Consider the following 576,716-nt stretch of genomic DNA (forward strand, 5'->3'; position numbering starts at 1 on the left):
TGTAGCTTTATGGTCTTAAGTGAAGGAGGGTGGACAATGAGGCCTTGGGGAGTTGATGTAAATTCACATCTGCAGATGCATAGCAGCCACAACCATGGGTGCGCAGTGGAACGGGGGCGTGAAATGTAACTCAATTTGCTTCTCAATGAGATATTGTCATCTTTATTATTATTATTATTACTCCCACCAAGTTGACACTTAATCTACCAAACTGATTTTTTAAGAAAGGCTTTCTAAGTTAAAATGGAATCCTGTCTTTTTTTACCAGAAATAAGTGCATACTCTACAGGATGTGTACTTGGGATTCCAAGGGTGGGGGAGGGGCGCGTTTCTAGGCAAAATCTACTCTGCCATCTCATAAAATAAGTGAGTTTGGTTGCACAAATACATTCATGCCAAATCATTTCTAAAGAAAATGTGTTTCCAGCTCCATAGATCATTTTTGAGTTTTTATTCCAGTATTAAATGTCATTGTAAATCACAGGAAGAGTAGAGGTGAAGAAACTTGAGCAATTGTTCCACAATGCAGAAAATGTTCTTTCTTTTCTAATAACAGTTTAATTGAAATTATTTGCCCAGGTAAATGTAGAAAAATGTTTCAAGATACAAGATAAAGGAAACATACATTTTTCTCAATCAGACTTTTGGACAAGATCTTTGGCAAGTCTTCTAGGGGGAAAAAAATCTATTAACCTTCCATATTTCAGAGACTGCTTGTCCAGGTCTGGCTTCTGTCTCTGACTGACTCACCAGAGTCAGGGAAAGTAGCTGAGTGGGTCAAGTGCTCCAGGCCCTTTTCAGTTTTTGTTTCAGCTCTATTTGCATTTAAGCTTTACCTCTTTTTAAAGGTATTTCCATCTGAGGGAACTACTTTATGTGGTGTAACCTAAAAATCTCAGCAGCCATTAAGCAATATTCTCCTTCTCTCATGGGTAATGCCAGCTTGGCAATTTCGTACGTGACATCAGAGAGAAAGAAGCAAAATGAGAAATGTACGTGCAATTAAGGGCCCGGAGTCCAAATGGCTGGTTTTGATTAACATATACCCTTTTCCTAATGCTAATTCATTTGTTCATTTATTGGATTTCAAAATTGCACCCTATGCCCTCCAGCCTCAGCAAACAAAGACATAATTTAAAATACCAAGACACAAATGTGCTATTTATTACTGTGTAAAAGAGCCATTATTACAGTGACTCCCTTTTTTTTCCTTCAGGAAGCCAGCTCTTTTCAAGTTAGCTACCATGTTGTCAATTATTACCATCATTAATAATGATAATGGTAATCACTGAGGACCAGCAATGTGGTGAGGGATAAAACGAGCACAGAGCAAGGCAGAGTCCCACCCAAGCCCAACAATGGGAATTTTGTGTCAGCGCAGACCACTCAGCGTGAGGATGGTGAGAAGGGAACAGGAAAACCTTTACCCATGATCCCCCTTCACCTCATCTCTCTCAAAGCGTCCCCTCCGGCCCTGCCTTGTGCACACAGAGGTGTGAATTCACAGGTACAGTCCCATGCGTGGCCTGGCATGAGAGCACCCCAACCCTTGCAGAACTCCAAGCTGGCACCAATTGCCAGATTTCCCCTCATGGAGAGGCCCCGGGTGTCAGAGCCATAGGCTGTGCTATTTATGGAATCTGCTATCAAGCCCCCGGCCAAGATGCCAGTCTGGCACTGCTCAGTCTGCACACTGGAAGTGCCCGGGAGTGTCACAGACACCATGTCTGGCGATGAATAGCTAAGCTGCGAACCCCACTGACTGGGCACCTACTGGAAACCAGCCTGCGGAACACTTGCCGTGGGGAAGAGAGAGCCTACGTGCTCGCAGGTCTGTCTGTGTGTCTGTCTATTCGCGTGGAGGTACCTCCTGAGCTTCCTCGATGCATGTGGAAGTATAGAAAAGGAGCAAATAATAACTGAAAATGCCCGGGCAACTGTCTCACTGGGATAAATGTGTTCTGATAATATTCTGAGTGTAAATCTAAGTGAATTATTAAGAGCAAGAGTAGAAATTGTATAATAGCACTTTTCTGAGGAGTAAGCTCCTTGGAATAATTTATTCTCACTGTGTTCGTGGATGACTAGAATGAATTATGTAATTTAAAAAAAAACATTTGATAGAATTTTACTTCATACAAACTTAAAGGTACACTTCACTCCCCACCAACCCCCACAGACACTGATGCTTTTTCTTCTGAGATTCTGCATTCTCATCTTCAACGCAAGAAATCTGATGCTGAAAGAACAGCAATAGCCCTGCCCTCTCCTCGGCCCGCTGTCTACAGAATAGAGGATCAGAGAAGAAACTGTAGTGCTGGGAGGGGCTCACTGCGGGGGTGCTGAAAGCCCACTAGTGACGTTTCTGTTCTGCTTCATAATCCCATTCTCCATTGATCCCGGTTCTGGGGGACTTACGGACTAAAGAATCACAGAGGATCAAAAGAGGACCTGTACCATCACACACACACACACACACACACACACACACACACACACACACACACACGAGCACACACTCCCTAAAACAAAAACACAGGCAGAGCTCACTTAACAAGAAGGAAAATGAGTGCCCAGCCTCTGAGGCCTTGTTTCTATCCAATTACTCAGTTCTCAAAACTTGCTCTTCACAAGAATGCTACACGGCCACATAAACCTTGTACACAGATACAGAGCTCAGGCCTACCAAAGCCACAGATCAACTGGTGCCTGTGGAAAAACACACATTATTCTGAGATCCAAATACAGCCTTGGCTCTCATATAATTATCTCAGCAGGAGTTATCTGCGGGTATCAAACAGTGAAATTTAGTCTAGGCTAATTAAGTTTGTTTTTCTTTTCTCACTGAGAGTAGCACTTCTAAAATATGCTTATTGTGTTTTAAAGAAAGAATTTTTCTTTCCCATAAATACACATTACATGTGCTACCAACGCCTATGGAATGGCCTTGGATGTCAAAATCTATCACTTTTTTTTTCCCTTCCCCGGAGTAGCCTACTGATATCAGATTATTACTGTCATAGAGGTTTTTCCTTCCATTTTGAGAATGAGGAGAAGGTGGAACGAACATTGAGCTTTTTATTGAAATGACCTGAGATTTGTTCCTTTCGACTCCCAATTATAGAGCAAAGATTTGCGGCTGAACCCTCTGTAAACCTATCAGTTAAAAGCCTGTGTAGTTTTACTGCATGTCACCTCCAACCTCTGATTAGCAAATTGCAGGCCAAGCTAAAACACTTAAACCGTGTGGCTGCTTGTCTCGTTGGGGAAGACTAGATCATTACAGTTTGGTAATTTAGATGAATCCTTGCCGTCCATACTTCTTCCCTCCGCAGGGCTCCGCTGCACAGGGAAGGCACTCAGGGCCAAATTACACACTACATTTTCCTTATAAGAAAATGCCAGGGAAAATCTGCATTGACAGAATTTATGAGGGGGTTATTGCATTCAGTCTCCGAAATTACCTTGTCCACTCACTCATGTATGGGCTGTCTCCTCTGAAATGTAAGCTCTGGGAGATCACGGGCCTCGTTTGTCTTGGGCGCTGCTGTCTCTCCCGATCACTGCTCGGAGCTCAGCAAATATTTGTTGAATGGTGAGATTCATTCTTTCATTTATTTCTCAAATATTCCCGATGAGGGAAGTAAGTCCCCTGCCTTTGAAAGGTGACTGGTCTTTTAGAGAAGACGGGAGCTCTGTACCACGGGGTGCTGGAGGCTAGGGGCAGGGTGCAGCAAACGTGAGATACTCCCTTCAAAAGAGAAACCAGGTATCACCACTGATGTTCCTTGACTTATGACAGCGGGGGTGACAGCCCCATAAACCCAGCATGAGTTGAAATGACCATAAGTTGAAAGTGTATTTCATGCACATCACTGTGACATCTCAGAGTTCCGCCTCACCTCCCTTAAAAGCGCTAGACACATCAGCCTGCACTTGGGCAAACTCTTCCCACACAAAGCCCATTGTTGAATGAAGTGTTGATGATCTCATTCATTTGCTGACTATGGTACTGAGAGTCAAAAGCAGTCTGTAGAGTATTGATTATGTACCTTGTCTGACTTGCCTAGGGGCTGTGGCTTCCTGCCCAGCACCACAAGATGCAATGTTGCTGGCCCAAGGAGAGATCAAAATTCAAAGTAGTTTCCACTGAATGCGCGGTGCTTTGGCACCATTGTAAAGTTGAAAACTCCAAAGTTAGGAACCATCTGTACATGCTTTGGTACAAACACAGACACATTCACTCTATTAGCCCCCACTGATTAGTTATTCTTTCAACAAATGTTAATCAGAGCACTTGGGCAAAGATGCCATCCTTATAATTTGGGAGCATGCCAGGGCACGATGCTGGCAGTGTCAGGGCAAAGGCAGCTTAGCGTCTCAGACAGGCTGGGGCCATGTCAGGGCTGGAGAGTAGCTCAGGAGGTCTCCATAGTTAATTTAGTTATTGCCTGGGACAGACAACGCATATGGGAATATTAGAAGCCAGGAGGGCACAGTCCACTACATTCTCAGGGTTCTGGCATCATATGCAAAAGCCATTATGTCTACAGCTATTTAGGTATGCCGAGGAAAACAGAATGCTGATGAGACCATTCATCCCTTTTCCTTTCACTTCTAAATTTACTGCTTCTACTTTTTAGGACAGAATCAAGGCTTGGACTGGTGCCCTGACCTCAGAGTGTCTTCAAATGTTCTCTCTCCAGCCGCCCTGGCCTAAGGACCTCTGAGACCAGGACACAAGACTGCAGGTCCTTTAGATAATGAGCCATCTGGTGCCAGGACAAGTCATCTCTTTATTTATTATGTGCAAATTTATTTTAGCACACAAATTAAATTACATCTGTGACTTTATTTGGACTCTGAATGAAGAATCAATGCAGACTGAAACAGTTGCTTTGTTGTTCGGTAGGAATAACAATAATAGTAAATATTTATGGAGCAGTGATTATGTAGTGCCAGAGTTGCATTCTAGGACTTTCTATCAACCAACCAATTTGATATTCATAGCCATTCTATTTTTCACAATAATTTATTACATTTACTATTCCAACATCAGTCCCACCACCATTACACCTTCCCACCATCATATATCGAATGTTTACACCCCGATCTCCACCCCCTGCCCCCAAAGCAGGACCCCAAAAATTTATTTGTATTGCTTGTTATGAATAATCTGCAAAAATAATCCAAAAATATTTTGCTTAGTGGAAAGTGTGTGAAGACTGGGTGAGTTTCACCCTAGAGCCATTAAACCTTTCATAACCATTTTATGTTACGGCTTCTCTATAACCCATTACACATGAGGAAAAAAACCCAGAAGTTGAGTGATAGGTTAAGTCAGAAACCAGAACCTGGCTTGAGACTCAGAAAATACCTAATGGCTAGTAACTGTTACCACCGAGTGAATGCCAGTGCATGCCAGTGGCTTTACATCCCCTTCAATTTATTATCACTGTCCCTCATTACTCACAGCCAGGCTGCAAGGAAGACTTTCCTTTCTCCATTTTGCAAACCAACCACCACAGATGAGTGTGAACTGGTCTAGCTCAAAGACCTTTGCTCCACCCACTGTCTGGAACTTCCTCTGTAACTTCCCTTTCTTTGATCCTTGGAATGATGTATCTGACTCCTTTCTTGCTCTTTCTAGAGCTTTCCCGGTTCAGAAACTGCATGTTCTAACTGCAGGCTCCTGGGATACTTCTGTGCTGCTTTTTGAGAGTTGTTAGCATTCACGTTCACAGATGCCACTGCAGCTTTTCCAGTGATGTGCTGCTCCCGTGCCCTCACTGGATTATCCCACCAACCCCCAGTTCTCCAGAAGGAGGGCGTTACTGCTCCCTCATTTCCTAGCTGATGAATAACCTGCCCAAGGGGCTGGCACCTGGTCCCTCTCTACTTTCCTTTTTGTGTCTTGCCTCCTAGCTTGGGTAAACAGCCTGAGGCAAAGTTTGAGGTGGGTGAACCAGACTCACTCTTCTCGGGGAGACCATCTGGGTTTCTACAACAGCTTCCCTACCTGCAACAGAAACAGCCAAAAGCGAGTAGAGGGTTACAGCTAAAAGCAGAGGACTGGGTCTGTGTAAGGACAATGACTCCATCCAGAAATTATACAAACTGACAGAAACACGCACACAGAGGGGAAATGCATCCTCACAGGGGCACTGGGAGAGAAGACGGTCCCAGAGCCTCATCTCTGAAGAGCTGGAGCCTAGAAACAACATGCGGAGGCAATCACCAGGAGAAAGATCTTACGATTCTTTTCACAATTTTTACAATTGTTCAGGGCTGGGGTTGGGGGAATCATAAAAAATTATTTATCACATTTTCCCCCAGCCCTAAGAGATCAATTTCAGACTGAGATAGTCAGTGGCATGCCTGGTTCAATCGATTAAAAATTGGACCTCCATAAAGAGACACTTCTCCAGAAATTTCAAAACTCTAGGAATCCAGAGAAGATCCTTGAAGTCTCCAAGGAGGGAAGAACACACCATGAACCGGCTGGGAGACAGGAGAGCGCAGCGCTTCTAAGTGACGATACCCCGAACTGGAAAGAAATAAAGTCTTCGCAGGCCCACAGGAGAAGGGCGACACCCTGCAAGAATTTTTTCCTGATCTAGAATTTTAAACTCATACAAATCATCAAGCATGAGGTTAGAATAAAGAGGGGGCCTTATATGCCCTTTCAAAAATATATACTGCAGGGGCCAGAGAGGTAGTACAGTGGGCAGGGCGTTGGCCTTGCACGTGTCCAACCTGGGTTTGATCCCCAGAACCCCACATGGTCCCCTGAGCCCCAACAGGAGTGCACCCTGACAGTACGGGCAGGATTGAGCTCTGAGTTCTGCTGGATATAGCTCAGAAACAATAACCGCAAAACAAAACCCAGAAAATATTTACTGTTAATGCGTCTTTTCTCAGGCAGCTACTAGAATGTGCTTTACCTAAATAAGGATATAAATAAGGTACAGGATGAGAACAAGAAGCTAACAGCGCCAACATATTTGCTAAGGAGTGGGGCTTCCCGTGAGGAGCTGCCAATTCTGCTATGGATTAAGATCAGACAGAGCCAGCCCTGATCCGGACAAGGAACGGGTGCCAGACGCAAGTCTCTAAAGCAAAAGTGGAATTGACAGACAAATACAAGTCTAGTCACAAAGAAATGCAAATTACATTTTAATCAAAAATTCAGGGAGAAGAGCCTGGAGACAGCTCAGGGTCAGAGCCATATGCATCAGTCCCCAATTTGAGCCGTGGCACCTCATGCCCCCACCCGCACCACCAGCAAGATTCAGGTGGGTCCCGGCACCAAGGAGCCTTAGCATTGAACTGTCCAACCCTGTTGGCCAAGTGACTTTAGAAATAGCCCCAGGAGCTCCTGAGCATTGAATGGGAGGATCCCCACCCCATCCCCCCACTCCAAATAATGTAGCACTGTAGCACTGCAGCACTGTCATCCCGTTGTTCATCGATTTGCTCAAGTGGGCACCTATAACATCTCCATTGTGAGACTTGCTGTTACTGTTTTTGGCATATCGAATACGCCACGGGTAGCTTGCCAGGCTCTGCCGTGCGGGCAGGATACTCTCGGTAGCTTGCCGCGCTCTCCGAGAGGGACGAAGGAATCAAACCCGGGTTGGCTGTGGGCAAGGCAAACGCCCTACCTGCTGTGCTATTGTTCCAGTCCACTCCAAATAATAAGGAAAAAAAGAACAACATGAAAAAAATCTTAGGAATAAATTAGGTAAAGAAAAAAAATCTATAAAAGTTAATAAATAAAAAGGATGTGTAACCACAATGGACTCCATAATCCAACTTTGAAAGAATATTGTAACATGATCATAACAATGTAAATATTGAGTTTTAGGGAAATCAAATTCTACCTTATTGATGTTGAAGCATGAGTGAAAGGAAGGGAGGGGTAAAGAGCTCCTTTTCTTTGTAAAATGAACAAATAATAGCTAAATTTAGAAAAGAGACATCAGAAATGAGTAAGCTTTATGGCATGTAAATTAGATCACAGAGAAAAGAAAATGGTTAGTAGCACAATATTGGGTTTTATCTGCATAGGAAGGTAAATTTGGGGGAGGGGAAGCAGATAGAAACTGAAAATAGTCACATCAGGTTGGAGCAATAGTGCCGTGGGGAGGGTGCTTGCCTTGCCTGTGGCTGACCCACGTTCAATCCTTGGCACCCTGTATGGTTATGACCCTTGACCACCCCTGAGTAAGTCCTGAGCACCAACTGTGTGGCTCAAAAAAGAAACAAAAACAAAAACAAAGGAAGAAAGAAAATAGTAACTTCTGGGCTATAGGAATGAGAGTGAGGAGGGAGATAGCATTCTTAGAACCTAGGTCAGGAACAGTGCGGAGTCTGGTCCTTCCCATTCTCCTTAGCAAGATGGCACCAGTGCTAGCAGACCAGAATCGCAGACCCAATACCTCACTGCATATGTAGAGCCAGAGGTAGCAAAAGGACTTCATTCTTTCCAAAGGATGCAGCAAAAGTTGTGGGGTCTAACCTGGTTTTTGTACACTCTGCATTATTCTTTCTGTTTTCTGGAATTCAGACACGAATGGTTGTAGACTCTTGTGACCAAGGACAGAGAAGCAGGAAGCTAGAATAAGCAGTTGTTTTCTGAGAACTTCAGGAACTACTGAGCAAGCCCTGGGTCAGGTGGCACTAAGAGGCTTTAACTTGGAGAGCTCAGTTTGCTCTGTCTGAGACTTGTCATCTGGGGTTAGTGAGAACTGCAACTGGTATGGCATTCTAACTGAACATATACCTTCAGCATCTTGTGACTTATTAAATCACATATGTGTAAGTTGCATAAAAAATTACATTAAAAAAATCAGAAGGTCAGCAAAGAAGTGAAGTGCCAAAGAGTTACTTTGACAAACTTCATCAGAAGCCTGAATGCCCATGTGGTGAATGATGCTGCCTCCTCTCCAAAACTCATTATGAAGATCAAGGTTAGATGGAAAATACAGTGTCTCATTAAAATGACACAAATCAGAAAGAGATTCTGATTTGAAGACATAGATAACAAATTAACCAAAAAAAAATGAATAGAAAGAAGCCAGAGTGATAGTACAGCAGTTAAGGCATTTGCCTTGCATGAGACCAAGATGGGTTCGGTCCCAGGTAGTTCCTATGGTCTTACGAGCCTGCCAGGAGTGATCCCTGAGTGCAAAGGCAGGAGTAAGTCCTGAACACCACCGAATGTGGTGCAGAAAACAAAAATAGAAAAAACATAAATTAAAATAAAAGACCTTCAATAAGTTGTGGAGTATCTTAAGAAGTCAAATGTCTATAGACTAGGAATCCTTGGGAAAGGAGAAGATACAATCTTGAAAAAAAAATCTAAAGAAATACTAGCTAAAAATTTTTCCATATTTAAGGAGTCCTATAAATCCACAGACCTAGGAAGCTAAACAAATTTCAAACATAAAGCTTACAAAATTTTTCAAAGCTAGGAAGAAGGAGCAAATCTTACAGAGAAAAACTTTGTCATCTGGCCTATTATCTAAACAATGGTAGTGAAGAGACATTGGACAACTTTAAAGTCAAGGGGTAAGAGGCTAAAATAAAATACAAAATAAAGGGGGAAAGCCAATACTTTCTACCTAAATTCTATGCTAGGGGAAAATTAACAATCAAGACCATAAAAAAAAAATTTTCTGTTTACATACAAACATTGTAGTAATCCAGCAGCAGCAGACAAGGATGATAAAAAATGTTAAAGGCCACTGCTTGTTAAATGCTCAGGCAGAAGGGAAAGGATAACAGATGGAAATATGTTCTACATAAAGGACAAAGGATGCCAGAAGCGGTAACTAAATGGATAGATACATGTAAAGATTTCTTGTCTCTAAGCTTAAAAAACGAAGCAAGAATGTACTCTCTCACAACTTCCATTCAACCTGTCCTAGAGTTCTAGTCTGTCTGGAGTTCTAGCATTTCTGTTAATAGAGCAGAAAAAAATGTACATCCAGATTTAAAATTAAAAGGTGGGGGCTAGAGCAATAGCACATCGGGTAGGGCTTTTGCCTTGCACGTGGCCAACCCAGGTTCGATTCCCAGCATCCCATATGGTCCCCTTACCACCGTCAGGAGTAATTCCTGAGTGCATAAGCCAGGAGTAACCCCTGCACATCGCCAGGTGCGACCCAAAAAGCAAATAAATAAATAAGTAAACAAATAAAAAAAATTTTAAAGTTCCACTTGCAGAAAACATGATTGTCCATTCATATAGGAAATCTGATGGAAACCTGCAAAAAAGCCAATGAAAAAAACCCTGTTTTCTAGTAAGATTGGAGAGTGCAAAATAAATATGCAAAATGTCTATTGCATTTCTATATACCAGTGACAATTTAGAATAAAAAAGTAACATCACTTATAATAACACCAAAGGTATGACATATTTAGGAATAACTATGACAAAACCATGCCAGATATAGACACTAAAAACTACAAAGACATTGCTGAATTAAATAACTAAGTAAGTTTAAAAAGAGATTTAGTATCCTTGGGATGTCAGCTCTGCCCCGTTTAATCTATAGATTTAATGAACTCACAATCAATCCTGGCAGCATTTTTCAATAGAAATTAGCAGCCTGGCCCCAAAATTTATATGGAAATGCAAAGGATCTCAAACAGTCAAACAACTGTGAAAATGAAGAACACAGCTGGGCAATTTACCAATTTCAAGGTTTATAAAACTCTAATAATGAACACTGTGTTGTTCTGCTGCAAATATAGACATAAGACCTCACAGAACAAAGATGGAGACCCCAGAAATAGATCTACCTATGTTCAAACAACTACTTTTGACACTTATTTTTATTTGGGGGAAGGGAAATGCTCCCAAGTGATGCTCAGTGGAGGCCCAGGGGTCTAGTGATTCTTGGCCAAGTGATGTGATGTTGCTCAAGCCCTAGGGTACCAGGATTCCCCTGGCCACTCCTCCAGTGCTGAGCATCGCCAGGGCTGTACCTGGTTATGCTAGGAAGCCCACACTATTATACTATATCCCGGCCTCTATGTTAATTTTTTTAGATTTTTTTGGGCACACCTGGCAGTGCTCAGGGCTTACTCCTGGCTCTGCACACAGGGATCACTCCAGCAGGCTCAGAGAGACCATATGGGGTGCCAAGGATAAAACCCATGTCTGCCACATGCAAAGCAAGTGTGATACTCACTATGTTACCACTCCCCAACCTACACTGATTTTTATAGGGACCTTATCCTGGGATGTGGGGGACTTCCAAGGCCTCCCTCAGTAGAGCTTAGGGGGTACCAAAGCCACTCCCAGAAGTGCTGGAATTGTGATGTGATGCAAGGACCAAACTCAGGGACTTAGCCAGTTTGTGCCCTACCACTGAGCCATATCCCCAACCCTTGACAACTTTTTCATAAAGATACAAAAACAAGTCAAGAGAGGAATAACAGTCTTTCCCATCAAAGGTGCTGGAATAAATGAAAATGCATCATAAAGCAGACGTTGTCTTCAACCCTAGCAACAGACACAAAAAATGAACTCAAAATATGTTCAAGACCTAAATGGAAAACCTGACAAAATACCTCAGAGGGAAACATCTGAGAAAATCTTTGGGATGTGGCCCCACATCCAGAATGCTGGAGTTCCCCTTCTCTACTCTTCCCCTTCTCTCACCCTCAGTAAGCAGGATGGCATCTGGCTTTCTCCTCACATCCTCCTGGGAGGGACGGATGGTCAACTTACACCACTTATATTAACTCAGTCTCTGATCCAGAAACCGCATGCTTGATCACAGAATGAAAGGTACATCCTGAACACTTTCAAATCATGCTGAACAGCCGTTCTCTGGTAAAACCATCATTCCACAATCTTCATCCTACGTACCTTCTTCAGATGATCAATATTTCTAGTCTAGATTTCTTGGTTAGCAGGCCGGTGTTCTCCGCTATACCTGCCTATGTTCACTTAGCAATCTTCATGACACCTCAAATTGGGCATGTCCCAAACCACACCAAGTAGCCTCACCCACCCATTGGCTTACTTTTTTTTCCTATGGAGACAACCTTTCCACGTTGTCACCTTTGCCGGAAACTTGGTGATTACCAAGTTTGCATGACAGATCACGAGGGGAAAGATTCACATCCTAGTTCACTATTCAAAGCCAGAATGATTGAGAAACTGAGGGGTTTTGTGCAAAGGGAAAAAATTAATGTTCAGGGAAGGAATTCCTTTTGGGAGAGAAGATGTTGGGATGTGGACATATTGATTTCAAGGTGCTGGCAGGGCACCTAGGTGGAGAGTTCCAGCAGTCAGTTGGAAATGCCACACTACATGACAGATAGCTGATCTCAGTTACAGAAATGAAAGCTCAAGAGCTTTTCTGAAAAGTTTAAGCTGTGGTTTGACAGGACTCATACTGTTTCTAAGAGAGAAAACACTCAGAAGCATTCAGCTGTGGAGGACAGACCATAGGGAGAGAGAGAAAGAGAAGAACAGGGAGGAGGAGGGGTGGTGTCAGGAGTATGCTTCCCTGGCCAGTTAAAGAACAGACAGTGCCAGCCAACATTTCGGGGGTAGATGCTTTGCTAGAAAGTTCTAGAAATATATACACGCTAGACTATCTGATGCCATTTTCATTCTCTGCTGGATAAAACCTCTTCCATCTATTTTCCTGCTCCCCTTTTTGTTCTAGTCTTGGAGGAGGGAGAAGGCAGCGGGGATGGGGAGAGTCTGTGTGAAGAGGTTATTCACTCCACCACAGTAAGAAAGCTGACAGGAAGGCCCGGGAAGAGGCTTAGGGCTCTGACTGCCCTTTCTGATTTGTACATTCGTGCTGTAGAGTTGACAGCTTGCCTGAGAGAGGCTGAAGGGCTGTGTGTGCTGCATGTCTGGAATTTATTCTTTTTGGAGCCGTAAGATGTGATGCTGCATAATGGCCATGAAGAAGTCATTTTGATCCTGTGACGATTTTGGCAAAAGTTCCAGAAAGACATATGGACATAATTTTCTGGACATTTGTAGCAGAGTCTTGCCTTGGGGATGACCTTTACAGCCTTGCTCTCACTTCCATGCCTGAGGCGCTCACCTTAGCTTTTATTCTGCTTTTGCTTAGGAGATAAAAAGCTAAATTGTACTCAATTGAAAGAACTAAAAATATTCATGTAAGAGCTAGTCATCATCATGACACATATCAATTTCTCACCTCCGCAGCAGCTCATGGAGCAGGGTGCTGGCTATTAACCCAGCTCTGATTAGGGACAGCGTGGTCTGGGCGGATCTTGATGCACGCTACGAAAATAGAACATCACATCATGATGGGATCCAGCGTCTTCATCTGTAAATCTTCCAAGAAGTGACAAAAACAAACCCATCTTCCTAGAAATGACAGTTAGCTTCAACGTTATTCTGCAACAAGCTATTTAGTGCCCACGACCCTACCCTTCAGGTATGTGTGAGGAATGACTCATTTCTCCTTGGAGCCATTTTCCATCTACACACATTTTTTATATTAAAATAGTTGAACCAGCACAATAAATCCAATGGTTTCCCCTGCACTTCTAAGTATGTTTGGGAAATAATCGCTCATCCAAGTTCAGCTTCACTTAAGGCCTTGATTCTGAACCTGAAGAGTCTAATTCTGTGATTTAAAAAAATCAGAAAATACCAAAGTGAGACCATGGTTCGTGGCAAACAACTGTATCCTGCTCCCAACATTTGAAAGCCAGTTCGAAGAGAAGGCAAGTTCGGAGATCTTCAAATCACCAGTCTTTATACATTTTACTAGTTTTAGGCTGGAGCAATAGCACAGCGGGTAGGGCATTTGCCTTGCACACAGCCAACCCGGGTTCGATTCCCAGCATCCCATATGGTCCCTGATCACCGCCAGGGGTGATTCCTGGGTGCAGAGCCAGGAGTGACCCCTGTGCATTGCCAGGTGTGATCCAAAAAGAAAAAAATATATACATTTACTAGTTTCTCTTTGAGAGGATTCTTTGAATTGTATGACTAGGAAAAGTGGTGAAAGGGGCTAAAACTGTGGAGACAGGAAATCCCTGAGGAAGGAGGACTTTGCTAGACCTAAGAGATTTTCCTCTGAGGAATCTCTCAGAAACTCCTTCCTAAGAAATTGTTTTGGCTGATGGCCAGCCTTAAAGGGCCATTGTTGTTTTGTTTATTTTAATCTCAGTAGTTAGAACATTCTGTAGGTCTAAGTAAATGAGTATTATTAGTAATCTTGGTTGAAAACAACGAGGATTCACACATTTTAATTCAGTATTCTCAGTCATTAGGGTTATAAGTAAAGTTGGTCTTAGAGATACAGAGAATGATAAGACTTACTGCTCAGTAAGTCACACAGTCTGGCCTCCTACCCTTAAGACTGGTGTATAGGAAGATGCAGGGAACAGGGATGCTAGCAGACCACTAGGGGTGAGCTCTGAAACAGGAACAAATTCCCCTGCACATGGAGAGTGGATGAAGGGAAATATGCTTGACACCATGCTGGCTTTCACCATACGGCTGGAAACAGTATTTCTGATAGGTTCTCAGCTTTACCCAACAGGACAATGCTATTGACCTTGAGACAGATACTCCCTACTCCCTGTAGGAAATAAACTCTATGTATGCTCATGTGCACATGCATATATGCAGAGTAGCCCTGGACAGCCTGCATTAAGGGACTTGTGTTTAGAAGGATTCTATATTTGGCTTGTGCTATTACCATATAGGAATTTTGGGGTTTTTTTTTGCCACATCAGGAGGTGCTCAGGGATCACTTTTAGTTCTGTGCTCAGGGATCACTACTGGTGATGCTCAGAGAACCATACATAGCGCCAGGATTCAAACCAGAGTTGGCTGCATGCAAGGCAGTACCTTAGCTCCTTTACTATCTCTTTATAGTCCATTCTAGAAATTCTTAATTTTTTAACATAGGGTTCTGCATTTATTTTGATGGAGGTCACTCTCTCAGAGATACCTGGTGCTAAGGGCCAAGGGCAGGTCTTTCTGATGTTGGTCTAACAGTTTTCTGTTTGGTCAATTAGTGGTCACAAGGATTTGTTCCTTAGTGTTCGAGTGGCCATGCAGTACTCAAGGCCTTGCAACATGCTGGGCATGGGCTCTACCATTTGAATGATCACCTTGGCCTCAGACGTTTACATTTTGATTATGCATGGGGTTAAATAGCCAGGCCTGGCCTGGAGTCCTAGCTCAGCCTGGCAATCCCTAATGTATTCAAATGGATGGGATAGGAAGGAAAGAGGAAACATTCCCCAGTAGAATTGGTGGTCAGGCAAACTGGTATGATTCTGAGTTAAAATATGAATATATGGTTTTTATATTCAAAAACTGTAAGTCTAGTAGGACATATTTTAGCAGAAAAGAGTCTCTTTTCAAAAACTCATTTTTTGCAATCTCCACATATCCAAAAGTATATTTATCTTGAGTGCAAATGTGATCATCCAACTGCTGTAGAAAAGTGGAGGTTTCTCAAGAAATTAAAAATAGAACAACCATATGATCTAGCAATCCTACTTCTGTGAATATATCCAAAGAAAATTAAATCACCATCTCTCACCATCTGTACTTCCACATCCATTGCATCATTATTCACAAGAGCCAAGGCATGGAAAAGATCTAAGTGTTATGACAGATGAACAGATAAAGGAAAGTCAGGTGTATGCATTTTATCTCTATACACACAAATATATGCATCTATATATTGGAATATTATTCAGCCTTTAAAAATAACATTCTATCATTTTTGACAGTATGGATAAAATCTGAAGGTCATTCAGCTATGAGAAAGAAATCAGACAGGAAGATAAATATGGCATGGTATCGCTTACATATGAGTCTGAAGAATGACAAATTCGTAGAAACAGAAAGTTAGAAAAGTGTTTGTCAGGGTTAGAGAATAGGGGAAATAGTGTGAGGCTGGTAAAAGAAGATGAGCTTCCTATTCTAAGAATATGATAGTACAGTGTGGTAAGGTGTTTGCCTAAGATGCATCAAACCTAGTCAATCCCTGGCTAGATATATGGTCCTGCAGGCACTGCCAGAAGTGCTCCCTGAGCTCAGAGATAGGAGTAGGTCTAGCACAGCTGGGCGTGCCTCACCCAAAGAAAAAGTATACTCCAAAGAGATCATATAAAGCATGGTGACTATATCTAATAAACCTTATTGTATAATTAGAATTTTCAGATAATGAAATTTCATTTTTTTCTCTTTACACACTATAGGAAAATATGTGAGGGATTTTGTACATATATCAAATAATTATCCTGTATGTTTTAAATGGATTATAATTTAATTTTTTCAGTTATACCTCAACAATGCAGAAACTTTTTCAAGAAAAGAAAATATAGGTTATCCACCTTTTCTTTCAACATAATAATGACCAATATTTATGAAATAATAAACTGGTCTATGATTATGGATGCAGAGAGTCTCTTGAGCAACAATAATGGCCTCAGAGACGTACTATTACTGACTGTTAAGAATTTTCTTTCTATGAAGAGCCATAAAGAACTGGATAAAGTTAGCCCAGGAATTGTGCCTATTGGCCTAGCAAGAAGACTCTGACAAGATGGAAAACAAAGAGAAAGGAGCTGAGTGAAGAAGAAATAGGAGAGAGAAACCCACAAACCACCTCCAATGCCATTTGAATTCCTCCACCGGACATGACAGAGACTCACAAGAAAATCTTGAAAGAGATTAACAAATTGCAGAAAAGTTTTTTTCAAGACATTCATGCATGGCTGAGTTGTCAGGGCATCTCAGAGGGCCTGCTGTGGGGAAAGGCTTAAGGGGTGATTGGGAAATTGGAGACACTGGTGGAGAGAAGGTGTAATGGTGGTGGGATTGGTGTTGGAATACTGAATGTCCAACAAACTATCATGAACAACTTTGTAAAAAAAAAATGGAAGAAATGGAAAAAAGTAGGGAAGTTAGTAATGATCACTGTTTCAAAGCAGTCAAAGTAGCCAGGAATACAGTGGTGTATGGAATCATAAAATTAAAGGGAAAGTCATATCAAGAGTAATAAATTTTATGAAATGTTAATTGGGTTTACTCTCAGAACTCTTCCCTTCGTTATTATGTTTAATATCAAACACTAAAAAATTAATCAGGAATTCCATCTGGCCAACAATTTTAATTTATGAAATTCCTTTTGCTCCGGAAGATTAAAAGCAATCCTTGGAGTGATTTGAGCATTCTAAGAGAGCCCCAAACAGCCCTGAGCAGACTCCAGAGTGTCATTCGCTTTTATATTGTAACGTCTTTGAGTTGCTTGCCATCTATAAATAAACTTGCATTTTAAGAAATGCCTCTACAAAAGAAGCACCATGCTGGAATTCAATACACAAGGCTATTTTTAAAAGTGTTTTCGAGTTTTAAAAATTAATTATAGGTCCTAGATAACACATCAGTTAATAATCTGGCTTACTACACATTTTGTCCCGCTGAACAACTTAAAAAAAAACTCTTCATCTGTGCCTTAAGTGCAAGTCGATGTTAATTGAAGATTTTGTTGATTATAGTTGCCCTGTTTTATAGTGGGAAAAGAAAATCAGTACTATTCTGAAATATCTGTTTCAGAATATGTTGTTTACCTTTAAAAGATACATATTTGGTGCTCCTGGTCTGAGATACCTTTGGTTTCCCCAGTTGTAGTATAAATTATCTGACACCAAACCTAAATCTTTAAAACAAAACCTTTCCTCTTAAAACTACCTGAAAGACAAAAGCAAGAAAAAATTTGGAGTCAACTCAAGTTTCATCCCCAGCATAATACATGGTCCCCTGAACATCACCAGGAGTAACACTAAGCACCTCTAGGTGTGAAGGAAGGAGGAGAGAAAGGAAAGAAGAGAGAAAGGGAGGAAGTGAGGAAGGGAGGAAGGAAAAATCTAAAAGTATGGCATAAGTTTGTGACTGTACAGTGTGATGAAAGGCTACCCTTTCTTCTCTAGAAAAACTGTCCTTGGGTAGTTTTCTCTTAATAATTTCTTTGGAGGGGAGCAGATATAAGTTATAGCAACCATAGACAGAATAGGACCATAAATACATGACTCTTTCATACAGAAAGAAACTGATTTTCCACAATTTGGCCTATTTTGCCACATTTTATTTTAGAGTGAAAATGACCACTTCTATACTTGCTGTTTCATCCAATTGTAAGTAAATAGTATTGTGTGTGCAAGAAGAAAGAGTAAACACAATGTTGCATTCAATGGTGCCATAGAAAGCCAACAAAAACACCATCAATTTTATTTCTCACCTCCATTTTTAACGGACACTGTGAGAAGTACAGTTCATGTGATTCACTGCACAGCAGACCCAATGCAACGACATAGCTTCAGTTTGAAATAACTGACACCTTAGATCCCTGTTGAGTATAAGGATATAAGGAGAGTCTAGTTAAAGTTTCTAGGAAAAGACGATAAACAATATAGACCAACAGTAAAATAGTCTCCATCTCCCTGGAGAATTTAGCTACTCTAGTAAGCAGAATAGCTAGAAGGGATGTGTTACATAGCAGCTAATGTCCTCTTGCCAGACTTCCCAAGAAAAAGACACTGGGCACCTAAAGTTATTGTTAAGTCTAGATAACTAAGCAAGATGAATATTTTTTTCCAAACTCAAGATTCTTCATTTTGACATCTGCTAAGAATACTCAATTCTGAGAGATTGTGAAATGTCATACTGACCGTCAGAAATTGTAAAAACATTTCAGAAGATAAAATGAGTCTCCATGTGGTAAGTAGAAGGTAATGTGTTTCTGTTATAAATCTATATGGATTATGTTTAATCATGGGTCCTGAATCAATGCAAGATGTTTTTCTTAAATATTGTACCAATGAACTCTGACATTCATAATAAAGAGGAGCTTTAAAGGCTGAAACCATTAGGATTAGACTGGATGGGACTTTGTCATTCACTGGAGTGAGAATTTATCTATTCTTACTTTCTTATTGCCTTTTGAAAAACAGAGCATCCAGTTCCATTCTTAATATCATTTCTTCTCATTTTTACCATATGTGAGAGGAATGGAAATTCCTTTTAGTGGCAAACTGGTTGAATTTTGGAATCAACATCAATTTGAAATCACTATTGGGTCAAGCAATTTTTATTGGTGAATCAGATTCTAGAGTCAGGCTCCAAGGAGACATGAATAATGTCTGTGCTGGTCTTTCCCTCCCTCATTTGTATTCAACAATCACTGGGAATTTTTTCCCTATCTCTCTTTTTTTTGCATTTATCTCAGTGTTTGTATCATTTGAACACTAACATGTTTGAATTGAGTTGTTTGACTTTAATTCAATTGGGCACCTCTCCATGACACACTCAATTTTCTCCCGATAGCCATATACATTCAAATCTCACTATGCCTGAAGGCTGTGCCACCAACAAGTTTTCCGTCTTTTTTTGCTTTGTTGCAACCAAGCCATGATTGGTTCTGGGGAGTTAGATGCAGAGATTCAAGTTCTGATACTCTGAGGTAATGACACCGATTACCTGACAGGATGTGTAAGATAAGCCTTTTTGTTTTCTTATGTATTACCTAGGTGAACTCTGACAGATCTTCCTATCAGTTACCAGTAAGAGTTCATTCACCAAGAAAAATGCCCCCAAAAGTGTGTATGTCTTGATGGCATTGCTTTTTAACATCACCCTCCTTGATATTTTTTTTTACTTCCAATCAGAAGAACCATCTGGTGGACAAAGGCACTCATTGTTTTGAACGCTAAAAGCTCTTGATGTTTTTGTGATCTGAACTAAGGCACTGCTTACAAGTGTGTGTGTACATACTTTTAGCTTTGAATGTCAAATACTCAATTCCAAAACATGAAAGAGACAGCTTCTTAGTGCAGAGTAGACTGAACTTAGCGCAGATAGAAGCACCTGTTCAGCACAGTTTATAGGGTCATGGAATTTCACGGGTTCTGTCACATGACTATCACTCAAGACTATCTTCTTTCAAGTAAACGGGGAAACCAAGAGCTGTGTAGAAGGGGAGCTTCTCCATTACACTGAATTCCTATGTGCTCCCAGGATTAGTCAGATTTCTAGACAAGAAAAAGCCTAGGGAAACAGCAAACCATCCCTTAAGAAGGAAGACCGTGGAGAGATGCTATTCAGGGGGTTGATTGAGCAGCATCGGGGCGACCTCATCCTCCCCTCCCCACCACCCCATCAGAATCAAGACTTAATGGCTGAATAAAAGAAAGTGCAATCTGTTCCCTGGTGTGTGTATTCCTGGTCTTTCTTCTTCCCCAACAACACTTAACTGGATCTTAAAATGTGTGTTTTGAAAGAAGAAACTCGATGTTTTTGAAATGTGCTTTCAAAAACAGGACTTCTTCTAGAGCCAGTTTTCTTCCCTTATGAAAATAATGTCATCAAAGTTGTCATATGTCCATTATGTTAAGTGGCTTATTTATTTTCTTTTCTAAAGAGAATTTCTACTGACTTACCTACCTGCGTTCCCTCCCTCCTTCCTTCCCAATAAGGCATGACATTCCAGGCAGCATGGTGGGGTTTGAGGTAGAGAATACACAGAACAACCGTGCACCAGAGGGATGGAATACATAATTGGGATGAGAAAAACTAGGTAAAACACCCACACCAGTTATGTCAGACTTAAAGGTCAATTTGGTTTTTTGTTTGCTAAATGTCTTTAGAACATTGCTTTTATTTCCACAGAACTAAAACAATTAGTTGAAATGTAGGGAATAAAGAGTAGCTTTGTTAAAGCAATTTTAAGTCTAAAAATTGTGGGACTGGAGCGATAGTATAATGGGGAGGGCATTTGCCTTGCATATGGCTGACCCAGATTTGATCTCTGGCATCCCATATGGTGCCCCAGGCACCGCCAGGAGTAATTCCTGAATGTAGATCCAGGAGTAACCCCTGAGCATCATCGGATGTGACCTAAAAAAGCAACCAAAAAAAACAACCACACACCTAAAGGTTGTGGGGAGGCAGAGAGATAGGACAGGGGTTAAGGCAATTTTCTTGCATGCTATTGACTGTGGTTTGACCCCCAGCATTGCATATGATCCCTCAAGCATTGCCAGGAGTGACTCCTGAGCACAGAATCAAGAGTAAGCCCTGAGCAATATCAGGTATGGCATCAAAACAAAACACAAAAGATTCAAAGTTGTGTATAAATTCATTTTGAAATACAATGTTGTGACATTATTAAAATTTGGTTTGGAAATGATTTTCTAATTTTGCTAGAAATGTTCAGGTTTCCATTAAGATTGTTTACCTCAGACTGGGGACGTGGCTCAGGTGGTACAGCACCTACCAGCATGTGCAGGGTCTGGGCTCATCTCTGGCACCTTATGTGGTCACCTCAGCAGCAACTGTGGCTTTTACAAAAAACTTAAATAAGCCTAGAGAGATGGTACAGGAGTTCAGGCCCTTTCCCTCCAATGCAGGTGACCCTGACATTACATATAGTTCCCTGAACATTGAGCATCACTCCTGAGCACTGAGTCAGGAATAGACCCTGACCACCAGTGGGTGTGGCCAAGGTCAACTCCACTCCCCAAAAGATAGTGGAATAAAACCATTCATTTCATTTTTAAAAAAAATGGAGACATAGCACCATTTGTAACTCTTCCTAAGAGCCGCATCTTGTGCCCATGTTATGAAATAGACATAAGTGTGAGAACCATGTTTTTATACCATTGCCTCATCTCAAACCAGTGAAAAGATAAAGAATGATTACTGATACATTGGGGGGGATGAGGAGGGGTGGGAAATGATTTATGCTCATACATCAAAGTGTTTGCAGAAGCACCTGGGTATTCTGAGTCAAAGATGGCAGGAAGCCAGTCTCTCCCAGAGCTGACGTTCAAGGAGTCAAAAACCAAGCGTGTGATCTCAGACATGCTTCTTAACTATTGCTGTTTATAAGTTACAACTAGAAGTTCTGTTTAAAAACCTGCTCTAAATGTATGTGCACTGTGTCAATTCTGTGGATAAAATATGAGCTGAGAAACTCTTCCTAAGAAAATGTTTTTGGTTTTTTGCTAGAAATCCAGTTCTGCTACCTTCTGGGCCCCCTGAAAATGAAAATTTCTGTGTCATGCAGATGACAGCCACCTTTTGGAGGAACCAAAATAGCTCTCTCCACTCGAGAACTGTCTGTCAGCAAGGGTTCTGACAGATATCAGATTTGGCAAGCAGGAGGAAGGCAAGAAATGGCCCCAAGGGCAGGAGAAGTGGTGGGTATCCCTGAATCATTAAGGAGGAAGGTGGGAGAGGCTAGTGGAACATGCCATAGTTACTGGGCCAAGCATGAGGAAGCAAAGGTTGTTTATGGAAATAATATCATCTTGTGGGGAGAAAAGAGCCGCCAACTCTTAGGGGATTCTGAACAGCTACGTCAGCTACATGCAACTGGAAGGTTCCATCTGTGAAAAGCATACTTTTTCAAAAGTATACTTAGATGCATAGGATTTTTTCTCCCTCTAGTGGTGGGGTGGGAGCCCTTGAAGCAATACCTTACATGCTGTTTTGACATGGCATTTTGCTTATAAAGTTAGGCTTTCATTAGATTATGTCATACTCTCTTAGAAGCGGTTCTTCAGAACGCCCACATAATACTGTTAGGGGTTGACTTGCCTCCGACACAGCTAATTATCAGTGACCAGGTAGCAAAGGGTTTCCTCTCTGTTGGTTAGAGGATGCCTACACTCTATGCTCACTTCTGAGATGAAGAATTCCCCCTCCTTTGTAGCCCTATCAAAGGTGGAACCATGCTGTGATCAGAAGCAATTCTCCTGACCCCAGATCTGGGCCAGAAAGATCTGAGGAGCTAAATGAGAGGGGGAAAGCAAGCTTACCTCGAGTAACGTTGCATAATATCACTTTTGCTTCAAAGATTCATTTTGTCATCAGAAACCTTTTTATTTTACACTTAGGGAAAGTAAAGAGATACTAATTAGGAATTTAAAGAGTGGTCTCAGTCTGATAAAAGGGAAAAAATTAGGGACAATTTTTGGGAATATATCTTCATCTCGACCTTGTGATCTGCTATATCTCTCATTTTTGTTTCAGGCCCTTGAAAATACTTCGATTCTAGTAGTTTGGGTCAGTGACATGGATGGAAAAAAATTAGAAAAGACAAAAGTAAATGACTGTTTTAAGGAGTGATAAAAATGGCTCCATGGAAGGATCAAACTATCATAACTGTACAAAACTCTGAATGAAAACATAACATAGGTTATGGCTTCCTAATCCATAGGTTACTGATTAATAACTAAAAATTTCCAGGGAAGTATTCAGATTATACAGTTTTCTCTCTGTTCCATATGCAGGCAGCTAACATGCCTACCTGCTTTCTCCTCTTAAGTCTCCAAGGCAACCAAACTTATTTTCCTGTAAATCTGTTTCTTTCCTAGTTTCCTTAATTCAGTGAATAACTCCATCAACTCTCCACTTCTACAAGTCAGAAATTCAGGAGCTACTTGGCACCCACCCACACAGTCTTCCTTTCATATTCAATTCATCACCTCCTACATGTACCTCACTTAGGTCATTTCTCTTTGCCTCCTTCACTTATTCTCATCAATTCCCCTAAACAATTACTTCCTCCAAAGGGCAACAACCTCATCCTTTTTCCACTCTCTGCAATGTTTTGAGGAGAATTTTCATGCTGGTCATTCTATGATGAATAAACAAATTCTTAATTTTCAAAGAGCTTGTGAAGATAAACATCATAAGCACTAAAATAGGATCATCTACTAAAGAATGGCTGAATGGCCATTCTAGATTGTGCTCAAATACAATGTCCAAAAATAGAACTTTCCTAAGAAATGTCTCAAAAAGCAATTACCATTCATCTATAAAAAATAAGTTCTGAGCATTCCAGACCCCTAAAATAGCTTATCAAATCATAACAAATTACACAAAAACCCTAAAATAACAGGAATATTTGGTAGGAGTGGTAATGACAGTAATCAATACAAAAAGCGGGTGCAGAAAAGGGGCTTGGTGGTGCTGCTCGCAGCAGTTAAGGATGCTGCTGATAGAAAATAAACACTACTGATATTTTTACTTTACACCAAAACAGGCATTTATCTAGGCATCATTTAGAGATTTAAAACGGGAAGAGAAATTTGCTGGTATGATGTGCTCGTTCTCATCAATGGTATCTGCTACCAATGACTTCCTTGCAAAGGAGTGTTTCAGAAATTAAGACGGGTAGGGTGGGGAGGAGAGTTTAAAAAGCAGTTGACGGTATAGTCTAGGCCCCTTTGTCTCCTAGCACCTCTGCTAAAACAAAGCATTTTTGCCCACACGAAAATTGCTTGTATTTTGTTCCGTTCTCTGTATGCCTTCGCTTCCAAGAAAAGAGAGCCATATATATTTTTTTTTCTAATTGCTATGGCTCCCCAATGTCTACAAACTGTTTCTGGAATATGCCAAGGACCCAAAGAAGTTTCTGGGGCATTCATGCACAAATTCATAAGTGAAATAGGAGAGGCAGAAAATAACTCAGTTGCACTAAAGTCTCCTTGTTAACTTTAGCTGGAAGGGTCTAAAGTCCGGGGTAGCACTGAATCTCAGGCACGGAAAGTTCTAAACCTACTTGCGCTCTTAGACACTAACCTCCCCAACTCCCCGCTAGGAGGAGTCACGCCTTCCAACCCGGAAACCCTCTAACTAACCCCTTTTTGGCAAACCTTCCCCTTCTCTTCCCTCCCCTCCTCTGCAGAATTCTGGCAGCCGGCGGCTCGCACTGCTCACCGGGAGTAGTAGTCTTCTGTTCCGCGTCTGTCGGGGGTTCCTGCATCTCCCGAACTACGTTTCCCAGAAATCCTCGCGGCGAACGGAGCCTGGGTCACCTGACCAGGACTCTGCAGAAACAATGGCGGCGCCCATGCTGCGCCGGTGCTGTCCTGGGAAACGATGGGCTTTCGCCTACGTGGACGGCGGCTCGCGCCTGGGAAGAGGGGCTCCGCCAGGGTCCGCGTCCAGCAAGAGTAGGGGGCAGAGCTCAGTAGCCCAACAGTCCCTCAGCACGTCCCAGAGCCCGAGGCAAGGCTTTTTTCATACCATTTTCTGTCCGCTTCTGGGTGAGGTGGAACCGCTGAATTGGGGAGACGATGGCCACTATAGCCCAAGCCTTTAGTCCCGGTGATTTGATGGGCGGGGAGGTGTTGGGTTTTAACGTGAAATTCTAAAGTCTAAGTGAAAGCCAAGGTAGCCTCTGTCAGCCTCGCCCCTGCACATAAAGCACGGTTTCAAGCAGACGTGTTCGGGAACCCGACACTGTAGAATTGCAAGTGCCTTTTTTTTTTTTTTTTTTAATTGAAGGCTGGCCAGACAGAAGAGTGGATTCGGCCATTCGTCCACCTTACTAATAGCACTATTGGTGTCATGATATTAGGGCAGAGCAATTAAAGTGATATTTAGCGCCACTGTGGGCCAGCCGTTTTCCAAAGCTTTACTAGTAAAAGTCAGAAAACACTGCCTGTCTGTGAAGACGTTTCATGTCGAACATGTGTCTACTGTAGGAGTAGAAAATACTAGAAAGAGCTCTGCTTTATTTGGAGTTTTGCTTATTTTGCTAGATAGCCTTTGAACAGCTGTTTTTTCTTCATAAGATTTAAGTATTTGTTTTTAAATAGAGAAATGTAAGGCATGTGTCTAATCTGTTTATCCTTTGAGATAGGTTGCCATTATTTATTATTATTATTATTATTATTAATTATTATTATTATTATTATTATTATTATTATTATTATGCTTTTTCAGTTGGGGGAATGGGGGGAATTGTTCAGAAGTATTCTGGTTTCTATTTTCATAAATTAGATCGTCTCACTGTGAATGGAAATTGTATTTTTTTTCTTCATTTGATGAAACTGCCAAAATGCTTTGAGTGTTTTTGGAACTGTAGAATTTGCAATGAGTTCTTCATTTAAGTCTCAGTTACAGACTGTGCTTCCAATGTTAAAAGTCTTCATTATATTATAGATAATCTCATACAATTTAATGTATTGAAATGATTGAAAGGTAACCCAGTATGTGTCCAGGTAATACAAAAATTGCTTCAAAGAAAAACAGGCTGAAAACAGAAAAATGTGGACAGTGTATGTGTAAATAGACCATCGCCAGAACTGCACAGGCTTCCGAGGGGGCTCACTCCTAGAGATACCAGCCCTGATGGTTCAGTCCTCCCAGCCTTCCCAGCCTCTAAAGCTGTGCCTGGTCGTGCTGCGGTTTGAATATGCAGTGCTGGGGCTTGGGCTGAGCATGTGCTCCAGCCCTTTATGGTATCTCCCCAGAATTAGCACACTTTTAAAAAATTGGAGAGACATATGTATGAAATATACATCCAGAACATCAGATTAAGCATGGCAAAATAAAAGAGATTACTGGAGCATTGGGGTTTAAGTTTCATCTATCTGTAAATTTTCCTAATTGTTTCTGTTGGAGTGATAGCACAGCAGGTAGGGCATTTGCCTTGCATGTGGCTGATCCGGGTTTGATTCCTCCGTCCCTCTCGGAGAGCCTGGCAAGCTACCAAGAGTATCATGCCCGCACGGCAGAGCCTGGCAAGCTACCCATGGTGTATTTAGTATGCCAAAAACCGTAACGAGTCTCACAATGGAGACGTTACTGGTGCCCACTCGAGCAAATCGATGAGCAATGGGATGACAGTGACAGTGACTACAGCATTTAACAGCTTCTTACATTTGGTAACAGTCAAGCATGAACAAACAAGAGAGAATCTGAAATTAGATCTCAAATTGAAAGTCATTTAAGGGACTTTGAAAGAAAAATAAAAGCCACATCGGATGGCTTAATGTTTTCCTTTGCCCACATTTCCCCATCTGTGTCTCTCTTCATTGTGCTTGCAATTCATTGTTATAAAATGAATTCAAAACATGACTGGAAATTTCCTTTTTTAATAATGAGATGTGTAGCTAGTTATTTACCATTATTTTTCAAGCCAAATCTCGATGCTTATGTTAATTCTAAATAATGTTTGCAAGATCAGTTTCCTTCATTTGCAGAGTGATTGGTTGTTAAGGAACAGTTAATTTAGAAAATGCTGCTTTTCACTGAAGCCAGCCAAGCAGCCACCACCTGATACCCATATCTAAATTGTCTTAAAATGCCAGTGAATTTTATTGTACCAGTTTTGGGGTATTCATTATGGACTGCTTATAAGTTAGTCACCAGTACAAATCAACATTTTTTTTGGCATTGGGGTATAAATTTCTAATGAGGTAAAAACACAGGAAATGGACATTTTTAGTTTGTGCTCAGAAAGTTATGCATGGTGACAGAGTGACAAAGCTACTCACTTCTTAACCGTTATGTCTTTCTCTTTAGTAAACCCAAGTGGATAGCGGTGGTAGGTTTGGAAATTCATGCACAGATATCCTCCAACTCTAAACTCTTCTCTGGATCTCAAGTTCACTTTGCAGCACCTCCAAATTCTTCTGTCTCCTTTTTTGATGCATCTCTGCCTGGAACTTTGCCGGTAAGGTTTTTTATTTAATCTTATTAGCATAAGAAAACATTTCTGGAGTGGGGGGCAGAGTGACAGTACAGCAGCAGGGTGCTTGCCTTGCACACAGCTGACCCGTGTTTGATCTCTAGCACCCCTTCTAGTTTCCCAGGTTTGCCAGGAGAAAATCCCTAAGCACAGAGCAAGGAATAAGTAAGCCCCGAGCACCACTGTGTGTGGTCCCAAAACAACAACAACAAAAATTTCTGTTTTATTGAGAATAGAGAATATTTTAATATCTTAGCACAACTTTTAGGCATTACTTGCTTGGGAATTTTTGGATCAAGTGGGGTAAACTGTTTTCTAAGCACACATCTCCGGAACTCTGGATTTAAGTTTCAAATCATCTGTTTGTGCAGACACTGATAAGAACTAGAACATAAAGATGAGCAACATAGTTTCTTGCCTTGGAGAAATCTAAAGACTCGATAGAGAGATAGAGTATTGTGTAACTCTTGTGACGATAGTATGCAGAGGATGGTTTTAGGAGCCAGAAGAGCATCATCTAATTCAGTAAGAGAATGAGAAATTGGGGTAGAGGTAAGGTGGGTAAAGGAAGGAGATGTTGAAAACAATGCTTTCTGAGCTCTTCAGTAGGAGTTTGAACCTGCCAGGAGTTCGGCAGATAAATAAAACAAGGGAAGGATTTTGGTCAAAGGAAGCAGTGTATGTCACATACTATTGTAAGGTCAATTAGGATCGTGGTTTCAAAAACATATGCTCAGGCTGGAGCGATAGCACAGTGGGTTGGGTGTTTACCTTGCATGCTGCCGACCCGGATTCGATTCCCAGCATCCCGTATGGTCCCCTGAGTACCACCAGGAGTGATTCCTGAGTGCAAAAACACATGTTCAGTTATAGGGGGAAAAGTCAACCGAAGTATGCGTTGACTTAACTATTTATTTAAAGAACAGCTAAGTATGATGTATCCATCAGCAAGATATGTTTAGCATATATTTTCATAGAGTCAACTGAATTTGATGAAGAGGATGAAAGGAACAATGTGACTATTTGGGTTTGTCCATAGCACATAGTCTGTTCCAGACATGTCGTATCAGCTGGGGGTCGGGCTTCCTGCCATCCCAGGAAGGATGTGTCTGTGCTTGTGGGGAGGGAGATTGACTTGGGTGACCAGATGCTAATATTTTATTACACAGTGGAGGCTGCATGAACTGAGCAAGGGTTGCAGTGGGTTGTCTTAGTCACCGCCGAGAGTAGAAGGTTATGGGGTGGTGTTTCCACTGTGCTTGCCACATTGGGGGCGTTGGTTTTATTGGGGTAGCGACTCTTTCTTAGAACTTTGTCCTTGTGATGGAGGACTCCCATCCCTGCAAGTGACATTTAGGGTCATCTTTGATTTGTGGTTGGGTCTTTCCCTCCGTTCTCTGGCTTAGTGCTTTCTATGTATGGAATGTTTCTTTTTTTATTTGAGAAGAGGCCATTTTCCAGTTATAAATGTATAAGTTCTTTTGGAGATAGAGATGCAGATATAGTAGAAATAAAATCATATCTATGCATACCATGAAATACAAAGCAATTCATCACAACACATTTCCCCCCCCCATTGAACTCAAACTATTATTTTTTATCCTACAGTGTAGTTTATTTTTCAAGAGACTAAAGGTAACTTCTGAGTTTTCCCTAGACATTTCCTGTGGGGAATGAGATATCTGGTAAGCTACTATTATAAATCATACTTAAAAATAATTCTGTCCGTATCTCAGTATGTTTTTCTATAAACAGAATCCATAGTATGGCTCAAATATTAGGAACAATTAAAAAATAACTAAAATTTTAATATGCTTTGAAAGCCAGCTTTCTTCTTTGGTGTCATAAAAGAACATACTTGCTCAGTGATCAGTATACCAATAAAGCAATGAAGGAGTTTAGGACAGAGTTCTTCAGCCCTTTAACACCTGCAGACTGGCACCTGCCCTACATACAGTCCACAGACCTGCACTTAAAACCAAGGGGGTAGATCAGTGGTTACCAGCCTCTCTACACCTGTGGACTGGCACTTGTCCATGCCCATGCTGAAGTTCCCTGGGCTAGGACATCTGAGCTCTCCAAGCTTGGCTTTTACTAGTTAGCTCAATAGGTTTCAACTCCCAGTCTGCAGAGTCATGCCAGTTCACAGAAATCAGATTGGAAACTACTGGTCTATCCCAGTGGTCACTGACTGCTAATCCATGCACAGACATTTGCTGTTCCTTAGATGTACAAGGAATAAAACTAGAAATTTAGTTTTTCTTGAGCTGGCATTTATCTCCTCTTCACAGCCTATGACACTCACTGTCTGAGTAGTTCAACAGAGCTCATTGGCTCCTTTGTCAGAAATAAGAAGTAGGCCTTGAGCCTCAGCGGTCAGCAGGCTGGATTTACATGGCTCTCTCTGTCAGCACTACACTATCCCACTTTAAACACAGACAAAGATCCCCAGACATACCTTTGAGGAAGTTTTTCATTTTAATAGAGGTACAAATTTAACCGGAGACACCAAGGCACAGGATAAAAACAATACTTAAAAAAATTTCAGTTTTTGGGATAGAGAAGGAGTTAGTATGAAAATAATAGAAATGTTCACTCTGGACAAGAATTGAGTGTTGAGAGTGGTAAAGGGATGTACATGATAACCTTTGAGTACCTGTATTGCAAACCATAGTGTCCCAAGGGAGAAAGTGAGGAGAGAGGGAGAGACAGAAAGTGGGGGGGGGGGAGAGAAAGAGAGAGACAAGAGAGAGAATAGATGTGGGGAAGGCATGGAGGGGAGGCAGACAGGAGGGAAACTGGGGACATTGGTGGTGGGAAATGTATACTGGTTAAGGGACAGGTGTTGGAACATTGTATGACTGAAACCCAATCATGAACAACCTTGTAGTTATGCATCTCACTGTGATTAAATTAAAAAAATTAATCTTAAAGTTTTTATAATTGCTCTTGGAACATAAGAAAATATAACTCTGTTCTTGAGATACAAATATATATTTGGGTTTCCAAGAGGCTAATTGAAGCCTGATAGCTAAATTTTTATAAAATTTATACAAATGTTTATAAAAATTGCTGTTTATCTTTATTGCGGTACTATGAATTACAACACTTGTTAATGATGATTTTATTTATATATCTTTCCAACTCCACACTTATCACCAGGGTATCCACTTCCCTCCAAGTAGCCAGAGTCCCCTCCTATTCAGCTCACCCTCCCCACTTGCCCTCCCCCCTCCCCCTGCTCCACCCCTACATATAAGCTCACTTCTCTGGGTCCATTATCCAGTTCTGTTGCTTTCAGCCATTTTTGCTCCATTACTGTGTATGTTTAAATCCCATATGTAAGAGATAATTTTGTACCTATCGTTTTCTTTCTGACTGACTTCCCTCATCATGATACCCTCTAGTTCCATCCATGTCATGACAAATTGCATGGATTTTGTCCTTTTTCAGAGCTGCATAGTAGCCTGTTGTGTATATATCACATGACTACTTGATCCATAGTTGGGATTTGGGTTGTTTCCCTACCTTGGCTATTGTACTAAGCACTGCAGTGAACATACATAGGCCTGTTTCCTTTCTGATTTGTGTGTGTGTGTGGACTGGGCGGTGCCAAAAGGGGTATCACTGGGTTATGTGGGAATGCTATTACTTTTTTTGAGAAATCTCCATATTGCTTTTCCATAGAGGTTGAATCCGGTGACATCCCACCAACAGTGAATGAGGGTTCTTTTCTTACCATATCCCTCACATTACTGGCTATTTCTAGACTTTCAGATTATGTCATTATTGCTGATGTGAGATGATGTCTTGTTTTGATTTACATTTCATCAACCGTAAGTGATGATGAGCACTTTTTCATATGCCCATTAACCATCTACCTTTCTTCTTTGAAGGAGTATCTGTTCATCTCCTCTCCTCGTTACTGGGTGGGATTGTTGGATTGTTTTTGTTGTTGAGTTTTATGAGTGCTTTATAGATTGTGGACGTTAGACCACAATAATATCTGATGTATTATGTGCAAATATTTTCCCCATTCAGTAAGATATCTTTTTCATTTTAGTTTGAGTTTCTGTTTTTTGTTACTGTGCAGCTTTTTAATATCCTGTAGTCCTGTTTGTCTATTTCTGTTTTTGTTGTCTTTGCCTCTGTGGTCAACTTGTTGAAGACTCTTCTGGGGTCCATTTCCTGATACATTCTTTCTCTGTTTTCCTTTGTGTATTTTATTGGTTCTAGCCTGATATCAGGGTCTTTAATTGACTTTGAGTTTACTTTTGTGAAGAGTGTGAGGTATAGTTCTAATTCCTTTTTTTTCCCCCTCATGTGGTTATCTGGTTTTCCCAGCAACATGTGTTGAAGAGATTTTCTTTGCTCCACTTCTGCTTCGTTGTTGTAGATTAACAATTCACACATCTGGAAATTTAACTGAGGATTCCCAATTCTGTTCCGTTGGTCTGCAGGTCTATCGTATTCCAGTACCATGAAGTTTTGATTATGATAACTTTGTGGTACAATTCAAAGTTGAGAAACTCAATACCTCCCATCATCTTCTTTTTTAATTCTTCTTAGAATTGTGTTTGCTACTTGGGAAATTTTATGGTTCCATACAAATTTTAATAGTTAACATTATATTTTCAAAACAAGCTCTTGATAATTCAGGTTACAGTAGCAAAATAATAATAATAATAATAGTAATAATAATAATAATAATAATAATAATAAACAATCCAGAAGAATTTAAAGAAAATTTCAAGAAAATCTTTTAGAAAGTATAATACACATGGGACATAGAGTAGCAAATGAGAAGAAAATGATCAAATCAACCCAGGATGTCTTAACAACTGATCAATAGGAATTCCATGAAAGAAAAAAAGAGAGAATAGATGAGAGAAGATTCTCAAATACTTGAGGCAGATTGACTTCTGAGAACTGGAGGATATGTGTCTCCAAATCAGAAGGTCCTGCCAGCAACCCAGCACAAGGAATAAAAATAGTCGCACTGGCAGGCATGTCATTGTGAAGTGCCAGGAATGCCAGGACTGAAGATAAGATACAAGAATTTAAAGAGAAGGAAAATGAAAAATCCCCATGCAAATGACTCAGCACTTAAAGTTAGGTCTATAACTTTAAGCATGAAACAGTGGAAATCATGGGGGAAAGACATCCTAAACTAGAATTCTCTTCGCATTCCCAGGAAGCAAGTGTAACAGTAGAAGAGTGAGAGTCTTAGATGGGCAGGGTCCCCAAAATTCTGCCCTCTATTGTCTCAGGAACTGACTGGAATCATGGGAAAGTTCCAGGTGACGAACAGCAGTAGATCTTGGTGGAGGATAGTGACAAAAGAGAGATGTTCCAGGGAATAAGATTGGGGCAGAGGCAGGACAGGCTAGAAGATAACTAGTATCTCTTTTTTTGCACAAGAGATTCCACATATAAACTGGAGTTCTGAAGAATAGTAAGCAAGAGGCAATAAGGAATGAAGCAAAGATGAAATCGAAGACTTACCCACTTTTGTCTCCAGAAGCAAATCAGAAGGGATGTGTTACAATATTTGTAACAGCTAGGAGAGAAACCTCTTTCTGTCCCAACTGTATGGGACCTTCAGCTATAATATATATAATAATAATAAAACTATTATATATAATTAGATAATAAAGTTATTATATATAATATATAATCATCATCATCATCGTCCCGTTGATCATCGAATTTCTCGAATGGTCTCAGTAACTTCTCCATTTGTCCTAGCCCTGAGATTTTAGAAGCCTCTCCTTACTCGTCCTTCCCAACGATGCCACATTGGAGTCTCTTTCAGGGTCAGGGGAATGAGACCCAGCTTGTTACTGGTTTTGGCATATGAATACACCATGGGGAGTTTGCAATGCTCTCCCATGTGGACAGGAAACTCTCAGTAGCCTGCTGATTCTCCCAGAGGGTTAAAGGCAAGCTCCTGGAAGTTCCCGGATAATATATAAAATATAAAACTGATGTAATAAAACTTACAGTGTAACTGGAATATTGGGAAACTTAAGAACTAAATTCTTATCTATCACTATCTGAAGTCATGCCCAGCTGATAAAGTGATAACAAAGTACAAGAATATGCCTTTAGGACATTACGGAGACAAATTAGGGGAATTCCCTTGCTTGCTTTAGTCCCAAATGCCGATTGTTGATTGTATTGTTTTCTGGGATTTTTTTGTTTATTTTATTTTCATTTTTTAAATAAGGTAATGAAAGATTTAGAGCTCCCAAGATAAAACAAAAGGGGTTTTCAGTTGTTTCTTTTATGTAAAGATTAACTTGGGCTGGAGAGATAGTACCGGAGGCAGGACACTTGCCTTGCATGCTTCTAGGGCAACTGCAACCCCTGTTTCAAATTTCCAATACCAGTATATGACATATGATGCCTTGAGCACCCCCAGGGGTCATTCCTGACCACAGTGTTAGGAATAGCCCCCAGCGCCGCTGAGTGTGGCCCAAGTACCTCTCCTCACACCTCTCCCAAAACGGTTGTGTCAAGTAATAAATACTAGCTCTACTTAACCTCTACTGTTTTCTCATCTTTCTGCTGGTGAAATTCTTTTTTTTTTCCCCCTAATGATAGAAAATTTTCACAGTGATTCACCCCATCTCCCTCACACAAAGTTACCTCCTACCCTTACTTACCCTGTTCTTAGAAGAAATAGGCTCACCCTCATTTTAGATTTCATCTGCACTCCAGCTCTGGCTTTATTTGATGGGAATTGCCACTTCCCGTAGGGGGAGGAAGTGTAAAGACAGATGAAGTGAAGCTCTACCTACCTTCTCTGTTTTTACCTGATCTTACGGACTTTAATATTATTGAGCTTATCAGGAGGTTTCACTTGCGGGCAGACATATATTATTCTTGAATAAGATAGAGTGGCAGGTCGAGGTGAATTCTTGTGAGATGAAGAACGATATAACAGTATTGCAAAACATCTCACCCTGTTACTTACATAAGTTAACTCTGGGGAATGGAATGGACCAAATTGTGCCTCTCCACACTCCAAAGTCAAGAACACTGTGGCATTGGGACAGTTTGTCAAGTCTTCTTCCCAGATCACAAAGGATTGTCACATGGCAGATAGCCAGGTGTCTCAGCTGGTCAGTAGGTGATGGGTTTTTCCAGCAGTTCCCTGGCCCAGCGTATTATTTTAAAATAAGAAGATAAATAACTAGCCAACAACCGGAAGATGCAGAAGGTAGTTTTGGCCAGAAAACCAGCCTGGGGATAGTAGGGGAGAACATTGCAGGGACTGTCACCTTTTTTTTTTTTTTATTAAACATTAGTTTGAAATTCCTGCCTGTAATATTTTGTTACCCTATTAAAAGTGAGGTGTCAAGAGGCAAAATATAAGGGAGACGGAACTACGGAGGGACTCAGATTCCTAAGAAAGCAGGAGGTGTCCCCACAGCCGGGGGTCAGGGACGCTGCTCACGGCCTCCCAGGCCTCATTTCCATCTGCTTTTTCTCTCGAGCCTGCCCGAGTCCCTGTCCCTGCCGGGCCGTTAGTCCCTCGCAGCCTGGGTCTGTGGCTGAGGCGCTCTCTCAGCTTTACGGCCTCCAACCAGTTCTGTGTCTCCCTAGCTCGTGAGTGATAGTCTCGCATTCTAACTTGACAGTTATTTCCCCTCAGCACTTTGAAGACACGATTCCATTGTCCCCAGGCCTCTCTTACTGCTGATGAGAAGTCGGCCTGCCGCCTGCGTGAGGGATGACGGCGCTGTCGGGCGGCGGCGGCAGGATCTGGCCCGGCGCCGGGTGGCTTTTATGGATTCTGCCCAGTGCCCAGGCTGCCCCTTCCACTGGAGGACCCTCCCCAGACTGTGGGGGGGCTCACCGGGGCCCGGGCCCCTGCCTGCTGTGCTTTCGTGGCAGGACAGTGTCCAGGTTCATTTCCCACCCAGTGTGGGTGGTGCCACTTGAAGCCGCTGACTGAGGCTCTTGGCCACAGGGGCTCTCATTCCTCAAGACTCCCCCGGCCCCCGCCCCCCGCTTTTTAAAATTTTTGGCTTTTGAGTCCCAGCAGGCACTGCTCAGGGCTTATCCCGCGCTCTGGGGTCAGTCCTGGAGATGCTTGGGGACCATGTGAGATTCCAGTCCCAGGTCGGCTGCATGCAAGGCAAATGCTTCACCTGCTTTACTTCTCTCTGGCCTAATTCTTCCAGACTTTCTTTTCGTCCATTACCTGGAATGAGCGGTCGCCTCCATCTAACCCACTCCGTTGGTGGTAGAGTTGGTTGGTTGGTTGGTTGGTTGGTTGGTTGGTTGGTTGGTTGGTTGGTTGGTTTGGGGGCCGTACGCAGCAGTGCTCAGCTTACTTCTGGCCCTGGGTTTGGGGGCCGAATGTGGTGGCAGGAATGGCACCAGAGTAGGCTGTGTGTTTGGCAGGTGTCATTGGTCACGTCCTTGATGAGACCGGGAGTTGGTGGCTGCCAGCTTCCCCCCACCCAGTGGGTCCACGGCCTCGACGTGCTCTCTGGGCACCCTCCTGTGGCTAGGTGATAGTGATGGGCACCACGGGCACTGCTCGGCAGGGAGCCTTCTGTTGTGTGCTTGTGTGTCTGAACCCTGCAACAACTGCTGTAGGTGAGTTCCAGTTAGATTATTATCCTGGTGAGGAAACAGGTTTGAATCTGGTTCCTGGTCAGACCCAGTAGCCTGCTCCCCACATTCACATTCTTAGCGTCACCCTATGCTGGCTTGCCTTTTGCTCTTTTCACCCAAGTGACACACGGCTTTAAATCCTCTCTGCTGTGGAGGACCTGATTCCCTTCTTGCTTTTCAGCTGAGTACTGTGTGTGTGTGTGTGTGTGTGTGTGTGTGTGTGTGTGTGTGTGTGTGTGTGTGTGTGTGTGTAAGCCTGTTGGTGTCAGGCACAGGCATGTCTGATACAGAGATTATTCTGAACTCCTCTCCCTCCACACCTCATCCCTGCGCAGTATCCTGGCTCTGTCTCCTTGGGTGCTCTCTGCATTGGAGATTGCACCCCTCCTCCTGTGTTCTGCTTAGCGACCCTTTCCTGGGTGTTTCTTAGGATCACAGGCATTTTATCTCCTTACTGTACCTTTAGTTTTCAAATGACACGGCATCCCATCATAAATCGAGACTGAAAAGGTCATTCCGCCCATTTTCCTGCTTATAGGCAATATTACAGCTAGGCTAAGGGCAGTGTTCTTTGTTTTTATTAGCAGGGAGGCAGCCTTACTCATTACTTTGACCTAGTAAAACCCCCTACTCTGATCCAGAATCTAATTATTTGTCTGCAGAATTATAGACTGGAGCCCAGGTTTTATGCTTAGAGTTCATTATTTACTATCTATCAATGACATTCCAATCCTTCAACTGGTAATACTGGTAATATTGTGGATATGGATGTGAAGTAGAAAGAGCTATAGAAAAAAAAGTATTTATATGTTAAAATGGCATGGAATTTGCAAGTCTGTTTCATAATTTGCAATTGTTTCTAATGATGATTTCAAGTTTGACATTTATGCATGTATAAAACACACACACACACACACACGCGCACACACACACACAGAGTCTTTCCCCCTTTCCTCTTTCTCTCTTTTGTTTGTTTGGTTTTGGTTTTAGGGTCATACCTGCACACCTGGCTCTGCGCTGGGATCGCTCCTGGTGGGACTCTGGGGACCATATGAAGTACCAGGGATAGTGACACTGGGTGACTTATGCAAGGCAAGCGCCCCACCTGCTCTATTTCATTAGCATCTCTTTGTCTTTTATTTTATGGTGTTTGTTTGTTTGGGACCCATACCTGGCAGTGCTCAGGACTGACTCCCGGCTCTGCACTCGAGAATCATGCTAGCAGTATTCAGGAGACCATATGGGGTGCCGGGGATTGAACCCACGTTGTCCACATGCAAGGCAAGCGCCCTCCCCACTGTACTCTCACTCTGGTCCTTTTTTGTCTTTTAGAATGCTAGTCCTGACACTGTGTATGGTTTCCAAAGCACTGTGAGGAATGACCCCTGAGCACTGCTGGGTGTGACTCCAAACAACAAAAGGAAAAGGAAAAAAAATTTTTTAACTCAAAGCTTCTAAAGGAAATGGAAATTCAAGAAAACAGCACTGGGAAAACATTTAAATGCATTACGATTTATAATCAGATCTATATTTGCCTCTCTGTCCAGTCACATTTAAATGATGTTTAGTTACTTAACTAAGAAGACAAAATGTGACCGTTTTCTATTAAAATCCTTTTCCATTTCGATGATTTGCTTTAACGTAATTTGTATAACTCCTAATTGCATTGTGTTCTCGGGCTCGTTGTTCCCTGCAGACACACGGAGAACATGGGTCATGGTTTGCTACCTGGCCCTTGCCCCCCATGCAGGTGGTGCGTGTCTAGGAGCTTGTCTGCATAAATTTGGACACGTTCTCGTCCAGCTCCGCCCACTCCACTGCTGCTCCTGGTGGCCTGAGCTGGCTGTCCCCATCTTGTTGGCTCACTCAGGCTCCTGATGGACTTTTCCATTCCCTGGGCAGCGTGACCTCCCTCCCTTGCATTTGGCTCCTTTCCTGCCCTGCCCAGAATCTTTTTCCAACTTTCACCGGATTCTGAGAAGCCTCCTGATTACTTGCACTTCACCTCTCTGCCAATCCTTCCTGCAGGAAATTAAATATTAATAATATTGCGTCTCTTATCTATCAGTGTGTGTATGTGTGTGTGTGTTTTATACCATTGACTGGCCATACTTTTATATCTATATTGCTTATAGAGATTTCTGTGTGGACTATAAAATTCAAAGAAGTGTTCTGTGGCTCTGGCTCTTTTGTGGCCCCTGACAGACCTTGTATGGGACGTGTGGAACCATCCTGAGCAGCACCCCGCGAGGGCCAGCGTAATGGTGTGTACTGACGCGTACACCCGAGGGGAATCCGTGTGAAAGAATTTTCCCATGTCTCAAGCCTTGTTGATAGTTCTTAGTCCCTTTTTGGAAATTGTTCTTAAATACGGATTTATACTTTCCCTGCGCTGAAACGGGGGTGCTGAACATAAGCGAACCTTTCCTCGAGTACTCGGGATCCCCAGCAACATTCATTATTGCTCCGTGTCTTAACGCAGCCGTGTCTTCCAGGGCCTTGGAGGGGTGAAGCTCTCCCATTGCTGCCGCTGACGGCTGGAGATAGCCCTTCTCTCTGGTTTGACTTGACAGTGTCTTCTCTGCTATTACTGTCAGTTACCCTTCACCTCCTTTCTAAAGCTGCTGTCAGGAGACTTGACTCCACAAACCCCTCCTTGCACATTTTCCATTTGTCCTTATTTCCTATCTGCCCTAGCCAGATGATCACACTCATTTTTGTAAACAGGAACGAGGCTCTAAGCAGATACCTGACATGCGAAACAAAGGGTATGGGGACATGTGAGGGCGAGTGAACATCCTCGAGTGACGCGGCCCTGGAAATCATTCCACTCTCTCCTTGAGTTGTGACTTACAACCACAGGGTATCGAATGTCCCTCTTGGGCGAGATGCTTATTTCTCACTTCCTGCTTCATGTTCAGCTTCCAGTCTGTGTTCTACTGGAGTTAATATTGCCAGAATACTGATGGACGAAAGTGGTGTTAATTTGCAGTTTGGTGCATGAGGGTGTGTGTGTGTGTGTGTGTGTGTAGATGTGGATGACTTGAACAGATTTCTGGGGAATATTTCTGGATGTGTGCCCCATGCTTTTACTCACACAGAAGCCTTGGCTTTTCTGCACTGACACTGGTGATGAGTGCTGTTTATTAAAGTCCAGTTCACTCGGTGAGAGATCTAACCCTGGGGAGAGGGAAGAGAGAGGCCGTCCTGGATCAGAAGGAGAAAGGAGCAAAAGGAGATCCACTCCCATCAGTCCCCAGATCAGCGCCCCGAGCACAAGGATCCCCTTGACATAGCGGGAGGAGAGCAGCCCCGCCCGTGCTCAGCTGTGCCTCCTGCACGGAGGACTCTCCCAAGGGCCTTTCTGTATGCCTCCTCCTGGGAACTTCCTCTACCCTTTTCTTCCAGTTCACTAATTCTCTCTTCCTCTGCTCTCTGGCATACTTGGGGACTTCTCTGCATCTCAACTAGGAGCATCTTTCTGTTATAAAAATGCCCCTTTCCTCTTTAAAATTTCTCCTGTCTCCTTGAAAATATCATGTTCCTCTTGCCTTGATTCGATGCTTCCATTCTTATTCCTAGTTTTGCGTCTACTTGCGCCATAGTCTGTGCTTTTTATTTCTCTTACTCTTGCTCAGCCTCTGGTGTGTCTGCTGCTTCTGCCTGCTGGAGATGGGTGTCTGCGTGTTTTGTGACCTGGGATTGTGAAGTCAGCCCTAACAGGGCTCCGTCGGGGAGAATGGAGTGGTGGCGAATCTTAACAAAGAGCTTTTTCCCCCACTGTCCTTTGCCAGGTGCCCCTGGGCCAAACCAGGGCCATTTTTTTTCATGTTCAGCCTGACTGATCCTGGGCCCCGGTTCGTAAATCTGAACCCAGCTCTTGTCTCAGACCAGACTTGGTAACAATCAATTCTCAGGGCACACTTTGTATTTTGTCTGCACCTAAAATCTGGGTTGTGACTTTTCCTACAGCTGGAACCTTCCAGCAGGAGGGAATAGAGAGTCTGACCTCGTCGCTGTCGCCACCGGGACTGTGAGCCTGGATGACTCAGCTCCTGGCACAGGGACAGGAGAGCCTGCTGTCCCGAACTCCAGGGCCCCCTGCCTCCCGGGAAGCTGCCCTCTCTGCTGCAGTTCCCGGAAGTGCCTTGGAGTACCTCAGTCTCTGCACCGGCCAGTCCTCCTTCCTGCCCTAGGGTCACTGACCCAGGCCTGGCAGGCGAGTTCTGGACTCCCTCTTGGCTGTGTTAACATTTGTGCCCTCCCTGTTGCCTCCCCGCCTGCCCCCCCCCCTCCGCCCCCGACGCCAGCATGTCTCAAGGGACCATTCCCCATGCCCTTGCGTGGGAAAGATAACACTGATCTCCCGCCACGGGCTCTCGGAAGAGCAGTGGGATGGCCTTGAGAGGAGCTGCCGGCTGGCTCAGTGGGGTTGGGGGAACATAGGAGCAAGCTGGGGGTTGATTTTCCCTCCCAGCCCCGCTCTGGAACCTGTGGGGCCTGTGCACCTTCTCTGTGCCCGCCCTCGGCTGTCTCAGCCCCAGGCTCCTTTACCCGGAAGGAAATACCTACCTAGCGTCACACCTCCAGCCCAGCAAGAAACCTGCAGCACCATATCTGGAACAGTGGGTCTCGCCCCCTTCTCTGCATACTTTTCTCGTATATTTCCCCCAAAAAATACCCTTGGAAGAGGGACAGGGCACAGTAGCACCAGACCCATGTGGGAACCGCGGCTGTTCTTAGCACCCTTGGCTGTTCCAGATGAATTCGGTAGCCACCACACCCAACTGTGTGTGATCCCAACCCGTGAGGAGGGCTCTGGAGGGGCCACACACGAGCTCCTTCCCAAGGGGGCACAGAGCACAGAAGCTATAAGGGTCTCTTGTTGATAAAATATGCATAGTGCTTTTTTATTAAAAAAAAAAAAGCCACCGAATAGTGTTCCATGACACTGTTTTTGTCTCTGACATTCAGGCAACTTGTGCAGGCTTTGTTCAGGTGATTTATACTAGAAGCCTGTAATAAAAATGCAGCCTGGAATCATGCAGCTGGGTCCCATTCATTTTTCTTCCGCAGACAGTTCCAGAACTTAAAAAAAAAGAAAGAAAGAAAGAAAGAAAACTCCATCGCAGGAGGCATGCCCCAGCCTAGGAACCTGCCCACGGGGCTCCTTTTGCTGTCGAGTACCCTTGGTAGGAATGGAAGGAATCTTTGTGGGCTGTTCAATCCATTTTGTGTATATGAGGAAAGAGAGTTTCCTGGGAGAGAGAGCGTGCGTTTAGGGGATTACTAATGATAATGCCATTTCTGGAGTCAGCGCCCAGGGAGAAAGGAGCCCAGAAATCCAAGTGAGGGAGGTGACTGGTGGCAGCATTTTTAATACTGACGGCCTGAGGGACAGACTCAGCTTGTGACAGCCCACTGGGCTGCAGGGGGCAGCCAGGCCGGTCCTGGTAGCCACACCTCCCGGAGGGATGTGGTGACTCAGGAGGAGGCTCTCCAGTGGGCTGTGATGTTTCCTCCTCTCCGCCTGTTCCTCCCTCTTCATCATCACAACGTTACCTCCCGCTCCTGGTGTGTGATTGACTCCTGATGCCAGGAGACCGGAGAGAGAGTGTCCAGGGCCTAAAGTGCTTGCTTACATGCAGCTGACCCCGAAGCCACCACTGGATGTGGCCCCAAAACCACATGCACAAAAAGAATATAGTAATAATCATAAAATTCCCATGAGACAGAGAGAAGGGAGGGAGAGCGATAGAGAGGATAAAGAGAGAGAATAGAAAGAGAGGATAGAGACAGGGAAGATCGAAAGAGAGAAGTAAGAGAGAGATAGAGGATAGAGAGATAGGAGAGAGGAAAGGGAAGAGAGAAGAGAGTGAGGAGAGAGCGAGCGAGAGGGATGGAAGAGAGGAGAGAGAGAGTGAGAGAACATCTGCCCCCAGGACAGAGGAGCTATCTCTCTGTGCTCTAGGCCTTGGGCATCTGTGCAGGGCTGATTTTCTGAGCCACAAATTAGCAGGTTTCTGTGTACCTTCTATTCGATATTCTAAAATAAATAAGTAATAAAGAGAAAAACATAAAAATGCAACTTGGTGTGTAACCCGATTGCACCCAGCACTCTCTGCCGTGGCTGAACTCGGACCCCATAAACTGCGGGCCTTCTGCTTCCCCGGGCCCTGCTGTGTCACCCTCTGCCCTGGCCCTCCTTGGGGACCAGCTCTCCGGACCCGCTTCTTTGTCAGAGGCTTTTGATGAACACCGGCTTGAGGGACAAAGGGACAAAGCTGAGCACCCCACATGTGCTCAGCCCATTTCCCCAAAGCCCACAGCCTGGCAGCCCCACCTGGTGGGATTGTGTCTGCAGGAGCGCCCCCTTCTGACCTTGGAGAGAGGGTTCCATGGGGAAGGAAGGAGATGGAGGTACTCCATCTGGCAGGGGGGTTCTGCATAATTCTTTTTTTTTTTTTTTGCCCCAGCAACACTCACTTGTCATCCGAAGCCTTGGATTGGCCTTTCTTATTTGTCTCCTCTAAGCTGTATTTCTGCTTCCCATTCAGCAGTGGGGAAGGGAGTTGGCTCTTCTCTGCAGTGCAACATCTTGGGAGAATTTTTTTCCCTCAGCTCTTTCTAAAAATCTTGGCAAAGGACAGAAGTCATTTTGCCATTGGCATCCCAGCACGCTGATCACTGGCTGGGTGGCGCTGGCACAGTTTGTAGAATCAGGCTGGGCTCCCCTGAAAATGTTCTGTTCCTCAGGGCAGAAATTTCTTGCTAGTGGCCCTTCGTGTTCCACAGCCGTCCACCCCTGACTGCACCCTGACCCTAAGAGGGGAGCCCAGGCCAGGTGGGTGGTGGGAGTAGGGTTGGTGCTCCGTGGAGCTGGCGAGGTTCTGTCCAGCTGTGCACGTGTGGTGGCTCCTCTTCCCCCGGCATAAAGGCAGGTGCCACTCGGGGACAGGTGACAGCTTAGGGGATGCGTAGCCTCGACACCAGCCTTGCCAGTGTTAAAGGAGCTTCTTTAGGAGACAGACGGGCCGGAGCAGTAGCAGAGCACTTGCCTTGCACACAGCCGACCTGGGTTTGATCCCCGCTACCCCTGTGGCTGCCCAAGGTCACCAGGAATGATCCCTGAGTGCAGAGTCAGGAATAAGCCCTGAATCCTGCCAAGTGTGCACCTCCAATCTGTCCCCTGCCCCAAAAAAGGACAGACTGATTAGCACTTGGCATTGGGTACGACATTCACTCATGGTGCTTATGATTGCTCTTTTTTTTTTTTTTTTTTTTTTTTTTTTTTGCTTTTTTGGGTCACACCCGGCAATACTCGGGGGTTATACTCCTGGCTCTTCACTCAGGAATCACTCCTGGCGGTGCTCAGGGGACCATGTGGGATGCTGGGATTCGAACCCAGGTTGGCCGTGTGCAAGGCAAACGCCCTACCTGCTGTGCTACGCTTCAGCCCCTTAACATTGATCTTTACTAGATAAAGAAAAGATGGTTATTTCTTGCTTAATAAGAGATTTTAAACATTTAAAATAATGATTTGTTGTTTCATTTAATGTTCTATGTCTGATCATAATTTTTTTATTATTGAATTAAGATAAAGGCACAGGCTGTAATCCATTAAGGGCCCTTTTATAGGATCTGCAGCATTTTAACCTCGAGGTGTAGACAGGCAGTAATATGTGACTATCAGGAGTGTCTTGACTTTTCAGGGGTGTGTGCCGGCCCCTGAAGTGACCCCCAATGGGCTGGGTCAGGGGTCCCCAACCCCAGTTCATAGGAGAAGAACCTGAGGGCCCTATTGAGTTTTCCGAGGATGCAGAGAGGAAAAGAGCTTAGTGGAATATAGAAGTGAGTCCCTGGCTCCCATTCTTAGCACAAAGAACCAACCTGTGTTCCCAGCTATATTATTTGCTAATTGTTCGCCACCAACAAAGCATAACAGGGAATTTCCCTTTTCATCGCTACTTATAAACATTTTAGATGCCTGTACTCACTCATAATCTTTGTTTACTTCTCACAGCCAGCTCTCTTACTTACCTTTTTCATTCTCCTCCCGCTTTACATCTGTGCAGAGGTGCTAATGTAGATGAAAGCACTCTGGAACTCTCAGTGGCACGTCGATGTTCCTTGCTATTATCACAACGCGCATGTTGTTAACTTGGCATTCTGAAAACAGATTCCGCCAGGAGGGCTGGGCAGGGCTGGGGTGGGAGCCACCTGGGTAAGCAGCATCTGGGATGACAAGATGGCGCATGCCACAACAGCGTGAGTGACAGGTGATGGGAAGTTCCACTGTCACTATCTTTCCAAGAAGCACAGACTGAGAAAGCGTGTGTGTGTGTGTGTGTGTGTGTGTGTGTGTGTGTACATATAAAGCAGCAGAGTGGAAGAAGGAACAGAAAAGAAAATGCATGGATGACTTTGGGAGATGCCAAAGGATTTTCAATGAGAAACTATATATCACGGGGGAAAATGATTTCCCTACCAGGTAAAGCATCTCCATCTCATAGGCTGGATCACACATCCATCTGTATGCAAGATCTGTTTTCTACCACTGAGGTAGCACAGAAGCCCTTATTAACACACTCTTGTGTGTTCTACACTGATTTCATGGACTTCATGACCTGCAGACAGGCTTGACTATGTCCTGTCACTTGGCTGTGGTGGAGGAAAGCCCTATAGGGAGGGTCTAGAATGTTTTTTTTCTGCAACCCGGGGGCAGCAACAAGAAAGGACGTGTCTGGCACACATGCTCAGTTCAGAGGTCAGCATTGGTTTCAGCCGCTCCTGCCTCCTCTGCCTCTCACCTTAAGGTAACGTCTCACAGTCCTCTCAGAGAACCATCCCCAGTCACCCTGTCACCACTTAGTGACAGGGACCTGTGCCGAGACACGTCTTACCGGATGACTGCGTTGAGTGGACGCCGTAGGTGGCAATCGGAGAAACCCAGCCTGTCCCGCTCTGTGGGAGGACTGTGGAAACCACAGCTGACCACATGTCCAGTTGGAACAACAGCAGCCAGGCAAGGCCCCACTCCTCCATGACTCTGCTGTTTAAAAAAAAAAAAGGAAAACAAGTTACAGCTACCGAAGCCTTGAAAGAAGGGTGCAATGAGTGTCCACCCGGCACCTGGAAGAACTGTTGAGAAGCAAGTGCAAGCGTAGTGGACCTTCGTCTCGAAAGTATTTCTCTCCCCCCTGAGAACAGAAACTTGCTCTTCAGTGGTCGCTGGGTAATGATCATGCTCCAGAGAGCTTGTGTTCGCCGAGAAAGTGACTCTCACTGTTGGTCTGCGTTTCTCCCAGCCCTGAATCCCGTCAGAGACCCCCCACATTGCTTTCTCTTTCCTTTTCTTTTCTCCCCCACCACACCCCATTTTTTTTTGATGCCTTTTGTGACATTGACATTTTTACAATAGCCCAAGCCAGTTATTTTATCTGATTATCTACCCTTGAAACCACATAATTAAGGAAATAGAGTCTTTTGTCCTCTGAGCATTTGCCTTGTTTTCCTTTTATACTCCATGATTTCATGATTTGCCTCTAAGGAAATGATGCATTCCCTACCGGAGGCAGAAAATCAGAGATGGTTTTCTCTTCCCCCAGATCTGTGTCCTAATACATTCTTCCTGAGTCCCAGGTCATGCCTAGCTGATGAACATAGCAGGTGCGTCTTTGGTACAATGGCAGGTGTCTCTAGGGATTTTGCTTTTCATATTCACAGGCCTTGTTCCCGGACCCCCTCTCCACATCAGTCGGTAGTGAGTGACTAGCTGGCATTTCTTAGCATTCACTGGATTCAAGAGAATTGTTTTGTTTCTCAACAATATTCAAATCTTTCATCTTAATCCCAGTCTTTTGTATAAAGATCTAAGTAGATCTCATTCTGAAATCATTAGCGCTTTCTGTTCATGATATTAATGTTTCTCATCACAATCACCGATTACGCTTAAGGGTCCAGGAGTGGGGTAATAGCCAGGCCACTGAATCTCTGCAGCTGGAGAGGGCTGGGAGCAAATGTTAGAATGGTTTAGCACAGACTTGGCTGTTTCAGGATGAGGATAGTGTCAATGAGTAGGTTTCTGTGTCTTAGGGTTTTTAATGTCCTTCCTTAAAAATTGAAAAAAATGGAAGGTCATCAAAATTAATGTACAAAATCATCCTCCATTGAAAGACCCAGCCTCCTCACAAACTATTACCTAAAAATTATTTTGTAGAGATTTTGGGGTTTACTCCTGGCTCTGTGCTCTGGAGTAAGCCCCAAAGCTTACTCGTAGTGAGCTTGGATGACCATGTGGTGTCAGGAATCGAAACTCAGTCAGCCAGGTGCAGAGCAAGTGCCCTGCCTGCAGTCCTGTCGCTCCCGCCCTGAATGGATGTTTTTTTGCCCTTGATCCTGACCACTTCTGAGGAGACAAATTGGCGCAGAAGTGCTGAAGACAGAGCTGCAGTGGGACCAAAGAGAGCTGAGACCGAGAGCCACGCCCTCCCCCGCCCTCCTCTTTGGAATGAGCTTTGATATTTGTGAAAAACAAATCTAAAGAAAAGAGAAGTTCTAGAGCACTTGCTCTTTTCTAGGCCATATTTAGCATAAAAAATGTTTTTATATGGTGTATCTATCTTTCACAGAGTGATAGAACTTTGGATATACAAAAGTCTATATTAAAAATTCTTACAGGGGGCTGGAGTGATAGCACAGTGGGTAGGGTGTTTGCCTTGCATGCGGCCAAGCTGAGTTCGATTCCCAGCATCCCATGTGGTCCCCTGAGCACCGCCAGGGGCGATTCCTGAGTGCAAAGCCAGGAGTAACTCTTGTGCACTGCCAGGTGTGACCCAAAAAGCAAAAAAAAAAATCTTACATCAGGATCCTCTGCGAGCTGTAGTAAGGATTCACCACCGGGATCTCACCATTCTACAATGAAGTGATCATCAATGTAAAGAGAGGGGTTTGGCAGGGCGATACCATTTCACCGAAACTCTTCAGTGCCACTTTTGAGAACGTCATGCGATGACTAGAATGGAAATAAATGGGAGTGAAGATAGATGGTCGGCAACTACACCACCTCCACTTCGCTGATGACATCATTCTAATAACACTAAACATCAGCCATGTGGCATGAATGCTCGCCAAGTTTGACCGTGAGTGTGGAAAGGTCGGACTGCAGCTGAATCTCACGAAGACAATGTTCATGAGAAACGGACTAGTCCCTGACATTCCTTTTGCTCTCAATGGAACAAACATCTCTGAATGCAGCAGTTATGTATACCTAGGTCGAGAACTCAACATGACAAACGACCTGGCACCTGAGCTGTGCAGGAGGAAGAGAGCGGCATGGAACGCCTTCAAGAGCTTCGAAAAAGTGGTCAAGAGGATGAAGAATCTCCATCTCTGGGCACATCTTTTTGATTCCACCATTCTTCCTGCACTAACATATGCCTCAGAGACCTGGGCCCCATGAAAACAGGATGAGAACGCTACTCAGGTCACCCAAACAGGAATCAAAAGAGCTATGCTTGGAGTATCACGCTTCACTCAAGTGAGAGAAGGAATCTGGAGTTCCAACCTCCATTGATGATCGAAGATCAGGGACACTGTCTCGTTTGCCAGGGGGTCAAAAATCAGATGGACCAGACATGTAATGAGATTTATAGACAACCAATGGACTAGAGCTGTTACCAACTAGATTCCACGGGAACATCAGAAGATTACCTCGCCGCCCACCTATGAGATGGTCAGACTTCTTCGTTAAGACAAACCATTTGGTGCTCTTCATGTTACTGGCGCCCGCTCAAGCAAATCAATGAATAATGGGATGACAAGTGATTACAAATGATTAAAAATTCTATAGAAAATATTTTTTCTTTTTAAAATGTAGAAGCCAGGAGCCAGAGTGATGGTACAGTGGGTAGGGTGCTTGCCTTGCACATGGCTTATGCGGCTTTGATCCCCAGCATTTGATATGGCCCCCCCCAGCCCATCAGGAATGATCCCTGAGTGTGGAGCCAAAAGTAAGCCCTAAGCATTGCTCACACACACACACACACACACACACACACACACACACACACACACACAGACACGTGCCAGACAGTACAGGAGGCAACCTTGACTCTGGTTAGATCCAGCACCACAGATAGTCTGTGAGCACCACCAGGGGTCAGTCCTGAGCACAGAACCCAGGGTAGCCCCTGAACATCCCTGGGCATGGTCTGTCTGCCTTTCCACTCCCCCCCCCCCAAAAAAAAAAAACAAAAACCTTTTAACAACCACTTTTAGAAAGCTTCAATATTGCTTTCTAAAAGCTCAAGTTTCTGTGTTGGTTCACGTGATGAAGGGATGTGGGGTGAGGGTATCAGGAACCCGTTTTCTCTGCCGTAATGAAAATCTGCGTGGTACCGTTGCCTTGAATAGGAATCAGGAGTTCTTGCTTTGAGACAAGTTTATGGCTAGTAGCAAGATAAAGGCCCATTTTACTGCCTTAGTTTTACTGAATCTTAATTAATTTCTCTGGATACATGAAAGCATTTGACATGCTCTGCCTTAATCGTTAGATCTGTCATATGTAGCATTAAGCTTCACAGAAAATTGCCATTTGGGCTTTTTTTAGAAAACACCACTTTCTAGTCCTTGTGGTATTATTCCAGGGGAATTTCTGGCTAGATTCTCCGTGCATCCATGTGTCTAGTTATTCTGCCTCATGTTTTTAAAAGGAGATACTGATATCCATTGCACTAATTTTGGGGATCAGAGCATCAGGGTCTTATCAGTTGGGGGTCTTGTAGCAAGAAGAGAGAGAGGGTGTGAATCGCAGGTTATTTTGAAAGTGCAGTGTAAGCACATCATCAAATATTCCCTGATATATAACTTCCCGATGCAGGCGTTAGCGACCAGATTTATTTGTAATTAGTAGAGTTTCACATAATTGCGCTGAAATCCTGCGGGATATTTTATGGAAGGAAGTGGGCTAAGCAGTCCTCATTGTCGTCGGTCTCCTAATTTGCTTAGTAAATCCTTTCCTAATAGTCCACGTTAGACTTCGAGTTCATTCCAGCCCAAATGGAATTATTGCAGACGTGCCTGAGAAATGAGCAGCGTTTCATAACTCTTGGCAGGGAAAAACGGCGCGCGCAGGATTTTCGTCTCTATCTTGCAGAGGCGCGAACCTCTCAGCAGAGAGACACACGGAAGCGGACAGAACAGTGCACGCCTGGGGCAGGCTTGGCCCGCATTTCCCCGGGCCTCGAGGCTGCTCGGCAGAAGCCCCTCCCACAGGCCACAGACCCACACGCGCCCATCAGCTGCCTTGGGGCCCCTGAAGGCCACAGTGGGGGGTGGGGCTGGGGTGGGGAGGGAGGGCCAGGGTTCCTTGCAGTCGCTGGGCCCTGTCCATGACCTAGCCTGCTGCTCATGAAGCTCGTCGTGGGTCTCGTCTCCACCCACCGCTGCTGCTCACAAACCTCCCTCGCGTCCTGCGTGGCTGGAAGGATTCGCCTCGTTAGATCCATCATGCTGTTGGTGTTTGTGTCTCAGGGTTTGGAATCCCAGCAACAGACCTGCAGGCCCCCTCACTGCCAGCCCACCCACCAGCCGGAGGGAGGGTGCTGAGAGTCTGAGGAGGGATGGGGCCCCGTGCTCGCCATCTTGCAGCCCCGCCTCTGCAGACGAAGCAGAGGTGCAGACTGCCGAGACAGAAGCACCAAAGCGGTACCTGACGGGGTTTTTTTGGAGACAGACAGGGTGGCAGCGGAAAGGCTGGGCTCGAGGAGTCCGGCTCGCTGGCTTTGCCCCTGGTTATCCGGGACTAGGGTGGGTAGGGTGTTTGCCTTGCACGCAGCCAACCTGGGTTGATTCCTTCGTCCCTCTCGGAGAGCCCGGCAAGCTACTGAGAGTATCCCGCCCACACAGCAGAGCCTGGCAAGCTACCCGTGGTGTATTCGATATGCCAAAAACAGTAACAAGAAGTCTCACAATGGAGACATTACTGGTGCCCGCTCGAGCAAATCGATGGACAGCGGGACTGCAGTGCTGTCCGGGCCACGTGGTCACATCACTTAGCGTCGCTGCTGCCCTGTGTCTCTGCAGTAGGGACAGTCGGTGTGTCTGGCCCAGCCATGAGAGAAGTTCAGAGCGACTGGGCTGACAGGCGGGGCACCCCTGCCGCCCCCCTCCCCCAGGCACGGCACAGCCGCCCACCTCCCTGCAGCCGTGTCCTGAGGCCAGAGAGAAAGGGCTGCTTCAGGCCTTCCCAGGAGCGAGAGAACTGTTTCAGGCTCACCCCGGGTTCCTTTGGAGTCAGTTGATGTTAACGGCAGAAAAACTTCTGGAATGAGATTTCATCAGGAGAAGTGAGTGTTCCAAGCTCGCTCTTTGATCAGCTCAGACATGATCGCTTGTCACTTCAGGGCACTTCCAAAAGCAAGTGTGAGCCCAGGAGGTTGCAGGTGGTACCGTTGCCACCGTCTGAGACGCCTCATGCTCATTTGGGCTCCACTGGCGTCCCTGAGCCGCACCCACGTCACTCCTGTGTGTGAGGCCAGGGGCCCAAGGCTGCCCGGTTAATTCCCGTCTTGAAACAGGATCAGATAGTGTTCTGTGCAAACAGGCCAGTCTGCCGGGACAGGAGCATGAAGGGGAACCTGGGAACAGTCCATGTTCTTACTTAGGAGGGCTTCCTAGAGGTGGTGCCCTCTCAGGGGGTTTCAAATAGAGGAAGAAGTAGGGGAGCCAGAAAGTGTGTATGGTTTGTTCTAGAGAACCAGACTGTAGTGTGTGTGGGTGCCAGATAGGAGATAAAACAAAGGAGCCGGATCATGTGGGCACTGTGCCTTTATCCCGTGGACACTGGGCTGTGGAGGGATTTTATTTTATTTATTTAAGAAGTTTTATTGGATCACCGTGAGTGTTACAAACTTGCATGATTACATTTCAGTCAAACAGTGCTCGAGCACCCATCCCTCTACCAGTGCACATTTTCCACCACCATTATTCCCAGTATCCCTCCCGCTACCCCTACCCCATCCCACCCCCTGCCTCTGTGGCAGGTACAATCCTTTTTACTCTCTCTCTAATTTGCGGCAACATGATTTGCAATACAGATACTATGAGGTCATCGTGTTTGGTCCTTGGTCTACTTTCCGCACACATCTCCCATCCTGGGCGACGCCTCCAATCACCATTTACTTAGTGGCTCCTTCTTGTGGAGGGATTTTAGACAACAGGCACTGTGAGATCAGCTCAGAGCAGGCACGAATCTGAAAAGATTGGAGGGTGCTGCTGGGTCCTGGGGACTCGGTGCCAGCAATGGAGTCCTGCATGCCTCAGTAGCCCCAATATCTGGGACTTTCTAACATGTAAGGCACAGTGGGGTGGGGATTCAGCCCGCGTGGATTTTTCCAAGTCATGTCGTGTCGCCTCTTCACATGAGCTGACTGGGCCCTCCTCCACTCAGACCCCTCTGTATCGCCAACGCTCCTTTTTTTGGCCTCCCTTCCCCGGGGCCGCTGTGCAGGAGCAGCCTGCGGGGGGTGATGGAGACCACACGCCTGACCCTGAAGTTCCTCCAGCCTCCTAAGCAGAGAGACAGATGCCAGACATTCCCCACCCCCCCAGCCTTTCGTGTCTGCCCAGCCCCTGCATAATCTTCCCTCTTAGGGGGGTGGGAGGGGGGTGGCTAAAGAGAGAGCCTGCCTTGCAGTGCGGGCGCTCACACCAGCATCGTTTGCGCCTTGACCCCTGTGCTCTCGCTCTCTCCAATCCCTACACTTTCTTTTTACCGAAATCTGCTGGTTCTAGACCAAGGTTGGCCTGCGAGCCCAGTTCCCCCGCACACAGAGGCAGCGGTGCTGCCCATTGGTGGTGTTAGTGGGGGGTGGGGTGAGGTGGTAGGGGTGTGTGGGGAGGGGGCATTCGTTCAGACGGATGTGACGGGGGCGTGGTGTCTCCACAGGTGCTCAACAGGAGGTGTGTGGAGGCGGCAGTGATGACCGGCCTGGCGCTCAACTGCCACATCAACAGGAAGTCCCTGTTCGACCGGAAGCACTACTTCTACGCCGACCTCCCCGTGAGTGGGCTGTGGGGACCCCCTGAGCAGGGACACTTGTCAAGGGTTGGGGCTGTATCTCTGTGTTTGCAGGCAGAGCTCTGTCCCTCTCGGTGGGCTCCTCTGTACCCACCCGCCCCCGCCCGCCCATGTCTCCTGGTTCGGCTGCAGATGCCCAGACCCCTGCCTGGTGCTCCTGGCCTCTCACTCCAACCGAACAGCCAGTCAGAGCACAGCTCGGCCACGGTGCCCAGTGCAGATCGCCTCTTAGCACAGAGACAACACAGGCCACACAACCCTTGACCTAGGGCAGGTGCCCAAGAATTGGCCTGTCTCCGGGGGGTGGTCCTGTCATCGTGCTGGGAGCAAGCACGTGGGCCCCTGCAGCCGAGATGCGGGCTGGCGGAAGCCTGGGCTCGTGGCAGAAGCGGGCCCAGCACAAAACCCGTGTCCGCGGCCTCAGGCTGAGGCTGAGAGATTGGTTCCCGCTGAGTGGAGGACGGGGTGAACTAGAGCTGGTCCCTCAGAGGGTTGAACGGAACCCAACTGCCAGGCTGAGTGGGTTTCCCAGAACAGTTTCTGCTGGGAAGTGGATGGAGCCCGGCCCCTCATGACATTTTCTGGGAAAGTGCAGCCTGAGGCCAAAGCCTGACTCAGGCCAGGGGGCCCTGGAGTACCGAGCAGCCTCACAGCCCTCGTACACGTTGCGAGCCCACCTCGGCCGCCAGTGACCCGGCTCTTCCTGTCTGAGCTGAGTGGGGGTGACCCTGGGCTTCCTGGAGTTCGGCTCAGGGAGTTTCCCCCACCCTCCAGGAGGGGCTGTGGGCTGAGGGCGCGCGCAGGGCTTAGCTAGCCCCAACGCCTTAATGGGCAGTGCCGGCCAGTGGGCTCCGGGAAACAGGCTTTTCCCTGGGGTCCCTGGCAATGAGGTGATTGTTACTCCTCCCCCAGTTGGTGCTTGGGTTTGTGCTGAGTTTTGCATTGTTGCTGAGAAGGGGTGCAGGAGAGTAAGGGAGGCCGGACGGGGAAGGGACCCATGCAGGCCAGGGTAACTGGCTGCAGAGCTCCCGCTCACCTGGCGTCTTTGCACTGTGTGTGTGTGTGTGTGTGTGTGTGTGTGTGTGTGTTGGACCACACCCAACAGTGCTCAGGGCTCACTCCTGGCTCTGTTGGCAAGGATCACTCCTGATGGGGCTCGGGGGACCTTATGGGGCCACCCTGGGCTTCAGCTGGGGTCTGCTGCATGCACAGCAAGTGCCTTCTCCTTTAAGCTCTCCAGTGCCTGGTGCTGGAGCGATAGCACAGTGGGCAGGGAATTTGCCTTGCACGTGGCCAACCCAGGTTTGATTCCCAGCATCCCATATAGTCACTCCCTGAGTACTGCCAGGAGTAATTCCTGAGTGCACAATCCAGGAGTAACTGCTGTGCATCACTGGGTGTGACATAAAAAGTAAAAACACAAAAACAAACAAAAACTCTCCAGTGCCCGTGAGCATGTAGGTTTGCGGCACCGCAGAGAGCAAGACCCGCCTCAGTACATGAAAGGCCCAGCTTTTCCGCACGTCAGCCCGCGACTGAATCCCGTGTGTGTCTGTCTGCAGGCCGGCTACCAGATCACCCAGCAGCGCCTCCCCATCGCTGTGAACGGGAGCCTGGCCTACAGCATGTACACAGGCCCACAGCCGAGCCAGGTGGTCACCAAGACTGTGCGGGTGCGGCAGATCCAGCTGGAGCAAGACAGCGGCAAGAGCCTGCACGACGAGCAGCGGGCTCAGACGCTCATCGACCTGAACCGGGCCGGTAAGCACGAGGCTCCCGTCACTTGCTCTTCTAGAATGTTCCCAGACTCACTGAGGACACAGGCCTGAGGGGCCCCAATGGGGATTGAAGCATGAGCCACGGGACTGGCAGAGCCCGGGCGGCACTCAGCTTAGTCCTCAGCTTGCTAGTGCCCGCGTCCGAGGCGAGAGAACCGTGAGACCCCGTGGTGTAAGCAGCGTTAGGAGGAAAAGTCCAGAGTTCACGGTCAACGGTGATGTGGGGATAGGCAGAGGCGGGGCAGGAGAGAGAAACAGCTCAGAGGCTAAAACCCTACACAAGAGTCAGTGGGTGACACAAGCGTCGCGTACTGCGGGTGGGTGAGAGAAGGACACACCGGGGAGACTCACTCTGCCTCTCTCTGGAAGGGGTCGGCCTTCTGGAAGTGGTCCTGGAGCCCGACATGACCTGCGGGGAAGAGGCTGCCACAGCCGTGCGGGAGCTGCAGCTCATCCTGCAGACGCTGGGCAGCAGCCAGGCCAGCATGGCAGGTAGACTGTCCCCTCCCCCCGCCCCCCTCCAGCATGGCAGGTAGACTGTCCCCTCCCCCCGCCCCCCTCCAGCATGGCAGGTAGAGCTGTCCCCCCCACCCCCCTCCAGCATGGCAGGTAGACTGTCCCCCCCTGCCCCCCTCCAGCATGGCAGGTAGACTGTCCCCTCCCCCCGCCCCCCTCCAGCATGGCAGGTAGAGCTGTCCCCCCCCACTCCCCTCCAGCATGGCAGGTAGACTGTCCCCCCCTGCCCCCCTCCAGCATGGCAGGTAGACTGTCCCCTCCCCCCGCCCCCCTCTAGCATGGCAGGTAGATTGCCCCTCCCCCTGCCTCCCTTCCACTGCCCCCACTCGTTCTCGCTCCTCTTTGCTGTCAGCTGCATGAGGCTTAATTCACACCCTTTCTTCTGCCTTTTGAACCCTTGGGTCCCGGGCCTGGAGAGATGGTACAGTGGGTGGGGCTCTTGCCTCACATGCATATGGTCCCCCAAGCACAACCAGGAGCAATCTCAAGTGCAGAACCAGGAGTAACCTTTGAGCATTGTTGGGTATGGTCAACCCAATTTTTTTTAAATAAATTTTTTTCAAAAGGGGTGGGGTGTGGGAAGATAGTGCAGTGGGTAAGGAACACGGCTGACCCTGGCATCCCAGATGGTCCCCTGAGCACTGCTAGGGGTAATCCTTGAGTGCAGAGCCAGGAGTAACCCCTGAGGATCACCTGGGGTGGCCCAAAATTTTTTAAAAACATAAATAAGTGAACCTCTGGGTCTTCTTGTCCCACCCTGAACCCCCTGAAAATTTTTTCTGGATTTCTTTTCGAAGTCCGCAGCCTACACCCAGAGCTCACACCCCAGCAGTGCAGGGAGGGTGCTGGAGTGCGGCAGACGCTGTCCCTGGGCCTCCTGCCTCGGGCTGCCGGGAGGATTCGCCAGAGAATGGGCTTCGCTGGTTTCCTCTTTCTCAGAGCGAAGCTGGTGCACGTGTGTGCGTGTGCGTGTGCGTGTGCATGTGTGTGTGTGTGTGTGTGTGTGTGTGTGTGTGTGTGCGCGCGCGTGTGTGTGTGTGCGCGCGCGCGCGCGCGCGTGAGCTGCTGCTAGGCCTGGGAATTCTATGTAAGTGGCACCAGTTGCTTCTCTCCCCTTGGGGCACTGGTTGATGCTCAGCGCTGGCACCTGTCGCTCATTACATGGCCTCTCAGCCGAGGTCATGAACTCCCAGACTTTGAGATCAAACTGGAGGTAAAACCAGATCTCACACAGGCAGAAGAAACATGTCCTACCTTTGGGGCCAGCACACTCTGAGGGTTTGCCCTCGGGCTAAAGTTCACCTGTTGTGAACAGACTCTGTTCAGGCCTGTTCCCCGGGCCCCTCTCTGGCACCTCCCTGTCCCCGGAGTTTTCTCCTCTGGTTTTTCCTCTTTTTTTGCACCCAGAGGCATTTCAAGAGTCCTGACCATGCCTCCAAACCCACCCACCCCCGCTCCCAGACTCCTGTTGGCATGAGGAAAGGAATAAATCCTGCCTCCACGGCCGCACCCTGCAGGAGCTGGCACTCGGGTCCTTTTGAGAAATGCAGCCACCAGCACGGACGCCGGCGTGTCATGCTTCTGGATGTATGGCAAGAGCCGTGTGATAAGCCCCTGGCTCAGGTGATCCTGGAGGCTGAGCAAGTCTGTGATTGCACACTGCAGGGGAGCAGAGAGTGGGCTCCCATCCGTGTCCAGAGGCCCCAGAAACAAGGCGCCAACAGCGTCAGGCCCAGGGACTGGAGCGATAGTGCAGTCAAGGCGTTTGCCTTGAATGCAGCCGACCCAGGTCAATCCCCGGCATCCCATATGGTCCCCTGAGCATCGCCAGGAGTAATTCCTGAGTGCAGAGCCAGGAGTAACCCCTGAACATCGTCAGGTGTGGTCCCCGCAAAAAAAACCCAACAAAACAAAACAAACAAAATAGCAGTTTCAGATCTGTCTGTGCCGGAGGCCAAGCACACAAGACTGACGTCCCAGCCGGAAGCCAGACATGCAGTAAGAGCAGATTCTTATGCCCTCAGTGGCCTTTTATTTTTTTTGTGGTTTTGTGGGCTGCCCACAAAGTTCAGTAGACACACACACACACACACACACACACACACACATACACACACACACACATACACATACAGAGGAGAATATGTGACTGGTTGGTGGGGCACCTTGTGGCCAGTTTTTATGTGACACTGTCAAATCAGCCACCACATGTGGTCCAGGTTGGGTGCCCATCAACACCCCTGACAGCACCCACGGGTCCTTCGCCCTGCGCTCCCTTCTCACCATTCACCAACCCTTTCGTATTGTGCAGTTCCTTTGCACATCACCAAGAGATACCTGGACTTGTGATGCCACATTTGCCACAGAGGGAACCCTCTGAGTGACACATGATCCCCTCAGAGTGTGGGCACCTGACTTGCTTCCCTCGCCGGGTCACAGCCACACCACCTCGTGCTGGCATCAGGGTCAGCTGCCTGCCCGGGTGCTTTCCAGAGACGAGGCTCTGCTTAGAGAGAGGACTTAAGTCCATCTTGGATGTCTGGCTGCTCTCTGACCCACAGGACATCGGGGCGATGTGTACAGGTCGGATGGTGACCCTTTCATGCATTTATGCACCGTGTTGAGTCTCTTTATTATTCTTACCGCCCCCTGCACCCGCGCCCCCAGCCCAGACCTATAGAGTCATCGGAAACAGGCCACCTGTTAGCAGAGAAGCGGCTCCATCTGGGTCCTTGCCAGGAGCTGTACCATAGGCAAGAGCTCATCAGTCAGTGACAGCTGAGAGGGTTCATTAAATTGCATTTGTTGTGACACTTTTTGTTGCTGTCAAATACAGATGCGACAGCTCTGCCTGGGCGCAGCCACAGACTGGCAGGGATACTTCCAAAGTGCTCTGGGGGAGTGCAGGGCTCCCGGCGTCTCCAGGGGTCTGGCTCTCTGTGCACTTGCACCTGCCAGGGGACGGGGCATCCATGTGTTGCTCAGGAAGTCGAAGGTGGCCCCCCCTGTCTCAGCCCACTGGGCCATCAGGCCAGTGACAGGGCCCGGGGCTGAGATGCTGCTTGGGCCCCGCAGTGCTGGGGACACGCAGGCCACCCAGCCATGAGGTCCGTGCGGGGAGTCACCGTGGCTCAGGGACCTCCAGGCTGTGCCAGGGATGCTCTGGGTGCCGGGTGGTGCTGGGAATAGCACCTGGCTCGGGCACATGCCGGACATATGCCCTATACACGGGCTGTTTCCTGGGCCCCGCATGTCTCTGCCGCCTCCTCAGGTCAGAGCCTGGCAACTTCGGGCCCCTGCCGGGAGGGCCTGTGGATGCCCAGGGAGCTTTCGGGCAAAACGCCAGCTGCTCTAGCGGCACCTCGGGAAGTTTGCTCTCTGGGTGTTGGTGCTGCTGAGCTATCTGGGCCGTGTCCCTCGGCCTGAGCATTGGGGCTGTGTGTGTGCTTGGGTCGAGTCGCCGCATGCAGGCACTCTGACTCCCGAGGGATGGGCATGATGACGTGTATGACATTAAGAAGCAGGCGCGGTTCCCTTATGATGACCTGGAGGTGTCGGAAACCTGAGTCTCCTCTGCAGCCCAGTCGGGATTGAAGTGGTTCCATCTTCTTTTACATGCACAAGGAGGTCTTTGATGAGCTGCGGGAAACAGAAAAGAACCCTCTGGCAGTGAACGTCGAGGGGGGAAGAGTGTGCGGCAGGGATGCCAGTGCGTCTGCACTTCCCAGACTACAGTGCTCGCCTGCCTTCAGCCTGAGAACGTGGACCTTGGCTTGAGACAGGAGTGACAGACAGCGCAGGCCACCCCAGACGATGAGGGTGCAGGGATGCAGCGTGCACTACACTGCTCGTGCCACAGAAACTTGGGTCTATGGCGGCCACTGATTATCCTCTTTTTTCTCAGAGAGAGAGAGAGAGAGAGAGAGAGAGAGAGAGAGGGAGGGAGGGAGAGAGGGAGAGAGAATGATAGAGAGAGGGAGACAGAGAGGAAGGGAGACAGAGAGGGAGAGAGAGGGGGAGAAAGAGAGAGGGAGGGAGACAGAGAGGGAGAGAAAGAGGGAGGGAGAGAGAGCGAGGGAGAGAGCAAGAGCCGAGCTGGTGCTGCAGTTTGTGTGAATTAAGCCCTATCCAAGCCTGAGCCCCAGTGGTGGTCTATGCCAGCACCACCATGTTAAGCACCCAAGAGCCCGGCTCCCTGGTGGCAGCATAGGGCAGCGGCGTGGAGGGCCACTAAGCTGGTGGAGATGGCCCTCTCCAGCTCCAGGTGCATATTGGGCGTCGGCCAAGCCAGGGTTTCCGTGGCTGGCTAGACCAGCGCCTGTGGACGTGTTTCCTTGTCGTCGTGTGTGGCGGCAGACAGGACAGTCAGCATTTGCACAGCATCAGCATCGAGCGAGGGAGGAGTAGGAGGTTTCCTGGACTGCTCTCGGGTTCACGAGAGGCTGTGCGGTGGACGGTTCAGCAAAGGGATATTCAGCCCCTTTATATAAGGGGTGGGACCGTGGCTGTGGGTTTGGATGTCTTGGGGCACCTGGGACCGAGCCGTCAGGATTCTGAGGGGCAACTGTCAGGCAGAACTGGGCCGCTGTGGACGGTGAGGGCCTGACCTGGGGTGAAACCCTGCCCGGCCGCTAGCGCAGGGCCTCGAGTCACCTCGAAGCCAGTGCCCAGAGCCCCAGGTGTCTGTGAGGTTAGTTACCACTTAGCAGCTCCTAGAACATCACTTTGGATTCTCCCAGTGTCCTCATTGGCTCTGTGCCCACCGTGCTGGATGCTCACTGCTCTTCTCCCCTTTGACTTTACTTAGGCTCCCGGCCATGCGCTGTGTCTCCTGCCACCCGCCTGGGTGCTGCCATCCGTGTCTGGGTGCACTGGTTGGGCCCGGGAGAGAGAATGTTGCCAGTCTGAGGCAGGGACAAGGTTACCCACCCTGCCATGCCCCCTCCCTGCCCCCCAAGAGTTCTTATTCCTGCCCCTTGGCATCTCCACTATCCGGCTGCCCCTCATGTGGACGAGATTTAAATGACCGGTTACCCACCCTGCCATGCCCCCTCCCTGCCCCCCAAGAGTTCTTATTCCTGCCCCTTGGCATCTCCACTATCCGGCTGCCCCTCATGTGGACGAGATTTAAATGACCGGTTGGACTAACTCGATTACCTGGAAACTGGATTACACTACTAAAGCCCTTTTGCAGGGAAGCTCCCTGTCAGTAGCGCTGACGGCCACCTTCCTGTGGACAGGCTCCGCTTTATGGCCAGGCCAGCGGCCTCTAATCACTATGTCATTCTGTTGGGGAATTCCAGCGATTCGTTTATACACAATCGAGTTAGCAGTCAGAGGTGATGGCCGACGATGGCGGTTCGGGAGGCAGGCTAGCTGGCGGGCTGGGTCCGGAGAGTTCCTTCGAGACTGTCCATCGACGGGAGGTGGGGGGCCTCTTTCTGACTTAAGCTGATGTAGGGACCCTGGTGCAATCCAGAAGCATCGTTCCTGGCCCAGGGTGGGCCGTGTTTCAGAGGTGTGTGATCAGAACCTCCGTGGACCCGGAGCAGGGCCCGCACGTAGCCAGGACTTGATCTGTTCTGGCCCTTCACGGCTTTGCTCGTTTTGGTAACCCAAGTCCCTTGCACCCCACGCCAGTGCACGTGACTGATGTGGGCTCTGGCTGGGTCGTCACAGTAACGCCTCCTGACCGTGGAGTCCGACTTCTTGGCATCTCACCTTCTGCTTCCTCTCCTCAGCCCTCAGTGATGGTGTGTGGGAGGGAGAGGAGGGAGCCGGGGGAGGGAGGCCCGCAGACAGAGTCGGGGGCAGGGCGGGGGGAGCTGTGGCAGCTGGGATGGAAGAAGTGGGAGAAGAATGGCTTTATGGGGGGCCGGCGTGGGGTGGACCCAGAGCTCTGCTTTGGGGGTCTGAAATGCCGGACAGCCAGCTGACGGGCTTGTCCTTGGTGCTCGCGTGGGAGGTGAGGGGATTTCGTGTGCAGAGAGGCCGGCTCTCGCTAGTGCCTGCGCTCCGTAAGCGGGAGGCAGGTGCTTTTATTAACAACAAGCAACAGTTTTGCTCCGGAGATTTGCCATCACAGTGCATGAATAAGCTTTATGAAATAGACTCCATAAAATTGGGTGACTTTTTTTTTTCCTTTTGTGGGGTTGGTGGGGGGTTCGGTGTCAGACTTGTTATGTAAGTTCTGGAGAATATTCAGTGCTCAGAATGAGATTGCTTCACAGCCCTTCCCACTAAATCCTCCAGCCCCTGCTGTTTACGGAAACGGTTTTCTATCCCGATGTTGTATTTCTGATGTGTGAGTGCAAAACTACGACGCACGCGGCCTCACTGTTCTTCAGCTGGGCTGCTGTAAATGTATTCTCCAGGGGCGAAGTGGAGCTGGATAACATTTGCAGCATGTGACTGAATGGAGCCCCCTGACCGCCCTCCCCGTTCCCCCCCACACACACCCTTTGCAGAATGCTCAGAAATGGGCCTGACTGCTAAGGCATTTTTGCATTCAAAGCAATTTAGCTAATTTGTCTAAAAGGCATTTTGTCTTCTTTGGATAGACGTTTTGTTAATGTTCGCTGCTCTTTTGGACTCCAGGCTAGTGGACCCGGTTTCCAGCATGCAGGATACTGAATGGCTCCTATTATGTGTGTGCGCGTATATGTGCACATGCATATGAGTGTGTGCATGCATTTGTATGTGTGCGCGTGTGCATGTATGTGTGTGCGTGTGTGCACATGCATATGAGTGTGTATGTACATGCATATGAGTGTGTATGTACGTTTGTGTGTGCGCATGTGCATGTCTGTGTGTCTGTGTGCTTGCATGCGTGTGTGCACATGTGCATGTGTGTGTGTCTGTGTGCTTGCATGCGTGTGTGTGCATGTGTGTGTGTGCTTGCATGCATGTGTGTGCATGTGTGTGTATCTGTGTGTGCGTGCATGTGTGTGTGTGCATGTGTGTGTCTGTGTGCTTGCATGCATGTGTGTGTGTCTGCGTGTGTGCGAGTGTGTGTGTGTGTCTGTGTGTGTGGTGTCTTCCCTGGGGACGTGGAAAGCAGCCTTTGACTTCTTACCCATGTAGATTCTAAATGATGAAAGATGGTCTTGTTTTGCGGGGCTTTTAGGGTTTGGGGTCACGCCCAGCAGTGATCAGAGCTTACTCTTGGCTCTCTACTTAGGGATCACTCCTGGTGACGCTTGCCGGGCCCTATGGGGTGCCAGGGGTCAAACCAGGTGCTACGTGCAAAGCAAGTGCCCTGCAATTGCTATGGCTCAGACCATACTTAGTTGTTTTTGTGTGTTTTAATTTTGGATTTAGTCATAGTGGCTCACTCTTAGTTCTGTGCTCAGGGATCACTCCTGGTGGTACACTACTGCAGTGTCTTTAACTGTCCCTCAGTAGCAGAGGTGATTACTGTGGCTGGAGGAGGAGGTGATCACGGTGGCTGGAGGGAGGAGGTAATTACAGATGCCACAGGCCCAGCTTATACCCTTGAGTGGTAAATTCTCCAAGACTCTTATAAGTCTTCTGGACTTGAGGCCGAAATCCATGTTCCCTTGAGAATGGCCGTAGGGTTGCCACGTGGGTGGTCATCCCCAAGGCCATGGCCCGGCCAAGGCTGCAGAGTAGAACCACAGAGGAAGTCTCCATATGAAAAGTGGGACTCTGTGTGTTTTAGTTTGCCACAAAAGAAGTTGTATCTCGATAGCCACTCTGTGGTGCAGATCCTCCTCTCCTCTGCAAGCTAATCAGTGCCCGCAATATGCACACACACTCACAACTGAAATACCCAGCCAGGTGCCACTCTGAAGTACAGGGCCGTGACTGTCGAGCCAGTGATTGCTCGGGAACTCTCTTGCCCTAAGAGACCGTGATGCCTCCGAGCCCGTCTCAAGGACTGGCTTTTCCTTCTCCCCCCACAGAGGGCCAGCTGAGAGTGGACGCCAACGTATCTGTGCATCGTTCTGGGGAGCCTCTGGGGGTGCGGACGGAAGTGAAGAATCTCAACAGCGCCAGGTTCTTGGCCAAAGCCATCGGTGAGTGAGCGTGAGTCGGCTGCTCCGCCTGACATCCCTCTTCCTGACGGTTTCCAGCCGCGTGTCTTGAGGCAGCCCCAGCCTGTGAGGCTAAGCCACAACCAGGTCTGTGCACGGCTGGGCCTGTGCACAAGGCTGGGGGAAGCTTTGGGGAGATGCGGGGTCTAACGGATGCAGGTGCTGCCCCATCCTATGGTCTCTCCTCTCACGGGCCCCGCCTGGGCTCTGGTGTCAGGCAGTGGGGGTATTCGAGAGAACAACGCAAGTCCCCAGACCTCTGGGATCCTCAGCTCAGGGGCCCCCACACAGCATCTCTCCTCAGGTGCTTTGCGTGAAGCAGCTTGAGCTGAGAGCCGAGTCCAGCGGGCGGGAAGTTCTCCACTTCTTCGTAAGAGAGTCTGCAGAGTCCTGCAGCTCTGTTTCTCCGATTCCCGCCCCGGCTCTCCAGGTACTGTGCAGAGAGCCTGAACTTCCTGCAGACGCATTTGTTCATTCTAGATTGGCCATAATTGATCTCGCCGGACAGCATGTTTTCTGCTTCTTACTGTTTTTGCTAATAGGTTGCATGTGCCTCTGTAATCAAGTATTGGTCTTACTGGAGCACATGCTGTGGGTATTTTAGTGTTGGCAAGTGCATAATAATTAGACAGGAAGAGTTGAGCCAGGTAAACATCTGGGGCAGTCCCACAGAAATGGACAGCTGTGGGCGATGGAGAGATAGTACAGTGGGTAGGGCGTTTGCCTTGCACACTGTTGACCTGGGTTCCATCACTGGCAGCCAGTATGGTCCCCTAGGGCTGCCAGGAGTGATTCCTGAATGCAGAGGCAGGAATAAGCCCTGAGCACATTCATATGTGGCCCCCTAAAGCCCTCTGCCTACTCCCCCCTCCATGAATACCTGTGAGTCTTGAAGGGAGGGGAAGACATCACAGAGAATAAACGTTCTCTTTCAAACCTAAGGCAGCCAGTGGGGAAGTGGTGGTGGGAACAGTGGGGTGTGGAGCCCACCTCAGGGGCACACAGTGCTGCTGCTGCACAGGTGGGTAGTCGGCTCCCGGTGTGCAGCAAACACGCGCTCTTCTTCAGGCGCAGCCACGCTCTTCTGTGTGGGCATAACAAGCCAGCCCCAGAGACTCTTTTTGAGATCAGACAAGACCGGGCACACTCAGAGTGGTATGGCCATAGATGGAGACTTTTTGAGTTGACAGTTCTTCAGGAAAAAAGACATTAAAATGTTCTGTCACTCAGAAGAGTGCAAGGGAGGGATGGACAGGTAATATTGAGGTCAGGTACTCACTGTGCATGCGGGTAACCCCCGTTCTGTCCCTGGTACCAAATGGTCCCCTGAACACTGCCAGGAGTAACCTCTGAGCACCTCTAGGTATTGCCCCAAAACATAAACACAACAAAGAGGGGTGAGGAAAGGTTCCCCAGATCAGAACAGAATGGAGTGGTTGGACTCTCGTTCCCTAACTGGAGGTGGGATCCGCGTGTCGGAAGGTTTGGGCCAGGGAGAACCCTTGGCTCGCTAGGTTTGGGAAGGGGAAGCTTGGAACAGATAGAAGAAAGTCACGTTTCACTGGGTGAGTGTTCTGAGACCTGTGATTCTAAGAGGCGATGAGGGTAATAGCCCAAATGAAGAAGCCGAGAGATTGCAGGTGGGATCCTGCCCGGTGGCCCATGAAGGAGACCCCTCTGCAGTCCTGACTGTCCCTGACCTTCTAGCCTGTGAAGGACCCATGAGGAAGGTAGAATCCCAGGACCCTGTTCTGCCGTGACCCGACTCAGACTGGCCACGCCCACGTCTCCCCCCATCTCTCCCCTGCATTGGGCCCTCCTGCATTTGGTCCACAGCAGCCAGAGCCTTGGATCAAAAGCCAAGAGGACCGAAAACTGATTGTTCAGGGGCCGGCGGGGACCCTTCTTGTTTGCTCAGATAAGGGTTTGTGTCTGGGCACACGCTGGTGGGCTGGGGAGTTTGAGGGACGCTAGTGCTGTTTTCAGGGGAAGCTTAGCAGTGGTAGTGCCCTTCGGATGGTTACCTCTGACCCGCCTTTCGGCCGTTGCATGGGGAGGAGGCAGGGCTCTTAGGGCCACAGACCCCTTGGGGTGTAGAATGGAAATTCTAGACTGTCACTTGAAAAATGTACAAATGCCCATATGCATATTTTACTGATAATATCGGAGACCTGTTGCCCCAGTCAGAGATCCCAGTGAGAGCTCTGGGAAGGCAGCGAGCCCAGGAGTCGGCTGGCTTAGTGCTCTCGCCAGCATACAGTCTCCTCCGGGTCACCTAATCTCCCGCCCCTGAGCATTCCCCAAAAAGGAGAAAAGAGGGACCAGTACAGTGGGCAGGGCACTCACCCTGCACGCGCCAACCCAGGTTCAACTCCCGCACTGCAGATGATCCCCCAAGCCTGCCAGAGCGATGTCTGAGCTGAGAACCAGGAGTAAGCCCTGTGCTCCGCCAGGTGTGGGCCCCACCCCCTCCCACACACACCAAAAATAAGTCCAAAAGGAGGGCTCAGAATTTTCCAAACAGCCCTTTTCCAACTCCGTATTCTGGGATGGCAGCTCGAGGGAAGGGGAGCACGTGAGGGAAGAAGTGTCAGAAATCCCTCCCCTCTTGATTATTTTTTTTTGACTTCAAGATCGAAGAAGAGTTCTAATTATTACTTGCCTGGATGAAAGGAATCAAAATATGACACCAAATTACTGTGTTTTATTTTAGACTATGAAATCCAAAGGCAAATCAGTGAACTTGAGAATGGAGGTGAAGTTGTGAATGAGACTCGCTCCTTTGATTACAGGCTGGGGTGAGTATGGACGAAGGGGCCCTGGCATCTGGTGCCCTTTCATGCGACTGCCAGGGAGGGCCTTAGCCTCTGCTCTCGTTACCTTCTTGGTGAATTGGGGAGCTCGCCCCCCGCCCCCCACCCTGGATAATATATCCTGTGCACGCAGAGAAGCCTGACCCGACCCAGACCAGACCAGGGTCTACCCCTGAGCTCCAGACCCTGCCTGGCTCCCAGCAGTCCCACCTGGCCACCCAAATGTTTGCTTGTATTCTGTAGCCTTATAGCACTGTTGTCCCGTTGTTCATCAATTTGCTGGAGCGGGCACCAGTAACGTCTCCATTGTGAGACTTGTTCTTATTGTTTCTGGCATATCGAATACCCCACGGGCAGCTTGCCAGGCTCTGCTGTGCGGGCGGTATACTCTCGGTAGCTTGCCGGGCTCTCCAAGAGGGACAGAGGAATTGAACCCAGGTTGGCCTCGGGCAAGGTAAACACCCTGCCCGCTGTGCTATTCTTTAGACTTGAGCTCTGCCAACTCAGCCCAGGGGCAGAAGCAGCCGCCTGTGGAGGGGCTTTGGTTGTTGGTGCCGTGATCATTTCCCCACTCAGTTCCTGGCTTTGGATTTTGAGGATTTTATATCTGTCAGCAGAAAAGTGCTCAAAAGCCTCATCTCAGCAGGTCAAACTGGAGCTGTCAAAACAATTTTTTTAAACAACATCATACTAAATATTTTTCTTTCTTTATTACTATTTTCCAGGGGCTGCAGAGAGAGTACTGGGGCTAAAGTGCTTGCCTTCCATGTGGCCTATCTGGTTCAAATCCCTGGCCCCACTTAGGGTGCCTTGAGCACTGCCGGGGTCACCCCTGAGCACAGAGCCAGGAACAGACCCTGAGTACCACTGAGTGTGACCCAACATTTTAAAAAATCATTTTGTAAAATTAATTTTTTTTTACAAACATTGAGCGGGCACCAGTAACATCTCCATTGTGAGACTTGTTACTGGTTTTGGCATATTGAATACGTTACTGGTGCCTGTTCGAGCAAATCGATGAACAACGGGAAGGCAGTGCTACAGTGCTACAAACATTGCTTTAGTATTTGTATTTTCTTATAGGATCACACCCAGCATGCTCAGGGGTTACTCCTGGCTCTGTGCTCAGCCATCACCTCTGGCTTCAGGGACCGTATTGGATGCTAGGGATCAAACTCAGATCAGCCACATGCAAGGCAAACAGCCTCCCCACAGTGCTATCTCTCCGGCCCTAATATTTCTTAAACGTGTCCTTAGAAGAGCTTGGATTTGCCCGCGCCCCTTCCTGGCAGCCGTCACCCACTGTCTGCCGGTGCCAGGCCCTGGCCGGTGCCACATGCACCACTGGTGACGTTCCTGTCCATTCTTCCAGGTGCACCGTGTCGATGCGAGACAAGGAAGGCAAACAGGACTACAGGTGGGTACCTGCTGCCCTCGGGGGTCCGCACTCAACCCTCCTGCATGTCAGCATGGTGGTGCTGGTGGCTTTCGGGACTTGCATGTCATGTGATGTAAACCTCGAGCCCCGTCTTTGACCATGGAGAAAAGCCCTTTTCCTGATTTGCTGGTGTCCAGGTGCCTCGGTGACTGACTTCGCTCTCCCTCTGCGCATGCGTGGCTGTGCCTGGGATACTGGGGAGGGCGGCCGGGGTGCGAGCCTGGCTGGTCCGATCCTTCCGTTCAGTAGTCGACACAGTAGCAGCAGGGAAGGGAATGGGGAAAATATGTCATTGGGGGCGTGTCCCCCAAGACCTCAGCAGGTGGAGGTTACCTGACAGACAAGAAGAGACGTGGAGGGCTGAGGAGTCAGTGCAGGGGGCAGTGCATGCCCGGCTTGTGGCCCCCAGGTCCCTCCCATCGCACCTGGCTTGCTGGGTAAACCCCAGCAGCACCTCCTCCAGCCCCAGTGCTGAGCTGCTGGCCTGGGCAGCTGGGCATCACAGGGAGGGGCCCGGCCTCCTGCCACCACCGGGAGTCCCTCCCCCGGGTTCCCATCCCCCACGCACACGAGGGCCGGGGCACGGCACTCAGTGTCTGGGTCTCAGGCTTCTCTCTTCGGCACCACTGAGTAGAGAGATAAGATGTTTGCTCGCGGGGAAGAACAGGCTTCCTCTGCGTCACACCTCCTCTTCCCCACGATGGTAGCCGGGTACAGAGACGCAGGACTCTTCAGCTCCTTCCCTTGGGGAGGCGCCGGGTGGGGTCGAAGCAGCATGTAAACCCCCGTGTGCCTCTTCCCGCAAACTCGGCTCCTGCGTCTCAGAGTCAGATGGTTTTCACGGCTGGTCCTTTGCACGGCGACCTTCCAGGCCCCCTGGGCTCTGTGCTGCTCAGCGCTGCTCACTGCCGCTGAGGCGGTTTCCTTGCCGAGCCTGGAGTGCGGCTTTGAGCTCAGTCGGGGCCGCCGTGGGGTTTAGGAAGCCGAGGTGACGGGGTCCCGGCACCTTTAAGCTCTCCCCAGTGACCCCCATGGGTTCTGCGTCTCCCTGTGCCTCATCCAGAGGGCGACAGAAGGCGAAGCTCGGACTACCCAGATCCAAGCAGGGGCAGCTGCTGCTCTTTCTGCAGTGTTTCTCAGAGCTGTCTTATTTTATTCCTGAATCACCGTGAGATACAGAGCTACAAAGCTGGAGCTCACGGTCAGGTCTCAGTCACACAATGTTCCGCCAGTGCACATTTCCCACCCCCATTGTCCCCAGTTTCCCTCCTGCCACACTGTCCCCCGGGCCCCCCTCCCTCTAGCCTGTCTCTATGGCAGCCTCTGTCCTTCTCTCTCTTGGAGCAATTTTAGACGCACAGCAGAATAGAGTTCCTATAAGCTCCTCCCCGGACTCCCGTCTCCCAGCCTGTGTCTTGTCTTGTGAGGTGCGTCCAGGCGCCCTGTGGGTGCCTCCGGAGCCCCAGCTCACCCTCTGTGCCGTGCATCATGTGGGCGTCAGTGGACGCGGCCTCCCCGTGAGCCCCGCAGAGCAGCCTCCCTCCCGAGGGCCCTCACTCCACCCTCCCCTCCGAGTGCCACTTAGCACATAGGCAAACTCCATCATCTCTTCGACCCCTCCAGGAGTTTTTCTCCTATGACTTTTCATCTATTCCAGGGTTGCTTCCCCAAAAATAGCAATTTAAAAAAAAATGGAAAAGTCATCTTTCGCCCTAATGAGTAAGTTGTTCTCATTTTGTTCCCGGTCTCTCTGTCTGACGGAAGCTTCGTGCACGTTTCCGCCGCCCCGTTTCCCTCTCCTGTACACACACACCTGGCGCGGGCCTGCAGCCTGCTCCTGGCCAGCCTCGTCCCTGAGCAGCAGGGAATGTGGAACTTATGGGACATTAAAAACAAACCGTTTGCAGGGAGGCGCTAGAAGGATAGCACAGCGGGTGGGGCGCTTGCCTTGCACGCGGCTGACCTGGGTTCAATCCCTCGCACCCCACACGGTCCCTCAACCCACCAGAAGTGAGTCCTGAGCGCTGAGCCTGGAGTGGGCTTTGAGCTCCGCCGGGTGGGACCCTAAAAGCCACAGCCAGACAAGTCGCCTGGGCTGGCCCGGCCGCCTTCCTGCTCACGCGAGCTCCCCTTCCTCCATATACCGCTCCCGGTTTTCAGGCCCCTCTGCGCTCTCTGCCCAGGTTCATGCCCGAGCCCAACCTGCCGCCCCTGGTGCTCTATGACTCCGCGTCCCTGCCTGCCGGCGCCGACCCCCAGCAAGTCGTCAACATCGACCAGATCCGCCAGCAGCTGCCCGAGCTGCCCAGGGTGACCCGAGAGAAGCTGGTGCAGCGGTACGGGATGCTGCCACGGCACAGCGCCGCCCTTCTGGTAGGTGTCCACGGGGGCGGGGGTGGAGGGGGGGTCAGTGCCCTTGGTGGTGGCCTGGGGGCTCCGAGCGGGCAGACACAAGGGAACAGGGGCCTTGGCAGGCCTCCCTTTCTGGCAGCCACGCCTCATCCAGCCAGAAGGTGAAACGGCAGCGCAGGGGGATGCTTCGGCCGGTACAGAGATGGTCAGCTGCTCCCTGCAGTCAAGACTCGGTGGGCGGGGGGGGGGGCGGGGCGGAGAGGTGGGGGGGAGCTCGGATGCATCCCCATGTGTCAGCTAGACACGAGGATGTCAGTGTAGGGGGTCTGAGGTGTCCCATGGGGCTAAGCTGTGATGGACTCGGGCAGGAAACTGGCCGGCGGGTGATTTGAGCAGCGGTGGAGGCAAGTCGGATTCCATGCCCGTCGCCAGGAGTCTGAGCAGAGGCGCATGTCCTTGCAGGCAGGGGGGGCTGGGTGGGTCTGCCCGATGCCGTGGAGTGCTGTGCGAGACTGTGCACAGACAGCCTGGTGGGTCCCTCTGTCTCGGCCACACTGAAGGGATGTGGCTTCGGAGGTCAGAGGTCACGGCATCCCATGCAGCCGCCTCCACATGGCCAGAGGAGGTGGGCTGTTTGCGGCTGTGTCTTTCGGGGTCCAGGTGTGGCCCGCACTTTGGGACAGCAGAATCTGTGGGAACTCAGGGCTCTGGCGGTTAACTGGTCAGCGGTCAGTATGCCGGGATGTTAGAAAGGCAGACAGGCCTTCCCCAGGAGTTCCTGTGTGCTACAGGGGCCCCGGCGGTCCCCAGACAAGGCGGGCAGGTGAGTGTTTGATGCACGGCTGACACTGCTCTCCACTGTCCATCAGTTAGCGCCTGTGAGAGGTGAAAGCCCGCGTGAAAGGCTCCTTTCCTGCCAGTAATCCGGGGCCTTGTGTCCCGCCGTAGCTGAGCCCTGCCTCCCCCGGGCCCCAGCGGCCGCAGCATTTTGTTCCTGATTATTGCCTGTGCTGGTCGGTGCCTTGAAGCCAGGGCGCTTCCTTCAGCCTTGCTCGCCCTGTTACTCCGCCGAGTCCTCAGCGGGGCCTCGCGCCGGGCTCCGTGTCGCCCACGGAGCACCTGGGAACCTGGGGCCTCACGGGCCAGGGGGCTTTCCTGCGTAGGATTCACAAAACTGAGTTTCACTCTGACGAAGCTGCCCCGCCACTCTGCTCCCTTTAGTTTCCCGCCCTCTTGGAATGAGCCCTGGGCGCAGTGCTCGGTGCTGGGTCCCGGCCCACATCTGCCACATTGCACATTGGACAGACAGACACTCAGGCTGGCTGCCTAGAGACGGCGGCCAGGGCCGGGAGAGAGAGCAGGTGCTGACTGCTGGCCCCCACAGTACCACAGCTGGACAGAAACTGGCCCGTGGAGCAGCAGTGATGCGGCCCGCTTGCATGACCGGCCCTGTGCTCCCGGCTGTGGTGTCAGGGAGGGGCCCGGGACGGGTAGGGGTGCAGCTGTTTTATGTGTCAGCCTTCGTGGGCGGGAAACAGAAAAGCACTCGAGCCTCTCGGGAGGCTGAACTGTGTTCCGAGAGCAGAGCATCAGGCCAACGTGCAAGCAGGAGAGGTTGGGGGCGTGGTGCACCCTTCCCCGGAGCACTGTGTGCCCTCTTCCTGAGCATCCTGGCTTCCACACCTGCCCCTCATAGTGCTGCACTCTGGGGGTTGCCGGGAGGCACCACTGGGCGAATCCAGGCTCCCAGGCCCTCGGAAAGGGAAGCCATTTCCTTGATGCAGTTCAGCACTTTTATTAGCGTCTCCTGTGCATTTGGTACTGATACAGGGACAAGTACCAAAAACAAATTATGTTCTCTTTGTGTTACAAGAGTTTGTTTGCACCCCCCACCACACTTACATGCACACACACATGCATGACACTATACCCAGCCTCCCTAGCGGACTGCACCGATTCGGGTGTAGTATAAGATGAGAGCTCAGAGGGTGGTGGAGGCAGTGATAATCGAATCTCAGCAGAGAGGGGAAATTTCAGAAAGGAAAATATTTGGGCCAGAGAGATGGTATGGCCAGGGGTAGGGCATGTGCCTTGCACGCAGCCGACCTGGGTTTGATTTTCCAACACCCCATACGGTTCCCCAGACTCTGCCAGGAGTGATTCCTGAGCACAGAGCCAGGAGTAAGTCCTGAGCACAGCCAGATGTACACCCATCCCTACTTTAAAAAAAAAAAAAAGGAAGGAAATTATTTTGAAGGCATTTTATCAGAGGACTTATTTTGTGGGAGCCCTTTAGAATATGCTTAGTTTCATAGCTTCCAGATAATGTACTAGGTGATTAGGTTTTTTTTTTTTTCTTCAAGGACTAGTGCTTGAGATTTCCAATATGCGTGAGGCGAGGAATGGAGAGAGAACAGTTCAGACAAATTGTTTTCCTGAAATTAGGCGTCCGGAGCTCTTGATGACTTTGTAATCATTGGAAGCCGAGTTGCTCATAACACACTCTAAAATGATATGCTCGTGTTTTTCCCTGCCTTCATCAGAAACACAACAGATTGCTGAGAAGGGCAGATGCACAGATCTAATGAACCATCTTTCAATTTAAAGAGTGCCCAGGAGTGTTCATTAAATCAATAGCTGCAGTGGAGGTGCGCTTCCGGGCCCCCGCTCCGGGCCCTGGGCCTGTGGACGGCTTATTAAATTAAGCATTAAGCCCAGGCCCGCCCCCCCACATCCGCACCTTGCCCACAGATAATAAAAACTTTGGGATTTGTCTCGAGCCTTTCATTTATCTTGTCGTTTTACTGTGCACTAAGCACTGCATTATGCTCTGCTCATTTGTCCCTGATATTTATGGAACTCGGGTCGGCTGCCTCGGCGCCCACTGTCGGCCACGTAGTGGGCACTGAGAAAGTTGGCCCAGTGTCTGGCTGGCTGGAGGATTGGGGCCTGGGAAGGAGGAGGTGGGGGGCTGGGGGAGAGACCATGAAAACAAGCCTATTTCCAGCCTCAACCCCCTACCCTCTCCCCACCCCCTGCCTCCCCACCAGCTGATGGGGGGGGTGAGGGGGTACCCTGGCACTCGGCGCCAGAGAACCCACATTGCTGGCCCAGCAACCCACAGCCGGTGGCTGCATGCACGGCCCCTGGTCTCTAACTCTGGCCTCCACGCCCCTTAGGGCCAGATGAAATGGAAGTAAGTCAAGTCTATGTTCAGATTCTCTCACCAGCTCTCCCGAACAGCCTTTCTCCCGATCAGGGTCTCACCCACCCACAGCTTCCACTTCCTTAACGATCCCACTGCCTGGATTGCGCTCTCTCTCTCTCTCTCTCTCTCTCTCTCTCCCTCCCTCCCTCTCCCTCTCTCCCTCCCTCCCTCCCTCCCTCCCTCTCTCTTCCTCCCTCCCTCCCTCCCTCCCTCTCTCTCCCGCCCTCCCTCCCTTCCTCTCTCTCCCTTCCTCCCTCCCTCCCTCTCTCTCCCTCCCTCTCTCTCTTCCTCCCTCTCTCTCTCTCCCTCCCTCTCTCCCTCTCTCTCCCTCCCTCCCTTTCTCTCCCTCCCTCCCTCTCTCTCCCTCCCTCTCTCTCTTCCTCCCTCTCTCTCTCTCCCTCCCTCTCTCCCTCTCTCTCCCTCCCTCCCTTCCTCCCTCCCTCCCTCTCTCTCTCTCTCTTTGTTTTTTGTTTTGTTTTGGAGCCACGCCCACAGTGCTCAGGGATCACTCCTGGCAGTGCTCGGGGGACCATTTGGGTTGCTGGGGGATCAAACCTGGCTCGGCTGCATGCAAGGCAGTGGCCCTACCTGCTGTGCTATCCTCCCCAGCCCCTTCTTATTTTCCTGCCCTGAGCAGGGCAGGTCTGGGATTCTGAGTGCCGAGAGGACCCAGTCACAGAGCACCCCCCTTGGTGTCTGGCTGTGTCCAGAGCCATGATTAGAGAGACTGACGCCCCGTGCCTCTGTGCTTTCCCCAGCAGATAACTCCAGGGCGTGCTCAGGGGAGGCTGTGTTGGGGGGAGGGGGCCCCGTCTCTCCTCGTCTCCGCCTTCCCTGATGGAGTGGAAGTCAGTGACTTGCTTTCTCCTTCTACACTTCTCAGGCCACTTTATATTTGCCCTCTCGCCCCATGGCCGTGGCCAGTGCTGAGGTTCTCCCCATTTTGCAGGTGAGGAAGCAAAACCTCTGAGGTTGGTCTGAGGTGTTCAGTGACCTCAGGGCCTGGGGGCGGGGGGTGGGGGTCGGTGCAGACTGACTCCAGGGTCCCTGCTCGTTGCCGGCCAGCATCATTTATAGGGATGGAATTTTCCGTGCCTTGCTGCTATTAATGTTTCCTGCCATCCCACTGGTGCCTCGTGACGCAGCAGCCGTGGAACCTGGTTCGTTGAAAACTTTCCACCACCCCTCTCGGTTCCCAGGCTGCCAGGCCGCCCTATAAATAAACATCGTCCAGCCTGCTCGGTTGGGTGGAAATCAGGCAACTCGAAGGCAGAGCAGAAACCAGGACTGTCTCTTCCGAGCAGCGCGTGTCAGTCAGAGACCAAAGCTGTCAGCTCTCCTCCGCAGCTGTCTCTCCTGCTCCCCCGTACACGCTCTGCCACGCAGCCCCGGCTCCCGAGTGACTCAGCACCAGGGGGCTCCACTCGGGAGGGGGGTGGCGAGTGCAGGGACCAGGGGTTCTGTTGGGTGACTCTGGTCTCCCTGGGCCGGGCTCCAAGGCAGCTGGCCCTGTGGAGTCCTGGGGGAGAAAGAGCTAAGGGTGAAGACCCTGTGAACAAGGAGACCCCCAGATTCCAGACCTGCTTCTGATGGTTCAAGTTAGGAGTGCTGAGGCAGATGGCATGTGTGTGTGGGGGGGGGTTTGCTACTCCCTTCCCATGGGTGGGGGGGCGGCTAAGCCCCTGACTCCAGAGACAGTAGACACGGCAGCATCCGCTCTGAAGCCAAAATAGACCCCCGCGAGAGGACCCTCTGCTAGGGAGGGCCGCACGGTGGCGCCCAGCTGGAACCGCAGCCAGGCCCCAGGGAAGGATGAGCGTGTGACTGTGACCCCCGCTGAGCACCTGGCCGGCCATGGTGGGTGACCCTTGGATATGGGGATATGCAGGAAGGCCTCATGCTCCCTGACGGATTAGCCCCCGCCGGGTTCCAGCATGTTGGACAGGGCTCAGTGCCTCCGGGGGACGTGGGAAGGCCTCGGCCGTGGCGGGCGGGCAGCTCCCTGCGTTGCTTCCCGGGGTTCCATGCTTGCCCTCCGCATGAATTGCCAATACAATAATTTCCCCGTGATGAATATCCGCGTAGGCCACCGGTAGAGCTACTTTACAGCTAATAGTTTGAAAGGGCAGCTGAAACGGAATTGACTGTTTTCTCGACTACCCGGACGCGCCGAGGAGCCAAGTACTCGACTTCTAACTACCGCTGAAGGAAAATCCATTCGCTCAACACCGGCGCGCGCCATATTTCAGCCCCGTGCAATTTTCAAAATTGATTTTATTCCTTATTTTATCAAATTGCACCCGGAGCTTGCCGGCTGAAAGGGGTTCCCCGGGCAGTACATGGTGGTGTGGGGGAACCGCCACTATTTTGTTCTTGGTAAAGATGAAGAACAAGATGCATCTTCTGCCCCTGCCCCTGCCCCTGCCACGCCAGCAGCATGTGTGTGTCAAAGGAAGGGGCAGGTGCTCTGAGGGAAGCATCTCTGGACATGGGGCCTGCCTGGGGCCGTGTTGCCAAGTGAGGAGGAGCAGGAGATGCTGAGTGCCCAGCGCAGGACCCAGGGCTTGTCCCTAATCTGCCCCCAAGCCAGACTTCCTGTTAGTGGACTGATTTCCTTTGGGGGGCAATTAAAATCCACTTCCTTGGGTTCCAAGCCGCTTTGGGAGGTGAGGCGCAAACCCTGCATTTTGGTGGCTGTGGAGAAGCTCCCGCCCAAGAGTGCTAAGTAAGGCAGGTTCCCTGGGCACCCGCCCAGTGGGCGGCAGAGGACGGGGTGCAGGGAAACGCCATCCGTCCTCTCAGCCATTTCCCACAGCACACGGGGGCTGGCCCCTTCCCTACGCAGCGCGTCGCCTGTCTGCTGTCAATGTCTATTACCTGAATTATTTGAATTTTGATTATCCCAGGGAAGCTCTTATTCCCAAATTGGTTTCTCCCCATGTCTCTTCTTGACTTAACACAGCTCAAAGATTATAAACTCCTTCTCACTTTCGTCTGAGCCGGCTGAAAGGGAGACTGTTCCCCGACTTGAACCGGTACCCTGAAGTGAACCGCAGGCATGACGCCCCACCGGCTCGGCTGGGAGCATGTCACAGAAGAGCTGTGGGAACCAGGGTTTTGCCCACATGCTAGGACCTCCTCCGTCCTGCTCGGAATATGACCCTGAACAGGTGGATGTGGGGGCCCCAAATAAGACCACAGGCCTCAGCGGGGGGTGTTTCTGGTTCCAGGCTAGAAGTCTCGTCTCCCTGCTCGAGGCCGTGAGGGCGCAAGATTCCACCTCCCTTCGGGCATCCTCGAGTAGAGAGTGAGCCGGCCTCTGATTCCCTTCTGATTTCCCCACTGAGGTCTCTCAGAGACTCCCCTGGGGTGCAGGCAGTGGCTGAGTCGCCTCTTCTGCCCTGCCTGTTGCCCCACCTGTTGCCTGAGATTCTGTGAAGAGCAGAGGGGATCGCCCCTCCTCAGAGCTGCCCGCAGGCGCCAGCCCTTGGCTCCTCTGCTCCTCCTCTCCCTCCCTGCCGCCCTGCTCCTTACCCCGTGTCCTTTGTTCTCCCTGCACCAGCCTTAGGTCCGGTCCCGCAGAGCTCTTGGGTCTGTGTCAGCCATCTCGCCTTCCGCATTGGACTTCACAGAAGTGACAGGAACCAGGAAGGTCACCAGAGCCACCGTCTATTTGCATGCTGGTGCCCCTTACCTTGTCCCTAGAAATGCTTGGGTGGGGCCACCCCCAACCCGAGGCTTCTGCAGAGACTCTTGGTGCCAGGGGCAGCCTCGCTTGTAAAGCAGCAGCATCTGCATCTGCAGGGCCTTGGTCAGTCCCTGCAAGACCCCTCCCCCCCAGCCTCAGGATCAGAATTCATGACACCAAATCCCACACTCCAGGAGCGCTCTGGGCCTCGTCCGCAGGGTCAGCAGACAGGATGTGGTCATGCGAAGGTCTCTGAGGGGTTGGGACAGTGCAGAAGAAGAGGGTCAGTCACCCTCCCATCCCGGGGACCCCTGCAGGAACCCTGTGTGGCCAGCCAGGGCAGCGGGAGTCAGGCCTGTGGCAGGCAGAGCTGAGGTATTTGCTGGCTAAGGCACCATGTGAACTTGCCATTTTCTCCTAATTTCTAAGCTAATTGCCGAGGGCCTCTTGCCACATTTTTAATATGTTAAGAACTTTGAACAGCTGGCAGCTAGCAAATAAAATAATGGGAAATGTTGAGGGCATGCATTTTTTTTTCAATTTTTAAAAATTTTATTGGAAAACACCATGATTTACCATACTGGCCCCGATAGGGATTCTCGCATGCAAGATTCCAGCCCACACCCCGCCGGGGAGTGCCCGCTTCCCTTCACCGTTGTCTTTGTCTGAGTGGGATGTGCATTTGGGGGATGAGTTGCCTCACACCATGCCTGGCCCCCAGCGGGTGTGAACTTTCCATGTTCAGGAAGGTGGGGACAGACGGGATGTCTCCAGAGGCAGCACGACACAGGAGTGCAAAAGGGGAGGGCACTGATTCCAGGTTGAGCCCTGCTCTGACTCAGTCTATCTTGATGATAAGCGAGATTGTGCCTCAGTGTCCTCAGCTGGTGCTAGAACCAGTCCCTGGGGTCATTCTTGGAATTAGGTGGATTCTTGTAGATGCAGTACTGCGGTCATTGCCAGGGGCCTCTCTTTGTTTCTGTCAAAAGGTGCCATCTCCCATCCAAAAACAGGGTGAGGAGATGAACAAAGTGTTTGTCAGGACGGGGGAAATGCAGATTAAAACACCAGTGAGAATGATGCGTGTCAGAAAGTCGTGAAATGGCCAGTGTTGGTGGGATGTGCCAAGAAAGGAACCCTCATCCACTGGGAATATTGCCTGGATCCGCCTCTAGGGAAAGCATTAGAGATCTATCCAAAAAATACATCCATTACCAAGTACAATAGCCAAGATAAGGAAATGACTCAAGTATCCAACTACAGATGAATGGGTATAGAATACCACAATAGAATACTCCGTAGCTCTAAGAAAGGACAAATCATGTCATTTTCCTTGACATGGATGGAACTGCAGGATATCATAGTGAAATTAGACAGAAGAAAAGGGACAGATGTGGAATGATATTTTTCATATCTGGGTAGGGGCTGAAAGAGAGGGGCCTTAGGGGCGGGAAATGGGTACCAGGTGATGAGAGGGTGTTGGAATTATGTACACATGAAACCGTCATTACAGTACTCTAAATCAGAGTCCTCCAGTCAATAAAGATGGAAACATTTTTTAAAGCTTGACCATGGAAGCCAAAAATACGTGGGGGAAAAAAAATTTCTGTGCCACCTCCCCCAACCCTGGGGCTGGCAGCTGACCCCCCTCTCGCAGGTGCACTGAATCCTTTGAAGAGCCTTTTCCCGGGTCCAGGTTACTAATCTCGGGTCTCAGAGCTGCCGGCCACTCCCTCCCACATTCCCAGCTGTTCCTGGACTTGGGGCCCTTTTTCTGCCGTGCCTGCCGCTACCCACCCTCCTCCTTACCGCCGCCTTGTCACTAGTCCCCCAAGGCATGTGACTCAGAGCTGGCATGGAGGAGCCTCGCTCGTCCTGCTCCAGCCGGAGAGCCTCCCAGCGAGTGGTCAGCTCCCAAGGCAGCTGCCTCCGGGGCCCTGGGCCAGGGCAAGTTGGGGATCCTCCCCAGAGGAGGCCACGGAGGCAAGTGGACCCCTGCACCTGTGCTTTGCTTTACTCTGGTTTCAGTGGTGGCTTCCTAAGCGCCTGAGAGCAGCATTGGCCCGGGCTTAAATCAAACAGATATTTGGGGGAGTTAGGATAGAACGTGGCAAAGATGCTGCCGAGTGGAGCTGTGGACTGGGGCTGTGGGGAGATGGGAGCAGTGGTGAGTATCTTTCAATCACACGGAAGAATTTCAGCAGCGCCGAGCACAGCGCTGGGGAAGGGTGCTCGGGGAGCCCCCATGGCCTCGCTACACTCCCCTTCATAGGGTTTTCCTGTCGAGTTACTGGCCACCTCACCACGTGCAGCAGACACGCCAGAGTCTCGGCCCACGCTGCTCGGCATTTTCCCATCCCAAAGGAGAAGGAAAGTGACCTGCACGGGACCAAGGAGAGGCTCTTGAGAGATTGGAGACTTCACCCAGTGCAGACACAGGGACAGAGACGAATGAGGTGAAGAAGTAGGAGAACTTTATTATGGGGTGCGCCCCTGGCAGACAGACACCCGCCCTGAAGATGTGGGGCAGAGCCTCGTCCTGGGAGAGACTAAGCGGGAAAAGGGAACAGAGACCAGTGGGACCCGTGCTGTGGTTGGGGACCTGTAGGGGTCATGTGAGGAAGCATAGAACACAGCCTGGTGGCTTCCTGGCGCCAGATGGGCCCCACGTCCTGTCTTCTGCACTAGGGGGCACGGTGATCTTTGATCCTGGGAATGTCACCATTTCCTCAGCCAGCCGCCATTCGGTCCTGAGCAAACCTTACAGTCTGTTTTTCTCTTCTGAGCTAAAGAGCTGGCGTTAGGGGGCCGAGGGTTGGGTCCGAATTCGCCAGTCACACCTCGGCCGCATCCAGCCCCGCTCTCCACTGCGTACCCCATCCCACTGGCAGATGCCCACGGCCGCCTCCAACCCGGCTCTGAAACGGTGCATCGCTGAGAGAGGCTTCATCACGGGCCTGACACGCAAAGACAAACAGAAAGCTGACTGGCCGCCTCATCCATCCAATAAAAAAACCACCCAAGGGGAGAGCAAAGTGCTATTCATCTCGTCCCGGCAACTCCGCCAAGCCCGAGAGTTCAAGCACAATATTTCTGGGAGGATTTAGTGAACCTCTCCTTGGCGAGGCAGACGCTCCTGACAGCTCTCTCCTGCAGCAGCGGCGCCTGTCTGGGGAGGAACAAAGGGGATTCTGCTCCTCCGATCAGGCGGGGAGCGGGCTCTCGGCCTCCCCAGGAGGGGTGCGTGCCTTCAGGGAAGTTAGAACACTTTTCCGTAAGTTGAGCAGAACTCCCTCCCCGCCCTGCCGGGATTGAAATTCGCCTTTTTCTAGACTCAAGCTTTGGGTGGCCTTTGCCCCGGTTTAGCATGAGCAGAATAATAGCAGTGGCTTGAAAAAGAGATTCGGGACGTGATTATGGGATTATCCAGTAGGCTTGTCACTGGAGAATTTATCTGTTACAAAGGGCATGCAGGGTTGTTTTTTTTTATACATATATTATGAGGGAATTTCTCCTTTAGCAACCGTGTTGTGTCTGTGTATGCTCAGCATCTCTCCTTGTCCCTCGTCGCAGAGCCCTTTTGTTGGTATGTGTCGCTGCTTCCCGGTGTCTTATTCTTCCAGAAGGTTCTTTCTGGTTAATGAGTGATGTCTGGAAGGAGGCACAGGGGAGAGCCTTACCTGCAGTAGAAACTCTAAATCAGAAAAGAATTTCTAGGACAGCGTGGTCTGGTGTGAATTTCAGCGGGTAGAGGCAATCTGTGTGCTATCTCTTACTTGGAAGTTTCAGCCCCTCGGTGAATAGAACATGTTTTCTCTCTTACTGAAAAGCAAGAGATGAGCTTAGCTAAGCTGCTTGGTTCTGCCAGAGAGGCCTCAGCTGGGGTAAGGAGTGCGCCTCAGGTGTGTGAGGCGACAGTGCTGATGTGTGGAGGGGAATGTGGCGTGATCGGAGGGAGTCCCGTGGGATGCGGGGCTTCGAGGAGAAAGGAGCCTCATCCTCGCTTGGCGGGAATATTGTCTGGTTCTGCCTCTGTGGAAAACAATTGCAAAATTTTAAGAACTGGATTTCCAAGGTCGCAAGAGATAGCCCAGCTGTTGGTCAGGCAGTTGCCTTAGAGGTGGCTGACCCCAGTTCAGTCCCCGGAGCACCGGCACGAGTGACCCGTGAGCACTGCCAGGTGTGGTCCCCAGAATAAACAGCAGTGAAGAATTGAGCTTCGTTATGACCCAACAGTTCCACTTCTTGTTATCTACCCCAAAATCCTAGAAAACACAACTTTGAAAAGACGTTTGTACTCCCATATTCATTGTAGCACTATTCACAAATAGCCAATTTCTGGAAACAACCTAAGAACCCACGTGGGACCCACATCCCCCCCCAACAGGAACAGAGACGTGGGTAAGGAAACTGCTGCCTCTGTGCACAATGGAACGCTACTGTGCTGTAAGAGAAGATGAAATTATGTCATTTTGCTGTAGTATGGATGGAACTGCCCTGCTGAGAGGGACAGCATGAGCTCTTGCCGATGTGGGATCTCAGGATGCACAGTCGGGGAGCACCCATTAGCCAGTAGTGACAGCCCTTGAGAAGCCACCTCCAGAACGGGGCCTGCCGAGGGGGCAAGGTGGGCGGTGGGAGGGGACCTGGAGACCCTGGTGGAGGACGCTGACAGCACGTGTAGTGTCGGACACCGGGTGTCTGAGGTTCTGTTATAAACCATATTGTAAGTCATTGTGCTTACCTGAAAATTAGGGGGCATAGGGGGGAGGGGAGGAAAAATTGAGGGGGAAATGAAAGAAGGAGCATTTGTTTGTGACTCAGAAAGTACAGGTAGGGTTGGGAGGTGCTGAGTAGCTCGAGTGTGTTCGGTGGGGCGGGGTGGAGGGTGGGAGTGGGGATGTTGTGCCGCTTCTCCAGGTGCTCAGGGCAGAGCGGGCTGTGCCCAGCAAGGCCCCGGGCCCTGCTCCCTCCCTGGCCACCAGGCCTCAGAGGGGCCCGTGTCCCCCTGCACTTCCTCAGACAGCCATCTCTCTCACCTGCGGGGAGGTTTCCCAGGGGAGACCAAGCTCCGTGCTTCCCCACACTCCTCCCGGTGATGTGCTTCTCTTGTGCCCTCGGCGGGTGAAGCTGGGCTGGGAGGTCGGACAGTGCAGGGTGCAGGGCACAGGGAGCGGGACGCGGGGCTGACACTGCGAGGGCGAGTTCCAGGACACAGTCACCACTGTTCTCCGTGGAGTACCTCAGGGGGACACACTGCTGACCGAGGAGCAGGGGGACCTGTGAGCCAGTGTCTCTGAGGGCATGCCCTCAAAATGTTGATCTGGAAAATGACAAGGAAGAATGATTTTTCTCGCCCCTACAGAATGAAGCTGGCCTCCTGGAATTCTTCCAGAATGTGATCAGAGAAACTCAGGCCGACCCCAAGACAGTGACCAGCTGGGTCCTCAACACGTTCCTGGGGTTTTTGAAGCAGCAGAACCTCGCTGTCAGGGACAGGTGAGCCGGCCTGGCCTCTCTTCTCCTCAGTGATGTGCCGTGTCCGGGAGCAGCTGAAACAGGGCAGCTTGTTTTGCCCCCTCCACCCAGGTGCCCCCCTCAGGATCCCTGACCACACCAGCTTCCCCTGTCCTGGCATTAAAGCTGTCAACAGCCATCCCCATGTCCTCAGCTGTCAGCTCTGCTCTTGGAGCTCTGGAGTTCGGGATCAGTCAGGAATGCTTGCAGGCTGTGGGGGCACAGGCCACTAGTAAGCATTCCCCCCACTTGGACGAGAGGGAGGCAGGGTGTCACAGGTGTCCCCAGTGGCATCAGAGCTAAGGCTGCCAGGACATCACCTGTAGTTTCCCTCAGAAAGTGGAGGAGCCTGGCCCAGGAGAAATTGGGGGCTTGGGCCATAACAGGAGGAAGGATCCTGAGAGGCTCTAGATTTTCTTGAGGCAAACAGAGAAGAACAGGCCAGGGAGTCCAGCCTTGCCTTCTTTCACAAAAATGGGGGATGAACCCAGTTATCCAAATGGAAAGCATTGAGTCAAAAATGCCTTCAGACATCTGGTCTACCTTCAGGCGCTCAAGACACTCATGTTAAGCCTAGAGTTGGGCAAACTCGTCTGGCAAAACCTGTTCTAGAATAATGTGTTGACTCTCTGGTGTCGTTATTGCCGATTGGACCAAAAGGAGAAACAGAACGTGCCTCAACTCAGGATCGCAAGCCCCATTTCTATTAAACGTTTAGCATTTTCATGTCTTCTTGATGTGAAGAAAGGTCAGGGGAACACACCGAAGTTCAGGACTGTTTGTAGGAGGAAAGCAGAAGATTGCTGGTGTAGAAGCTAAAGAAAAGGAAGTTTCAGGAAGGAAAATGAGCTTCAGGTTGGCGCATGGGTAGGGTGGAGGAGAATCCATGAGGGAGGGCCCCATGGGCCAAGGTCAGGGCCACAGTCAGGCCAGGCTGGGGGTGCCCCATCTTAGAGCGGGAGCATTTGGGAGTCTCATCATCCTGTCAGTGTCCTCCGGCCAGGGGAGGAGTGAAGACAGGCGAGGACTGACAGACGATTCCAGAGATGTTGACGGTCATGGAAGTTGACATCGGGGCCAAGTGGTGGGTTCCCTTCATTACCTAAGAGCTTGCAAAGAAATTAACAGTGAACGACAGCCCCAAGACTTAAGCAGAAGTTGTTTTCAGGCGGCGCCAAGCATTTCCGGAGCTCGCTTTGCAGCAGACACAGGAATGAGCTATTTTAAGTTTTTACTGTTTATTAAAATGAGTCCCTAGTGACCTTGGACAGACGGCACCTCATTTGCCGAGTGGTCGTGAGTGTTGAGGAGCTGCAGAACCACAGACCTGGGTTTGGTCTTGACTTTTCCAGTACTCTGGTGCCAGTCCCACGCACCTGCCCCTGATTGTTCATCCGTGATGTTCAATGTGCCTTCTGGATGCTTCTGCATCTGGAAAGCTGTGTAGCCCACAGAAGAGAACGGCCCCCTACAGAAGTGCACCAGAGAATGGGCAAAGGGGGCAGAGGTGGCACAGGAGTCACGGGGGAAAAGCTGTCATGTTAAGGACATTGATGTTTGCACCAAAACGCCAGAAAACTGGCTTACAGTGAACTCTTGTTAGGGTAATTTGGTGCTGAGTTTTCTGTCTCAAGTATTTAATTACTGGGGTGTGTGGAGTTTCCCCCTTTTCTCATGATGTTCATAAATTTTGCAGCCACCCCTAATGCGCTCTCTCTCTCTTTCTCTCTCTCTCTCTCTCTTTGACTAATTAAACTGAGCAGTTGTCTGTTGCTACAGCTTCTGCCAAACAGCTGTTATTTGTTGGGTGGTAAAATAAAGAAAAACAACACGAGTTGCAAAAAAAAAAAAATAGTTAAAGCCTAAAATACAAAATAAATAAATAAGCCAGTGCCCAGTGGGCCCACTCCTTCCTCTCCTGGCGTGGGTTTGCTCGCTGCACCCTAGAGACCGCAGTGGACACCTGTGTGACACAGACATTTGTTTTCTTCCCCTCCGCCAGTCCCGTGAGCCCCTCCGCCCTGGCCGAGCTCCTCAACCTGCTGGACAGGAAGGCAGTTTCCTCATCTGCGGCCAAACAGGTACGTCTGCCCGCCAGGGAACTACTGGGCATGGCACCCGTCTGCCATCACTAAGTGAGTTTCGCCATTGAACTGTTCCCTGCTCGGAAGTGCTGTTTTTATTCTGAAAGGCAGCAGTTCACTAGACAAATGAAATAATGTGCAGTGCAGGTAATTGGCTTCTCATCTTTGCTCCCCTGGCAAAGATGTGGGGGACTGTGGGGGAGAATTGTTTAGGGGGGCTTCCACCCCAACCTTTATGTATGGAAGAGGCTAGGGGCTCAGAGCCCAGCCCAGGAAGCTTTCAGATGGCATCAAGCCCCTTCTCAGTGCGCCCCACATCCCCTGCTACTCCCTGTCCCACCCACCTCCAGTACCTGGGGCTCCCTGAAAGTCCATCTCCCAGAGAGGAAGGCAGAGTCAGAGCTCGAGCTGAGTGTCACGTTTCCTTCCCATGCACACCCAGGATGTCGAAATGCCATGAACTGAGCCCGATAGAGAGCACAGGGGTTAAGCCATTCACCTTGCCGGCAGCAGACCCCAATTCAGTCCCTGGCACCACCTCTGGTCCCCCTGAACCCCAAAAGGAGTGACCCCCTGAGCACAGTTGGTATGACCTGAATGCCAAAACCAAAAAAGAACTACCCCACCCCCCACCCCCAAGGCAAACTAACATCGTCATCACAGGTGGCCTCGGCCTCCACTCAGCCTCTACGGGACCACCTTAGGGGGCTGGGAGACTCCTCAGAAACCCTTGCAGATGAATTCCCAGAAGGCTCTAGAACCCGGGGCGGCTGCTGGAGCTCAACTTCAGAGATCGCAGCTGTCAATGCTTCTCCCAGAAACGTAATGTTATTTTAATGGGGCCTTTTGCATCTAATATTTATACACACCGACAGTCGTGGCAGGTTACAAAGTGAGGCTGTGGCAGAGCGGCTGCTTTTGGCTAATTACGAGCCCCCGTGGCGCACCTACCCGGCTCTGTGCTGCGAAACCCCAGACAAGAGCTAATAAAGGCTCTGTTTACCCGACACAAGCGTGCCTGTCAACTCCAGGGCCCAAGCCGCGCTGGGGAAAGGATTCTGGTTGCTGGATGTCAGAGGAATACAAATGTTTATGACAATGCTCGGCACTAGCAGAAAGATTAGATGGCCTGAGGGCAGGGGGAAAGGAAACTGGATATGTATACATAACAGCAGATGAATTGTAGCATTTGAAATGAAAGAGGAAAATAAATCTGCCCCTCTTCCCACACATCCTGCCTCACCGGAAAGAGCCTTGCCCGGTGACTCTGATCATTTCAGTGGGAGGGAATGAGAGATACTACAGGAGCCTGACCAGCGAGACACACATATCTCTGGATTCTAGCAGCTTCCAGCAGGTTTCAGGTGCCTGCGTGGAGCCCGGCTTCCCGGGAGGCCGCAGAGGAAATCAGAGTCAGATGGAGAAGGTGATGGATGAGTGCAGGTTCCCTCAGGAGTTGCTCTTCCCCGTTGGGGCTGGGGGACAGGTCCTTTTTCTACTTTGTTTCCTGGTTTTTGTTGTTGTGTGTTTTGCTTTGTTTTGTTTTTTCAAAGAACATTCTTGCTGATTTTCTAGGGATGAAAGCAAATATTGTTTGTTTATTATAAAGAATTGAAGTCATGCGGAAAAAGAAATTTTCAAATTCCACCACCTTGAAAACAACACTACTGATGGGGAATGTTCCAGATACCCCCAGGGTACTGGCTGCAAGAAGGGCAGGTGGATGGGAGGGGCAAATGGTAGTAGGAGGTAAAGAAGATTTCTGGAAATGAGCAGTGATTGTTGTTCTTTCTTTGAGTTCATTTTCTAAGTCCACATCTCATTGGTTTTTGAATACATTGACAAGGTTGTACAGCCATTTCAACAGTCTCATTCTCAAACATTTTCATCACCCCAGAAAACAAACTCCACAGCCCCTCACTTCCTCCATGGCCCAGGCTCGCAGTGGGCTCCTTCCTCTGTGAACTTTCGTCTCTTGTGCCCATTTCCCAGACTTAGTCGCACACAGCCTGTGGCCTTCCTGCTTAGCTGTTTCCAATCCCACATAGAATGAGTGTGTCCCAATCAGAACCAGAAGGGGGTTCGCCTGTGATCAGATGCCAGGGGACGGACGAGGAGGAAGGTTGACAGGTGTCTGACTCTGAAGGGTGACAGGTCACCTCTGACTCTTGCAGGACTGCTTTAGGTAGGAAGTGACAGTGGAGAAGCCGGTGGACTCGGGCTTATGGAGCCGCAGGCTGTGTTTCTGCCCCGTGTGTCCGGGGTAGCGTGGGAGGCTGGTGATCGGAGGGGCCCCGTCTTGCATGGCCCATGCTGATGCGTGCAGTTCTGAGGGTTTGGGTTGGCGTGGTGAAGCCTTGTGGGTGAAGCCACCCTCTGGCGTGGCCCCTGGCAGGAAGCTTCTGGAAGGATAGAGCCACAGCTGGAGCCCAGCTGGACCTGGTGTTCCTGCTGACCCTCTTTCCCGTCCCTCTCCCTGCCCGGCTGTAGGTATTCGCCGAGCTGTGGCGGACCCCGGGGAAGATGCCAGCGCAGATCGTGGCCGAGAAGCAGCTTGACCTGATGCAGGACCAGGAGGCGCTGGAGCAGCTGTGCCGGGCCACGCTGGACAACAACCCTCAAATGGTGACAGCCACACGGGCCCCCGCTGCTCCCTGCTGCCGCCCAGCAGCCCCTAGAGTGGCTGGCGGGTGCCCCGACAGTTCCCTAGGTGGCTCCGCTGTTACAAATCATGTCCACATCTGTGTTGCACCATGGGTGGCTCCCATTTACGTGAAGGTGAATCACACAGAACCGCAGTCACACTGGGTCTGGGGTCTGTGCCCAGATGCCCTGCAGGGCCCTAGGAGCGCAGAGAGGGCGAGTGGGAGATGGGTTCCCCCATGTAGGCTGGCAAGACTGGTTTCCAGTGCCTGCTGCCCTCCCCCTCCCCTGTCATTTGGGGGAGGCTGAGAGTAACCTGGACCTCACTTTTCAGCATGTGGATGATGTCCCTGCCCCCAGAAACTCGGAGCCTGCACCCCCGTACACACAACCACCCCTCCACACACACACCTGCTATTCCCCGTGTGCTTTCTGATCCCAGCTGGTTATCTGACGTGAGCTGTGATCCCAGGCTCCGCCAAGGCACACCCAAGGTGCGGTCCCCTGGGGTCGGGTCTCCCTGTTTCCTGAAATGCCATTTCTGCCTTTCAAGGTGATGGACGTGAAGAAAGGAAACCCCAAAACGATAAACAAACTCATTGGGTTGGTCCGAAAAGCGACTCAAAACCGAGCAGACCCACGGGTGATCAAGGAGACACTGGAGAGGCAGCTGGCACCACCCTGAGACCCCGCCGGGGTCGTGGGTACGTACGTCGGCCACGCCAGGGCGGGAGCCTCAGCCCCAGCGTGTCACCCAACGTCCCTAGGACCAGAGCAGCAGCCGTCTGCAGTGGCTTCCACAAGACAGGAAGGACACCGACAGATGCTGTGGTACAGACTCTGGTTGTGGGGCTCCTTCCACAGCCAGGCCATGGGAGAGCACAGCCTGTGACCCACCCCACCCCCACACTGCTCTGTGTTAAGGATAAAGGGTGGGGGCACTTCTTGTTTTAAAAATAAAAAAGACAATGCATTTTTAAATAAATTTAATGAATAAAATATATACTGAAATATTACATTAAAAAATTAATTTACACATCCAAGATTGTGCAGCTGACAAGGCCCCCAACAAGACAGGAAGGAAAAGCTGTAACAGGACGTTTGCTATTGCTCTCTGGGAGTTATTCAGCGCGTGGGTGCCCGGGCCACGGCCCTTGAGGCAGTAATACCGCTGCGTGCACTGGCCTTCGAGTCCCCTGTCACGATGCTTTAAGGCCAGTTCTGCAAAGCACGTCTTTGTCATACCAGGATCTAAGCAAGAGAATCCCCCGGTGCATCCGTCTGGGGGTGTGCTCTCAGCAGTGGGGGGACTGGAAGCATGCGCACACACACTGCTCGGACCCCAGGGAGGGGGGACAGACTGGCCGCCTCTCCCACTGCAGGGACAGCGAGGACACCAGTGGCAGGCCTGACCTCAGACAAGCAGAGAGAGGTGGAGGTCACAAAGCAGGGGTGGGGGCAAACCCAGAGGTTCACAGGCTCTTTTCCTTGCTCTGTGACCAGGAGCACCCCCTCCTCCACGGGCTTCAGGGACTATATGCGGTGCAAGGATTCGAACCCAGGTTGTGGCTTACGAAGATAGCGTCTTCCTCCCTGCACTGTATGGTCCCTAGAGCAGTTCTCAAAGTGAGTGACTCGGGTGCTAAGAGCTGTTCCCATCACCCAGAAACCTCACAGCCCCACATTCGGTTACACCAGCACAAACTACCTACCGGACCGAACTCTTCTCCAAACCTCCTTCCTCATTCCTCGCTCTGGCTCTGCCAGCTACGAAGCTCCCAACAGGCAGAGGCAGCCTGAGGTTCCAACTTAGCGGACTTGCTGCTTTTCAAGAAACACTGAGGTTCTGTTCTGTTGCACAAAATCCATTATCACCAACGTTCTGGCTCTCTGGTCATCCAACTTGACAGGGTGCGGGAGATCGGGGGATCTTTCCAGACCATTTAAAATCAGTCGGGGAGGGCTGGGGGCCATATCAAAACTGCTTACCAGAACTTTTATGTCACGCATAAACTATTTCAGAGAAGAAAAAATACGCTTGTCGGAACACATGATCTCTATAGTGCTGTGACCGGGCTCTGCCAAATGCCCGTCATAAAACTGCCCACTTAGGAAATCCTGAAACCCAGGCTGTTGTCCTCTCTGCTAACTGGGGAAAGCAAGATGCAGCTCAGATATCTTGCTGGAACCTGACCCGATACTCCAAAGCTATATTCACGTGACACCCAGAGAGAGTCACAGGCAGGGCTTTGCTCCGGGAAATGCAGTTTTAAGTATATTTCTGCACGTGTGTGAATTTTAGTTGAGGGGAAATCTCATTAACATGTATGAATTGGCACTTTAGGTGAAGGCACTGCCATCTGCCACTAGATTCCACGCACCTGGAGTCTGGGAATATGCTGGAAATTTCACATCCCCCGGCTGGCCTGGACCAGCTCTGCCCAGGATGGCCCAGAGAAACTGCTGGCTGGCTGGTTCTGGGAGGACAGGATGTCAGCCCAGTCACCAGAAAGCAGCCTGGTACCCAGCAAGTATTTAGACAAAGGTCATTACATTTGTGAAACAATCAAGAACAACCTGTGTGGGGTCTCTTTGTACTGAGGCTGGTGCTTCCAACAATGAGGTTTTTGAATCTGGTATCTGGGTCTTGAAGATCCAGGTAAACTTCCTATCATTCAAGGTGGCCCAAGAAAAAATAATCTAGTTCATTATCTGCAACAAATTCAGTGCATTCTGCTGAAATCTACCCTTCCCCTCTTAAAAGATATATATATATATATATATATATATATATATATATATATATATATATATATATATAGGTAGCTGGAAGGGTGTGAAACTTGAAAAGGTACACTGCCTTGAGAGCCTGTCGCTTTACCCTAATTCACATCTTTTATTTCTACTGAACATAGCGGCATCATTTCAAGGTTTCTACACAGCGATGATCTGAAGGAGTCACCGAGTCCCTCCCCAGGCCCAGTGAGTTGCGGCTTCCAAAAGCAGAGTGGAAACAGCTGCGTTTGTGGGTCACTGGTCAACGAGCTGACCCTGACTGGCTGGAGCGTCTCTTTCTGTGCCATCCTCCCCTTGCTGTCCTTCATCACACGGCTTAGCAACAACCACGTGGGCTTGCCCACGCCAAAATCCCTCTCACAAAACCTCTCCAGGGGCAAAAGAGCCTGGTTTGGGGTGTTCGGGGTGGGCCTGTTTCTAGACTTGATCCAGAAAAGCCAGCTGATTCGGGCACAGACGGGGCAGCCTATGCAACATGCAATGGAAAATCTGGCCCCCAAGCTTTCTTCTAGCCCCATCAATAAAGCAGACTGAAGCTTCCTGGAAATGCTTCTTGGACGCCAACCCGGGCTGGGGGGACACTGGCAGTCTTGTTGTTTGCGGGTAGTGAGTTCTGCATCATGAAGTCAGGCACAAATTTCTCAGTGCTCACATGGGCTGGGCTGGGCTGATCCCAGCAAAAAAACACGGAACCCCCCACCCCCCACCCTTGCTCTGCAGCATTAGGGATATAAGCAAGAGGCCAAGGAATCAAAGCACTGCCTGGCATCCCTCTAACCACATGCCCCGGTTCCTCTCCTTTTCCCCTCCAGAATTTCACCCAAATCTTTCCCTTAAAGCCCTGTTTTCCCAGTTAATGAGCTGTTGGTATTGCCCATCTTCCAAAACAAGTAATGGTCTAATAATACTCCAGAGAGGGTTTGCGGAGGCCAAATGATCCTGAAAACAATTCTTAAGTCTTTTGAGAGCACTTTCTAAAGCATTAGGTTTATTATGGTCATTCAAAAAAAAAATGAATAAAAGAAGTCTCAGCTCCATTCCCTCCAAATGTATCCTTGATGATGTGATTTAAGCAGGGAGCAAAACCTGTTGGACAGTGCTGGGTCCCACTGCTATTTGCGGGAATGAGCTTAGTATAGTTTAGGGACTGGCCAGCAGCCATGGAGATGGGCCTGAGGGCCTCTGAATGCCAGGGCTATGTGGCAGCCGCTCCTTGGCTGTGCTGACGCACAGAGCTGATAGAGGGCAGCCAGCACAGGGGGCCAGGACCAGGATCACCAACTGTGGTGACTACTTCCTGAGCCTGGCGCCTGTTGGCACCTGTGGTTAGCCGGTGGTTCAAGTGGACCATCCTTGTGAGTCAGTCCTGCAAGTCAGAACCATCTAGAGTCCACCTCCTGGGGGCTGGAGCAATAGTACAGTGGGTAGGACATTTGCCTTGCATGCAGCCAACCCAAGTTCAATCCCCGGCATCCTACATGGTCCCCCAAGCACCGCCAGGAATAATCCCTGAGCATCGCTGAGTGTGATCCAAAAAGGAAAAAAAATCCACCTCCCAGGTAAACCAGATACTCTAAGAACTGACCGCCCCCAGTGAACAGGCCACCCCAAACCCTGCCTTCCCTCCCCACCTGGGGCTAAGCATCTGCCCCATGAGAGCCACTGACTCAGCCCCAGGTGCTTCCAGTAACATAACTGTCCTCCCAAAGCAATGCCAGCATGTGCAAGGAATTCTTTAAAATGCTCAAATGAGGGTGATTTCCTAATTCCTCCCCAATACTGGGGCAAGGAAGGATCCGGTGATGAGGAAAATGTCAGCTCCAGGGCTACTGCACTATGCCCACATCAGAATCAGAGCTGGCAAATTGACCAATGACCCCCATCCCTTGGAATTTAATTTGAGGCTCCACTCATCCTGGAAATCTTCTTGGAAAATTTTACGTTTCCTTGGCAATTTCCAAAATCTCAGTTTTGGAGGGGATGGTGAGGGAGCAATACCCAGCAATGCTCAGGGCTTACTCCTGGCAGTGCTCATAAGCAGTGCCAGAAATCGAACCCAGGTCAAGGCAAGCTTGCTTCCTGAGGCACTATCTCGCTGACCTCCCAAACCTCCATTTCAAATATCCCGGTGTCTTCAGACTTGGGACTTCAAACCTCACATCCTGCGCTATACAACTGGCCTGTTTAGTTTAGAGGGATGAGGTGCTGCTCCAGAAGCCGGGATGGGCGGGGGGGAGGGTGCCAGCCACAGGGCTGTGGTGGCCACTTACAGGTGGCAAAGCAGCACCAAGGCCCATGGAGGGGGTCCACCACGTGGAAGAGGGTCCTTGCTGGTGGACCTCATTTCTAAGCATGCCAAGTATCTCTCAATATTTTCCAAAAAACTTTTTTTTTTTTGCTTTTTGGGTCACACCTGGTGATGCATAGGGCTCACTCCTGGCTCTGCACTCAGGAATTACTCCTGGCAGTGCTCAGGGGACCATATGGGATGCTGGGAATTTACGCCCTACCCGCTGTGCTATCACTCCAGCCCCAAAACTCATCATTTTTTAAGAGAAGAATGCTCTCCACGGTCTCAACTATTCACTGACATGAAGAGTGGACAGTACCCCCTGGCCCTTCCCTGCGGGAGGTCTAATATGCAGTATTTTCCTGGCTTCCAGAGCAATCCCCAGCCCCCGACCCAATCCTCCCAGCTAGGCGCCGGCCCCCTCCTAACTTGAGCCTGCTCTGGCCCGCCCCATCCCAGGGCCACACTGACGGCTGGGGGGGCTGGTAGTCACTCAGGGGTGCACGGGCCCATTTCCCAACTCCACGCTGGAAACCCTGTGCCCACCACAGGAATAGCACTGTGTGTGGGGGGAGGGGTGAAAATAGGTGGGTGTCTGAGACTAAGGCAGGCTCTTCTCCCGGGAGTGAGACCGCCCTGGAACCCTGTGCCCCTCCACTGACAGGGATAGAAGAGGCGGAGTCCAGTTCTCTCCGGAGCATGGTCCCCACTGGGCACGTAGGCATGGTGGCTGCGGGAAGGAGGAAGGTGCAAATCAAACCCCAACGCGAAGGCCAGTTTCCCGAAGGCACAGCAACCTCTTCCACACCTGGCCATGTGCAGAACTGGAGCGGGAAGATAAAACACTTGTGCAAAACAAAGCGAGAGGAGAATAAATTACAGCGTCAGCCCCGCTGCTCCCGTCCCTGCTGCTCGCGCCTGGAGAGACGTGAGGGTGTGCAGACACGAGTGGTCGTGTCGTGAAGCTTCACGCCTTCCGCCCGCTGCCCGCTGCCCCCACCCCTCCAGCTGGGCGGCCCATTTCTCAAGACAACACACCTGAAGTCAGGAATGAAAAAGGCAACCGGCATCTCTGGCTCCCTGCTTAGCCACGCCGACACGTTGAGGCTGGCTCCCAAGAGGAGCCAGTAACCCCTCTGCGTGTCTCTGCTACAAGACCCCGGGTGCCCAGATGGCCTCTGTCCTGCAGCCCTTCCCCTGCCCAGTGAAAGGAGCTGAGGCTGCAGGGACAGGGTGGGGGCTGGGGGGTGGAGGAGGGGTGGGGCAGTGGGAGGAGGGAGGGCTGCACAGAGACTGTGGAGCCCAGCCTCTGCCCCTGCCTCCCTGCCCCCCATGCGTGGTTCTGAAGTCACAAATATCAGGCGCGGATGTTTGGTTCTTAGCCAACGTTGTTCTGGGCGCTGCTGGGTTGAGGACACGCTGGCTCTGGTATGGTCACTGCGCGTGGAGGCGGTGGGGCAGCAGCAGAGGCACTAATACATCATGTCGGTGTCTAACGGACCCCACTACTCAGAAGGCACAGTGCTGCGTGAGTGGAGCCCTACCAGGCACCTGCTCTTGCAGGGCCCCCTGAGACCCGTTTGCATTGGCATCCCTGTCCCCCACGTGGCCGGACAGTCCCTGTGTCTCGACAAAGTGCAACATACTAGAAAACGCAAACAAGAAACTTACAATCCCACCCCATTGTTCCAGTGTTTTTACAGGCGGGACTGAGTTTACTGCCCATCCTAAGTCCAAATGCAGAAGCGCGGCTGGCCTCTTGTGGACGGACAGGGGGCCACATTCTCTTTGTCTGATCAAAGGTTTTCCTGAAACCCAGAGTGGCCATCTGCATGGGCCTAACCACCCGGGTACGATCTTAGGAAAATAAGGCGATTCTCAGGGGGGGGGGGGTCAGGGTCAGGAACTCCAAGAACGTGTCCCCACGTTTCAAGTTCCTGCTGGGTCTGATTTTCCCAGGCAGACAGCGGAGACCGATGGATCAGCCTGTGCCGTCACAAGGACTGGGGGCAGAAAAGTCCAGTTCAAGGGACACGCAGCAGGCGCCTGGCCAGGGGCGGGGAGGGGGGGGGCTCCCCTCTCTGCTCCCCCTGGGTGAGGACGCCAAACAGAAGGCACTGGAGCTGGGGTGCGGTCTTCATGGGCTGGTGTGAGATGGGTCCTCTGACAGGGGGCACTTCCGGAAACAGCTGAACCCCCAGATTCACTGAAGCGGCAAGAGAGGGGACTCCAGGGGATGGGAGCCAAACCACCAAACAACTTGAAGAAAAACTGACTGAAGAAATTCTGCCCAAGGAGCCCCCACTTCGGAGACATCCCCTGTCTGTGAGGCTAAGATGATGGGCCCAGCCCCAGGGCAGGAGGGAGATGGGGAGCCCCCTCAAATCCCCCCAGATCAAGTATTGTCAGGAAGTCTCAAAGTGGAAAGTTTCGTAAGCAGCTTTGCGTTGAACATTCAGTCAAGACACAAACGCCCGTCTGGCGTTGGCCCCGCGAAGGCCAAGCTAGCAGCAGGCGTCCTCACAGCCGCCGGGGAGCGTGTGGCACAGCAGGGAGTGCTCCTGCGCCAGCGCCGCCAGCTCCTTCAGGAACTCGGGGAAGAGCGCAGCCGCCAGCATGGGGTTCCGCACGGGCAGGGGCAGGCTGGGCGGCACCCCGGCCACCTTGGCTCGGTTGCTCAGGAAGGGCTGAAGCACTTTTGGGGGTCCATCCAAAAGGTTCTTGGCACTTCCTGCCCTGGACGCCTCCTGAATGGAATCTGAAAGCAGAAAGCAGCATGTCGGGTAATGCTCCACAGCCCGCACCCACCTCCTCCCGAGACACAACTGCACTGCTTTGATTTGGGGCAGTGAGGTTGGCACAGTGACTAGTTGGTGAAGGGGGGTTGGTTCCTGTGACGAACTAAAGTCTGAGGCACAACCTGGGACACTCGGATCTAACTCAGATCTCCAGGGAGGAGATGTGCCATGACAGCTGTACCCTGGAGCCTGCAGAAACTGCGGTATAAACATGGCTTAATGGAGACCCCTCTGATTCCCAGGCTGTGGCGGGGGCGGAATGAAAGAGGCAGTCCGGGCAAGCAGTGAAGTGCAGCTTAGTGGCCCCCAGGTCCCCCCAGGACACACAGAGGCTGCGCCTGTGCCCCTGCCCTGCAGGGCTGAGACCGGGTCAGCTTCAGCTCTCACTGCCTGGGGGCTGGTCTCCCAGATCTCTGTGCTCCAGCCTCGGGGGCTTTCTGGGGACTCTCCTCACAGTTTCTTCTTCTGGCCATGAAAATCAGAGTGGAGGTGCCTTGTAGAGACACCTCAATGTGTTTCAATACAGGGACATGGGTTTCAATATGGGAATTTTTCTAAAACATGAAAATAATCTCAATGTGTCACTCCCATGCCAGTGTGGGCAGCCAGTGGCAGGAAGGGGCTTGGAAATCTCCAAAGAACGCTCTACCCCAGTTTATCTAAAGATGGGAGCGGCCTGACCTTGAACATCTTCACGGTGCTTACATTTTTATCCAACCCAGGCGACCAGTAAGAAGGTTGTACATTCTTGACTATTTAAATCTATTTATGGGATTGGTAAAGGCCCGGACTGTATTTATGGGGATTATGTGTGCCTTCTTCTGTCCCCTACTCAGCAGCCTCATTACTCCCTATGACTCATTATCCTCAAGCTCTTTATTATTTTGGCTGCTTCTTAGAATTCAATCCCATTTTTCAACACTCTTCCCAGAGTGTTGCTTAACTATGGTACTAAAAATTCTTGACATTTATAATACTTTCCACATCTCACTACTATAGTCTTTAGTGTTAACACACACACACACACACACACACACACACACACACACACACACATCCCTCCACTTTGCCGCTTTAAATATCCTTCTAGATTTAAGCTCATCACAGTTTGTGCCACGAAGAACCAGAGAAGTTGCTAGAATCTCTCTACTGCTTGCTACCATTCAGCAGAAACTCAAACAGGTCCTGACAACAGTGAGGACCCTTTTGACATCACTGGGGTCCAATGCTAACCAGAGAGACACCCCTATTCCACCCACACCCCAGCTCTCCTGCACCTCCCCTAGGGGGCTGATGGAGACGCAGATCATGGTCCCTGTCATACACCCCTAAAGGCCCTGGAACTAAACCTCCAAGCAGACTCTGCTCTTCCTTGGCTGTGAGGACATTAGGATCTTCACCTCATCTGTGAAAGCACAGAGTGAGGATTTGTGTCACACGCAGTAAGTGTCAGGTCACACAGCCCCATCATTCAGATGCCAAGAACTGGTTTCCCGGAAATAATCCCTTATCCTGCCTTCCTCCCTTTATTCAGCAACAGCAGCCTCTGCTACACCCTTTAACCTCATGAGTTGCTTGCTTTTCATCCTCTGCTGGATGTGGAGATTTCTGAGACCTGAGACCCCCTCGGAGCATCACTCAGACCACCCCCGCCCCGGCTTCCTTTAGTCACAGAAGCAGCTGATGGACATTTGCTGAATGGAGGAGATGGAGGAACTGGCCAGCTTTGGGCTGCCTTTGCCGTGTCCCCCAGGAGCTGGGGGAGTCCTTGCTCCCATCCTCTTCCTCCACCCCTGAGGCAAAATGTTATCAGAAAATAGATATTTTGGGGGCTTAGCTACCAGACAGTCCTTTTCAGGAAGTGTGGGGGGGGGGCAAGTGACGGAATCTGGGGCTTCTGGGGGGGCCCTGGCTTACCTTTGGTGAGTGACTCAGGGGTCAGGTCGGACATGTCCACACGGAACAGCAGGTACTGCTGGGCTTGGATGAGCAGGCCCGGGAAATCTCTCTCCACTGAAGCAAACTGCTCGATCTTATTTTTCACCGATGCCAGCACCTGTCAAAACACCACGGTGCCAATGTTCACACTTCACAACGAACTTCCAGAGACCGTGGTTAGCAGTTCCTTTTCCGAGTGCACCTGCCCCATGGGAGGGCACTTCCAGGACAGAGGGCAGGTGCTCTTTCTTTTCCCTTTTGGTCCTGGAGCCATGGCGACTGGCTATGGGAGCAGTTACTCTTGGTGGTGCGGCACTAGGGACTGAGCTGGGGTCAGCCACCTACAAGGTGAGCGCCACCCCCTGCTCTACTATTTCTTGGGCCCGTATGCACTTTCTTCACTGCTCTTGGCAAGGCACCCTGGGAAAACCAAACTAGATGGAAGCTTTGCCCCCAGCCCATCCTCTATCCATGGAGGGAACTGGAACAGGAAGCGACATGGGTTTCAACACGGGGATTTTTCTAAAGCATGAAAATAATCTCCAGGGGAAGGAAGGTGGAGTGCTTCACCCTTGCAGCCCTGGAGTGCGTACCTGGTAAAGCGAGCGGACGCTGGGCTGGAAGACCATGCTGGTGTTGAGCAGGAAGGAACGCAGGAGGGGCTGTGGGTAGCTGGCCAGCTGGGTGATGATGCCAATGAGCAGCAGGTTGACGTGCAGAGAATTCTCCAGCATGTTCTCCAGCTTGGACAGGACCACGCTGATGAATGGGCCTGTGGGCAGAGCACCAGGCTTCAGGGCAGCGTGCCTGTGTCCCAGCACTACTGAGGCACCCTGGGAGTCCAGTTCCCAGACCACCGGGTGCAAGTCAACCCCGTGTGGCCATCATATAAGCTACCACCCCACCAAAAGGAACCAGAGGAGGAGATCTGGAGCAAATCCTTTGGTGTCACAAACTGTTCTGATGCATTGAAAATAATCATGTGCCTGGGATGTGAGAAACCAAACTACACACAAACTCAAGTTTCAGACTGGAAGTAAACTTTCCCCTGCTGTTCCTGGAGTTCGGTTAGCCCCTGAATGCCCCTCGTCGGCTTCCCCCATGCCGCGTGCCATGCCAATGTTTAAAGTCCCAAGAGACATGCATTCACCACGTCAACCACTTCACCACCTACAAGTCAGGATGGTTCATCTGGAACTAGCATGAGAGCAAGACAGGGTCGTTCGGGCCAAGCAAAGGAGAAGCAGATGAGAAGGATATCAGTGGGACTGGAGTGGGGCCTCTACACCCCCGGGCCACCTGGTCACTTGTAGATGAGAGGAGGGACTTGGTACGGGGTACGCAAGTCTGATGTGACACAGGTTACTTTAGAAAAGAAAATTCATAGGCCTACACAGGCCAGTTCATTAGCAACATTGAGCCTTAAAAACCCAGCTTCGATTAATCTGGGTTGTCAGGACATTAATATGCTTTATGTCCAAATCCACTGAAGACAGGGAAAAATCAAGAAAATTAACCTGGTGTTAATGAAATAAGTTAGATGCTTTCTGTTCTTACCATGGATATGGTTCATTAAGCAAATCAGTGAGAATACTATGGGGTGGCTCCTACATGCCACTGGGACCTGGAGGAGCCACGGGCTCTGAAAAGGGAGAGTTTCACAGAAATGCCTGTTTTGATGCCAGATTAGGGCACCCAGAGGGAAGCAGCAGCTGCCAGTGAGAAATCCAATGGAACCTTTTAGTAAGGCAGACCCGCATTCCTATGGCGGGGAATAGAGGAGGTGTCCACAGCTGGCCCCTCTGGGTCAATCCTCAACATGCCCCTCTGAGGGAGCCTGACTAGAGAGGAGGAGAGAGGAGAGAGGGAGGGAGAGAGAGAGTGTATGTGTTTGCTCACCAATGGGGAGAGAGAGAGAGAGAGAGAGAGAGAGAGAGAGAGAGAGAGAGAAGAGAGAGGAGGGGGAGAGAAGAGAGAGAGAGAGTATGTATTTGCTCACCACTGGGGAGAGAGAGGAGAGAGGAGGGGGAAAGGAGGGGAGAGGAGGGAGGGAGGGAGCGGGAGGAAGGGAGGGAGGGAGAGGGAGAGAGAGAGAGAGAGAGAGAAAGAGAGAGAGAGTTTGCTCACCACTGGAGACCAGAAGAGTCTGCCAAGTACACTGAGAAACTTGGGGTGGGGACTGCACTGTGAAAACAACCCTGAAGGGGCTGCATCAGTACCCCAGAATGCTCCCAATCACCCCTTAGCACTGTCCAAGACTTCCAGGCTCATCTGGAAGGATCTAAGAAGAGGGCGGCTGCCTGTGCCCTCCAGTCCAGACCATAAGACCATCTCTCCTCACGCCTTCCCTCTGCCACTGCGGTCCCTGGCCCAGCCTATGTCTCTTTTCTGAAGGGACAGACACTGAGGAGCTTAGTCACAAGTGGGTGGAAGAAGCTGCTGGTAGAATATTTACATGTAAACAGGAGCCAATAAACAGGAGCCAACAACTTCCCCTCCCAGGCCACAGCCTGTCCTCAGCCCCCACAGGCAGCTAAGATCAGACACCCGCCTGCAGTGAGCGACCCTCCCCAGCCCTGACGGCAGGCTGGGGCTTTCCTCATGGTCACACCTGAGTGACAGAAGGTCAGGACTGACAAGGATAACCTCCCAGGCATGTGTATCTCCAGGCAAAAGAGAGATTCAGTCCCTTGAAATTCCTGATAATTCTGAGGTGGTCTCTAGCATTTGGGGGGCAAACTGCTTAGCAGAAAGCAGTTGCTAAGGAAACTGGAAGCACTGAATGGAGAAAGCCAGCCACAGAGCAGGGAGCCACAGAGCAGGGAGCCACAGAGCAGAGAGCCACAGAGCTGAGAGACACAGAGCAGAGAGCCACAGAGCTGAGAGACACAGAGCAGGGAGCCATAGAGCAGGGAGCCACAGAGCAGGGAGACACAGAGCAGAGAGCCACAGAGCAGGGAGCCACAGAGCAGAGAGCCACAGAGCAGAGAACCACAGAGCAGAGAGCCACAGAGCAGGGAGCCACAGAGCTGAGAGCCACAGAGCAGGGAGCCACAGAGCAGGGAGCCACAGAGCAGAGAGCCACAGAGCAGGGAGCCACAGAGCAGGGAGCCACGGAGCTGAGAGCCACAGAGCAGGGAGCCATAGAGCTGAGAGCCACAGAGGAGGGAGCCACAGAGCAGAGAGCCACAGAGCAGGGAGCCACAGAGCAGGGAGCACAGAGAAGAGAGCCACAGAGCAGGGAGCCACAGAGCAGAGAGCCACAGAGCAGGGAGCCACGGAGCTGAGAGCCACAGAGCAGAGAGCCACAGAGCAGAGAGCCACAGAGCAGGGAGCCACAGAGCAGGGAGCCACAGAGCAGGGAGTCACAGAGCAAGGAGCACAGAGCAGAGAGCCACAGAGCAGAGAGCCACAGAGCAGGGAGCCACAGAGCTGAGAGCCACAGAGCAGAGAGCCACAGAGCAGAGAGCCACAGAGCAAGGAGCACAGAGCAGAGAGCCACAGAGCAGAGAGCCACAGAGCAGAGAGCCACAGAGCAGAGAGCCACAGAGAAGAGAGCCACAGGAGTGCCTGGGCAGAGACTGTTTCTCTCCCGAGCCCCCTGATCCTCCTGGCTGAATAAGCATCCCCATAATGCAAGGCTTAATTTTCAGGATGGCTAAGACTAGCCCCTCTATCCTCCCTGTCACTCTCAGGCCACCATCCACCCCTTCTCCCCAGTGCCCACATTCCAGGAACGGGGCTGCCCCCAGCACTGCCCACTCTGCCAGGGTCCCCATCCTGACCCCGACCAGCACTACCTGAGGTCAGTTCCTCAGCCCCTCATCTGAAATGCAGCAACAACAGTCCTATCTCAATCGAGTCAGGTCTTAAACTAAAAATCTGAAGGGCTGGAGAGACAGCTCACTGGAGCACACGCTGCAGGTGCTGGAGACCCAGCTTTGATCCCATAGCACCACACAGAGCCCCAAGCACTGCCAGGTGTGGGCAAAAGACAAACAAGTAAATCATGTCCCTTGTTTGATCCAACAGTACAGGAATGTGCAGAACCGGCCTTTCCCTGCAGGCTGCCCCCCTTAACAGGTTCCGGGTTACCAGATGTCGGGAAGGTTGTGTAAATAATAAAACAGGAGCTGGATTACTATGATAAAGCACTGACTAACCACATACAACTGTCAGGGCGTGTTCCAGGCACTTCTCTTCACTCTTTTTCCCCTTTTCTGTGGGCAGTGCTGAAAGACATACACTCTTCCCCTGAGCCAAGTCCCCAGGCCCCCAGCTCTTTCCATGACTGACTCCCTCTTGCCTTGCATGTTCTTTATTTATCCATGTTAGAGATGCGGCAGATTGCTTGGTGCACACAGCTAGTAAACAAGAGTCGCTGCTTTATCCAGACCACCAGGTCCCAGAGTCTCTACTCTTGACCAACACAGCCTCCTGCTTCCTGGGGCCTTGGAAGGGAGGGTGTCCAGGTATATCTGTTTTGTGTTGTTTCCATCACAGTTTCATTTTTAAACTATTACAGTTTAGGCTGGATGTATACAAAAGCATTAACATCTTTGGTTTTGATACAGTTTCCACATGTCACCATCAGTGCTCAAGACCCTCCTCCTATGCCCAAGGAGAGTAGAGATAAGGACCAGGAGAATTCTTCCACAGCTTGGAAGCCGGCCTCACATGCAGGGGAAAAGGCAGATGAGGTAGAGAAGGGACCACCAAGCAAAGGATGCTTGGAGTGCTCTCTCAGGACGGGAGATGCGTGCTCGGGATGGGAGAAAGTAGACTTTAGACCACACGATGGCCACTTAATACCTGTATTTCATTCAAATCATAACACCCAAATGGAGAGAGGGAGTAAAAGGGAATGTGCCTGCCACAGAAGCAGCGGGCGAGGGGAGGGGAGGAGAGTGTGGGTGAAAGGGGGGCTGGCAATAGGGATACTAGGAACATTGGTGGGGCAAAATGGGCACTGGTGGAGGAATGGCTACTTGACCACTATATGATGAAAACGTAACCATGAAAGTGTGTAAGTCTGTAATTATATCTCATGGTGTTTCATTAAAATTTTTTTTTTAAAAAAAGACTTCCCCCTCCCCTGTCCTATTGTGCCTTCCTGTTCCCCCTTTACCTTCCTCAGCCCCAACCAATTCCTCAGGACCATGAACCTCTCATTGTGCAGCCCCGTCCTCAGCCCAATTATCCGGTAACTTCCAGTTTATAATGCGAGACCAGGGGTGTGCCATTATCAGGTACTGATTATTCCCTTATTATGTTTCTCTCCACAGCACAGATGAGATCCCTGGCATTTCCTCTTCTGACTTGTTTTGTTTAGAAATGTGGACTGCTTCATCAATCAGCGCTTTGTCCCTGAGGTTGGGGGGTGGGGTATGGGGCACGCAAACCTTCCCTGCATGGCTGCAATTTTGGCAAGGGTGCTGTTGAAGCGAGTGCCGTGAGACCTTTTTAAAATGGTGTCAATGTTACTCAAGATCAGGGTGTGATGCTCTTGTGGTGAGATATGGTATCCACAGATCATATTTGGGTGTTGCATTCGTGTAACTGTCCTACAGGTGGGTACTGGGTTGTTTCCAGTCTTTCTCTGTTCTCAACAGAAAAGGACCATGAACCTCTCGTTGTGCAGTTTGGCACCTAAGTGTGCAAGTGGCTGCAAGATGGAATTAGTGCAGCGGGCACTGCCGTTCTTGGCGCTGACTCAGTGCGGGGCTGGTACCAGTCCTGCCCACTGCTGCAGGCTGCCCTTTCACCCACCACTCACCAGCACGACCACTTCAAGGGCATCTCCAGTCCTCGGACACCAGCTCCCCATTATTGGCTTGGCCCAAAGGCCCCCCACAAGCTGGCATCGCCATGGCCTGGCTTCCTTTACCCCCTCACTGCCTCCCAGGGCCTGCCCCATCAGGCCCACATGCTCACCGCCTGGGCCAACCTCCTGGATGGTCACCTCATGCTCTACCAACCTGGTCACTTCTGCTCACTGCTGTGTTCCTCCTCCAAGAGCCCGTCCCACTCCCTCGGGCTTTCCCTAGATGTTCCCGCATGACTAGGAACACCTTCCTCACAGAGCTCAGTCCACTGAGAGGGCTGCAGGCTCCTTTTAGTTTGGAGGACACATCCAGAGGTGCTCAAGGTTTACTCCTGGTTCTTCACTCAGGATTCACTCCTGGTGGGGCTTGGGGAAATATATTGGGTGACAGAGATCGAATCTGGGTTGGCTGTGTGCAAGGCAAACACCCTACCCACTGTACCCTGACTCCAAGCTCCAACATATTCCTTCATTTCACTGGGCACACTCAGAACCAAGTATGGTGCATGTCTGGTGCTGAGGGATATGTGAGAAATGGTGGCGTGCATGAGCACAGTCAGTTAGAGCCACGGCACATTCTGATTTGGTTAGGAAGCAAGTCCACACCTGCAGCCACCAGAAGTCTGGAGAGATGGAAGTCAGCCTGCTGCTACGTGGCACTCGGAGCCTGGGGAACTGCCGGGTTCACCTCCACAGAGAGAAAATAGATGTGGCCCAAGTTCCAAAGGAGGCAAGCTGGTCAAAATGACCTACGCGCACCCAGACTCATTATTTTATGTTGGCTCCCAGGTGTAGTAGTGGCAAGACATGATACATTCTTTAAAGGAATCGTATTAGCTTTTGTCCTGATATATATTTAGTTTCCTCAGCTCCCGTATTTCCCAGGGATATAACGTATTTCCCAGGGATGTAACCCCTGTTAAAGAAAGTTGGCATTCTATTTTTTGTCCTTTTTTATTTTGAGACCCTCCCTAGCAGTGCTCAGATGCTACCCCTGGCTCTTTACTGGGGTTGCTCTGGGGCCCACAGGATCCATTCCAGTCCTCTCACACGTGCCCAACCTGCTGAGCCATCTCTCTGGACCCAACAAAGCCGATCTTCTATTTCTTCATGGGATTTGGGAGCCATGCCACCAAAAGAAAAATACTTACATTTAATTTTGACTAATGGCAGTGGTCAGGGGCTCCTCCTGGCTCTGTGCTCAGGGAACCACATGTGGTGTCAGAGGCTGAACAAGGTAAGCCCCGTATTGTCTGTTCAGTCCTTGTGTTGACATTTTAAAGGGCAATGTTGGAGGCAGGAGCTGGCTCCAGTGGAAGCGTATGTGCCAGGTCCTCAGTGGAACCCCTGCTACTGTGTGGCCCCTGAGCCCTACCGAGAGTGGTCCCTATGAAAAGGGAATCAAGGAAGAACAATGCCCATCAGCCCTGGGCAACCTGATGCTGTGGAGAGCTCTGCCAATCTGGGTACCTGCTGGGTGAGCATGAATGGGAGAACTCATACAAAACTGCGATTGCAGGGTTACTTCCACACCCTAGTCCCTTGACTCTGCACCCCATCAAAATGGTGGAGCCCCTACTACATCCTTCCCTGCCCTGCTCTTAGTGATTAGAAGAGATTATCCAGTTCCTTGACTTATGATTGACTGACTGATTGGATTTTAATTAAAACCCGTTCACACTGAAATGTATCTCCACTAGAACCTCCACCCTTTTCATTGTGGAATTAAAAGCTTTCTTCCTCTTTAATAACTGTTCACTAAATAGATTAATAAACATAGCAGGAAGGAGGAAGAGCTCCTGGAAATCATGCTAAGCCAATCTGTCTGGACAAAAGCTGACAGTGACTTCTGGGTGGCTGAAGAAGGCGGGATTCTGGCCTCCCCCCATCGAGCTTCCCCAGCTGGCCAGGGAGAGGCACTAGGTGCCCTGTGAGAAGGCGCAGGGGGAATGTGAGCACTGGGACTGCCAGCAGCACCAAGGCCCTGTGGCAGGAACTGCAGAGACAGGGTGCCTGGGCATGACTCCAGGCTCTGTGGCTCCTCAGTGAGGCCAGCTCTGTGTTCCGGAGCACCTCTGAGGGCCCCACTCTTCCCTGAGTTTCAGGAACCTTCTGTGCCTCTCCCACCCATCCCGTCACCTGCAGATGTGCTGGCCTGTGAGTCCTGATGGTTTCTGCACTGATTCCTCTGCTATCACACCAGCCTAGTCGACGGATCCTTTCCCCTAATCTACTGCCCTACCCCCTACCCTACACTACCTTGCTCCCACCCCATTCGATCCTCTCCTGCGCTAGTCTAGGCTGCCACCCTATCCAATCCCACCGCTCCCCTCCCCTCCCACCAATCTTGAACTGGGTGTCTTCCCAGAAAACCCAGTTCATTGTTTAGGTGAGTTGGGAAGGGGCAGAGAGCAAGTCAACACCTGTACCACAGTGGAGCATATGGACGGGGAGTAGGGGTTGGGGGTGGGGGGAGTCTGATGCTGTAAGTTTTTAAAAATTTTATTTAAAATTTAATTTTTTAACATTTAAATTTTAATATTGGACCATACCCTATAGTGCTCAAGGCTTAGTCCTGGCTCTGTGTGCAGGGATCATTCCTGACGATGCTTGGGGTAAGCATATGTGGTACCCAGGATTGAACTGGGGTTGGCCACATGCAAGGCAAGTGCCTTACCTGCCTTACTATTGCTATGGTTACTGTTATTCTTCAAATAAATATAAATGCTAAGAAAAAAAAAGCTAGACTGAAGACGACAAGGCTATGAAACTGAACTTCTTATGTGGTTCAACAGGCCTATCACTGAGGGATAAGAAGGAAAGGGACTCAACGTTCTATGATTTAACCCCAAGTTTGCTGGAACCGAGGCACAGAAAATTACTGCCAGAGTGACAGAATCCAGTGAAATGAAACTGAATCCAGGCCCCCCTGCTCTCTGCAGAACGGATCTGCCCCCAGTGGCAAAGCTGGCAGAGCTCCTGGCAGTCACCTACCAGGCCTTCCTCTTGCAAAGTGGACACACACTCTGAAAAGCAGAAACGGCAAAGCAAGGCAAACTCGTCACCTGTGAAGGGGGTGTTCTGAGTCCTCGGGGGCTGGCGCGAGGCACAGGCGGTGTCGTCTCTCACCCCGAATGGGGTATCCAGGCGCTCCAGGACAGGGGGCTCTGCTATCAAGGAGTCGAAGTCGTCGTCCTCCTCCTCCTCCAGCACCTTCCTCCCCTCCTCCTCCTCCTCCTTGGCTCTGCTCTCTCCCTGCTCCTCCTCCTGCTCTGCTGTGAGCAACGAAGGATCGACAGGGGAGAAACTCGCCTCCAGCAAGCCCTCAGGGACAGAATCCAGCTCTCTGATGATCTGGTCATACTGGGCGATGAGATCCTCCCCATCGGGGGCTGTTGCAGGGTCCTGGGCAGTATCTTCCCCCTCTGGGTCCATGGCCACGGGGTGCTGGGCAGTATCTTCCCCCTCTGGGTTCATGGCCACAGGGTGCTGGGCAGTATCGTCCCCCTCTGGGCTCACAGTTGTGAGGTGCTGGGCAGTATCTTCCCCCTCTGGGTTCACGGCTGAGGGGTGTGTCTGGGGCTCAGCCTCGGAGACGGGGGCTGCTAACTCCGTGTCCCCGCCAGGGGCTCCATCAGGTCCCGGCTCCTGTCGCAGCTCCTGGTCCTGCTTCGGGGACGGGTCAGAATGGTCACTGCGGTCTTCCTCCCCTGGATCTGCTTCCGGCTGGGGGCCGGGCAAGGGGCCGTTGTCCGTGGGGGGGCTCGGGGGCGCAGCCCCATCCTGGGCGTCCTTCTGGGCACACAGCCTGTACACCATCACGTCGTCCTGGAAGTCTGACTCCTCGATGTAGGTCCCCTTGAAGAGCAGGAGGGCGCTCTTCTTCATCTCCTGGATGTGCTTGGGGGGCTCCACGGGGGCCGGGGGGCCCGGGGGCTCGGGCTGGTCGGCTGTGGCCCCGGAAGACATGCCGGTGTCGTAGCTGTCGTCCCACTCCAGCTCCGTGTGGCCCTTGTCCTTGGGGGGGGCCGGGCGGGCGCTGGGGTTCCCGGGGGACTCCTGGGGGGGCTGGGCTGAGCTGACGTCAGGCCTCGGGCTGTCGCCGTCATAGCGGGCGGACCACACGCGGCAGGCTCGCTCGCAGTGCATGATGCTGGTGTGCGCCTCCCACAGGTACTGCAGGTAGCTGATGTCCAGGGCGCGGCCGTACTCCACGATGCAGGCGGCTGGGCCACAGGCCTGGGGGAGCAGCTCCTCCGAAGACCCTGCGGGAGAGAAGCGTCAGACAGGCCCCAAGCGGGGCGGGGTTGGGGGCTCCTGAAAGTCACCTCACCTGCTCCTCAGCTTGTCACCACAAAGCTGGTATCTGTGGCGGGGCGCAGGGAGGGTGGGAGACAGGGGGGACAGGCTTCAAAGGGGAGTGAACCTGTACCCCTAAACATGTTGTAAACTATTGCTTCTTCAGAAAAGATTAAGAAAGTTAAAAAGTGTAAGGATGAAAAAGGAGAGAGAGAGAGAAAGAGAGGGAGAGAGGAAGAGGGAGTGAGAGGGAAAGAGAAAGGGAGAAGAGGGAGAAGGAGAGAAGGAGAGAAGGAGAGAGAGAGAGAGAGAGAGAGAGAGAGAGAGAGAGAGAGAGAAGTGATGGGAGGGAGCCTGGGGACACCGGTGCTGGCAAATGTCCACTGGCGGAGGGACGGGTGTTTGAACACTGGATGACTGAAACCTAATCATGAGCAGCTCTGTAAGGGTCTCTCTCATGGTGATTCAATTAAAAAAAGATGTTTTAAGTGTAAGGATGTGCTTAATGGGTGGTTTCTGGATATTTAAATGGCCACACCTGAGGGCAGGGGAGAACACAAATGGGGAGACCATGTGCACGGCAGGGGGACCCCAGCGCACCCTGGCCCCCTCCAGCACTGCCAGGGCCGTCCTGGTGACCCACACACTACTAATAAACTAAGCCACCCCCAAAAAACATTTTTTTAACAAATCACAAAAAACACTGTGTTTTAAGGAGGACAGATTATGGGCCCAGGACCGCAGTACAGTGTGTTAGGTGCCTCTCTTGCACAAGGCTGACCCAGTCTGGTCCCCTGATCCCCCACACCTCTGGGTGTGGCCTCTAAACAAAATAAAACAAAACATCACTGTATCACTGTCATCCCGTTGTTCATCGATTTACTCGAGTGGGCAAATATACCAGAAACTACTTTCAGGGAGGTGTGGTGGGGGGCTGCATCAGGTAGAAACTCTGATGCCCAAGTCAACGAGCTGCTGTCAGACCATGTACCCGGGTGCCAGGGTTTTCTCTAAAAGCCCTGGATTTTGGTAAAGGCCTGCTAGCTAATCTTGGTTTCCTGGGGACAGCAGGCGAAGCCCATGGACCAAACAGTCGCTGAGTAAAGTCACAGTCTCTACCCAAGATGCTCGGTGCTTTACCACAAGCCACTGTGCGCTTTGAGGTCACAGCTCTGTACCTGAAGTGGCCGTAAAAAGGTCTGTGGTCAAGTCTGAACTTTCCTTTGGAAAGAAAGAAACTCAAAGAAAAGCAATTTCTGAAGCACCGGCAAAGTGGCAGCTGCTTTGTCCATGCCAGACACGAGTCCTTGCAGCTGCCTCAATTCTAAGCAAGACGCCTCTTTCTCCAGTTGCAGAGGGAGAAACTGAGGCTCAGAGGCAAAGGATCACCCGCAGCCAGGGCCGCAGTACATATGTGGGCCACCTCTCACCAGCTGAAATAATGGTACTGATGTCACACTTTTGCAAGTTTCTTGTCTCCCCATGATCTAAATCTCTCCCCTCCTGGGCTAGAATTGAGCCTTTAAGAAGACCTGTTTCCAGGTCAGCAGGATAAATGGATTCATTTTTCACAGCTTTACCCCTTGAAGGCTAGCTTTTTAAAATTGTCCACTCTAAATAAAAGAACACAATCACTGGTGATCATTTTGTAGTAGTTACAATGTGCCAGAACGTCTTCTAAAAGCACATGTGTGTATGCATTCTAATCATTTTATTTAGGGAACATGTGGAGGGAGGGGAGGAAGAGACAGAGAGGGAGAGAGAGAGAGAGGGAAGGTGGGAGGGAGAGAAAGAGGGGAGGGAGGGAGGGAGGGAGGGAGGGAGGGAGGGAGAGAGGGAGAGAGGGAAAAGAGGGAGGGAAAGAGGGAGAGGGAGGGAGAGAAGAGAGGGAGGGAAGGAGGGAGGTAGAGAAAGAGGGAGAGTGAGAGGGAGGGAGAGAGGGAGGGAGAGAAATAAGGAGAGGGAGAGGGAGGGAGATGGAAAGAGGGAGGGAAGGAGGGAGGGAAGGAGAGAGGGAGAGAGAGGGAGAGGGAGAGGGGGAAAGGGGAGAGAGAAGGAGAGAGATAGGGAAGGAGAGAGGGAGAGAAGGGGGAAGGAGGGAGAGAGAGAGAGCGAGAGAGAAAGAGAAATGTGTTCAAGAAAAAAAAGGGGTGGGCCAGAGCAATTGTAAGTTGGCAGGGTATTTTTGCCTCGCATGTAATCAACCCAGGTTCAATCACCAGCCTCCATATGGTTCCCCGAACCCTGCTAGGAGTGATCCCTGAGCACAGAGCCAGGATCCCTGAGCACTACTGTGACCGCACCCCCACAAAGAAAAAAGAAAGAGAGAAAGGGGCTTCTCCAGAGTGGGAGAGAGCCCTCTACCCCATAAAGCAGAAGGGAGGAATTCCAGGGCTGAGATGGGGATGAGCCAGCACTGGGGGCTCCTTCTAAGAGCTCTCATGGCCCAACCCACTTGTCCTTGTCACAACCCTTTCAGGTGGGTTCAACTTCACCGATTGAGGGAAACACTTAGAAAGGGGTGAGAAAGGGGACCCTGACGGCGGACACTAACACTGGAAGTGTTGCTGGTGTTGCAACTGTATGCCTGAAATTCAATCATAAACTACTGGTGCCTTAATTAGAATACATATCTATTTTAAAATCTGCCCTGCGAAGGCTAAGGGTGAAGCCTCCAAATCCCCCCTCGCACCATGCAGGGGTGGCTCCAACCCTGGGCATGGGGGCACCGGGAAGCACCACGAGGGCACTGAGCCACGTGCCTGCCCCTTACCCTGCATGTCTGAGAAGAGAAGCTGGTGTGTGTTGGCCCCTCTGGATTCGAGGATGCACTCGGAAGTCCAGTTAAAACCAAGGCCCGAGGTCACCGGTGAGGTGGCTGGGCGGTGCTCCAGTGAGCAGCCTCCTGGGGAACCTGAGGTCCCCACCCCCAGTAGAGGAAGGGGACTCACCGCATCCCCACACATTTCCCCAAAGAGGCGGGGCGCAAGGAGACTTCTGTTATAAGACCACCAGGCACGAGCTCCTACCTGCGCTCTCCTGCGTGCACTTGGACCAGAGGATGTAATCCCGCTCCTGGTTGCCAAGCGTCAGGGTGATCCCGCTGGAGCAGCAGACTGGGGTGAGAGCCAGCAGCTTGGCGGCAGACACGGAGTAGCAGTCTCTCTCCTTCACGGCCCACCTCTGGCTCAGCATCATGTGATTGCAAGGGATCAGGTATCTGCAAGACAAGCCGCAGCCTGAGGCCTGGCTCTCCCCCACCTCCAGCCCTGCCGCCCCCCATGCCCCATCCGACTCCCCAAGCGGTGCCTTTGCAAAACTCTGGCCAAGGATGTCTCTCCCGAGCGGTTCCACCCGTGTGGAACCTTCACAAGGTCACCTCCTCCCATGCCCGCTCTATGCCTCTGCACTACTGTCACCCGCACCGGGGGTGGGCTGCCACTGCCCCGCCACCTGACCAAGTCCCCTTCCTGTTCCCTTCCGGCCCCCCAGAAGATGGAACCGCACCGGCCGCCACTCTGCACTATCCCCCAGAGTCACCATGGCTATCCCCGGAGTTCTGGGCAGGGCGGCGTGTGCTACAGGGGAGTTAGGCTCACCCCCCAGGCAGTGCTCATAAGCAAACCCCCCCATGTCCCCTTTGGGGCTCCAGGGTGGATGCTTCGAGTTCTTAATGGCTCCCTTCCTGGTAGGGAGTATAGGACTTCACTGCTGTCAACAACCCCAGAGCAAGGGACAAGTCCAAGTCCAGCTGTGACCCACCACCCGGTGTCACCCCCGCTGCTGCTGTTTCTCATCTGGCTCCTGGAAGGGACAGGCAGAGATCAGCCCGGTTGTGGAGTTCAGCAGGACCCTACTTTGAGGGCACTTCTTAAAAGCCTGTAAACCTGAGGGGTCTCCCCTGGTGTCTGCCGCTCCATGAGAGGGGGGACCCCGTGTACGAATGACAGACCCAAGTGCAGGCAGGGAGAGATGCAGCTCTTGGGGCACCTGGTACCCAGGCATGAGTGGTGTGTGAGGTGCCAATGCCACACTGGCCACCTGCACCCGCGGGAGCACGTGGTTCCCCCAGGTTCATCTGGGTAGCGAGGAAGGGGGCCCTCACCTTCCTGCCCACCACCCCTGAAGCCTGAATCGCTTCTAAGGTCCAGGACCCCCCAGGTGGGGGTTCCCTTTCATGAGACAGGGTGCCCAAAAGGCAGAGTGAGAGAAAAATGGGGTGCAGGCCACAGGGTGGGGACTCAGGGCTGGCCCAGGCTCAGCCCTTATGTGTGCCTGCGGCCCCCGCCCCGGGGAGGAGGGGCGAGAAGGGAAGCTGGACAATGAAGAAACTGGATCTGGGTAGTGGTGATTAGGATTGGTGCTGCGGGCATGAGAAGGGCGTGTTCTTTAGCACCCCTGCACTCAGGAGGACCCACCACCCTGCACCTCTGAACTCAGAAGGACCCAGCACCCTGCACCCCTGCACTCAGGAGGACCCAACATCCTGCACCCCTGCACTCAGAAGACCCCAGTACCTGATCCCCTGTGTTCAGGAGAATTCAGCATCCTGCACCCCTGCACTCATAAGGACACAGAACCATGTTCCCCTGCGTTCAAGAAGACCCAGAACCTGCACTGCACCCTTGCACTCTGGAGGACCCAGCATCCTGCACCCCTGCACTCAGAAGACCCCAGTACCTGATCCCCTATGTTCAGGAGAATTCAGCATCCTGCACCCCTGCACTCATAAGGACACAGAACCATGTACCCTGCGTTCAAGAAGACCCAGAACCTACATCCCTGCACTCTGGAGGACCCAGCCCTTTGTACCCCTACACTAAGGAGGGGGACCCACCAAGAATACAGGTGAGACTCCACAGGGGAGGAGGCCATGCAGACACTGCTGGGCACTGGCTTACAGTAGACACGGGTCAGACCCCACATTTGAGGTCCCGGAGGTGACAACTGACACCCAGCAAGGGACCGAGGTCTTGGACAAGGGGTGGCATTTGTTGCCATGGTCACAACCACAGATTCTCTGACCGCCATCCCAGGCGCAGTGCTGAGGGATGCTTGGGGCTCATAAGATGCATTGTAGCTCTATTTCTCTCATTAATTATTAAATAAATAAATGGCTCCAAATGCTTTTATATACCACAGGAACTCAATGATGACTTACAGATCCAACCGAGCATATTTCATGACTTAATTCCATATACATAGATTTTCACTCTTTGTTTGAAATATTTTTAAAAAAAGGAACACTGGATCAAACCTAATAAAAGTATTTATCAAATATCACCAGTGGGGTAGCTTAAAATTACATTAGAATAAAGAGTTATTGGAAATTTGCAACTCTGCAAATTCATGTTTTCAGTCAAAACTAAGAATTTTCTTCTGAGTAAATCAAAGAGAGAGAGAGATCCCCTACCGGTGGATGAAGGTCTATGAAATTGCAAATGGGGGATTCTGTTGAAATGAATAACCCTCCTTATTCAAAACAGCTCTTTTGCTGTGCCTTTGAAATAAAGGATTATCCCAGAGGGAAGAGTAGGAGGAACAGACATTGACCCTCTGTCTTTCCATTAATTATAGGGAGAGACGAGGACAGGAAGAGTGGCCAATGCGCTCCAAATGTCAAAGATAAAAATGAAGTAGCTGTTGATAGCAAAAGCAGCACATAAGAATTCTGTACAGGTATCCACCATCAGGCTATCTTTCTCATTTACCCAACTTACTTTGTTTAAGGAATTTGTTTGAATTCAGGAAACAGTAAAAGGAATCAGAGACTCACAAATATCTGATTCTAAAGGCCCAGATTACGTGAACTAAGCCCATAATATAGAAGGAAATAAAAAAAGTACTGCCCTCCCCTCATTCATTAATGCTGAAGCCCTCCGCAGCCCTGAGTCTGTTTGCTCTTTTCCTAGGTACCATTCATTAAAATAAATCATCATCATCCTGAAACAATTCCCTGACAACCAATCAATAACAAAGTAGATGCACTGCCTACTGCCACACTGACAATACAAACTAGCAAAACAGTGCAGGGAAGAAAAATGAAATAAAGCAAAGTGCTTCTCACATGCCGATAACAGCCTCCACAGTGCACCAAGAGGCAAAAATCCAGAAAGCAACGTGAGAGAATTTCAGAAAGATTGTTTTTCAAAGACATTCTGACCCTGTTTCTCCTGTTAATTCTCCCCCTTTCCTGGAGACACTTGCCTCTAAGGTGAGTGGGAAATGTCCCTGAAGTGTCTGCAGACACGGTCACTCTTGAAGCAAAACTCCCTCTGTCTCATCACGAGAGGCAATGCAGCCCTTACACCAGACATCAGGGCGGCAGCTGGACCAGATCCTTCAGAAATGGCCTTCCGGGCCCCAAGTGATAGTACAGAGCGGGTAGGGCACTTGTTTTCACATGCCCAACCCGGATTCAATCCCCAGCATACCATATGGTCCCCAAGACCACCAGGAGTGAGCCCTGAGTACAGAGCTAGTAGAAAGGCCTGACCATTGCCAGCTGTGGCCCAAAAACCACAAAGCAAAGCAAATAAATGGTCCTTGGGGGAGTAAGTGCAGGGGTGCTGGGTGCTGGGTCCTCCTATCTACAGGGCCCTTGGCCTTAGCATAAGCAATTCTGGCTTCAGATGTGGTGGGCATGGAGGTGAGGATGCCCTTCCTCACTACCAGGGCAAATTTTCGATACCACCTGAGCCGGAAAAGCTGGGGCATGGCTGTGACTGTCCCCTTTCATGGCCTGCCCCGGGCTGCTGGGTGCACCACATCCACGGCAGACAACAATTTCTCACTATCATTGCCTCTCTCCTTGGGGTACCTTCTTTAAACTACTCCTCTGACATTTTTCTAAATTAAAGAAACAGACTGGTTACGATGGGATAATGGCTTTGAAATGTCAATACTTCAGACTGGTTTGGTTCCACAGGCCAGGAAAGCTTGGCATACTCTGGACCAGGTTTGATGCCCAGCACCACGTGGTCCCCGAGCCCTTCTGGGGAAGTCCTGCTGACCTCGGCCACTACTGAGTGTGGACTTCTTTGCCCCCCCATAATCTTAGGGAGGGCCTGAGCAGCATCACATCCTTAGGGCCTTGAGCTGAAGCACCAATCCCATTAGCTAAGTGGAACTTCCCCTCACCAAAAACAAAACAAAAAAAGCAATAAACGAGGAAAATATTTTGGCTTTGTCCAATAAAAACTGATACAATTATTTATCACACACCAACTTCATTAAAAGGATTCACATAATCTTCACTGCTCCATTGCCTCTCGGATCTACAAGTTTATCATGTACATTCAAATGTCTCCGGGGTAACAACACAAAGGAAATAAATTAATTTGATGTCCCTTAGAATAAAACTTAAGTGACCAGAAGAACAAGGATTTCTCATTGTCTTCTGCTTTGGGGACAGACTCTAAATCAGAAAAGAGGGCTTCATTAGTTTAAAATACACTTTCTGGAAAACTCCCCGCCCTTAAATTTGTGTAATCTTGCAGTGTTTCTAAACATTTCCACCAATATAGTGACAGCAAATTCTCTGCCAAGTGGTGTGAGGTGGCAAATTTCAGAACCTGAACCAGTCCAGTGGAAGCCTGAGCTGGTCATCAATCACATCTTCCCTGATTCCCGCAATGACGGAAACTGAACTCAAGAGGGCAAATGCTCTACTACGGAGTACATCCCCCAGCCCACTGGACAAGTTACAGCTTGCCCTTTGCCCTCCACTCTTCATTGCTTTGTTTTCCTATTTTTGACAGGAGCCACATGCAGAGGTGCTGGGGGGAATTTGGGGACAGTTCCCGATGATGCTCGAGTCCATGCTTAGGGGCCATGAAGGCTGTACTCAAAGGTGCTGGGGAAACAGTGTGGTGCCAGGGATCAAACTCAGGGGCTCACACATGCATGAATTGTGCTCTACCACTTTCCCTCATATCCTGGGCCTAGTTTTCCTACGTTTTCCCTTTTATCTCTTTCTGTTGCAGACTAATTAACTTTTATCTTCTTAGCTCATTAATTTTCTTTCAATCTGTCTTAAATGCTATTTATCTCAACACTCAGTTTTTTTAACTTTTTTTTTTCACTTTTAAGAGCAGTACTTGATTCTTCTTCAAATCTGCCAGTCTTTTTTTTTTTTTTAAGTTTCTGGGTCACACCCAGCAATGCTCAGGGATTATTCCTGGTGGTGCTCAGGGAACCATTTGGGGTGCCAGGACTTGAACCTGTATCAGGCATGTGTTAGACAAATGGCCTACCTACTGTACAATCTCTCTAGCACCTCTGCTAGTCTTTTATATATGTGTGTGTATATATATATATATATATATATATACACATACATATATTGTGCTACAAAAGTAATCTTTTTATAGACTTTTTAATTGTATCACTATGAGATAGACCCTTACAAGCTGTTTATGATTAGACTTCAGTCATACAGTGTTCCAACACCCATCCCTCCACCAGTGTACCTTCTGCCAGTGTTTTTTAGTTGGTTATGAGAACACCTACTTTGACCAACAGAAATTATAAGTACTGACAATGATGAGAAATAGGAACTGTGGTCCACTACTGGTAGGCATGTAAAATGCATGGTAAACAACTTGAAAAAGAAAAGAATTATTACAGGATCCAGTCACTGCACTTTTGGATATACACCCAAAGAACTGAGCGCAGGATCTTGAAGACGTGATCATGAACCTTCATGGGGCCCAAGCAGCAGGCTCTGCTGTGACCCAAAAGTGGGCTCATCCCCAAACGGATAAACCAAAGGGCAATGGTGGATTATTCAGCCTTAAAACAGGGAGGGAATTGGGGGTGCAAGCCACCGTGTGGCTGAACCCTGAGGACACCACAAAGCAAAGGAAATCAGGAGCCAAAAGGCAAGGCCTAGGGGTGAGTTACCCAGGGAAGGAGTCTACTTCTGGGAAAAGTCCAGGGGCACGCCTCCTAAGTAGTTCCTGTTGGGCCTGCTGCACCCAAGCCCCTGTTTTGTCCCCATCATCCCAAAAGTCAAACTCACATCCTGTCAAAACCCCAAAGCAGGCCACAGAAATAGTACATAGGTTAAGGTATGTGCTTTGTACGTGACTGGCCTGGGTTCAGTCCCAGGTGATGCCATGAATGACACCCAAACACAGAGCCTGGGGAGACCACCAGCATCTTTGGGTAAGGCCCCATCCCCTAATCCCTCCCAAACATTAAAACAAAACAAAACCCCACATACCAGAGACAGCCCTGGGCTCCTGATCTTCTGCAGTTCCTGGCTTCCTCCAATCTTACTCCCAAGGACAGATCAGAGCACCAAGGCCACAGCAGGGAGCCAGGGATGCAGCCAGAAGCTGCCCTCCCTCACCTGTTCCCTTTTCCTTCTGCACTAGAAGGGATGAGGAGAGCAGGGCAGCAGAGATGAGGAAACAGAAGCTGTCCCCAAGAAGACGTATGCTGAGCCCAGGTGGGATTTGGTGCTCCTGATCCCCTTCACAAACAGCCAGATTAACAGCATGCCATCAGCCCCTGGCTCCCAACTGCAAATAATTCCTGTGTCCTTCACCCCGTGCCCAGTGCTTCTGCGGGACACACCTCTGATCCCCTACATCTGAGTTCCTTTCAAGCACCAATTCCTTGCTGCACTATTCCGAGAAAGGGTTTACTCTAAGCCCATCCTGAGTTTCACTGACGCATTCTCTGCCCTCCTGTAGAAAACCACGACCAAAGAAAGAGCCTGTGCAATCCAATGACAGGGACAGTTTGTATCTGGAAGGGTTGTTTTCCATGACAGGCCCCTCAGCAGAAAAATCATTCCAGCAGCCTGGAAGAGCTCTCAGAGTACTTCTAAAATGTTCTAACCATCCCATCCATTGTTTCCAGGAACAGCCTTATCATGGAGTGCTTTTGGCTCCCCAAGCTAATTTTGTTTAATTTATTTTTTTAAAATTTATTTATTAACTCACCATGAGAGCAGTTACAAAACTTATGGGTTTAAGACTCGGTCATACAATAATGAAATACCTGTCCCTTCACCAATGCACATTTCCCACCACCAACAACCCCAATATACCCCCCATCCCACACCCTCCCTCTATCTGTGTGGTAGATAATGTCCACATTACTCTCTCTCTACTTTGGTTACATTCAATATTTCTACACTGGGCCTACCATTGTTATTTGAGATTTTTCTCTAACATTAGACACTATGTTTTCTATCGGTGATTATGAATAGCATAGGATGCTGTGCTACCGCGGCCACGCAATTTTGGAATTCTGGAATTTTAATAATTAAATCTGGAGGGATTTCTGCCAAAAGCCGCTGGGTTCCAGTATTTGTTTCTGAGTCTCTGGGATCATGACCATGCAGCAACTCGATCAGGAGTCAGAGAGGCAATTCGTGGGCAGCAACTCCGGGTCTCATTAGGGCAAGGGAGAAAAGGGCCGGCCCCAACACCATCCTGTGAGACTCCGTGCGCCTTCTCACTGCGGGCCCACAATGGACCTCACAATGGACCTGTCTGTCCATTGGCCCCCAAGCCACCAGGGGAAAAAGGCAGTGGATCCCCTTTTCCCACCTGGAAAGGCCCGGGGCCGAGAACTTAATTCAGAGCTTAATTTGGCAGAAATGCGCCCAAGCTAATTTTAATAGTAAAATTAAGTTAAACTTGGGACTGTATCACTGTATCACTGTCACTGTATCACTGTCATCCCGTTGCTCATCGATTTGCTGAAGTGGGCACCATTAACGTCTCCATTTTGAGACTTGTTACTGTTTTTAGCATATCAAATACACCATGGGTAGCTTGCCAGGCTCTGCCATGCGAGTGAGATACTCTTGGTAGCTTGCCGGGCTCTCCAAGAGGGGCGGGGGAATTGAACCTGGGCCAGCCATGTGTAAGGCGAACGCCCTACTGTCATGCTATCCAGTAAACTTGGGACATCATGCAGAAATTAAACAAGCGTTCTTGATGATTTTCTTCCTTGAAAGCATAGCCCCTGACTTGGCTGACATTACCAGAGAGATATACAATAGCAAGAGCAGAGAATGAGTTCTTAAAGGGAACAAAAGGTGACAACTCACCTTAGAACCAGCTGTAACATCACATCTTCACAGTGTAAACCGATGAGCGTTCTAAATAATGCCAGGGACACCACGCAGAGCTGGGGGAGGCAATAAACACACATGCGAGTTCAGACACTGGAAGGGGAGCTCGACTCCCTACAGATGGTAAATAAGTCAGAATTACAAAATAAAACAGCCTTTCTTCTTTAAAGCAGTTTTGATAAGAACATGCTGCTGCCAAAGAGAACATGGATTCGGGCTATGAGTTCCCCTGTAGAATTTGATTCAAAAGCCCAGGCCTGGAACTATGCCATTAAACAGAATTAGTATCCTCTATGTGCCTATTGCCAACATTTAGAGCCAAATAAATAGGCCCCCAACAACATACATATACACACATGCACACAAATATGTGCATACATGCACACGTAGTCTTCTATTTTCCTTTTATTTTGAAATATCTCCTTGGTTATCACCTAGAAAGGCAACAGAAGTATCCCCCTATGTCCTAGCCAACTCTCCTCACTAAAGTTCTCCTTCTCAAGCTTGGGTAAAATTGGACACTGGGGTAAATAATCTAGGTTCCATTTCCTCTAATGTGAGTTTATCAAGTTTTCTAGAAAGTTTATTTTATAATGCCTGAATCCTTTCTATCTCTGATTTACAAAAAGGAAAGAGAAACAGTCAAATAGAGAAGACTCCCAGAAGTATACTATAAAACTATCATGGCCTTTTGGGAGGTAAACTTTCAACATTCTTTTTGTTTTTGGGTTTGGGCCTCACCTGGCTGTGTTTGGGGCTTATTCCTGACTGAGCTCAGGATTTAGTCCTGACTCTATGCAGAAGGATCACTCCTGGCAGATTTGGGGAACCATATGGGGTGCTAGGGATCAAACCTGAGTCAGCAAAACAACTGGTCTACTTGCTGTACTATCTCTCTGGCTACATAAGTCGCATTCTTTGCATAAGACAATGAATGCCAGTCTTCCTTCAGGAAAAATGGGCTTTAAATCTGTCTATATAATCCATGATGAGTTGTCAGAAACTGCCACCATGGGCCTGCCCCCAGAATGCTTACACCCACACAGGTCATCTGCTTGGAGTTACCCAGAAGTGACAGTCTTCGTCCCATCCATCTGACCTTGCACATGTTAGTCTGTAGCCTGGAAAGCTTTGTTTTTTCTCTCTTTCTTTTTTTCCTGAGAGGGGTCCAAACCTGGCTTTGCTAAGGACTTACTCCTGGCTCTGTGCTCAGAGATCATTCCTGGAAGGGCTCTGAACACCATATGGAATACTGGGGATCAAATCCAGGTCAGCCACATGAAGGGCAAGTACCTTACCCAGGGGACTAAAGCTTCAGCCCCCAGAAAGCCTTTTCTTTCCTCCTGTGCAGCCCAGCCCTGACTGATGCACAGCTGAGACATCACTTATGCTGGGTTCTCTTCCTCCCAATGTTGCCACTCAGCGCACTCCCTTCCTCCTTTCTTTCCTTCCTTCCTCTTCCTTCCTCCTTCCTCGTCTCAGGCTCAGTTCCATTCCTTCCTGAGTCTGAGCAAAGCCCCTATCGCACATTCATGGCAACCAGTCTGCCTTTTTGTTATCAAGTAACCGAAGTTCTTTATTCTGTGTATGAGTAACTTATCAAGTGTAATTGGCAAAATTTCCCTCCTATTTCACTTAATGGTTCCCTCTCCTAAGCACAAAGGTTTTCAGCTGTTTCTTTTGCCTCTTGAAATTTTCTATTATTGGGTTTTCTATTTCCTGAATCAGTGTCAGAAGTGTACGTCTTTGTAGAATTTATCCATTTCACCTAAGCTTTCCAACAGTTTGGCATCTAATTTTTCATAGTATTCTCTCATAAGCCTTTTTTTACTTCTATAAGGTCAACAGTAATATTTTGTAAAATAAAAAATATTTTAATAAAAATAGCACGGCATATAATATTTCATAATATTTGCTCATTTTTTAAATTTCTGTAAGGTCAATAGTAATATTTTCTTTTTAGAAAAAGTGACATTTTTAACTAAAAATTTTTTTATTCCTATAAGGCCAATTTTTTTAATTTTTAAAAAAATATTACACTCCCTTGTAATATTTTTATTTCTGTATTATTTTCATTTCTGTAAGGCCAACAGTAATTAAAAATATTTACTTTCATTTCATATTTTAATAATTTCAGCCCTCTCTTTTTCTTCATTAAACTAGCTCAGAGGTTTCTAAACTTATTTGAACTACCACCACTTTTCAGAAAAAAAATAAGACAGTATCCCTCTTAGAATTCCCTCTTCTTTAACTGGAGAAACAGAAAGTTCCCCCATTTGTATCCAAGGCTACTGCTGTCCCTTCCCCAACGGTTCTGAGACCCCTGAGGATGGTCATCACCCCTCCTGGGAAATAGTGACAGTGCTAAAGGGTTCTGAATTTTGTTAATCTTTTCCAAGAGCAAGATTTTGTTTTTGTTCATTTTCTCTGTTATTTTTCTATTCTCTATTTTGTTTATGTCTACTCCTGTCCCTATCATTTCCCCTTTTTTCCCCCCTTCTTGTTTTGAGTTTGATTTCCTTTTTCCAGGGTCCTAAAGGGGAGAATTTAGGTTATGGTTTTCAGATTCTTTTGCTTTTTTTAAATTTTTTTGTAGGCTTTCACAGTAATCTATTTCCCTTTATTAAGTGCTATTGCTGCATTTCATAAATGTTGGCATATTGTATCTTCATCCCATTTCTCTTAAACTATTATTTCATTTCCTCTGTGATCCACTGATTACTGTGCTATTCATTTATGTATCATGAATTTTCTTTCTGTCAATGCTACTTAGGTTAGGAGGCTAAAGCTAGTTCAGTGGGTAGAGTGCTTTCCTTGCACGTGGCTGACCCAGATTCTGTCTCTGGCATCCCATAGGGTTCCCAGCTCCCTGTCAGGAGTAATTCTTGAGTACAGAGCCAGGAGTTAGCTCTGAGCACTGTTAGACCCAAAAAACAAACAAACAAAATCCTATAAAACTACCTGTATGATTTCGATGCTTTCTCTTTCTTTCTCTCTTTAGCTCTTTCTCTCTTTCTTTCTTTCTTTTTTTCTTTCTTTGTTTTTTTTTGGGGGGAAGCCTCCAAGCAGTGCTCAGGGTGCATGGGAGGCCCCTCAGAAAATATCTGGCCTAGCTCTGTGGACCTGATGGGTGGGTGGCAGGGCTGCTGGATGCAGAAGTGGCTTATGTAGCTCTTCCATAAGGAAAGTTACTGCACCTCTTCCAGTTTACAGCACTCTCAGTTTACAGTACTCCCAGCTTACAGCACTCCCACCCTGCTTATAGCACTCCCAGCTCCTCTCAGTTTCTGATGGATCACTGACTATGCTTTCTTCCATTAACCACTCACTAACTACTCAAATCCTCCTTACTGCTCTGTAGATGCACCAAGAATTCCTAGCAGAACTGCAACCCCAGACCTTTCTTCCTTCAGAGCCCACAGATGTAAAATAAATTTTCCTGTTCCTTATAAATCTAAGTGCCATTTGGCTTCTCCCCGATCAGATCAAGTCGAGTCCCACAACAAGCCTGGTGATGCTGTGCTGAGGACCTACACAGTGCTGGGGACCGAACCCTAACCCAGAGCCTATCCCTTGGGAGACACACACTCAAGCCCTAAGATGGCAGGATCTCCACATCCCTCAGTATTTGAAGCTAATTGCCTTAGGGAATGTTCCCTGAACACTGGAGGAGAGTGCTGAGGCTGGTGGTCTATAAATGTCAGCTAGGTCTACTTTGCCTATGGTATGATTCAGGTCTATTTCCTTGTGATGCTCTGCCTAGTCACTCTATTATCATTGAAATACCCAACAACTCTGTTGCATTTTCTATTTTCCCCTTCATGTCCATCAGCACTTGCTTCTGGTTGCAGAAGCATCTAATTTATAATTGTTGTATCTTCCTGAGGGATTGACCTGCCATCACTTTAAATATCCTCTTTCTCTACAGTTATATTCTTCCTTAAAATAAACTTTGTTGGGCAAGAGAGAGGACAGCAGGTAAGACACATGCCTTGCACATAGCTGACCTTGGCACTCCACATGGTCCCCCAAAGCCCGCCAGTAGTGATCCCTGAGTGTAGAGCCTGGAGTAAGCCCTGACCACTGCTGGTGTCACCTCAAAACCAATATATAAAGCCACCTTGATTATTGCTATAGCTGCTCCAGCTTTATGTTTTGGTTGCTCTTAGCATAAGGCCTTTCGCCCGTACTTTAACTTTCATCCTATTCGTATCTTCAAATCTAAAGTTTCTTCCATAGACACTAGTGTTGTACCTTATTTTCTCTCTAGTCTAACAATCTCTGCATATTGAATTTTTAAAATCTATTTTAACATATAGCCTATATGATTTTAGCTATATTCACCCTAAGCATTCAATATTATTACCATGATTGCTGGATTTATTCTGATTCTTGACTCCTTGTTTCCAATTTTTCATACTTTATTGATCCCCTTTTTACTCTCTTCTGAATTTGTATAACATTTTAATTATTCTAATGATTTTTTCATCATATTTCATAAATTATTTCATTATTGATGCCTGGAGCCTTAATATTTATACATCTTAACTTTATATTTATAAGTGAAATAGAGAAATACTCTGACATAGCTCTCCTTCTTCCCCCTTAATGCCATTCTTGTTATATATACTACAACTCCATATGTGACAAAGTCAATGACAATACATTGTTAAATTGCTATTACTTTTGTTTCCAATTAATACTGCATCTAAATAAAGATAGTCTTTGAGAAGTAGATTGCAACAGAGGACACTAATCCTATAAAAGGGTTGTTCAAGTTAATCAGAGCTCTAAACCAAGAAGAACTACCTAAATTCAGAACCACGGAGACTTCCGTTTCAAAATATTTGTGGACTGAAAGATGAACTCTGAGCCCAGATGTGATACACAGTCTGGGTCCCTGGATCTTCCTGCACGTAAGCCCATATGCATCCCTAATGCTGCTGCCTCATATTCTGCTCATTCCAAAGAAGGAAATGCCAACCCAGAGCAACCAAAAAAAAAAAAAGGGGGGGGCCAGTGAAAGGCAGTAAGAGCTTCTTGCTGACAAAGAGGCTCCTGACAGCAAAATGCAACTAGCTCATCTCATCCAAAGGTAACGGCTGCAGGAAAAACAAGAGGAAAAAAAATAAAAGGAAGAGAAAAGGAGAACTTTCATCTTTTATTCCCCACACAAGCTCTCAGGTGGATATGCCTCTCCTTGACCCCATCCCACTTACCCGGAAGGGGGTGTTAATTCTGCTGGTGAGTGTGTCCAGGATGTGGACATTTTCATGCTGGTGCAGCAGGATAAAGCGCAGGAAGATCTGCAGGAGTGCTGGCTCGGAGATGCTTCGCAGGAAAAGGTCCAGGTACGCTGTGGTGGTCATGACCTCCTCCACGGTCACCTGGGGCCAACAAGAGAGTGAGCACAGGTGAGTGCAAGCACAGGTGAGTGCCCCTCGGGGCTTTGACTGGGGCCTCCCGGGTGACCCCATCAAGGCAAGAATACACCTGCCCCCACACCTCTTCAGAGCATGGACTGAAGCCCTTAAACTTCCACATTTCCTCAGGTCATTTCTGCCCCTTAATCCAGCAAGGGGGAAGCAGAGGCAAAAGAAGCAGTTCAAGGATCCAGCACCTCTAATCACTGAAAGTCATAAAGATTTTAGTGTCTCATCAGAAAGGGGGAGAAAAGATAATAGAAAGTATTTACATGGTCAGTAAAGGACTAATTAGAGAACTCACTATACATTGTTTCTCTGTTAAGTCATTGCACTAGTATTTATTGGGAACTGCTGTGCGCAATGAGCTAGAAGCACAGAAACTATTTTCTGTTCAATACATGATCTAACAAAATAACATGATCTAACAAAATAACAACATAATAACCAGCAAATGAGAGGGACAGACTGCTGCAGATGTTTAGATGGGTTTCTGGGAAGTTGTGGGTCAAATTTCTAGAACTAAAGAATATAAATGTACTTTTAAAGTGATATAACAGTTTACTGCTTATTTAAACAACTGTGACATTTTTATAATATAAATTAATATTATCCAATGGTATAATTTTTTTCCCATGCAGAAAATGGCCCTTCTTTCAGAGAACTATAAGCTCTTCAATGGTTAGATCATGTTTTATTTGATACTTAGAGCATCAAAATTTTAATGTTAAGCACTTTAATTGGGAATAAGAAGAGTGCAAATAATAAGTCTGTGTCTTCATAAAAGTGGAATAAAACATCTCTAGGTGCACGGGATTTGCAGTCGGGAGAACAGAAATACTCTAACTGAATTCACATAAACTTCTAAGGAAGCAATTCCAAGGTCCAGATTCCAACCCTCGACCCTAGCATGAGACGTTTCTCCTGCACTGAGCCCAACAAGTTTGACTCGGAACGAAACAGATGGCGACACTGAGAGACTGCGTCTCCCTCTCCCCAGCTTTCCATCTTCTTTCCTTCTCCTTTTAGAAGTGTTAACTGTCACTTTATCATACTGTACCGAGTCCTATATTTTCTGAGACTTTCCTCTTCTGATAATTTCTGGTTTCAAAATCCGCTTCTCAGTTTAGAACCAAGCTCTGCAAATCTGCTCTGTGGAGGTGGGCCCTGCTGGCTGCGTCTGTGCATGAAGGGTTTAAATCACGGCCATGTGCCTTGGTGCTTAGTCCTGTTCTAGAGAGGGGCCAGGTGGATACGATATTGCCAGATCACTTTGGTCTGTTTTCTTGATGCGGAGGGAGATGTGCTTCTCCGGGACTCTCGAACCCACTCTTGGAATTTCCTGACAGGGAATCCAGACCAAGAGATCTGAATGTAGTGGTAAAAGGCAACATCCAGCCCCTCCAGCTCCAAACCCTCAACCTTGAACATCCCACCATGTCCTCTTTAAAGAGCTCAGGAGCCCAAACGCAGCCGTGCAACAGGTAAGCATCGACCTGCTGGCACCTGGGCTGCCCCGAACAGCTCCTGCCTGCTGCTTCCCTGCAACTGAACCAGCTCCCCACTCGAGCACTGGCGTTCTCTGCTGTCCAGGCCAGGCTCTGCACTGAGCAACACTCACTGTCTTTTCTCTGCGACTCCAGTACACTGGACAGTCGGTTCCACAAGCCACCAGTGAATATTTTCTGAAAAAAAAAAATGGCAGTTCCCAAGGATCTCGTGATTTACAATGGCCTGATCAGAGCTTTAAAGCTCTTTTTTGTTCTTTTAAATTTGGGGGCCATACCCAATGGTGCTCAGGAGTAACCCCTGGCTCTGTGTTCAGGGGACCATGTGTGGTGTTGGGAATTCAAACTGGGGTCTGCCTCATGCAAGACAAATGCTTTACCCCCGATACAATCTTTCTGGCTCCAGTTTGAAATAAAACTTTTGGAAGAGTTTTAAGCTTTCTTTGTCTCTCTTTTGAAGACCCCAGAGAGCGAAGGCAGTTTTTCTAAATAACTGAAACACAACTGATGTCTAATGACTGGAGCTCAGGGAAAATGGCCAGAAAAGCATGTATACACTCCCTGAGCACAGTCCCATGTTGCTGCTGCACAGGCCGGTTTCATGAGCACAAACACCAGCCAGGAGTGGATCGAGTCAAGGTCCCTTCCCCGAAGTCCTGACTCCCAGCCAATGGAAGTAGAGCAACCCTCTCCCAAGGAAGCTGGCATGTCCTTTCTTTTCATTTTTTTCTTAATTTTAGAATTTTTGTTAGTACACAGAAATGCAACTGACTTCTAGTTAATTTTGTTTATTCTACCAGTCGGTTGAATATATTTATTGGTTCTGCTGCTGGCAGCTTGGTCAAGTGGGAAATGGAGGGAGGCTGACTCCAGGAAAGAGTGCTTCCCCATCTCTGCTCAACCTACTCAACCAGCGCTTGGAGGGAATGCTTGTCTTGGATCAGGACTGGCAGAGTCTGTCTTGACCTCAGGATAGGCATCTGGGGTCCTCTGCCTTCCCCTCACAGTCAAGGATTTCCAGAGGAGGTGAAACGAAAAAGCAAGATCGTGTTTTATTGAAACTTCACTTAGAAAGATATGAGGGGAGAGAGAGAGAGAGAAAGCACACTCTCCAGAGAGGACATGGGCATCTCTCCAGGATGGAAAGAGCAAAAAGTCATAGAGACCAGCAAGCCAGGTACATGTGAAGAGCAAGCCACCTGCATGGCTTTCTGCAGCCAGTGTCCCCCGTCCACCTACAGGGCGGGATGTCCACCTACATCCTGCTGCATTCTGGGAGCTGCGCTTGCGACATCCGCTTCCCCAGCCCACCACACCGCTGTAAGTTACTCTAGAACTTCGCACACTCAAAAGCTCGGCTGTTAGACTCTAAGGCTCCGTCTCCGGGGGCTGGCATGAAAGGAGACATCAAACACCTAATATTTACTACGCTCAGGAGGGATAAAGAAGAAGATTTTTTTTTTAAGAAATCAAAGCTGTCATTTATAAGCTGAGAGGATTTGAGAAAGTACTCGGAGGGGCAGTGTTTACATAACGTGCTATAAATGTTAAAACCCTGATTCTATTACGCTTTGAGTTGCGAACTCTGTCAGTCAGGGTCACACTCACTCTAAGCTAACACCCAAACCAGGGCGGCTGCTTCCCTTCTCTTCCCCCTCTCTTGCCTCCACCATATTTTCACAACCCTTGGAATCCTTTTATCCTAGAAAATCTTTTCCTGCCCCATTATCTTACTTTCAGAGCATTCCTCTAATCCCCCCCAAACACGCAGCCTCCTTAATGAGGATGAGGCTGGGGCCTAAGCATGATCACTTGAAAGCTGAGAATGAACCAGCGGGAGAAGGCGGCTGTGCTGGGCAGAACGTCCCACTGATGCTTCTTCTACTAAGACCCACGGGGCAGGAGAGGTGCTCCTTGTCACTGCCCAGGTAAGGAGGCCCATCAGTTGCTGATGGAAGTTGGAGATGACTCTCATCTTTATTTACCAGTTCTGGAAAGAACCTCAGATACCTGCATCTCTTAGAAAAATCGTGATTGTGTTCTCCCTTCCTGCCTTATAAAACACAATAATTAAGGTAAAGGCATTTCTTACTAAAGGTAGACGAAAATAAGCACAGCAATCAAGGGAAAACTCAGTTCCTACAAGGAAATGACTGTGTGAGGTGGCCAGGCAGATACAGCATGAGCCGTTAACAGCCCATCAGCCCAGGCACTCGGTGGTCAGTTGGCCTACTGAGGTCTACATTGCAGCCCAGACTCAGATCCCTGGTTAACCTGCCATCCAGTTTGGGTCAGCTGAGCCCTTGGAATAGGTCAGCTAGGGGCCAGAGAGACAACTCGTGGTTTTGTTAAAAGGAATTCCTTGCCTGTGGCAAACGCAGTTTCCATCTCTGGCATCCCACATACCCTGAGCATGGCTGAGTGCAGCCCTAGAGGGTGACCTGGTTATCCCCTGCTATCACAGGACCGACTGGCCACATATCATGGTTGGGTCACTGAAACACCACTTAAGAGACCCCTCAAAAATGTGAGGGGTGGAGAATCCCAGGACACAGCTCACAGGGCCAGAGTACAGAACTTGCATGCACGATGCCCCAAACTCACTCCCTAATGCCACCAGTTATCACTGCAGTGGCACTCAGTACCTCTGGGCCCAAGCAGTTCCATATAGTTGGACTCAAGCAGTGACCCACAAGATCAGACCAGGTATCTCTGGGAGTGGCCCCCATCCCCAAACCAACGGGGTGTAGAGACCACGTGTTCTCCTGCACTTCCCTAAAGTCAAAGCTCCCCCAAGTACAGACTAGCACCAAACCCAGCGTCATGGCCAAAGGCGTGGAAGCACTTTATTAGATGTGTGGTGTGGGAACAGAGCCCAGCGCATGGACAGCCTGACCTTTTCGTCATCAGTGCTGTTCTGGCAATTCCATTTGCATCTAAATTAACACCAGGAGTTTTATGTGTCCTGAAAAATAAATCCTCCGTGACCTAATTGGTTTTCTCGTGGTCTAGTCACACTGGAACGAATACCTGTCACCCAGGCTTGGTGCAGGCCATGGGATGGGTGGTCCACTGCTTTCCTTGATGCTCCCTTCACTAGGCAAAGGAGATTAGCTAAGCACTGCACTGTGAGCTCTTTAGAAAGGGCTCTAAAGGGGAAATGCCTAGATGACCCTTGATTGTAAAGTATAGGGAGGAAAGACAATGAGGGGAGGGTGGGGGGAGAAGAAACAGGTGGAAGCAACAGGGGCAGGGGGCAATGTACACTGGTGGTGTTAAGGAATGACAGAGCTACATATCCAAACCACAGAGTCAACAACACTGAAAGCATGAGACCAAAACTAAAATAAACAAACTTGAAAGGTGCCTGTTGAGAGGGCAGGTGGGAGAGAGGGAGCTGGGAACACTGGTGGAGGGAAGATTAACCTGGTGGCAGGATTGTGATAGAATGCTGTATGTCAAAGTCTTTATAACTCTTTAAATCATGATGCTTTCACAAAATAAAATGAAGGGGGAAAAATTAGAGAGAGGAAGGAAGGAAGGAAGGAAGGAAGGAAGGAAGGAAGGAAGGAAGGAAGGAAGGAAGGAAGGAAGGAAGGAAGGAAGGAAGGAAGGAAGGAAGGGAGGGAGGGAGGGAGGGAGGGAGGGAGGGAAAGAGGGAGGGAAAGAGGAAGGGAGGAAGGGAGGACCAAGCGAGCCCTGCCCACCAAGCCTCTGGGACCCACCCACTAAGGCCCCCCAACCAGAGATCAACAGATGGGGGTGAGAGGCAACAGAAAAGAGTTGGATCTTCCCTGCAGGTTTCTGTGCGGGGAACAAAAGCAGGCCAAGGGCCCTCTAACTGCTGCCAGAGCCAGACTAATGGACAGGCTGGCGGCCAAGGGCAGCCCTGGGGTGTTGGGCTGAGCTCGGCTCTCTGAGGACATGAGACTCAGAAGACTCAAGCACAGAAGGGCAGACAGTCACCCTGATTCCCCATGAGCGGGCTCTGCCGTCAAATATTCCAGACAAAAACAAGTCCGACTCTCAGATCTGCAGCGCTGACTCGGGCTCCCTCCCCCCACACCTCCTTCTACTCCTCAGTTCGGGTCCACATCACGCACTTCACTGACCACGGGCTGCCAGAGGCAGGGGAAGGTGAATGGCGGTGACAGCCCAAATCAGGAAGCTCAGTGGGCGCTTGCGTGAAACTACACGGAAGCAGGAAGTGGAAAGGCTGGCGAGCCACCTGGGAACTTGAGGAGCGCATCTTAAAGAGATGAAGCATAAACGTCTGTGTCCCCACCAGCACTCCTTTGAAGGATCTGTCAAATGTTAAATAGAAAAGTGAAAAGTGATAAACTTCCTCTGGCCAGTCACAAACCTCTCCCAGGGGGGTCAGCTCCTAACTGTTTCTAAAACTGCCTTTCTTCTCCGTGTGGGCTTCACTGGATACAGCAAAACTTCTCCACGAGGAGCCCAATGTTGAGGCCCAGGACTGTGCACCTCTCTACAGGGCGCAGAGAGACCCTCGACTCTCTCTGGAGGCGCTGTCCTTTGGATCATATGAGCTGGAGGTCAGAATCAAGCCGCAGCTCTGCAGGCCTGAAGCAAAGATCTAGAGGCTTCTGACGAACACCTGCCCGCACTTTCCCGTGTACTACTTGCTCCAGTTCCTTCCTCTTACAGCTGCTGTGACAGGAAGAACCAGAAAACATTGACAGTATCTATCAGATTGGGGGCAGCCACTGTCCTGAAGGGCATATATGTCACCTCTGCTTTTGGCTTTTGGGCCACACTTGGTGGTGCTCCAGGATTACTTCGGGTTCTGCTCTCAGGGCTTGTGCCTGGTGGGCTCAGGGGACCATGTGTGGTGCTGGGGATCAAAGCCAGGTTGGCCATGTGCAAGGCCAACACCCTATCTGCCGTACCATTGCTCAGTACCCCCTCTGCTCTTTGATCCACACAGTGGGTCACTAAGATGAAGTGACCTACTGGGTAAGCCAGCAGGTGCTGGGGGCAGCATTATAGGAAAGAGGTGGGGCACAGTCCCCCAGTCCACCTCAGAACTCAGGCTCACACCACCTCCTCAGGAGTACAGCAGGACCCTCCAATCAGAAAGCCTTCCTCCTGCTTAAGGGGGACCCCTCGCCCCACCCTATGCTGCTTCCCTGCTCCTCTTCCCCAGGCCAACAAATGATGGAGAACTCTGTGACCCCAAACTCCACCTCAACCTTCTTGCCTATTCTGGAATTTTCATCCAGTCCCTCCATTTCCTCCTTCTAGGCTCAATCCATTCCCTTCCTTATTTTTGTTCTCTTTGGGGCACCTCATCCTGCAGTTGCTCAAACAGGTCTTACTCCTGGCTCTGTGCTTGGGAATCATAATTTCTGGTCTGTCTGTCTCTCTCTCTCTGTCTCTCTCACTTCTTACCCCTAACTACACTTGAGGTCACCCCTGAAGAGGCTCAGGGGAACCATATGGGGTGCAGGGTCGATCCCAAGTCTGCCATACGCAAGGCAAGCACCCTACCCACTATACTATCTCTCTGGCCTCTCAACACATTTTCCTTTCTCTATGATGGCAAATGAACCGTAGAGAGGGCTGCCTCTGATCAGAGGCGAAAATTCCCAGAGGCCCTGGGCTGTGCCTGCCGCTCAGTGGAAAATCAATAAATGTGTCAAGAGGGGAGCCGGCAGATCTCTTATCAACAAAGAAACCCAAAAACTCTCACAGCCCAAATAGGGGGGCCTTCATTAGCAAGGGGACTGGATTAACTGGACAATTCATGAACAGCAGAGCAAAACTTCCTTTTCAAGTACATACCGTTTTATGGAAAACACTGAGCCTAACTCAAGCCATGCTCTTGAATCGTGGTAAAGTGATCCATGGGGGGAAAAGAAAAGAGCTTCTCCAGACTTTCCCTTAATTTCTCTTCCTGATTAACAAGATGGCACAGCTGAATTCTGATGAGGAGAACGTGAAACCCAGCAGCAGACAGGAATGGGTCGGCATCTCAGGAGTTTGTGTCCAGTAAATGTCGCTGAGACCAGTTAGCCAGGAAGGGGTATTGGAGTCCCGCCCTCACCACCCCATTCATTCCTCCTGCCAGCTGGGCAGAATCTCGTGGGGCTGGATTCATCCACAGACTCATCCGCCAGGATTCCAGGACTATAACAAAGGCAGGCACGGATGATCAAAGGCAGCTTTGGCTCTTGGCTTATTTTCCATGAGACACACAGAGACTCCAGACAAAAGAAGACAGAGAAAACACACAGGTGTCTGCCCACACGAATTCTGTAATTCTAGTCTTTCTGATCGCTCCTCTGTTATCCCGAACCTGCTCATTACCCAGCCCTGGAAAATGACAGGGCAAGGCCCACTGAGGCGGCGATGTCAGAGTTCTCCTCTTTCACCTGGCACACAAGTTACAGATGAGAATGGGGGGAAAGGAGGCCCTTAAAAACAGTCAGTGAGCATGGAAAGATGCCACGGCGAAGTGAGGTGAGCAGGCTGCTTTCTTCCACTCTGTTCTCCTTCCTTCTTGGTTTCCTCCCCACAGTTTGTTGAAGTACGTGCAGCGCATTTGTTGCTGATGAATTGCTGACATTCTCTTAGGAGCATGCTGGGCAGGAATCAAGATCCACAACAACTTTCACTCCAGACTGTCTGAGATGTGTGCCAGCGGCTGCCTTAGATAAGGTGGGGTTCTGGATGAGCTATTTTTTTCTTTACTTCTAAAATTTCTCAGCTGAGGGAGGGTGGGACCTTGCCTATCTTTTCATAATTCTGATGCTTAAGAACCGAATCCTTTGTTACAGCATTATCTCCCTAAAGCACTTGTTGAAATGAAAAAGAGAGGAAAAAAATCTAATTTCCCATTTCAAATTGAAAGTAAAAGTGAGCTTAATTTATAACCTCGTTTTCCTCTTTCTCGAGGGGAGAGGAGTGCCTGATGCATAGAGTTCAGGATGAGGAGGCTGGACAGCACCTTAGACTAGGGTGAGAGTGTGTATGTGTATACAATGAGTTTTGTGTACTCAGACTATGTGTGTGTGGGGCAGGGCGGCTGTGTATGCAAAGGGAGGAGTGTGTGTATACAATGAATTGTGTATGTGCATACAATAAGGAGGGGTGTGTGTGTGTGTGCGTGCAAGGAGGAGTTTTATCTAAGCAGGTTGTGGGAGACTGTCCTGTTCATAAAACCCCCAACGTCAGGATAGTCCTCTGGCAAACTGTTTAGGACTTTTCTGGCAAGCAAACATGCACTGGAAAGAACAGGCAAAAGCAAGCAAACATACATCCACAGGCAAGCAAATGTGTGCCCACGAAAGAAAAGTATAAAACGGTTTGGGGTCTTTTAGATGTAGAGGGCAACATAGGCAAAAATAGAATCGGAAATTATCACAGCTTTAAACTTTAAAGAGTGCAAACTGACTGGCTACATGAAATACCTCACCGTCAGCTCTTAATGCACTCGATGAATTTTGCTGTGCTCACTAACTGCTCTTAATGTCTCTGTCAACTTAAACAATGGCTCACCTGTTGAGAGCCAGGGCAGGAGAGCGATACTGTACTGAACAAATGGCCAGCCTGTGCGCTCGCTGATGGCTGCCCGGCAACTCCAAACCTTGTGTGTTTGTTTGCCTCATTCTCCATGACTGATTCCTACTGGACAGAGTTGGAAGCTGCCAATCCAATTGGCTTTAGTGTGGTAAACTGCCATATATCCCAGGTAAGATTGGGGTCAAATGCTTACTGCCATCACTCCTACGCTACCTGAGATCCCCTTGAAACCCAGCCCGTCCAACAGTACTTCTGTGCCTTAGTAAAAGGTTCCCATTCTGAGTGGAAGGACCCAGAGAGCCCCAATTTGGGAAGCTAGCGGTCTGGGCAGATCAGAAGGTGATCTGCCAACTAGATGAAGGCGTCCTTTCTTCCTGTGGATGGGCAGGGCACACGTAGGACCACAGTCCATCAGGCAGCCGGGATACCCTCTCCTCTGCAGATCACCTGTACAGCCTCTACCTGCCCAGTGGGTGACATGTGCCTGGCGCTTACAGTCATGGAGGTATCCAGATTCTCATCACTGTCACTGTCACTGTCATCACGTTGCTCATCGATTTGTTTGAGTAGGCACCAGTAACGTCTCCATTGTGAGACTTGTTGTCACTATTTTTGGCATATCGAATATGCCACAGGTAGCTTGCCATGCTCTGCCATGTGGGCGAGATACTCTCCGTAGCTTGCTGGGCTCTCTGAGAGGGATGGAGGAATCGAACCCGGGTCGGCCACGTGCAAGGCAAATGCCCTACACACTGTGCTATATCATTCTAGCTTCTCATCAGTGGATCAAAATCTTGTTAACAAGGAATAAGCTTTGGGGTTTTCAGAAGGGACAAATTGTCTAAGATACATTCTTTTGTTCTTCCTGAGTAATAAACTGTTTTTGTTCTGCTTGGGGCCACATCTGAGAATGCTCCAGTGTCTCTCCAGGAAGTGCTTGGGAGGCGTGCGGTGCTGGGTCTGAGCTGTCTCTCCAACCCAACACACCAGCTCTCTAACGGGAAAATTACATTCCCCCTCTCCCTTGGCATCTAGAGGTGGCCAGTGGGGTGAAACAGAGTTTGTATCTGGAATAGGAAAAGACCATTACAGGGAGTTTTCTGTTACCCACAGGTACTACTTATGCAAACGGCCATGCTGATTTCTCGTAAAATAAGATGATCTGCCTTGTAAGTAAACTGCTACAGAGATCCCATGCCTAGCATGTGCCTGGCATATAACAGGTGCTCAAAATCTATTTGTTGAGTGAGTGAATAAATGAATGTTTAATAACACAGAAGCTCAAGATAAATTGGAAAGAAAACATCAAGAAGACTCTTGTAACCCATTCTCCAGAGAATCCTCCAAAGCAGGGGAAAACGGTCTTCAAACTTTTCTTTAACCCTGACCTATCATAAGAATGACATTTTACAGTGATTTTTAATATTCAGCATCACTAAGTATAATATACTCTGGTATTTTGCATACTAATGGAAATATGACAAATTGACTTTCTGACTCACTCATATGGCAAAACCTGGTATTTGAAGATGGCTGGAGCAGGGATTGAGAGCATGTAGCTCAGTGATCGAGTGCCACCTGGCACACTGAAGTCAAGAGGCAAGTTCGATGCTCAGCATTGCCCCAACTACTGGGTGCTATCCTAGGGCCCCAATGTACAGAGTGTGACCCCAATGTACTGCAAACCAAGTGTGCACCCCCCCCCCAGCACTGCCATGGTCTATGCTTACCTACCAATTCTCTGTAATAAACAAGAATGAAGATTAATTTTTAAATGAAAAACTTATGATACTGAAATTTGGATGGAGAAAGGAGATGGTGTTAGAAATAAGCACATCTGTAGCTGTTTTGGCACTGTGTTCAGTGGGCTCACTGATGCCTTGGGGATCTCAAGACCATCACACCAACCCTAGGGTGGCACTGGGAAAATTCCTGGCACAGAGGAGGCACAGGAGGCTGCTGGCCGACCATTCTGTGTACCACTCCCCCAGTTCCTGCCCCGCCAGCTCTGTTTAGACCTTCACTTCCTTCCTGCACAGTGCAAGTTCTGTGCCAGCTGCTCTTTCTCTTCGCCGCCAGGGGAACCGCAAGAGTGCTTCCTTGCCAAGCGGGAATTCTCTCAAGTGCACAGATCTAAGAACTCTAAGGCAGAAAGGGGGGTCGTGCCAGGTAGCAGAAAGTGATATGAGGGGGAACAGGAGACCCTGGCACTTTCACCCTTGCCCTCTGGTACCCCAGGGCAGGTGCTGTCTTAGTGTCTCACCTGCTATGGCAAGAAGCAACAGTGACCTGCCCTGTCACATGGCACACAAGTTCACGTGCTAAGGGCCAAGGTCAGTGGTGTGATATGTCAAAAGTTGGAGATGGTGGTGGAACCTTGTCCACACATGCAGGGCTGACCAAGAAAGGCAGGCTCTGTGGGGGGGGGGGGGGGGTCATTAGAAACACATCATAGAACCTTAGACCAGTGGCTTTCAACCTTGTCTGGCTGCATACCCGCAGATCCAGGTTTGAAAACCACCTGCTTAGTAGAGTCACTAATGTTTGTGTAAAACTGCCGCCTGGACCTGCAGCCAAGAATTGCGGCTGAAGAAGGGGGAGGGCTCCCTTTCCCCACCCTCCACTCACTCCTCTCCCAGAGCGCAGACTCTGAATGTTCCCTCTGCAGCCCCAAGCCACGTGCTCAGCCGTAAAATGATGACACTGAGCTAAATGATCCATCCTCTCAGCCTCCCAGATCTGAGCCTTGGACAGCATGGAAGTAATGGAAGTAAGAACTCTATTCACTTCTCTGCTTTGACAATTGCGCCTTCCAGCCTAAGTGATGGAAACCATCGAGGCACAGTGATAAGAGGGCAGGTCACTATCATTGCTATAGTTCTTGAAGCAGCTGCTTGCGAATTGTGTGCTTTTCATGTGTACAGTATACTAGAAGCTGCGGAGGCACAAAAAGAGGAGGCAAGACATGTTCTCTCTCCTGCCATGGCCAGCCTGGGACAGGGCGCTGAGCGTCGGGGTGACATGCAGCCCACCCCTTCTTTGTTCAATATGACTTTCCAGCTGCCACCACTCTAACAGTCTGAAAGATCAGACTTTTTTAATACAGCAGAGTCCAGAGAGACCTGAGGTTTGCTCCCGCAATGACCTGGCCTGGCCGTGCCCTGTCCTGTGCACAGGGAGGGGCAAACTGGCTATCTTGATAAGGCAAAGCATCTGCCTGATGCTCTCCAAGGCCAGACTGCCAGCAGGAAGGACACAGTCCTCCCTGGGGCACTGGGGCAACCTCAGCCTTGTATTATAAACCCTGTCCTCCCCCAGCAGCTAAGTTGATGGCAGAGGAGTGGTTCGGGCTCTCCAACCCCCTCGCTCATTATGTGAGTTTCTCAACCCATCAGACCACAGGGCGCCTCCTAGGCCCATTAACCCACACGGGCTTTTCTGGAACTGCCTAACCCTCCCTCAGCGATGTGAGTTTGGTTCACTCTGATTTCTCAACCACCACTGTGCTGGCCCAGTGCTTCCAGGAAAGGCCCCTGCACTCCTAACACGGCTGACTCATAGCAGATGGCAAGTGGCACCTGTCACCTGTGAGTGACAGCACATGGGCAATGGGGACAGAGAGCTGTCTACCCATTCAGACCTGGTGGCTGTGAGGCTCGGCCTCCGCTCTCTTCAGTGTCCCAGTATCCAGCCCAAACTGTGCCACTGAAGCCCCTGGAATCTGAGGCACTGGACAGAATGCCTCCCCGAGCAAAGCCATCCCCAGAAATCCTACTGACCCGCCACGCACCCCACTGCGCTGTCTCGTCTGAAGGACACGGGTGGGACACACACAGGATGGGGCGGTCAGGGAGATGAGGCTCACCAGGAGAAGGCACAAAGGGACCCATGAGCCATGGAATCCACTGCAGCATGATGACAATGCGGGGCCGGGGTCCGAGTGTGCCGAGCCCACAGGGCCGCGCTGGTGCCCTGAGCCCTCCCCATTCTCACCCCACAGATGAAGCCCAGGCCATGCAGGCACTTTCCAGCTCAGGCACCATTTCCAAAGGAGGGGAGAAAATAGCAAATTACTGTCTGTCATTCAGCATTGCTACTCTAAACTGAAGGCCAGCGACAGCCCCCGTGGACACCATCAGAGGTTTGTGCCTTGTACTATGTTAGCACTTCTTCCACATTATCCCACTCAATTCACCTTGGCCCCGGGTGGTCAGTATATGGGTTCTTAGAAGAGAAAAAAATTGAGGCTTGAAAAGCATGCTCCAAGGCCAGAAAGGGAGTACAGGGTGCAGGTGCTTGCCTTGCACAAGGTTGACGGGGTTCACTCCCAGGCACCATCTATGGTTTCCTGAGCACCAACAAGGTCACGCCTAAGAACAGAGCAGGAAGAGAACCTGAGCCTCAAAGGATGTGACCAAATACCCATACCCGCCCCCCACAAAGTGTACCCAAAGTACCCAATTGCATGCTCTGCATTGTATTTGGGGAAAAGTCAAGAGTTTAAGCAATGCCTGGACACTTGTATCCCCTGCCCTCTAAAATCCAAACAGAAAAACTTTACAAGTTTAAATCTTTAAAAGTTATACAGACTATGTGATAATGACTGTGAAAGACATTGTCTTCCCTTCTAAGAGTTCAAGTACCGGCATTGGAGGATGTAAATCCAACTCTGCCCTTTTAGCTTCTTGTCCCTCCCTCCAGGAAATTCAGCGACATTTCTCAGAACACACCGATCCCAGAAACTCCAAAGAACCCGCTGAACCTCTTACCCCTGGAAGCAACCAGAAAACATGAGATTCATCGCTGAGTCAACCAGGGGAGGGAAAGGCTTTTTTTTTTTTTTTTATTGAATCACCGTGAGATAGTTACAAGCTTTCGTGTTTGGGTTACAATCACATAATGATCAAACGCCCATTCCTCCACCAGTGCATTCCCCAACACCGATATCTCTGGTATACCCCCACCTTCCCACCCTCCCCCTGCCTCCATGGCAGACAATAGAGGGAACAACTCTTAATAACCAATGAGAAAAAATCTGAGACATCATGGGAGACACCCAATTCCCTGTCACCTCTGGGATAACTGCCCACAAAATGGAAGCAACCTGACAAGACAACTGAGGAGGGCGAGGAACTTCACAAATACCATAAACTTCCACTCCCCCAAGCACCCACTCCTGCCCCATTGTGGCCGGCCATCCGTAAAGTCGCAGCCCTCACACCTGGACATATGCCAGTACTGAGTCACTGGGGCTCAGTGACTCCAGTGCTCTAGTCCCAATGTGGCACAATTTCTAGTCCCAAGGAGAACTGTCCCATATATTCAAACCTGGCTTGGAATCCAGCAATTCCCTTTTTTAAAAAAAGAGGTAATATTGGTATATAAGAACACTCATTGCTTTACCTACCATATGCTTTGGGGGTGCACTGTTATGATGTCATCCACACCCCTCCACCACTGTCCACTGGACCCATTCAGCTGCCCAGCCCCCTTCCCCTTGGTCATTTCTGTGGTCAAATTCTAAGGATTCAACCTTGTCTGTTCCCTTCGTTTTTTATGTATCACATGGGAGTGAGATCATCAAGTTGTCTTTCTCTTGATTTGCTTAGCATGACGCCCTCCAGTACCACCCACATTGCAGGGGAAGGCAAGTTTTCATCCTTCACTGTGTAAAAAAATGTCACCTCTTCTCTCCTTACTTCCCTACTGTTGGGTACAAGGATTGTTTCCAGAGCTTGGCTATGCATATGGCACTGCAATAAACGTAGGTGTGCATGTATCTTTTTGAACTCGTGTTTTTGGATTCTTAAGACAGACATCTAGGGCTGGAATTGCTGGTTAATGTGGCAACTCTATTCTGAATTTCTTTTAGAAATTTCCATGCTGCTGTCCAGAGAGACTGAACCCATTTATATTCCTACCAACAGTGTATAAGTGCTCCTTTTTCTCCACATCCTACCAGTACTTGTCTCTTGACCTTTTTGATATAATTATTCTCACTCCCATGAGACCGGATCTCACTGCCACTGTGATTTGCATTCCCCGGATAATCAGTGAGCTGAACATAATTTTTTTTCATGTACCTACTGCTATTTATATGTCTTCTTTGGGAAAAGGTCTGTTCATCTCTTCTCTCCTTGTCTTGATGGGGTTGTTTAGTTTTTTGTGGTGGTGGAGTTTATACTTCAATGGATATTAGCTCTTTGTTATATGTGTTATGGACAAATGGTTTCTCCCGTTCAGCAGAGTGTCTTTTTGTTTTAGTCTTAGTTTCTCTCACAGAGCAGCAGCTTTCAGTTTGACACAGATCCATCTGCTTATTGTTGCTTTTGTTTTTCTTGTCAACGATATCAAATCACTGAAGACACCAATGAAGCCAATATCATGGCATGCTTCACGTATGTTTTCTTTGGCATATTTTATGAATTTGGGTCCAACATCTAAGATTCATTTTCAGTTAAACTATATGCATGATGGGAAATAGTGGTTCAACTTCTTTTATGAAGTGTGGCTATCCCCCTGTCACAACCCCACTACAGATCCTTACAGCAATGCTTCTCAATCCCGGCTCCATATTAGACTCACCTGGGGAGCTTTCCAACATCCTCAAGCCCCTCCCCAATCTGGAAACAGAAAACTGAGAACCTCTGGGCGTGGAGCCAGGCTTCCCTGCACCTAGGCCAAAAATGGTACACAGGTGCTACTCTGCTCATCAGACATTTCAGCTGATGGAGTTACGAAAGCAAACAAACACACTTGATTTTTACTGAATTCTTTGGAAATATGAAGCTGACCGATCTCATGCCTTGCAAATAAAACTCGGAAGGTGAAAGGGTATTTTAGATTATAGCAAAGTTGGCACTAAGATCTACAGCTTTGTGTCACCCACTCTGCCATCAAGTCACCCTGGTTTGACAAACACCATGGTCTGCTACCTGCCACACATACACAAAACATAGTCTGGACATGGCTTGTGAAAAGATTTTACATTTCGAATGAAAACAAAGGAGTCATTTAGAAGCTTCAAAAATGTCATTTATCCTAATGGATAATAAAATACTGAACAGTATTAAGTTAATTGCCCAAATGAGTACTAGAGGATTTCCGAAGAATTCTAGGAGCATCGGACTAATTTCCAACTCTGATGGGAAAGCCCATTCTACAACAGCACATTTTTAATTAACAAGTAAAAGCATCTACGTGTCAACTGGAAACAAGGTCTTCATAACTACCCACTTCTTCACCCTCAAAAGAAGAAAGTTCAACAACATGCTTTTTTGTTGGCACGTGGAGGAATGAAATGATGGTATCATTGGTGCTGCTAACCTCTCCCTCATGACATGTACCAAGGGGTCCTTTGGAGAATCAGTCAATGAGTTAAATGATATTGCTTCCTACTATCACAGAGGGTCACCCGATACTTGAACCTGGGAGTCTCCTCTTTGACCCACTAGGTGGCGCAAGCTCTCCTTTTCCCGCAGAACTGCTGGAGAGACTTGCACCAAATACTTCACAGGGGTGCAACCAAGCAGCCCTATGGGTTGCCCAGGAATCTTGAAAGGAAGGGTTTACTCTCTAAGGACTCTGCTGCAATTAGCAAAAGCCCCTAAATTCTGCAATAAAAGCTAGAGAGTTAATTTATGTCGGAAGGCATGTGGGGCAATTGAAAGAGATAATGTACTAAACACCCAGAGACCCAGGCTTTGGGCCAGGCTCACACAGTAATTACCTGTTATCCTCAACCTGTATCCCTCAACCTCTCTGGCCCTCAGTGTCGTTAAAAAATGAGAAGCTGGGAGTACACATCAGGAACCATATTAGTCAACTCTGATGAGTGTATATATAACATATTACATTTTAAAAACTAAGTTGTAATTAATTCATTTACTGAAAAACACTTTATAGAGTTGGGATTAGTCAAATCCTGCTGGTTCCTAGAAATCCCCTAGTAATCACTTGGGCAATTAACTTTTTCAATAGTGTTCAGGATTCTACTACCAGTGGATAAATGAAGGTTTTGGAAGCTACCAGATTGTTCCTTTGTTTTCCTTCTATAGATATTTTGAAATCTTTTCACCACTCTGCAAAATAAATGGCATCTATTTATTGGGTGCCAAGCACTGGACAAGCCCTCTGCCAGGGAATAAGGACAGAGAGATAATGAGGGTGCTCCTTGCCTTTGTACCATGCACAACTCCTCTGCAAACTGAAATCTAATGGATTTCCAAGTTCTAAATTCTTCAATTCTGGTATATTATCTTCAAAGAAATATACCAGACAGCTGATCCAGTTACATCTGTTGTAAATATAAACATCACATGCTTATCGAGGCAGTCTGCTGGTGTGATAAACTGGAAAATGAGGGATCGCCAATTATTTTTGATGCAACATGGCACAGCAATCCACACTGACCAGAAAAAAGAAAATGGTCCACTTGGTCATTCTATGAATGGGAAAGCATATTTGAAATCTGACAATGACTAAGCATTGAGATCATTTCAATAGTTCATTTTCCTTGTGCTTCCTTTTCGTAACTATATCTTATTTTTCTTTTTCCAGAAAGATGTATCTCAAATTTGATCATTTTCCTCTTGGATTTCCATGAATTCTACCTCTGGCCAATTGTCACCTTGCCTCCCCCTAACGCCTCACTTTTCTCCTACACTGTGTCACTCCAGAGACCTAGGTGTCAGCCAACATCAGTTCAACCTGACTTGACCCCAATAATAATTTAATCTCTTCTTAGCTTTCTCCTTTCACTCCCTCATATTTTCTACACACTTAATATACACATCCTCCACATATTTTCACACATGCACCTTGACTCAGAGAGTACCAGAATATTTATCATATGCAAGATAATATGCTATATATGCTGCTGCAAAGTTTCTTCAATAACAGATGACGGGCTTGAGTGATGGTTCAATGGGCGAGCATCTGCTTTGCACGAGGAGCTCTCAGTTCAATCCCCACCTCCCCAAGCACCACTTGGAGCAACCCCTGTGCCAGTAGTAGACCCTAAGCACCACTGGCTGAGGTCACCCCTTACCCCCCACCACCACTGAAAAAAAAAAAGGTAAATGATATAAATATAAATGGTCTCTATTCTTATGGCATTCACTTTCTGGTAGGAGGACCTAAGAAACCTACAGTGATTATACAAGGTAACCTCTAAGTATAAAGTGTCATATAAGTGATATCAACTGAGCCTCAAGAGAGGAAGAGGGACAGCTAATGCCTGGCTTGCAGAAGGAGGGGCATGAGGTGGTGTGGTCGTCACAATGGAGGATGAGCAAAGCACAGCTGGTGGAGGAAAGTGTCTTGTGTAGAGACAAGGTCAGAACATAGGCATTCAATCAGAAGGCTGAGAAAATAGACCCACTGGGGAAGTGAGGTAATCATGGTTTCCTGTCAGAATGATAAGCATCCCTGGCTTGTGGGTGCTCGACAGAGCCAGGGCCAGATCCATTCACACAGACCCTTACCATCATGTCCCAGGGATGTGGCTGCAAGAGAAGCAGCAGCTTCTGTCCAACAGGGTAGGGCAGAGCGCCCCATCCCACTTTCCTGTGGAAGCTGTAGCTACACAGCACACTCGTTTTTCCCTCTGCCCACCTTACCGTCACAACCAAAGAGACTGGGTCAGCAGGAAAATGGCCATAAGCCGCTGAGATTACATGACATCAGGGAGAGTCCCGTTTCCAAGCTGATGGCATTTCCATTTGAAAGGAGCTTTACAGAATTGACATCACTGTCCACCTATCTTAACAGCCTCACACGAAGAGCAGAGTGGATTTCCTAGCTATAAATAACGACACTCGTCCATCACCCTGAACGCTGGGAGACGCCGCTCCCTGTCAACAACCACCCATGCCAGAGAGCAGACGCAAGATACTCAGCACAGACCCCCAACCCCAGCACCCAACAACCTGCCCTGCTTGCCTGCCTGGCCCACTATGATGGAGCCCAGAAAGGGGGCAAAGCCTCTGGTTCATGTTCTCTGCTTTGACACCAAAAACAGCCCCAGAGAAAGGCAGTGCCTGTCTTTCCACCTTGCTTGTGTGGAAAAGGCTTCCCAGCACACTGGGGTCTTTTCTTTTCTTTTCTTTTCAAACAACTGACAGGGTGGGAATCAGAACAGATGGAAAAGAGCAGAGTGCTCTATCTACTGAGTAGGTAAAAGGATGTACATGATAATCTTTCAGTATCTGTATTCAAACCATAAACCCAGAAGGAAAGAGAGAGGAAGAACAAGAGAGAGAAAGTATGTGTGTGTGTGTGTGTGTGTGTGTGTGTGTGAGAGAGAGAGAGAGAGAGAGAGAGAGAGAGAGAGAGAATAGAGAGAGATAGAGGAAGAGCAAGAGAGAATGGGTGTGTGAATGACTCACAAAGGCATACTGGGGTGGGGGTAGAGTTGGCAAGAGGGAAACTGGAGATATTGGTAATGGGAAATGTACACTGGTGAAGAGACAAGTGTTGGAACATTTTATGACTTAAATGAAGTCATCAGGAATAACTTCATAACTATGTATCTCACAGTGATTCAATTAAGAAAAAAAAAACATGAACCACAACTGCCCCCCCAAAGAAAAAAAAAAACAACTAGATTGGTGACTGGGTTAAGAAGCACCCAGAAAACCGGAAGTTCAAAATCCTCTTCTTGTGAGAGAGCACAAATGGCCAAGGCGCCCAGAGGACAAAGATGCATCTGCTCATCCACGTGGACTCTGGGGTGGCTTTGTGAGGGTTGGACTGCAGGTTTCTGGGCCTCACACCTGCCTGTGAAGGTAGGTCTCTGACTCTCAGGAGCCTGCACATGCAAAGTCACCAGGTGTCTTTGTTATTTCTGTCTGAGACACTCTGACACTGAGCTGTAGAACAGGAAAGCAATTTTCTGAACAACTGGCTTCATGTAACATTCTGAGAAAAAGAAGATCCAAAGGTATGATATTTATAAATGTAAAACTCTGTTAAGAAACAATATGCAGGCCTATCTAAAGAGAAAATAGTGACTGAAAAGTCTAATAGTTGGGGCCGGGGTGAATGTACAGCAGACTGGACCAGGGTTGGCCGCATGTAATGTTCAATCCCCAGTAACTCATATGGTCCCCTAGTCCCTCCAGGAGTGCTCCCTTACGGAGTCAGGAGTAAGCGCTGAGCACTACCAGAATAGTCACCAAATAAAAACAAAGTAAATGGTCACTACTCAATAAACTGCAGAGTCAGAAGAAGGAGGGCTCATTCATGAGAGAGATTCAGTCAGTGGAGTTCACAGTAATCCAGATGTTGTGATAAGCACCAGAAACAACCCCTGAAATTCAGTGTCTCATTTACTCCTCACAGAACCCAAATAAGTGCTGCTCCATGCAGATAACACACAGAGCCACAGGCAAGCTGCTGGAGAAGCAACGAAGAGCCAACCACAAGTCAAGGTCTCTGCAACCTCAGAGCCCACTTTCTGGAATGGAGCTGACTGCCTTCTCCCAGCTGCACTAAACAAAGATCAGGCATTGACTGAATATATTAGATGGCACACATGAACTTTCAATTTTCAATAAATAATCAAGTTACTTCCAAGTCGAGGCCTCTTAGAACTGTCACTAAAATCTAGATCTTTTTATTAGCTGGTAGTACGTGTCTGGACTGAGCTGCCATGAATTCAGGCTGTCTAGAGCTGACCTGTGGTATGGCCCTCTCCATTCAAGTGTAGTAGTGCCCCAGCTTATCCATAGTATATGATGCGACCCATGACAGGACCTTGGAGTGATCTCACTCCACTGCATTATGCACTGATGAAGTGATCCTCACATCTGGCCTCTGTGCTTTCATGGTACTCTTCGGTTTTAAGTCCAGCGACTACCAAGTTCAGAATGATAGCATGAGCCAGGCCACTGCCACTCCAGTTCCCCAGGCACACCTCAATCTCCAGTACCAAACAAAGACTGCCACACACTATAAGCTCAAGCAGACACCATGTGCTTTCCTGTTCCACTGAGCTCAGGCATGAGTGGGCATGGCCAGCCGGACTCCGGCATGTATGAAGCACAGCCAGGAGTTCTATAGGAAAGTATGCAGTGAAGGAAAAAGAGCGCCTGTTAAAGTATTTAGCATATTCCTCCCAGCATAGCAAGGAACACGCTTCACGTGAGCAAGGCTACCTCAGCATCATCAAGGAAGAAGATGGAGCTGAAGAAATATAGCAAGATCACACCTAGGGGCATCAAATGACTGACCCAGGGATAAAGAATGAGCTTTAAAGAACAAATTGTTGAAGATGTGTTCAATAAGAAGCGTGGGATGGAAGGAGCAAAGTATTATCCCATCAGGTAATCCTGGGGGCCACCACTGCCAGTTCTCAACCAGTCAGGCTGGCAGTTCAGAGCCAGGGCCTGAGGATGTGATGTTGCCTAGGCCTTGCAGTGCTGGGGCCCTCCAGGACTGCAGTTGGGATGTGCAGGAGAACCATGAGTGGCTGGGCACGAACCTGGGCTGGGTGGATGCTAGGCAGGCATGTGCCCTAGCCACCGTACTATCTTTGGACCTTTGTTTAGAGTTCTAAAGAGTTCAAGGGAGATGATGAAAGATTCACTTGAGTACTGGCCAAGTGTGAAAATTCTGATCTGAAGAAGCTCAAAAACCAAGATAGCCCCCTGGTCCCATGCTTTTGAGTCCTTCTTTCTTCCCATTCCCCAATAAAAGTCACATTCTAATCAATGAATTTTAAAACCAGACCTGAAATGTCACAATCAGAAATGTCAGAAAGTTATGGGGCAAAAAGCATCACTACGTTGGGCAGCCAGAAAGGCTGCCAACCTGGAGGGAGAATGAGGGTACCCACCCTCCTGCCAGGCCAAACCCACCCACCAGCTCCCGCCAGCTGCATGGGAAAGGATGGCGGGAGAGAAGGCATGCAGTCATGGATGAGTGGCAGGATCTCTGCCAGGGTGACAGTGGAAACTAGAACCAGCAGTATATGAGGGGTCTTGTATTGCTCCCATAAACTCAACTGCAATCATAGCTCATTAACACCCATTAAGGGGAATCACTTGAAGAAAGTGGTTAATGGCTCTTAGAAATCTTCACTTGTTTCATAGGGGATTAAAAGTGAAAAGCATCCTGACCTATGTAGTACTCAGCTGGGGCCTCTGGGGGCCAAAAGAAGTCCCAGCCCACCTCACTCCAATAGCAGGAGTTGCTACAGGGTGACTCCCAAGCATGCTGCTCAGAATTCCCGCCCTTCCTTCTCTAGTTCCTCCAAAACTTCCATCCATCAGCCCAAGTCAATAAGCCATGAATTATTGTGCTCATAAGACGGAGAGCATGAATATGTATGTGTGTGTGTATGTGTCTGGGAGACAAGGGGGTCAAACAAAAGGGCTCCACGTGGTGGCTCGGAACCCAACGCATAGGACACAAAGGGAAGATATTAATTCCACCCAAGTAGCTTGTTCAAGCATGGTTTCAGCACACCAGAGGCAATAGGGCAAATGCTTCAGGTAGATATTTCACTTTTGTTTTTTCCAAGTGCACTTGTATGGAATAATTTGTGGAATGAAACACAGCTGGCTGCTCTTTGCAAAAAAAAATCAAAGGTGCAGGCTTCTTTGAGGTCACAGTTATTACTGCGAATGCCCGTGAGCATAATTATTTTTCACTCATTCTGGTCCTTCTTCCAGCACACTTGCCTTAAGGTCTCTGCCCCTGGGTCCCGCAGAAAGCCCCAAATTCTAGCCCCATAACTCCATCCTCTAAAAGTCTCCATGTAAAGGTGACAAAATAATCCACAAAACATAGAATTATCTTCATTCACAAGATACCTGACAGAAATCGCAGGATGATGCCCAAGGAGCACTTTTATGATACTGCAGCTCTCTGGGCCCTACCACTAAGTGCTGGTCTCCATCAGCCTGAACTGCATGGAGACGCTCCAGCGAGCTCCAAAGTCACTTTGATGCAGCGAACACAAAGCTTTCTCTACTTGAGGGCTTAGCAGTGGCTCCTGAGCGAATCCTTCCATTCCAGAACATTTCAGAATAAACCTTCACTAAACCTCTCAGCAGGCCACCTTTCTCTACCTGGTATCTTTCTTCCACTATCCTCATCATTGTCAAACATTTATTGACTTCCCAAAGTAGACAGGAAGCCCCTAGAGCATCTTCAGGGCTTAGCAAACTTTTAGTCAAGGGCCAAATAAATATTCTAGATTTGGTGTGCCCCACAGTCTCTGTTATAGCTCTTCATTCAAAAAATTTATCTTTGATATATTTAAATACCATTTACTCATTAATCATGGTGATATAGAAAATATTGCAAATAACAATGCAGGTCGTGATATAATAAACGCAATACAAGATCTTCCATATTCCCCACCTTTAAGTGGGAGGGTCTGTGTGTGGAAGCACAGTCACATCACACTCAGCCCAGCCCTCTGCAGGAAGATGAGCCGCCCCATCTGAGCCCATTACTGTCCAAACTGAGACGTGAGCTCTGTACTCATCGCAGAGCTGCTTTGAGTTCTCGCATGTGGGACAGCATAGGCCTCAGTCACTGATCCCAGACACAGCCCCTCATCACCCAACGTGGCATCATCTGTTTCCTCTGGGATTGCTCTGACAAAAACACTGTGTGACAGACACAAAGTGCCATGCCAGACTCGTCTTCCTGGAAAAAGGGAGAGCTGCGCTGGATGGAGGGCAAGACTCGAGCACATGGGTCATTTCCTGGTGAGGGAGGCCATGGGAACTGTCTTGGTGTTCTGTCTACTCTGACCCAATGACAGCGGGCAACACTGGTGACAGAGGGTAATGAATGGTTCCAGCACCCTGAGGGAGAAGCTACCTCTGGCCTGCCTGTCCACACCTGAGATGGACAGGCAGTGTGAGCAAAACATATAGGCGTGGTGTTTCTCCTGCAGGAGGCTGATGGTGACTAACTCCAGAGATAACCGTTACACTCATCTCCTCATCCAGCTAACTCTGACCCCAAAACCTTGGGGCTCAGGAGAGCACACACAGAGCACCTGCATACCCTACATGGGATATGAGCTAGGCAAATGTTTCCATCCATCTCTTTTAGCAAACAAGAAAACCGTGGGAATTAGTGGAACCCAGCAAACACACCTTGCAGACCTCGACTTCTGAAGCTGTGACTGAGCCTGCGCCCCTGCTGCTGCTACTTGCCTCTCCTGCCACAGTCTGCTCCCAGCCAAGGCTGAAGGTCTCGAGGTCTAGGAAACCGGACCTACAGACACAGGCCTCCTCATTCCTCAAAGCAGTGTAGGCCATTTGCAGTTACCTTCTCCCTCGCTCCCTCGCTTGGGTCAGGTTTGCATGATGCTCTGACAACTCTCTCAACTCCCTATTTGCTCTCTCACCAGCAACTTTTCTCTTATAAAAAATAAAAACCAATCTCAGCATTCGTTTCTCTGAGAATACAAATTCACATCACTACACCAATGATCAGCTTTAAATATTTAATTCTGAGGGGCCAGGAGGACAGCACAATGGACTAGAGCACATGCCTGGTATGTGTGGAAGCCCATGTTCGATCCCTGTCACATGGTCCCCTATGTGCTGCCTTGGCAACCACCAACACCACTGAGGGGATGAGTAGCACCACAAGGCTTGGCCACAGCACCAAACTATCAGACTTATGCAGTCAGGCCAAGCTACCTCTTTCCAAAGACAATTCAGCCTTGAGCCAAGGATGTGGCTCAGTGGCCGGGCACATGTGTCAGGGCCCAAGTCGGATCCCCGGCACCACTGTGGCAGCAACAAATCAAATTCAGCTTTGATCACATAAACAGAGACAACAAAACTAGTTCTTGCTGAATATGGTCTGAACTTTCAGACTCATGAACAATCAGCTCGGAACAACAGAAGGTCTGGATCTATGCCCAGATCCAATTGCTAAGGGACTCAGGCTCAATGGTATAATTTTTACTTTTTCAGAGTAGGGTTTGGACTTCTATACCCAAAACTGTCCTCTACTAAGTGTCCAAAATAAGCTTCCGACCTCTCATCCAACAGCCTGGAAGCTACATGTCCGGGAATTCAAAACTCTTCATGTTCAGAAAAACAGCCTATTGTCTATTTGCCAAGTGACCCAGCAGGTTGGGGTGGGCAGCACCCAAGAAGAATCAAAGACATTATGATTTCTTCCACAAGCATAAAAGTATTAACACAAGTAGGATATAAACAAATAGCCTCAAGATCAATGGGGTTTGCCGGCAAATGAGTTCAGTCAAGGTTAAGTCAGACCAAGATGAGCTGTAAGACAGTATTTGCTTTCAGAGCTTCTTGAGTTGGCGGCGTGGATAATGGACTGCATCCACATGACTGAACAGTCCTCAGCTCTTTAGGAAAAACCAGATGTGCCTCTGTTCTACCCAGGAGACTAAACAGGTGCCCACGATGGTCAGGAAGCCCAGAGTGAACAAGTCTGTCTCTGCTCTACCTCAAAGCAGGGTCTGAACTCCTATCCCCAAAACTGTCCTCTCATACGTGTCCAAAATCAGCTTGCAACCCCTCACCCAACAGTCTGGAACTACTAGATTGCCAAGTTGTCCCCCACCCGCCCGCTTACCACCCAGAGCGCTCCTGAAATGGCTTAGGCTCTGGTCAAGAAACACTGGGAAATGCTGATGAGTATCGACTGCAAAATAAGGGGGGAAATTAGAAGTGAATTTATTAATACTGATGAGACTGAGAAGAGTAGGTTCTCCTCTGTAAATTGTCTTGTGTGGGCATGAGGAAGGGGAAAGTGCAGAGGCTGGGGCTGAGAGAGGGCTCTGAGGAAAGGGTCTCAGGGGAACTGGACAAGGTTTCTCTGTCCAGCCAACAAGCCCAGAAAATAGGAAAGAGGAACAGCAGTTATCAGGTGAATGGGGACTCCGGGGGGCTGCCCAGATCCCAGACAGACTCTTGTCTCCATCGGCCATGGCGGGGCACTGAAGAGAGGCAAGGCTGCTTCCCTTCTGCCCTTGCACTGCCCCCTTCCTACACCTACAAGCTCAGTAATGAGAACAAAACAGAAACAGATGGGTGTGGAGGAATTAAGAAGGACATTACACTCCCAAGTCACTAAACAGTTCTGGGAGAAAGACTGCAGTGGGTAGAAGGAATTTTAATTAAGGATTGGACATTCGAGTCATATTCAGCACAGCTTGGCTTTATTTCTATTTTTTGGTTTGGGGCCACACGTGGTTGTGCTCAGGGTTTACTCCTGGCTCTATGCTCAGGGATCACTCCTGGCAAGGATCAAACCCAGGTTGGCCACAGGCAAGTCAAGTGCCTTAAACCCTATGCCATCTCTCCAGCCCCATCATGGATGTTTTTCACATCGTATCTATTAACAAAATTTCAGGACTTGAAAATGCCTCCTATTTTATTAGAGGTATAACTGTGAACAGTATCAACAGGCAATTATTCAATATCAGGAAGATCTTTGGGGCAAGAAGTCTGTTTGGGGCTTGATTGAATCATTCCTTGGGTGAGCTGCTGATTCAGCCTCTGAAGGGGCATTGCTGGGTTACTGAGGACCCAGTACAAAAAAACTACATGAGCTCACCCCGATAAGCAGGCACACCATGCTACAGACAGGACAAGATACTGCTCTCTCCACTCTGTATTTGTCTGCTGTGACGAAGGGTTACAAAAGCAACACAGTAACCCACTATGTCCTTACATAACTCTCTGCAGTGGAGGTCATCCTCAGTCGTGGGGAAGGAGTTAACCTTCATATCTACAACATTAATGCACTAAGTCTAACAACAGAAAGTGTCCTGAACAAATAGTAACTGTAATTGTCTTATAAATGTCTTATAATTGTCTAACAAATGACTTGGGAGATTATTTTATATTAACAAACCGATAAGGAAGAGCAGGAGAATAAATGAGGGAGTAAGTTTCAATGAGTGGAGTAGATGGGCAATTACTTTACAAGAATGGTCCTCCAGGCTGAGCCCAGGCCTTTTTCACAGACACCAAACCCCACTCCTAAACCCCTGGATGCTTCCAAACAATGACATGGAGTAAAATATAGGGTTTGAACTCTCAAAGAGATGGCTACAAGACTTTGAATTTCAAAGAACTTGCTCCCTTTTGCCCATCAACTACAGATTTATATAATCTGAAAATATTCATTGTTTTGATGCGTAAGTCATATCCAAGATTAACTCTTGAATCTAGCAGGATTTCAAGGACTAGAGTCAGGCCACGTGCCCTATACACTTTGGGCCACATGGCCACTGTACTCAAATGGAACTCAATGGGAGGAGACAGGGGCCTACATGAAGAGCTGCTGCTTGAGACAAGAAATCTCACCAGGGCTGGAGCGACAGCACCGTGGGTAGGCAGTGGGTAGGGTGTCTGCCTTGCATGCGGCCAACCCAGTTCAATTCCCATCATCCCATATGGTCCCCTGAGCACGGCCAGGAGTAATTCCTGAGTACAGAGCCAGGAGTAACCCCTGAACATCGCCAGGTATGACCCAAAAAGCAAAATAAATAAATAAATAAAAACAACCTGTTGCTTAAAACAGAGCATAAATAAATAATAAGTGGACATTTTTTTAAAAAATGAAATCTCATCAACATCTCTAGGAAGGCTTCAGAACTGCCCTCATCATATGTACTTGGGTTTGAAAGAGAGAAGCCCAGAAAGTGGAACCTGTGTATGTAGAGAAATGGGCCAAACTACATAGTAGGTTGCCACATATTAGGTTGTTCCTTGCTTTCCTTCTTTCCCGGGGGGGAGGGGCAATTCCAATAACTTGAATAACTGACCTCTTTAGAACTAAATACTATTTCTCTTTATTTTAGTGAGAGGTAAAAAAAAATAGAAGTAAAAACAAAAAACCTCCTTAAAAACTTCCTTAAGATTAGAATTCAAAAAAAAAAAAAAAAAGATTAGAATTCTAGCTCCATGGGTGTCTCCAGGGAACTCACATTGGAAATGCTATCAGTTGATTTATTATATGAAATGAGAGTCTCCTAAGAAATTCAAAGTTGTTCTAATGTGACAGCTAGCCTTTGATGGGACCCTAACTTGGCTTCACTTTCATCTTTTCTGTCAAAATATTGTTATAATAAAAAATTATGTTCTACAAGGGAGATGAACCCACAGCCCTTGTGTGATCATGGCCCCTCTCCAAGTCCACACAAGTCCTGCCATCTCTGTGACAGACACAGTCTCAGGAGATGCTGAAGAGCCACATCGCAATCCATGAACCCAAGTAGGAGTGAGAATGTTGCACAATCCTCACTGAGGTCACCTTCTTTGACATTCATGAAATCCTATTATCACACCAAATGGATCCCAGCGGACTAGAATTGTTAACAAGTGTTAAGACCTGGGTTTGATCTTGTTAAGGATCAAATGAAGAATGAGGAAATGAGGAAATGCGGGAAACATGCTAGAATGAGGAAAACAATAAGGCTGTATGGGTTCCAGCATGATCCCACTTCTCAATTCCCATCAGTTGTCCTACAAATGGATGACATGTTACATCAGCCAGTCACTGACCTTATGGAGAGCAGGAGCCAAGACTGGTACCAAGAACCCATTGTAAATATAATTGACGAGCTGATTTCGAATCAACGGATGAGCAACCTGGGGAAAAAATAGGACATCAGGAATGAGACAAAGAGCTGAATCCTCACGTCTTTTTTAAATCAAACATTTCTGTGTTCTTCCTGAATTCAAAAGGGAAATACAAAGTTTGAACATTTACTCCACAGTTAAAGAATAATTCAGGGCCACAGGCAACACAGGGAGTAAGGTGTAAGCCTTAAACATGGCCAACCTGGGTCCATATGGTTGGCCTGAAGCACATATGGTCCCCTAAGTGCCACCAAGAGTGATTCCTGAGCACAGCTGGGTGTGGATCCTCTACCCCAAAATGAAAAGAGAAAAGGAAAGGGGAAAAATTCAAACTGCTTTTATTTTGGATCACATACTAAGGGAAATATTTTAAAAACCTTTTACAAAAATACCATAGGGCAGCAGAAAACATGGTTATAGTATTAACACTTTCTAGATTTGATTTCTAAAATATATTTAGCAATAGAGAGCCCTTTATGTGTATTATTTTTAAAGTAACATCTTCAGCATTACCCTCAAACAAAAAAAAATTCAATTTCAATGTATAATATGAAATACATCATTATCCTATTCTTAACTATGCTGTTATCTCTACTACTTTTCCTTCCAAAAAAATAGTAAAGTCAAACAATAAAGTAAAAAGCAATTTCTCTGAAAGAGAAACTAGGTCTTTAAATTAATGATAATCTCTCTCTATATGTGTACATTGGGGGAAAACTAATAGTTCTGTGTTTTTTATTTCCACACACTTTTATAAGAAAATGTTGATAGACTGTAATATTCAAGGAAAAATAATTTATGATGTAACTTATTTAACTTATATATAAATAAAACTTCCTTTGAGTTAGCAATAAAAAAGATATGGGAACTAATTTGCTTACATTTTCTTTCAAAAGCTATTTTTCTATTTGGTAGATAAACAGATTACAACTAACATTTTTCAACTTACACTCACCATAAAGAAAATGTGGATTCTTTATATATCTAATATTAGGCAATATTTATAATGTATAGAAATACCACATTCTTGATGAAAGCCCACTACATTTATATGTGTATATATATATGCATATATATATTCCTGATATTTATTGAAAATGGTAAAAGAAATCTGAAGGTAAAATCTAATCAAGAAGCCAAATATACTAGAGTTCAGCCCTCCCCGCCAACCCCAAAACAGGCCAATTTTAAAGCAAATTTAATTTGTGTTGCTAAGAAGTAGCTTAACTTCTTCTAAATTCAATTGGGATAACAATATTCTTTATGTACTATGCACCATTAAGCAAAATAAAGTGTTTTCCTTTGTAGACTCCCAAGAAGACCTTGAAGTAAAAGTGGTATAATTTGCAGTACTTAGAAGCCTAAAAATATCTATTTAATGAGTCAGGCACTGAACTTATTTTTGATGGTTAAGTGGATAATCAAAATAGAATTAACACTTTTTTATAAGCAAGATAAAGAAAATCTACTCATTTTTTTCTCAATTAAAACTTCTCTAAAGCTTCTAAACTAATATTTTTTACTCCTTCAAGGGCATCTGAGATACTTGAAGCATCAGTATCCTGTAAAATATTGGCTAAAGCAAGACAGGACTGCTTGGCCACCCTCTGCAGTGCCTGAGTTCTGCCCTCGAAGACTGTAATGGCCAGTACCTGGATGACAGCATTGCAGAATTCCAACGAGTTCATGAACTGGACCAGGGGTGGGAGCAGGAGCCAGTCATCCTTCAGGAGGCAGTGCCACTCCTCACCTTTCTCCTCAAGCTTGGTCGGCAGTGAGGAGTAGAGACCGCTGAGCCCAGTTGCAAGGACCTGCAAGTAGAAACACAAACATGACCACCTCACTCCTGACGTGCTTCACCTGCACCTTCCAGCTCCTGGGTGATGCCCATGACAGTGGCCTAAAGCCCGAATTCTAGGTTCTGAGTGAGAAAGTTGTTCGGGATGTCAGCAGGTAAGGAAGTGGGAGGTGGGGAGGGTATATTAAGGAGAAAGTAGGGAAGGACAACTCAGCAGAGGATAGGGCAGTGCCAGAGGCATTTGGCTTATACTCCAAATATGGTTCCCTTTAGTCTCAAGTTGCAGGCATATGCCAGCTGCTTGACAATCTTGACACTTGTCAAGATGAAGAAAACCTGGGCCTGAGAGATGGCTCAATGGGCTGGACGCAAGGTTTGCATGCAGAAGACAGGGTTCGATCCCCAGCATTGGCACTGTCCCCTGAACACTTCCAGGAGCAATCCCCCAAGCACAGAGCTGGCAGCAGTCCCCCGGAGGAAGAAGAGGGAGAAGGAGGAGAAACCTGATTCTTGCCAACTGCCAACTCCCTTTCTCAAGTCTGTGAGAGGTGCAAGCTCATTCCTGGTGAACAAATGTGAAACACACAAACACAGAGAAAACACGCTCAGTGATTGGTGGGGAGCCCTGCACACCAAGGGGGCCTGGACAGAAGGTTTCATGGGCAGCAACCCTGAGTAGCTTTTACAAGAGAGACTTCCACAAATGGGTCAGATGCCTGCATGTTCACATTCCGGAGCATGTTCCTCAACATTCTCTCAACTTATCTACACAAAAGACGGAAAAGAGAAAGAACTGGGGTCACAGGATAGTGGGATGTGGCCCTAGTATTCCAGACAGGTAACAGGTATGTAGGCTAAGATCCTCAAAGCAAAAAGAGGGAGGACAAAGTGGAGGCTCTCTTGGAAGGTGGCTGTGAGGTTTTCTAACATCCCAGGGCTCCAGGCTTCCCTCCTCCACAGTTCCACTCTGCAAACCAAGTGGACTGCACTTGGGTCATCCAGCTTTGGCTAGTAACTTAGCCACCATCAGGGAAATGGGGGTGTTTGCATGCAGTGACTTTTAGCCTCTTTTAGCCTGTAGACTGGCCCCTTGGCAGTTGCAAACAATTGTTTTCATATGGATAGAAATGTCCACATGATTTTATCTTGTGGGTATAAGACATTGCACCAAAGACAATGATGAATTTCTTAGGCCTTGAGGCCCAACCAGCAGGAGGAGCTGGCCCCCAGCGCAGGCCTGAGATCCTGCTAGCAGATGTGGGGAGGAGGGTCAGGAGTGGCAAGAGCCAGAAATCAGGCAGCAGGCTGAGTCAGGAGTCATGCCACCAAGAAGCTTGAGGTATCGTAGGACACCCAGGGATGGGGGCATTCAAGAAAACATACATTTAACCATGAGCAAGGCTCAGAAAGGAAAGCAACACAGTTGCTGGTCTCTGTCTATGTGAGATGAACAGGATATAGTAATGTATGCTCAAAAGACGTATCAGACATTCAACGGTATTGTGGACAAGGGCTGGGAAGAGAGCTCAAGAGAAGAGCCACATTTTTATCATGAGCAAGGCTCCATGTTCATCCTTCTTTTAGAAAATTAACTTTTATTAAAAACACCGTGATTTACAAAGTTGTTCATTATACAGTTGTTTTAAGCATTTACTGTTCCAGCACCACCAGTGTGACCTTCCCTCCACAAATATTCCCAATTTTCCTTCCAATCCCAACCCTACCTCTTAGGCACATAACAAATTACTTTATATTGCTTATTCCAACAAAACTTTAAGAACTGGCAAATATAATGATGAGAAAATAAATCAGTAAGAGCCAATTAGTGATCACTATATGATTTTGACCAAATCAAGTAGAGCGGGTCAGGTAGGATAGAGAAGGACCAATGTAAATAAGAAAATTAAAATCATTTCATAGAGTTTAATAAAATGCCTATTCTCATTTATATATATTTATATATATTTTCACTCTGGATTCTAAAGTATATTACATTAAATTTCATTTTATAGTTGGATCTCATTATGGTAATAATCATGTCTCACCTGTCATTAATAAAACTTTTAAAGCAATTCTGTGTTAATATATTTTGGAGATTACGTGGAATAGATAAGGTTTCCATATGTAAATTTTCCCTCACACTTTATATAAGCACTGTGGTTTATAAAGTTATTCATGATGATTTACTATAGGCAGTCAATATTCCAACACCAATCCAACCATTATTACACCTTCCCTCCACCACTGTCTCAAATTTTTCCAACCCTGCCCCCATAGCAGGTCCTCAATAATTTATTTTATATTGCTTGTTATCAATAATTTGCTAACAGCATGATCAAAAAATGTTTCATTAGAAGAAAATTAGTGAAAATTGTTGTATCTCACTATGCAATCGTTAAATCCTTGTATAGAGAGTTCCATGTTCATCCTTGACACTGCATGGTCCCAATATTTCAGGGCCCTCCTACACTCCCCTTTGACCCTCCACCAGTATCTCAGGAAGTAAGCCTGGGCCCCAAGCACTTTGGGGCGTGGCCTCTAGTTTAAAAAACAAACATCCAAGTATAATAGAAGTAAAGACTGGGAGGATTGATTCACTGTTGGAAGCTTGCCACAAGTAGAGCGGGTCAGGTAGGATAGAGAAGGAAGGAGCTCTATGGCAATGATAGTTGGAAATGATCACTTTGGACAAGAACTACATGCTGAAAGTAGGTAGAGATATACATGATAACATGTCGATGCCTGTATTGCAAATCATAATGCCCAGAAGGAAAGAGAGAAAGAGAGAGAACAGAAATAAGAAAAGTGCTTGCCATAGAAACAGGCTGGGGTGGAGGTGGGGAATGGGGGCGGTGGCTGGAGGGAAACTACAGACACTGATGGTGGGAAATTCACACCATAAAGAAATGGGCACTGGAGCATCCTATGACTGAAATCCACATGAACAACTTTATAACTTTGTATTTTACAGTGATTCAATTAAAAAAAAATTTTTTAATCTTTTTAACTCAAACTACAAGACCAGGAGTAGAAAATGTACTTGGAAGTAATGTCCAAGCTACTAAAGAATAAACAGAAATTATTCCATTAAAGAAAAAAGAGCATTTGAAGAGACTATTTAAAGTAGTTGGAACAGAATGCACAAAGTTTAACAGGACAAAGGAAAGATGGCAAGTCCCCAGAACCAAGAGAAGTGCAGCATGGAGAACCAGAGGCAGAAGCAGCCTGGCGGGATAAGCGGGAGCTATTCCTACAGGGTTCTGCTGACCACAGTAAAGAGCAGGGACACCAAACTGAGAGCCCTGGACGTGATGTGTGACATGACACTCAGGAGTCGGATGCCAACGTAGAGAAGGGACGGGAGCCACACAGACCAGAGAGGAGAAGGAAAGGGAGGCTGAAATGAATGAAGTCTGACAAAATAATCCTTTATACTGGTATCAGAAATGAAGTCAGAAGCCAGAGGGGGGAGGGAGGGAGAGCTCAGTGGGCTGAGTGTATGCCTAGGCTCAATCTCCAACACCACATGGTCCCCAATGCCCTGAGAAATGCCCAGAGTAACTCCTGAGTAGTTCCTGAGCACTGCCAGGTGTGGTCCAAAAATAAAACGAAAGGATCCAAGTCAGGAAGTCTGGATCCAGGCATGCAGAGCTTAGCGAAATTATACACACTCATCTCTTCTTGACCTGTTGTGACAGCACCTCTGTACCCCCTGTAGGGGTCCACTCATGGCCTTATAACTTTAACCACTCACTACCTCTTCCATGCTACTGCCTCTGACTTGCCGGTTGCACCAGACCATAGCATGGAGCGTGGAGGGTCTGTCCAGCTGGAGATGTTGATTTTCGGATCTCCCCAGAGGCACTATCTCCCCCCAAGGACCACACAAGCACAGGCACAACCTGGGGGAGAGAAGTTGAGGGCCTGAGAGCAGAAAATCCAGAAAGATTCATTAGAAGGAATGGTGTGGAAAGATGGTAGGAACCCACAATGGGGTAGGAAGGGTGGGGAGAAAAACACATGACCCACCGCACTATGGCAGAAATCAGCATACTACTGGCTCTCCTCTGCTAGTAACCTAACCACTCACTCATTCACCCAGTTAGAAAAAAAATTACCAAGCACTGACTTTAAGTCAGGCACCATACTCAGTACAGAAAATGAAATAGTTAACTAGAGAGCACATTTATCTCTTTTTGCAAAATCAGGGCATCTGTGGTCCCAAAAGAGAATGTCCCCTACTTAAAGTATTTAACTCCTTGTCAACACACCCAAACAAATCACTTTAATTCCAGTTTTCAATGTGACCCGAGCGAGTTGCCTATTATAAATTAGAAACCCCTGGCAAGAAAGAACAGAGACCAGAAGTTCTCCTTGAAGGGAAATCTGATCTTGATGCCACATTTTTTTAAATCAATTACATTTGCTAACTCATGCTAAATTAACCACAGAACAAAGGCTCTAATTCTGCATACTCCTGATTCCTTAACCACTTTGAGCCTTTGAAGATGAATTCATAAAGACAGGCTTAATTTGTCTGACTAAAAAGCTGGGAATAAGTATTCAGCATATCAATATAATTACAGCAACATTAATTTTCAAATTACATACATCAGTGACAGTAATTAAAAATAACACATACCTAATATCCACTTTTTTAAGAGTATTGTGGGGAGAGGCATGGCTGAGATGCCAAAGGAGGCTGCCTGAGAGGATGGTGCCAGCTGAGCTGCACAGGAATTGCTCCTCCCCTATTCTGCCCACTAGCGAGGGGCACAAGGGGTTGTCTTGCTCTTTCTTTGAATGAGAGAGCAAGGCACATGGAGGAGAGGACGCTGCAGAATGAGGGTGCTCACAGCTGAAGGAGCAAGGTTCCATCCCTGGCCATTCAATATTTCAAGCTTCCCTTCCAAGCCTTTGCTCGGGGTTCCGATCCTTTCACCCAGTGCCCAGCTGTGCTGCAACACTGCCTGTGGCTCCTGAAAGGCTGGCGCTGAGGAATTAATGACAAGGCTAGCTAGAAGAGATGTTGAAGACAACAGAAACACAGTTGGCCTTGAACCATATGGCTCTGACCTTGCACAGGGGCTGTACCACTCTGGGTTTCAGTGCCATGTTTGTGGTGTCAACCAGTCATGGATGAGAGCTGGGTGAACTTGTGAATTCAGACCCAAAATGCACAGAGGACCAACTCCATCAACTACATGGATTCTATTGTTCAGAGGTAGGTGCCCTCTCTGGGGGTCTAGAATGCTCCAGGGTCAACAGTTGGCACATGAGGGATACAGAGGATGTTGGCAACACAAGGGGAAGTAGAGGCAGGGCTACAGAAATAGCCTCCAGGTAACTTTATGGCACAATATATTTCCTGTTAAATTTCATCTAACTTATCTAACTTAAGAGTAACAAAATAAAAGACAAAATGTTCATTCGCTATATTTGTTCTTTTGGGATCCTGACCATAAAAAAACTCATTGTAAACTATTATGTTTCTTTCCAATATAGTATTAATCTGACATTTTTCCTTTATCTTCTCAAGAGGATCTAGAAATATACAAGCAACAAACATTGTACGTGGGTAACATGGGATTATAGGTCAATTATACCCTGGCGTGGGGACTGTCTCACCCAGCAGTGTTTGGGGATGACCCCTAGCTCAGGGATCATCCTGGCAGTGCCAGGGAGAGCAACTGTAGTGCTAGGAATCAAATGAGGTATTGCTGCAGGCAAGGCAAGCATTTTAACCCCTGCACCTCTCCCATACCACCCCAATTTTTTTTTTCAAAGTAGCCTTATAGGAAACATCACCACATAAAGTCATGAGATGAAAACAAGTCCAAAAGCAAACTGCCTGCTGCCCCAACAGTGAGTGAGGCCTGGGAGCTATCAACACTGGGGGGTTTTAGTGGCAGATCCAAATGGTTTGCCATTTACAGGCAGTACTTCAGCTCTCTATGGTTCCAAGGATTAAAGGAAAGAGTGAACCCATGATGGCCCCACCAGGTTTCCCAGGGAGGAAAAAAAATAGCACATGCACCGAGCACTGCAAACAACTCAGGAGAGGTCTGGCTGTACCTTTCAACATCCAATGGTAGCCGGTTAATTTTAGCAAAAACAAAGGCTCTCGAACAGATGGCTTTAGTCTGAAGCTAGCAGCAGAACACCTGGTGGGGACCATTTGATACAACTTACCAAAATAAAAAGCCTCATAAATTCTGGATATGGGATAAATAATTTTCTACCAGCGGCAGTGTGCTTAAAAGTTGTGTATTTCCATCTGCATTTCTCAATGCATGGGTGGGCTGCTTTCCTCTCTGGTCACTCTATGACATGTGACAAGGGCTTGGTCCTCAATATTTGGTCAAAAACCAACAAACAAATATCAGAGATCGGAGAGAAAACACTGGAGTTAAGGTGCTTGCCTTGCACCTGGCTGATTCCAGTTCATTCCCACAGGCCCCCAGAGTGGGGTCAGGAGTAAACATAGAGAAAGAGGTAAGCCCTGAGCACTGGCAGATACGGCCTGAAAACAAACAAAAACAAAATGAATAGAAAGAAGATAGGGCAGTCAGTCCCTAAGTGATTTCTGGCACTGAACTGCCCCCTCTCCCCCATCCCAGAGCATTGTTCTGCTTTTTCCCCTGGGAAAGCTCGTCCTGAGATAGAACCAGCAGGCACTTCCTCCAACTACGGTCAAAGTTTCCCAAAGTGGTCCAGTTTCCTGATGGAGTCATTACTCTTCCAAAAGTCTGATGCTAACATACTTTGACAATCATACCAATTAGAGAAAGCTTTTTGTCAATTGTGGTCCTTAGCCGGATGGTTAATAGAGTATGCTTTTTATCTTTAACATAAAGAAACCTTTTTTTAATTATGTTGTCAGATGTAATTATAGAAAACGGGGGACAAATGAGATTATGGGATCTATCCTGAGGGGCAACTTAACACAACGAAGCTCTGTGTTCTATTCCAGCAAATAAGGTCAGCTGGAGAGGTGGTTTCTCCTCTCGTTTTAATGAACTGTATTGAGTTTTCAAACACGTCTCTATAAAAGCTACAATTACTCAGTGAAATCTGCTTATCGTAAGTGAAAATCTCAACATTTAAAACATGTTCTAGTCTCATCCTAGTATATTTAAATATGAAATATTACAAACGTACAAAACAGAAAACCATCCTCACAATTTAACAGATATTAATATGTTGCCATAATTCTTTCCAAATGTTCTTTATTTTCTCAAAAATATAAAACTTTATAAATAGAGCTAAATTGTGCTATAATTCCATAATATTCCTCATCCTTTTATTCACAAACTAGTTCATGTGACTTTGGTTCACATTCCTGTGTCTGAATTTATATTCACTTATACACATGTATTTAAAATTCAGGTTTTAACTTCACGCAAATATTTACATGCTATATTATGTAACTTTGTTCTACTTTTCCTACACACTTTAAGACTTACTAACCTTCACCTATATACATGCAGTTACACGTGATTCATTCTGTTTTGAATACTAAGTAGTAATCCACTGATGCAGGATTAAACTCACTTAATTTATCTTTCCCCTTAATGCACTTCTATTTTTTCTCTTCCTCAAATCTCCATTCTATTGAATATTTTTGGACATGCATCCTATCCTTGTAAATACCCTTACCAACCCACTTGCTGATATCAGATGTCTGAAGTTAGTCACGTTGATGAGAATAATCTAGTATCTCCTTGTGAGTTTAATTTGCATTTCCCTGATTTAAAAACAGATCATATTTTATGTTTATTGGCTTTTGGTTTATTCTTGGAGCTCTCTTGCAAGTCTTTGCCATTTTTCTAAGAGGTTTTTTTCTGTTTCCTTATTTGTAGCATTACAACTTAAAAAAATATTTTAGATAACATTCATTTGTCATTTTTTGTGTTAAATTTTATGTTGCAGAGATCTGTAACCCATTATTATTCTTAATTCCAGTTTTTGCTTTATTGTAAATGGAAGAAAATCACCTTAGCCACTGTACCATCTCTCTGGCCCCCACATATTTATATATATATATTCCAGATATATAACAGTGTTGTTTCTGTAAATGGCATTTTTTAAATTGTCTTTGGCATATTGACCACATGAACCATCTGGATATTTTGATCACTCGTTTCGATACTTGTGTTACTTCTTTACCAAGAGAACAATCCAAAATAATTCAAATAAGCCAAAACTCAAACTGGGTAGAATTTCCTCACAAAACTATTCCTATCCACATTATACAACTCATCTTTTCATTCTCATTCCTGCCACTCCTTTCTCTACACACTAATGTGTCTTCCTACTATCTTCCTACTATACCTCAGCATCTCCCAAATTTACCCACCTACACAGATTATGTTTCTAAAATAACACTAAATATACTGTGTTCCTGCCCATATTTCAAGAGCTCTCCAAATGAATGCAGCAATCCTGTCAGAGAACTAAATCACGCTCCTCCACCCCCACCCCTCCAACCTGACAAGTCTCTCTACACCCTAATCCCTCAGCCTGCAAACACATTAGGTGACATGGCAAAGGGGAATAAAGGCTCTGGCAGGAATTCAGGTTGCCAAATAGTGGATCTTTAAATAAAGGAGATTAGCCTGGATGATCCCGTAAACCCACTACAATCACAAGGACCCACAGAAGAGGTCTAGAAGACCAGGAGGTATGATTACAGAAGTTAGAACAGTACCAGACAATGGACTGTGAACACATAGGAGAGAGGCCATAAGCCAAGAAAGGCAGGCCATCCTCATAAGCTAGAAAAGGGTGAGGAAAAGACCTAACGCCTCCATAAAGAGACACAGACCTGGCCAACATCTCAGCCCAGTGGGACCTATCGGACTTGAACCTATAGTAAGATACTACTGCCAATAAGACAACAAATATGGGTAGTCTAAAGCACTAGCAGGATTTTTTTTCCTGGTTTTTATTTTTATTTTTTTGCTAATTTATTACAAGAGCACTAGGAAACTGGGCTGGAGCAATAGCACAGTGGGTAGGGCATTTGCCTTACACGCGGCTGACCCGGGTTCGATTCCCAGCATCCCATATGGTCCTCTGAGCACCGCCAGGAGTAATTCCTGAGTGCAGAGCCAGGAGCAACCCCTGTGCATCGCCGGATGTGACCCAAAAAGAAAAAAAAAACACTAGGAAACTAATACCAGTAATATATTTGAGAGATGTTTGAAATCAGGGTAAGAAGTTCCATTTTTGCCCAAGATATAGTCTTTAAAAACAGCTTATAAGGAACTATGCATTGATAAATGAAACAAGGGAGATTTAATATGCTGGAACACATGAACAAAATCACTTGTTTACTTCCCATTTCACTATCAATCTTGGCACAATTTCTTCTCTCAGTGGAAGAACCCAGAAGACACTCATGGTAACCCAAACTTCTTGATTGAAATTCTATTTTTCAAAACTTTTACTCAAATATTCATCAGACATTAAAAAATCCTGGTTCCTTAAGTAAAAATAAATATGTAGTAGCATAAAGATTACTGCTTTTGAACGTCAAAGGAAACTTCAGAATGCCATTTACTAGGATTATGATTCTCCAGTGTGCAAAAGCGGGTATGAACCTTCATAGCCACTCAGGATCTCTATGACAACCAAAGCAATCCCACATACACTTCTAGATACTTCTAGATGCCCTCAGCCCGGTCAAGACCCACCCACATGGTGTTAATTAACAATGAATCTTCTTAGGGTGACTTGCCTGGCCTGTCCCAATAAAACTCACTAATTGTCTTGTATACTCTCAAGCAGAATCAGGAATATTACAGCCAATTTAATTTATAAATAAATATAATGAAGTGGTTTTAAAAATAAAACCACAGATAATGGAAATAAACTAGAAATGTCCACTGAGTTGGTAAATAAAATAGTTGTCCAACTTATTTTTCAAACTAGAAGAAATATCTACAAATTTGTCATGGGCAGGTATGAGGTTGGGGCCACACTTGGCAATGCACAGGAATTACTCCTGTCTCTGCACTCAAAGATCACTCTTAAAGTGGTTAAATTAGGGATGACCATGTAGGATGGCGGGGATCAAACCCTAGTTAGTCTTACTAACTGTACTCTCTCTGTAGCTCCTAAATCTGTCATTTAAATCTCACTTCCAAAAGCAGTACTTACACCAAAAAATAATCAGAGCCCTAAACCATTTTGTTTTGTTTATTTGGGGGCCACACCCAACAGTGTTCATGACTAACTCATGGCTCTGCACTCAGGGATCACTCCTGGTGGGGCTTGGGGGGACCACGTGCAGTGCTGCGGATCAAACCTCAGATGGCCACGTAGAATGCAAGCACCCTACCCAGTGTATTGTCTCCCCATCCCCTAAAGTGTATGAAGAGTCCCCAAGAATTCCCATGATTTTCTGGAGCTGTGACTGGGGCTGGGCTAGTTCAACACCTGCAAAGCACCTCCCACTTTATTTTTCACCATACCAATGATTAAAAACTAAACAGAGTTGAGTACTTCTTGCTATCTCAAATCTTAAATATGTATATTTTAGATAAAGTCCATGCTGCGGGTCTACAATTATGGTCATTATCTTGCTGAGAAACAAATTAATTTCAAAAAACAGCTGTTAGGGGTCTCGCCACATGCCATGATTCATTGGCTCAAAATCAACCTGTAACGCTAATAACACAGAAAGTGCAGATTCTACCAATGATTCAGGCTATGCTCTTAAAAAAAAAAACCTAAAATAATTCCTAAGCTAAACAGGAAAGAACCAAGAAACAAATAAAGTTTCCTCTGTTGGCACAAACTTACAGCCTAAAAGTACTTCAACTTAGAAACCTCTGCTCCAGTCCCAAAGACTTCCTCTAAACATCTTTACTTGAATTTACCAGATACAATTCACTGAAAAGAAAGAAGAAGAAAAAGTATGGATCAGGCTGGAGAGCCAGCTTAAGGGTTAAGGCACTTGCCTTGCATGCAGCTAACCCGGACCCTCTGGTCCCCAGAGCAGCTCCCTTACTTAGGAGTAAGCCCTGAGCAGTCCTGGCTGTGGCCCCAAAGATTCCCAAATTTCTTTTACAAAGAAAATAATAATTTTTGGGGGTCACCACCCGGCAATGCACAGGGGTCACTCCTGGCTCATGCACTCAGAAATTACCCCTGGCGGTGCTCAGGGGACCATATGGGATGCTGGGATTCGAACCTGGGTCAGCTGTGTGCAAGGCAAATGCCCTACCCGCTGTGCTATCACTCCAGCCCCTAAAAAGAAAAAATTTTAAGTGAAAAGAACTAAGAAAAGCACAGCAGAAGAGAAGAGGGGTGGGTGCGAAACAAGACAAGGAGAGGGACTTACTGGACAAAAGTAAGTGTTTTCCACGATGTGATGAGCCACCACGGTGTTCTCAGCCGAGAGAGACATGATAAAGAGCAAAGCGTCCCGGGCCTGCTGGCCGACAGTCCCCTCTCGGTGAATGAAGGGAATCAGAAGGGAAAAGATGAGGAAGTTGGCTGCCCCTTGGTCCTCGCTAGTGTGGAAGAAGAGTTCCAGAATGGATGGATCTTTGGCAAGGATGGAACAGAGCTGGTTGAGCAAGACAACCAGCTTCCCCTCCACATTGGGGGTGGTGGTCCCAGAGCAAGAGCTCAGCAACATCATCAGGGGCTTCAGAATAGGCTTGTGGTGTAACAGAGGCTGATGGGACTGGGTGACCAGCATCTCATACATCTTCAGCTGCTCGATTTTAGTCTCATCAGTAAACTCCCGCCTCAGGCTCCAAAGGAAGAGTTTCTCCATGATGTTCTCAGAGACCACAAACTCCAGAATCGGCCCCATGGCAGCATCCTTGGCTTGCTCTTCAATAAGCAGGAAGAGCATGTGCTCGACGTAATTCTGCACAGCACTGGCCTCATCGGGAGGGATGGAGCCGTGTTTAGCCTGGGTGTTCTTCAAGGGGTCATGCTTCTCTAAGATTTTCACAACCTGGAACCAAACCAAACACGGGTCATCCAACCGATGCTTATCATCCTTACTAAGACACAACACCACAGCTTGTACCAGATCACCATGGGAGAAGCTGGACCATGGGAGATAAATGTGAGTGTCATGTGTGTGCCTCATAAGAATAAAACAGAGGGGCTAGCCTAAAGAAAGATTCAGGTGCTGCTTATTTGTGATCATTATGCATTTTGACTGCCAGAAAGTCAAAGGTCATGGTATAAAGCTATCTGCATTCCTGGGTCTGTAATTCTGAAGACTGTTGAGCAAAATGAAGAACAGTGATATATTAGATAAAAGTCAATTCATACCAGTGTATAGTTAGATACATAACTATCAACTGTGTCAGAAACATGTGCAACAGATTAAAATAAATATGTAAAAATAGTTTTCACTTTTGTATTCAAAGTGATGACAGGTTCTTAATTTTTCCCCTACATTATCAAGGACATAATAGTGCTTTTTCATTTTAAAATACATTGCATAAGCAAAAATCTTCATGGTCTCCTACAAATAGTTGATTGGATGCTCAGTTCAGCTCACAACCCCTGAAAGAATAATCCTCCTCCCTCTCTGCATGGACAGGTATCACGTCCACCAACCAAGGAGGAAGGAAGAGCAGGAACCGAGGAGAATGAGACACTCACTGAGCAGAAACACCTCAAATTGACGGCAGATGTTGAAACCAGGGGAGGGAGGGAGTGTGAGCCCTGTTTCTTTAAAATGGGGGGGAATAAACTGAGTTAACCAATTACAGAATAAAGCCCTTAAGTAGAGTTTCGGTTCAGGTGATGAGAAGGTTTAAAAATAGTGGTGATAGCTCCACAGTGTTGTGGATGTAGTTAATGCTGCTGAGTTAGAGTCTTAAAAATGTTTAAAATGACACACTCTGCTACATATATTTTACCACCAAAGGAAACTATTTGACAGTAAAAAATAAATCTCATATTAAGTCAGGAGAGTCCTGGGGTCCTTCCCAGAGCACTGTTGGCATCTGAATACTTCCTATCTCCATTGTTCATCTATACTACACTGATACCTAGAAATTCTATTTTAGAACTCTGCTTCAATTTAACTATATGACTTGGAATTTTTATAACAATCATAAACTTACTTTCTTTCAGATGCATGTTAAGGGTACACTTCACAGTAATCAAACACTGAATCAATGGCTTTCTCTTTTTTCCTTTCGGTCTTTCTGAACGCCCTGCTACAGATTCAGACTCCCACAGCCTGTACATTCCTTGCTCGTTCTACCAGCACCGCTGCACTTTTTCTATTTAGGTTACAGGGTTTTTGCAAGTCACTGGGGAAGCTGGCAAAGATACAATGCTATGTCAGCATGCATGAGAAATGAGAAAAATTTGTTTCTGAAGGAAAAGGCTACGTTTTTGTCCTGTCAGAAGCAAGGCAAAGAAATCTTTTAAGACCCAAAAAGTACAGCCGTATAGAATTAATAAATTTCCACAGAACCTGAGATATCTATTGGCTCTGTCACAAAATTAAGAATGTTGTCATATGGGATGGGGGGGAATCACCCCAATACCCTTGAGCTGGCATTTTCAAGAGGAAGTTTTTCTGTGAGCAACTGCCCAGGAGACACAGAGCTTGAGGACTGGTGATCCCAGGAAATACACTCAACATCCCCTCTCTTTCACTACAGGCCAGACTCCAAAGTAGACCCCACTCCAGAGTCCAAAAAGCATACAGAACTCCTGGCTGGTTGACAACCCCTTGGCAGAAACTGTGGGTCTTGCCCTGACCTTGATCTCAGAGTGAGCACAGTACCACACTTGTCCAAAAGGGGGCTCCATGTCAATGCAGCGTGTTCCTTAGTCCAAAAGCTCTAACTTAAAGACTCCACTCTAGAAAGAACAAATTAGCTACAGGCTTTATCAGTTCTGTAATTCCAAAGTCCACATACTGAGTTTACTTATGAGAGCTATTTTTGCAGTGAGACCCTGGGGCAGAAATGTAATTATACTCATGTGTGCTCTGACTAAAATTTGGGGCTGTGTCCTATATATTCACTGACAGTGGTATGGAATTTGTTCACCCTTTCTGGAAACAAGGGGCAATGTGTAAGAGAAAATCTGAGTTCATTCCTGCCCTTTGACTGGTTAATCTCCCTTTGGGAAAAATGCCCTGAGGAAACAACCCCATATTGGCTGCTTTAAACATGTTTATATGTAGTAAGAACATTTCAATAATGAAAAATTAAAATATTATTGGCCCAATCAAGAAGACTATAATTCAAAGGTTATAACACCATAAAAGTTCACTGTATCACTGTTATCCTATTGCTCAACGATTTGCTCGAGCGGGCACCAGTAACGTCTCCATTGTAAGACTTGTTACTGTTTTTGGCATATCCGGAGAGATACTCTCAGTAGCTTGCCAGGCTCTTTGGAGAGGGGTGGAGAAATAGAACCTGGGTCGTCCGTGTGCAAAGCAAATGCCCTACCCACTGTGCTATCGCTCCAGCCCACCATAAAAGTTATTTTTTCAAAAGCTAAATAAATCATATAATTTTATGCAAACTTGTGCAGGTTTTTGTTTTTTTTTTTTTTGTTTTTTTTTTTGCTTTTTGGGTCACATCCAGCAATGCACAGGGATTATTCCTGGCTCTGCCCTCAGGAATTACTCCTGGAGGTGCTCAGGGGACCATATGGGATGCTGGGAATCAAACCAGGACGACCTCGTGCAAGGCAAACGCCCTACCGCTGTGCTATAGCTCTAGCCCCAGAAATGAAACTTCTTTTTAAACTGAATCACTGTGGGATACACAGTACAAAGTTGTTCAAGATTGGGTTTCAGTCATACAATGTTTCAACACCTATCCCCTTCACCAGTGCAGAAAAATGAAATTTTTAAAGTAAAATTCTTTTTCTGTATGTTGATCTAATTTCATAATATAAATAAAAGTACACAATGTAACTTTGTACTAATACCTAAAGAAAGGACCAAAGCACTGAGTATAAATAATTTATTAGAAATTTCCTAATCTCAAAACTTCCAAAGCAAGAGAAACTTATACCTATGCATACAGATTTATAGCAGATACAGATGAGTAGACAGTCATCATATATCTGAGTGTATTATAAATGCAAGTTATTTAAACTAGGGCTTCTTAACCTTTCCCCACTCACTGTTCTTATTTAAAAAAAAACAAACTCTTTTTTTTTTTTTGGCTTTTTGGGTCATACCCAGTGATGCACAGGGGTTACTCCTGGCTCTGCACTCAGGAATTACTCCTGGCGATGCTCAGAGGGCCATATGGGATGCTGGGATTCGAACCCGGGTCAGCCACGTGCAAGGCAAACACTCTACCTGTGCTATCACTCCAGCCCCAAGAAAGAAAACTCTTTTCACCTGAGAACTTTTTACTTGATCAGGTCTTTATAGGTATTTCAAGAAGACATTAATCCTCACTTAAACTATGCCCAAGGCCTGAAAGAAGGCACTTGACTTGCATTTGGTTTACAGCATGATCCTGGTTGGAATCCTCAGCACAACCAGGAGTCAATCCTGAACATAGTTGGGTGTGGCCAAACACCCTCACCCAATAAAGCACCTTTAGAAATAAAATAAATTATTTCTCTGCAAATAAACACATTACTTTGCAAATAAATCCCCTTTTTGCCTTCTACACCCACACTGAAAATAAAACAAAAAAGAGACCTAAGATTTTTATTCTGAAGGCAAATAATAGCTCTTATTTTGTTTTTTGGTTCTTAAGGGCTATTCCTGGCTCTGTGCTCAGAACAACCCAGGGCAGGGCTTGGGCAGCACATGCAGTGCCAGGGATGAGACTGGTGTTGGCAGAATGCAAGGCTCGTGCATTACCCCAGTGACTTAACCCTTGTACTATATCTCTCTCCCCCAACATTTATTAGCATCTCTACCCTCTTTATGGGGACTTCCTATACTGCCTTCTGGCTAGATGAGAGAACAGATGTAGAGTAACTAACCCATGGAGACAAAAGCACTGCTGATGATCCTAAATGGAGCACATACACAGAGCCCTTCACTCCTGCCCAGCCCTGGTCCAGCAGCTTTTCTGCCTGGAAGATGAGTGTGTTACAACCACCACCTGTGAGTCACAGAACATGCAGAGATCAGCAAAGTGTTCATTGAGCCTGTGTTGCCACATGTCCCAAAACTCACTCTAGGTGTCAGGACTGTCCCAGGCCACCTCCCTTTCCTTCCAGGCAGACACACCCATGACCTGCTTTTACGAGTGGACTCTGAGGCATCACCACTCAGCACCCTGCTTTTCATCCCCACAAAGCTTCTGGATGGAGCTTAAGTTGTATAGAAACGCCAAAGAATTATAGTTCTGAAGGCACAAGGGTGCCAACCTCATGGATCAGCGTTCTTGCTGTTTCTGTAGACTGATTCCTAATGCGACTGACCAGGCTTGTCCTTGTTTTCCCCCTTTGTAGCAGCTGCTTCTCATGTCTCTCCCACCAAACTCTCATACTCCTGCTCTCAGATTTCTGCTCGCGGCCTCACGTCACCTACTTATCGACTTTGATCTTCAGGATCTAGTGCTACTCACTTACTAAGCCCAGCCCATTCCTGCCATTCCCTCTCTCTGAGAATCTCAGTCTCCCTTGGATTTTCCAGCCCCAGAGAGTTTCTAACTAAACAACCGTCAGTTCATGAAGAAACTGAAAACACAGTTAAGGAGGTCAGAGAGAAGGTGGAGAAATACAAGTAGGAAAGAGTGAAAATAAGAAAACTCCACTTTGCAAATATTTCCCTTTTTTAGCTTCCTTTTTGTGAGGTGAAAAATACCATTGAATAAACCAATCAATCCCTGATATAAAACCTACGCTCTTAAGTAAACTGACTGAGATCCAAAGCACCCTAGTAAGTGTTTTGCTGATCACAGCTAGGCATTTGCTGATCTACAGACTTGAACAAATATAGTCTGGGATAATGAAACATGTGACTCATGAGCCTGGATCACATACAGATCCACATGGAAATGCCAGTCATCCTAAAAAGAAATACAATCAATATTTGAAACAATGGCCTACAAACTCTAAGCTGATGCATATGGCTAGATTTCGATTTAACTTCAAAGTCACTTGACTTATAAATCTGAGGGTGACAGCAATTGAATAGGAGACAAATAGCATTTCTTTGGAAAGAAATCAACCAGTTAGTTCCCTAGACTGAAGGATTATCAACTATTCTTATATTTTAACAACAGCCAATCCTATCAGTGGTCAGTTGAATTTGACAAACATTCTGGAATTCTCCAAGCTTTCAGAATGAGAGAGCTCCCTAAGTCAACTGCTAATGGCTTCCTCCCCAAAACAAACACAAGTGTTTCCCTGCTGAGAACTTGACTTCCGCTTCCCCTGACCGCTGTTCTATCTTACACACATGCATGTGCCAGCAGGTGACGATTTATGTCCCTTTGGCCAAAGTCTGGTCACTTCAAGAAAGTCTCAAGAATATTTGTTTTCTTTGTGATCCCATGGAAGGCTGATTTAAAGTGGTATCATGGACAAAGTAAGGTAACAGCAACATTTCTTATCACCCAGGAGGGTATAATTTCATGATCTTCAGCCAAATTTCATTGAATAGTCCCTGATAACTACAACCAATCTCAGTGTCGAGCCAATTCTTGCTCAACTTCAGAGCTTTGTCTTTCGTCCTTGCACACTGGTTTTCATGGTAGTCCTTTCCTGAAGTGTTTCTCAGACACAGCCTAATAACATAGGAGCCCCTGCACAAGTTGGGGAATGTCCCGCCCCCATCCTGGACTGCAGAGACATATCTAATGCTGGGATGAAACAAGACAAAGCAAGAGCTGTGTCTACATGCTTTATCTTCTTAGGACCTAAGGTAGCCTGAATTATTGCAATACAGAAGCCTGGTAGGCACATCATCATTAAAATGTGGTCTGTTTCCGCATAGACACTGACTAGCTGCAATAACCTCCAGCGAGCTCTTTAACCTCTGTGATTTTCCACTCCCTCATCTGTAATGCCTAACCTTAAGTTAGGCATGAAGAAGAATAGATGTATGCTGTAGCCTAGTGGGTATCACGTGGGGGAAGGTGAGAGAGAGAGAGAGAGAGAGAGAGAGAGAGAGAGAGAGAGAGAGAGAGAGAGAGAGAGAGAGAGAATATGGTAGCCTTCAAATTATTTAAAAAGTCACGATAAAAACTTTTCCAAAGTTTAATGTCCAAGAGAATCACCACTTTACAAAAGGAAGTAAACAAACACCATTCCCTTTGACAAAGTCATTCGTATCCTCAAATCAGTATCTTTTTGCACTAAAAGGGGAGTGCAGCAGTCAAGGAGAATGCTATGCTTTAGATCTCCCCAAATGTCTGATCATGCTAAAGTTATTCTTCCTGGAATGAAAATGAGCAGTGATTCAGGGATGAGTATTTATTCCTTTGCCAATGAGAAAGAATATACAGACTCATTCCTGAATTGAGGCACACTTAAAAACACCCCAACAGTTTTGGAGAAAGCTCATCTGGGACAGAACTTCACAAGGCATGTCCCAAGCCCAGAATTCTGAACAGATCACATCCAGTTTGAAGAATGGTACTGAATACTACATGATCACATCAGTTACTTGAACAGGAATGATAACAATCCATGGCATCACTTGCAAACAAATGAAACAAGCCTGGAGCAAAGCGTTCATATTAGAATGACAGACTTGTTCAGCCCACTCTAATAGTTAGGGCTAAAATGCTCCTAGACCTCCAGGACTGTAGGCCCAGGAGTAATTCCTGATAGTCGCTGGGTGTGGCCCCAAAACCAATAAATAATAAGTATCCTCCGAGTGTCAAATATCTTGTTGTGCACTCCTACCAGTTAAAATATTGAATGACAAAGAATTTAAAACATCAGTAAAATACATGGAATATTCTTCAAATATATTCGTACTACTATACATATAAAATGAAAAAATATTTGAGATAAAAAATCAAAATAGCCCTTCTCATATCCTCTTTCCACACCAAATGGGCTCTTGGACACATTCCTTAGGGTTCAGTCATAGCATTAAATATCTTTACGTACAAAGCCTAAGGTAATGACTGTATTGGAAAATCTCCTGAAGTACCTTATTCCTTTTGCTAAAGTAGATGCTTCCCTTAATATTCAGAGAAAACCCATTAAAATTCTAAAATCTAAAAGTTGAAGAACAGAAATTTAAAAAGTTGGAAACTTTACCTTGGATAGTGACAAGAGGCTACATAGTCCAAGCGCACCCATGCACGTGATGTCAGTTTGATCTAAACTGCATCTCCTGTAATTGCTCTGATTTACAGGCACAGTGGTCTAACCCAGGCATTGTTTCTGGCCACAGGAAGGAACCAGGTAGTCATTAAAAAATTGTCCGTGAAGAGCCATTTACTAGCTCACCTGGGGAGCATAATGTTGGATAAGTAGTAAAGAAAACCAATTTTATTTTACTGCTTGAAAACTCCCTGAGGAAAAGGAGGAGGTGGTAAAATTTCTGAATATCCAAGCCTAATTATCCATATGAGCGGATCAGAGAAGAGTCAAAGAGAAGCCAAGGCAAACAATAATGTTTTTAAAAATGTTTATAACCATCTTTGTAATGAAGTCAGACATCACCACCACACATCATCTTTTCTTGGCAAAGACACCACCAGCAGGGGGAAAAGGTAGAGCACAAAGGTCAATAGATAGGCCTCAGAGTCAAGGACCTAGGTCTGTCTCCGCATAGACACTGACTAACTGCATAACCTCCAGTGAGCTCTTTAACCTCTGTGATTTTCCACTCCCTCATCTGTAAATGGAGGAACCTGGTGGCTTTGTGGAAATTATACGATAGAAAGCATTTGGAGTACTCAGCACAGCACTTGGCAAATATTTCATAAATATGTAGGCTAGCATGGTCAGAGTTTAAGGACTAGTGGGAAATCAGCAGGGAGGAGGGAAAGGAAGGGGATATAATCAGAGTTAAATACATTACAAAATAATGTAAAAATCACTTTGAGGCCAACCACTGTTCCTCTAAAAATATCTCAGGAACATTCATATTCCCTAACTGCCTTGGTGAAAACTATGATTTTTAACCAGATATCAGGCCTAGGAAAGCAAGGGTGCTAACAGAGAGCTCCTCTCACCCTTCTCTGGAAGACAGGGTTTTTTTCTTGCTGTTTCTGGACACAGAGGTATCACAGAGGTAGAAAACCTTGGCTGACTGTGAGGGAGATCGCGTGAGCCACGGAGAGCAGCAGAGAAGGTGGGACCCAAACATTACCTGTGCCCAGTGGTTTTTAAAAACAATCATGCATGTTTCTGGGTCAACTCCCTGCAGGCTGACGGCCTGCTGGAGTTTGCTTTCTGTTGCAACCGATGACATCATAATCCTTCATCAATCAGAGCTTCTAAGTCATATTTCATAGTCCCCAAAATTTGGCAAGCAGTCATGTACTCTCAGGTCTCTCAGTCATGTACATCAGAAACAGAACTTCCTCACACTTCACTGGCACCTTCCAAAACCTGCAATGACAATAGCAACAACAAAAAAATGTATCTCATTATATTCCTGTATGAGAGAAAACACTGACAATGGCAAATCTGAATCAAAGCATAGGTGGGCAAAGCCCAACAGAGAACAAAAGAGACACAAAGCAGATGTTTCATTTTTTTTTCTTTTCTTTTTGGGTCACACCCGGCAATGCACAGGGGTTACTCCTGGTTCTACACTCAGGGGACCATATGGGATGCTGGGATTCAAACCCGAGTCGGCTGCGTGCAAGGCAAACGCCCTACCCGCTGTGCTATCGCTCCAGCCCCACAAAACAGATGTTTTCTATTGTATCTAAAAGTTACCCTCTTTCTCTCATCTTATTTCTGAAAGTGTCAAGTAACTATGCTACCAAAGCTTCCTGTGTTAATGAAACAACTATTGGGTTTATTCTCACTCCCATTATCATTCACAGACCCCTAGATAAAAATTATCAAACATTTGAATCCTTTGGGGGTGGGAGGAGAAATTGGGAACACTGGTGGAAAGAAGTTGACAGTGGTGGTGGGATTAGCACCGAAATACTGCATGCCTGAAACTAAATCACGAGTAATTTTGTACATCACAGTACCTTAATAAAACATTTTCTAAAAAATGTAAGAATTCTAATCTAGTTTCTACAATCATGTAAGAATTTATGCTACCAATGCCTCTATAGTGTAAAAACACCCCAAAATGGGAAAACTATTAGTTAATAGTGACAGAAACAAATATCTTAAAGCAAGTTGGAGTGGTTATGAAATAGCACTCAAACTCATAAGTCCAAAATGATTGAATTTTTTTTAAAAATCGATGACAGTATAATAGAATTGAAAGCAGTCTCAGTCATTTTGTGGCTACAAACTAAGTTAGGGTCCTAGCTTACCTGAAAAAATAATAGAATTCCATGTCACCTTGACAAATCAGAGTGAGAAATGATCCATCAAAAACAAGTGCTTAGTAGGTGTGAATACAAGGTAGCACTATTGCAAATGAAAAATGAATTTAAGGGGGTGTGATATGAAGAAAACCCAACTACAACAGAATCCGCTTTGAGTAAAAGAGATACTGATGCTGCAGAATGTCAGTGAGGAAGATCCAAGGACTGGGGCTTGCTCCCAGACAAAGGTAGTAAGACAGTGATATTCTCCTATCAGTTTGCTCAGCCCACAAAAACTCTTCACAAAAGCATTTCTTCAGGGTGCAGATTGGGTGCAGTTCAGAGAAAAGTCATTCCATTACAATGATTCATGGAAAACAAAATCCATGATAAAATTTCTCCAAGAAAATAAAAGGTTATTTTCAATGGAGTAATATGAAAAAGGGTATGACTAGGAAGAACATGGCCAACAATTTCTCTTCTACACAATCCAATGTGAGGAAAGGCTCGAGGGAATGATTTGGGTTAGACTTCTGGACCTAGCTCCTCGTGGGCGGGGGGGGGGGGGTAAAAGAAAACACACCAAGGAAAGTGCTTCTGGTGAAGGAACATTCAAACAAGTATTCCTGGTATAAGGTGGGAGGCTTAGAGTTTAACAGGAAAGAATGTTAAAATGAAAAGTTGGCGGGGGGTACACAACAGAGAAAACATGTCAGAATTAATCCTTCAGAGGCACAAACACCTGGGGCTGAAGCTATAGCACAGCGGGTAGGATGATTGCCTTCCTCGAGGCTGACCCGGGTTCGATTCCCAGCATCCCATATGGTCCCCTGAGCACCTCCAGGGGTAATTCCTGAGTGCAGAGCCAGGAGTGACCCCTGTGCATCTACGGGTGTGACCCAAAAAAAGCAGAGGCACAAACGGAGATTGACCCATTGAAAGTGAGAGGCCACAGAGGAAGACCTGTTGAAATGACTACCCATCACACAACTATATTTTATCACTTAAACCCGTGAATTCCCAACCTCTAATTCCTGAAACCCTGTTTACAGCCACCAATGATCCTTCACCACAGAGCACCATATTGTAGGGGCTGGAGTGATAACACAGCGGGTAGGATGTTTGCCTTGCATGCGGCTAACCTGGGTTCGAATCCCAGCATCCCATATGGTCCCTTGAGCACCACCAGGAGTAATTCCTGAGTGCAGAGCCAGGAGTAACCCCTGTGCATCGCCAGGTGTGACCCAAAAAGCAGAGCACCATATTGTAACAGCGCCTTTGGGGGCAGGGGGACACTCCGTGATACAGGCACTGTGTCCCCTTATGCCCTGTCCCACTATCACTTCCTGGGATCCAACTCTTACCCTCTCCTCCGTGTCACCATTGCTGGGCCAGCAAGTGCTGTGAAAATGCCAACGTCTTTCATTTATGCAGCTAATAAAAGAGGAAAACCAGAGTGTGGGGGTTGAGTGGGTTGTTTCTATCAGTTAGAAAGGCAGAAGCTTCTGAGTCTGCTTCCAGCTCAGTCAAATCTTCCAGAGTTGGAGGAGAAATACATCGTGCCAGTGGACTCTAAATCCAAAATAGAAACATGTCTCCACAATCCCGTTAGTGAGTCTGCCAAGGAACTTCACACACAAACTTCTCAGAGGGTGAGAACATGGTGCATGCAGACTAACTACCTCAGCCAAGGTCACACACTGGCAAGTGAGTCTTGGCAAAAATAGAATGTCAGTCCCATGACTCGAAGTATGCTGTTCTTTCTAGAAAACGATCCTCTCCTTCCTCCTTGTTTGACTCCCTGGCCCTCTTTCTTCAGGGACTATTTTCCCTAAGAAAAGGACATCTTACTTGGTTGATTCTTATCCAAGCACACTTCTGAGGCAGATACCTGAACTATCTAAATATGTCAGAAGCACAGAAACTCCATCATGAGGAAAACACAGGGGAGAATTGAAGTGATAGTCTGAGTTAAGCAAGTCACATTAGAGAATGGAAAGGCAAGCCAGAAGAACATATGAATGGAAACACTACCTAGTACACCCCGAAGCCAAAGAGCTATGTATTTACACTATCTCTCAGAGTCCCTGAAGCAGAAATATAGCAATGTGGTATCCAAAGCTGGAAGGAGAATCTTAGGGCCCAACTTTTGGTTCAGTCAAGTCTCCAAATTGGGATCTGGAACTTGGGCTTAGAGAATGAGCTAAAATTCTCTCACCTTTAGTTCACTTGAACTCTTCCTAACCTCCCCCCCACACCCCCACACCCCACACCCCCCAACACACACACACACCCTCCTACAAGCCAGGGAAGTCAGAGGGGACTAAAGGAAAGATGGAACTGAAAGAAAGAGAAGGATCCATGATGAAAAGGGTGAAAACCTCAAGGTTTTCACTATGAAGCTGCACTTTCCTGTAATCAGCCTTAACTTATTTTTCCCCCATCCCAATGTTTTTTTTAAATTTAACTCTCAGACCACAGCTAGAAGTCCCAAGTGAAGAACTGAAAAAGACAGAAGAAAGAAAAAGTCATGGGTAGCAGTGTGTGTGTGTGTGTGTGTGTGTGTGTGTGTGTGTGTGTGTGTGTGTGTGTAAGCGCACAGGCGCATGGAAGCCTGATCAGATGTGTCTAAGGTGCAGAGCAGAGCTCACCACCTGACATCTCTTCAATTTGTTCTTTCCAACAATCCACACATGCACATGTGCACATGCACATTCCACATCTAACAGAGAGTACTACCCACCCTTCCAATGCTAACACGTATATTTTTCTTTTCTGAAACAAACCATCATTAATAAAAATTCTCAAAGGTCCCTTTTGCCCCAGAGTGGCTGCCTGGGGTATTGGAGTGTGTTGTTTTATATGTGGTGGGGAGGAGATGTGATATTCAGAAGATTCTGAACTGACTTTATTTAATTTCCAAGCACATTACTGATGCATACTATTCATGCATACCCTCAATATCAGCTATAAAATACTTTCCCTTATCAGGGTCAAGCAGAACCCTGATAGCCAAAAACCTCCAGAACCCAGCCACAACCATGCTCAAGGCCACTCTCCACACACTCAGACAAGCCTCACACATGAAGGAACTGGCATAGAAACCCAGGCATGTGGTACCCAGGGCTGAGATCTCCAAGCCTGCTCAGACTGGGACTGGGACTCCTCCACCCAGATCCCCCATTTTCCAGTAGCTTGGCAGTCACACCCACAAACTGCCCCTGATGCCATGTAATCCCATAAATGGCCAGGATCCAGAGACTATAAAACAAAGCTCCTGGAAGCCTTTGCGGCTTTGCAGCTGCGCAACCTCTTATAGTCTAGCCCACAGATGTGCCTAACGCAGCCCACATGTGTTTGGATTTAACATACTTGCTTGTGTTCTCTGTATACATTCTCGTCCCTCTCGGACAGCCCTGCAAGCTACAGAGAGTATCCCGCCCACATAGAAGAGCCTGGCAAGCTCCCAGTGGTGTATTCAATACGCCAAATACAGTAACAATAACAGGTCTCATTCCCCTGACCCTGAAAGAGCCTCCAGTCATTGGGAAAGACGAGTAAGGAAAGGCTGCTAAAATCTCAGGTCTGGGACGAATGGATACGTTACTGGTGCCCGCTTGAGCAAATCGATGAACAATGAGGTAACAGTCATACAATGAACAAGGTCAAAATAATCTTGTTCAGAATTATTGATAATGTATGGCTAGAGAGAGAGTACAGTGAGAAGGGCATTTGCCAGGAATGTGGTCAACCCTGCTTCAATTCCTGGCACCACTCCCCAAGCAGTGCCTGGAGTGATCCCTGAGTGCAGAGCCAAGAATAAACCCTGAGAACAGCTGGGTGGAGCCCCAAAACAAACAAGCAATCAAAAGTATTACTGGAGACATGATCCACCAAGAGCTCAAGTGGTAGAGCAAACCCTAGCATGCACAAGGCCCTGAGTTCAATCCCCATCATCTCCTGCCCAAATAGCCTCTTTTTTAGCTGAGCTCTATTAAACAACAGCCCCAGAAGCAGACCCAGTACCAAAAAAAAAAAAAAAGAAGAAGAAGAAGAAAAGAAAAGTGTTGGAACATTGTATTACTGAAACTCCATCATGAACAACTTTGTAACTGCCCCATGAACAACTTTGTAACTGCCCCAGTCATCTAGATCACTATTTCTTTCCCATGTAAACATTTCTTCTTCATTTCCAAACAGACACCTTAACTAATTTTAAACTGTTTTTGCTACAATATTTACAAAAGCTACAAACATGTCCAAATCACACTCTGTTCTGTGAACTACCAGTGACTATACTCTAAAAGTCCCTCTTTCACTCAGATTTCACTTATGCTGCAAACTTTTGGACATTTTGTTATTTATTATCTCATCCTTCAATATTCTGTCCATTTTATATAATATCCACTAACCATGGATAGTAAAATGTGTTTAAGAGACATAAATGAATGGCCACCATAAAGGGCAACAGTCCAAGAAACATTTTTATAGCAGAAAAAAAGTTATTCAGTTGACAGCCCTAATGAGAAGGAGCCAAAGAACTTGGAAAATTAAAAGACTAGTGGGGCGGGGACAAAGAAGGAAAAGAATTTTGATGGAGCAAGAAGAACAGATGAAAGACAAGTTCAAGCCCATGCCAGGAGATACAATAAGCAGCAAATCAGCTGAGCTGGTCTTTTCACAGTGAGTTGCCAAATCACCAGCAATGCCTCCCTTCAGTGACAGACAGACTAGACAAGTCCTCTGTCTATCCTGCCTTCAATCCTTCTGTTCCCTCTGATTTCTTTGGTTGGCTTTCTGGGAGGGGAGTTTAGGAAGAATTCAAATACACTATAGGTAAGAGATTTTAGCTTGGTTCTCCAAGCCCAGATGTTGGGAGATCCAAGTTCCAGGTTCCAACTTGGAGGCTCAGCTCTGAACTTGAAGTGGGGCCCCAGGACTCTCCTTCAAACTCTGATGAGCTGGGAAACCTCGGGGATAACCACCAACAGGCTTGGAGTCAAGCTCAGGGGAGTCCTCAGGACTACAGGACAGCTGCTCAGAACTCTCCAGCTCAAAAGCTGCCACTGTAGATACTTTATTGCAACTGCTCCATTAACTGGAGAAGGGAATTAGATTCATCTGAAAAGGGGAGTAGCCAAAACCTTTGCAAGAATTCTATACGTAAGTGGGCTTCTAGGTGTGATCTTTTTAGCATCAAAGAAAACTTAAAGGAACCCGACATACAAAAATTGACCACTGCAAATAAAATTTGTTTGTTCTTTCTGAGTAAATGCCAATAGGAAAAGAATCACTATTTTTAGCATACACTCTGGAGTGTCCTGAAGTGAGTACTACTACATCCATAAAAGTCTATTACTGTAAATGTGCTTATCATGTAAAATTCCATCTAAAGGTGAAGACTCTTCAAATATTGGGAACATCCGAAGAGAGGGGAACCTTGTGCCCTCAATTATAACTAATAGCAATGGGGATAGGGGTTCATTTTGGGTCAACTACCTCAGACAACCTCTACTTACAGCCTAATAAATCCTATTAAACCTAAATCCTCCCTGAGCTCTAATCCTCTGGCCCAGTTCCTCCTCTCACTCCCTATTACATCACAGGGCAATGCTGGGCTGCGAAAAATAAGCAAGCAGCTAACAGGCCCTGGCTCTACCGGCCCTTGTCTTCACCTCCTTCCAATTGCCATAGTTTGACTCTGGCACCTTTATGGTTCACTGCCCAACATTTCAATAAAAGAGGATTTTAGTTTGTTCCACCAAGCAGGAGGTCACCAATAACACAGAGACTGTGCACGAAGAAAATTCTCTTCATGCTTACACTCGAAATGGTTTCAGACTTGGACAAATGCATGCCTCAAAACAGTAACAAGGATGCAAGAAAGCTGTTAATTGGACCATGAAATAATCCCACCACGTTTTCTGCATCTTAATTTCACTAGAACAGGTTTTCAATTAGACCATACCCAAGTGTCATGCCACTGGCTGATTAGCAGAATAAATGGAGAAGAAATTTTTTAATTACTATTCAAAATGCATACCTGAAATTTGTTTGGATATTAACTCCAAGGCTAAATGCCCACCAGCAATGATTTGTGAACTAAAAGTCATCTTTTGAAAAAATAAAATGAGTTTGTATTAACACCAGCATACTGGTGACCAAATGGAAAAGTTTCTTATACACAAGGAGTGAGGTGTCGAAACACAAAAACTGGATCATTCCGGAAAAAGTATCCACAATTCAATAAATCATGATACTCTTGCAGTATGTTCCAATCACTCTTTACTGAAAGTTTAAAGGACAATTCAATTAAGATTTCTATCATAACACTAAAACTTAGCTAAGACAATGCAGAAATAAAATAAGCAGTTTCCACTGGGAGAGTGTCTTTAAGCAGAGAACTGAGTCAGATGTTCTGAATCTAAGATGTACCCTCTAACACATGTGAAGTTCTTCTCAAGAAAATACTTCTGAAAATTTTTTCTTTGGGTAAGAGCAGGTTTGGGGCCACACCCAGCAGTGTTTGGGGCTTACGCCTGTTTCTGTTCTCAGGGATCACTCCTGGCAGGGTTCAAGGGACCATATGCAGTGCAGGGAATCGAATTGGGGTCAGCAACATGCAAGGCAAGTGCCTTAGCCTCTGTACTATCTCTGGACCCCCAACCTTCAGTTTCTAACCATTTCTTTTGGTCATTTTCTCTGTGCAGAAGTAGGTACCTTCAATAAGTGGATCAGTCTGATAGTTGTCTTCACAGCTATAGATTGGCCCCCAAGCATTCTTTTTTTTACATGAAAACATTCAGATATGTAACTGTAGTGTCATGGATATGATGTGATGGTTACCTTCTGAAACTACAAGAAAAACCTCCTATTTAAAAATGCCCTTCCCCAAAGCATGGAATCTGACATATGAAGTACAGTGAGGTAAGTAAGACTATTCCATGAATATCCACTAATCCATACATGCTGAATATTCTAGCAGCCAGTCACTACAGTGAACAGTCACTTCTAAAATCAGGTCCATGAACTAAGCAATCTAGTAAAAACAGAGATCAACAAATGGGACTACATTAAACTAAAAAGCTTCTGCACCGCAAAAGATACAGTGACCAGAATACAAAGACTATCCACAGAATGGGAAAGGATATTTACACAATACCCATCAGATAAGGGGTTGATATCAATGGTATATAAAGCACTGGTTGAACTCTACAAGAAGAAAACATCCAACCCCATCAAAAAATGGGGCGAAGAAATGAACAGAAACTTTACCAAGGAAGAAATACGAATGGCCAAAAGGCACATGAAAAAGTGCTCTACATCACTAATCATCAGAGAGATGCAGATCAAAACAACCATGAGATACCACCTCACACCACAGAGACTAGCACACATCCAAAAGAACAAAAGCAACCGCTGTTGGAGAGGATGTGGGGAGAATGGGACCCTTCTTCACTGCTGGTGGGAATGCCAACTGGTTCAGCCCTTCTGGAAAACAATTTGGACGATTCTCAAAAAATTGGATATTGAATTCCCATTTGACCCAGCAATACCACTGCTGGGAATATATCCCAGAGAGGCAAAAAAGTACAATCGAAACAACATCTGCACATGTATGTTCATCGCAGCACTGTTTACAATAGCCAGAATCTGGAAAAAACCCGAATGCCCCAGAACGGATGACTGGTTGAGGAAACTTTGGTACATCTATACAATGGAATACTATGCAGCTGTTAGAAAAAAGGAGGTCAAGAATTTTGTAGTTAAGTGGATGGGCATGAAAAGTTTCATGCTGAGTGAAATGAGTCAGAAAGAGAGAGACAGACATAGAAAGATTGCACTCATCTATGGTATATAGAATAACAGAGTGGGAGACTAACACCCAAGAACTGTAGAAATAAGTACCAGGAGGTTGACTCCATGGCTTCGAGGCTGGCCTCACGTTCCGGGGAAAGGGCAACTCAGAGAAGCGATCACCAACTACATTGCAGTCGAAGGCCATGTGGGGGAAGGGAGTTGCGGGCTGAATGAGGGCTAGAGACTGAGCACAGTGGCCACTCAACACCTTTAATGCAAACCACAACAGCTAATTAGAGAGAGAGAACAGAAGGGAATGCCCTGCCACAGTGGCAGGGTGGGTTGGGGGGGAGATGGGATTGGGGAGGGTGGGAGGGACGCTGGGTTTACAGGTGGTGGAGAATGGGCACTGGTGAAGGGATGGATTCCCGAACTTTGTATGAGGGAAGTATAAGCACAAAAGTGTATAGATCTGTAACTGTTCCCTCACGGTGATTCTCTAATTAAAAATAAATAAATTTAAAAAAATAAAATAAAAAATAAAAAAAACAAAATATAAAATTACATATTTAATATTTTTATATAAATTAAAAATAAGATTGTGGGGCTGGAGCGATAACACAGCAGGTAGGGCGTTTGCCTTGCATGCGGCCAACCCGGGTTTGAATCCAGCATCCCATATGGTCCCCTGAGCACTGCCAAGGGTAATTCCTGAGTGCAGAGTCAGGAGAAACCCCTGTGCATTGCCAGGTGTGACCCAAAAGCAAATAATAATAATAAGATTGAGTATATCACCTTCAAGAGATAGAATTTATTCTTACCTTGAGCAATATATTAAAAACCAAATAAATACACAATGGAATACTACGTAGCTGTCAGAAAACATGAAGTCATGAAATTTGCATATAAGTGAATCAACATGGAAAGTATCATGCTGAGTGAAAGGAGTCAGAAAGAAAGAAACAGACATAGAAAGATCACATTCATATGTGGAATATAAAGTAGCTGAGAGGTACAAGCTTACAATGTTGAGATTCCTGGCAGACATTTCTCTGGACTTAGTTACTAAAATACTAAAATACAGAAATCCAAAACTATGCTGCTGCTAGTGCAGCCTCCTGACCTCATATCTCTTCATTCTCAGCAATGGAAAACAAATTACCAAATGCTTTCTTTTCAGCAGATCGACTTTAGGGGGGAGAAACTCCAAATCAATAATAGTGAATTTTTTTGTTTAAATATTGAATGTAATCAAAGTAAAGTGAAAGTAAAGTGAAATTTACCAGTTACACTTGCGGGGTGGGGGGCTGGGGAGGTGGGGGGAAGGGGGGAGGTATATCGTGATTCTTGGTGGTGGAATATGTGCACTGGTGAAGGGATGGGTGTTTGAGCATTGTATAACTGAGACTTTAACCTGAACGCTTTGTAACTTTCCACATGGTGACTTAATAAAAGAATTAAAAAAATAATAATAAAATAAAATCAGGTCCATGAAAGGGCAACTCAGAGAAGGGATCACCAACTATAATGTAGTCGAAGGCCATGCAGGGGAAGGGTGTTGCGGGCTGAATGAGGGCTAGAGACTGAGCACAGTGGCCACTCAACACCTTTAATGCAAACCACAACAGCCAAATAGAGAGAGAGAGAGAACAGAAGGGAATGCCCTGCCACAGTGGCAGGGTGGGGTGGGGGGAGATGGGATTGGGGAGGGTGGGAGGGATGCTGGGTTTACTGGTGGTGGAGAATGGGCACTGGTGAAGGGATGGGTTCCTGAACTTTGTATGAGGGAAGCATAAGCACAAAAGTGTATAAATCTGTAACTGTACCCTCACGGTGATTCACTAATTAAAGATAAATAAATTTTAAAAAAATAAAATAAAATCAGGTCCATGAACAGCCCTTCCCCTTCAAATCAGTTTTAAGGTCCCCATAAAAACACATTCATGGGGGAACAGAAAGACAGTAGAATGGCACTGCATGCCTTGCACACAGCCAACCCAGGTTCAATCCTTGGTACCTCTGAACACTGCCAAGGAGTGATCCCTGAATACAGAGCCAGGAGTAAACCCTGAGCACAGCTGCATGTGGCCCAAAGACATAACAAAAACAAACAACCAAACCTATTTGTAGAAAAACCATAAAGAATTTCAAAAACAGAGGTTAATAGACAACTCAAATTCTGTAGTTATACAGGTGTTAGTGAAGGGAGAATTGTGGAAGTTCGGTAACTTCTGTGAGAATCAAAGCTCTATTTCTGCAGCTTAGAGATTGTTCCAGCCATGGGTGAGCAAGTTTTGAACACTAATCAGCTCAAGCCTCGGGATCTTCAAATGCCATGGTGGATAGGCACTTCCATTCCTATCCAATAGCATAAGGAAAGATGTCGTGGGTACAGAAGGATGAGGACTAATTACAGAGAACATCAGCAGTAGGCTTAGAAGTCAATAGCTTGCTGGTACCCTAGAACCAGACCAAAGAGAGCCATGAGATATCCAAGAGTGCCTTGGAAGTATCTTGAATACGAGGGAGATGGAGTGATATGGCCATAGAGCCATCAGACAGACTACCAGCCACAGGCATCAATCTTTGTGCAGGTCAAAGTCACTTGGTCCCCTTGAACCACAAAGCTCTCATTTTACATTTCTGGTTTTGGAAGGAACATAGCTATTATAAGATGCTCTTCCATATAAATATGACAGCCCCTCTCACAAGGGTTCCACCACTGTCCCCCTTTCCAGCCTGAGTGCACCAAAAGAAGACATGTAAAGTCTCTTGGTCTCTCTGCAAGGAAAAAGTCTGAGCAATGATCCTAGTCTCCCCAGGATGAGAAGGGATACAAGTGAACCTCAACATTCCACTAAATTCATTAAAATGACCACAAAATGTCTGATCAAATACTGACTAGAAAACACAAAAATACTGACTAGAAAACACACAAAGACTACCTTCAAGCTGATCTGTTAACTTCCAGTGGAATAAATAGGAATGAAAATGCCGTTGAGTGAAGTGTGAGGGAAAAAACAGTAGCTTCCCTCTTAAGGGTCACCTTTTAAAATGCTTATTTTAATAGTCTGATGCAATAATACTTGCTAAACTAAAGGTGTATGTTTTACCTGCAATGGAGGGGCTTCATAGCTCTAAGAATTTGGGGGGTTAAGGTTCTGACAATATTCTTGCAGCTGAGATCTTTAGTCAAAGGAACCCAAGATTCTCCAGGAGCCATTCTAAAGAGGACCTCAAGGTTCATGATCATTTTTAAGAATCACTTTTTAAGAAAAAAAATCAAAACTAGTCAAAGTAAATGCAGCTCACTAAGAAGGTTTCCTCCAAACCCAAATTCAAGTAACTTTCAGCACTGCCTTCCCTGCCTTCACTATCAAGCTTCCAAATACTAGGTGCTTTCTATGGATTTGTTTTCTCTGTGTACAAAGCCTGTTCTTCAGACTGCCATTTGCCCTGAAAACTAAAGATGAGTATGCATCAGTAAACAAGTTTCTAAAATGTTCTCTTTAAAAATACTGCTTTCATTAACAGCAGATGTCTCAGCTTGAAGCCTTCATTTGCCACAAGCATCACTCTATGGAATTCAGAAAGTGAATGATGGTAAGAGGTTGGTTATCCCCAAACAGAGCAGCATTTTACGTCAATGAGAGGCGATCCTCCTCTTCCCATTTGTGAGCACGCACATACACATATGCACACTTCTTAGTTCTGTATATAGATGTAAATGCTAGCCATTGGCTGCTGCCTGTTTAGTGAGACTACACTAGAAAGCCATGTGGAATCTGCAATTAGCTAAAGGTACTGAAGACTCTTAATTTCTGCTTCGGGTTCCAGAATTGAGGCTTATGGTGATGTCTTTCCAAGAGATAAAAGTCAAAGTTGAAACAACTTCTATTAAGCAGTTCCTCTCTTGTAGTAAGGGTGGTTTATGGACTGGCTGGCTGCCAGCCCCCATGGCCAACCTGTAGAGACCAGCAGAAAACTTCCCTTCTGGGGAGGAAGGCATTCATTCACCATAAACCTCCAGAAGCAACAATGTAGATGATAAATCTCCCATGTTCTGCTCCAGTACCTCTGCCTCTGGAGTGAATGGCACAGAATTGAATGGTTTCAGGCGATCTACACTTCTTTAATTAAAACTCTTCACCAAGTAAAATAAACTGCTGAGGATCAGTGTCTTCTAAAAATGGGGAAAGAAAGAAGACAAAAGCAAGGGAAGAAAAGAGAAATGTTTAGACTAAGTTTTGCTTCCAAATTTGCATTGGCATAATTTCTCCCTAAAGTTGGTATTTCAGGTAGAAAATGAGAATAGACCAGGGTTCCAACACACCCTGAGCACCTTGCACTTCACAGTCAAGTAGCTTCTGAAAAAGTTTTAAGAAGGGTATGGAAGCATAAAAGGGAGTCCTAGCTACTTTCTTTCCTGCAAGAATAATTTTATATAATGTTAGCATATATATATACTATATATAGCATATATATATATCTCTTGGCCCACACACCTGGCTGTCTTCCCTGGGGCCCCTCGGAGGGGGTGGGCTCCAGCTTCCCTCCCTGCCCCGAGCAGAGCTCCTGTGGCCAAAGACCTCCGGAGCCCAGCCACAGCCATGCTCAAGGTCCCTCTCCACACGTTCGGGTGAGCTTCACACATGAAGGTACCGGCAGAGGAACCCAGGTGTGTGGGACTCAGGCTGAGACCTCCAAGCCTGCTAGGATCAGGACTGGGCCTCTCCCACCCAGATTTCCCATTTTCCAGTAGCTAGGCGGTCACACCAAGGGACTGCCCCGGTGCTGTGTAATCCCACCAATGGCCAACATCCAGAGACTTAATACCAAGCTCCCAGAAGCGCGCGGCTGCTTTTCTATTTCTCCCTTTGGGAGAGCCTGGCAAGCTACTGAGAGTTTCCTGCCCACATGGGAGAGCCTCACAAACTCCCCATGGTATATTCATATGCCCAAACCAGTAACAATGTTGGGTCTTATTTTTTTTTTTAGTTTTTCTTTACATGTTATATATATATTTTTTAAATTTATTCTTTTATTGAATCACCATGTAGAAAGTTACAAAGCTTTCAAGTTTAAGTCTCAGTTATACAATGCTCAAACACCCATCCCTTCAATTGCTGGGTCTCATTCCCCTGACCCTGAAAGAGTCTCCTATGCGGCATCGTTGGTAAGGACAAGTAATGAGAGGCTTCTAAAATCTCAGGGCTAGGACGAATGGAGATGTTACTGAGACCACTGGAGAAATTTGACGATCAACAGGATGATGATGATGATGATGATGATGATGATGATGATGATGATGATGGTGATGTTAGCATATATATCTCCACAATAGTTTACTTATTGTGGTTCCATGTCCCTGACAGTTATCAAAAATCATTAATCTGATTCAATACTATTGGAATTGCAAGTCAACTATAGATTAGATTCTAATTAACATATAGAGCAAGACAGAAAAATAGTTACTACTTGCCATTAGCAAGACTTAGTTGGAAATCAGTATTTTTTCTGATTTTCTCTTGGAGAAATAGTTGCGTACCCAAGAAAACAGTAGTCATTTAGGGTAACTATATAAAAAATGAACTTAAAATGTGTCCCTTCAAATTCAAGAATTTCTTTTAGAATAATACTTGAACTTGGAGACACAAGTAGGAACTGGGGTCAAGTCAGGAAGTTGCATGGGTACAGCTGTAATTCCCCAGAAATAAACTCAAATATATGAACCTTAAGTATCTTTGGTTCTGATTTTCACTTTTTGGCCAAGGACACAATTACAATGAATGAAGTTACCATACACATTGGTATTCCTGAATAACTAAGTACCTTAAAGGTAATTAACAAACGCTAATTCATTATAAAGCAAATGTGCACTCAGATCCAGATAAACTGTATTTCCTGTTTTCAAAGAAAAGGAATCTAAAATAGGTACATCAACTGAGAGATAAATCAAGGAAAATGAAAGACAGATTTTTTTCCCCCATTAAGTAAACATGTCTCTGTTTTTCAAATATTTTATTTAAATTTACACTCACAAACACAGCATATAATAAACACTGCCAGTTAAAAACTCAGTAATGAACAGCAGATTCTGTTGGAAGAGTTCTTAAGAGTGAGGAAAAGGAACAAAAACCAAGAATTTCAATAGCATGGAAGTTATCTGGGCTTTACGTAGACTTAATCATGCTAATATTAGAATTTATCTGATAGTCTGCATAGGAGCAATGATTTCTGGTTCTGTCCTGAAAACTGCTCACTTTTAGGTCTTTCTGAGAAATCTAAAGACAATTTTGAGCTGTAATCCTGGCTATATTTAGTTCTGAGCCTTTCCCATTTTATTTTATTTGAAATATAAACACCTGGGCCAAAGAGATAGTACAGGGGTAAAGCATTTGCCTTGCATGCAGCCTAACCCAGTTTGACCCCTAGCAGCACATATGATGCCCCAATCCCCTCCAAGAAAGATCCCTAATCACAGAGCCAGGAGAAAGCCCTGAGCACAGCCAGTGTGGCCCCAAAACCAAAATGTGTGTGTGTATGCATGTACCTTAGCACCAATCTTTCATGTGTTAATATATAGTCATCTGAAGAATAAAATTATTCTTTCTCTAAAGTTGCCACCACCTATCTTCACTATGTGTTCTGAGAATTTCAACCTTCAAGTAAGAAAAAGGTAAAGAACTTGCTGCAGAACTAGAATTAAATTTTTATGCCATTCTATCACAATAACATCTTTAGTTTAACATAATTCATATTCTATATTTGTTGCCTGCACAAAACTATAATTACTCGTTGATTTGATCAAAATTACTAGTTGACTTGAGCAATTCAGTCTGCCAGCCAGCCTTCAGGGTAATTAGTCAAATCAACAGTGTATCAAAGTGACTAATATGTTTCTGAATCACAGACTCCACTATCCACAAGCAAAGGGAAGACTCTATTCCAAACCTTCAGTTCATCTTGCTTAACTCCCACAGACATTTTCCCTCATAATTTAACTTCCTCTGTATACAGTGGAGGTTCTCTTCCCTCCAAGGGGAAAAGGAAAGTGACAATAAAAGCCAAAGTACAAAATTCAATGTAATCAGGTATTCTTATTTCAAAAGCAAGGAGGGAAAGGAGAGTCAGTCCCTTATTATGTAGCAGGGATACAGTGAAGAAGAAAGAAACAAAAATGGGTTCTTACCAATCAAATCACCTCTCAGTGTTTCACATTCCATTAAAAGGCACAATTCCTGTGATTTGATGCCGAATGCATCTAAAATGGTCTTACCCAAGAAAAGTGTGTGTTTTGAAAGAACAAGGAAAGCAATACATTTAAAGACTGAAGAAAATTTTCTCCCATTTACTTGGGTCAGTGAAACATCCATCATACAGAGCTGCAAACACCTTCCAGAATAAAAGATCAGAGGAACTACAGTGTGAAGATCAAAGCATCAGTGCCTCCGGGGGAACTGAACAAGCAACTGCTGGAATTGATCCCCCCGTGATTTCTCTCCCAAATCGAGCCTCTGTGATAGGGAAAGAGCACCACAAAGCAGATTGAAACTGGCCCCCACAAAGTGATTAAAAAGTAATTATTTTTACTTCAGCTCTTTCTCTAGAGAAAGAATCTTTCTGCAGTCATTAAATAGAATAACTACATAATGAAACAAATTAAAGCAGAAATATTCAAATGTTCTACACATTCTACAACAACTAAGATTCTGAAATTAGCCTTTACTCAAGGTAACAGCACACCTCAGTCGAAACGATAGTGATATATTCAGTCAATGGTTCCAAATGTGTTGAAAGGAGCTGGGCACGTTGAATAGATGACATCAGCTCAAATTCCACCTGCTTTGGGCTGAGAAAAAAGCATCATGCCCATCCCTGGTTCAAAGACAAATTGTCACTAAAAGCTAAAGAGGGTACAACTCCAAGCAGAACTATAACATGTCAAAAAACTAGAGATACAGTACAGTGGGCCGGGCACTTGAATTCAATTCTCAGCATCCCATATGGTCTCTAAGTCTTGCCAAGAGTTAGAGACCAACCTTCCTGAGCACAGCTGGGCATGGTCCCAAAACAGTGTGTGTGTGTGTGTGTGTGTGTGTGTGTGTGTGTGTGTTTTTAATGTCTAGGATAATGGATAAAAATTCTCAGGAGGCCAGAGGTAGAGCTTAACAGCTTCCTGGAAAAAAAAATCAGCAATCTCAAACCTTTAGCCTCCAAGATCTAAAATAATATATTGAATACCTATAAACATCTGCCTTAAACCTGTCCTATTAGTAACTTTCTGCCCAACACCTCTTAAACTTCATTTGCCTTGGAGACATGGTTTTGGCTGTGTTGTAAGTTACTTTAGATGGAGACTCTGGTCTCCCTGAGAATAAAACTCCCTCTGACACTGGTATATAATTAAAGAAATATTTATCCACTACCCAAGATGTGAAGCCTGGGGCTTTCTCCAGACTTGAGGGATAACTAGTTCCCATAAAAGAGATGATTTGTTGAAAAAACAGGAAATGACAATCAATAAGGACTGTCATTTATTTACTGAACACTTCACTCTGTTCTGGGCATATTAAACTGTCGACTTCTAGTTCACAGCCATTCACTTACAAAGGAATTGTCATCCTCATTTGACAGATGAAGAAATGGTAGTCCAGAGGAAAGTAACTCCTAACATAGCCACTAAGCAGCAGCACTGGAAGGGATGGACAGTTGAAAGGACTGCAAGTCAGGACTGGGAATCAGGAGTCGCTTCATCAAGTAAAGCCTCCTTCATGGAAAGCAACAGATTTCATGAGAATATATTTCAAGGTGGAATAGAAAGCAACACACCTAAAGCATAGAAGTATACTGACAAAAGTATGATGTGACTCTTGTGTTTCAGTCTGTTAATGAAATAGCTTTATGTGCTTGTTTTACTACAATGTCAATAGAACAGTATCATGGAACTTGTACCTATCACAAATCCAACTTGTAGTGAGAGTAAACATTTAGGAATAGGTGAAATAATGGCTTGAAGAAGCTGTAACCAGCAATCAAGAGTAGATACTGCTATCACAAGGTAGGGCTGGCTCCTAACCTGCCATGATCCAGAGACTCATAAATAAATTTCAAAAGAAATCAACAAATTTCAGAGATACTGTTGGACCCATGCCAAGCTGAGTTGTCAGAGGCACCCCAGAGAGGGGCAGCTGAGCCACCTGCCCAAACAGAGTCCCAGAAGCTAAAAAAAAAACCCACATTCCACAACTTCTGCCATGCAAACAGCCAGACTCCACTGTTCGGGACAAGCCTCATCCAGAATTGATCTGTCGAAAAACTCAGGTATGAAGGTTTTGTGTGACTGAAATCTCTGGGATCTCACAGAGTTGGGGATGAGCTATCTCCCCCCGCCCCCATCTCCCTGTTCTTCTGGAAGCCTGGAAGTCATGCCTATGAACTGCCTCTGGGTCAAATAAGTTCATTAACCAGCCATGATCCAGGACTCATAAATAAATCTTTTTATCAACAAGTTGGAAAGATGTTTCCAGACCCCCACACCAAGCTCTTTCATCCAGGCACACAAAGTCTCCAACCAGTTAAAAATTTAACTCCAACGTATTACCCTATTGAAAAATTTTGAATTCCTAGGGCGGCCACACCAGATCTCTAACTCTACACCACTGATGAACCAGGAGTAGCACCACATGGCATGGGATGTAAAGTAGAAGGTAACCAATCTCAACTAAGAAAATATAAGCACAGGGGGCCAGAGCAATAGCACAGCAGTTAGGGCATTTGCCTTGCATGCAGCTGACTCAGGCAGCCATTCCCAGGCATTGGTTCCCGGCAGGGTTTGATCCCCGGCATCCCATATGGTCCCCCAAGCACCGCGAGGAGTAATTCCTCAGTGCAAAGCCAGGAGTAACCCCTGAGCATCGCTGGGTATGACCCAAAAAGAAAAAAAAAAGAAAATATAAGCACAGAAGGCTTAACCAATACCAACATGGTAATAATCTCTTCTACAAGGGCTTAATGGCACCATGGTGAGATAAAACAATATTCACACACCTTCTTCTAAAGAAATATTTTTGATCATCTTTAGTGAATTGTAATAAGCAATAAAAAAATTAATCAGGGCCTGCTTTGAGGGGAAGCTTGAGGGGTGGTTGGAAAAATTGGAAATAATGGTGGTGGGAAGGTGCACTGGTGGTGGGATTGGTGTTGGAATACTGAATGCAATAAATCATGAACTACCTTATAAATATAAAACAAGATAGGCGTCTAGAAACCCGGGGGCATTGGCCACTGGGGAGGCTGCTGCCCACCCCCTCTACATGAGGCCAAGGTGGCTGACAGATTCCAATGTCTTTTAGAAAAATGAGACAACTAGTGGAGGGGAGAAGGCAGATGGAATAGAGAAGGGATCACTAAGAAAATGATGGCTGGAGGAACCAGTTGGGATGGGAGATGTGTACCAAAAGTAGATAATGGACCAAACATGATGACCTTTCAGTGTCTGTGTTGCAAGCTATAATGCCCAAAAGTAGAGAGAGAGTATGGGGATGCCTTAGAGGTAGGGGGAGGGTGGGAAAGGGGGGGTATACCTGGGATATTGGTGGTGGGGAATGTGCACTGGTGAAGGGATGGGTGTTTGATCATTATGAGATTGTAACCCAAACATGAAAGCTTGTAACTATCTCACAGTGATTCAATAAAATTTAAATTTTTTTAAAAAAATAGAAAAATGAGACAACTGTTTATCCTGCCATTAAAAGGGGGAAACACTACCAAACATTACCCATTTCAGATATCCCAATTCATCACTTTAACTCTAAGAAAGGGAATATGTAAACATCTATTGAGAGATGTGATCACATGGATGATTCAGAAAATTCTTATACATTCCATTCCATGCTACAGAGACCAATTAATAATGTAAGGGGCAGCCCAAACATTCAGTCTCGCATTTAGGCTACTCTAGTTTTGAGGTTTAATTTAAATGAGAAATCTGAGATTTCTAATTCAAGAGTCAAACCTTAATGAGCAAACTAAAATGTGCGAGTACGTTCCTGTAACTGTTACTGAAATATAAAACCAGGAAATTATCTAAATAAAAATTCAGATCACCAGGGGCAGGGGAGATAGTACAGTGGGTAAAGACTTTATGTGACCAACCCAGGTTTATTCCTCAGCACCATATATGGTCCCCCCTAAGCTCACCAGGAATGATCTCTGAGCACAGAGTCAAGAGGAGTCATCCCTCCGCACTGCCAGTGTGACCCAAAAATGAATAAGAAATTCAGATCATGGGACTGGAGATATGGCTCAAAGTACTGAAGCATACACCCTGCATGCCCAAGGCCCCAAGTTTGATCCCTGGCACCACCCCCCCCCAACACTACTGGGTGGCCCTGTTGTCACTAATACTGCTAGATTTGAGTAGCTGCACCATCCGGCCCAAATCACCAGAGCACATATTGGCAGGAGTAGCCCTGGGCTCCTGTGAATGACTGGGGCAGGCCCCCTTGAAAGAATTCAGATTAATAATCCTTATATTCAACCCCACATGGTTCATATTTCAGATTCTGCATCAAGCTCCTGGTTTTGTGGTGTCTCAGTAGAACTTGCCCATCTTCTGCACACCCAACTTCTCGACTAGTTAGGAAATGGAGACCATTCTGGGTAAGCAATTTAAAGGTGTAGCCTGGCCAGATTTAGAATTTGACCCTGGAACAAATCCCATAAAGATCAAGTAATCTGTAGAGGAAAAGTTTCTGTGTGTGCACATTTACACAATAATCTCTCTCTCCTCTTCTTCTTCTCTCTCTCTCTTTCTCTCTCTCTCTCTCTCTCTCACTCACTCTCTCTCTCGCACACAAGCCCCCCCACCTCACCCACAGACTCCTTGCTGACCTCTCCAACTTCCCTGCCTGGTCCTGAGTTTCCAGGGTGGTCAGAGTGGTGCTGGGAGCTAGCTATTCCCTCCAGGACTAAAAATGTTGATCCTCCCCACCTCTAGGGGCACTGCTGCCATCAACCCTCTCCCAGTGCCACTCTGCTCGAGGCACTGCTCCCTTTTCTGGCAGCACCCCCTAAGAGTGGGTGTGGTGCCCTACATTACCTTGAGGCAGATGCCCAGTCCTCCTCAGGTCTCCCTCAGGCCTTTGTGAAGACTGCATGACTCCCCACCCAGTGACCAATCTGGACTCCCTTTTGCCCCAACATTTATCTTCTAAAAGGAGCCCCTCACACAGCCCTGCCCCTGCCCCCGCCACCCCAATATCCCTTCCCAGCTTCACGTCCCTGACTTTCACTCTCATCCTTAACAAGTTGACATTGCTGGTTCCACCAATGGTTTACACTTGGGTTTTGGCTTAATTAACATGAGTTGCACTGCCAGCATCAATGTTAAATACTGGAACCTGGGACAATCAAAGAGGGCCAAGATGGAACTACATAGTGGCAAATCTGCCACTCTGCTAAGGTTCATCAGGATCTGTTTACCTTCCCTAAAGAGATGGCAAATATTATTTAGTTCTAGGTTTTGTGACACCTCCAAATCTAACCTACAGTTTGGGAAGCCATGCGAGAATTCTTCACACCCACCTCATCTCTCCTGAAATTCCAGTCAAGAGTGTTCACACCTAGAGAGCTTCCAGTTCAGTACAGTCTGAGCCATGACTCTTGCTGGATCAGCTTCTATATAAGTAGTGACTCATCCAAAAGTTCCAGTCAATGAGAGGGATGAACAGGTCATCCCCAGCAAATCAAAATGCCTGCAGTTTTACACTCTAGTAAGAAAGTCATAAACTGGCATCATTTTTGAAAGATGAGTGTGTGTGTACACACGCACTCACGTGTGTGAGTATCAGAAGTTCATTTTAATTTTGACTGTTTGGTTTTCAGTTAGACATCACTCCCAGAAATACTGGTATTAAATCTATGATATGTAAGGGTTAAATTGCTGTTTTTACTTTGCTCTTCTCAACTTGATGTACTATTAAGAAAGTGAGCACAGGTAACCAGGGATGGAGCCAAAAGCCAGTCCAATGAGCGACCTCTGGGAACCAGGCAAAATGAATAGGTCATAAATCAAAAGATTATAACTAAAAGACAGAACAGAAGAACCAAGAACAAGAAAAGGAGGACAGGGCCAGAAACAACACCATTAGTAACAGAACATATCCACCCCCCAAATTCCCAGCAACAAGGGTTTCCTCCTAAGTCCCTTGTATGTCCTTCCTGCCTCAATGTACCTCAAAGTACTGTCATGAAGCAGTCAAGAAACCCCCTTCCTTTGATCTTCTCTCCTTTTTCTCCCAAGTGTGTTAAGCTGCCATGAATCTTCTTATTTAAAGTGCTTTGTAACTTCTGCTCAGGGCCGCGATTTCATGAGATTTCCTAATTGTGGTCCATCAGCGTTAATTAATTAATTAAATCTCTCTGGCTTTTTGCCTAAGATAGTCTCAGTGTGACTGACTGCTCAAACTCCATTACAGTAATTCACTGGAAGAAACTGAGGGTGTGGTGCTGCTCAATGTATGGGTGACCTTGTGATGCCAGGGGTCGAACCAATGTGGGGAGCATGCAAGGAATACAGCCAAACCTCCATACTATCTCTCAGTCCCCAGAAGTTCATCTTACAGCTGTGATCTATGATCCCTCAAATTATAGAACTATTTAGTCTTTTAAAATTTGGAAGCAAATTCTACGTCCACTAGAGCCGAACTAAACTGTTTGCACTCATTACGATGATTTACAATAATACTTAATGACACAGAAAAACACTCTCATTCTATAACTTTAAGAAAAGCAAGATATAAAGTTATGTATATGATAGGCCATAATTACATATAATGTCATGAATGTACACATTATGTTGTTATGTATGACTAGGAGGACAGATAGCCTGTGAATACAGTTTCTCCAGTATGTTTTCTCATCTTTATATTGGTGCTTCTACATTCCAAGTTATCTATTTGGACATGTAATGACTTTTAATCAAAGGAATTTATAGCATAGAATTAGCATCTAAGGGTTCAAAACAGTGAGGACTAGAGTCATTACTAACAAATTTCTGCCTGCTACCTGCACCGGGGAAGAGTTTAGACAGAACTGTCACTGTGAGTTGAGATTCCCAGAGGGACTCTCAGAACTTAGTTCTACTGACAAGAGTTTAAGACAGGCACTTATTCTGAGCTGACGTTCCTTGGTTTAGGTCCTCACCCTGCTTTTGACCAACTTAGTAAGTTCAGGCAAGTCCTTCATGCTCTGAGTCTCTATTTTCTCACCCATAAAATGGGGTCAAACTGTTTCCTCATAAAATGACTTAAAGGCACTTTACAAATAAATTTATGACAGGACAATGCCTGGCACACAGTGTGAACCATGTAACCACTAATGCAACCATCAGATGTGCATATCAGCTACTGAAGCATAACAGAGTAAGAGTTATCCACGTGCTGAGCTCTTGCCATGTGACAGGTACATATATATAACTTACACATCACACCTCTAGGAAGGAAAGAACACCAAGCTGGCCAATTTGTGGGTGAGATATCAAAGGCAGGGAGATTGGCTGAAAGATCCCTGCACCCATTCATATGCTCGGAACCATGAGGCCACCAGAGAAGGAGCAGTGAACAGGTGGGCCCAGACATTAAGCTCAAGTTCATCAGACAATTAGGAACTCATGGCACCTCCTAAGCAGAGCAGTCACAGGACAAATGCAGACAAAGTCAAATGAGAAAAAGCAGGATGTGAGGAAGGCAAATGGGGGTTGGGGCATAATGTTAAGTAGGCAGGTAGATGGGACAGGGAGGGGGGATTATGGAGGGGTAAAGATGGGGGGGGTCTTCTGCTGGCAATGCATTCTCATGCAGTAATAAAACCAAGAGACTTAAAGAAGTTTCTCTGTAACTAGCCCCAAAGTAGCCAAAACAACTATGGCTGAATCCACTTCGTGAATGTAAGAACTAAGGCCTGAGACACCTCCAGCTGGGTGCAAGTGCTGGCTTAGAAGAAGACTGGACCCCTCAGGAGAGGAGAAACTTCAGCTGAAACAAAAAGCTATGACAAGGGCATGAAAGAAAACCAACTGAATTTCAAAGCTCTAATACCCTGATTAATTCTTATGTCCACAGAAAACTCCAGGTCAAGGCAATTTGAAGAATGTCCATATATACCTCCATCCCCAGAGCTATTCGGGACTCTCTCCCCTCTGGATAAGCCCACCTTCTCTCTTCAATGTTCTCTCTCTTTCCTTCCTCATAATCTCTAAATAAAATTTTTATTTCCACTACTCATCTCCTCCTGAAATTCTTTTCTGTGAGGGAAGGAGATGCTCCTAGAAAACAGGTAGGATTTAGGACTGACTATCCTTTCCTGCAATTTGCAATTCCTCACTCCAGCCGAGTTCCAGGGCTCCCTGAGAAACCAGGTGGCAAAGATCAGTTCCCACACTAGACAGAACAAGTGGGACTCGGGTGTTGTTTGATGACCATCTCAAGGGGCTGGTGAGACACAAGATCTGTACCATGCCATGGCAGATTCTCATCAGTCCTAGATTCCCTGGGCACTTCCCTGGTGATCGAGCTGGGGAGAGAGGGAAGTGACAGGCTCCCTTCTCAAGGGTGTCGCTCTCTGTCTCCCACTTCATGTAAGTTACTCCCAACAATTGGGATGAGGCAAAAGAAAGAGAGGGACATGGGAGAGGGGAGACTGTGGGAAAACAGGTAATGTGGTGAAGTGGCCCTGGCCAAAGCAACAGCACTGCTGGGGCTGGGAGAAATTTTAAAGCCATTTTGAAAGGAAAGTAAGAGAATTTACAGGGACCAACTACTGGCAGCAAAAAGGAGAGACCGAATCACATCTTAACACCCACTGAGAGCCCGTGTTTCCTTTCATTTATATTTCTGTTAGTTCTGCATGATGTTTAGGGAAATTACTTAATTTTAAAGAGCGCTTATTAAAAACCTAACCCACAGCACATAGTCAAGCATCACACAAGGGTGTTCTCCCCGTAAGTTGTTTGGTGACTCTGAGCAGGCACTGCAGCTAAGTGACCAAAATGATTAGCAAAGAATCATAGAGCAGAAACATCTACTGTGTGAAGGAAGTGGCTATTTACAAAATCAAGATAAAGAACCCACTACAGGCTGATCCTGACAAAGAGCCCCGGTTTGATAACATCTCCCGAACAAAGACAAGCTGATTTACCCCTTGTTTTAAAGAGGCGGCAGGAGCTTGCCAAGGAAAACGTGTGATTGATCTAATTAGCTTGCTGAACTGAGGCAAACGGAGTGCCAGAATCATGTATACTCACAGATTACTCCTAGCAGGACAAGGCAGCAGCATAAAAGCCCATCCTTCAACCTAAATGGTCATGCTCATTAAAAAGGACAAAACTGAGCCCTACTCAGCATGTAGGAGCTTAATGAATATTACGGGTGGGGATGACACACACAGGAGTGTCAAAAGAATGAGTTGTCCTGGGGGAGAGGAGGAAGCCACAGAAAAGCCTGCCCCCGTGCAGGTGCTGAGGCAAAGCCCAATTACCAGGTCCAGCCAGGCCACTTAGCCGCATTTTGCATGCAGTCACCCCCCCCCCCTCACTCCTGGCTTGATGTTTTATTAACCTAACAGATATCGCCTGTCGTCACTCAGGTAGTGAGCAAGTACGAGTGATGCAAGTTGGGACGGCCAAAGTCAGTCTTCATTCAACAAAAAGACCGAGCCTGTGCTATGTGCAAGTAATAAATCATTCTCTCTACTTAGGCTTCTGCTGCAAAGACAAGAGTGAATTTCATGTTTTTAAGATTTTTTAACTTAAAAACCAGGGGCAGGAAACTCATATAGGGGCTAAATCATTTGCCTTGCATGTGGACAACCCCAGTTCAATCCCTACGCTGCACAGGACGCCCCAGCACCACCAGAAGTGATCCCCGAGCACAAAGTCAGGAATAAGTCCAGAGCACTGCTGGGTGTGACCCCAAATACCCAAAAGACAAAAAGAGAAAAACAAACCAAAAAGCAAAAAACCCAAAACCTTAAATAGAAAGAGGAAAGAATTCAGAGAGAAAAGTGACAACATAAGCTTCATCTCACATATGCAGGTCACAAAGGTAATTCATTACCATGCAGGGGCAAACATAAAGGTAGGGGCACGGGATGAGGGGAAACTATGTGTATCTCCAAAAAAGCAAATTCCATCTTCGGGGATAATATTATTCAGTTGTGTCTCTTTATGAACCAGAGTCGAAGTCAGTATAAGGCAAATTCATGTTATTTTTCACCCAGTTTTCTACCTTCACCTCCTCTACCTTGGAAGGACCTTGGTCCAAGAAGTCATGGATTTTCACCCAGTTTTCTACCTTCACCTCCTCTACCTGGAAGGACCTTGGTCCAAGAAGTCATGGGAGCTCATGGTCCTGGAGCCCTGGTGGTTGATGCAAGATCAGCCTGGGACAGTGAGTCCAGTGGAGGAAACCGGGGTGGAGGCGGAAGGACAGGGGAAGACAGAACTGGCCCTCCAAACAGACACGTAGTGCTCTTCCTAAAGTTCTTTTCTGCATCACTGAGCTCTTATACAAAAACATTTATCAGTTCACAGCTGAAGTAAGGATAATTCATTACACTCAACTTCATTGCTGTGTGGTATTCTGAATACCCCTGAACTTGGAAAATTGATCCCTTTGCTTTATTAACTTAACCTTATATTTATTAACCTTATAATTATTAACCTTATATTGAGTAATAAGCATCATCGATATGAGGAGGTTTCCACTGGAAGAGAAAACAAAATGTAGATTTTACCAAATGTGGAACAGCTAACATTTAAGTCTTAGAAAAACTAAAATGAGAGCTATGGGATAAAATAAGGGTCCTACACATTTCAAAGCTATAAATTTCAATGAGAAGGACTGGAGCAATAGCACAGCGGGTAGGGCGTTTGCCTTGCACGCGGCCGACCAGGGTTCGATTCCCAGCATCCCATATGGTCCCCTGAGCACCACCAGGGGTAATTCCTGAGTGCAGAGCCAGGAGCAACCCCTGTGCATCGCCGGGTGTGACCCAAAAAGCAAAACAAAAAAAAAATTTCAATGAGAAATTATTATTCCTTATGGTTTTGGATGACAGGATGGAACATGGAGCCTCATACATGCAAGGTACATGCACTGCCCCAAGGCTCATGAGAGAATTTAAGATATTTATAGACTTTTGAGTTTAGAATTCTGCTTTCTCTAAAAGGAGAACTTCTCCCCTATGAGAAGGTACTTCTGTGAGATACCACTGCTGTCTAGATGAGGATTTGGAGATTAGCAGAAGTGCAGTTTGGGGCTCAGAATATTTAAAAATGACATGCACATGCTCTAAATCCCTCATTTAATTGTGTCACTGTCACTGTCACCCCGTTGCTCATCGATTAGCTCAAGCGGGCACCTGTAACATCTCTGTTGTGAGACTCATCATTACTGTTTTTGGCATATCGAATATGCCACAGGTACCTTGCCAGGCTCTGCTGTGCGGGTGGGATACTCTCGGTAGCTTGCCAGGCTCTCCAAGAAGGGCGGATGAATCAAACCTGGGTCGGCTGCATGCAAGGCAAACACCCTACCCGCTGTGCTATCGCTCCAGCCCCATTTAATTGTGAGCCATTAAAAAATAAATTCTTTTGCCAAGAGTTTCACAGAATCCCATGCTACTTCTTCAAGTACCAGTCTACTAATGGAAGTTGAAAGTTGCCTTGCTTGCATGATCCACACTCATAATATATAATACTTCATTTCCAGTTTGGCTCCTTCAAGTTGAGAAAAATCTTTAGTGTGAAAAAATCTAAGTGTAAGAATCTTTCCACATTTTAAAAACATCCTTTCCAATCTTTTAGTTATCCATTACACTGAATGATGACGTCATATGGCACCTTGCCCTTATTTAGTCCTTCCAAAGAATTCAACTTCATAAAAACCAATTATTTTCTTTCCACAACCATCTTTCATCAGTTTTGTGTCATATGATGAACTATGTCATGGCTATCACAATGCCCACCATCCAGCAGTGGGAGAAGTATGGGCTTCTTGAGGGCAAGCAGAGAGAAGTCAATGAGACTGCACACACAGCAGGAAGCAGACATACATCAATGAGATTTCCAGAGAGAAGAAAGCACTAGCAATCTAGGGAACCACTTAGACAGGTTGAGAGAATGTCCACTTGATTATAAAAAGAAACCAGTTGTGTCTCCAAGAGCTTGCCTTTAGCTTGAAAGGCTATCTGCAGGCAAAACTACCTTGTTTAGAGGAATTGTCAGTTTGCCATAGGAAAGGAATCTCTTTCTGTCTTTCTGTAGCATCCCTGGAGGAGAAGTCTTATAGAGCCCTTCTTTGGGGAGGAAAGGAAGCATAAACTGGTAACACAGCCTGGGGCTAACCCCAGAATGTAATTTATGGCATTTTCACTGGATGATAATTCCTTTAGAGATAAACTTATAGAAAAATTATTAGCCTCGAGGAACCAATTTAGAAGACTGATATACAGATTTGTAAGCAGTCACCTACACTGCCCTCAGACCCTACTACAAAAACTTATGCTAGACCATTAGGATTGGCAGCAGAATGGTGAGGCCATCCCAGACCAGTTTTTGGTGTTTTAGGGTCTTTTCTTTTTTTACAGGGGGCCGGGGGAGACATGGGGTGTAGGCCACATCTAACAGTGCTCAGAGCTCGCTCCTGGCTCTGTGCTGAGGGATCCTTCAAGAAATCATGTTTTTTATTTTATTTTTCATTGTATTGCCATGAAATATAACTACAAAGCTTTCAGGATTGAGGTTTCTGTCATAAAACGATCAAGCACCGATCCCTCCACCAGTGCACATTTTCCACCACCAGTGTCCCAAGTATCCCTCCCGCCACCCCCACCTGACCCTACCCTCTGCCTCTATGGCAGACAATTTCCTTCTTACTCTCTCTCTACTTTTGGCCATTATGGTTTGCAATAAAGATAATTAGAGGCCATCATGTTTGGTCCTTTATCTACTTTCAGTACACATCTCCCATCCCGAATAATCCCTCCAACTGTTATTGACTTAGTGATCCCTTCTCTATCCCAGCTGCCTTCTCCCCAGCTCATGAGGCAGGCTTCCAACCATGGAGCAATCTTCCTGGCCCTTGTGTCTACTGTCCTTGGGTGTTAGTCTCATATCATGTTATTTATATTCCACAAATGAGTGTAGTCATTCTATGTCCATCTCTTTCTGACTCATTTCACTTAGTCTCCATGCCCATTCACTTATAAGCAAATTTCATGACCTTATTTTTCCTAATAGCTGCATAGTATTCATTGTGTGTGTGTACCATAGTTTCTTTAACCAGTTGTCTGTTCTCATAGACTCAGTTGTTTCCAGTTTCTGGCTATTGTGAACAGTGCTGCAATGAACTTACGGGTGCAGATGCCATTAATACTGTGTTTTTTAACATCCCCAGGATATATTTCTGAAAGTGGTATTCTGGGTGATATGAAAGCTCAATTTCTAGTTCTAGGTTTTTGAGGAATCCCCTTATTGGTTTCCAGAAAGGCTGGACCAGTCGGCAGCCCCACCAACAATGAAAGAGAGTGAGGAGTCATTCTTAGAGATGATTGGAGACTATATGGGATGCCAGGGACCAAATCCAGGTTGGCTGCATGCAAGGCAAATGCCCTACCTGCGGTACCATATCTTCAAAACACTTGGGCTAGTCTCTAGAAATGCCAGGAGTGCTCCTGGAAAGAGGGCATTGATCCTGGAAGCACCTAAAACATATCACAAAGGAAGACTAGAAAGTTCACTTAAACCATGTAGAAATAAACTCGGCCTTCCTAAAAACCGTGTGGGAACCTTAATGAAATATGCATTCCTGGGGACTTCAGGTCTGTGTCAATGACAAGAAATAAAGACTCAGGAATCTGAAACTTGTTTTTGTTCTTTTCAATGTTGAGGCCACAACCAGCCAGATTTACTCCTGTCTCTGTGCTCAGAGATCACTTCTAGCAGTGCTCAGGGGACTATACACAGTGCAGGGTGGAGATGGCAATAAACAAGGCATGTAAGTACCTTACCCAGTGTACTTACTACTATCTACTATATTACTACTTACTACTATCTCTGGCCCAGAAATCTGAAACTTTTACAAGCATCCAAAGTGATACTGATATAAGGGTTTTAGAAATTAAAATACTATAAACACTTATATCACTTCTCTTCAATGCAGCTTACAGAGAAATAAGACAAACTAAAAATAAATTAGTGAATTTTGGACTCTAAATCAAGGGTTACAAGAAGCATAAAAGGTAACCAGATGACAGGGGTAAACTGTGTGGTGAAAGGTGAAATGAGAACCTTAGAGGGGAACAGATGTTGGTCTGTGATGATGGAGAGTGAAACCAAATACTGTTATAAACCAGTGCTACATCAATAAATAATGTTCCAAATTATATTAAAGTCACAGTAAGTGCTTACCAAGCACCATTCCAAACACTTTACACTTGATGACCTCATCCTGTGAGGAGAAACTTTTGATCCTATTACTATCTCCACTTTAGAAAAGGAGTGAAGGGAAGGGAGAGAGAAATATGTCTCTCATGAGCGGGGGGAACAGCATGCCCACCCCAAGCACTGCCCTTCTAGAGAATCTCAGAGGCCCTCAAACACCATCTGGAGAAGCCCTCTATGGGGTGGCCATAGTGGTTCCTGGCACCACAGGATCCAGGCAGCACTGAATCCTTGCATCCTAGCATTTAGCCACCAGCCCACTTGACCCAGTTTCACCAGGATTGAACTCTGGTCTCCTGAGAACCAACTGGGAGCCGCCCACCCCAACTGAAAGAAGCATGCTTCTGTTCAAGCAGTGAGTACAAGAGCCAAGATGGAAAACTACACCATGTGTGATAGATTTCTCAGACAACTATCTCATTATGCAGAACATACTGTGGCTAGAGAAAACTGGTAACACTTAAAACCAAACCCCAAGAGGACCAGAGAAATAGTACAGTGGATAAGGCACTTGCCTTGAATGCAGGAAACACCAAATTAATCCCCAACATGACATCTGGTGCCATGAACACCCCCTAGAGTGACGCTTCTGAGAGTCAGGAATAAGTCCTGAACACCATCAGTGTAGCCCAGGTCCTTTCCCACCCCACTCCTATCTCAGTAACTAAAAGCCCAGAGAGTTTTCAGCTTTTGACTTGGGAAAACAAAAAACCTCTAGCAATTAGGGGAGGGCAATGGGCCCAAGAAGCCCATTTCCCTGGTCCTCACCATCCTTCATGGGAAGGACAGAAGTTCCTTTTCCATTTATGGTGAGGGAAACTGTAGAACTGGCAAAAGAGGCTGTGAAGACGATGAATGATGAGACTCAGGTTTTCCCCCATTTGGATGCAATACTGCAATGAACTATGAGAGCACTTGACAGTGATATATGAGAGGTTATTAATAAAGCCAATAATTACTACTAATAGCTAGGATTATTTCAACCAAATTCTTACAGTGACCCTGAGCTGAGCTACAAAATTACAATCAAGGTTGAAGAGTTTCTGGGGAACTGGTTTAAAAGTTTGTGACAACTAGGCAGAGTTCTGAGAGCTGATAACAAAAGCAGAATCCTTATTTTTTTTTTATTAGTGAATCACCATGAGTTACAGTTACAAACTTATGAACTTTCATGTTTGCATTTTGTTTATATCCCTCCACTAGTGCCCAGTCCCCTCCCCCAATGTTCCCAGTATCCCTCCCATGCTCCCACCCCATCCCCCCCACCCTCCCCACCCCCCCACCCCACCCCACCTCTGTGGCAGGGCATTCCCTTTTGTTCTCTCTCTCCTTTTGGGTGTTGTGGTTTGCAACAGAGGCACTCGTGGCCATCGTGTTTGGTCTATATTCAATCTTCAGCACACATCTCCCATCCCGTGCAGGTCCTTAAACCACACTTTACGCGGTGTTCCCTTCTCTATGTGAGCTGCCCCTTCCTCCAGCGTGTGGGGCCAGCATCCAAGACTTGGAGCCAACCTCCTGGTACTTATTTCTACTATTCCTAGGGTGTTAGTCTCCTATTCTGTTATTTTATTTTATATTCCACAGATGAGTGCAATCTTTCTATGTCTGTCTCTCTCTTTCTGACTCATTTCACTTAGCATGATACTTTCCATGTTGATCCACTTACATGCAAAGGTCATGACTTCATCTTTTCTAACAGCAGCATAGTATTCCATTGTGTAGATGTAACCAGTCATCTGTTCTCGGGCACTTGGGCTTTTTCCAGATTCTGGCTATTGTAAACAGTGCTGCAATGAACATTTGAGTGCAGATGTCATTTCGACTGTACTTTTTTTGCCTTTCCAGGATATATTCCCAGAAGTGGTATGGCTGGGTCAAATGGGAGCTCAATTTCTAATTTTTTGAGAAGCGACCATACTGTTTTTCAAAACGGCCAAACCAGTCAGCATTCCCACCAGCAGTGTAGGAGGGTCCCTTTCTCCCCACATCCACGCCAACAGTGGTTGCTTTTGTTCTTTTAGATGTGTGCCAGTCTGTGTGGTGTGAGGTGGTATCTCATGGTTGTTTTGATCTGCATATCTCTGATGATTAGAGATAAAGAGCATTTTTTCATGTGTCTTTTTGCCATTCGTATTTCTTCCTTGAGAAAATTTCTGTTCATTTCCATCCCCCATTTTTTGATGGGGTTGGGAGTTTTCTTCTTGTAGATTCGAACCAGTGCCTTGTATATCCTTGATATCAACCCCTTATCTGATGGGTATTGGGTGAATATTCTTTCCCATTCTGTAGATTGTCTTTGTATTTTGGTCACTGTATTTTTTTGCAGTGCAGAAGCTTCTTAGTTTAATATAGTCCCATTTGTTTATCTCTGTTTCCACTTGGTTGGTCAGTGGCATATCATCTTTGAATATACCAATAGCTTCAGTGTTGTGGAGAGTTTTGCCAACCTTGTCTTCAATGTACCTTATGGATTTTGGTCTGATGTTGATGTCCTTAATCTATTTTGATCTGAATTTTGTGCATGGTGATAGGTTGAGATCTAAACCCATTTTTTTACAAGTGGTTGTCCAGTTACAAAAGCAGAATCCTTGAAAGGAAAAACTGGTAAACTGAACCAAAAGATAGAAATCTTAACATTTCTTAACATTTCTGTTAAGATAAACATTTCTGTTAAGATAAAATCCTATAAGAAGATGATGAAAAGACAAACTAAAGACCGGGGAGAAAAATCTGCAAACAACATATCCAATAAGTGTCTACAGTATTAAAGAATGCTCAAAATTCAACAATATAAAATCTGATATGAAAGTGGGCAAAAGGAATAAATTTACATTGCACCAAGGAAGATACACAGGAGGCAAATGAACACATGAAAAGATATTCATTCTTATTAATTCTTTTTTTTTTTTTTTGGTTTTTTGGGTCACACCCGGCGATGCACAGGGGTTGCTCCTGGCTCTGCACTCAGGAATTACCCCTGGTGGTGCTCAGGGGACCATATGGGATGCTGGGATTAGAACCCGGGTCGGCGGCGTGCAAGGCAAACGCCCTACCCGCTGTGCTATCGCTCCAGCCCCCTCATTCTTATTAATTCTTAAGGAAATCAAATTAAGCCCACAATGAAGTGTGCCTGCACTGGATTGGGTGATATGTAGGGCATAAGAAAAGCAATGTCGATTAACAAATTATAAACACAGAAGGCTTAACCTGTAACAACATCTTAGTAATGTCTTCTACAAGGGCTTAATTGCTCCATGGTGAGATACAACAATTTTCACTAATTCTCTTCTAAGGAAACATTTTTCTTATTATCCTTTTAGCAAATTCTTTATAAAAAGCAATATAAAATAAGTTATTGAGGACCTGCTATGAAGACAGGCTTACGGAGTAGTTTGAAAAACTGGAAATAATGGTGGTGGGAAGTGCAATGGCGGTGGGATTGGTGTTGGAATACTGAATGTCAGTAAGTAAACTGATGACTTAATAAAACTGCAAAATAAAAAAAAATGAAGTGTGCCTACCTATAATAATAATATCTAAAATAAATGTTGGGAGGGAGGGATGCAGAAACTCAGACTCATATATTCCAAGTTACCATGTAAAATGGTACATCACTCTGGAAAACAGTTTGACAGGTTCTTAACAAACTAAACATGGAATCACTCAACCACCAGCGAGTGATCTACCTGGATCTGGCATTTGGTTAAAATCCCCGAAATAGAATTGCTGACTCCGGGGTGTGCACCCCTGATGGCTCTGGGTGAACAGGCTCTGCCTTTTGAGTCACACTCTCAGCAATTAGGGAGCAACAGAAACCAGCCACTTCCCATCTGCTTGCTAATGTTGCAGCCCAGCCACAAAGACTATATCATTCTTGTATTCCCAAGAATTTAACTTTTGAACCAAAAAAAAAAATTCATTTAAAAAAATTCAGTTGATAAAAATAGAGAAATTATTTGGCCATCATTTAGTTAAATTAGACATTTTAATTGATTGGTTTCATTTTAATTGCAGAATGTTGTCAGGCCCACTAAGGCAAACAAAAGATCGTCCCCCTAGGGTTCTGTATGTAACTCAATGATCTTCAATCATCACTGTGGGTTCAGCACTGACCTCTCTACATCTTCAGACTGCGCAGATCAGCCTCGCACCAAGAGCTCACTGGGCAGAGATGGAGAGACCTCTTTACTGGAAGGATGCAGTTTCCCAGAAGCAATGAAAGACCTAATCCTGTACCCAGTACAGACCACTAGTGTCAGCTGACTCAATGTTCTACCATAACTTTAACGTAACACTGTGAAGACTTAGACTTAAATGGAAGATAATTGTTTTTATTTGTTTGGTTTTATTTGTTTTATGTGTATGGCTCTGCTCAGGGCTTACTTAAGGCTCTTTGTTCAGGAATCACTCCTGGAGGGGCCCAGAGGACCATATATGGTGCTAGGGATTGAACAGGTATTGTACAAGGCAAATACCTGTTGTACTATCCCTGTGGCCTTAGTGCAACTATTTCAATCCTTGGAAGAAAGGGGTTAGCAAAGTCAGCTGTAGAACTTGGATTTTCCCAAAGTGAGTCCTAACCTGCTGTCTCAATCACTATTTTGTCTGTCAGGAGGGTTTCTCTATACAGGGTAAAGACTGGAGACACCTTAATTCACACAATTATACTTAATCAGAGCAATATGCAATTTGAGATTTAAGTCTACAGGCTCAAAATACACTTGGCTTATAGAAATCTGCCTGGTTAGATAGTAATTCCCTCCAGCAGAGACTTTAAGTTGCAGGCACAAAGTAAATGGGTTCCTCGGAAGATGATGAATGATTGATTCTAAATCTCTGCCCTGATAGAGCACTTCTGATTGCATTAGACAGAAGGCACAGAGACTAATTAAAAGTGCTCGCACATTCATCACTGCTGATTGCGCCTCCCCCCACATCAGGGACAGCTAGTGGCCCCTCCTCTGACATGACAGAGGCAACCGCCAAATTTCCACGTGGGGAAATGGGTTTTCACTAAGAAGAAATCACAAACAGGATGACAGTTCAAAACCCCAGCCCAGCTTCTATACTTCTCTCTGAGCAGGGCCAGCCATGTTGGTCCTAAGGTCTATGATCAATAAACAATTACAAATGATTGGGAAATAGGTCCAAGCTGATTTTAGAAATTTTCAAAACTCATTTTTCTAGGTACCCATATAATTGGAAGACACATGTGTGTTCAATGAGCTAAGGGAAAAGACCCTATCTGCCTACCAAAAGGTGCCCTTAATTGGCCTGTATCTGCACACCGGCCTGTTAAAGGGAAAGTTACATATCTGACAGTCACCAGAGCTGTGTTGAATGCACAGGGAAAGCACTCATGGGTGCGCTACAAAGTGGGCCTCACTTCTGTCCTTGGCCTCTGCCATCTATGAAGGCCCACTCTGAGCACACCGGAAGGAAGCTGGTGTTCCTGGGCTTTCCCGTTCCCAGGGAAATGCCTGCTGCCCCTCCACCCACTCCCAGAATCCCCAGTTTGAGGGAGAAGAGGCGAGGGGCTGGTGGGGCCACACCTTATACTGGCCCAACTAGTCCCAACTACAGCATTTATTCTCCTTCTCCAGGAGCTCATGCGGGGTCTCCACTTGTCTCTGTGCAGGGGGAGCAACCAGGGAATGAGGAGAGAGTATCGCCCAGGTCCCTGGAGTTGCAAGACACAGGGCACAGCTGAGAACCAGCTTAAAACCCAAAACAAAATCCCAAAGTTAAATCATCAGCCTAGCTCTTGACCCTCCATGGAATGTACAACAAATCTGGCCAATGAAAATGGATTAGATGTTACATAATCAGTGTTAAGAGCCAGGAAATTAGCGACTAAATTACAAATTCAACAAAGCAACTACAAAACCCAAGATGGAAAGGCAAAATATTGAAAGAGACTGGGCTTGAAAAGTCATCCCAATTCCAGCAATGAAAGGACAAAACCAAGAAAGGAACAGACAGACAATAACAAAATTGTTATGCAGCTGTTCAACCTCTGCTTTCTGAAAAACAAGCACCCAGCAGCACTGAATTGTGCAAGTCAGACAATACCCCAGGCCCGCACTCCTTCCACATGAACTGCCAGCAGTGAAATGCACATTTCTTTAGTCTATATCTCATGACTCCTAATACAGTTGTGTTTACACATATACATATATTTCATATGTGTGTATGCATAGGGCTGGAGCGATAGCGCAGAGGGTAGGGAGTTTGCTTTGCACACAGCCGACCCAGGTTTGATTCCTCCACCCCTCTCAGAGAGCCCGAAAGCTACCAAGAGTATCTCGCCCTCACGGCAGTGCCTAGCAAGATACCTGTGGTGTATTTGATATGCCAAAAACAGTAACAACAAGTCTCACAATGGAGACGTTACTAGTGCCCGCTCAAGCAAATCGATGAGCAACGGGATGACAGTGACAGTGACAGTGTATACATATACATACGTGTGTACTTTTTAAATTCTTGCCTTCTGGAACTCATTTCCTTCTTTACCCATCTCTCACTGGACTTAGGGATTCAGGCCCAGGATCTGTCTGGTAGACCTCAGTGCCATTCACCCACATATCAGTTGGCTTCCAAGTCTTTAATTCCGCTACAAATTCTACTCTGTACCAAGTTCAGTGCTGAATACCATGACTGCAGTAGAACCGATAAAACCCAGTTCCTGTTTTGATAGTGCTCAGAGTCTCTCAAAAAAGGGTCAGAAATGACACAAACATTGCTGCTCGGCCCTCACACTCTTTGCTCCTCTTTGCTTGGATTCTGGGACATTCTCCCAGCACCTCTTTCATGTCCCTCCTGAATCACCTAGAGCATCCCCCAGAACAGCAAGCACTGTACACAAACACAAACGTATTCTCTTAACATATAGATTTAGTTCAATTGGTTCAAGGTAAGAAGGAGGAACATTATGAAAATCCAAAGCCTGAAAAAATTGTTTTAAGAAATAGAGAAGAAAATAGACAGCAACTCTGTGCCCGATGAGCAGCACATGGAACACAGGTCAGGGAGGGAAAGGGCAGGGGAGAGTCAAAGCCACTTTCCTCTTCCAAACCAGAACCTGATCCGCTGGGTCATCCCATCCTGATTGCTTAATGAAAGAGTACAAATCTGCAGATATTATTCTGGAGCACTCCAAATGTCCCTAATTAGGACCAAGCAGACACCGACCTTAAAAAATACACACACATGCATTTCACCTTATTGAAAGGGTTGCCAGCAAATCACTAATTAAAACACCTTAGTTCCCAACCACATTAGGAACATGATAATTATCTTCATACGAAATCCGCTTTATAACACTTGAAATGCTTCAAGCCCGGGGATGAGAACAGAATATAAACAAAAAAGACCACACATTAAGGTGCTTTCAGTACTGTTGCTGCAGCTCAAAGTTAAGAGCTCCCCCCTTTGGGAGTAACTTGCAGTAACAGTCCTAAGAAGAGAATGGAAGGGGCACAGTGAGATTAGCATCATCACAGTACTCTTAGCAGCACCCACCTGTCCTTGAGTGATCACTCCATGGCCCACGCTATGTATTAGATGCTTTTTCATGTGCCCCAAATTCAGAGAGACTGAGTAACAAGGCAATGGTCCCCTAGTGGTCTTCAACTCAATGACACCTTCTCAGAATCCCATCCCTTCATCCTCCACCCTCAATTCCAGTCGTGCTGTATAAACAAATGAACTGCAAAGCATGGGTTGTTTCTTTTTAAATCTATTCACAAAGAAATCCAAAGGCGGTTGCTACTATTGTTTTCTCCATTTTATTTTATTTCCTTTGTTTTGGGGAGGGGAGTCACACCTGGCTATGCTCGGGGATTACTCCTGGTTCTACATTCAGAAATTATTCCTGGCAGTGCTCAGAGGACCATATGGGATGCCAGAAATTGAACCTGGGTTGGCATCATGCAAAGCAAACCCCCTACCTGCTGTACTACCACACAGGCCCCAAAGCACCATGTTTTAAACACTTCTTTTCAATAACTGAAGATTCATTCTTCCTGGCATATCTCGCCCTTGAGATGTAAAAATGAGAAAGAATCCTTGTTATTAAGCACAATGAAAAAAACTCACACTCAAGAGCAAGAAAGAAGGAGAGAGAGAGAGAGAGTCCAGGGGTAGAGCATTGTCATGCACACCGCCAGCCTGACCCACAATCCCTGGTGCCCTTTGTGGTTCCCCAAGCCCTACCAGGAGTTATCTCTGAGTGCAGAGCCAGGGGTAAGTCCTGAGCACAGCCAGGTGTGATCCAAGAAACAAAAAAATAAAACAAAAAGAAGAAAAAGGAAGGGCTGCACATCACAATGAGTTCAATACAAATTTGCCTCATTGTCCAAGAGCTCAGAGGTATGAAAATCTATCACGGCCCAGTGGAGTCAATCAATCTGGCCCCAAGTCCCAGCTCTGCCACCTACTGAGTTTGTGGCCTTAAGCCAAATACTTAACCTCTTTTGACCCCAATTTTCCTCAGTTTCAAAACAGATAATATCCTCTATCTTACTGGTATCTGTGGGTATCACAGGAGTGTATTTCTTGTGCCCCATCTTGCTGTAACCTCTTAAGGAAATGGGAACCACCCTTGGTCAATGCTTGAGTACAGTATTAGAGCGATAGCTACACACACACACACACACACACACACACACACACACACACACACACACAGTCCTATACTGCAGAACTTGATGGGTTCAGGGGTGGAAACCTGACCAAAAACAACCAATTCCTCAACCAGTTACATGGTTCACCTTAGTTCAGTCCTCTCCAAGATTGGAACTCAGAGGAAGGCAAGTGGGGAGTCACCTGGAGAGAGACAATCAGAAGAGGCATTAACAAGCACAATCCTGTTGTGTTCCTTGAGAGGCTCCCAGCACTAGTGGGGATCCCAACAGCCCTCTGATGGGGGCCCTCCAGGCACTCAGTCCACCTCAGCCCTGCCTCCTGTGAAGCCACCCCCTTCTCTGAAATCCCACAAGCTCCTGCCAACACCCACAAGTATCCCTCAGCTCCTGCCAGGGGGCATGCCCTTCTCTAGCTGCTTGGGCGGGGGGTGGGGGCACACCAGGAGGGAGAAAGGAGGTGATCTACCTGGCACAGCACAGATCACAGAGCCACCTGGTCCCAGATGGTGGCACAGATCTGAGTTAGTCCAGGAAACAGCACAAATGGTGGAGGGAGATGGCCAGTTTGTTTGGACCAGTATGTGGTATCTTTAAGAAGCTCTCAGTGTGGAATGTCAAGTTAAGGTCAAGAGTCCTCACATCTCTGTGCCCACAGTCACCTCTTTGGAGAGAGGAGAGATCACTGCTCAACACTGCGTGGGACCAAAACAAAAGCACATGTTGCTGGTTTTCTCTGAAAAGAATTTCCATGAAGGGGTGAAAAGACCAATGTAGAGTACTGAAGTGCCCTCAAAAGAACAGCCTTGCAGCAAAGCCTGAGCTCCCATCAAAATTCATAATTTAGAAAACGATGTCATGACTAGTGGCATCAATCATGCCAGGGCTGGTCCACAAGACCTTCCCTCACCCCCACTTTCTCTGAGCCAGGCCTCCAATCCCATCTCAACATTTTGGGAGCACCTTTGGTAACCCATTCATTTAAAATTTACCTTATTATCTGGCTCACAACCCAATATATTCCACTTCACATTTCTGCTCTCAATACAGGAGGTCTTTACTATGAGAAAATAGACTATAGGGTTTGGCTGATCCCCCTGACACCTTCCCCAGCTCCCTGCTCCAGGACCACTCTCAAATCTGCATACAGCACCTAAAATTTGTTCTCTGAATATTCAAAAGAGATAGCAGGTAACCACTTCTGCATAAATCAACCTGGAAAGGGTGTCAGGGGTCCTCTAACAGGCCAAAGCATAATTCATCTAGATTTACATTGTGCTGGACTACTCAGCAGAGCCTGCAAATCATCAGCCCCAGAAGCTGATCCACCCAAAGAATTGGGGTCCAAGCAGCTGCTTTTCTGGAAAAATAGCCAAACTCCTCACGAGGGTTGGGAGAGGGCAGTAAAACTCAGATCTGAAGCCACTGGCCCAGCCCTATTCACAGTGCAAAGAGAAATGACTGGGAACAAGTGGGCGTTGGCTGGAAACTGAGCATTGAGAAACAGTCACAGGAGGTTAACCAGTGAATCAAAGCAAACTTCATTGAGTCTGTGCTTGTAACCTATAAATAAACCCAAACCTTGGGAGCTAGTAAACCTCCTAAATTCTGATCATCTCAAGGTTATTCATTCTAACCTTCTCAGGGAAGTATATCAACACCATCACTGATAGAAATGTGGTTTGGATGAACAAATATTTTAAAGACAAAAGGTCATACTTTGTCAAGATGTTATGCTAAAAGCATTACAGACCTTTAACTTCTCACCCTAAATGTTAACCCTCCCAAAACTCATTTTTCAATAAGGGTTTGAAAAGTGCAGAAGTAAGCAGAACACACCAGCTTTTAAAAAATTAGGATTCTGAACTATTTTTCAGAAAAACAACATCAATAAGGGCCAGAGAGACAGTCCAGGAAGTAAGGACTTGCCTTGTATGTGTACCAGTTGTGACCCCGTTCAAATCCCTGGCAGTACATGTGGTTACCCGAGCGGCACCAGCAGTTGCTCAGAGCCCAGAATAACCCAAGTGTCCCTACATGTGCCCAAATACTCTCCTCACCAAATAAGTAAATATAATCACACTGATAAAATAAACCAAATAGGCTTAATTCTTAATTTGATCACAAAGAAACACCAAAACACTAATGAAACAAACAGCAAATAACTGTCTAGGAACCAGGCAACATTACGTGGGGATTTTCAATTTGCTGAGCATACCTGTCCTGTTCTCTGCCCCTGCTCCCCAACTCTGGGCATGCAGGGGAGCCAGGAAGTCATTTAGTGTTACCTGAGCCCAGCTGCCTTGCCTCCCTCCTTTGCTGACTTGGCTGCAAGAAGGGGCAGAACAGTTAAAAATTGGAAAATACTCTTTTCTCTAGTTGCTTCAATAATGGAACACAGACTCAGGAGCTATGAAACAGCCCAGCTGAGTTATGTGGAAGGAAAGCAGATCACTGGGAAGGAGAGGAAAGAGAATCGGGTGCTGAGCGGTGTCCTGATTTGGAACGAGAGTCAGCTGCCAAAAGCCACTCAGCCAAACCCTTGCAATACTAGAATCCTTTTCTCTGTCAGTCTGGTGGGTTTCTCTTCATTTATGGCCCTTCCACCCCTTTTCAGGGGTCCAGAGTAGCCTAAACATGAGATGAAGGTTAAGTCCTTGTAGAACATTCTCTCTACCAGTGAAAGTAAGATAGTTATCAAAATTCAGAGCCAGAAACCCTACATTGTTCTGAAGATATGGGTGCTGACGCGCCATTTTTGATCTGATTCAAAATGTAAGAAGATGTATTTATCACATCTTCTTAGTTCAGGGCAAAGAACCCCACATTTCTGGGTATGCGAGGGCTAACCTTCCCCTTTCAGGGTCATTTTTTGCTGTCCACCTTGCACCCCTGCACCACCATGCTTTCTGACATAGGTCAACATCTCCAGCCCTTCCCTAAGTGCTCATATGCCCAGTGAACCTACTAGAAGCTCCAATGGTCCCACTGAAGCAAAGTGTGGCACCCGTTAGTTCCACAATCATGCCACCAACATGAGCCATGAGACCCAAGTGCCTCACTAGTGCTCGTAGTACCACTCAGTAACTGGGGGCTAGACCCCAGTTTCATATGGAGAGCATGACACCTACTGGAACTCCCACTGAGCACAAAGTGCCAAGAGAAGCATAAAGAGGGAGATCCCAGAGGCCAGAGATGTGGACAACAGCTGTAAGCCTTGCACAAATCAGTATCTTTTACATCCTCCACCCCTGGATTCCTCTCAATAAAATTAAGATGATGGAACTGGACCACTGTAAACTTTTTTTCCCTGCCCAAACATATGTAAGAGGTCACTGTCACCGTGACTGTCATCCCGTTACTCATTGATTTGCTCGAGCGAGCACCAGTAACATCTCCATTTTGAGGCTTGTTATTACTGTTTTTGGCATATTAAATACGCCACAAGTAGCTTGCCAGGCTCTGCCATGCAGGCGAAATACTCTCGGTAGCTTGCCGGGCTCTCCAAGAGGGGTGGACGAATCAAACCTGGGTCGGCTGTGTGCAAAGCAAATGCCCAACTGATGTAAGAGGTACATAAAACAAAAGCACAAGAAAAAAAAAACAACAAGGAAACAGGATGAAATAGATCTCATTCACGTAGCAGAGTATTCAGAAAGAGATCTAAGCTGAGTTGGCCAGGGGTGCTGAGAGCAGAAGGATTCGGGTCCCTAGAAGAGCATGTGCTGATGTCACTGCAGCTTTCACTGATCAGGTGTTGGCTGTTGTTGACAAATGGTAGTCATCAGCCATGAGGAGAGACATATTAAAACAGTGTACCAGGAGGGAAGAAAAATAAGCCCATTCTAACCCTTGATCAAACACATACTGAGAGAGTTCTCTGTAAGACAAAGAAGAGGGCAATGGGGGGAGTGAGAAGTGGGCTGGGTCCACTGGTATCTAAGTGGGCAGGGATCACCTCTGCTCCACTCACATTCCACTCCCAAACCTGAGAGCTGAATGCTTGATAAATGATTGCTCCAAGAATACATAAACACAGTGCCTACCTTTAAGTACTTATGAGTGTTTTTGAATGGAGAATGGGGATTATGTTGTCCTTTCTCAGCAGGATCCTGAACAGATATGGCATCAGCTTCACTTAAAGCTAGCCCTCCTACAGATAACAGACGGACGCAGGAGAATCTCACCCCATAGCCATTTTCTACAATAAATTATCAAAACCCACCATGTTAGCAAGTAAACAAATCTGTCACTTGATTCATTTCTCTATGCAAAAGCATTAGCTAAAAACGAGCCTTTTCATAGGAAAAAATAAAAATGTACGTCATTCCACAATGGGAAGCCAACAACTCTTTGGAATATATATATTAATTTGCTTCAAAATGTCACCTCTTCTTAAGTTGATTTTCCCCTTCCAACTGTTTCAACCACAGCAATTATGTTACCCATGCTAGACCCATATGATCCAAATGACAAACAGTTCCCTTAAACCAAGCTTATTACCATAGCAACAAAGAGACTGCATTTGCCTCCTCTACCTGCCAGGGCCCAATCAATTATTTAAGATGCCTATACGATGGTGACACTGTATAAATGATCATGTTCATTGCAGCGAGAGGCAGCTCGGAGAAAAACACGCACACCTGACGGTGAGAGTGATCACACACTGAGGATGTCAAAGAGATTACAGGGCAACGAGGAGGGAGAACAAAATGTTCTTGATGTTATGCTTCTGCTTTAGAATTATAGGATCACCCAAATCCCCTAACTTTTTGTTCAATTAGAAAAAGACAAACTGCTTTTATACATAGAACAGACATCACTAAAAGCTGATGAAAATCTTCAGCTTGTTATATGACTTGGGTTCTGGTTCTGACCCATTTTCTGGGCTTACTTCTCATGGGGGAAATAGCCAGAGCACAGGAAAGGTGGACACAGATGGAAATGAACAGTATCCAGCTGTAACGGCCCTCTCATCCAACTAGGTCAAATCTCCACTGACCTCCCACAGGAAAACCCCTGCGCAGAGAACCACTGAGAAAACATCTGGTGTGGCAAGCAAGGAAAGGGAGTCTTACATCAAGAAGAAGCAGAGGTATCTGTTATAGTCTTATTTTAAGTTTCTTTATATTCCTTTTATGACAAATTCGTAAACAGGGAAGAAAAGGCATGGGAATTGTACCCGGGGTAGAGTTAGGGGTGGGGGGAAGGGACTGGGTGGGGAGAACACTGGGACAACAGTGGAGGAAATGGATGCTCTGGTGAAGGGTGTGGGGCTGGAATGTGTTCAACGTGTAGCCCTATCATTAATAGTACTATAAACCTTGGAACCTAAAATAAATTTTTAAAAGAGTAAGAAGCAGAAGGGATAGACAGCACAGGAGTTAAGGTACCTGCCTTATATGTTGGCAATCCCAGTTCAACCCCTGGAACCACATATGGTCCTCAGAGTATTGCCAGGAGTAATCCCTGAGCATGGCCAGGTGTGATCTATACTCACCATCACCACAAATAACAAAAAACTGATATGGCCAGGAAGCAGAAAGAAAATCTCTATCTAACTGCCAAATTAAACAGCAAGCATGAAAGTTTGAGGAGCCCACTCAGAGACAGTTCCCGGGACGCTGGTCTAGACAGGCTCTTTGTCTTTCCGCTTTGCTGAAATCTAGCTTCCCACAAACTGCAGCGATCAACCTTGATTACACACTGCAGAGATGACTTAATAATTGATGAAACTGTGATTTTCCATTCCAGTTGTCTTTCCATCATAGATATTAATCTTTATTATGGTAAGGGCAGAAAATGTCTTAAAACAATCTGAAGCACAAATTTTTCATCCTACATATGGAAAAAATGCTAAATTTTCAAGAGCACATACACACAAAATGTATCGTTCAGTCCAGATAACTGTTTCTCCATTAAAATCTATCTTTCCCAAGAAGAACAGCACATGTACTTCAAATGAAGTCTAGGGTAGCCTATACAGCACAAATGCCTCCTATAAGTGGATCAATTATCAAGTAGGGGGGAAAAAATGAAGCATTTACAAACACTTCACACAGTGATATAATTTTATTTATATGCCCACATAAAATAAAAACATGCACCAAGGGGGTCATTTACACAACTAAATGCCTTGCAGATTACCATACAGAAAAGCTCAGGACAGATAGCCTCTCACATCTGACAGAATGCAGGAAAGAAATGAGTTATGGCTGCTGCTCTGATTCCATTACTGAGCAAATGTCTTCTTAGAGGATTGGTCAAATATATCTGCCTCTCATTTTCAATCACTTGGTATGCATGCAAATACATGTTTACAATATATTATAGGACCCATGGAGAACAGTACATTCTAAGAAAGTCCTTTACCATTTTTAATCTCTATACTTCCCTGCTCAAATAACAGTTGACAGTGTAATAGATATAATCTATAAATAACATTTAGAAGCAAAGCGAATGTTCTTCTCAGGGCTGATTAAGGACTTCATGGCTTCTGGTCACAGTACTTAGTCTATGTTCTCGCCAATAGCAGACACTCTCATTTGTCACAGAAATAAACACTAGAATTTACTCTGTAACGCTAAATAATGTTACTTGGATATATTTGCCCAGGATTTTGTTTCTAAATTATACATACCACTTACATATTTAAAAAATAAAAATTTAAACTAAATACTGTATTAGCAGTATGTCCTTTAACAATAATTGGAAGCTTCAAAACGTGCAGCACTGGCAAAGATTCCACATCATCACGCACATCTGCACATCATGAACACCGTACTGTGCCAGAAAAGCACCTCACTGCAGATCAATGGAACAGAACAGAAAACTCCAAAAGTAAATCCTTACAGATACAAGTCACACTGTCCAATAAAAGCAACAAGGCAACCAAATAGGTGGGGAAAATTCTTCTGAACAAATGGTGCTAAGATCAGTGGCTCTCTGTGTGGGAAAATATGGGCCTGACTTTGGCCTCACTACATTCAAACTGATATAACATGTGAAATAAACATCATAGTCAAGATCTCAAAGCTCTTGGAGAAGATAAAGGCTGGCATCCTTAGAGATAGAGACAATGTGCATGTAAATATTAAATACATACGAACTTCTAGAAAATCTTTCATAAAAACTTTACTCACTGCCAAAAAAAGATACTTTAGATCTCCATCAGTAGCACTGTAGCACTGTCATTCCGTTGTTCATCAATTTGCTCAAGCGGGCACCAGTAACATCTCCATTGTGAGACTTGTTGTTACTGTTTTTGGCATATCGATATGCCACGGGTAGCTTGCCAGGCTCTGCCGTGCGGACAGGATACTCTCAGTAGTTTGCCGGGTTCTCCGTGAGGGACGGAGGAATCAAATCCAGGTCAGCCACGTGCAAGGCAAATACCCTACCCACTGTGCTATTGCTCCAGTCAGTAAGATGGGAAAATTCTGGTATCATCACACAATAAAATACTACTAAGAAGTAATAAAGAATGTATCTCAAAAATGATCAGAGATGCTATAGGGGTTAAGGAGCAAGCTTTGCATGCGGCCGACCCAGTTTGAGCTCTGATATCATGTGATCCCTTAAGCATCTCTAGGTGCAGCTCTAGAGGCCCAAAGTAATTCCCAGAACTGAAGGGCCAAAGCAACACTGCATCCTTGGACCCTTGCATTGAACTTCAGGACAGATAATCATTCGAGGGATCCCTAGGTCTCCTAAGCACTGCTTGGAAGGCCCACTCCAATAAAACTATGTTAAGAAGAAAAAGAAACCAAACAAAAGAAGTGTGTCTTAACTGGTGTTGGTGTGGATGTGGGGAGAAAGGGACCCTCCTTCACTGCTGGTGGAAATGCCGAATGGTTAAGCCCTTTTGGAAAACAGTATGGAAGCTTCTCAAAAAATTAGAAATTGAGCTCCCATTTGACCCAGCCATACCACTTCTGGGAATATAACCCGGAGAGGCAAAAAAGTATAGTCAAAATGACACCTGCACTTGTATGTTCATTGCAGTACTGTTACAGTAGCCAGAAACAGTGGAAAACACCCAAGTGCCCGAGAATAGATGACTGGTAAAAAAACTTTGGTACATCTACATAATGGAATATTATGCAGTGGTTAGAAAAGATGGAAGTCACGAAATATGCATACAAGTGGATCAACATGAAAAATATCCTGCTAAGTGAAATGAGTCAGAAAGAGAGGGACGGACATAGAAAGATTGCACTCATCTGTGGAATATAAAGCAACAGAATGGGAGACTAACACCCAAGAATAGTCGAAATAAGTACCAGGAGGTTTGTTCCATGTCTGGGAAGCCCGCAGCACATGCTGGGGGAAAGGACAGCCCAATAGAGAAGGGGACACTAAGTAAAGGGGATCTGGAGGATCCACTCGGGATGGAAGATGTGGGTTGAAAGTAAACTACAGACTGAACACAATGGCCACTCAATACCTCTATTGCAAACCACAACACCCAACAGGAGAGAGAGAGCAAAAGAGAATGCCCTGCCACAGAGGCGGGGAAGGGGGGGAGGGGTGAATGGGGTTGGAGTGGGGGGAGGGATACTAGGATTATTGGTGGTGGAGAATGGGCACTGGTGGAGGGATGGGTACTTGATCATCATACAACTGAAACGCAGGCACGAAAGTTTGTAAGTCTACAACTGCACCTCATGGTGTTTCACTAATAAAAAATGATTTTTAAAAAAAGAGGTGTGTCTTGTATGATTCTCTGTATATGAGATGATATAGCAGGAAAATCTAATCCATGGTGGATAAAAATTAGAATAGGGCTGCCTCTGGAAGGGATACTGGTGATCAGAGCCTGAAGCGGATCATAGGGAACATTCTAGGGTCATGATGATGTGTAATATATGTCATGATAAAGTTTCACCAGTATTCTGTTTGTCACACTCAGGAAACTAACATTTAGGATGCATGCATTTCTGTGAGCACAAATTTTTGTCAAAAGAAAACCTGTAAAATACTAAATTGTAGTTAATTACAAAGTATGCTGAATTATTCAGAGGGTATTTCATGATATCAAAAATTTATTTTGAAATGTCCCAACCAATATAAATTGGTTAATAAACAGAACAAGTACAGAACCATTAAATTGTAGATAGATGCTAGATAATCAATTTTATCTGTTAGATTTCTTCAGCTTTGCTACCTCTTTGAAATTTTTCAGGTTAAATTTTTTAAGATAAAATGTTGGAAAACGTGTTATGAGGAAAAAAATGTCAGTATATTGCTGTTAGTTTTTATGTATGCATATATGGTTAAATATTTTTTAAAGCAGGGTATAAAAATAGCATCTATAAAATGATCACATTTGAAGGCAAAAATATGCTCAGCAAAGTGCTGGGGAGAGATTCCTAATCAGCTTAGTCACATATTTTTAAGCTCTAACACCACAATGTACTATATACCATACACACAGAGATAACTGCTGGGTGACCCCTGGCCCTGCCCAGGCCTCTTTGATCATAATTTTGGGTTGTTTTTTGGAGGGTTAGGTTTTATTGAAAAAACATTGTATTATAATATTATGCAAGTTTCATATGTGCATCACCATAAATTAGTATCTATATATATTAGCATACAAGGCTAACCACATTTTGTAAGTTTTAGAATACAGATTTAGGGCCAGAGCGATAGCACAGTGGGTAGGGCGTTTGCCTTGCACATCGCCGAACTGGGTTCAATCCCCGGCATCCCATATGGTCCCCAGAGCACCTCCAGGAGTAATTCCTGAGTGCAGAGCCAGGAGTAACCCCTGAGCATCGCTGGGTCTGATCCTAAAAGCAAAAAAAAAAAAAATCGAATATAGATTTTAGGGCCAGAGCAATAGTACAGAGGTTAAGGCACTTTCCTTGCATATGGCCAGCCCAGGTTTAATCCACAACACTTGTGGAGCAGGGTGGCAGACACTGGTGCAGATAAAACTCAACCTTGCAAAACAACCCAGAAGCACAGCCTCAAAAGAAGGAGTAATTGGGCAAAGTTGGCAAGAGCAGGGTGTCAGCCAGCAGCAGGCGTTCAGCCTTGAGTTATCACTGACTTCCTAGTCACATGAGCCCTAGACACAAAAACTGTCACGTATGCTTAGCAAGTCATCCTAACTGCAGCATCTAGCCTTGACTGGGAGTGTACTGGAGCAAAGCAGAGTTGGAGAGGTGATAGGCCAATAATGCTGAACTTCATGATTGGACTTTCTTGTAAACCGAGACCCTCTATAAAATGTGTGTATCTGGCAATAAGGTGAACAGCTGCTCCCACAGGGTGCTTCTCTGCCCGTCATCCCTTACCCCACGACTGCCCGGACCCAGTGCACAATGTGTCCAGAGCATGTTGGGGGAAAACTGTTCCCCAACAAACACTATACATGGTTCACTGAGTTCCACTAGGACCGATCCCTGAGCAGAGAGCCAGGAATAAGCCCTGAGCACCTCCAGGGGTGCTCCTTTACCCCCACTAAAAGAATATAGGTTCTAGCTGTAAAAACCTTTTTCCCTGTTTGTATTGAGATAACATATTTACAACAGTCCCCATATTATTGTTTTATTCTTACAAACCTACTGCACCACCCAGCACTAGAGAGTCCACCCTCCACTTCTGTCCTTTCTCCCCCATATGAGCCTTCCTTAAGAAAAAAAGAAGAGAATCTTTTTTTTCACTCAAGCTGAAAAGAAAAAGTACATAACTAGGTGGAGGACATAATTGGTAATTCACAGTCTCCAGAACAGTTCATGGGAAAACTAATTTGACATCAGATCTAACTTCACCAAAATGGTTCTTAGTAAAAACCTGGAATAAGTGATTCTCCTAGTCCCACAGGGACTCACAGCAGCATTGAGAACAGATCACAGTCACATTTCTGCCTGCTTCATCTTTGTCCAACTTTTTCACCCACTTGAATAAAGTGATCTTCTTCAGTTGTTTGCTGTACATATACACAGAATCTTTTTTTAACACCAATCCTAAATTTTATTGTGCACAAATTTCCTTAACAACAGATTTACTTGTTCCCGAGGAAACAACAAACCGAGCAAAGCTCAGGACTTACTGCTGGCTCTGCATTCAGGGACCACTTCTGGTAGGGCTCGGGGACCAAATCGGGTACAGGGGATCAAACCCACATCGACTGCCTATAACGCAAGTGCCCTACCCGCTGAACTATCTCTACAGCCCCTCAATTATTTTTTTAATTGGTAAAGCCAAACAATGTATTTTTACAATATTAACAAAAAATCAAAATGCTTTGGGCCAGAAAGATTGTACAGAGGTAAAACATATGACTGACATCTATTTGATCCCTAGCAGCACAGGGTCTCCTGAGCATGACCAGGAGTGTAGGTCATAATATTGATTTGAACCACCCAGACAGGTTTCACACTATTGCTCCACCTAGTGGTACAGTCTGCTGAGGACGTGTTAGATCGGTCTCGATTTCCAGTCTCTATCCATGCTCTTCCAGGACCCTGTAAACATCCCTGCCAGTTCAAGAGTTCAACAACTCTTGAACCATATTTACAGTCATGTATGTCTTCATTAGACCTTAAGGCTCAATGAAAACAGCTACTTCTTGAAGCTCAACTTTGTCTCTCCAGACACCAGAACAGTGTGGTCAACTATGGACCAGTCAATGGCTGGTAACGAAACAGAAGAATCAATGAACAAAGAGCAATGGTGAGGGCCCTCAATTTTTAAAAAATTCCTTCACAAAGATCCTACTTAACTGAAAACAAGCAAGTCAGGATTGTTACCTTAAGGGAGCTGGAGAGATGGTATAGCAGCATGCAGCAGCTCTGGATTCTATCACCGGCATCCCATATGGTCCCCTGAGTACCACCAGGAATAATTCCTGAGTGCAGAGCCAGAAGTAAACCCTGAGCATCACTGGGTGTGGCTCAAACATTCCCCCCTCAAAAAAGATTGTAACCTCTGGCTTCCACTATTGCTACCAGGAAAATGTCGCACCTCAAATCCTCAGGAAAACTAAAACACACTGATAGACTGCTAAGTCCTTGAATTCAAGAAAAAGATTCTGAAAGGGCTGGAAACTGAGCTCAGTTGGGACAGGTTCCCAAAGACCCTTGGTGGAAATCACCCATCTGATGGATTACATCAGAAACTATCACTCAAGGAATCTAATGCTCAGCCTACCCTTTTACCACGAAGTGAAGGGAATATGAAAACTCTACATTATTGGGGTCAAAGAGATAGAACAGTGGGTAGGGTACTTGCCTTGCAAGTGACCAACCTGACTTCAATCCCTGGCACCACATATGTTCCCCCCAAGCACTTTCAGGCATGATCTTTGAGCACAGAACCAGGCAGAAGCCGGAGGTACAGCCAGTGAAGCCCCAAACCCAAAAACAAAAGATAACTCTCCACTGCCATTTTTGCAACCTTTCTGTAAATCTCAAAACACTTCAAAAGTGTCTTTTTAAAAATGCTTAGTCATATTAAATCAAAGAGATTAGAAGGAGAAAGACGGAAGTGGGATCATGTCACACCTAGGTGGGAGACAAAGAAGCAAAGCAGGAGACCAGACAAAAACCAATGGAAATTAACATACAGACTCAGCCCCACTCCCACCCACCCACAGCTGAAGTTGCCCAGAATGGGAAGCAGGAGGGGAATCAAGGGAGAGGAGGTCCTGTGGGGGGAGGGGACATTCATACTTTGATGGTGTCTCTGGAGTGATGACCTATACTTTTGTTTGTTTGTTTGTTTGTTTTGAATCACACCCGGTGATGCACAGGGGTTATGCCTGGCTCTGCACTCAGAGCTCAGTTGGGACAGGTTCCCAAAGACTCAACTCAGAAATTACTCCTGGTGGTGCTCAGGGTACCATATGGGATATTGAGAATCGAGCCCAGGTTGGCCGAGTGCAAGGCAAACGCCCTACCAGCTATGCAATTGCTCCAGCCCCCCAGTGACCTATACGTTAAAGAGGTGTACACTATACCCCAAACACATACACTCATGTAAAGTCATCCCAACGATAATAACTACATAGCAATAATACCACTGATGGGGAGGAGCCTAGATACCTGTGTAGGAAAAGAGCTGACAAAGCAGAGGGGTTGTGGGGGAAGGTGAGGGGTGCAGGGGCAGAGAAAAGGCAAAGGCCAGAACAAGGGCCCCCTCCCCCCAGTGCAGTCTGGGCTGCCATGTTTCCAGCTTCCAGTTGTCAGAGAAGTTCTAAGTCTCCCAAAAGGTTTCCGTACAATGAGGACCGCCTGATCATTTCTTTTTCTTTTTTTTTTTAATAAAAGCAGATTTTATTAGGAGGTTTTTAGGAAGGGGAAGGAGAAAGAGAAAGTGGGAGTGAGAATAACATATTCAAGAGAAAATGTGGGCTTCTCTAAAGGCAGAGAGAGCCCCTACAAACACCCCAGCATTAAGTATGAAATTACACATCTTGAGAGATGCCAATGACATATGTACCCGGGAGCCACATGTGCATGGGCACAAGCAGCACATGGACTCGGACAGCATATGTACGCCCTTCCTTTGTTCAAGGTGGCTTTTATAGGGTCTCTCCAACTTGCCCCATAGGGATCTTTCCAGCTATGTAAGAGTCTGTTGCTAGGGTGGTTGCCAGGGGTGTAGAGTTAGGAGAGGTAGATGGTCCTCTTTGAAATTCTTTTCTTTGCCTTTGGTTCCTGCTGGAGCTTCTCTTGGAGGGGGTCCAGCCTACTCTGGGTCTGTAACTGGCACCAGGTGAGGATCGTACCGCCTAATCATTTCTTCACCAAGCACGCTCTTCCAATCCTGATGACAGCCTGCCATGAGAGAGATAAAGGGAGGGGAGAGGATATCCCTATCAAATGCATTTGTATATGTACTTCCACTGCACCAGAGGAGCTGTGCCAAGCCCAAGACTCAGGAAGTACTTCTAGCAACTGCCAGGGAATTGAAACTGGAGTGAAGCAACAAACATGCCCTCGGGTGCAGCCATGGTCCTTCTAGCCTCAATCTCTACTTGCTGCTCTGTTGACTGAGCATGACAACAGGGATAAGTTTCACACAAGGAAAAAGTTCCCATATCATGTCTCATTCTCCAAGGGCAGAAGTCCCACCTGCGTTTTTATTTTGTGCTATCCCTGGCCCATTGCCCCATGGAAGTAAAGAGCTTCATAAACACCTCCAAGGATGCCACTGGCAGCAGAACTCATTTCCCCATCCCAATTCCTCTCCCCAGGACACACTGGTTAAGTGTTCATTTGTGCAGGGGTAGCCCTCATGCTAAGGGATTAGTTATAGAATTGCAGAATGCCAGAAACCTGCCCGCAGCAAGGAATTTCATTCATATCCAAAAGCAGAAAAAAACGTATTTAAAGTTTATAAAGGTTTCCTACATCAATCATGGAGCAGCTTTCAGAGCAATGTTTCTTCAAATCTGTGGGTCATTTTTAGGGAAGGCTGACTGAGGAAACGAACATTTCTTTGAGCTGTCTGCGCTCTGTCCCCGCCAGGGACAAGACTGGCCCGAGAAGGCTCCCACATGGTTCCAGGACTCAATGATTTTCCATACCACCTTAGCAGGTCTTACTGAGTCCACAATTCCCAGCTCTGTCAGAACAACACTCAAACCTGCATTCTGAGAGCCTCTCTGGGCAAGTTCACTGCTGAATTCTTTCAATCAAGGGGAACCACATGGACTAAGGGGGTGCCGCTGGCCCCTTCTGGGAAGCAGAAAGCAGCCTCACGCCTTGTCTCACCCTTGCTCCAGATTGGGGTCATACAGTCAGTCCCGGATTCTTCCTACGCTCAGGGGATAGATGGCCTAGATGAGCCAGATTCCAGTACAAATCCGAAGGTTAAGGAGACAAGACTCTTCTTCCAAACCAGGCCTTGGAACTGAACAATTCCACAGAGCACATCACAGCAGCCCACAATCTCTCCCCTCAGTGACTGTGCCACCCTGGGCTTTCTTAAAAACATTTTCCCACTGCTGGGGATCTCAATGGGGTTTCAGCACTCTACCACTGAGCTTGGATTTCTAGACCTTCAGCGCCCAGGAGGTTCTCCTTTTGAGTCGGAGCAGCTGGGCTGGAGGGAAAGACAGCTCAAAGCGCTAAGCACATGCTCTGCATGCAGGATATGTACCAGCTCCTCACGCTGCCCTGAGCATCTCCAGGAGTAGCCCCCAATATGCCAGGTATGCCGCCCACCCCCCAACAAAAGCCCCCAACATATGTCATGCCTCACTGAAAACTGTTCTAAAGTCAAATGAAAACTGAATTGTGCAAAGGCACAGAGCCACAGATAAGAACTCTGTCCTGCTGAAGGAATTCTGACTGGGTCTCCCTGGATCCTTCTCTGTGCCTCTGCCAAAGCTCTTGGCAAAGTTGTTTGGTGAAGCCGAGAAGTCCTGAGGTACCACCTCCTCTGGCATTTCTATTTTTTTTTTTTGGTGGTAGTCATTTATTTTGGGGTCACTCTAAGCTCTTCTGGACTTACTCCTGGCTCCTGATTCTGTGCTCAGGGATCACTCCTGGTGGGACCATATGGAATGCCAGGGATAAAACCTGGGTCATCCTTGTGCAAGGCCAATGCCCTACCTACTGTACCACTGCTCTAACCTTACCCTTTTTTCTAGTGTTCTATGGGAAAGAGATCTTCAATTTTCACTCTGCTTTCTCTGACTTATCTTTCTGCATCTTTGGTCTTGGATTACCTCAGGAGAAAGCTGCTAACTCAATATCACTCCTGCTTCCAGGATGTGCAACCTTTACCTTCGCTGTTTAAAAAAAAAAACAAAACAGATAACTAGGTCTCTCTGGTAAGCACCAGCTTGCAGCCTCTTCCTCAGCTCTGATCGCCTCTATCCCTGCAAATCTCTTCATCTCTCCATCAAAGCAGAGGTTCTTCACACACTTAAGTGTTCAGGAGTGGGGGACAGGTGGAGAGAGCAGAGAGAGCTTTTTTGTAAGTTAGTGTAACTTTGAGAATAAGTAACAAAAAGATCCTAGATAGCCTCTGTCCATTTAGTCATCCAAGAAAGCATTTCCTACAAAATATGGCATGGCTCAAAGATTATCTTGCACACACCTTAACATGAATAGTGACAAAAAGACCAAAATACCTTGCACTCCTTAATTTTTTTTGCCACAATAAAATTTTTGTTTTTTGTTTGTTTTTCTGTCCTTTTATTTCTATTTTTAAAATTTTTTATTTTATAAAGTAATTCACAATATTTGATTACATTTAACATTAGAACACCAATCCCACTACCATTACACCTTCCAACCACCATATTGCGAATGTTTTCATCCCAAACCCCAATCCCTGCCTCAAAGCAGACCCAAAATAATGCATTTTGTATTGTTGGTTATGAAAAACCACTGAAAATGCTACAAAAAAGTACCTTAGAGGAAGGAGTGTGAAGATTGTTGTATTTTACCCAGGGGCCTTTAAGCCCTTCTATAAAAGATCACTAACATGTTGTTAAAGGTTGAGACTTGTGTGCTTTTATATATATATACATATATATATGTATATATATGCACATATATATACATATAAATATATTTATCTGTAAAAAAAAAATCCCCCTAAAATTGGTTCCTACTTTGAACCCGATAGAATGTGTGCGGACTCTTGGAGTATGGGTAGGGTCGTGTTCTATGAAGTGTTGCACGGACACTTTTGCAGCCGTGCAGTCCAGGAATAGGCTCACTCATGGGTGAGGCTCGACCTGAGCATGTGGAGAGCAGCTGTGAGCATGGCAGTGATTGAGTTCTGGAGGGTTTTGGCTGCTGGAGCTGGGTCCCTTGGAGCAGGGAGGGGTCTCACCCACCCCCCTCTGGGGCATCCCTGGGTGAAACAGCCTGGCACAGTGTCAGGAGGCATGGTTATGGTGAATGTCATGTTATGCTCCCTTCCGGAAAAGAAGGACAATGCACTCCTTAATTATAGAATACTAATAAATGTGAAGGTCAAGCGGAAGGCAGAAAATACAGGGGAAATTTTGCTTAAAATAATAAATAAGTGGGGCTGGAGCGATAGCACAGTGGGTAGGGCGATTGCCTTGCACGCGGCCGACCCAGGATCGAATCCCAGCATCCCATATGGTCCCCTGAGCACCGCCAGGGGTAATTCCTGAGTGCAGAGCCAGGAGTAACCACTGTGCATCGCCAGGTGTGACGAAGAAAAGAAAGAAAGAAAGAAAGAAAGAAAGAAAGAAAGAAAGAAAGAAAGAAAGAAAGAAAGAAAGAAAGAAAGAAAGAAAGAAAGAAAGAAAGAAAGAAAGAAAGAAAGAAAGAAAGAAAGAAAGAGGGCATAGGTAGTAAGGCTCTTGCCTTGCACACACTCAACCTGGGTTTGATTCCTGCAGAGCCCTGCGGCAAGTGATCCCTGAGCAAAGAGCCAAGAGTGAGCCCTGAGCCCAGTTGGGTACGGCACAAAACCATCCCCCAAATAAATAATAATAATAATAATAAAAACAAGGGTTGAGGATGCAGCTCAGCAGTGCCTTGCAGGCATGTGTGAGGGCCAATTACCTGGACCACATGACTGCCCCTTCACACACACTGTTCCTCTGGGTGAGGCCCCAGCACCTTGAGGTCCAAGTCATGATCCAGACAGTCAGATCCGCCGGCCCAGGCTAAACAAGGCCCAGGGTAGACTCAGCCCTCCCAATCACTGCTAGGGGTGGTCCCTATAAAAATAATAATAATAATAATAATAATATATCATGTTCCGCTTGTTTAATTTCCCTGTTTCCTATTTGATTTCACTCTTTTGTGTATTCCTTTTCAAAATTAAGAGCTCACACAGCAGAAATTTAATAGCACACGTCATCAAATTAAGCAGTGCTACTTTGGGCAGAAAATCTTAACCAGAAATGAATACTTTTTAAAGATTATGCAAGTCATACTTAAGGAATATTTTTCCCCCAGTGGTGGAAAGACTCTGTCTCAGCTAACAAAGTCTGTAAATCATTTTTTTAATTATCACCTTTCCCATATTATATAGCTACAATATTTTTTCAGCAACGTAGCATATATTCACATTTTATGTTCTGAAATGTAATGTTCTTTCCCCTATATTTCCCTCCCCAGCCTCTTCTCCAAGGGTAACTACAGTTTTATTATCAAGGCACACTTGTTTCTTTTTGATTACTTAATTTTATACTCTTATACTGTATATATGTGAAATTATCCAGTACTTGTATTTTTACTTCTAATTCTCTTCCCTCAAACTCCTTCCATTTCTCTAATTCCACACTTTTTATAGCTGATTAGTACCCATTGTGTAAATATACCATATCGCCTTTATTCAACCATCTACAGATAGTCATTTCAGTCACTTACACATTTACACTATTGTAAACATCACTGTAATAAACACTGGAGTGGATATAACTTTGTTAATTTGTTTTTGTATAGATACCCAAAAGTGACTGCTGAAACCTATGAGAGTTCTATCTTTAGCTTCTTGAGGATGCTCATCAGTAGTTTTGAAACTGGTTATACCAATTTAAATTCTCTTCAATAATGTGTGAGAACTCCATCTTCTTCTAAACCCTCTTCAACACTTGCTTCTCTAGATGTAAGCTATTCTTACTGGTGGGAGATGGTATCTCACTGTGATGGTAATTCGCTTTTCCCTCACGGTCAGTGATGATCAACCATTTTTTCACATTCTGCTGGCCATCTCAATATACTCTCTGCAGACGGATCTATTCAAAATCCTTTGCCCACTTTATGATGGAGATGTTTGTTTCTTTGTCATCAGTTTGTATATGTTTTTAATATGCCTTAAGCAATAAACCCTATCAAATGCATAATGTGCAAATATCTTCTTCCCTGATGTTTGGTTGTCTTTTTAGCTTTCTCTTTATACTTTTCTGCCATGGAAAAATCTTTCAATTTAATAGGGTACAACTGTTTTCCTTCACCTTGATTTTACCTTGATGTTAGGGTTGTCAATACCCTTTGAAATTACATCTCTGTTGTTAACGTTGTTCTTGTTCTTAATGGTGGTGGTGACGGTAGGAGAACATATCAGTGGCTCTCTGATGTGCTGAGGGTCAGGACCTCCCCTGGATGCCTTGTATATGCGAGTCTTGGGTTCAGTTCCTGGTACCACAAATCACCAAGCACACTCCTAGAGTATTTGAGGGTGCTTAGGTTTCCTCCAGTAGCGCTTGGAGCCACACAGCTCCTAAAACTGAACCCAAGACCGGCAGGTGCAACTGCTCTGCCACTTGAGCCACATCTCCAGCCCTTGTTGGGTTTTAATTTGTTTTGTTTTCAGTTTAAGTACTTCCTGGGCAGAAATGAAAGTCTTACATCATAACTATCTCAGGTATTTAAAAAAAATTACCCCTCACCACTCAGGTCAATTTCTCTCCTCCATTTTCTAAAACCCCAAATTCTTCCCTTCAAAATTTAGTTCAAGAGCACAGGTTAGCTATGTTGTAGCTCAGTGGCAGTCTGAATGCATGAGGCCCAGGGTTCAATATCTGGCAACACCAAATAAAACAACAAAAAACATTTAACCCACTAGTCCTCCCTCTCACTCCAGGCCCTGGTAAAGCAAACGAGAAAAAAGAAAGAAGATCTATTCATTCAAATGTGCTCTTTAACTCTCTAGGAAAACCATATGGCAAACCATCTTTAAACAAAAGTCACTGACCAATTCTTGGCTGGCAAGCAGTCTCTTGGGGACAGAATAATCTGTTCTACTTTATTTTTTAAAAAAGCTTTTTAAAAGTCTAACTACTGATTTCTTTCCATCTCTAGCTCTAGGCACATGAAATTGGCAGATACTCCCAGCGCCAGAAAGATTATTAAACTGTTTCACATTTTGAGAAATGGCAAATTGTTCAGGGCTGTGTAACCAATAACTACAGAACTAGATTTCCGCAGTGTAGTCACTGAGTTTACTGTGAACGGCCTTGAATCACACACAGTTCTGTTGCCGGTGCATGGGCAGCTGGGACCACTGAAGCTTAGTCTTCTTGCTGCCTCCTGGGTGCCAAGGCTGTCATTTCCCCATCGCCTGCGGTCCTTACGAGCCTGAGGTCAGCCAGCCCACGCTCCCCATGTGGCTGAAGAATTTAAATGACTTCTGCTGAAACACTGGTTTTATTTACTACATTAACTTCATACTCTTGCTCTAAAATGGCACTGTGCCCCCTCCAGTTTTCTAGTCTTGTCCCTTGTTGGTCTTTTTTTTTTTAATTGAATCACTCTGAGATAGACCTTTACAAAGCTGTTATGATTAGGTTTCAGGCATACAGTATCCTAAGAGAAGAGACTGTGTTAGTCTTTGAGGAGACAAATAAAAGCAGCAACGCTGCTCTGATCCCACAGAGAGAAAATGCTAACATTCTTCAGGTGGACTTACTCCTTTTGGGTCCTGTGGTTCAGCCCTTCTCCCCACATCTGTCAGGAGTCAGGGAAAACAGAGGCCTGTTTTCTGTGACAACATTCTCCACAGCCTGGGCCACCTCTGGGCAGTTCCTGCCCTCAAGCCCTGGGACCTCAAGTGTCCAATTGGCTCAGTTCCCATCTTCAACTTAGCAGAATTCTACTCAGGTTACCTTTTGAATTCAAAACAAGAAGAATGTTCCCCTGAGTGCATGGGTGCTAAAAGACTTCTCCACACAGGCCATATGCTTCTGGTAACATAAACTCTGAACAACCAAAAGACACAATTTCTGATACCAAATTAGCCTTTCCAAACTAAAGGCCTAAAACAATTTTATTTAGTTCATGGCATCTCTCTAAATATCTATAAAACTTCCCACATTTAATTGGAATAACAGCTCCTGGTGGAAAACCTTTGCAACTCACTTTTACTAAAATAGGGCTTAAAATTGATCAATGATCATTTCCAAGTCAGGGTTTTTCCCCCGCCTCTAGTCCTGAGTGGCAAACAGTATTAACAGCTTAAGGAAAATTCTGGGTAAGATTTCTCATGAGTATACCCTGCAGCATGGAACCCTTGGGCCTCAGTGACTCATTAAGCAAGGTACTAGAGTGAACACTTCAAGGAAAAGCAAAACATTATTCCTCAGATTCTTCCTCAGTGCATTACTGAGGATGTTTGAAGTTATAGGGAACAGAAACACAATACAAATCAGCTTATGCAAACCAGAAAATACATTAGCTGGAAAAAACTATGGGAGCACACGGAAGGGAAGTGGAATCAAGAGTCTACACTGGGACCAGAGTGACAGTTCAGCAGGTGGGGCACTTGCCTTGCTCACGGCAGACCTGAGTCTGATCCCTGGAGTCCCACACGGTCCCTCAAGCATCAACAGGAGTAATTCCTGAATACAGAGCCAAGTGTGACTCTTAAGGGTCAGGTAAGGCCCCCCCCCAAAAAAAAAGAAAAGTGTACACTTCAGGAAACTGATTTGTCTTTCTCGACACCCTCCTGACCCAGTCTCTGTATACCTCTTGCATCCTATGAATATTTTCCATGTGACCCAGGAAATAAACTCCAGGCTATCATTTCATGCACTTACTCAACACAGACATGGAAAGTCTTATCCACTTGGTCCATCACAAAGTTCCTGTTGAGGATTCTTACTTACTGACTGAATCATGTGACTTTCCCAGGAATCACAGCCTAGAGATAGGGCTCTGAGATTGGTCAAGCCTCAATCACATGGCAACTTTTGTGTTTTAGGAATAGGCAATAGGGAAAGGGGACATTAGAGATCAACATGATTGGCACCCTAATGAAAATCACATAAAATGAGAAGGAAGTGCCCAAATGAAAGGGGCCAATACGAGAAAGAGTGCAAAGAGAAAAACATTCAGGACAGCCAATGATCATTAGCAAGGTGACTGTCACTGACACCTTCCATGCAAAGTTAAGGTGGCCATCTGTTCAGGTGATAATCAGGCTTCTTAAACATGTTTAGCAAACTGCTACCTACTCAGATGACCACTGAGAAAATTATGGATATACTCTTTAATCAACAGCTTTAAATAGCTGAATTCTAGTTGCTCCTAACAGAAAAATAATCTTGAATTTTCTGCTTCATATTAAAAACTTAGCTGTAGGGTAGGAAACAACATTCAAGGAAGATTACATGAAGTATTTGCTGTTCCTATGTAACTACTGGTTATCTTGTTTTGTTTTTGTTTGGGGGCTCACACTCAGGTGCTCAGGGCTTACTCCTGGTAGTACTGGGGGATAATATATGGTGGCAGGGACTGAACCCTGGTACTATGCCCTACCCACTGTACTATCTCTCCAGTCCTGTAAGATTCCAACAGCCTCTTTCTCCTTTTTTGGTTGGCAGAGCTTGATTTGGTTAGAATATCTACCCTGGCTCCACATGATACGTGGTTAACAACTGTTTGGGGATTATATTTGATAAGTTAGATTCTAAACCAGACACAATGGTCCTAGGACCCTTACTAGGGCTGGAAGAAGGATGACTTACCTTACTAGGGCTGGATCAAGAATGACTTATTCTGACCAATAAGACATATGAGGAATCTGTATTATATCAGTTGCAAACAGAGATAGCTAAGAGCATCGGGGTTTTTTGGAAGAGATGTGACTTTTCTGTTGTTTTCAGGTAATGGTGATTTAGAGCACATTATATGCTTTAGGACTATACTTTCATACTTCTTCAAACATATGTAATTGCACCATGCCCAGGTATGGCCCCAAAATAAACCAAGACAACAACAAAAACAGATGGAATTTAGGAAACAGGAAAGCTGAGGTGACTGTCAATCAGAATAGAAAAAAAAATACATATATATATGTATATATATATATAATCACTGTATCACTGTCATCCCATTGCTCATAGATTTGCTCAAGTGGGTACCAGTAACGTCTCCATTGTGAGGCTTGTTACTGTTTTTGGCATACTGAATATGCCATGGGTAGCTTGCCAGGCTTTGCCATGCAGGCAAGATACTCTCAGTAGTTTGCCGGGGTCTCTGAGAGGGACGGAGGAATTGAACCCGAGCTGGCCACGTGCAAGGCAAACACCCTACCCACTGTGCTATCGTTCCAGCACACACACACACACACACACACACACACACACGTGCGCGCGCGCGCGCGCGCGTCTATAAACTTCAGTGTAGTGGTAAGACAGTCTGTCAGGCTGATAATATTACAGATAAATTTTTTAACTATCTTTATATATATTAGGTTTTTTTTTAAATCAACAATTTGAATTTAATGGCATTTAACAGAAACCTTAACCTACTATACAACTCTTAGGCCAGGGGAAATTACTAAAATTTAAGAGAACTAGCTGCTAATAAAAACTGTTTTCTCTAGCTATCATATATTTTTATCTTTACAGTAATAATTTGAACTGGAGCAATAGCACAGCGGGTAGGGCGTTTGCCTTGCACATGGCCGACCCGGGTTCGATTCCTCCGTCCCTCTGGCAAGCTACCGGTGGCAAATTCGATATGCCAAAAACAGTAACAAATCTCACAATAGACACGTTACTGGTGCCCGCTCAAGCAAATGGATGAACAACAAGACGACAGTGCTACAGTGTTATGTATGACCAAACAATATACACATGAGCCAAAGGAGATATCTCAAGAGAAATTTTAAATTATTTTAATTAAAAACATATAACTTATCAAAATTTGTAGGATGCAGCAAAAGCAAGACTCTGAGTAAAAATTATATCATTGAACACACATTCGCAAAAACAGATCTAGGAACTAGAGAGATAGTACAGCGGATAGGGCTCTTGCCTTGCACACAGTCAACCCAGATCAATCCCTAGCATTCCATGTGTTCCCCTGAGAAGTAATTCCTGAGTGAGGAGCTAGGAGTGACCCCAGAACATCATCAGATATGGCCCCCAAATAAATTTTTAATTAAAAAATCTAGAAATTAATAACATAAGCTTCTACCTTATAAAATTTGGAAAAAAGTAAAAATAAACCCAAGGAATAAAATAATTATAGTATAAATCAATAAAGGTGAAATAGAAAATCAAAAGACAATCAGTGAAACCAAAAGTTGATCCTTCAAAAAGATCTATAAGATTAATAAACTCATATTACTTTTAAGGGATATAAATTACTAATATTAGCAGTTAAAAAGGGATTTATATTCTTTAGTATTGATCCTGTAGATATTAAGGATAATAAATTAATCTTATCAATAACTGTGGGCCCAAATTTTGACAAGCTAGATGAAACAGATCAATATCTTTAAAAAAAATTCTACCAAAATTCATATAAGAAACAGCATCTGAACGAGCTGACTAATAACTTCACAAAGCAGAAACAGTGGGCCCAAACTGCCTAGTGGTGAACTCTTATCAGACATTTTGGGGAAAATTATAACAATTCTCTACACTCTCTTCCAGAAGAAAAGAAACTACATCCTAGCTTGTCACATAAGGTCAGCATGATTGTAAAAACCAAAGATATTACAAGAAAGGAAAGCTATCTCTCATAAACACAGGACCAACCAACATCTTTGATAAGCAAAAGGCATAAAGGTCCCTCATAAAAATATTAGCAAATCAAATCCAATAATGTATAAAAGCATGTGAGTGCCCAGAAGACATTACACACTTGCCTTGTGTGCAGCCAATCTTGATTTAATCTTGGCACCATACATGATCCCCCAAGCACCACCAGAGGATGCTCTTGAAAACCTGAGCACTGCTGAGTATGTTCCCCCACCACAATTTTTTTTTAAATCATATGAGGGTGTAGGGAGCCATCTTACAGAGCTTGGCTCTCATCGTCTAGTCAAGTGGAGGCTGCTTGGGATTCCTGTGATCTTATCATTTCACCATTTGTCTCACTAGCCAACAGCCATGCCTGATCAACAATCTACTACTGTTCCTATGGGGGTCCAAGAATACATACTATACCATCCCCCTCCCAGCAGAGGTATAAGTATTGTAACTGCTATGAATAAACTCTCTCTTTCTCTCCTCCTCCTTCTGGCTCCGCGTCTGTTCATTCAGCTGCATCCCCTCCTTAGCCCCAGGAAGGGTCCTCCCTGCGGGACAGGACGGGACCCCACATGAGGGGCCTGGGAAATAACTTAAAGAGACAAAGCACATACCTGGCATGCAGGAGGTCATAAGTTAAATTCCACAACCTATAGACCCCTGAGAAATATTAGATGCAGTCAGATTGCCAGGAATGAATGGCCTCTCAAGCTTGACCTCAGGAGGATATATGGAAACTAAATTTAACCTGATATTTAGTTTGGGCAAATCTCTGAACCTTTTTCATAACTCTATCCCACTATACAGTATTAACAAAAACACTTCTATGTGCAAAAAAGTACACAAATTATTCGTTACCTAAAACTAGGACGTACTCATTTCATGGTATAATAGCAACAGATACCAGGCGAGACTACCGTCAGGAATCAGAGTTTCAGGTTTACAGCCATAGGTTTCATCTTTGGCTGGCTTCAGAATCACACTGTTCTTCAAAACACACGAACTGAAGCTCCAAACCTCAAAGAAACACAAGTCCCACCCAAACCTGACACACACGCCCCAGAGAATGACTTCAAGGGTCAGATCCTGAAAGAAAGGAGAGTCGGGTCCTGCAGACAGAGGGAGCAACCACGCCTCTCAGGAAACATCTAAGAACTTGACAACACTGCCATCCTATGCTTCTGCAGAAGCTGCAGTATTTCCCACCAAGCCTCCCGACAGGCAGGAACTTCTTACACAGCCACCGAGTTACTCCAAAAGGGAGAAAAAAAAAAAAAATATATATATATATATATACACACACACATACACACACACATACACAATTCATTACCCATGGGATATGTCCCAGTTAATGGAAATTAATTAAACTTTTTTCCCTTCATGTAGAAAATCAACCACACAAATAACCATATCAAAAATCAATGGAGCATCTATTTCATCCTAAAAAAAAAAAAAAATCAACTAGCAGAAGGCTGCAGAGTCTTTTTTGTGGGCTTAACAAAAGCCATTTTTAGATAAAGGGGCTGTATTTTTTTTGAAAATAGAAATTCAGGGTCTCTCATGAATTTTCTCTCTGTGTCATGATTACATTCTGTGCATGTGGACACAGACATTAATACTGGGACTCCTGGTTATAATATAAATGCATATAGTAAAATGTAAGCGTGTATAATAAAATATGAATAGGCTTCTATGAATTTTCCCTTGGTTGCTCAAAAAAGCAATTTTCACTTGGAGATGTTTCTGTACATCTAAGTAGTACAACTGTACCTATAAAACAAAGTCTAATCTGAACTCAGGTCTACCAAAGAAGACAAAGGAAAACTCCCTCTTACCAGGTCTACCTAACTTACTTCAACGTTGGCATTCACATTGTATTTGCATCAATGATAACACCAAATTTCAAATCCCATGTGTTTAGCTATTCTCATCAAAACAAATCCCCTAAGGAATTTCCTTCCTTTTGCTCCGTAGCAAATTAATATCTGCAAAGTGAAATTTAACACAGCATCCCTGCCAGGGATGAGAGGGCAGCAGGAAACTTTGCAAAAGTGCCTGGGCAACTTAAGTCAGCTCAAAATACTTTAAACCAGAATATAAAGACTGATGCACTGACAATGAGCAAATGATCTGAAATATAATTTTACATTCAATAATTACACTGACCTTTCTCTTCAACTATTTCAAAGAAGTATTTATAAAAATATTAGCAGTATTTTCTGGAATTAAACATGTATTTGGTAGATGAGGTCACTAATACCTTAGATAAGGCTTTAATTACAGTTAAACTGCAGCCTGCACTGTTTAAAGTACTTTTATAAGTTCACAATAGTCCTACACCAATGCTACATGAATGTACACCATTATTTTCCCTATTTGACATGTGAGGAAACTGAGGCAGAGAGAATATAAGTAGCTTCCCTGGATAACATGGGATAGAGTCAGAATTCAAATCTGAGCAATCTTCTGTTTCCAAATTCAGTATTCATCTGCCTAGACTGTACAGTACTTCAGAATAGATTCCCAGGTTTAATTTTTCATATTTATAATAGATAGTCTTTAAGAGAATGGCCGACCTCATGGAACAAACAGGCCAGGGAAAGGAGGATCTCGAACTCAGGTCTACAAGGATTTCTTTCTAATTTGTCTTGGACTTGCTCTTGCCTCTCACTCACCCATGAAGGTCTCCAATTTCATCCATTTCTATCTTGAAATACAACAACAAAAAAACATTTTTCAGACCCATGTACATTCTTGTTCTCTTTGACCACACTAGCAAGTGAGATCTAGGAAAGATAATCACTTTTATTTATTGCTTGATGGTTTAACCAGATTTGTTTTAACAAGTTGATACATTTTCCCTTAGCATTTTACTTTGAAGATTTGCAAGGTTTCATCTATTAGTGACCAAAGTGAGATATTCGTGGGGGGTGAAGGAGAGGGAGGGGCGGGAGAACTGCCTGCAACTTATCTGCCTATATTGAATATTTACAACTGAACTCTTCCAAGTTCTGAAGGCAACTATATCCTAGAGCATGTTGGAACTGGTCAGTCCCTCATCTCTATGAGTGGAATCCCAGAGGGAAAGAATTGAGGGATATGTAGCAGTGACCCTAGAACTCACACCAGTACCAAACATGGCCTTACCCTAGGGATTCTCAAACCCACACACAACTGATATTATTGAAGGAAAAATATCCTGCCAGTTGTTGAGAGGTGAGAAAGATTTCATTCAGGACTACTGTTAGGGGCAGCAAGACTACTGCAACAGGGGAGAGAGGAAGGCTGAACTTGGAACACTGCAAAGGCCATTGGAAAGGTGCACCAACAAGTACAGTGAGAGAGTCAGTAGATGGAAAATTACTAGGACAAAAGACAAGGAGTAGGAGAATTATGGGGACAGAGAGATAGTACAGGAGGGAATGCACCTGTCTTACACATGGTTGACGTGGGTTCAATCCCCACACCTCATATGGTCGCTGAGTCCTACCAAAAGTGATCTCTGAGGGACAGAGCCAAGCATAAACTCTGAGCACAGCTGGGTGTGAGCCAAAACATATCAATAAATAAATAGATAGATAAATAAATAAAATTTTTAAAGAGTAGGATAATTGCGACCAAATGACCTAACAGGATTCTTGCTGAATACAGACCAGGGTGATAGAATGCCAATCAGGAATTTGATCAGATATGACAAGTGGGTTGATTCTCATGAACTCCAAATTCTTGCAAAAACTAGGCTACGCAAACCAAAGACAAAATGATAAGCCAATGCCCGTATCCCCCCACTCACACACACGCACACCACATGCGTGCACACCCATGTGCACGACCACATACACACACACACACATACACATGCACATCACTTTGAATTATGACAATCAAAACTGTCTTGATATAAAATTGGCATTTTTTTCTGCAAAGTGCCAGGTAATAAATACTTTTGGTTTTTCAGGATGCATAAAAACTGTAATTTTGGGGGCTGGAGAGATAGTACAGCGGGTAGGGCATTTGCCTAGACTGCGGCTAACCCGGGTTCAATTCCCAGCATCCCATATGGTCCCCTGAGCACCGCCAGGAGTAATTCCTGAGTGCAGAGCCAGGAGAAACCCCTGTGCAATGCCAGGTGTGACCCAAAAAGGAAAAAAAAAACTGCAATTTTTTTCTTATTTTTCCAATCATTTAAAAATAGTTAAGGGAGAGAGAGAGAGAGAGAGACAGTACAGCAGGTAGGCACTTCCCTTGCACGTGGCTGACATGGGGGACAACACCCCATGTAGTCCCCCAAGCCCACCAGGAATGATACCTGAGCTAAGAACCAGGAGCAAGCCTTGAGCACCACTGGGTATGGTCCCCCAAAGAACAATAAAAATATTTAAACTATAAACTGTAAACTATTATTAGTTAGAAGATCTAAACTATTATTAGTTAGAAGATCTTAAGACAAAAGCAAACAAACAAAACCGAAACCATGTGATAAGCTAGATTTGCTCCATGTGTCAGAGTTTGCCAAACTCTGCTTTTCACTAAACACTACTTATCAAATGGATATAGATGTAGAGAGTATTATGCTTAACAAAAGACAGATTTAGTTAAAACTATAATTAGAGCCTCAGTAGCATTCTATCAATATTATTTTCGCAACTAAGGGAGAACAGAATTAGAAGCAACATCTTCTTATTAGCAGTCCACAGGCTGCCTGAACATCAGGAAAGTGGCTCATTCCCAAATGGCCTGGGAGATTGCTCCACGAGGTTCCTGCAGAATCTGTCCTTGCCCCCTAAACAAAGTTCAAGGGTGCATTCTCACCTCTAGGTCCCCATATTTCCAAGGATCGATTGCTGACCAAAAGGGTGATTGCTTTTTAAACAAACAAACAAACAAAAAAGGCTGTTTTGGTTTATATTTAACACGTTTTCCACCTTTATCTCACATTCTAAAACAGTCTCCAGGATTAATGTGCTCCTGGCTCCAGGATCGTGAATGTGAACCAGGTCACCTATCACCTTGTCTTGCTCACGGGTAGGTTGCCTGGGCCTATTTGTTTTACCATCCTCAGCTTTTCACTCCAAAAACAAAAATTTAATCCTATTACCAGCATTTCCCTAGGAATGATGGCAGGCTAACCAAGTCCCTGGAACTCCACGACCCAATGGGAGAATTTAATCTTTGTGCTGCTCCTGCTTTTAACTGCCACAGCAAATGCCACTGCAGGAAAAAAAAATCCAACAGCCACTTACGCTTTTTTCAATTTACCCGATTCTATTAGATAAGGGCCCAATCACTAGAGGAAACGGTGGAAAAATTTCTAAATGAATGCAGAAAAACAAGTCTAAAATGCAAATTTATAAACCCTATAGGAAATTTCTGCCATGGGCTTATTCTTTTTTTGATTAAACATCAATATTAAAATTTCAGCTCTGATGCTAAGATTCTAAATAACAAAGCAGCAGCTGATTTTAAAAAATGGGACACATATTCCTTATTTTTAATCAAATTTATTTTTAAATCATACAAACAATATATAGTGATTGCAAAAAACATAGAGACATATAAAGTATAAAGAAAAGAGTAAACATCATTCAAAGCACCACGAGAGGTAAAGCTAGTTTGGTTTGATTTTGTTTGTGGGTCACTCCCACCAGAACTCAACCCAAGATCAGGCACCAGAAACACCTGGCAGTGTGGGGGTGCCCTAGGGCCTCACTCAGAGTGCTGAGGGCAGAGAAGAGAAGGAAATGCAGTGGCAGGGATCCCCCTAGGGCCTTTTTGCAAGCCTGCAGTGCTCTAACACATGAACCATTTCCCCAGCTCCATTAAATTCCTTTCTAAAAACCTGATTTAGAGGATAGAATTTAGATTTTAGATAAGAAAAAAATTTTAAAAATAAATAAACAGAAAGAGATTAAAGACAGAGTCCTTATTTTCTTGGTATCTGATGCCAAACCTCTGCCAAACATTTTAGCAGTTTGTAGTCCCACCCTAAGGTTCTGGGAACCATCTCAAAGAGACTTTAAGAAGGCATCCTCTTTATTTTGGGGGAATGCTGGGGACTTGAACCCAAGGTATGGTCATACATGCAAAGCATATACTCTACTGAGCTCCACCCCCAGCCTCAAGAAACTATATTCTTGAATCAATTAGTGTAAACACTCAGAAGCAGGGAAAGATTCATTAAAAGTAATCATTTATGTTTTTTAGATGCCTATAATTAAATCTCCTAAAATATACAAATACATTGCTAATTTTATAGAAAGTGACTAGAGATGGACAAACAGCAAACTCCTTTCCGTGTGTGTGTGTGTGTGTGTGTGTGTGTGTGTGTGTGTGTGTGTGTGTGGTTTTTAAGTGCTGACATTTTATCCTGCAAAGTATTTACTAAGATTGGCAATGCCACTTAGGAGACCAACCTAAGCTATGAGGCACTTTTGAGCCATCACTCAGCATCCATACTCTCTCTCTTTTTAAGAGTGCCCCTGCTTTGTGTGAAGAGGCAGAGCACACAGACAAGCAGTTTTCCCTTCTGAACCTTCTTGGCAGCCAGATATGACCCAGAGAGACCGTATGATCAATGAGCCTAAGGGGAAACCCTTGGAAACCCTTCAGAAAAGTCCCATAAGGGGAAGCAGCAGGAGGTAGACTCCCGGCAGGCTCCCTCCGGCTCTCTGAACCTCTCCTTTCCTACTTGAGGATCTGCAGGTGGCCAGACCTGTGATGCTGGGTTGAGTACAGATCACACTCAGAAAAGCCCAGCAAAAAGGTAGGAGGAAGCTGCCTCTGATAAGCAGGGAGCTGCTCTCTAAGGCCTGCACAGCCTAGATCCAGAAATATTTTAAAGGAAGAAAAACAGTCTCCTAATTGGTTTGAGTTTATGGATAGTGAACCCAAGCCTTACTGATGTATCATCAGCTTAGGTTATTTTGCCAAGGTAAAGAGGAGGTAGCATTGGCAGAAATCAATGAGCTCATTTAAATACTCTCCCATACAATCAATATCTATTGAACATCCAGGTAGGGCGATAGAAATACAGAAATAAGTAAGAGAAAGCTTAGCATCTTAAAGCAGCAACTGAAAAAGATTAATTCCACCCAACACTGGTGTGTCACATGGTATCACAGCACATACAGAAAACCATTAGTAGCAGAATGAGAAGGCAACTAAAATCAGAGCTGGCTTTCCAGGTGCTGTGAAATCTAATGCCTGACTTTAGCTGGGAGAGTGTAAACCAGGCAAATGAGGCAGTGAGAGGCAGGGAGAAGGTGGAGTACAGGCAGAGCTCAGAAGGGGGTGAGAGAACTTGAGATAGTGGAGAATGTAGATGTAGTGTAAGAATCGGCCACAGAACAGGAATAGAAGTGTACTGATCACTCTCTAGCGAGCATGAGGCGAAGAGTTTGACCCCCAGAACTGGGCTGGAGCGAGAGCACAGCAGGTAGGGCGTCTGCCTTGCACTCGGCCAACCCGGGTTTGATTCCTCCATCCCTCTTGGAGAGCCCAGCAAGCTAGCAAGAGTATTCTGCCCACATGGCAGAGCCTGGCAAGCTGTGGCGTATTTGATATGCCAAAAACAGTAACAAGTCTCACAATGGAGACGTTACTGGTGCCCACTCTAGCAAATCGATGAACAGGACGGGACGACAGTGCTACAGTGCCCCATATGCCAAGTGTGAACCCGACACTTCAACATGCCAGCCCTGCATGTGCAAGCTTCATGGAGACAGTGTGCGGTCCCAAATGAACAATACAAGCCAGTGTACAAGTCCTGAACATCAAATAACAACAAGGGCAAGGGGAGGGGTGAGTTATAGAGACTTCCCTGGGTCAGACTAAACATGGTTTCTAAAAAATTATCATTATTGTACTCATTACAATAAACAGAAATAAAGGACCCAAAGAATGATCAAAATGTAGCTCTTCACTTTTATTTTCTAACCTGCCCAAAGCCAGATCCCCTCCAGATGTGGCTGTGCTGTCTGAACAGTGACACTCGCCAGTTCCCTGCACATTCTGAGCCTCTGAACTAGAGCGTCTCGTTGACAGTGAGCAGATCATAGGGGGCTCCCCTCACTAGAAAAGGACTGCAGGGGCCTCGGCTGCTGGGTCAGAGGACCCATCAGACTCACTATGGGGAGAAGAAACACTTGAATCATAATACAAAGCAGTGGGCAGAAAGCCAACAGCCCTGAGCACTGCAGACGAGGACAGAGCTCTTCACTGGGATGCTGGGGCCGGGGGTGGAGAGACTTTCATCAGGTGGACTCGAGAGGAAAGACCAGAGGTGCAGGGATGGAGGGGGAGTCCTAGAGAAGGTGCATGCTCGGGACCGCCTCCTCCACCTGAGCGGAGTACAATGCCTTGGAAACACCACTTAGACCCGCATGCTTCGGCTTCCACAGCTGCATTGTGGGGACAACAGACTGGAAGGGAAGGAATTCTGTGAGGGTGACCTCAAGCTATCACAGCAGCAGCTAGCCCGTGGGCAGTGCCAGAAAAAATGGGGCAAGCAGGGAGATGGTGGTGCCCTGCACCAGCCAGGAAACACAGGGAGAGACACCGCTTTCTCGGGAGGAAGGTGACTGGGTTCAGTTTCAGATATATTCCCCCCGTTAACCAGGAGAGGGCTGGTTTCATGCGGTGCTGCCCAGGGCAGAACTGTGGGCCTCACAGGTTACTTTAGAATGGGTGGGATGACGATAACACCAGAGCAAAGGCCCGGTGGCACCATGAGGGAGACCGTGTAGCCAGGAACGTGATTCAGAGGTAGAGCACAGGCCTGGCATGACAGAGAATCTGTTTGATACCAAGCACTGCCTGGCCCCTGAAGCCCAGCCAGTCATGGCCTAAGAAAACAGAAGACAAGTGGAAGAAAAGAAGGAACCTGGCAGTTCCTTGAGCCAAACAACCCCTCAACAAATGAAGAGAGGAAAAAGATTGAGAGGAGCAGTGATGAGACCAGAGGAAGGTGGCAGTGTGAAAGTCAAACAGGGCCAGAGACAGAGAACAATGAGCTGAGCTAAGTACATGATTTGCAAGCAGGGGCCTGGGTGTACCCAATCCCCACCATGGCATGGTCCCCTGAGCACCATCGAGAGTGACCCCCACACATTGTGCTGGAAAAGGCCTGAGCCCTAATGGCTGTGGCCCCAAAACAAACAATAAGTGAAGTTTAAAAAAAAATTTAAACAAATATATCACTACAATGAGATGAGGGGAAATGCCATCCTATGTTGGAAACTAGTTTAATGGCTCGATAAACAGGGCTGGAGAGATAGTACAAGGGTAACACACTTGCGTTGCATGCAACCAACCTCAGCAGGATTCCCACACCACATATGGTCACCCTAGTGCCACCAGGAGGGATCCTTGAGCAGTGCCCGGTATACCCCCAAACCAAAAAAAAAAAAAAAAAAGGACCGGATAAAGAAAAAGAACAGCAACAAAAAATAAGAAATCTCAACAAAAAGTGGTTTTCTCTAAACTCCAGTGTTGACACTTTTTAAATTACTTATTACCTTCAAAAAACAACCAATGAAATCTCCACATCCACAGGAGTCAAAAAACTTTCTGGTGATGAACTGCACTAACAAAAAATCCTCACATAATAATCAGAGGAAGGCAAGAATCATAGTTTTCCAGAAAAGAACTTAGAACATAGTGGCTTGAGTGAACTACAAAGTAAATTGCACACGGCAAATAAAGCTGTGACCCAAGCTTTCAGTCACTGGGCAAAAAAGAAAAAGAAAGCTGCTTAAAAATCAACCACTTTGGGGCTTGAAAGAAATTCAGGGACATCCACTGGTCCAGAACAGATGTGAAACCATTTCTGAGAGGTCACTGAAAGGCACATCACTGAGTCATCCAAGACCGATCAGAGATCAGATTGAAATCCTGGGGCAAGAGGTTGGGAACAATTTATTGGTTTTTGAAAGGTTTTAAGCAAGCTGACCTGATGGGCTATGTGTGCCCTCACATTAGAGACCCCCCAGCTGACCTGGTCAGGAGACCGAGGGCTGGAAGAAATGAAAACCCGCACCTCAGAGCACAATCCTGCACCAGGATCACCTAGGATGATGGAGAAACAGGCACTTGTGAGCGCTCCTCTGGGAGTTTCAGATTCAGCCCCCCCGCCCCCACCCCTGCACGACATTTCAAACAGGCGCCCCCATGTGGACGGAGGCACTTTCAGGCCCTCACATCCAGAGGAGTCATTAGCCACTTTTCTCAGAGTATTATCTGCTCAAGGAAGCCCGAATCCTTAAGGACCAAGAAAAAAACTATTTCAAGAATAGCACTGAAAATGAAATAGAAAAAAAGGAACAAATTTAAAGTGTTGACACTGAGTCAGAGCCATTCTGGTTATTTTGAAGGGACAGGCCATGCTAGGAAAAGAGCCCAGGGAAGCTAAGTCTGCAATCATAAGGGCTGGAGAATACGCTGAAGATCAAAAATGACCAAACACGCTGAAATAAAACAGAATGAGTAACGGGTCAAAGCTGGGAGTGGTTTTAAAATTGTGATTAGATGTGTGCAGAGCCAACTCATTTCAGAATGACAGCCTCAGCGAGTGTGATTAACTCTCAGAAGGCATTTTTCCATATTTATTTGTGCTATTAACTCAGAGAATCTAGGCTAGATTCGAGTCAGGCTAGATTTTTATTCAAAATCACTTCTGAAAACAGCTTCCCTCTGGTTCTACATGGAGTCAGGGAAGCTGCAGAGAAGTAGTTCTCACCCTGCCTCCCCCAGTTCTGCAGAACTCAGGCCTCCCAGACTTCTCCTTAGAAAGGCCAGCGTTCAGCCGCTCTTTGATAACCGCTACTCTTTTCTCCTGCAGGCGGCTCTTAACCCTGAAACACTATATTCAAATAGCCCATTCTCCCAGCAGTTCCCAATCTCTGTGATTGCTCCATCTCTGTAACGTGTCTCGCTGTTCAGAGAACACATCCAGAGTCCCCAGCAGATGAATTCCACTGACACCTCTCCTCAGGACTCTCATGCACATTTTATATCATCTTGTCTCCGACTCCTTTCAAAGCCATTTTCCACTTGTGCTTCTTGCTGGGCACCCTGAGCATCAGCTATCATTTCCTCTGAACAAAGTGTTGGAGCCTTTCATTATCCATGTTACTTCGATGTCCATCTGAGCTGCTCCTGCCCCCTCCTAAGCATCCGGGTCCAGGCTTTTCTTGGTCCCCTTATTTCCTTGTATTCTATCCCTACACCGCCCCCACACACACACATACACAGTCAATAAGCTTCTATCCTTCCCCCCGCCACATCCCCACACCCCAAATAACTCACTTCTGACAACATAATAGTTGGCTTCTGACCTTTTCAAAACTAGTATAAATATCAGTCTGTCAACACAACACTGATTTTTACAGCTTGGCGGCGACAACATAGTCCAAGTCCTTCCACAACACAGACAGGCGCCTAGTTCATGCTCGCAGCCTGTTCTCTGCCATGAGAATGTTGATCGCCTTTATGGCCTTTCATCCCAGCTCCCAGAAAGATCAGAGCAGTTCGTACTAATAGGAGTTAAGTGGCGAAATCCCGACACAAGCCAGACACCCACCCCTCCTTGGAGATCAATACTCAGCAGTTACTTAAAATCAAATCCCAAACCTAAGAAGTCAATCAGTCACAAAGTAACTTAATGTGACATAGTCTCTCTGCTTCCCCATTTATATATAAGGAAATATATATATATATGGAAATATTTTTTTTTTTTGCCTTTTGGGTCACACCTGGCGATGCACAGGGGTTACTCCTGGCTCTGCACTCAGGAATGACTCCTGGCGGTGCTCAGGGGACCATATGGGATGCTGGGAATTGAACCCGGGTCGGCCGCGTGCAAGGCAAATGCCCTACCCGCTGTGCTATTGCTCCAGCCCCTATATAAGGAAATCTTAAGGCACACTTTATCATTTTTTTTGAGGCACCTTGACTTACAATACTGTTCATGATAGGGTTTCATGCATATAATGTTCCAACACCATCCACTCCACCTGAATTTGCTTCCATCCACCGTTTTCCCAGGGTCCCCTCCAGCCCACCCTCTCCCCCTCGGGTTCTGTTGCCTTTGGCCACTGTTATTCCCTTACTATGTATTCCCTTATGAGATCATCTCTATCTGTCCCTCTCCTTATGACTAAATTCACTAAGCATGCAATCCTCTAGCTCCATCCCCATAATGGCAAAATGCACGATTTCATCTTGTCTAATAGCTCAGTAGCATTTCATTGTGTGTATCTATTTATGTGCATACATATATGTATATATAATATCAATGCACTGTATCACTGTCATCCTGTTGTTCATCGATTTGCTCAAGCAGGCACCAGTAATGTCTCCATTCATCCCTGCCCTGAGATTTTAGCAGCTTCTCCTTACTCGTCCTTCCAAACAGTGCCATATTGGAGGCTCTTTCAGGGCCAGGGGAATGAGACCCATAATTGTTACTGTATTGGGCATATCGAATACACCACAGGGAGCTTGCCAGGCTCTGCTGTGATATATATCAATGCAAGCTACTTTAATAGGATATGACCTTATTCTTTCTGCAATTATTTCTGTCTTCATTAGAAACAAGAACTTGTGGGAATCCCACCTTAAAGTAACAACCATTTTTTTTCTTTGCTTTTTGGGTCACACCCAGCAATGCTCAGAGGTCACTCCTGGCTCTGCACTCAGGAATTACCCCTGGCCGTGCTCAGGGGACCATATGGGATGCTGGGAATTGAACCCGAGTCGGCCATGTGCAAGACAAACGCCCTACCTGCTGTGCTATCACTCCAGCCCCAAACCATTTCTAATTATGTGCTTTTTCTTTAAATCTATAAACTTTTCTCTAACAGAAAGTGCTAAAGAAACCAAATATCGTCCCATGTAAAGAATTTATTTGGGCCTTTCCAGACATCATACACAAAAGCAACTCAAAATGGACTAAAAATTAAAACTAAGAGTTAAGATGATAAGCTTCCTAAAGGATACAAAAGGGGAAAAGGCTGTATGACATTGTATTTGATACAAAAGCACTACCAATAGATTGGAAACACTTTGAAATTAAGCACTTCTTTACTTCACAGATCAGAACCAAAAGAGTGAAAAGGGGAATTATGGGATGGAAAAGAATAATTGCAAGTCTGACCTCTAATATAAAGTTAAAACTCAGAAAAAAGAACTTAAGCAACAACAAAAAGACAAGTGACCTGATTTCTAAAATGGTCTTGACCAGATATTTCTCCAAAGAAGATATAAAGTATGTACTGAGAAAAATGTATATATACATCAAGCCATCTGAAAAGATATTTAACATCATTTATTATTAGGGAAATACAAATCAAAACCATACTAAGATATCAATTCACATCCATTATGATCAAAAAACAAGTCAAAAAAGGAAAGAGAAAACAATAGAACAAAACCCCAAACAAGCCTTGCTGGCAAGGGTTGGAGAACCTGAAATGCCTGTCTACAGCTGGTAGGAAGTAAGGTGGTATAGATATTGTCTATAATTGTGTGACAGTTCCTTTTTTTTTTTTTTTTTTTTTTTGCTTTTTGGGTCAAACCCGGCAATGCTCAGGGGTTACTCCTGGCTCTGCACTCAGGAATTATTCTGGCAGTCCTCAGGGAAACATATGGAATGCTGGGAATCAAACCCAGGTCGGCCACGTCCATGCTCTACCCACTGTACTATCGCTCCAGCCCCTGTTTGACAGTTCTGTTAAAAATAAGTAAATAAAATAAAACTACCACATGATCCAGCAATCCTACTGCTAGATACCAAGAGAGGGAAAAGAGGAACTCATAGATATTTGTATGCTATATAGCAACAATATTATTCTTAATAGCCAAAACATGGTGGATAAGTAAACAAAGTGTGGTATATGTATATACCACACACACACACACACACACACACACACCTTTAAAAAGAGAGGAAATTCTAACATAATACTACAATATGGATGAAACTTGAGAACATTATTCTAACCAAAATGGGCTGGTCAAAAAAAGATAAATACTGTCTGACTCACTCAAATAAAGTTATCTAGACTGGTTAAAATCATAGAAACAGGAGTAATAGGGGCTGAGGGGCAGGGATTTAAGGTGAAATGGGTAACTGGTTAATAGAAACCAAGTTTCAGCTCTGCAAGATGAAAGCATTCCAGAAATTAGTTTCATAACAATGTAAATATATACTTAATGGTATTAAGTATATGACTAAAATAGCTAAACTGATACATTTGGTGGGGGGTCGTTTCTCACAAGTGGTGTTCAAGAGGTCTGGAGGTCTTCCCGGCAATTCTTAGTCAACCTGGCAGTTCAATGAAGTTCAACGTGTCTGAGGACAAAGGTCTCCAGGGCCACATTAAGCAATATTGGGGGTGCTAGAGAAGCACCGGACAATTCTCAGGGTACTATGGGGTGCCAAAGATCAAACTGGAGTTACTGCAAGGCTTGTACCTAAGCCTCTGTACAATCTCTACAGTCCCAAAATGGAAATTTTTGTTATGTGTGTTTATTTTTTTTAATTGAGTGATCGTGAATTACAAAGCTACAAAGATATTTATGATTGATTTTTCAGGGCTATATTGGTCCAACACCAATCCTTTCACCAGTGGCCATTACCCTCTATTAATGTCCCCAGTTTCCCTCCCACTCCCTAGTCTCTACTTTTACCCTCCCCCATTGTTCTACTGCTCCCTTTTCTAACTTATCCCCTTACCCCTGCCCCAGTGCCAAGCTTCCTATTGAATACCCATTCTCCTTCTCTTCATTTTTATTGCCACTGGGCATTTGGTATTCTCCTACAAGGTTTCTTTATATACCATGTTATGTGTATTCAAATACAATTTTAATTATACTTACAGGATGTTCCATATCAATAAATATAATGTTTTGGGGCCAGAGAGATAGTATAGGGTTGTAGGTGCTTGCCTAGTACACAGCCTATCCTGGTTGAATCCCTAACACGGTATATGGCCCCCTGAGCACAAGTGATCCCTGAGCACGGAGCCAAGAATAAACCCTGAGCACCACCAGGTGTGGCCCCGAAAAAACAAATAAAACAAATTAAACATTTTAATAAACATTTGAAGTAATCTTAACTTATAAATCTATAGTAGTAGTTTTGGTTTATATGGAATATGTTAATTTTCAGTATTAAAATATACAAAATGTTATAACACTCATAGATCTTTTTTTTTTGATGTAAGATATTTTTATGTAACATTAGTATTGTTCAAGCAGTCAACATAAACACACCCAAGAGACCAGTGCTAAGAGCATAAGTGATCAGTTTCAGACTCTCGCCTATCTGGCACTATTGCTATCCCCAGGAAAACTTAGTTCCCTGAACTCTCAATCCCTATGTCACTGGCACGCAGTTTTGACCTTCTTATAGAAGGAAACAGGGTAAGTTCACTTTTATTGGTGTCTTGGTTCCAATAAATTAGGCCTAATAATAAATACATCTCATGGTGGGTACAGTTGAAGTATCTTCTCATTGCTTATTAACACTCATAGATCTTTTAAGATATAATATATAAAGACTGGAAATTTTTAAGTAACACAATATTTACTTTTCATAAAATTAATAAACTTATTGGAATGATTACTAAAGGACATAGTAAAGTTTTTGGAGCAACAGCACAGGGGGTAAGGTATGTGGCTTGCATGTGGATATGGCTGATCTATGTTCAATTCCTGGTGGTACATATGGTCTCCAGAGCACTTCTCAGAGTGACCCCTGGTCCCAGAGTCAGGAGTATTCCCTGAGCACTGCCAAGTGTGGGTCAAAAGTTAAAAGAAAAAAGTGTTTCTTATTAAAGTCTACTGCCCCATTTCCTATTAAAACTCCCTTTTATTTGTATGATTCAAAGAATTTCCCAAATCTCAGGGCACTAGAAAACAAGCATTTTATCTGTATGAACTTCAAAATACACAACAAATATTCATTCCAGTGTTTTCTAGAAAGTGCTGGAGTGGAAGTAAATATAGCTGTGCAGCCAACTTCATCATCACCCCAAACATTACTCTCTATTCTCAACCTGAGTCTGATAGCTGAGGGAAAGCTTACAAGCAAATATGAAGTGTCAGTGTTTCTTAAAATTCACTGGTCAGCCTCATGATGTCAAAAATATATTTGTCCATTGGGGCTCAGGGGGGAAAATTAGATTTAGACATAATTTGTAAATTTAGACATAAGTTCAAACATAGTTTTATTCAATAGTACATTTTCAATTTGGCCTGAAAATAAGTTATTTGAGAATAAAGTCTATGTGAAAACAGAACACTAAAAATACTGGCATCATTTTAAGAGAAGCAAACATCAAGGAAGTAACAATGTAACACCTTTAAATTAAAAATAAATAAATAAATAAATAAATAAATAAAAGCAAGTCAACCTTACTGCGTTTAGTGTGTCAACCTTTGGAGAAACTTAGTTGTATTATATAGACTGGCAAACCCTAGACCACTGGCTCACACACACTAGACTTTAGTGTGTTTGTGTGTTATCAACACGCATGCTAGGATGACACTTTCATAAACAATGCAAACATACAAACCAGTAAGATGAGAATTAGAAAACACTAGAGGTATCATCTTATAAAGAAGCTTAGATTTCATTTAAACTGCCATATACAGGAATCCTTTCTACAATATTGACTGATAACTGATTTTGATAAACAAGAATGTCAACATTTACACAGGCAAAAAATAAGCTATACAAAAATACACAAAGAAATACCTCTACAAGTCATGAAGTTTAATCATTTATTTTAACAACATTCTTTGTTTGAAACAGAGTGAATCCTTCTTGGAACTTCTTAACACTTTTATTGAAGTACCAGGATTTACAATACTGCTAATCATGCTCTTTGTGCATATATCATTCCAATACCACACACATGCCCAGAGATCCTGCTTCCCTCCACAGGTGTCCCAGAGCCCCTCTCACACCGCCCATGTAAACTCAGTTCCATAAACAAAGTCTCCAGTACCAATGACTCTGGCTATTTATTGTTCTCTTACTATGTTTATTTCTATCCCACATATGAGAGAAATCTTTTTTTTTTTCTGTTTGTAAAGGTTTTTTTTTTTTAAGATTTTTTTTTTTTTTTTGCCTTTTGGGTCACACTCAGCAATGCTCAGGGCTGACTCCTGGCTCTGGACTCAGGAATCACTCCTGGCAGTGCTCGGGGAACCATATGGGATGCTGGGAATCGAACATGGGTCGACCATGTGCAAGGCAAACGCCTTACCCACTGTGCTATCGCTCCAGCCCCTATTATTATTTTTTTAATAGTGAATCACCGTGAGGTATAGTTACATACATATAAACTTTCGTGTTTGCTTTTCAGTCATACAATGATCAAGTACCCATCCCTCCACTAGTGCCCATTCTCCACCACCAATGATCCCAGTATCCCTCCCACTCCCCCCCCCACCCTGCCTCTGTGGCAGGGCATTCCCTTTTGTTCTCTCTCTCCTTTTGGGTATTATGGTTTGCATTGAGTGGCCTTCGATCTATAGTCTACATTCGGCATGTATCTCCCAACCTGAGCGGGTCATATGAGAGAAATCTTTTTCTTTATTTATTGTGGAAGTGATGGGCTGGAGCGATAGCACAGTGGGTAGGGAATTTGCCTTGCATGCAGCCAATCCAGGTTCCATTTCTCTGCCCCTCTCAGAGAGCCAGGCAAGCTACTGATAGTATCGGCCTGCATGGCAGAGCCTGGCAAGCTTCCTGTGGTGTATTCGATATGCCAAAAACAGTAACAAGTCTCACATGAAGATGTTACTGGTGCCTGCTTAAGCAAATCGATGAACAATGGGATGATAGTGATACAGTGACAGTGGAAGTGGTGACACCTACACTACATATTGCTGATTAATGCTAAATTTCTGAAATTCTTTTAATACAGCATCTGAGCCATCAAACAGATACAAATTCCAAAAGGAAAAATTATTTTCATTTCAGTTTCTGATCAATATCACAGCTACCTAAAATCACCCAGATCTAGATGAATCTAGATATGTCTCGAAGGAGGCTGAGCTGTATCACCTCCCAAAATGCGTAAGGGGTTGCCCAGAGGATCTAGAAGCACTTCCCAACGGGAACCACTGGGAATGTTTCAGGAAAAGAAAGGGAGAATAACTTCTCAAAAAGACCCTTTTGTTACATGATGACATGAATGGATTACAGGTGTGTTAATTTTCCATGATGTACACCTGAAACTTAAACAGTATTATAATACAATGGTACTTCAACTGGGAAAAAAAAAACTTTAAACAAGACTACATTCACTTGTATATGGAAGCTCAAATGTAATATATTATAAAACATTACTGACCACGTGTCAATGGTTTTGAGAAAAGAAGTTTATTACCTGTTACTGTTTAGCAACAGATGTCTATGGGAGTTCCTTTTGCTCTTGCTGCTTTATAAGAGTGGGTGCAAAGATTTCACCAACACTTGGCACTGCTGAATAGACCCAGAAGGTGGTTGTCCAAAATCTATAGAAGAAATTTAAAAGGTCCCACAAAATTAGTTAACTGCCAAAACATCCAAATTCCTCTAATATTTCTCCCTTTCTGTTGATCAACACTGGTTGCACAGTAAGTGGGTTCTGCTCAGACTACACTTAACCATATCATTTAAATATTTTTTAAATAACAGTAATTTTTAAACAAAAAATATATCTACTTATAAATCTGAATTCTAGACAAAATATACTCCCAATGGATAGCAAAAGGTAGGGAAGGAATCTTTTGTATTCCAAGACATGAAATAAGTTATATTCTTTTAGAGAACTTTCACTCAAAGTGAAACCAGACAAATCCCAATCCATGTAACAGTACACCATATTGATGATAAAGTATACAGTAGAAAGAGATTATTACAATTAACTTTTATAAGCCACCTTTTAAAATGTACACGACTGGAGCCAGAGAGACAGCTCAACAGGCTTAGCACATGCTTTGCACATGCTTTGCATGTGGGAGTCCTGGTTCTAATCCTTGGTGCTACATGATCCCTGAAGCATGACCAGGAGTGACCTCTGAGCACTGAGCCAGGGATGACTCCACAGTACTATAATTTATGGTCCAAAAAAGCAGAAAGAAAAAAATTATAATATTCCCTAATTCCTAATGTATATTAAAAGATAATTCCCTAACTTGAACAGACAAAGTCAAGCCTTGATTAGAACACAGAACAGACCGCTGAATGGCGGGGGGGGGGGGGCAGGGACACAGTAATATAGGCATAACGGATGGAGGGGGTCCAATACAAATACAGACAATAGTGGAGGTATTTTGGCACTTTGCACTTTAGTGGTGAGTGTGGTTAGACAACTTATTTCTGAAGCATGTAAGAAAGCACACCTCAGAACACATAAAATCTTGTATATCAATGTCATCTAAAATTTATTTTCTTTCAGAGAGGGTGTGGGGGGATGACAGAGGGTTTATGCCACACCTGATGGTGCTAAGGCCTTACTTCTGGCTCTACACTCAGAGGTTACTCCTGGGGGTGCTTGAGGGACCATATGCAATGCTGGGGGATCTAACCAGGAATGATGGCCATATGCAAGTACTCCTGTATTCTCTCTCTAGTGTGCCCTCCCCTAAAATAAATCTTGAAAAGAAATAAAAAATCATCCCCAGATGTCACCATAAGAAGTTGTGTGTGTGCATGCATGCACATGTGTGGGTCTGACATGGGAAGTTTCCAGAACCTAGAATAATTCCACATAAACGAACTCCATCTCCTTCCTAGTCCCACATGAAAAGGTTCATCATGATGTGCTAGAGAGATTCAGGCTCTTCTCCTGCCTCTCAAGAATTTCAGATTACTTCCAGCTGCTTTTCAGGTGATTTCAAGTGACTCCTGAATGATGAAAGGCCATTTCTAATTCATGAGAAATACTTCTGCCCTCTTAGTGTCCATTATCATATATCCTGTACTCTGCTTTTTCAGCACGGCGCATACACAGACACACACAGACACAGACACAGACACACACACACACACACACACACACTTCAGTAATGAGGCATCATTGTGTATTAGTAAAGGCTTTACTGAGAATCTCTCGTACATTTCACCATCAGGATCCCGCCAGCAGCAACACTTCAAGACTTCAAAGGAAGCCAATCTCTTTGACAGTAATGCAGAGAATGACATCGAAAGCAAGGTTAAATGGAACTCAAGTCAACTGAAAGGACTCTTAACATTCACTGGGTTTTGATAATTCTCTTGGTTGTCATTTCATTTAAAAACAAAATATGTCTCCACCTAAAATGGGGAGAAGCTGGCAGTTAACAATTTAGTCACACTCAAATCTCTCCACAGGCAAGTGCTCTCCTTCTAACAAAACATTTTGCCCTCCACACAATACAGTCAAATGCAGACTCACAATCTTCCTGTGTAATAGCTGAGCCACAACCCTAATTTCAACATAGGAACAAGATTTAAAATTTATTTCCAAATGATATAAATTCAATAAATTTAGACCTCTACTGTGCTAAGTTCAGAAATCTGCTAGAGGTTGAGGGGAGGAGATGCAGAGTAAAACCCCCAGACAAACACTGCTGTGGAGGCTAATTAAACATCACATCATAGATTTCTCTCTATATCCATGAACCAAGTACAGGGTCATTTATACAGGAGGTGTGGATTTATCCACTGGATTAATTGACCTATCTTATCATCAGAGGGTAATTAACCAACCAATCAAGAATGACAGAAGTCTCAAATGACCCATTAAATGTTCTAATACATGGAATGGACTATGAGCTCACTATTAAATCATTTCCTAACTTAGTGAGACCAGTTCTTTTCACAAGTGGAAACTTGCAGCGCAGAACAAAATCCTCTACATAGGACCACAGTCAATACTCATTGCACTAAGCATATCAGTCTGAAAGTCAGTGAACCTAAACTCAATACCTGACCTTTACAGATGACAAAACGTAAGTGTCAGGAGGCCACAAGATTTGTTCAAAATTAAATAGTTGGTAAATGGTGAAACAGAGATAGAACCCTTATCTTCTGACTCCCATGAGTCAAGCTATATTCCTCCACATAAAGCTCATGATTACTCAGCTACCTACCTATCATCAGTGGATTTCATTTAATATCCACAACATTTTCTTTAATTGAGGAAGGAGAGTGGGAGAGGCAGGGGGAGCAACACCCAGTAGCGGTGGTCAGGGCTTACTCCTGGTGGTGCCCAAGAGAGATCATATGAAGGGCCAGGAATCTAATCTGGGTCAGTCATGTGCAAGGCAAGTAACAGCCCCAAAACTTTTTACAAATTTGTGGTGGAGAGATAGTACAGAAGGTAGGGTGTTTACCTTGCACACAGCCAACCCAGGTTTGATTAGGCATCCCATGTGGTCCCCCAAACACTGCTAGCAGTAACCCCTGAGCACTGCCAGGTATGCCCCACCGAAAAAATGCCTCTTTTAAAACTTTGGGGAAAGATGAATTAAATGAAGCCAGTCCTCAATTTTCATTCAATCTCTAAACTTTAGTCATGTCAAAATCTTTCCAACAACAATACAATTTTCATGGCATAGGGAGGCTCTCCAACATGGGAAAAATAAAATTTGTTACAGGCTATGACAGCGGGAGAAAAGTGAACAGGGAGAGACAACTGGTATCTTAAAAATTAATCAAGAAGACTAATGAACTAAAACCAACAATCACCATGTGCTCTACCCCTTGAGCTGTCTCAGGCTGTCTGCAATCTTGAGCCATTACAAACAACTGTATCTCCGTGCACAAATAATTTTCCCATGGTGGGGCTGGAACGATAGCACAGCGGGTAGGGCATTTGCCTTGCATGCGGCCTACAGGTTCGATTCCCAGCATCCCATATAATCCCCTGAGCACGGCCAGGGGTAATTCCTGAGTGCAGAGCTAGGAGTGACCCCTGACCCCTTGAGCATCGCTGGGTGTGACCCAAAAAGCAAAAAAAAAAAAGTATAATCTCAAATTGATTTTCCTCTCTTTAAGTTTTCTTAGATTTAGAACTAAAAAAGGCCAAATTTACTCCAAAATTATAAAAATATTTTTCCTTCTATGATTTGCTTTCTTTTAAATTTCATTTAATAGATTGATTTGAGCTATCTGAAGTATTGTTCTAAATGTTTTTTTCTTATTCCCTGAGGTGCTACCTAGTTAACTACTGAGCAGAGCATCCTTCTCCAGTTAAACTGAAATTCTACCTTTAGTATATGCTAAACATGGCATTTGGTATTACCAATATTTCAATTGGTATAATCTTGCAGCATGTTTTACTCCCTTTTATAGAACTATTCTTGCTGTTCCCACTTAATTCATTTTTCCATGTGAAGATAAATTTAATTTCCACTGCAAAAATATTATTTTTAGTAAGATAACAATAAACATACACATCAATTTAAGGACTGACATCTTTACCCAGAAGAATACGGCAAGCCCTCTCACACCTTTTATTTTTTACATAAATCACAAGATTTTTAAGGCATCTTCATGTATGTTATAGATTACATCTTTTGTGAAGGTGGGTTGGGACCATACTTGGCAGTACTTAGAGGACCGTGTGGTACCAAGGATCAAACTGGAGCCACCCACTCAGAAGGCATCCTCTCCTTTGAGCCATCTCCCTGGCCCATCATACATATTTCTGGTTTATTCTTAGATATTTTTTTTCCTGTTAAAATGTTTTCTTCCACTGTTATCTTCTAACTAGTTGTCGTGACTATACATAAGAGTTTTGAATGTTGAAATATTTTGATATCTATTCATTTAGAAATTACCTTATTCTTTATCACTTGTTTTTCTTTTTACCCCTTTGGGGTATTCTTGTCACACTCACACACACACCCATCATTTGCAAATAACGTCCACTTACCTCCCTTTCTTATCTTTATACCATTTAAACTGTATTTCTTGGGAGAGGGAGTTCAAATGGCTAAGTGGACACCTTGCACACAGGAAGTCCAAGATGGAATCCCAGAACCACATAGTTCCCTGAGCATTGCCATGTATGGCCACCAGAAAAATGCACACATACTGAATAAAACTATTTCTTCCTCTAGCCCAATGATAATGACTTATAATTCCGAAATACCAATGATAAATCAGAAAAACAGGGTCATCCTTACTTTGTGCCTGACTTTAATGACAAGAATACCCTGTTAAGGGGATGGAGTGATAGCACAGCGGGTAGGGCATTTGCCTTGCACCGGGCAACCCAGGTTCGATTTCCAGCATCCCATATGGTCCCCCAAGCATCGCCAGGAGTAATTCCTGAGTGCAGAGCCAGGAGTAACCCCTGTGCATTGCCGGGTGTGACCCAAGAAGGAAAAAAAAAAGAATACCCTGTTAAGCTTGAGGTGATTTTTGGATTGAGATAGACATGAGATTTTGGGGGGAGGTGTGGGGGAGGGAGCCATGATAAAAATATGTTTTTATATTGAGATAGGGGTGCAAGTAGATAAGAAAGCAGCCCCGTACTGGAACCTATTTACAGCTCCTTTTTCCACAGGGTTAAGGAAGACTGAGGAATAAAAGTTGTCTGGGAACATCCAGGTGTAGTGGCTTTGTGAACTTGGATGGGTAAGAGAGATGAAGGCAAAAGTGAAGGCCCCTCACGCCCTCTAGTTTGCTTCGTACTAGGTCTCTGGGGCAGGGAAAGCACTACTTTGACTCCTGCTTCCTGAGATGGTTGACAGCCTTGACTCGGGGCAGAGAACAGCAAGCAGGAAGGGTGCCAAGTGCAAGGAGGAGGGCTGCCAGGCCCAGCAAGGTAGCAAAGATGACAGCTGCATACCCCAGACCGCCTGGCTCACAGGTTCTTCTCCAATGAGTAAGAAAGTTGAAGTTTAAAGTGTTTCCATAACTAAAGTTGCATAGGGGAAGAACTCAGAGGGAAACTCAAGTCTTTCAAGTCCCTACCCCCTTCACCATGAAAACAAGTGGCAGGGGCCTTTAGACCATAGGAAAAGTTTATATAATCTTATGAGTACAAAAGCCTAAGCTCATAATTCTAATGCACACCAAAAGAAAACTGTATAGATGGTCCCATATAAGGTAAGCTGAAGAACCAGAAGACAGCCTGCAAGGAATTTGCTAGAAATGACAGGAATTCTATTCAGACAGCTCTCGTTTCTCAATTCCATCAGCCTTAAAGTAAGTAAGCAATAGAAGTTCCGACCTTCATCCATATGTGCTTGGCTCTCCGAGAGATAAAACTGGATTCCTCTGGGGCAAACGGCAACTAAATACATGTTTATGTCCAGCACTGGCAGACACAAGCTCGTGCGCATCTGGGGCGAGCCGTTATAATGGCAGAAGAGCCTCCAGGGATTCAGCTTTGAAATACTGTTCGCACTTTCAATATCTCGCTTTTTGGTTTCAGCAGGCAAGATACTTTCTTATTTTAGGCTAAGAGCAAAACGTCATGTATCTCCATTTCTGACATTAAAAGGTATCTTTAATTTTTCCACTTAATTCAATCAAGCCCTGTATTTTAGAACTGTGGGGCTGATCCAGCATGCAATGTGTCACATTTAATTCCATCAATGTAAAGCATAATGAGCACCAATTGAGCGAGCGAGGCATAACTAAATGTTTTGAACCTGTGAATTTAAAAAGCAAGGCTCATTAATGTTATTTCTAAATAATAAATAAAATCATTTTCCAACATTTCACTAGTAAATTACAGTAATTTTTCACCAGCACACATTTGAGGAATGCCACAAAAGGACTTTTCTATCAGTTCATTCTATTGTTACTCGTAATCTTCTAAATATTTCTCTTTTTGGCTTCTATTCAAAAGTAAATGAAAAGCAGTAAAATTTATGGAAAATGTATTCAACTGCTTAAAATACATTAACCCAAAGAAAAAAGGCTTTGGAGCTAGATTATGAGTTGTGAAATTATATCCCCTTCACTTAGTCTCTGGTTTCAATGATAGGTAACAAAACAGACAGCCTGGTCAAGTTCCAAATCACCTCCTCCACAGAGGAGCCAAGCAACTCTGCCTTCTCAGATTCTCACCTTAGTCAAGGCCAGAGTAAACACCTGTCGATCACATTTTACACAACGTCACTTTGTATGCCACAAATGCAAGCTTTCACACCGGAAAGGAAGCAAATTCCAGTGCACTGGGCAAATTTCCTCCCTCTCAAACTAGTCTGTTGATTGTTCCCTTGACTTTCTCAGCTGTCAAGAGTGAGAGGAGGAAAAGGACCTTTCTGTGACAGTAAAGTGTAACCTAGTAAGTTTGCCCTTTAAGCATTCACACAGAGAAAGGATGAAACTCTGCTTAGAGTTTAAACTTTAGCTATGAAAATTGTAGCCAAAATGTTTCAAGATTGGGGCCGGAGCGATAGCACAGTGGGTAGGGCGTTTGCCTTGCACGCGGCCGACCCAGGTTCGATCCCTGGCATCCCATATGGTCCCCCAAGCACCGCCAGGAGTAATTCCTGAGTGCAAAGCCAGGAGTAACCCCTGAGCATTGCTGGGTGTGACCCAAAAAGCAAAAAAAAAAAAAAAAAAAAAAAACCAAAATGTTTCAAGATTTTAATGAAATAAGATCTTTAAAGTCAAATGAAGGCAATTTTTACATTTCATAGGCCAAGAGAGAAACATGAAGGAAAAGAATTCAAAACGACATTTAAAAGATACCATACTTTATAAAAGATACCGTACTTTCTATAAGAAAGAAATGTACTGGATCATAAATACCTTGTAATAGGTAAGTAAGAAAATCTAAAGAACATTAACTATTAAAAAGAAGACTAGATTTTTTTTTAATTTTAGTTAAAATCACCTTAGTAAAACACCTTAGCTTAGTACAAGAAATGTATTCATCCAACACAATTTTATTTAATTCTTTCTCTAAGAATTATAGATAGAAACACTATTCACTTAATCCTTCTTATACTGATAAAATAGGGCTGGAGCGACAGCAAAGCAGTAGGGCATTCACCTTTCACGCTACTGACCCTTGTTCAATTCCTCCTCCCCCTCTCGGAGAGCCCACGATACTGAGAGTATCGCGCCCTCACCGCATAGTTTGGCAAGCTACCCGTGGCGTATTGGATATGCCAAAAACGGTAACAAATAAGTTTCACAATTAGAGACGTTACTGGTGCAGCTCGAACAAATCGATGAGCAACGGGAAGACAGTGACAGTGACTGATAAAAAGGAAAAAGCACTGCTTTAGCCACTTACAAACATACAAGATATTTTAAGGAAGGAAGGAAGGAAGGAAGGAAGGAAGAAAGAAAGAAAGAAAGAAAGAAAGAAAGAAAGAAAGAAAGAAAGAAAGAAAGAAAGAAAGAAAGAAAGAAAGAAAGAAAGAAAGAAAGAAAGAAAGAGAAAGAAAGAAAGAGGCCTGGAGTGATAGCACAGTGGGTAGGGCATTTGCCTTGCACGCAGCCGATCCTGGTTTGATTCCCAACATCCCTTATGGTCCCCCAAGCACTGCCAGGAGTAATTCCTGAGTGTATGAGTCAGGAGTAACCCCTGTGCATCGCCGGGCGTGACCCAGAAAAGCAAAAAGAAATAGAAAATTTTTTGAAAAGAAAAAAAAAGATATTTTACTAATTAAAAAAAAAGAAGAAATGTACAGTTTCAAGAAACTCCAAAGCAAGTTTATACTGGAAGTATAAACTGAAGTATAGACTGGAAGTATATACTTTTTCAGCTTGGGACAGGGGAAGAGTGGGGAGACAGGCTTACAGTAGAAACAGAAGCACCACAGACTTGCACATAGGTCTGACATAAGGAGGAAACAGAACTGGAGTGTCCTGACCACAGGTTTTGCCACAGGCTTACCGGGGAAATAGGTTTGGCAGGATCCCTGATGATACTCTAACATTATCAAGTTCTCTCAGGGTGGGCTTTGTAATTCAGACAAACAGGGTCTGAACAGACCTAAGTTAAGCATCACCACCTACATTTCTAAGACAAGAAATACTCTTGTCAATAGCATGAAATGGCTGGAAAAATTCTAACTTTCATGAGCAATCCCTAACAGAAAATGCTGAAACAGGCCCCCAGTACGTGCCTGTATCAGTGCTTGCTTTTCTATCCTACTGGAGGCTGAGATCTAAAGCAGGCACCTGGCTTTTTATCATCTAAACCTGCCAGGCCCTATGTTCAAATAAGTGAACCAAGTGTTGAATCAATTTAACCTTTCCTAAATTCTCTAGACAAAAAATATTCATGGCATTGCATTATGTAAATTTTATCTAAAAAGACCCAGAACAGCTGACCCAACTCTGATCACTGGCAGTATGCATGGTCCAGGAAGTGATCCCTGAGCAGAGTCAGCAGTAAGCCTGAGTACCACACGGTATAGTCCTAAAGCTAATAACAAGAATAATTATTATTTTTAAAGATAACAAAAAATGATGTAACTGTTATATGTACATGTTAAAGCTTACCAAAAAAAGCTGAAATATGTGTTAAAAGTCAAACAGCAGAAAGAGTGGTGTTTTGTTTTGTTTTTCAATTATTCTTTTTTTTTTTTTTTGGGTCACACCTGGCAATGCACAGGAGTCATTCCTGGCTCATGCACTCAGGAATTATCCCTGGCGGTGCTCAAGGGACCATATGGGATGCTGGGATTTGAACCCAGGTCGGCCACGTGCAAGGCAAACGCCCTACCCACTGTGCTATCACTCCAGCCCCTTGTTTTTCAATTATTAAGGAAAGGCCATTCTGAGGTCTGGTCACAGGTCACTATATACTAACACAAGAATAATTATTTTACAATAAACAGTAACACTTGTGAATGCACATGTTATTTCCTAACCCTCATCTGTCCAGATTCCTCATTTGTCCAGCCATATTTTGATACACAACCTCAAAATACTCATTGCGTAATGTGTGGCTTATGGGTCAGCGGACTGGCATGTTGTTGGAACTGATTAACCTTTATTTAGGTGCAAAGAGATCTGTAAGGCTTGTTCTATGGTAGGAAACAGGTTTAGAGGTTGGGTGTTTGGTTTTATGTTTCTTTTTTCTTCTTGTGAGGAAAAATGCAACAAAAAATTGTTTAATGATGCTAAGAGATATTGAGAGTTTAAAGAAATTTTAGGGAAACACAAAGACCTGTTTGGCTTCAGATTCCCTGTTAGTATTTGAATTTTTTTTTTTTTTTTTAAGAAATAGCCAGACTTGGGCTGCTGACCTGATCATGGGCCTGGAACTACTGGAGCTACTGATTCAGAGACCTGCCCTGTCTCCCTAAAACTCCTCTGCATCTGTGCCCACTCATTTCCCTATGAGTGAGACAACAAAAAGCACGCAAATGAAAAATGTAATTTGGGGTGGCATGCTCTGACTTTGAATAGAGAAGTCCACAATCAACCGTTCATTCACATCTCGTCCCTGTCTTTGACCCATAAAAGAAAATCCCAAGAGTGGAAAATGCAATGGGATCCCAGCTCAAAGAAAGGAGAAGGGACACTGCAAAAGACAGAAGCAGAGGGCAAAAGTTTGAGTATGGGTTAACAAATCTAAACTCTGAAGCCAAACATCAATGGTTTCAGGACACAAGTAAGAATGCAGGGAATTGGGGGTGGGGGTGGTGAAGGGGGGCATGGATTTATTATTATTATTGGGTACTGTTCCTGTTGGAAAAGGCTCTGGACCCAAGCCTCATCTCAGACACCTTTTCTCTTCCAGTCTGCCTCCACACTGAGACTCTCATTTTTGACTAAGCACTAAAAATGGACACGAGGCATTTGCAAGATAAAAGCAAATTAAATACTCTCGAAGGCTGCTCTCTTTCCTATACTGTTAAGATAAAAGAACAAGTGGAATGAGTGAGGCACTGACCTCTGGCTTAAATACAAATGGTAGAAGCCTATCACAAATTATTTAAAAATGCAAAGCACAAGCTCAAGTTAATTTGTCACTTGGAAAAAAAATCGCTGTACTTTTTATGATGAGAATTCACTTATGAGAAGCTCTTAGCACAGTTTTCTCCTTAACCTTCTCAATTTATCTTACATTTGCTACTCTTTCCCCAGAAAACTTTTATGTGCAATTTTAAGGCTGTATAATGTAAGTTACAAGGGCACTAGTCTTTGAAACCCAAAGAACAATCTAATGAAAATGAGGGGAAGCTACCAGCTGCCAATGACTTTACCCTCTTCTGACCCAATATGCGAAAAAATAGGACTGGAGAAGATTTTCTATGATCTTTGCAGAGAAGAAAAGAATAGGGGGCTGGGGCCAGCGTTTACTTAACTTTGAAGTGGGAAAATTAGATATATAGCTATAAAATTTGTTTCAATATTTTAAAAATTAAAAATGGAATAAAGAAACCTAATTTTCAACATGACCCATTTCCTTGAGAGAGATAATATCGATCTCTGGTGACAATTAAATAATTAGTCTTTATCTGCAATGAACCTCCAAGATGCAAAGACAGAGCTTTGTAGCAGTGCCCAACGCTTCCAGGCGACAGGTAAAATAAGTGATACTGCGCCCTGGCATTTCTCTAAGCCTCCCTCTGTGGACTGTAAACAAGGATACTGGCCTTCTATACAGCACAGAATATCTTCTGTTTTTTTTTTCAAATAAAATATATCTAGAGCTATTGGGGAAATGTGCTACTGAGAGTAACACATGAGGACCCTCCCATAGAAACAGAACAGCCTGCCCAGAGCAAGACTTGCATTACACCGAGTGCCTTACAGGAACACTTAAGACCACAGTCCAGCTGAATTCCAACCACAGTTTGCCTCCCCCAAACCAAAAATGAGGCAAAACACTTTGTTAGTACTTTGATAGTATAGTGGGTACTTGCAAACAGCCAACCAGATTCAATCTTTGGCACTCCTTATGGTCCCCCAAGCATCACCAGGACTAATCCCTGAGCACCGCTGGGTGTGACCCAAAACAAAACCAAAAACAAGTAACACCTACAATCTCCCTCAAAGGGTTTGCACCCCAAATGGCTACAGATTTTATGTACTTTCTCAAAACTCTAAAGCAACAGTTAGCCTTTTTTGAAAGGAGTGCATAGATCTGTTCCAGAATCTGATGGAAGCTATGAGCCCTTTATCATACACAGAGAGAGAGAGACAGAGACAGAGAGACAGAGAGATTACGCATTCATGTTTTCCTCCGAAGAGATGGATCAAAGAGCTGGAGCACATACTTCATATGCAAAAGCCCCATATTCCATCCCCAGCACAACATGGTCCTCTGAGCATCTCCAGGAAAGACCAACAAATACCAATCCTGGAGCAGCCCCCAGCACGGTTGGATATGGTCACCTAAATAGACAATAATTATACCCATTCACACCAGAAAATCTCACTTTTCCAATGTCAAGGTTGATTCTTGAATCTCAGGTTAGGAATTCCCAGCTACAGGCTGTTGAATGACTGTACAACTAATCAGAAAGACAGAGGGAGAAAAGAACAGGCTTGCCCTTCAAGGCCAGGTCACATGACGGTGGTTAAGGAAGGGCTGCACCAGGAATTCCACCCGCTGACACCTGCTGCCAAGGTCGCCCATTCAGGGTTCCCCCCACCGTCCTCAGATACATGAGGCCCCGATCTGTCAAGCAGATAATCAGTTCCTCTCATAAACAGCCAGGCTTCTAACTAACAACTGAATAACAGCATTCACATGCATCCAGTGCTGCCTCAGAATTTCCTCAGAAAAGGAACACAGGTAAAAAGCCAATTGGTAACTAGAAGCAATCCCTGAAGAGAAAGTCCAAATAAAACCCAAGTAATGCTGCTTAAGATTCCACAGAAGATTGAGAACATATTAGATGTCCAGAGCAGCAAAGCAAATAGAGAGTCACAGAAAGTGGGAGAGAAATAGGACCAACGGTAAGAACCTCCAGGCCAGCAAACGGAATGTTCCCTAACACCTGTGGCCCTCAAACTTGAACTTGCAGCAGAATCACTTAAAAGCTCTGACATATATGAATTGTTAGGATTCACCATCCAAGTTCCTAATTGTGCAGGCCTGCAGTAGAGGTCAAGAATTTGCACTGTATTTTGAAGGGATGCTCAGGAGACCACATTTTGAAAATAACTGATGTGAACAAGTAGAGCCTATACCATATGGACATCCCAACCTTTATACTATTATTTTTTTAAGTGCCTCCCTTTGTCTTTTTTTAAATTTTTTTTAATTAGTGAATCACCATGAGGGTAGAGTAACAGATTTACACATTTTCGTACTTGTGTTTCCCTCATACAATGTTCGAGCACCCACCCCTCCACCAGTGTCCATTCCCCACCACCAGTGAACCAAGTATCCCTCCCACCCCCCAATTCCATCTCGCACCACCCCCCACCTCTGTGGCAGGGCATTCCCTTTTGTTCTATCTCTCCTTTTGGGTGTTGTGGTCTGTACAAGGGGTATTGAGTGGCCATCGTATTCAATCTATAGTCTACTTTCAGCATGCATCTCCCCTCCTGAGCGGGTCCTCCATCCACAGTTTACTTGATATTCCCTTCTCTATCTGAACTGCCTTTTCCCCCAGTATATGAGGCCAGCTTCCAAGCCATGGAGCCAACCTCCTGGTACTTATTTCTACTATTCTTGGGTGTTAGTCTCCTACTCTGTTATTTTATATTCTACAGATGAGCACAATCTTTCTATGTCTGTCTCTCTCTCTCTACTTCATTTCACTTAGCATGATACTTTCCATGTTGATCCACTTATATGAAAAATCCATGACTTCATCTTTTCTAACAGCTGCATAGTATTCCATAGTATAGCTGTACCAAAGTTTCCTTAACCAGTCATCTGTTCTTGGGAACTCGGGGTTTTTTTCCAGGTTCTGGCTATTGTAAACAGTGCTGCAATGAACATATAAGTGCAGATGTCATTTCAACTATACTTTTTTGCTTCTCTGGGATATATTCCCAGCAGTGGTATTGCTGGGTCAAATGGGAGCTCAATTTCTAATTGTTTGAGGAGCATCCATATTGTTTTCCAGAAGGGCTGAATAAGTCGGCATTCCCACCAACAGTGTAGAAGTGTCCCTTTCTCCCCACATCCCCTCCAACAGCAGGTGCTTTTGTTCTTTTGGATGTGTGCCATTCTCTGTGGTGTGAGGTGGTATCTCATAGTTGTTTTGATCTGCATCTCCCTGATGATCAGTGATGAAGAGCATTTTTTCATGTGCCTTTTCGCCATTTGTTTCTCTTCCTTGGGAAAAGTTTCTGTTCATTTCTTCATCCCATTTTCTGATGGGGTTGGATGTTTTCTTCTGGTAGAGCTCAACCAGTGCTTTGTATACCCTTGATATCAATCCTTTATCAGATGGGTATTGGGTGAATATTCTTTCCCATTCTGTAGATTGTCTTTGTATTCTGGTCACTGTATCTTTTGCGGTGCAGAAGCTTCTTAGTTTAAGATAGTCACATTTGTTTATCTCTGTTTTCACTTGCTTGGCCAGTGGTGTGTCATCTTTGAAGATAACTCTAGCTTCAATATCGTGGAGGGTTTTACTGACTTTGTCTTCAATGTACCTTATGGATTGTGGTCTGATGTTGAGGTCTTTAATCTATTTTGATCTAACTTTTGTGCAAGGTGTCAGGTCGAGGTCTAAGCCCATTTTTTTTGCATGTGGTTGTCCAGTTGTGTCAGCACCATTTGTTAAAGAGGCTTTACTTGCTCCACTTCACATTTCTTGCTCCCTTATCAAAGATTAGATTATCATATATTTGGGGTTGTGTGTAGGGATATTCCACCCTGTTCCATTGGTCTGCAGATCTGCCTTTGTTCCAGTACCATGCTGTTTTAATTGTTACCGCTTTGTAGTAAAGTTTAAGGTTGGGGAGGGTGATTCCTCCCATCATCTTTTTTCCAAGAATTGTTTTAGCTATCCATGGATGTTTGTTGTTCCATATGAATTTCAGGATAGCTTGATCCATTTCTTTGAAGAAGTTCATGGGTATCTTTATAGGGATCACATTGAATCTGTATAATGCTTTGGGGAGTATTGCCATTTTGACAATGTTGATTCTCCCTATCCATGAGCAGGGGATATGTTTCCATTTCCTCATGTCCTCTTTTATTTCATGAAGTAGCGCTTTATAGTTTTCTTTGTAGAGGTCCTTTACTTCCTTAGTTAAGCTGGTTCTGAGGTACTTGATTTTCTGGGGCACAATTGTGAATGGGATTGCTTTTTCCATGTCCCTTTCCTCTATCTCATTGTTTGCATAGAGGAAGGCCATGGATTTTTGGGTATTGATTTATAGCCTGCAACTTTAGTGTACAAGCCTATCATTTCTAAGAGTTTCTTAGTAGAGGTTTTAGGCTTCTCTAGATATATTATCATCTCGTCTGCAAATAGTGAGAGTTTGATTTCTTCCTTTCCTATCTGGATGCCCTTAATATCTTTTTCTTGCCTAACAGTTATTGCAAGTACTTCAGTACTATGTTGAATAGAAGTGGTGAGAGTGGGCATCCTTGTCTGGACATCCCAACTTTTTAAGCACAGACTTTGCCAGAGGACATACTGTCCATCAAATGATAAAATCACTAACACTATCACTCAGCTCTGCTTCTTACCCGTGGCGCCTATGATGCATGTTGGTTGGGATAAGCATTCAGAATACATAATAAGTTGTTTCATGACTGCTGAGTGTCTATAGTAATTAACTATACAGGTAAATGCCAAGGAAGAACTCCATGCTGTTATGTGTTTCCATTTTACCCTTGGGGGTGGATTAAGCAGGAGATTTGGAGCTAGGATGGTTTATTTAAGACTTAGCCAAATACCCAAGCTTTGCTCCAGCATTGTGGTTTCCAAATTGAGCTCCACAGAACCCCAAATGTTATACGCAAGAGACTTTAAGGGTTGGGGTGGGAAGGAAAGAGAGAAGTTCTAAAGGTTTCTGGTCTCCCATTTCAGTTTTTCTCTGGAGTTCCATAGACTTTCAGTATTTTATTGATTTATATATTAGCATAAATTTTATTAGAGGTTTCACTGTTCCCCTCAGAGAAACAAAAATCAAACACTGGATTTGATTTCTTCTTAAGGGTTCCTCCATTTATGTGATCCTATTAGAACAGAAAAATCAAAGGTTGAGTGGAGTATTGCAAAATAGAAATGTTACATAGCTCAAGAGTCTGACAAAAGGCTCCAAGCAGCATCAGGCTGAGCTGTGAGCAGTCAGATGACGTCTGTGTTTGGCATGGAGGTCTAGAGAGCATACACGGGAGCTTCCTGACTCTGAGGGCAGCAGCTGAACCTCTGTAAATGGAATGTGAAAAACCCACCACTCCACCCATACAGAGTCAACTATCTTTACTCAAACTTACCCTGTCAGGCAGATGCCTCAGGTAAACGCTGAATGAAGCAACTGACTTGTTTTAATGGGTCCTGCTGTCAAACACAAGTGCTCATGCTCTGTGAGGAAAACAAATACCCTGAAAATATGAGCAGGCCTGTATCGAGATCCCATGTGACTCTAAGACTATGTCCAGCATAGTTCAATTGTCATTTCTAGCCCTTTACTGTCTTCTGATTAAGTGCACTGGTTTCATTTCCCTATGGGAGACACACATATAAGCAGGCTGTACTATAGCATCACTATCTTGCCCCCAGTGCCACTATGTCCTTAGAAAACTACTGTGAATTATTCTGTAAGACAATGGGTAACAGGTAAGAGAGCAAGACTTGACTGTACAACCCCACACAAGGTAATGCATGCTTTTAGAAAATTAGCTTGAGTTATCTAAAGAGATCAGAGACAGCAGACAGTGAACAATCAGGTTTTAGTAGCAGAAAGAAAATCGGGAAAGCTGCAGAACACCAAGAACTTTCCTAGAAAACTGGGCCCTGTCAGGGCTCTGAAAAGACACAGAGCACCCTGGAAAGAGGGCTGAGGGGAGCAAGATGAGGATATTCATAACCTCTATTTCAAGTTCTTCAAAGGTGAGACCTACATCTACACATTATAGAGTCAATTCCATTCTCAAAGTTCCCTGGTCATGGAAGACTGGAAGAAAAAGAGATCTGACTCAAACAGATTATCCAATCAATGACATCAGCCCATGGTCATCATTTTCTATCATCTTCCACTCCCTCCAGATCACAAATTCGCTCTGGCTCCAAACACACCTTCCTATGGAGCTAACCACACCCCTACTTTTTCCCTCATTTTTACTCTCCCCTACAGGCCTAAAAATGAGCAAAAGAAATACCTCCACAACTGCTACAACTCACCTTCTGCTGGGCAGCAGCAACAAAGGATGCCCTAGCATTTGCTGGGAAAGCTGACTCTCCTACACATAAAGGTAAAGTAGCCATGATTCCAGCCATCAATAAATGTGTTTTCAGGACACAAAAAACTCTCTTTCTGCCTTTTCCTAAGCATCTCATCCTTCTTAGAGACTTTCCTCTCTCTGCTGTAATCCTCCCAGGTTATCCCTCAGCAGACTCCTGAGCTAAACAGCCCGCCATTCACCTCCTTCATGCTGTCATTATGTTTAGCTCCCTGTGCAACCCTCTCCCTTGTATCTACTCCAAACTTCTCCTGTCTTTATCTGTTTTTCCTTCGAACCATGGAATCCTTAGTCTCTAGCTCTCTGAAGAGTATGTGGCACATTTAAGTGCAAAAAATAAGCACAAAATTGTTTACATGTCAGATAAATATCATATACTTGTTCTCACAAGTACATAATCTGAGCCCTGTTCCTTTTGTCTGGACACAAAGCTTCCACAATCCTTCCCACCCACACAAGAGCCTTAAAGTCATTCATCTCTGCATTTCCCTCCTGTAGTGAATTCTTGGTCAGCTCAAAACTCTGACTTAACCTTGGTCCATACTTATATACTTATCACCACCATAAATTCTAAAGCTGATTTTGGAAATGAAAATTTTAAGCAGGCAATTAAAAGATGTCTAGTAAACCTATTCTTGACAGGACTGGACTTAACTCTAATGAGATAAAATGACAAGTCCATGGCTTACTGCCAGAGTATCATGAGCAGTATAAGAATTAGATTCAAAATAGCTGATAGGGTCTGAAAAAACTGAGTGATAGAGACTACATTTTATCTTTACTTGATTTGCACTGTGTGCAAAAAAATAAAACTTCGAATATTAAGAAACAGTTTAGGAAGAGCCCTTTAACGTAAAGTGTATGAAAGATATTAAGAGAAATTACAATAGCAGAATATTTGATTAAACTTTATCTTAAATATTTGATATGCAGTTTGCCTAAACTATCAGACATTATTAAAGATGGTATCTTTTTCTGTCTTCAGAATAAAATAATCTTTTCTTTGCTAACATTACTGACAACATAAACATTTAAATATGATAATTAGAAGAATGTGTTGTGAGAGCTATAAAAGTGATTTGAATTAAATGTAACTTAATTTACAGATTTAACTGTGTTCATATTTGAAAAAAGCTTGTCAACTCACATTTCTGTATCTTCAAACACAAAAAGAAAGACCTTTTTCACTACATGTTCACAATAAGGAAGGTTTTTCCTATATGGAAAGAAAAGCAAACTTATAAAATGTAACAAAATACAGGCTTGAAGAAGGGCTGACTTGGTCCTGAGGGTCAAAGGGTTGAGCACAGCCTCTTATGCAGGGCAGGGGGTGGGGGGTTCAGTCCCCAACATGGCACTGCCAGATATGGTCCAAAACCCCCACTCCAAGAAATCGCTGATCTGACTTTAGCTTCATTTCATTTATCCGTAAATTAAGAGTACCTGTTCTTTAATATGAAAAATATAAAAATCTTAATTTTATGTTTACAAGTTCTTTTTTACCTTACAAAGTTATCTTTGTAGTAGCCCCACAAGGCTACTTCTTAATCGTGACACCCTCTACACTTCAACACTTCTGATCGCCTGCTTCGGAAATCACGGTGACAAACCCAACTCTAGAGATTACTAAGAAAGAGTAATGCAGTATTACCTTCAATGAGCAATTAAAGAAGGCTGAAAAGCAGCAACTCACCACGGTCCCCACTCCCCTCAAACCATTTGCTCTTCCACAATAGGAAGCTGAAGATAATCTCGTTTACTAAATATAAATCACTTGCGACCTGGCCACATTCTTAAATGATATTTCAAATGGAAACACTGCAAACACAGGAACTGCTTACATAAGTATTTTCTTCCCGCTCAGGAAAACAAACTGGACCCGTTTTTTTGGTTGCTTCGAGGAAAGTGATCATTTTAAAGAACGAAACAATTCAAGTGAAGGGTTTCCCTAGCCTGACTCCTGCTCTATTTCTGGTTCCCTGCCCCCTGCCCTCCCCCCACCATGCCCTTCTTCTAGCAGTATTAGGTTTCTACAGCTAAGTTTGCTTCTTCCTCCTTGGATATCTATTTAAGTCTTTAGGCCACAGGGGGAGGGAGGACAGAACCTCCAAAAATCAATCTGGCCTTCTCACTTGTTTTTGAAGTATTGTCAGATTTTCAGGTTCAGGTAAAAACATCCTGTTCTTCTATTTGTTCTTGGGTGTGTATGTGTACTTTTGCGGCAGTGCTAGAAGGAGCCCCCTCCCCGCCCCCATCCCTCCGAATTCTCTTTAAGGCGCTATAACCTTTAAGGCTCTGTAACCTTCATGCCGACACAGAGGTTGCTGTGTTTGCTTGGTTTGAGTTCCTGGGCAGCAGGGCCTGGTTCCACGCTAGCTTCCTTCAGCTCAAGTTCCAGAGACAGAGAGGCTTTGAGAAGGTGTGCAACAAGGCTGTGGCTTGTTTGTTCAAAGGTGCCAAGTTAACTGCCCCGCAGTTTGGCTGTGCTGGTGGTAAATTTAACCATCAGGCGTGAGAGAGATTTTTCTCTAGGACTTCCCTTCTAGTAAATTTGACAGGAAACCATGTCAGTGATCTTGACAGAGACCCCGAGATTTAAAAGGTTAACTCTCCAGCTCGAGCCTTTTAAGGTTGTGTGCTACAGCTCTACAGTTACAGTAAAGCCAATGGCACAAAATACCTCAGTCTACCTCTTGTGTGCCAAGACCTACATTACAAGCGTCTATTTACCTTCCATTGAGCTTGATTTTCCACTCTGACAGGCTATACCCAACCCCAGCCACACCTCAAACCTCACAGGAATGAGCTTGCTGCACCTCCCTCCCAAGACCATCATCCCATGGCACCAAGCAATGACATCCACAGCTGACCTCCACCCCGAACCTTGACAGACCTGCCCCTGTACCATTTCTCCAAAAATGCTGCCCTTCTCTCAATGCCTGGCTGCTTCCTCCAAGGCCACAAAGCTGACCTGTATCCACACACTGAGTAGCTTACCCACCGACCATTTGGAGGTAGATGGGCTTTGGATTTTGGGCTACACCTGGTGGTGCTCTCAGGAATGACTCCTGACGGTGCTGGGAGCGGGGATGGGTCTCATTTGTAGTGCAGGATCCAGCCTCAGTAGGCAGTGTGCAAAGGTAAGCTTCCTTCTCCTGCAGGTGTATGTGCTCTCACTCTCTCCCCTCTCCCCCCTCTTCTCTTACCTCTTCCCCCTCCCTCCTCCCTCTCCCTCTCCCTCTCTTAACTCCTGGGCTGAGGGATTGCTCCTGGAGGCAAGGTCAGTGTCTATCAGCTTGTACTATCTCTAGGCTGCTGTTGACCATTTTCTTAAATGTTATTCCAAGTTCTGTGGCCTAAAATCCAGAGTCTAACAAACCTGCATTCAATGGATCCTTACTGGCTCTGAGACGTAGACAAATCATCTCTCCAAGCTTCTGTTTTTCTCTCTAATGGGGATAAAAAGAAACTCTGGCTGCTGTAGAGATGGAACAACAAGTCAGGTGCTTTCCTTGCACACAGCCAAGCCAGGTTCAATCCCCAGCACCACAGACCGTCCCCCAAGCCCCGCCAGGAGTAATCCCTGAGCACCACCAGGTGTAATCCAAGAATCAAAAAACCAGAGACAGTATTTAGGGGGCGGTGATATGGCCTACTATGCATGAGACCCCCAAGATCAACCCCCTGTGCAGAAGGATCTGTTGGAGCACTGGCAGGTGTGGCCCTGGGGGGCAAGACCCCGCCATCCAGGTCAGAACACTGAACCTTATCAATGGGAGAAGCCCAGGTCCCTGAACACTTCTTGGGAGGTGCCAAGATATATGTCTGCACTTATCTGACAAAAACTCTATCTCTTAGAAACTTAGCACTCACACATTTCTCACTAATGATAAAGGGACATGAAGTGACAGTTGAGAAACAAACACCTTAATAACAAACTTCATTTCTGGAAAAGATCACTACTATAAAAAGTACAAAAACTAAGACTAAATGTATTTACCTATTTCAGAAATTACCGATATATAATTAAACAAGCATAAATTCTCTTTTATTAGAATATTCCATCCCCTATTATTCCTAAAAGTCTATGCATTGGGAAGTGGCCTTCCCAAGCAATGCTAAGTGGGGGTGAGGTCATGGCCAGTTATATTCAGTCACCCGCAAGGACAGGCCCAGCAGTGCTGGGGGCCAGCTGGGTTATCCCCAGCAGCAGGGGAAGAGAGACATATGGAACAAAAATCAAACTCACACATGCAAAGCCTGCCTCCCATCCCTCTGAGACATCGCCCCAAACTGGACACCACTCTTTTAAAACAAAGTCATTTGTTTTGAAACACTCTAAAATGAAAACAAATGGGTTTTTTCAACAAATTTTTCAAAATAACTACAAAACAAATGACAGGGTGAATATTATCACTAGAATCAATGCAATGATTTTGTATGAATCTACAGCTCACAGTCCATAGAACCTCTTGTCTGAGACACCAAAATAAATACAGAGTCACTGACAGGAAAAAAAGGGAGACCACACTGTGGTCCACAGCGATTCTGTAGCCAAATTATAACTTGCAAATGATTTTTTTTTCCCTCTGTCTATATAAGAGTGTTTTCTAAATGTTCCACTCTGCAGAAAAACAAAAAGCAACTGCTTTCATTGCCAGATAAAATGCTGATTGACCCGTCTGACCCGACAGGATGCCCAGGGCATATTTTCTCCCGGGCAAGTTCTCTCAGGAGTGAACACAGAAGAGTTCTCCCTGGTGAGCCCTCACTGGCATTTGCCTTTACCCTGTGCAAGGGTCAGAGACCATCCTAGGCCAAGACCTTCACTCACTTTAGCTGCCTTGCCTAAGGTCAGGCTAGCTCTCAGTGCAGTACTTGGAGCTCATTCTTCAGACTACTTTGAACAGAAATGCACTTCATATTTGTTTTGCAAGACCTTGATTATGCTCTTAGCACAGCACTCTCAACCCCAGGAGACTCCTCATATCTATTTGTTAAACATCAGTGAAACCACCCATCAATCAATTAACCGGAAGCTAAACATGAGTCAGCGCTACAAGATGACAGAGACCAAGACCAAGACAACAAATGTCAAGGCTTTCACCAAATACCTGGAGCACCAAAGAAAGAAGCAGCTTCTCCCAAGTCAGCATCGAACTTCCAAAGTAGAGAGAACACGCAGACCTGAAGAGGGGCCCCCAGCTCAAGAGAGCAACAAAACCCTCAGCTGCTCTTGGCATTTTTTCTGTGGAAAAGTCAGCTGGGCCTGAGCCAACCCTGTAGTTTTAACCAAGCTCAATTATTTATTCCCAAGAGAAGTCAAGCCACCAACGGGAGGCGACAGGAGGAGTCCCTGGTAGGGGGTGACCTGCGCTCCCGAGTGACAGCAGTGGTTATCTCAGCTTACCAAGCCTAGGGAGCACTGGCAGCCTTTTCGGGCCTCTTCGACAAAGAGCTATTATTACCGTGCTGTGAAGATGGGCTAATAATAGAGGGAACATCTTTCTAGTCTTTGGCTGTGATTGCCTTAATTATATTTACTGTGGATTCTCAAACCGGTGGGTGTACAAATTGCACAAAGGCAAATATAAGTTGTGTGTGTAAAATTAATTTCATGGGGCACGGTAACGCTACTGTTAATCCTGAACACTGGTGAGCGTGTGCCTGTTAAACTGAGCTGCTACCCAAACTATTATCCACACGAATGAGGAGTTCAGAATGGCCAAAGGAGGGGTGCGGGGTAAGTGGGGTTTGACCTCCCGGTGAGACAGGGCAGGGAAAGATCATTCTGTCTGACCCAACCACAGCAACCAAAACTGAAGAATATTTCTTCACAAGAATGTAATCTTTAGGTTCCAGAGTTCTAGAAATAAACACAGCTGGAAACACTCAGGAAAATCAAAGTCTGACCTGCCTGGGGCAGGATGAAGTGAGTGGTAGTAGCAAATTTAAGAGACTTTTTTTAGTTTGAAAAACAAAAACAAATAAAAGACTAATCAGTCATTTCGGTGAGAAGCATCTGCATCTTGTCAAATCCTGTATCCCACAAGCAGATCCAAGGTCACCCAGAGGAATTGGGTCCTGGCCCTCAGAAGGAGGCTGCCAGCCTGCCTGCCCACTACCCCAGGCTTTTCCTGGTGCCTCCAGCAGGGCAGTGCCTGCATGGAAATGAATGAGTGCCTCATCCCTGTGACAATCAATTCTCTTTAACTTAACCCAGCAACAACGGAAAACCCATATTCTGTCACCACCTTCTGATGATGAAATCAACAGAAACTACATTCAAGTGCCAAAACTTCCTGCTCAAGTTTGTCAAATATTAAATAAACCACAACAGAGAGACTGCTGTGATCATAGTTATAGAAAACTGTCTACCTGGAGCTAGAGAAAGAGTAGGCATGGGGTCATTGCCTTTGCAGGCAGCTGACCCTGGTTTGATTCCCAGGCACTGCATATAGTCCCCCAAGTACTGCAGGGAATGATCCCTGAGCACAGATGAGCACAAAGCCAGGAGCAAGCCTTGAGCACAGTAGAGTGTAGTTCCCCAAATGAAGAAAATGGATTACTTTGCCATGAAGACTACACTGCCTTTCTTTTCTGATTCAGTGTAGTTTGCCAACACATACACAAAATCATATATCACCGATACACACAGATTGACATATTCAGAATGTATAAAGAACATTCACCTGTCAGCCAGAGAAAACTCAATTCAAAAATACGGCAAAATTAAGCCATCATATGGTCAGTTATATATAACTATACCTCAGTCTTAAAAACCCAGTAAGATTTCACACTCAACAAACAAGCAGAAGTTTTTGGAATTGGGGGGGAGGGATGTCTGTTGTTTGTTTGTTTGTTTTTACAAATCTGATCACAGCAAGTACCATTGAGTCACAGGTCACTCCATCCTCTGGTGTACCCTGGTTCAATCTCCCTGGCAAGCAACTGCCATTAGCTAGTAAAAGCTAAACCTGCACATGGCCCCAGACATGGTGATTCTGCCTCTGGGTTTCCATGTGAGAGAAACCTGAGCAAATGCACAACAGAAATAATGCTTAAACTAACATTTCTCATGAGTGCAAAATCTTTTTTTTTTGGGGGGGGGGAAGGAGGCAAAATCTATCAGTCCTCAGGAATTACTCCTGGCTCTGTGCTCAGGTATCACTCCTGGTGGGCCAGTTGTGTAAAATCTTACACAAAAATTACAAATGACCATCCATGGCTGAAAATATTATTAAACTGTGGAATATTCTCTGTTTTTGTTTGGGGGTCACACTCGGAAGTGCTCAGGGCTTACTCCTGGCTCTGAACTCAGGAATCATTTCTAACAGACTCAGAGGACCATATGAGGTTGCCAGGGATTGAACCTAGATCTGCCCCGTGCAAGGCATACAAAACACCCTACCCACTGTACTATCGCTCAGGCCCCAAATTATGGGATATTCTTACATACCAATACTGTTGATAAATAAAAATAAATTACATCTTCATGAATACACGTGAATGAATCTCAAAAAAATAAAACAGCAAGGAGTAGAAAACACATGTTGCTTGATTCCATCTATATAATGTTCAAATGCAGCTAAAAGTAAACAACAACATGCTGTTGAGATACACAGGGTGGGCTAAATGCTTTGTATGTGTGAGGTGTTAGGTTCTATGCTTGGAACCACTGATGCAAATCACCCCCTAATGAGAGAGAAAAAGAGAGACAGACAGACAGAGAGACACAGACAGAGACAGCGAGAGAAAGGAAAGGAGGAAGGAAGGAAGGAAGGAAGGGAAGGAAGGACAGATGGGAAGGAAGGACAGATGGGAAGGAAGGAGGGAGGGAGAAGTATAACATAATAGAGCAATTCCATTTTTTAAAGCAAGGTAGTAACTGAAAAATAAAGAATAGTGTGGCCTCAGGAGGCAGGATGGCATACAGGAGCTTATAAGTTTCAAAAAATGAGCTAACATTCCCTCTCACAAGCTATGTAGTACATTCTTGTTCATTTTATTATTTTTTTGTTTTGGCGACACACCAGTGGTGTTCAGGGATTACTCCTGGTTTTGTATTCAGGAAGCCTCCCAAAAAGCAAAAAGGATTTTGTACGCATGACAAATGTTAGTGTAAGCATCATTTCTGTTGTGCATTTGCTTGGGGACCATATGAGATGCCAGGCATTGAGCCGAGTTGGCTGCATACAAGGCAAGCACCCTACCCACTGTACTATCTATCCAGCCTCTTTATTATTTTTCTTCAAGTTATATAAGGCTGATACAGACTCTGTTATATGTGTGTGTATTTGTATGACATCTATCATTTAAAAAGCAAAACAGAAGCCAAAAACCAAAGACTGGTTTCTTTTTTTTAATTTATTTATTTTTTAATTAGTGAGTCACAGTGAGGGTAGTTACAGATTCACACATTTTCGTGCTTGTTTTTCCCTCATGCAATGTTTAAGAGCCCATCCCTCCACCAGTGTTCATTCTCCACCACCCATGAACCCAATATCCCTCCCACCCCCCAGTCCTATCCCCCCACCTCACCCCGCCTCTGTAGCGGGGCATTCCAATTTGATATCTCTCTTTCCAAAGACTGGCTTCTAAAAGAACAATCTAACGAGCCTTCAATTTCAAGAAGGCTGACAGCTTGGTTGGCTGGCCCTCGTGAATCCCTAATGAAGTGAAGGAATCAGAGAACAGAACAAAAAATTCCCTAAGACAGGAGACTTGGAGAATGTTCATGGACAAGAGGTTTCAGCAATTTTTCTGGAAAACAAAAAGGAAATGGAAATGTGTATTAGGAAAGGAGGAAGTTGTGTGAACAGAATCAGACCCCGCAGGTTTCACAGCTCAGTGCCTACAGGTAGGTAAGAGACAAGAGGATAAAAAGGGGAGGAAACAGAAGAGAAGAAAGACAGTCTTCCACCTTCTCCCCCACCAGGCGGCCTGTCCCAGAGCGAGCGCAACCTTAAGAAACTGAACCCTTTGGAGCTATGGCAGAGGGGAGTGAAGCCGGCTTGGGGAAACTGCCAGTGTGAATTCTGGCATCTCAGAGCAAATCCTCCTCAGCTGTGGGGAGAAACAAAGCTGATCAGAAGACAAACCATCAAGAAAATGTCTGGTGTTTTTGAAACATGATTATCAAAATAAAAGCTTTACAAAAGTACTGTAAGAGTGAAGGAACAGATAATGAAATGATAAGCAGAGACAAAACAGGAAAGAACAGATTAGAAACAAATAACTAAGGAGATGTGATAGCCAATAACAGCCCCTGACTGGAGCCATATTAAGGCATCTCCCACCCCGACCCTGGCAGGTGGTTGACTCTGGGGTGACTCTCCGTAGGGTGTTGAATCCATTGGCTGAGTTAAGACAATCAAACTGCCCCTTTTGAGATTCAAATTTATGAAAAAGAGTTTCCAACAGACCTCAACCTAGAATGTCTTCTTAAAGCTGGCAATTGTTTAAATGTGTTATCCCATGGCAAAGAAGAGAGAGGTAGAGAAGAAAAGAGAAAGGATATAAGGTGACCTTTATTCTGGATGAGGAACCCATGCCATCGTCCAGAATGGATCCTCTGGCATCACTGAGACTGGCAGCTAAATCCTGTCTTTTTAAGAATTGTTGTTTCTCCAGAAGTTAACTTGAGTGGGCTTCTGTTCTTTGCAGTCAAGAGACTCTGACTCAAACAGCTGGTGTCTATTGTCTGGAACGGCACGGTAACCAAGAGATACCACATTAGGCCTGCTCTCACACGGGAACACCCTGCCTCTCGCTGGGCCAATCAGCTGTGCACTCACAGTATCGTCTCCCACCGGCTGTCATGCTGTCAGCGTTCTGCACTAATGTGAGCTGTGTGGTATTGGGGGACATTATTAAGATTATATGCGATCAAATACTCCTAGTAATTAAAGTGTCAAAATCCACAAGTAAACATATAGTGTTTTCAATAAAAAGCTGAAATTGTGGTACAATTAGGAAAGGAAGGAGAATGCTAACTTGCTTTATAATACAGAACAAGAGAACAAATGGCTCAAGATTTGGGAGGAAAATGAACAAATTAAATGCCTTTGGTTATCCTTTCAGAGTCCTCCAATCACCCTGAAAATGTAGAAAGCCATGCCAATTTTTACTGTGATGACATGGTAAAGCAGATTTACTTAGGAAGGCTATATAATGCCAATTGTCTAGATTAATCCTCACTGAACAAGGAAAAAAATATATTCTTTGAGGTTTGAGAAGTGAAAAAAAAATCACTGCATATTTGGAAGATAAGTTTCATGTATTCCCTGGCTGGACAACTAGACAAACCACAGCATGAGAATCTTAAGTCAGTGCCTTGATGGCCTTAACATGTTCCACAGAGCTGGATAGACAGTACAAAGGCAAAGTTCTTGCCTTGCATGAGGTTGACCCAGATTTAATCCCCAGCAGGTCTTTGAATAAACCCCAAGTATTGCCAGATATGCTCCAACCACCCCCACCCTACAAACCCCCCAACACAAACACACACACACACACACACACACACACACACAGAGCAATAAGAATGCCACTCCACAGAGAAGGCACATAGAATGGCGACCAGGTGAAGAGTGAAAGGATGAAGTGTGTGTGTTCCCACCATCAGCAACCAATACATTGGGTTTTCCTAAACATCCTGACCTCACAAATCAGTAAAATTGCTCATACACAGTACCACAGATCAATCCATCCACCAACTTTTTACCTCTCTAAGTTAATTCATTTGAAGCCATTACTGCTATTATTAGGCATTATCATCATCATTTAATTTGGGTATTTGGGGGGTTGAAGGTACGCATTCTGGCAGTGTTACAAATAGATCACTTCTGAAAGTGCTCAGGGTACCATACATGGTGGTGGGAATCAAACCCAGGTCAACTGTATGCAAAGCAGGCATCTTACCTGCTATGCTATCTCTCCAGCCCATCATTTGTTTTCAAGAGGATACTTTGACATCAAAAATGTTGGGAAGACCTAATCTTAGCATTTTCTAAATCCCTTGAAATTTTCATAACAAATTAATATGCAAACTTAGATTAAGTCTGTTTTGCTTAGATTTTGCTTTAGCTGTGGTTTGTGATTTACTCCCTAAGCCCCAAATTCATTATTTCATGATTTTTTCTTTAGAAAAGTTTATCATAATACAGAGAAATCCATATTCAAATGGAATATCTAAGAAGACTGCAACATCCAGGAGCTCAAAAACAGAAGGATCTAGGTCAACGAGAGCTGAAGAACACACTGGCCCCTGAAGGGAAATGTAGATGATGAAGGAGGAAAACCTAGCTACGTAATGATTTTTTTTGTAAAAAAAAAAAAAAGCATACTATGGGGGCTGGAGAGACACAGGAGACCCAGGATCAGTATTTGGCATCATATAGTCCCCTAAGAACATCCTGGAGTGATTCCCAATCAGTGAGACAAGAATAGTGACTGAGTACCACCATGTATAGCCACCACTCCCCTCCAAAAAAAAAAAAATCAAATGCAAAAGAAAGCACAGTATGAACAGTCTCTAAAGCAGCCATGGGGACACTGTAGCAGACACTCAGGAAGAGACCTCAGCCATATACAGAGCTTATGGGGAATGGGAAGAAAAAATGTGTTCGACAGAAATGAAGTTCTGTAAAATTCACAGGATGCCAAACTGGTGAGTTGGAATTCTGTTTAGAGGCAACCAGGAATCTCCAATGATCTCCAATGGAATTCATGTGCCAAAGGGAGCAAGTCAGGAATTTTCACCCAGCAGAAGTGATGATTTTAGCACATTTTGCTGTGGTTTTAGTACATTTGGGGTAAGTAATTTCTGAGCATTTTGGCAATTACCTCTAGTTCAGACTCATTAGGTTCTGCTGCAAAGATTCCCCACCTACCCTGGTGAAAATAACTGTCACTGCATCTCACCTACAGCCTTGGTGGCAGACTATATCCCCTTGAGAGTCACCTCATTTGCTCTGACTCAGGTGTGACTGCCAAATCCTCTAGGATTCTGCTCTTAGCAACAAAAAAGAAGTGTCACTGGTAGAAATCAGAAAACCAACCAGGGGCTGGGGAGAAAGCTCAAAGGGATGAATACATGGCGGGCAGTGGGGTCGGGGGGAAGGGTGCTAGTATGTTTTGTCAGGTCACACCCAAGCGGGTCTGCTCTCAGGAATCACTCCTGGCAGGACTCAGAGAACCATATGGGGTGTCCAGGATTGAACCCGGGTCAGCCACATGCAAAGCAAGTTCCCTGCTCACTAAGCAATCTCTCTGGCCCAGAAAGTTGTTCTAAAAGAAAATCAGTAAGCATGTTTAAGAGAACTGAAGATTCATTCATCAAAAATCTGTACTGATCCTCTACTGGGCACCAACCTCTAAACAAAAGATAAAGATCCCTGCCTTTATTATGCTTACATTCAAGAGGTGGTATGGTCGGGGAGGGGGAGAAGTAATATATGACTAATATTTTATAGTACCTAAAAAAGTGCTTTGGTAAAATTTATATATATCGGGCTGGAGCAATAGTACAGCAGGTAGGGCATTTGCCTTGCACACGGCCGACCCAGGTTCAATTCCAAGCATCCCATATGGTCTCCCAAGCACCGCCAGGAGTAATTCCTGAGTGCAGAGCCAGGAGTAACCTCTGAGCATAGCCGGGTGTGACCCAAAAAGCCCCAGTGACCAAAATACAGAAAGAGCCCACAGAATGGGAAAGAATATTTACCCAATACCCATCTGATAAGGGATTAATATCCAGGATATACAAGATACTTGTAGAATTGTATAAGAAAAAACCTCCAACCCCATCAAAAAATGGGGAGAAGAAATGAACAGAAGTTTCCTCAAAAAAGAAATACAAATGGCCCAAAGGCACATGAAAAAATGCACCACATCACTAGTCACCAGGGAGATGCAAATCAAAACAACAATGAGATATCATCTCACACCACAGAGACTGGCACACATTCAAAAGAACAAAAGCAACCAGTGCTGGCATGGATGTGGGGAAAAAGGGACGCTCCTTCACTGTTGGTGGGAATGCCGACTGGTCCAGCCTTTCTGGAAAACAATACGGACATTCCTTCAAAAACTAGAAATTGAGCTTCCATATGACCCCACAATACCACTTCTGGGAATATATCCCGAGGATGCAAAAGAGCACAGTAGAAATGATATCTGTACGTATATATTCATTGCAGCACTGTTTACAATAGCCAAAATACGGAAACAACCCGAGTGCCCTAAAACAGATGACTGGTTAAAGAAACATCTACACAATGAAATACTATGCAGCTGTTAGGAGAGATGAAGTCATGAAATTTGCTTACAAATGGGTAAACATGGAGAGTATCACACTAAGTGAAATGAGTCAGAAAGAGAGGGACAGACATAGAGGGACTGCACTCATTTGTGGAATGTACGGTAGCATCACATCAGGCTGACACCCAAGGACCGTAGATACAAGGGCCAGGGGGATTGCCCCATAGCTGGAAGACTGCTTCATGAGTGGAGGGGAGAAGGCAGATGGAATAGGAAGGGGTCTCTAAGAAAATGATGGCTAGAGGAACCAGTTGGGATGGCAGATGCATGCCGAAAGTAGATAATGGACCAAACATGATGACCTCTCAGTGTCTGTGCTGCAAGCTATAATGCCCAAAAGTAGAGAGAGAGTATGGAAAATATTGTCTGCCTTAGAGGCAGGGGGAGAGTGGGAAAGGGGAGGTATACCCAGGATATTGGTGATGGGGAATGTGCACTGGTAGAGGGATGGGTGTTTTATCATTGTGAGATTGTAACCCAAACATGAAAGCTTGTAACTATCTCACAGTGATTCAATAAAATTTTAAAAATTAAAAAAAGCCAAAAGAAAACAAAACTAAAAAAATAATAATAAAATAAAATAAAATTTATATATATACACATATATATTACTGTCACTGTCATCAATTTGCTCAAGCGGGCACCAGTAACGTCTCCATTGTGAGACTTGTTGTTACTGTTTTTGGCATATCGAATACTCCACGGGTAGCTTGCTAGGCTCTGCCGTGCGGGCAAGATACTCTTGGTAGCTTGCCAGGCTCCCGAGAGGGAGGAGGAATCAAACCCGGGTCAGCTGCATGCAAGGCAAACACCCTACCCACTGTGCTATCGCTCCAGCCCATATTTATATATACATACACACACACACACACACACACACACACACACACACACACACACACACACACACACACAAAGCCATATGCTCCAGGTAATTCCCAGTATTTCAGACCCTCAAGGCAATGCATCTTCGGTCTTTACATGAATTACTGGTCTGGCTGGCCAAGAATCACTGGTGGGCACCCAAGCCTCTTGAGCACTGCTGGGGATACCCCTCAAAAAAAATTTTATAGCAATATAAGCTAATAGAAGGAATAAGTTCCCTAAAGAGTGGTTTACTTGGTTAATGGTCTTTTCACTTCTAAAATCCTACCACTCGGGGCCAGAGACACAGCAAATGGTTTAAGGCCTTGCCTTGAACAAAACCACACCTGGTTCAACCCCCAGCATCACACAGGGTCCCCATGAGCATGACTGAAAGTGATCCCCAGGCACAAAGCCAAGTATGGCCCAAAACACCCACACACACAAAAAAATTATAATCCTACCAGTACAGAACACAAATTTTTGCACAAACCACCTCAACTTTCTTGTTTAAGCAAAGGTAAAAATGAAGAATCACAGCATTGGTGTGATCTGAAGAGACTATCAAAGATCCTTCCCTGAAATTACAACTGTCAGGTTACAAGGAGGGGATGCAGGCCCATAGTTCAGAGCCAAGGGCAGCATGTGATAAAGGCAGGTTCTGCTCTTCTGTAACTTTTAACAAGAAGTTGTTCAACTTCTACTGCTTCAGGGGGACCTCAAAACCTGCTGATGGCAGTGAAAATTATTTACTTACATAAATAAATGGTCTAAGCCAAATAATAGCCATCAAAACAGCAGGCACTGATACTGCACTTACTTTATGTCCCTCTTCTAAATCTTTGTCATGAATAATAAACAACTTAATCCTCGCAACAATTCCTTAAGGTACCCAGACTCCAGTCAATGCTCTTAACAATAACATCGCTTGCCTGGAATTATTTATGCATAGCTTCATGGAGCATAATCTGCATTGTTAATTTGGAAGCTAAGGCCTCAAATTTTCACTTGGGTCTAACAGAAGGCAGCATATTTGTATGTCAAAAATGCAGCTACTTAAGTTTCACTTGAAGAAAGAATATTTTAGGAGAGAATGTGACACTATAAGATGACCTGAATGATGCTTTACCAATGGTATTTCATTCATTCATTCATTAAAGGGGTCTTAAAAGTATATTTTCACCTGCTATTACTTCATACCATTCTTATAAACTACTTACTACTTCAAAACTACTTCTCCCAAGACTAAACCAGAGTTTCTCAACAGGGAGTGGGGGGGAGGGTCATATTACCCGCTATGAATTCCCAGTATATTCTCAAAGGGTCCACAGGTGAAAATCATGTAAATGGTGGGCCACAGCATGAGACTAGGGGACCAACCAGTATGACAAGGGGAGTTACCCCATACACAGGAAGGAAACAGGTCAGAAATGGACCACAACCTCCAGCCAAGATCACATGGCTGTTTCTCCCGGAAGGGAACATAAAATGAGGCCCCCATAGCCATGCCACTGGACTCTGGGCCAAGCTGTTTTCACTCGGGGCGCCCCAGAGGAGGGTGGGTGAGAGCCCTCCCTGACCCAGGGGACCCAGCCCTGGCAGACAACCTCCACAACCCAAACGCCACCACACTCCAGGCCGCTCCCCAAACGCTCAGGCCGAGCCTCACATATGAGTGAACATATTCCTGGACACATCATAAGACACTCCCTACCCATTTTCCATAATTATCACACCATATTTGATGGGGTTCAGACAGTAGGCAATAAATCATAGAGGGAAATATATATATGCATATATACATATTTTCAGACATATATACCAAAGCTCATATCACCCAAACTTTAACAACATGTTAGTGATATCCTATAAAATGTCTTAATGGCTCCTGCAAAAATAGAACAATCTTCACACTTTTCTATATGAACACTATTTTGTAAGCATGTTCATCAGCTCTTCATAACAGACAATACAAAATATATTCTTTCGTTTGTGTTTTGGGACAGGGATTGGGGCTTTGGATAGAAACATCCCAAATTTTGTGGTGGAACTGGTGTTTGAATATTAAATATAATAAAATATTATGAATTAACTTATAAATTTAAAAAATTATTAAAAAAAAGAAAGAAAGAAATGGGCCACAGGTGAAAAAGCTTAAGAAGCTCTAAGCAAAGTTTCAAAAACATTAAGCTCTGGTAGGGCAGGATTTTTTGTGTGTTTTATTTTGTTTGTTTGTTTTTTTTAATTTTTTTTTTCTTTTTGGGTCACACCCGGCAATGCACAGGGATCATTCCTGGCTCATGCACTCAGGAATTACCCCTGGTGGTGCTCAGGGGACCATATGGGATGCTGGGATTCAAACTCGGGTCGGCCGCGTGCAAGGCAAACGCCGTACCCGCTGTGCTATCACTCCAGCCCCCGTGTTTTATTTTGTTTTTTGTTATTTTATTGAATAACTCATGCTTTGATTTTTCAGAGAAGGAGAAAGATGAGAGAGATACCATTTTTAAAACTATTTCTAGACACCAGAAAGACAGGACGGGGGTAAGAAGCTTGCCTTGCCGGCAGCCAACCCCAGTTCAATCTCTGGCTCTGTATAAGTACCACCAGGGGTCATTTAAGCACAGACCAGGAATAACCCCTGAGCACCAACTGGATAGGGTCTCCCCTCCCCCGCTGAAACTTCTTTCTGTAACCTCCTTCGTTAACAAGCCTATTAGATTTTAGAGAGGGGGAAATGTTGATGCTTCCAAAGCCAGCATACTTGATGGCCAACTAACAGACAATATGGGACATTCATAAGACTTCAGGGAGTTCTTTAAATAAATTACATGGGGCTGGAGCAACAGTGCAACCAGTGGAGCATTTGCCTGACATGTGGCTTACCCAGGTTCAATTCCTGGAATCCCATGTGTTTTCCCGAGCACCACTAGGAGTAATTGCTCAGTACAGAGCCAGGAGTAGCTCCTGAGCATTGCCAGGTATGGCCCAAGAACTTAAACAAATAAATAAAAGCAAATTTTTTTAAATGAAGTAAATTATATTAGATTATTTGCTATTACATATTTTCTGAAATATTTATTTACATGCAATTATTGACTTCTAATTTCTCTGTACTGTTTTATATACAACAACTCTTCCACTACCTCTCAGGGGGGAAAAAAAGTATTTTTCTGGTTAGTATTTCTCCACACATCTGGTTTTAAAAGCTTACTACTGGACTCTCAACATTTACCAGTAGTATTATAATAAATAATGAAATATAACAATTCTTAATGTTTATTAAAAAGGTTCTTTAATATACAACATATAGACTTTACAAATTTAACTATAGGGTTGAAAGAATATTTGAGAGGTTTCAAGAACCTGCTTGGCAACCTTGCAAGTTCAAATTCATGAGTTCAAATTCCGATGTCCCAAATACATGAGCATGATTCTGGCAGCTCTGCTGTCTGTGATCTCCTAAATCACAGAAATAAAGAAATAAATGGGACCCAAATGACATTACAGTGGGTAGGATGCTAACTTTGTATATAGTCAGCCCAGGTTCAATCCCAGCATCCCAAACAGTTCACCACCAGGAGTAATTCCTGAGTGCACAGCCAGGAGTAACCCCTGAGCATCACCATGTGTGCCTCCTCCCAAAAAATAGAAAAGGAAATTTTATTATGAAACAAAGTGTTACAACTTATCTAAAGCAATTTTGTTGCCTCTTAACTAATTCTATTTTACTAAGAATTTTCCTATTAATGAGTTTTGACTATGTAGAAAATACTGTTACAGTTCACTCCAAAGGTCTATCCAAATGTTTTAGCTGGACTAGAACTTTAGAAGAATAAGAGTTGGAACCATGGTTCACTGGCTATAGCTCCCAATCATTGTATTACAACTCTTTTAGCCATGGTGGAATCCACATTACACACTAAGTATGATCTATACTATTTCCACGCAGAAAACTCAAAGCAATTTCTAAGGTTTCCCTGATCAAGTTGTTTCCCTCCCCCAAAGTGCTGTATCTTTTTCTTTGAGAACAAAGAACCGATCTTTCTTCCTGGAGTGAAGTTGGAAGATGCCAGCCTCCTGACTTGAATAAGCTTGTATGCAAATATGAAATAAAGAGGGAAATGGTGTGTGTTGGTTCCTGTGAGCAGCATCCTTTTCCTTTAAGTAATGTCCATGGTACCATCTTTGCATACATTCAGTCCCTCCGACTCCCAGCATATTTCAAAACCTTCATGGGCATACCACATCTTTCCTTCTCCTTATAAGCATGGAGAGCATGACATGATTGAGCTATTTTTGAATGGCCCATGAATACACAATTCAGTCATCATCTGAGTGCCAAATGGACACAAGTGCACTGTGACAGCACTGTAGCAAATAAATAAATAATAGATAATAAAATTGTTTATTATTTAATAAATAATAAAAACTAGAAGCAGCCTGTCTTCAAACAGCTTCTAAATCAAATTAGCTGGATAAGAGTCTCTGTAAATATGGTAGCCACAAGGTAGAATAAAACGTGTTATAGACATGTGAAGATAAGGAGGAAGAAAGATACAACAAAGGGATTCCAACCGTCCCTCCAGTGAACACGTAGAAAGAAACATGATCTGTTACAAGGTTCCGTGTCCACAGAGTAAAAATAAACTAGTTGCTTGGAGAAAGAACAACTATTTTAGATACTGATATCAGAAAGAAATTCAACTCTGTGGTTCCCCGAAGAAAAAATTCTATCCAAGGTAATAAAACTCCCAAGGAAAAACTGTTTACAATAAACAATGATAAGGTGGAATAGTGTTGAGAAGCTGTAATGAAACTGCCAACATCTAACGTGGATGCGAAGAAGAGATGGCCTCACCTCTGCCAGGCTGCACAAAGCCCAGACTACACTGCCTTTCATAAAGGAGCGCCTAAATGCACTCTGGCCACATTTAGAATAACTTTTTGTGGAATGAGATGAGATCTAAAGAAGTAAAATGCCACTGTGCAATTTAACTGAATTCACTTTTCTTTATAAAAATTGAATCACAATGATGTCAACTTGACACTTCATGCAAACAGAAAGTAGGTCATCAGTTTGAAACACACAAACATGGCTTACATCTAGGAATTACTCTCTTTAAAACCATGCTCCTAAAAATATCTCATTCAATATCTATTTGACTCTACAAAGTCCTGTGCACCGTTTATTTTTATATTGGCACAGACTTGCAGTCTTCTCACTTTATACAAACTGGCAGGAAGGACATTTGGCCAGGTTTAAAATGAGATGATGTCAGGACTAGAGAAATAGTACAGCAAGTAGGGCATTTGCCTTACACACACTGACCCATGTTCAATCCCTGGCATCCCATATGGTCCCCCAAGCAGCATCAGGAGTTATTTCTAGTGAAAAGCCAAGAGTAACCCCTGAGCATCACCAAGCATGGCCCAAAAACAAATAAAGATTTTTTTAATTAAAAAAAAATGAGATGATGAGGGGCGAGAGCAATAGTACAGTGGTATTTGCTTTGCATGTGGCCAACTCAGGTTAGGACCCCGGCACCCCATATGGTCCCCTGAGCACCTGAGCACCTCCAGGAGTAATTCCTGAGTGCAGAGCCAGGAAGAAACTCCTGAGCATTGCCAGGGGTGGCTCCAAAACAAATAAAAAATAACAAAGTGAGGTGATGAGGACCAAAAAGAACACAGGAGGAAACTATTTGCCTTGCACACGGCTGACATGGCTAACTATATATGGTTCTCTAAGAACTGCTAAAAGTGATCCCTGAGTACAGAACCAGGAGTAGGTTCTGAGTACCACCAGGCATATTCTAACACCCAAATTAAAAAAATAATGATAATAATAAAAGGAGAAGATGGGCTAGGTAGATGGTTCAAGTGTTAGAGCACATGACTCACATGTTAAAGGCCCTAAATTTCAGCCCCTCCTGGCACTTCCTGACCCCTAGCACCTGGTGGGGCCCAGGTACCACTGGACTGGTCACTACTAGCAGAGATAGTCTGTTAGAAAGAGCTGAGCCCTGGTGCACTGCTAAGGGTGGTTCCAATATTCAAATGATAAACAAAATTAAATCAGCAGCAACTTAGGCTACACGGGGCAAATGCAATTATCAGAGATAGCCCATTATTTAGTCATTTTAATTTAAAATATTTTTTAATAAGAGAGTCTAATTTCTCATCCAGTCACTGAAAGCAAAACTTTCCTTCAAAAAAAAAAAGGAGGGAAATAAAAAAGGATCTTTCTTTAGATACCACATGTAGGAAGGATTGGCAGGAAGAGGTCGATCTTTTTTTCTCAACAGTGAACAACTCACAAATACTACACGGGGTTTTGAAATAGGGTTTGTAGAAGTCAATTGAAAATAAAAGCATTACTAAATCACATTAGTTCACATTCCAGTGATTAACCCCAGATCATTAATAACACTGACACTGAGTTTTCAAATGAGACAACTACTGAATTTTTTAACAACTTACAATATAATTCCAATTCTTATTGCAAAGATGGGTACATGTGGGAACAAATAACTGATCAAGAAGCAGAATGAACAGCGCCAATGTGAGAATATTTATTCAGGAACTTGGCTCTCACAGTTGCCAACTCCTTTTTCATTTAATTTTATAGTCCGTGGTTATAGATACATTTGCCTAAAAACTATAATGAAATTGATCGATCAAACTAACCAATGGAGACAAAGTTTACAGAGAACAAAGAATGTCTTACTGAAAATAATACTGTGGGCCAGCTGTCCTCTCTCTCTCGAGCCCAATTCAGTATCTTGTATCCTAGTTTGCCTTGACTTTATTTTCTCATTTATATTTTCTTTGAACATGAATTTTAATTTTCTTATTTAAAACATACATTTCTTGGGTCCAGAAAGATAATTTAGGACAGTGGTCTTCAACTGTCAGTCTTCAAACTGCTACTGGTCCACAGGAATAGAAAGACTGGAAATCAGTAATCTGCTGCAGTGTTTATAACTGCCCAGTGCACAGAACCATTATGCAGACCAGTGCCGATCCACAGGTGTAAAAAGGTTGAAGACACTAGTATATGGGGTAAGATGCTTGTCTTGAATGTGTCAAACCCTAGTTTATTCACACATTCATCAGGCCAGCACCAGGAATAAGTCCTGAATACAGCCAGCAGTGCCCTCTGCCTCCCCCAGTGCCCACTTCAAAAAAGAAAAAGAGAGAGAGAAATACTGACTAGGACTCAAATATGAAGACTACAGGTCATACACAGTTACTACAGCTGAGCAGAAAATCTGATTCTGGGCTTCCTAGTAGTCAAGGTGAAAGAGTAAAATGGAATCTGTTTTATGACTGTCCATGAAAAATAAACATTTCACTCTTCTGGGAAAGCATAGCTATTTTCTATCACTTGTTATGAGACACAGAGATGTAATAGAAATTTGTCCCAGTAGCATCCCAACCACAAAATGCTGGTCACAGCTGTTGTTTTATGTTGTCCCTAATTAAAACAGAATTTGACAGTGGAGTCCAGATAATGTAGTCCAGGTGTCCAATTTTCTGTGTGGTGTTTTTTACTGATTTATCGTTGATTTACAATAGGATGGAGTTTTGGGAGATTAGCTGCACAGCTTGGAGTATATATATTCTCCCTACTCCCACCACCAAAGTTCAAGGACCATCCTAATCCTCAAGCACTCAGTGGATTGAGTTGGGAGAGAAGGACTGAAGTCCAACAATATAGTCTGATAAAGAGGTTAGTAGCATTTACATACAAGAATGTATGTATGAGAGGGCAATAGAGAGAGTACAGAGCTAAGGTTCTTGCTCTGTATCTCACCAACTCTGATTCAAATCCGAGGCACAGCGGCACAGCATACAATCCCCGAGCCCCCCGCCAGGATGATCCCTAAGCACAGGGTCAGAAGTAAACCCTGAGCACAGGCAGGAGTTTTGCTTTCTTACATCCCAAAACGACTAAGCACAGTAAAGTTTTTGTTTTTGAAAAAAAAATTTTTTTTCGTAAGTGTCCATCATCATCACCTTTCTTCTTTGAACAAGTCAGTCCTGGACAATGTCATCTGTCCCACAACTAGAGCTGCCCAATTATCACCTCCCTCTGCTCATCTTCTAATCCACAACTACAAATCCGCCTCTTCACTTATCTCACTCCTTTCCTCCAGGCCCCACCAGCACCTTTAACTCCACCAATCCCAAACCAATCTAAATTATCTGTCCTCTCAAGTACATTTTACAGAGTCCTTGATTTGTCAAGATATCTCCTTGGTCATCCGAGGTGGCATTCTTGGAATGGATTTTCGACCTTCCTTGCCCTCACTCCCCATACCTGACCAGTAGTCTCTGCCTGAAATTCTGTCCCACCACCTCTAAGCAAGCCCTGGGGCCACTGTCACCAACAAATTCCTGTTCCCCAGCATCTCAGGGCCTAACAATAGTCCCTAACACTCCTAATCAGAGAATTGGTCTTAGACTCTCCTGTAAAATGGATCTTTCCAGGCTGGGATTTATGTCAGTCTACTGAAAACCCTTCTCCACTCCCAGAAGCCCACAAGGTTAGTTCCAACCCCCCAGGGCTCTCACCTACACACATTGAGTTCCATCCAGAACCAGACCAAACTGGTTCTTCCTATTTCTGTTCATGGCAGTGTATTTAAAGACCAAGGTCAAACATCAGGAAACTGCCCTAATAATCTGGGTCAGCAGTGTCCCTTCCCCCTCTCTCCTTCAGGGTTGTAATTCCACAGAGAAACTGTCCTATCTCATTCTCTCTCCCCTGTCGGGCCAGTCCTGAGGACTGCTTTGCGAGGACCATCCTAAATACACACCCTGTCCTGTTCCTGCCAGGTCCATCAGTGCTGGCTTCAAACTCAGCCTTCCTTCCCAGGGGGCCCCTCCTAAATCACACCCATATCTGTTTACATCTCTGCCTCCAGGACTGAGATAAAGCCAGACTTACCTTGGCCTCAGTCATGCTCTGCACACCATCCTGTTTCAATTCTCCATGGAGCAGATTTTTTTCTTGCTAATTTAATGCCTGTCTCCTTCCCCCTAAGTTTCGACCATGCCTGCTTGGCTCTCAGCTCTTCTCCCAGCATCTACTACTGGGCACATGGCAGCCAACCAAGAGTGTAGGATAAACAGATGCTACAGTCCCAGCAGATCCAGGCTGAGGTGGCAAATCAACATCAGCTGAGGGAGTGAATTCTGTCTTGCGTGAAAGTCATTTTTCTGACTCAGTTTACAAATTCTGACAGTTGGTGACCTTGACATCCACCCCAGCACATAGCATGGTAATTTGCACATACCAGCCCCTGACAAATGTCTAGGACACTACAATATTAGTTCAACAAAAGTTTGAGTAGGGGCTGGAGCAATAGCACAGCGGGTAGGGCATTTGCCTTGCACGCGGCCGACCCGGGTTCGATTCCGAGCATCCCATATGGTCCCCTGAGCACCGCTGATTCCTGAGTGCATGAGCCAGAAGTAACCTCTGTGTATTGCCAGGTGTGACCCAAAAAGAAAAAAAAAAAGTTTGAGTAGTTTACTAAACTCCTGTGTTTCCTGTGACCTGTGTCCTTTCTCAGGCCTCCTCCTTCCTTCAGGGGGAGCTATAGAGGGGCTACAGTCACCAGCAGTGCCTTTGGAGCATCAGGACTCAGAGTCCAGTGGTCACTGCTTTCCTAACAGATCCCAGCGTACCCTGCTTCATTTCAACATCTCCTTAAAAGATTAGTAAGTCCATCATGCAAAGTGGACCATTTACCTCACAGCTAAATGGTCAGGCCTGAATCCATCATTAACCCCTTCCTCCCAGGTTTTAAACTGCTCACTTCCTGCTAGAATGATTGAATCTATGGTGCCTGGCCTGAGTAGGCCATGATTTAAAATAGAAGGGGATTATGGTCACAAGGTATTCATTTGCCATTAACTGTTCATGGCCTAGCAGCATTCCAGGGTTCAGCCTTCCTGGGACTTGAGCACATGATTGCTCCTTCCTGGGATGCAAAACAACATCCCTACAGGGCACTACCACGGAAAGCAATTCTCTTTCCCTTACCATTCTACCCAGGAAACAGCACTGCAATCAGATAAGCACTGAGCACAAGGAACCGCACGTGTGAAACATCTTACGTGATAATATGACCCAGCCTTAGACTGGATGACCTGTAAGTAATAAAGATGATTATATGAGAAAGAGCTTGATGCTAATATAGTATGCATCTCAGTCACCATGCACATGATGCCATTTGGAGGTGGGGGAGCTCACAGAGATGGAGGTCCTGATTTGGGTGGAAGCTTAGGGCTCAACCACTGGAAGGATTGACTGAGGCATCCCGACAGGAAGCAAACACTGCCATAAGTCTCTTGCACCAATACTAAAATGTCCTTTTTTGAGAAGTTTCTTCAACAAAAAAAGCACAAATATGTCCAAGGAGCCATTTAGCACAGAACCACTCTTTAGCGACCAAATTCAAAAGAACGCTGTCTCACAAATCTTGATATTACTGCTAGGCACAGAAAGTTATTTGCATAAGAAGACACCCCAAATATATTTGCTTAAGAAAATATTGTCAGCACTGAAGCTGTTAGGAAAATGCATAAACCCTTTTTTTGGCAAGCAGAAAAATCAAACACCAAGTAAATGAAAGCCAACCTTGGCTATTCAGGTGCAGACAAAAATATTCAAGAATAAAGGGGTGGTATAACTTTTTTTAAAGACCACATAACTCAAGGCAGTCTACTACTCCAAAAACAACACCAGCATGCAGCATTGAGTACATTTTTCAAAGGTGAACAAGGGGAAGCACAGCGCTAAAGGTGACCTATGAATGGAGCTGTAACAAATGCCCTGCAGGAAGGGTCTTACAATAGCAGCAAATATCAATAGTTATACCTGAAAGTCCTCCCACAGACTAAGACATACCCACGTAGACACGTAATTTTCAATTCTGTTACTTCTGCTTAAAACCAATGCTAATTTCAATACTAGAGAAATGTGTTACACAGCAACTTTCCTTCCAAATCATAAAGAAACTAGTACCCAGAACAAAATGACTAAATCAATGCAACTATTGAGTGGGTCATCTTGAAATGTAGAACTTTGCAAGAAACCCTCACAGGTCCCGTAGGGTGCATGTGGTCCAGTTCGATGATCTTTCACGCCTTCTGGGATCTTTAAGAGGAATTTAACATGTAAAGAATTTAAAGCACTTTCTAATAGCACTCAATCCCTACTACATTCCTTTCTTAAAAACAGAAACAAAAATTGCAAGGTTGGATTTTATTTCTCATAGAGGTGAAGAGCACAGTAATAAAATGAAAAAAATGAAGTGAAGGACTGAGTAACATGCATCTTCCACCTCATGGCCAGAAGCAAAAGCAAACCATCCTCAATATCACTGAGTGACTTCATAAATGATTTAAACAGAAACAGTGGAACTCACGTATCCACAGGAATATTAGCCCCTTCAAAGACTAAACACTTATTACAGAACACCTGCCGTGCTCAAGACATTTTAGGAACAACTCTTTCAAGGCTTCCTTCATGCATATACATTCTTTTGAAATTTTCAACTGTGGCCAATTTGGTTCTCTGAAAGTGGAATTTGATGGCTGCAAGTGGGAAGTACTTTTAGAAAATAGAGACTCATCAATCTACATACTTCTTTCAGTCAAAGGTCTGCACTTTTCTTATGTGGCTAGAAACTACTTCTAAAGACAATTCTTTGAAACTGCTCCAGAATTTCAAAGGGGTGGGAGATAGAGGGAAGTTAGGCCAACCAGGCAGTGCTTAGGGCTTACTCCTGGCTCTGTGCTCAAAGATAATGTTGGCAGAACTCAGGGGAATTCAAATTGCCTGCGTGCAAGGCAAGCACCGTACCCACTGTACTTTCTCCAGCCCCTCAGAATTCCTTTCTAACCACTGCAACTATGGAATAAGTAAGCATCCTCCACAAGCAACCAACACAAAGAGTATTTAATTCAAGTACTTATTTTATGCAATCAACGGCAGCTATACCTAATCCCATGGTTTAATGCTATTCATTCAACAAGCCTGTATAGTGCACCTAATGGTGCTCAATACTTTGCTAAGTCCTCAACATTAATGGTGAGCAGTGAACCAAAGCAGACCTACCAGCTGCTGATTTCAGGAAAAGAATCTTCACACATACACAAATCATAATCAGCTAGTGCAAGGGGGTGGGTGCAGGAGAGATTCCATGATGCTCTAAAATCTCTGACAACAAGAATCAACTTGTACAATCAGACTTCCCTAAGAAAATGAGGTTTGACATATCGGAAGATAACAAGGAGTTAACTAATTAGGCAAAGTGGGTTGAGGAGTCCTGGGATGGAAAGGGGGATGTGGAAGAGGAAGGATGTTCCCAGGGTAGGGTTCAGTACAAAGGGCTATGCAAAGGCTCAGTGACTTTTTCAGAACAGAGCACAAGGGCTGAATGGAAGGGGGTGCACTGCAGTGCTGACTGCCTAGAAGCAAGAACACACCCAATGGCAGGCAGTGGGGCTGAGCTCCAGAGCCTGGAACCCAGGCAGAACCATTTCTCACAGGATGAGAAGCCTCTCATACCTCTGATAGGTTTTAAAGGGGTTATTATGAACCAGACAACACTAACACTGGAGAGGAGAATACACTGGTGAGAGTTTTGGTGTTGGGATTATATACATGGAAAACGATCGTTAATAATATTGTAAATCACAAAACATCAATTTTTTTAAGTATAAAAAGAGATAAAAGTATCCAGCCGCAGCCATGTACAAGGCCACTCTCCACATGCTCAGAGAAGCCTCACGCATGAAGGAACCAGCAGAGGAACCCAGGTATGTGGGACCTGTGGTGATCTCCTAGCCTGCTTGGATTGGGACTGGGCCTCCTCCACCCAGGTGCCCAGTTTTCCAGTAGCTTGGCAGTCACAACCACAAACTGCCCCCGGCACCATATAATCTCATCAACGGCCAAGATCCAGAGATTATAAAACAAAGTTCTCTGAAGAGAGCAATGTAGTATTTCCTGGAGCATGAGGCCACATTTGCGGCCACGAGTTCTTATAGTCTAGCCCACTGATTCACCTAAAGTAGCACATATTTGTTTGATTTTTAACATACCTGCTTGTATTCTCTTACATACAAAAAAAAGAGAGAGAGAGATAAAAATAAAAAGCTTTTTTAAGCTCTTAAAAAAGGATTTAAAAAATTTTGTCTCTTTTGGGCCACACACAGTTATGCTCAGGGATTACTCCTGGCTTTGCACTCAGGAATTACTTCTGAAGGTGCTAGGGGGACCATATGAGATGCTGGGGATGGAACTGAGGTCGGCCATGTGCAAGACAAACGTGCTACCTCACTGGTTTATCGCTCTGGCTCCAAAGATAAAAATTTTAATTAAGGGGCTGGAGTGATAGCACAGCGGGTAGGGCATTTGCCTTGCACGCGGCCGACCCGGGTTCGAATCCCAGCATCCCATATAGTCCCCTGAGCACTGCCAGGAGTAATTTCTGAGTGTAGAACCAGGAGTAACCCCTGTGCATTGCCGGGTGTGACCCAAAAAGCAAAAAAAAAAAAAAAAATTTAATTAATGAAAAATAAAATAAAAGGGGCAGGAATGTAGCTCAAGTGACAAAACACACACCTTTAAAGCCCTGGCTTCCACCTGAAGTATTTGAGAGCCATCTCCACCCCCAGCACTACCTGGTGGGGCCCTGACAGCCCACGTACCACCAGGCCAAGCACTGCAAGGCCAGAGCAATGGCAGGAATAATCACAGACCCACCTCCCTCTGCCACCCTCACTCTCATACACACACAGAATAAAATAATTGAAAAATGTGTGAGGGAGGATGAGAAAGGCAAGGGAAGCTGTGAAATCTATATTGTTAAAGTATTACATTGGGGGAGTAGAGAACCATCTGGGGAACAGGCAGGAAAAGCAGAAAGACCTGTACAAAAGCTACTCTAATCATCAGGAAAGGAAGGGGAGTAAAGGAGGAGAAGAGAAATGACTGGATTTGAAGATATCACAGATATAAAATCAGGGACTGGCTGGGCAGTTTCCTATATTCATTACTTACTCAGAGAGGATGCTCTGGTTTTGCCTAAGAGTTGCTTATTTGTTAATTCTTTGAAAAGGAAAAGAAATCATGCAAATGTTAGGGTTCTTCAATCAGCTTCAAGCATTACATTTTATCTCCTCTTAGATAAAAAAGAAAATGCAGCAGAGAGAAAAAAAAATCACACAACTGAAAAGTACCTCTTTCTATGTAAAAATGTTCCTGGGTAATAAAAGAATATGTATCTTAAAGAAGCTTATCACAGAGTAATTACTTGCTCCTTGCACAAGACATACACTTAAAGACACAAAAGGTAAACTACTATCTATATTATTTCCATATATCATCTCTCCCCTATTACTGGGTACATAAATTAGATGTTTTTACAATTCGAAAAGGTTAGAATAGCAAAGAAATTGAATAAGCACAACTAAGTCTCTTGTTTGATGTTACTGCTGTTGGTTTGAGGGGCCCCCCTCAAAATTAGGAGTGCTCAGGGATCACTCCTAATGGGGGTGGAGGAGAACAGATGTGGTGCAGGGACTAAAGTGGGCTTGAATACATGCAAGACAAGTTTACTATTTTTCTGGCCCCACAACCAAGCTTTATGATAACCTACTTCATTGCCTAGTGGTTTAAAACAGACTTATATCTCTCACCAATACCCTAACCCACAGGAAGGCATATCTATCTCCATAACTGTGATATGCCAGGTCTGCTCCACATCCTCCTCAAAAGTACAACTTTCCCATAAGCCAAGGTACTGCATCACAGCAATGAAATAAGAAGTCCAAAATGCCCCCAGCCTCATGTTGTAAATGAACACACACACCATAAAAAGTTTTGTTCTGTACTAAAAGGGTACCTCATGTTTCTGTGCCTGACATATATAGACCAGTTTCTACCGCAGCTCAGAACAAACACAAAACAGGGAGCTGGGGCTTGGTCGTCTCATGTAGCAACAACACATGGACCAGCTAAAGTGTAATTCCAGGAGCTAAAAAAAGACCATCTAATTTTGAGATTTTGCAACTAGAGTTTATACAGCTTCTAAAATGGAAAGCAAAAAATGGTATGAAAATCACTGAGTAAAGAGTAAAAAACCACAGTATGTCAATAAACTGGCTTCTCAAGGCTAAGTACACTTTTTAAGCATGTTTCTTTTGGTGATTTAAACTCAGGCATTACTTGATCAGAGATTCTACATATGAATTTCAGGTTTCCTTCCTTAACACTGTGACTGGCACTAAAATTTGTGTTTATCTATATCTGATGGCTTCATGACTAGTGCTCTGCTTGTCAGATATGAAATTTAGGTAACGATAACCATTTCTGTTGGTATAGTCAATTTGATATGACATAATTGTGAGCCATCAGTGGTACACACCAGCATCAAGGTGTTCACACACACTCACACAGACCAGGGAGATATTGCTAGTAGTGGAACACATCCTTTGTATCTGCAAGGCCCTATGTGGGTTTTCTGTGTTTTGGTGGGTATTTTGTCTGTTTAATTTTGGTTTGTGAGCCACATCCGGAGGTAGTGCTTGAAGACTACTCACAACCCTATGCCCAGGGGTCATTCCCAGTGGTGCCCAGGGGACCATGCCATGCTGGGGATTAAACCCAGACCTCCCAATATGCAAATCATGTAAACCAATTCTTTCTCTAAGACATCTTTCCTGACCCATTCTAAAGACTTAATCAGAATCACAGTCCGTTGTTTTTCCCAGGTGGTCCTAGTTCAACTGCAAGTTCAAAGCATGTGACCCCTACCACTTTCTCTCTTTAATGTTAACAATGAACAATGACTTCAGGGATTATTAGTCTGATCTATTAATTAATTATATAATTCCCCATCAACCCTTGATACAATTATTTTATCAATCACTGATTATAATTCCCTAGATGTATCATTTTAGTAGTATTCTGGTACTATTTGGTACGATAAAATGGTAGTATTTTATTTGTATCGTTCCTTCTGTGTCTATTTGTCAGAATTCTTTTACAAACAAGTTTTTGTACAGACTGTCTATTTGGTTACTGGATTTTTTTTCACCTTGAAGAAAAGATAAATGCTTGATAAAATCTTATTCTAAGGTAGTGCAAGTATGGACCTCAATGCCTCATGACTACAAAGACCACCTTGTCTACACTCAATGAATGCACCTAACTTAGTCCTCAAGTTACCAATGCACATACTTGGCTTTCAATATGAAACCAATGTTTTAGGGATAAAAGCCAGGAGTTGACTGTCAATTTAATGTTCAGTCATAGGATTTATGCCCTGTAAGATCAGTGAGTAAAAAAATCCCCCAACTAACCACTTCAAACCACTGGCTCTGGAACACACTTCCACTATTTCACTAATAGGAACCATCTTCCTTCCACTGCTAGATTCTGTGTGTTTGTTGTAGAGTTTCACACCGGCCTCCCTCCCAGCACTAAACTAAGGCTGTTCTCTTGCTTCTAAAGGTAAACACACGTCCTGCTCCGAAGGCCCAGTACCTCTCCTTTCTTCTGAGAATGGCAGGATTCTCTGAGGAAGCTGTTCCTCCTTCCCATCCCAACTTCTGTGCCCTTCCAGATATGACTGCCAATTACCAGATCACTTGTGCCGCTGCCACAAGGGCAGGGAAGTCTCCCAAGGGAGGCCCACCACAGCCATTCCTGGAATTTTAAGATGCGGCCCAAGGAGAAAAGCCCCCCCTCTTCCCGGAGGATCCTTGGCTCCCTGGCAGGCAAGCGCAGCCCAACCCTGCCCTCCACGTGGAGGAAACTGACCCAGAGCACAGCACAGAGGGCAGTCTTGGAGATCCGGGAGTTTTCGGTTTTGGTTTCCATGCCACTTATCCTATTTCTCCCACAACTGAATGAAAAATTCCCCTCTGCAGTTTGAATTTCAGTAATGTACAAAGGAATCCAAATGCCACCCCACCGTGATCCTTAAAAGCTGTGACCCCAGTGACTTTTGCCTTTCTGCTTCATCATTTTTATTTTTGATATGAACACCAATTCCTCCCTTACTGTCCTAATCACTACCTTTTGCGGCAGATATATATCTCACACACCTTTTGAAAGCCCCCCCACTTTCTCAACAGTGTGTAGAATAGCACTAATATAGGCTCAGAACATAAATAACAATTACCATGTGATGATTATTACTTCTGGGTTAAGCCCTTCAACCGTGTGATCTTTTTTAGCCCTGGAAGAAACAGCCGGATGGGCTTTATTATCTCCACTTAAGGGCTGGGAAGCTAAGGCTTATCAAAGGAAAGAAGCCTGTCCAAGTCACACACTTATTAAAAGGCAGAGCTGGGATCAGAACCAGATTTGCATCCACACCGCATCCTCTTCCCACTATGCCCACATCACACAGCTGTAAAAACCTGTTAGTGGAACTTTCCAGAGAGAATAATTTATCTGAAACCTTACTTAACCCCTTACCTTCCACCAACCTCAAAGTGCATGTTCCTCCATCATTAAAAATAATACCATTAGCAAATGCACATATAAATGAATTAGCTCTATGAAAATAAGCATCCCGAAGAAGATATGACACAATGTCTCTGAAATTATCACTGGCAGCCTGAAGACTAAATGCTGGCATTTCCCCTTAAAGTAATAGTTCGAAGGAATGAATATTTAAGACCACTCTATCAGGACAAGTTGTATACAACTCCCCTGGTGGTGATATTTCAAAATAGCAAAAAGAGATTTGTGAGTACCTGTCCATGTATGAGATGCCTACAGCACTCTGATCACTCAGAGGAATAGTCCATGTCATCATTGGACACTAACAGTTACTGATCACTCCCATGGCTGGGAGATAGGAGGAACAGAGGCCGTTCAGAAGAAAATGGTTTCATGTTCCGAGCTAAGAAGGAGGGATGCCAGAAGGACAGAAGGGCAATTTACTGGAGAAAAACTTGAAAATCAGAGCCTGTCCCCATGTGATCTACATCTATCAGACCAGCCTTTTGTACTGCAGGCCACGCCTCCAGTTCCTACTGGGCACCTGCTGTCAAACTCACTCAGAGACAACATCAAATTTTCCTCATCTCCCCAAGTATCTTCCACTGGAAAAGATCCCATAAATGCATGTTAGTGGCAATATGATTCTCCTTTGCCTTTCTTATCCTTAGCACTTTATTTGAGAAATTATCATAAGCACTCTCTGGGAAATATGAAGATTGTTCCTAGAAGACAGAGAAGGGCAGCTCTCCTATATACGCTGTGGCAGCAGCACAGCCAGAGGGGTACTGGTGGCATCCACTGATGGGACAAGATTTTGCTGACTTGCATACTTTGGCCAAAGATACGACCAAAAGAATACATTCCTATCCCCATGAGTACAAGAACACATGGTGTATGGGAGAGAGCTCTGCAAACACCCTGGAAATTGCATCTGCTACTGATGTGATTTTTACAAAATAACAGACCTTAGGAGCATGTAGTTTTGTATGGTTTGAGAGATACGACTAACTATCCCGAGTAGTAACACAAAGACAAGAAAGAAGAAGGGGTCCTCCAGAATACTGTAGCACTATAGCACTGCTGTCCCCTTGTTCATTGATTTGCTTGAGCGGGCACCAGTAATGTCTCCATTGTGAGACTTGTTACTGTTTTTGGCATATAGAATACTCCACAGGTATTTTGCCAGGCTCTGCCGTGCAGGCGGGATACTCTCGGTAGGTAGCTTCCCAGGTCCTCCGAGAGAGACAGAGGAATCAAACCTGGGTTGGCCGCGTGCAAGGCAAATGCCCTATCACTGTGCTATCACTCCAGTCCCTCCAGAATACAATGGGCAAAAATGAATTTGGCAATGAAGGGTTTTCAGTACACACAGTCCCACTCAATTTACAAATATCAGATGCCAGGCACTGGTCTAAGTCTCAGGATAAATAAACCAAGAGCTCAAAGAGCTAATAAAGATTGACTAATATAGCTCAAGATCTCTGTATTGTGTGGCACTTTTTATTGCTATCATATAGGAGCACAGTCAATAAACACAAACTTAATAAATCAGTAAATTGCAGCATGACGGGAGATAATACAGGAGAACAGTTAAGGGAGACAGGAGGTACAAAAGGTAGGTAATACTGAAAGCTTAAGAAATGAGCCAAGGGGGGCTGGAGCGATAGCACAGCGGGTAAGGCATTTGCCTTGCACGCAGCCGACCCGGGTTCGATTCCCAGCATCCCATATGGTCCCCTGAGCACCGCCAGGGATGGTTCCTGAGTGCAGAGCCAGGAGTAAGCCCTGTGCAGAGCCAGGTGTGACCCAAAAAGCAAAAAAAAAAAAAAAAAAGAAATGAGCCAAGGGGGCTGGAGCAATAGCACAGCGGGTAGGGCATTTGCCTTGCACGAGGCTGACCCGGGTTCGATTCGCAGCATCCCATATGGTCCCCTGAGCACAGCCAGGAGTTAATCCCTGAGTGCATAAGCCAGGAGTAACCCCTATGCATCGCCGGATGTGACCCAAAAAGCCAAAAAAAAAAAAGAAAAGAAAAGAAATGAGCCAAGGAGCAGCATGAGGTCATATTTCCCAGTGATGATCCTCAAAAATTACATTTATAGATGCAAGAAGGATAATATTAATAGGTGAGTGCAGTTTTCATAAAATGTGACAAATCCAAATTGCCTAGGAACATAAATTAATTTCCCAAATTATTTTTCTCTTTCACCTTTGTTCAAAATTATTGACACAACCATACCATGAAGCATATTCAGAGAGGAAGATGGCAAAGACAGGGTGAAAGGGATGACAAGAAGAAAACAAGGCAGATGAGAGTAGAAATTGTGGCAAGTTAATCTTAGGAAAAGACTAATTCAACAGGCCTTTAAATAGGAGAGGATTCAAATTTCCCCCCCCCCCTTAGGAAATGGTAGTGCTAAATCAGATGATATATAGGTTTCATTTCTAGTTTGGAAAAAAAAAAACAGTTGCATCTCCCTGGAACACACTGATAAACAGTTCTAGGTCCTCTGGGAAATGAATTAGACTTTTTTTCCATGGGCTTAAGATGGGGAAGTGTGGGCACACAAACCTTTCATTTTCCCTTGTTTCACTAAACGGATCTCAGAATCTTAAAGATAAACACTGTCTAACTTGACACTCCAGTATAAGAAATAAGAAACAAAATAAAATAAATTCCAACAATAATGAATAAGCAAAGCAAAAACAAAATGCATGAACAAAACAACTGTCTCTAGAAGGGAAGAGAGGTAAATAAATCTGGCAAAAGGGATCAATTGTATAGAGAAAGATGGAAACTAGAATTTGGGTGGAAACATAATGTAATATACAGATAATGATCTATAATGCTCTACAACTGAAACCTATATAAGTTTACAAATTGATGTTACTTTTAATTTTTAAATTTTTATTTAAAAAAAAATCAGCAAAACAGGGCCAGGGCTCACAATAGGCTGAGAACATGCTCTGCATTCAGAAGACCCAGGTTCAATCTCTAGGGCCAATGGTACTCCAAACATTTCTGCTAGCAACTCTTAAGCACAGAGCTGGGAGTAGCCCCTGACCAGAGTCAGGTATGGCTCCAAGCCCAAAAACAAAACAAAATCAGTTAATGCTCATGGGCTACTAAGTGAAAGACAACTCAAAAATGTAGGATTGGAGTTACTTAGAAAGGACAAATTTATTTTTAAAAAAATACTTAAAATATGCGGGAAATGACTTAAAATAGGCAGAAAATGATTAAGCACCTAACATTTCAGTAGAGATTCCGATTCTAGGAAATTGTTACAGGAAAAAGTCAAGGTTTAGGGGCTACAGACAGCACAGTGGATAGTGACCCAAATTAAATCCCCAGCACCACATACAATCCCAAGTACTGCCAGGGATTGTATACAAAAACAAAGAAAGTTTAAAAGAAGAGCAGAGGCACTTGAACTGGGCTCTGAAGAACATCAATCACCAAATAACTAGGAAGAAGAGCAGATTCCAGCAAATACTAGGGGGCAGGGAAGTAGGCACTGATTTTAAAAAAAAAAGTCTGAGGTGGGGGGGCATGGTACAGAGAGACAGAGAGAGAAGCATGAAAGCCAGAACAGGGGATCTGCATAGGACAATAGACCATAAACACTGAATATTTAGTCAGGATTCTCCAGAAAACAGAACAAATACAAGAGATAGAAACAGATATAGATTAAAATAGGGAGAGAAAAAAGATGGGAGAGAGGAAGAAGAGAGAGAAAGAAGAATAAGAAAAAGAGAAAGATTTATCACAAGGAATTGGTGCATGCGATTATAAAGGCTAAGAAGTTCCAAGACAGCAAGCTGGAGAGGCAAAAGAACAGCTGAAGTACAAGTTTAAATGCAAAGGCAGAAGATCATTATCTCGACTCAGAGACAGGCAAGAGGGTAAGGTCTCCCTTATTCAACCTTAGCATTCAATTCAGGTCTTCAAAGAATTGAATGATGCCCATTCACAATGGGAAAAACAAGCTGTTTTCACTCAGCTGATCATTAGACTATTCGACTCTTATCCATAAACACCCTTACAGACAACCCTAGGATAACGTTTAATCAAGCCTGCAAAACACTCCCCCCATAGCCTTGTCAAGGTGACATATATACAATTAACCAGCACATCATGAGTTGAGTCACTATCCAACAGGCAAGAAGTTCCATGGTCAGTGTCACAAGTAAGACTCAACTTTATAAAATCAAACTGACAGTGGATGAAAATGGCTTGCCGGAAGAAAAACTGGAAACAGAAAGAAGATAAGTATAAGTGCCCAGGTGTTAATGAGAGGCAGTTCAGCAAGAAGCATGTGTAAGATTCTATTGATAGAGAATGAGATACTCTGCTAGGTGATTAAGATGCAGTTACTTGTTACTCTGTAGTTCAGCTTGATGTCAGAATCTGATAAATAATGCAATAAAAAAACACAAATAGAATCTTGGTCTGGGTAAGAATCAAATCGAGACTATTGAGGATCAAGTCTCGGGCACATTCTCACTGACATGTCCCATGTTCAGATATGTCCAGATGACCCAGTAAACCAAAGACCAGATTGGAATTCCACCAATCACCCTTTGACAAACTTTCTACCAATCAGAACTGCGCTGACTGAAAAACTTCACTCACATAACAGCACACCTGAGTATGGCTTATAATTCACAAGGTCTTTTTACATATATAAGAGCTCCCCACCACCCCACCAAAAACTTGGACATGGTTCAAGCACTTCTTGGATCTGTGTCTTTAGGAAAAGCTGTAACATGCCTGAGCTATAAAGCAGGTGCTGGAGCAGGCCTTGGTTTTTGGCTCTACAGATCCAAATGTAGATCTATCCAGCAGGAACTGGAGAAACAGACCTAGGATTCCAAAGGTCAGCAATGAGGATATGGGGCAGAACTCGGAAAAGAGCCAAGCTAAGAGTTTCCTTCTGGCAAACCTATATCCACAGAAGCTAAGACAGCAGAACAGTCAACTTCGCTGAGTCAGACTCATCAAGCCTACTGATTCTGTGATTCACTGCATAGGAATGGCCACTCCTTGGTGACAGACTAACCCTAACATATGAGCAAGAAGTAGGATTCCTTTAAGGAGGGAAAAAATGGCTGATACAGCTATTTAAGAGGCCACACAACCAGTCTCCAGGTATTTAAACACAAGCTTTAAATTGATCATCATCTCTGGAGATTCCAGGGTCTACTTGCCAAACAGAACACTCAAGGTCCCACCTAACAACATAATGGAAAAGTACAAGGAACAAATTCAGTGAAGGTCAAACTTAGTCCTGCTGATAAGAAATTAGCATTAACCATTAAATTTTTAATATTAGCAAATAGAAGGTAATCTGGTATTTCCTGAAACAAGTCACAGGTCAGAGAAAGTCATCTTGTCATATTTTTCATAATCATTTAAACCATTATATTTTTCTTCAAATAAGCAATAACTGTGCAAATTATTTTAATATGTACAAATAGAGATTTTAAATATTCAATTTTTTAAAAATCATCATCATCATCATCATCCCATTGATCATCGAATTTTTTTTAATGACTTAATATTCAAAATAGCAATAATCAAGAATACAATAGATGTGTTCCATCTTCCCACTAAAGATCAAAATATAAGTTTAAATAAACTACATGCTCTAAGAAATTATTTAATAAGACAATTTTTCATATTAAATATTTTCCTAATTAAAATATTTTCAATTTGAAAATGCACAGTGTCTTTTTTCCAGGAATCAAACCATGGCCTCATACACTTTTTTGTTTTATTTTGTTTGGGGGTCACACCCAGCGATGCTCAGGGGTTACTCCTGGCTCTGCACTCAGGAAATCACTCCTGGCTATGCTCAGGGAACCATATAAGATGCTGAGGGTTGAACCAGTGTCAGCTATGTGCAGGGCAAGCTCCCTACCTGCTGTACTAAAGCTCTCCAGCCCCACCTCATGCATTCTTACAAATGAGTCACATCCTGGACCCAAAAATTGTAGCTTTAAAATATAGGCTCTAGAGGGCTGGAGCAATAGCACAGCGAGTAGGGCGTTTGCCTTGCACACAGCCAGCCCAGGTTCAATTCCCAGCATCCCATATGGTCTCCCGAGCACCACCAGGAGTAATTCCTGAGAGCATGACTCAGGAATAACCCCTGTGCATCGCCAGGTGTGACCCAAAAAAAAAAAAAAATGAAAATGAAATAAAATATAGTCTCTAAAGCATTTTGGGTTAGCCTTGACATAAAATTTTTAGTTTTTCCCTAACCTGCCCCTGGGAGTCTAAATTACCAGTCATGTCCTCCACCTTATTATATAATTTTATCCTTGACCATGAATTAAAAAGATTCAATTATTCCCTACCTAAAGAAAGTTCATAGGGGAAGAAAGGACAATGGGACAGTGGGGGTGGTATTTGACTCTCTAGGAGTGGAGACTTGAGGGAGCACTAGAAGTATAAAATAATATAGAAATGGTTGAAAACCACATTATTATTTTCATCATCATCATCATCATTATTATTGTCACACCCAGTGATGTTCAGGCCTTACTCCTGACTCTGCGCTCAGGAATTACTCCTAGTGAGGCTCAGGGGACCATGCGTGGTACTGGGGATTGGACCCGGGTCAGGCCTCTGTAAGACAAATGTCCAACTCTATAATATGACTCAGGTCCCCAAAACCATGTTATCTTGATACAAACAGGAAATAAATATCTCTGCAACAAGAATTTATATTCTAAACCCTTCGAAAGTACTTTTTTAGGGGGCTGGATAATAGTACAGCAAGTAGAATGTGTGCCTTGCAAGTGGTCTACCAAGTTTTAACACCTGGCATCCCATATGGACCCCAAGTACTGCCAGGAGTGATCCTGAGTACAGACCCAGAAGTAACCCCTGAACTGGGTGTGACCTAAAAAACAAACAAAAAATACTTTTGTTAGTATATGACATGTTGATATATAATGATGCATACATAAAACATATAATGCAATGTTATTTTTATAAGATTTTCTAAAATAGGTTCTATCACATTCGCAAATGTAAATGTGTATATGTGTACAAATAGTGTTTGTATATGTGTATGTGTATATAGAAGTTTATTCATGTAAAAATATTTTTCTATGTTCATTCTGATATTTTACCAGAAAAATCACCTAAAATGAATGAATGCCAAGAACAAATACCATGAACACACACCCAAAAAGAGACACCCACTTTGAGGAATGAAACATAACCCTCTAATTGAATGGTTATGAACAAACCTTGGACTCAACGAAAACATTAATCAACTCTCTAAGATGGTCAATAAAAACTCCACCACAGGAATTCCCAAAATGTTCCTGCTTCAATGAACCAGAGTCCTAAAATTCATCCAAAGAATCTAATTTCATATTTTTCCCACACCCAAAGATCAAAATCAGTTTTGGGTACTTTCTACAAGTCCAAAGATATTAAAAATTGACCCATACCAATATATCAACCAAGGTGAACTTTTAAAAATCACTAAATAGGGGCTGGAGCAATGGCACAGCGGGTAGGGCGTTTGCCTTGCACGCGGCCGACCCCCCGGGTTCGATTCCCAGCATCCCATATGGTCCCCTGAGCACCGCCAGGGGTAATTCCTGAGTGCAGAGCCAGGAGCAACCCCTGTGCATCGCCGGGTGTGACCCAAAAAGCAAAAAAAAAAAAAAAAAAAAAAATCACTAAATAGAGCTAAAACACTCCCTTTTCCATTGTGCAAAAGTTAGTGTTCTCTGAACTCCTTGATGGCATGTCCTAGAATAATGCATTTAGAAAAAAAAATTTTTAAGCTATGCTCTATAAAAATTAATTAGCAGCTAGCTTGTCTGACAACTGCAGAATATTTTTATAGCTGTTATCAATTACTATCTTCTCCTTGGGGAAACACTGAAACCAAAAGCAGCTGAAATGTGAGGAAACTGAGGTGAACTCTTCCTACACGCTCCAATCCTTTTGTTGCTCTGGCCTCTCGTTTCAGTTTCTGGTCATGTATTAGACATCTCTAGCTTGGATCTGATACACTCAGGAAGGCAGGGCATTAACAGAATTTAAAATGTGGGGATGCCATTAAAAGAAGTATAAATTAAAGGAATGGAACAGTTTCATCTCTCTGACTCTTTCACAAATCTTTCATATAGATGGGCCGGGAACATGATTTAAAGGGCTGGAGCATCAGGTTCGATCTCACAGCACCCCAAAGTTCCAGAACACCAGGAGTGCCCCCTCCAACTCATTCCTATGTAAAACATTTGTACAAGTGCACAGAAACACACTTTAACCACTTTAACGAATGTTCTCTAAAACGTTGTTGTGAACATGGGAAACACAGAAGAAAACAAATTTCAAACACTAGAATAGTGTCTAAATAACTTGTGATATATGATGATATCATACTGCCATGTTGCTGCCTGTATAGTCATAACACACATTCAGAATAATCTAAACATTTAAAAGTAAGTTTAAAAAATAAGTTTAAATTCAGGACTAGAGAGACAGTACAGAAAGTAGGGTGTTTTAAAAGTTTTAATTTATTTATCTAAATTTGCCTTGCCTGGGGCCAACCTGGGTTTGATCCCCAGCACTCCTCATGACCCCCCAAGTATGGCCAGGAATGATTCCTGACCACAGATCCAGGAGTAAGCCTGAAGCACCACTGGGTGTGGCCTAAAAACAAAATAAATGAATAAGTTTAAATATGTTAAATATTACCCCAGGTGTTCAGGTTTTACTTCTGGCTCTGAGCTTAGGAGACAAGATTTGGTGCTGGGATCAAGTGCCTCAACCTCTGTTCTATCTCCTTGGTCCCAGAAGAATATTGCTAAGCATAGAAATTTTAGGGGAAAAAAATCTCTACTTCTTTATGAAAGCTTCTGCAAGATTACAGTACAATCTTTAACTTTCCACATTACATTCTATAATGTCTGAATTTTTGCAAGTATCTATTATGTATATAATCAGAAAAAAATAAGGTTTTGTAAGTTAGTAAGATAACTAAGAGGAGCCAGAAGAAACTATTATATAGGGAAAAGTTCATGTGTCTCTAGGTCTTCTGGAAGGCAGTTGTACCTTTAATTTGGAACTTTCAAAATAATCAACTAAAGGCTCCCTTAGCGTTTCTCCTTAGTAATACCTTCTCAAGACAGAGGTTTAGGTTCCAGGGGCCCAAGGGATAGTACAGAGGGTAGGGTACTCACTTTGCACATGACCAACCTGGATTCGATCCCTAGCATCCCACATGATTCCCAAGCCCACCAGGAGTGACTCCTGAGTACAGAGCCAGGACTAATCTCTAAGTATTGCCCATTGTGCCCCCCCAAACCAAAAATAAAATTAAAAGTTTGCCTACATTCCAATATTTCTAAAATTCAACTGAGCTATACCATTAAGTCCTACACAGCTGCAGACAAATAAGTAAAAATTACCACAGACACTAGAGATATTTGGAGTACTTTCCTAATACGAATATGAGGAATTAGTAATAACTATTTCTGAATTCCCAGTCCTGTCGTCTATTCAAACACTGTAAAGAAGGGAGCTAAAGCCTGGAAAGAAAATGACAAATCACAAGCATGAAGACAATTTCTAACTGCTTGGAGAGGAGAGAGTTATGAACCTATGCTGGAAGATGGCTGTCCCTACAGACATCGAACCTTAACAAAGCATTTAACTTCCTATACCTCAATTTCCTCATCTGCAAAATGAAAAAGCTGACAATAAACAATCTTCTTTCAGCACTAACGTTCTGAAAACATCTTTATCCTTGCCAAAGGACTATTTTTAGTAATATAAAAAATAACAAAGCCTAGGTCAAAGATATAGCTTCATGGTAAAACACTTGCCATGCATATATGAGGCCCCTAGTTCAAAACCTTGCACTATATAAATGTTTCAAGTTATTTTTAAAATATAAAGTAAAAGGTATTTAACAACAACAACAAAAAAGAGCAGACTCCTTTCTGGCTCCTCCTCACCCCATTCCCCAGAGGAAGATCTATCAGCTTTTCTAGATATTTTTCCTGGCACTTTCATATTTGTTAATTAACATATTTGATAGTTATTTCCTAAATTCACTTCAGACCTTTACTGATCTATTAGGTCATTTATTCATCCCATCTACCTGGGCACAACTACTGGTGAGCTGCAAAGGCTGTGAAGATTACATACACACAGACAATTGCACAATATACCTAGGTGTGTTTTTACAAAAATCCTCTTCCTCACATACTGATTAATAAGAAATAAAGAGCCCTTTCATATCCAAAAACTTCACAAAATGCAATGGGGAAAAAAAACATAGAGCCTGGAATAAACGCTGAGCACTGCCAGGTGTAACTCAAAAACAAAAATAAGAGGAGGAAAACTTTAAAGCCTCTGAATCAGAAACCATGACTTCAGGTCTGATGTACCTAAGAGATATTTTTTTTCCCTGAACCTCAACCACTTTCCTCTTGTATAAACTGAATATACTGGCACTGATCAAAAATGGCTAAGGGGCTGGAGCAATAGCACAACAGGTAGGGCGTTTGCCTTGCACGTGGTCAACCTGAGTTTGATTCCCAGTATCCCACCACCAGGGGTAACTCCTGAGGACAGAGCCAGGAATAACCCCTGTGCATCGCCGGGTGTAACCCAAAAACCAAAAAAAAAAAAAAAAAGGTTAAATCACAGAGAACAAGTACTGTACACGTGAAAGTACTTTGTGAAGCAAAAAGGCATTAAGTTTCTAACACTGTCTTATACTAAGAGGTCTCTAAATGAGGTCTCTGAAGTTAAAGGTCCCTCCTGGGCACTACTCACCTACCTGGACTGTAAACTAAGAGCTGGGGATCATTGAGAGTCCAGCTCTTCAAAGGGCCAATGTTTTGCTCTGTAGCACTGTAGCATGTTGCACTGTCTTCCCGTTGTTCATTGATTTGCTCTAGCGGGCACCAGTAACGTCTCCATTGTGAGACTTGTTATTACTGTTTTTGGCATATTGAATACGCCACAAGTAGCTTGCCAGGCTCTGCCATGCGAACAGGATACTCTCAGTAGCTTGCCGGGCTCTCGGAGAGGGAAGGAGGACTTGAACCCGGGTCGGCCACGTGCAAGGCAAACGCCCTACCTGCTGTGCTAGAGCTCCAGTGCTCTATGAGACAAATATACCCAGATAAAGAAAGATGAAAACAGGTACTGGAAAAAGCAATTCTGTGTTGTATTTTCAGAGAGATAACACTTCCTTACCAAACTTCTTAAAGTGGTACATGAATCTAATTTCAAAATCCACTCCTCAAGCAATTCTTGTGTGTTTCTTCTAATATTTACTACCATATTTCTACATAACTTGCCTGGATCTCTGCTTTTTTAATGTGTGACAGGCATTCTCTGTTAACTTCCCATTATGAAAAAAATAATTTTGTAGAGAAATGTGTTTAGAATGAGACTGGGTGTCACACACAGAACTGTCCAGCAATGCATTACTCTGACTTTGGATATAAGTCCTTTTTACTTCCGGTCTTCAAAAGCCGATACCTTGAGCTGATAGCCGCTGGACCTAAATTGTTAGATCACTCTGCATCTCCTTCAGTGATCCTGGCTTTCTCTTGCCCTTTCCATGTAACCCAGTTTTATCCTATTCCTAAAGCTATAGAATAAATGACAAATGGGCCCCCAGACCTAATTTCAAGACAGGCATGGACACAATTCCGTTTAGCCCCAGAAAGGAATTTGAGTGGTACTAACAGAAATCAGCCTTTAATTACCTCAGAAGCTAACTACAGCTAATAACTATAACTATGCTACATTAAAAAGGGAATGTATAGACTGGATCTCCTGTTTAAAATTCTGTCCAGCAAAGGCCACCAAAGTCCTCCAAACGCGAACTTCAGCCGCTGGTGGGTAAGGTCTGGGCCCCTTCAAGAACAACACTCAGACCACTGCCAGGTGTGCAAGGGAAACTGAGGTCAGAGAGGTAACCCTGCCAAGCTGGCCTGGTGCACTGCAAAAAGAAAATCTTTTTCCTCCTTCATCACCAGGATAAAGGTGATTAAGCTGGAATTATTTTTTCAACGACCTACATAATTTCATTGGGACTTCTGGGCTATTAGCAGAGAGCAGCTGACTTCCCTAATGAGATGAATTTGATACCGGGGGCCCTTCGCGAGCGGCCAAGGGCTGAGCACAGGATACAGGGAAGCAACAGTTGGTTGTTTACTCCCGCCGCCTGGGTTTGAGACTCCCCAGACTTCCCTCCAACCCGTCGGGGCTGCAGGGCAGCACCTATGAAAGCAGAGACGGGGCAGAGAGGGGCGAATTCACAGATGCCCTCCCGTGATTCCCAGAGCCCCGAGGGAACAAGACTGGCTGCGCCACCCACCAGTGCCTCCCTCTACTCCAGCTCCAGAGAGCACTGGAGGCGCGCTCGTTCTCTGGCAGAAGTGGGGTTAACAAGAGAGCTTTGTCGGGGGGTATGGGGGGAGGGGAGGCGGCGAACACACACGTCGCTTCGGTAACCACCGCCAGCGCCCAGGCTTAACACGCGGTCTCTCTCTCTCAAGAGAGACAGAGTTTATGAAATTGAGCAACAGCCACGGAACGAGCCGGTCCTGACTCCACAGCAAGTGCGCGCTGCCAAGCCGGGCGCCGCCGCCTCGGTCTCTGGGGCAGGCGACATTGGCAAAGGGAAACCCGAGCCCCGAGTCCACGCTGGGGTCTGTCCTCTGCAGGACGCCGGCTCGCGGGCCCCGGGCGGAGGGGGCGGGGGGCGCCGCCTCCACAGCCCTGTCAGTCCAAGGAAGCGGCGCTCGGCCCCGCGGGGTCCGTCACCCGGTAACGCCCCGTCCCGCACCCCTGGGAGCCGCCTCGGCGCGCCTCAGCCAACTTGGCGTGGGACGTTCCCAGCGGGCCACCCCCTCCCCCGTACCAACACCTGCTCCTCCGGCCCCAGCGGGGGACGCCGGGAAGGGACACTCCTGCTCTTCCCTCACGCCCCCGAAAGTAGAACACACCCCTCAAGGGTCTCGGGTCAGCGTGCCACCTCCCCAGAGGCGGCCGCGGCGCCACACAACAGTGCCCGGATGGTGCAGAAAGTTTGAGCCCCGACCACGGGCACGCGGGTCCCCAAGCCGCCACCCGCGCCGGATACCTCAGAGAAGTGAGGGGTGGGGGGGCACGGGAGGAGCCGGCTCCGTCCCCGGCCCCGCCACCGTCCGCTCCCGCTCCCGCTCTCGGTCTCCACACGGGTCTCGGCCTGGGTCGTCCCAGCCCGGAGTCAACTCGGCACCGGAGCTCCGGGAAGAAAGCCGGAGGCGGGAGCAGGTCTGAGCGCAACTTTTCGACCGTGCGTCAGCGGGTGGCCGCGCTGCGCCCGTCCCGGGTTCGCCCCCGCCCCTCACGGCCTCGGGAGCGCGGGCGGGGTCTGTGGGGCGGGGCCCAACCTGCCGGGGCGGGGCCCAACCTGCAGGGGCGGGGCCAGCCCACCATGGGCGTGGCCCAACCTGCAGGGGCGGGGCTCAACCTGCCTGGCAGGCCCAGGGGAACTCGCCTCCAATCACGCCCCCTCTAGCCACGCCCCGTCACGCCCTCCTCGAGCCACGCCCCCCAGAACGCGGGTCGGCCAGGTGCGCCAGGGCTCCGGCTCTCCTTGGCACTGACGGACGCCCGGGCACTGGTTGCCTCGGAGAAGGAGGAGGAGCCTGCGGGAGAAAGTTTCCACCGAAACTTACACCCGCGCTGCAGGGAGGACGCCCCGTCCTTGCGGGCCAGCTTTTCGCCAGGATTACCCCCTCTTCACCTATGCGAACGCACACACACGCCAAAGAAGAAAACAAATCAGTCTCGGGACTGGCCAAAAGAATCGTTTCTGGGCTGTGCGAAGTTAGGAGGAGACTCAGGGACGTTTTCCATTTCTCACTCCCTAATGCCCTCTCCCCACTACAGTTTCTTATTCTGGCGTCTTTCTTTGCTTTTTTTTTTTTTTTCGGTCCTGAGATCTGCGTGTTATGGTGCTAGTAAAGTCCTAAGAAAGATGAGTCGAGTGATGAAAACTTTTATTCTGGTAAATTCCCTGAAGTGGCTACGGGGACATTTGGCTGGACGGGAGTTGTTAATGTGCCTAGATTAGTGGAGAAAAGGAAGAGAGTTTTGATGCTTTTTTTTTTTTAAAGGTGACTCAGTGTTAGTCGGTGTTTGTGAGTTCACGTGTTTCTTGGTAATTTTTCCACCCAAAGATTAATTTAAGCGGTTCTGCAGCAAAAAGAAGGGGGGGTGATAAAAAGGACACTTCCCCAGCTCAGGGCACCTCCTGAGGACTGGAAGGCAGGTTGAGAATCCTTTTCCCTACCGCCCCAGGGTTTGAGGATGGCTCGATGGGTAGGACTTTGGTATATCTTTCCCAGGGCCCACATTTTGGACCCCAAACGGCCTGGGTCACAGCAGACATTCAGGATACTAGGAGCTGTGCTCTAGGCCAGGCAGGCAGTGCCACCTTCCCTCCTTATTCCCCTGACTCCCATCCCCCTGGCATGTTTGGGCAGCCAAGTCAAATATGTACTTTTGGAACCTTGGGAGGGGGGCGCAGGAAAACCGAGAGGATGGCATACCAGGTGAACTTTGGGGACCACCACCAGCTCAGAGCACACAAGTCACTCCTAGAAGTGCTTGCAGGAATGGAACTGGAACTCCTGCATGCAAAGCATAAGTTCTAGTCTCCCTCTCCTGTCTCCCCAGCGCTGGTTTCAGGGCTTTAGATCCAGGAAGAAGAATCAAATTCTTGGTGAGAGGTTTCTTTGGTTTTTTCAGAGTCCTGTGGTTGGTGTGGCTGAAATTTGAGGCAAGCCTCAATCTGAGCAGGTTGGGCCACACCCACGCTTGCAAAAGCAGATGGGGAGGTTCCACCCCATGCTTTCCGTGAAGAATCTTCCTCCTGTCATTCTCAATAAATGGCATTCAGGGAGCATCAAGACCACGTGCACCGAGTTCCAGGTTCCTTCTTCATCTGGTAAGCAAGAGGACACACGTGTTACACTTCCTTGTCTAAAGCTGCCTTGGCCAGGATTACTTCGTCTGAAGGTCTCCTTGGCCAGGATTAGCTCTCCAGGCTCTTTTTTTTTTACCCATAACAAATGCAGGCCAGTGGCACTTAAGAATAGCCAGGAAAGGACAAAGTGGAGATAGATGAGCATACAAGCCAGCAAGTTCTGCACAGGGAAGGCAGGGCACCCACTCTAACCACGGGAATGGGGATCATTCACCTATCCACCCGACATTCAATTGAGTGGTTTTCACAGGCCAGATCTCCTTCCGAAACTTGGGGACACCATAGAAAACAAAAACAAAAATTTGACTCCACATAGGAGAGACAAATGATAAACAAGGAAGAAAAATATGTGGATTGCGAGATGTTTAGAATTGCTGTAGGGAATAATTAAGTAGGGAGGGGTCAAAAGGATTATCAAAGGTTAGGCCAGAGCAATAATAGTACAGAAGGTAAGTCATTTGCTACCTGCTGTACTATTGATCCCTGCGTTTGATCCCCACACCCCACATGGTCCCCCAAGCTCACCAGGAGTGATCCCTGAATGCAGAGTCAGGCCTCCTAAGCCCTGAGCACCGCTAGGTGTGACCCCAAAACAAGAATTATTGGAAGGATTTGGCGGGTTGGGAAGTGGGAGCAGTAGTTCTTTGGGATTGGTTTTAGGGGCACACTAGGCATGCTCAGGGCCTACTCCCAGCTACTCAGCTACACAGCAGTCATTCCTCTGGGACCAAACCTAGCCCATTGAACACTCCTCTCTCTGTGTGTGTCTTTGTCTCTGTTTCTCTTTGTTTTTGTCTCTCTGTCTCTGTCTCTCTCTCTCTGCCTGAGGGCTAACCTCTTAATAAGGTCATCAAGAAGAGCTACTACTGGTGGAGGTGAATAGCCTGAGGAAGGTTAGAGTGCAAAGTCTCTGGTGAAACAACTTCCCAGCAGGGTCCAAGGCCCTGTGGCAGGAAGGTGCCTGAGAATAGGGGTTGCTGGTGGTGTCTCCAGTGTGGCGGGATAGAGATAATGAAATGGGAAGGACAATGTGGGGAGGACAGGGATCGAGTGAAGGGTTTACTCTGAGTTACCAGCAATGGGGTTTTGTGTAAAAGTGACATGTGACATTCTGTAATGGGGGTCTTCCTGGGTGGGAGTAGGCAGCATTAGAGCTGAAATAGACCCGTTAGGAGGCTATTGAAATCATCAGAGCAAAACCTCTAAGACTTGGGGCTGAGATAGAACAGCCAGTCAGGTGCTTGCCTCGTGCTCAGCTAATCCAAATTTGATCTCCAGCACCACATATTGTCCCCTGAGTGTAGATGTGTAGAGTCAGGAGTAAGCCCTGAGCAAAAGAAAAAAAAAAGTCGGTGACTTGTTGGAGTGGGGAGATGAGGTACAGCTGATGAGCTGACAGAGGGAAGATTAGAGGACAAAGGAAAGAGGAATGACCTTGAGATTTCTGACCTGAGTGCTGGACAGATGGAATCCCGAAACAAAGGCAGTGAAGACTTCTAATGGAGCAGGTTGGGGTAAAATCAAGACGGCTGAAGGGAAAACGGAAAAATGAAGACATTAGTGTCAATGTTCTTCAATTTCCCTCACTTACTTTTCTATTTCTTTTTTAATTAACTGATTTTGTTGTTGTTGTTGTTGTTGTTGGAGAGAACTGGAGTGATAGCACAGCGATAGGGTGTTCGCCTTTCACACAGCTGACCTGTGTTCGATTCCTCTGCCCCTCTCGGAGAGCCCAGCAAGCTACCGAGAGTATCGCGGCTGCACGGCAGAGCCTGGCAAGTTACCCGTGGCGTATTGGATATGCCAAAAACAAAAACAATAAGTCTCACAATGAGAGATGTTACTGGTGCCCACTCAAACAAATCGATGAGCAATGGGATGACAATGACAGTGACACTTGTTGGAGAAGGGCAGGGGGGTTGGGCCACATGCTTCAGTGCTGCTTCCAGATCTGTGCTTGAAGGACTTTATTAGGGTGGGCCACGTGCAAGGCAAATACCTAAATCCCTATATATCTCCAGTCACTGATTTTTATTTTTATCAACAGCCTAACTTTACAGTCCACACTGGCATAGTAGTAAATAAGGCCAACCGCACTTCCTTGCATTCATGAGGCTATGAGTTCAAACTTTGGCACTGCTCCACATAATGTTGTGTGATCCCCAGCTCTGCTGGTGAGCCCAGCACCGCACAAGTGCAGCCTCCAGCACACCACAACCAAGTGTGTGAGCATCAAAACCAAGGACACATTCAGAATGGCAAAGGGAAGGGAATGTCTATTTAATATTTCAATGGGAATAATGGTTTTCTCCATACTATGAAGGCACCTCATTTCAATTATTCTGTGTTTTCTTTTTCAAATTTTAGCCATAAACAAGTATTATATGGAATGTCTGAATGATAGGCTGCAAAAAAAAATGAGATTTAACTGATATGGTCAAAGATTTTCAAAGTGGTTATATGAATTTACTCTACTGTCTGCAATGTCAGAGTTGTATTTGGTGCAAAATAGTATGTATCCTTGAGCCTCTGTGATAGTACAGAGGTTAATGTGCTAGCTTTGCATGCTGCGACTCTGATTCGATCCCAGGTACCATATATGGTCATCTGAATATCACCAGGGGTCACTCCTGAGAATAGAATCAGAACTAGCCCCTCAGCACCACTTTTTGTGGCTGAACATCCTCAAAAAAAAATAAATAAACCAGGACTGGAGCAATAGTACAGCAAGTAGGACATTTGCCTTGCATGCTGCTGACTGAGGTTCAATCCCAGGCATCCCGTATGGTCCCCTGAACCATGCCAGGAGTAGATCCTGAGTGCAGGGACTGGAGAAACCCCTGAGCATCACTGAGTTTGACCCAAAAACAAAACAAAACAAGACAAAAACCCAGTTATCTCATAAAGAACCACTGATTCAGAAGTTACAAAAAGTAATTAAGCAGTAGTTAGAAATGAGAACATGTGATTGAATATGTTAATAGCATGCCAATCATTTCTAAATTTCACTTTTTATTTATTTTAATTTTATTGTCATTTTATTCAACACTCTCAGCAGTCTCTTTTGGTGGGGGGAAAATATCTGTTAGTGCTCGGGACTTACTCCTACTTCTGTGCTTAGGGATGACCGCTGGTGGTCTACTCAAGAGACATTACCTGATGCCAGGACCAAACTGTGGGCAACCCCGTGCAAGGCAAGTGCCTTAATCACTATACTATCTCTCCAGCCCATTGCCATCTTGTGTACAGTAAGTCAAAGAACTGAATTCTCCCTAACACAAAATCCAGATGACTCTCTTCTTTTATTTTCTACTCCCATTTTTAAGTGTCATAATGAGGAGTCCTCAGGATGACTTGATGGCAAAAGGCTCTCGATCTTGCAAGTGTGAGGCCGTGAGTTTGATGCCTGGTGCCTCCCATATTCACCTAGTGTGGTACCAGCAGCATGGCTGTCTGTGAGCCCAGCACCCCAAAGACTGTGCAATCTCCTGTGCATAAACTGGGTCTGATAAAGTACATGACTCCCACAAGCATGGCAACCAAGGGTGTGGAGCCTCCTGTCCCTGCAACAGCAACAAAGAAAAGGGGCACAGGAGATGTGATAAAGTTAGATGTTGTAGTAGCTTATAGGCTACTGCACATTCCTCCAGTTATTTGACATTTAAGATATCAGAAACCCAGGATACACAGAATGAAAAGCAAGACCCCCTCATTGTCCCACCTCCACATGCGCCGGCTCACCTGTTACTTACACAGATCCTGTTACTTACACAGATCTCAAGAGTCTGTCCAAACATCAGTGTGGACTTCACAAAGGCACCATCTCTTCTAGCAGGAACAGTCCTGATGGTGTAATGAGGTGCTATGTCTAAGATGACAATGTCAAAACCAACTTTTCTTTGACCTGCATACCTTGAAATCTAAACATAAAAGGGCATGAAGACATTATCATCTGTAGTCAGATAAAATCTAAATGTAAATTTTCTTCTACAATTGCTTCCCTTTAAAAGAGCTCAGAATGAACAATGTATAGATTATTAATCAAACTGTCAAGAAATTTATCTAATACACACTTTATTAGATCCCCATTGTTTTCATATGGTCTTGTCTTCTATGGAAATTCTCAAGCTGTCAGGGTCTTCTCTGCTAATGAGGTAAGGTCTATTTATTATTAAAACCCTTCTTCTTTAAAGTGAATCACAGCAACATGTTACAATCCAGGCTCTGAAACTGCTGGATCCATGTTCAAATCCCAGACTGGCTACTTTCCAGCTTTGAGACCTGAATCAGCTAACTACCCTTCATGTGCCTCAGTTTGCTTGCTTTCTCTTTCTTTTTATTTTTTTCTTTATGGGTCACACCTGGCAATGCACAGGGGTTACTCCTGGCTCTGCACTCAGGAATCACCCCTGGTGGTGCTCAGAGGACCATATGGGATACTGGGAATCGAACGCGGGTCGGCTGCATGCAAGGCAAATGCCCTACCTGCTGTACTATTGCTCCAGCCCCTCTTTCTTTCTTTTTAAACAGATATAATTTTAATCAGTAAGTGGTTCAGATAATTACTTTAATTTATTCCCTCTTATATTTTCTTCCCTTTTACCCTTTTCTCTTTAAGGTATGAGACTAATCTGTATACCTACAATTCCTTTGTTTGCACTAGAGCCTAAATCAGGAATGCTTTGCTATTTTTAATTTTATTCAATGCCATCAAATCTACCATTACAAGTCACTTCCTGTTTGTTTTTTTTTAATTTTAAGATAATAAGGGATAGGGGGGTAACTGGGGCCACACTTGGCAACAGTCGGGTTATTCTTGACTCTATTCAAGAATGGCCCCCTGTAGTACTCAGAGGACCAAAATCAGTTCTAAGGCTTGGAATCAGGATCAGCTATATGCATGGCAAGCATTACCTCCTGTACTCTCCCTCCAGCCCAAGACATGAAGAAATGGAAGGAGGATGGAAGAAGATATACTAGCTAAAGCTAATTCAAAAGACAGGAATACTCTGTGGTTGATAACCTGCAAGGTGTTCCATAACACTTCCAGGTTTTATTCATGACCTTATACATCTTACATTCAGCTTGCTTTCTGATATTGTCATATCACTCGTGTCATTGGTTTGTAATAGAACTGCAAGTACATAAATTCATAGTATAATTATGGATCCACCTCAACACAGTTTGCAGCACATAATAAGTCCTAAATAAACTTGTTTGAAGACAATTCCTAGGAATTTGTCATAGGGCAGTGTTGTTACATATGCAGAAATATTTATGTGTGAGAATTGTTGTGTCAGGGACTGGAGAAATAGAACAAGGAGTAAGGCCATAAGCATGGATAGGTGTGATCCCAAAACTGAACAAACTTTGGAAATAAGTTCACTATTAAGAGGAATGAACTGAAACTATCTCCCATTCAAGCATAGTCTACCAAATAGTATGATCTCAGTTTTGTTCATATGTATATATAAACCCATTTTTATATGAGACAAAATATAAATTGTACATTCAGAGCTATAATATATGGTGTGCAAGTGGTCCACTATGCAAGACACCTAACTCAGGGGCAAGTAGGGTCTAAAATCCAGATGTGGGGCTGGAAAGAGAGTAAGGGGTTAAGGTATTTGCTTTGCATCTCACCGACTCTATTTTGAATCCCTGGCACTGAATATGGTCCTTAAGTACCACCAAGGGTCATTGCTGAGTACAGAGCCAGGAATAGACCCTGAACAATACCAGGTGTGGCCCATCACCACCCAAATAATTTATACAGGGGTTAAAATGATTGCCTCGCATGTAGCCAACCCTAGTTTGATCACTGGCGATGCCTATAATCTCCAGAACCCATCCAGGTGAAATCCCTGACAACAGAGCCTGAGCACCACTGGGTGTGGCCTAAAACTAAATTTAAAACATAAAATACAATGGATGCAGCTGTGTTCTGTTTAACAAGCTGCACACCGAATACAGCGTTACAGTCACCCTGAGATCAGGGCGTCTTTCTCTGAATTATACCATCCAGGTATAACACTGACTGGAAAAACATCAGAAAGACACAGATTTTTTTTTTATTTTTTTGAAAAGACACAGCTCAAAAGTGTAAGACTGGGAGCCTGAGAGACAGTATAGTTGGTAAAGCATTTGCTTTGCACGTGGCTGACCTGGGTTCGATGGTCCCCTAAACACGTGCAGAAGTGATCCGGAGTAAGTCCTGAACATCAGCAGGTGTAATCCCCCAAACAAGCGACAACAACAAAACAGAGGATGGGGATGGGGATCAAGGAGATAGAACAGTAGTTGAGGAATATGCCTAGCATGCAGCTGACTCAGGTTCGATTCCCAGCACCACCTGGTCCGCTGAAGATCGCTGGATGCAAAAGCCCAGCAGTGTTGCATCCTCGGGCCCTTGTATTGCATGGCAGCTCACTTGGCCAAGAGTTACTACTGGAACCCCTGGGCCTCCAAGGCACCCCTTGGAAGGCCCCATAGGAAAATAAATATCTAGAGGTGTGGGGCAGGAGAGCTAGTTTAATGGAATGAGTGCACACTTTGCCTACCAGAGGCCTGAGTTCAGTCCCTGGCATCACATGGTGCCCCAATCACCACCAGGAGCACACAGCATGGAGTAGTCCCTCAGCACCACTAGGTGTGGCCCCAAACTTAAGTCAAAACAAAAGTGAAGGGTCATGGAGAGAGCTGAAAGGGCTGAGGTATGTGCTTGGCATGTGTAGGGCCTGAGTGGAAACCCCAGGGTAGCCCTGGTCATCCCAGAGCACACCTCGACGTGAGCACTGAACCGTATGGTCCACACAGGGCACTCCCAAGCCCCCCTCCGTCCACAGGACCATTTAGGAGGCTCCCCCTACCCCAAACAAAAGGTAAAATGGAAGCACTTTCATTCCTCTGCTCCTCCTTCTATTCTGATCCTATGAATACTTGTCATTAATCTTTCCGATTTCTCACCTGCCCATGCCCTCTTCCATACATCCTAAACTTGATACTTGTCTTCAGTCCCAGGCTACAAAATGACACATGAAACGCATACTTGGGGAACGCGCTGCCAGCTTCAAGAGCTTTCTCTGAGTAGGCAGTGGGAAATTATAATTAAGCTGCTCTGTGGAGCTTTTGAAAAGGAAAATTTCAACAGAAAATTATAGCCACAGTGAATTCTTGATTATTTCGTGGAATAAAATTGCATGAATAATTGAAATCCACAGGTTATCCTAATAAAATCAGCTTCCCTCTGTCTTTGTCTATTCAACTGCTTTAACAGAAATGCTGCAGACTGGGAGGCTTTAGAAAAACACCAGAAACTGTTGCTCACAGCTCTGGAGGCTGGAAATCAGAAATCAGGGGGGCAGAATGGCCAACTGAGAAATCTATTCTGGGGTAGAGAACTTTTCATTGTATCTTCACATAATGGAAAAGTCAAGGGCGCTCTGAGGGGTCTCTTTGACAAAGGGCACTAAACTCCATCCCAATGACCAAAGCCACACCCCAGCGCCCCTCCCCCAACACCATCACCTTGGGAATAAAGTTTCAACATATCATTTGTGGGGGGGAGACAGATTACAATTGGCCGGATTAGCCTTTATTTCCTCTCTTAATTACCCCCCTAGCCCTCCCTCCCCCATAAATCACAATTCTCATTCTCCAATTTTGGAAAGGCAGCTAGGCTGTAAAATTTACTGTTGTAGATAGCAAAGGGATTATTCCTCACAAATCGAAAGGATAATCGCTCCTTGTTTGAAGAATTATGGGAACATAGGCACACCGCCTAGCATGTGAGTCTGGGCTCTTATTACACTGAAAAATGAAAGCGGATGCGAGATTGACACCTTGTTCAAAGGAAAGCTCACAAAATCAGCAGTCCTTCTACCCAATGCAGACGTCAGTTTGAAGGAAGTGCTGGAAACTCAAGAATCAGGACTAGCAGGAGCCGCCTGTGCCCTGGGGGGCTCAGATGAAAGAAAAGAGCCTGAAACAGTTATTCACAGCATGGGTCCTCCCTGAACAAGACAGGGACCCTCATCACCTGGGAACTCGTTAGAACTGGAAACCCTCTGGTCCTGCCCTGACACCTACCACTCAGAAGCTTTGGAGGTTAGGACCCAGAAATTTGTCTTTTAACAAACCTGTCAAGTGAGTCTGACAAATCGTCAAATTTTGAACAGCCCTGGTGTAAAATAAAGACAGGAAGCAAAATATTTAGAGAATAATTCTTCGTTGTGAGTAACTGCTATTTCTCTGATTTTAAATAACAGTGAGAGAAGGGAGGCGGACCCCAGGGATGGTTCAGTGGCAAAGCAACTGCCTTGTAAGCTCCAGGCTGCAGGTTCGATCCCAGGACAGCTGAGCCTGTACTGAACACAGTGCAAGCATGGCAACACAGCAAAGAGGGGCAGGGGAACTGTAGAGTAATGCCAGTGGGATTCAGTCTGTGGCAGCTCCATCTATGTGATTCCCATGTGAAACTATATGATCTAAACCCAAGGAGCTCATGTATGCTGTTCTGTTATCAACATCATTCCAGATCTAAGCATATGAGGGCTCTGATCTATGTCTCAGTGATCAAAGTTTAACGCTCACATAAAAGCACACAGTTCTTTATCCTTGCATAATTCTCTCTTCCCCTTACCCCTCCTCTGAGTCCACTCTCAGAATTTAAGGAAGCTTATCCGAGCCCTGGATATTTAGTTCCAGAATAGAGAGTTACAGTTTCTAAAAATTTATTAGTCTAGGCTGGTTATCATCCTTGAGCATATTTAACATGTGAATGTTTGTTTTGTTCTGTTTTGTTTTTGAATATGTGTCATGGAATCAAAAAGTGATGTCACTGAAATCAAAGAATTTTATTGGGATCAGAAAGATAGTACAGTGGTTAGGGTGCTTGCCTTGCACATCGCTGAACAGATTCAATACCCAGTATCACATATAGACCCCCAAGCTCTACCAGGTGTGATCTCTAAGCACAAAGCCAAGAGAAACCCTGAGCACTGCCAAGTGTGGCCCAAACTACCCCCTGCTCCTCCCAGAAGCCCTGAACACTGCTGAGTATGGCCCCAAGAAAAATCCAAAACATAGTCATTATCGTCACGAGGCAGTGAAACAACTATTAAAATAATTTCATTTAGCATTCTTTTAAAATGTATAACTTCCTGAAGTTGGATTCTCTTTAATATCTCTAGAAAGATGGGAGATGCGTGCTGAAAGTAGACTATAGACCAAACATGATCGCTACTTACTATCTGTATTGCAAACCATAACACCCAAAAGGAGAGAGAGAGTAAAAGGGAATGTGCCTGCCACAGAAGCAGGGGAGTGAAGGGGAGTGGCGGGAGGGATACTAGGAATATTGTTGGTGGAGAATGGGCACTGGTGGAGGGATAGGCACTTGATTATTGTATACTGAAATGTAATATATATATATTAATGTAACATTGCTTTCTATATATATGTATATGTACATATATGTACATATGTATTTCTGTATATATGTACATGTATATGTATACATATGTGCATATATGTACGTATGTATTTCTATATATATGTATACGTGCATACATATATATAGAAAGCAATGTGTTACATTAAAAGTATATCAGAAGGCTTGCCTATCTGTCCTTTTTCTAAATAGGTAAGCTGTTCTTCTACAATATGGAAAGCAAACACATAGTGATCGTCACACAGTGAGCTGTGCCTTCTGTAATGGTCTCTTAGCCCAGGGCTTCTCATCCTTGACTGCATATTAGAATCACCCAGGGAGCTTTTAAATGTACTAGTAAATGCCCAGGCTGCATTTTAGAACAATTAAATAAAAATCTCTGGGGGTGGAAACCATCGCAGTATATTTTAAAGCTTCTTCAGGTAATTCTAGGGCAGTCAAGGATGGGAACACTGTTCAAATTGATCAAGACCTTTTACCAAAAAGGTTATATTTAGTTTGTTTACCTAGAACATAAAATCTGAAAACATGAAGGAGGTATGGAGGGTTGATTGTCAATTAGTAAATCCTTAGATCATAGACATTGCACACAACTCCATTTATTCCCAAACCATCTATAGTATCCAAAACTAACTCAAAGTCAAAGACCTAAGCACATGGAGTTAAAGAGTAGAAATGAAAAAAAAAAAACTCTTAAAGAAAACACAAAATGTTTTATGACATTGGATTTGGCAGTGGTGTCTGGGATATGATATCAAAAGAACAGGCAGAGTCGATTGTCCTTCTCTCCAGGAAAGGAGCATAACATGACTCTCACCATAACCATGCTGCCAGACCCCCCTGCCAGGCTGTTTTATTTGGGGTGCCCCGGAGCAGGGCGGGTGAGAGCCCTCCCTGCCCCAAGGGACCTAGCCCCAGCAGTCGAAAACCTCCAGAACGCAACTGCTGCTGCACCCACTAGTGAACCTATTCCTGGACACTTCATAGGACACACGTTATCCATACTCCAAGAGTACCACACCACATTTGGTGGGGTTCAATGTAGGAGGCAACCAATCTTAGAGGGAAATTTATATATACATATACATATATATATGCACACAAGGCTCAACCTTTAACAACATTTTAGTGATCTCTTATAGAAGGGCTTAATGACCCCTTGGTGAAATACAACAGTTTTCATATTCTTTCCTCTAAGGAAAATATTTTGTAGCGGTTTCAGTGTTTTTCATAATAAACAACACAAAATATATTATTTTGGTTCTGTTTGGGGTTTGGGGTTGGGGTTCAGCATCAGAACATCCAAAATATGGTGGTGGGAATAGGTGTTTGAATATTAAATGTAATCAAATATTGTGAACTACTTTAAAAAATAAAATAAAAAGAATAGGCAACAAAAGTGAAAGTAACTTGCACTACTTCAAAACTAAAAACTGTACCAAAGAACACAGCGTTGAAAATACAACCTACAGCCTGAGATGTGTCACTTGCAAATCGTAGATCTGATAAAGGGTTAATATCCTGAATTAAAAAATAACTCAGGGCTAGTGTAATACTTCAGCGATCTGGAGCGCATTTCTGGCATATATAAAATCAAGGGTTTAGTCACCAGCACTGCATGCCCAACCCCCTCACCCAAAGGGGGAAAAAACAGCCTTCTAAAAATAACTTCTCTCTCTCTCTCTCTCTCTCTCCCTCTCCCCCTGCCTTTTGGGCATTATGGTTTGTAGTACAGATACTGAAAGGCCATATGTATATCCTGGGTATAGTATGCAGATGAGGAAGGGGCAGGAGGGAAACTGGGAACATTAGTGGTGGGATATGTACACTGGTGAAGGGATGGGTGTTGGAACATTGTATGACTGAAACTCAATCATAAACAACTTTTTAACTATATATCTCACTGGGATTTCATCAACATCATCATCATCATCATCATCATCATCATCATCATCATCATCATCATCCTGTTGATTGTTGAATTTCTCGAGCGGTCTCAGTAAAGTCTCCATTCGTCCTAGCCCTGAGATTTTAGGAGCCTCTCTTTACTCGTCCTTCCCAACAATGCCACATTGGAGGTTTTTTAGGGCTTAAGGAATGAGACCCAGCATTGTTACTTGTTTTGGCATATGAATACACCATGGGGAGTTTGTGAGGCTCTCCTATGTGGGCAGGAAACTCTCGGTAGCTTGCCAGGTTTTTCCACAAGGAGAAGTAGGCTATAAGATATAAGCTTCTGGGAACTTGGTTTTAAGTCTCTTAATGTTGGCCATTGGTGGGATTACACAACACTGGGGGCATTCCCTGGGTGTGACTGCCTAGCTACTGGAAAATGGGAAATCTGGGTAGAAGTGGCCCAGTCCCGATCTGAGCAGGCTTGGAGGTCTCAGCCCCGGGTCCCACACACCTGGGTTCCTCTGCCAGTACCTTCATGCGTGAGGCTCGTCCGAATGTGTGGAGAGGGGCTTGAGTATGGTTGTGGCTAGGCTCCAGAGGTCTTCAGCCATGGGAGTTCTGCTCGGGGCGGGGAGGGAAGTTGGAGCCCACCCCCTCCGAGGGGCCCTGGGGAAGACAGCCAGGTGCATGGGCAAGAAACTCTTATATATAATATCAATATGTAATATATCTTTATATCATATATTAATATATTATAATATCTAATATATTATAGATAATAATATATATTTAGCTATATATCTCACTGGAGTTCAGTAAAATAAATAAATAAAAATAAGTAAATAGATAACTACAACTCTGGCCAGAGAAATAACATAGGAGTTTAGACATTGGCTTTGCGTGTGGCCAACGCCAGTTCAATCCCAAGCAACACAATATGTTCCCTGAGAACTGCCAGGAGTTATTCCTGAGCACAAAGACAGGAATAAGCCCTAAGCATAGATGGGTGTTCCCTCCCCCCCAAAAAAAAATTCCTTGTGTATTCAGTCTTTCTCGTGGGATTCAGCCTAAAAGTATACTTTTAAAAAATGATCCAGGAAGATAGTACAGGCATTAAGGCACTTGCCTTGCACGTGACCAACTCTGGTTTAATCCCCAGCACCACATATGCTCCCCTGGGCCCTAGCAGGAGTGATCCCTGGGCCCAGAGCCAGGAATAAGCCCTGGACACAGTCAGGTGTTGGCCCCCAAACAAACAACAGCAAAATAAACAGATAAACACAGATTTGGGTCCAGTGACATGACTCAAATGGGAGAACATGTGCCCAGCCTGCGTGAGGCCCATGGTCCATCTCAGACACCATATGGTCCCTGAGCACTGCCAGAATTATATTTTTTTAATATGTGTTTCTGAAACATTCGCTAATAGATGCCTATTCTCTGTAGGATGCCTTTTTCCTCTGTCTGGGTTTTTAACTATTAGCTATGGTTCATGTATCTAGTTCAATCTTCTAAGCCAGTAGTTCTCAACAGGAGCAATTTTGAGGGCACACACACTCACCCTCCCCCGCCAGGAACATTTGACATCATCTAAAGAGGTTGTACACTGTCATTTGACAATGTCTAGAGAGATTTGATGTAGTCGAGGGGAGGGAGGAGGAAGAGACGCTGCTGGCATGAGTGAGTTGAAGACAAGGATATTGTGCTACACAGCCATGTAGCTGACAGCACACAGTCACCCACACCCAGCAAAGAATTATTCGCGCTAAAGCATCAGTAAGGCCAAGCTGAGGAGTGCTGCTATAAATCAGGGGTGCTCAGAGTGACCGGCCGCATCAGCACCAACTGGTAACCTGTCAGAGAACCAATTCTTGGGCTCCAACATGACCCAGTGTAGAAGTTCAAAGATGCACTGAGCAATCTATGTTTTAACAATGCTCCAGGATGCTAAAGTGAGAAGTCAAGTGGCAAACTTTCCAACAATATTCAGTTGTATGGAAATAACCCTATTCATTTTTCAGTAATTATTTTATTTAGGGGAGTTCTGGGGGAAAAGGACACACCAGTGGTGCTCAGGGGGTATCTCTGGCTCTGTGCTCAGGAGTGACCCCTGACAGTGCTCAGAGAATCATCAGTGGTGCTGGGGGTTCATACTGAGGTCAGCAGAATGCAAGACAAGTGCCTTAGTTCCTGTATGATATCTCCAGCCTCACCCAAATTTATTTATCTGGGAAATCCTTTGCCTTTATTATAACAGACCCTGCTCTATTCGATAGTAGGACTTTGTCTTCCTGCACAACCCTATAGCACAAATGCCAAAACAGATGCAAAAGGGTGTTTTTGTAAGGAGGGACAACTCTTGGATCTTTGGTGTATTTGGGGCACTTTTGAAAGAGTTGTCATCCATCCACCACTCAGGAAGTGTCTCACCCTCAGTCTCACAGCTGACACGCTCAAGAATCACGGTCACACAACTCAGTCTGGCTGAGTTAGGACTTGAACCCAGGGAGTCTGTGATCAGTGCCCACTTTCATAACGCTCCTGTACTAGTTCACCATGGTAGCATGCTGTTCAGAACCTGAAATAATGGGTGGACCGCCAGACAGCTAACACAGTGTGAGGGTGAGAGAAGAGGTGCGTGGAGACGGAATCTAATCTGCATTCAGCACACCTCCGGCAGGTCCCGAATCCACTTTTTATCTAAAATACCTCAAAGCCCCTGCTTCTGCTCCATCCACAGACATTTATATTTATAGCATGAATCTCCATGTGAAGTTCGAAGGAAGAATCTACCTTCTCAACATTTCTTTAAGATTAAAATAGAATTTAAAATCATGTTGAGTTCTAGTCTAAGCCCATGGAAAATAGATGCTAAAACCTTAATGGCATATTCTTAATTTCCCAAGACAGAAATGTTAATATTGACCCTTTAACATTTACTGCAGTTTTAGTTTTCTTGAGCATCAACCTCTGTCTGTGGAGGGAGTGTGGGGTGGTTGGGCCCCACCTGGCAGTGTTCTGGGGATTTTCCTAGCTTAGTGCTCTAGGGTGTTCCCGACAGTTCTCAGGGGACCTTGTGGTACCTGGGATTGAACCCACATTCAACAATGTGCACTAGTCTTTTGGGCTATCTGCCTGGCCCCTGTATATATTTTTAATTTATTTTACTGAATCATCGTGAGATACCGTTACAGAGCTTTCATGATTGAGTTTCAGTCAGACAATGGTCAGACACCCATCCCTGCACCACTGCACATTTTCCAGCACCAATGTTCCCAGTATCCCTCCCACCATCCCCACTCCATCCCACCCCCTGCTTCTGTGGCAGGCACCTTCGTTCTTACTCTCTACTTTTATGGCCCCTATTTTTTGTTAGTTTGTTTCGGGAGCCACACACAGCAGCACTCAGAAGCTACTCCTAGCATGTTGCTTGGGGGTTGCAGTGTCAGGGGTTAGACTCGAACCTCCAGCACTAAAGCCCTGTGCGCCATCTCCGTGACCCTCGCCTTCTATTTTGACACGGTATGAAAGGTGGAGGACTTTCATCCTAAAATAGTTACTATTTTCTAGGAATTTACAGGAAAATAAAATAAACGTACATAGTGCAAACATTTAAAAAATTACAAGGTCAGGTAACCTTAAGGCAGTAGAGCTGTAGTTTTTAACCTTTCTATGCCTGCTGGCTGCCACAGGTTTGTGGGTTGGTGGTTGAAGATGGTGGTCTAAAATGTGCTTCTCCAACAGAAGGGAATGCCCTGCCACAGTGGCAGGGTGGGGTGGGGGGGAGATGGGATTGGGGAGGGTGGGAGGGACGCTGGGTTTACGGGTGGTGGAGAATGGGCACTGGTGAAGGGATGGGTTCCCGAACTTTGTATGAGGGAAGTATAAGCACAAAAGTGTATAAATCTGTAACTGTACCCTCACGGTGATTCTCTAATTAAAAATAAATAAATTTAAAAAAAATAAAATAAAATAATAAATAAAATGTGCTTCTCCAGGGGCTGGAGCAATAGCACAGTAGGTAGGGCTTTTGCCTTGCACGCGGCCAACCCAGGTTCGAACCCCAGCATCCCATATGGTACCCTGAGCACCACCAGGGGTAATTCCTGAGTGTAGAGACAGGAGTAACCCCTGTGCATCGCTGGGTGTGACCCAAAAAGAAAAAAATTTGCTTTTTAAGACCTAATCACACTCCACTCTCTAGATCAGGGTACCAACACTAATGCCTCACTACCCTCTGATCTCTCAACCCCACTCAAATTTCTCCAGCTGCCCCCTACATTTCATTCTACTTTCAGGGCTAGAATCCCATTCAGGACTATACATTGCTTTTAGTTCTGTCACCTTTCCATCTTTCGTTAGCTTGACTGTTCTAGAAAGGACAGGCTTTCCATTCTGAGGATGGTCCCCAGCCAGTATCATGTGTCCTTATGGAATAAAACACTGGAGCCAGGCTTTCAGAGATGTTATGTGCTCCTTTAACTGCTCACAGCATAGTTGTGTGTGTTCCTGTCCCTAAAAACAAACAAATAAACAAACAAACCAAAAAATAAATTAAAAAGCGGCCAGCACCCAGATGGTCCCCAAGCACTGCCAAGAATGATTCCTAAGTACAGGAGCCAGTATTAAACCCTGAGTACAGCTGGGCATGGACCAAAACCAAACAAAAAATACAGAGGCTCAGCATATGCTTTGCATACAGAAGACCCAGGCTCAATCCACAGTACCATATAGTCTCCTGAGCACTGTTCAAAGCAATTCCTAAGCACAACGTTGCGAGTTGCCAGACATCACCCAAAAGACCAGGGTGTGGTGAGCAGGAGATTGCTCAAATGGCTAGTGTGGGGGCTGTAGAGATAGTACAACGAGTAGGTCACTGGCCTTGCATGACCCTGACCAAGTTCGATCCCCAGTATCCCAAGTGGTTCACAGAGCATCGCCAGGAGTCATTCCTGAGTGCAGAGCAGGATAACCCCTGAGCATCGTTGGGTGTAACCCAAAACAAAAACAAAATGGTTAGTGTGGCCCCAAACAAATAAGTCTATTTTCATATATACATGCAAAATGTGTTTACATGATTCTTTCAAATCTAATACTTTTTTCCCTCTTTCCATGTTTGAAAAAACTTTCTCCAAAACTTTCACGTATGTACTTATCAGTAGATGGACTTGTTCAATGCAAACTGTCCCACAGACACCTCCTGTCCCCTTTACCTGCACAGACTCTCAGCCTACTCAGTACCTGTGTTCTTGCTTATCTGACCTCACCCTGGCCACTCCTTGACCCCTTCACCTTAGGCTTCTCAGCATTCATAGTCTTGGATACCTCTGGGTTCGAGAGAGAGTCCAGTTTCTTAAAGGAAAAGCAACTGGAACTTTGGGGTGGGGAGGGACAATTTCCATTATAGAGAACTCTCCCACATTACCTCAGGAGTGGGAACACCCTTACTTCTCATTATCTAGTCAGTGTAACAGCCAAAAATTTTCCCCCACTTTTCTGAACATCTCCAAGTGCTTTGATACTGAAAATGTGTTCCCTGGGCCAGCCGCAACACCTATTCTGAATTGGGATCAAAATCTCCAATTCAGGCTAGAGCGATAGCATAGCAGGTAAGGCATTTGCCTTGCATGCGGCCAACCCAGGTTCGATTCCCAGCATCCCATATGGTTCCCCAGCACCTCCAGGTGTAATTCCTGAGTGCAGAGCCAGGAGTAAACCCTGTGCATCAAAAAAGAAAAAAAATAAGAATCTCCTCTAATTCAAGGAGATCCCCAATACTTTGTATACACAGTAGTGTTTAAGAAACAGGGTAGAGGGCTTGGAACGATAGCATAAAGGGGACAGTGTTTGCCTTACATGCGGCCGACCCGGGTTCGAATTCCAGCATTCCATATGGTCCCCTGAGCACCGCTGGGAGTAATTCCTGAGTGCAGAGCCAGGAGTAACCTCTGTGAATCGCCAGGTGTGACCCAAAAAACAAAAAACAAAAAAAAAAAAGAAGGTAGAGCCACTTAGTAAAGCCATTTGTCAGAGAATGTCTTCCTACAAACATTAAGCGACACAGACAAAAAATGTTCAGACTCCAGGTGCTAACAATTTCTTGGCACAGATCCACTTATGATTGGAAATCTATAAATTAGAGGCCGGAGAGAAAACAGAATGTCAAAAGCACTTACTTGCCTTGCACACAGCTGACCCCAGTTTAAATCCCTGTCACTGAATATGGTCCCCTGAGCACCACCAGGGGTCACTCCTGAGGACAGGGCCAGGAATAGCTCCTGAACTCCAGCAGGTGTGGCCCCAAAATAATAAAAATAAATAAATTTTAGGGGACGGAGCGATAGTATAGCAGGTAGGGTGTTTGCCTAACATCTGGCAGAATCAGGTTTGATCCCCAGCATCCCATATGGTCCCTTGAGCATGGCCAGGAGTAATTACTTAGTGCAGAGCAAGGAGTATCCCCTGAGCATAGCCGTGTGTGACTGAAAAAGACAAAAAAACAAATAAATATAAATAAATAAATAAATAAATAAACTTTACTTGCCAAGCACTAAACAACTTTATAGTCTCCTTCTCTTACTACTGTTCCTGGCAAGTTCCATTCTATCTTCATTACCTATGGGTTTACCTATTCTAGGAAGTTCAGATAAGTGGGTCAAACATTTGCTTTCTTGAGACTGGTCATTTCACTTAGCATAATGTCTTCAAAATGTATCTATGGGGTCCCAGATGTGTCAGAGCTATCGTGGGTGAGTGGTTTTTGCTTGCTTGCTTGCTTGCTTGCTTGCTTGCTTGGTTTGGGTTTGGGGGTCAAATCTGGCCGTGCTCAGGGTTTTGCCCTGGCTCTGCACTCAGGGCTCACTCACTGTGGCCAGCATTTCACACTTGCAGCAACTTGGACATTTCTTTTGGAAGAAGCAGAGACTAGGAAAAGCTTGATGCTTGATGGAATTCATTTCTCCTGGGAGAACTACACCTCACTTGTTTTCAGTGAACCCAGGAATCTCCAGATTGGTACAGCAGTAAGTAATTTTCTTTCAAGAAACTTGTTTGGTAGTTCTAGTCAAGTAGAAATTTCCTGAGAGTTTCAGGGAGAGAGCTTTGCACAGTCTACTTCACCAGAAAGTTGTCATGGGTCTGATTTCTTCTGCTCACTGGTTTTTGTATTTGATAGGACAATGTGGTGACAATGAATCAAAGCTATGTGACGTGATATATAAAATAGTTTGGTGCACAACCTGAGTATCTTTATTTTTTTTTGTTTATGACAACTTGAAACCTTACCCTTTTAAACCATGTACTACAACAATGTTAGCTTATCAGAGATTTTTATTTTCCTACTCATTAAGAGATTGGAATCTTTCTCAAGCATGAATTCACAATTAATTTATTTACCTATAGTCTTGGAAGCAGTTATCTGTGAACTCTAATGAGGAGATCTTGAAAGAGTTAGCTGTTAATTTGGGGAAGCTGATTGGTTATTTGATTAATTGACTGGTTGGCTGATTGGTTGTTTCACTGGCAGAATATGGGAGTGTGATTCTCTAGAAAGGGAAATTCTATTCATGGACATATCTTTATCAGGCATCATATTTATTCTCTTTCCATTCACATAGTGCATTTAAAATATCTTCTGTGGATGAAAAAACTTTTTAAAATAATTTGCTAAACTATTCACTAAACTATTACCAGTTGCTTTTAAAAAAAGAAAGAAAGAAAAGAAAAACAGGTGAATAGGGTTCAATGCTCCAAAAGCACTTACTATGATTCCTGCCATTATCTTAGAAACTTATAATTATTTTATCACTTGTAAAATAATTGAACTTGATAGATTTCGGTGTGCATTAGAGCATATTCAATTCAAACTATGATAAGAGATACAGTTTTACATTTTAGGCTCTGGGTGGTATTTTAATTTTTGTCCCTAATGCTCATTAATTACTATAATTTGTGCTGTTTTTCCTTCCATTTAAATGTTTCTTAAAGTTCTAACACTTGTAAAGGCAAGATATTTTAAAAAGTCTTCCGTAATATAAACTTTTAAAATAGGTCTATCCTGAATCTTTATGTGTAATGACTCATCATTAAGCTGGAAATTTTAACTTATTAAATATAGTTGGTAAAGTTACCAAATTAAACACCTCATGATACTCTCCTCTGAATTTTATTATTTAGCACTTCTAAAACTTACATAAAAGCAAGAGTTCAGTGAAACCAAAAATAAACAATATATATATTTAGATATATGTCCAGATACATGTGGACTTAAAGCTTTGGACAGCATAATACATAACATAATAATACTTCAAGTTTGTTATGTTTTACAGTTTAGGGTTTTCATGGAATAAATAATGAGGGCTTATCAGGAATTTTCAAAATAATTTCAAAACAATTTTTGCTCAAGTCATTGTTGTTCAGAGATAGGTAGAAGCTGCCAAATGACTATTAAGAAATCTTGGGGCTGGAGAGATAGCACAGCGGGTAGGGCGTTTGCCTTGCACGCGGCCGACCCGGGTTCAAATCCCAGCATCCCATATGGTCCCCTGAGCACAGCCAGGGGTAATTCCTGAGTGCAGAGCCAGGAGTAACCCCTGTGCATCGCCAGGTGTGACCCAAAAAGCCAAAAAAAAAAAAAAAGAAAGAAAAGAAATCTTTAGATCACAAAAGGAGAAACTTTACCATGAAGCTAGACAAACATTTAAGAGACTTAGGTCGAGTCTTCTGCCGGAAGCAGCTGAAGGTAGAAAAGACCAAATGGTTAACAATGGTTTCCAAGGCAGTAAACGTCAGGAACAAGAAGAAAAATGCTCCCCTAAAGATGGGAAACAAGAAAAGTGAGCCCACACTGCAGGGAACTGGTCATCCAAGCGCAGCGCAGGGAACTCCAAGTTCAGGTGGAGCTGATTGTCCAAAAAACCCTGAAAGTCATCCTCTGCCAGACAGAGCTGGAGAGCGCAGTGCTCAGGGAATCTATGGCCATGCAGCAAATGTGGGTTAGTACATGCTTGTGGGGAAACTAAGTGACAGAAAAATTCTTTGAAAGTCACCAACTGCCAAAGCACACTCAAGAAAAAATAGGTAACCTAGTTAGTCCAACTTCTGTTAATTAAATTGAATATATAATTTAACGTCTTCCCAAAGATAAAAATCACTTGTATCACTTGTCACTTGTCATCCCGTTAATCTTCAGTTTGCTCGAGAGGGCACCAGTAACATCTCTGTCTCGTGCTAGTATAGCCCAATGGTATCTGCTCTCTCCAGGAACATGAAGAGCCTCAAGATAAAAGTAAAAAATATAAAGATAAAAATACTAGGTCTAAATAGTTTTACTAGTGATTCCTACCAATTATGTAAGGAATAGGTAATACCAATTATAAACCACCTTGCCAGAAAATTCCAGAAGAAAATCCCTCAGATTTCATTCCACGAGTCCAGCATTCACTTGTTACAGCACACATCATTGAAACTCCATAGATTGGGGCCAGAGAGACAGTACATTGAGTAAGTCACTTGCCTTGAATGCAGCCAAACTGGGTTCGACCTGGGTCCATATGGTCCCCCGACCCCCTAGAAGTGATTCCTGAGTGCAAAGCCAGGAATAACCCCTGAGCACTGCCAGATGTGGCTCCAAAACATACAGAAAAAAAAAGCCAAAACCCCAAAACCAAAACACCATACATCAAAATGACTCATTAACATTGCTGCAATAAAAAAAAAAACATTGCTGCAATATATTCTAAACAAAATTTCAAGAATATGCAGCCCAGGGGCCGGAGTGATAGTACAGAAGGTAGGGCGTTTGTCTTGTATGTGGCTGACCTGGGTTCCATCCCCAGCATCACTGCCAGGAGTAATTCCTGAGTGCAGAGCCAGGGGTAACCCCTGAGCATCACTGGGTTTAGCACTCAGGGATCACTACTGGCAGGGCTGGGGCACGTGGAAAGCAAGTGATCTTACCCATTGTGTACTATCTCTTCAGCCCCTCTGGTGCCAAGTTTTTTTTTTTCCTGGTGCCAAGTTTTAAAGTTAAAAATGTTTGAAGTTTTGGGGCTGGAGCAATAGCACCTCAGGCAGGGCGTTTGCCTTGCACGCGGCCGACCCAGGTTCGATTCCCAGCATCCCATATGGTCCCTTGAGCACCGCCAAGAGTAATTCCTGAGTGCAGAGCCAGGAGTAACCCCTGTGCAATGCCGGGTGTGACCCAAAAAAGAAAAAAAAATGTTTGAAGTTTTAACATCCAAAAGACTTATTTATCAAATCAGTTATTTTTAGAATTAAAAAATGATGGCTCTCTTAAATTACATTTGCCAAGTTAAGATCCTATTTCAAATTGAAGGAGTTCTCAATGACGGTGAGTTAGAATTTCAAATCTTTATTTCTCCCCTTCAATCAATCAAAACCAATTCAATTGTATATGTTTTTCATTTAGTCAATCTGTACCTGTCATTTTTAATATTTTTTCAAATAAACCAATACCTGCTTCCTGTAAAGAACTTTTTAAATGCAGAAAATTATTCAGAAGAAAATTAACAATCATCTATAATTACTGATAAAATGTCTCTGTATTTCATTTTTTTTTCAAGAGCTTGTGGGTACGCTTCTCAAATATAGCCTCTTTAGAAGAAGATTTTATTAATATGCATGTGCGGAATCAGTCCCGAGTCAACATAACCTCATAAAACTGTGCTAAAGTTACAAGCCTGATCATCCTTTTGCATATAGTAGGATAGATATTCACTTATCTTAGGATTTCCTTAATTCATTTCCTTCTTTATAAGTAAGCATTTGCGGTTTTGTAAGCTGTAAAAACATTATAAAGAAGAAAATAAAGTCAGGGTCTGGGGAATAACGCTATAGTGGAGTACCTGCCTTGGTTGGTGCTTCCCCTTGCACCTGATCCTGGCGCCACAGGGAGTGTGGTAGGTATGTGCAACAGCCTGTCATTGCAAAAACAAAAACAACACAAAGGGAAGGGAATGTAGAAAACAAAAAATATTTTATGATAAGAAAATCAAAGGTAATTCTACAGTGAGAAAATTATCACTGTTAAGTTCCAAAGTTTTTGCTCTTCTTTGAGCATACCAAACGTCATTTAATCAGATTTGGCATTTTTTTCTTTTTCTTTCTTTCTTTTTTGCTTTTTGGGTCACACCTGGCAATGTACAGGGTTTACTCTTGGCTCTGCACTCAGGAATTACTCCTGGTGGTACTCAGGGGACCATATGGGATGCTGGGAATTGAACCCAGATCAGCCACATGCAAGGCAAACGCCTACCCGCTGTGCTATCGCTCCAGCCCCTGGCATTTTTTTTCTTTCTTTCTTTTATTAAGTTCACTGTTTGCCAGGCAATAAGGGACTTTTAAGAAAGCCCTAGGAGGGACTGGAGCAATAGCACAGCGGGTAGAGCATTTGCCTTGCGCGCGGCTGACCCAGGTTTGATTCCCAGCATCCCATAGGGTCCCCTGAGCACAGCCAGGGGTAATTTCTGAGCGCAGAGCCAGGAGTAACCCCTGTGCATCGCCGGGTTTGACCCAAAAAGCAAAAGCAAAAAAAAAGTCCTAGGAGGGGCCAGAGCGATAGTACAGTGGGTAGGGCGTTTGTCTTGCACGTGACGGACCCCGGTCTGAACCCAGCGGTTCCTAAATGCACAGCCAGGAGTGATCTCTGAGCATAAGCCGGGTGTAATCTAAAAAGCCAAAAATAAATGAAGCTCGGGGAGGATTATCATTTTATGTTTTGGGCTCCACACATATTATTTACAATAGGATTTTTAAAAATTGCTTTGGGATGAGAGGCGGAATAATGGTAAAGGAAGCAAGTAATGAGGGTTAGAAGTGGAGGTAATGTGTTCCTCCAACTCAAAGGAATAACCCCAAAGAATTAGTTGCTTTGGGGAGGCATTCCCTGAAGCCCCGCCCCCAGAGTGATCCGTCATCGTTGGTTCCCACGGTCCGCTGAGCTGCACTGCCCCCCAGTGGTCCAGATACGGCACTGCATCCCAGGAGCATCAAATCACTGCGTTTTAGAGAAGCTAATGGGATTCACTTCCGGGACTGGTGCTTTTTAAATGCAACTCAAACTTGTCATTTCTAGCCTCATATCACAGATAAAAAAGAACAAGACCAAAATTATAGGATGTGTGACATTTTGTTCTGTTCTTCAGAGTTCCTGAACATAAAAATAAAATTAAATAAAAATAAACTCTGTGTGTGTGTGCGTGCGTGTGTGTGTGTGCGTGCGTGCGTGTGTGTGTGTGTGTGTGTGTGTGTGTGTGTGTGTGTGTTTTCCCCCTTCAGTTCTCATTATTCTGCTCTGAGGGCCATGCTCTAGCCGTAAACAAATTTTTTTCAAATCTCCAAATACCAGGCTTCTTTCTACGTCCTGGAATGCTAAACACATGCTAAAAAAAAACCTCTCTTCGGGGACTGTATTTGACCCCTATGATGGGATGTAAGAATGGGCTGACTGTTGATCAGTGCAGAAAGCTTCCCTAGCTCTGAATAAAAATTCCTGCAAATTCATCTTTCTTCCCAGCTGGACTTCAGAGTTCTGAAGCACATAGTCAACTCCTCATTTTGTCCACCAACTTATCTTGTCTTGGACAGAGTGCATTGAAAGCAGAAAGCAGAAATCTACTATATTTAAAGAAGAAAAATAAAATGAATATGGATACTCCTGTATGCTCTCTTAATTGAGTTTTTTTTCTTTTTTTCTTTTTTTTTGGCGGCGGGGGGGTGGGCGCTTGTCACACCCAGCAATGCACAGGGGTTACTCCTAGCTCATGGACTCAGGAATTACTCCTGGCGATGCTCAGGGGAGCATATGGGATACTGGGAATCGACCCGGGTCGGTTGCGTGCAAGGCAAACGCCCTACCCGCTGTGCTATTGCTCCAGCCCCTCAGTTTTGTTATATTCAGTTCTATTTTATTATATTTAGTTCTGCTAACTTTTATGGGGGACCTAATATGTCCAGGAATACTCAGTAAAAGCATGTAGTGGAGAATGAGAAGAAAGAAGTTATGAGATGAGGAACTGATATTTTCTTTTATTGATTTATTTATTTTTACTTTTTTGGGTTACACTTGGTGATACTCAGGGGTTATTCCTGGCTCTGCACTCAGGAATTACTCCTGGCAGTGTTCGGTGGACCATATGGGATGCTGGGAATCGAACCCCAGTCGGCCGTTTGCAAGGCGAACATCCTACCCACTGTGCTATCGCTCTAGCCCCTAGGAACTGATATTTTCTACTATTAACTTTGCAACATTTTTATTCCTTTCAAACATAAGGCAGAATTTGAGTTCCTATGGTTAGACCTCACTTGAGAGAGGAGGTTCATGCATGCCTAGTTTAGTGTAATTTGGAGTCTCTCTCTCTCTCTCTCTCTCTCTCTCTCTCTCTCTCTCTATTTTTCTCTCTCTCTCCCTCCCTCCCTCTCTCCCTCTGTGTGTGTGTGTGCACGTGTAAAATGTAGGTATGTGTGAGTGAGTTAAAAAAAAAAAGTGTGGGGGTATGCATTCAGTGGTCGAGAACTGCCTTCCCAGCATCCCCAGCAGAAAGACAAAGAGACGGGACGAAGTATAGGACTCACGTAGGTGTGATTGAACATTTACAGAGATAAAGCTTTTTTTTTTTCCTTTTGGGTCACACCTGGCAATGCACAGGAATTACTCCCAGCTTTGCTCTCAGGAATTACTCCTGGGGTTGCTCGGGGGACCATATGGCATGCCGGGGATCGAACCTGGGTTGGTAGCGTACAAGGCAAACGCCCTCCGCGATGCACTATTGCTCTGGCCCCAATAAAGCATTTTGGCCAAGGCAATTCTCTTGCAGGGATTAAGTCAAGGAGATGCTCTGTCTCCCAGGGACATCTATATTGCTTTTCTCTTTCCCTTTTGTTGTACATAATAAACAACTAAATTTACTTCTCATTAATACTTACAGTCATTTGGATAAACACAGTAAAACATATAGGTTCCAAAACTTCTCTGGGCTCCAAAAGCAAGCAAGGCTTTTGCTGTAAATCCTCAGGCCAGCTCAGCTTGTCCTTCCTCATGGAGGTCCTATCTCTTAAGTCATAACAGCTTGCATCAAGACCATACTTTCAGGATTTTTGATGCTGGGGTAGTTTGCTCTTGTCCTGAGTCCAACCCAGTCCCACAATGAGATCTCCCTTTTGGGGGTGTTAGGAACTACGGCAATCAAAGCCTGAGTCAAGTAATTATGATGGATGCTCAGGAGTAGATATATTTTAGAGTCAATCAACTCCCAAATATTAGGAGCAGCATTACCAGTCTTTCTGTGTTTAGGCAAAGAAAATTGCTCTGTGGCAAAATACGAAAAGGGTATAGGGGAAATAGAAAAGCAGGTAATTCACTACAAATACAAAATCCAGAGTTACCAAATAGTTTTGGTTTATAAGTAGCCAAGACTGACCTGGGGACTTGTGACAATGAGAGGTAAAACACAAAGGAAGAGTTAAAGATAAACTCAAGGGATTAAGAGTGCTCACAAGAGCACTGTAAACTTCTCTGGGGGGAGGAAAAGGGATAATTTACTGATGAAGCCTAAAACACTTAGGGTTAATATTGAACAAGTATGCATATTTGGGTTTGGTTTAGTTTGTTTTACCTCTGTCATTGCTTGGGGGTTGCTAGAGGTAATGCTCAGGAGCCATTAAATCTTAGCTGAGATCTCCTATGTGCAAAGCATTCACCTCAGCCCACTGAGCTATTTCTTTAACCCAAGCATGCAGTTAGGTAGATAGATAGATAGATAGATAGATAGATAGATAGATAGATAGATAGACAGACAGACAGACAGACAGAAAGATAAACGTGTTTTTGGTCTACCCCAGAGGTGCTCAAGGCTTACTCTGGGCTCAGATCACTCTTGATGGGACTGGGGAGACTTTGTGCATGAAGGATAAAGCCCAGGGCAACTGAGAGTAAGGAAAATGCCTTGCCCACTATATGTGTCTCCAGCCCTCATGCATGCCAATTAAAAAAAAAAAGATTACTAGCACACCTACATGACTCTAATAAGCAGCTTGTATTGAGAACGTTTGCCCCAGAATCACTGGATTGTAGGAAACTCCAGAAGTCTTAAGTAGCAAGCCTGGTCAATGAATTCCAGCTAGCATAGTGGCACACTCTCTGAGGACTGTGGTAATCTGGAGTTTGGGAATGATTTCTGCACAACATCTACATCTATTTCTCCTCTTTAAAAAATTTGAGTGTCCTTTGGAAAACCCTCTTCTGCCTTGCAGTTGAGGTTGGGTTCATCTTTTTTGAGGGATTACTTAAGGGTTACTCCTGGTTCTACACTCAGTAATCACTCCCAAAAGACTTGAAGAAATGTATGGGATGCCAGGGATTAAACCTGGATCAACCACATGCAAAGCAAGCCCCCTACTCTGACGTAGGTTTCATCATCTTTTGTTTTTATCATATATATTTTTTTTTAATTGAATCACCGTGAGAAGTTATAAAGCTTTCAGGCCTAAGTCTTAGTCATACAATGATCAAACACCCATCCCTTCATCTTTTATCCATGACTCTCTTTCCACAGAACACACACACACACACACCACACACACACCACACACACACACACACACACACACACACACACACCCGCTCATGCATACATGATCTGTCCAACCTATGAATTTTCTCCCTTTATTTGATACTGTATGTGTGGGTAGGTGGGAATATTAGGTCATACCTGGCCATGCTTGAGGGCCATTGCCACCAGGGTACTAAACCAGGGTCACTGCATATAATGCAAGCACCTACACCCATGTATTCTCTCTCTGGACCCTGGATTTGTCTCTTGTAGAATTTGGATTCAGTCTTGTCTGAAGCTTAGATTGAACATCGACTCTCAGTTTTCAAGTGTCGACTCAATAAATCTGCCACTTCCTTCCCCAAAAATGAAGTGGGTTTTGTCATTTGCAATGAGGAATTCTAATAGAAATATATGAGACTTTCAAATGAGATAAGCAGCTTGATACTGTTGACTGATATAAAGACACATTAATTAATATACAAAAATATGTTAAACTTTTATTCTTGTTTTATAATATTTCCTTCCATGTTCTAAGCAGAGCGTAAGCTTATGAAACATAAAAGAGGCCAGTTATATGGTTTCGTTTAGCCCTTTTCAATGTATTTCTTGGGGTATGGGCATGAAACATGCTCACACGTGTTTCACAGAGTTATTGAAGGTAAAATGAAATAGCATTTTCACCTGAGAACTGATTTACGGAGCCAACCTGAGTAGTTGAGTGTAGAGGGCTGGGAGGGGCCCCTGAGACAGGGGAAGCCATCACTCTGGTGGAGGGTGTGGGGCGGGAATTTTGTAGGCACGAAACCCTATCATTGATAGTATTGTAAATCAAGGGGCTCCAATGAAAGAAAAAACATGTCACTTTATGCTATAGAAGTACTGGGTATTATTACTATAGGTATCATCATCATTATCACCATCTTTCAGCTTCCATCAGCAGAGTTCCTGGATTGTTATATATTGTCTGTGGTATTGATAGTTGTACAGATGCAAACTGTAATTGAGCAAATGAAATGATGAAAACAGGAAATTTCACTTCTCTTTGCTGGACTACAATCATCCCAGAACTGTTGTAAAAGATCAGTTGGGGGAAAAAATGTATTCTAAGGTGGTTTGAAAACAAGTGTTCAGTGATTAGAAGGGACTGTGTCATCCTAGACCCACAGGTCACTGAGTCTCTGGTGCAGTTCATTTGCATACATTTTTATTTTGAATCTCAGTAATAGCCAATACTTTACATTTAATTTTAAAACAAATGCCCCACAGGCCAGAAAGATCGTACCAGGACTAGGCACTTGCCTTGCACGGCCGACCCAGGTTCAATCTCGATGTTCCATATGGTATCCCTCCACCAGAACTGATTTCTAGTGCAGAGCCATGAGTAACCCCTGAGCATTGCTGGGTCTGGCCCCATCACATCCCCCAAAAAAGAAATGCCCCACAGGCTTTCATAGAATACTATTTAGCACAATGAATGGCTTTATCTTGGTTTTCATTCCCTGACCAGGAATGAAATTTAACCATCCTGACAAGCCATTTCTCTGAATCTTTCCTCCCCTCGATTCAGTGGCACGATGTTTCTCTACTTGTTCTTGACCTTTGCAAACACTATTGATTCCTATTTCCTCCACTCCCTGCTCCCATCTCTAAGGATGCCCCAAGGGTCTGCTCTTGTGCTCTCTTACTTTCTCTCTCTCTGTGTGTGCGTATTGTCTGTGTCTGCGCGTTGTAGGATGACATTGCTTTGTCCTTTCTCCCCTTGCCACAAGGAGCCTAGGTTCATCCTGGTCACACCCATCAAGGTGCTCCCGAGTCACTCCCATTTCTTTGTTTATCTGTAACTACTTCTCTATGCTCTCTTCCCCAAACAGTTAATCAGCTTTTTCCCCTAATCTGACTCTGTTAATTTGTAAGGTCAGACCTTTCTAGGACACTGAACTTATATTATAAGTTAATATTGCCTTTCTCCTCTCCTTATGCTTTTTGAATAATTTACTTTAAAGCAATGTCTTTTTTGTATAGACACAAGAAGACAATATTGTGCTTTTTAAACTTGGGACTTAATTGGCTTCAAATATTATTCATTCCCGAGCATCTGCTTTCTCCACTAAAGCCTCAGTTGCCCTCAGTTCCTAGCACCCCAAAAGCAGGGTCCCGACAAGGGACAGGACGGATCCAGGGTAAGCAGTGAGTTATGTGCTACCCTGGCATGGAGATGGGCCTGGCCAAAGTGCCTAATGCTTAACTATAAGTTAAAAGCTTGATCATGGACAAATGCTGTCATGATCCAAAAGTAATGACGAGACTAGGACCCTGCTGGGGTAGGAAAGACTAATCTGGCCTGAGCACTGTAGTCTGAGATCAAGATGGCCCCAGGAGAGCAATTCTATAAACTCAATGCATTTCTTATTGTGTCCATACAAAATGATTAATAATATTATGAATGCTTATATGTTTGCTGGACGAGGAGAGGAGAAACACACTCACGGGACTCCGCCCTGTCCTAGAAGGAGCATCCCCTGAGGGAAAGAACTTTAACCCTATTGCGACCACACCTATGTGTAAGCCCCAACACCCTCATGCTGGGAGGATTTAACTAGGCTGTAAGAGTGGGTTGGGGGGCCTGATCCGAGGGGAAGATCCAGAGAGAGATCCAGAGCTGGGAGAGAAGCAGAGAGAGAGAATGAAATAAACTGATCGAGCAACCAGTTTGGCCTTCTTCCTTCTGTCGCTTGCCCTTGACCAACAGCCACACACAGTGGTTCCAGAGCACCGAACACGGGCGGTGAGACAGAGCCGCTCGGAGAGCCCTTGAGGGCACACGCCCTCGGCGTGCTTTAGTTTTTTACAGTGTGTGTCTGTGTCTCTCTCTGTCTGTCTCTCTCTCTCCAAGAAGAATAACATTGGTTTGTCCTTTCTGCCTTGCCACATGAAGTTTAGGTTTATTGGGTTATTCCCACCACAGTGCTTCCATTCTTCTGTGTTTATTTGTAACTTCTTTCTTTGTGCTCTGCCTCTCCAACTGGTCAACTACCTTTACGTCCTCATCAGACTGTTAACTTATAAATATTGTTTTTCTTTTCTCCTGAAGTCCTTTGCATGGTTAATTCAGAGTAATGTCCTTTTTGTATAGACACAAGATGACAGTTAATGATATGCTTTTGTAGCTTGGCAGTTAATTGACTCCAAATGATATTCATTCCTGGGCATCTGTTCTCTCTACTTAAGCCTCAGTTGCCTTTACTTCCTAGCACCACAAAAGCTGGGTCCCAACAAGGGACTGGATGGATCCAGGGCAAGCTCTGAGCTACCCTGGCATCGAAGTGGGTCAGGTCAAAGCACCATAATACTTAACTATAAGTTAAAAAACATGGTCATGGACAAATTTTGTCATGATCCAAAATGTAACAACTAGATTAGTACCCTACTAGGGTTATGAAAGATTAATCTGGCCTGAGCACTGTAGTCTGAGATCTATAGTGAGATGTCCCCAGGAGAACCACCCTACAAACTTAATGTATCTCTTACTATGTCCATACAAAATAACTAATATTAAGAAGTATAAGTGAGATGTTAATTAAGTTATTGGATTAAGGAGAGGAGAAACACCCCTAGGTGGTATTTTCACCCTTGAGCCTGATGGGCAATCAGGAAGAGCCTTTGATATGTTGATTGTGCTACTGGACGGGGTGTGGTGTCCACCCTCAATGCAGGGAGTTGGAGAGAGACTAAAGAGAGACCAGGGCAGCAAGATGGACAGCGGAGAGACTAGCAAGGGGGACAGAGGGAGAAGAATGTAGGGGAAGAATGCAGGAGCGTGGAGAGACCAGAGATGAGGCTGCAAGAGAGCACACGAGAGATGAGTGGGAGAGACAGGAGGAGATGGGAATGAGGGGCAGTGTGAGACTAGCATGGAAAACTTGGTGAGACTGGAACAGGCACATGGGGAGAATGGAATAAACGGCGACTGATCACCGACCAGCCTGGTCCTCGTTTCCTTTTTTGTCTGCCCATGACATTGCCATCCCCGATGGGCGAGTGGCCTGAGTCCACCCGAATGCTGGTGGAGAGAGAGAGAGAGAGAGAGAGAGAGAGAGAGAGAGAGAGAGAGAGAGAGAGAGAAAGAGAGAGAGAGAGAGAGAGAGAGAGAGAGAGAGAAAGATAGGAGCCCCTCAGGGTTCCTTAGCTGCTCGAAGATTACACATCATCTCCCTCTTGTTTGTTTTTCGCTGTGCATGTCTATCCCCCTGTGCCTCTCTCTCATTTCCCTCACTTCCTGGAGAATTAATTTATTCCCATCTATCCTGCATCCAACTATGTTTTCATATTCCTACTGTTTATTTCAACATTTACATTCTTTGAATAGCTCACTCTCAGTATTTTCTTAAAAGTTCATAATTTCTTGGAGCCAGAGAAATAGGAGTTGAAGCATTTGCCTTACATGCAGCTGATCTGGTCGGGTCCTTGACAACTCATGTGGTTCCCCCAAGCACCACCAGGAATGATCCCTTAGCACAAGGCCAGGAGTAAAGGAGTAAACCCTGAGTACTTGCAGTTGTGTCCTCCCGAAGTTCATTCTTTCTTGAACCAGTGATGTGATGCATGTCCCTCCCCTGTAGGCACCACGGAGGGCGGCTGGTGCCACTGAGCAGTGTCATGAGTGTACCCCCCCCCCATTTTTAAATCACTATTCAATCAGCTGCCTTTGCACATGGCCTGTTTCCGTGGGTGGCATCCCCGCCCCCACATCCTGGTGTTCCAGACCTCCTTATTGCTTCCCACTCTTTCAGTTCCCCTCCCCAGGGTTCATGTACTCCGTGCTTTTCTGATTCACTTTTCCTCTGCTCTTCAAAGACCACCACACAGCCCAGACCCCGCCCTCCTTGGCCCAGCCTCAAAGCTGGTCTCTCCAGCCCCACACCCCCCATTCCCATCTTTCCTGTGCACTACAGTTCTGTGGATTTCCTAGGATGCGTCTCTTTGGGCTCCATCAGAGCAGAGCCACCCACTGGCCACCTGGGTGGGCCAGCACCTAGTACAGTGCCTGACACTTATGATGTTCTTGATTGACCAACATTTCTTGACTCAGGGGAGTTGTTTCAGTGTGTGAATGTGTGTGATTTGAGTTTCAAGCTTCTTTGCTTGACTACTTCACCATCTTATAAATTATTTATCCCATATTACTTTCAACCACTTCACAGAGTAAAACATTTACTCATGCTTATCCGATTTCTCCTTTTATAAGCTCATCCTGGTCTAATAATTAAGACCAAACTATTTTAGCAATCATTAATGTACGTTCTTACCCGAACTAGATGAAATATTCTAAAAGCCCCAAACTCTATTAACTGGTTATAATAAAAGAATCTTTTGATTTGATCTCTTCAAAAACACCCCTTTACCCCAAACATTGCCTCTGAATCCACTAAAGTAAAATAAATATGAAATTTTCCCTTTATTCTTTGCATTTCCTTTTATAGGTATAGATCTGTCACATGTATTTTACATCTCATGAATCTCAGAGCTCCTATCACTGTTCAGAGTACCAGCAGACACTCGTTAAATATTTGTTGATTAATACACAGAATCCCTCTGCATTCCACATTGATTCACTCCTAGACCTGGGAACCCAACACAAGATAGCATTTTGTAACTGTGACATTAATGTCTTCTCTAGAGAAACTTAACTTGTCACGTTTTTGTGAGTCTTTTGACACTCAGATGATAGGCCCCCAAATATTTCTCCTAGATTGAAAAAATGAACAGGGAAAATAACGAAAATAGCAGTTACTCACAATGACAGAATCAACCGTGGGACTCAGAGAAAACGACAGCTCAGGACTATAGCACTGCCACAGAAAGGGGTTGGAGTCTCCCAAAGCTGGACTGTTACCCTACGTCCAGTTGTGTGCCCAGCTTTTTTTTCTCATAATAGAAGTAACCAAATGGTCATCTGGTTCTCCCCTAAGAATTAATGGACCTTTCTTTAATTCCTAACTCAAAGCAAGGGAGTGATTTTGAGTCCTGAGCCTCTTCTAACAGAGTGTGGCGGTGCAGGAAGGAGCCTCCGAAATGGAGTTTTCAAGGCTATATAATTCTGCATGCATTTGAATAATTAAAATTCATGTGCCCCTTCCCCCAGCCACCCTTTTATCCCCAGCACACTGCAGACATTAATGACGTGAAGCCATACTGCGCGCGCAACCTCCGAGAGACAATTGTGCTCATTGTGGACTTGCCAGCTCCTAACAAAAATGCTAGTGTGCCTGGCGCTGCAATTGTGCCCAGTTCTATGAAGCGATAGCAGCACTTTTGTCTCCAGCAGCCAAGGCTCCCAGATGGGTCACTCGGCCAAGGCAGAATTGGACTCTGCTCTTGGCAGATGGACTGGAAAGTTGGCTGAGTCCTTCAGAAACCTGAAGTCTCCTGCCCCCATGGAGACTCTCCTGCCATAGAGTCCGACCACAGCAGCCCTCCCCATCAGCATTTGCCTTGAACAAGTGTCTTGAGCAAGTGTCTTCTCACTAGGTATCTTGCTTCTCCACTGTTTCCTTATTAAAGGTAAAATTGCATGTCAAATATACGGTAAACATGTATCCAGGGCAGGGGAGATAGTACAGTGGATAGGTCACTTGCCTTGCACAAGGCTGACTCAGGTTCAATCCCTGGCATCCCATATGGTCCTCCACACTGCCAGGAGTGATATCTGATATCTGAGCACAGAGCCAGGAATAACCCCTGAATATCAGCAAGTGTGGTTCTAAAACCAAATATATATTCAAATACATTTACTATGTATTCAGTATATTTAAATTGCTATGTATGTGTGTATGTATGCATATTGATAGACTCCCAAGCACAGATATGATTACTAACACAAAGAGGGAGCCTCAGAATTCCTAACACTTGAGGCTGGGTAATCCTTTATTGCAAGAGACTGACTAGCTTGTCATGACAACCAACAACGACTCCAGACATTGCCACATGTTCCCTGGAGGGGAAAATTGTCCCTGGTTGAGAACACTAATATTGAATAATGCAGAGTAAATTGTTCAAATTAAAGCCTTGATGGACTATCCATACATGGGCTTGATCCACCACAATGAACAACCATATAAAAATTCATTCGTACTGAATATTTCCAGCAGAGTCGTTTTCATTCTAAGAAATGTAAAACACAACATAATTAGAATATTTTTAAAAATGGAACAGCTCCTTACATTCATTGCCATTTATCCTTAATCAAGAACATTTGATTCTCTAGGCTTTTATTTGCAACATCTGAATGAGGAAGTAAAGTGTATCTGAATGAGGAGTCGCTTTCGTGGGCTGTCCTCCTAGAGGCATCTACTGTTTTACTGGATCTTGTCCTGAGTGCTAAAAAATATTTTAAAACCTTGTACATAAATAAATGTTAGCTTTTCAATACCTTTGAACAGATATTATCATCTTATTTACTTATCTCAACAACCCTTTAAGATATGAATTGTTGGGGGCTGGAGCGATGGCACAGCGGGTAGGGCATTTGCCTTGCGTGCGGCTGACCCGGGTTCGATTCCCAGCATGCCATATGGTCCCCTGAGCACTGCCAGGAGTAATTCCTGAGTGCAAAGCCAGGAATAATCCCTGTTCATTGCCAGGTGGACCCAATAAGCAATATATATATATATATATATATATATATATATATATATATATATATATACATAGTTCTTCTTGTTGACAGATGAGATGGAGCAAAATGAAGAAAGTTTCACAAGACTTGATAACCAGAACACATCAGAACTTTCTGGAGAAACTTCTGACCCAAATTCCTTGATCAAACCCATAAAACAACAACAACAACAGGAAGAAACCAACTCCTTTTATAAATGAATCAAGGAAGCAAGAAATGATCTCATATTTTAAAAAAATCTGTAGTATGAGACCAATATCAATCAGGAAGATTGGCCCACGGTTGGAAGCCTGCCTCAAGCGCTGGGGGAAAAAGCAGTTGGGATAGAGAAGGGACCATTATGACAATGATAGTTGGAAATGATCACTCTGGAAAAGAACTGCATGCCTCAGGGCTCAACCTGTAACAACTTGTTAGCGATCCCTTATACAGGGGCTTAATGGTTTCAAGGTGAGATACAACAATTTACACATACTTTCCTCTAAGGAAACCTTTTTGGATCATTCTTAAGTGGATTATTCACAAGAAGCAATACAAAATAAATTATTCAGCATTTGACTTTGGGGCCAGCTTGGGTGGTGGTGGGAAAATTCGAAATAAAGGTGATGGGAAGGTGTCATGATGGTGGGACTGGTGTTGAAATATTGAATGTAATAAGTTATTGTGAACAAATTTATAAAAATCAAATTAAAAAAAAAGAATTGCATGCTGAAAGTAGGTAATGGAACAAACATGATAGCCTCTCAGCACCTGTATTGTGACCCATAATGTCCAAAACGAGAAAGAGAAAGAAGTGTCTGCCATAGAGACAATATGGGGGTGTGGCGGGTGGTGGTGAAAAGGAAACTGGGGACATTGGAGGTGGGAAATATACACTGGTAAAGGGACAGGTGTTGAAACATTGTGTGACTGAAACCCAGACATGAACAGTTTTATAGCTGTGTATCTCATGGTAATTCAATAAAAATTTTAAAAATTAAAAAGAAGAAATGATCCCCGGACTGGAGCAATAGCATAGCGGGTAGGGCGTTTGCCTTGCACACGGCCAACCTGGGTTCGAATCCCAGCATCCCATATGGTCCCCTGAGCACCGCCAGGAGTAATTCCTGAGTGCAAAACCAGGAGTAACCCCTATGCATTGCCGGGTGTGACCCAAAAAGCAAAAAAAAAAAAAAAAGAAGAAGAAGAAATCATCCCTAAATCCAGAGGTATTGCAAAGGGCTGATGATGGTTGCCCCCACCACTGCTCCTTCAAGGAGCCTGTCCTTCTGGAGCCTTCTGGAAGACTGTTGAGTCCTCTTCTGTCCACAACCCCTGGACTCAGAGTACATAGGAACAGACTCAGTTCTGGGTCAGACTGTGGCACAGGGAGGGCCTGGGAGGAGAGAGGGGGAGGAGAGGAGCGGAGAAGGGCTGGGAATGGAAGGGGCTGGAGGGGAGGTCAGGGGAGGCCAAGGCGGGAAGTGAGGTGAGAGGAGAAGGAAGGGGTGTCAAGTATGGGCCAAACACCAGAACTCAGGCAGTGGGGGCAGAGGGAGTCCTGCCATCTCCACGGGCATCCAGCTGGCATGACCCTCCCATCTGTATTCCTGTGCTTGGGCTGACAAAAAAACGGTTTTCAGATATTGTCATGTTTGTTTCCCACCCAGGAAAGTAAAAATAGCGGATGTTTTTTAAGACAGACAGACGAGAGACGAAAAACAGCACTTTCCCAGCTACACCCTTTGAAAGGCTTAGATGTTACTGGATCAGAGGGAGTTAAGCTGACCGTGGGACCAAGTTCATACAGAGTTGGCCATCAACGTCACACTCAGTCACACTCAGCCGGCGCTGAGACCTGAGCTCGGGCAGCATCAACGTGCAGGTGTGCAGACAGACTGTGTGGCTCTGGGGTCCCTGTCCTAAGCGCGCCCACCCCTACCGGGGAGGCCAGGGATCAGTGCTGAGACAGCCCGGGGGCGCTAACCCAGTGCCCACCACTCCCCCCACCACCGTTGCAGGGTAAGCCCAGGACGCTGACAAGAACGCAAGCAAGTCTTTCCAAGCTCCGAGTCAGGCGTTTCCAGCGGAACTGGGGCAGGAAACTCATCCGTGCCCGCTGGATCACAGAGCAGGAAGGATGCGAGGCTGGGGCCGTGTTTCCGACCAGCGAGAGGAACAAAGAGTTATAATCTCCGAGAATCTGCAATGGACCAGGCCTGGTTCTTTTTCTTTCTTTCTCTTTTAAAAATAGGGCCGGAGCCATCATGCAATGGGTGGGGTGTTTGCCTTGCACGCAACACGGCCCACCCAAGTTCAAGCCCCTGTAGCACATAGGGTCCCTGGAACATCACCAGGAGTGATCCGTGAGCAATCAGGAATAAGCCCTGAGCGTTGTTGGGTGTGACTCAAAAAACAAATATAAATTGAAAAAAAAAAAAGCCTCAGGACCAGAGAGATGAAACAGTGCTTAAGCACTTGCCTGGCAAGGCAGCAGCGGGCATAGCTTCAACAATGGCTTGAATCCAAGCACTGCATATAGTTCCTTGAGCAGAAAGTCAGGTGTGGCTCTTGAACACCACCAGTTGTGACCTACCCTTCTCTCTCCCTGCAAAACAAACAAAAAAGCAATTTAATTAAAACTTTTTTTTTTTTGTAATACTGAAATGGAAGCCAGGGCCTCACACACGCAAGGTAAGTGCTCCACCACAGTGCTACTCCCTGGCCCCATAATAGCTTTACTGAGGCCAGAGAGATAGTACAGAGGTTAAGGCACTTGCCTAACATGCAGCCACCCCCAGAATCTTACACAGTCTCCTGATCACAGAGACAAGAATAAGCCCTAAGAATAGCCAGATGTGGCCACAGCCCCTGCTTCCCAATTTTTATAAACTAGCTTTTTTTGAGATGTAATTCACACAGCATGAAATTCACCCATCTAAAAGAATGCAGTCCAGTCAAAAACAATCACTATCACGCTCCCAGTCAGGATGGTCAGGATGAGCCTCATCCAGAAATTAATCTGTTGAAAACTCAGGTATGCAAGTTTTGTGACTGAAATCTCAGGGCTTTCTCAGAGGAGGGGATGGACTACCTCCCCTCATCAAACTGTACTTCGGAAGCTGTGGCAGTCAAGCACAGACACCCCCAAATGCCATCCAGTTAAAAATTTAACTCTAGCTGTATCACCTCATTCAAAATTTTGGATTTCCTGGAACAACACCTCAAATTCCACAACAATTGATGAACCAGGAGTAGCACACTAGATTGGATGGGATGTAATGTAGAAGGCATCTGATCTCGATTAACAAAATATCAAGACAGAAGGCTTACCCTTAACAATATCTTGGTAATCTTTTATACAAGAGCTTAATAGCTCCATGATGAGATATACAATCTTCACTAACTCTCTTCTGAGGAAACATGTTTTGATCATTCTTTTAACAAATTATGACAAGCAATATTAAATAAAATTTGAGGGCCTACGATGGGGGCAGGCTTAAGGGGTGAATGGGAAAATTAAAGATAATGGTCGTGTGAAGATGAAATGGTGGTTGGCATATTGAATGTCTGAAACACATCGACATGAACAGGTTTGTAAACCACAATGTTTATATAGGCATAACGGGAAAATAAAATTTAAAAGAGATAGGAAGAATGCAGTTCAATGATTTTTAGTATATTAGCGAAGTTACACAACTTTTGCCACGAACACCAGGCCAATTTGTTTATGTTGTTTGTTTGGTTTTTGGTTTGGGGCCATGCCCAGTGGTGCTCAGGTGCTGCGCCAAGGTCAGGTCTCAGGGCTGGATCCCAGTGCTACTCAAGAGACCATGTGATGCTGGGAATGAAACTTGGGCCTTCTCTACATAAAGATACTCAGCCCATTCAATTATTTCTGACTCCTACACTATTTATCACTCCAGTTAGGCTACCCAAACTCATTAGCATTCTTTCTCATTGCCTCTCTCCCCATGCCCGGGAAGCACCAGCTTGTTTTCTAACTCTGTGGAGTCTTGCCTATCTCAAACACTCTTTTGGGGAGGAGGCTCTGGGGGGCTTCTGAGGAGTGCTTAGTGGGCCCAAGGGCTACTCTTAGTGACTCTGGACCAAACAGGTCAGTGTTATGACACATGAATGCAGAGCCAGATGCCAGATGTCACTGGGACACTACCTGGGGGTACTTGGGGCCACCTGAGGTACTTGGGGACCGTGTGGTTCAGGGACTGAACCAGGGATGGGAACATGCAAGGCAAGCACCTTACCCCTCAAATACCTCCCCAACCCCTATTTGGGACACTCTTACCTACTCTTCCCACTCTTCCCAATTTGCTATTGGATCTTCCTCCCTCCCAAGTCAGGGACCGGGGGTCCTAAAGTCCTGGAAGGGAACATGTGAGAACAAAATTCCCCAGCTCAGGGTGCTCCCCCTTTCCTGCAATTTGGGAGCAGAACGTGACCTAATTAGATCTCTAAGCTTAAAGCTCCCGAGAGACTGGTGCTGAGAAGGAGGTAAACTCATTTCATGTTATGGGAAAACATCAGTCTGCTACTATTTCACCGTGTTTATGCATGCAGTTTAGGGTGCATTAAGTCCACCCTAAGTACTTTCCCATTATTGTGTGAGCATCATTACTACCCAGCTCCAGCCCATTTTCATTGTATCCAGCTGAAACGCTGCCCCTTCAACAATAGCACCCCTTAACTACGGCCCAACACCCTTCACTCAGCACCTCAGTCTCCTGACCCCGGAGGTCTCTATTCTACTTTTTGTCACCTGTGACTTTGGAATTCAAGCAAGATACTTTGTATAAGTGGAACCATTTAATGTTGGGTGGGTTTTTTTTTTAATGTTGGTTTTTATTGGTGCTTATTTCACTTTCTATTCTGTTCCCAAAAATCCATCCAGGTCAGAACATGTGCCAGTCATTTATTTCTATTTTCCCCCAATTTTTCCTATTGTGATAAAATACATTTAACAGAATCATCATCTTAACCATTTTACAGGGTCCAAATCACTGACATTAAAATACAATAATGGCATGCTAAATACCATCCATCACTGGAACTCTTCATCTTGTCAAGCTGAAGTTCTATCTTCATTAATTAATAACTCCTCATTCCCTCCCTTCCCTTCAGCCCCAGGCAATGACCACTCTACTTTCTGTCTCTATAATTTTGACTATTCTTAATAACTACTCCATTTCATATAAGTAGAACTATACAGTATGTCTTTTGTGACTGTTGTATTTAACTTTAACATAATATTGCCAAGGCTCACCAATGTTGTAGCATATGTGAGAATTTGACTCCTTTTTAAGGTGGAATATTCTGTTCAATGTATGTACCGTATTTCACATACCCATTCATCTGTGTTGGACACTCAGGTTGCTTTCACTCTTAGACTACTGTGAACAATGCCTTGAGGATTATGGTGGTCAAGTATGTTTTTGGGACCTTGATTTCAATACTTTTGGTATATACCCAGTAGTAGAATTGCTGATTTTTTTTTAACTTTATGATGGTTGTGATGTGGGGATGGGGGAACAGGGCTGGCCTTTCTCTGTTGGAAAAATAGAGCCAAGGACCAACCAAACTTGTAGCCCCGTGCACGCATGATGTGTGTGCTAGTCTTCTGAGTTCTCTCCCAGCATCTCTGAAATCTATATTTCTTTATACAACTTCAAGTTGCATGCAGTGTCCTTTCATATAAAACTCTAGGACTCCCTTTAGTGTTCCTTGCAAAACAGGTCACACTAGTAATTAACCCTCTTTCTCTCTTCTCTGGGAATGTCTTAATTTCTCTCTTTTTGTTTTATTTTTTTTTTTTGGTGAGGCAGGGGGCATTGGGTTACACCTGGCTATGCTCAGGGTTTACTTCTGGCTCTGCACTCAGGGTTCACTCCTGGTAGTGCTCAGGGGTCCAAAGGCTAGCAAATGGGCTTGGCCCCATACAGGGCAAGTCTCTTAACCACTGTACTATTTCTCCAGCCCAAACAGCTTGACTCTACAAAGTTTCTGATGTGGAATTGGCTGGTAACCCAACTGATAACAAATTTTTTAATGATCCTTAATGTTCAACTAGCCACTTCCTTCTTGCTGTTTGTAAGATATTCATTGTCTTAGGGAAGTTTACTACAGCATGTCTGATTGGCTATGGTACTGTGTAAATTTGTCTTGCAGTTCATACACCTTGGATGTTAAATGGTAATATCTTTCATCAATTTTGAGTAGTCTCAGTCATTGTATCTTTATTTTGATTATAAGGTCAGCTTTTAACTTTTGCTTTATTTGGTGGGGTTTTTTTTGAGGGGGTGCATGGATGGAATACATTGGCTGTACTTGGCTTGGTGCTCAGGAATCACTCCTATAGGGCTCAAGGGACCATATGGGGATTGAACCCTGGTCAGCTGGTGCAAGGCCAGACCCTACCTGCTGTTCTATCGCTCTGGCCCAGTAATTGTATGTTTAATCTCGGAATTCCTTTTCCTCCTTCCATGACTGCCACAGGTGAGGTTAAAATACTTCGTGTGTCCTGTGGGTACTGTAGTCTCTTTTCTTTCATTTTTACCTATTCCCCAGACACAAAATTTTCCATTATCCTAAATTCAAGGTCTCTGTCTCTTTTTTTCCTGATTGCTTAATTGTTTTAAAATGCCTTTAGGACTGGAAAGATAGTATGGGGAGATTAGTAAACACACACACACACACACACACACACACACACACACACACACACACACAGAGACCTGCCTGACATGGGACTGGAAGTGGAGGTTGAGTAGCTACAGGCACGCTAAGCATTGAAAAAATAAAGACACAGTGACTGAAACTTCTCGAAGTTGATGAGAGATATTACCGTTGAACATCCAAGGTATATGAACTCCGAGACAAACTGACACAATACCACAGCCAGACACCTGTAATCAAACTTCCCTAAGACAATAAATACCTCAATTTATCATCCACACCCTCCTCTGAACATTGTGATGAGCAAGTTTCCACCAGTCTTAAACCCATGCTATCTCTCCAGCCCAAAGAGTTTTTTTTGTTGTTTTTTTTTTGTTTTGTTTTGTTTTGCTTTTTGGGTCACACCCAGCAATGCTCAGGGGTTACTCCTGGCTCTGCACTCAGGAATTACTCCTGGCGGTGCTTGGGGGACCATATGGGACGCCGGGATCTGAACCCGGGTCGGCCGCGTGCAAGGCAAACGCCCTACCCGCTGTGCTATCTCTCCAGCCCCACCAGCCCAAAGAGTTTGACTCTATCAGAACTACTGGCCTAAAAAGTTTCTGATGTGCAATTGGCTGATTAACCTAATTGATTATATATATATGTGTGTGTGTGTATATATATATATATATATATATATATATTTTATGATCTTTAATGTTCTACTACCCCTCTTCTTGCTGTTTTTAAGATATTCATTGTCTTAGGGAAGTTGGGATTGCTCTTCCCGCTGTGCCCACCAGCCTGTCACTACCTCTCCAGCTTTGACCAGCGCTCTTGACGGCCCTGCTGGTCTGTCTCTGGAGCTCTATCTGTCTCTGAGCTCTAGATCTCATGTTGTGAGCATTTGATACTTTTTGCCCTTTTGGCTTTGTCTTTGTTCTCCAGTGAAGCACTTGTATGAGAACATCCTTTTCCTGCCATCTGCCCAAGGGCATGGGCACAGTGTCTAAGGAAAAGTTACCCCCAATTGTGCCCCCTTTTATGTATTATTGATTCCTGCCCTGAGCTATTTCCAATATCTGTTTACTGGTTACATCTCCTGCAGGCAAGATTTAAAATGACCGACTGGATTCACTAGATTACCTGGACCCCCCCCTGCATCCACAGGAGTGCAATTTGAGCCTTCCAAGTTCCTGCTTTGTTACATCAAAATGGACCTAATCCAAGTCTTGTCTAGTTGGGGAGACGATTCCTGGTGCTTCCTTCCTACCCAGTCCTCTTCCCCAAAGCATCAGTTGGTTTACAGATTTTTCTTTCAGTTTTGTGAACAACTAACTACCTTGGTAGCTGTCCAATAAATCTAAGGCTAAAAATAAGCTGTTTTGGGTATCTGTCACTGACAACCAAAACAACGTTGAAAAGTAGAATATTTCAATAATCTGTTCCAAGGTGAGAGAAAATAAAAATGTGTCCCGTAGCTGGATAGAGCAACACATGACTAGTAGGAACTAAGGGTTTCATAAGTGCCAGGCCCTGTGAATTCAGATTGAGAGTTTCCATATTTCCTTTGCCAGCAACTTCACAGCTCCCCGTGATTGAGGCTAGTATAACTAGAAGGGAAGGAGCTTCCCGTCTGTGGTTATCTGTCTCCACCGAGGTCCGTCTCCAAATGCTAAGCAGTGATAATGACAGTATCTGGAGCAATGAAAGGGCAGTGTGCAAAGAATGAGTCACAGCATAAAAACCTCACAGAGGCAATCGCAGCATTTGACAATTATAGAGTAAAAAAGTTCCAAATCTCAGGTAGCCCTGTCAAAAAGATTTAGCTCACCTTTTCATTCCAGGACTGGTCTGACAGTTCTGCTTGCTCATGGTAATGAGTCCCACCCTCAGCAAAAGCGTCTGGGACACCACCCAAGCCTCTCCCCCTTTGCCTGACAACTGTCCCCCACACTCTAACCTTTAGTTTCACCTTGAACTTTTCTCTCGCCCTTCCATGGGCTGATTTGCTTTTTCTGTGCAGCTCCTGGATTGCTCTGTCATCTGTGGCCCCTGAGAGTAGCTCTCGGCATGGCGCTGTTCCTCTTCATGGCTTTCTATTGTCCACACTGCCTGGAAGGGTTTACAGCAAATACTGCGGGGAGCACATGAACAAAGGAAGCTTTCGGATTCCAAGGCCTTCCATCATCTGTTTTGGGAACCACACCTGGCAGTGCTCAGAGCTTGATCTTGGTTCTGCTCAGGAATATTTTCTGGTAGTGCTCAGGGGACCATATAGGATGTCAGGGATTGAACCCAGGTCAGCCATGTATAAGGCAAATGCCTTCTCCCTGTTCTATCTCTCTGGTCCAAGATCTAAGTCTTTTCATCTATTTCCTTCGGGCTCTTTCCAAACATACTTCTCACCACTGTTCCTTGGTTCACTCTGCTGACTCCAAATCTTCCTCCATACTCACTTTCACTTATTTAATCCCTTCCACTTTCCTTTTCACTTATTTGATCGGTTTTTCTTCTATTCATTCATTTACTTATTCATTCATTTTCCTGTCACTCATCTGTTGAATGACCATCTCTTGAGTGCCAGTGGCTGTGTTGAAGGTCTCAAGAACACAAAAATGCCCAGGGCTCTTTATTTTCCACTACAGAGACAGATGTATAAATCAAACTCTCCAAAGATGGTATCATGGAGTCCGTTAATAAGCAAGGTGTACATGTGTCCAGTAAACATGGGGACAGATGAGGGAGAGGTTAACTCCTCCTGGAAGTTGGGGGACTATGTTCCTCTTCACAGGGGTGGGGAGGGGGTGTCCCTTCAGCACTGAGCATCAGGCCTCAGGGAAAGCTCAGGAGAGCAGAGCCTGCCTTACTGGCACTGGACCGTCATTTTAATCCCTGTAGCCTCCCCTCATGCAGAGTTCAGTCTTGGCAGCAGACTGCCGATTGGGATCCCAGCATCACCACCAAAACCTGCATCCCTGGGGCATCATGATCCAGTGAGTGCCAAAGCTGCAGCTAACCAAGTGTCCTGGCAGAAGCAAAAGCAACAATGACAACAGAAGGAAGATGGCCTTCTCTTTACAGGAGTCAGTCAGAAAGTTGTTTGGGGACTGGGGATGTAGTACAGTATGAAAGGCACAGGCAACCCAGGGTTCATCCCATGAACATGAACATGGTCCCCTGAGCACTGCCAGGAGTGGTCTCTGAGCAGAGCCAGGAGTACTCCCTAACAACTGCTGGGTGTGGTACCCACCTACGCTCCCCACACCTACTCCCGGGGGAAAAAAGTCAGAGAGAACGTGCAGGAGAGAACAGAATGTTGTTGTTTGGTACACAGAGAGAGTGGGCAGACCAGGGTGTAGTGGGAGGGGAGCAGACCAGGGTATGGCCTTCCCAGGCCCTTCGCCTCATAAAAAGCCCTCTGCTGACTCAGTTTTGGGGTTCTCCTCGGAGTGTGATAAAGAATCCAAGCCCGTTCAGACTTACTTTTCTGATGATTGTTTGGTTAGTAAATTCTTTGTTTAGAGAAATGAGCTCTTCAGTTCTGCTCTAGACAAATCAAATTCCTGCTATTCAGCTACACGAAAGGATGAAATCATCCAAGTGGCTGCTGTGTGGATGAAACGAGAGTGAAGTCAGTCAGGAGAGGGACAGACACAGAATGATGTTTCTTCTGTGGAATCTAGAATGCCCAAAGGCAGCAGAACTGAAGATGGTTCACGGAACTGAGTTTACCTGGGGAGGGGCTGGTGTGAGGGAGGGGCCCCTGGGGCATTAGTGCAGGGGTCTGAAGCTCTGGTGGTGGCGTTGAAACAAAGTGTGTCTGAAACTGTCATTAACAACAGTATTGTAAACCGCCATATCAATAAAAATGGGGGACAAAAGGGGGGGAGGAATTGTGTTACTAACCTACAACTTGATCAGTCCCTTTTAAGAGCCAAGTCACGTGATTTGCCTTCAATTGATTAATCCAATTCTCAGCATTTAAGTGGTGACTCACTGGCACACAGCCAACAGCTCTATGTGGAAGATATCCTTCTTCACAGGTATTGAAAGTGAGGTCTTGAGTGTGAGTTCTGTGATTCCATGTATCCCCTAACTGCTAAACCTATGATGGGGGGGGTCTGTCAATTGAAAAATAAACTGCTCTCTCTCCCTAAGGCAGTTCCCATTTTTCCCTCTTTCTTTGGTGCCTTATCTTACCAGTTATTGTCCTTGCTCCAGCCTCCAGTAATGCATTGCCTTCTGGCCCTTGGCAGGGTGGGGATGGAATCTTTCTTGGGAGGAGGCGATCTGAGTGGAGTGCAGGAGGAGGTAGAGGCTGAGCTGACCTTCAGCATTTCTTCCCTCGCTAAGATTTTACAACTCTGCCTTAAGGTACTGCTTCTAAAGTTCAAATAGCTTGTTTGCTATAGTTCCTTATTACATGATATTTTCAAATGCTGTTATTACTGAGGTTGGGGAGTATTTTCCGTGTAAACCATACTTTTAAGATGAGATTAGGAAATTGCTATCTGATAAAGCACATGTATTGTGTTAGTCACCGATACATTTACAAGTCATCTTTGAATTACACAGGTAATAAATCAAAGAAAGTCAAGTTCAAGGCAATTCAGACAACTCGGTTCTGGAACAAGACTTTGTAACTTGCGAGTAGCCCATGCACACACATAAAACACAGATGTTAGTGCTAATATCACTATTACTTATGGCTGATATAAATATATGATTTCCTTGGGGAAATTTTCAGATATGAAAACCTATAAAGTAAACAAGTGGGAAAATAAATAAATAAATAAATAAATAAATAAATAAATAAATATATGATTTCCTTAGTCTGGAGAGATTCAGCAGGTCAGCATTTGCCTTGCACACATCCAATCAGGGTTCGATCCCCAGCATCCCATATGGTCCCCGAACTCCACCAGGAGAAATTCCTGAGTGCTGAACCAGCAGTAAGCCCTGAGCATCACTGGTGTGGCCCCAAAACAACAATAACAACAATAACAAAAGTGATTTCCTGAGTCAGTGTATAAGCTCAAGAACATGTTTCTGTCAGCTCCTTGTCAATGTAAGATACCAATAACAGATCATTTTTTCTCTTCCCCAATTCACAATGGACTGATTAATAGTCAAGGTCAGAAGTCTCAACTAGCACAACTCATTCAAATGAGACGGCATCTTTTAACATGGAGGCAAAGTTTGTGGACCCAGAGAAAGTTTTCTCAAAGTACAACCTTGTTGTTGATGAACACGGCATTTCAGCCACAAACAGCAGCTGCCAGGGGGCAGAGAGACAGTATAGTGACGAGAGCACTTGCCTTTTGTGTAGCCAACTTGGTGAAGGAAGAAAAAGACAAGAAAACCTGAGCAGCTGCTTGCAAAACTCATGAGAGCCTGCCTGGAGCTGCCTATTCATGGGCATCTCAGCCCTGCTACTGGAGCAGCCTGGCTCTGCTGCTGGCCGCAGGAATTCCATCTCCTGGAAATACTAAAAAAGGTACTGCAGGGTGATCTGGAGAGCACTCAATATGCCTGTGATTTGTGTAAATGTTTGGCCTCGGTAGAGTTTATAAAATAGAAGACAGAAATGTAAGTCTGAATGAGGAAGAGGGCAAAAATTATGCTTGGGCTGGAGAGATAGTACAGGCTTTAAGGCACTTGCCTTGCATGTGGCTGAATGCCCTGGACACTGAGCCAGGAGTAATCTCTGAGTACTCCAGGCCAGGCTCCAAAACCACACACACACACACACACACACACACACAGAGAGAGAGAGAGAGAGAGAGAGAGAGAGAGAGAGAGAGAGAGAGAGAGAGAGAGAGAGAGAGAGAGAGAGAGACTAATAACTGGGTTATTTGCTATGTTTCCTGAAAATTATGCCATTCCTATAAATATATTAAAGAATAACATTAAATTCAATGAGTTACTGAAGCAATAACACAGTGGGTAGGGTTTTCTTTGCACGCGGCCGACCGGGGTTCGATCCCTCTGTCCCTCTTGCAGAGCCCGGCAAGCTACCAAGAGTATCCCGCCCTCATGGCAGAGCCTGGCAAGCTACCCGTGGCATATTCCATATGCCAAAAACAGTAACAACAAGTCTCCCAATGGAGAAATTACTGGTGCCCACTAGAGCAAATCAATGAACAATGGGAAGACAGTGCTATAGTGCTACAGAGTTACTAAATGTATTGTTAAAAGTTATCATGGCCACTGCCTAACACTCACTAAACTTCATACCACCTTCCTGTCTTCCTAATATCATTGTTATCACTGAAACTTGTTACCAATCGCTGAAGCCAGTATCTAGAAGAAATTGTTACCAAGAACAGAGATACATGGAGGGACAAGAGAGGTTTCTCTCCAGACATCTGCACACTCAATCTATTGTCAAAGTTGGAGGCTTCTAATCTCCTATGAAATAACCTTGACACCTCAGACAGTCTTGGGATTAGACCTCAGGACAATGACTACACACACATTCAGGAACACAATGAGGATGAAAACCGGATGGACAACATCAAAAATGATCTAAGACTTCTAGATGTGTTTTTAAATCAGGATCTGTTATAAAGTTATCGTCACCCCAAGTAAGCCCTGTAAAATAAAATACTTAGTTGTGGTGAAGGCAACTTCATAACTGATCCTGATTTGAAACCACAATCAGAGTTGTAGCAAAGAAAAGGGCCTTTTCTTTGGCCTTACAAGTCACTGCCTTAGAGCATCAGGTCATCATCATGGAAGATAAACCAGAGTTCATCAATAGCTTTTATCAAAGTGCCCACAGTATCATAAACACTCAATACTGAATAGACAAATGAATCTGCTATAGTTGTTTTTTTAGGATATTTGACAGTTGGTTCTGGGTAGAAATAATGGATTGAACAGCTGCATTGAACTCTTTTCAGAATTCCACTGAAACTCATAAAGACTTGGTGCCATGTCTCAATGATAGAAAACCTGCCTTGCACTCATGAGACCCTGGGTTCAATCCCTCACATTGCAAACAGCTGCAACAACAAATCAACAATTCTCACTAGGATGGGTACAGAGGGAAAAACAATATAAGTAGAATATTGGAGGCAATAAAGGACTTGACAGAACTGAGAAAACTGAATGTGAACTTAATTGCCTAAGAAAAAAGTCATCACGGTAGATAAAGTGGCAGAGCACATGCCTGCATGCACAAGGTCCTGAGTGTGATCTCCAGCACTAAGTGGATCCCTGCGTACAATAGGGGCAGCCCTCTTGGCCCCTGAGTCCCTGAGTACTACTGGTTTTTGGCCATCACTGGGTCCAAGCTCTGAACCACTGGGCGCACAGCACCAAGTCACCCATTTTGGGAGTGCTCACGCACCCTCCCCCCATCCCCGCCGCCAACTCTGCTGTGGGTGAGCCCTGATTTTTTTTAATCAAGAGAAGGTAGGGGAAAGAAAGCACAGCAGGCACGGTTCTTGCTTGGACAAGGCTGGCCTGAGTTTGATTCCAGGCACCTTACATGGTCCCCTGAGCCTTGCCAAAAATGACCTCTGAGCATTACCAGCTGTGGCCCAAAAACAAAGACAAGAAATCAATAGAGGTCCTGAGAGATGGTACAGTGGGGGGGAATTTGTCTTGCTACCAGCCAGCCCCTGGATGGATCCCTGGAACCATATATGGTTCCCCCAAGTCTTATCAGGAGTGATTCCTCACAAAGAGCCAGGAGGAAACCCTGAGCACAACCAGGTGTGGTCCAAGAACAACAACAACAACAACAAAGGAACAGATCCAAAATGGAGTCACCTGTGCTAAGCCCCACATCACCAAACTGAGATCTATATTTAATCTAATCACAGTTTTGACCTGTGCCAGGAATATAATTTTAAAACAGTCCATCTGGAATAACCGGGTTGGTACTAGAAGCCTGTCATCTCCCTAGAGGTGACCTTGCCACAGATTATTTGCTCTTTCCTTGCCTTGGCTCTTTGTATATCTGAAGGGCTTTAATTTTTTTTTTCTTTTTGGGTCACACCTGGCAATGCACAGGGGTTACTCCTGGCTTTGCACTCAGGAATCATCCCTGGGAGTGCTCAGAGGACTATATGGGATGCTGGGAATTCCACCTGGGTCGGCCGCGTGCAAGGCAAACACCCTACCCGCTGTACTATTGCTCTAGCCCCTGAATGGCTTTAATTTTGTACAACTCTTTTGTACTCTTTCCTTCTGCTGGATATTAATGAATCATGAGCAAAATCAATAAGACATTTAAAACTCACTAAACTTTTATTTTAAAGTAATTGGTCATCTGAGAAGTAAGAATTGTGGGCAGCACTTCCCAGGAAACCCATGTATTCTTTGCCAAGGCTGTGGGTATTTCCTCCTTAGTCTGGAGCACTGTGCTCTTCTTCTGGAGTACTGAGCTCAGTGCAATCAGGAGTAGTCACTTTGAGCTAACAGATGACTCCATCTAGAACCTCAGTCCCTAGCCCCTTAATTTAGATAACAGGTTCCCATTGATTTAGTTCCTGGTTCCACTGCTAGTGGCTTCAGTCACAATTCCTCCCCTGGATTTGGATCTCAATCAGAGGTCCCTGTTTCTTTCTCCAATCTCCATTTGCACATTGGGAATTGATCGCATGGACAAAGTTTTCTCTTGCCACTTCTCTTGCAGGTGAGATACTCTCAGTAGCTTGCCAGGCTCTCCGAGAGAGGCGGAAGAATCAAACCCCGGTCAACCACATGCGAGGCAAATGCCCTACCTGCTGCGCTATTGCTCCAACCCCACCATATCAATAAAAGAAAAAATAAAAAACATGATTATATCAATAGATACAGAGAAAGCATTTAACAAGATCCAGCACCCATTCATGATAAAAAAAAAAATTCTCAACAAAATGAGGGTTGAGAACTTTCCTCAATATAATCAAAGCTAAGGACTGGAGCAATAGGATAGCGGGTAGGGCATTTACCTTACACACGGCCAACCCACGTTCGATTCCCAGCATCCCATATGGTCCCCTGAGCACCGCCAGGGGTAATTCCTGAGTACAGAGCCAGGAGTAACCCTTGTGCATCACCAGGTATGGCCCAAAATGATGTATGTATGTATGTATGTGTGTGTGTGTGTGTGTGTGTGTGTGTGTATAAAATCAAAGCTATACACCACAAGCCCACAGCAAGCATTATCTTCTCTGGGGAAAAACTGAAGGCTTTCCCTATAAGATCAGGCACAAGACAAGGTTGCCCACTCTCACCACTTCTATTCAATATAGTGCTGGAAGTACTTGCCATAGCAATTAGAGAAGGAAAAAAATATCCAGCGCATCCAGATAGGAAACAAATAAGTCAGGCTTTCATTTTTTGCAGATGACATGATACTATTTATAGAGAATACTAAAGACTCTTCCAAAAAGCTCCTAGAAACAAAAGATTTGTATAGTAGAATGGCAATTTGCATATAGAAGAGTTAAAATCTATGGCTTTCCTGTCTGCAAATAATGAAAGAGAATAAAGTGGTGTTTAAAAAAAAAATCCCGGGGCTGGAGCGATAGCACAGCGGGTAGGGCGTTTGCCTTGCACGCGGCTGACCCGGGTTCAATCCCCGGCATCCCATATGGTCCCCCGAGCACTGCCAGGAGCAATTCCTGAGTGCAAAGCCAGGAGTAACCCCTGAGCATGGCTGGGTGTGACCCCCCCAAAAAAAATCCCATTCACAATCAAAGAAAATCAAGTTACATAGAATCAGCTCTTAACTAAAGAGGTAAAGGGGTATACCAAACAAACCTACAAAGTTTACTCCAAAATATAAAAGAGGAAACAAGGAAATGGAGACATACCTCCTGTTCATGGATTGGCAGAATTAATATTGTCAAAATGGCAATACTCCCCAAAGCATTATAGAAACTCAATACAGTCACTATAAGGATACCCATGATATTTTTAAAACAACAGACCAAAGAATCCAGAAATTCATATGAACAATACACCCCCATGATTAACTAAAGCAATCCTTGGGAAAAAGAAGATGAGAGGCATCACCATTTCTAACTGTACTACAAAGTAATTAAAACAGCATAGTACTGGAACAAAGACCAACCCACAGACCAATGGAATAGACACAGACTCTCAAATATATTATGATTTAATCTTTGGCAATGGAATCTTTGACAATGGAATAAACCAATGGAATAGACACAGACTCTCAAATATATTATCATTTAATCTTTGACAAAGGAGCAACAAACATGAAGTGGAGCAAGGAAAGTTTCTTTAACAAGTGGTGCTGGGAAACTGGGTAGTCATGAGCAGAAAAATGAGCTCAGATCTCTATCTAATGCCACCCAGAAAAGTCATATCAAGATGGATTAAAGACCTCAATCTTGGGACTGAAGTGATTGCACAGTGGGCAGGGAGTTTGCCTTGCTCACAGCCAACCTGGATTCGATTCCCAGCATCCCATATGGTCCCCTGAGCACCACCAGGAGTTAATTCCTGAGTGCATGAGTCAGGAGTAACCCCTGTGCATCACCGTGTGTGACCCAAAAAGCCAAATAAAAATAAAAATAAAGACCCCAATCAGACCTGAATCCATAATGTATATTGAAGAAAATTTAGGCAAAACCCTCCATGACATTGAAGCCAAAGGCATCTTCAAAAATAAAATACCACTGACCAAGCAAGTGGAAGCAAAGATAAACAAATGGGACTATATTAAACTAAGAAACTGTTGCACCTTGGAAGAAATAATGACCAAGATACAAAGACAGCCTGTGGAATGGGAAAAATTATTTACCCAATACCCAACTGATAAGGGATTAAAATCTAAGATATATAAGGCACTGGTAGAACTTTACAAGAGAAAGTCACCCAACACCATCAAAAAATGGAAAGAGGAAATAAACAGAAACTTCCTCAAAGAAGAAACCCAAATGGCCAAAAGGCACATGAAATAATACTCTATTATTTAAATAATAGCTATCACCAGGGGGAAAAATCAAAACCACAATGACACATCATCTCATACCACAGAGACTGGCAAGCATCAAAAAGAACAAGAACAACCAGTGCTGGAATGGATGTGGGGAGAAAGGGACTGTCTTTCACTGTTTGTGGGAATGCTGACAAGTCCAGCCTTTTTTTGAAAACAATATGGACATTCCTCAAAAAACTAGAAACTGAAGCGGACCCTCTGCGCCTAAAGACTTGGATTCCAGAGACCTAACACATTCGGGCATCCAGCGCAGCTTCTAATAGCAATGCACTGGGACTGCAAACTGGGCTGCAACTCTGTGCTGCCCGGGGGTGGATTTTTCCTCCCCACCCTGTCTTCCTGCACGGAAAATGGCGGCGGCAGCAGCAGTGGCACCCACATGGCAGGCGCCATCTTCTAAGAGTCCTAACCCAGAGATATTCGATTTTTACACTTGGGGCTCCTAGGGACTCATGGGAAGGGGGTGTAACCAGCCCTCGGCCCAGATAAATTTGGAGCTGCTGAGAGTGAAGCGGACCCTCTGCGCCTAAAGACTTTTATTCCAGAGACTTCTTACAGCAATGCACTGGGACTGTGAGCTGGGCTATGCAATTTCTGGCAGAATTTTCCCTGGACTTTATACAGAAATCCAAAACCGCACAGACACTCCCTCGTCCGCGCGACTTAACATCTATAATTGTCAGCAATGTGAAACGGTTCCTTTTGAACAGGTCTGACTTGGGGGGAAACTCCAAATAATAACAGTAAGTTTTTGTTGAAATATTTAAGGTTATTAATGTAGCAGTCACCTCTCTGGACTGTGAACTAAGCAAAAGCCCCACGCCGGCCGAGAAGAGGAAATATCCCTCTTTCCCGGTTGTTTCCCATTTTCAGGGAGAAACACAGCGTGGCGTACACCATACTATGAGGCGCGGGAAGGGGGATGAGGGGGAAAAAAAAGAGTTATATACTTGGAGCAGTGGGGCTACATATCTCTTCATTCCCAGCAATGGAAAACTAACTATCAAATGCTTCCTTGGTAGTAGGGCTGTCTTTCTTGGGTGGAAACTCCAACAACAATAGTGAGTTTTGTGTTGAAATATGGAACCGTAATCAAGGTAAAGAAGAAATGAAGTGAAATTCATTAGTTATACAGTAGGGGGTGGGGGTGGGGGTGGAGGTGTATACTGGGTTTTTTGGTGGTGGAATATGGGCACTGGTGAAGAGTGGGTGTTTGAATATTGTATAACTGAGACATAAACCTGAGAACTTTGTAACTTTCCACATGGTGATTTAATAAAAAGTTAAAAAAAAAAAACACCTAGAAACTGAGCTCCCATTTGACCCAGCAATACCACTTCTGAGAATATACACTGGTGGCCCAAAAAACACATAGCAGAACAACCATATCTACCTCTATGTTCATTTCAACACTAAAGTAGCCAGAATCTAGAAATAACCTGAATGCCCAAGAAAAGATGCCTGGTTAAAGATACTATGGTGGGACTGTAGTGATAGCACAATGGGTAGGGCATTTGCCTTGCACGCGGCCGACCCGGGTTCGATTCCCAGCATCCCATATGGTCCCCCAAGCACTGCCAGGAGTAATTCCTGAGTGCATGAGCCAGGAGTAACCCCTGTGCATCGCTGGGTGTGACCCAAAAAGCAAAAAAAAAAAAAAAATGCTACGGTGCATCTACACAATAGAATACTATGCAGTTATTAGGAAAATGAAGTAATGAAATTTATTTATAAATGGATGGACATGGAAAGTACCATGCTGAGTAAAATGAATCATGAGAGAGACAGACATAGAATGACTGCATTCATTTGTGGAATGTAAAAAAAAATAGTATGAGACTAATATCCAAGTCCAGGGAAAACAGGGGCCAGGAGAACTTGTCATTGCAAGTGTGTGTGGGGTGGAGGGCAATTAGGGTAGAGAAGGGAGCAGTATGATAATAGTAGGTGGAAATGATCGCTCTGGACAAGAACCGAAAGCTGAAAGTGGTAAAAGGATAAGCATGATGGCCTTCCAGTATCTGTATTGAAAACCATAATGCCCAAAAGGAGAGAGAGAGAGAGAGAGAGACAGAGACAGAGAGAGGAGAGAGAGAGAGAGTGTGAGAGAGAGACAGAGAGACGAGAGAGAGACAGAGAGAGAGAGGAGAGAGACAGAGTGTGTTTGTGTGTGTGTGTGTGTGTGTGTGTGTGTGTGTGTGTGTGAGTGAGAGAGAGAGAGTGAGAGAGAGAGAGACACAGAGAGAGAGGGAAAAAGGAAAGTGCCTGCATAGAGGCAGTCAGGGGTGGGTGGTGGGAGGGAAAGTGGGGACATTGATGGTGGGAAATGTACACTGGTGAGGGGATGAAACATTGTATGACTGAAACCCAATCATGAACATCTTTGTAACTGTGTATCTCACGGTAATCCAATTTTTTTTAAAAAAGAATACATACATAAATAAGTAGATATTCCTATTTTGTGTCATTTGGTAGAATGTTTGAGGAAGAGTTGCATTGATTTTTGCTTTATACAGGGAAAAACCCCAAATCATATAAAATAGGAAAATTTTACTTCCATTTAGCAGAACCTATCTAGCCAGTTCTCAGTGGAATCAAACTAGAAATACAATAAGCATTCCAAGCAGACACGAGTCTTTATTTAGGAGTTCAGTCAGAAGCAAGGATTTCCAAATCAAACAAACAGAACAGGGTGGGATATAGTATGTACTCCACATAGGTATGGGTTCAAGCCCCAGCACCCCAAACACACAAAAACCAGAATGGGATACCTCTTTTAATTGACATGCAGAAAAAAAATTTTAAAACTCCAAAGCAGATTCATTGAAAGGTTTGTTGCAAAGGGTTAACAAAAAAAATAATTATGTAAGCAGAATCGAAAAGATTGATGTAACTCCTTCTGCTCCCCACTATCGTCCTTATTTGAATAGTCATTCCAGTAATCCTTGCAAGTGTCTTCCCACTGTGAGAGACTGCCAGGCTAGGCATCAAGGGCCTCCGAGTTAAGCGCCTCATAGACACCCCCAGTCGGGCCCAATCCATGGCTGACAGGACTCCAAGGGATTTTATGGCAAACTGGTAATAATTATTCCCTTAAACAGCCAAGGGGGCACTAAAGTTACAATGAATGGAGGGTTGGGGGAATGGCTCAGTGGGCTGGAACAGTAGCTTCGCCTGCAGGAGGCCCAGCCTCAAACCCAGCACCGCTGGGAACAGCCTCTGAGCAATGAACCTGGAGTAGTCCCAGGTGCGGTCCAAAAGGCGAAAAGAAAAGTAATGGAAGTACTAGGCAGATTTGGGAAGCTTTTATACTTTACACTTCTCTCCTTGGTTTGCAGCCAGGATGCTGGAAAACTGACAGGAGGCATTGAAGGAGGAGAATTTTTTCTCTGTAGTATTTCAAGAGGAAAAAAAAATAAATAACCCAAACAACACTGAGGTCAAGGCAGAGAGAAGCAGACAGTGCGGCAGGGTGTGGCGCTGGAACACTACACGCATAAACCCTGTCATTAGCAGTCCTGGAAACCACAGTGCCTGAAATATAATTTAAAAAAACAAACTTAGTTTTACACATTGTTTCTTTGTTTCCATATCCAGATCTGTTGGCTACTGACCCTTGTCCTCCCCCTTTGACCTATGACCCTCTTATGTCTAAGGACTACCTTGAGTAGTTTTCGAAAAATAATTTATCATTAGTAGTATTATTTTTGGCTTTGGGGCCACACCTAGTGATGCTCAGGGGTTACTCCTCTGGAATTACTCCCAGTGGGCTTGGGGAACCATGTGGATGCCAGGGTTGGAACCTGGGTCTGCCACGTTCGAGGCAAGTGGCTTATCTGCTCCAGTCCCTGACTTAAGTTTTTCTTTTTGACTATTCGTGAAAATGGCTCTGGATCTTGGAAGCACAGTATTTTTTGTTTGTTTGTTTGTTTGTTTGTTTTGGGAGCCACACCCAGCAATGCTCTGGGCTTACCCTGTGTTCAAGGATCATTCCTGGTGGTGCTCAAGGATGCTATGTAGTAATGAGGAATCAAACTTGGGTTGTCTATATGGAAGGCTGGTATTGTATCTCTCCAACCCCACACAATATCCTTTGGATATCCAATATCTTTTGGATATTAGTAACCTCTTTCTTTGGAGACGACTCTTGGGAGAGAGAGACAGAGACAGAGACAGAGACAGAGTGAAAGAGAGACAGGAAGAGAGATAGATAGATAGATAGATAGAGAGAGAGAGAGAGAGAGAGAGAATGTGTGTGTTTAGTACTGAAAGAAATATTGTTTGTTTTAACTGAAACATGACAAGGGCCAGAGAGACAGTGCAGCAGGTAAGGCTGTTGCCTTGCAGGGGTCCCACCTGTAGTTTATCCTAGCACCACATATGGTTCCTTGAATACCACCAGGAGTGATCCCTGAACACTGAACCAGGAGTAAGCTCTGAGAGCAGTCAGAAAAATAAAACAAAACAAACAAAGAACAACTGAAACCTAACTGTAGGATAACATTGGTTTATCCTTTATGCCTTGCCACAGGGAGCTTAGGCTTATTAGGTTACTCCCATCACAGTGCTCCCATTCTTCTGTGTTTATTTGTAACTTCTTTCTTTGTGCTCTGTTAACTTGTAAATATTGTTTTTCTCTTCTCCTTAAATCCTTTGTATAGTTAAGTCAGAGCAATGTCCTTTTTGTATGGACACATGAAGACAGTTAAAGCTATGCTTTTGTAACTTGGGAGTTAATAGACATTCAATATTTACCTCCTGGGCATCTGTTCTCTTGTCTTAAGCTTCAGTTGCCCTAACTTCCTAGCACCCTCAAAAGCAGGGTCCTGACGAGGGACTGGATGGACCCAGGACAAGTGGTGAGCTATGTGCTACCTTGGCATCAAGATGGGCCTGGCCAAAGTGCCATAATGCTTAACTATAAGTTAAGAGCATGGTCATGGACAAATTCTGTCATGATCCAAAAACTAAAACTAGATTCGGACCCTGCTAGGGTTAGGAAAAACTAATCTGGCCTGAGCACTGTAGTCTGAGTCTGTGGAAAGATGCTCCAAGGAGAGCTTCCCTACAAGCCTCATTATATCTCTTACTGTGTCCTTTTAATAGCACAGTGGGTAGGGCATTTGCCTTGCATGTGGCCAACCCGGGTTTGATTCCTCTGCCCCACTGGAAGAGCCCGGCAAGCTACTGAGAGTATCTCACCCACACAGCAGAGCCTTGCAAGCTACCCGCGGCGTATTCCATATGCCAAAAAGCAGTAACAAGTCTCACAATGGAGACGTTACTGGTGCCCGCTCGAGCAAATCGATGAGCACCAGGATGACAGACACAGTGACAGTGATACTGTGTCCATACAAAAAATAACTAATATTAAGATGTTAATTAAGATGTTAATGAAGTTATTGGACTAAGGAGAAGGGGAACACCCCTAGGTGCTGTTTCTGCCCTTGAGCTTGATGGGCAGTCAGGAAGGGCTTTCTTATGTTGATTTTGCTCCCTGACTGGGTGCAAAGTCTGCCCAGAGTGCTGGGAGTTGGAGAGAGTTGGGGTTATTGGGAGAGAGAGCAGGGAGCAGGATGGAGCGGGGAGAGATGGGCTGGAGAGACAGGAGGAGATGGGAATGAGGGGCAGTGTGAGACTAGGATGGGGGCTCGGAGAGGCTGGAATGGGCGCTTAGGGAAAGTGGAATAAAGGGCAATTGATCAACCAACTGGCTTGGCCCTCGTTTCTCCTCCATTTGCCCCATGGCACAGGTCGCCCCAGCTGGGCGAGTGGCCGGACACCATGCAACCCAACCTGGGCGGTGAGGGGGAGAAGGGGAGAGCCTTCCGGGCCTTTCCTGGCCACCTGGAGATTATACACCCAACAAGACACTTAAATAATTATTATTTTACCCGCCACCCCCCATCCCTGCCCAAGTGACACTATGATCAGGTGATCAGAACTTGGCCAAATTTAGACCAGAGAGAGAACTTTTGCTCCCTGACTGGGTGTAAATGCCTTGAACCTAAAAACTGCCAAGTACTTCCGGAATCACCCCTGAGCACAGAGCCAGGATACTCCCAGAGCACTGCCAGGAGTACTCAAAATCCTCCTTTCCCAAATTTAATAAAAATAGCTTTCTTTTTAATTGGTTGAGTTAAAAACTGATGTTTATTTTATTCCCTTCCTTTCACTGTGTTGCAGATGTGGTACTATTGATAGGAGCTTGCACGTATGCCAGGCCAGGTGCTCACGGGCTCACACATCAGGTTTGCTCACGCACTCAGCAGTGCTCATGCAGATGGCACCTCTTCTGTTCAGGGCTTGCACATATGCTCGGCAGAGGTTTCACTTTCAGGTGATGCACCCAGCTATAGCCGTGTTGCTGGGGGGCGGGGGGTGGGGTGGGGAGTGCTGCAGTGCTCACCAGGGGTTGCCTCTTCTGGCCATGACACTCAAACATTTCATTTGAGGAGCTTCAGTGCAGCTGGAAATCACTTAAAATGCCAGGAAATCACAAACAGCAGAGCTGTTAGATCTCACTAACATGTAGGACACTGGGGATTTGACCTTGGGGCCAGAACCCTGCAAAGCAGGAGTCTAAACTCCAGTGCTAGTCCTCTGGCCCTAAACTGACAGTTAAAGATCAATAAGAACATTTTAATATTTTCTCTATTTATTTTGGGCTTTGGGTCACAGGCGGCAGTGCTCAGGGACTACTCCTGACTCCTTGTTGGGGAGTTGCTCCTGGTGGTACTTGAGAGGCCATAAGATGCTGGGGATGGAACCTGGGCTTAGGGCATGTAAAGCCTGGCCTGACCCATGGAGCTATCTTTCTGGGCCTATAAGAACAGTTTCTAAATGCCATTTCCCCTAAATTTGATGTACCCAGAAAAGAGAAAGAGAGAGAGACAGAGAGAGAAAGAGAGAGACAGAGAGAGACAGAGACAGAGGGAGGGAGGGAGAAGATATTTCAAAGATGAAAATTCCAAATAATATGAAATCCTCTGGCTTTCCATTGATCTTAGGTGAAGACTTTGCCCTGATGTAAAGAAACACATTGATAATAAAGTAGTTGGATGGATGACCCATCCGCTGGATATCATTTAGGCTCTGACTCAATTCTTCCAGGAAGTGAACTATCCTTCTGTTGGTGGAGTTTTTGTTGCTGTTTTGGGTTTTGGGTTTTTGGGTCACACAAGGTAGAGTTGGGGAAGGGGTGGCAGTGTGACTCCTGGCTGTCCACTGGTTGCAGGGGTTGAAGGTGCATTTCCTCCGTGCAACGCATGGGTTCCTGCCCATTGAGCCATCTCTACTGCCCCCCCAAACACCACTTTTACCTTACAAATCTTGGCAAAAACAGAAATGGAGCCGTAGAAACAATGCAAAGTCTTCCTATCCTTTATAGTATTCCCCAGACCTCCACCACTTATCTCAAAAAGGCTGGTCAACATTGTAAAAATTCTGGCCCAAGGAAACAAAGGTCCCTGAAGCAGGAACTTGCACTCTTTGCCCTGACCTTGGAGATCTACTGGAATGTTCTACATGACTTTCTTTAGGAACTTTGCCCGAAGTCATCTTTTTGAGAGTCAAACTTTTAAATTTAAATCTTTGGTCATTCTTGTGTTATGGGCGTGGGCGTGGGGAGAGGTGCGGGGCAGGGTGGGGGGACCACCAAGACCACACCCAAAGTGTGAGGGGAGAGTCTGCAGTGCAGGGAACAAACCAGGGCAAGCGTGTGATCTATCACTTGAGTCACACTCCAGTACCAGGGAGATAATTCTAATCAGAAAGGAGAAAGTAAGGGAAGGTCAGCTTGGAACATTTGGAATAGCCAAACTTAAATATCGTGAAGATATTAGTAGAAAATTTTAGTAGAAAAATATTAGTAGAAAATTTTAGATATATGAGCAGAAAAGTTTAATTAATTCTATCTGGAAAACTATAATTTTAGATCCAACTGGGATAATGCTGTTTAACTCTTCATTAAAATTTTAGAGTGAAAGTTATAAACACCAACAAAAGGAGCCTAAAGCAGACAGGAGGAAGGAAATAATAAAACTTAGAGCAGAAATTAATGAATTGGAATCCAAAAATAGAATCCAAAAGAATAATGAAACCAAAAGCTGGTTCTTTGTGAAAGTTATAAACACTTTGTTTGCATCTGTCTGTTTATGAGTGTATATAGAATAGATATATTATAATAGATATATGTTCATTTTAAACTTCTGCATTGAATTGGCAAAATAAATTTATAAAAGAGCTCTGATTTATGGGCTAGAGTGATAGTACAATGGGTAGGGTGCTTGCCTTGCACGAGGCCAACTCAGGTTCAATTCCCAGTATCCTATATGGTTCCCTGAGCACCACCAGGAGAGATTCTGAGTGCAGAGCCAGGAGTAAACATAACCCCTGGACACTGTTGGGTCTGGCCCCCAAGCAAAAACAAACAAACAAACAAACAATTAAGTGTGAGTAAGGGTGTTTTCAGTGGGAGGGGAGTGGGACACACCCATCTGTGTTCAGGGGCTATTTCTCACTCTACTCAAGGGTAGAGTGTGCTTGGGGGCCATGTGCAGTTCCAGGGACTGAAGCGGTCAGCTGTGTACAAGGCTTAATTGCCCCTGTACTATCCCTTTGGCCCCATATTTTTTTTCTTTTTTTGTTGTTTGTTTTCATTTTTTGAGAAGGCCACTCAGTGATGCTCAGGGGTTACTTTTGGCAGTGCTTGAGGGATTATATGGGATACCAGGGATTGAACCTGGGTCAGCCTTATTGAAATGCAAGTACTCTGCCAGCTGCACTATCTCTCTGGCCCCAAGTGGATGCTTTGCACTAGGTGGCTGAGTTTGATTCTAGCCCCGCATGAACCGCTGAGCACCAGCAGGAGTCATGAACACTGAGCACCACCAGATATGTCCCCTCAAAAAAAAAAACAAAAAAACAACCAGGGGCTGGAGCCTTGCATGCCACCGACCTGGGCTCGATTCCCAGCATCCCATATGGTCCCCTGAGCACCTCCAGGGGTAATTCCTGAGTGCAGAGCCAGGAGTAGTAACCCCTGTGAATCGCAGGGTGTGACCCAGAAAGCAAAAAGAACAAAAACAAAAAATAAAAACAAACAGTCAAACAAAACAGAAAAGGTATATTTTCAGAGTTGCAAGAAAATTAAACAGAAGAACAGAAGAGTTCTCATATCCTCTCTCTGGCCGGTTTCTCCTGTTGGAACATCTTGTTACATATTATTAACATTTGTTACAACTGATGGCCCAGGATTTATCTATTTTTAGCTAAAGTTCACAGTTCACATTAGGATTGACTTTTTGTGTGATATTTTGTGGGTTTTGACAAAAAGTTGCATCTGTATCATTTATTTCTTTTTACCCTTCTGAACTCCACCCATCAACTTCTCTAACTCATTTTCATGCCCTGGAAACTTCTGATCTTTTTACTGTCTCACAATTTTACCTTTTACAGAAAGTCATATAGTTAAAATCATAAAACAAACAGCCTTTTCAGATGGACCTCTCTGGCTTAACAGCATGCATTTCAGTTTACTTGATGTATTTTGGAGGCCATATTTTATTTATTTACTTGTTTATTTATTTATCTATCTATCTATTTATTTATTTATTTATGTTAGGGACACATATGGCTGTGTCTCAGAACCTACTCCCTGCAGTTAGGTGTCATTCCTGGCAGGGCTTGAGGTACCATATAGGGTACAGGGATTGAACCCATGTTGGTTACAAGCAAGGCAAACACCTTACCTGCCTTTCTATATTTCAAGGCCCTGGAAGCAAATTTTTACTCTCAGTCATCAGAGCTGGGGAGAGAGTTCAAAGGGCTAGAGCATGTGCTCTGCATGCAGTAGCCCTGGTTTTGATCCCCAGTGGCACATAGTTCCCTAAGCACCACCAGGAGTGATCCCCGAGCACCTCTAGGTATGACACCTAAACCAACAAATCAACCAACAATAAAAAAACCTTCAAGGGGCTGGAGCGATAGCACAGCGGGTAGGGCGTTTGCCTTGCACGCGGCCGTAATTCCTGAGTGAAGAGCCAGGAGTAACCCCTGTGCATCGCTGGGTGTGACCCAAAAACCAAAAAAAAAAAAAAAAAAAACCTTCAAAATCACTCTGCAAGATAAGTATTTTTATTATTATTTTTATTTATTTATTTAATGAGATTTTATTTATTTATTTATTTATTGCTTTTTTGGGTCACACCTGGCGATGCACAGGGGTTACTCCTGGCTCTGCACTCAGGAGTTACTCCTGGCGGTGCTCATTGGACCATATGGGATGCTGGGAATCGAACCCAGGTCCGCCGCGTGCAAGGCAAACGCCCTACGCCCTACCCGCTGTGCTATCCCCCCAGCCCCCAAGATAAGTATTTTTAGATAAACACCTGAGTCCTGAAGAGGGAAGGTAACAGAGCAGACATGGCCAAAATATCCAGAATATCATTTTTTCCCTATTTTGCAGGCCCCATGTTGGCTGCTTCCAAGAGCAATAGAAAAATAATTTCCTTTCCTTCACTCAGCTTAATATGTAAGGCAAGTGCATGAAAAATTCATCATCTAATAAAACAGAAAAGGCTATAAAAAGGGTAGATATCCACCAGCTGATGTCGTAATTAATTTAGATAATGTAAGCACTGGGCACAGCAAGTCTGCAATGTAAGTGTTCCTTCAGTGTTAACTGTTAATATTATTCCATTTCATCCTTACCACAGACTGGACTCCTAGGCATTTTATCTATTGTTTGGTCAATAGGTAGTTGGGAGCAACTAATTAACTTGCTCGCATCACAGTATGACGATGAGAACCTGGCTTTGCGCAAACCTAAATCCTCTCTATGCTCCTGCTATCTCGGTGATTCCCCCCGGTACGGCGTCAGGTTCCAAGACAGAAACACAGAAAAGAAGGGCGTGCCACGGACACTGACAGCCAGAGTGGCACTGGAGCTCCGAGGGCTGGAGGAAAAGCAGTGGGCAGTGGGAAACAGTAGAGACTGGTCTCAGGCAGGCCACCAACAGCTTCCAACTATTGAAGCTCATAAAATGAGTGCCTCATAAATTTTCTCATGATATTTAGCTCTAAGAACTGCTGAAGCTGAACATTCCCTTTGGAGTGCATGAAATAAGACAAGCTCTGTGCAAGACATTTTGGGTCTTGCTAAGGTCAATGTAGTGGGTTTGTTGCAGAGGAAGAGTTCTGACAATTGCTATGGAGACACTACAGAAGCAAAAAAGAAGCAAAAAAAAAAAATGTTTGTCATCCATAAGCAAAATCACAAGAGAGTGCAGTAAATCAAAGGTCCATACACAACAACTTTGCAAATGCGACTAGATTTGAAGAGAAATTTCCAGAAAGGAAGTTGAAATCCACCAAGCTCAAGTCCTTCAAAATCCATCAGCTTTTCAGTCTAGACCTGAGCTGGAATCCTTCCATGTTACCGTGTTTCCTTTCATTGTTCTGTGGCTTCTTTAGCTGACAGATAGATAGAAGTAGAAATTCACCCTTACTATTGAATTCACCCATTCAATGTCTGAACTATGTGCTTAAAAGTATTGTGTGATTAGCTTAATTTATTTACTTAACAAAGGGTGATAGAAGGGCAGTGCTTGGGGCTACCAGTGGTGCTGGAGTGGGGGTCAGGCCTCACACATGCTCGGCATGTCCTCTATCACTTGAGCTACAACCCCAGCCCTGAAGTATGACACGGTTTGCTTTTTGGAACTCATTAGTTTTAAAAAGTTGGAGCTGGGGTGGGAGTGATCTCCAGAAGTTTGTGGGGCCTCAGAGACTTTTCCTGGCTGTACTCTGCTCAACAGAGCACAACTGAGGGGTCAGTGTTGGGCCAGGCAATAAAGTGTTGCACAGACTGCTGTCCCAGGGGTCACCAGGGCCACCCCCAGAGGCCAATGTGGTGCCAGAGATCGAAATCAGAGACTGGAGTACGCAAAGCATGTATTTCACTTCTTTGAACTATCTCTCTGATCCAACTCTTTAAACAGAAGGAACTGAAATGCCATTTGTTTTCTTCTGGGAGAAAAAAGAAAATTAATTTCTGCTTAGTTATTTTTAATAACATACTTGGCACTGATTTTAAATTTTGCAGAAAAAAACATTAGCATTAAATTTCAATAAAGAACAATTTGGGAAAACGATCAGTAGCTACTTGATCCGACATGTTCTTAAAGCATAACTTAAATGAAAGCAAATCAAGTGAGTTCGTTTCAACATCACTTTTTCTGGTTCTCACTTTTTGAAAAGACACTTTCGTTTCATATATTTTACTTATTTGACCAAACTGAATATGAGGACACCTGTGCTTAGTGTCTCTCCCTGGGACCACAGACACAATCAGAGGGACACAGACCCTGCTTTAGTGCCGTTTGCAATCTAATACAGATATCTCCCATTTTTTGAAAGCTTATATTCAGGGAGAAAGCTAAAGCATTAAAGTGATTTCAGTCCTTCAGCCACAAGGAAATCATTCTGCCCTAAACTTGAAAGAGCTTAGGAAAAGACTCTTCACCAGACTGCCCAATTAAGAACCCAGCCCACACCCTGCTTTTGACTTGGTTAGGGACTATAGACAAAATCCAGTTGAGTCAGCCTTGGTCCATGTCATACACAACTGTGAGCTATTATGCTGTATTGAACTGCTAAATTTGTGACAAATTATTTTGCAGCAATAGAAAACTAATATGTCAAAGATTACAAAATACATCGTGAGCAAAACAACAAAATAACAGGCCAAAAATGGAATTATTTACATCAAGTCTCACTGAAAATTTATACTTAACTTACTTGTAATTAGGGCCTCTCCTCAAGATGGAATTTTCAACCAATTAATCTGGAATTTCCTGTCCAGTCCTAGTGAGATCATCTTTGTGATATGACCCTTCCTGTCTTCCTTTAAGGGAAAATAAAATTTTAGAATTAATTTCTCATTTACACTAGCCACATATGGCTACCACATTGAACGAAAGGCAGATAGAGCTTTTCCATCATCAGAGAAAATGTTTTTGAACAGCAAAACAAAAGGAAAAAATCAGGCAAAAAAACAAGAAAATAATTACCCCCCTCCGCACCCCCCCACACAGTTGAGGTTTATTTCATCTTCACATACATGAAGTCTAGATGCATAAAGGCCTATGGCAGGTAAACCTTTTCTATGGTTTTCAGGAGTGTCCAAGCTTCTAGATTTTTAACATTTGGCTTCCATCTGTGGTTAAATATGGCTGCTACCTGTTCCAGACATTACATTCAAATTTTAGTCAATAAGAGGAAAGGGATGAAGAAAGGCAGGCATCTTCCCCTTAATACATTTCCCTAAAGTTGCAAATAGCATTTCCCATTGATTAAAATTTAGCCATCTGGTTGCACTGATGCCATGGGATATTGGGGAATGTTTATTCCTGACCAAAAAATACTAAGAAGATCTCAGATACAGGGGAGATCTGGCAGTCTCAGCCAAGAGTGTCTCCAATGTCCTTTTGTTTCCTCTGGGACCGTCTGTCCTCCCTACCTTGCTTATCTCTAAAGTTAGTGAATCTAGTATGTTCCCCAGATTTTCCTGATGTTAGCACTAAAATTCTATGTCCCCCAAATCTTCTCTACTCCTTTCTGGCCAGTCACAGACAAGCAAACCAGGAGATGACTTATGTCATCTCTTCTATGAATCTCTGAGGTACAGCCCTGTGTGCATGTGAAGAGGGAACCATGTGGCCATAAGCCAAGGAGGGAAGCTGAGCAGTGATGGGTGTGGAGTGAGCAATGCTGGGTGTGGCCCAAACTTCTTTTTTTAAATAGGGGTGAGGGCTTGGGCCACACCAATAGGTGCTCAAGGGCTACTCCTGGCTTTGTGTTCAGGAGGGACCAGATGTGGTCATAAAGATTGCACTGGGGCCAGTCACATAAAGCAAGTGCCTTAACCCCTGCACTGTCTCTCTGAACCAAAGATTAACATCTGACCTGACTGGAGAACATAAGAGCTTCTAGCTTGCTGTAACTAAACAACTTAACGTGTGTCTTTTTCAGATATGTCGAGAGTTTGAACAAAACTGTCCATCAGTCAGGAAATGAACTGTCATTTTAGACACTTCCTTGTGTCTTATGATACTTGAACCTGCTGCTACAGCTCCTGGGAGTACTGCTCTTGATTTTGCAACTGAGGTTTCATTTTTATTTGACAAGAAGGACTGATGATAATTGCTTATTCTATGGATGTGCTTTTGAGAGATTTGGATTGTATGCTCACAGGTTTTATGAATTTGTTGATGATGAAATAATCCTTATTTTAAAATCTATTAGTATCATCCACTTCTTGCCTCAGGCTTCATATATGCGTCGGAGTTTTTGCTCAAAGGAGGCACAGCTAAAGTTGGAGCAATACTCTGCAAAGATGGAGCTTAATCCTCCAGAACACAACATGAGCCGAGATTATATTTGAGCAATCTTTCTTCTTTCTTTCTTTCTTTCTTTCTTTCTTTCTTTCTTTCTTTCTTTCTTTCTTTCTTTCTTTCTTTCTTTCTTTCTTTCTTTCTTTTTCTTTCTTTCTTTCTTTCTTTCTTTCTTTCTTTCTTTCTTTCTTTCTTTCTTTCTTTCTTTCTTTCTTTCTTTCTTTCTTTCTTTCTTTCTTTCTTTCTTTCTTTCTTTCTTCCTTTCTTTCTTTCCTCCTTCCTTCCTTCCTTCCTTCCTTCCTTCCTTCCTTCCTTCCTTCCTTCCTTCCTTCCTTCCTTCCTTCCTTCTTTCTTTCTTTCTTTCTTTCTTTCTTTCTTTCTTTCTTTCTTTCTTTCTTTCTTTCTTTCTTTCTTTCTTTCTTTCTTTCTTTCTTTCTTTCTTGCCTTGCACACGGCCAAGTCAGGTCCTATTCCCAGCATCCCATATGGTCTCCCAAGCACCACCGGGAGTAATTCCTGAGTGCAGAGCCAGGAGTAACCGCTGAGCATCGCCGGATGTGACCCAAAAAAAGAAAAAAAAAACACTTTGTAACTTCATAATTGATAGTGATTCAAAAAAATTAATTAATTAAAAAGAAAGATAATAAACATCTGAAGCCCACCATCCTATTTTATTTATTTATTTATTTATTTATTTGCTTTTTGGGTCACACCCAGCGATGCTCAGGGGTTACTCCTGGCTTTGCACTCAGGAATTACTCCTGGCGGTGCTTGGGGGACCATATGGGATGCCGGGGATTGAACCTGGGTCGGCCGCATGCAAGGCAAATGCCCTACCCGCTGTGCTATCGCTCCGGCCCCCATCCTATTTTAACAAACCTTCAGATTGTCATATTTGGTTTAGATATCTTATTTGATTTATTTAAGTTTTGGAGCCACCTTCAGCTGTGCTCAGGTGTACTCCTGGATTTGTGCTCAGGGGTCATTCCTGAGTTACTTGGGGTAATGTGGTGCCAGGGATTAAAACTGAGTTTACTACATACAAAGAAATTCTCCAGCCCTATATATATTTTATCTAAGAAAAAAAAACTCTGGGGGGCCAGAGTAATAGTACAGAGGGTAGGGCTTTTGCTTTGCATGCGACCAACCTGGGTTCAATCCCCAGCATCCCATATGGTCCCCCGAGCACCGCCTGAAGTAATTCCTGAGTGCAGAGCCAGGAGTAACCCCTGAGCATTTCCAGGTGTTACTCAAAAAGCAAAACAGAAAAAGAAAGAAAAAAACAAGTCTGAAGTACTATAGTTTGTTTTGGGCCACACCCAGGACTTACTCAGGGGCCCATCAGGAATGCTAGGGATCAAACTTGGGTCGGTTGTGTACAAGGCAACTGCCCTACATACTGTACTATAGCTCTGGTCCCATGAAATACTACTTAAAAAAAACCCAACTAGGTACCCCTGTCAATCCTTGCTTGTCTTTTTATTTGTTTTGTTTTGGGGCCCTACCTGGCAGTGCTCAATGGATACATGCAAGCGTCTGAACCTCTGAGCTATACCTCAAACCTAGTTTTTGCTTTCTTACATCTTCAGCTATATATTTTATTGTTCATTTATTTTTGCTTTGTGGGCCACACCCAGCACTGCTAAGGGGGCTACTGCCATCTTGGTGCTCAGGGTTCACTCCTGGCAGCCTCCTGGGGAAACCAGGCGGTACTAGGGGCCAGACCTGGGCCTCCTGCACACAGAGCATCGCTGAATTCTCTCTGATCTGGCTGTTATAAATTTTCAGTTTAAAATACTTATTTTTTATTTGACTTAAATGATTAGACACTCATGCCTTCTGGTGATGCAGCAGGGAGAACTGGAATTAAATTCATTCAGTCATTAAACAAATATTTAGTGTGCCTTCTATTTCCCAGTCTGTATGTATTTATACAGTACACTCTTATTACAACAAGAATAAGAATAATTGAGCCCAACTCTTGTTCTACTCTGAGTCAACTTCCTGCCTTCCTTTCTTCCTTCTTCCTCCTTCCCTTTCTTCCTTTCCTCCTTTTGCTTAGAGCTTACTCCTGACTCTCTGCTCGGGAATCACTCCTGGTGGTTGCTCCAGTGAACATACATAGACCCAGAGATTTGAACTAAGGTCAACTGCATGCAAGGTAAAAGCCTTGCCCTGTGTACTATCTCTATGGTGGTGAGTCTATTTTCATTCCACGTTTCTAAACATTTCCTTCTATGGAGTTGCTCTTGCATCACTTGGGTGGGTAGGAGGTTCTGGCAGATTTATTTAGTTGTGAGTTCGCCACACCTTTGGTTTTCTTTCATATGATTAAATTATTATTTGTAATTCCTATCTAGTTTCTCTACTTCTATTTGATGATTTCATAGTCCAGTTTCTTTTGTGTGTGTGCGTGCATGTGCGCGCGCGCATGTGTGTGTGTGTGTGTGTGTTTTGATTTTGGGGCCACACCCAGTGGTGCTTAGGACCTGGCTCTGCGCTCACTCATGACTGGCCTTGTGGACCATATGGGATAATAGGAATCGAACCCATGTCAGTTGCATCCAGGCTGTACTATCGCTCTGGCCTCTCACAGCCCAGTTTCTCCCTGGCTTCCTTTTTACTTTTTTTTGGTGAGTGGGTCACAGCTCTGTTTTTGCTCTTTTTTGTTTTGTTTTTAAATGGTTCTATTGGAGGGGCTGCAGCAATAGCACAGCAGGTAGGGCGTTTGCCTTGCACGCAGCCAACCCGGGTTCAAATCCCAGCATCCCATATGGTCCCCTGAGCACCGCAAGTAGTAATTCCTGAGTGAAAAGCCAGGAGTAAACCCTGCGCATCGCCGGGTGTGACCCAAAAAGAAGAAAAAAAAAAGCCAAACTAAATGGTTCTGTTGAGATCTATTTCACATACCATAGATTCATCTTAGTATATTAACAATGGTCCAAACATCGCAACTCCCTGATTTTATAGCATTTTCTCACAAACAATTGTAGGGTTGGAGAGACAGCCCGAAGGGCTAGTGTGCATGCTTTGACCATTGGAACTCTAGGTTTTATTCCCTACCACCACATAAGCATTGCCAGGGAGCAACCTAGACAGAAGTCCCTGAGCATCACTAGATGTGGTCTAAATATCTTCCCCTCCTTTATCCCCCCCCCAAAAAAAAAAGAGACAGAGGCAAAGTAGGGGATCCTGGACACCATGGTGGGGGTGAGGTGAAACAACTCTAAAGATTAGGACTATAGATGTCAACACCATCGCAAACATATTACCTGAACTCTAATAAATTGACAACAAAACCAAAAAATCATACATATTAAAGTTCTGTGGGGGGGAAGACAAACTAAAGGACATTGATAATGAAATTAAAAATACCCAAAGAAAAGAAGGTGGTGGTTAGGAGGGGGATAAGGTATATGTGGGCATTGGATGAAAAAAAAAAAAATCCTGTGATTTCTTATTCTCTGTCCCTGCAAGCCATAATCCGCTTTCAGTGTCCCAGGACTAAACTCTTCTGAATATCTCCTTTCCTTCAGGTTAATTAAAAAATTTTTTTTTCTCTATTTTATTTTATTTATTTATTTTTAATTTTATTCTTTTATTGAATCACCATGTGGAAAGTTACAAAGCTTTCAGGTTTAAGTCTCAGTTATACAATGCTCGAACACCCATCCCTTCACCAGTGCACATATTCCACCACCAAGAATCACGGTATACCTCCCCCCTTCCCCCCACCTCCCCAGCCCCCCCCCCCCGCATGTGTAACTGGTAAATTTCACTTTATTTTCACTTTACTTTGATTACATTCAATATTTCAACAAAAAATTCACTATTATTGATTTGGAGTTTCTCCCCCCTAAAGTCGACCTGCTGAAATGAAAGCATTGATAATTTGTTTTCCATTGCTGAGAATGAAGAGATATGAAGTCAGGAGGCCGCACTAGCAGTCACACAATTTTGGATTTCTGTATTTTAGTACTAAGTCTAGAGAAATATCTGCCAGAAATCACAACATTGTAAGCTTGTACCTCTCAGCGACTTTATATTCCACATATGAGTGCAATCTTTCTATGTCTGTCTCTTTCTTTCTTACTCATTTCACTCAGCATGATACTTTCCATGTTGATCCACTTATATGCAAATTTCATGACTTCATGTTTTCTGACAGCTACGTAGTATTCCATTGTGTAGATATACCAGAGTTTCTTTAGCCAATCATCTGTTTTGGGGCACTCTGGTTTTTTCCATATTGTGGCTATTGTAAACAGAGCGGCAATGAACATGGAAATGCAGATGTCATCTCTACTATACCTTTTTGCCTCTCCGGGATATATCCCCAGGAGTGGTATTGCTGGGTCAAATGGCAGCTCGATTTCTAACTTTTTGAGAATCGTCCATATTGTTTTCCAGAAGGGCTGAACCAGTCAGCATTCCCACCAGCAGTGAAGGAGAGTCCCTTTCTCCCCACATCCATTCCATGCCAACACTGTTTGCTTTTGTTTTTTGGGATGTGGGCTCCCTCAAGTTAATTTTAAATATCCAGATATCTACTCATTTAACTGATTCACCACTACTGAAATGCTACCTTGTGGATTTCAGATTTGACCTCAATTGATTGTGACTCTCTTATCAGATGAAAGGCAGAAGGATTTTCCTGGAACCCCAACCATCACTACTGAAAAGGCAGGAAAACCACACCCAGGCATGGCGACCATTTCTCTTTTCAGGGGCCCTTTCTTGGTCTTGGTCTCTCTTCCATGCAAACATTAAGGAGCTCTCACAATCTCTCAGAGAGCAAGAGTTTGGAAGATAAGACCTGTTCACTCCCCGAGGGAGTTCTCTACAGGTCAAGTCCAGGCAATGTTGCTACCATCTGTGTTCATTATCTTTTCTGAGGTTCCAAGATCTTCTCTGTTGTGAAGGGGCATGTGTGTGTTTGTGTGTGTGTGTGTGTGTGTGTGTGTGTGTGTGTGTGTATGCACGCGCTCCTCATATAGTGCACTTTACATGTACACAGTAACTCTCATACCTTTCTCTTCACCTTGGGAAATTTTCAGAGGAAAGTTTCTCGCACTAGAAAGTGCTTCAGATTTCAGCTTCCCGTTGCCAGAGCCAGAGCTCCTGACCCTTCGCCAAATCATCTCTCTAAAATTTGGTATGGGGTCCTGAAATACATGTTCTTCCTGGGCTCAAGGAGGGTGGAATTCACTTTCTAATTCCAAATTAGGGCCTTATTTAAAGAGCACCCCACAGTGCTCGGGGGCGAAGCTTGAGGGGTGTGTGTGGATCATGTGTAAGTGGGGAGATTAGAACACAGGTCCTGGCAGCTGCAGGTGAGACACTCCTTTATCTCCTGTACTGACTACCTTAGACTTTTGATTAAAGAGGCCTTTGGGAGGGTGGGAGGAGCCTAGTACAGCGAGTCAGGTGTACAGCTTACCTTGCACCCTGACACCACTGGGTGTGGCCCCAACCCTCAGCCACCCTACCTCCAAAGAGCACTTCTAGGTTCACAGCAAAACTGGGCTCAAGTCCAGAGGTTTTCCATAAACCCACAGGGTCAATAGGAGGGCCCACGACCCCACCCCCCATACCTTCCCCAGGCCCAACACAACTGAGGACTCTGCATTGGCACTGGCACATCATAATCGCCCAAACTCTGCAGGGTACCTTAGGGTTCCCTCTTGCAGTTGTTCTTCCGGAGGCTTTGGACACATGTCTGAAGACATGCATCCAGCCGAAGAGTATCAGGCAGAGTCGCCTCCCTGCCCTAAAGTGCTCCGTAGCCCGGACAGCGCTGGCTTTGAAGGGGGCAAGAGCAAGAAGGGAAGACAGCAGAGCTGGCCCACGGCCAGGGCAAGTTGGCTTCCCGGTGCCGCGGCTCCCAGCTGTCCCATCTCCCCGGCCGGGCCGGCGCAGGTCCCTCCTCCCGCTCCTTTTGTTTAAGTGTCAAGCAAATGGGTTTCCTGTTGACACCGGAATATTGTGAAAGGGCAGGAAGAGGCCAGGCCACCTCCTCGCTCCCCCCTTCCTAGCCCGTTTGCGGAGTTCGCTCACGTTGGCTCGGGGCGGGCGGCTCGGGCGTGTGGGACCCGCGGGGCGGCCCCGGGGCCCGGAACCCCTCCCCGAGGAGGCGAGGCCCGGCCGGCCGCCACCGTGCGGGGCGGGGAAGGGGACGCGGCCCGGGCAGAGCCGGGGCGCGGGGAGCGGGAGCAGGAGGCCGCGGCAGCCGCCGGGGCGCCCGCGAGGAGGCGGGACCCGGTTCGGCCCGCGCCGCCGCTGCAGGTGGACTCGGCCGCGGCCGCGGGCGGAGCCCGAGGGAGCCGGGCGTGGGCCACCGCGGCTCGTCCATGGCCGAGGGCCGGCGGCGGGAGGACGAAGAGGAGGAGCTGCGCGACCGGCGGGAGCTCGGGGGCCCGCGGCGCTCCCGGGGTCGGGCGCTCTCGGGCCACTCGGCCGCAGGTAAGGGGCGGCGGCGGCGCCGGCACCCGGAGGCCGGAGGGACCGGAGCGGGCGGAGAGGGGCGTGGGGCTTCGGCGTGCTCAGCCTCGCCGGGGGCCCGAGCAGCCCGGGAAGCGCACGGCGGGGCCGCAGGCACCCAGGGTCCGTGCCCCGGGAGGCGCAGCCGGGGCCTGCAGCCGGCCTCAGCTCGGGATGAGTCACAGGCCACCCGGGAATTCGCCGGGACCGGCCGTCGGCGCGGAGCACGACCCTGCCCAAGGGGGTGGGCGGATCTGCCGCCCCGGGTCAAACCACGTGCCGGGCGTCTAGACTATTTTGGGTGTCTCTGCAACTTCGGACGCGCCCCCTTCTGCCCCCACCGCTAGGGCGCACCAGTTTTCTGTAGGACCTGCTGTGCGTGACATTCTTTCTCCCCAACCATTATTCCCACAATAGAGCATCCCGAGAGAAGAGAGAGAGAGAGAGAGAGAGAGAGAGAGACAGAGACAGAGACAGAGAGAGACAGAGAGACAGAGAGACAGAGAGACAGAGACAGAGGCAGAGACGGAGACAGAGAGACTGAGAGAGACAGAGAGACAGAGACAGGCAGAGAGAGAGAGAGAGAGAGGAAGAAAGAAAGGAAGGAAGAAAGGGAAGAAGGAAGCAAGCAAGCAGTTCTTTTATATCGAGTCTCATTTCTGGACCTTACAATGTCTTAAGAGTCTTTCACTTGGGGGGTGCACGAAAGCAGCACGGATCAATAGTTGGGCCCAGCAAGTGGGAGGTCCACGCCCCTCTCCACTTCCGGGGTCAGCTTGGCAGAGAAACGCAGAGGAGGGGAAATTGGTTGCCCTTTGGTTCCAACTGGCCGAGCCGGTTATTAGAAAACAAAGAGGAAAGAAAGAATCTAGAGCAAGTGAGAAGCGAGGAAGATCCGAGGAGAACTGTAAGGGCCTTTCCAGAGAGTGGAATAGAGCCAACATTCGATGTGTTTCTGTGTGGTTCGCTGAGCCACTAAGAGAAAGTTGGGAGCTAGAATAGTGAATAGTGTGTGTGTGTGCATGTGTGTGCGTGTGTGCATGCGTGTGTGTGTGTGTACTTGCTCTCGCAGGGTGTGGGCAAAAGGTTTAAAAACGGGATGAAACGGAGGAATTTGAGGAGACCGTGAATAGTTGACGCCCTTGGTAGAATCTCGAAACCATAAAAGTAAAATAACCCCCCCAAACTAAACAAAAAAAACCCTCTCAACCAACCGTTTTTCCTGGGTGAATATTGGTCCCCCAGCAATGCCTAAGCTCAGGATCAAGAATATCCGCTGGGAAGTTCTAGTGTGGCTCCAACCCTTCCTGGCACATTCTTATGCTCATTTTTAGGACTTTTCTTCAAAATACTGTACAGCAGTTCACTATCTACACAAACACCAGTTAAGTATCTTGGAAATAATTGATAGTTTTGCTCAGTGTAAGTCCAGACCCAGTGAAATCATGAGTAAGGGTCAGGTATGGGATAGTGTTGCAAGAATACAATGAAAAAGAAGTTACTAAGTTGACTGTTGAGATCCTGATGTGAAAAGTGCCTTCACTTTGGGTTCCTGTAATCAGGACAGATTTCACTTACTCTAACAAGAAATTTCATTGTTAAGAGCTATTTTGGAGTTCAGACTGGGTGGGATTCAGATCAGTATTTATGGTTTAGTTGCAATATGTATAACCAATATCCCAAAATGGAGTGAAATGACATTTTGTAACTTTTTGGCCCTAACCAGTCTTTAATTTCCCAAGACAGACAGAAGCTTTTCTATGTTCTGTGATAATATTTTGCTGAGACTTGACATTGTATATATTTTTTCCCCACTTATCAACCAATGTGTGCAATTTCTAACCATTTAATAGGCTCTTTTTCCATTCAAGGGTGAAGGACAGAACTATGAAGTGTGTAGATAGGATGAAATTTCTATTATAGCCAGTCTGTCTTTGGGAATAAATTATTTAATAGCTTACATTCTGGTGTGGGCTCTCCTTTCTCTTCAGAAACAGTGTATTTCAAACACATCACATTCCTTACCAAGCTTGGGCATTTGTTAGTTTCAGTTGTGCAGAATGCTTTCTCTCCAAACCAGAGAATATAAACTAGCCCAGAGGTTTAATGTTTCTCCCGCTTAAGAGCTTTTCTAATCTTTTACCTTTTCTATTTGCTTCCTCTTTTCTATATTACCTTAAATCTAAAGCTTTTCTTTTTCCTCTATTTCACATAACTTAATGCCATAAACATGTTTGTTTTCATGCAAGGTTTATGAATTTGAGTAATATATGAATTCTCTCCATGCTAAATTTAGAGGTGGTTGTAGAAGTATACTTATTTTTGCAATGTACTTTCAGAAGGGTGTACAAAAGCTATAAATTATAAAGTAAAACTCTTGTAGCCCGTGCCAAGTGGAGAAATAGAACATTGTCAGTTCCTTTGAAGCCGACTTCTATTCCTCTGAGGCATAACCTCTTCTCTTCTGTTGAGGAGAAATATTTTTTTCACTTTTGTGATGATTTTTTTTATGATTTTATGTTTTACACTGCATATCTGCATTCTTAGATAGTATTGTTAGTTCTACTTATGTTTTAAAAACTTACAAGTGAAAGCAACCTTATGCATCCTAGAGTACCACTTTTTTTTCACACAAGATTAAGCCTGTAAGGTTTATCCATGTCATTTACATGTAGCCATAGTTTTTATGTATTGTATCATAAACATTTGATTATACACTTTATATATTATTATAGTTGATTGTATAAATGTCATCTGTTATTTGGTTTATCCGGCATTGATTTGATGGAGGTCATTAGAAATACAGAAATCTCAAATTTCATTGGCTACATGTGTTACATATATTTTCCATCTTCTAGCTTTTAAAAAGTTTCTTTGTTTTTTGTTTTGACTATATCTGGTGGTGCTTGGGCTCTACTTCCTGCTCACTGCTTGGTAGTCACTCCAAGAAGTGCTCAGGACACCGTGTGGTGTTGGAGACTGCACCCGGTCGCCCACATGCAGAGCATGCACTCAGCCTGTTGAGCTAGATCTCTAAGCCCTCACTGGTTATTTTTTCCCTCAGTTTTTGGGTCAGACATAGCATTGCTCATGGGTTACTCCAGGTTCTGCACTCAGGAATTACTCCTGGTGGTGTTCGGAGGACTGTATGGGATGCAGGGGATCAAACCTGGTCAGCCACTGCGTGCAGGACTCTGGCTTTTTTTTTTCTTTTTGGGTCACACCCAGAGATGCACAGGGGTTACTCCTGGCTCGTGCACTCAGGAATCACTCCTGGCGGTGCTTTGGGGGGACCGTATGGGATGCTGGGAATTGAACCCGGGTCGGCCGCGTGCAAGGAAAACGCCCTACCTGCTGTGCTATTGCTCCAGCCCCACTGGCTTTTTTTTTTTTTTAAAGTTCTGTATGATTTCATTTGATGTGAAAAATTGTATTTCATTGTAGGTATACTTATGAATCCTTTTCATTGTAGTTAGTGTTTCTTCTCCCTGACCTGTCTGTCACCCTTGTCTAAAAAATGCTTTTCCTCTTCCGGGGTTCTAAAGATACTTTATATATATATATATATCCTATGTTGTTTGTTTGCTAAAGGTTTCATTGTTTTTTGATAAGGACCCAGAGCTCTCATTAGACTCTCAAATGGCCATGAAAACCTCTGACCAGCAGCTCACTGCAGCCACCTGGGTCATGAGATCACCTTAGGGTTGGAGTCCTGGGCTGGAATGGTGGATCAAGAAAGCAGAGACAGCTAATCATAGCTGGTCGCCTGAGGGTACAGTCATCACGTGAGGTTTTGGTTACTTGCCTCTCTTATTTGAGGATCAACAGTCTTGTTCAATATTACCTTAGCTTTCTAGAACCAGCAGCTCAATGCAGTTCCTAAAAGATATCATCAGTCTTAAGGATTTTTTTTTTTTGGTCACTTTGTATGTGTAATGAGCTCTGTAAGAATAATGAACTTATGAACTGTTTTCTTCTTTGTTATGTGATCTTGGAGCAGTCACTTAGAGCTCTCCTTTTTTGTATCTTTGGAATGGAAGCTGCTCATTCTCTAACTACAGATTTATTATGAGGAATATGTAAACTACAAGTTCTTAAAGGGAGGCTCTGGCCATTCTTAGGACAAGTTTAAGTAGACTGCAAAGAAACCTATAGAATCTGAAATTATTATTTTGTTAGCTTGTTAGTTTTGGGTCACACCTGGATGGCCTCTGGACTTACTTCTGACTCTGTGTTCAGGGATCATTCCTGGTGGTGCTCAAATACTCAGGGGACCATATATGGTGCCGGAAATCTACCTAGGTTGGCCACATCCAAGGCAAGTACTTTAACCCCTGTACTTTTTCTCTGGCTCTGAAAACATTAAAAAAAATTTTTTTTTTCAATTTTATTAGTGCCGGCTTTAAAAAACTTAACAGAAGAAGTAAGTAGGACCTGTGAAGGGAGGTGATTTTGTCCCAACTCTAATACTGATGCTTATGACCAGATTAATACTTGTATTGCTGGTGAGCCTTATCATGCTTCACTGGGCTGCCGTTTAGGATTCAGCTTTGTTTTTGACACTATGGTTGCCATCTTTACTATACCAGATACATTCATCAAGCACTTGCTACACTGGGAAATAGTTAAATAGATTTTCTTAGAGCTGGCTTAGAACAAGGGACACAGAAGAAAAGAGTTGTATAACGTGGAGGATTTGTTTTTCTGACCATAAATATTACCATTTCAAACAGTTTTTTGAAAATAGCACAGAGGTATTCATATACAATTTTAAGGACCCTCCTCCTGCCCAGGGGAGCCATCCTTAAAAAAAAAACAAAACCCGATTCGATTCCTTCCTGTCTTATTGCCACACCCCTGTTTTTCTATTCCTCCATGAGGATTCCCCTTTAACTCCCACATTACCTCTGGGAAGAGATAACTTGGAGCCATCTGCAGATTTCAAGGTAGATATGTATTACACAGATGAGTTTTAACTACAGTCAGTGACGGGCGTGGCTTGTGAATGGAATTCATTTGGAATAAAGAGTGGTATTGCAAGTTTTTAAGTGTGCAGGCTTGCATTTCAATATTGCTCTTAATGAGCTGCTTAATAACATGAAATGGCCATATCACAAACATTTTTTCCCTTATGCTGTTCTATTTCTATTTCTTCATAAAAAAGAAAATTTCTGGGCTACAGTGATAGCACAGCGGGTACGGTGTTTGCCTTGCATGCGGCTGACCTGGATTCGATTCTCAGCATCCATATGGTCCTCCGAGCACTGCCAGGAGTAATTCCTGAGTACAGAGCCAGGAGTAACCCCTGAGCATCGCTGGGTGTGACCCCCAAAAAAGCAAAAAAGAAAAAACAAGAGAAAATTTCTTAGTATAAGAGTTAAGCTGCATGCCTAGTATGCGACTGCAACCTTGACATGGTTCGAATCCCAGCACTGTCAGGAGTGACCCCTGAGCACTGCTGAGACGCCCCTCCCCCCGAAAGAAAGAAAAATTATTTGGGACTTGGAGACAGTTCAGTGACTAAAAATACTTGCCTTGCAAGCCTTTGATCTCTGTGCATTTTTGCCATCCTAGCAACCCTGCTGTTGGTGACTGACAACTGTGCTCTGTGTGATCTCTGGTGCTGGAAGCAGTTTCTGGTGATCACAGGCTGAAGCAATGAAACTAAAATTTTGTGTGATTCCCCTCCCCCCATCCTCCCTTGTGAGTATCATAGCTAAGAAGATGAGCACTAGGGCTAGGAGAGTGGAACAGTGGTGCGTATAAGCACCACAGCTAAAATTGTGTGACTTCCAGTGAGCACAGCAAGTAAAGGATTGTGTCCTTAACTAGTATCACATCCCAATTGGGGTGAGCCCCACAACCAAGTGTGGCACAATAACCCTAGTCATCACAACATCAGCAAGAGAAGGAAGGGGATTTTATTTTTTTTTTTATTTAATTTATTTATTTGCTTTTTGGGTCACACCCGGCGATGCACAAGGGTTACTCCTGGCTCTACACTCAGGAATTACCCCTGGCAGTGCTTAGGGGATCATATGGGATGCTGGGATTTGAACTTGGGTTGACTGTGTGCAAGGCAAGCGCCCTACCGCTGTTCTATCGCTCCAGCCCCCAGGAAGGGGATTTTAAAACAAAAGAGAAAGAAAACAAAATTTCTTAAGGTACCAAACTTTGTAATATTTATAATATTTGTGAAGTGATGAGACTCATAATTTATGCTCCTATAACTCTAACATACTTTGAAATGACCTGGAGATCATTATAAAATTGCAGATCCTGGAGCTGGCTAGAAAGAGCAGTGGGTAGGGTACTTGTCTTGCATGTGGCTGATCCAGGTTGGACACTGGCACTGTACATGAAAATAAAGGGAAGAAAAGCAGATTTTGATTTAGTAGTATCACAGCAGATCTGACCAGTTTTAGATTTTTGTGGTCAGCAAGTAAGATAGTAATCACCAGATGACTTCAGTAGAACGATTCACATAGATACATCTCTGTGCTTCGAATCTTTAATGGAATCAGCAGCACTAGTAATAGAAGTAGCTCCCCCCCTCCAATCCCCTAGCAACAGTAACCAGCAACTCTACCTGTACACATCACTGTTATTCTGTTGCTCATCGATTGGCTCGAGCGGGCACCAGTAACGTCTCCCATTGTGAGACTTATTGTTACTGTTTTTGGCATATCTAATATGCATGGGTAGCTTGCCAGGCTCTGCCGTGCGGGCTTGATACTCTCGGTAGCTTGCCGGGCTCTCCGAGAGAGGCGGAGGAATCGAACTCCGGTCGGCCGTGTGAAAGGCGAACGCCCTACCTCTGTGCACTGCCTCATTTTAGCTCCTATCACTCCAGCCTGCCTGTGCACATAAGGACCTGAACTTATATTTAACTGTATCCCCTCTTGGTTATACTCTATGTAAATGAGCACATGTGGGACTGACCAATCATATTGCGCGTGGCCTATGTAAATAAGACTGTGGGATTGAGCATTTGGAGGTCTAGGTCCTCTGGCTTCTCTCTCATCACTGCCTGCCTAACATTCCTCCCTTTAGCAGTGCGTGCTCTGAATTCTTGGGATACTGGGCTGAAGATCCAGCTTCTGAAGCTGCTTCCTGCTGGGAAAGGACAGTGTTTTCTTGAAGGGCGTCATTCTTGAAGTTTATTGGGTCTGCAGTGGTGGGTGAGTCAAATTCTGGCATGGTAGGTTAAGTGTTTTGTGATCTGTGTTTGGCAGTTCAAAACAGTGGTTCTAAAGTGGTTGAAGAAGGGCATCCTTTATATGGGAGTAGATAGAAAGTGAGGATGAAAGTGGTAATTAGAGTAATAGATACAAGTTAGAAAACCAGGTCATTGCTGGTCTTTACTTAGTGTGAAGCTTTGAAGAGACTTTTTGGTTCTTGTAATTGTTTGGATTGATATTCTTTGTCTTTCTGATCACCCTTGGAGTCAGATCTTTGACCTTTGTGTGTGAGGGATCTACCTCTTCACCAGAAAGTTATGAAGCTAGCTTGGGATCCCAGGAAACTAATGGCTGTGAGGCAGAGAGAAGAACTGGAAAAGGGCTTTTCTAGAGAGTTTGTAATTCTGGTGCATTTAGGAGGTAATGAACCCCAGGAGGTCACTTGGCACTCAGGGAATGCTTGCTGACCAAGCTGCCTTAGAGCTTGTTGGAGAGAATACAATATGTCTTTGAAATAAAGACTATTCAGAGTCAAATAATAGGTCCGTGTGGATGAAGGGCCTCCCACACACGGCTTTGAAGGAGCTAAGATGAGGCAGTGCACTTCCAGAGCAAAGCTAGAGGGAGGACCTGTCACCAGTTTTGAGAAGTTTTCTGACTTTGCTTTCTGATCTGTGTCTTCGAGTTCAGACTTGCTCTCTCCATTTTGCCTGGTGATTAAGGTCTCCTTGTGGAAAGTAAACAATACTTAATTTCCAGAGCCTTGGCCATCTGCTTGGTTACCTCTGTGGTTGACTTTGTAAGCTGCGGGGTAGCCTGAATCTGGGAATTATTTCCTGGAGAAGTTCCTTAGTTACTTCTTGTGCTCTTTCATTCCTGATGAGGAATGCCTCTATTCATGTGGTAAACGTGTCCACGGAGACCAGCAAATATTTGAACCCACTGTGTGGGGGCAACTGAGTCAGGTCCAGTTGCCAATCCTCTCTGAGATATGTCCCATGTACCTTTGTGTACTTGGGAGTACACTATTAACTTGGGAGGCTGAGCGCCCTGTGGGTTGTTGCAAGCATAGATTTCACAGCTCTGATAAACCTGTTCCAAAACCTCAAAAATACCTAAATTATTTCTGGCCCCAAATTCTGGTTCCTGGGGTTAAAATTACTGCTAAGTTCTTGACCCGCTTTTGCCTTAGATTTCTTGTTCCTTATGATTTTATATCCCCTGAGGCAAGGAATTTGAGGGTCTCAGTGGTATTTTCTAGTGATCTCTGTATTGTAGGGAAGCAGATCACCCCCATATTGGATGACATGCAAGTTTCTTTTCCTTTGTCTTCCTATTATGAGATGCAAGTTCTCAAATTCTTTTCTCAGTCCGTCCTATAAAACAAGGAGTGTTTCAGAAACCCTAATGAATTATGGTTCACATGAGATGTGTGGACTCTCCCTCATGTCCCACTCAAAAGTAAATAGGTATTTAGAATCCTCCACTACTGGAATGCAGAAGAAAGCATCCAAAACTTTAACCCACTGGGATGCGGGAGAAACATGCCCCAGGAGGCTGTGTCGGTTTGTGATAATGACGTGTCCGTTATTGCTCTTCAGTCATGTGCTATCTATTCCAAATTGGGTTTTCTTATTGCTGAGATTGGAGATTCACATTGGGACTAACAGGTTTTCAGAAGGTTGGGAGGGGGCCTTGGGATCTAGGTGAAGAGATGCTAACTCTGGTGATAGGGTTGGAAGTTGTAACCTGAAACTATTATTAACAGGATTGTAAATCATTTTCTTTTAAGTAGACAGTACTTAGACAACAACCAGGACTAAGACATCTTTAGAGACAGCCTGTGTAACATGCAGAGTTATCAACTTCTGCTGAAAAGAACTATCTTTAAACTATTGCTTTATGAAAGAAAAGAATGTTTAAAAAAATATATCAAACAGCAATTAGTCTGATATGGGCTGGAATAAAATACTCCTTTTTTGGCAACAGCCATACCACTGACAATGATTTTTCGGTGTGTTGCATTTTTTGGCTACTCCCGGTATTACTTGAAGAACCATATGCGGTTCCAGAAAGATTGAACCTGGGATCAGCTATGTCTAAGACAAGCATCTTACCTGCTTTATTAGTTCTCTGGCCTCAGACAACTAATTGTTTAAAAAGGATGCACAGTGGGCCTGGAATGATAGTGCAGCGGATAGGGCTGTATTTGATCCTCAGCATCACATATGGTCATTGGAGCATTTCTAAGATCACTTTTGAGTCTAGTGCCAGTAACAGTTCTTAAGCACTGCTGGGGATGGCCCTTAACAACCCCATTACTTTGCCTTGCACGCTGGCCCAGGTTCCATCCCTAGCATCCCATATGGGATGAGCACTTCCAGGAGTAATTCTTGAGTGCAGAGCCAGGAGCAACCCCTGAGCATCGCTGGGTGTGACCAAAAAAGCCAAATTAATAAATAAAATAATAAAAAGGATGCACAAATTGGCCTGTATTGCAGAGGAGTTTGTTTATTTTATATATATATATATGTTTTGTATCATTTTAGAATTAGTCGAATATTAGTTCTTATAAGTTAGTTCTTATAAGAACTTATAAGAACTAATTAGTTCCATTCCAACTAAAAAATATGTTAATGTGAGGTAGGGTTACCTAACATGTCAATGAAAACAATCATTAGGAATTTCTAAAGAGGGGCAGGAGAGGTACTGTAGGGGTCAAAGTATTTGCCTTGTATATTTCTGACCCTTATTTGATCCTCAGCATCACATGGTTCCTGGGGCATTGCTAGGAGTCACTCCTGAGTGTAGTGCCAGGAACAGCCCCTAAGCACTGCTGAGTATGGTCCTTAACAACCCCAACCTGGCCCCCACCCACTACTGCCCCTTCCCCAAATACCCAAACAAAAAGTTTTCAGGAAGCTATCAGCCAATAGTCAATTGAAAAAACAATTATTTACCACTTGTTTTGGAACCATACCCAGCTTACTCCTGGCTTTGTGCTCAGAGGTCACTCCTGGCCGGTTTTGGGGACCATATAGTCTTCAAACCCAGGTTTGCCACATACAAAGCAAATGCCCTACCCGCTGCACCATCTCTCCAGCCCCAGGTTTTTCACACAGCACAAAGAATAGTTGGACATACGGGATCTCCACATCCTTTCCCATTCTCCTGCAAAACCAATTTAGTGCCCAGGCTATTGTATTTTAAACTTCCCTGTTCTGGTCACATTTCCTGATTTCCCAGTTTTTGTTGTGGTCAGGCCACTGGAACAGAAAAAAGGTAAGGTGTTTCTTTTTTAGAGATTGTGGGTTGAATTTTCCCTCTTCTTCCCCACTAGATTTAAACACAAAAGCTGAAGAGGCATCTTGGTGGCAAAGTGTCTCACTGCACACCAAGCCCAAGATCTGCAGTTGCCCAGTGGCAGAAAACCCGGTTTCATGCTTAATCACAAGATGTTCTTGTATCCCATTTGTTGGGGGGCTGGGGATCAGGGAAAGCCTCTCTTTCACTCCTCATTTCCTGCTTAACAGTAGGGGTTTGGGTTCTAGCCTGAGGTTCTGCATTTCAACATCTCTTCAAAGATGCTGCTGTCTGGACCACGTGTTGTATTTTTTATTTATTTTTTATTTTTTATTTTTTTTTGGTTTTTGGGTCACACCCGGCGATGCACAGGGGTTACTCCTGGCTCTTCACTCAGGAATTACACCTGGCGGTGCTCAGGGGACCATATGGGATGCTGGGATTAGAACCCGGGTCGGCCGCGTGCAAGGCAAACGCCCTACCCGCTGTGCTATCGCTCCAGCCCCCTGGACCATGTGTTGTATAACAATGTCTTTAATTATCTGTGCCTCAATACCAGAACTCTCAGCAGTGACTTGACATCAGAATAAACTAGAGAACTTTATCTTTATTTTTATTATCTTAATTATGTTGTGTGTTTATCTTCATTATGTTTGTTTGGTTGGTTTGGGGACACTCCCAGCAGTGCTCAGGGTGCTGCTCAGGGGTTGGTCCCAGTAGTGGTCAGGGGACTGACTAAGCCAGAGATAAGGCCCAGGCCTCCCACATGTTCTGCCTGTGCTTCAGCCCTTTGAACTATCTCCCTGACCCCTCAACTAGAGAGCTTTCAAAAAGATGTTTGTTTATGACTTTACCCTCAGATTACTTATAGAATACCTGATTACTTATGGTTTCTGGGGGAGCTAGATGTTTGAAGTTCTATGTCAAGACTTGTTCTTTCTAACTGTGTTATTAAAACATATGCTGAGAATTGGAGCGAGAGATCAATGGGCTAGAGTGCATGCTTTGCAGGCAGGAGATCTGACAGGCAGAATATCTGAGTTTGATCACAACGCTGCATATGATTCCTAAGCACTGCCAGGAACAACCCCCAAGCAACAAGCTGGAAGTAGCCCCTGAGCACCAGTGTGTGGTGCCCAACAAATAAAAGAGCCCCAAAACAAAAATTATATATATTTCAGTGGTTTCTATATGAATTGTTATTAGAATGGTGGTTTTCCCATCATAAATAACTCACTGTGATGATTGTTAGCCAAAGCTTATATAAATGGAATCCATCATGCATTTTATAAGTGGATTTTTACTAAGTCCTTCTATTATAACCTAAGAAGGCTTCTCATAAAAAGTGGCATAGAGCACTCTCATTAAAGAAACTGAATAAACAATGTTTGTAATAGTTTTGTGTTTTCTTTTTCCCTTCCTCTGTTAATAGTTTTGTTTTTAAGATTGCAAGAGAGACTTGCTCTGCCAAGTACAGTGGTTGGAGGATTACTATAAGGATAGATAGATAAGTGAGAGAAATAGGAAGTAGTCTCAGAAGTCATTTGGAAATAAAGAAGAAGATATAAGAAACCAAGATCAATTAGCTACTCCAGAGAACATTACTTTGTAAAATGGGGTGACTGTTACTCCTTAAGTTAGTCACACCACCATTATTGTAATTCAGTTTACCTAGCTGTCTGTTTTCATGGCTGAAGTTGTGGAATAATTGGCTGTTTTGTTGTTATCTGGTCAACTGCCTGAAAAAGTGTCTTTTTAAACTTGTTGAGCAGCTGTTGTTCTCCACAGACTGCTCCTTCTGGAAAGGGTAGGCATACTGGTGTACCTGATAAGTCAGATGAATTACAAATCTGGGCTCTTCTCTTGGAAGATGGTGGGATTCTCTGGTACCCACATGGCTACCTGCTTCTGGGATGGAGAATTATTTCTATGCAGTGGGACACTGGTATTGGCAGGGGTGGGGAATAGGGTGGTGGTGGCATGCTGGGGGTTCTCAGAAAGGGGAGAGGATGACATTGAGCCACTCCCTGCATGACTTCAACTCTCCCTTAGGTAATGAGTCCATGAGGGAAGCAACTCATTTTGTTCATTGTTACCTTAAAACAGTGCCCTTGCAAATGGGCTTATTACATATCGGTGAAAAAGTTGCATTGGAACAAGATTTTATTTCTTTTGTTATTTATTGTGGTGCTGGGGGTCGAAATGGGGTTGGGTAAGGATTTAACGTAGGATTCACTAAGTTTATTGTAGCCCAGATCTTTATGCACACAGCAGTGTAAAGTGCTCTGCCCATGGTTCACCCTTTGAAAACGAATGGTATGACTGGCATTCACACTAAAGAAGTTGACGTTTGTCTGTTGGCTTTTTAGTCCTGAGAGCTGTAGATGTGTGTCCCTGGGTGCCCTATCCATAGGGATGTTGCCGTGCTTTCAGCGGAAGAGGAGCAACCAGATGTCACTTGGTCACACTTGGCAGGTGCTCAGGACTTAGTCCCGACGCTGAGCTCAGATCTCTCCCGGCAGGGCCCAGGATGCGGGGATGGAGCGCCAAGCTCAAGGCCAGCGCCCAAAGCCCCGCCCCGCCTCTCGGAGCTCAGTGCCCACCTCCCGTCCGGGTCTCGCGAGAGGACGCCTCTTCCGGCCCCGCCGCGCCATGTTGGGCCCCAGTTGACTTTGAAGCCTGAACAACGTGTTGAGGCAGTTTAGCTGAGGGCGAAGAGATAGGCTGCTTGTCAGGTGAGGAGAGAGGCAGGGAGAAGACAGGTAGGAGCCGCCGCTGCGCCTTCTACAGCCTCCCCGACCCTCTCGGTTGGGTGGAACGTGGGGCGAGAGAGGTTGGAGAGCTGCCTGAGGAAGAGGAGGCCGGCGCTTGAGGGGCCGGTGGGCGCGGGGCCGGTGCCCGGTGTGGCCTGTCCTGTCGCGCTCGGGCCGGGCGGGCGTGCCCCGCACACCCCGACCCCAGGGATGATGCCGTCATTGGCGCGCGTTGGCCAAGCAGCGTCCAGCTTTGCGCCCGTGGAACGCGGCCCGAGTGCCAGGCTCCTCCTAGGCCCGGTTGAAGGCACATTGGGTGCCCGTCGCCTGAGAGGTTTCGAAGTTTCAGTTCTGTGGTTGCTTCAGGATCTCTTAATGTGAAAACGAGCTTTCTGCTCTACTAGCCTTTTCTGGAAGGTTCCAGCGTCTGGAAGAGCAGGCGCAGGGCACCCCCGCCCTCCATTATCCCCCCCTCTGTGGTCCAACCAGATTGTCTCACTAAAGGAAAAGTAGTAACTTTTTAGCATATCCGCATGTATTTGCCAGTCACCTGCTTAGCGCTTGGCTGCCCTGGGTTCAAGCCTCACCACCACATAAGGATCCCCCTGAACCCTTCCTGGAGCGAGCCTCGCTGGGGGAGAAGGCAGCTGGAATAGAGAAGGGATCACTAAGACAGTGATGGTGGGAGGGATCGTTGGGGATGGGAGAGGGGAGATGTGTGCTGAAAGTAGATAAAGAACCAAATGTGGTGGCCTTTCACTGTCTGTATTGCAAATCAGAATGCCCCAAAGTAGAGAGAGGGTGTGGGGGAAATTGTCCGCCATAGAGGCCGGGGGAGGGTTGGAAAGGGGAGGGTATACTGGGGACATTGGTGATGGAGAATGTGTACTGGTGGAGGGATGGGTGTTTGATCATTGTAGGATTGAAACAGAGTCTGCTGCCCCCGCGCCTGGCTGTCTTCACCCGGCCCCTCAGAGGAGGGAACTCCCGGTCCGGAGCAGAGCACCTGCAGCCGAAGACCTCTGGAACCCAGCCACAGCCATGCTCAAGGCCACTCTTCCACATGCCCCGATGAGCCTTATGCATGAAGGAAGTGGCAGAGGAACCCAGGTGTACTGGATGGGGGCCTGATCTCTAAGCCTGCTCAGATTGGAACTGGGCCTTCTCCACCCAGATCCCCCTCTTCCAGCAGCTAGGCAGTCACACCCACAAACGTCCCCCTTCTCCCCCTCTCCCCCCCCACGCTGTGGAGTCCCATGAACTGCCAAGATCCGGAGACTATAAAACAAAGCTCCTGGAACTGCATATCTGGAGATCGGCAGTGAGCATGATGGAGGGATAGGGTTCTGGAGGTTCTGGAGGTTTTTGGCTGCTGGGGTTCTGTTCTGGCGGGCAGAGGGATTCGCCTGCCCCTCTCTGGTTGTCCAGGATGACGTTAAGCCTGGCGTAGCATCTGGGGTCATCTCTGCAGCTTGTGGCAATCTTTCAGATTTGTCAGTCCCTCCCTACCACCGTCCCCACCCCCTTCCCCCACCATTTTAAAGCTTTTTTGTTAATACAGGATAATATTCCTATCTCAAGATTCATAACTCACATGTGTAAAGCCCCTTTTATCAGAAAAAATATACTCATGGGTTCAGGGATTAAGATATAGATATACTTGGGAAGTCTTTATTTAGCCTATATTGCATTTGATAGCCTGGTAAATCTGTTCTTCCATCTTTCCTCTTTGCTTTGATCAAAGTATGACCATCCTAATCTGAAAACTAATCATTACTGGTTTCTCTTTTCACGTTCTTTTTTTTTTTTTTTTTTTTTGTGTGTGTGTCTTTTTCCCTTGCTTTTTTGAGGGAGGGAGGGAGGGAGTATTCTCAGTGGTTCTCAGGGTTAAAATCAAGCTGGTTTGGGTTAGGCCTGACACCTGGTGTTGCTTGGGGTGCTATGCTCTAATGCAGATTTAGCAGTCTTTCTGCATGCAAAGTATGCACTACAGTATGTTGAGCATCTCTCTGGGATATCTTTTTTTCCTGTGTGTGAGGGAAGGATTGGGGGAGGGTGGTTGGATCACACACTAACTTTGCTCAAGGATCAGTGTTAACTATGCTCTGGGTACTTAATGCAGTAGAACTGGGTATTTAATGCAATAGAACCTTTGCATGAGTCAGTTCACGCAAAGCAAGAACTTAATCCTTGTATTATCTCTACCCCTCAAATTTTTATTCTTTCCAACTTAATATTCAAGTTATTCTCTTACTCCTGAAATCCACATCCTGTTCATCAGCTCTCATCTAAACCCACCCAAAAAGGTTAGTTCTACCCAGCTGTGTAGATTCTTTGACCCTCTTTCCAATGTTACTAAAATCTGGATGCTTTTGGTATTTTCAAGCCTTAGACCATTATCCTACTGTTTTTACTCCTGGAGGCCTTTAGCTTATGATAGAAGACAATGTGATCTTAGATGTCATCAGAGTGACATAAAGTGGCACAGGATTAGATCCTAGTTACTTTATTCCACTCACATGAAGATGGTAAGTGAAGATGTAACATGGCAAAATAGAGAACTTGGGTCAGTTGAGAATTATTGTGAAAGACAATTAGAATTTTCTGTTTAGGTCTTTTTTATTTGAGAGTGAACATTTCAATTTCTAGTATTAGGGAATAAAATTAATTTCATTTCTAGTTATTTTGAATGACTCCCTCTCCTTTCCTTCCTAAGAAAGATTATTGTATTCGTAGCCACTTTTAATAATGATATGCCATGAAGAAAAGCAACATAGCATCAAAAGCTGTTTCAAGGAAACACTTTAATTTTGCGTACTGTCTTTCTATATAAGATGGAAACATGTTTGATGACATTATCAAGCAGCTGATTTGTAGCCTATAAATAAACCCTACAGCCACGAGGTGCCCCTGGATTAGCCTGTGTGTGAACACTGTGCCTACACCTAGCAAGCACCACAATTGTAAAGTGTGTGCATCAACTAAGACTGAGAGCTCTGGTAATCATATGCAGATTACTGCAACTAAAGGAGGGCAAAACCTAGCGCTGAGGCTGGTTGGTCAAACCCTACAACTGGTATGTGACCTTCAGTAAGCACCACAGTCAGATGTCTGCAACCCCTAGTCTTCTCAACAATGATGAAGGGAAGTGGGGAATATAATAAAACTAAGGGTCTGGAAAGGTAGGGCAGCATGTAGGACATTGATGTTGCATGCAACTGACCTTGGTGCTCCCTGGCAGCACATGTGCTCCCCCCAGTCCTACCAGAAGTGATCCCTGAATACAGAGCCAGGATTAAATCCTGAAGTGTGTGTGGGCCACAGCTAGGTGTGACCCAAAATTAAATAAAAATAGATGTGAAGAGAAAACAGACTGTAGTGTGTATGTTGTAGGTAGGAGGCCAGAGTTCAGTCCCCAGCATCCTTACGAGTACTACTTGGCACAACCACTGATCAGGAAGTAGCATGTGAGCATAGCAGGGTTTGACCCAGGAATCATAAAAAATTAGTGAAACTGAGTAAAAATCTAGTTCCAGAGCCAAGAGAGATACTACAATGGTTAAGGTTCTTGCTTTGCATGTGGCTAACTCTGTTTGATTCTAGTCATTCCATATACTTCTTTAAGCACTGTCATTAGTGATCCTTGAGCATTGTCAGATGTGGCCCAAACCAAAAAACCAAAAAATTTAATTCTGATATCCCAGAAGCCCATACAAAAAAGGAAATTGTATAGGTCATGCATGTGATTTCTTAACAGAAGGAACTATGCTAGTTAGGCAAGGAATGTAATCTTTTCTGTATAGAATACTTAAAAAAATCACTCGGTTACTCTAGACCATAAGTGTCTGGGTTTATTTCTTCTGTCACCCCCTTTTTCTAGAAAAAGAAAAAGAAATCACTCTATCCCGTTTTAGGAGATCTATTTCCTTTTTTTTTTTTGCCCCTTTTAAAATATGGGGGTGGCAAAAGGAGAGAGAGAGCAAAAGAGAATGCCCTGCCACAGAGGCGGGGTGGAGTGAGGGTGGTGGGAGGGATACTGGGATTATTGGTGGTCAAGAATGTGCAATGGTGGAGGGATGGGTACTTGATCATTGTATGACTGAAACGTAAGCATGAAAGTTTGTAAGTCTGTAACTGTACTTCACAGTGATTCATGTAAAAATAAAAATTAAAAAAAATAAATAAAATATGGGGGTGGGGAGAAGAACCTCCCAAGTTGTATTCAAAGAGCTGGTGGGCCATTCCTGGCATTACTAAACCAATTGGGCCAGTGATTCAGAGTTAGAACCCGAATAAGTTCTAACTTAAAAGCCCCTAGGGCAATATGTTGTTGCCTTGCTGGGAAGGTGTGTGGGAGTCCCTTGTGGGTCTAGATAGACTTGGTTTGGTAGCATTCAAGTTATATGCCCTAGCTCCTAAACTTTCTCCCCTTCTGAAATCTGTCTTCTTTAAGTGAATAAATAGAAAATTCTGCAATTTCACTTGAGGCTACTACTACCCCATTCTTCGATTACTCCAGTGCCTGGGGTGGGAAAAGCTAGTGGGTCTGGGTAATACCCAATTTGGAAAATACTAGTCTATATTGAAACTGTAGACTTCAGTTGTTGAAAGCATGGCATTGATCCATTTTTAGTAGTAGATTGTGTTGGTATTTCAAAAAGTCAACTTCAGAAGTATAGAGCAGACAGAATATGTGTTTTTTCTTTTTTTCATTTTGCATTTGGGCCATACCTACAGTCCTTAGGAGCCAATCCTGGCTCTGTATTTGGGGATTGCTCTTGGTAACCTTGGTAACTACAAAATAAACTTGTAGTGCCAGGAATTGAACCTAGGCTTTGCATATGAAAAGCATGTGCACCAGTCCTTTGAGCCATCCCCTCTCTGTTTGCATTTTCAGTGAGATTCTTTACTTTGGGGAGAAGGGGAGAATAAACTTTAGATCATAGAGGGGGTGAGAAATATGACCTAGGTAAGAAACCAATGGACAAGAAGAATGCTATTAATATATTTTTTGAGGAATATTGGCCATTTGGCCTTTACATATTTTTTCTTGTCTGCCTCTCCATAGCCATTTAATTTGTGTATATAAGTACTTAGAAAAGGAATCCTTCCTGTTTGAAGATGTATAGTCTGGGACAAAGAATGCCGTACACAGAAGTGACAGCCTTATTTTTCAGCAGTTTACATTCTTTTTTTTTGCATATAAATGCCTTTATTTATTAAACATATATTATATATTTTTAAATTTACATACTATAAATATATTCATAGTAAATATTTTAATTATTTTATGTTACATATTGAATTTTAATATTATATTTTATATAATTTAGATATAATTTTTTTTCCTCTCTGCAACTTTTATTTATTATTATTTTTTTATTTTATCACCATGTGGAAAGCTAGAGTTCTCAGGTTTATGTCTCAGTTATACCGTATTCAAATACCATCCCTTCACCAGTGCCCATATTCCACCACCAAAATCCCCGGTATACCCTCCCGCCCCCGCCCCCCACCCCAACTGTATAACTGATGAATTTCACTTCATTTTCTCTTCACCTTGATTACGTTCCATATTTCAACACAAAACTCACTATTGTTGTGGGAGTTATACCCCCAAACAAGATAACCCTATTAAGGAAGCATTTGATAATTAGTTTTCCATTAAAAGAATGTACGTTTTCTGGTTTTAGAAAAGGTCGTGCGGCCGCTAATGCGGCCGCGCGGCTTGGATGTGTCCCAGTCCCAAATCCTGGAGCCATGTTAGCTGCTGCTCAGTGTCGCCAGGGCTCCATCTGGAGAAGGTGTGCTGGTGGCACCTCCTCCTTCCTGCTCCCTGGTGTTGTTGGCCCCAATTCGGGTCCAGAGCATTTTCCGGGCTGCGTTGCTCACCAGAAAGCAGTTTACATTCTAACCATTGACAGATACTTCCAGAATTAAGAATATCAACAAGTTATTTTAATGAAGTCATCTAGAGCTCCCAGTGACCCCTGGAGTTTGCTTTTTATGAATATTCTTTGTAGCTCTATGGTTGACCAGCATCTGCAGATATACTACCTACTCTTCTGATGAGATGTTAGACTGAAAGGCACAGGCAAATCCTAGTAGAGCCAGAGAGACCAGTTCAATAAGGAGCAGGAAATCACATAAATCCAGATGGTTGGCATCCAAGACTCAGCTCTTGAGGTGATACGATAAATCCATTTTAGGTAATACGACACATTGGTGTAGACTCCAGGCATTTCTAAGCCACATAAGTTCACCCGGCTTACCAATCCTATCTGGACCCATTGACCATTAATAAAACATGACAGAGGTCCTCCAGAATCAGCCTAAGGAGAGATAAAAGGTGTGAGCATAGTGAAATTTACCCATGAAGTGGAAAATGGTCCTAAGAAATGGTTTCTTAGAAGAGGGCAAAGGGTTTCATGTTAGAGAATTCTGGAAGGAGGGAAAGATTTGGGGATTTCTAGAAAATCATAAGTGATTTTATTGTATTCACATGATAAAGTAGATGATGCCATCATTTTTCTCCCCTGAAGTGTAATTTATTTGGAGCAGGTCGGGTCGACTGCGTGCAAGGCAAGTGCCTTACCTACTGTACTCTCCGGCCTCCTAAATTTGTAAATTAAAGAATTTTTTAAAAACCCATTTCTGTTAAAAATGAGCTTCTTTGTTTCTACCAAATTACTGAGGAATATTATCTATGTATTTTCTATTTGGACTGTTTGAAAATATGGATGAGGCCCAGGAAGATGGCTCAAAGGGCTGGAGTACAAGCTTTGTGTGTGTGAGTACCACATCGTATCTCAAGCACGCACTAGGATTTGACTTGCGTACCGCTGAGTGTGGCCATTAATCAATTATGCACATATATACATGACATGAATGTATATGTGTGTATTGACACACATATGTATGTAATATGTATTTATAATGGATTGGAGATAACATTTGTAAATATTTATATACCCCAAATAGGTGCACTTAAATAGTAAAGAAAATACTGACATACTTAAAGGAGAAAAGAGAGAGCACAATAATAGTATGGAATTGAATGTCTCATTTATAAATATCAATTAGGTAGGCCATCCAGACAGAAAAATCAGTAAGGGAACATTAACTGTGAGCTGTTAGACCAGATGGACATATACAAAACATCCAGTTGAAACACAACAGACCATATGTTCTTCTCAAATGCACATGAAACATTCTCCAGGATAGTTCATGTATTAGACAATAACTGAAATAGTCATAAATTTAGAAGAATTAATTGATAGCAAGTATCCAGCCACAGTGATCTAAAATTAGAAATCAGCAAGAAGAAAATTGAAAAGTTCATAAACATCCATTTATCAATATAATGATGAGTTTATCAGTATAAGATCAAGGAATCCATACATTGAGAAGACTTAACACTTAACATTTGTGCACCAAAGATGGAGCACCGAAATCATAAAGCAACTACTAAGAGAGCCAAAAAGATAATGATACTAATAAAGTATCACATTAGATGGTGAAGTACTGGTAGAGTACCTTCAGAATCTTACATTGGGTAGATAAAACATCAGTAGTAAAACAGACTTAAATGAATTGGAAGAACTGAATTAGACATTTGCAGAGCTTTTAACTCCAAAGAAGTTGAATACAAATACTTCTCCAGAGCATCTTGGACACATTTCAGGACATATACTGAGACACAAAACAAGTGTCAATATAGTCATAAAGATTGAAACTGCATCAATATTTTATATTATAATACAGAAAGGCAGAAATAATCATAAAAAGAAAACTGAAAAATAAAAAAAATTTTAAAAAATACCGAGGTAATTGTGAACACCTGGAAACTAACAATGTGCTATTTTAGAAACGTTGAGTTAATGAGGAAATCAAAGACAGAGTTCATGAAAATGAGAAGATTGTGAGCTATGATGATCACAGTATTGCCTGTGTGTTAAGAGGCATTCTCATAGCAATACACATTTACATGAGGAAATAAAAGGCTCAAGTAACCTCACATCTTAAGAAAGTAGATAAAAGAATAAATGAGTTCCAAGTCAGCTGAAGGAAAAAATAGTGGAAGTAAACAAAATGGAAATTAAAAAGACATTACAAATGCTCCTTCTTTGAGAGACTAAACCTGGGGCCAGAGTGACAGTACAGGGGCATAGGTCCTTGTCTGCATGTGGTTGACTCAAATTGATCCCAAATACTTTGTAAATGGTCCCTAAGTGCAGAGCTGGGGCACGCCAATAAATAAAGTAGACAAGATTGGCAAACCCTTATCTAGATTCATAAAGGAGAAAAGACCGGTATTAGAAATAAAGAGAGAAGTACAATGGAAACCACAGTATACAAAGATTTTGTTGAGGAAATTTACATCTGTTCATCATGGATATTGGCCTATAACTTCGTTTTCTATGGCATTCTTTTGCAATTTGATTATCCACATTCTTAGAATAGAATAGTTCACAGTATTCTATTATGAACTGCTGGGACTAGAGAGATAGTATAACAGGTAGGGTGCTTACCTTGCACGTGACCAACCCAGATTCAATCCTTGGCATCCCATATGCACTACCAGGAGTGATTCTTGAGTGCAAAGCCAGGAATAAGCCCTGAGCACTGCTGGGTATGTCTCCCGCAACATATATGCATATATATGTATATTCTGTCATGATCTGCTGTGTTTCTGTGGCATAAATTATAATGTCCCATATTTCTTTGTGTCTTCTCTTAGTCTCCATAATGGTTTGTTCTTTCTAAAATCTTAGAGTCAGCTCATAGTTTCATTGATTCTTAATAACTTTACTTCCTTTAAAAACTTTCATTATTATAACACTGTAGCACTGTAGCACTGTCAATCCGTTGTTCATTGATTTGCTCAATTGGGCACCAGCAATGTCTTCATTGTGAGACTTGTTATTGTTTTTGGCATATCGAATATGCCACGGGTAGCTTGCCAGGCTCTGCCATGGGGGCGAGATACTCTCGGTAGCTTGCTGGGCTCTCTGAGAGGGACGGAAGAATTGAACCCGGGTCATCCGTGTGCGAGGCAAATGCCCTGCCCACTGTGAAAACGCCCTACCCTTTCATTATTATTAATTTTTTTTTTTTTGCCACACCTGCAATGCTCAGGGCTTATTCCTGGCTGTACACTAAGGGATCACTCTTGGCAGGGCTCGGGGAACGCATGGGCTACCAGGGATTGAATCTGGTCTTCCATGTGCAAGGCAAGCATCCTATGCACTGTTCTATCTCTCTCGCCCCAAGCCTTCCCCTCCCCCCACCCCCAGAGACTTTGTTTTCACTTTGATCGGTGTCCTTCATTTCCTACTATTCTCTTTGAGTATTTATTCTTCTGGTAATGAGTTAAAAAACATAGATTATATAGTTCAGATTTTTCTTGAGGTAGGCTTTTATTACTGTGAATGCCCTTTTTAGAGCAGCTGTTATTGCATCCTTTGGTTTTGATATAATTAGTATTTACTTTTTTGTTTATTTCAAGGCTTAACTTCTTTTCCTTTAATTTATTTGATCCGTTGTTGAGTGCCGTGTTATTTAGTCACTAGATAATGATGTGTAGTTCATTGACATTTCCTCAGTTCAGTGAGCATCCTTAAATTTTTGCTTTGAGTTCTGTGAGTTTTGTTAAACTTTGATATAATTGGGGCTGTCTAGGCTTATGTTGCCATCCATTGATGCGGGTAAATTCCTCCACTTCTTTCTTATGCCTGATGTGATGTGAGAACTGGGAACCAGGCCTGAAGTTGTACATGCCTGGGCTGTAATTAGGGGTTTATGCTTGCTAATTCCAGATTAAGACAGGTTATTACTCTGAAATTTATGTAGATCTGGACAGACACTAGGAATCTGGTTATAAGATTCCTGTAGTAGTTATCACCTTGGTCTAGTGCAGAACTTTTCCCACTCACTACCCCCTTTTTGTCCAAGAAATTTTTATACTGCCCTAGGTATATATGTATATAATATATATGTATGTATATATGTATCTAAAACATTTATTAATAGTAAGCCATCAAGTTTTTTACTTGGTTTTGGACCACACTTTGTGGTATGCAGGACTTATTCCTGGCTCTACTGCACTCAGGAATCACTCCTGGCAGGGCTTGGGGAATTATAATGGAGTACAAGGGCTTGAACTGGGGTTGGTTGTGTATAAGGCAAGCCCCTTACCAAATCTGGTCTATGGAATTTATTTTAAAACAATATTTTATGAGTTTTTTGACTCTCCACATTAAAATTTGCAATCCCATATAAGGTTAGGATCCACGGTATAATCTAGAGTCTAGCATACCTGGATTGTGATTCAGTTTACAGTTACTGGTGCCTGCCTGATGGTTCTTGTGGTGTCAGAACCTCAGCAGGTCTGGGTATCAAGTAGGGATGCACAATTCTAAGGTCCCAGTAGGAACCTTTGCACCCAAGCTGACCTGTGTAGCTGCCAGGGTGATTGCATTTGTCAGGTTCTGGCAGTAACTGTACTGGCAAGCGCACACTGACTGGGAAGCATCCTTAGGTTTAATGGGTTTTTTTTTTTGGTGAGGACTGTGGCATCAAATATGAGCAGAGCAGGTCTGGACTGGATTGCTCTTAGTTGTTCCATAGTAAGGTTCTCCTGGGAGGGCAGTTTGAGTAAGGTTCTCCTGGGAGGGCAGTTTGCTCTCTCTCTCTCTCTCTCTCTCTTTCTCTCTCTCTCTCTCTCTCTCTCTCTTCTCTCTTCTCTCTCTCTCACACACACTCATGCACGTGCGTGCGCGCACACACACACAAACATTTCTTTTTTAAAAAAAATTTTTTATTAGTGAATCACCATGAGGTACAGTTACAGACTTTAAACCTTTAGTACTTGCGTTTCAGTCATACAGTGATTGAGTACCCATCCTTCCACCAGTGACCATTTTCTACCACCAATGGTCCCAGCATCCCTCCCACCACTCCCACCCCGTCCCCTCCACCCCACCCTGCCTCTGTGGCAGGGCATTCCCCTTTGCTCTCTCTCTCTCCTTTTGGGTTTGTGGTTTGCAATAGAAGTATTAAGTGGCCATCGTGTTCGGTCTATAGTCTACTTTCAGCCTGCATCTCCCATCCCAAGCAGGCCCTCCTAGCACCCTTTACTTGGTGGTCCCTTCTCTATCTGAGCTGCCTTTTACCCCAGCATGTGAGGCTGGCTTCTAAGTTGTGGAGTAATCCTCCTGAAACTTTTCTCTACTATTCTTGGGTGTTAGTTTCCCATTCTGTTACTTTATATTCCACAAATGAGTGCAATATTTCTATGTCTGTCCCTCTCTTTCTGACTCATTTCACTTAACATGATACTTTCCATATTGATCCACCTAGATGCAAATTTCATTACTTCATCTTTTCTAACTACTGCATAGTATTTCATTGTGTAGATGTATCAAATTTTCTTTAGCCAGTTATCTGTTCTCAGGTACTCGGTTTTGTTTTTTTTTTTCCAGATTCTGGCTGTTGTAAACAGACAAACATTTCTTTATGCAGAGCTTCTTACTTCATTAAGAATTGTTTCTGTACATGGATACAGAAAATGTACACACTGGAATACTATCTGCCAAAAAATGAAGTCATACTATTTGAAAGAACTGTGATGGCCTTTGAAGCATCATGCTAAGTGGAATATGTCAGACATATAATCTCTGATCTCTTTTACGTGGAACCTAAAAAGGAAACCATACCAAACAGAAAAACCAACTTTGTAGGTATAGAGAATAAAGTCATGATTGCCAGAGACAGGAGTTGATAGGGAAGCAAAATTTGTGAGGGGGATCAAAGGTACAAACTCTTTAGTTGTGAAACAAATAATGCTTGGAGATATAATGTATATCATGGTGTTAATAATACAGTGTTGCATATTGGAAAGTGGTTAAATTGTCATCATTTCTGGGTATGCAGTGTTACTTTATTAATCTTGGGTTTTGAAATTAGTTTGTCAGTTAAAACAAAATTAAAGATAATATGCTAAAAAATGCTTCAAAAGTAAACCCTTTGGGGGCCAGAGATACAGTACAGCGCGCAGGGCTCTTGCCTTGCACATGGCCAACTTGTGTTCAATCCCTGATAACTCATATGATCCTCCAGTCCACCAGGAGTGATCCCTGAGCACAGCCAGCAGTGGTCCCCAAACAACAACAAAAGGTAAACCTTTACCTTGCAGCTATCCTCATGTAAGCCACCAGCACAAAACATATCTTCCAGGATAACTGTCTGGAAGTCTAATGGATTATATTGTTTTTCACACTTCTCTCGGTCAATGGTGGGTACTTCTGTTTCCTGGAGTATGGAAGGGTGATGGTCTGTAGAGGTAGATAACAATGAAAGGTTAAAGTAATCTGTTATTTTTTGAGGCAGGGGAGAGGGAACTTGGACCACTCCTGGTGGTGCTCAGGGGTCCTTCTTGCCTTGTTTAGGGTCCATATACGGGTTGAAGAGATCAATGCCCAGGGTAAGCTGCATGCAAGGTATAAGTCTTATTCTCTGTACTACCTTTCCTGCTTGGTTAAAGTAGTTTGAAAAGGTGAAAGAGAATGATTTCCAATTGCTGAATGGGAATCCAGAAGCAAAAGGCAGTTTCTTCTCAATCACATTTTACTAACGGAAATACTTCATTTTGGTATAGTAAATCTAATACAATAGATAGTTAAAATTTTTTTTTTGGTTTGTTGGAGATTTTTTTTCTACATGCCATATGATGGTTTTAATTTTAAATAAAATTCTAGCGCATTTTCATGAATTGGAGACTTGAGAATATTTTAACATTATTCTCTTTACCATTTATCTGCTTTCTTTTCCTGATAATCCTGAGTGCTAATATAAAAAGAAACACTAAGTTTTTTTCCAAATTTAAATCAAAGATTTATTAACCTGAGTGAGGTAATTGTGCATTTTTATTGTTTGTTCTCCCAGCCATTGATAAACACGAGAGAATAAAGTACGTCTTATTTAAGACTTATAATTTTGCTCGTCTGATTTTGTTAAAAATACATGCCATAGTAATGATATGCTTATGATGTAAAAGTACAGCTATAAAGGGTCACATAATGAAAAGTGCCTTTAACTCCCCTTCTCACCTTTATCACGAATGATAGTACCCCACCCAGTCACCCAACAAGTGGGTGGAATTGTTAACTTCTCTGTGATATTGGGCAAACAGATGGGCATAATAAGTGAAGTGAGTTCTATGTTAGAATATAGTTTCAACAAGGCAATGTCTGCAGTTGTTTCATGATAGAACGGATGTATGATGATTTTGTCCACTTGGAACTTTGTGCCTCGCTCAATATTATTTGATCCCATCCATACAGTATAGACGAAAGGATCCAAGGTCCTAAGACAAAGAGAAAAAGGAGAATATAGAATATACTTTGCTACAGCTGTGTCTAAACAAATGTTCTGTGTGTAGCACCAAGCCTCTAGACAAGAAAGAATGGTAACAACACCTTCCCCTTCCCTTCTGTTGTTGATGGGAATGGCCAAGGCTGAGGAACAGTGGTTGTGGTACTCCCCAGGACATGCACACTTCAGTTCCAGTGTTTATACCCTGGGTTAAGGAGCACTAGAGATTAAATACTTGGTTTTTGCTTTGGTTTCAACTTTGGGAGATGCTTGAAAAATGCCGTTGGTGTTTTGAGTGCAAAAATTGGTACAGGTAGAAAGTACCTTATTTCTACTCCACAATATATTAATATTTCATAGGCAAAGTTTTAGATAGAAATTCCCTTAGCATTTGATGTGCCTGCTCTATTTTCTTTGCGCTCTCAGTATTATTAAAGTCCTATTATTTTGCTTTTCTTTTTGTTTATTAGTTACCTGCTACTGCATAACAAGTTGCTAAAAAGTTTAGAATTCGAAAACTGTAAACATTCATCTCATAGTTTCTGTGGGTCAGGAAGCAGAGGTGACTTGGGTGAAGTGTCTCTGACTCAAGGCCCCTTGCCAGGCTGTAGTCAAGGTGGACAGCAGACATACCAGATCCTAACTTGAAGATTATCTGCTTCACTCACATGCATATTGGCAGTCTAATTCTTTACTAGTTTCTGATGGGAGACATCAGTTTCTTTGGATGTTTGCCTTGGGCTACTTACCTTGTGGTGGCACCTTGCTTCTCTCACAGCAGTTAGCACTAGGAGGGAGCTGACATTGTCTTTGTGAGCCCAAAATCTTAGAAAAAAAGATCCCTTGAGAATAGCATTTAGAAATGATTTGGCCAAAAATGTTGAAAAATTTCTAAATATGGGTGCTTTCATTTCTTTTCTGTCTTCATGCCCTGACCTGTGTTCAGGGTGTCCTAGGCATTCTTCTACCTACCCATCTTACTGCTTTCATTTGTCAGTTTATGTCTATGTGAAATAATTCAGTCCCCTCATCTCTCCTTCCCTTCTTTTTTTCCTTCCTTTCTCTTCTTTGTTTTGTAGGCTATGCCTGCCAATGCTCAGGGGTTATGAATGGCTCAGGGATATGGTGGTACTTGGCGGACTGTAGGATGCCAAGGATTGAATGCCAGTTAGTTGTGTGCAAGTTAAGTGCCTTAACCATGTACTATCTTTCTGGTCACTCAACTGTTTTCATTTTTTCCAAATTTTTAAATTTTATTTCCATAAAGATGTTTACAATAATTGATTGCATTCCCTATCTCAATACCAATTCCACCACCATTAGACCTTCCCACCACCATTATTTCGAAGTTTCCCACCACCACTCAAGCCTTCTCCAAAGGCAGATGCTAGATAATTTATTTTGTATTGCTTCTTATGCATAGTATAAAATGTCTGTGAGGGTCTATCTCACGGTGATTCAACAAAAAAGCAATAAATAGTATGAGATATCATGTGGCCGCAAAAGCGGCTGCATGCTCCTGGGGTTCTAAAAATTAAAATAATTAGATTCTGGAACCATCTCTGCAACAGGTTCCAGAACCATCTCTGCAGTGAGCTGCTTGGTTCCAGATTAATTTGTGAGTCTTTGGATCATGGCTGTTAATGCGCATAAATTGTATAGCACCCAGAGGCAGTTCGTGGACATGACAGCCAGGACCCCAGAAGGACTGGAAAATGGGAAGGGACAGCCCAGTCCCAAACCCTTGAGGCCTGGTGTTTTTAGTCACTGGTCCCACATACCTGGGTTTTTCAGCAGATTTAGTCTCTGTGTGGGGGGCCCAGGATGAGCTTGTGAAGATTGGCCCTGCGGGTGGTAGCAATTGGTTTCTGGATGTTTGCGGCTGCCAGGGTTCATCTGGTGTAGGCAGAGGGAGAGGATGCCTGCTCCCATCTCAGGTGCCTGGGTGAAATCAGCCTGGACATGGTCTGGAGCCATCCCTGAAGCGAGCTGCTAGGTTCTGAGACTCATTTGTGAGTCTCTGGATCATGCTTGTTAATACGCTTAATGGCTCAACTATTTCTTGAGAACATGTTTGTACCAGTGGCCAGCTAGAACTCACATTTTGAGACAGTGTGCTGCTGTCAATATCCATTTCTCACCAATAAGAGAGCCTCCACACACATGCGTACTGGAAATGCGCACGCTGACCTGCCAAGGCCAGTTCCCCTCCATAGAATTCACACTTCTCACAATGCGAGGGGAGGCTTGACGTTGTCCACATACTAGAAAAAGAAAGAAATATGGGAATCTGATGATCCTATTTATCTGGCGCCCAGCTTATCATCCACAACCTCCCCCTTCAGTTCCCACACTGGGACCTGAATCTTTCCTCACCTCCCTCCTTCATACTGTTCCAATTACAGACCCTGCAGTCTGGCTCAAGTGGAAACCACTCACCTACTTGCTGCTTTTCTTTTCTGGACGAAGAATGTGGGCAAGATCCTAAGGCAGACACATCATACTATTAATATAACATAGTTATAACATAGTAATGCTTCTAATATCTTGATTCACTAGAATCTTCCTTCTTAATTTTTCAAATTGATTTTAAAGATCAACTTTTTAACAAATCCCAGTGATAGAAATTCTGATATGACATACTAGAAACATGCACGAAGCATTATTTTGACATTCACGTGATGATCCAGTTATTCACTGGAAATAGCAAGTATATATTTTGGTTGAAAATACGGTATGTTTGTTGTTTTTAAGGTTTGCATTACTGTTTAACTTTATCACATTTGCTTTAACAACTGCCTGGCAGTGTTTGTCTATCTTTGTTGTTTTGTTTCCTGTTACCTTTTGCTATGCTCAGTCGCTTCAACTCTAAAATCTTTGTGGGTCAGTAAAAGAAATGAATAAACTTAAGCCTGAAATCATTGACTAGTATTTGCACTAGTTACCTGTGCTTGAAATGCTCTTTTCCTACATCCTCAGCTCAATCATATCACTCCTGCAGTCTTTGCTCCAACGACTCCTTCTTAGTAAAGCCTTTCTTTTTTTTGCTTTTTGGGTCACACCCGGTTATGCTCAGCAGTTACTCCAGGTTCATGCACTCAGGAATTACTCCTGGCGGTGCTCGGGGGACCATATGGGATGCTGGGAATTGAACCCGGGTCGGCTGCGTGCAAGGCAAACACCCTACCTGCTGTACTGTTGCTCCAGCCCCAGTAAAGCCTTTCTTGACTAGCACGTCAGTACCCTTCTGTCCCTGGCCCTCTCTGAGCAAAGGTTGTGCAGGGATCTTTCCTCCTGCTACTTAGGGTCTGAGCCTGGTGCCTGGCAGGCAGTATCTTCTCAGGACTTTCGTGGGCTTCACTGTTCACTGGCAAACTCCGTAAGTAAAGTGTCATTTGGGGGCCATCTCCAGTGGGACGGGGCCATGCGGGTATAGACCCAGCATTGCTTACCCCACCATGAATGCTATTCTGTCATCAGTTGCCTGAGGGTTTATGATGCCGAGTGGGGTCAAAAATCTCCCCACCCTGCCCCACCCCATAGACTTACCCAGCATCAGAAGCAGGAGGAAGACTCCACCAGGAGGGCACATATCTTCTGTCCTCAGAATCAGCACCTCCTTCTTCCTGGGCTCTGATTTCCCAGGAGTGGCCTGTTGGGAAACAGCCACAAAAAGGGATTAGGATCAGCTTCTTTAAGATAAATTACTGTGTTGCACCCCTCCTCTTTTTTTTTCCCTGATGACAAGTAGTGAAGGGCCTTGAGTAGACCTAGCCCCGAGTCCTGTAGCTGCACTTTATCCTGAGGGCATGAGGCACCCTCTGCCGGCCAGGTGAGGTGTACTGTGAGGTGGAGGGTTTCTGTCTGTGAGGTGGAGGGAGGGAGGGAACTTGTAGCTGCCAGCCTGAAGTTGGAGGACACTGGACAGAACAGGAACCTCTTGTCTGTAGCTATGAAAGGTGAACGTTGCTGCTGCTGCTTCTGCTTCTGCTTCTGCTGCCTTTTCTTCTGCTGCTCTTTGGGCCACACCTGTTGATGCTTGAGTGTTACTCCTGGCTCTGCACTCAGGACTTACTCCTAGAGGAGTGCAGGGGGCCATATGGGATGCCAGGGATTGAACCTGGGTGAGCCACACACGAAGCAGAAACCCGACTTGCTATACTATCGCTCTGGCCCTGCTTGCTTTTTCATAAAGATCAAGAAATGGAAGAGAGGTCATTATTATAGTGCCTAGCTAAATTTTCCTGATTTGTTGTTAAATTGCTGCAGTAAATCTAGCCCAGAGCCTCATGGTATGCACAATTTGTTCTGTCAATGCATTATTTGTTAGGGCAGTTTGCTTGTTGTGGATTTTGTGGTAACCATTCTTATAAGATCTATTAATTTACTTCAGTTTTGGGTACCCCCATGCAGTATAGGGTTCCACAACCTCAGCATGTTAATTGAAGATCTGGCAAACACGAAGAAGCTGTAGCACCTTTCAGACCTTGGGGCTCACACATGGCTACATCTGATCCTGAGGGCAAAGGCCGCCTTGTTTTCTGTAGGAATGTATATGTTGTCAGCTTTTCTCACCATCTGAACCATATGAATATCTGCCCTGTACATCTACCTAGATTCCTTGTGATAATGCTTAGCTTTTTAATTGATCAGCTTTCTCCTTGCCTTTTGAAACATCTTTTGGGCAAACTTTTTTCTCAGGTGCTTAATCTAATATTAATCTTCCCCAGGTGCTTAATCTAATATTAATCTTTCTCAGGTGCTTAATCAAAATATTATTTGTGTGATATTAGGCAATTTACTTAGTCTCTCTGAGTGTCAATTATTTTTTTTTGTTTTTTCTTTGTGAAAAGTGAGATGATGAGTTAAGATCAAATAGTTTTTAAAATGATTAGCAACATAATAGAGAAGGCAAAAATAAATCCCAAAATTAGAAAAGAAAGATGCTTGTTAACCAGATAGATGACTTAGCAGTTCTTTCACAGGCAACATGACTTGGCTAAAGGTTTTCCAATCTTGGTCTTGGACCCTAAATTTTTCAGTTCCTTTTATCCTGGGCTTATCAGAGAACTTAGAGTACATATAATTCAGGAGACACTGAATTTTATTTGTAGGCTATGCCCAGTGGGACTCAGGTGCTATTCTCAGCATTGTGTTTGCTTCCTGAAGGTGCTTATTGCTTTGGTGACTATTGTGCTGCGGATCAAAAGCACACCTCCTGAATGCAAAGCTTGCACTCCAGCGATTTGAACCATCTTCTTTTGCCCAGACTCTCTAAATTTTAAGAGGATTATTCCTGAACCAAAATATTTAAAGTGAGAGCTATTCATTTCAATTATTAGGAATTTTCACTTTTTTCCAAACAGGGTAAACCTTGGTAAGAGTAGAAAAACCAAATTAATATGTGGAAAGTGGTTTGAAGATACTTCAGATCAGAAGACATGGAAGTGGATAATGTTCACATGCATTTTGCTTACTAGCATGAATTATTTCTTCTTTATAAAACTAGGTCACTGTCATCCAGTTGCTCATCGATTTGTTCGAGCGGGCACCAGTAACGTCTCTCATTGAGAGATTTAGTGTTACTGTTTTTGGCATATCCAATATGCACGGGTAGCTTGCCAGGCTCTGCCTTGAAGGCTCGATACTCTCAGTAGCTTGCCGGGCTCTAGAGGGGCGGGGGAATCGAACTCGGGGTGGCCGAGTGAAAGGCGAACGCCCAACCACCGTGCTATCGCTCTAGGTAAAAGGAGCACTTTTTCATAATAAAATATAGGGTTTTAGTTTGTTTGTTTTCGGGCCACACCAAGCTGTGCTCAGGGTTTACACCTGGCTATGTGCCCAAGGGTCACTCCTAGGAGGCTTGGGAGACCATATGGGATAACGAGAATTGAACCTAGGTTGGTCATGTTCAAGCAAGATCAGCCCTCAAAATGTAGTTTTTATATACCATTTTTCCCCCTTTACAAGCTAGAGTCTGATGAATGTGCATTTCTGACTTTTGCTTTCTTACATTCCATGCTGAATGGAATACTATTAATACTATTCTTCAGCAGGGACACAATATTGTCGATTAGATACAGTGGGCAGGGCACTTGCCTTGCTGTGGCCAACCCAGGTTTGATCCCAGGCATTCCATATGGTCCCCTGCGCACTGCCAGGAATAATTCCTCAGTACCATTAAGGGTGCCCCCCCTCCAAAAAAAACCGCCCACCATATAATATTGTTGATTATCTTTATACTTTCTTGGGTATGGTATTTCTATCACATTGCTTTGAGATCATATCCAAATCTCCAAGTTTAGCTTATTCCTAAGAGATAATAGGCATGATTCACTGAATCTTGTTCATTTGTTTGGGGTCACTAGACCTAGTGGTGCTTGGATTACTTCTGGCTCAGTGCTCAGGGGTTCTCCTGGTGGTGCTCTGGGAATCATGTAGTGGCAGGAATCAAATGTAGGGCTTCTTACTTACAAAGCACTGGCTTTGTATGCTCTGCCACTGAGCCACATCCCAAGGTCTTGAATTTTCTGTTGTTGTTTTCAATAAATAACAGTCTCATTCCATCTCATCCATTATGCATATATTTTATTAGTTTCAGTTTAAAGGATTCTGATTGACAAAGGACATAGTATTGTGAAGTGAAAGTAGTTCCCATTTTTCCACTCTCAATAGTTAATTATTATTTATTTATTTATTTATTAAACTTTTTATTAAATCACCATGTGGAAAGTTACAAAGTTCTCAGGTTTATATGTCAGTTATACAATATTCAAACACCCATCCCTTCACCAGTGCCCATATTCCACCACCAGAAACCCCAGTATACCCCCCGCCCCCACCCCCTACCCCCTACTGTATAACTAATGAATTTCACTTCATTTTTTCTTTACCTTGATTACATTCCATAATTCAACACAAAACTCACTATAGTTGTTGGAGTTTCCAACCAAGAGAGACAGACCTACTACATTTGATAATTAGTTTTTCATTGCTGGAAATGAAGAGATATGTAGCCCCACTGCTACAAGTACATAACACTCTCTCTCTCTTTTTTTCCTTTTTCCTTTTCCCTTTTTTTTTTTCTTTTTCCCCCTCATCCCCCTTCCCGCGCCTCATAGTATGGTGTACGCTACGCCGCGTCGGCCAGCGTGAGGCTTTTGCTTAGTTCACAGTCCAGAGAGGTGGCTGCTACATTAAAAACCTTCAATATTTCAACAAAAACTTACTGTTATTATTTGGAGTTTCCCCCCCAAGTCAGACCTGTTCAAAAGGAACCGTTTCACATTGCTGACAATTATAAATGTTCTGTATAAAGTCCAGAGAAAATTCTGCCAGAAATTACATAGCCCAGCTCACAGTTCCAGTGCATTGCTGTAAGAAGTCTCTGAATTCAAAGTCTTTAGGCGCAGAGTGTCCGATTCGCGCTCATCGGCTCCGGATTTATCTGGGCCGAGGGCGTGCCGGTTACGCCCCCTTCCCATGAGTTCCTGGGAGCCCCAAAAGTAAAAACCGAATACCTGTGGGTTTGGAGTCACAGAAGATGGCGCCTGCCACGTGGGTGCCGTCAGGCCGCCGCTTTCCGTGCAGGAAGACAGGGTGGGGAGGAAAAAAATCCACCCCCGGCAGCACAGAGTTGTAGCCCAGTTCGCAGTCCCAGTGCATCGCTATCGGATGCTGCGCTGGATGCCCAAATGTGTTACATCTCTGGAATCAAAGTCTTTAGGCGCAGAGGGTCCGTCCAGTTAATTATTATTTAGTTGGTTTTCCAATCCTTCATATTTAGGAGTTTAAGGATTATCTTTTGTTTCCTGAGCTGAGAGTTGTATCAGATAACTTGTAAGGTGACTTCCAATTATTTTGTGATACTAAAACTTTGCTTTTTTCTCCTTGTTGGATCTCTTGTCTCTAGTATCTAGACTCATCACCTTTCACAATCTTTTCTTTTTATTCACTTAGCATCCCAGATTTAGTATCTTTTCTTTTGCTAAGTCATTTTCTATAGAGTTACTTATGTTTTGCTTGCAATTCTGTAGTGTTATCATTAAAAAAAAAAAAAAAACCAAACCAGGGAATCTGATGCTAACAGAAACAGTGTTCCTTTGAGAATAAACTTACATTCTTTGAATTGTTTTTGTTTTGTATACTTTTGTATTTGTGGAATTTAGTATTTTATTCAAGATTCTTACTGTTTTATTTATCTGTATGGAAAGCTTTTAATTTTTTAAATTCTTTTTGTGTAGTGAGTCACCCCGAGTCTCACATATAAAGTATGTGTTTATCACTGAGCTACATCCCTGACCACTATGAAAAGGTTTATAATGGTCCTGATTTATCTACTTATTTAATTATCTTTGCAGTGTTAATAAAAAAGTTTTCTGAACAATGATTTTTTATATTGGTACTTAAAATGTGAGGAAGAGATTTTCACTTGCTGTATATAAATACAGCAAGTATTTTTCAGTAGCTAGGCAGTCACACCGAGAAACTGCTCCCCTTCGAGTGTAATCCCATCAACGACCAACATCCAGAGACTATGAAACCAAGATCCTGGAAGAGAGCGACACAGAGTCTCTTGCCCCCAAACCTGGCTGTCTTCACTGGGGCCCCTCAGAGGGAGCGGGTTGAGTTTCCCTCCTCTACCCGAGCAGAGCCTCGGCAGTTGAAGACTTCCAGAACCCAGCCACAGCCATGCTCAAGGCCACTCTCCACACATTCAGACGAGCCTCACACATAAAGGAACCGGCAGAGGATACCAGGTGTGTGGGACCTGGGGCCAAGATCTTCAAGGCTGCTCGAATCAGGACTCTAACTCTTCCATCCAGATTTCCAATTTTCCAGTAGCTAGGCAGTCACACCCAGAACTGCCCCCAACAACGTGTAATCCCATCAGCGGCCAACATCCAGAGACTATAAAACTGGAAGCGCAGGGGCCCTGTGACATCTGATAGCCTAGTTTTCCCTCTTGGAGAACCTGGCAAACTACTGAGAGTAATAAGTCTGCACGAGAGAGCCTGGCAAGCTCCCCGTGGCATATTCATATCCCCAATACAGTAACATATATACATACCTCTCAGAGAGACCAGCAGGCTACCGAGAGTATCCCGCCTGCATGGGTAGAGCCTGGCAAGCTACCCGTGGCGTATTCAATATGCCAGAAACAGTAACGATAGGTTTCATTCCCCTGACCCTGAAAGAGGCTCCAGTCGTTGGGAAAAACGAGTAAGGAGAGGCTGCTAAAATCTCAAGGCTGAGAGGAATAGAGACATTACCGGTGCCCGCTCGAGTAAATTGACGAACAACGGGATGACAGTGATACAGTATATAAATTCTCTCTGGTCATGGATATTGATATCTGAAAACCTAATACACATTTTCCCAATCCCCTACATACTCGTGAGTACAAGAATATAGGATTTAGAATATATGGTTAACAGGAGACTCAGATAGCATTCTTTTTAATACCCACCTCTGCTTAAGCTTGCCTTTCTTTAATTTGTGGTTAGTCTTGACCTCCTAACTTCTTAGTACAGATCCTTCCTTTATTCATCCAATGGAAGGTATCTTCATTTAAGATAACCTTAGTGAACTAACTTCCTGATGTTTACATCTGTTTAACTCAATTCTAGGGAATAGAATACAGCAAAAGATATGAGTTCTAAAAGTTATGAGGTCTGAGGTGTCACTTTTGGGATTAGATTATAAAAGACATTCATCTCGATTATTCTATTTTTTGGGGGGAGAGGGAGGAGGCCACATCTGGCAGTGCAGGACTTACTCCTGGTTCTGTGTTCAGGGAACTGTGCTTACTCCTGGCTGACTCAAGGAACTGAATATGGTGCCAGGGATTGAACCTTGGCTGACTGCGTGCAAGGCCAAGTGCCCTTTCTATTGTACTATTGTTCTGGCCCCTGACTCTCTTATGTATCACAGTTTATAAGAATGGAACTAATGGCTCTCTGAGTTAGCCCATCAGAGAAAAATGATTTAGCTTAGAAGTAAATCCTCTGAGGCATGTCGTCTATCTGTGTATCTATTTTTGTTTTGGGGTTTTGTTGTTTTGACTTTTTTGGGTCATACCCAGCGGTGCTCAGGGGTTACTCCTAGCTCTGCACTCAGGAATTACTCCTGGTGGTGCTCGGGGGACCGTATGGGATGCTAGAGATCAAACCTGGGTCAGCCACATGCAAGGCAAGCACCTTATCCACTGTACTATTGCTCTGGCCCCCATGTTATAAATCAGACCCTTTTCTTAGGGGCTTTGACATGACTGAAGTTCTGGCTGATAGAGCAGTACCCTGTAGCTCCCTCCTGTAAGACCCTGAGCCAAAACAACTTAGATAAGCCTTCCCTGAATAGTGACCCATAGAAATTATGAGGTAATAAATATATATAGTTCTTTTGGTATTTGGTTTGTAATCATTTGTCATATGCAGTAGATAGCTGCTACACCACTCTAGACTTCTAACTGAATTTGGGAATTTCTAATCTTCCAATTTTTCTTTTTTTCAGGATGCAATCCAATCCTAGATGGGATGTTTTTCATCTTGACTTAAGCTAAAGACAAAGTAATTAACTTCTATAGACCCTAAATTCTTCATCTATAGAATGTGGAGATTGGTTAGTCTAACTTATTTCTAGATCACTCTCAGGCCTGAAGTTCTGTGTTTTCATTTATATGTATATATTTATTTATATTGGGTGGAGGGGCATACCTGGCAATGCTTAGGGAACATGTGCAGTGGCAGGATTAACATGCAATACAGGTGCTTTAACCCCTATATTTTCTATTTGGCACTCTGTTTTTAAATAAGGTCTACCCAGTGATCCTTGGGGCCCAGCATCCTGGTGGTACTGGGAAGAGAGGAATATGTAACACCAGAGACTAAATTCAGCGATTTCACCATGGTAGATGTGTGCTCTACTACCATCTTCCCTAGCCCTAAATTTTTGTGTTCTTATATTTACCCAGGTCCCATCTCCAGTTTCATCAAAAGAATACATATAAGGCATAATCACTAGAATCAATCAAATTTTTTTTCAAGCTGGGAATCTTGCTTTCTAGGTTGCCTAGAGAATAAAGACAACACACAGTTTTGGTTTTTGGGATCTGTACTAGAAGTTGAGGAACTGCATCTGGTTAACCAAATCTGCAGAATTCACAACCCTTAGAATTTGTCCTTTCTCTTATTGTTATTGTTTTGGTGTTTGTGGCAGTAGGGGATGTGTTAGGGGAGGCCATGGTCCATCTCCAACAATGCTCAGGGACATACAGGATGGAACTCAGGGCCTTGCACGTGAGTTCTGCCCCTTGAGCTGTAAACCTGCCCCTACAGACCTCAACAGTTAGGTAGTACCAGGAGAAAAAGAGCAGAAGCAGAGCAGGAAAGAAGTCAGAGAATTTCAGACGTGGTATGACAGAAAAAGTTAGTAACTTACTAACTTTTGTCTGTCCTCTCAATCCAACATTTATAGAACCTGATTTTTGTATATATCCCAGACTCGATCTTTGGATATAGTATAATCCAAAGTATAATTTGGATATAGTATATAGTTCTCTCCTTCTTCCAGGATCCAGAAATTCTTCACTTTATTTTTCACATGTTCGCTGTGATCTACAAAGCTGTTTGTAACATCCCCTTTTTGCCCCCTGGCCCGCTTGGGTCGGAGCTGCATACTCCCTTTTCGCCTGGGCGATTGAGGAGGTATTACACATGACAGGAATTTTTTCGGGCTCTCTCTCTCCTCCTGTGTTCGGTGCTCTTGAACCGCTTCCCCACCAGGGACGGCTGTTGCCTTGCACAGAAGAAGGAAAAACGAAGGCCAAGCTGGTTGCCTATTAGTTGCCTTTTATTCAATCTCTCCTCTCTCCCAACTCTATCCAACCCTCTCCCTAACTCACTGTACAATGCTCTCTGTGACTCCTCTCCAATCTCCTCAGCTACTCTTCTTCTCAGCTCTCGGCCTTCTAACTCACAACTTTCTCCTCTAACTCTGTGTCTCTCTTCAGTCTCCTGTCCTCTTCATCTCTCTCTCTCTCCTTCAACCTTCCTCGAACTCTCTGTCTCACTCAATCCACTAGTCCCTCTGTCACCATCCCCATCTCTCTGTAACCCCGCTATTCTTTCTTCCCGCTGTATTTGTCTCCTCTGTCTCTCTCCCTCACTCACTCTTCTCCCTTTTCCTTCCCACAACTGCTTTTTCTTCTCTCTCACCACGACCTCCCAAACACACCTCCCCACGGGAAGTGCAATCAAAATGTTTTTCCTGTCTTCCCAACCATCTGCAGTGTGTTTTTCCTCTCTTTAGAACTGCAACTTGATTAATATCTTTAATTCTCCTTCCTAATATTTATCATTCTGTATGGACACAATAGTGGACACTTTTAGGCTTGTAGGGTGACTCTCCTGGGGACATCTCACCATAGACTCAGACTACAGTGCTCAGGCCGGATGAATCATTCCTAACCCCAGCAGGGTCCAAATTTAGTACTTTTTGGATCATGACAGAATTTGTCCATGACCAAGCTCTTAACTTATGGTTAAGTATTATGGCACTTCGGCCAGGCCCATTTTGATGCCAGGGTAGGTAGCTAGCTCACTGCTTGCCCTGGGTCCATCCATTCCCTTGTTGGGACCGTTTTTGGGGAGTCATAAAGAGATGAGTCATAAAGAGATGGACAGACATAGAAAGATTGTACTCATTTGTGGAATATAAAGTAATAGAATGTAAGACTTATATCCAAGAGTAGTAGAGATGTGTACCAGAAAGATTGCTCCACAGCTTGGAAGACGGCCTCACATGCTGGGGGAAAAAAGGCAGCTCAGATAGAGAAGGGAACACCAAGTAAAGGGTGCTTGAAGGGCCCGGTTGGGATGGGAGATATAAGCTGAAAGTTGACTATAGACCAAACATGATGGCCACTTAATACTTATATGCAATCCACAACACCCAAAGAGAGAGAGAACAAAAGGGAATGTCCTGCCACAGAGGCGGGGTGGGTTGGGGAAAGGGGGTGGGGGTGGTGGGAGGGATACTGGGATCATTTGTGCTGGAGAATGGACACTGATGGAGGATGGGTACTCAATCATTGTATGACTGAAACACAAGCACGAAAGTTTGTAAGTCTGTACCTCAGGTGATTCATTTAAAAATTAAAAAAATTTTAAAAAATTCTTACTCTTTTTATCTTGATATTCCAGTCCCTCCGTGGAATATTACCAACACCCTATTCATATAAAAAGAAATCTTGCCCAAATTCTATTAAAATGTTAACTCAGTTCTACTCAGGTATCTAGTTTGCCCTCTCCTTTCTAAATTAACCAAAACTGAATGCCCTTGGCATTTTCAAAGTTTAGACCCCCATTGTATCCTGTTGCTTTTACTCCTGAGTGTTTATAACTAATAACGGTACAAAATGTGATCTTAGGTGTTATAGAGAGATATAAAGTGTCACAGGATTAACCCCAGTCACTTTATTCAACCCACATGGTGATGGTAAATGAAGGTGTAATGTGGCAAAAAAAAAAAAAAAAAGGAGTAGAGAGAATTTGGGTCAGCTAAGGATAATTATTCTGAAAGACAATTAAAAAGTTCAGTCTTTTGTTTAGACAGTGAACAGTTTGTTTCAATTTCTGGTAGTAAGGAATTACTTGTATCACTTGTATCACTTGTCATCCCGTTGATCTTCGATTTGCTCAAGTGTACGCCAGTAATGTCTCCATTTGTCCCGGTCATATGTTAATGTAGCCCAATGATATCTGCTCACTCCAGGAACAGGAAGGGCGTCAAACTGCTCATAGTAAGGAATAAAATTAATATACTTTATTGCATTTATTCAATTTTTTGGTTTGTTTTTGTTTGAGGGCCACACCTGGTAAGATACTCAGGGTTTATACTTTGCGGTTGTCATCGGACCTTGTAAGATGCCAGGATTCAAACCCAGGGCTGCCACGTGTAATGCAAGCACCTTTCTCACTGTACTACTTCTCCAGCCTCCAAATTAATATAATTGCTGATTATTTTGAGTTATTCCTTCCCTTCGCTTCCTTCATGAAGAAGGAACTTTTTTTAGCCACTTTTAATGATGATATGCCATGAAAAAACAGCGTATCATCAAAAGCGATTTCAAGGGAAAAACTTTATTACTGCCTAGTGTCTGGCTGTATAAGAAAGAATATGTTTAATGAAATACTCAGGTAGCTTATTTCTTTTTTTGTCGAGAGGGTGGGGGTGGAGTGTGCCATATCCATGCTACCCAGGGCTCACTCCTGGCTACGCACTCAGGAATCACTCCTGGTGGTGCTTGGGTACCATAAGGGATGCCAGAGATCAAACCGTTTGCAAAGCAAGCACCCTACCTGCTGTTCTAACATTCTGTTCTGTCACTGTCACAGGCAGCTGATTTCTAGCGTGTTATAGCAAGCACGACAACTGTAATGTGTATGCATCAACTAAGCAAGAGCTCTGGCAATCATGTGCAAGCACTTCGACTAAAGGAGAGCAAAACTCAATCCTGCAACCTGATTATGTGCTTTCCATTGTGCACCATAGCATAACCCTCAGTCATTCCAACAACAACAACGAAGAGAATGGGGGGAGTTAGAAACAAACACGTCTGGAAAGATGGCTTAACAGACTGTCATGTGTGACTTGCATGCAGGAGACCAAAGTTCCATGCCAAGCACTCTGCCACCAATACCACTTGGAGCAACCTCTGAGCAGGGAGTAGCCCATGAGTATGGCAAGGTTTGACCCAGGAACCACACAAACTGAGTCATACACAGAGTCACACACATTCACACATACACTATGATGAATGAAATTGAAAAAAACTTCTTTCTGAGCTCCTGGAAACCTATGTAGAGAAGGAATTAGTATAGACATGAATGAAATATGCTCATTAAGCAAGTAAAATTATGTGCTTCCATATAATGTACTTTATTACAGAAATTGCTTGAGGGCTAGAGAGATAGTACAAAGGAAGGCACTTCTGTTGCACAGAACCAACCTGGGTTTAGTTTCCAACACCATATATGTTCACCCAACCCCTGCAGGAGTAAGTCCTGAGCACAGCAGTGTGTGGCCCTCACACTTATTTGTGTTACCACTCCCTTTGCCAAAAGGGGGCTAAGTTTCTTGTTTTGCACTTAGAGATCCAGTCAGGATTAGCGGAATTCTTAACACTGCTAGGGCCCTGAACACTACCAGGTGTGGCCCCAAAGCCAAAAATATATAAATACAACATACATACGTGAATGTCCACTTGGGATCTGCTTTATTTGTTTGTTTATTTATTTATTTATTTTGAGAAAGATTCACCCAAGCAGTACCCAGGGAAACCAGGGGTCATTCCTGGTGATAGCCAGCGAATTGGGTCAATGATTCCAAACTAGGACTTGAGTATTTGATACTGCTTGGGCACTGCACTGCCTGGAACCACCAGATTCACTCAGATGATGTTGAGAGCTTTAAGGCAACATGCTGACATGCTGCAGTAAGGCACCATGTGGTTCCATATAGAACCAAGTCAGCAAAAACAAACAAAAACAGGTGCCCTAACCTCTATACCATCTGATTGGCCTGAAGTCTATGTTCTTTAAACAAACAGAAAGCTGACCCCAGTTGCACCAGAGGTTACTACTACCCCAATTTTATAGATCATCTCAACACCTGGGCTAGAAGAGCAGGTACCACCCAATTTGGAAAACAGTTTGATTATTGAAACCATAAACTTCAGCTCTTGAAATCATGGTATTAATCCATTTTTAATAATGCGTTGTAGTTGTCTTTTCAAAAAGTAAAACTTTCACAAGTGCAGAACAGAACTAAATATGTGCTATATTTTTTTTCTCCTCCTTTTTGCTATGAGGGCCACTCCACCAGTGATTAGGAGCTACTCCTTGCTCTGTGCTTGGAGGTTGCTTTTGACAGTGCTCAGGGAACCATTTAAGGCCAGGGATTGAACTCAGTACTTGCACAATGAAAGCATGCGTACCTAACCTTTAAGCCATCTTCCCAGCCCTTATGTATATGTTCTATATGTTCTAGATTCCTTGATTGGGGAGAGGGAAGGGAGAAAAAATTTTAGATAGTAGAGGAGGTGAGAAATATGTCCTGGTAAGAAACTCATGGACAATAGGGCCAGAGTGAAAGCACAACGGGTAGAGTGTTTGCCTTGCACACGGTTGACCAGGGTTCAATCCCTGGCATTCCACATGGTCTCCTGAGCACCACCAGGAGTAATTCCTGAGTCATTACTATATTTCTTTGAGGAATATTGTTCCTTTGGCTTTCATATTCTTTTTACTTTATTTATTTATTTATTTTTATTGAATCACCGTGAGATAGTTTAACTTCCATGTTTGAGTTACAATCATACAGTGATCAAATACCCAGCCCTCACCAGTGCACATTCCCCACCACCGGTGTCCCCAGTATACCTCCCTTTCCCACCCTCCCTCTGCCTCCATGGCAGACAATTTTCCCCATACTCTCTCTCTCTACTTTTGGGCATTGTGGTTTGCAATACAGATACTGAGAGCTTATCCAATTTGGTCCTTTATCTACTTTCTTCATATACTTTTTTTTCTTGTCTGCTTGCCAGTAGCTATTTAATTTGTGATTATCAATTCTTTTTTTTTTTCTTTTTGGGTCACACCTGGTGATGCACAGGGGTTACTCCTGGCTCTGCACTCAGGAATTACTCCTGGCGGTGCTCAGGGGACCATATGGGATGCTGGGAATCGAACCTGGGTCGGCCGCGTGCAAGGCAAACCCCCTACCCGCTGTGCTATCGCTCCAGCCCGATTATCAATTCTTATGGAAGGCATCCTTCCTGATTGAAGATGAACAGTTTCGGACAAAGAATGCCATATACAGAAATGACAGCTTTATTTTTCAGCTATTCTACATTGCAACCATTGACATATACTTCCAGAATTAAGAACCTCAATAAGTTATTTTAATGAAGTCATCTAGAGCTCCCAGTGTTCTCTGAAGCTTGTTCTTTATGCATTTCCTTCTTATCTCTGTTGTTGGCCATCAACTGCAATTATACTCCCTACTCTTCTGGTAAGATGTTAGGTTGAAAGCACAGGTGGGTCCTACTGGAACCGGAAAGACCAGTACAAGAAGGAGCAGGATATTAGATAAATCCAGATGGTTGGCATCCAAGACTCAGCTCTTGAAATGATGGTATGAATCCACTTTCGATAGTAGGTCACATTGGTGTAGACTGCAGGAAAACGTGTACCACAGTCCAACCCCCAGCTTACCAATCCTATCTGCATCCATACATCATTAATAAGACATGACAGAGGTCCTCCAGAATCACCCTAAGAAAAAGAGAGAAGAGTGTGAGCATGTAAAACTCAACCATAAAGTGCAAAATCTTTCTTGAAATTGAGAGCTTTTTTAGAAGGAGTCAGGAGAATTCCATGTTAGAGAATTCTGGACAGGGCTGGACTTATACTGCATTAGGGGAAGAATTTGGAACTTCTAGAATTAAAGAATTTTGGAATTGGGAGGGACAGCTGAAATTCTTAGTAGTTTCAAAATATTTATGTGACAAAGATAATGTAATGCTTTTTCCCCACCAAAGTTTAATTCATTTAAAATGGATGAACTATATGTTTCTAACTGTTGGAATACAATTCTTGGAAATCTGTTATTTCTAAAACACTACAGAGAACAGATGAAAACTCACTCTTAGTCTTCCCAAGAGAGAGGCTTATGTGTTTGTCTAGGAGACTTAGATTGAAGAGTAGATGTTAGTTTGATTTAGTTCAGGAATGTTAAAGGTATTTTGTCTGAAACTTCCCTAATCTGGGGAAAGAGACCTAGACTTTCAAATAAGATCAATTTAAACTCACACAGAACTTCATTATGATTTAAAAAAATGAAAAGGACTCATTGTTTGCAAGAGAAAGTCAACTTGTTACAGGTTCAAGAACCCTCATAGGAATATTAGATTTTTTAGCAGAAACTTTTCAGACTAGAGCAACTGACATAATGTATTCAAATCATTGATGGAGGGAAATTGCAATAATTTCTGGCAAAGTTATTCAGAATTGAGAGCATTTTACAGACAAACAAGGAGTTGTCACCACTAACATGGCATTAAAGAAAATGTATAAAGGACTTATGTTCTTGTTTGTTTTGAAGGGTCATACCCGGTGATGTTCAGGGTTTACTCTTGGCTCTGCACTCAGGAATTACTCCTGGCAGTGCTCAGAGGACTATATATGATGCCAGAGATTGAGCACCCTACCCACTGTACTATTTCTCTGACCCCTCAAGGGCTTCCTTAAATTGGAAAGGAAGTGAACCAATTAGCTTTAAGGAAGCATGAAATACAACATTGGAAAAGATAAACATGTAGTAATATAGTGAAGTCACGACTTACTATATAATGCAAATGAAGATTAAAAGATAGAAGTAAAAATAGCTAACATTAATCAAGTAAGACACAGTTAGAAATGTAAAATGTGACATCAAAACAAGGTGGAGCAGGGAAGTAAAAATGTAGAGTTTTAGAGTACATGCACACTGGAGTGTTACCAATGTAGACTCTAAAAGTAAGTTGTTATAGAAAGTCTCAGGGTAAACACAAAGCAAAGACTTATAGTAAATGCTCAAAATATAATGAGAATAAAATCTAGGGGTCGGACTGATAGCACAGCGGGTAGGGCGTTTGCCTTGCACGCGGCCGACCCGGATTCGATCCCCGGCATCCCATATGGTCCCCCAAGCACTGCCAGGAGTAATTCCTGAGTGCAAAGCCAGGAGTAACCCCTGAGCATCGCTGGGTGTGACCCCCCCCCAAAAAAAAAGCAAAAAAAATGAGAATAAAATCTAAACAAAAGATCAAATCACAAGAAGAAAGGAATAGATGATTAGAAAACAAGGCAGTTAACAATGGCCATAAGTAAAATCAACAGTTTTTATTAATATAAATAAAATATCCCAGAAACCAGACTTGCTGAATCGATTAAATAAATGGACCCATTTACTTATATGCTGCCTTTCAAGAGACTCTTTCAGCTGTATGGACATGCCCAAACTGAAAGTGAAGGGCTAGGAAAACAAATTTTCATGCAAATGGAAGTCAAGGGAAGGTAAGATAACATCAGACAATCTAGACATTAAAACAGTGTTCTAGACTGATGATAAAGCCCAGCGGTAGTGCATGCTTTGAGTGTGTGAAGCCATAGATTCCATCCTTGGCAACACCAAACTGAAAAAACAAACCACCAATCAACAGCATCAAAAACTTAATAAGAGGCAAAGGAGTGTATTACATAATTATGAAGGAACCAATTCAACAATAGTATATAACATTTGTACTTCTATATCCATAGTAGAAGCACCTAAATATAGAAAGGAAATATTGACATACCTAAAGGGGGAAGGAGACAATATAACAATAGTATGGAATTGAATATTTCATTTATATCAATAGATCATCCAAGACAAAACTAAGGAAACAATTACCTTAAGTGAGATGGACATATACAGACATCAAATTGAAATACAACAGAATATGCATTCTTCTCAAATGCACATCAAACGTTCTCCAGGATAGTTTATATGTCAGGCCACAAAAGAAGTTTTTACAAGTTTGGAAGATTTTTTAATTGATAGCAAGAAGCATTATCCAGTCACAGTGTTTTAAAGTTAGAAATCACTAACAAGAAGAATGGAAAAGTTCATAAATATGTTATTTTTAAGGATGATGAATTAAACAATGTAATGATCAGGGATCTACACATCAGGTCTTAACACCTACCTAAGATACATGCACCAAATAAAGGGTCATCGAGATACATTAAAGCAACAATAAAAAGACCCAAGTAAATAATGATAGCAATGAAATACCTTCAGAATCTAGATGGATCATATAAAATATCACTAAGGAAACAGTAGACTTAAATGCATTGAAAGAGCTGGGCTTACTCAATACGTATAGGGATATTCACTCCAAAAAAGGTGAATACATATCTCCAGAGGACATTGAACTTTATTCTCAACAGAATACATGCTGAGACACAGTGTCGAAATCATGAAGGGCTGGAGCGATAGTACAGCAGGTAGGGCATTTGCCTTTCATGCGACTGACCCAGGTTCCATTCCCAGCATCCCATATGGTCCCCTGAGCACCACCAGGGGTAATTCCTGAGTGCAGAGCCAGGAGTAACCCCTGTGCATTGCCGGGTGTAACCCAGAAAGCCAAAAAAAAAAAATCATGAAGATTGAAACCACATTAACAGTTTATATCGCAATGCATAGTAAACTGAGGAAAACTCAAAACATCTGAAACTAAACAGCATGCTACTACAAAAACTGAGTCAATGAGGAAATTGTAAAATTAAAGAGCTAATGGAAATAAGTTCATAAGCTCTCGGAACAGATAACACAAAAGCAGTGCTTTTTGGGAGGCAGGGGTTGGCGGTAGTGAGAGAAGGGGCCACACCCAGTGATGTGCTCAAGTGTACTCCAGGCTCTCTGCTCAGGAATCACTCCTGGCGGTGTTCTGGAAACCATATGGAATGCCTATGATCAACTCAGGTCGACTGCATGCAAGGCAAGTATCCTCCCCTCTGCACCATCACTCTAGTCCCACATTTTAATTTTGGTATTTTGGACTTTATTCGGCAGTGCTCAGGGCTAACACCTGGCTCTGTACTCAGAAATCATTACTCTTGGTGCGGCTTAGGGCAGCATATGGGTACTTGGGACTGATCCTGGGTTGGCCAGTTGCTAACAAGTGCCCTACTCATTGTATTGCTCTGTCCCAGCAAAAGCAGTGTTAAGCTTGTGTGCATAACAGTATATACATCAATAAAATAGACTCAAATAACAGTTTGACCCCATATCTTAAACTATAAAAAGAACAAATAAAATCCAAAGTCCGCAGAAGGCAGTAATAAATTAGAGTGGAAAGAAACGAAATGAAAATAAAAAGGAATATTCCATTGGTTCAATGAAAAGAGCTGGTTCTGAGAAAGAATAAATAAAATTGATAAACCTTTAAATATACTCAAAAAGAAAAGGAGGAAAACCTAATAATGTCAGAAATAAAGGTCGAGAAGTACAACAGATACCACAGAATACAAAGATTTAGGTGAGGAACTTTGGTTCTTATATTTTGGGGAGGAAAGAACTTTGAATCTGTGTTCATTTGGGCTTGTATCTGACTTGTATCTTTCTGTTCTTATGGCATCCTTTTTTTTGTATTTAAAATTTTTAAGTCTTCAAAGTAGATTTTATTTATACATTTATTTAAATGATTGTAGAATATTTTAAAATGTTCTCCCTCTTCCCCCAACTTGACAATTTAAAGACTATGATGAGAAGCAGGGATCTTTAAAGAAAGGCTGATGCTTTAAATCTGCTTTGCGAACTCACTGAGTTAATACTAAGAAGCCAGTTTATTCTAGAATCTTAAAAGAATATGGGTACATTTGATTAGCCCTCAGAATTGTTAAAACATGCCCGCTTGCCGCTGAGATGTGATCCCGGGGGCTGCACGTGTGCAGCCTCTCCGCAGCTGCACGAGCATGACTCCAGAGGCCAGCTAAACTACTTTTGGTACCGGCAGCTCCTTGCAGAATGTCTCCAGACTGAAAACTAAGCCATGGCCCCATGCCTGCCCAGGAGAGGAAAAGTTTTTCTCTCTCTAGCCGTTTCCTTGCCGGGGGGGTGGGGGGGTGGGGGGGAGGGGAAGGGCGTGCCGACTGCCATATTATGAGGACCACAGATGAGAGTTACAAGCTTGCAATGATCCAATATCTGGAAGAAATTTCCCTGGACTTAGTTACTAAAATACAGAAATCCAAAACCGCGTGGCCGCTATTGCGGCCACGCGACCTCATATCTCTTCACAACAGGTTTGACTCTAGTAGGGAACTCCTAACAGTAATAGTGAGGTTTTTGTTGAAATATTGAATGTAACCAAAGTAAAGAGAAAGTAAAGTGAAATTTACCAGTTACGGGGGAACGGGGGAGACGGGACGGGATGGGAAGTATACTGTTTTTTTTTTGGTTTTTTTTTTTTGGTGGTGGAATATGGGCACTGGCGAAGGGATGGTTGTTTCAGCATTGTATAACTGAGACTTGAGCCTGAAAGCATTGTAATTTTTCACTTGATGATTCAATAAAATAAAATGAAAAAAAAAAAGAATTGTTAAAACATGGGGAACAAATACTGTGGCATCCTTTAATAATTTGGTTATTCAATTAAAAATTTTAATTTATTTATTTATTGTTTTTTTGGGTCACACCCAGTGATGCTCGGGGTTTACTCCTGGCTCTGTACTCAGCAATTACTCCTGGAGTACCATTGCTTGGACTACCATTATGGGATGCTGGGTTGGTTACATGCAAGGCAAGCACCCTACCCACTGTACTATCACTCCCCCCCCCCCCGTTATCCGATTTTTGAAATATAATTGTTCACAGTATTCTGTTATGATCTGTTTCATGATTCATGTTTTTCTGAAATAAATTAAGACAGCGCCTACTACTTCCTTTTATTTGTATCCTCTCAGTTTCCTTAAGAGTTTCTTGTTTTGGGGCTGGAGCAATAGCACAGCGGGTAGGGCATTTGCCTTGCACACTGCCAACCCAGGTTCGATTCCCAGTATCCCATATGGTCCCCTGAGCACCTCCAGGGGTGATTCCTGAGTGCAGAGCCAGGAGTGACCCCTGTGCATCACCGAGTGTAACCCAAAAAAGAAAAAAAAAGAGTTTCTTGTTTTTCCCCCCTTAATATTAATAAAGAGTGAATTCTTGGTTTCATTGAGCTTCATATTTGGAACATTAAAATAAAACAAAAGATAAAACCAACCTCACGGATGCAGAAATTAGCCAGAGACAGGAATTGATGGATGGGCAAAATTTGTGAGGAGGATCAAAAATGTTCAAGCTTCCAGTTAGAAAGTTAAAGTTTGAAGATACAGTGTACATCATGGTGATGATAGTTATACTAGTGTTGCATATTTGAAACTGGTAAGAGTGTGCTCATTTCACAATATACAATGTTAATTCAGTTGTTGGTATCTGAAATTATTATGTTTATTACAACTCAAAATTTAAGATTGTATGCTAAAAATATTTCAGAAGTAAAACATTACCTCGCAACTATCTCTATGTGAACTACCAGCGCAAAGCATGCCCTCCTGGATGACTGGCTGTGGCAGTATGAGCAGTGCATCATAGATTTTTTCACACTTCTTTTGGTCAATGATAGGTACTTCTACTTCCTGGAGGATGGGAGGGGTGTAATCTGCAGAGGCAGATAGAAATCAAATGCTGATCTGATTGTGTTTTTTAGCGATGGGGTTGGATGGGATTGGGTCACTCCTGGTGGTGTTTAGGACTGAACCATACGCATTGCCTGGGATCACTCCCCAGGGTAGGCTACATGCAAAGCAAAAGTATTAACCTCTGTACAACTTCTCTGACCAGGTAATCTGAAAATGTACTGCTCAAGGCATGCACACTTAGTTACTTGTAGCAATTATACCCTGGGTTATGGAGCACTAGGGGAATGATTTCCATTATCTGAATGGAAAATGGTTCCTTTCCAGTCATGTTTACAAATGGAAGGAATTTTTTCTTTTGGTACAGTGAATCTAAATTAATGAATGCCTAATAACTATTTGAAGGGCCAAAGCAAAAAGGCAGCAGGCATTACTCACGGATGACCCATACCAAGCAGGAGTGATCCCTGAGCACAGAGCCAGGATTAAGTCCTGAGCACTGCCAGTGTGGCCCTAAAACAAAACAAAACAAACAAAGCTATTTGCTTGAGACTTCTCCTATATACAATATAGGGTTTCATAACATTTAAAATAAAGAGTATTTCTAATTTTTATCTAGTAAAGATTTAAGAATATTCTAAAATTACTCCATTTCCCAGTTTTCTCTCCCTGATTCATTTCTCCATCCTGGGTAAAGAAGAAAAAGATAATAAAAGAAACACTGGTTATTTCCAAGCTTTATTTTTTTTTAATGTCAAAAGCTTTTTTATTTAAAAAACAGAACAACAAACCAGGGGTCGGAGCTAAAATCCAGCGGCTAGGGTATTTGCTTTGCATGTGGCCAACAGTGTTCCAAAAGACCAAAAATGACCATTAAGATGCACACTTTAAAGAAAATTATGCCTAAGGGCAATTTGTAGTTTTACAAAGTTGAAATGACATACTAATAACACTCCCATGGCAGTTGTCTATCTATAAAGCTTTAAGGTTCTAACACGTAAAGTCTGAATGAGAAAATCAGTATTTTCTGTTGTTTTGTTTTCTGTCTGATTTTGGCCACACCCAAATGCTTGGGTCTATTCTTGGCTCTGTACTTGAGGTTGACTTCCAGTACTGCTGAGAGAACTTTAAATCAGAGAGATAATTAATCTAGAGAGGTAATTCCATGTTTAAATTGTATTTGCTCTCCTAGCTGCTGATAAACACTAGCCACAATAAAATGCATCTTATTTGAATATTTATAGTTAATATGAGTAGGCTGGCCGTGTTTTATGAAAACATTTGTCATAGTAATTTGATATACTTAAAACGAGAGGGTTCTATTGTACATATAAGGGTAACATTAAAAAAACATTTTTTAAAATTTTATTGAATCACTATGAGATAGTTACAAGCTTTCATGTTTGGGTTACAATCTCACAATGATCAAACACCCACCCCTCTACCAGTGCACATTCCCCACCACCAATATCCCAGGTATACCCCCCCTTTCTCACCCTCCCCCGTCTCTATGGCAGACAATATTTCCCATACTCTCTCTACTTTTGGGCATTATGGCTTGCAACACAGACACTGAAAAGTCATCATGTTGGTCCATTATCTACTTTCGGCATTCATCTCCCATCCCAACTGGTTCCTCCAGCCATCATTTTCATAGAGATCCCTTCTCTATTCCATCTGCCTTCTCTCCTCCGCTCATGAAGCAGTCTTCAGCTATGGGGCAATCCCCCTGGCCCTTATATCTACTGTCCTTGGGTGTCAGCCTCATGTGATATTATTTTATACTCCACAAATGAGTGCAGTCCTTCTATGTCTGTCGCATGATACTCTCCATGTCTATCCATTTATAAGCAAATTTCTCTCCTAACAGCTGCATAGTATTCCATTGTGTAGATGTACCAAAGTTTCTTTAACCAGTCATCTAAAAAAACCCCTTTCACTCCCCATTCTCACCGTAATTATTCATAATATGACCCCATCCAGTCACCCAGCAAGTGCGTGGAATTATTAACTTCTCTGTGATATTGGGCAAGCAGATGGGTATAGTAAAAGGAGTGATTGTGACTTTAGAGTATAGTTTCAACAAGGCAATGTCTGCAGTTCTTTCATGAAAGTTTGGATGTATGAAGATTTTGCACACACGATACTTCATGCTTTTCTTTGAACTGCGTATATAAATTGATCCCATTGATACAGAATAGGGAAAAGCATACCAAGTCCTAAGAGGAAGAGGAAAAGACAATAAAAATAGAGCATGGTTCTTTGCTACAGCTGTGTCAGAAAAATGTGTGTATAGCCCCACATCTCTAGACAAGGAAGGATTGCAACAACCCAGAATTGACCAAGCTGCTTTTACTTTATACTCCATTGATTTGATTCTTTTTTCCTTCACTCCTCTATTTTGTTGTCTTTTGCGGGGAGAGGGGCTGAGGGGAGGGCAGTACTTTGTTATCTTCTATTTCTTCCCCTTTCCCTTCTCTTTTTTTTGTTGATGGGATGGACAAGGGTCTCACACACTGACTATGGTACTGCTCAAGGCATGCACACTTCAGTTACTTGTAGCAATTATACCCTGGGTTATGGAGCACCAGAGACTGCACACTGGTTGTGGCAATAAGGGACTTGGTGGCAATTCCTCTCAGCATATGGGGTGGCAATGGGTATCTAACTCATGACCTCAAAACTGCCAGGCAAATCAGTCTTCCACTTGAAGAATATCTATCTGCTTGTTCACTCATGTGTATGTTGGCAGTCTCTTTACTAACTTTACTAACTTTTGACTGGAGGCATCAGTTTTTCTGGGGTTTTCAATGGACCACTCACTTCATAGTGGCATCTTGCTTCTCTCACAGTAGTAGGTCTGGGAGAGGGCTGACATTGTATTTGAAAGCCCAAAATCTTCAGAAAAAGAGATCCCAAGAGAATAGAATTTGAGAAGCGATTTGGCAAAAAAAAGTTCATGAGTGCTTTCATGTTTCTGACTCTATTCCCTGACCTGTATTCAAGGTGACCTAGGCATTCTACTGCCTACCCATCCTACTGCTTTCATTTGTCTGTTTATTCTTTTATGAAATCACTCAACTACTTCTTGAGAACGTGTTTGTACCGGCAGCCAGCTAGAACTCACATTTCAAAACAGTGTGCTGCTGTCAATATCCACCTCTCACCGATAATGGAGCCTCCACAGACATGCGAATTGAAAAAGCGCACACTGACCTGCCAGGGCCAGTTCCCCTCCATAGCATTCACACCCCCCACAATTCGAGGGGAGGTTTGTCGTTGTCCACATACTAGAAAAAGAACAATGTGGGAATCTGATGATCCTATTTATCTGGTGCCCAGCTTATCATCCACAACCTCCCCCTTCAGTTCCCACACTGGGACCTGAATCTTCCCTCACCTCCCTCCTTCATACTGTTCCAGTTACAGACCCTTCAGTCTAGGCTCAAGTGGAAACCATTCACCTGGATGCTGTTTTTCTTTTTCAGAAGAATGTAGGCAAGATCCTAAAGAAGACATATAATATCATTACTATAACATAACAATAACATGGTTAACACTTCTGATATCCTGATTCACCGGTCTTTTCTCTGAGCAATTTCTCAGACTGAATTTGTTTTTATTTTATTGTTTTTGTCTTTGGACCATACCCAGTGATACTCAGGGGTTACTTCTGGCTCTGCCCTCAGACATTAATTTTGTGGTGCTCAGGGAACCATATGGTATGCCAGGGAACAGAACCCAGGTCACTTGTGTGCAAGGCAAGTGCCAGACCCATTTTACTATCTCTCTGGCCCCATCTCAGATTGATATATATATATATATATATATATATATATATTGCTTTTTGGGTCACACCCGGCGATGCTCAGGGGTTATTCCTGACTCTGCACTCAGGAATTACTCCTGGTGGTGCTCGGGCGACCATATGGGATGCTGGGAATTGAACCCGGGTCGACCACGTGCGAGGCAAATGCCCTACCTGCTGTGCTATCACTCCAGCCACTCAGATTGATTTTCAAGATCAGCTTTTTCACAGATCCCACCCAGTGACAGAAGTCTTGATAATGACATACTAGAAACATGCTTGAAGCATTATTTTGATATTTATGTGATGATCTTGTTATTCATTGGGAATAGCAAGTATATTTTGGTTGAAAATACAGTATCTTTGTTGTTTTTGAGGTTTACATTGCTGTTTAATTTTATCATATTTGCTTTAACAACTACTTGGCAGTGTTTGTCTATCTTTGTTGTTTTGCTTCCTGTTACCTTTTGCTATGTTCAGTTGCTCCAACTCTAAAATCTTTGTGGGTCAGAAAAAGAAACGAATAAACTTAAGCCTGAAATCATTGACTAACATTTGCACTGCTAGTTACCTGTTAGCTTGAAATGCAGCATTATATCACTCCTTAAGTTTTTGCTCCAATGACTCCCTCTTAGTAAAGCCTTTCTTGACTAGCACGTCAGTACCCTCCTGTCCCTGGCACTCTCTGAGCAAAGGATGTGCAGGATCTTTCCTGCTGCTACTTAGGGTCTGAGCCTGGTGCCTGGCAGGTAGTATCTTCTCAGGATTTTGCAGGGACCACTGTTCACTGGCAAACTCCATGAGTAAAGTGTCATTTGGGGACCATCTCCAGCGGGACGGGGGCCATGTGGGTATAGACCCAGCATTTCTTGCCCCACCATGAACGCTATTCTGTCATCAGTTGCCTGAGGGTTGATGATGCCGAATGGGGTAAAAAGCCCTTGCTCACCTTATCCTGCACCATCCCAGAGACTTACCCAGCATCAGAAGCAGTAGGAAGGCTCCACCAGCAGGGCACATGTCTCCTGTCCTTAGAACCGGCACCGCCTTCTTCCTGGGCTCTGATTTCCCAGGAGTGGCCTGTTGGGAAACAGCCACAAAAAGGGGTTAGGATCAGCTTCTTTAAGATAGATTACTGTGTTGCACCCCTCTTCTTCTTCTTCTTTTTTATTTTTCCTGATGACAAGAGGTGAAGGGCCTGAGTAGACCTAGCCCTGAGTCCTGTAGCTGCACTTTGTCCTGAGGGCGTTAGGCACCCCCTGCTGGCCAGGAGGTTTCTGTACTGTGAGGTGGAGGGTTTCTGTCTGTGAGGTGGAGGAGGGAGGGAGGGGACTTGTAGCTGCCAGTCTGAGGTTGGAGGACATTGGACAGAACAGGACCCTCTTGCCTCTAGCTGGGTGATAGAAGGTGAATATTGCTTGCTTCTTCTTAAAGAGCAGGAAATGGAAGAGAGGATATTATTATAGTGCCTGATTAAATTTTCCTGATTCATTGTTGTTAAATTGCTGCTGTGAATCCATCCCAGAGTCTCATGGTATGCACAGCTCTGGCTTTTTCACTTACCTGCCTGGTCCAGGTTTTTTTTTTTTTTTTTTTACGTGCTTGTTCCAGTTTTGGCTATAAATTATTCTACAGATCAGTTTTTTTTTAATTTTTAAAAAAAAAATTTAATTAATGAGTCACCGTGAGGGTACAGTTACAAATTTACCCATCTTCATGCTTGTGTTTCCCTGTTTTGTTTGTTTGTTTGTTTGTTTGTTTTTTTACGAATCACTTATGTCAAACATTGTTGAGGAAGGGAAATAGTATAGAAATTAGGGCATATGCCCAGTGGCTTAGAACTAATTCAGTTTGAAGAGTTTTAATGACTAAGGTGGGACTGAGAGAGAGAGAGAGAGAGAGAGAGAGAGAGAGAGAGAGAGAGAGAGAGAGAGAGCGCTAGCTCTATATGGCTTGCATTATCTGATCATAGTATATTCTACAATCAGGAGATACATTTTTCCTCTTGGCAGTACATCCAAGAAGTTTGTGGTAACAGTGTAAATAGCACATTGGTTAACATAATGTTTTTGTGAGGCACTAGAAACAGTCCTATTTTACTATCTCAATAAGTGCTAAATGCCATAATTTTAAATCATTGTTAAACCGTTTCTGTAAAGAAATAATGAACTTTCTTTTCTTTAGGTAGCATGGGGTGGGGGGCTCTCCTGCTTCAGTGTTTAGGAGTCACTCCGAGACATTCCCAGGAGAACATATGGTGCCAGTGCTCAAAACCTGGGACTTCTACATGTAATGCATATGCTCAGTCTGTTAAACTGGCTCTGTTTCAAGTGTTAACTAATGTAAATCATGTACTTATATTTCTTGTTATGTAATTTGAAACAATAGAATTTAGAGTAACCACCTTTTTTTTTTTTTTAATTGTGATTTTTATGGCTCCAGATAGTATAGCAGGTAAGGCTCTTGCCTTGCACCGAGAACCTGGGTTTGATATCTAGTACCACATGTGGTCCTTTAAGTACAGAGCTTTAAGTACAGAATCAATTTCAGAACATAGGTATATTTAAAAAAAAAAATACTACTTTTCAGCAGTACCTTTGTTGAGGTCCATATTTCTAGACAGCCTTTGTTGTCTTGACATTTTATTGACATTTCGGTTCCTGAACTGTGGAACTGGTTACATTTTTTGCCTCTTTCAGAGGTCACATCACTTGTCTGTTTATGGACTGTAGGGATGGCTTTTAGAAGGGAAATTCCAGAGCCAAATCAGAGTACCAATGATCTTCTGGTAGCAAGTCTCATTACTTATTTAGAAATTGAATAAGGTCTTAGAACAGAAAGCAAAAATAATTTTAGCTATAATGCCAAAAAGTCAGATACTAGTATTAGGATTTCAGTGTTATATAATTTATATACACAGTGACAAATTCTAGAGAGGGAATGGCAGTTTAATTTTTCTATCTTTGTTATAATTTTAAAAATGCCCTTTTGTATATAGAGGACATTGTCCAAAGTATTAAATTGATTCTAAATTGTTTAGCTTTGATCAGTTACAGAAGCTTAACAATATTTTACATTTGCCTGATGTTTTAATCTATGCAGGGACTCCAGGGAAGTATGTTCTTATTTCTAGTTTATAATGAGAAAATTGAGGACCTCGGAGATTAGATTACTTAGCTACTTTTATATCGTGCAGTGTCAAAGCTGGAGTTTGCTTCTATTTCCTACTATAATAATCATTCAAATTTAGATCTTTTGATTCATTGTCTACTAATCTTTTCCTCCATGATCCTTCCACATAGCCTCATCTAGACTATGTGGGAGGATTATAACTTGTCCAGGAGATATCATTTACTCAGTAATCATTTTTCCAGTTCCCTTACCAGGAACAGTTCTAGAATAGGTGAGTGACGTCATGATTTTTTTTGTGTGTGTGTGTGTGTGCGTGTGTGGAGAGAGAGAGAGAGAGAGAGAGAGAGAGAGAGAGAGAGAGAGAGAGAGAGAGAGAGAGAGAGAGAGAAGTGTAGGGCAGGGCATATCTGGCTGTGCTCAGGACTTTCTCCTGGCTCTCTGCTCAGGGATCACTCTTGCAAGGACACGGGACTATTTGGAATAGCAGGGATTAAGTCTGGGTTGGCCAAATTCAAGCTCCCTGTCCAATGTCTTATCTCTCCAGCCACTTGCTACATTTTTTCAGTTTTAAAAAATGTTTCTTTAATCATTGTGAATTACAAAATTATTCATGATTGGATTTCAGACATACAGTGTTCCAACAACCAGTTCCTTCGTAAGTGTCCATTTCCCTTCACAGTATTCTAGTTTCCCTCCCACCTACCAGCCTGCCTCTGTAGCGGGTACTTTTCAAATAAATTTTAGTCACCGTGGTTTACAGTACTATTGGGTTTCTCACACAACACTTTGCCACTAATCAGCATCCCCTCCTAAAGTGACCACTTACCTCCACCATTGTCATAGTGTTCTCTTTTGTGTCCTACCCTCCCCCCCACCGTGGTAAACTTACTACTTAAGACCAGATTTTATACTCATTTATATTGCCTTTGGGCATTTGTTATTTTTGTATGTTTCTTTATATCCTGCATATGAGTGAGATCATTCTCAGTGTCTCCCTCTAATGTCACTCAGCATGATACTCTACTGATCCAGCCATATAGCAGCAAGTCACGTGATTTCATCTTTTTGTGGCCAAGTAATATTTCATTGTGTATATGTACCATAGTTTCTTTATCCAGTCATCTGGATAACAACACTAGGATTGTTTCCAGATTTTGACTATTGTGAATAGTGCTGCAATGAACATAGGAGTCTTTTGCAATGAACATAGGTGTCTTTTCTGCAGTGTGGTGTTGGGCCCTGGAGGTATATTTCCAGGAGTGGAATTACTGGGTCATGTGGAAGCTCAATTTCTAGTGGTTGAATGGTGTCCATATTATTTTCTGGAAAGGCCAGGACAGTTTACATTCCCAGCAGTTGTAAATGAAGAGCTCTTCTTCCTTCACATCCATGCCAATGGCTGGAGCGATAGCACAGTGGGTAGGGCGTTTGCCTTGCATGCGGCCGACCCGGGTTCGATTCCTCCACCCCTCTTGGAGAGCCTGGCAAGCTATCGAGAGTATCTTGTCCACATGGCAGAGCGTGGCAGGCTACCCGTGGTGTATTCGATATGCCAAAAACAGTAACAACAAATTTCACAATGGAGACATTACTGGTGCCCGCTCGAGCAAATCGATGAACAGCAGGATGACAGTGATACAGTGATCCATGCCAACACTTGTGGTTTTTGTTCTTTTTGATGTATATACTTCTCTCTGTTGTGAGGTCATATCTCACTGTTGTTTCGTTTTTGCATTTCTGTGATGATTAGTGATGCAAAAACATTTTTTCCTATACCTTTTAACTGTTTGTATTTCTTCTTTTAGGAAGTTTCTGTTCATCTCTTCTCCACATTTTTGTGGTAAGGGGGTTGGGTTGGATTTTTTTTTCCTTGTAAAGTTCTACCAGTACTTTATATATATTGAATATTAGCTGATTATCTGGTGAGTGGTGGGGAAATATTTTTCCCAGTCTGTGGGATATTTTTGTGTTTCGCACATTGCTTCCTTGGAGGTGCAGAAGCTTCTTAGTTTAATGTAGTAACATTTGGGTTATTTTTTTTCTTTCTGTGTAGCCAATGATTTGTGTAGCCAATGTGTATTAATTCCTTAAAGGTTCCTTTAGTGTCAGTGTAATGAAGAGTTCTGCCTATGTTTTCCTCAATGTAACTTAGAAATTCAGGTCTAATATTGAGATCTTTAATTTATTATAATTATATAATGGATTATAATGGACTTTTGTGCATGTTGTTAGAAATCTACTTTAAACTTTTTTTTTTTAACATGCGGCTGATCGGTTTTCCCAATATCACTGTTGAAGAAGCTTTCCTTGTTCCACTGGTTTTTTTTCTTTTGCTAATGAATCATAAATTTTATTTATTTATTTACTTTTTTTTTTTATTAAATCACTGTGAGATAGACCCTTACAAAGCTGTTTAGATTTCAGTCATACTACAGTATTCCAACACCCATCCCTCCACTGGTGTACATTTCCCAGCGCCCAGTGTCCCCAGGTTTTCTCCCATCACCTCCCACCTGTTACCTGCCTCTCTCTCTCTCTCTCTCTCTGTCTCTCTCTGTCTCTGTCTGTCTCTCTCTCCTTTTGGCATTTCTACTGTATTTTTTAAAAACTGAAATAATACTCGTTTATAACATATAGCCTTATAAATTAGCATGTTTCTCTCACCACCAAAAGTCTAGTTTCTGTCCATCACCAACCACAAAGGGACCATTGATGAAATGAAAAGCTGGGCTAGGAAAATAGTTCAAGTGATAAAGCATAGAACTAGCAAGTGTGCGGCCCTAATTTTCTTCCTTTGCACCTTATGTCACCTCTTCTCCCTTCACAGCTCCATAGAGTGTGGCCCCCTGCTTTTTTTAATTTTAATTTTTTTAAAGAGCATTCAGAGAGACAGTACAGGTGGTAAGGTACTTACTTTGCATATGGCTTATCTGACCACATATCATTCCCCAAGAATTCCAGGAGTGATCCCCTAGCACTGGGCCAGGAATAGGAATAGCTCCTTAACTTCTGTATGTGACTCAACCCCCACCTCCCCCTGGGGAAAAAAAACAGTAAATGGGAGAAACTATTTGCAAATCATATGTCAGATGGTTTAATGTTCAAATTATATGGAAAACTTATTAAAACTCTGATTGTATTTTGAAGGTGGGAACAAAAGAAAGAAGGTCGTTGTAGTTACTAATGTCTTTTAGCCTGAGATAGTAGAACTGTGGAATAACAGTTTTAATTGTTTTGTTTTGTTTGACATAGCAGTCACTGTCGGTATAACAGGTTTTTGCAGATGGAGGAGAACTTCATTTATGTTAAGCTTAAGATGCTTGACAGATGTCTGATAGAGATGTTCAGTACACTCTTAAATGTATAAATCAGGAAATGGCCACACACTTAAAGGATGAGATTAGGGTGTCACCATTATGTCATTGTTTAAAACCATGAGATAAAATAAGGACACTGAGGAAGTGTATATAAATAAGATAAACCCCACTCTGAGTTTTAAGGACAGACCATACCAAAATTTAGCTGTGATAGACAGAAGCCAATAAGACACTGATAGAACTGCAGTGAAGTAGGCAAAGAACTATTCTGGAAGCCAACTATAGAAAGTAATTCAAGACAGCCAAGAACTAACTTTTGGATAAACATCATGGAATGAAACAGATTCAAGAGAAAGAAGGTAGAAATTAGAATGGAGATCGCAAATGTAAGCAGGAAATTTCATAGTTTGCTCTTGAGGGAAGTAAAGAAACAGCTGGCAGAAGAACTTGGGTTGTGCAGTGTTTTATTCTTGTTTTGTACTAAAATGAAAGAAATTACATCATATTTATAGGCTAATAGAATTGTCCAGTAAAGAGAGAAGATGATGGCACAGAAGAAAAAGCAGAAGAATTTGCTGATACGTCCTAGAGAAGATAAGAGGGAACTAAACCTTATTCACCATTGTGGGGTTGAGGATCCTAACCTAGACTGGAGTGCAGACCAGTCTTTCATACCACAGAAGCAAGAACAGGTGTATGGGTATAGCTCTCATGTGGGAGGTGACTTGGTGATTAAAAGGCCAGGGGAGTGATTATCTGGATAATTCACCAACCTAAGCTGGACAGAAGGAAAGTAATGGAGAGTGGGCGTAGGGGAGGGTGGCAGTGTGGAGAGGGTAGAGAGCAAAGCAAGGTAACAATTAGTAGATTATGGACCAGGGAGATAATACAATGGGTAAGGCTCTTGCCTTGCATGTGGCCGAATACGGGTTGAATCTTCAGCACCATGTGGTCCCTTAAACATCACCAGACTATTTACAGATCTTTGGTATATACAGATTCTTGACTATTTGTAAAAGTATATGTTTAGGTTTGGTTACTTTTATTGTGAATTCATACTTGTCAACACGATAATTATATATTCTTGAGTGCTTTATAGTTGGGAGTTTCATGTAATCATACATCTATTTAAAACCTAAAACAATCTTGTAATATGTGCATAATGCTTTAGAGACTCATTTTATGCCTTTAAGACAATGATAGATAAGTAACAGATGGCCAGGAAAGGTATTAAATTGACAAGAAAACAATTTAGTTCCTGAATTTTAAATGAAAATTCACTCTGTCAAAATCCTGGAACATATTTCCACTCATGTTTTTGTATTTTGGTTTGTATTTGCAGGGGTATTGCTGTGTTGGAAAGAGGGAATAAGAGGGAAGAGTAAAAAGTTAGCTTTGAATCCATGTTTATATTCTTTCTCTCTCTCTTCCCCCCACCCCTCTTAATTGCATTACTGGGTATCAAGACCACATTTGAGGAAGCTCTTTGCTTCTAAGGCACACTTCTGTCCCTGAATCAGGGATTTATTAAAGGTTAGAAAGTCAGCACTCATTTTTCATTTTAAGAGTGTATTTTCAATGGTCTGGAACTAATAGTTTGCTTGCAGGAGATCTGCGTTCAATCTCCACACTACGTGTTCGCTCAAACACTTTGCTGGGAGTTAGCCCCTGAGCATGCTGGGTGTGGCCTCCAAACAAAACAGAGTCTTATTTTTGTTGCCATTGAATCATTGGAAGAAATTATTAATGCTCAGAATAACTTTTTTCCTGATTTAAAATCTAAATATGGTACTAACTAGATTGTGCATGTTTGAGCATGTCAGATCATTTTCTCATGAATTTATATTTAGTATTTTAGGTAATGTTCATTATTGTGTGGGGAGAACTTTAGTTAAAGCAAGGATTAGAAACCAAATGACATTAATGCTTCCTAATTGGAAAAGTCTCTATTCTGTGCTAGCTAAAAATATACTGGCTAGACTTCTACCCAGATGGACATAATTCTCAGCACTAAAAAAATAACCTCTTGGTCTAATTCAGAAATACTAGACTCTTTCCAGACTCGCATTTGGAAAATATTTTTAAAATATTCAGAAAAGTAAAATTATGTAAAACTATCTCACAGTTATGAAATATGTTTGATATTACTATATCACTATCTTCCCGTTGCTCATCGATTTGCTCGAGCAGGCGCCAGTAACACCTTCATTTGTCCCTGTCGTGTGTTTCATAAATAAAGGAAAAATTTTAAAATGCCTGGAGGTTCATATTTTAATACTTGTTTTTCTTATTATTTACTCCCAGTGGGACTATTAAGAGTACTTGAAACCCAAGCAGTAGTACAGCAAGGTAAAGTACTTGTCTTCCACACAGCTGACCTGGATTTGATCACAGCACCCCACGCCTGCCAGGAGTGATCCCTGAGTGCAGAGCAAGACCTAAGAAACTCTTTATCTACTTTTATTTTTTTTTTAGGGACGGGAAAAGATTCTGTGCAGGGCCCAAGAGATGGCTCAACAGGCTGAAACATTCTTTGTATGCAGGAGTCCTGGGATCGGTTCCCCATTTGACTCACTGCATATTCCCCCTAAGCACCACCAGGAGCAGACTTTCAACACAGAGATGGGAGTACCTCCCCAAGAATCTCCCAGTGTGGCCTTAAAAAGGAAAGTGGGCCTGGGGTTGTGGGGGCGGGGTGTGTGTAGAAACAAACTGAGGCAGGATGTCCATGTCACCATGTCTTGTTCACTGTTGGTCACCTTTAAGGCCTATTTAGTAAATTCAGGAGCAGTAACTTTTTTTTAAATTAGTGACCATTTATTCTTCTTTTCACAGTGTTAGTTATATGGAAATCATGAAGGGTGGGGATATACAAAAGTATGATTGAACAATATCATAACAATAAACAGATGGGAAGCCCCTCCTTCAGGTGAAGGTCTTCTAGGAGATTGACTAAACAACAAAATCTCATCTGGGGGGTTCAGCACTCTGGATTACTAGGAGATCCTCTCAAGAATGAGATTCCAACACGGGTATATTGCTTTCCTTAGCTAGTAATTTGTTTAAACAATCATTAAATTTACTTCTTACTAATATTTCTAGCCATTTTACATGAACACAGTAAGAGATATATTAAGCTTGAAGGGTGGCTCTTCCCGAGGACATCTCGCCATATATTCCAGACTACAGTCCTCAGGGCAGGTTAATAACTATTTTTATAACCCAGAAAAATTTTTAGTCCCTTACCAACCAACACCTCTCATGCCTTCAGGAAATATAAACAATTTAGAAATTATGTTTTATGAGTCTTCAACTTTCATTGAGTTTATCAAATTGAAGAGGACATTTGGAGGGGGATGGCTCCCAGGCAATGCTTAAGAAGCCTGGGATACCCACTACTCAGCCAATCTGCCCTTAGTTTAATTTGAAGACCTGAGGTTACAGTACTGCTCAGGCCCTGTGGTTCCTGGGATTATTCAGCTCATCATAGTGGTGCTTGGGGGATTTTGTGGTGCGAAGGATAAAACTTGGGTTGACTGCATGAAAGATAAATGTCTTAACCCCTGTGCTATCTCTCCAAACTTAAAGGGGACATATTTGAAGATAGACTCCCGTTCCGTTCTTGCATAAATTTGAAAATCTCTCTTTATGTTATTGCCCTGTTTTAGCAGCAATTTTCAGATGATATTACTCAGTATTCCCTGAGCTTATAGCAGTGAATGACAGTTTCTCAACATTTAGGAAAAAGTATAATGAATTAAGAGGAGTTTTTTTTTTTTTTTTTGCCTGCTTTGTTTAGTTTGTTTCGGGGCCATACCTAGTAGTGTTTAGGGATTATTCTCGGTTGTGCACTTGGCAACCACTCATGGAGGTGCTCAGAGGAACATATGGGGCGCTGGGGAATCATGTCAGCCTTGTGCAAGGCAAACTGGACTTTCTTTCTGAGCCCTGAAGCCTTTTCTCTAGACAGTGCTCTTTGTTTCTGGGAAAATGGAAGAGAAATTTGGGGGATATTCTGTTTTCTTTAAATCTTTTATGCATTGTCTAAGAGTGAGAATTACTCTTATGAAATTCTCAATGTATCTATCACATGCAGTTATTATTGGGAGATTTATTTTGCTTATTCTTTCCCCCTTCTTGATTCTGCAACTTACTTATGCTATCAATGACAAATCTGTTCTCGTCTTCTATCTATGCTGAGGAGATATTCTTATAGCTTTTTATTGAAAGATCATTAATCTTTTTTATTTCCCATGTATCATATTTATAGATTTAGTGTCATAGAGCCCTAGGTAAATTCAACCCTCTTTATTATTGAAGCCCTCAAACCAGATGTTTTATGTCTTAGAATATTGTCACTAATTTCCAGACACTGTCACTCAAGGTTATAAAGAACTTTGTACAGTCTTGTAAAACCTATCTTCTAAATGCACCATCTACTTTCTATTACATTTCCACTTTTTCCTTTTACAAGTAAAACTATGACTTGTTAATAGAAATGTGATATTTTTATTTTTAAAAGACACATGAGACAGTGGGTAGGGCATTTGCCTTGCACGTGGTTGACCCAGGTTCCATTCCCAGCATCCCATATGGTCCCCTGAGCACCGCCAGGGGTAATTCCTGAGTGCAGAGCCAGGAGTAACCCTTGTGCATCGCCGGGTGTGAAGCAATAAATTAATTAATTAATCAATCAATCAATTAATTAATTAAAATGTGGGAAAAAAGACGTATTAGAAATGTGCTGCCATTGTGAGCATGGATGGTGAAAACAGTGCTGAGTTCCAGGTCCCGATCTACCCTTTCCTGGTATTATGACCTGAACTGGCTGCCTAACCTATGGGAACTTCAGTTTCCATATTTAAAAAAGGATGATTGCAGGGTTGTGAGGGTTCAAGTTGATCCACAGGGCATGCAGAATGGAAGACAAGTAAATGCACTTCTCTCTTACTATTATTACTATTATCCTATGACTGGTCATGCCAATATGAGAACTTTAATATTTTTCTTAGAGAATCAGATTTCACCCTTAGAAAGTTGTTAATTATAAATTTGAACTATTAATTTGGATATTATTTCAAATTATATCTGGAAAAATATCTCAGCTTTGTTATATACTTTATAAAATCTTCAAGTAAAAACTTCGGCTATTTACTCAATTTGGACTATTTATTAACAATTGCTTTTGTTAGGAGGTTTATTGAATATAATTTATATAGGATATATTTGACATTTAAAGTATACAATTCAGTATTTTAAGTATATTCACTGAATTGTGGATATGCCAACATAGTCAATTTTAGAACATATATTATCATATTCTTTGATTCTGTTGAGACTGAAGCAGTCATCAAAGCCCTAGCCAAACAGGGTGTTCAAACTCAGTACATCAGGATCCTCCGCGAGCTGTATTACGGATTCACCACCAGGATCTCACCATTCTACAAAGAAGTGATTATCGACGTAAAGAGAGGGATTCGGCAGGGTGACACCATTTCACCGAAACTCTTCAGTCCCACCCTCGAGAACATCATTTGACTCTTGGAATGGGAAGAAATGGGAGTGAAGTTAGACTGTCGGCAACTACACCACCTCCGCTTCACTGATAACATCATTCTCATAACACCAAATATCAGCCAAGTGGCATAAATGCTGGCCGACTTCTACCGTGAGTGTGGAAAGGTCAGACTGTAGCTGAATCTCACGAAGACAATGTTCAGGAAAAACGGACTAGTTCCTGATGTTCTGTTTGTCCTCGATGGAACGAACATCTCCGAATGCAGCAGTTATGTGTACCTAGTCGAGAACTCAACATGACAAACGACCTGGCACCTGAACTGCACAGTAGGAAGAGAGCAGCGTGGAACATCTTCAGGAGCATCGAAGAAGTGGTTAAGAGGATGAAGAACCTCTGGCTCTGGGCACATCTTTTTGACTCCACCGTTCTTCCTGCACTAATATACAACTTAGACACCTGGGCCCTGCAAAAACAGGATGAGAATGCTATTCGAGTCTCCCAAAGAGGAATCGAAAGAGCTATGGAGTATCACGTTTCACTCAAGTGAGAGAAGGAATCCAGAGTTCCAAACTCCGTAAACGATTAAGAATCAGGGACACTGTCTCATTTGAAAATCAGATGGGCCGGACACATAATGCGATTTAGAGAAGACCGCTGAACTAGAACTGTTACCAACTGGATTCCACAGGACATCAAAAGACCGAGTGGCCACCCATATACAAGATGGTCAGACTTCTTCGTCAAGACCCTGAATGAACGGCTTGAGGCTCTTCGTGTTCCTGGATCGAGCAGACACCTTTGGGCTACACTAGCACGTGACAGGGACGAATGGAGACGTTACTGGCGCCTGCTTGAACAAATCGACAAACAACGGGATGACAACGATAAGTGATACAAGTGATCTATCATACCATCAAAGAAAGAAATTCAGAATGTGCTAATCCTTATGTTTCATCTCCTTCATCCCTAGGAAACCCTAATCTAATTTTTAAAATTTTATTTTTTTTTTATAAAATTGTTCACAATAATTAATTACATTTAATATTCAAACACCAATCCCACCAACATTACAACTTACCACCACCATATTTTGAATGTTTCCATCCCGCTAATCTACTTTTTGTGTCTAAATTTATAGATGTTCAGACTTTCCACAGAGGAAATAATTCAATGAGTGGTCTTTTTGTAACTGATTTCTCTTTCATAGCAGTGTTTTCAGGGTTCATTTATATGTAGTTTATATTGGTACTTCATTTCTTTTTATTGCTGAACAAAATTCCACTATATCACTATTCATTGTTTCATTTAGCCATTCACCAGCTGACAAATTTGGAAATTGTTTCCAGTTAAAAGCTGCTACGAATCATGTTATTTTGATAACTTGTGTAGAAGTTTTGTGTAGACAACGTGTTTTAATTTCTCTTAGCTATTACCCAGTAGTGGGATTCCCAGGTCATATGACAACTTTATATTTGACCTTTTGAAGAACTACCCAAGTTGTCTTCAAAGCAGTTGCACCATTTTATGTTCCCAACTGTGGTGCATATGGCTACCATTTTTTTTCTGTGTCATTTTCCAAAATTGTTACTATTTTCTCTTTGATTATAGCCATTCTAGTGGGTGTCAGGTAGTATTATATTGTGTAATCTTAGCAGATACCAGTAGAACTTCCCTAGACTCCTTTCTTTTTGTACTGATTTTCAGTTTCACTCCAGTTCTCTAGGACTTTTTAATTTTCCTCTAGCAACCCATCTCTAGTCTTACATCAGAGTGAATAATTGGTTTTTTCTTTATTCATCCTGCTCTCTGAAAGATTTTTTTCTGAATAATTTTAGAGTGTGTTTCTAATATAAATCTTGTACTAAATAAAACAAATCTTCTACTATTTGTGTACTGTGTTCTTAGGATAGAGCATTTCTTCTCCTATGAGAATACCAATTATAGGATATCTTAAATATTTTTTTGATGTCCTAAATTCTGTTTATCTTTGATCCAGTTGATCATATCTTTTGGTATTTGTCTTATTTTCATTTTTATTTATTTATCAATTATTATTATTATTATTTTTGGTTTTGGTACCATACCCAGTGGTGCTCAGGAGTTACACCTGGTACTGATTTAGGAGCTATGTGGTTCTGGTGATTGGATCCAGGGATCCTACTTGCTAAGTATGCGCTCAAGTTTATTGCCAGGAACATGGTCTTGGTCTTCAATTTATTTTTCTTATATGTTTGTTTTCCTTACATGTTTATTTTTTTTACTTGAATGTACATGCTTTTGAATAAAAGACCACATTGATAAATATAGGTAGTGTATTCATACAAATATGTTTTTCTGTAAATGACGTACCTGTGCCAATGAATGTATTAATGGGACATACCAATAGCCGGGCTTTTCCCGTAGAAACCAAGCGCAGGTCCCTCACATTGCTAGAGTAAGAGAGTTTCAAATTTCTCGGGATATTTGATCCAGTAATGGCTCCAATTTTTTAAAGTATTAATGATTCCATTCAGATTATTATTTTATCTTATTGTAATTTCACACTTAGAAATGAATGTAACTACTTATTTAACCATCTTTATTTTTTTATTAGTTTATTTTTAATTAGAGAGTCATCGTGAGGGTACAGTTACAGATCCATACATCTTTGTGCTCATGTTTCCCCCATACAAAGTTCGATAACCCATCCCTTCACCAGTGACCATTCTCCACCACCAGTAAACCCAACATCCCTCCCCCCCTCCCCAGTCCCGTCTCCCCCCATCCCACCCTGCCACTATGGCAGGGTATTCCCTTTTGTTCTCTCTCTCTGATTAGGTGTTGTGGTTTGCAATAAAGGTGTTGAGTGGCCATTGTGTTCAGTCTCTAGTCTGTATTCGGCCTGCATCACCCTTCCCCCACATGACCTCAGACCACATTTTACTTGGTGGTCCCTTCCCTGAGTTACCCAGAATGAGAGACCGGTCTCCAAGCCATGGAGACAACCTCCTGGTACTTATTTCTACTATTCTTGGGCATTAGTCTTATAGTCTATTATTCTATATTCCACAGATGAGTGCAATCTTTCTATGTCTGTCTCTCTCTTTCTGACTCATTTCACTTAGCATAATACTTTCCATGTTGATCCACTTATATGCAAACGTCATGACCTCATTTTTTCTAACAGCTGCATAGTATTCCATTGTATAGATGTACCGAAGTTTCTTCAACCAGTCATCTGTTCTAGGGCACTGGGTTTTTTCCAGATTCTGGTTATTGTAAACAGTGCTGCGAAGGTCTGACTTTTTTTTTTCTTTGGCTTTTTGGGTCACACCCAGCAATGCTCAGGAATTACTCCTGGCAGTGCTTGGGGGACCATATGGGATGCCGGGGATCGAACCCGGGTCGGCCGCATGCAAGGCAAACGCCCTACCCGCTGTGCTATCGCTCCGGCCCCTATTTAACCATCTTTAATGTGTCATATGTTTTCATGTAAGTTTTCACTCAGAATGTTCTGGCTTAATATTTCCTAAATATAGTATTTTTCTGCCCTTACTTCCTCATGGACTGGAGTGATAGCACAGCAGGTAGGGCGTTTACCTTGCATGCGGCTGACCCGGGTTCGATTCCTCCGTCCCTTTCAGAGAGCCCGGCAAGCTACCGAGAGTATCTTGCCCACACGGCAGAGCCTGGCACTGTGGCATATTCGATATGACAAAAACAGTAACAAGTCTCACAATGGAGACGTTCCTGGTGCCCACTTGAGCAAATCGATGAGCAATGGGATGACAGTGATACAGTGATACATCCTCATATAGCTTTATTCAACTTAAAGTAAAGGTAATATGTATCGTATCATTGTTTCTCCCTCAATTTTTTTTTTTCTTTTTGGGTCACACCTGGCAATGCACAGGGCTTACTCCTGGCTCTGCACTCAGGAATTACCCCTGGCCATGCTCAGGGGACCATATGGGATGCTGGGATTTGAACCCGGGTCGGCCGCGTGCAAGGCAAACGCCCTACCCGCTGTGCTATATCTCCAGCCCCCCTCAATTTTTTTAACATTTATTATTTATTTCCAATCTATCCGTCTTTACTTAAACCAGCCCTTTTTCTTCTTACTCTTTATGCTAGGCTTTAATTCTAGTTTATGCTGCTATAAATCGTCTCACTGCTTGCATTCTTCACCTGTCTGTCCCATGCCATCCCATCAGATTATTCTTTCTCCAGTGCCTAGTGAGAAGTACAGATACTAAACCATAACCTTCACAAATTGACATGGGCAGATCTTGAATTGATTATTTTTGGGAACGATCACCCAAGTGTTGCTCACGAGGCCCAGGGAGCCCCCTTTCAATGATTCTCAGTTATCTGGGCAGGTTTTGTGAGGGGCAGAGAATGCAATGCTGCTTGGTATTAGGGATTAAGGCTAGCACCTTAACTTCTGTACTATCTTTCTTTCTTCTTTTTTTTCTTTTTAATAAATATGATGTTCATTTAATTATTTTATTGTCCTTTGCTTTTTGAGTCACATCCAGAGATGCTCTGCACTCAGGAATTACTTTTGGCAGTGCTTGCGGACCATATGGGATGCCTTGGGGGTTGAACTGGGGTTGGCTACGTGCAAGGCAAACGCTCTACCCGCTGTACTATTGCACTGGCCTCTGTACTATCTTTGCCCCCCTGAATTGTGTGGGAAATTAATATCTCCCATTGAGGCTGAGAGAGAGAGTACAGCAGGTAAAGTGCTTGCATTGCACGTGTTTGACCCAGGTTTGATCCCTGGCATCCCAGATGGTCCCTTGAGTAGTGCCCACAAGTGAGTCAATTCATTCCTATGTATGGAACATTACTGTGTGTGGCCCCATAACAGCAACAAAGTATCTACCATGTATTTTCTCATACCTTGAGTCCTATGTATAACTAGATTATTCAACACTTTCCTTCAATCCTTTGCTCTATACTTATTATGTATGTATATGGTTCTTTTAAGCATAGCTGCCTTTTATTCCATATATTCATCTCCAGTTAGGCAGCCTAAAGTTATGCTCAAATCAAAAACTGTTTATTCTGGGAAACCTTTGAAGATTTTAGTCACAACTTAAATCTTCCCTTTTATTTCTACATTTCAATAACTCTTGAGCATTTATTTATTTTGATTGCCACCATTTGATTATTCAGTAAAAACCTTTTAAAATTAAGTAATTTGCAAGTCAGGATGCATATATATATATATATATATATTTTTAATATCAAAGTTTCTGAGTCACACCTGGCAGTGCTCAGGGACTGCTCTGGATCTTTGCTCAGGGGTCACTGTGGTGGTGTTGGGGTCCACATGCGGTACCTGGGATTGAACCATCATTTGCCTTATGCAAGGGAAGTGCCTTAATCCTACACTAGCACATATGCGGCAACTTTTCATTCCTGTTTGTAAGATAAGTAAACCAGTTTAAATGACTTGTAAAATGAAATGTAAAATGACAATGCAATTATTTTGTGCTACAAAGATATGCACAAGAAATGAATGCATTTTGACAAAATTGTTTAGAGAGGTCTGAGACTTTGCTCATATATAATTTTCAGAGATTTAGTAGGTTACAGTTCTCATGACAGTTCAATCAAAACGATAATTTTTTTGTACTCAGTATGTATATATCATAGACTGTACATAACATAGTTTCAACGTAGACTGTAAAGTTCTTAAAAGTAGATTTTATAGTTTTAAAACTGTATTCTTTAATTTTTTTTATCCTCCCAAGCCACCAGCTTTATCTTAAAATTTTCTGTTGTTGTTTTTGAGTCACACCTGGCCCCCAAACACCCGGCAGTGTTTAGGGCTTATTCCTGGTTCTTCTTTTAGGAATCACTCCATGGGGCTCGGGGGACCAAATGAGGAGCTGCCATGTGCAAAGCAAATACCCTACCTGTTGTACTATCATCCTGGCCCCATCAGCATTATCTTTGATATGTTTTTTCTTCTGAGTGAGAAATCTCTACCTTAGCAAGCTGAACCAGGGTGTGGCAAGATTGATCTTAGTAGACTATATCTGGACATTTCATCCATGACTTTGTAGGAAGAAAGCACACTGTGCCTTCTTTAGTTTCTGTTCAAGTAGGATAGGCTCTGTATTTTGTATTATTGCTGTGTTTCCTGAGCTAACATTCCTGCTTCTCAAAGTTATTATTTAATTACCCATGCTTCATGGATCAACCCATTAATGGTGCAGCCAGCCATAATACTACATCTACCAACGAGTATGGGTGTGTGGAGTAGTGTGGAGATCTTAGAAGGTGATGGTAAGCAAACTTGAGCTATCCGAAAGTCAATGACAACAACCAGTTTTCAGTATGTGACCAATATATCTTATGGCTTTTCCTCCTCATTTCCCAGTGTTTATTATTTTAAATATCTGAGGGTTTTGTTGTTTTTGAGTGGGTTGGCTTTTCGTTTTTTGAATAACACCTGGCAATACTCAGGGGTTATTCCTGGCTCTGTGTTCAGGAATTACTTCTGGTGGTGCTCAGAGAACCATATAGGCTACTGGGAATAAAACCCAAGTCAGCCACATGCTAGGCAAGTGCCTTACCCTCTGGACTATTTCTCCAGCCCCTTAAGTATCATTATTAAGGTTAGAATGTATTCCATAGTAAAGGTATGACTTAATTACATTAATACAAATTCAACAATACTCATACTGATATCCTATAAAATATAATTATATGGTGGTGGTTTTTTTTTTTTTTACTGTAAGGGTATCCCGCCCACACAGCAGAGCCTGGCAAGTGACATAGTCAATATGCCAAAAACAGTAACAACAAGTCTCACAATGGAGATGTTACTGGCGCCCGCTCGAGCAAATTGATGAACAACGGAAAGACAGTGCTACAGTGCTACTGAAGGGTATAGGAATTGACAGCAAGCCATATCCCAACTAAATCAGACAATCTACCTTAAATGTTGATTTAATTTAATTTTTTCATTCATTACAATTCATTCATCTATCCATTAGTTTTTTTCCTTTTCCTTCCTCTTTGTTGTGAGGGTGGGGTGCTGTGATGAACAAAGGGTGTTGCTCTTCACATGTTGTGGTCCTCACATACCTGGGAATTGCACATCTGACCACTGTGCTCATGTATCTCTCAGGTGTAGTGCTGGTTGGGACTCACAATTTAAGTTTTGCACAGGAGTATATGTGGCTGCTGGCTAACAGAGAAGGCATAATCTGTTGCAGTCCTGGGGCTGGGGAAGGAGTCCCAGACAGAAGTATTGCCAGCACCTGTGCTTGCATATAAGGGAGGTCCTGGGGATCGAACTTGCTGGCCTTACACTTGCAAGTCAGGCAACCTTTTACCGCTAAGCCATCTCCAAGTCCCTCCATTTTATTTTTAACTACTTACTCTGAGACAAACTACTTTCTCATCAATAAATGGAAAATATTTGCATCATGGGACTTCTATGAAGATTGAGTAAGAATGCCTTGAACCTTGTAATACTAGTAGCCAATTCTTAAATTTATCTCAACTGTTCTCTGTAACTGTGAGTTACCAAAGTGAATCCCTTGTGTAGTTTCCTGTGCTGCTTTGTGATAATTATATTACTCTCCTCTTTAAACTGTGTTTTTCAGTATGTGAATGCAGTATTTTCACTAATTCTGCAATTCTGAAGTCGTACTTCAAAATGCTTTCATTCTGAAGTAAAATAGTAAACTAATAAACCGAATCATTAAAAGCTTTTACATGATAATGTACCTCTCTGTCCTTTCCTAATTAATAGAAACTCCCCGTTGTTCCCCTCCAAAAAAGAAATACAAACAGAGCAGGAGAGATATGTGTAGGTGCTTGCCTTGTATGTAGTCAGCCCAGGGTTTATCCCTCACACTACATCTGACATATGGTTATTTGAGCCCTGTCAGGAGTGACCCCAAGTACAGAACCAGGAGTAAGCACTGAGCACATCTGGGTATAGAGTAAAAAACAAAACAAAACAAACAAAAATCAAAAAGAAATGCAAACAATACAGTTTTTAAAAAATTTTAGTTCAACTGATTACTCATTTGTAGAGTATTGAAGAGGACTCATATTGGCACATATTACACCTACTATATGTGAGGTACTCTGCTGCATAGCATAAAGTTCTAATAGGAAACAAGACATACTCATACTGGTGTCCTATAAAAACATAATTCTATTTAATTTTTTTTTACTGAAAGGGTATAGGAATTAACAGCAAGCAATATTCCAACAAAATCAGATAATCTCCCTTATAGTCTGTTGATTTAATATTTTCATTCATTACAATTCATTTATCCATTTATTCCTTTCTCATAATTGGCAACACACTATTGTGTGTAACTGGCAACACTCTGTGTGTGTGTGAGGGGGTTCTTGGTGCTGGGAGGAAAGGTATTATTTCTGCCTGTGGGAAATAAAATAAGCAGAGGTGGAAAGGTGCCTCCCTGATCTCTCATTCATCTCACTCAAAGATCCCGTGTGTACCGTTAGAACTGAAAAATCAGAACTGAGCACTTGCTTGAGAGACATGCTGAACAGTGAAGAATAGAATGAGGCAACTCAATATTTTCCTTCTTTGTGGTTTAAGTTGGATATATAGATACAAGTTTGTTCACAAGTGTCGAGGTGGTTATGGATGGATTTGAGTTTGTAAGGAGCAATGTGGTAAGGACTGGATATGGCTTTATCTTTTAATTAAAAGAAAAACTTGAAGGTGATGTTTAACCTTCTATATTGTTATTATAAAAAAAAAGGTCTAGCTCTGCTATGGGTAAAAAAGTCTCATTTTGGAAGCTCTGTAGAACTGAGACCTGTCTTTCTTTGAGGGTGCGTGGGGACCCTCAGACAGTGGGGACCATCAGACAGTGCTCAGGGCTTACTCTTGGCTCCACACTCAAGGGTCTGACAGACTTGGTGGATCACAGGGGCGGTTGGGGATTGAACCGTGGTCAGCTGTGTGCAAGACAAATGCTCTAACTGCCTCATTATTGCTCTGCTCCTCCCCCAAATAAAATTCTATCTGACTTAGAATTTCTTGATATCTCATTATGACCATGACCCTGTAGTAGACGCCTTATATTATAGTACTAGTTCCTGCAACTAGTTAATTAATAATGGGTCTTTCAACAACATAGTGGAAGGTGACTATTTCTTGTTTTGGAGCCACACAGTGGTGCTCAGGGACTGTTTCCATCAGTGTGCTCGGAGGTCTCAGGCTATGCTAGGGGGATCATGTGCTGATGAGGATCAACTTACGGCCTCCTGCATAAAAAGTATATGCTCCAGCCCTTTGAGTCATCCCCCCATCTCTGATACTGTTTATAGTGCACAGGCAACAGGCCAAAAGCTAAGGATGTCATTGTCATTTTCTTTGAGGCCCAGTGGCCTATCATGATTAGTAATTTTCCTAAAGCCTGGATTTATTTGATCAGCAGTACATTGAACTGGAAAGGGAAGAAACTGTATCACTGTCATCCCGTTGCTCATTGATTTACTCGAGTGGGCACCAGTAACATTTCTATTCCTCCCAGCCCTGAGATTTTAGCAGTCTGTCCTTACTTGTCTTTCCCAACGATTGGAGGTTCTTTCAAGGTCAGAGGAATGAGACCTATTGTTACTGTTTTTGGCATATTGATATGCCACGGGTAGCTTGCCAGTCTCTGTCCGTGTGGGCGGGATACTCTCCGTAGCTTTACAGGCTCTCCGAGAGAGGGGTGTGTGTGTGTGTGTGTGTGTGTGTGTGTGTGCATATACATACATATAACTTTCTATGTTTTGTTGCCTACTGTCTGAACTCCATCAAATATGGTGTGGTAATTATGGAAAATAGGTAGGAAGTATCTTATAATATGTCTGGAAAGCGGCCTGGAGTGTGGCAGTGGTTGGGTAGTGGAGGTTGGCTGCCGGGGCTGGGTCCCTGGGTGGCGGGGGGAGTATTCCCACCTGCCCCCCTCTGGGACGCCCCAAGTGAAAACAACCTGTCATGGAGTCCCAAGTGGGGTGGGGGAAGAGAAACTGGAATCAGAAAATCTGGGCAAGACACAATAATGCAGGTCAGGGCTTACCAGAAGCTAGAATATAGGTAGGACAGCAGGCATGGGAAGGAGAAAACAGATTTCAGAGACAGTGTCATTTGTTGAAACCAGTCATATATTGAGAAAGCTTCCCTTCCATCTCTAATTTCCCTGTCTCTGTGTGAGTAGGGCTCTGTGCTTTAATGAGTGTAGGCACTTTATAATTAGAGTCAATGAAAGATGTTAGTATTGACAGTGCTATAGACCAGACTTTTTCACTTAGCCACAATTGTGTGAGTAGCAGTCCTACAAACTTCTCTAAAATGTGCTTCATTTCACTCCTGCAGTGGTAACTCAAGTTACCTTTAATCCCTTGTTTGCTTAGAGCAAGAAAGAAGGAACTTTCTTATGTTAAACAATACAAATCTGTAGATATTTAAAACATACCATTTAAAAAAGCAACGAACTGTGCAATGAAAGTCTCAGACCTGATTATAAAGCAGTTTGAAAACATCTGAATGAAGATGGTGAACTAGAGAAGTTAATAGGGTAAATGTAGCATATAAACACTAACTTTTTTTTTTTTTTTTTGCTTTTTGGGTCACACCCAGCGATTCACAGGGGTTACTCCTGGCTTTGCACTCAGGAATCACTCCTGGCGGTGCTTGGGGGACCATATGGGATGCCGGGGATCGAACCTGGGTCGGCCGCGTGCAAGGCAAACGCCCTACCTGCTGTGCTATCGCTCTGGCCCCACACTAACTTTTTTTTCAAGGAAGTTGCCATGGCCAGAAAATTTAGATAATCTGTGGTTCCCAAACAGTAACTGACCTGTGGTAATTTCTTTCCATTCATTTTGGTTCCTATGAAAATACCGTGAGCTACCCAGTTGGTTCCTTCTTAGCTCCTCCCAGTATTTGTATCATAATGCCATTAGTGCCCATTTTTTCAGTCAGCCCTATTAAATAGTAGACATGGATGAGTAAGGGCAGAGAATGCAAATGCCACCATACCATTCCACTCCACGTGTCACCCATACCTATAAGACCAACAGTTGTACAGAACCAGCCAGCCATTCTGACCTTGACAGTGAGAGTGAGTGAGTGGTGATCTCCAGTGACTCCTGGTGGATCCAGGAGTTTTAATGTGTAATTCACAGCAAACGCGGAGCAGTTGGCAAAATTTTTTTTTTATTACTAAAACAATTTGGGGTGGGGATGAGGAGCCACTTCAGCTGTGCTCGGGGCTTACTTCTGGTTCAGTGTTCAAGGATTGTTCCTGGTAGTGATTGGGGGAACCAAGTGTGGTGCAGGGATCAAACCCAGGTTGGTCACATGCAAGGAAGTGCTTTACTTGCTATATTATGGCCCCACCAAATATATTTTAGGGTTAGATCATTTGTCTATTTAAAATCTTTTTTCTTTTTAGAAATGGTGAGACTGAGGGCAGAGGGATAGCACAGCTGGTAAAGTGCTTGCCTTGCACACAGTTAACCTGGGATTGATCCCATATGGCCCAGAGTCTGTCCTTAGTGATTACTGAGTGCAGAGCCATGAATAAGCCATGAGCACTGTTGAGTGAAACCCAGCACCTCCCCCCAGAGAAAAAAAAATAAAGGAAAAGAAATCAAGAGAGAGAGACAGAGAGTGAGAGAGAGAGAGAGAGAGAGAGAGCTAGTATTTACATAATTTTTAAATATGTAGATTGAAAAAGCCTTTATAAATATATACTCTCCTTGTTATTAAAAATGTTAAACTCTGAAGAAATATTAAGATACATGTGACAGAGTATTTGAAGTAAATGAAACCCATAAATTTAAAGCCCTATATATAGTCAAGATGATAGTTCCATGTTTGTTGTTGATCTGTTCTCATTTTTCTTAAACAGATTTTATACATATGTCTTATTGTTGTTGGCAAGATCCAAATCTTGATCCTAAAGCCATTGGTGCTTTATTTTGTTCAGTCTTGACTGTTGAATCAAAATAATAACTATTTATTTGCCAGAAATTCAGCATTAATACCAATGTATATCTTACAGTTGTACAGTTTTCTTGTCTGTCATGAAACCTATTTTGTTTAAAATAAGCATATAAAAATATGTGTAGACACAGAGATACAGCATATGCACAATACATATTTATATGTTTTAAAGCTAACAGCTGACATGGCAAAATGTGAAATCCAGTTATTTATATACTTTGAGAAAAAGATCAAGACAAGAACATATGTTTTAATTTGTTCTCCCTTGTCAGGAGGTGGGGGATGGGCAATATAATGAGTAATGAATAATTTGCCCTTACCCTCAAATTATCCAGTATATGAGTCTTAAGTGTAGCGTGTTATAAACACTGCTTACACATATTTACATGGGAATGGATCTCATCTGGCAAACTAAGTTTGGGCAGACGTGTTTAAAATGTTCTTTAAGGATTATCAAGTTCTTTCTTGGATTTTGATTATTAATTTAATGTAGAAATACTGTGGACAGGCCATTTGTATCTTGTTAGAACAGAAAGTATAAAAACGAGTGTAGAATTTCCTGTTTTAACCAAAAGTGAAGGAGAGTTTCGAGCCATTCACTTCCTGAGTGGCTGCATTCCAGCTGTGCAGACTGGTCATAGCACATCTGCCAATCAGAACAGGCTCTGGAGGGAAGCCTTCAGCTGTTGAGTCTTGTTTACATGCATTGTGACTCTGTTTCTCCCTTCTTCCGTGGACACATGTAGCGCCAGGAAGATTTGTGAGGAGAAAGTGGCTTTACATGCCTAAGTAAAATGTAGGAAACTAGGCTCACGGCCACAGCTAAAGGTATGACGGGATAACATCTAGCTCATCTTTAGTCCCAGGTAAGAGATGTTGCTTTGTTCTCCAAAGATGGTTGATCTGCGTACAGTTACTACTTTTACTTTGAGTCACATTGTTTTGTTAGCAAACTTGGCCAGCTTAAAGCTGAAGGGTGATTTAAAATATTAAAAATATGTGTTTTATTGCTATACTTTAAGATTATTAGTGTTCAGCAAGTGAAAAATGGTATTTTTATTTAAGGGAAGGGTAAAATAAGTTAAGCAAGAATTTTTAAAGGGACAATAACAGTGAGTCACAGCACGAAGAAATTGGAACAAGAAGCTGTTTAGTGTTGAGCGTTTTTGGAGAGCAGTAGTTCCAACATGCTTTATTGTGACCCTTCTTACTTGTTTATCCTTAAGAAACTGGTGCATACATTTGATGACATAAATCCTATTCCTTTTCTTCCTTAATTCTTCCTTAATTCTTAATTCTAGAAGTTTTCAAGTATATTTTCATGATTTTTATGTTGCTCTACCATGAATAAAATCAAAAGGGAGAAAGAAATTCCTGTCTAATCTGCTTCAATTTCTTGTTAGTATTCAAAAGTTACTTTAGAAACCTATATGTTGATAACATTGCATAGTTTCAAAATGTTACCACATGGGTTTTTATGTGGTTTGCTAACTAGCTTTCTGTATTTCCATAATTCTGAGTCTTTTGACTTTATTCAGTTATTTTTAAGCATAGATTGAAAAAAAAATCTACTGCAACTCAAAAAAGATAACCTGTGTTGTGGTTCTTTCTCTGTGTGTGATTGCCTCCAAGTTGATTAACAGCACTTAAAATAAGCAGCCCAAAGAGGGCTTTTTGAAAACTTAAAAGTTTCTGTGCTTAATTTCAGCACTGCATAGTATTTAGGTAAGATGGGGTTGGAGCGATAGTACAGCGGGCAAGGCATTTGCTTGCACATAGCCAACCTGGGTTTAATCCCCACTTCCCTTATGGTCCTTCCTAAGCCTCACCAGGAGTGATCCCTGAGCACAGAGCCAGGAGGTGTGGCCCACCCTCCCAGCCCCCTCCAAAAATGGGCAAGATAATTTCTTGTTGTAGGATATGTAGCAGTATCCTGGGTCTCTAACCAGTAGATGCCAGTAGCTCATTCCTCCCCAACTGTTTTAACCTAAAATGTCTCCAGACAGGCCAAAGGCCTCTGGGTGGGCAATAAGGCCCTTATATTCTCTGGTTAAGAACCACTGCCCTGTAACACAATAGGCTTAATTCTCTTTGATACACTGAAATTCAACTTCTAAAATGTTCTGAGTGATTGAGGGTTAAGGATGAAGCTGTACTGGTCATAGTGTACTTACAGATGTTGGTGTAGCTGACGCTCATTCCCCCCTCCCAGTCTTGTTAGAAGCTTTTGCCAATTGTGATTCATGGAATGATTTTTTAAAGCTGAGTCATTTGTGGTTTTTCAGTTTCCTTACTTTCCTTAGCTAGATTTATTTTTGTTTTAACAAAGCGATTGAAATAGCAAAGATCTTTAAGAATTAAATTAATATGCTAGGCTTTCTTTGTATCTTTTCTATATCCTTTGTCAGACAAATCCTCTTAACTTTGAAGAAGGTGCTTTGTGAAATCTAATGGTATGGCAACTGGTGCTTAAGAACTTTTCTGGAGCTTCTAAAGAGCATTTTGATACATGATTCTTTTTCTAATTTTCTTTTCTCAGATCGCAACGAACGGAATAAACCAGAGCATCGTTCTTCAAGGTATGGACTTACAATATTTAATAATTTTATTGAAAAATATTAGATGAGAGTAGTGCAAGTATGTCTTCTAGATGACTGCATATTTAAATATTCTGTGCCATTAAAAGAAGTTTCACAAGGAAAATACTGTATTGTTTTAACAGAAGTATTTATTAAATTAATTACCTGAGACCATTTTATTTTGAGAATTTCTATCTGCAACTGGTAAATCTTTTCCTAGATTATTTTAACCCTCTTCCCATCTTTTTCTGTCTTGTTTTATTCCCCACTCCAACTCTTTCTTTACTTTGGCCTTTTTGGAGTGGGTGGTTCTAGATATTGAGTCTAGGACTCATATTTGGAAAAAGTATGTGCCGTATAACTGGGTTGCATCCCTCAGCCTTTCTTCCTGCCTCCCACCCCCATTTATTTCTTCATCCCCACTTTTTCTTTGTTTTGAGCTATATGTGATGATGTTTAGGGGCTGCTTCAGGCGTGGTGCTCTGGTCACCCTAGTGGTACTCTGAGGACCATGTGGTGCCTGGAATTGAACCCAGGCTTCCCACATGCAATGTATGCCTTGCAGCTCTTCGAGGTATAGGGAAGGGAAGGGAAGGGGAGGGGAGGGGAGGGGAGGGGAGGGGAGGGGAGGGGAGAAGTGGAAACGAAAGGGAGAAACTCTTTACGGTTATGGGAGGGGTCTTAACTGTTTTTATAAAGTGTGTTGGTTTTTTTCCTAAGAGAAAAACTTAACTTGGACTCATTGAAGTAATTTGAGAAATTTTTGTTGTTGTTGTTGTTTTTAAAAGCATATATAGCAAAATAGTTGTCTTTTATGAGTTCAAGATGGCTGCTACTGCTAAACTTTTGGTGTAATTCTTTTAAACATTTCCCCTCCTCTTTCTGGATTTTTTTTATCAGCATGTATGTATTAGAGTTGAATTTAGGTTCTTATTAGATAGTTTCAAATTGCCAAGAAGGGGGCTAGAAAAATAACTCAATGAGCTGGGCACATGCATTGCATTCCCCTACAGGGTCCCCTACACCCTAAGTACCTTTAGGAGCAACTCCTAAGCGTAAAACCCAGAGAGTCCCTAAGCACCAATTAGGTATACCCCCACCCCCATTTCAGAATAATTGCCAAGAAAATGAGTATTTAATCCTCTCACCTACACTATCCAAATGTATTTCACTAGTCCTTCACCAGCACAAAAGAGTTAAAAATTAAAGTTATTTTTAGTTAAAAATTCTTATCAAGTTTGCAGGTGAAAAATGGTCTGATTTTACTCCTAACTCAAAAATGATAGGTCTGTATTCAGTTTGGGGACAGTGAGGATGAAGGGTGAGTCACCTTAGGGTGCTTAGAGCTTACTTTTGGTGGTGCTCAGAAAACATGGTGCAGAGATCAAACATGCAAAGCAAGTGCTTTAACACTTATGCTATCTCTCTGGCCCACTGTCACTGTCACTGTCATCCTGTTGCTCATCGATTTGCTAGAGTGGGCACCAGTAATGTCTCCATTGTGAGACTTGTTACTGTTTTTGGCATATCGAATACGCCATGGGTAGCTTGCCACACTCTACCGTGCGGGCGAGATACTCTCAATAGCTCGTGGGGCTCTCCTAGGGGAGCGAAGGAATGGAACCCGGGTCAGTTGCATGCAAGGCAAACGCCCTACCAGCTGTGCTATTGCTCTAGCCCTTTTAAAATTAAAAAAATTTTAATTGAAAAAATATTTGTATCATTTTTAAGTTAAAGAACTGTATTTATAAAGTTATTGATAGTTGAGTTTTAGGCATATAATATTTCCAGTAGCCTGGCAGCCACACTCACAAACTGCCCCCGGCGCCGTGTAATCCCATCAACGACCAACATCCAGAGACTATAAGACCAAGCTCCCGGAAGCGGAGACATCTAATAGCATCTAATAGCTAATATTATATATTAATATTAATAAGTAATAATAATATTAATAATAACATCTAATAGCCTTGTTCTCATTCTTGGAGAACCTGACAAGCTACCAAGAGTCTATTGCCCACACGGGAGAGCCTTGCAAGCTCCCCATGGCGTATTCATATCCCAAATATAGTAAAAGATATGTACATACCTCTTGGAAAGCCTGGCAAGCTACCCGTGATGTATTTGATATGCCAAAAACAGTAATGATAGCTCTCATTCCCTTGGCCCTGAAAGAACCTCCAATCGTTGGGAAAGACGAGTAAGGAGAGGCTGCTAAAATCTCGGGGCTGAGTGTAATAGAGATGTTACTGGTGCCCGCTCAAGTAAATCGACGAACAACGGGATGACAGTGATACAGTGAATATTTCAACACCAATCTTCCAAAGGTCATATGCACACCATTATTCATTTCTGCACTCAGTACAATAGGTAAGATATGGAATTAACTTAGATGTTCAATGACACATGAATAGATTATGAAGATGTGGTATATATATGTACAATAGAATACTATGCAGCTTCAAAGAATGATGAAATCATGCAATTTGCTGCAACATGGTTGGAACAGGAACATATCCCTGGCCCAGTATTTGATATTTCTAACCAGATTCTGTGACTTTTTTAATGTTCTAATTATTGTATATCCCATCATTTTTTCTTTGCATTTTTTGTTGTGGTAACTGACAATATAGCAATATATTCATTTAGTTAACTGGCCTGGTAAACCAAATTCTGTTGCTTTCTCAAGGTATCTGTTCCTGGAAGGCATTGGCCTCTAGTGATTAAAAATCTAAAATCTAGGACAACTCCAGTCCATTTGATATACTAGCAATATAGCTCATGGAAATTGTTAATCAAAATAAGACAGTGAGACCTAATCTGGAAGAAAAATATAGTTGACTATTTGGAATGTAAAGCTAATTTTTTTCAAGGCATAATTCACATATTAACAAAAATTACTTTTTGGTGGGGCTGGAGAGATGGTACTGTGGGTAGGACACTTGCCTTGCACATGTTTGACCCAGGTTTGATCCCTGGCATCCCATATGCTCCTCCCGAGCACTGCCAGGAGTAATTCCTGAGTGCAGAGCCAGGAGCTACCCCTGAGTATTGCTGAGTATGGCCCCAAAACAAAACAAAAAAAAATTTTTTTTGACACAGGACTTTGATAGCATGCTTAACTTGAGTGACAAAGTTGGAAGTGTAGAAAATCCTTAGAGTGGGAACCAGCGAGGTAGCTCAATGGGCTGAGTACATGCTTTGAATGCAGGAGGCCTGAGTTTGATCCCCACCTCTATATGGCTCCTTAGTCATACAGTGAATTCGTGGGAGTGATCCCTGAGCAAGGAGCCAGAAGTAGCCCCCAGACACTGCAAGGTGCCTCACCAAGGTGTGGCATCAAAACCAAAAAACTTGGAATGAGGGGCTGAAGCGATAGTACAGCAGGTAGTGTGTTTGCCTTGCACATGGCCAACCCAGATGGTCCCTTAAGCATTGCTGGATGTGACCCAAAAAGATAAAAAAAAAAACTTAGAAGATAAAATCAGCGTCTATTAAGACACTTGTCATACTTACACATGTGCATGCACTCTCACACACACACACACACACACCCCAAAATACAGATTTCCATGTCTCATCTGAGATTTTTATCAGTGTGGAGTGATTGGATCCTGGAATTGGATAAGGAAATCCTCTAGCTCTAGCCAGATTGAGAATATGGAGTGGAACGACAAGTTGAGTTGGGATATAGAAGATAAAAGGACGGTAGAAATCAAAGTGAAGTTTCACAAAGACTTGTATAAAGAAAAGTCTAGATTTAGCATAGGTGTGAAGTGTAGGGTTTGGGAGGAAGGGGAGGTCGGTGGTGACCTATGGGCTAGAAATAACTGGTTTTGAACCTAGAGGACTGGCGTGAAGAGACTGGCAAGCAAAACTATGTCTCATAAAAGCTGTTCACAAGGTACACCGAGGATCATTTCCAAGTCTGGGAATGGGAAAAGTATGGAGAATTGGGAATCCTGATGAAACAGAAGGCAAGGAAGAGCCCAGTTATAACAAAAGGCTTAGGTGAAAGCTTCAGGAGGTCCCCACTGATGAACTGTGGGACTAGTTGAGTATTAAAAAGTGTTGATGTCACCTAAATTGTAAATGTTTATAAAGGGCTAACTTCCCTACATGAATCCATATTAAATAATTCCATCCAATTAAGGAGGAGGATGTAGAAATAGAAGCTGGATACTAGGATTACATGTGCTTATGAGTTGGTAAAGACTGAAGTAATGTTCCTTGTTGAATTGGGTATTTTGATATGTGATACAAATTACTGAAGTAAAATCATTACACTAATTAAAACATCACAAGATATGTCCATCACATTTTCCTGGAGAGATCATTTTTATTGTGGGGTGAATAGGCAAATTTTTATGTTAATTGCATTTAGTTCTAAACAAAAAAAATTGTGTAGAGAAATCTATGTAATATTATTTGTCCAAATTCATTTTCATTTGGGGAAAGAGGTTCTGAAATAATTCCCCCAGTTTACTCATCTGAAAATCCTCTAAAAACAACTAATGGCAAACCATGGTGTGTGGGGTAGAAAAGAGAAGCCCTCTCAGTTTTTTGTAGGGAATAACTTTAAAAATACTCAAATGGGTAATTTTACTTGGTTCAGGTAAGAATTCAACTTGTTGATTTTAGCATTACTATTACATCTGAAATAAACTTACATGATATCCTGGTTAAAAAAAAGTGTTAATGACTGAATGATCTCTAACGCTGCCGCGCGGCTCGGATGTGTCCCAGTCCCAAATCCTGGAGCCGTGTTAGTTGCTGCTCAGTGTCGCCAGGGCTCCATCTGGAGAAGGTGTGCTGGCGGCACCTCCTTCTTCCGGCCCTCCGGTGTTGCTGGCCCCGATTCGGGTCCGGAGCATTGTCTGGGCCGCGTTGCTCACCAGAATGCCTGCCGCTTCTCTGTGGATTGTGGCAAGATGGCACCGAGGGTGGGTTGAGGGCGTGACTTCCGGCGGCCGGGACCACTAGGAGTTTTGGGCTGGCGCCGCCCCACTCCAGTGCCCCCTCGCGGCTTGGATGTGTCCCAGTCCCGAATCCTGGAGCCGTGTTAGTCATGAGTAACTTTTAATTTCATGGCGACTAAATAAAAGAAAAATAAAAAATTTTTAAAAGTTAATGATAATGAGCTATAATGCATTGGGTTAAAAAATTTTTCACATAAAAGGAATGATAGAATTAGAAAATTGGATACTTTATTCAGGCAAGGGTTATTAGAGTTCCTAAGATTTGAGGAAAAAGTTGTTGAGGAAATAGATATTTGTATTGCTTGAGATGTGCTTCTAAGTTTGTTTGGTGGTGGTGGTTGTTGTTGGATGGACAAAGGGCTCCCAAATTGTGCTGGGGGCACAAGGGTCCCATTTATACTCAGCCAATCAGGTGGAGATTTCAGTACTAGGTCTGAGGATATGTTCCTGCCTTGTAGTGCCAGGGATTATCCAGGCTTGGGCCCTCCAGGACTGCACCCAGTGATGCTTGTGGACTTTGTGGTACCAGCTTTCAAGCCATGGTTGGCTACATGCAAGGCATTTGCCTTTATCCCCGAATTCTCTCTCCAGTCCATTATTAAGTTATTAGCAGTGGAAGTCTGTCTTTTCAATGAAGAAATCTGTTGATTACATTCTTTAAAGTCCCTGATTAGGTAACTTTTGGGGGCATAGTTAAAAATTTAAATTTAATTTTGTTTTATTAGCAATCTCTTTTTAGGTCTGTAAAAAGAATGTTCTGACATGGGGGATGATGTTCTTATACCCATAGGTGATTTCTGCCTAGGTGGTGTAGCTTTGTTTGCAGCGTGCTTTCAGATAATTCACCAGAAGAAAAACTACACGAGAAAGCAGTGTCAGTGGAGGGGACTCTTCTGTGTGTCTCTGGGAATTCCAGAGGGTAGTTTGCATTTGTCAGTAGAAAGCTTAGGAGGGTGGATTTCAGCACCTTTCAGGGAAGGTAGCCTGATGCAGCTAGTGCGAGATGGAATGTCTGGGAACAGTGTTAAGCAAAAGCTGAACATGCTAGTGCTGGGGAGGGATAATATAGAAAAAGATTCACATTTGGCTAAAACCATAAGTTTTTATTTTTTTGTGTGTGTGTATGTTATGGTTTTGCTTTTTGGGTCACACCTGGCGATGCACAGGGGTTATTCCTGGCTCTGCACTTAGGAATACTCCTGGTGGTGCTCAGGGGACCATATGGGATGCTGGGGATGGAACCTGGGTAGGCCCCGTGTAAGGCAAGTGCCCTCCCCGCTGTACTATCACTCTGGCCCGTTAAATTGTTTTTAAGTCATAATTTTAGATTACTCCAACCGCTTCCTCATTCAGTGGCCAGTTTGTTGAGGGGACCTACTCAGGGCTCAATTCTGTTTACAAAGAAAGAAAAAGAAAACATCAGTAGAGTTGTGTTCATCAGAGCACTAGTCTTCTGAACTTGCAGCAGAAAATTCCCATCTCTGAGCCCACCTGCACTCGTCAGAACCCACGTCTACATGGCTCTGCCACAGGCAGTGCTGTGGCACTCTTCAGGATAATCTGAAAGTCTTTTCTCCTTTAAGGTTACCTAGATTTTCCACAATAAGCACTTAATGAGTAAATGTTCATTCAGTCACTCAATGCCAATTGTAGTTTAAACAGAGAAAGAGAATATTTTTTTCCTTGCAAATTGGGAATAATCTCACAAAATCTCAGGACTGAAAGTTACAACAGTGAGTTTTGCCCTGTAAGAGAAATGGGAGAAATAGAGTCTGGAGGAATATATAGAGGATAAGGTGCTTGCCTTGCATGTGGATGACCCAGGGGTACCCCTCTAGACCAGCAGTGCGTCGAGCAGATTAATGCCCACTGTATCAGCAGAGCAGAAAGAGAAAAATATAAACAAAAAGACACTTAATTGGGGATGTTAGTTTGTTCTCCTTGGGCCACACAACAACAAAGAATGATGGGCTCAACGCCCAACAAAGATAAGAAAGATGTATATCCCTTGTTTGTTTTTTTACTCCTCTTGCTTTCACTGTGAGAGGGGAATAAATCTGGAATGTCTGCCTGTTCTTTCATTTCTGAGCTGGGATAAGATAGAAACATAACTCTTGTCAAGAAAAGGAAAAGTTTTATAAAGGCCAAACAAATGCTAAAATCCCAAGCTCTGTTTAAAGGCCTGAACAACACTGCATCCTCTCGCCCTGGCACTCGGGTGCCAGACCTTTTGGTGAAAATTACAGGGAGGGATTTTCACTGTTTTGAAGGGCAAAAAGAAAGAAAGGGATGTGGTGGGGAGACTGCTTTAAGCATTTAAAATAAACTTTCTGGATTTTTTAATTTGTTTGTTTTGATGCTGGCATTTAAAAATTTTGCTTATTGCTCAAGAATGAAAATAAGTAGGGAGGTAATAGAGGCTTGGGAGAATAGGACTAAAGCATGTGCTTTTATGCTGAGTCCCAGCTTCAATCCCATCACTGATCCCTGCACTGCATGGTCCCTAGGGCACTGCTGGAAGCCTCCCTGCCAGCCCAGTACCACTCGGGGTAGTCCCAAAGCATAAATAATATTTGCTTATGTGGAAGTCAGAAATACCTGCATTTACTTGTATGTTCATTGCAGCACTGTTTACAGTAGCCAGAATCTGGAAAAATCTTGAGTGCCTGAGAACAGATGATTGGTTAAAGAAACTTTGGTATATCAACACAATGGAATACTATGCAGCTGTTAGAAAAGATGAAGTCATGAAATTTGCATATAAGTGGATTAAATGGAAAGTATCATGTTAAGTGAAATGAGTCAGAAAGAGAGAGACAGACATAGAAAGATTGCACTCATCTGTGGAATATAAAATAACAGAATGGCAGACTAACACCCAAGAATAGTAGAGCTAAGTATCAGGATGTTTGCTCCACGGCTTAGAAGCCGGCCTTGCATGCTGGGGAAAAGGCAGTTCAGATAGAAAAGGGATCACCAAGTAAAGTGTGGTTGGAGGACCTGCTGAGGATGGGAGATGCATGCTGAAAGTAGACTATAGATTGAACACGATGACCACTCAATACCTCTGTTGCAAACCACAACTCCCAAAAGGAGAGAGAGAACAAAAGGGGATACCCTGACACAGAGACAGGGTGGATGGGGGGGGGGGATGGAGGGGGGGTGGGAGGGATACTGGGATCATCGGAGGTGGAGAATGGGCTCTGGTGGAGGGATGGGTACTCGAGCACTGTATGACTGAATCACAAGGATGAAAATATGTACATCTGTACTGTACCCTCATGGTGATTTACTAATTAAAAAAAAAAAGAAATGACCTGAATTTTTCTTGTCTTACTAATTTAAACACATTGCCCAAATTGATGTTCCTGCATTCTATTCCTCTGCATCATATTAATAGGTAAGAAATGATGCACAAAAAAAGAAAGAAAAATTACAGAATGCTGCTTAAGGAAAAAATTATTTCTCTCTCTTTTTAAAAATCAATGTGTCACTGTCATCCCCTTGGTCATCGATTTGCTCAAGCGGGCACCAGTAACATCTCCATTGTGAGACTTGTTACTGTTTTTGCCATATCGAATACGCCACAGGTAGCTTGCCAGGCTCTGCTGTGCGGGCAAGATACTCTCGGTAGCTTGCTGGGCTCTCCGAGAGGGGTGGAGGAATCAAACCTGGGTCGGCTATGTGCAAGGCAAATGCCCTAACTGCGCTATTGCTCCAGCCCCTTTTTAAAAATATGTATTCTTAATATATTTTATTTATTTGGGAGAGTGTGTGTTTGGGGCCTCACTTGGTGGTGCTATGGGGCTACCCCAGCTCTATGCTCAAAATGTCATTCCCAAAGGCTGTGTTTGGGGCTGGGGGTTTGAACCAGGGTGGGCTGCATGCAAGAAAAGTGCCTTAACCCTGGCCCTTTGATCTATATCTTTACTGTCTTTCTACCTAGATTCCGACACACTAAAGCACATTCATTGTAAAACTAAGTGAATGATTTACCATTCAGGATTTTTAAATTTATTTCAGTTTGTAACTTCCTTTCTCGGACATTACTATTAATAACATCTAGAAGAATGTGCCAAAGAATGGCAATTTGGAAAACTAATTGAGAGGGAAGTAAGAGCTAAAGATAATAAAGTTAAGCCCCATGGCAGTAAGTGCCATGAATGGAATATTAGGAATTCCACCAGCTCTGAATAAGAGAACTAAGTAACTAATGGGGGATTAAAAAATACTTGACAGACTCAGGCCAGCAAGACATGTACTTTACCAGCGAGCCACATACTGGACCCCTAGGCTTTCTTAAAAACTCCTTGTAATCATCTTCCCTTCGATACCTGTTCATAAAGAATGAATTTTTTTTAATTGAATCACCATGTGGAAAGTTACAAAGTTCTCAGGTTTATGTCTCAGTTATACAATATTCAAACACCCATCCCTTCACCAGTGCCCATTTTCCACCACCAAAAACCCCAGTATATCTCCCGCCCTCTCCCGCCCACCCCCAACTGTATAACTGATGAATTTCACTTCATTTTCTCTTTACCTTGATTACATTCCATATTTCAACACAAAACTCATTATTGTTGCTGGAGTTTTCCCCCAAGAAAGACAGCCCTACTACCGAGGATGCATTTGATAATTAGTTTTCCATTGCTGAAAATGAAGAGATATGTAGCCCCACTGCTCCAAGTACATAACTCTTTTTTTCCCCCTTTTTCCTTTTCCTTTTTTTTTTTCCTCATCCCCCTTCCCGCGCTCATAGTATGGTGGACGCCATGCCGCGTTTCTCCCCGAAAATGGGAAACAACCAGGAAAGAGAGATATTTCCTCTTCTCGGCCGGCGTGGGGCTGTTGCTTACTTCACAGTCCAGAGAAATGGCTACTACTTTGATTACCTTCAATATTTCAACAAAAAACTCACTGTTATTCTTTGGAGTTTTCCCCCCAAGTCAGACCTGCTAAAAAGGAACCGTTTCACATTGCTGACATTTAAGAGATATTAAGTCTTAAGGTTTTGGATTTCTGTATAAAGTCCAGGGAAAATTCTGCCAGAAATTGCATAGCCCATCTCACAGTCCCAGTGCATTGCTGTAAGAAGCTGCGCTGGATGCCAAAATGTGTTAGGTCTCTGGAATCAAAGTCTTTAGGTGCAGAGGGTCCATTTCGCTCTCAGCAGCTCCGGATTTATCTGGGCCGAGGGCGTGCCGGTTACACCCACTTCCCATGATTTCCTAGGAGCCCCAAGTGTAAAAACTGTATACCTCTGGGTTAGGAGTCTTAGAAGATGGCTCCTGCCACGTGGATGTTGCTGCCGCCGCCATTTTCCATACAGAAAGACAGGGTGGAGACGAAAGATCCATCCCCGGGCAACGCTGAGTTGTAGCCCAGCTCACAGTCCCAGTGCATTGCTGTAAGAAGCTGTGCTGGATGCCAAAATGTGTTAGGTCTCTGGAATCAAAGTCTCTAGGCACAGAGGGTCTGTTTCGCTCTCCAGAATGAATTTTTTAATGAATTTTTAGTAAAAGTCGGGCCAGAGAGATACTACAGTGGGTCAGGTGCTTGCTTTGCATGTGTTCAACCCAGGTTTGATCCCTAGCACCCTATATGGTCCCTGAGCACAGCTGGGTTTGTCTTCCACCAAAAGAAAAAAAAAGAAAAGAAAGAAATTTCAGTAAAATTTAGAAACTTTATTTTGCACTTGACAAAGTGATTCTAAAACTTAGAGAGGCCAGAGAGATTGTACAGCAGATATGGCCTTTGCCTTGCACGCGCTTTACCCAGGTTAGATTCTCTGGCACCGCGTATGGACCCCTGCGCCTGTGAGGAGTAATTCCTAAGTGCAGAGCCAAGAGTAAGCCTTGAACACAGCCATGTGTGGCCCCCAAACAAAACAAAACCAAAAGGGCAAACAAGAATAGCCAAAGCAGGGCCAGAGAGATAGCACAGTAGGTTATTTGCCTGCAGTTAATCCAGGTTCTCTGCCTGGCATTGCACATCATCCTCCCAGCACCATCAAGAGTGATCCCTAAGCAAAATCAGGAGTAAGCCCAGAGCATAGCTGGGTGTGGGGAAAAAAAAGCAAAAACACCCAACAAATCAAGACAAAACCAAGACCAGTTTGAAGACCAGGCTGGGGAGGTGGCTCTAGTAAGTCATGAAGAAGAGTCTTGTCAATAGAGACACAGTTGAATAGCACAAAGAACACAACAGAACCGTTTGCTCTCTGTAGAGGTGACTTTATAGATCAATTGGGAGTAAGGGGTGGGGTCTGAGTAAGTTTTGCAGAAACAATTGATTCCTCAGATTTTAAAAAATTCAGATGAAATCTGCTTTATTTGTATCATATAAGATAGAAGACATAAAAGTTAAACATTTTGACTTGGGTAGAGAGAGTGAGTGCTTAAAAGGTTCAACCAATACAAATCACAAAGAAAACGATGAGTAAATCTGACTATGTGAACATTAAAAATGTATGTATCAGAAAATATCAAAAGCAAATGAAAACACTGTGCTGTGCACTAAAAAGCTAGTATCTAGTGTGACTTAAAATTACACGTCAGAAGGAAAAGGCAAGCAAATCAGTAAAAGGTGATTGACCAGGGAGCACACAAAGGATGAAACCTATGTGGCCAGCAGATATGAAGGAGAGTTGTTTATTTTGCTGTCACAGAGATGTATGCTAACCTGATAATGAGATAGAAGCCCATTGTTCTCATTAAGTTAACAGAGAAATACTACGGACTAACATGTATGTGGGAGACTAACTATATATATATAGCTTTTGGGGTCACACCCAGCGATGCTCAGGGTTTACTCCTGGCTTTGCACTCAGGAATTACTCCTGGTGGTGCTTGGGGAACCATATGTGGTGCTGGGGATCGAACCCAGGTCGGCCACGTGCAAGGCAAGCGCCCTACCCTCTGTGCTATCGCTCTGGCCCCTTGGTATATCAATTTAAAGAGCATATGAAGAATGTTTTATAAAGCTGAAAATATTTCTACCTTACAACTCAGCAGATACTTATAAACCCTGGAGAAATTCCTTCACAGGTCTCAAAGGAACCATGTACAAGATGTTGAGAGTAATGCCATTTGGTTAAGGGAAACTCAACCACGTGTTATACCATAGATGAATCTCAGAAATTATTTTGGGTGATAGCAATGCAAGTTGTAGAAGGACAGGTACTGTATACCACTTTTGTAAAGCAGAGTCAGTAATAGGTCACATCTGGCCCATTTTTGTAAAAAAAAAAAAAGATTATTTATTTGTGATAGTTTTATTTTACTGGGGGGGGGGGAGGTGGGAGAGGTGCACCCATGGCATCATATAAGTGAAGCATGTGCTCTTTCCCTGAGCTTCCTCTCTGGCTAGCTTGATAGCAACTTAGGCACACCTACTTGTTTATACACTCACTAATTGCATTTGCATTATAACAGCAATTTGTTATAGAAAAAGTTTTCCTGCTCCAGATTCAAAAAGGTTGCAGACTCTTTATCACAGGTGAAACTCTAGTACTATATTGTTTTTGGTACTTTTATTGGTACGTATGTATTTAATAAAAGGTGTTTTTTAAATGAGTCTGGTCCGACAATCCAAAATCACTGCCATGCCCCCAGCCAGACTCCATCATCTCAGGACAAGCCTCACTGAGATGCTAGCCTGCTGCTGAAAATTTGAGTATGCAGGTTTTGTGACTAAAATCCCAGTTTTTCTCAGAGTCGGGATGCCTGCTTTCCCTCACTTCTCTATACTCCTGGAAGCACTGGCAGTCAGCCCCACAAACCAATTCCAGTGCTACCATATAAACTCTTCTACTGGCATTGCTTCAGAGCCCGTGAATAAATCTCGAAAAAGATCAAAAACCTCAAGGCTGGGCATACCTGGGTAGATCGGGATGGGGAGGGGGGTTAGCCTGGTGCCCGCCCACACAGAGCCTTTGGCAGCCGCTTGCTCCCACAATCCAAAATCACCACCATAGCCTTGCTGGACTCCACCGTCTCAGAACAGACCTCACCAAGATACTCATCTGCTGAAAATTCGGGTATGTGAGTTTTGTGACTGAAATCTCCAGGCTTTTTGGGGGTTGAAATGGGCTACTTTCCCTTTCCTCCCTGTACTCCCAAAAACCCTGGCAGTCATGCCTACATCCCACAGCCACCACCCAGTTAATAAAAGCTACTCTAGCTCTGCCTTCCTGATAAAAATACTGAATGCCCTGTATGAATATGATGACCTCTTAGTACCTGTATTACAAACCATAATGCACAAGCGGAGAGAGAGTGAGAGAGAAGAAAGGTGCCTTCCTTAGAGAGAGAGGCAGGGAGTGGAGGTAATGGGCTGTTGGGAGGGAAACTGGGGTCAGTGATGGTGGAGGGATGGGTATTGGAACATTGTATGACTGAAACCCAGTCATGAATAACTTTGTGATGATCTATCTCACGGTAATTCATTTAAAAAAAAAATCTGCCCAGGGTGATGTCTCGCAAGGCTGTAGTGCAGAATCTGCATATTGGAGACCCGAGTTCTATCCTGGCACTAACGAGTGCCCTCCCTTCCCCAAAACAGATGCCTGGATTTGCTCACGTGCTTATGATATTACATATTAAAGGAAGGGTCACAAGTGGTTTCAGTATGGCTTCAAATATGTCTATATTAATTTCTTTTTTATCCTTATTAAGGTAAATGATGGTCTTTTAGTATTATCTATATATTTATTTTAGGTTCTGAATTTTGCTTTGGGGCCATACCCAGTGGTACTCAGGGATTACTCTTGGCTCTGTGCTCTGGAGTCATACCTGGCAGTGCTTAGGGGACCACATGAGATGTTGGGAAATCAAACTGGGGCCTTGTATGCAATCTCATAATCTCTGGGCCGATAGTTTTTCTGTTTTTTCTTTTTTTTTTGGGGGGGGTCACACCTGGCAATGCACAGGGGCTACTTCCAGCTCTGCACTCAGGAATTAATCCTGGCGGTGCTCAGGGGACCATATGGGATACTGGGAATCGAACCCAGGTCGGCTGCGTGCAAGGCAAACACCCTACCTGCTGTGCTGTTGCTCCAGCCCCAGTTTTGCTATTTTTAATAACCTTACAGGACTTCAAAAGACCTCAATTCCTGTAGCACCAGTAATTTTTTAATAGCACATAAGCTTAAAATTGAGTGTAAACTTTGTTATTTCTAAGATAAGTTAAAAGCAGAGGAAATGAAAATATTCATGAAAGGCACAGTTTAAAATCTCTTCCCATGTCACTCACTGACTTGCTCTGATAATTGCCTTTGCTATGGGTTTTTATATCTTTTTGTCACTTTTTGTCAAAAAGATAAGCAAATAATAGATGAAACTTTATTTTTATTGAATCACTGTGAGGTATACAGTTACAAAGTTGTTCATAATTGAGTTTCAGTCATGCTGTGTTCCAACACTCATGCCTTCACCAGTGCACATTTCCCACCATCAGTATCCCATGTTCCCTCCTGCCCATCCACCATGGCCCAGGAGACCATGCAGTGCTGAGTTTGGACCTAGGCCGTCCACGTGTGGAGCATGTGCTCCAGCCCTTTGAGCTACTCTCCTGGCCCCAACACAAAAAGCATTTTGTTTGTATTTTGTTGGGGACTACACCCCACGGTGCTCAGAGGTCACTTCTGGCAGTGCTCAGGGATCAAACCCAGAGCTCCACCTGGTGCAAGGCATGCATGCCAGCCCTTTTAACTGTGTCCCCAACCCATGAAAACATTTTTTGTCAGTCCTTGTTTTTCTGGGTTTTTTTCCTCCTTTATTTAAACACCATGGTTTATAATGTTGTTTGTGATGCGTTTGTACAGTCCTTCAGTATTCCATCACCAACCAGTGTGACCTTCCCTCCCCCGTTGCCCCCATTTTCCCAACCACTCCCCAAGTCTGCACCCTGAGCAGGCACAGATAATTTATTTTTATCTTGCTTGTGACAACTGAATGACTAATAGAACTATCAAAAAATACTTGAGTGAAAGAAAATTTGTAAAAATTGTTATATCTCACCATGGGGACATTAAGTCCTTATCTAAGGATTTACTACACTGTTGTTACTAGGTGAGCCTTCTGTGTTACTATTTTTGTTTATTGAGCTGAGTTGGCTTCTATGTTACTTTCCCATCTCATTTGTAGTGCTCCTCCTGGGATGTCTGTGTTGTATTATTTGGAGGTGTTGCTTGGTTGCATCACTCCAGAAACCCCAGAATATTTAACTGGACCATGAGTTCACATGACAGCAGTTGTGGGGGCTGGGTGTGGCTTCCAGGGCTTCCAGAATTATGGGGAGTGCACTCGGCTACCTGCCTCCACAGTTCGGCAGTTTGGTATCTCTGCAGAGCTTAGTTGAGAGGCAGTGGCATCAGGCTGTTGGCATGGAGGCGACTGTGGGGTATGAGTGCAGCTTCCCGGGCTTCGGTAGGGTGAGAACTTGATCTGGCCCCACTCCCAAGGATGCCCAGAGTTTTCGGCAGGGAGACCAGTGTACCTATGAATATTTTTTTCTTTTGGTGGTGGAGTGGGGGACAGGTGTTTGTTTTTGTTTTGTCTGGGGACCATATGGGGAGCTGGGGATTAAATGAATGCAAGGCAAATGCCCTGCCTGCTGTACTCTTGCTCAGGCTCTGTATTCATAAATTTTTGTGGCTGGTTAATCTCTTTAGAAATTTAATTGTGAGTCTGTATAGCTGGGCCAATGGATAAGCTAATATGACAGAGGTTGTGGAATGTGGGTGTGGCTTCTGGAGGGCTGGAGGGAGGGGGGGAAACATTTTTAATGGTACAGAAATATGTGTTGACTACATTTTGTAGGAACAATTGCTGAGTCTGGAATCAATCCTAGTCTGTTTTTTGTGTCTAGAGAGTAATATATTAAAAAATATTTAGAATAAATGGGGATATGGGTGATAGGGAAGGGACATATATTTATATGTGTGTGTGTGTGTGCAAACTTGCCCTTTTTAAACTTACATTTTAGGAATTTTTAGTATGTTAGTGCCAGCAAGTAGAGGAACTTTTCCCCTTTCCTTTGAGTTCTCAGCTGATTGAAAAAATCAGATTAACATTAGTCAGATTAGCATTGCAGCACTGTCGTCCCGTTGTTGATTGATTTGCTCAAGCGAGCACCAGTAACATCTCCATTGTGAGACTTGTTACTGTTTTTGGCATATCGAATACGCACGGGTAGCTTGCCAGGCTCTGCCATGCAGGTGGAATACTCTCGGTAGCTTGCCGGGCTCTCCGAGAGGGGCGAAAGAATCAAACCCAGGTCGGCTGTGTGCAAGACAAATGCCCTATCCATTGTGCTATCACTCCAGTCCGCTCCAGTCTGCTCCAATCAAGACAGATTAATAGGGAAAAATAATCAATTCATTATATACATCCGTAAAGTCCAAGTAACGTTGCATCCCAAATCCTTAATCCAGTGAGGGCAAAATGAGAGTCTATACTAAATTAAGGAATGGAACAGGATCCTAGGACTTGCAGGAGCCATGGGGATGGAGGGACCCTCTCAACATGAGAAGGGGAGCCCACAGGACAAGGACCAGCTGCTCTATAAAATGATGTTTGTCCTGCCATGTAGACTTACTTTATTCCAAAGTTATTTCTGGTAATAACCCTAATCCTGGATAATTCCTCTCAAGCTTCATTCTTCTAGATAGTTTAGGTCTAAGGGTTTTGTTTTTTTTTTTTTTTTTTTTTTTTTTTTTTTGGTGAGCAATAGAAGCTTATTTGACCTGAACTCAGAATACTGTAGATGCCCCAGTGTCATGTCTTGGGAAAGCTTGTTCTGAACGTCTTGGAGAGGCCTTTCCATATGTCTTGAGGAGCTGGATCTTCTTCACTTTCCACTTTGTTATTTTTTTAGTTGCTATGTAAAAATTTCTAGTGTAGCTACTGCATTTTTGTTTCCCTTTCATAACAGAAAAAATGTTTCAATAAACTACTTGGGGGAGGGGGCACCAAATGCATATATTTCTGGTTTATTTCCAAAAATTTCACAGTAATTCTTATACAATTTTTATTGTTGTTCCTTAATTACAACTTGGGTCTGTTTTGAGAATAAAATTAAATTAAATAAGCAATAAAATAATGTAAGGGGCAAATACTGCCATAAAAATCTTTTTGTTCTGAATTGGAGAAAGAGCTCTATAGGTTGAGCACTCATGTTGCCTGAGGGAGACCCAGGTTTGATCCCAAGCACCAAAAGGTCACCTAAGCACTGCCAGGAGCAACCTCTGAGCAGTGACTGGAAAAGCAAAAACAGAAAATGTCTTTGTATATGTGTGTGAAGAAAATCTATTTTCTTTTCTAATATAGATTATGTTTATATTAAAATATCTACAACTTATTTAAGTTTTAAAATCTTACATACCCTACATTTCTGTTTTCCTCCCAAGTATCTGCCTGCGTCATGGTGCTTGGTAGGATGATTTTCATGTCCTCTCCCATAATGTGACCTGAAATGTCACCTTGCTCCTGAGGAATTTAAACCCACGATGTGAAATATTTGTGCTATATATTTCAGTACTGTCAGAATGCATAGTTGATGGTGTCAAAACTCAAAAGGATCTTATTAGTTCATTGCATTGGTACCCCATTCTTTATTTTATAGATGTTAAGAATTTTTACATTGACACTTTACCGTTATCACATTATATAGTTTATGGAGATTAACCAAAAGCAAAATAATTGATCTTGCTTCTCTCCTTTCTGAGTATATCTATTAAAATATCATGCTCTACTGGGCTCAGTTTAACTACTATAATTCTGTAGCATTTCCCTGCCATATGTTTTGATTCCTGTACCTCTATAGACTGTAGCTCCTGTGTAATTACTTTCTGGCATTATGATTTTTAAGCTGTAAGAGAAACATTACTTTTGTTGTAGCATCTGTAATGCTATAAACACAGTGAAAAATTAGAGTATACACAGGCTTTGTGAGGGAAAATTTTGCTGTAATGGGATATGTGAAAGGATTATTAACATTTTATGTCATTCCATAAAGAAATCTCATGTTATTTTGTTGTGGGTATTTAAAATGTGGCTGTAGCATTTCCCCCAAGTGTGATGGGAATGAAAATGAAGCATTTATATGGTGTATCAGTTGGCTGAGGGAAAAGTTTGATCAGTCAACCTACCACTGCTGTAGTACTTGGTATAGTACTTTCCTGAAGTTGTTTCAAATTAAACTATCAGCAAGAGAACTGCCTACCTACTATACTAGCATTCTTGCCCCTAATTTTTAATTTAATGCTTTTCTTGCTTTCACAACATATATCACATTATTTAAATGTATTGATTAGAACTATAAATCACAAAAATATACTAATTTCTGGAAAAATCTTAGCATGGACAAAATTGCTACTCAACAATCATTCAGTAGCCCAGTTACCTCCTATCTCATTTGCATTTTACTGCAGTTGATCAAAAATTCAGTCTGATCTTATAGACAAAAACACTTCTAAAAGCCAGAAATAACAAAATACCATTTCAGTGTTTCATTTTATTTTGATTTAGGTGTCCCTCTAAATAATAAATTGGAGTATTTGCTTCAGCCCCAAATGACAAATTTTTGTAACTTTTTTTTTTTTTGCTTTTTGGGTCACACCCAGTGATACTCAGGGGTTACTCCTGGCTTTGCACTCAGGAATTACTCCTGGCGGTGCACAGGGGACCATATGGGATGCTGGGAATCGAACCCGGGTCGGCCACGTGCAAGGCAAACGCCCTACCCACTGAGCTATCGTTCCGGCCCCAATTTTTGTAACTTTGATCTTCAGTTATAGAGCAGGTCTGGAAAGATGCTAAATTACCTTACCATCCTTTTACCAGACTTCTAAATCCAGCAAAAGTAAAGCAACCGTATCCGCCATCCTCACTGCCCTGGCAAAAGGAAAAAAAGGCTGTATGAGATGTGATTTCTCCTTTTTCAAAAGTGTACAATGCCTTACCCTTTGGTAATTAAGAATAGAAAAGAGTAGAAGAAAAGTATGGATTGTTTGAATACTTCAGAATAACATTGTGTCTAAAATACAAACATTCCCTCAGTTGTAAACCTGTTTCCTGGAGATATTGTTGTCCCTGGTGTACCTTGCGCCAGTCCTCCAGGGATGTTATCAAGAGATGACATGCAGAACTAAGTTAGTCATCATCTATTCCCTAGTAGTTTTACTTTGGTTACATTCCTAAACAAAAGCTCTAAGTAGAAAGAATCCTTTTAAACTGAAGTGCACTGTTCAGATTTTGTTCATGTGATGAATTCTAGTCTTCAACGCTACTGCTCTTTTATTTTTTTCAATTTTAGGTGAAATTTGTTTTTATTATAAAGTAGAATACCTTTTGATAGAAAAATTGGGAAAAAATAAGTATGTGAAAGATAAAATCAACTGAAATCTCCCCTCCTTTCAGATGGTCACATTTTGATATACCACTTCCCTGATTTTTGTCTTTTTCAAACAGACACTATAACGTTAACATAGAGTCTTAGGAGTATACTCTTTTTAGGTGGTGGAATGGAGTTTGGGCCTCACCAGACTTTGCTCAGGTATTAGTCCTGGTGGTGCTAGGGAGAGTTATATTCTGTTCTGGGAGTTGAACTGAAGTCAGCGCATGCAAGGCAAGTGCTTTCAAACCCTGTACTGTCTCTCTGGTTGGGTGGTTGATCTATACCCAAATTGCCTCTGTAAAATTTTGTACACTTCTGACCAGTAGAATACAAAAGAGGTGACAATCCAAGATTTTATTGGTGTTACATTTGAAAAGTCTAAATGTGCTTTTGGACTTTTAATTTTGATTAATTAATTTCTCCGCCAGGAGTTTATCACAAGTTGGTAATCCAAATGGGAAGAGGAAATGAACAAGCACTTCTCAGAAAAAGACAGGCAGGGCTGGAGCAATAGCACAGCGGGTAGGGCATTTGCCTTGCATGCGGCCGACCCAGGTTCGATTCCCAGCATCCCATATGGTCCCCTAAGCACCGCCAGGGGTGATTCCTGAGTGCAGAGCCAGGAGTAACCACTGTGCATCACTGGGTGTGACCCAAAAAGAAAAAAAAAAAAAGGAAAGAAAAAAAAAGACAGGCAGATGGCCAAAAGGCATATCACTTATTATTAGGAAAATCCAAAACAAGATGACAGTTATATATTATCTCACACCAGTGAGAATGGAACATATCAAAAATACTGGGAACAGTATGTGTTGATGGGGATGCAGTGAAAAAGGAATTCTCATCCATGTCTGGTGGGAATGTTATCTGATTTAATCCCAATGGAAAACGATATGGAGATTTCTCAAAACAATAAGAAATGAGCTGCCATACAGCTCAGCAGTTCTGCTTCTAGATATCTACATCCAGAGCCAGTTCTGCTTCTAGATATATACACAAAAAAACATTTATTCTAAAGGACATTTGCATACCATTACTCATTGTAACACTTAGTATAATAGTCAAGATATGGAATCAACCTAGGTGTGCAATGGCAGTTGAAAGGATTGTGAAATTGTGGTATATATACATAATGTACTATGCAGCTGTAAGGAACATAAAATCATGCAATTTACTGCAATGTGTATGGAACTGGAAGATATCATATTAAGTGAAATAAATCAGAAGGACAAATACAGGATGATCTTGCTTGTCTGTGGGGATGAGGGAATGCAGTGTGGTAAAGGGTTGATGCCTAGATCACCCTTGACCTCAGAATATAGGGAAAAGGCCAGAGAGGGAAAGAAATCGAATATGGGGAGGGGGAGTAAGAAGAGGAAAACCAGAAGTAACAAGGTCAGGGGTCAAGGGCTTCAGGTACAATAGTGATACAGAGGAGTGGCATATTAAGACCCCAGAGTCAATAACAAAGCAGAAGATCCAGATTACAACAACCAAATTTAAAAATGTGCTTGTCAAAGAAGCAGGGGGTGGGGGGAAGTGTGGGAGGGAATCTGGGGACAGGTTTTTTGGCACTGGCGGTGATGGTGGTAGGACTGGTGCTGAACATAGTATGCCTAAAACCCAACTGTGAATAACTATAAATCATGGTGCCTTAGTTTAAAAAATTCAAAATTCAAAAATTTAACAAACAAAAAAGAACAATCAAGTATGTAGGCAGTGGTGGCCCATAAAAATACCATTTTCGTGGGGCTGGAGAGATTACAGGGGTTAAATCAGTTGCCTTGCATATCCAACCAGGGCTTGATCCTTAGCACTGTGTATGGTTCCCTGAGCATCCCCAGTAATTATCCCTAAGCACAGAGCCAGGAGTAAGCCTAGAAGTCCTCCAGCCACTTACGGACAAATAAGAATAGAAGAGCCAATTAACTTTTGTTTCTTTCCACTTCATTCATATTTCTTAATTTATATTTAGACTTTTCAGACATGCTAACCATGACCCACCCCTTTAACTTTAATTTAGATCCCAAAGCAGTACTTTCCAAAGGTAACTTGCCATAGTCTCTGGAGATCCCGCTGTCCAGAGCTTTTCGGGGGGCATTCATCTGAGGCTATTCAGGAATTGGCTCACCCAGATAATAGACATAACTAATTAGTACAAAACTCTTGAGCCTGTATTTGAAATCAAGGCTATCTCTGATTGAGTGTTAGGAGCTTCTAGGGTGATAGAAATTGTACAGAGTTACCTTTATATTGTTTCTGTTTGGAGAATTTTTTAGGGCAGTGCAAAGTGAATAGATATTTCAGCCCTTTAGATGTGTTGGTAAAATTATTTCAAGAGACTCTGAAATTGAAGGTAAAGTGCTTTGTTGGAATTGAGCATTAGCCTGTCAGAACTGAATTGAATTCAGTTTTTCCACTTGGGAGCTAGTTTCACTTAGGCAAGTTCCTTACTCTTTCTGTTCCTGTTTCTTCATCTATATCAGGCTAATAACAGATGCTATGTCTTAGGGTTATTATGATGATTAATTGTTGTATAATTTAGGGTTAAACCAGAGAAACACAACCAGTAGGTGCATATTAAGAGGTTAATTGTAGTCAGTGGCTTGCTAGGCAAGTTTGAAATCCATAGGACAGACCAGCAGGAAGAGCAGGCTGGAACTTCAGTATATGGAGCAAAAAATCTTGATATTCATAGGCAGAATTTCCTTTTCTATTTTTTTCTTTTCTTTTCTTGCCTTTTTTTTTTTCCCTAATCAAGGAGGGATCCTAGATTGTTGGTTGTTACAATGACCTCTGATCAAGCACAACACGTAAAGAAAACTTTTAGTTAAGCAAGGGTTTTTTTGGGGGGAATGGTTGTTTTTTTGTTCTTGTTTTGTTTTTTGTAGTACACCTGGCAATGCTCAAGGGTTTCTCCTGGCTCTGTACTCAGTGCTCTTATAGTGCTCAGGAGATGATATAGGATGTTGGAGATCCAACTCAGGTTGCCCATGTGCCAGGCAAGCACCTTACCTACTATACTGTCTCCCTAGCCCTGCAAAAAGGGTTTTTTATTAAAAGAAATTTAGAGAACTGTGAGGGGGAAGAGATAAAGAAAGATGTGTTCAAGAGAGAATTCTGGGGGCTGGAGCGATAGCACAGCTAGTAGGGTGTTTGCCTTGCACGCGGCCGACTCGGGTTTGATTCCCAGCATCCCATATGGTCCTCTGAACACCGCCAGGGGTGATTCCTGAGTGCAGAGCCAGGAGTAACCCTTGTGCATCACCAGGTGTGACCCAAAAAGCAAAAAAAAAAAAAAGAAAAAAAAAGAGAATTCTGACGTTTCCAGAGGGGAAAATGCCTATAATAGCTTTTGACTGAATAACCGAGGATTAGGGCTAGCCAAGATGATACACAGAATTAACCATCATAAACTAAATCCACTAGAGAATGAGTTTCAGTGTGATCTCTGCTTCTCAAGGTCAGAAATGTGCCTATAACCAAGAAGTTATTTTCTTCAGCTTTGTTTGATACTTGTTTTTGCGTTCTGTTTACTGAACTGTTAATGATCCTAGAGGATTTTCTGTATTCAGGCAGCAGTGTCTGGTCATAGCAGAAGTCTCCACAGGAACATAAAGCTAGTATCTGCAAAAACACTCCGAGCTGGATGGTTATCTGCTCATAAAACACACCTGCTACCCTTGCTGTATAAGCACACTGCTTGCTGCTTTTGTCTGCAATAAGTGGATGCGGAAAGTCTGGGGTCATCAGAAACTGTTGAGTGGCCCTGTGGGCTTCTAATGAAATAACAAGCTATTACCCTTGGCTACTAAAAAAAAAAAATAAGTGATCTCTGTTAACTAGTGCTGATTATTTCACATAGCATATAAACTTGGGCTGGAGCTGGAGTGATAGCACAGTGGGTAGGGCGTTGGCCTTGTATGTGGCCGACCCGGGTTTGATTCATCCGTCTCTCTCGGACAGCCCGGCAAGCTACCAAGAGTATCCGGCCCGCACAGCAGAGCCTGGCAGGCTACCTGTGGCATATTTGATACGCCAAGAAGCAGTAACAACAAATCTCACAATGGAGACATTACTGGTGCCCACTCGAGCAAATTTATAAACAACAGGACTACATTGCTACAGTGCTACAGTACTATAGCATATAAACTTGTTCCTGAGAACTTAACTGCATTCCATTAAGTATAATAAACGCTAATCTTCTCACAGTCTGAATACTAGAGAGTGTCTTACTGTCCCCACATTTGAAAAAGCAAAGGTCAGGAGACTAGCTGGGGAAAGCACAGTAGATACTTCTAGATTGCTTCTTGGTGGTCTTGGGTTCTAAAGCTTTTTTTAAAAAAAAATGGGGGGTGCTAGGACTGGAGTATCTGCCTCGGATGGATGCATGGGGTCCTGGGTTCCATTTCTGCTGCCATGTGGCCTCAGTAGGATTTGAGTGCTGTCTTGGTGACCCCTATAACTTTCTGGGGACTTCCCTCCTCCACTTCCCACCCCTGCCCAGAAAAAAATGTCCTTATCTAAGCTTTTTAGAGTTTTTTTGGAAACAGTTCGTCGTCGGATCTTGATCCTCCTGTGGAGTCACTAAGTCTCCATTTTTGTATTTGAATTATTTCCTTAACTTTGGATGGTGATAAAGCACTACTAAATCTTAGCACCTGCAGTACACCCAACCACGCTGGCTTCTTGTGAGAACAGCCTCCCAGCTGAGGGATTGACACTTGTGATCAGCCCCTGCCTAATTTGGCCATAGCTCGTGGGTGTAACCCATACACTAGGGGTAATTAAGTTCGTTCTCTTGAAAGTTTACTAGAAACTGGGAGCCATGATATCTGGAGCTTGACATTTGATAAGATTTAGCTCGGTGGAACCTGTATTCTGTGAACACTGGCCTGACAGACTGACAAGCTCACAGAGAGTCCCGCTGAGGCAGACGGTTTGAAGAGATGCACAGAGATGATGTATGTTCTCAGAAGGGAAAGAGCTGCAGCAGGAAGCCACCTTATCCCTAGTGCTGGATGAAGTTCAACTGTGCTTCCTGCTTGTGGGAATTTTAGAGACTTTTAGATGCTTATTTGTATAACACCTTTTACTTAATTAGAGCTTAAAAGGATTTCTTTTGTTTTTTTTCCTGAAAACAATGTACTATCATTGTAAGAAATAACAATATCGGGGGCTGGAGCGATAGTACAGCGGGTAGGGCATTTGCCTATCCGGGTTCGATTCCCAGCATCCCATATAGTCCCTGGAGCATTACCAGGAGTAATTCCTGAGTGCAAAGCCAGGAGTAGCCCCTGTGCATCGCCGGGTGTGACCCAAAAAGAAAAAACGTAAATTAATAACAATATCGTAACTTAGAAGTGAAAATGTCACACTTACCATATTGACAGTGGCTTTAGGACTGTTCCGAATACAGGCTTGATTCTAAGATTAGTTGCTGCATAGGTTAGGGTACAGTGAATATACCAGGAAAAAAAATTAAGCCATGTTATACTTGAAAGTGTGTACACGCTGTAAACCCCTGCCATCTAATTTTTTGTGTGAAAGAGGAAGTGTATTGCTTTTTGTATGAACACTGACACTACATCTATTCCTTAGTGAGTAATAGCAGCCTTTATTGTTTTCTTTTCTTCTACCAACAAAAGTTTTTAATGTTTATTTGAAAATAACACAAAATCATCAGGCCCATTTATTTGCATATATTCCTTGACATATTATACATTATAAATAAATTTCAGTTTTTAACTCCCTTCAAGATACTGTTCCTTTTCCCTCTTTCACCATTGCTCTCATTTGGGTCTTTTAACTAATTAAACAAATTCTGAAGTTTCTTTGATAATGGATTCACAGTTCTCACCTGAATTGTTTTATGTTTGTTTTTTGAGGAGGAAAAGAATTCAGGTTCTGGAGATAGACCATCCAAGTTTAAGTCCCTGTCTTTGGCCCTCTTCTTCTTTAAAGAACTTGATCACAGTATTTAAATAATGTTGTACCCTCTGCTCTTAAATTGTGATTGTCAGGGTCAGAACAGATAGTGCACTTAGCTTGCATGTGACTGATCTGAGTCCAGTCCCCAGTATTGCACATAGTCCCTCCAGTCTTTCAGGAGTGATCTCAGGAATAAGCCCTGAGCACTGCTGGGGGTTGCCCCCAAAACAAAACAAAACAGCAATGTTGTGACTGTTGAGAATATTGCCATTAGGGGCTGGAGCAATAGTACAGATGGTAGGGTATTCACCTTGCACAGAGACCTGATTTCAATCCCATATGGTCCTCTGAGCACCGCCAGGAGGAATTCCTGAGTGCAGAGCCAGGAGTAACCCCTGAGCATTGCTGGATGTGACCTAAGAAGAAAAATAAATGAATAAAGAGCACATGTGCAAGGAAGGGAGGGGGGGAGAGAGAGAGAGGGGGAGGGAGGGAGGGAGGGAGGGAGGGAGGGAGGGAGGGAGGGAGGGAGGGAGGGAGGGAGGGAGGGAGGGAGAGAGAGTGATTGCACTTGGTAGGGTATTTTTTGCCTTGCACGTGGCCTACCTAGGTTCAGTTCCCAGCACCCCAAATGGTCCCCCGAACACCAACAGGAGTAACTCCTATGTGCAGAGCCAGGAGTAACCCCTGAGCACCACAAGTGCCAAACTACTCCCCCCTGCCCTCCCACCCCCAAAAGCCAGATCTCCCATAGATCTGTTCTGCTTAAGCCTAAGGCAAGCTAAAGCTTGTCTTTTTTGGGTAGACCTAATATTGGAAGGCATGACTTGAAAAAATAACTTCTCATGCATGAAATGTTGATGAATGCACATTTGATACCAAATATGTAAGAAGATCTGAGGATAGCTCAAGTGGCAAAGTGCCCACCTTATCAACAAGAGGACAAGAGTTACGGTCTCTAGTGTTACCAGGTATGGTATCTAGTGTATCAGATATGGTCCTCAGCAAGCACCACAAGAGCACAGCACAAAATGAGCAGCACACCTAATGTGTGACCCCCACAGCTAAGCATGTGTATGACACGCAGTCACAACACAGCAACATCAAAAGAGGGACAAGAAACGGTGATGCGATGTATTGGGTTTCTGTGCAATGGTTTATCTTAAAGTACGGTTCACTTATATTCAAGAAACATATATGTGTGACAAGAACTTTACAAGTCATTGAGGGTAGTGTATTCAGGAACCTGAGGGCTAGAGTGAAAGCACAGCGGATAGGGCGTTTGCCATGCACGCAGCCAACCCAGGTTCGATTCCTCCATACCTCTGGGAGAACCCTGCCAGCTACCGAGAGTATCCCGCCTTCACGGCAGAGCCTGGCAAGCTACCTGTGGCATATTTGATATGCCAAAAACGGTAACAAGTCTCACAGTGGAGATATTACTGGTGCCCGCTCGAGCAAATCGATGAGCAATGGGATGACAGTGCTACAGGTGCTACAGTGCATGCATGCTTCAGTTCATGCTTGAATTCTGGGTGATTTTTATTCCTGAAATGGTATACACATTTGTCTGTAGCCTGCTATTTCTAGAAAGTAATTTGATGATGGGAAAATAATTTTAATTATTTGCAAGTTGTGTATTTGACACGAGCCAATTAATTTTGTGTGTGTTTTTCCATAGCATATTTTCCCTTTCCTGCTTCCCTTCCCTCTGTTGATGGCAGTGAAGTGACTGGCAGTCACATGCACACTTGGTTGTGGTGCTGATCAGGGGTTATACTAGGTTTTAGTGCTTACACACTGGACTGAGGTGCTCTCCAGGGGTCACACTCCTTTGTAATTATGGTACCTGCACATGTGTTCACCAGGGGCACCCTTTAATTGCTTGTACACAGCTGGCTGTGGTGCAGCTAGAAATTGCAGTGTTGGGGGATCTCAGATAGGCACCAAGCATACACAGCAGAGCTGCCAGGATCCAGCTCAAGGCATGCAGTGGCGGGCGGCCCTGGGTATCAAACTCATGGCCTCAGGTCTCCAAGTCAGACGATTTAGCCACTGAGCCATCTTCCAACTCCTCCATCATACAATTACAAAATAACTTACAAATGATCAAAGTTCATTTTATAATACTTGAATAATACAGTCATCGGCAGATAACAAATCACAATTCTGTACTTCACGAGACAACTCTTAGCATCTTGGGCGAATGCAGTGATGTGCTAATGGCTTATTAGTTCTCTGAGTTTATCTAGTATGAGTATTGGTTGGTGTTTTTGCTTATGCCTATGAGTAAGATGAATATTATTAAACAACCAAAGAAGTTTTCTTTTTGGTTTTTGGATCATATCTGGTGTTGCTTAGGGGTTACTCCTGGCTCTGCACTCAGAAATTAGAGGATTTTATGAGGTGACAGGGATAGAACCAGGGTCGGCCATGTACAGGCCAACATCCTAATCCCTATACTATTTTTGTAGCCCCACACCATGCGTTTCCAGAAATTCTACCTATTTTGTTAAAGACCTAGCAAAAAAATTTTTGTTGTGTCAGATAATAGTTTTAGAAAACTGAAGAAATATTTCCTTTTTATGTGCTGTTTATAATATAACATCCAAACATACAGTATTCTCTTAATGTTGAATCTGCATTACCATTTTCTTAATCTTTTTTAAAGTTTAGATATTCAGTAAAACAATCAGATAAACTATCAATGTCAATTTGTAGGGTATGTACTCTTCCCATGACCACTTTCCGGATATCAACATGACATATCAATGGTGAATTGGAAGAAATTGTGATTTGTATATAGTAGCACGTCATTATATATTACTTGTACTGGGGAGAAAACTCAAAGGGTTGAAACATGTTTTTGGCATTTTGGAACCTCTGGTAGGATTCTTACCACCACAAGATTTCCCCAAGCATTGCCAGGAGTTACCTCAGCACTACTGAGTGTGCCCACCAAAATGGAGGAAAACTAGAAGAGGAGGAGGAAGGATATTTCCAGTATTAGTTACCACAGACAGCACTTTAAGCCATTTCACAGTGGGTATAGCTCATCTCAAGGGAGCTAGGTGAAAGTGATTCAATGAAATAAATGCCTCTCTTCTCCAGTGTAGGAGAGAAGAGGAGAGAATGAGTGGGGACAAGGGCAGCATAAATCTCATGTGTAGCAGAGCAATTATTCAAATTGTGGTGCCATAAGGGATCCATTATTCCCCTGGCATACAGCCCTTGCCTTGAGAGCCTTTGGGAGCCAAAGGAATTGATGTGCTCAGCTCTTCCCAGTACCCTGCTTCTTCCTGTTACCTGGATCTTCTACCTGCTTTTCTCCCCTGCATTCTCTTGTGCATCTTCTTGCTTTTTTATTTTCTGCTTTTTGTGATATGTATAGGAGGCTTGTTTATTCTGTGTGAATCTTTTTAGATATTCTGAAAGAACTCCTTGTTTGGAAGCAACTGTACTCAGAGACCTAATGAATAATCATACCCATAAATGAAGGTATCCTCAAAAACGTGTATGTATGCAAAATCTTGCTTCTCTTTGGACTCCCCCACCTAAAATTTTACTATTCTGCTTGGATAATTTCACATGGTTTTTAATAACAGAAAATTTTAATTAGTTTAAAGTCCTTTACCAAATTTGTTGTTGTTATCCAATGGAAAAGTTTCCTAGTGACTTCGTAAAAGAGAAGATGTTAGCTGGTGGGAGCACTCCTGCATTCCTTATGTACTGGGGAAATTGTTGAATGCTTGCAGTAAAAGTGCTGTGCTTTTGAAGTTTCCAGTTTCCAGAGGTGAACAAAGATTTGTTGTTTGAAAGAACTCAGCTGTTTTTCTGTTTAGTGTACATTCTAGGTCAAAGCCTTCAGTTTTGTGTTGTGCTGTGTTTTCTGTTTTTGTCTTAGGGCAACAGAAACTCTTTAAGGTTTGCTTGTCAAATGATTATTTGGATTAGGTCAAATCATTATTTTAAGTTGTATTTATTTTTATCAGTAGAATAGGACTTTTTATAAGAACATTGAATAGATCTGATAATTTGTGTATTTGATGCTTTGTTGGGCTGGAGTGATAGCGCAGTGGGGCGTTTTGCCTTGCACGTGGCCTACCCGGGTTCAGTTCCTCCATCCCTCTCGGAGAGCCAGGCAAGCTACCAAGAGTATCTTGCCTGCATGGCAGAGCCTGGCAAGCTACCCGTGGTGTATTCGATATGCCAAAAACAGTAACAACATGTCACACAATGGAGATGTTATTGGTGCCCACTTGAGCAAATCGATGAACAATGGGATGACAGTGACAGTGACAGTGATGCTTTGTTGTTCTCTCCTTCACTGATTAAGCCTTTTTGTACTAGCTTAGACATCGCTGAGATTTGGTGAGAACACTAAAATAGTACTGTTGGAAGCACTAACAGGTAAAACAAAGGGCTTTCGCCAACCCAGAACCTTTTTTCAAGTGATCACAAAATGAACAAAAGGGTAGCAATTAAATTTAAAAGTTTTATTTAAAAATAGTTAGTACAGAATAACCTTGTCTTATAGCATTTTCAATAATATATTTATTTTTACTAATAACTTTTAAAAATATTAGGAAGGGAATTTATTGGTTATAATAATCAACATTTGGCAGAAATACACAGGAAAAGGTGATAAAATAGGTTAAAATTTCCCAATCAGTCAAAGTATAAAAAGCCATGTTAATTTGTACCTTATTTTCAGTAGTAAAATGCCAAAAGTTAGTATTTAAGTAATGTTTAAGTTCATGTCAAATTTGATTCCTTTTTTGGAATTTGACAAAACAATCAGGTCTGTCTGGAAAAATGAATCTGTAAGACTATCCAGAAGATTATGGGGAGTGTAGAACAATAGTTAGTCAAGAAAGGAATATAAAATTTGAAACTATATAATTATAAAAATAATTAAATAGCCAAAAAGAGGGTAGATCAGTAGAAAAGTGTAAAAAGCTACGTATGCTGAAGGGTGTGTGTTCGTGGGCTCTCTGGCGGTGGCTCTATCTCACCGCCCGTGTTTGGTGCTCTGGAGCCACTGTGTGTGGACTGGATCAGGACGGCTGTTGGCCAAGGACAGGCGAAGGAAGAACGAGAACCAAGCTGGTTGCTGATCAGTTACCGTTTATTCAGCCTTTCATCTCTCTCATCTCACACACCCTTCCTTCCTAGCTTCTCATTCCTCCATCTCAGCTCTCAGGATTCTCTCCAACTAATAACTTCACAAAAATGGAGAGGAACCAGCGGGGCTCTCTATCTCTCCCGCTGCCTGAGTTCAGTAGTATCACCCCGGGGGAGGTTGATGGCGATGATGAGGCAGCAGAGGAAGGAACAAGTGCCAGGCTGTTTGGTATCAGTTGCAATTTATTCCAATCTCCGTTCCCATCTGCTTCTCTCTCTCGCCCCTGCTCACTCTCACTTCTTTTGCCTTGAGCTCTGCTTCGGTGTCTCACCTGCTTCTGTCTGTCTCTGTCTCTGTCTCTGTAGTCTCTCCTCTGGTCTCTTCCGACTGCTCTGTCTCTGTCTCTGCTTCTGCGTCTTCTGTGTCTTTTTCTGTCTCTTCTGTCTTCTTCCTCTGTCTCTGTGTCTCCTTCTTCCTCTGTCTCCCTTGTCTTCTTTCTCTCCCCCTCAGTGCCCCACAGTCTTAGTTTATATAGCAAATTACATAGGGTGGTGACACAAAGGTGGGTTGAACATTAACAAATCAACAAAGAAGGGTAAAATCATTTCTGAGGAGATTAACAAAATCTCATCTAAGGAGATCCACTCAAGGGTGTGATTCCAAACAAGGGTGTGTCAGGGTGTGAGCTAGTAATCTGCTTAAATAGTTATAGTAAATCTACTTCTAATATTTCTAGCATTGTCATTCTGTATGAGCACAGTAAGAGATATAACCTTAAAGTTTGGTTCTTCCTGAGGACATTCACTATATAATTCAGACCACAGTCCTCAGGCCACGTTAGTCTTCCTAACCCCAGCAGGGCCCTAGTCTCGTCTTTACCTTTGGATCATGACAGCATTTGTCCATGACCATGCTCTCAACTTATAGTTGAGTATTGTGGCACTTTGGCCTGGCACATTTCGATGCCAGGGTAGCTCACAGCTTTCCCTGGGTCCATTCTGTCCCTCTAGGGACCCTGCTTTTGGGGTGCTAGGAACTAAGGGCAACTGAGTCAAGAAAGCAGATGCCCAGGAGTAAATATTATTGGAGTCAATCAACTCCCAAGTTACAAAGCGTAATATTAACTGTCTTCCTGTGTCCATACAGAAAGGACATTGCTTTAAGGTAAACTATGCAAAAGACACTAACTTACAATACAAGTTCAGAGTCCTTAGAAGGATCTGATCTTACAAGATAACAGAATCTTATTAGGAAAAGGTGATTAACTGATTGGGAAGGAGGGTGCAGAGAAGAGTTTACAGATAAACAAAGGAATGGGAGTGTCTCTGGGAGTGTCTAAACCTAAGCTCCCTGTGGCAAGGCTAAAAGGACAAACCTTATGTTCTCCTACAAATAGCTTTTACTAGTAACTTTTTGTTTCTTTCCCACTTTAAAAACCATGGTTTACAAAGTTGTTCATAATGATTTGTTACAGGTATTCAATATTTCCAACACCAATCCCACCACCACTGTCACCTTTCTGCCACCATTGTGTCCATCTTCCCAACCACCTCTCAAGCCTGCCCCCATAGCAGGCCCACAATAATTTATTTTATATTGCTTGTTACCACTACATGGCTAATGGAATGATCAAAAAATACTTGAGTAAAAGTAAATTTAAAAAAATTATTGTATCACACCATGAGGACATTGAGTCTTTGTCTGAGAGTTTACTAAGCTGCTGTTGTTAAGCCTTCTGTCTTAATGTTTTTGTTAATCAAGACTAGTTGGCTTCTACATTACATTTCCATCCAATCTATGTGCTCTTACTAGGATGTAGTATTGTAGAGTTTGGTGATGTTGCTCAAGAAAATCCAAAATACTAAGTTGGGCAGTGTGGCGCGAGGCATGGCAACAGCTGTTGGGGTAAGTGCGGCTCCTGGGCTTTGTTAGGGTGCAGCTTGGCTTGTCCCCCTCTGAGATTGCTCCAGAACATGTCAGCTGGGCTGGGTATCCAAGAAATTTTTGCAGCTAGTTCATCTCTTTTAAGATTTAATTGTGTCTCTGAAATAGGGCCGGTAGATGAGTTTACATGGCAGGCAGCAGCGAGACACGGAATTACCAATAACTTTAAGAAATATCTGACCTGAGGTTTTGAGGAAAGCCTTTTTCCTAGAGGAAGTGCCCTTTCCGAGCTGTTGCCTGAGAATGCTGATGAGTTTTTACACAGGCAACTGTTTGCAGCTAGAAGATTCAGAACCCTCTGAGGTTTTGAAAGCTCTGGAAGGTCTGACCTTCCAAGCACTCTGCTGCATCAGGCAGTATCCTTGGCTGTGGTCTGTCACCTTAAAAATTCTCTAGGTGTTCCCCCACCTCACCCCTCCCACCCAAGGATCCATTGGCTTTGGAGTTGCTGTCTTTTTTTTTTTTTTTGGCTTTTTGGGTCACACCCGGCAATGCACAGGGATTACTCCTGGCTCTGCACTCAGGAATTACTCCTGGCGATGCTCAGGGGACCATATGGGATGCTGGGAATTAACCTGGGTTGGCAGCGTGCAAGGCAAACGCCCTACCCGCTGTGCTATCGCTCCAGCCCCTGGAGTTGCTGTCTTAACCCCTGTGGATCCTTGGGAAACAATGACTTTGTGATTGGAATGGGAGCTTCTCCCCACAAGAACTGTGTCTTATTTGGTCTCCTTTTGAGGTCCACCTTCAAGAATGAAATCTCACAGAAAACACTTAGTCTCAGTTACCAACAGGTAGAAAAATGCCAAGTGGAGGGACCAAGAATCTTTTTTTTTAAAAAAGCATTTTATTTATTTATGTAAAAAATTTTTTCAGTAGTGAATCACTGTGAGGTATGGTTACATACTTATGAACTTTCATGTTTGCATTTGGTTTACATCCCTCCACCAGTGCCCATTCTCCCCCACCAATGTTCCCAGTATCCCTCCCACCACCCCCACACCAACCCCCACCTCCCTGCCCTGCCTCTACGGCAGGGTATTCCCTTTTGTTCTCTTTCCTCTTGGGTGTTGTAGTTTGCAAGAGAGGTATTGAGTGGCCATCATGTTCAGTCTACAGTCTACTTTTGGTATGCAGCTTTCAACCTGAGTGGGTCCTCCGAAAATTCTCTACTAGGTCTTCCCTTCTCTATCTCTGCTGCCTTTTTCCCCAGCATGTGAGGCCAGTTTCCAAGCTGTGGGGCAGACCTCTTGGTTCTTATAGGACCAACAATCTTGCTATCAAAGCAATCAATATTGTAAAGAGGAAGCTCAGAATAATGTGGCACCCTTTCAGCTGGACATTAAAGTCCGAGAAGGATTTTAACAGTGAAGGGGAATGGGGTACTTCAGACAGTGAGTCCCCATGAGACCAGATGCCATCACTCTCGATGCACATCCTAACTGTCAGTGGCTAGTGGCTCTATTTTGGCTTATTTCTCCATATAGAATTTCTTGCTTTTTCTTCATTGTCATCTTCTTTTTCTTCTTTATCTGTCTTCTTCTTCATCTTCTTCTTCTTTGTCTTCTTCATCTTCGTCTTCTTCGTCATCTTCTTTGTCATTGTCATCGTCTTCTTCATCTTTGTCTTCTTCATCTTCTTTTTCCTTGTCATCCTTCTCCTCCTTTTCTTCTTCCTCCTCCTTCATCTTCGTAGTAATTCATCATCACAATCTTCTTCTCCTCCTCCTCCTGTTCCTCTTCCTCTTCCTCTTCCTTCTTCTTTCTTCACCTTTCTTTCACACCCAGTTGTGCTCAGAGCTTACTCCTGTCTTTGCACTCACAGATCACTCCTGACAGACTTGAAGAACAATATGCAGTGCCAGGTTTTCAAACCAGGGCTGGCCATGTGCAAGACAGGTGCCTTACCCCTGTATTGTCTCCCTGGCCAGCATTGGATTTTTTGGTTAAAAATTAAAATTTACTTTTGACAGTTAATAGTATGCTTGTGTTTTGGTTATAATACTGAAATCATCAGCTAATAAGACAAAATGTGTAGAACCAGTCTCTAGATAGTATGGGTAGACATATTTGTCTAATATTTTATTATCCCCTCATTTTTGTAGCTTATATTTGAATCCCCTGTAGGACCCAGCTATCCTTCCCCTTCCCTCCCCTCCTTTCCCCTCCCCTCCTCTCCCTCCTCTTCCTTTCCCTTCCCTTCCCTTATTTTAAAGACCCTATGGAGAAAAGGAGGGATTCTGGCAAGACAGCTGCTGGCAAGAGATGCAGCCTCTCCTCCTTACCATGTTTTAACTAAATGAGCAATGACATAAAATGTAGACCCTGGAGAAAGACCAGATGGCTGGACATGCAGCAACCTTCCTGGAGGAGGTGGTGCATGTTATTCTTTAACACCTTTTACCAACAATTCCCAATCATAAATTTTAATTCTACTTACAATATGTGCAGAAAATAAAGTATTGAATTTTGCTCCTTTTTATATTTCTGAGTTTTCTGGAGAGAACAGGGGTTGGGGGGAGAGAGACAGAGAGAGAGAGACAGAGAGAGAGAGAAAGAAAGAAAGAAAGAAAGAAAGAAAGAAAGAAAGAAAGAAAGAAAGAAAGAAAGAAAGAAAGAAAGAAAGAAAGGAAGAAAGGAAGAAAGAAAAAGAAAGAAAGAAAGAAAGAAAGAAAGAAAGAAAGAAAGAAAGAAAGAAAGAAAGAAAGAAAGAAAGAAAGAAAGGAAAGAAAGAGAGATTTTATCTTTCTTTATGGTCAGTAGCTCTCCTTACTGCTAAGCTACCTCTCTAGTTTCTATATGAACTTTCTTAGATCAGTTTAGGTTAACTGTAGAGAAAAGGTTTTTTTTTTCTAGCTAATTCCCCAGTTCACTCCACAGGTATTTATTGAACACAGTCTAACATCAGACCCATAGGTCTCAACCTTTTTGTGTTCACATTTGAAGAGGTTAAAGATTCTGTTCTTGCATGTTGCAGTAAATGTCACCTTTCTTAGATGTTGGATAGGTTGTACTTGCTCTACATCACATTACATAACCCACTTGGACAAGTTTCACCTTAATTAGTATCACTGTACATTACTGTGATAAATCTCTGTATGGCTTGGTATTAAGTGCATTGCTATTTGGGGTCTATCAGAGACTTGGCTTGTAAAGATAGAGTTCAAAGATAGTGTGCAGCAAAAAAGTTTCCATAGGCACAACTACTCCTAAAATTTCATTAATTGACACAGTATTTGTTGCCAAATTTGCAGTCAGGTTGGATCTCATGTACCATCTCCTAAGAAGGCAAATGGGCAATTTTTATTTACCATTAAAAGAGGATACTGTTTTTCATTGCATGCCAGGTATTCATCAAGATGAATGTCAGACATTTTTTTAACATTAGACCACGATACTTTTGTCAAGACATACATGTGATTAGATGTAACAGGGAATTGAGATCAACAATAACAAAGAAAATCAGCAGTACAATTATTCCTTGGATTGTAGGTGGATTTACCTGAACTATTCAAATTGGATTTCTTTCTCTCTGTGAGTAGAATTGAGTTCACATTAGTTCAGTGTGAACTAAGTAATTAGATTAGTTTATTATCTAATTAGTGAGTCAAGACATGCATATGTAGAAGAATTGGGAAAGACAGAGCAACATGTCCTAATTTTAAATATACTATAGTTATTCACAATGCACTTAAAACCTTCTTCCAGGATCTTTGAACACTTTTTTGGTATTTATTTTTAATAGAGCTGAAGAAATAAGAAACTAAATCTGCAGAGCTACAGATCACAGTACCCATTTTATGAAAAACATGGGAAGAAAGACCTAAAGGAACAGAGTTCTGTGTTTTCAATGGAGATAATACAGTGCTCACAAAAGCTTGCCAAGCTCTTTTGTTCGCTTGGCTCTGTAGGCTTTGTAGGAGATTAGGTATATGAGAAATATGCATTGTGAAACATAGAATGGTTATAACTAGTGAATAATAATTGGAACTGAAACGTGAAAGGTCAATTATTTGAATTTATAAGGTAGAGTTATGACAACTATAGGGCAACTCAACTATTGTTGGTAGGATACCCTCAAAATGTTCAGCCTTACACATAATTATAGACCAGAGAAATTTGTGTGTTGGAAAATAAGGTAAGAAATAGAACGTTTTTGAGACACTAATTTATACCAAGCATTATACTACATGTTTTATGGAGTTTTTCGATTCAGACTTAGTAACTGGCTAGAAGATAGACATTAATATCCTGATATTACAGAAGCAATTCCAGCAGTTAATTAATTGACCAAACTCATACAAATAGGCAAGTAAGCCTTTTGTCTTAGCTCCAAGTTCAGTAATTATTCCGTGACAGTTATACTGCCTCATTGGCACATTGTGCATCTAGTTTGCTTTCTCTTTCTCTTTTAGGGGGTGGGGGTAGACCAGACCTGGGGTGCTCAGGGACTGTTCCTCATTCCTTGCTTGGGTGTGACCTCTGGCAGTGCTCAGGGAACCATACAAGGTGCAGGGAATCAAATCAAGACTGGGACCGGCCTTTTCCTGACCTGTCCTCAATGTTTTTCATGCTCACAGGTATGACTATCAATAGAGCTTTAAATAGGTAGCACTGTAGCACTGTCTTCCTTTTGCTCGAGCGGGCACCAGTAACGTCTCCATTGTGAGACATTTTGTTACTGTTTTTGGCATATTGAATACGCCACAGGTAACTTGCCAGGCTCTGCCTTGCGGGCGGGATACTCTAGGTAGCTTGCTAGGCTCTCCAAGAGGGATGGAGGAATTGAACCCGGGTTGGCCGCATGCAAGGCAAACGCCCTACCCGCTGTGCTATCGCTCCAGTCTGTGTTAATGAAAACCATTGAAATCTGTATTAGCATTATTTGAAGCTCACAGGTATACCCGATGTAACTTGATACATTCACGTTGTTATTTTATATTGTTATGCTGCAGATTTTTTAAAAAAAATTTTAATTGAATCACCATGAGATACAGTTACAGAACTTTCATATTTGAATTTCAATTATACAATGATCGAACACCCATCCCTCCACCAGTGCACATTCTCCACCACCAATGTCCCCAGTATACCCCCCTTTCCAACCCTCCTTTCCCTCTATGGCAATTTCCCCCATACTTTCTTTCTACTTTTGGGCATTATGGTTTTATGTTGCAGATCTTAATGATGTGTCCATAGTTATAATCTTAATGAGGTGTCCGTAGTTATAAAAAAGAAAATGAGTTCAGAACCCATAATTTTGACTAAAGCTTTTGCAACATTAATAGAAATATCTTGTAGTTTTATATTGTTTCTATCTTAAGAAAAACCAGAGAGATAGTTCAGTGGATAGGGCTCTTGCCTTGCACACAGCAAACTCAGATTCTATCTCTGACGTCACATATGGCCCCTGAAATGACTCCTGACCACACAGCCAAGAGTAAACCTTTAGTACAGCTAAGTGTGATCCAAAAACCAAAGAAAAAATAAAGAAAAACCCAGATTCTTTACATTAGCCTTGTTCTCAGCTGCCAACAAAATCTTCCCCTGCACCACCCCCCCCACCCCCAGGGATACATGGGGATGTCTGGAGACACTTTGGGGTTTAAAAACAGCAAGAGGCAGATAGAAGTGTATTTGAGCTCTAGTAAGTAGAGAGAGGCCAGGGACACAAAGGTCAGCTATCTGCCTCTCTTTAACAAATACTAGTAGGGAGAATCTGTGCCAGCTGTGTTCACCTATCACCTCTGTATTCTTACGTATTTCTTTCCCCTCCCCCTGTCCTTTGTTACTGCTGCAATGCCTGCTCCATTGGCTCTGATGATTGCACATGTTAGTTGTGCTAGTTGGCATTTTGGTTGTAGTCCTCAGGAGTCACACACCGGGCTGTGCTCACACTCTGGTGCTCACACATGGAGTTATGTTCACCAAGAGCCACATACTTGAGTATGATGCTTGAACATACTTGGTTGTAGCAGTGGGAATCCCAAATAGAAGTGCCACTGTGTTCACACTGAAATTGTAGGGTGATTGATGCCAGGGAGCAAACAACCAGCTTCGTGCTTACAAGGCAGGCACTGTCTCTGAACCATCTCAGGGCCCTGGGCTACTCTTAGACACCCCACTCCCAAGCTCCCATGTTACCTCTCTGTATAACTTTTCACATTCAGTTCTTGTTTTTTATTTGTTGATCTGATCAATAAGAATGCATACTTCTTCAAGGGCTGGAGCAATAGCAAAGCGGGGAAGGTGTTTCACTTGCATGTGGCCAACCAGGGTTTGATTCCCAGCATCCTTTATAGTCCCTGTAGCACCACCAGGAGTAATTCCTGAGTGCATGAGCCAGGAGTAACCCCTGTGCATCACTGGGTGTGACCCAAAAAGAAAAAAAAATGCATACTTCTTTTTTTGGGGGGGAGGGCACATCTAGCAATACCCACGGGTTGCTCTTGGCTCTGCACTCAGGCACTGTATCTCCTGGCAGTTCTTGGGAGAACATATGGGATGCTCGGGATTGAACCCCAGTTGGCCTCACACAAAACAAGTGTTCTACCTCCTGTACTATCTCTCTAGCCCCAAGACTACATCTCTCTCTTTTTAATTGAATCACTGTAAGGTATACAAAGTTGTTCATAATTGAGTTTGTGGTACATACAAACGTTCATGCAACGCGCATGCAACACCCATCCCTTCATCAGTGCACATTTCCCACCACCAGTATTTCCAGTTTCCCTCCTGCCCCCCATACCACCCCCTCAGCCTGTTTCTGTGGCAGACATTCCCGCCCCCACCCCCCCCCCACACACACCTTTTCTTTTAGGCAATGTGTTTTACAATACTGCTACTGAAAGGGTATCAAGACTGCATACTTCTCCTTTTTTTTTTTTTCTTTTTGGCTCACACCCAGCGATGATCAGGGATTATTCCTGGCTTTACATTCAGGAATTACTCTTTGTGGTCTTAGGGGACCAAAATGGATGCTGGGAATCAAACCTGGGTCAGCCGAGTGCAAGGCAAACACCCTACCTGCTCTGCTATCGCTCCAACCCCAAGACTGCATACTTCTTGAGAGCAAAAGTTATATATTCATTTTGGCTTATTCAGTTTGTGGTATTATGCCAGATACGGCAAATAAGTGAATTAATGCATGCATGATTCAGGCACCCTTGATTTCACCATTGCTCTGGTGCTACTTCAGAAATCTTTTCCTCATTTCTTTATCCCCTGTCCTACTTCCAGTTATTATTTATCTCATTAAATATTAGTGTAAAATTTTATCATTAATATATTTAGGTTACTTTATATGTGACTCTTCCCACAATGCAAGATGTAGAATGTCTCACTGTGATTCATTAAAAATAAATTTAAAAAATTTTAAAAATACCACCAAGATAAAGTATGTCAGTAGTCCAGGGTTTATTTATAAGCCTTTTAAAAAATAGCAGGGGTGCTGGAAACTCCACCTGCTGCACACAAACCTCTATCAGCAGCAATGTTGATGTCCCAAGGAAATTCTCCTCACTTCTTCTGAAATGCATTGGTATCATATCTCTGAAATGGATTCTTTGTATTTGACCTGGCTGGTGGTGCCTGGTGTCAACACTCCCCTCCTTCATCCCCATCAATCTTTTGATAAGGTTTTTGGGTTCTAGTTCTTCTCGATTTTTTGTTTGTTTGTTTGTTTGTTTTTTGGGTCACACCCAGCGATGCTCAGGGGTTACTCTTAGCTCTGGCTCTGCACTCAGGAATAACTCCTGGTGATGCTCGGGGAACCAAGTGGGATGCTGGGAATCGAACCTGGGTCAGCCGCGTGCAAGGCAAACACTACCCGCTGTGCTATTGCTCCAGCCCCTCGCTTTCTTATCTGCTGAACTCAAACTATATTCAGCTGTCTCCTCACTCCTGACCTTTTGTATATACTGACTGCACTTTGTATTTATTTATTATTTGTTTGTTTGGGGACCACATCAAGCAATATTCAGGGGTTACTTTCAGCTAGTTGCTCAGTGCTAGAGATTTGATGCCTGGGTCAGGTGAGGCCATGCTTCTGGAGTCCGATGGTGCTCAGGTGCCACCAGAGAGGGATGTGGGATACAATATCAGGCATCAAACTTGGAGTCTTGTATATGCTAGGTATGTTCTCTGTCACTTGAGCTGTATCTGCTGTGCCCTGGAGGGGTCTTGGACTTTTACATTTCAGGAGTGATTTTATCTGCTAGTAGATAAATATATGATAATAGAGACAGAACTCCTTGAAGAACAGGAGATGAAAAAAAATCTGGATTAGCTCTACCCAGAACATAAGTTTACATATGTAGAATGGCATGAAGGTGTCATTTTACATTTCTTTGTTTTGTCTTATGCTCAGGTTTCATCTGAGCAGCAAGAGCCAGAGAAGAGCAAAGTAGATCTCAAAGAAATAAATATTTTAAAAACGTACAAATATTCTAAACAAACTATGATTGGGACCAGCTTTCTCTGTAATATCGGACCCTAAAGTGAAAACTTTTCAAGGCTTTTAGGTGTAGTCAGATGATCTGTGATATCCTCGGAGTTTATGAACCAACATGAGTAATAATAGCAGCCTCCCCTTACTGTATACACACTTTGTTCCAGGAATTGTATAAAATATTTTAATGACCAGGTTTGATCTCTGGCATCCCATATGGTTCGTCAAGCCTGCCAGTAGTGATCCCTAAGCATAGAGCCAGGAGTCAGCCCTGAGCACTGCTGGGTTTAGTCCAATACCCGTGTGTGTGTGTGTGTGTGTGTGTGTGTGTAGTGTTTATTCTTCATGACAAATTCATAAGGGAGTTGAGTGGGTTTTATAAATAAAGGGTGGACTTTTGAGGTGCTGCTTTGCACAAAATCATTACCATGTACCAGGAGTAAATACGGATTGTTGCTCTGCAGAATTAGCTCTTTTGAATCAGCAAGCTATACTGCTCTGCCTCAGATCAGTGGACTGTCTTGTGGCCATGTCTGCTGCCCTGTGCTGACCATCCTTCCCAGAGATTCTCCAATGAGACAGGAACCTGAGGGAGGACCATAAGGGGCTTTTTCTTTAGACTGCAGTGAAACTTTCACTGTAGCATCTGCTCTGATGAAGGAGATAAAGGATCTTCTTCAAAAGCTCATGCTTGTAATCACAGCCACGTTTGAGATGAGAAACTGTAATGCACTCCACAGCCAGGAGGCCACTCTACCATCTCCCAGAACTGCTTCCCATGCTGATACATTTGAACACAGTCATCCTTTTGAAAACAATTTCTTAATAAAAACAAAACCTTTATTTAAAAAACTAAACTTTAAAGGTTACTGTTTTAGATGTACGATGTTAGTTTGTTGAATTATAGATCTAACCAAAATACTCGCCAAAATCCTAAGAACTGTGGCACCTTGCTGACTTCATTCAAAATTGTATTTTTTGCTAAGATTTCTACCCCTACCCCAACTTTTTATTGAAGTGTGACATATCGAAATGTGCATAAAGTGCATAGTTGAATGATCTAGTCTACTGAGCATCCCAGGAGGCCCTCCTTGTAGCCCTCCTAGGGCTGATATAACAAAGTACCACCAACTGGGTGACTTAAAACAACAGCAATCTGTTTGGAAGGTTGGACACATGAATTCAGGTGTCAGGACCACACTTCACCTCAAATCCCTTAAGACTCCATTACTCTAGGCTCTGCCTGCTGTGTCACATGGTACTTTCCCCATGGGTCTTTCTTCACGTGACCTTCTGAGGATAGTCCAGATCAGGGTCAACCCCATTCTAATATGACCTCATCTTGGCTAGTTTACATCTGAAGTGACAGAACTTTGAGAGGCAAACACACAATTGAGGGCCAGAGAGATTATACAGAAGTATTATAAGCCAGCTTTGTTTCCATCCCCAGCAATACATGGTACCCAGAGCATTGCTAGGAGTGATTCCTGAGCACTGCTGGGCGTGATCCAAAACAAACACACACACACACACACACACACACACAAATAAATTGGTGGTGGGTATATTTGGCAATCCTCAGGGCTTAACTCCTGGCTCTGCACTCAAGAATCACTCTTGGCGGTGCTCATGGGACTATTAAGGATGCTGGGATCAGCGTGTGCAAGACAAGCACCCTATCCTCTGTTACTGTCTTTCCAGCCCCACCCCAAATTATTTTGATCATTGTGTTATTGCTACCTGATTCCAATGTGCAAAAATTTACTGGAATGAATGTATTTATGTATCACTGTAGCACTGTTATCCCATTGCTCATCAGTTTGCTCAAGCGGGCACCAGTAATGTCTCCATTGTGAGTCTTGTTACTGTTTTTGGCATATAGAATATGCCACAGGTAGCTTACCAGGCTCTGTCGTGCTGGTGAGATACTCTCGGTAGCTTGCTGGGCTCTACAAAAGGGATGGAGGAATCGAAACCGGATTGGCCGCATGCAAGGGAAATGCCCTACCCGCTGTGCTATTGCTCCAGCCTGAATGTATTTAGGTAGTTATGAAAATAGTTTAAAGGCAAATTTTAATTTATGTTGTAAATATACATAATCAACCTTCTCACTTTCTGTAAAACATTTTACATATCAAAGCAAATTTTTAAATTATGTTTTTAAAATTGTGTTTTCAAAAAGGTAGAATTGTAAGTAATGTATCAAACTTGCTGCTTTGTGCCATGTTGAGTCCCAGAAATGACCTGATATTTAAATGACCTTCAAAAGGATTAAGGATTGTGTAATCCATTTTTTTCTTTTTTTTAATTTCTAGCCAAGGACCCTTGTCATCGATTAGAGCAGTAATCAAGAGATGTAAGTTTATTTTTTTCTGGCTCTGTATTTTCTTTTGTAATAATTTTAAATGATTTTGATTTCTAGCAAGTGATTATATGTGATGAATCTTACAAAGAATCCAGCAAGAATAGCTTCTCCTAGGAAATAATAAACAATTTCAGTCAGGCAAGCAGCTAATGTTGTAACTTTGTTCTCAAATTTCATTTATTAATAAGCCAGTTTCTCAAAATAATAATTTTTTCATACAGATCAAGCTGTTAGGAAAGAAGTTTGAATTAGTTCATCCATTTCCATCTCTGGCATAGATTTTATGTAGTTTCTGTAGGTATAGATATCTGATAGGTTTCAAAAATATAAAGCCATATCCTTTTTGATTCATTTGCTTGCACAGTATTTTTATTTAACTGTATAAATGCCAGAAGAGATCAGCTCACACTTCCAGGTTATGCAAGATAGAAGTGTCACTGTATAATTTCTCCAAAATGACATGTTCATACTTTGTGCTTAGAGCCCTGCTTAGTGCCTTAAACTTTAGCTGATGCAGGATTTTTATATTCTTTTTAATAGAAGGATCATCAGAGGTATCTTTTCCATAGAACATGAATTGCATATACTTGTTTTTTTAAAGGTGGGATTTTTGAGATTTGCATTATTTGAGCTGAGGTCACCACCCTAGAGGAATGCATTCTATTTTTAGAAATATAATTTCTAGTGTCTTTTTAATATAGAGCTCCACAGGTAGTGGAGAGCACACATTTAAACCTTTGCAGTGAAAAATTTGTAAGGTGTCAGGCAATACATAATATTGTCCATTTCCCCAGTTCATTTTTGCTGTTGTTGTTGGCAAGTTCTAACTATGTGAGAATATTACATGGTATATTGGAGGGAATTAAAAAAATGAAAAATTAAGTATAGCTTTACATGTTTAAGAATCTTTGGTATAGTCAATAATTTATTGCTGGAGATCAATTTGGAATACTCAATATTATAGACAAAACCTGGAAGTAGCTAGACAGGAAGTGTAGAATGGTGTTTCTCAATCTTTTCTGACTAGTGTCCCCTTTTGGCCTTGTTTTCTTCCTATTACTCCCCTGTCTTACTGATCGGTGCCCTAGTGTCGTGCTGTACACCCCCATTTATATGATTTCAACTATTGTCCCACCCCCACCCCCACCCCACTTGTTGAAATGGAATATTAGGAGGCCTCACAGAGGGCCTTATGGTTCCCAGTTTAGAAATGCTGTTATATGGAGAAGGTAATAAAGAATGAAGTGTAGGAAAACTGATGTCTGAGGCCAAGCTATTTCGCCCTCCAAAGAGAGCTAAAAAACAAGCCTGCAGAGAAGGGCCTCATTCACTGAATTCTGCATGTTCCTGCCTTTGTTCTCCGGTTCCCTTTCTTCCCTCTTGGGTTTCAGGACTTTGTTGGGGTGCCAAACTTCCCATAGCTCCCCAAGGATAGTTTTTCGTTTAAGCCTTTTATTACAGTAACATTGATATAAAAATATTTAGATATCAAATATACATTACAAATCAACAACTTGATATAATGTAAATATAAGCTTATCTATGTGTTAAATATATGTATATATATATATGCAATATACCACCAAAATCCAATTTCTGTTTTTCAACATACAATTTACAATTGACATCATTTTATTAATTTACCCTGTTTTACATTCAGGCAACTAGTATTTTGTTTTTGTAGTCAAAGAAATAATTTTTTGCTCTGATTTTGTTGTCATTGCCTTTTTCTTCCTTCCTTTCTTTCTTTCTTTCTTTCTTTCTTTCTTTCTTTCTTTCTTTCTTTCTTTCTTTCTTTCTTTCTTTCTCACTTTCTAGCTTACTCTCTTTCACTTTATTTTCTGGGCATGTGCTTTAAATAGTGCACTTATGATTTGATGTATGCAGTGAGTATACCTCACCACCACTAAAGTACCCAAGACCCTTCACCAATATTATTGTATTATTTCCAGTATTTCCCCCATATACTTTACCCTTTACCTGATATTCTGAGTTCTCCAAGAGGATGGCTCCTTCTTACCCTTATGTCGATGAAAGCTTAAAGAGAAGACAGCTAAGAAGAAGGGGGCAAAAGACTGAAAAGGTTGATCAGAATAAGAGAAAAAAAATCAGGAGACAGCTGTGAGTTAGAGGTCAAAGGGAGGCAGGGTTTTTAAGAACGAGGAACTGCAAATAGCTTGTAATGCTGCCACAAGATAACTGAGAATGGATTTTTGTGCATAAGACTTAGGGTGCACAGTGGTGACCTTGGAGAGAGGTTTTAACAGGGCAATGAAGTTGGAAGTCCACTTCAGTTTGAACAATGAGTGGAATATGTGGAAGTAGGGACAGCTGAGGGAGGCCACTCCGACACACTTAGGTGGCGAACAGAAGGAAGGGGCTATCGCTTGAAAAGAGGGAGGAGGGTTGAGGAGAAAGGTGACCTGAACATGTTTGCAGACTATTTAGAATGAGGACACTTGGAGACATTTTTTGGCACCAGGGAATGAAGCAATGGGGAGATCAGACTGGAACATGAGATGACAAAAACAGGGAAGTAGAGTCCTAACCGGGAAGAAGTCAGAAATCGACAAAGCTTTAAGAAGGGAAAGTTTTGTGGGTCCCTTTTTTTTCCCCCCTAAACTAACCCAGTTGTCTTCATTCTATTTTATCTTATTTTTTTCTTTTGTGACCACTCCCGACTCTGTGTTCCAAGTGGTCATGTGGTGCTGGAGTATTGAGCCTGGGCCTCCTGCATGCGAGGCGTGCACACTGGCATCGAGCATCTCTCTGTCCCCAGAATTCATTATTAATGTTAATATTGCAAATTCACATGCAAGCCATTCTGTAAATAGCACAATGCAATTGGTACATATAATTTAACCATATAAATAAGTAAAAGTTTCAAAATCTGTAAAATGATACTCTAAAAATGCTGCCATTCTTTGGCCTTAATCCAAAATACACTTGAATTAAGCAGCTGTAGCAAAGGTTAAATAGAACATGTTGGTTTATGTAGGCCTTGCTGGCAAATTTGGTTCTCCTGGCAACTAAGACATGGAATCTGTTTAATCTTGGATAGCGAGAATAAGATTAATTTGTGTATATTTAAGAAATAACAGAGAGAGTGTGAGACAGTACATGAGAATCTACAGCAAAGATTGAGTGTTTCTAGCTTTAAAATATCAACCATTCTATAAGGATCAAGAAAGAAAAAACAGTTCATAAAGGAGGGAATATAGGGGTTTTAAAAAATTACATAGAGCATAAGGGAAAATATCCCAAAGAATGTGAAAGTACAAAAGTTTGACGGGAGGTCATCTCCTGTCGTGGTTGGCTGTATCTGGAGTCAGAATATACCACTGTGGTCCATTAATTACTTACCTACTTGGTGTGACACTGCAAAATTGAGCCACTGTAAATTGATTATTGAAGTATCTTTTAAGTATTATGTGTGCTTTAAAATTGATTCCTATTGATGTAACAAATCAACTTTGTCAAATGTATTTTAGAATTTTTTTGCACAGTTGTTAAAACTTATGGGTAATATTTTGTTGTTATTGTTTTGTTTTTTTACTTGTGGTTATGTATGTGGAAGTCCTGATGTACACAGATACCTTTGCAGCAGACATATTTCTTCACTCCCTGAAACAATGGTTCATCAACTTTTCTTTTCCATCCAAGTGTGCAGAGTGGGGGAAACTGTGGCATGGCAAGACAGTCTTGCTCTTTCCCTTAGCACTCATGAATAGTGCACAGCAAAAATGCCCCGTGGAAGAGGTATGTGTGTGACAATAAATAACGTGATGTCTTTGAAAAGTGCTGTGTCTGCTGAATCTGGCTTTAGTGATTTGTGAGGATGTGATTGTAGCATACTCGGTGAGGCCATGACCTCCTAAAACCATTCTAGCCAATCAGACATGCCATTCAGAACCTGAATTTCTCTGTCCTAGTATTTCAATAGACAACACCCAACTTGGTTTAGATATTGAGAAAAATGTGTGAGCAAAACTAGTTGTTGGTATGAATGTAAGAATTCCTCCATCTTGAGATCAGGGGTTTGAGCTTCCGAGGTCGGGTTGCTTTGCCAACCCAGCATGAGTTCTGCTGCCACCGCTCAAGCCCAGCGGCCAGCTGCATTCTCACCTTATCCTTCCCTTCCCCAGTAGTGGCAGGTTCCTGTTCAGAGGGAACCTGAGGTTATTGGGAGGAAGAAAGAGAAGAATAATACCTTTCACATTTTCAAGACACGGGACTGCAAGATTTCATATTGGAGAAGTATGAAGTTAACTAGTAGAAATAATTTGTATCTGAAACAAGTTTCCCTTTGTGGACAAATCCTTGCAGTATTTGAGACTTTTTTTTAAAAATCATCGTTAGAGGGGCCGGAGCGATAGCACAGCGGGTAGGGCGTTTGCCTTGCACGCGGCCGACCCGGGTTCGATCCCCGGCATCCCATATGGTCCCCCAAGCACTGCCAGGAGTAATTCCTGAGTGCAAAAGCCAGGAGTAACCCCTGAGCATCGCCGGGTGTAACCCCAAAAAGCAAAAAAAAAAAAATCATCGTTAGAATGTGCTCCTTGAACATAGGAATAATATTTTATATTACACGTATATGTAATACTTGATATCATATGTCCAAATTCAGTCTCCAAATTCAGCTGATTAACTTTAAATTTTAAAACAAAATGTGAGAAAAGTTAAACTATCTGGTCTTTTAAATTTGAGACTTGAGGGAAAGTTCAGTGCTGCAAATACAATATGTGCTAACGCATGTTTCAAAAATGATTTCTAAACACCCCTAGAATAGCATTTATTATTATCTTTTAAGTAATAAACCAACTTAAAGTTTGTCAAACTCTAGAGAAGTTAGAATATAGATTAAAAATTAACCATTTCCATGCAGTTCATGGTAGTGTTACAAATAAACGTTGCAAAAAATGTCATATGAATAAGAATGAATATGTTTATTTTCCCTACCCATGTTATCTCCTGTCATTGCCATAATGTTCTTACCATGTGATTTCTGTTTTATAGCACTCTTCTTTTCTCTTTTTCTTCAAAATTTTCAGAACCACACAGTATACTTGGATAGCCTTTCAAATCTATATTATATGCAATTTAAATATAAAATTTATACCTATTAATCCTTTTTTTACTTTCTACTTTTGTGTATTAAAATCATACATTCTGTATGATATCAAGTATAAGCTAACTTTTCCTCAATATTATATTACAAAATTTATACTTTTATTGAATGCACTAATTGTATAATTTATTGTTTTCTTCTGTTTCTGTAGCTTCTCGGCCTTCTATTCAGAATGAGCTTCATCGAGATAGGAGGTATGATTATATTTATGAAACATTCTGCTAATGAAATAAAAGTATGTCATCAGTTTGTAAGTTAAATATTTCTCTTTCACAAACCATGAATTATGGTACGTTTCCAGATTTAACTTATAAGATTGAATGATAATGATTTTGTTTGAGAGATGAAGCAATCCAAGCTTGGAAATGTTTAATATTCCTCAGAAGTAAATTTAGAAGTATTTAAGTGACTTCCATATATAAAGAATTCAGAGAAATGCACTGCTCTTCATAGAAGCCAGGGACTGGAATGCATGCTTTGCTTGTAGAAGTCCCGCGTTTAATCCCCTGTCCCCAGATCCCCACCTTACCCCCTTCCAGTAAAATTGATATGGCCTTGGTGTTCCTCAAACACTACTTGAGAGACCTGATTTAAAAAAAAAAAATAGAAAAAAAGAAACATCTTTCACTTCTTGGCTATGTCTAGTTATTGCATAGATAAATACTGCATAGATAGTGGACATTTTATAGGATAAACTATGAAATGGGAGGGAAAGAAAGGAAAGGAGTCAGGTAGGCTGGATAGATAACTTGAATGGATAAGTGGATTTTGGAGGGTGGGACAAGAAAGGATGGAATCACTGGATAGATGGAAGGACTATTGGACAGGCGGTGAAATAGAAGAAAGGTTGGAAGGTAAACTGCTTTTAAATTTCTTTCAGTATAACTTAAAATGATGAAAAACAAGGTCTGTAGAATCAGTCATAATCAAATTTGAATTCTGACTTTACTTTTTTATCATGTAACCTTGAGCAAGCTATTTATCCTTCCTTAGCTTTTGTGACCCTGTCTTTAAAATGGACTAGTCATAGATACTTTGTAAGTTTGCATGAGAACTAATGCATATATAATGCTTAACATTTATTATTAACTTTGCATTTAGATAGACAAAACTATAAGCAGAAGTTCTTAGGTAATATTGTTCAAATTGGGGGTCTGGAGCAATAGAACAGTGGATCGGGCTCTTCTCTTCCACAAGTCTGACCTGGGTTCAATCCCTGGTATCTTGTATACGCTCCTGAGCCCATCAGGAGTAATTCCTAAGTGCAGAGCCACATCGCTGGGTGTGACCCAAAAAGCAAAATAAAATAAAACAAATTTGATCTATGAGTAGGTTCTGCTGTTGTATAATCTATCTTGGGAGTGTCCATATGTGCACTATTTTGATATGATACTGCACTAGTTTAATTCATTTAATTTTCCGTGGTGCCAGGGATCAAAGCCAGGATCTTACACATGCAAGGCAAGTACTGTATAACTGAACTACAGCCCTGGCCCTTTTATTTTTCTTTTTTGCTTTATTTTGGGCCACCCCAGCTGTCCTCAGGGCTTACTCTTAACTCTGATTTCAGAGACTTCTCCTGATGGTGCCCCAGGAACCATATGGGATGCCAGAGATCGAACCCGCCTCAACCACATGCAAGGCAGATGCCCACCCTGCTGTACTGGCACCCCAGTTGTCCCATTCATATCCCAAATTGAGCAGGCACACACATCCAGGTTAAGAAGTGAACATGTAAACTCAACACTTACAGATAACTTTGAATTGGTACAAAAGTGAGCAGAGGAGGAAGGGGACATTTTATATCTATGGTATCATTTCTGACTGTAATAATTTAAATGAATAATAATAATTAATAATTGTAATAATTAAAATGAAATTATTCCATTTATCAGCGCGCTTTTCTACCATATAATACATTTATGTTTTCTGTGGACTAGACAGAGCCTTAGAATGAAGAGATCAGTGGCCTTCTTTGTTCAGATTTTTATCCACCAGGCTAGAGCTAAAGCTTGCGTCCAGTACACCCAAAGCGTTTTGCAGCCAAAACTCAGAGGATTTAGTCTTTTACTCCCTTGAAGTCTTCCAGGTACTGTTCAAGAGGCCCATGACAGATCATTTCTGTGACTGTAGTTGTCCATTCTTGTGTGATCTTTTGGATGGTAGTTTTGTTTAATGTATCTTTGCATATTTTCAGATAGATAATAATGTATATCAAGCTGTCTAATCTGATTCTGGCTTCTGTCCGATAGGCGCCCAGAAATCACCATTGTGGCAGCAGAGCCACTGAGGCCAACTTCGTGGTTTCCTGGAGTCCCTCCCCCAGGACTGGGGTTCTCCCAGCCTCCGGCAGCAGGCCCCTGGAGGCCCAGTGACCTGGTTCCTGCTGAGGTGAATGAATTGCCCATTATCTTCTTCCACTTACTTAGTTACTTATTTCGTTTTGAGCCATTTTATTTTTCAAATAGAGTTTGGAGTTAAGAACTGTGAGACTAGTAACATTGTGGCAAGTACCTAAAATCTTTATTCTTTGTCTTGCAGCTACCACCATCTTATGAACAAGTTATAAAAGAAATCAACCAAGTTCAAGTTAATACTACAAATAATAATAATGCTGCTGCCACTCCTAGGCACACGAGTACATCTGCAACTCAGACTGACTTTTCAGAAGACATAGACAACCATCTGCCTCAAAGTAATGCAAGTAATTTGTCTTTCCTAATTCTGACCTAGATCTCGGGAAGTAATCAGTAGGTTTCTAGCCTTTAAAATAATTTGCAATTTGTGCATAATTCATTGGACTCTGCTTCCCAGTCAGTGTGATGAGCATGTGCTTTCTTTATTTGGGTATGCAGTGATTATTGTAATAGATCATTTCAGGCCTTAGACCCAATCTCTGGGGTACATCCTAGTACATAGCTCAGAAATAACTTCCTTTTAATTCATGGTTGGAATTACTGCTTATGCCCTTTCTCCCCTTTGAAAAGGACATTATGGGGCTGGAGCAATAGCACAGCAGGTAGGGCATTTGCCTTGCATGCGGCCGACCGGGGTTCAATTCCCAGCATCCCATATGGTCCCCTGAGCACGGCCAGGGATAATTCCTGAGTGCAGAGCCAGGAGTGACCTCTGTGCATCGTCGGGTGTGATTCAACAAGAAAAAAAAAAAAGGAAAGGGACATTATACTTAGCAACTTACGCTTAGTAGGATGCTAAAGGTGGTTGTCTTGTTACACTTTTCATAGAAATATTATATTAGGACAACTGATGAGCTATGTTACTTTGGAAAAGTAAGGCAAAAAATGTTGGGGTTTGTGGGCTGGAGATACAGTACAGCAGGTAAAATCAGGTTCAATCCCTAGCATCCCCTGAGCAACACCAGGAGTATTCCCTGAGCATTGCTGGGTGTGACCCAAAAACAAACAAACAAACAAACAAACAAAAAGTTGGAGTTTTGAGGGAAATGGTTCATGTGAAAAGTCTACTGAGAATCAGAAATTTAATGATGTTTTAAAATAATATAGAATGAATATTTTTTCTAGATATAGGTTGAAGCACAGCCCCAGGGGAAGCATAGTATACTTCAACATTAATATTAGAATCAATTTGTACTAGATAAACCCAACTCGTTCGCTGTTCTCTATGTGGGTCTTAAAAATATTTGCATATCCCCTTTTTGCTTTCTATGCAATTACAATATGCCACTTTTTTGTTCATTTTGCCTTGTTAGCACTGCAGGCACCTCTCAAGCCTCTTCAGTCTTCCCCTGCAGTGTCAGCCAGTGACCTTCTGAGCAGTGTGGCACCTTTAATTGTCTTTGATGTTTCTGATGATCAGAATTGTCCAGAAAGCTCCAGTGCTACAAGATGTCCAGTGCCAAGACCAAGATCAAAGAACAACCTCAGACCAGTAGCCAGAGATACTCACAATAAAGAGAAAAGTCACCAGAAAACCAGCCCAGTGTCTACGGAAGAGGCGTCCTCCCCCCACCGGCCCCAGTCCCTGTTGGACAGTCCTGACGACTTAGCTAGTCAGGCAGCAATAAACACTATGAATACAGAACGAAGCCAAAATAGTATTGTTTCAAGAATCAAAGCATTTGAGGGCCAGACCAATACAGAAGCCTGGGGACTGCCCAAGAAACCAGAAATTGCTCCCCGTACACTCCCTCCAAGGCCTGTTTCCTCAGGGAAACCCTTTGTGGCTCCCAAACCAGCTGCTAACAGAGCCTCTGGAGAATGGGACTCCTGGACTGAAAACAAGCTCAAAGTGACCTCCAGGGAAGGGCTCAACTCTCAGCCACCATCACAAGAAGCAGGGAACATCCCAGCAACCAAACCTGAATTGCCAAAGAAACCAAATCCTGGCCTTATTCGAAGTCTTCATCATGAGAATCTGGGAGGAGCACCCACGGCCGAGAGCGCTGATGGCGGAAAGAAAATCCCAATGCCTGCCCCTCGGCCTTTGCTCTCCAGGAAGTCAGTTTCCTCAGAAAATCCCACCCCACCTGCAGCTTTGCTGAAACCAGTCACTGTTCCTCCTCGACTCTCAGTGGCATCACAAGCCAAAGCAGTCAGGTCCCTGGGAGAAGGTCCCCTCGCCAATAATCCCCCAGCACCAGTTTTGCCAAGCAAGCCTCCAGTGGACATCGACCTCATCAGTTTTGATGATGATGTTTTACCCTCTCCACCTGGGAACTTGGTTGAAGAATCTGCTGGTTCAGACATGGTTCTGGGTAAGTGAAGAGTTGGAGAAGGTGAAATCATTGCAGGCTATGTTCAATGGCACTTGCTGTTTTGTTTTTGGTATAGAAGCTATTATGGGGGTGTGTGTGTGTGTGTGTGTGTGTGTGTGTGTGTGTGTGTGTGTGTGTAGAGATACAGAGAAACAGATTTGTGGAGTTGGATAAGGGATGGAGACTATTAAGTGTGTGTGTGTGTGTGTGTGTGTGTGTGTGTGTGTGTGTGTGTGTGTAGAGATACAGAGAAACAGATTAGATTTGTGGAGTTGGATAAGGGATGGAGACTATTAAGGGTGTGTGTGTGTGTGTGTGTGTGTGTGTGTGTGTGTGTGTGTGTGTAGAGATACAGAGAAACAGATTAGATTTGTGGAGTTGGATAAGGGATGGAGACCAGGAGGAAGGGGAAAGGAAAATGGGATGGGAGAGGTAGAGACAGGAAAAAGGGAAGACACATCGATGCCTCTCTTGTGAGTCAGAGCAAGTAGACTGAGACCAGGACTAGGGGTGAGACTGGCTAGCTTACTGCTGTGAGGGGAGCATCATGGGGAGAGAGGGAATATCAGATAGCTGGGAAGCCATTTAGTGGCCCCAGAAACCCCACTGGGACTGCCCAGACACCGACCATCTCCTGGGAAGACTCTGGCAAGAGCAACAGAGAGAATGCAGACCCAGCCATATGTCACAGTTTTCTTTTTCTGTAATTTTCACAGAACATCTTCCCTTGGGAATGCAAATTTTGTAAATAAAACACAACAGTTGTAAGTTTCTTGCCAATATCAGAATAATTAAATTTCCCAGGAGACAGAGTGTATGTTTTCTTTCCACAAACTGGTCAGATGGAGGCTTTGATGATAAGGCTTACCTTTGATTTGTCAAACTAAGCTGCTCTATTTGTCATTGATAAGGTTGATTTTACTGCTTTTCGCCAATTTGGGTAGAATTTGTGTACTTACATATTTAATGGTATTTTCAAATGGTTATTTGTCATCTTTCAAATATGTACTATGCGTCAAAATGGTATAAGATCTGTGATTCAAAACCAAGTTTCTTACAACAAATGTAGATTTCAAATTATAGCAAGCACCAATTGATTCATATTTAGCATGCACATTCGGTATAGAAGGAATAGGCCAAAATATATTATGCATCTGTAGTGCGTAAAACCCTCTGCGGGTGGGGGGGTCACACCCGGCGATTCACAGGGGTTACTCTTGGCTCTGCACTCAGGAATTACCCCTGGTGGTGCTCAGAGGACCATATGGGATGCTGAGAACCGAACCCAGGTTGGCCAAGTACAAGGCAAACACCCTACCCACTGTGCTATCGCTCCAGCCCCAGGTCTGGTTTATTTTTTATTGCATCATATTGCTACTGAACATTTTCAGGAATCCCAGGCAACACTAAAAGTTTTTAAGCCTTTGCTATGTAACTTCTTATTTCAATCTTTTTGGTGTTACAGGTTGAGGGTAGAAGAGGCATGGGCAAGTCCAACAGAACCAAGCTGTTAAGGGGTGAAAACAGTACAATCAAAAAAATATCACCTTTTACAGAATCGCCATATTTTGGGGGCTGGAGGTGATACTTGCTTAATAATAGCTCAGAAATTCTTCTGTGTCATCAAGCAGATAATTACAGTCATCTTCAAAAAAGGAAGGTCAACAATATAGTTCACCATGAATACAGGCTCATACTTCATACTTAGCCTTTTCTGTTTCTTGATTTCTACCACTTCGTTGCACAACATTTAATTATTGAGGCAGTCTTTTAGCAAAATGTGTAATTTGCTTGCCCCACCTGACTTTAACTATTGCTCTGGATTGTGGAGTTATATTGAAATGAACACTTTTATCTACTTTGTAAACCCTCTTCACTTCCCATATTCTGCACCTTTTATACTGATACTGTCACCTAGCTGTCCCTGAGAAGCTTGGAGTTAATCTTGCGTCTTCCCACCCTACTGGTAAAGGGTTCCTTTTTGAATTGGAATCAGAAAGGTTGAGTTGACTATTTAATCACCCTGTAACCTTGGGCACTTGAATTAACCCTGCAGTGCCTACATTTCCTCCTATGAAACATGATAATAATAGTCCTCATGAAGTATTTGCAAGGAATTCCCTGTCATTGTCTGAAACATGCTGAGTATCCCTTAAGTAATGGTTATTATTTTTACAGCTTACCCTTCAGCCCGTTACATCTTCTGAGCTATTCCTCTGAATATTCCTTCTGAATAGTTTATCTTCTAAATAACTCTTTCCACTTTCCTCTCATTTCTTTCCTTCTGGCTACTGGCCATTCCAGGCCTTTATGTCCAGATTTATTGTTGACCATCTGCAGACACAGAGCTCCTGCATTCTGCCTCAAACGTGTCATCCTCTATACGATGATCTAAAGGAATTCTGAACTTTGTTTCCTTGCTTATTGTCCTTCAGAGGCCTTTAAACTCACCTCTCAACTCTGCACTATGGAGAGGAATTTTGTTGGTTTATTGATGTAGAACTTTGAGGTCCCCTCATCCCTACCACCATTCCCAATGATAGAACCCAGGGCCTCACATATGCATTCTATCATTTAGCAATGTTACCAGTCATTATTTGTGATTTTTCAAAAATATAGTAATAGCACTGAGTTTGTAAATAAAGCATTATGGCCTTTAAACCTTACCTAATCATCACAACGTTAGCCAGAAATTGAGAGAACATAGTCGAGAAAGGAGAGAAACTTGTCAGTAGTTTTTCCCCTTTTCTTTCTTCCTTACAAAATCAAGAAAATCTTTATGAAATAGTTTCCATAAAATCAAATTCCATATTAATCTCAGGAAATACAGTGATCCAAAAATACTAAGCTATAAAAACATTGTAGAGGTTGAAAAAATTATTAGAGGAAAACTCATAAAATAGGCAATTTAATATTGGATTCATTTCTTGGGTAGAATGCCTTCTGGGTTAATGTAATAGAGAAGTATTGGCAATCCTCTTCACACCTTTACAAATCATGGCCAGTTGTTGAGAGAGAGAGAGAGAGAAAGAAAGAATGCTTTTGCTGGCAGCCCCATTACATAGACCAGAATAATAGTTTCGCAGTCCATTTCTGCTATTAACAAAACTCAAGGGAACGAAATGACAGAATAGCAAGCCAAGGATCGAGAAATTAATGATGATGACAAGCCTATTATTAAAGACAGGTAATGGGCAGAAAACCACACTATCATCAGTGGGTTTCTCAGTGCAGTAAAAAAGACAGGCAGGTATCAGTCTAAGCGGCCTGCTTGTTTGGCAACAGGTACAGAATAATTGGTGGTGGTGTGAGGGGGAAGGAGAGCGCAGTACATACAGGTAAAGAAAGAGCCCTTGGCCTAGATGATGCTTAGTATTTTTATTTTTGGTAGATGCAAGAGCAGTCTGTGATAAACTGTAGCACTGTAGTTCTTTACGTATTAGGATCACAGAAGTTTGGGGATCTGGTTATCGGCTTAGTTCACCTGTGGATCTTGATCTCTCCTGAAAATGTATGCATAATCAAGGTCTAGTTTCAGAGTGTCAAGAGCCCATTCTTGGATTCCTTAAAAACTTCCATTATAGACTATTCAAAATAAAATCTTCAGTGAACTGCTCAAATTATGGTGTAGCCATCCAGTGGAGTGTTGTACAGTAATTAAAAAGGAGGCAGATACAGGAGCGATGGACCAGACGATGAGAGCATGTATGTGCATATGGAGGCCCCAGATTTGATCCCTGGTACTGTATGCCTGCCTCCTCCTAGCAATTCTGGTTGTATCCCTGGTGGCTCTCTACCCCTGGACCCTTACAGTGTCTTATCATCAAGCCTGAGCACTGGACTATAGAGCCAGGGCAAGAGTCACCCGAAATGTTACCCAGGCCAATGAAGCACTGTTTGCAGGGCCCAAAGTAAGTAAATAAATAAAAATGGACAGACCACTTATTTTCTCTATGCCAAACCAGCCTCCAGGATATTAAGTATGAGATACAGAGAATAGTCATGGTATTTTAGATACTCTTTGTATTGCGTAGTATACACACAGGCATGCTGTATCTCTGGAAATGTAGATAAAAAGTTGGTAACAGAGCTGGTCTTTTTGTTGGTGGTGGGGGGGGCGGGGGGAACGGGTACTGGATAGGCAGAAGAGGATTGTAGGAGCTGGTTTTCACAGAGTTGAGTGTACTCAGAATTTTAGATAAAAGAAACTAGGAGAGTTCTCTCTTGACTTTGCCATGAAATTACTGCCTTCCATGCTAAGCTTCGAGTTTGTTATGAGTAGAATTTTTAAAAAATAATAAAATGTTGGAGTCAGAGAGCAGCACAGATGATAGAGTGTTTGCTTTGAATGTGGCCGACCCGTGTCAATCCCCAGCATCCCATATGGTTTTTGAGCCTGCCAAGAGTGATTCCTGAGTGCAGACTAGGAGTAGGCCTTGAGAACCACCAGGTGTGACCCCAAAATAAAAATGATAATAAAATGTCAGGACCAGAGCAGTAGCACAGTGTGTAGAGGACTTACCTTGCACATGACCAGACCGTTTTTTAATTCTGCACACTACATATGGTCCCCCTAGCCCTGCCAAGAGTGATGCTGAACTCAGGGCCAGAAGTAAGCCCTAAGAACCAACGGGTGTGACCCCAAGACAAAATAATGATAATAATAATTGTAGCACTGTCGTCCCATTGTTCATCGATTTGCTCGAGCTTGCACCAGTGACGTCTCCATTGTGAGACTTGTTACTGTTTTTGGCATATTAAATACGCCACAGGTAGCTTGCCAGGCTCTGCCGTATAGGCGGGATACTCTCGGTAACTTGCCGGGCTCTCCAAGAGGGACAGAGAAATCGAACCCGGGTGCAAGGCAAACACTCTACCCGCTGTGCTATCGCTCCAGCCCAATAATAATGAGATGTGATTTTTCTAGATATATGACTCTACAAATAAAAACTGATTATTATGAAATTGGGCTGGAGCGATAGCACAGCGGGTAGGGCGTTTTCCTCCATCCCTCTCAGAGAGCCCGGCAAGGTACCGAGAGTATCCTGCCCATACGGCAGAGCCTAACAAGCTACCCCGTGCATACACAGTATGCTAAAAACAGTAACAACAAGTCTCACAATGGAGACGTTACTGGTGCCCGCTTGAGCAAATCGATGAACAATGGGATGAAAATGCTATGACAGTACTATTATGAAATTAAAATTATCTAAATTTGAAAAGCACATAAATTTGAAAGGCACATAAGTCAAACCAAAGCGTACAGTCACATACACGTACTTTTACAGAAGTTCTTATCATACTGTATACTGATCATTCCACGCTTGTTTTGTTTTGTTTTATTTTGTTTTGTTTCGGCCACATCCAGGAGTGCTCAGGGCTACTCCTGGCAGTATTAGGGGACCATAGGTGATTGCTCAGGATCGAACTCAGGTCTTGTATCCAAAACTTACACTTCAGCCCTTTGAACCATCTCCCTACCCCGTGGCAGCTTGCTTTTTAAAAGCTTAATAATGTTTCTGTGCAGGCCAGTGAGTCTAACCATAGTTCCTGCTTTCCGTGTACCTGTCTAATGTTTTCTGGTATGAACAAATATGTCCCAGTTGATTCCACTTCTCATCACGGGCATTCAAGTTGTTTCATTTTTAGATATGGGTGTGTTTTTTATCCCACTACAAAAACAAAGAGAAACGATTGCAGCAAATTTTCTTCTAAGCCATTTTCACTTCCCACTAAGTGATTTTATTTCTGAATAAATTTCAAAAACAGACTATTGGGTCAGAAGTTCTGAATTTTTAACCATGTAATAGTATCAGTGATCCAGCTTCCTTCCTGACAGTGCCTGGAGTTCCCTAACAAGAGTGTCTCCCGTGCCTTTCTACGCCGCCCCCTTATCCGTGGGGAAAGTACCCCTCGTGAAAATTCCCGAGTAAACTCGATACTGTGTAGTCAGAGACACGAGCACTTTCCAAATAAAAAACAAGTCTCTGGCTCCACCCTGTCACTGACGTTGACGCTGTTTGTCCTCGCTCATCTCTGCTCCTCTGGATGGCAGCCCGGGACAGCGCGCAGACAGAGAGGCACTGACTCGATGAGCACAGCTGGGCTGGGCCATTAAACAGATGCTCCTGCCAAACAGCCTGCAGTGCGGGAACGCTGGCGTTCCTTGCCTCACTCTACTGAGGAAGGGATTTTTGTTTTTTCCACAGACATGGATAGTGGAATAAATTGCACATGGTCTGAGTCTGAGCTCTCGTGATTAAAGAGCATAAAAGAATGGAAAATAAAAACAGAAACAGAAAGAAAGGTTGACTCTGATACTTGGAATACTTTTTATAGGATTTGCATCTATACAACCTGAGATGAGGGGCCAGGGAGTGGCTCAGTCCTAGAGCAGGAGTCCCAGGGAGATTGGGATGTGACTGAGGATGAATGGGAAGGTGGGTGGCCTGGATAACTCAGCAGCAGGGCAGGCAGGAAGGCCTGGTGACTCCCTGGAGGCCAGCAGGGTTGCAGCCAGGGCCAAGGAGACAGAGCTGGGCCAGGGCCAGTGGTAGTGGAGAGAGATGAATAAAAACAAGAAATACACGGAACAGTCTTGGGATTCTTCCGTTTCAGCAGATCCTTCTCAGAATCAGTGAGCCATTTGGGAAATTTGGATTTGGGTAATATTTGCAGTCCCAGCCTTTAGTACTAGGGCACCTGCCCCTTTTTACCCATTGGCACTGTGTTTCCTTTTTTGTTGTTTTGTTTTGGGGCCACACTTAGTGGTGTTCACGGCTTACTCCGGACTTTGCACTCAGGGATCAGACCTGGCAGTTCTCAGGCCATCATTTGGAGTGGAGATCAAACCCGAGTCAGCTGTGTGCAAGGCAAACACCCTCCCCACTGTACTGTCTATCACTCCAGCTCCAATATGGGTGTTTTTCAAAGGTTCGATGTATTTGTATGAGTTGGAAGAAATATTAGAACAAGTCAAATCAGAGAGCAGAGAGCTAGTCCAGGGATTTCAGGCTCATCCCTTGCACGCAGTTCTGAGCCCATGAGCATCACCAGGTGCAGACCCTGAACCTCCTGAGTTCCACTTGGGAGGCCCCAAAATCAAAAAGAAAAAGTCAAAGTCAAATCATCAGTTTAAGAGTGTCCTTAAGTGTCATTTAGGGCACCTCCCTCTCTCTCTCACCTCCCTTCACTCCGTCCCCTACCTGCAGTTTTTCTCTGCTCTGTGCACACCTCACTCTGATTTTTCTCTTTTTCAGTCGAACTTTCCCCTTTCTATATTCCATGGACTGGCTCTCTGTTGCGATCTGGGGGTATTGCCTCCATTTCCCTGCTGGAATGTAAATACATTGAGGGCAGAGCTCTTAACTGTTGACTGCTATATTTCCAGCACTGGAATGGTCTTTGATGTGGAACGGAAACTAAGCCAATATTGAATGGACAAAAGTGAAAATACAAACTACAAATAAATGGATATAAAAAGAGCCTGGTTTTGTTTTTCAAAATGCTTATATGATAATGCAGTAGAGAGAACAGAACCTTAGATGATAAGGAAGATGTGGAAGAATGAGATCACAGATTTTTTCTCAGATATTTCTTGGGTTTTTTGGTGGAAGGAAGCTCCCAAGTAGTGCTCAGGAGGCCCCAGGATTCCACTGGCAGTAAGTACCCCACTAACTGAGCTGTCAGTTCAATGGGTGTTTGATGCTGCCTAGCTGGGGTTGGCCGGCCTACCCTCCAGAACTGCACCCTGCCTGTGCTCGGGGGATGCACCCTAACTGCTCAATCGAACCTGGGTTGGTCACTTGTGGGGGATGCACCCTAACTACTCTTCTGTCTTCCAGCCCCTCTTATATGTCTTGCTGCTTCTTGAAAAAAACAAACAACTATGCACACATAGTATCATGCTGGGTCTAATGGTTTGGCTCTCAGGCTGGTGGTTTAACGCTGGGGCCGGATGTTGCTTAGAGGTAGTTACAGTGCCAGGGGTCGAGCTCAGAACCTTGCACACACTAGGCATGCGCTCTACCACTTCAGCTACCTACCCCAGCCTTTCCCTCCAGTTTTACAGTAGATACTACTTCTCATTATCAGGGGGCACATCTGGCTCAGGGGCTGCGCCCAGTGGTGTTCAGGGAACCATACAGTGCTGGGAATCGAGCCCAGGGTTCCACATGCAAATCATTTCTCCAGCCCTTTGAGCTCTCGCTCGCCAGCCCCAATCAGTAATACTTTTGAAGTGAAATATAATACTGTGACAAAATAAGAAATTGAGAAATTTGGTTAGGCTTAAAAGAAGGAACTTTGTTTATTTGCTTTGTGGGGAGATAGATTACAGTGGAAGAAAGTGACATGATTACAAAGCCGTTTTCAAAGTTTGATTGATTATGTTTTCATGATTTTGAATTTTTGTTGTTGTTTTAACTTGCTTTGCTTGTGAGCGGATAGGTTTCCATAGACGGTTCACCTAATTTTTTTTTTCTCAGTGACTAGCAGTGATTCTTCTATTTTCCTTGCCCCTTGGGGGGTTCTTCTTAGATAGTCTTTCTAAAGTAGAATTGTGCTCCACTGTCATCTGCTCACCACTGTCATTACTGGCATATGGTAGACACAGATATTTGAGTGAGTTGTGCGAAAGTGAAAAGCAAGACTCAGGATGTAGAGGCTGCTGGAACTCTGAGTGGAAGGGGAAGGAAAGTAGCGGAGAACTGAAAGGCCACCTTATACAGAACCCAGCTCTTTACATGCTCTGAAAGGAGCTGGTCAGCAAAAGGTGTTCATTGAACTGTGGCTTCTCTCAGGCGGAATGCTGTGTGTGAATGCTGTTCATCACAGGTGCAATAGAGTGCATTGTTCTACAAAGAGTGTCTCCCTCCAGGCAAGATCCTTAGAACAGGTGCAGAATCACAGCATCGACTCATTATGCTCTTGTTGCTAAAGGCAGAGGTGGCCTCATGAGATCCTATGGGCATTATACAGCTTTTTTTTTTTTGCTAATCTATTTTTAGATTATTCATCTTTTAAGAATCTTACAGGCATTTCTCGAACTACTGAAAAGAGCAGTTCTTTTTTTTTTTTTTTTAAAAGAAGACTGTTTCATTAAAAAAAAAATGCAATGTGGTTTTGCTTTTGTTTAAGATAGCTTGGGGCCAGAGCAATAGTACAGTGGATAGGGCATTTACCTTGCATGCAGCCCGCCTGGGTTTGATTCCCAGCATCCCATATGGTCTCCGGAGCAGTTCCAGGAATAATTACTGAGTAGAGAGCCAGGAGCAACCCCTGAACATTGCCGGGTCTGACCCAAAAAGCCCCACCTCCCCCCCAAAAAAAGATAGCTTAAGAACATACTATGCATTTTAATGAATCACTTAAGATAGAAAAAGGAGGAGCCAGAGAGGTAGAACAGCAGGTTCTATCTCTTGCCTTGCACTTGGCCAACTGGGTTTGATCCTCAGCATCTTGTAAGATCCCCTGACCACAATGCCAGGACTAATTCCCTAGTGCAGAGCCAGGAGTAACCTCTGCCCATCACCAGGTGTTGCACCCCCACCCCACCAAAACAAAAAGATAGAAAAATGATGTCATGTGTCCTTGCCCCAAAATGAACATTTCAAGGGGGATGTCTTATTGTTTGTTTTTTCTTTGGCCAATACAGAGCGGTGCTTGGGGACTAGTCCTGGCTTTGTGTTGGAGTTGCTCCTGACAGTGCTCAGGGAACTGTGTAGTGCCAGGGATTGATCCCAGGTCACCTGCATGCAAAGCATGCACTCAGCCTGTTCAGCTCTCTCGCACTGCCTTGAGAAATCTTATTTTATTTCCAGAATAGAAGATTTTTCATTTTGATGCTACTGAAATGTGGGGTTTTATTTATTTTTTTAAGTACACTCATTTATTTTTTCAATAAGCTTAAATTATTGAGTGGTATAGCATCCTATGGATTCTGTACCCAGTGGCCTTAGTAGGAAAGGTTGCATTGGGATTTGGTTTGAACCTTGCCTGTTTCCATGGGCAGGAGTTACCTTTCCCAGGATTATTCTGGTTTTCCACCAGGAATCACTATTTTTTTCTTTGCTTTTGTCAGCATATCTCTTGCTATATACAATTCCATTTCATCTTGAGCACAAATACATTCAATATTAAGAAGAACTGTGTGGGATGGAGCAATAGTACAGTGGGGGGGGGCATTTGCCTTAAATGTGGTCGGCCCAGGTTGATCCCCAGCATCCCATATGGTCCCCTGGACTCCACCAGAAGTAATTCCTGAGTGCAGAGCCAGGAGTAATCCCTAAGCATCGACAGGTGGACCCAAAAATGCAAAACAAACAAAAAAAGAGCTGTGCATTCTCTCTGATTCTGAAGTGATAGCCAGCTAAAAGATCTTGAACCATATGGCCATCCAGCCATATCTGCCATGTAGAGGCCCAGTAAGGTCTCCAAATCTCTGAGGTGGTGGAAAGAGCAACTGAAGATTGTGGTTTAATAAAGTCCTAAAGCCTAGTCTCTGCCAGGCACCTGCCCTGTGCTGGGCAGGATGAGGGTCTTTAGTGAAGCCCGTGAGAACTTTTCCAGTAGAGCACAAGGTGTGGGTGAGAAGAATCCTTCATTTATGGGGATCTGGGAGGCTTCTCAGTGTAGAAGGATTGACTCTTCATTTCAGTTGCCATATTTCTAGACAGACACTTATGAAATGATTGCACTCGTATGAAAGATAGCTTCTGCATAATTCAAGATTGTCCTGGATCTCTCTCATCAGAGAGGAAGAAAAGCCATATGAATTATTTACGGAGCACCAAGTTATTTCCCTTTATGAGCTCCAACTTTGTTTTTGTCTCTGCAAACTGAGATTTTGTTTATCCATGAATAGTTTTCCCTGGGGCTTGAAAAATATGACTCTTTAATTATGAATGAGGTTTTTTGTTTCAGACCATGTTAACTAAAACATGCAAAATAAACTGTGTTTTTCATTAGATCCCTTTCAGCTCCCCACAAAAACAGAACCAACAAAAGAACGAGCAATTCAACCCGCACCCACCAGGAAGCCCACTGTGATCCGAATTCCAGCCAAACCAGGAAAATGTAAGCATTTCTGCCTCCTTTGCTTCCTTGTTTATGAGACTGGGAGACGTATAAGCTAATTTGTTAATGTCTTCTTTTAAACTTGTATGTAATCACTTATTATTCATAGTCAAGGACTTTAAAAAACAAATTGTTTATTCACAATTCTTTAGATGATTAGAACAGTAAATTTGAGTTTTATTTTTCTTTTAACAGTTTTTTAAGGCAAAGAGAATAAAGAATAAATTCAGAAAATTCTTAGTGTCTCTGATTAAAAATATTTTTATGTGTGTATATATGTTGCACATTACGTGTGTAGAGATGTATGTATTATATATATATGCACACACACACACACACACATATATATACATGTGTGTATTGCCAGGGGCAATTGAAGCCACTTTACTCACTTTAAAAAGCAGAAGATTTCCTGGGAGGCACTGAGTGTTCATTTTTTTTGGTTTTTGGTTTTTGTTTTCTTAAAAGGTGGCAATAGGCCAAATATGGGCACCTCTGGGAACCTCTTAACTAACTACATCATCCCAGTGTTGCTTTGTGGGCATATCTTGGAATGCCATGATGATCTTAGTTTGGAGGTTGCCTTCTCTATAAAATACTGAGAAGGACCGTATTCATTTTACTCTTTTGATAGTCTTGTTATTGATTAATGACTCTAAGCCAACCATCAGGAAGATTGAACTGAGTTCCCCTGGAGAATGAGAAGAGGAAAAGTTTAGAGCCCCCAACTCTGGTGTGTTCTCACTTCTTTGGAGGTTACAGATAGTATTAAGTGAAAGAACTGGTGAAATATTTCTTTTGGCAGCATTATATAGTTTCCCAAATCAGAACATGACAGTACATTGAGTTGCTTGCCTGTTTGTCTATTATTAGCTTAATAGATGTATTCCATGCTTAACAGGCAAAGTGAGACATAATGATAATAAACATTGCTAGAAGCTAGTATGAATTTTAAGTAATACAACAAGTATACTTGTATTTGTTCTCCTATTGTATTGAGGTTCCCAAGACCCCCAGAATTGGTGAATCACGTAGGCAGTATCTCTGCTCACGACAATGATATCATAAAAATAAATGAAGTGAATTCAGCAAAAAGAAAAGACCTTTGGGACAAGGTCTGGAGGGAACTTGATGCAGGATTCTACATCTTTCGTAGCAGGTCACAGGATGTTCTTAACTTCCCCAACAACCAGCTGTGACCACATGTTTGAAATATCATCAACCAGGGAAACCCATATGACTGGTCACATAGGCAGTTTTTTCTAGGAATTTTGGCATATATCAAACTTCCAAATTCCTAGAAGACAAGTATAAGCCATACTCTTACACCAGTTCAGAGAATGGTGAGAACTGCCCTGAGGTCCGAGTGGATGTCATCTTGGATGACAGCAAGGGCCGACCTTAGAAAAGTCTTTTCCAGGGGCTGGAGCGATGGCATAGTGGGTAGGGTGTTTGCCTTGCATGCTGCCGACCTGGGCTCAATTCCCAGCATCCCATATGGTCCCCGAGCACCACTAGGAGTAATTCCTGAGTGCTTGAGCCAGGAATAACCCCTGTGCATCGCTGGGTGTAACACACACACACAAAAATAGTTCTTTCCAAGGACAGGCAGTCCCAGGCTAGCTCTTTCCTCCTTTCTGAACACTTACAAAGTGGATTACTAGACCTGAAATCCCGAAAAGGATATACTGAAGAAGTGCCTTATTAATTATCCCAACAGAGCTCCAGGATATAAGAAAGTTGAATTCCAAATTGCAGTGTGTGAGAGCAGTGGAGTGCCAGGAAGTATCTAGGGAATTAACCTCAGTCACATTAAAATCTGGTTCTCCCGAATTTTATTATTAGAGTCATTAGGTAATGCATATATGCTGTGGATTAAGAAAAAGATTTGGCATTTGAAGAATTTGAAATAGATGAGGGAAGACAGGAACAGCCTTAGTGGCTCAAACCGCTGCCTCTCCTCTGAGCTGTCAGCTCCTTCCCTAGGGATTGTTTCTTCTGTCTTGGGCTGCTTTTCCCCCTGAGAGCTGCGTGCTTCTGCCTTATAGTCTTTTTGCTCAGGGCCAGCTTTCTCTCTGAGACCTGGCCAACAGCATTATCTGAAACTGGAAGTGCCCCCTCCCCCCACTAACTCACACCAGAGGCCCTGCCCTCCTCTTCCTACCAATAAGCTATCTCTTCATACCTCTACGGCTTTCTATGCTTATGTGTTTGTTATGACAATATTTGACCCAAATAATTTATGTATTTCCTATAAGAATAAGGAAACTTGCACAGATGGAGTCTTCAGTATGGCATCTGAGTTGTTCTACACTGTGTGTCTTCATTTCCAGAACCTTCTTATCTGACCATTCCTAGAATTAAGACCTCTAAATGATTGTTTTGGTTTTTTTTTTTATAGCATTTGACTTGGTTATTTTCCTCCTTTTGAATGTTTTCTTCTTTGTGAGTAAATCAGGAACCTGACAAATAATCCTCTTGTTAAAGGTTTCTCCTCTAACAAGGAAAATATGCATGAAGTGAAAGCATTGTATTCATTTGAAAGAGTGAGAATTCCCCCTTTCTTTTAAATTCCCTCTTTCTTAAACCAGTGTGTCACAGTATATTACAGTCATCTTCTTTTTGTTATTTTGTGCAAGATTTTCACTTGTCACTAATTGAATTCGGTCTTCTTTTTTCAAATAAGTGGGAGTGTACTATCACTGAATTAAGCATGTTGTTTGCTTGCAAAGATACTGTTAAAGTGAGGGCAATAAAAGTCATTAATCAGGGCTGGAGGCAGTAAGTAGAGCGGGCGGTTGCCTTGCATGTGGCCAACCCAGGTTCAATTCCTAGCATCTCATATGGTTTCCCAATCACTTTCATGGGTAATTCCTGAATGCAGAGTCAGGAGTAATCCTGAACATTGCCAGGTGTGGCTCAAAGACAAAAAACAATAAAACCTCATTAATCAGTGACTAATGGTTTAGAAAATACATTTAACACTTGGAATGGAGGAGGCTTGATGCTCCTGCAAGTCTATTACGAAAGAACACAGACAGATTTGGGGTTCAGAACCTTCTTATTTGACCATTACTAGAGTTAAGACCTTAAGGCTCACGTTTTATTTTTCTTCAGCATATTCATCTGCGAAATGGGTAGCATATTACCTTGCAGAGTGCTTTCTAATGGTAATTTCCACAGAGATGGAACTATTCTGTATCTGCTATTCTTGGCCACATGTGACTCCACATATTTAGCTCTAGAAATATGGCTATTATAACTGAAGGATTACTGTTTTCCTTAATTTATTTGTAGGGGTGTTTGGGGCCACATCTGGCCCTGCTCAGGGACTTTATTTAAATTTAAATAAAAATTTAAATTTAACCACTGTGTGGCTGTTTAATAATGGACTGCGTGAATATACCACATAGATGTTGAGCTAAGAAATATAGTGAATAAATTGCTGGTAAATGCTTAATAAATTACTTAATAAATGCTACCTGTTATTGTAATTATTTAGTATAAAGTATCACTATATATCACTGTCATCCCATTGTTCATCGATTTGCTCTAGCAGGCCCAAGTAACATCTCCATTTGTCCCTGTCGTGTGCTAGTGTAGCCTGATGGCCTATTGGGGGCTCTTTCAGGATCAGGGGAATGAGGACTGTCATTGTTACTGTTTTTGGCATATTGAGTATGCCACGGGTAGCTTGCCAGGCCCTGCTGTGCGGACGGGATACTCTCGGTAGCTTGCCAGGCTCTCTGAGAGGGATGGAGGTTTTTGGGGTGGCCTCTAATCGCCTTTACAGGTAGGTGTTCCCAGTCTATCGAATGTAAGCTTTTGGTCAACTGGCATGTTGTAACGATCTACACACTGACAAACATGCACCTACCTGCATCTCTGGGCAGCACCTGGGACATCTGTGGCCTCAGGTTGATCTCCTTGAGGTTTGATGGAGTGCACCCAGAGGTTGTTGAGCAGCTGTCAGAGCAGGACCCTATCGCGGAGGGTCCTTGCCAGGTTGTACACCTGCACTGAGTCCCAGGTCACCTGGGGGCTGGCTGACGGCACCCCACAGTGGATGAGCCACTGCGTGCACTGCCACCATGGCTCTATGTCAAACAGCGCTGTGACTCGGCCTGGGCAGGGCAGGTGGCAATGCTGCGGCCACCTCTGTGGTTTCTCCTTGCCCTGCCGATGCCATTCTGTCTGAATCTTGCAAAACAGCCGGTGATGTCCATCAAGAATCACACATAGAATTCCATGTCTGGCTTGCTGAGCTGCGTGTTGTCTAAGGCGAGATGGTGAGCCGGGTTCAGGCGGCAATGGTGCCATCTTGCCTCCAATCAGATATGGTGCAGTAATTATGGAAAATGAGTAGGGAGTGTCTTATGATGTGGCACATGGCTGGTTTAGGAATATTTTCACTCATACGTGAAGCTCAGCCCGAGCTTGTGGCCTGGACCATGGTGGCAATTGGGTTGTGGAGGTTGGCTGCCGGGGCTGGGTCCCTTGGGGTGGGGAGGGCTCTCGCCCACCCCCCTCTGGGGTGCCCCGAGTAAAAACAGCCTGGCGTAGAGTCTGGTGGCATGGTTATGGGGGGGCCTCATTTGGTATAAAGTATTCAGTAAAATTAGCTGATATCTGATAATTTATTAATTTTCTGAGGTTTGTTCTGTGTAATTATTTTAGGTATCTAATCTTTGTGTGAATTTTTTATTTATTTATTTATTTTTTTCTTTTTGGGTCACACTGGCAATGCACAGGGGTTACTCCTGGCTCTGCACTCAGGAATTACTCCTGGCAGTGCTCAGGGGACCATATGGAATGCCAGGGATCGAACCCGGGTTGGCCACATGCAAGGCAAATGCCCAATCCATTGTATTATCACTTCGGCCCCTGTGTGAATTTTTTATAATTCTCATTCCATGCGTTAGAATCCCAGAGATGAGAAATAATTAATGAATTACTGCTATTTTTCCAGGTTTACATGAGGAACCACAAAACCCACCTCCTCTTCCTACTGAAAAACCTATTGGAAACACATACAGTGCAGTGACTGGAAAACCCAGTAGTATTGACAAAACTAGAAATGTGGTAAGTGATCATTAAAGACTGTCTTGGGTTGAAAACCAAGATCAGCTAATATTTTTTTTTCAATTAAAAGAATTAATTTGGGGCTATACCCATCCAGCTGTGCTCAGGTCTTATTCCTGACTCTGTGCTCAAGTGTCACTCCTGGTGGACTCAGGGGACCATATACGGTGCCAGAGATAAAACCTGGGTTCTCTACATGCCTTAACTGCTGTACTATCTCTCTCATCCCTCTGATTATTTTTTTTTCTTTTTGGGTCACACCCAGAGGGGTGTAACAAGGGTTACTCCTGGCTCATGCACCCAGGAATTACTCCTGGCAGTGCTGGGGAATCATATGGGATGCTGGGAATCAAACCTGGGTCAGCTGCTTGCAAGGCAAATGCCCTTCCCACTGTGCTATTGCTTCAGCCCCACTCTGATCTAATTTTTAATACTCAAATGATGTCTAAATTATTTTACTACTGCTCAGATTAAAAAAATCTTTATTACAAATCAATTTCTAAGTCTATATACAAGCTAATGTGATATTCAGTATTCTAAAAATCAATATAGAACAAAGGAAATAGGTCAGTTTATTTTACTTCATGATAAAATAATTTTGTCCTATCCCAATATGATGGCATTACCTTTTGTTTTATTTTAGTTTTGGTTTATTTGGGGGTTCTTTTTTCTGCTTTTTTGGGTCACATCTGGTGATGCTCAGGGGTTTGTCCTGGCTCTGCGCTCAGGAAATACTCCTAGCAGTGCTCGGGGAACCATATGGGATGCCAGGGATCTAACCCAGGTTGGCCATATTCAAGGCAAATGCCCTAATTGCAGTACTATTGCTCTAGCCCCTGTGTTGATTATTGGGCTTCAACCAGATGTGCTTAGGGATTATACCTGGCACTGTTCTCAGGGATAACTCCTGGTGGAATTTGGTGAACTCTGTGGGGTACCAAGGATCAAATCTGTATTGGCTTCTTGCAAGGATAGCACCCTACCCACTTACTATCTTTCTAGGCCCCTCTTTTTTTTTTTTTAAGGCACTAAATTGTTCAGGCATATAGTGTCCCAACAACAACCCTATCACCAGTGAGACCTTCCCTCCACCAATATCCCATTTTCTTTTCCACCACCATCTCCAGCCTGCTTCCATAACAAGCTTTAATTTTAATTATATTATAGACACCAATAGGCACATTTTAAAGTTTGGGTACAATAGTTTGGGCCTCCTAATTACACTTCACCCTTCTCCTCCTTTTATCTCCTCCTCAATTTCTTTCCTTCCCTAGCCTTCTCATTTCTAAAACATACAGTCCAGGGTGATCTAGGTACACCCATTTGATACCTTGCATTCCCTTGTCTTGTTATTCTGTATCTCACAGATAAATGAGATTATACAGTATTTGTCCTTACTCTTCTAAATTTCTTCACTTAACATGATATTCTCCAGTGCTGTCCAAGTTGCAGCAAATTGCATGATTTCATCATTTCTTGAAGCTGCATAGTATTCCATTGTGTATATATACCACATTTTCTTTATCTATTCATCTGTCATTGGACACCTAGGTTTATTCCATATCCTAACTATTGTGCTAAGTGTCGCAGTGAATAAGGGTGTGTGTTTGTCTTTCGAATGAATGCTCTTGTCTCTTGGGGTAGATACCAAGAAATGGAATTGCTGGGTTATATAGCAGCTCTATTCTTACTGAATTTCTTTACTTAACGTGATAATTTAAGCAGAGTGGAGATTTCTGAGAAATCTCCATATTCTTCTTTTTGGGGATTGAACCAGACAGCACTCCCATGAGCAGTAGATGAGAGTTCCGTGTGTCCACATCCCCATCGTCACAGATGCCAGTCTCACTTGTGTGAGATGACTCATTCTCATGGCATTTTTAAATTCCAATAATAAGTAATTGAAAATCTCTAAAATTTTTATTACCTATAGAAGTAAATTTAACTCAATTATCAAGTTTTGTAACATATTTTGACTGGACTCCCAGTAGTGCTCAGTGGGTCTGGGACTCTCTCCAGTAATTCTCAGCCAATGGAACTGGATAGTGTAATGCTGCGGCCCAAGGATGCTGCCATACTGTTCAGGCCCTGTGGTGCAGAGACCACCCAGGTCACCTGGCTAGTGTTTAGGGGTTTCCAGGTCATACTAGTGGTGCTCAGGGGACCATGTGGTGCCAAGGATGTCAGGCACATGCCAGGCACATGTGGTGTCAGGCACATTCAGGGTAATCTCCTTCACTTTTACTGTTCGCCCAGTCCAGTAACACACTTTGAAAATAGTTACCACAAGGGGCCTGGAGATTGTTCGGTGGCACAGCACCTGCCTGACAAGCGTAAAGTCATAAGTTTAATCCTGGGCACTGTTCTCTGTGTGTTGGGTACAACCCTGGGCAACGTTGCTGTTTGGGAACCCAGGCACCCCAACAAGATGAGGGATCTCTGGCACACCACAACCATCACAACAATATAAAGGCAAGAGAAGAGGGGAAGTATTGATGGGAGCGGGGGTTGGTGGGGAGAATGTCAGGATAATTACCATGAGAATTTGTTAACTTGAAATGCATAGAAAAAATTTTTTTAAGTTTTTTTAAACAGTTTTATGACCAGGAAAATAGGGCAAAGGTCTGGAGTATGCTTTCCAGGTTCAATTTATGGCACCACATAATTCCCTCAAGCATTGCTGGGAGTGGCACCTGAGCACTGTACCAGGAGTAGCTCCCAAGCACCATTAAGTATATGCCTTCCCCTAAAAAATATTTTATCATGCTCCTGTTAATAAATGGTAGTCAAAATTACTTTTATATATGTGTACACATATGACATATATGCACTAGTGTATTTGATTTTTTTTTTGTAAATAAAATACTTTATTTATGAGCTCCCATTTGACCCAGCAATACCACTTCTGGGAATATATCCCGAAGATACAAAAAAATATAGTAGAAATGACATCTGCACTTGTATGTTCATTGCAGCACTGTTTACAATAGCCAAAATTTGGAAAAACCCCGAGTGCCCAAAAACAGATGATTGGTTAAAGAAACTTTGGTACATCTACACAGTGCAATGCTATGCAGCTGTTAGAAAGGATCAAGTCATGAAATTTGCAGATAAGTGGATCTACATGGAGAGCATCATATTAAGTATAATGAGTCAGAAAGAGAGGGACAGACATAGAAAGATTGCACTCATTTGTGGAATATAAAGAAATAGAATGGGAGACTAATACCCAAGAATAGTAGAGGTGAATACCAGGAGGATTGCTCCACAGCTTGGAAGCGGCCTCACATGCAGGGAGGAAAAGGCAGCTCAGATAGAGAAGGGAACACCAAGTATGGGGTGCTTGGAGGGCCCACTCGAGAGGGAGATGGGTGCTGAAAGTAGACTACAGGCCTAATGATAGCAATTCAATACCTCTCTTGCAAACCACAACACCCATAAGGAGAGACAGCAAAAAAGGGATGCCCTGCCACAGACTTGGGATGGGGTGGGGGGTTGGGGGGGGGGTGGGAGGGATACCGGGATTATTGGTGGTGGAGAATGGGCACTGGTAAAGGGATGGGTACTCGATCATTGCATGACTGAAACGAAAGCACGGAAGTTTGTTAAGTCTGTAACTGTACCCCACGGTGATTCATAAAAAATAAATAAATAAATAATTTTAAAGAACTTTATTTAAACACTGGCTTACAGAGTTGTTATAATACAGCTATTGTGGGCTTGTGGGCTTTTGATGTACTAACACCAATTCCTCCACCAAAGTGACCTGTCCACATTTACTAAACCACCCTCTAAGCCTACCCCCATAGCAGGCATGCAGAAATTTATTTTATATTGATTATTGCAACTAAATGACTACAGGAATTATCAAAAATACTTAGTAAAAGAAAATATGTGAGAATTGTTATATCTCACCACTGGGTTCTTAAAGTCCTGGCCAAAGTATTTACTAAGTATCTTGTTGTTAATTGAGCCTCTGGTGTTATTGTTTTTGTTTGTTGAGTTTAGTTGCCCTTCATGCTATTTTCCCATGTAATTTGCTGTGTTCCTACTAGAATTTCAGTATTGATGAATTTGGAGATGTTGTGCAGCCACATGTGCATTCAGTGGTCCAGAAACTTTAGGATCTTGGTCTGGGCCAATGAGTTGAAAAGACTCTGGGGTTCTCAGCCTGGACACCAAAAGTATCTGAAATTTTTCACTATTTTGTGTCACTGCAGAGTTTTAGTGAGGCAGTAGAGTTGAGCTGTTGGTGTGGCTAGAGTGGCGGGTTGTGGGTGTGGCTGCCTAGCCTCTGCAGGGTGAGGCTTCCATCCCGAGGACACCCTGAAGTTCTTAGTACGGGTGTTGGGGAGCGAGGGGTGAACCAGTGTTTCCACGAATTGTAGTTGCTTGGTTTGTGTCTCCTTGGAGATTTACTCATGAATTGGTAGAGCATGGCCATGTGGGTGAATCAACATCTGATTTTTTATTATTTTATTTTATTTTATTTATTTATTTTTTCTTTCTTTGGGTCACACCCGGCGATGCACAGGGGTTACTCCTGGCTCTGCACTCAGGAATTACCCCTGGCGATGCTCAGGGAACCATATGGGATCCTGGGGATCGAACTCGGGTCGACCGCGTGCAAGGCAAACGCCCTACCCGCTGTGCTATTGCTCCAGCCCCTTTTATTATTTTAACATTAATACGTTTTCCCATACTTTAAAAAAAACTCATGGGGACCCTCTGCGCCTAAAGACTTTGATTCCAGAGATCTAACACATTCAGGCATCCAGCGCAGCATCCGATAGCTGGATCCGCACTGGAACTGCGAACTGGGCTACAACTCTGTACTGCCAGGGGGTGGATTTTTTTCCTCCCCACCCTGTCTTCCTGCACGGAAAGCGGCGGGCTGGCGGCACCCATGTGGCAGACGCCATCTTCTATGACTCCAAACCCAGAGGTATTCGGTTTTTACTTTTGGGGCTCCCAGGAACTCATGGGAAGGGGGCGTAACCGGCACACCCTCGGCCCAGATAAATCCGGAGCCCCTGAGCGTGAATCGGACCCTCTGCGCCTAAAGACTTTGATTCCAGAGACTTCTTACAGCAATGCACTGGGACTGTGAGCTGGGCTATGTAATTTCTGGCAGAATTTTCCCTGGACTTTATACAGAAATCCAAAACCGCATGGACGCTATCTCGTCCGCACGACTTAACATTTATAATTGTCAGCAATGTGAAACAGTTCCTTTTGAACAGGTCTGACTTGGGGGGGAAACTCCAAAAAATAACAGTAAGTTTTTATTGAAATATTGAAGGTTATTAATGTAGCAGCCACCTCTCTGGACTGTGAACTAAGCAAAAGCCCCATGCTGGCCGACTCAGCATGGCATACACCATACTATGAGGCTCGGGAAGGGGGATGAGGGGGAAAAAGAAAAAAAAAAAAGGGAAAAGGAAAAAGAAAAAAAGAGAGAGAGAGAGTTATGTACTTGTGGCAGTGGGGCTACATATCTCTTCATTTCCAGCAATGAAAAACTAATTATCAAATGTAATAGGTCTGTCTCTCTTGGGTGGAAACTCCAACAACTATAGTGAGTTTTGTGTTGAATTATGGAATGTAATCAAGGTAAAGAAAAAATGAAGTGAAATTCATTAGTTATACATTAGGGGATAGGGGGTGGGGGCGGGGGGTATACTGGGGTTTTTGGTGGTGGAATATGGGCACTGGTGAAGGGATGGGTGTTTGAATACTGTATAACTGACATATAAACCTGAGAACTTTGTAACTTTCCACATGGTGATTTAATAAAAAGTTAAAAAAAAATAAAAAAAGAAAAAAGAAAAAAAAACTCATGATAGATTATTTTAAAGGTTTATTTCAAAAGCCAGTTCTTAAAGTCTTTGAACCAATTTTGGCTTCAAATTTTAAAGTAGTTTTACATTGTACATTAACTATGGTTAATATATGTGCAAACCCATCTAATCATCTAGTGAAGAGAAATTTTTCTGAAGGAGATATTAAACTGAATTAGCCAATATTACATTAATGAGATTTTTCTGAAGGCTAAATTAAAATTTAGTCATCACTTGCATTCTCAAAGTACTTGCTAATAAATTTTTATAAAACCAGGTTTAAAAATCACAGAAGAAAAGATAGGGCCTCTACCTTGCTATTGTTGAATAGGAAAATCTCATATTTCCACTTAGAGAAAGTTACTTGAAAAGGTTATTGACTTCTGCTCTAAAGAGCTACAAAAGAAATTGAGGGGCCTTAGTGGTAGTACAGTGGGTAAGCACTCACCTTGCACACAGCAAACCTGGGTTTGATCCCAGCCCCAAAACCAAAAAAATAAAAGAAAAGAAGAAATTGAGAGGATAAGTAGGCATACATGTTCTTCCTTAAATTATGTAATGGGCTTTTTAAATCATGTAGCGCTGTCCCTTTGTTCATCAATTTGCTTGAGCGGGCACCAGTCACGTCTCCATTGTGAGACTTGTTACTGTTTTTGGCATATTGAATACGCTACGGGTAGCTTGCCAGGCTGTGCCATGCAGGCGGGATACTCTCAGTAGCTTTCCGGGCAGTCGGAGAGAGACAGAGGAATCGAATCCAGGTTGGCCACATGCAAGGCAAACGTCCCACCCGCTGTGCTATTGATCCAGCCCAACTCTTAAAATACTAGATAATAAGATGTTAAGCAGTTCGTAGGCAATTTGGACATTGTCTTGCTTTTCTGAGCAAGAAAGGAAGTTAGAATAAACTAAAACTGTCTGGAGAAGTACTACACTCATAATTGTACTTGCACTTCACATTAACTAGATGAGGAAAATACTTTTTACGAAAGGAGTCAACAGATCTGTGTTGTATGTGATAAATGCCTGAAGAAAGTAGGGATGAGAAACAGACAAGCTCAGTGACTTGACTGAAGTCATATACAAAGCTTTCCAGAGCCAGATAGGGAAATCTGTTCCTGAGAAAGTCCTTTTGTTTAGGAATTATAATTACTTGAGCCAGAAAAGTAATGCAAAGGTTAAGGTGATCACCTCATATATAGTTGTAGCCTGACCCTGGTTTGATCACCGTCACTGCCAAGTGTGGCAAACAGGAAAAGGAATTTTAATTACTGAATGATTAATATTTCACCTATGTAATAACCCATGAGGATAAGCTTTGAGTATCCAAGAACTTTCTGTCCCAGGAAAAAATGGCTGTAGTTGTAAAATCTTGTTTTCTACACTTAAGTGATGGGACACTCCAGAGAGTGGAACATGAGATATTTGACTCGTTCCATTAATAGGAGCAAATGTTGCTGTGTGCATTTTTTGCCCACCATGGGAATTTGTGGCCCCCAAGTGCCTTCCTTAAGGAAGCTGCCAATCATTGCAGGAATGCTAAAAGATGCTGCCATATTTGTATAGTCAAAGCTCTAACACAGAAGCTGGCTACTGAGAGAAAATACATTCTGTCCATGGAAGAGGGCTGAGGCTGATTATGAATTTTGGACAGACGTAATACCAGCTCTTAGAAAAAGAAGAGAAGAAATATCTTCAGAAGTTGCCCAGTGATTCCAACTGACAGCATAATGATCTTGGAAGAAACATGTCATTTGAAAATATAGGAGGAAAATGGGGAATTTTTAAAAAATTTTGAGTATAAAAAATCTTACTGGGCCTGGAGCAATAGCACAGCGGGTAGGGCGTTTGTCTTGCATGCAGCTAACCTGGGTTCAATTCCCAGTTTCCCATGTGGTCTCCCAACACCGCCAGGAGTAATTCCTGGGTGCAGAGCCAGGAGTAACCCCTGTGCATCGCTGGGTGTGACCCAAAAAGAAAAAAAATTACCCTAGCACATAACCAGAAAGACAGCATCTGCAAAGACAGTTTAAAGATTTTATAGAGAAAAGTCATATGAAGCAAATGTCTAAAAACATTCAGGTGTGGAATACGGAAGAGGAAGAAAGCTCTAATCAGTAATCTTCTAGTGACTGGAGAGACAGTACAGGAGGTCAGGCACTTGTTTTGCATCCGGCCAACACGGGTTCAAATCCCTGACACCACAGAAGGTCCCCCAGTTATTGCCAACAGTCACCCTGAGTACTTCTGTGTGTGGCACAATCCCCCCACCCCGCACCCCCCCACACACAGACACTGCTTAAAAGTAAAAAAATAATTTCCCAAATAATTTGGCAGAGCCTGTGCACCAATCTGAAACTGAACAAATGCTAAACTCCTGCAGCAAACCAGTTTCCTCTTACCAGCATTTGAAAAGTGCTAGATACAGCAGTGCCTTTCAGAATATTCCTGAGACTTAGTGGGTGTTGGGCATGCTGCCATTTTCCTTCTCCAACTCTCTGGTCTACAGTGTGCTTGTTTGGGTGCTGGAGTGACAGTACAGCAGGGCATTAACCTTGAATGTGGCTGACCTGGCTTCCACCCTGGCCCCCTATGGTCTCTCATGCCCACCAGGAGTCATCCCTGAGAGCAGAACCAGGAATAAGCTCTGAGTACTGCCAGTTGCAGCACAGTAAATAAATAGATAAATAAAATGTGCTCATTTTGGGGAGTAGAGAGATAGTACAGGGATTAAGGCCTTGCCTTGCATGCAGCCAACCCTGGTTCAGTCCTTGGCACTACAGGTCCCCGAATCAGGCTGGAGTGGCCCAGGTAATCCCAAGCAGTGCAGAGCCTAAGCAGCACTGCATTCATACCCTCACATTGAAACGCAGGCCCTGTTGGCCAAGAATGACTGGGAGGGGCCTCAGGCTTCCTGAGCAGTGCTTGGGAGACCCTAACTACACACACACACACACACACACACACACACACACACACACACACACACACACACACACACACACTCAGTTTAGAAAATCAAGAAATTAAAATGATACTTAGGATCCCCCCCCCCCAAAGTTGAATCACCCAGAGGAAACTACTGCTGGAGTTTGATTTAACACTAGGATTATATGGCATATATTTATTATAGTATATCCTCTTTAACCTTCCATGTCACATTTATACCTTTATATTTTTTTAAATTTAGCTCTTAATTATAAAAGTATATAACAACCATAATTCTGAGAAAAGCAAGAGTTCCTACCCATCTGCTAGGATATTTTGTTCGGTTTGATTGTTTTAATTTCAAAGGTGGTCATGGAAATATTTTGTTTTTGGGGGCAGAGTGATAGTGGGTAGACTGCTTGCCTTGCATGCAGCTGACTCAGGTTCAGTCCTCAGCACCACATATGATCCCCTGAGCCCCAGCAGGAGTGATTTCTGATAGTTCCAGTCCTGAGCTCCGCTTAGTGTGACACAAACTCTTTTTAAAAATTAATTTAAATATAAAAGTTTTGTTTTGGTCACCCAATAGGAGAGATAGAACAAAAGGGAATGCCCTGCAACAGAGGTGGGGTGGGAGGGTGGGAGGGATACTGGGAACATTGGTGGAGGTGACTGGGCACTGGTGGAGGGATATAAAATGCAAACATGAAAGTTCATAAGTTTGTAACGGTAACTCAGTGATTCACTAATTAAAAAAAATTAGGATTTAGGCAACATGGTATAATAGTAGTAGCATTTATGCTTTTGATGGGTAAAACTACGTAACCTTCACCAAAATAAAAGTGCTCACTACCCTCCAAAAAAAAAAGTTTTGTTTTGGAGGGGGTTGATTTTGGGGTCACACCAGGACAGAGCTCAGGGGTCACTCCTGGTGCTGCTCAGGGACCGTAAGCAGTACTGGGAATTAAACCAGGACTGACAGTATATAAGCCAAGTGCCTTAACCCCTATACTATCTCCCTGACCCAAGAAATAAGCTTTTTGATTGTTATAGCAGTTTTTGTTAGGAGGAATCTAGTCAGCTGCATATTTATAAGGCATGGATTATGTTCTGAAATATTGCAGGGTTTATGAGCTGATGACTTGCTTCACTACATTAACTGAACTCATTAGTGAAACTGAGTTTTAAGGGCAAGCTTAATTTGTTTTTAAAAATGAGATTTTAAGACATTGAAACATTTAAATGATAGTAGTTCTGGTGATTAATCATTTGGTATTTAAGGAAAAGCTGTAAATATTCTATCTAAATAAAAGCCTTGGGAGTAACTTCTAACTGGTTTATAAAATAAGAAAGAATGCTGCCCAGTTTAGCCCAAAGATTCCCAAGATGTAGTTAAACTTCTATTTTAAAAAATGCAAATATAATTCTAAGGGATTTATATTTCTCCTTATTAAGAGGTTTTGGAGAAATACTTCTTAATGTCAGTATAGGAAAGTTGGAAAAATGACTCAATCTGAAGAATTTAGTGAGGACATTTACCTTTAAAAAATGATAGTTTTGGCTTTGATGTCCTTTAACTTCTCATTCAAGAGAAGATCATAAGTATTTTCCATGTATTATACTCATATCCTAACCCTTGGACTACAGCGTGTTCACAGCAGCAACTTAGTTCAATAGTTTGAATCCTTTGGCTTAGAGACGTCTGTCTTTCTTATCTGTCTTCCTGTTGAGCTTCATACCTCATTTCTCCCGTCTATTAGGCTAAATAATTCCACCCCTACCAATCTTATTTTTAACATTATTCCCCCTTTACTCTTTTCTACAAAATGTTCTAAGTGCATTCCATTCTTCTGCTGGGGTAGTATAAGCTCTCTGCTTTCTTGCTTTCCTTTCAAGTCATCCCTTATCCATTTTTCATGTTCACACTTCCTTCTGATTCAGAACCCATTGCATGATGTACAAACCATCCAATGATAATAGATCTCACTGTTGCAAGCAAAACAAACTACTCACCAAGTCACCTAAATGTCTAAACGTAGGAGCAGTGCATATCCTCTGTGCAGTCCGTGCCGTGTGAGGATGATTTAAACGTCATCTTTAATTTCTCAAGAATCCGCTGGTGCAGAATCACACAGACAACCTGCGGTTGACTGGGCAGGCCAGCCCTGTTTTCACTTGTATCAGGACATAGACTATTTGTTTCTTTACTTCCTCCCCTCCCTTTCCTATGCTGTTACAATGACTGGGGTTTGTGCACATGTCTGGCTGTGGCATCCACGCATTTAGTTACCATGTCTGCTGGGGGGAGTGTACACAGGTTGCAGAGCTTAAACCACACTCAGCCTCGGTGTGCCATGCTAGTTATGCTTTTTCTCTCTCTCTTTCTTTCTTTCTTTCTTTCTTTCTTTCTTTCTTTCTTTCTTTCTTTCTTTCTTTCTTTCTTTCTTTCTTTCTTTCTTCCTTCCTCCCTTTCTTTCTTTTCTCTTCCTTTCTTCCTCTTTTTCTTTCTTTCTCTTTCTTTCTTCCTTTCTCTTTCTTTCTTTCTTTCTTTCTTTCTTTCTTTCTTTCTTTCTTTCTTTCTTTCTTTCTTCCTCCCTTTCTTTTCTCTTCCTTTCTTCCTCTTTTTCTTTCTTTCTCTTTCTTTCTTCCTTTCTTCCTTTCTTTCTCTCTTTCTTTCTTTCTTTCTTTCTTTCTTTCTTTCTTTCTTTCTTTCTTTCTTTCTTTCTTCCTTCCTTCCTTCCTTTATTCCTCCCTTTCTTCCTTTCTTTTCTTTTCCTTTCTTCCTCTCTTCTTTCTCTCTTTCTTTCTCTCTTTCTCTTTCTTTCTTTCTCTCTCTCTTTCTTTCTTTCTTTTTTCCTTCCTTTCTTTCTTTCTCTCTCTCTTCTTTCTCTCTCTCTCTCTTTCTTTCTTTCTTTCTCTCTTTCTCTCTTCTTTCTCTCTCTCTCTTTCTTTCTTTCTTTCTTTCTTTCTTTCTTTCTTTCTTTCTTTCTTTCTTTCTTTCTTTCTTTCTTTCCTTCTTTCCTTCTTTCTTTCTTTCTTTCTTTCTTTCTTTCTTTCTTTCTTTCTTTCTTTCTTTCTTTCTTTCTTTCTTTCTTTCTTTCTTTCTTTCTTTCTTTCTTTCTTTCTTTCTCTTTGTTTTGGATCCACACCAGGCAGTGCTCAGGGTTCATTCCTGGCTCTGCACTCAGAATCACTCCTGGTGGGCTCAGGGGACCATATGGGATGCCAGGAATCACACCCAGGTCAGCTACCACTATCTCTCCAGCCTTGCTAATGTTTCTTTGAGTGTGGTCACACTCATGTAGTTGTGGTGCTCACCAGGGTTACACTTCGGGGCCACAGTCTCTGAACTTTTTGGCTCTCACACAATGGCTGTGGCCCAGCCAGAGACACTTGTGGTACCAGGAATTACAGACAACAGAACACTTTGCATATGCAGGGGCACCAGGGATTGAACTTTCAGCCTTACCCTTTGCTGGACAGCTAATATTAGCATCTGAGCTCTTCCTGGGGTTCCATAACACGGGCAGTTTCCATAGGAATGTTGCACAGTAATCAGAATAAAAAGCCCATATAAATTTTACATGTTCACTTACAGATTTATCCCTCAAATTGAGAACTCCTGAAAACCTTAACTAAAAAAGCATTTTCTGTTATTTGTAGGAATCCAGTCTTGCTAGTCAAATAGGAGGTTCTCATCGAGGACCCCCGAGTTTGCCACCAAGGTAAGTGTGGGAAAACTTAAATTAAGTTAGAACAAAACTAATGACCTGGAGACTGAACTCCTTCTTTTAGTCTTCGAAGCTCAGCATTGTTGACTTTCGGTCTTCTTGTAGAGTTATATTTTCACCCAAGCCACTAGTCTCTAGTCTGTTACTCAACGCATGTTGTAGAAATTCTGTTCTCGCTCCCTATTCTGCTCCCTCTCTCTCCCTCTCCCTCCTCCTGCCGCTCCCTCTCTCCATCTCTGCTTCACCCTCTCCCTGTCTCCCTCTTCCCTACTTCCTCTCTCCTCTCTCCCTTTCTTTTCCTCTTTCCCTCTCTTTCCATCTGCTCCTCTCTTCCTGCTCCCTCTCTTTCATATAAGAAATATGCTTGATTTTTGTCATTTCCACAAAGTCTTCATAGCTCCAAGGAAATCTGTTCTCCAGAGTTTCACAAAGAGTATTTAAACAAAAATCTGTGATGCTATCGGAAGACATTACTATATTGGAAATTATTTTTATCATGGGAATTAATGAAAGCTTTCAAAGTAATAGTTATCTTATCTCATTTTCAGAACCAGATTTTCTTATATTAATCAAAATTGGATTTTTAATAATTCTTATAACATGAATATTAGGGAAGTTATCAAAACACCAATTCTTTTTTCTAATCATGTATAAAATCACATCACCCGACATCTTCGAATCAGGCTTTGGCAAAAGTGCTTGGCGTCTTGAAATAGTCGTGGTGTGTTTAAGGGACAGCAGGGCCTTCGAGAACTCATGATAGTCAATGCTTGTTTGTCTTGAACTAATGAATCTCAGGTGCCAGATTAGAAGAAGCTGAAACATCATGGCATTTCCTCTAATAAAATAGTGTTTGACACTGCAGTCATTTCCACAAAAATAGCATGCCTGCATGTCTCAGTAAATTGTATTCTATGAATAGAAAGCACGTGTGTGTGTGTGTGTGTGTGTGTGTGTAAGAAAAGACAAAACAGAATCTTAATATGAAACACTGACAGACTACATTGACTTTCAGACCTGTAAATGGAAAAGTTGTACCAGCTCGACAGCCTTCGGCCAAGGGGCCTCCTGAGAGACCACCTCCTCCCAAACTTTCTGCAAGCAGAACATCAGCAAAAAAACTGCCTTTCAATCGGTCCTCTTCTGATATGGATCTTCAGAACAAACAAAGTAACTTGGCATCTGGACTCACAAAAACCAAAAGCCAAGTCTTTAAAATTCAAGATCCGGTGCTACCCCCTCGCCCAAAACCAGGACACCCTCTCTACAGAAAATACATGGTAAATATAGCTCTGTGTGTGCGTGCGTGTGTGTGTGTGTGTGTGTGTGCGCACGAGCACATGTTTGTTCTACCACACAAATTGTCCCCTAGCACCTCTAGGATTGAGCGCAGTGAAAATAATAGCCCTTGAGCACTGCCAGGTGTTGCCAAAAATAAATAAATTATTGTGGTAATAGATTTGTCTTCAGCATTTATAGAATCTCTTATTCCTTAGAAAAAGACAGTGAGACAAATGTGGATTTGCCCTGGAACCCTAAGAGAGGAGTGCTTTAGATGAGAGCATGAGAAAACGCAGATCTTTAAAGCAGTTTTCATTATTAGGAGAAATACAAGAAAAAGAAGCAAGGCAGACAGGAATTGTACCCTACTGTCTGGTTTGACCAAATGAAAGTTAAAAAAAAAATGACCCATGTAATCCAAAAGTATAGACTCTACTGATGGAAATAAAGGTCAGACTTTATGGTTTATGTCTCATAATTATCTTACCTACAGACTGTCACTGTCACTGTCATTGTCATCCCGTTGCTCATCAATTTGCTCGAGCGGGCACCAGTAACGTCTCCATTGTAAGACTTGTTGTTACTGTTTTTGGCATATCAGATACGCCACAAGTAGCTTGCCAGGCTCTGCTGTGCAGGCGGGATACTCTCGGTAGCTTGCTGGGCTCTCCAAGAGGGACAGAGGAATTGAACCCGGGTCAGCTAAGTGCAAGGCAAACGACCTACCCGCTGTGCTGTCGCTCCAGCCCACCTACAGACTAAAATAGAAAAATGAATTCTTATTAGGATGGATTTTTTTCTTTCTGTAAAACCTAATGATCCTGATCCATTTGATAGATACCAGTTAGAAGTTATCATAAATAAGTTAACTAAGATATTAATTTTGTTCTTTTCAATCTCATACTGTCACCTTGAACCTCTGTCTCCATTTCCTTCATGTGGAAACAGTTATATAGACTCTTTGGTCAGGTTAATCTAATAAAATTTTAAATCGAAAATGATGAGAGGAGGACTATTTGTACTTTTAAACAATTAAGTGATAGCAGATATTTTAAAAAGCAATCGATAGTCTTATACTGTACATTTCCATCATTATTGTCATTTAAAGCTATTTGAATTTTTAAACCATCCTAAGAGATGTATAATAGACTAATATATTTCCATGTCTTCATGTTTTTTTGATTGATGATATCTTATTTTTTGAGTTTGGGTCACACCAAAAGTATCCAGTGGTACTCAGTATATTCTTGGCTCTGTTCAGATGTGACCCCTTGAGGTTTTGCTTGAGGGGGTGCTACTTGGTGCTGGGGATCTAACTTCGTTGGGTAGTATGCAAGACAAGCATCTTACCTCCTGTACTTACCTATGATCCCAATTCATTTCATTGCTAAGACTAAGGATTATTATTTGTAACAGATTACTTTGAATAATAAAAATAGTTGCTAATATGAATACTTCTTGTGATCCAACATTGTTTAAAATCTTTTATACATGTTGTCACTGTCACTGTCATCCCGTTGCTCATCGATTTGCTCAAGCAGACACCAGTAACGTCTCTCATTGAGAGACTTATTGTTACTGTTTTTGGCATATCCAATACGCACGGGTAGCTTGCCAGGCTCTGCCTCACGGGCTCCATACTCTCGTTAGCTTGCCGGGCTCTCCAAGAGGGGCGGAGGAATCGAACAGGGGTTGGCCGAGTGAAAGGCAAACGCCCGGGCCTGGAGCAATAGCACATCGGGTAGGGCGTTTGCCTTGCACACGGCCAACCCGAGTTCGATTCCCAGCATCCCATATGGTCCCCTGAGCACCGCCAGGAGTAATTCCTGAGTGCAGAGCCAGGAGTAACCCCTGTGCATTGCCAGGTGTGATCCAAAAAGCAAAAAAAAAAAAAAAAAAAGGAAAGAAAAAAAAGAAAGGTGAACGCCCAACCGCTGTGCTATCACTCCAGCCCAAGTAATTTATACTTCACATCAACCCTGTGAGGTAGATGCTAGTACTACCTATGCTCTGCAGATGAAGAGGAAAAGATCAGTTAAGGGGGCGTAGAGATAGTACAACAGGTAAGGCACCCACCTTCATGCGGCCACCCAGGGTTCAACCCCTAGCACCACATATGGTGTCCCAAGCTCTTCCAGGAGTGGTCCCTGAGCATAGAACTAGGAGTAAGCCCTGAGCACAGACAGGTGTGGCCAAAAAAAAAAAAAAAAATGGAGAGAGTCAGAGGAAGAAATTAAATAATTGATTCAGGCTTACAAAATGAATTAATGGTGGAGCTAAATTTTGAACACAGAACCATTGAATCTGAACCATGTTCTTAATCATTATGTCTTCTTTAAAGATAGTGTTATAGTTGCTAAGTCTCTACCTGCTTTGACCATTCCATGTTAAGAGCCTTATTTAGATGGAGCCAGTTTTATCCAGAGCTGTATGTCAGTAGAGCATTTGAAAAAATGGATACAGGGTGATGGTGCAGCAGGTTTGTTGCTTGCCTTGCACGTGACTGACCCCAGTTCGATCTGAAGCACTACATATGGTCCCCCGAGCTCACCAGGAGTGATTCCTGAGTGTAGAGCCAGGAGTGGGCCCTGAGTACCACTGGATGTACCCTACTGCCCCCCTACCCCCTCACCCCCCAAAAAACTAGAAAAGAAAAACTAACAGGTAGATTGAAAATGATGTATCAGTGTGGTATGTCACATCATGAAATAATTTTGTAAATTACCTTATGGCTAACCTACCCTTAAATTGCTAGCCAGGAATATGGGTATGTTGGGGGAACTAAGACTTTACAGAGATGCTGGTAGGGGTAGGTGGCACTACCCAACCCAGACTGAAATGGCCACCGCCTTTGTACTCTACATCTTGGCTCCTGAGTTATGGATGGACCACACAGTCTTCCCTTTCCTTGTTGGAAATTATTTCCTTGTGTAATCACATTCCAAGGTAGAAGTTTTATATCATGAGGCTCATTCAGCAGCCAACCTTTGTCAAAGCAGGGAACGGTCCTGGTAGGGAGAAAAGTTAAAGGTCAAAGCCTTTCTAAGAATAGACTGAGCTGAGTGGCTGGGACAGGCAGTGAGTTGGATTTAAGCAGACACTCAGTATCAGAGACTCTGGCAGAAGACGAGATTCAAGGCAAAGCTGCCAGCCAGGCTCTGCAGAGGAGGACCAAGTCTCCCCTTGGCCTCAGGAGGTAGCCACTGAGCACCGTGCATTAGACATGCCGTGACAGGCTGTGAGGTCACCCAGATAGGGTGACCCTGGTCTATAGAATAGAACTTCCTGGTTGAGGCGGTTAAAGATGACAGCCAAAATATGACTTCATGGTCCTGTAGTCACAACTCCACACCAGCAAGAACGCTTTATATCCATAAGCAATCAATGGCAGACCTGGCCAGAGGAATAATACATACAAGACACTTATTGTGCACATAGCTAGCACCTATTTGGACTAAGTAAGGAATAAACCAGGAGTAAGCCCCGAACACTGCCAGATGTGCCCCACACCTAAAAACAAAATTTTTAAACATGAATGCCAACTCCCGTATGGTCAGCAATTTATGAGGAGGCTCTATGATTGTGAATGATTCTTTCATTGCTTTTATGTTTAAGCTCTCTGTGCCTCGTGGGATTGCCAATGAAGACGTCTCACAAAACTCTGGAGAAGTCTCTTGTAAGGTAAACCAAGCTCTTTCTTTACAAACTAATGCTTTAAAAATAAAAACACTGGGGGGCTAGAGAGATAGCACAGTGGGTAGGGCATTTGCCTTGCCCACGGCCAACCCAGGTTCAATTCCCAGCACCTCATATGCTCATTACTCCTGCTCATATGCTCATTACTCCTGAGCACCACCAGGAGTAATTCCTGAGTGCAAAGCTATTAGTAATCCCTGAGCATTGCCGGGTGTGACCCAAAAAAGCAAAAAAAAATAATTAAAAAATGAATAAAAACACTGGCCTCAAAAGTAGTAAAAACTGCTTCATACATTATTAAGTGCTTTAGGCTCCAAAGATTAAAATGTGGGGAAAAGTAATAATATTTTATTAAACAATATTTGCTTCAGACAGTGGTATTAAACTTTCCAGGGGGATATTCTTGTGATGCTGAAACTTGCAGGAAATAATTATTTGGAATGCTGAAAGGGAGAGATGCTGACTAAATTTAGCAGACTCGGATTAGGACTATCACCTTACTTGGTGAATGTCTTTGAAGCAGACCAAATGGAAAGAATTCATGTTGTACAACCCTCATTATATACATAAAGTCCACTTTATATAAAGATATTTTGATTATATCTTATTCATATATTTTTATTAGCATTTGTTTTGATGAAAATAAAAATTATAGTAGCATTTATTCCATTTTAAGAATAAGTTTTTTGGGCTGGAGTGACAGCACAGCGGTTAAGGCGTTTGCCTTGCACACAGCTGATACTGGTTCGATTCCCAGCATCCCATATGGTCCCCTGAGCACCGCCAGGAGTAATTCCTGAGTGCAGAGCCAGAAGTAACCCCTGTGCATTGCCAGGTGTGACCCAAAAAGAAAAAAATGAAAAGAATAAATTACTTTCAAAAGTTACTACTGCCATATTAATCACTTTGCTACACAAGTGACTACCATGTGTTCTTACTTCTTCATATCGTGATGATTTAGAGCAAACCAGAGCACTCAGCCATTAATTTTCAACTCTGAGAACTGTTTATTTTTTGAATAATGTAAACATGTTTATCACACTGCCAGAGATTAGTATCCCAGCAGAATAGGTAATTATGTCAAAGGGAGCCCTATAACTGCTACGTCTGAAATTTAAAAAGCTGCTCCCTTAAGGATTTAAGCTTAGAGTATTATTTTTCTGATCTTAGCTCATCAAATAATGAAATTAAATATCCCACAACCTGATGTCACAATTTAGCTTGAGTCACTTGTGGAGAAAGACAGAATACAGTGGCTATTGTAGGTCATCAGCGAGAAGAATGTTGTAGAACAATTTAGAAGTATATTCTTAAAGTACCTTCTTAAATTACCTAAATTTTCACTCTCTGATAGTTAACGTGGCAAATAGAAAAAGTAACATCCATCATTTAACTCAAGTAAAGCCTTTGGTTTGTCGGACATACAACTGTTCTTAATTTAGACCTTTATTTTCACAAGGCTGTTTATCTTTTGTAATTTATTAAGAAACTAAGAATTTGTGGGGCCGGAGCAATAGTACACCAAGTAGGGCATTTACCATGCATGCAGCTGACCCAGGTTCGATCCCCAATACCCTATATTATCCCCTGAGTGCAGTCAGGAGTAAGCCCTAAACACTGCTGGGTCACTGTCACTGTCACTGTCATTCTGTTGCTCATCGATTTGTTCGAGCGGGCACCAGTAACGTCTCTCATTGTGAGACTTATTGTTACTGTTTTTGGCATATCCAGTACGCCACAGGTAGCTTGCCAGGCTCTGCCGTTCGGGCGCGATACTCTCGGTAGCTTGCCGGCCTCTCCGAGAGGGGCGAAGGAATCGAACACAGGTCAGCCGCGTGAAAGGCGAACACCCTACCGCTGTGCTATCGCTCCAGCCAGCTAAACACCGCTGGGTGTGGTTCAAAAACAAAACAAACCAAAAAAGCTTAAAAGTTATATTTTGGAAAGCAAAGAAGATCTGCATTAACCCAGTTGTAGCTGAAAGACAAAATTCTGATTGTATTCTATGTGGGGGAAAAGTTATTCTATTACTCATTTTATCTTTGTATCTATTAACAGCCTTTCCTCCTCAGAACATTCTGAATGGTAACAGTGAAAATTATACTGCCAAAAAACCTTTTCTTGATTGAAAAATAGAAACTAAATATATACATATATATAAATATATATACATATATATATATAAGTTGCTCTTTTTTTTATTGGTTATTTTTTTTAATTGAATCACCATGAGATACAGTTACAAAGCTTTCATGTTTGAGTTTCTGTCATACAATGATCAAACACCCACCCCTCCACCAGTGCACATTTTCCACCACCAATGTCCTCAGTATCCCCGCTCAATCTCACCCCTTCCCCTTCCTCTGTGGCAGACAATTTCCCCCAGACTCTCTCTCTATGTTTGGGCATTATGGTTTGCAATACAGATACTGAGAGGCTGTCAAGTTTGGTCCTTTATCTACTTTCAGCATACATCTCCCATCCCAAACAATCCCTTCAACCATCATTACTGAGTGTTCCCGTTTCTATTTCAACTGCCTTCTCCCCTAGCTCATGAGGCAGGCTACCATAAGTTGCTCTTTTTTGACTATCTAAAGTACTTTTTACTTTAAATAGTACATAATACATAGTGAGTTTTTTGTTGAAATATTGAATGTAATCAAAGTAAAGAGAAAGTAAAAAATTTATCAGCTACACAGGCGGGGTGGGGGGTGGGGAGCTGGGGGAAGATATACTGTGATTCTTGGTGGTGGAATATGTGCACTGGTGAAGGGATGGGTGTTCGAGCATTGTATAACTGAAACTTAAACCTGAAAGCTTTGTAACTTTCCACATGGTGAATCAATTAAAAAAAATTTAAAATAAATAGTAGATAACTCACTGTTTACCATAGAGGTGCAGATTGTTGATCTCCAAACACCTAGCTCTGATGATGTGAAATAAAGACTCCTTCCTACTTCGAGGTTTCTGGTAAAGCATTACATTTTTTAGAAAAGAAAACTTGCTTATTTTAAAGCTTAATTTTAAAGATAAAAGTTCTAAAAAAAAATGTTATATTTTCAGCTACTTCACTCAGAAAATATTGAGTCTTATCAGTTTTGTTTGAGTCTGTCACCTTGGGAAATTAAGAGATTATTACCCAGTTGAGACCATAGATTGGGTTTTAGGAAGCTAGATTTTTATTTCCTTTCGTTGCTTTGGGGATTTAACTTTTTTGTGTGTGGTTACCCTTCTGAGAAGTACTCTGGGGGTTTCAGGACCACTCTCAAGTGATACTTGGGGTGACTGTGGTGCCTGGATAGTGTCCAGTGGTGTTGGAGGCTAAACCATAGATCAAACATGTCAGGCGTGTACTCCAGCCTTTGAGTTATCTCCTGAACCCCTGTTGCCTTTTGTAGCACTATAGCCTGTCATCCCGTTGTTCATTGATTTGCTCGAGCGGGCACCAGTAACGTCTCCATTGTGAGACTTGTTACTGTTTTTGGCATATTGAATACACCACGGGTAGCTTGCCAGGCTCTGACTTGTGGATGGGATACTCTCGGTAGCTTACTGGGCTCTCTGAGAGGGACGGAGGAGTCGAACCCGGGTCAGCCACATGCAAGGCAAATGCCCTACCCGCTGTGCTATCACTCCAGCCCTTTTGTAGATGTATGAAATGGATACAGTAATTCCACACATATTTATTTCTAGAATTGGTTTAATATATAATTCCATTTATTTAAAATTCCAGCACAGAGAAGTCTGAAGTTAGTGTTGACTTAGACTGGGAGGGTGAGTGGGTTAGGGGGTTTCTTTTGGGGGTGATATAAACTGAGGTTGTGGTGATATTTGCACAATTCTGTAACTATACAAAAACCACCTTAAGTGGTTGAATTTTATGATTTGTGAATTCTGTCTCAAAAACACTTTAAAAATTAAATGAGCTAATTATCGCATATATCTTATAGTGAGTAATGCATAGTGCACAAAGAATATTAGCTATTCTTATTACTCATTTCTATTGGCAATTATAGTCTTATTAGAAAGAGCTTTGAACTGTAGTAGGTTTCCTAATAGTGTGATCTGATTTGTGCTGACCTCTTGTGGCCAATCGTTTTGGCTGTTTCTCTGTCCTCTATCTTCCGGGCCAGGTTGAGAGCTTCCTGACAGCAGAGACAGGAAACTGATTGAGAGGCCAAGTTGTGAAGTCATCTCTTCTACCCTCCCTTAGGTCGTTCTGAGATAGCTGGCCAATTCTCCTTATTTCGTTTTTTTCCCTTAGTGGATAGCCATCTAGTCTAACATAATTTAGTGAATTCTTATTCTTCCCCGCCCCCCCCCAAGAGGAAATGACACCTTTGTATATAGAAATAAACTGTGTAAATAAATTTTAAGTCCCTCCAGACTAAAAACATCTTCTAATTCTTTACTACATTGCCTGAAGTTTCCATACTGATCATTACTTTATGAAGAAGCACTAAGTCTCTAAGGAAATGTCCGTGTTATTTGGTGGGCTAGTACAGTGAGCTGACATTAGCCACCGCTATCTTGAACTACACTGGCATTCCAGTTAACCTAACCTGAGATAATGCAACATGCCTCTGAAGGTGCATTTTGGTGGAAAGATCAAATTAGATTCAGAAGAGATCACAGTAAAGGTGCTAAGGATTATTGCAAGCTTCACCTGTAGAACTCTTGGTTTAATCCCAGGCACAGAAAAAAAATTTGAATAAAAATAAAAATAATCAGTGCTTATTAATTAGTAAAGTTCAGTCCTTAACACTAGCCAATCTAGACAGTTGGCTCAACGGATAGGGAATATTGAATGTTCTTTGCTAATTTACTTGGAATTGCTGTTAAATAAACCATTCAGATTAAATAGAAAATCCGGGCCAGGCATGGGTGGTAACATTGGCTTTCAAATTAGAGAAAGCATTCATTTAAGTGGTAATAAGTGAAATGGATTTTCCTTTTTGTGAATTACACGTCTGTGGAAGTCATTAGCTCTTTTCATTATGAGCAGCAAGAGCGCATACTGCACATTGCAGAGCTCTCTCCTTTTTCCGTTTCAGTGAAGATAAGACAAAAGTTTTTGATTTGAGGGCCACACCCTGGGAGCCCTGACTGTGCTCAGGGCTTACTCCTGGCTCTGTGTTCAGGGGTCACTCCCAGCAGAGCTCCAGAGACCATTTGTGGTGCTGGGAATTCATTGTGGGTTGTTGCGTGTAAGGTGTAAGGCAAGCACCCTACCCGTTGATCCTTCTCTCCAGCTCCTTAATACTCTATTTTTAAGGTTTAGTCCTGATCATAATTGAGGGTAAAAGCTACCCCATGAAATTTTTGTGTTTGTGTTTTTTCAGTAATTTTTATTGCAACTGAAAGGCACTGAAGTTCTGGCATGTCTTGGGGAGAATGTGATTTACAGTAAATCGTCTTTGGGAATATGATTACATAGGGAAAATAGGAGACTGTGTGGGTGCCTGCAAGCAACACCATCGGAGTGAGCAGGAATTTGACTGCTCACTCCTAACTTCCCTTTAGGTAACACAAATCAAAGCTTCAACTCACTTTATTTTTCCTTAATGGGACTCCCTTTCTACTCACAATATTGGCACTCTCACAGGGAAAATACAGGGAGAAAGGGATTTGGAAAGATTACTATTATTACAGTAAATGAATTTGCCTTTGTAAGTCTGTTCGCCCACAAAGGTCAGAAAACCCTAAACCTTAATACTAGACCGTCTTCTGACTGCTTTGTCACTGTTTCTTTTCTCTTAAGTCAAAAACAAAACTCAAATGTTACAGCACCAGAGAATTTCCTGTTTAAATTTTTTTTCTTACAGTTTAAAAGTTGTTGGGATGGGGATGCTTGAATTCATAGTTATTTCGGCCCTTCCTTGGCAAGGACACATATCTTCTTAATGGTAATGATTCCATTGTTTGACTCAACTGTATGGTGTGCAACTTGTACTCTTAATTGTGTCAAGAGGATTATAATAAGGAAAAAATAATTGGTCTGAGGATGAACAATAAACCAGCATCTATCTTGCACACTTCATTCACTGCCTTGTTTTCCCCCTAAGGATTCAAGCTACACTCAGAAGCCTGCTGGCTGTAGTGCTCCTCACGCTATGGTTCTCCATGATTTTGCAGCAGGTAAGGATGTGTTAGTAAAGTGGGAGAGCAGGTGATCTCCCATCATCTGTGCCAGCTGAGTCTGGGCTGGATAGTCACCAAGCCATCAGCCTCACCTCTGGGAAGAGTAGATTGAACTCTGCCATTCTGGAGAGGCTGGCTTCCTGTGCCTTTCAAACAGAAAGGGGAAGAGAGGGAGAACAACAGGAAGAGAAGAGACCGAGAGAGTGAGAGATGAGAAAAGACTTTCCCTTCCAGATGAGCAAGTAACAAATGAGTAATTTATTATTTGCTTAACTCTTTCCAAACCATTCAACTATTACTTATGAGACATAGAATAAAGTTTTTGTAGTCAACTGTTCTGTGTGCCAGGATCAAAATAAAATAATCTTTGGATTTCTTTATCACTCTTTTTACATACTTGGTAGGTTGATTTTTATTTTAGTGAGGGTAAAGTTACTTGTTAAAGAGCTATAGTACTCCCTTAGTTAATATTTTGAGATTGAAAATTTTAAGAATAAAACTATTTTCTTCTATCTGTGATACCCTCTCATTGTTTCATATATATTTAGCAAAGGGTTTCCAGTGAAACAGTAGGAATCATTGGCCTAGTTTTTTTTTTTAATTTTTTTTTGGCCTAGTTTTTTTTTACCATTTCTCATAAATCAATGCATAGTAAATATATATAATTTGGTCTTAAAAGAGGAATCCCATAAAAGCAATATCCTCTAAAAGTCAATTAGATTGTATGATCTATTCTCAACATTCATAGAATATACTGCCTCAATGGACAGAACTGAATACTATTTTGCACTCTGTTTTAATCAAATCTGCCACCATAATAATGCATCATACATAATTATGATTTCATGTTACAGAGCAAGTTGATGATTTGAATCTCACTTCTGGAGAAATTGTTTATCTTTTGGAAAAAATAGATGCAGATTGGTATAAAGGGAAATGTCGAAACCAGACTGGTGTGTTTCCTGCCAACTATGTCAAAGTAATTGTAAGTAGGCCTGTTGTTTCCTTTGCATATGTTCACATGTCTCTGTGCTACTTGCAAGCTAACTGAAAGCCTGGACTCTTGACTTCTATCTAGTTCTCTTTCTTGAATACTTGGTGTTTGGAAAACTAAAAAATGAAGTTTAAGGTCAGAGAAATAGTTCAATGGGTAAGGCAATCTAGCATCCCTTATGGTCCCCCAAGCCCACCAGGAGTGATTTCTGAGTGCAGATCCAGGAGTAACTCCTGAGCACTGCTAGGTGTAGCCCCAATACAAACCAAAATTGAAGACTTGCTCAGCTGGATATTGGTAAATTATTATAATATTATGGGGTATTAGAAATTAATGTTTTGATTCTTTCTGAAATCCTAAAGTGCAAATTTTATACATCAGCTGCGAGTCAAATAATTTTGGCGGATGGGTAAGTACTTAAGGATAACCTTTAATTCTTTTAAAAGTTTTTTCTAAGGGACCAGAGAGATTTACAGTGGTTAAGGCACTTGCATTGCATGAAGCTTATCATAATTCAGTCCCCTACACCACATGGTCCCTAAACATAGCCAGGCATAGCCCTGGAGACCCCCAGCACCATCTGGGATTATCCCCAAGCGCCACTCTTGCACTGAAGCACTGACCAGTTGCATCTCTGAAGCACCACCAAAAATAAATAAAAGTAAAAATTTTTGTTAATAAGAATTAAGCAATACTAGATTGCCCTAAAGGAATATTTTCCCAGTAATGGTACCATTTCTTCTTGGGATACATTTTTTTTTGCATGCAGTTCATTATTTTTTTTTCTTTTATCGTTTCCATTTTATAAATGCCTTAATAGAACTAAATTTATCTCTTTCTCCTCTGTACATATTTGTAGCTAAGGTAAAAACCATTGAGTTGTGCATGTTAAGTTGAATAAAATGTATGGTATGTAAATGTTAGCTCAAGAAGGTTATAATTTTTTTATTCCCGTTGTTCATCGATTTGCTCGAGCAGGCACCAGTAACGTCTCCATTGTGAGACTTGTTACTGTTTTTGGCATATTGAATACACCACGGGTAGCTTGCTAGAATCTGCCATGTGGGTGAGAGACTCTCGTAGCTTGCCCGGGCTCTCCAAGAGGGGCAGAGGAATCGAACCCAGGTCGGCAGCATGCAAGGCAAATATCCTACCAGCTGTGCTATAGCTTCAGCCCATATTATTAATTATATTAAAGGATTAAAGTTTTCCACTTTCTCTCAGCCTAACTTGTGAGAACAGACCATTTTGAATACAAAACCATATGGTTGTTAAACACAGGGTTAAAATCAGAGTGTCATATGAACATTTCTGTTAGTAGGAAGAGTGTGACCTGGTTTTTAAGATAAGTAAATGGTACTGGAAAATGGCAATATAATAGCTTATATAGATGAGTGCTAACAGCTTATTTAGAACTGGGAGGGAATATAAGTGATTTTTCATTACATCAGAAATTTCAGGAAAAAAAATAGAACAGAGAAACTGTCTTTTTTCAAATATGAGTTTCACTGTATCACGATATCACTGTTATCCCGTTGTTTGTCAGTTTACTTAAGTGGGCACCAGTAATGTCTCTATTACACTCAGCCCTGAGATTTTAGCAGCTTCTCCTTACTCGTCTTTCCCAATGATTGGAGGCTCTTTCAGAGTCAGGAGAACGAGATCTATCATTACTGTTTTTGGCATATCGAATATGCCACAGGTAGCTTGCCAGGCTCTGCCATGTGGGCGGGATACTCTCGGTAGCCTTCTGTGCTCTCCGAGATGTATGTATACATTTTTTACTATATTTTGGATATGATTACGCCATGGGGAGCTTGCAAGGCTCTCCCATGCAGGCAGTAAATTCTTGGCAGCTTGTCAGGTTCTCTAAGGAGAACAAGGCTATTAGGCTTCCAGGAACTTGTTCTTATAGTCTCTGGATGTTGGCCGTTGGTGGGATTACACGGCGCCAGGGGCAGTTTGTGGGTGTGGCTGCCAAGCTACTGGAAAATGGGGGATCTGGGTGGAAAAGGCCCAGTCCCAATCCGAGCAGGCTTGGAGATCTCAGCCCTGGGTCCCTAAATATGAGTTTAGGTCTCTTAAATTATAAAATGTGGGTCTTAAAAATTGTCCTGTATATGTCTGTGTGCACGCGTGAGTGTGTGTTTTCTGATTTTCTGGGCGAACTCCAACTGTATTTTCCAAATTAATATTAAGAATAATGTTAGTTTCCCCAAGAACTGTAGAAATAAGTACCAGGAGGTTGACTCCATGGCTTCGAGGCTGGCCTCACGTTCCGGGGAAAGGTCAACTCAGAGAAGCGATCACCAACTACATTGTAGTCGAAGGCCATGTGGGGGAAGGGAGTTGCGGGCTGAATGAGGGCTAGAGACTGAGCACAGCGGCCACTCAACACCTTTATTGCAAACCACAACAGCTAATTAGAGAGAGAAAACAGAAGGGAATGCCTTGCCACAGTGGCAGGGTGGGGTGGGGGGGAGATGGGATTGGGGAGGGTGGGAGGGACACTGGGTTTACGGGTGGTGGAGAATGGGCACTGGTGAAGGGATGGGTTCCCAAACTTTGTATGAGGGAAGTATAAGCACAAAAGTGTATAAATCTGTAACTGTACCCTCACGGTGATTCTCTAATTAAAAATAAAAATAAAAAAAAAAAGAATAATGTTAGTTTTAGCACTCTTCCTCATTTTTCTTCTGCCCACTGAAGCAGTACTTTAAAAAGCACAATTACTACACCAGAATTAATCATGCTAATCTGCCACATTATTGCCGTAAGAGTTATTTTTAAGCCTAGAAGTTAAAAAAATTTTTGGAACTTCAAACTTTTGGAATTCATCAAAAAGGGTGCTGATTTATTAAGTATAGACTTTATAGCCTTGAGTTCTTTCCATACTTAATGATTATGGTCAAATATGTTATCATAGCCCTGCTCTACTGAGCTGTGTAAATGAAATATTATATAAAGTACTTATAACTTAGTAGTTACTCACTGAGTACTAATTCCTTTCATCCTTTTAACATTGTAAGAGAAAAAAAAATGTTGCAGAATTATGGAAATGAGAAAATCCAGAAGCTTAATTCAAATGTTTTATTTAGGAAGGGATGAGGAGAAAGGGAAATACAAAAAAAGTGTCTTTTTTTAAAAAAGTGTCTTATTTGGGGGGGGTCAAGAAAGTATAGTTTTCTACCAGCACTTTTTGTTTGTTTGGGCCACACCTAGTAATGCCAGAGATCACTCCTGGCAGGGCTTTGGAGGGCCATGTGGGAGCTGAGGATCGTCCCTGGGGCTGCTGTGTGCAAGGCAAGTACAGCAAGCCCTGCCTACTGTGCTTCCACCCAGCTGCTTTTCCAACACTTCGAGTAGTTACTGCAACGCGTGAACACCTGTTGAGAGTTTCCTTTACTCCTTCTCATCGGAAGTTTTCAACTTCAAGAACATGGGGTAGAGAAAACTAACTCAGGGAGAAGGATACTAATGTGCCAATTCCAGAAGGATTGATTGGCCAGGAGGACTGGTCCACTGTTGGAAGCTTGCCACTAGTCAGCCGGGGGTGAGGGGTGGGGACGGGGAGAAGTGATGAGTGCAGTTAGGATAGAGAAGGGACCACTAAGACAATGATAGTTGGAAGCGATTGCTATGGACAAGAACTGAATACTGAAAGTTCGTAAAGGGATATACATGATAACCTTTTGATACCTGTATTGCAAACCATAGTGCCCAAAGGGGGAGGAGGGCAGGGAAGAGCGGGGGCGGGAGGTGTCTGCCATAGAGGAATGGGGCTTGGGGGCAGGTATGACGGGAGAGAAACTGGGAACATTGGTGGTGGGAAATGTACACTGGTGAAGGGAGAGGTGTTGGAACACTATACTGAAACCCAGCCATAAACAAGTTTGTGACTGCATACCTCACAGTGATTCAGTAAAAAAATAGATGAATGATTCGCTATTCAGGAAAGTTTTGCTACAATTTATACTTGGTTCTGCGAGCCAAATTTTTATTTGGGGGAGGCAGCAGGGAGTGGGTTTAGTCAAACCTAGTTGTGTTACTCCTAGCTCTGTGCTCAGGGATCATGCCTGGTAGTGTTCCAGGGATCATATGTGGTCCAGGAAGTTGAACTGGGTCAGCCACATGAAAGGCAAGCCCCTTATCCACTATACTATCTTCACTGGCCCCAAATTCTGAATTTCTTACCTTTTACACCTATGATAGCACTTGATCAGTGTGACATCTAGCTAAACTAGCTCAGTTCAATCAGTGTTTCCCAAATTTATTTAACCTTAATTTTTTTTACTAAAATCTGAAAAATAATCAGTTGTTGCCTTGATTTTGTCTTTGATAGATTGATGTTCCAGAAAAAGGAAACAGAAAAAGAGAAAGAGAATCAGTTTCATCTCATTGTGTTAAGTAAGTTTTGTTCTTTTATACTAAGTACAAAGGAGATAACATATCATAAAGAATTATCAGATAATTTTCAGACATGATTTTTCAGATTCTCGGTGTGTCTTTATAATTATGAGAGAAACTTCATTTTGTTTGCTTGTTTGTTTGTTTGGTTTTGGTTTGGGGCCAAGGCTTACTCCTGACTCTGCACTCAAGGATCACTTCTGGCGGGCTCGTGGGACTGTATGGGGTGTCCAGGATACAAGGCAAACACCTAACCAGCGTACTATCACTCTGGCCTTCTTTCGTTCTTTAAAAGCTGCACTGGGGACCAGACAGATATTATAGGTGTTAAAGACACTTGTCTTGCACACGTCAGACTCTGGTTTGATTCCCAGCACCACGTATGGTTCCATGAGCAGCACCAGAAGTGATCCCTGATCACATAAATAGGAGTAAGCCCTGTGTACCATCAAATGTGGCCCCCAAATCCAAAATAGAAAAAGCTCTAGTGAATTAAAATTTAGGTGAAAATTTGACGTCTGACAGAAGGTGATATGGTGACTGTGACATCTGTGTGTGTAGATAGAGCCTACCCCGCTGCGTCCCTCAGTGAAGCCTTCCCTGGAAGCAGAGAGGGCTGCATCATCCCCTGCATTTTATTTTGGCCTTGTAGTGTTGATCTACCAACAAATTTCAAGGGTCAGATTTTTTTTTTTCTTTTTGGGTCACACCCGGCGATGCACAGGGGTCACTCCTGGCTCTGCACTCAGGAATCACCCCTGGCGGTGCTCAGGAGACCATATGGGATGCTGGGATTCGAACCCGGGTCGGCCGCGTGCAAGGCAAACGCCCTACCCGCTGTGCTATCGCTCCAGCCCCAGGGTCAGATATTTTTGACACACAAGATAGTTGAACCTCAAAGAAATGTGAACCCTACAAAAACTGCTGGATATTTTATATTGCTTTGCTTTTAGGAGGAAAGATAAGTAAAGGCATGTTGGGGTCTCTCCCCAGTCCTCTCTCGAGCAGGTCTCCATGACCTGCAAAGGGGCTGTCACACAGAGGCCTGAGGGCCAAGCCAAGCTACCCTCCCTGTAAAGAGAGGGGCCCGGGGAAAAGAGCTTATACCTATGCAGCTGCCTCCACAACCTCGGAATGGGCACACGAGCACAGCGGGTGTCCTGTTAAGCAGTACCCACTTTATTAGACAATCAGCATAACTTACATAGGCTGGGCATACAGGGGGAGAAATGCAAACATACTCACAGTGGTCAGAACAAACATGTTTCCTACAGATAGGGTTACACCTCTCCTGTGTGATTACAATGGTTAAAACTGTCATCAAACACCTGCCTGATACGTCCTGTCCCCTGGCCATATTGACCCACAGTAAGTATGCATTGCAGCAGGCTTGTGGCACTTCAAAGCAGACCAGAAGGGGCTTTTCTCCCAATAAAGGCAGAGTTAGATTGGAAGGGTCTTCTTTGTGTCTGAAGGTGTTTCAATGAATTTATGTACCATTTTATGCATCATTGTAACTCCTTTGAGACTTAAAACACAGTCACAATTCAAGTTTATATTGTAGTTAAATGAGCAAATTAATAGAATTCACTACTTGCTGGAAACTGTAAACCTGTCTCTGAATAGGTCACACATAAGGAGATGTTCCCTGAGGATTCAGAAAATAAATGCAAAGGTTATCACAAATAAGAAAACTTCTGAGGCCACAGTGGTTGAAATTATGTCAGGTCTAGATGTTCTCCTATACCTAAGCAGTGTTTACTATGGTGGCAGATTACATTTGAAGTGGAGTCTCATAACCTTTGATCCATTGATTTGACTTAAATTCAAGCTTGGCTTGAATCAGGACCAACCTTTTCTCTTTAGATAATTGCTTCTCCTTACCCTATTTCTTTTTTTTTTAATTAATTTATTTTTTAATTAGTGAATCACTGTGAGGGTACAGTTACAGATTTATACATTTTCGTGCTCATGTTGCCCTCATACAAAGTTCGGGAACCCATCCCTTCACCAGTGCCCATTCTCCACCACCAATAAGCCCAACATCCCTTTCACCCCCCCAGTCCCATCTCCCCCCACCCCACCCTGCCACTGTGGCAGGGTATTCCCTTTTGTTCTCTCTTTCTAATTAGGTGTTGTGGTTTGCAATAGGGGTATTGAGTGGCCATTGTGTTCAGTCTCTAGTCTACATTCAGGACTCATCACCCTTCCCCCGCATGGCCTCCAACCACCCTTCTCTATCTGAGCTGCCCTCTCCCCAGAATGAGGCCAGCTTCCAAGCCATGGAGTCAACCTCCTGGTACTTATTTCTACTATTCTTGGGTGTTAGTCTCCTACTCTGTTATTCTATATTCCACAGATGAGTGCAATCTTTCTATGTCTGTGTCTCTCTTTCTGACTCATTTCATTTAGCATGATACTTTCCATGCTGATCCACTTATATGCAAAGTTCATGACCTCATTTTTTCTAACAGCTGCATAGTACTTCCATTGTACAGATGTACCAAAGTTTCTTCAACCAGTCATCTGTTCTAGGGCACTTGGGTTTTTTCCAGATTCTGGCCATTGTAAATAGTGCTGCGATGAACATATAAGTGCAGATGTCATTTCGACTATACTTTTTTGCTTCTCTGGGATATATTCCCAGCAGTGGTATTGCTGGGTCAAATGGGAGCTCAATTTCTAATTTTTTGAGAGTCGTCCATATTGTTTTCCAACAGGGCTGAATCAGTCGGCATTCCCACCAGCAGTGTAGAAGGGTCCCTTTCTCCCCACATCCTCTCCAACAGCGGTTGCTTTTGTTCTTTTGGATGTGTGCCAGTTTCTGTGGTGTGAGGTGGTATCTCATGGTTGTTTTGATCTGCATCTCCCTGATGATTAGTGATGTAGAGCACTTTTTCATGTGCCTTTTGGCCATTCATATCTCTTCCTTGGGAAAGTTTCTGTTCATTTCTTTGCCCCATTTTCTGATGGGGTTGGATGTTTTCTTCTTGTAGAATTCAACCAGTGCTTTATAAACCCTTGACATCAACCCCTTATCTGATGGGTATTGGGTAAATATCCTTTCCCATTTTGTAGATTGTCTTTGTCCTTACCCTATTTCTATTGAAACTTCACTAAAGCCTCAAATTAAAGTTTTGGCATTAAATTATGCCATCTAGAGACACAGCTTGGTCTCTGCTTTAGTTATTCTCAGTAGATAGTACAGATAATTTAAGAATTTTCTAATTATTAGGTACAAAAGCCTTTTTAGGAGATTCAAAAATCGTTTAAAAAACGTCAATGTTATGGGGCTGGTGCAATAGCACAGCGGGTAGGCGTTTGCCTAGCATGCGGCTGACCTGGGTTCGATTCCCAGCATCCCATACGGTCCCCTGAGCACCGCCAGGGGTAATTCCTGAGTGCAGAGCCAGGAGTAACCTCTGAGCATCGCCGGGTTTGATACCCCCCCCAAAAAAAAAGCAAAAAAAAGTCAATGTTAGATATGAAATTAAGTATATGAGTTGGTATGCCAAGTTTCTCTCTTCTCTGAAACCTCTACTTTTAAAGACTGTACAGGGCTGGAGTGATAGTATAGCAGGTAAGTCATTTGTCTTGAACATGGCTGACCCCCGTTCCCATATGGTCCCAGCACCTGGTATGATCCCCTAAGCCCCACCAGGAGTGATCCCTAAGCACAGAACCAGGAGCAAGTCCTTAAGCACTGGCAAGTGTGATCCCAAAAATAAAAATACAAACATATATAGGGGCTGAAGAGCTAGTACAGGGGTTTAGGTGATTGCCTTACATTTGTCCTACTTAAGTTTTATCCCAACTCTGCACATTGTCCCTTGAGCACTGCCAGAAGTAGCCCTTGAGCACAGCTTTGTTTGAGCTTTGGCTCAAACTTCCCCCCCCCCAAAAAAAAGAATAAAATATATGCGCTGTATGTAATAATTCAACATATATTTAGCATCTGCTCTACTTAGCTGTTATCCATTGCATTCTCCTATGCAAGTTTTATATCTTGCCTTGCATATGTCACACAATACATTTATGATAATAAGGGGTCAGATTGGGTCTTGGATCACTGTGATACAACAAATACAAAGACTTGGTAATTAGGGAGATCCAGTATTGAAGTCAAGGTAATCAAAGAAACAACAATGTAAACTGGCAGCTGCTTATCTGGAATTGTGCATATGTTCTGTGAGCTTAACTATCCTTTCTGAGTGAGTATATGCTCATATATAAAATGTTAGCACTGTCACTTAGAAATACCATTTATTCTTTTTATAGAAAAAAACTTTCAATTATGGGGGTCAGAAAGATAGTACAGAGAGTGAGGTACTTGCCTTGTATGCACCCAACCCTGGTGCAATCCCTTGCATTGCATTATGTTCCTCTGAGTACCACTAAGAGTAAGCCCTAAACACAGCCAGGTGTAGTCCAAATACCTGTCCCCTTCAAAAAAAAAAAGGGGGGGCGTTTTGAATGAATAATTTCTAAGAGGGAGAGGGGACTTTTTAAAAAAGAATTTGAATTATGTCTAGCATACCTAGTTCTATAGTTAACAAAATCTAAGGATTTTAAAGCATGTAAGCTTTTTTGAAAGCTGTAGTCCAGTTTAACCCACAGATGTGATCTTTGTTCAGGGGTCCAAGATGTATTGCTCGGTTTGAATTTATTGGAGACCAGAAGGATGAATTAAGTTTCTCAGAGGGAGAAATTATTATTCTTAAAGAGTATGTGAATGAAGAATGGGCCAGAGGAGAACTTCGAGACAGAACCGGAATTTTCCCTCTTAACTTTGTGGAACTAGTGGAGGATCATCCCACCTCTGGTACACATATTCCAGGTGAGTATATGGAATGTGATTTTCTGCCATATTCTATGCTAATTCACATTAGCATAATGTGAGAGCCATGTAAGAGCCTGACCTGTGGCTTAGTGACAGAATGCTTGTCTCGTTTGTATGAGGCCCAGGATTTGATCCCTGGTACCACAAAACAGCAACAACAAAAGAATGCATACCCTTAGTGGAATAGGGAGTCTTGGGAGTTTAAACAAAGGATGCCATACTCCCACTTCGGGGCCCAAGAGAGCTCAGAGGACTGGAGTGCAGGGCCCCAGGTTTGATCCCCAGCATCACATGCTACCCCCTAGCACTCCATCAAGAGCCCCTCCCTACAAAGAAGAAACAAGTAATCGGATAACATTTAAACTAATACGATAATCCATGTTATCATATTTTTTAAGTGTAAGGAAAATGTACTTTCAAAATCGTGATTTGGGGCTGGAGAGATAGCACTGACAGAAAAACACCTGCCTTGCATACTGACCCCAGTTTGATCCCCAACACTGCATATGATTCCCTGAGCACTGCCAAGTATGATCCCCAAAAAAGTGATTTTTATGGAACTGGAGAGATAGTACAGAGCTAAGGTGCTTGCCTGTATGTGGCTGGCCCAGTTCATTCCCTAGCATGCTATATAGTCACCCAAGCACCACTAGGAGTGACCTCTGAGCACAGAGCCAGGAGTAACCCTTAAGTACTGCTGGGTATTGCCCCCAGGTCCCCCCCGAAAGAAAAAATAAAAACAGTGATTTATGTGGAATGGGCTTTTTGTTTATCTTTTTTTTTTTTTCTTTTTGGGTCACACCCAGCAATGCTCAGGCTGGCTCTTTACTCAGGAATTACACCTGGCTGTGCTTGGGGGATCATACGGGATACTGGGGATTGGACCTGGGTTGTCCAGATGCAAGGCAATTCCTTACCCACTATACTATTGCTCCGGCCCCTGTTTATCTCTTTAAGAGATGGTTTAGTGTTGGGCTGATGAGATAGAACAGTGGGTAGGACCCCTGTCTTGCACATCACTGACATGGGTTTGATCTTGAATCCTGTTTCATCTTCCAAGCACCTCCAGGAGGGATGTCTGAGTGCAGAACCAGGAGTAAGCTCTGAGTACTGCTGGGTGTGTCAGAGAAGAGGTGGGGAGAAGAGAGAGAGGGAAGTAGGGAGGGAGAGAGTGGGGAACTAGTGTTTAGAAAATTATATTAGTCACTTCATACCAAAATAGGAGAGAAGAATCATAGACT

At 43.8% G+C, this 576,716-nt stretch overlaps 3 protein-coding genes and 1 non-coding gene across 7 annotated transcripts in view; 2 read left to right on the forward strand and 2 right to left on the reverse strand.

Moving 5' to 3' along the window:
• Positions 1 to 24,861: 24,861 nt before the first annotated feature.
• On the forward strand, positions 24,862 to 87,354 carry GATB (glutamyl-tRNA amidotransferase subunit B). Its single transcript, XM_055144853.1, has 13 exons — positions 24,862 to 25,057; positions 27,362 to 27,512; positions 52,108 to 52,221; positions 53,802 to 54,000; positions 54,387 to 54,509; positions 62,459 to 62,572; positions 65,304 to 65,388; positions 66,776 to 66,820; positions 69,025 to 69,214; positions 81,455 to 81,588; positions 83,609 to 83,687; positions 86,181 to 86,315; positions 86,887 to 87,354. The coding sequence occupies exons 1-13, from the start codon at positions 24,888 to 24,890 to the stop codon at positions 87,016 to 87,018; spliced, it is 1,671 nt and encodes a 556-aa protein (XP_055000828.1). The 5' UTR covers positions 24,862 to 24,887; the 3' UTR covers positions 87,019 to 87,354.
• Positions 87,355 to 92,703: 5,349 nt separating this feature from the next.
• Positions 92,704 to 317,377, reverse strand: FHIP1A (FHF complex subunit HOOK interacting protein 1A). Its single transcript, XM_055144688.1, has 13 exons — positions 317,204 to 317,377; positions 255,434 to 255,560; positions 173,512 to 173,753; positions 164,599 to 165,225; positions 153,103 to 153,261; positions 151,373 to 151,459; positions 122,593 to 122,760; positions 117,350 to 117,429; positions 109,308 to 109,498; positions 105,045 to 106,244; positions 96,749 to 96,927; positions 96,135 to 96,273; positions 92,704 to 94,177 (listed from the first exon to the last, which is right to left on the reverse strand). Exons 3-13 carry the CDS (start codon positions 173,614 to 173,616, stop codon positions 93,924 to 93,926), a joined length of 3,189 nt encoding a protein of 1,062 aa, XP_055000663.1. The 5' UTR covers positions 173,617 to 173,753; positions 255,434 to 255,560; positions 317,204 to 317,377; the 3' UTR covers positions 92,704 to 93,923.
• A 74,411-nt stretch (positions 317,378 to 391,788) lies between these two features.
• SH3D19 (SH3 domain containing 19) overlaps positions 391,789 to 576,716 on the forward strand; it is a 199,949-nt gene continuing 15,021 nt past the window's right edge. The window contains exons 1-17 of one of the 4 annotated variants that reach the window (XM_055144851.1): positions 392,126 to 392,168; positions 472,365 to 472,404; positions 515,547 to 515,587; positions 519,260 to 519,355; positions 520,876 to 520,918; positions 522,977 to 523,115; positions 523,266 to 523,428; positions 524,455 to 525,459; positions 536,428 to 536,535; positions 541,505 to 541,617; positions 554,049 to 554,110; positions 555,132 to 555,396; positions 559,013 to 559,078; positions 565,159 to 565,231; positions 566,089 to 566,219; positions 570,571 to 570,635; positions 575,270 to 575,472. In XM_055144851.1, the coding sequence (XP_055000826.1) occupies positions 519,340 to 519,355; positions 520,876 to 520,918; positions 522,977 to 523,115; positions 523,266 to 523,428; positions 524,455 to 525,459; positions 536,428 to 536,535; positions 541,505 to 541,617; positions 554,049 to 554,110; positions 555,132 to 555,396; positions 559,013 to 559,078; positions 565,159 to 565,231; positions 566,089 to 566,219; positions 570,571 to 570,635; positions 575,270 to 575,472 (2,452 nt within the window). In that variant the 5' untranslated portion in view covers positions 392,126 to 392,168; positions 472,365 to 472,404; positions 515,547 to 515,587; positions 519,260 to 519,339. Of the gene's footprint in view, positions 392,169 to 472,364; positions 472,405 to 515,546; positions 515,588 to 519,259; positions 519,356 to 520,875; positions 520,919 to 522,976; positions 523,116 to 523,265; positions 523,429 to 524,454; positions 525,460 to 536,427; positions 536,536 to 541,504; positions 541,618 to 554,048; positions 554,111 to 555,131; positions 555,397 to 559,012; positions 559,079 to 565,158; positions 565,232 to 566,088; positions 566,220 to 570,570; positions 570,636 to 575,269; positions 575,473 to 576,716 lie in introns of all 4 variants that reach the window. The other 3 variants (XM_055144852.1, XM_055144849.1, XM_055144850.1) reach the window with 3 other exon arrangements.
• Positions 432,864 to 433,000, reverse strand: LOC129406660 (small nucleolar RNA SNORA15). The gene has a single exon (XR_008631137.1). It is a non-coding gene; the product is annotated as a small nucleolar RNA SNORA15 (small nucleolar RNA).

The sequence above is a fragment of the Sorex araneus genome, chromosome 7 (genome assembly GCF_027595985.1).
Source record: "Sorex araneus isolate mSorAra2 chromosome 7, mSorAra2.pri, whole genome shotgun sequence".
NCBI lineage: Eukaryota > Metazoa > Chordata > Mammalia > Eulipotyphla > Soricidae > Sorex > Sorex araneus.

Bases quoted from the DNA above. Each gene is read 5' to 3' on its own strand.
- GATB (XM_055144853.1), top strand. From the start codon at position 24,888: ATGGCGGCGCCCATGCTGCGCCGGTGCTGTCCTGGGAAACGATGGGCT. The intron at 52,222-53,801 runs GTGAGTGGGCTG...GTCTGTCTGCAG, and splicing joins ACTTCTACGCCGACCTCCCC to GCCGGCTACCAGATCACCCA. The intron at 54,510-62,458 runs GTAGACTGTCCC...CTCCCCCCACAG, and splicing joins CAGCCAGGCCAGCATGGCAG to AGGGCCAGCTGAGAGTGGAC.
- FHIP1A (XM_055144688.1), bottom strand. From the start codon at position 173,616: ATGATGTCATCGGTTGCAACAGAAAGCAAACTCCAGCAGGCCGTCAGC. The intron at 151,460-153,102 runs GTACTGGCCATT...TTTTTTCCCCAG, and splicing joins TCTGCAATGCTGTCATCCAG to GTTGCTCATCCGTTGATTCG. The intron at 117,430-122,592 runs GTAAGTGGGATG...TGCCTCCCCCAG, and splicing joins GAATTAACACCCCCTTCCGG to CTCTGCGTGGTGTCCCTGGC.